This window comes from Stegostoma tigrinum, chromosome 1 (genome assembly GCF_030684315.1).
Source record: "Stegostoma tigrinum isolate sSteTig4 chromosome 1, sSteTig4.hap1, whole genome shotgun sequence".
Lineage (NCBI taxonomy): Eukaryota > Metazoa > Chordata > Chondrichthyes > Orectolobiformes > Stegostomatidae > Stegostoma > Stegostoma tigrinum.
The window spans coordinates 114,170,579-114,649,668 of record NC_081354.1 but is presented as its reverse complement, the minus strand read 5'-3'; the positions used below and the strand labels follow the sequence as shown (position 1 = coordinate 114,649,668).

General features: G+C 41.2%; 5 protein-coding genes and 1 long non-coding RNA gene across 13 annotated transcripts; 3 read left to right on the top strand and 3 right to left on the bottom strand.

Moving 5' to 3' along the window:
• Nucleotides 1–9,526: 9,526 nt before the first annotated feature.
• On the bottom strand, nucleotides 9,527–170,489 carry slc7a2 (solute carrier family 7 member 2). Of its 3 annotated transcripts, none has more exons than XM_048546853.2 (12): nucleotides 170,311–170,489; nucleotides 74,142–74,532; nucleotides 72,936–73,091; nucleotides 70,296–70,461; nucleotides 62,292–62,428; nucleotides 60,520–60,742; nucleotides 56,781–56,920; nucleotides 44,788–44,890; nucleotides 43,720–43,934; nucleotides 30,935–31,101; nucleotides 25,465–25,573; nucleotides 9,527–19,886 (listed from the first exon to the last, which is right to left on the bottom strand). In XM_048546853.2, the coding sequence occupies exons 2-12, from the start codon at nucleotides 74,515–74,517 to the stop codon at nucleotides 19,708–19,710; spliced, it is 1,971 nt and encodes a 656-aa protein (XP_048402810.1). In that variant the 5' UTR covers nucleotides 74,518–74,532; nucleotides 170,311–170,489; the 3' UTR covers nucleotides 9,527–19,707. The 3 variants fall into 3 exon arrangements, with proteins under 3 accessions (XP_048402810.1, XP_048402794.1, XP_048402802.1); XM_048546837.2 differs by lacking the exon at nucleotides 170,311–170,489 and adding an exon at nucleotides 99,930–100,037; XM_048546845.2 differs by lacking the exons at nucleotides 56,781–56,920; nucleotides 170,311–170,489 and adding exons at nucleotides 53,355–53,491; nucleotides 99,930–100,035.
• A 9,739-nt stretch (nucleotides 170,490–180,228) lies between these two features.
• Nucleotides 180,229–273,480, top strand: mtmr7b (myotubularin related protein 7b). 2 transcript variants are annotated; one of them, XM_048529629.2, is made up of 15 exons: nucleotides 180,229–180,474; nucleotides 198,961–199,083; nucleotides 200,101–200,263; nucleotides 209,228–209,385; nucleotides 212,654–212,782; nucleotides 215,366–215,500; nucleotides 232,165–232,297; nucleotides 237,926–238,035; nucleotides 238,510–238,635; nucleotides 242,846–242,895; nucleotides 261,870–262,070; nucleotides 268,171–268,305; nucleotides 269,639–269,674; nucleotides 271,403–271,529; nucleotides 272,427–273,480. In XM_048529629.2, the coding sequence occupies exons 1-15, from the start codon at nucleotides 180,451–180,453 to the stop codon at nucleotides 272,781–272,783; spliced, it is 2,007 nt and encodes a 668-aa protein (XP_048385586.1). In that variant the 5' UTR covers nucleotides 180,229–180,450; the 3' UTR covers nucleotides 272,784–273,480. The 2 variants fall into 2 exon arrangements, with proteins under 2 accessions (XP_048385586.1, XP_048385594.1); XM_048529637.2 differs by lacking the exon at nucleotides 269,639–269,674 and having other exon boundaries at nucleotides 180,230–180,474.
• Nucleotides 273,481–274,265: 785 nt separating this feature from the next.
• vps37a (VPS37A subunit of ESCRT-I) lies at nucleotides 274,266–309,951 on the bottom strand. Of its 2 annotated transcripts, none has more exons than XM_048529659.2 (12): nucleotides 309,651–309,951; nucleotides 300,087–300,161; nucleotides 297,484–297,601; nucleotides 296,407–296,507; nucleotides 291,116–291,323; nucleotides 287,968–288,038; nucleotides 285,010–285,137; nucleotides 284,865–284,923; nucleotides 284,714–284,782; nucleotides 282,884–283,027; nucleotides 279,785–279,862; nucleotides 274,266–277,774 (listed from the first exon to the last, which is right to left on the bottom strand). In XM_048529659.2, exons 1-11 carry the CDS (start codon nucleotides 309,770–309,772, stop codon nucleotides 279,785–279,787), a joined length of 1,173 nt encoding a protein of 390 aa, XP_048385616.1. In that variant the 5' UTR covers nucleotides 309,773–309,951; the 3' UTR covers nucleotides 274,266–277,774. The 2 variants fall into 2 exon arrangements, with proteins under 2 accessions (XP_048385616.1, XP_048385607.1); XM_048529650.2 differs by having other exon boundaries at nucleotides 274,292–274,670; nucleotides 309,651–309,950.
• Nucleotides 309,952–310,029: 78 nt separating this feature from the next.
• On the top strand, nucleotides 310,030–355,035 carry LOC125451920 (CCR4-NOT transcription complex subunit 7). Of its 2 annotated transcripts, none has more exons than XM_048529680.2 (7): nucleotides 310,030–310,275; nucleotides 314,706–314,929; nucleotides 327,418–327,611; nucleotides 329,516–329,677; nucleotides 339,302–339,446; nucleotides 341,699–341,809; nucleotides 343,417–344,470. In XM_048529680.2, exons 2-7 carry the CDS (start codon nucleotides 314,813–314,815, stop codon nucleotides 343,501–343,503), a joined length of 816 nt encoding a protein of 271 aa, XP_048385637.1. In that variant the 5' UTR covers nucleotides 310,030–310,275; nucleotides 314,706–314,812; the 3' UTR covers nucleotides 343,504–344,470. The 2 variants fall into 2 exon arrangements, with proteins under 2 accessions (XP_048385637.1, XP_048385629.1); XM_048529672.2 differs by lacking the exon at nucleotides 343,417–344,470 and adding an exon at nucleotides 352,847–355,035 and having other exon boundaries at nucleotides 310,035–310,275.
• Nucleotides 355,036–360,763: 5,728 nt separating this feature from the next.
• Nucleotides 360,764–362,903, top strand: LOC125458814 (uncharacterized). Its single transcript, XR_009446063.1, has 2 exons — nucleotides 360,764–360,990; nucleotides 362,482–362,903. It is a non-coding gene; the product is annotated as an uncharacterized LOC125458814 (long non-coding RNA).
• Nucleotides 362,904–371,596: 8,693 nt separating this feature from the next.
• Nucleotides 371,597–473,399, bottom strand: zdhhc2 (zinc finger DHHC-type palmitoyltransferase 2). 3 transcript variants are annotated; one of them, XM_048544508.2, is made up of 14 exons: nucleotides 473,165–473,399; nucleotides 432,551–432,577; nucleotides 428,312–428,406; nucleotides 419,742–419,862; nucleotides 411,222–411,291; nucleotides 408,419–408,451; nucleotides 399,468–399,588; nucleotides 394,562–394,597; nucleotides 386,390–386,522; nucleotides 380,292–380,418; nucleotides 378,818–378,910; nucleotides 378,376–378,491; nucleotides 375,407–375,482; nucleotides 371,597–374,225 (listed from the first exon to the last, which is right to left on the bottom strand). In XM_048544508.2, the coding sequence occupies exons 1-13, from the start codon at nucleotides 473,202–473,204 to the stop codon at nucleotides 375,442–375,444; spliced, it is 1,053 nt and encodes a 350-aa protein (XP_048400465.1). In that variant the 5' UTR covers nucleotides 473,205–473,399; the 3' UTR covers nucleotides 371,597–374,225; nucleotides 375,407–375,441. The 3 variants fall into 3 exon arrangements, with proteins under 3 accessions (XP_048400465.1, XP_048400448.1, XP_048400457.1); XM_048544491.2 differs by lacking the exon at nucleotides 473,165–473,399 and adding an exon at nucleotides 471,968–472,191; XM_048544500.2 differs by lacking the exons at nucleotides 394,562–394,597; nucleotides 473,165–473,399 and adding an exon at nucleotides 471,968–472,191.
• Nucleotides 473,400–479,090: the final 5,691 nt, after the last annotated feature.

Below are 479,090 nucleotides of genomic sequence, written 5' to 3'. Positions count from 1 at the left end.
TTGGGATGCAGTTGGGGAAGGGGAGATTTTGAAGCTTGTGAAGTCCACATTGATACCATTGGGCTGCAGGGTTCCCAAGTGGAATATGAGTTGCTGTACCTGCATCCTTCGGGTGGCATCATTGTGGCACTGCAGGAGGCCCATGATGGACATGTCGTCTAAGGAATTATATCATTTTAACTCCCCCTTCCATTCCTTAGACGACATGCCCATCATGGGCCTCCTGCAGTGCCACAGTGATGCCACCCAAAGGTTGCAGCCCAATGGTATAAATGTGGACTTCACAAGCTTCAAAATCCCCCCCTTCCCCACTGCATCCCAAAACCAGCCCAGCTCGTCCCCTCCCCCCACTGCATCACAAAACCAGCCCAGCTCGTCCCTGCCTCCTTAACCTGTTCTTCCTCTCACCCATCCCCTCCTCCCACCTCAAGTCGCACCTCTATTTCCCACCTACCAACCTCATCCCGCCTCCTTGACCTGTCCGTCCTCCCCGGACTGACCTATCCCCTCCCCACCTATACTCTCCTCTCCACCTATCTTCTCCTCTATCCATCTTCGGTTTGCCTCCCCCTCTCTCCCTATTTATTGCATGAAGGTGTTGGGCTGGATTGAAAAAGATCCCTTTTTTGTTAAAGGTTACAGATCTCATCACCTCTCTCTGGTCAACTTTACACATTACATCTTACGTGAATGAACACACTTAAATTGAAGCGGTCACTGTTCTTCAGAAAATACGGGTGAATCAATTAAAGCAAAATGCCCCTTACACACGCAGGACATGGGAACCAAAACGGACACTGGAAACACAGGATTAGCAACATGTGGAGAGAGGAGCAGAGTTTTTATTTATTCTGTCATGGGATGTGGGTGTTGATGGCTGGGCCAGCATTTAATGCCCGTCCTTAGCTTGCCTTGAGCCATTGGTGGTGTGCTGCTTTCTAGAACTGCTGCAGTCTCTGTTCTATAGGTTGGCCCACCATACTGGTAGGGAGGGAGCAGGGAAGGAACGGTGATGTATTTCTAAGTCAGATTGCTCAGTGATTTGGAGGGGAACTTGCAGGAGTTTGTTTTCATCAACATGTTGGAGATTTTGACAAGCTTTGATTGAAGGACCAGTCTGAACAGTACATTGATTTCACAACGTGCTGAGCTTTTAAACATCCTCTTCCCTCTTGGGTTGGCTGTCTTGAAGAAGTACACAAGGGACAGTGTCTGATCTGCAGGATGCTGGAAATCTGAACAAAAAGGAATAATTTGGTCACACAGCATCTATGGAAATAATTAATGTTTCAGGTTGATAGTCATTCTTCTGGCTGTCACGGGGAGGTTTAGAGGTAAATTATCCAATGCTGAGGAAAATATATAGTAAATGAGAGATCATACTTAGAAATGAATGGACTGGTTGTGCTATATTTGATTGAACTCCAACATTTTTAAATATTCAAGATGAGTTAGATCAGTATGTGTCTTTATTTGCAGGCTTTATAAGGTTTCCCTTATTGGCACTGAAGTGAAGCTGTTCTCCGCAGTGGCTCTTAACAGATTAGATAACATGATTTCTCTTTCATTAAACCATGTTGACTACCCAATTACTTGAACTAGTTCAAGTGCCCTTAAACAGTTACAGGCAAAACTTTTGTCCTAAGGGTGGAGGGGTGAAAAATCTAGAGATACAGTTCAATTGCATCATCTTCAGGAGTTGATGGAGATCTTATTTTGGTTTCCTATCGTCTCCTCCATGGAAACCCTGCAAAGGAAAATCCAGTAAAGTTTTCCCTCTGAATGGCTGCTTGGAGTATCCTGATACAGTGGCCACTCTGGGCAGTGACAGTTAAACCAACCAGAACAGCAAAAAGCTGTCATAACGAGAATCAGTCAATTTTGGGGAAAGTCACTTCTCCCCAGCACAGCCCCAGGAATAGTGTGCAACATTGTCCTCTTGACAATTCATACTTCTAAATTTAGTGTCATCTGCAAACTTTGAAATTGTTCCCTGCGTACCAAGATCCAGATCACTAACATACATTAGGAAAGGCTGGGGCTGTTGGCAAACTTAACCATGAAACTCCCCCCAGCCTGAAAAATATCCACTGATCATTACTCTCTGTTTCCTCTCAGTCAACTAATTTTTTTTTACCTGCGTTGCTACTGTTCTTTTTATACCATTAGAGATAACTGTCCTCATCAGCAAATTAGTTAAACATGATTTCCAATTTAGAAATTATGCGACTCTTCTGAAACAACTCACGCTTTTCTATCTGACAACTAATTCTATCCCTACTAATTGTTGCTAAAAGTTTCCCCATGACCAAAGTTAAACTACTTAGCCTGTAATTGCTGTGATAATCCTTTCTTAACCAAGGATGTTTGGAAATAAGTCCTGTTTACAGCTCTCCTATCTAGTACAACCAGAACCACATTATTTCTGTGATTCTTTGAAATTTGCGTACATATTTGCCTTTCTGTCTATAGTATAGTTTCAACAATGTGATTGCTCCTTTTTTGTTTTGAAGTATTTGACTAAGGAGCCTTCTAAGCCACAATCCCTCCTTATGGCAGTATTTAGAAACATAAGAACAGAAGTAGGCCATTTAGCCCCTTGAGCCTGCTCTGCCATTCAATAGAATCACATCATTGAATCCCTACAGTGTGGAAGCAGGCCATTTGGCCCATCGAGTCCATACAAACTCTCTGGAGAGCATTGCACCCAGACCCAATCCATCCCTGCATTTCCCACCCTAGGCACTGTGGGTAATTTAACATGGCCAATCCACTTAACACACACACACACCTTCGGACTGCGGGAGGAAACCGGAGCACCCAAATGAAACCCACTCAAACACAGGAAGAATGTCCACACAGAGAGTCGGCTAAGTCTGGAATCAAACTGGGGTCGCTGGTGCTGTGAGCCACTGTGCCACCGTGCCACCCAATAAGATTGTGGCCTAACTCCATATGTCTGCTTTGAGTCCATATCCCTTGATACCCTTGCTTAATCAAAATTTGTCAATCTCAGATTTAAACTTCACAATTGAATTAGCATCCACCACCATTTGAGAAAGAGAGTTCCAAACTTCCACTGCTCTCTCTGTGCAGAAGTACTTTCTAACATTTCACCTGAATCACCTGGCCCTAATTCTTAGACTATGTCCCAGTTCTAGAATCTTCAACCAGTGGAAAGAATTTATCTTCTCTTTTATCTCCTGTGTCTTTCCTTATTAATATCTTGAAGACCTCAATTTGATCACCCCTTCACCTTCTGAACGTTACAGAATAATTTGTCCAATCTATTCTCATAACTCAACCCCTAAAGTCCAGGTATCATCCTTGTAAACCTGTGTTGAACTTCCTCCAAGGCTAAAACACACTTCCTATGGTATGGTGTCCAGATCTGCTGACAGTACACTAAGTTCTGGATGTGAGTTTGCTCGCTGAGCTGGAAGGTTCGTTTTCAGAGGTTTCGTCACCATACTAGGTAACATCATCAGTGAGCCTCCGACGAAGCGCTGGTGTTATGTCCCGCTTTCTATTTTTCTGGTTAGGTATCCTTGGAGCCCAAGGAAACCTAACCAGATAAATAGAAAGCGGGACATAACACCAGCGCTTCGTCAGAGGCTCACTGATGATATTACCTAGTATGGTGACGGAACCTCTGAAAACGAACCTTCCAGCTCAGCGAGCAAACTCACATCCAGAACCTCAACCTGAGCTACAAATCTTCTCAAAACTCGCTAGTACACTAAGTGAAGTCTAATTAAGGTTTGAACATCTGCATCCCTATACTCTAGCCCTTTGAAAATGAAGACCAGCATTCTATTAGTCTTTTTTGACTATTTTCAGCAACTGTTTGTGGCATTTTAAAGAGCTATACACCTTGAACCTTCAAATCTCATTGGACATAACGCTTTATTTAACTTAGTACTTTCTAAAATAATACCTGAATCTCCCCATATTCGGTCTGAAATGGATTACCTTACACTTTCTTTTAAAATTTATTTGCCCATTCATCTAATGTGTTAATACCCTGATGTAATATTACGCTCTACCTCACAAAATAAAAACAGTCATGGATATCTAAGGAAGTAAGGGACAGCATAAAATTAAAACAAATACTTTACAAAAATACAAAGTACAAACATCACAAAATAAGACAAAGACCAACAAAAGGCCACAAAACGGTTTCTAAGAATGGCTAAAAAATATAATGAAACTTGCATTGTAAAAGGCAATAAAACATATTTTATAGTTATATAAAAGGAAAGCGGCTGGCTAAGAGTACTATCAGCCCACTGAAGACTGAGAGTGGGGGTAACTGTAAAATCTGTTTTATTGCCTTTTACGTCCCATGCAGGTTTCATTATATTTTTTAGCCATTCTTAGAAACCGCTTTGTGGTCTTTTGTTGGTCTTTGTTTTATTCTGTGATGTTTGTACTATTCTTTGTATTTTTGTAAAGTATTTGTTTTAATTTTATGCTGTCCCTTTCTTCCTTAGATATCCATGGCTGTTTTTATTGTGAGGTAGAGCTTTTCCATCTCATGGGTACAAACTGCTTCTGAATAGCATTAAATGTTTCTTTGAACTCCCTCTGCTGTTCCTCAGTTGTTTTACCAATTAACATTGACTGTGGACAGTCCTTGTCTCATCCCATTAAATGTTGCCTTACTGAAATCCAAAATTCTGGTATCTAATCTTTGTTTGTCTCTTACCAACACCATATGAAACTTGATCATGTTAGGTCACTAATTAAATCAGTTCATGAATAACTAGGTCACTAAGTAAATCATTCTCATTGCTCATTACTAAATCCAATATTGCTTGTCTCCTTGTTGCATCCAAGACATTGCTATAGGAAACCTGCCTTACTCACAAGACTCCTTGCATTAGAATAAATACCGCGAACCTTGTTGGCTCCGTTGTGTCTTCACCCTAATGTGGGCATTGCCTGCCAGACTGACTTGGCTTTGCTTCTGCATTTATCCGTTTATCACTCACCACTGTACCTCCACTATGTATCCCATTTTCCCTGTTTAAACACCATCAACAGTATCTGCAACAACTACCACACCCCAACACACTCATCACCACACACATCTACACATGCAGATATGTGTTCAGGCGCAACCCATCAGACATGTGTAGATCCCACCTTGACCAGTAACAGACCCAAACATCCAGGAATTTTAAAGTCCTCTAATCACTTATTCCTTTCTTAAGTTCATTCACGTGATGTGGACTGTGCCAGCATTTAAATGCCTTTCCTAGTTGCCCTTGGGAGAAGGTGGTGATGCGGTGCCTTCAACTGCTGCAGTTCATTTGGTGCAAGTGTACCCACAATGCTGTTTGGGAGGGAATTTCGAGATTTGGACCCAGTGGCATTGGAGAAACAGCAATATTTCCCAAGTCAGGATGGTGTATGGCTAGGAGGTGGTGGTGTTCCCAATAATCTGCTGCCCATATTTTTCCAGACAGTAGTGGTTTAGAAGGCACTGTCTCAGGATCAAGTGGCACTGGTTTTAAGCCAGTGTTTACAGCCTTTGAGGTATTGCTTTTTAATCTGCCTCATAGATCCTTAAATTCTTGTAAGACTCCATCTCTCTTTCCAATTATGTCATTTCTACCAATGTGAATGCATGACCTCTGGCTTTTCTCCCTCCCTTTCAGAATATCTCTCAACTATTCAGTGTCATCTTTTATTCTGGCCCCAAGGAGGCAATATACCATCTTGGGTCTGTAGCTTTCACTATTGAGTCTCCTACAAATATAGTTCTTCAAGATTCTATTCCATCACATTTCTGACATGTGCCTTGTAATTGGTAGACTGGATTTGGGGAATCAGGAAGTGAGTTACTCACTGAAGTATTCCTAGTCTCTGACCTGTTCTTATAGTCACAGTATTCACTCCTCTAGTCTTGTTCATTTTCTGGTCAATGGCAACCCCAGGATGTTAATGGGAGATTCAATGTTGGTGACATCACTGAATATCAAGGGGCATTGGTTAGATTCTCTCTCATTGGAGATGATCATTGCCTGTGAGTTGTGTGTTGTGAATATTACTTTTCACTTCAGCCCAAATCTTCCAGGTCTTCCTACATTTGAATACGGACTACTTCAATTGTAAATACTGCATCTTTTTTATTTTATTGTGTTTTTTGATTATGGAATAAGTTGGGGAAATGACTGTTTTATAGCAAACGACTGAAGAATGAACTGCTCAATTTTTAAAAAGCAAGTTACTGAAACTCATTGTAAGTTGTGTTTACACTGTAGTTTTGCAAGTCATGGGGGGGCAAGGTGTAAATAAACAGCAAAGCACTGGAGTGTATGCACTAAGTGAAATTCAGCTGGCAAGAGATTGCTGATTAGTTTGTTTTGTTGAGACCGGTTATTTATGCCAAAGGCCATCATCTTGACAAAACTATTTGATTGATTATTGGGCAGCTGAACAGCTTGTGGAGTGAACAATACTGGTAGAAACCCTTGGATTTCTGAAACAGCAGATACAGTGTCTTTTTCTAGTAAAATACCTAAAAATCTCAGAAAACCAGTTTATTTTCTCGCACCAATTCTGTAAACTGGTGCTTTTAACCAGTGAGTCAGATACTTTATAATTTCTGAACCAATTGCTCTATGCCTTATGTGGTGAAATGAAGGAACTGAAGAATTTGGGAAACAAAAGAATCCTTCAATCCAATCCTAAAAAATGGATACTTCCCCAGTTTTTTTCTCACTTCCACCCATAACACCAATATTTTGTGTGTAGTGCATATGTATTTAAGGGATTTGTAAGAACAGGACGAGAGTTTTAATTATTGGAGTTATATGTTGACAGTTCATAGCTATTTATCTGTATGTAGAATCTACTTATTTGTAATAAATGCAAATTCTTGTTAAGTACTGAAACCTGGTCTCTATTTTCTGTGAATCTGAGTCTATTAGAACAGTAAATTGTGGATCTTGTGTATTTTTTGATAAAATCTTCAACTTTTGTGATGACTCAGGGAAAGGCAAGGCTTCACTTCCAGCAGAACACTACATGAAGCATAACATAGTATTTCAAGAGTTGCAAATAATGCAGATCATTATGCAATTACAAGTGAATATTCTCACTTGTTAGTTCCCTCACCAACATCAACAGGTGTTGAGGGAACCAACAAGAGGGAAAACCACACTTGACCTCATCCTTACTCATCTGCCAGCTGCAGTTGCATCTGCCATGACAGTATCAGTAAGAGTGACCATTGCACAGTTCTTATGGAGATGAAATCCCACCTTCATATTGAGAACAACCCCCATTATGTTGTGTGGCACTATCACCATGCTAAATGGGATAGACTTCACACAGGTCTAGCAACTCAAGACATGAGGCACTGTGGTCCATCAACAGCAGCAGAATTGTATTCCAGCACAATCTGTAACCTCATGGCCTGGCATATCACCCACTCAACCATTACCATCAAGACTGGGGATCAATGCTGGTTGAATGAAGAGTGCAGGAGGGCATGCCAGGAGCAGCAATAGGCATATCTGAAAATGACTTATCAACCTGGTGAAGCCACCAAACAGGACTACTTGTACACCAAATGGCAAAAGCAGCAAGTGATAGACAGAGCTAAGTGATCCCACAACCAACAGGCCAGATCCAAGCTCTCCAGTCCTGCCACTTCCAGTTGTGAATGGTGGTGGACAATTAAACAACTCACTGGAGGAGGTGGCTGCACAAATATCCCCATCCTCAATGATGGAAGAACCCAGTACATCAGTGCAAAAGATAAAGCTGAAATTTGCAGCAATCTTCAGCCAGAAATGCCGAGTGGATGATCCATCTGAGACTCCTCCAGTGGTCCCCAGCATTACAGATACCAGTCTTCAGCCAATTCGATTCATGCCACATGGTATCAAAGAGTTGGAGACACTGGATACTGCAAAGACTACCAGCCCTGACAACATTCTGGCAATAGCACTGAAGAATTGGGCTCGAGAACTTGCTACTCCCCTAGACAAGCTGTTCCAGTACAGTTACAACACTGGTATCTACCCATCAATATGGAAAACTGCCCAAGTATGTCCTGTACACAGAAAGCAGGACAAATCCAACCTGGTCAATTACTGCCCCATCAGTCTACACTCAATCATCAGTAAAGTGATAGAAGGTGTCATTAACTGTGCTATCAACCAGCACCTGCTCAGTAATAACCCACTCGATGCCCAGTTTGGGTCCCGCCAGGGCCACTCAGCTCATGTCCTTTTTACAGCCTTGGTTCAAACATGGACAAAAGAGCTGAATTCTAGAGGTGAGGTGAGAGTGACAGCCCTTGATATCAAGGCTGCATTCGATCAAGTGTGACATCAAGGAGCCCTGCCAAAACTGAAATCAATGGGTATCAGAGGGCAAATGCTCTGGTGGTTGGAGTCATACCTGACACATAAGAAAATAGTTGTGGTTATAAGAGGTCAATTGTTTCAGCTCCAGGACATCTCTGCAGGAGTTTTTCAGGGTAGTGTCCTTGGAACAATCATCTTCAGCTGCTTCATCCTTGACCTTTCTTCCAGCATAAGGTCAGAGGTGGGGATGTTTGCTGATGGTTGTACAATGTTCAGCACCATGTGTGACTCTTCAGATGCTGAGGCTGTCCATGTTCACATGCAACAAGATCTGGACAATATCCAGACTTGGGCCCACAAGCGGCAGGTGACATTCACGCCACACAAATGCCAGGCTATGACCATCACCAATAAGAGACAATCTAACCACTGGCCCTTGACATTCAATAGTGTTACTATCACTGAATCCCCCCACTATCAACATTCTGGGGGTTACCATTGACCAGAAACTCAACTGGACTCACTATATTAACACAGTGTCTACAAGTGCAGGCCAGAATCTGTGGCGAGTAATTCACCCCCTGACTCCTCAAAGCCTGTCTGCCATCTACAAGGCACAAGTCAGGAGTGTGAAAGAATATTCCCCATGTGCCTGTATGAGTGCAGCCCCAACAATACTCAGAAAGCTTGACACCATCTAGGACAAAGCAGCTGGCTTGATTGGCATGACATCCACAAGCATTCACTCCCTCCACCGCCAATGCTCAGTAGCAGCAGTGTGTACTAGCTACAAGATGCACTGCAGAAATTCACCAAAGATCCTCAGACAGCACCTTCCAAAACCATGACCACTTCTATCTAGAAAAACAAGGGCATCACTTTCAAGTTCCCCTCCAAGTCACTCACCATCCTGACTTGGCAATATATCGCCATTCTGTCACTGTCATTGGGTCAAAATCCTGGGATTCCCTCCCTAATAGCATTGTCAACCCACAGCAGGAGGACTGCAGTGGTTCAAGAAGGCAGCTCACCACCACTTTCTCAAGTGCAACTAGGGAAGGGCAAGAAATGCTGGCCAGCCAGCGACACCCACATCCACAAATGAATAGAAAAAAAAGCAAATTCTGGTCTTATGGTGGAAAAAAAGATCATTTATGAAGCAGTTGAAGTTGGTTGATCTTACAGATATTTAGGAAGGTCGCTTATATTAGTTAAGGAAATTGGGCAGTCAACATGATTTGGTGGAAGGGAAATCATCTTTATCCAATCTGTTGAGTTTCTTTGAAGATGTAATAAGTACGGTGGATAGAGGGGCCAGTTCATACAACGTACTTCCATATTTCCATATCGAAGTTTATTACATAAAAACTCATGACGTAGATAGTAGCACATTGGCATGGTCTGAAGATTATAACAGGAAACAGAGTAAGCATAAAGGGTCTTTTTCAAGTTGAACAGGTGTAATGAGTGGCATACCACAGAGATTGATGCACAGTTTGTATAAATAAATCGGATCAAGGATGGATGGTACAGTCACCAAATTTGCTAATAACACAAAGATAGGTAGGAAAGACATAATAAAACTACAAAAAGTCAGTTTCCCTGCACAGATGCCGCAAGACTTGCTGAGTTTCTCCATGAATTTCAGTTTTTATTTCAGATTTTCAATATCCACAGTTCTTTTGTTTTCTTTTAGCACAGTAGGCTATCCTACTCAAGCTTCAGATAGATGTAGGGTCTCTTTCAGTACTCGATGGTCCCCTCCATGGTCAAGGACCCTAGGTTCTCATTTCCTATCTTGCCTTCAAAATATCCTTCCCTAGATAGGGGACCAAAACTCATCACAATATTCCAAATGTGGCCTGAGAAGATCCTTATACAGCCTCAGCAGTACATCTCTCCTCTTGTATTCTAACCATCTTGAAACGAATGCCATTTGCCTTCCTAACTATCATTTGAAATTGCATGTTGACCTTTAGAACCTAATCTATGGCTCCCAAGTCCACTTGCACTTCAGATTTCCAAAGCCTTTCCCTATTTATAAGTAGTCTGTGCCTGTATTCTTGCTATTGATATGCATAACCTCACATTTTATTCCATCTGATACTTCTTTGCCCTCTCTCCTAGTTTGTCCAAGTCCTTCTGCAACGTCCCTGCTTCCTCAACAGTATCTGTCCCTCCACCTCCCTGTGTTATCTACAAATGTGGTAAAAATGCCCTCAATTCCTTTGTCCAGATCATTATAACATGAATAGTTGTGGTCCCAACACTGATGCCAACAGAGCATCTCAATCTTTTGTATTCCTCTAGCACAGTGAGTAAGATGCAACAGCCAAGTTGTCACTGCAAATCAACTGAAAAAAATACTTATGGAAGAATCATAAAATATTGCAAAGTCTGGACAATTTTTGGGTTGAAAACCAGTCCTCTTAAGGATGGTCTCATTGTCAAACAGCTTGTTGGTTACAGTAAATACAGATTTAAAATAAAAGTCAGGATTGTTTGGGATTTGCATTTTGCATAAAGTTTAAGAATGATTGGAATATTTAATGAAATGGCTCACTGAGGCATATCACTAAGAATTAAGACTTCCAATTATATACATACTGTAGTTGGGCATTACCAAAAATGCGCACAGTTGAATCTAAGTTAGGGGTAATTTAAGATATTTTTTAACCAGCTAGTTTCTTTTTATTCATATAATCTTTGATGCATTTTTAAATATAAAATGTGCGAATTACATTTCCTAAAATGTAACTCATGTATCTAAACATTTTTTACCACAAGATTGTTCACTTGTTCGAATCCTAATATCAACAGCATTTTATCAGTAGTTGAACAGAACATTCATCTTCAATTTTCATCATTAATCTACAACAGAGTCAATACTACAGGCAACTGCCTTTGTGGAGTTTTAACATTCTCCCTGTGTGTGTGGATATCCTCCAGGCACTCTGGTTTCCTCCTACAGTCCAATGATGAGCAGGCTAGGTGGATTGGCCGTGATAGATTGCCTGTAGTGTATCGGGATATGCAGGTTAGTAGATTAGCCATAGGAAATACAAGGCTAGGGTAGGGATGGGTCTAGGTGGGATGCTCTTTGGAGAGTGAGTGTTGACTTGATGGGTTGAATGGCTTGCCTCCAAACTGTAGGGATTCTATGATTTTGCAAATATGGAATAATTGTATGGGGTGAAGTGGTTTAAAAAAAAACAAACAATTCTATGTTGAAGAGATGCTGCTTGGCCTGCTGTGTTCATCCAGCCTCTTGGAATTCTATGTTGAAGTTATCTTTCATTGTTACTGCAATATATTAGAAACACAGGTAAGCAATTTTGTAAAGCAACAAAGCATTATACATTCTGATAAAAGTCACTCAATTTTACAAGAACATGTACACAAATTCTTTAAAGCACAACAGATTAAGTTCAATTAATTTTGCATCATGTTATTTTTGTTGCTTTTTAGGAGGTAATTTGTCCTTAATGTCATTAGATATAAACTTAATAAATTATAAAAATAAATTATCTGATTAACTTTTCTCTGCTGATAATTGTAAATGGTTCAAATATTCAGTCAGTTTTTAAAAGATACTTTCCAAATTAGCCATCAAATGAAACCATTTTGTTAATTTAATTGCCAATTACTCTAACTCCTGAAGGCGTTACCTCCATCTTGAGTCAAGAACTGGGCACCCTAATGAGTTTTGAGAATATTATGCCAAAAATCAACGACTCAACACAGAATTGTTCTGAAAGACTAAGTTAATCAATGTTTATGAAAAGAGGACAAAATCAACATCAAAAACTGTGTTTCTTCTCTGTTAGTCAATGCTGACAGGACTGAATACTGCATTTTGTTCTTATTTAAGATTTCCAGCAATTTTTATTTACTTTTTTAAAATTCTTTATTAAAGAGGCCAAATGGTAATACCAAACATCAATGTTGATAGGCTATTTGACTGCAAGAGAATCATAGCTGAGTTCAGTTGAGTTTCCATCTGCCGGCCAGACACAATTTCAACAAAAGATATTAAGCAAGTTTGAGCAATGGAATTGCTGACCAGTTTTTAACACCCTGATTTGCATCTGTGCCAAGTGTATTTGTTGTTCTTTCACTGATTCAGAACCGCCAACTCTGCGTAAGTTGGAACTGAGCTTTGAACATCAATTTGATATACAATTCTAGGTATCATGGTTGTATTAGTGTCATCACTTGGTCAGCAGAAATTGAGGGTTCAGATGTTACACCAAAAACTTTGAGGCATAACTTACAGTGTTATTTTGGTGCAGTGTGAAAGAAAATTCCACTGGCAGACCACTAAGTCTGATTTGATCTCTCAGCAGGTGGCTCAGTTTTGAATATACTAAAATATCAACTGCTGTTTTTGGCATGAGATATTAAACTAAGACCCATTTAGACAGCAAAAAGTTCCCTTGGTACTTTACAAAGATCAGGTTTTGTTCTCTTGATGAACTTGCTGCATGCAAATTACCTGCCACATTTCTTGACACTTTGAAAGTGCTTTATTCTCTGTAAAGTGTTTTGGGATGTACTGAGGTCATGGGAGATGTCAAAGGAAACCGTTTGTATGTATATCTATTGCTCTCTATGCCATTCACTTCATTTGGTACCTCCTTCTATTAAGGAGAACATGCATCAATGATTTCTTGCAGTTAATATACCTCAACTACAGACTGCTGAGATTGTTTTTATAAGAAATTAATCTGGTCCAGCCAAGCATTATATCATTTGCATAATCAACAAACTACTTTGTGATAGTACATTGATGAACATGCTTATAATGGTGAGAGTTATAGCCTCAGGTTTGGATAATAATTTCAAATCTTGCTGGGTCACAGGTCTTATCTCTCATCAGAGGGAGCAACTGGTGGTGGTTTAATCTGAGGGTCACCATGCAAGTGCTGGTTGACATTGCTGAGCAAATGAACAATTTATCAATTCTTAGAAAAGCTATTAAAAACTGGTCTGAAGGATGAGCATTTTTGAAACTATGCAGAAATATTTGTGCATGAGTATATTTTCATCGATTTAAAAATACACAAAATCCATTTTAAAAATACTCCCAAATAGGCTAATAAAGAGATAACAAGGTGTAGAGCATCAGAGGAGCAGGAAGGCTGATGTTTCAGGCCTAGACCCTTCAGCATTTCTGAAGAAGGGTCTAGGCCCGAAACATCAGCTTTCCTGATCCTTTGATGCTGCTTGGCCTGCTGTGTTCATCCAGCTCTACACCTTGTTATCTCAGATTCTCCAGCATCTGCAGTTCCTACTATCTCTAGGCCAATAAAGAACCTTCTTATTCTTTGAGAATGTATGTGGACTTATTAACAGAACATTCTCAAAAAGGATTAAGCAGGTGAGTAGTCTTTAACAAGTACAAGGTCTGTGAATAACGAATAGGTAAGACATTCTTAATTCTCATTGTTTGATGTTCTTATACATTTTTTGCATTTAGGGTTTTAATAGACTAGAGTGTATCTGCCTGATCATTGGTAATTCATCAGTAGCTGCCCTTGTGTTATGATTATTTACATGATCTTCTTTTTGACATAGTTCTCTGCACAGTAAACTGTTGAAATGGATCATCTGCTTACTGTAGCACCAGTCTTACTTTTCCATTCTAGAATTGGCTGAATCTTTCTTGATTTCAGTAATTACTAAGAATAAAGTTTTACACCGTTAAACTTTTGGTTGACCAGCAGTAATTCTAAATAATATTTTTAGTTCATGCTTGGGTTTGAATTGCAATTGGGAATGTGACAGATGACACTCACCGATGGATTACTAGGGTCCTTGACAATAAACTGTCAGACATTCAGATTTCTGAGGAGTATTTTTTTCTGTTTCTTTTAATCTTTTGTTAATCTAACATAGTTCTTATCCCCGTGCATTACGTACTGTGTTTCACTTTCTGGGCAAGCAGGCAAACATTCCTGCTTAGTGCCAATGCCATTCTCTGAACTAGAAGCACTAACTGAAATTCCAAAATAAACCTCCCTTAAACTTCCCAAAACCAGTCCAACCTGTCTCTGCCTCCCTAACCTGTTCTTCCTCCCACCCCAAGCCGCACCCCCATCTACCTACTAACCTCATCCCACCTCCTTGACCTGACCATCTTCCCTGGACTGACCTATCCCCTCCCTACCTCCCCACCTATACTCTCTCCATCTATCTTCTTTTCTCTCCATCTTCGGTCTGCCTCCCCTTCTCTCCCTATTTATTCCAGAACCCTCACCCCATCCCCCTCTCTGATGAAGGGTCTAGGCCCGAAACGTCAGCTTTGTGCTCCTGAGATGCTGCTTAGCCTGCTGTGTTCATCCAGCCTCACATTTTATTATCCTCTCTCTCTCCCTTAAACTTTTCTCACTTTTGGTTAAAGTGCTTGTTCTTCTTTTCAGCTTTTCTTGATGGCATTTGGAGACTAGGAACTGATTATGCAGGAATCATAGGAATGTATCAACACTAGCACATACAGGAAAATTAGTTTAGAGTTAAATAAAAGTAAATCAATGTCTTCATACATACAGTAAATTTTTCTTCTCATCTTCTCAAAAGATATTATAATTATCAAGTATCCTTTGGTAAACATTTGCCTCATCAAGATTTTTCATCGAATAAAAGTTGATATAAAATAATTTTGCGTGCTGTCTTCTTGAAATAGTTCTGTTAAAATTAATCCATCAAAATACACTTAAAAATGTTGCCCTATTGTACAAGTAATGATTAAGCAGCATTGTGAGTGAATTACATTTTTACAAACTGTCTCTTAAGGTTTCAACAGTTTTATCAGATGCACAAATCCAGTTTACCTTGAGAAATAAAAAGGAACAATTATTCCTTTCTTCCCTATATATTTTGTGTTTCAGCACAACGAGCAGTGAAAACATTATTTATTACAAGCAGCAGATCCTGTTATGATAATATCATCCATTGCAAGACTTGCCAGTATCACTGATTATCATTCCATTTCAGGACAATGTAATATAATCAAATTAGCAAAGGCAAAAGACATTCAAACGTTTGAATTGGCAGACTCTTTTAGATGTAGTTCTCTATACATACAGTGTTGTGGCCTTCTTATTTATAATTAACAAGTAGTAACATTTTCACTTAAAGGTCATCAGCTACTTCCTAGCATGTTGGAACTTACCCACAACATGCATTAAAATTGTGAAGCTTCATCCAAAGTATGTTAAGGAATCCCAGACTCTACACAACAGAACTACAATTGAAAATAAAAGCAGCAAGTATGAGCAGTTTCTACTAATTTGGCAATTATATATGGAATGCACAGCACTTTGATAAAGAAATGACAAGATTTATCTTGAGAGTAACTTTTGCTTTTAGTGTGGGCAGTAAAGAGGTGGCAACCCCAGCCCACTAAACATTTCAGGCAAATTGAGCACAGGGTTTATAACAGTTAATTGATCAGCAAAAACAGTCAATCACTGCCGTCAAAATGAAAATTACATGCATTTTTACTGACCGCTTGATGTAAAAATTTACCATTTGGTTGACTGCTGACTTGCAAAATACAATAATGATCAATTTTCTAGTACCACTGTTACCACTGATGAAAAAAACGTCCCTTTGGTTATATGCCATGATTTAGAATATTCATACATATTAAAACAAAATTGTAACAGAAAAGAATCACTTTAACTACAGTTTGGGTCAGGTAGGGGGATTATAGAGACCATATTGCAAAGATTTTCCTGTCCCTACAATATTATCCCTGTCTACTACTTACTCCAAAGTTGTCAAAACTACTTCATTTGAGGCTGTGTTTAATTAACTTGATTGAGTTAATCTTTTGATGAAGTGACAGAAAGGATTGGTGAGGATTACGCAGTTGGCTGGTGTATAAAGACTTCTAAAGGACTTGGGCAAGAACATAGCAGGTGAAATATAATGTGAATAAATGAGGTGTTGCGAACATTGAGAGAAAAAAGCAGAAAGACATTCCTTAAGTAGTAAAAAGTTGGAAACTGCTGGCCTCTAAAGTGATTGAGTGGTATGGTGGTGATGTTACTGCATTGGCAATCCAAAACCCCAGCGTCCTGCTGGCATTAGTTCAAATCCCACTGTGAGAGGTGGTGAAAATTGAATTTTAAAGAGCTAGCTTAATGGTGACAATGTACCCAGTGTTGTCTGTTGCAAAAACTCATCTGGTCTGTATATGACCTTTAGGGAAGGGAATCTGTCATTGCCAGGCCCACATGTGACTCCAAAACCACTGCAATGTGACTGACACTTAACTGCCCTGCAGGTGATCAGGGATGAAAATCAATGCTGGCCTAGCCAGTGATGCCCATATCCTCTGAATGAATTTTAAAAATATAGGTGCACCAATTAATAAGGAAGAAAGCTGGCATGTTAATAACAAAAGAATTTGAGTACAAGTGCTGCAGTTGTTTAGATGCTTGGTGAGACCACACTAAATATTTATAGATAACAAAGTGTGGAGCTGGATGAACACAGCAGGCCAAGCAGCATCTCAGGAGCACAAAAGCTGACATTTCGGGCCTAGACCCTTCATCCAGAACACAAAATATTATGTCCAGTTTTGGTCTCCTTATTTAAAAATATGCTATGATTGAAACGAAACAGAGGTTTGCCAAATTAATCGTTTGGATAATGGGATGTTTATGAGGAGACATTGAGTAAAATTGGCCTGTATTCTCCACAGTTTTGAAGAATGAGAAATGACCTTACTGAAATTTACAAAGTTTCTACAGGGCATGATAGGGTTAATGCAAGTAGGATGTTTCCCCTAGCTACTGATTTTAGAACTAGGAGACATAATTTCAGTGACAAAAATTGAAATTGCTGAAAAGGCACAGCAGGTCTGACAGCATCTGTTGAGTGAAATCAGAGTTAACATTTTGGGTCAAGTGTGCCTTCCTCAGAATATTTGGAGTACCACATACAACTCCGGTCACACTGCCATGGGAAGAATGTTATTAATCTGGAAAGGGTGTGTAAAAGATTTAAAAGAATGTTACTGAGACTGGAGGGTTTGACTTATAAGAAGAGACTGGATAGGCTGCGACCTTTTTTCACTGGTGTGTAGGAGGCTGAGGAATGACTTTATAGAGGTTCATAAAATCATGAGGGGCATTGATAAGGTGAATAGCCAAGGTGTTTTCCCCAGGGTAGGGAGTCCAAAACTAGACGGCATAGGTTTAAGATGAGAGGGGAAAGATTTAAAAGTGCCCTGACAGGCAACTTTTTCACAGAGAGGGTGGTGCACATATGGAACAAGCTGGCATAGGAAGTGCCGGAGGTGAGTACAATTACAACATTTAAAAGACATTTAGACAGGTACATGGATAGAAAAGGTTTAGAGGAATATGGGCCAGATGCAGGCAAGTGGGACTAGTTCAGTTTCGGAAACCTAATCGGTATGGGTGTGTTAGGCCGAAGGTTCCATTTACGTGCTGAATGACTCCATGACACTATAAGTGGTTGATCTGAAAATATATAAACACCTGGGCTGAGGCTGTTAAGCAGTCCTTAATTGCTTTTTAGGGGTTTCAACTGGTGGTAGGGTGAGAAGGTCAAACAACGACTTACCCTCTGCAACTTAAGCTCATCCCCTATGGGAGGAGAAGGTTTTACCCATAGAGAATAAAAGCAAGGAAGTTTTGGTTAAGGTTTACAAAACACTGGTTTAGACTCAACTGGGCTTTAATGTCTGGAATTGGACATCACGCTCTAAGAATGATGTGAAGGACTCAGAAATGGTGCAGAAAATTTATGAGAATGGTTCCTGCAATGCAGAGCTCCAATAATGTGAATAATTTTGTAAAGCAGGTGTTATTCTCTCTACAGAATAGAAGGTTTGAAATAAAATTTTGAAGACATGTTCAAAGTTGTGAAGTGCCACAGAAGCTATTTCAATTAGCAGTGATAATGGGAACTGCAGATGCTGGAGAATCCAAGATAACAAAGTGTGAAGCTGGATGAACACAGCAGGCCAAGCAGCATCTCAGGAGCACAAAAGCCAACGTTTCGGGCCTAGACCCTTCATCAGAAAAAAAGTTCATCCAGCCCCACACTTCGTTATCTATTTCAATTAGCAGATGCTTTGAAAATCTGAAGCTGCTGATTTAAGAATGGTAAAAGGACTAACAATGATGTGAAGGAAATCTTTTTTATGTACTGAATGGTTAGGACCTGGAATGCACTCTCTGAGTGTGTTGATGGCAGACATTTTCATGGTTTTCCAAAAGGTAACTAGGTATCTTAAAAAAAATTGCAGGGCGATGGGGAAAAAGCATGGGAGCAGAATTAGTTGGGTTGCTTTTACAGATAGCTGACATGGGCATAGTGCTGCAACCACTTTAGAATTCATTTTTGAGCATCACAGCTCATTATTACATGATCCAAGAGTTTGGAGGTTCATGGATTTCTTTTCAGATTTTGTCAAATGAAGGTGATTTATAATCAGGAACTGAAAATATAGCACCACCAAAATGGATAGGAACATCTCTTATAAGGACTTAGGAATATTAAATACATTGTAAATTCACACAAGTTGCTTTCTACATATGATTTTGAACTTTAGAAGCATGTGTGGTTGTTTCACCATTTCATACAAACTTGCAACTGTGTGATCTGAAGCCCTTTGTTAGATTTTTAAGATCTAGTGGCTGCAATCTAAAATTTGCAGATATATGTGTTAACGGAGTTAACGTTTCAGAATACTTCAGGGTGGTATTTTTCCAAGTTTCCAGAGTTTAGTATATGGAGAAAATGCACATTTTTTGCTCCCCCCTTTTGTTTCTAAAAATGTGAATGTAAGAACACTCAGTAAAGTAGTGATTAAATGCTGCCGAGCTAGCTAGAGGGCCATATGGCCTACGCTTTCTCCCATTTCTTATGCTTTCATTTGTCACCTTCTGAATGAATGAAATAGCATCCACAGAACACTTTAATTTGGAGTTACAGAAAATCTTCCAAAGACTGTGATAAATGTTGCATTACACTGCCCGACTAGTTTAAAAAACACACACTTTTGCTGCTTTGCAGAAAAATGGAAATTAAAACCTTTACAGTCACCTGCCACCTACTAGATAATCTTTTATCAGGGCAGACATCCGATTGTTTCGGGAAAATATATTTTAGTTTTGATGGGACAAAGAAAATCTTGGTGTTACTGCACATGACCTGTAGATAATCAACAAACATTCAGTTCCCCTTTCAGTAATTTCAGGTGATCTGCTGCAAAACACTCAGTTATTAGTACTATTTATCTATTAAGAGTTTTTTTTCAAATTCTGAGACCAAAGTCAATACATTGCTCCTGATAACACAAAGATGTCTGATGTAGGAAAGTGGCACATTTCATTGCTGCTTAAAGCTGACATTCACTTGTCTTTTCATGTATTATAAACTGGTCAAGCTCAGTCGCCATTTCATTGTCGTCCATTCCTTCCACGTTCTTTGTGTGCTCAGTTTCACTGTACACTGATTCATCGTCACGGTGACTTTCCACACTATGTCTGATGCCATAACCAAAATAGATTGCAAATCCTTGAAGCAGAATAAAAATTATTAAATGGAGCAGACCATATTAATACGTCATTATTGATTAACAAGTTACATTGTAATATATTGGGCGGCACGGTGGCTCAGTAGTTAGCACTGCTGCCTCACAGTGCCAGGGACCCTGGTTTGATTCCACCCTCAGGCAACTGCCTGTGTGGAGTTTGCACATTCTCCCTGTGTCTGTGTGGGTTTCCACTGGGTGCTCCGGTTTCTTCCCACAATCCAAAGATATGCAGGTTGGGTGCATTGGACAAGCTAAATTGCCCATAGTGTTCAGGGATGTGCAGAATGGGGGATAGGTCTGGAGGATGCTCCATATGTTGGTGTGGACTTGTTCGGCTGAAGGGCCTGTTTCCACACTGTTGGAATTTCAACAAGATTGTAGTATGGTTTGATCTGCCTGTACGGCACCCAAAATGGCACTTTTCACAGTATCTCAGTACATGCGACAACAATAAATCAAATCACAATAAAACAAAAACAAAACTTTCTGAAATAACACAGTGTGGAGCTAGAGGAGCACAGCAGGCCAGGCAGCATCAGAGGAGCAGAAAAGTTGATGTTTTAGGTCGGGACCCTTCTTTATTTCTGAATGAAGCCTGGCCTGCTGTACTCCTCTAGCTCCACACTCTGTTATCTCTGACTCCATAATTGGCAGTTCTTACTAGCTGTGAGTGAGTCAAAACTTTCTGAGGTTTTCTTTATGAAAGACAAAAGTTCTGGAAGAAATATTCTGTATTTGGTAGCTCTACAAAATGATGAAATTTGACAGGGAGAAAAATCTGTTAATAGATTCAGGGAGGGTTGCGGTTTAGTAATGACACCCTTCTGTCTTTTTGTTATGTTTAGTGAACATTCCTTAAGTATAAAGGTTAGCGAAAACAACGTTTACACGTATGAATTGTTTACTGGGAAAGTTACAAAGAAAACAAAGGAATCTGTAAGACTGGCAAAATGATACTTTGGTTATGCAACATCATTACAGAATTCAGTCTTTAAAAATTTTAGAACCTCATCTAATTTAACGTGTATTGTTTTTCAACTATTCTAATAAATATGATTATATGAAAAATACATTGGATTACATTTATAACCAGCAGATGGCATCACAACTTGCAACTTAAACCAGCCAAGTGAAACTCTTATTTCTGGATATTGCTCTTCAGTAAGCTAGTCCATGTCCTCTAGCATTATACTTGTTAAGTCAAATTATGGTGACTGGCTATTACATTTCTTTGATAATTTTAAAAGAATCCTCTCTCTTTTCAGAACTTGATAACGTTTTTTACTTGTGTCAGCCCTCTTCTGGACCTATCTTATTTCCCCTTTCTATCCCCTGAAAAAACTACATATTTTGTTGAAACTTTTCATCTCATACTCATTATAACAATAAGTGTCAATGTTTATGAAAATGAATGATTATTCTGTATGAGAAGACAGTGATGATTGTTTGGGAAGAGGACTCTTGAGTGGTAGGGCCGTTGACATAGAGAGCACACGAGTTAGATGATGACTGGCAGCTAATTGTCAAACTTTATTTCAATTTTAGGCCAATCAGGTTGAATCTGATTGGTCAAGGAATTGACCAAGGATTGGCAAATGAACCAGACAACAGCTGTCATTTATTTTGCTAGGCTAAAACAGGCATAATGACTGTATATATACTTTCTGTACTAACATAAGTATCCTAAACTAAGTGCAGCTGTACCACATCGACAATCCTAAATTGGATGTCAGCACAATTTTTTGCTGACTCTGGACTGTTTACCAAATGTTGTTCCATCACAGAACCACGTACAAAATAGGTGACAGGCATTCTATGATTAATGTATAGCCTTAAGAAATCAATCAGAATCAACCAACGCATTTTAAAATTTATACAAATTTGGCTCTCATCTTCTAACTGGTACATATGCTTCTGCAAATCAGAGTTCACACACACTGACCATCCTCAATACTAATCCTCTGACAGTGTGGGACCTCCTCAGTATTGATCCTCTGATGGTTTGACACCTCTGCAAGATGGATCCTCAGGCAGTGTTGCACTTTCTCTGTACTGGCCATCTGCTGGTATGGTACATATGGACCCTCATACTCCCTCCGCACTGACCTGCTGATGGATCTGCACTCCCTCAGTACTGACCCTTTCACAGTCCAGCTCTCCCACAGCACCGACTCTGTAACAGTGTGGCACACCCCCGCAGTTTTTTTGACCCACACACAGCGGCAGTCCTTTTGTGCTGATCCTCAAATGGTGTGGTATTCCTTGAGCACTGAGACTCTAACAGCTGCACTCCCTCATTATTGGCACTCTGACCATGTGATACTTGTCCTGATCCTCTGATGGCCTGCACCAGCATTTGGGCTGGTAAGGTCTTGGGAAAATGTGGCCCTCCTTGGCTCCTATTGCAGGTTCATCAAGTTCCCACTAGCCATTCATATTCCAGTCAACTCCTATCTCTTAGACTTTGAACAATTAACTAAATCTTTGACTTTTTTGAGCTCCCATGAATGGCTAATAAAAGCATATTGTTTCAAATGTGTTCTATTTTATATTAGTGACCTTTACACACTTGTAAGCCCAAAGAATAAGGCTCCAAGTCTTATTGATGCCTGAATACCTGCTAAATGAAATAAAACCAAGTAATGGATATCATATTGTAGTTTCATGTCTAAAAAAAAAGTTTCCAGCTTTGCCTTTAGGCAGTCACTGTATTGGAAATCAGATAGACTGGCAGTGAAAATGAGAACACTGGAGCCTTGTGCTTCAACATTTACAAGATTTTGTTCAGACACACATTGTATTTATTTGGTGCATCTCCAACTAACAACTCAACTCTTCTTTCAAACTGCTCCTAAATGTGTGCACACAGTTGGCAATTATTGCTCCCAGAGATAATGGGAACTGCAGATGCTGGAGAATTCCAAGATAATAAAATGTGAGGCTGGATGAACACAGCAGGCCAAGCAGCATCTCAGGAGCACAAAAGCTCCTGAATTATTGCTCCCATATTGCTTAATCTTCCATATTCTCCATCCAGAAGGCCCATTCATTTCAAACAAAATCAAGTTACAATGCAAAATGTTAACTCTATATTAATTGGGTATTGCTTGTATTCAAGTGGTAGGCATTAATAATTTGGGCTCACAAGTGTGTAAAGGCCACTTACATAAAATAGGGGAGGTGCTGAACACCTTTTAAACTGTATGTTTTTATCAATCATTCATGAGAGCAGATGTTAAGGTGCTAAACTGGAACAATTTTGGGTCAATTGGGCAGGATCTAGCAGAGATCAACTGGGTGAGGCTCTTTGAAGGAAAAGAAATGACTGGCAAATGGGAGGCTTTTAGAAGTGTAATATCAAGAGTCCGGGGACAGTGTGCCCCTGTTAGGGTGAAGGAAAAAGCTGGCAGGTTTAGGGATCCCTGGCTAACGAGGGATACTGAAGTGCTGGTCAGAAAAAGAAGGTATCCACTGGGTTTAAGCTACCGGGCTCAAGTGAATCCCTAGATGACTACAAAAAGTGGAGGAGCACACTTAAGAGGGAAATCAGAAGAGCAAAAAGAGGGTATGAGATGGGTTTGAGATGGATCTGGCAGGTAAGGCTAAGGATAATCCCAAGAGGTTCTATAGCTACATTAAAGGTAAAAGGGTGGCTAGGGAGAGTAGGTCCCCTTAAAGATCAGCATGGCCATCTATGCATGGAGCCACAGGAGATGGGGGAGGTTTTTAATGAATATTTCTCCTCAGTGTTCACAGAGGACAGAATCATGGATGCTAAAGAATAAGAGAAACATGTTTCGGACCGCATACATATTACCAGAGACGAGGTGTTTGCAGCCTTAAAGTGCATTAAGGTAGATAAATTCCCTGGTCCTGATCAAGCCCATCCTTGGACATTGCAGGAGGCTAGGGAAGAAATTGCAGAGTCCTTTGCAGAGACTTTTGCTTCATCTTTAGTCACTGTTGAAGTTCCAGAAGACTGGAGGATGGCTAATGTTGTTCTATTGTGTAAGAAAGGTAGTAAAGACAACCCAGGGAACTACAGGCCAGTGAGCCTGATATTAATGGTAGATAGGTTATTGGACAGGATACTGCAGGACAGGATCAACCAACATTTGGATAGGCAAGGTCTGATTATGGATAGACAGCATGGACTTGTACGCAGGAAGTCATGTCTGACAAATCTTTTTGAGTTTTCCGAAGAGGTAACCAAGAGGATACATGAAGGTAGGGCAGTGGATGTTGTCTGTAGGGACTTTAGTAAGGCCTTTGACAAGTTCCCTCATGGCAGGCTAATCATGAAGGTTAGGCTGCATGGGATCCAGGGAGTCGTAGCTAATTGGATTCAAAATTGGCTCAATGGTAGGAAGCAGAGGATGATGGTGGAGGTTGTTTCTCAGACTGGAAGACATAGTTAAACTGGAAAGTGTGCAAAGAAAAGTTAAGAGGATGTTACCAGGACTAGTAGGCCTCAGTTATAGGGAGAGGTTGGCCAGGCTTGGACTTTATTCCTTGGTACATAGGAGAATGAGGGGTGGCCTTATTGAGGTGTATATAATCGTGAGGGGCATTGATAGGATGAATGCATATATTCTTTTTCCCAGTGATGGGGAATTGAAAACTAGAGGCCATTGGTTTAAGGTGAGAAGGGGTAGACTTAAGAAGGACCAGAGGGGCAACTTCTTCACGCAGAGAGTGGTGTGTATATGGAATGGGCTGCCAGAGAAAGTGATTGAGGCAGGTACAAAAGCAACACTTAGAACACATTTGGATTGGAAAAGTTTTTTGTTTCCTTTTTCATAATGGAATGCGGGTATTGCTGGCTAGGCAGCATTTAGTGCCCATGCCCAATTGCCCAAAGGGCAGTTCAGAGTCAACCACATTTCTCTGGGTCTGGAGTCACATGTAGGGCAGACCAGGTAAGGATGGCAGTTTCTTCCCTTAAAAGGACATTAGTGAACCAGGTAGGTTTTTCCTGACAATCAACGATGGATTCATGGTCATCATTAGATTCTTAATTCCAGATATTTTATTGAATTCAAATTCTACCATCTGCCTTAGCGGGATTTGAATCCAGGTCCCCAGAATGTTATCTGTATCTCTGGATTAACAGTCCAACGGCCCACCAGGCCCAGGCCATTGCCTCCCTAGTTTAGGGTTGGACCAAATGTGGGCAATTGGAACTAGCTGAATGAGTTGCATGGACCAGTTTGGGCAGAAGGACCTGTTTCCATGCTGTATTACTTTATGACTCTAAATAGAAATAAGTAGTATTGGAAGTGAAATCAAGGTTGGCGCCATGACTGAAGATCCAGGCAGGTACTGGACTCTCTAGTACCTGACCTAAATATCCAACATTCATGAGTGACTCTTGATGAATGCTGCAACATTATCAGTTTGTGGTGAACACTGCAACTGATCCTGAGTGGTCTTCAGCTGACATTCCTTTGCATTCAGTTGCAAAACAGTCACCAGGCATTTTACAGCTGTGAATCCTGACATGCAACTGGAAATTTCAAGCATTTTAAACAGTTTAGAAAATCATTTCCCAGTGCTTACCAACAGCCATCCAAATAGAAAAACGAATCCAAGTGCCTCCATTCAACTGCATCATCAAGTAGATATTGACAAAGATGCTGATTAGAGGTAGGAATGGTAGAAGTGGAACCTAAAATATATCAAATGGTTTGTGTTAACTTAATGTAGAAAGTTTTTTTAAAATTCATTCACAGGATAAGGGCGTCACTGGCTAGGCCAACATTTATTGCCCATCCCTAATTGCCCTCAGGGCAGTTAAGAGTCACCACACGGCTTTGGATCTGGAATCACATGTCGGCCGGACCAGGCAAGGATGGCAGTTTCCTTTCCTAAAAGACATTAATAACCCACATGGGCTATTCCAATAATTGGCAATGGATTCATGGTCATCATTAGACTCCTATTTCCATTTGTTTTACTGAATTCAAATTCCACCAGTGGGATTCAAACCTGGGTCCCCGGAACATTATGTGTGTCTCTGGATTAACATCCAGCGATAAAGCAAATAGGTCATTGCCTTCCTGTAAGTATGGGTGTAGAAATCCTACAAATTTCATTTCTCGTGAATGGCAATTCACAGAAGAATCTGCTGTAATGCTTTTACAGCTGTCTGAAATTAGACAATAATAGTCACATTTTCGCTCCTGAGTCAGATGGATAGCCTGAATTGGAAAACTTCCCTGCTCACTGCAATCGCCTCTGAAAAGGCATTCTGCTGACCCAGCTTTCATCCAGGGGTGGTGAGTGCAGGTTAGAGTTGGGCTCACTGCCCCCGGATGTGGGCTGGAGGTGGCTGTAGAGGCTGATGAGTGCCAGGGCAGGCTGTTTAAAAGAACCGCCTGTTTTCTGGGGCTCCTTCCCGGTATTTTTGTTAAATATTAGGTGCTCTGTGCTGCATTAACTAATCACTGCCCCTGACACCCAGTATCCATGCCAACTCATGCCACTAAATAACATTTCAGTGATGTCTGAGGGGGATTTGGAGGAAGGTTTGGGGTGTAGAGGAGTACAAGAAGGTTCCAAGAGAGGACTGACTGTGGGGTGGTCAAGGGAATGGAGGAGTATAGTGGGAAGGGCTTGGTGTTGAGGGTGTGGTGGAAAAAATCAGCCAAGGTACGAAAAGGAGAAGCCAAAAGGATTCATCAGTGCTGTCGAAACATGGTTTTATCTCGGAGTATCAGCTGGACAGAGATCCTACAGTCACCTACAAAATTTCAATTATCCCCATTGTTGTGTTATGTCTCATGGGTAAGTGTGACTTTAAGATAAATGCTTATGATACTATCATTGTATCATAACACATGACTTGAGGAAATGGCCTCATACTGGACCTTATCCTGCGATCGTTTGAAGTGCTGGAAGCACTTAATATTAGCCCAGACACATGTGGGAATCTAACATTTGTACAAAATAATTAGTTGCAAAAATGTCTGTTTGTTTCTTCAATACTTCAATATCAATATCCAATTTCTTGTGTTACAAGAGGCAACATATGTTTGCTCGCTGAGCTGGAAGGTTCGTTTTCAGACATTTCATCACCATTCTAGGTAACATCATCAGTGAGCCTCCGGTGAAGCGCTGGTGTTATGTCCCGCTTTCTATTTATCTGTTTAGGTTTCCTTGGGTTGGTGATGTCATTTCCTGTTCTTGTTCTCAGAGGGTGGTAGATGGGCTCCAAATCAATGTGTTTGTTGATGGAGTTCTGATTGGAATGCCATGCTTCGAGGAATTCTCATGCTACTTTGGATAAACAGGCAGAAAGCTAGCCATCAGGATACATGAACATCAACTAGCCACAAAAAGACATGACCCACTATCACTCGTATCCTTACATACAGATGAGGAAGGACACCACTTTGATTGGGACAACACATCCATCCTAGGACAAGCCAAACGGAGACACGCATGAGAATTCCTAGAAGCATGGCATTCCAACCGGAACTCCATCAACAAACACATTGATTTGGAGCCAATCTACCATCCCCTGAGAAAAAGAACAGGAAATGACATCACCAACCCAAGGAAACCTAACCAGATAAATAGAAAGTGGGACATAACACCAGCGCTTCGTCGGAGGCTCACTGATGATGTTACCTAGAATGGTGACGAAACGTCTGAAAACGACCTTCCCGCTCAGCGAGCAAACTTACATCCAGAACCTCAACCTGAGCTACAAATCTTCTCAAAACTCGCTAGGCAACATGTGCATCAAGTTAAAAAAAAACAGTTGGAGGCAAACACATGCCACCCAGAGAGTGATCTCAAGGAAAGTGACTCTTTATAATCCATAAAAACAGGCACTAGCTGATGCTGCAAGTTCATCCATAACCCACAGAGTGATGAGTGCAGCACTAAACACGAACATTAACATTCAGAAAGAGTGCAAAAAACATTATATAATTATTTCCACAATACTGGAAACATCCCTATTGTCACTGTAACCATCAATGTATACTGGCCATAAGGTGGAACAGTCTAAAATAACAATAATGTGCATATGATCAAGGTGAAATCAATGTAATATAAATTACTTACAAGTGAAATCTAAATTTGAAAACACCCATGCTATCTTTGCATTCTCATTAAATTTTATGTTAATTGCAGTGGCCGTTGGAGAGGAAAGTGGTGGCTGCAATGAAGAGTATTTCTGTTTGATCAGGAAGCTCCGTTACATTCCACCTGTCCCTGCTACATTATTGGCTGGTGGTGCATTTGAGGTCTGAAGAGAATCACCCACGGTGTCATCAAATATATCACCTGTGCATGCTGCCTGTACTTTACATTTTAATTAGAATTGTGTGGGAACCAGCAAGATAGGGTGAACACTTCCAATTCTGCCATTGGGAACAGTGTGTCACTCACAAAATTCCACCCAACTTTTCTATGCTTACTCTACCTGACATTTCCACAGTCATATAGCCCCTATCTGGTCATCCCCCAATATTCATCTACATCAGCTCCTGGTCCCCAAGATTTAATTTAAAATTCCGCATCTCATGTTTAAATCCTTTTCATCCTTCCCCATCTCTAATTTCTTCCAGACATAAAACTTGCCAAGACTTCAGTGCTCCTCCAAATCTGGTTCCTTGTGCATTCTCCAATCGCGATGTCTCTGCTTTGACTGTGCCCTGGGCTGCAAGGACTACCTGGGCCCTATGTTCTGAAACTACTTCCTTCTGCATACCACTCTTATCCTATAAGGTACTGCTTAAAACCTAAATTTGTTGCCTAACCTTTCTGAATATCAATTTAGCACATTTTGTAAGTTATTTGGATGAAGGAGTGCAAGGGTGGATTAGTAGGTTTGTGGACAATATGAAGGTGGGTCGAGGTGTGGATAGTGTGGAGGGCTGTTCTAGGTTACAAAGGGACATTGATAGGATGCAGAGCTGGGCTGAGAAGTGGCAGATGGAGTTTAACCCTTAAAAGTGTGAGGTGATTCATTTTGGAAGGACAAACTTGAAAGCAGAATACAGGGTTAACAGAAAGATTCTTGGCAGTGTGGGGGAATAGAGGAATCTTGGGGCTCAAGTCCACAGTTCCCTGAAAGCTACCACCCTGGTGGATAGAGTTATTAAGAAGGCATATGGTGTGTTAGCTTTCATTAATAGAGGGATTGAGTTCAAGAGCTGTGAAGTTATGCTCCAGCTATACAAAACCCTGGTTCGGCCACATCTGGAGTATTGTGTCCAGTTCTGGTCACTTCATTACAGGAAAAATGTGGAAGCTTTAGAAAAGATGCAGAGGAAATTTACCAGGATGTTGCCTGGAATGGAGGGAAGGTCTTACGAGGAGGGGTTGAGAGATCTAGGGCTTTTTTCTTTAGAACGACGAAGGATGAGAGGTGACTTGATAAAGGTGTACAAAATGATCAGAGGCACAGATAGTTTAGGCAGCCAGAGACTTTTTCCTAGGGTGGAGGCAGCTAATATGAGGGGGAGCATAGTTTTAAAGTGAGTGGAGGTAGATATAGGGGAGATGTCAGAGGTAGATTCTTTACTCAGAGTGGTAGGGGTGTGGAATGCATTGCCGAAGAGGGTAGTGGAGTCGGCCTCATTAGGGGCAGTTAAGCGGCTATTAGATAGGCATTTGGATGATAGTATAAGGTAGGGGTGGAGATTAGACAGATGTTAGGTTTAGGGTAAAATTTCGGCACATTATCGTGGACCTGTTCTGTGCTGTAATGTTCTATGTTCTGTGTTCTATACAGACCCGCCTGTTTAACTTGTTTCCCTGAAAGAACCTCTCAGTTCTGGCATCATCCATTTACATCTTTTTGGCACTTGTCCTAGTGTTTCTGTTTCTTTTTTATAATACTGTATGGAAACCAGAAATGAGCGGTGTGATATACAAAAGCTTTATATAAGTTTAAGAGGCCTTTAAGCCCTTCCATTCTGTCCCTCTAGAAATATTCAGTGCCTTGGTTGTTCTGTTAGTATCTTCTAAATCTCCACTTAATCTATGTACCTATACCCTGGATCCCTTTGCTTTTCTACCCTAGTTACACTCTTAATGATCAAAGTAGTAAAAACCAAAAGAACTGTGGATGCTGTAAATCAGGAACAAAACCAAATTGCTGGAAAAGCTCAGCAGGTCTGGCAGCATCTGTGGAGGAGAAAACAGAGTTAACGTTTCGGGTCCAGTGACCCTTCCTCCATCTGTGGAGGAGAAAACTGAGTTAATGTTTCGGGTCCTCAGAAGTTCTGAGGAAGGGTCACTGGACCCGAAACGTTAACTCTGTTTTCTCCTTCACAGGTGCTGCCAGACCTGCTGAGCTTTTCCAGCAACTTTGATCAAAGTAGTAGATTGTCATCTTATTCTTCTAATAACATACCACCTCACACTGAAATTTATTTGTCACCTATTACGCTGACTACATGGGGTGTTTCTATTTGCTAATTCGTAACTGGTTAGAAAATTTGAAAAGATGCAATGCAAATTACCATGGACAAAATTAACTGTATGCCAGTGCAACAATAAACTGCAGCGTACACTAAAGTTGTGACTGCAGCATCTCATGTATTCGCCATCTACCATTCTTTTTCTGTTTTCTTAAATTGGGAAAAGGAGCATTTATTGCGTACCTTAACTGATCCGATGAGGTGGTGATATGCCTTCATTTTGAAATGCTGTGGTCCGTATCTACTTTTTCTTATTCTTTGTAATGGTTTGATATTACTGAGCAGCTCGTGAGGTTACTTCAGAGGATGGTTAGGAGCTTATCATATTAGTGTGGGCTTTACATCGGTGAATTAGTTGTGTTTTTACAACAATCTGAATGTTGTACAGTTCCTTTTTTAAATTTCTAGATCATCAGAAACAGAATTCAAATTCAAACCACTGAAGTTGAATTTGAACACCTGATCTTAGGCTAGTGGGTCAGTAAAATAACCTTTGTGTACTGTGTACTCAATTTCTACTCAATAGCATGCAGTTAACTTCTGATTCAATTCAGTGACAGAAACTCTAGAGTAGAATGTTGATCAGTTACCATGAACGTTACTTTGAGCTGACTCTGAGGTTGTTTGTAGATGATGAAAACAAAGACACCAAGTATGATCAGCAGTACAGCAAGCATCCCTGTGCTCCAGGGCACCGCAGAAAGAATGGCTTCATTGGCATAAGTAACCAGCACACTTAATGCACAAATGATAACAGCTGAAAAAGAAAGATGTAGATTAGAATGGGCATTTAAAATGTGTTTCATTTAAGACAAGTACTTAAATCGTAAATTTTGAATCAAAGTTGCCTACCATTGCCTATCAATGGTACATAAGGAAGTTATGTGCACACTGCCCGTGATTTTTTGATATGTATCTTACCAGACCAGGCTTTCTATGCTAGTACACTTCAGCAAATTACCATCTGACCCAATGTATTGTATTTTTATATCTAACTTGTTTTTTCCTTTTAGAAACAGACAATACTGGAAATACACAAAAGTCAACATACACACGACGGGGAATGATAAAATAAAATTTTAGATATTACCTTTGCTTCACATTTCTGGCACCTGCAGGTTAGTGAACAAAATTAAAGTGCAAAGGTTTGGAGGTAAACACTAACATGGATTGAGGGTTGATTAACAGGTAGAAAGCAGAGAGTAGGAATAAATGTGTCATTCTCATGTTGGCAGGCTGTGATCAATGGGGAGCTGCAAGGATCAATGCTTAGATCCACCCATGTTCACATATATATCAATGAATTGGATGTAGAAAGGAATTATAATATTTCCAAGTTTGTGGTTAACAAAACTTGTGGGAATACGGGTTGTGAGGAAGATGCAAATAGGCTTTAACGGTAATCAGATTGGTTGAATGAGAGGGCAAGAGCATGGCAGATGGAATATGATATGTGAGGGTACTCACTTTGGTAGAAGGAACAATCTCAAAATTAACGGCAGTTATGCCTCTGTGGTTCATTGATTCTATACAGACTGAACATTTGGTGAATAGACATGGAAGTGCAAAAGGTTCGTATGATTGTGAGAGAAGCCAAGGGGGAGCTGAGAGGAAGGGAATAGGATAGCAGTTAGGAGGTTTGTGGGGTGACGGCTACAAGGCTTCTTCGTGTTTTACTGCCTTTATTCCAACGAGAGCTTTAAATAGCTCACCCCTGCAGAAGTGAGTATGAAAATCATGACCACTTTTTCAAAAATAGGCCTTAACAAATTTTTAGTCCAAATTTTCCATGTTTTGCTCTCAAATTTGCTAGCCCCTCTAACAGAGGCATCATTTTTGGAACTGACATGGTTTGGATGCAGTAATGGCTCCACCTTTCCTCTTCTTTTCATTCAACTGGCATGTAAACCAATGGAACAAAAACCTTTGCTATCCTGAATGATCTCACCTCACAATTCTTCATCAGCCAGGCTACTGGTATCCCTGAGTTATAAGACAAACCAACTATCTTCTCTGCTATACTGTTACATGTAACTCATGGTATCTTTTTCTTCCGCAATAGTTTTTTTTTCCCAGTGTCAAGTATCTTTGTTATATAATGTCATCCAATAAATTACCAGGCAGAATTGTTTTGCATTATATCAGCCAACTGGCATTATTTTAGATATCCTTGGTCCAACTGCTGCTTTTGCTGTGATTATTTTGTTTGTGCTGTTGAAGTAACTGATGTTATTCCAGCTGGCAATAGAAGGCTTATTATCTTGGTTCAATCATGCCTTCCATTTTCGTAAGCAAGAAGTGGGATCATTTGCACTCATTTCTTGGCACCGTGTCCTTTGAGTTCCAAAATTACATTATGGTGCAATTCAAAGCACAGGGCTTCAGAGCAAGAGTAGGCAATTTGCCCCTTTTCTCTTTCACCTCATTCACTTCTTCTAGCATATGCACTGATGACTGTGGTGTACTGTTTCTGAGTTATAGTAAGCCAAAGGCTCATGAGACATCTGTTCATCCCAAGGGATAGAGGATTCAGGGTGGGAGGAGAGGTCGTGGTGAGATTTAGATCAACTAGACCATGGAAGAACAATCTCCTTGGAATTGGCATTCTTGCTCAGATTTACCCATCCAGAAGATTTGTTCTTAGCTGACCTTCTCCTGCTTGCCATGACTCACTTAGGGCAATGGTCTCAGTGTCATACTGTCTTAATTCCCAGACTATCATTGCAGCACAACATTCATGTCTGTCGCAATTGTGTTTACCCATGGGGTCCCATCTATACCTGGAGCCAAACTTCATATTGAGCTACTGTACTTGGTTACTTTTAAATGGCTATTCTACTGTGAAAGATACACTTCCCCAACACAGTGCATCAGATTCACTGCATTGTCCTCTCTTGCAGAATAAGGTCACACAAAATACAATGGAAGAATGGAGAATTGTCATTACATCCCCTGAGCCTGAAGGAGCCTGATGATATGGTGTTTCATATCGTAGGACTTTAAAACACAATCAAGAGCATCTAGAAATGCTTAGGGCATTCAGGATGTGTTGCTTGGAGGGGAACTTGCAGGTGATGATACTCCCATGTGTCTACTGCGCCTGTCCTTCTGGGTGGTAGTGGTCATGGGCTTGGAAGGCAGCGCTGAGGGAACCTTGATGAACTTCTGCAGTGCATCTTGTACATAGGACACACTACTGCTACTGTGTGCCAATAATGAAGACAGTGAATGTTGAAGGTTGAGGTTGGGGTGCCAATCAAGTGGACTGGTTTCTCCTGGATGGTGTCGAGTCTTTTAAGTTTTGTTGATGCTGCGCTTGTCCACTTGTGCACTTGCAAGTGGAGCCTATTCCATCACACTCCTGACTTGTGACCTGTAGATAGTAGATGGACAATGGTAAGCCAGGAGATGAATTACTTACAGCAGGTCTCCGAGCCCTGACTTGATCTTATAGCGACAGTATTTCTATGGCTGGTCCAGTTCAGTTTCTAATCAATGGTAACCCTATGATGATGATGCTGGGGAATTCAGCGATTGTAATGCCAATGAAGACTAGACCCTGTTTTGTTGCCAGTTTGTCATTGCCTTGACCTTGGGTGGCACAAATGTTATTTAATTACCACTTACCAGCCCGAACGTTCTCCAGATCTTGCTGTATATGGACAAAGGATACATCGTTCTCAAAAACTGCAAGCTGACCACTCCCATCCACAGCAGCCTCGGACACAAGAGAGGTAATTGCTGCCTCCAGGACATACAGGATTAACAGTTTTTGTGTTTTCACTATTAGTTTTTCCAGTGCCCATGCTGTAGCTCCTAACCCAGTCTGGATTTCTGTGGCCCATGACAAGTTGGTGCAATCAAGGCCCCCAAAGTTATTCCTCTGCTGTAGGTCAGCAGCTTTCCACCAGCCAGATGCAGTAATGTTGTATGTGGATATTTTGTTAGATAAAGATGCTAATAGAGAAGTTTCTGCTAGTGGTTTTTATTGTAAGTTGCTGGCTTTGGGGACTTTTTGATGTAGTTCCTCCACTAGATGTAACGGTGAATTCAAAGTGGTAAAGGGAAAGATTTCCTACAGATGGCTGTATCGCGTAAGGGATTTCAGGATGAACCCTCCCTGTCTTCTGCTACTTTTGGTGGCTTCTAACTTCCAAGTGGTGATGGCGATGTTATAGAAAATGCAACAGGGCAACCTCAAAGCTGAGACAACGGTTTCAGCTTGTATGGGAAGGCTTCCCCAAGCAGTTTGGTCATTGGAACTATTGGCTCAATAATGGTCTGCTCCAATGATGTCCTTTGTAGTTCCATGGCTCTCATTGTACAGGGAACAGGAAGGACAAGGAAGTATGGATGGCATCAGATGTGCGAACAAGAGTGGCTTTTGCTCCTCAACAGCCACACTCTCGTTGATCTTGGAGCTGTGAGGGCAGCAGCAGTGGCTGACAGGCTCAGATGGAATGGGCTGTCCTGCTGCAAGAATGGTGGAGACTCACTGATATTAGCATTTATGAATGATTGCGCAAAACTGCACTTCAACTGAGTGACAGTTTTGCAGCTCTTTTACTTCTCCATATTGAAGTGACGGGCCTACAGAGAAACAAGAACACAATCAACGGCATGGCAGTCTCCTGTCAAGAATTCTGCCACCCTGGAAGATCCAAATGCTCATGATATACCCAGTGGAAAGCAACTATGATGTTATTGTCACTTACGGCACCGACCATTTCCCAGATGTTTTAATAAACTGGAAGATGTTGTATATGACACCCATTTCCAGCTGAAAAAGATCTGGACATTCCGATATCAATATCACTTTTCAGGTCAATGACAGCACTGCTTTCTCCCTGTGGCAAGGCTTCAAGATTACATTGAAGGAAATGGCACAGTTTTGTGACCACCTTCTCGTTGTACTTGAGTAGCTTTAAAAACTCTGTGGCGAATGTGATCTACTGTGCAGATACTTCCTCCTCCCTTTTCAAATCTTACTGGTGACCACTCATCCATCACCTGACATCCCACTCTTAACTGTGGACCCAGAAGGAATTCCCACTGGGTTTCTGCAGGACACTTGACATTCAGCTACAGATGAAACGTGGAAGTTACAAACTCTGGGGCCTGGCACTCCAAGGAGATAAATGTTTATCAGTGTTCCTTAATGCCTGTCCACCCCAACTATTGTTGATAGATAAAGCACTTACATTTTCAACATTAAAATCCATCTTAAATTTACTTATACATCCCTTTAACTTGCCTCGTTGCCTTGAAAGACACTCACTTTCACTTGTATGCATTACCTGGCTTTATAGATTGTAATTAGCGGGCTTTATAATCTAAAATACACAGCCCCACCCCACACATCTTGTCAAAATGGCCCACTGTGCTATACAACTTAGTCACATTGGCACCATTACTGTTATTATTTGTTGGTCTATTTTTCTCTTTTAATTTAGTGGGAAATGAGGTTTGAAAATGTTGCCTAACTGACAGCTAAATCCAAAGACAGGCATGCCAAGGTCTTATCAGTAACTTTAGACGTGTCCAATTTGATAGGAATGTGGAGTTCCCATATTCCCATTGGTCCCCAGCTTCAAAGTTCACATCCCAAAATAACAGCAGATTTAGTCATCTACCCCAGTGTCCCCTGACAGACTATTTACTCATAACATCCTACAATCGAATAGTTAACAATGAAGCTTCATTTTATGATGACACATGTTTTGTGTTGTATAACACACTTTGCGGTTCATTTGAGATGGGATAGTAGATTGAACAGAGATTATAGCAACATTATTTTCCAGTATAAGCATGGTTCCAAGGATTTAATTCTTCCATTTCATTTAGAATTCCAAACTAGGCAACCCAAATTAATCTGGGAAGCCGGCAGTTATTTGCACGTTTTTCACTGCAAACTACACAATGATTATTGCAAATAATGTAGGCTGGTAGTTCATATTTTCTATAAATATGTAATCAAGGACTCCTAGCATGTAAAGAATGCAGTACTACAGATCTTGGGAATTTCATAGCTCTTCTCAACTGAGATGGAGCAGTCATCTTTTTGATGGGGGTACAAGTGTTTCGAAACATCTTTCTGAAATCTGAAAAGGGCACTGTATGGATGTTAATTGTAGCAAGATGTACCACTGTTGCATTTGGGGCTGTAACAACTTGATGCAAATCACAAGTTCAATATGGGGAAGATGTTTGGAATGGAGATGCAAAACTGATTGCCAACTAGGTCCAATCCTGGCGTGTGAATTCTCTCAAAAGGACTCTTGAAGCTGTCCATAATGCATGCCTTTAGTCACTGGGTATTTCAAGATAAATATATACTGCATCTGGACTTGAAAAAGGAATTTGTTCATCTAATCAGATCTAATCCTCAGTAACAGGCATGCATGATATTTTGGTGGAATATTTCTTTTCAGTGTAAAACTTTCCTATTCATGCAGCTAATTATCGAAGATAATTCAGGTCATGGTTTTCACAGAGCTACCAATGTCAATACCTAATTATCTTTCAATTACCAATTAGGTATTAATTTGTGTGTAAAGAAGTACTATCAAGTATCAGTACTGAATTTCCCTTTTAAGAGTATGTATCGAGGGGTCCTTGTCCTGTAGTCCTGACTTACTATGAGAAATAACCATTCAGCTTAACCTTTCCAAATCCACATCCATCTCTATAATGATGCCCTGTCTCTTCTGCATTTCTTCGAGGCCAGTGAATCCAAAGGTATAACGTTCCCTCATGATTAGTTCTCTGATGTTAAAAAAAACCTCATGGTTCTTCTCTGTTTCCCTTGTGACTTGGCAGTCAGAACTGAATAGAGTTCAATGAATGAAGTGCTCAAAGTAAGAAGCACGACAGTTTTGGACTTCTAGATCCTGGTTTTCAACAGCTCCAATATTGGTGCCCGAAATGTGTGGCTTTAAGGGCATAACTAATTTAAAACGTGTTGAGTTGACTATGATGTAATAGATTCAGTAATTAATGTAACATCCCAACAGAACTTTGACCTTGTAATTGGCAATGAGCCTAATGAGGCAAAATATTTAAGGTTGAGTTTTAAAGTAAAGTGCTCACTTACAGTTAAAAGACTGCATATTGTGGAAAATATAATGTCAGCCAAGAGAAATTGATTCCAAATGTTTGCCAGATTTTGGCCAGATTGTATCCAGGACAGAAAGGAGCAAAAATAGTGACAGTAGACATGAATGTTCATAGAAATGAATAATCAGTGAAACATGTATTCCATAGATTAATATTGAAATAGCAGAGGAGGAAATAAAGGAAAATATTGATAGGCTTCACATTATCCATTTTCAACTAATCTCATGAAACTATAAATTATTGGAACAGAATTAGGGCATTCAGCCCATCAAATCTCTCACCACTCAATCATGGCTGAACTGTTTCTCAACCCCGCACTCTTGCCTTCTCCTCATAATCTTTGATGCATTTACTAAATCAATAACCTATCTATCTTTGTCTTACGTACACCCAATGACTTGGCCTCCACAACCTTTTTTGGCAATGAATTCCACAGATTCAGCACTCTCTGGCTGAAGAATTCCTCTTCATCTCAGTTCTAAAGAGTCATCCCTTCACTCTGAGATTATGCCCTCAGGTTCTCGTCTTACTAATGGAGATATTGTCTTCATGTCCACTCTATCCAGGCCTCTAGGTATTCTACATGTTTCAAAGAGGTCGGATGTCACTCTTCTAGAGTACTTCCTCCATGAAGTACAGTGCCAGAGTCCTCAACTGCTCCTCATATGACAAGCCCTTCATCCCCGGATCATTCTTGTAAACCCACTCTGGATCCCCTCCAATTCTAGCACATCCTTCCTTAGGTACGGGCCCCAAAACTGCTTACCTTATTCTAAATGCAGATGAGCAGAACTTTATACAGTACATCCCTGCTCTTGTATTTTTGGTCTCTTAAATTGAATGCTAACATTGCATTTGCCTTCCTAAAAGCTAAGTGAACCTGCATGTTAACCTTGAAAGAATTCTGAACCAGAATCCTTAAGACCCTTTGTGCTTCATATTTCCAAAGCCTTTCCCCATTTGGAGAATAGTGTACCCCTCTATTTTTCCTATTGAAGTACATAATCTCACATTCTCCCACACTGTATTCCTTCTGCCACTTTGCCCATGCTCCGAGCCTGTCCAAGTCCCTTTGCAACCTCCCTGCATCCTCAACACTTCTGTCCCTCCACTATCTTTGTGTTATCTGCAAACTTAGCAACAATGCCCTCACTTCCTTTGACCAGATCATTAACGTATAATGTGAATAGTTGTAGTCCCAACACTGACCTCTCTGGAACTCCACTAGTCACCATCTTCCATCCTGAAAAGACCCCTTTATCTCCACCCTTTGCCTTCTGCCAGTCAGCCAATCCTCTATTCAGGCCAGTATCTTGCCCCTAACACCATGGGCTCTTACCTTATTTAGTAGTGTCCTGTGCAGGACCTTGTCAAAGGCCTTCTAGAAATCTAAATGGAATATCTCCACTGTCTCTCCTTTGTCTAACTTACTCATTACCTCCTCAAAGAATTCTAACAGATTTGTCAGGCATGCCCTCACCTTAGTGAAGCTGTGCTGACTCAGCTTTATTCTACCATGCACTTCTAAGTACTCTGTAATCTCATCCTTAATAATGAACTCTAAAATCTTACTAACAACTGAGGTCCAGATAATTGGCCTATAATTTCCTGTCTTCTGCCTCCCTCTTGTCATTTTTTCACAATCTACAAAATGCACAAAAACAATCAAAGCAATAAAATGGCAAACCATACTGATGATTATTTGGCCATAAATAACAGAAAAATGTAATTACATGATGACCCAAGATTCCTGGGATTGGAAGAGGCAGTTATCACATTTTTTACTGGTGAGGGAGGCGCCACAAATCAATATAGTTAGATTATGTTTAGTTGGATCATACCCTTAAATTCCAGTTTGGGAACACAGGTGTTTGCTATGTCAAAGGCAAATAACAAGTGGGTTTTTTTAGGCTTCTTTGGAAAATTCCTGTTGTTATACACTGAAATGCCCCTTTAAAATTCAAACTAATTGGCTTTTATGAGTCCTCCTAAAAGTACCAAATTTTCATTAGAGTAAGGTGATCTACCCTGAAGGAGATCAATCATTTTCTCTAATTGAAATGGTTCCATACAGAAATGTAGAGTATCAGCAACAAAAAAAAATTCTAGCTATTTCAGCTTCCAAAAAGCTCCACTCTACCTTACTCTGCCTTGGGCTCAGGTGTCAACCTGCTCAGAGAAATGCAATTATACCCTTTACGTAGTTATATCTCTATCTCTGCTGTAAGTGCCCTTGTGTGCTGTCGGTGGTGCTATTAAATATGTGCTATTTGAAGCATGGTGGCAGAAAAGGTGCAACAGAAAAAGGCAGAACTCACACATCTAGTCGAACTCTGACAGTTTGGTCACATGAAAGATGACCTTATCAGAAGTAGGATTGTCTTAGGTACAGCGGTGAGAGTGGGACAACTGAGAGTGGGGAAACTTACAACCAAGAAAGCTACTGACATGTACAGAACTCTTAGATAGTCAATCATCAGTTATACTGTATTGAAGGGAGAACAAATGAGGCAATGTATTAAGTTGAGAGGCAGTCCATGCTGAATGAAAACAGATTGGTGGGAGGGGGATAAAGACAAAATATTTGCAGAAGAGCTAGAGAGAAATCAAGGAAACAGGACAGGATATAAATGTTGCAAAGGATGTCATTAAAGAAAAGGAAAGTATGTCCAGAGTGAGGAACAAGGTCAGAAGTCACCTTTGTCAGGTGAAGGAGCAGTGCTCCAAAAGTTTGCAATTGCAAATAAACCTGTTGGGCTATAACCTGGTGTCGTGTGACTTCTGACCTTGTCCATCCCAGTCCAACACAGGCACATCCATATTGGAGTGAGGAAAACAGCAACTGAAACTGCTGGAGAAACTCAGCACGTCTGGCAACATCTACAGAGAGAAAAACAGAGTTAATGGTTTGAGTCCAGTGAGTCACTGCTGCCAGCTTGCTGAGTTTTCCCTGCATTTTCTGTTTTTGTTTCAGATTTCCAGCATCTGTGGTTCCTTGAATTTATTCTAAATTCAAGAAACTGAATCACTCCACACGCAAGTGTTCAGCTAGAAAGATGTAGAAAGCAAGTCTCTAAGAAAGGCTGCTGGAGAGACTTCAGCTGGTGATTCTGAAAAATCCCTCTACATCATACAATAAGTCAGCATTGTCAGATCTGAAGATAATAAATGGTTTGTGACTGCTAGAATGATGACTGCAACAAGTCAACATGATGTGTCAGATAATGATTCTTTGTGAACCAGAATGAGCTGTACTGATATGTACATAGTAACTCAAGATTTTGACTTGAAAATGGAGTTCTTGGAAGTAGGATTGAAGCTCTTAGATGGAATGATCCTCATGCCAAGAAGACAAACTAGACTGAGAGTAATGGGAAGAACGAAGGTCTGGAGTTCCAGATAGTAATGTTAAGCAAAATCCATTCATCTAAATCTGAAGACTGGAGAAGGAAACCTAATGTGCCAGGAGAGCTTTGCAGGGAACTTAACTACTGTGTGCTCAGCAGTTACAGTAAGATTGCAATAGCGTTTTTACATTGGGTCTTGAATAGCTTCCTGGTGAATATCAACTCGAAGCAGATGAGAGTGTGAGACTAATTCAGCACCTGTCAAGGAGAGTTCCAACTGCCTTCAAGTCCAGCCTGAATGACCAGATAAAAGATCTAGAAAAGCTGCAGTCCTTAAGGAAGTGACAACTCTTACAGGCTGGATTAAGTGTTGGTAGCAGAAGGAAAAAAACCCGGAAAAAATATCCAAGCATCCAAAAGATCTCAATAATACTTTGAAGAGATCTCATTATACTGTGTGGTATCCACAAAATGAGATGTTCATGCATAGAATATATGGTGGGGTGGTGACACCAGAGGTAAAGACTACATGGGCAGAAAGAGAATGGGTAACTGCGAGACAGAGAAAAAGCACTAGGCAGGCCTTGCAGGAGATAACAGGGGTAATGGCTTTTCAGGGATATATATACAGTAAGATCCAAATCCATGGCACCATGATTGGCTCAGTTGCATGTGTGTGGGGAGGGAAAAAAGAGAATTGGAGATTAATACTGATAGGGAATTCTAGTACAAGAATTAACAGATAGAGTTACTGCTGCTACAGATGTAACATCAGGATAGTAGGTCACTTTCTTGGGGACAGAGTCAAAGATGTCACTGAGCATTTGCAGGACATTGTAAATTAGAGGGAGAACAGTACAGGTCATGGCCAATGTCAGTATCAATGACATAGGGGAAGAGGCATGGGGTCCTGAAGCAGAGAATAGGAAGCTAAGAGATAAATGAAAAAGCAGGACCATAAGAGGTAGTAATCTCAGGATCACTCTCAGTATTAACCACTAGTATAATCAGGAAAAGCAGAATGGGCCAGATGAATCTATGGCTGTAGAGATGTTGTAGGACGGAGAAATTTTTTCTTAAAGGTGCACCAACATAGGCCTTCAGGTTTTTTTTATCTCTTTTGGATCAATCGATTTTCTTCTAATGCATTTTAAATAAGCTCGTTGGATAGTTGGCTAGGCGGAAGATTGTTTCAGAAACAGAGGAACACCCAGCCTATCGAAAACTGAGCATGCACACGCATATATACACACACGCACACACACACACACCTCTCACCACCAATGCCCCTGTATCGTGTGTGTGTGTGTGTGTGTGTGTGTGTGTGTGTGTGTGTGTGTGTGTGTGTGTGTGTGTGTGGTGTGTGTGTGTAGAGGCAGGGGAGGGACATCAGAATAGAGATATCCTTATAGTAAAACGAGAAACATCCTGCCTCTTCATAATGATTTCCCAAAATGCTGTCAATAAAATGGAATCCTAGCAGAACTCAAATCTGCCCTGATTTTCCACTCATTGCATGATGGCAATTGCCTCAGGGCAGAAATTAATTCCCAAATTTCAGTGACTTTTTTAAAGTTTGGTTTGCTCCACAATTGCTTAAACTCACTAATTTTTGACAGGATAGTGTAACAAAATTAGCTACATTTCCGGCAAGTCCACAATCCTGTAAAAAACATGAGTTCATAGAACATAGAACATAGAACATTACAGCACAGTACAGGCCCTTCGGTCCTCGATGTTGTGCCGACCTGTCATACCAATCTCAAGCCCATCTAACCTACACTATGCCATGTACGTCCATATGCTTGTCCAATGACGACTTAAATGTACTTAAAGTTGGCGAATCTGCTACCGTCGCAGGCAAAGTGTTCCATTCCCTTACTACTCTGAGTAAAGAAACTACCTCTGACATCTGTCCTATATCTTTCACCCCTCAATTTAAAGCTCTGCCCTCTCGTGCTCGCCGTCACCATCCAAGAAAAAAGGCTCTCCCTATCCACCCTATCTAAGCCTCTGATTATCTTATATGTTTCAATTAAGTCACCTCTCAACCTTCTTCTCTCTAACGAAAACCGCCTCAAGTCCCTCAGCCTTTCCTCCTAAGACCTTCCCTCCATACCAGGCAACATCCTAGTAAATCTCCTCTGCACCCTTTCCAAAGCTTCCACATCCTTCTTATAATGCGATGACCAGAACTGTACGCAATACTCCAAGTGCGACCGCACCAGAGTTTTGTACAGCTTCACCATAACCTCTTGGTTCCAGAACTCGATCCCTCGATTAATAAAAGCTAAAACACTGTCTGCCTTAACAACCCTGTCAACCTGGGTGGCAACTTTCAAGGATCTGTGTACATGGACACCGAGATCTCTCTGCTCATCTACACTATTAAGAATCTTACCATTAGCCCAGTACTTTGCCTTCCGGTTACTCCTACCAAAGTGCATCACCTCATACTTGTTCGCATTAAACTCCATTTGCCACCTCTCAGCCCAGCTCTGCAGCTTATCTATGTCTCTCTGCAACCTACAGCATCCTTTGTCACTATCCACAACTCCACCGACCTTAGTATCGTCTGCAAATTTACTAATCCATCCTTCTACGCCCTCATCCAGGTCGTTTATAAAAATGACGAACAGCAGTGGACCCAACACCGACCCTTGCGGTACACCACTAGTAACTGGACTCCAGGATGAACATTTCCCATCAACCACCACCCTCTGTCTTCTTTCAGCAAGCCAATTTCTGATCCGGTCAGTTCTTGGCACAAAATTTGTCTCAAGGTGGTACTTCTTTTCAAATTGTTGTAAATTGCATAAGTTACTTAAATAAGCCAAGCGGCAACGTCTTTCAGGACTAAACTTCCTTGACACAAGTTCATTTCATAATGGAAAATGGTTTTCAATGTTTACCTAGAAACCCAACACAACCATACACCACACTTGATGTTTGTTCTGTTGGGATCGCAGAGGGATTCAGCAGCGATGTACAGGCGAAGTCTTGATTTTTGAACATGGTCATATGGGAATCGGATTCATTTTCATCTAATTCACCGTCCTCCTCAGCTGTGAGGTTCTGTCTTTCCGAAGAGCATTTTTGTCTTGCATAGAGTGAATCTGGTTGATACCTAGCAAGGTTTAAAAACAAAATTTAAACAGCATAAGTTCATTTAAGAAAACATGAAAAGTACATATCCAGAGTGTACAAATTGAAGCCTGAGTGCAGATATTTTCAAATTGCCCTCTTAAGAGATGTTAAGATGTCTCTGGACCAGGTAGGACTTGAACCCAGACCTGCTGGCTCAGAGGTAAGGACACTACCACAGTGCCACAAGATTCCCCCAGAGGTCCGATGATATGCTCTTTTGTTGTACTCTTCATTTAATTTCAATACCATCTTCAACCTGACTTTCACAACGCAAAGCAAGTAATCAGCCATTTAAAGTACAAATAAGATTCCTCTTAGTTTTAATTCTTCCTTCTATACTCTGTCAAAGGTTTGTGATGGTCACATTTCCAGAAGAACCAGAGACCCTGTGGCACCTCAAAGAAAACACCCTTGTTCAGTTTGTGCTTTGGCTTTTTTTAAAAATTGTGCTAGGTTTATTTTCTATCCACTCCACACATTTGAGCCAAAATTGAAACATTTTAAGTGTTTTGCTTCTACTATCTTACTTCTCCAACAATCTGTCTTTTTTAGTATGTGATTGGGTGAGAGGTTATATGGTTAGCCCAAGCATCATGCGAGATGCTGTAAGAACATTAAGCCTGTAAATGGATGCTGCTTCTGACTACCTTTAAGGTTAATTAACTGAGCAAACAAGGATCATTTTCTTGCCAAAGGGGTTCTTGCTCACAAAATATAGAAATAATTGCACAAGCTAAAATGGACTTGTCATGACCCATCAATGTGTATAAATCAGAATGTCCTGATCGCAATGATGAAAAGTAGGAGATATTCACAGAGGCATAAATACTTACCTGAGGAGGAGTACACATGCTGCTACCAGAGTATATGCCAGGAGGGTCCCAATAGACATCATATCCACCAAGGCTTTAAGATCAAAGAGGAATGCCATGACAGCTGTAAAGGCAATCACCAGGGTGTGAAACAGTAGAGTTGAAACAAAAGAAACCTCTAACTTATGATAACAAAGTGTGGAGCTGGATGAGCACAGCAGGCCAAGCAGCATCCTGGGAGCACAAAAGCTGATGTTTCTGGCCTCGACCCTTCATCAGAAAAGACGGGTCTAGGCCCAAAACGTCAGCCTTTGTGCTCCCAAGATGCTGCTTGGCCTGCTGTGTTCATCCAGCTTCACACTTTGTTATCTCAGATTCTCCAGCATCTGCAGTTCCCATTATCTCTGACCCCAAACCTATAACTTATGATGGAAAGTATATACAAGTCTAAAATGACCTGTTGCTGGTATTAATAGATGATCAATTAGCATTTTCAGAAAACATTCTTGATGACTGTTTTAATGCAGGTGGCAATCCTTTCAATTTACAGGAACTAATGCTTCTAGTAAAGAGCAAGTAGACAAATATTGTGCCACTCTGTTAAGTGTTCTGTAATTTTTAAGTGTGCAGTCATTTTAGCCTAACTTGCACAGTTGCTGTGTAAAGTTAGAAAGCTCCAATTTAACAAGTTAAGAACGTATGAAAATACACAGAACTTGTCATGATTTAGGTCTGCGGTCTGTTTTTTAAATGTGCAAATCACACTAACTTCACAGACTGTTGCATGCAAATAATGAAACTTCAATTAAAACACACGATATGAGTTTTATCTATATTCCTCCCTTGTTAGTAGATATGTCCTGACCCTAAACAAGTAACATGACAGTGAATTACAACATTTCACAAGTTATTTAATAAGATATTAAATGAACACATTTGGAAGTGTTAATATCAGTGCTCTAAATGATCGACAAGATTGAATGAATGATATTTGGAGGTAACTGATGCATCAACCAATAATTAGCAAACAATAAGACACATTTAAATTTCAGATGAAAAATACCAAATCATGTCTAAATTTTTTAGAATGGCCTTTATTCATAGGTAAATTGAAACAGTGATGGAGATTAAAACATGGATCCCAGCTATTGAGAATTCCAAGGGAAAAAACAGGTTATGTCAGAAAAATTTGAATAAGGATTGGAAATTAAACTGGTCTTCTGCAATGAAAATAGATTAAATTGCTTGAGAAACAAACATACCTAAACTTGTAAACCAGTAATTTCTAATTAATGTGTTTAGTGCAAAGTTATAACTATGTCGTTAAATTACACTATATGATAATATTTAGCTACAATCAAAATTAATTACAAGACACACCCACACAATGTGCTCACAATAAACCAATTGTAATTTTCCTAATTACCTCAATAAATTCTAGTCCACTGATTTATTTCACACAACTTTAATGAAGGCTTCAATAAAAAAAGAAACAAAATTAGACCAGATGCTTCAAGCCTTTTATCCTGATCCATTGAGAACTGCAAGCCACATAACTCTTCCTGCTCAGGGAACTCTTTATAAAAATGATGTAACTTCTGCAGGTAACCGTAATAATCTTTGCTGCAGTCAACACTCTTTCCATCCACAATAAACAGGCCCTCCAATAACTGCTCCTTGAAAAACATACAAATTTTAAAAAAAGAGAATGAGTACTATAAATAGTCAGTAATTATTTGGTTAAACTGTGCTGTGAGAAATGTCTACAAAGATAGGATCTGGTCACAGTGGCTCAGTGGTTAGCACTATTACTTCACAGTGCCAGGGACCGAGGTTCAATTCCACTCTTAGGCTACTGTCTGTGTGGAGTTTGCACATTCTCCCTGTGTTTGTATGCGTTTCCTCCGGGTGTTCCAGCTTCCTCCCACCGTCCAAAGATGTGCAGGTTAGGTGGATTGGCCGTGATAAATTTCCTGTAGTGTTCAGGGATATGTAGATTACGTTGGTTATAGGGGGATGGGTTTGGGTGGGATATTCTGAGGGTCGGTGTGGATTTGCCCGTCTGAAGAGCCTGCTTCCACACTATCTGGATTCTATGATAAACAAATAACTGAAAGGACTGCTAAAAATCAGAAACTGCTGGAAAAAGTGAGCAGGTCTGGCAGCATCTGCGGAGACAAATCAGAGTTAACATTTTGGGTCTAATCACCCTTCTACAGAACCACTAAGGAATCGCTGACTTTGTCACTGGTTGGGTCCGGCACTCGTGGTGGCAGAAAGGCATCATGCTGACATCGAAGAGGTGGTCCTAGTGGCGAGAGATGCAACTCTGATATTGCTGGGTTCAGTTCAAGCAGCAGCAAGGCGGTGGCGGAGGACATTCAGCCGAGTGATGAAAGGTGGATAATCTCAAAGATTATCGCCCGGAGAGTGGCGATATGTTGGTTGGGTCTGGTGTAGACGGTGGAGAAGGTGGTGCAGGCGTTATTGATAATGAGCTGGCTCAGGACCGATGAACTATCTTTAAGCTAGATCCTTTCTTTTTCTTATTCTTAAACTATTCTAAATGACATCAGATCACAGTGACCGTGGAAAAGCTTTTCACTGTATTTTACCGTTTTTCTCATTGTAAATACATGTGACAATAAAAATCATTCAAATTCAGCTTAGACTAAGTTGCTCAGAGCACGGTTTACTTACAAGTATAGAAAGCTACCACTGAAGGATGTCATTTGGCCCATTTCAGCTGAGAAGGTGCTCTGAGAGACTAACTTAAGAGTCTAATCCAATTTTCCAACTGTTGAGCTAAAGCCTTGTCAGTTTTAGCAATTCAAGTGAATATCCCAAGTATTTTTTAAAATAGAAGGAGTGTTTCTGCCTATAGCACCTTCTCAAACAGTACGATTCAGGCTTGCTTCAACCTCTGGATGATAAACATTTCTCAATTTCCCTCTAACTCTCCTAAAATTGCTTTACATTCATGCCCATGCAATTTATGAGCCTCTCTGTTATGGGCTTTTGTTTTGTCAATCCATTGTATCTAAGCCTCTGTACAACTCAATTAAATCTCCTCTCAGCTTTCTCAGGTTGCAAAAACAACTACAGCATATTCAACTTTCTCTTTTAGATAAAATTCCTTAGTTATGGTAACATCTCTCTGTAAATCTTCATCATACATTCTCTACAATGATCATATCCTTCTTGCAATATGGTAACCAGAACTTACACAGTACTGTCGCTGTGATTTAACTAGCATTTTACACAGGTCTAGCACAATCTCACTGTTCTTATACTCATTTCAGCTAATAAAGAAAAGTATGCAAGTTGCCTTCTTAACCCTTTATTGACCAATCATGCTACATTCAGAATCATGTCATATAGCACGGAAACAGATCTTTGGTCCAACTTGTCCAGGTTGACCAACATTCCCAAACAAGCTAGTCCAACTTGTCTGTGTTTAGCCCATATCCCTCTGTGCCTTTCTTATTCATGAACCTGTCCAAATGCCTTTTAAATATTGCAAATGTACCTGCCTCTACCACTTCCTCTGGCAGTACATACACATCCTCTGTGTGAAAAAGTTGCCCCTCAGGTCCCTTTTAAATCTGTCCCCTCTCACCTTAAACCTACGTCCTCTGGTTTTGAACTCCCCTATCCTAAGGAAAAGACCTTTCCTATTCACCTTATCTATGCCTCACATGATTTTATTAACCTCTATAAGATCAGTCCTCAACATCCTACCCTCCAGGAGAAAAGAATCCTAGACTATCCAGCCTCTCCTTATAAGTCTAACCCTCCAGTCCTGATAACATCTTTTCTACACTCTTTCCAATTTGATAACATCCTTCCCAAAGCAGGATGACCGGAACCTGTACACTGTACTCCAAAAGTTGCCTCACCAGTCTCCTGCACAGTCGCAACATGACATCCCAATTCCCATACTCAATTCTCTGACCAATGAAGGCAAGCATGCCAAATATCTTTACTGCCCTGTCTACCTGAGATGCCACTTTCAAGGAACTATGCACTGCATCCCTGCAACTCTCTGTTTGACAACACTTCACAGGGCCCTGCCAGCAACTGTCTAAGTCCTGCCCTGGTTTGTCTTACAAAAATGCGACACCTTGCATTTATCTAAATTATACGACTTCTGCACTCCTCGGTCCATTGTACTCTTAGATAACCTTCTTCACAGTCCACTACACCACTAATTTTGGCTTCATCCACCTTCTTAGCCATGCATTCTATATTCTCATCCAAATCATTATATAAATGATAAGCAACAGAAGACCCAGCACTGATCCCTGTGGCACTGTCACGCTTGTGTCATATGCCTGGAAATGTGGAGACAATAGATGTTAAGTAATTTTAAAAGAACAGTTTAGTATAGGGACATTGATCTGAGATGACCAGTGGTGGTCAGATAACTTAATTCATTTCTGTACAAAAGCTTAACTCATATCTGAACATGCTTCTGAATGCGTGTCGGGTACCATCCCTCGAATATATCAGCAAGTAAGCCATTTGTGGAGATTACATCATTTTTTGTTTGCAAGTTTACTCAAGGCTTTCAATCTATGGAATCCTAGACTTGCTATCTCTGAGCTCAAAACTTACTGAAAGCTATAAAGAAACCAATGTAATCATAAGTGAGTGTGAAACACCATAATCCACGTGCAGCAATGGATGTTAGTTTTAAATCATTCTAGGTGGATGTTTCAAGTATTGATCAAGTCACACTAGACTACATAGACCTTTTCTTGATCTAAAAAGAACACAGCCTTGTCTAACAACCAGCCAACTCAAGCAATGTGAGGGGGATGAATTTTTTTTCTAGAAAAACGTAGCCATAATCTCATCTGGAAATCCAAAGATTGTCAACTCCCATTCTTCTCCAAAGAACTATGAGAATGAAGTTTTCGAGGGCTATATGGTGTACACCTTAAAAAGGCTTAACATGAAGCCAATATACTTCTTGCATTCTGTTAATAATTTAACCATTTGTTCTCTCAAATCCATCTTTAGCTGTGTGTTAATTTGAATGCATGAGGTGGGTTGGTGTGTTTTGTTACATTTGCATTTCAGGATATGGTATGAATAAAGATGATGTTTCACTTTTGTTTAAAAACTTACACAAAAAATGTTTAACACGTTACTTTAAAATATATCTCATTGCAGAAAACAAAATGTAAAGAGAAAGGGGAAAATTATTGCACGACCATCCCGCCTATCCATAACAAAATGCACACCAAGGTCTCTCTGTTTCTCTAAACTTTCTAGTATCTTATCATTTATTGTTCATTCCCTTTTGTTTGTCCTTCCCAAATGTCTTGCCTCACACCTCTCCTAACTGAATTCCATTTGCCACTTCTCTGCCCACCTTATCCCAGTCCATTGCAGCCAACAAGCTTTCTTCAATTGCTATCAAGTGTTCAACCAATTTTAGTATCATTCGCAACATGCTTAAATAATTTAAGTCCAAAATCATTGATGTATATTACAAAAAGCAAGGGAGTTAGTACTGATCCTATAGAGTTCCACCGAAAACAACCATCTGGTCATTGGCTACTTCAATGACCATTACCCTTTGCTCCCTCATACGGAGTAAATTTTGAATCCAATTTGCCTCCTGCCCTTGGATCCGATGGGCTGTTATTTTTCTTGTCAGTCAGCCATGTGGAACCTTGTCAAAAATCCATGTGGGCTATCAGAAATGCCACCCTCACCAGTTATTTGTTGGTACCTTCTGAAAGCCTTCTGCTAGCTAACTTTTGCATCAATTACAATTTGCTTGGGATGATTTAGCCCTGTAAACGTTAGCATATCCAAAGCTCTGCTGCTGATATGCTGTTTCACACCAAATTCTATTCACTTACCACTTTGGTGCTTATTAATCTACATCAGCTCCTGATCCCCAAGATTTTATTTAAAATTCCGCATCTCATGTTTAAATCCTTTTCATCCTTTCCCATCTCTAATTTCTTTCAGACATAAAACTTGCCAAGAGTTCAGTGCTTCTCCAAATCTGGTTCCTTGTGCATTCTCCACTCGCGTTGTCTCTGCTTTGACTGTGCCCTGGGCTACAAGGACCACCTGGGCCTATGTTCTGAAACTCCTTCCTTCTGCATACCACTCTTATCCTAGATGGTACTGCTTAAAACCTAAATTTGTAGCCTAACCTTTCTGAATATCTCCTTCTCACAGTCAACTTACATTTTCACCTTATAGAATTATTTACTACTTTGAGATGTTGTACAACTGAATATTGTTATCATTCAGGTTCCGCCATCCATGTATACAGAACTGGTCCCCAAATCCTAAATATATCAATTTAGCACATTTCCACACATTTTGTAAATGATTTGGATGAAGGAGTGGAAGGGTGGATTAGTAGGTTTGCGGACAATACAAAGGTGGGTCGAGGTGTGGACAGTGCGGAGGGCTGTTCTAGGTTACAAAGGGACATTGATAGGATGCAGAGCTGGGCTGAGAAGTGGCAGATGGAGTTTAACCCTTAAAAGTGTGAGGTGATTCATTTTGGAAGGACAAACTTGAAAGCAGAATACAGGGTTAACAGAAAGATTCTTGGCAGTGTGGGGGAATAGAGGAATCTTGGGAATCATGTCCACAGTTCCCTGAAAGCTACCACCCAGGTTGATAGAGTTGTTAAGAAGGCGTATGGTGTGTTAGCTTTCATTAATAGAGGGATTGAGTTCAAGAGCTGTGAAGTTATGTTCCAGCTATACAAAACCCTGGTTCGGCCACATCTGGAGTATTGTGTCCAGTTCTGGTCGCCTCATTACAGGAAAGATGAGGAAGCATTGGAAAAGGTACAGAGGAGATTTACCAGGATGTTGCCTAGAATGGAGGGAAGGTCTTATGAGGAAAGGTTGAGAGAGCCAGGGCTTTTCTCTTTAGAATGACAATGGATGAGAGGTGACTTGATAGAGGTGTACAAAATGATCAGAGACATTATTGATAGAGTGGACAGCCAGAGACTTATTCCTAGGGTGGAGGTAGCTATTACGAGGGGGCATAGTTTTAAAGTGAGTGGAGGTAGGTACAGGGGAGATGTCAGAGGTAGGTTTTTTTGGAGAGTGTTTGGGGTGTGGAATGCATTGCCAGAGAGGCTAGTGGAGTCAGCCTCATTAGGAGCATTTGAGCGGCTATTAGATAGGCACATGGATGATAGTATAAGGTAGGGGTGGAAGTTAGATAGAACTTGGATTTAGGGTAAAAGTTCGACACAACATTGCGGGCTGAAGGGCCTGTACTGTGCTGTAATGTTCTATGTTCTATGCGGCAGCAGCAGCATTTGGAAAAGCAATGTTTAAGTACAGCATCCCATAATGTGCAATGGGTTACAAGATCAGAAGAAGAGTCATTGGACTCAAAACATTAACTCTGTTTTGGTCTCCTCAAATGCTGCCAGGTCTGCTGAGTTTCTTCGACACTTTCTATTTTTATTCTCGCATTACAGCCCAAAGAGAGAGAAACACAGTTGGACAGTTCTCTCTTTGGGCTCTATTCTATCGTTTACTCCCGAGCGCACCCACTCCCTATTTTCTGCATATAAACTGATGTTTTCCCAGCCACCATCAGTTCTGAGGAAGGGTCACCAGACCCGAAACATTAACTCTGTTTTCTCCTCCACAGATGCTGCCAGACCTGCTGAGCTTTTCCAGCAACTTTGTTTTTATTCCTGATTTACAGCATCTGCAGTCCTTTTGCTGCTTGTTAGGCTAAACTCCCGTATCCGTGATATTCTGAACCATTTTAATTTATTTTTAACGAAGTCTGTACTAGCTAATTTCATCACTTGCAGGGATTCTCAGGAATGGATACTTTGCCGATACAGGGAAATGACTATCATGAAAGTCATTAATCTGGCTCAGGCGCGTATCCTAAGTATTAGAAGGTAGGTATTATCAAAGTAACCATGTGCCTTCAAGTCCCTGTAATTAATGTCTAATAGAATTATTAACATTTGTCAGATTCTACAGAGATTAAAAGAAAAACAATTGCTAAATGCTTTCATATCAATATTGGTTCACTTCAGAATAGACACAACTGGGTCACTGTAAAAATGGGGACTCAACACTGGCCTGAGTTTTGGTGGGGGGCTGGGAGTCGGATTTGAATTGGACGCTCTGGTGGATTATACAAGGCCATATTTTGATCTCAACATCACTGTTTAATATCCATGTGAACAACTGCCACTAGAAGCTAGGTGTGCCAGGTTACATTTGTAAGCATTTTATGATAAAAGATACATCTCTTTCAGAGATATTTTCATTTCATAAAATTAAGCACTTTCAATTAGTCTTGTAAGCAGACATCAGTTTTTTTTTAAAGCAACTTATGAAATGTAAGAGGAGATTACAATGTCTGCTACTATAAATTTCCTCTACAGCACTGTAATTGTTGCTCTTTCGAACCTGGCATACCCATCTGCAGTACAATCCTAACCACCTGATTCATGAAGGCACCAGCACTCAGCATGCTTCAGGGGACAGTACATCAAGCCCGGGCATGCTTATCAACAGATGAGGTCCCATCAGGGGAATGTTCAAGTTGCATCAGCTTACCAGCGATGACCCCTGATGCCAGAGTTGCAACAACTGGTGTCTGCCTCTTACTCACTTTTGCCAGAAATTTGAACAGTAAACCATCTCGTGCCATTGCAAACAGAACTCTGGGTAAAGGGAACATAGACCCCAACAGGCTACAAAGAAAAAGGTCAAAGTTCAAATAAAAATGTTCAGTGCAATGTACTTGTAATGGATATCTTAAGCAAATGTAGAATTGCCAAAGTCAATGGTCATGTCACTCTTATAACTTCCATGAGTTTTTTTTTACACATTGTAGAACACACGTTAATGCAGAGAGTAAAACTTTCTCTACCTGACCTTGTTTAACAATTTTGCTTAACATACAATTTAGAAGACTAACTTCTAACACACAATACAAATGGTTCCTCTTCCCATATTTGTTATCTTCAAGCATTTACTCAACAAATAATAACTTGTGCTAAATTTTTGGTGATATTTGTAATGTTGAACTTTAGCTGCTTGTAGTGGGTTGAGATGACCAAATTAAATATCAGTCTGTTCATTTGCTTCAGAGGTCTGTATGGCTAATTTCAGTCAACCTTGATGGTGCGAAATCATGGACGAAGGGAACATTTTAGTGAAGGCTGATTTTGTTAGTCACCACTTGATGATACCTTAAGTGTGTATGATTCAACCAGTAACTGCAGTGTAATTTCCATAGATGCACTTGGTAGGACAGGAAAGACATCAATCATCAATCAGCTTTAGTCAGAATTTGATCACAAAGGCATATGGCATTAGCAGTAGCTTTCTCAGGAGTTGCATTTATATGCCCTGCCTGAGGTCTGACTGTTCTTGCTACCCTCAAATTGTCAGTTAATATATAAAATGAGGTGATACCAACGTGCAATATTGAGAAAGGTTCAGCAAAGGCCATTGTGTTAAGATATGCAATTTCATTTTCTAGGATGGGTGTACAATGCCATGCGCGAAAAATCTTCAGGGCATAAAACATAGCACATTTTAAGATTTTAAAGAGAACAAGAACTTCATGGGAGTCAGTCTCTTGATTCTCAAAGGGACCTGTAATGAATTCTCTCAGTAATGACAACATGAACAAGAACAGATAAAATTCAAGTAAGGCTGAATAAGTTTCTTTCGAGTAACAGTATTAAATATGGGAATTCACATTTCAAGAGATGGGGAGTTTGGTGATTTTTGCATATTTGTTCCTGGACATTAGAAGGAGTCACATTTCTTTTGCTCCTAATTTTGATATATTGCAATCCCAGTTAGATTGAGAAAAGCTTTAATAAATGAAAAGGAATTTAACAATGCTGTTTTCCCAAGCATCAAACATAAATGACAAAAATACAGATGGATTATGTGGAAGGGCCTTTAAGCTCCAAAAATAGGTAGGTAAAATTAATGAACAGTTGCTGATAGAAATTCCAGAGGAAAAAGCATCCTACAAATCAATTGACACTGCATTCCAAGCTTGGTGATGCTACACAACACTCTGATGAGTTTCTCAAACCTTTGAAAATATCAGGCAAGCCTCATTAAAATTTATTGTTTAAAGTGGGTGCTCAATTTAGCATCCTGTTAAGAAACCTTGATGTCTCTATACTCTGCAAGATTATTAAGAAAGAAATTACTACCCAATGCTTTGGATCTGTAATCAGAATGTGGAAATACAGTAGTAAAGATATTTTTAATCCAACAATTCTAATCACCCCAAACTACTCTTTTTAGTTTCAGAATTGCAATTCCTAATTCAAAAATGTTCTGCAATTGCAATCAAAATAGCACAAGGTCAAAGCCTTACAGTGGCAGGACAAGATCAGACAGTTTTCATATGGTCAGTTCTATGAAGGAGAACGTAGAAGATCGAACATTACAGCACAGTACAGGCCCTTCGGCCTTCGATGTTGTGCCGACCTGTTATAGCAATCTGAAGCCCATCTAACCTACACTAATCCATGTACACCCATGAGTAAGATCACAACTTTTTATTGCCAGTTCAGTCAATTTTCATCCCATCATAGAATCATAGATAGAGTCATAGAGTTATATAGCACAGAAACAGACCCTTGTCCAACTTGTCTGTGCCTACCAAATTTCCTAAATGAAACCAGTCCTATTTGCCTGCTTTTGGCCCATATGCCTTTAATTCTTTCCTATTTAAGTACCTGCACAAACGTCTTTTAAATGTTGTAACTGAACCACCTGCTGTGTGAAAAAGTTGCCCTTGGGTCTCTTAAATATTTTTCCTCTCACCTTAGAAATATGCCCCTTTTTGAATTCCTCCACTGTCGGGAAAGACTTTTTGCAATTCAGCTTATCTATGCCCCTCATGATTTTATAAACGTCTATAGGTCACTCTTCAACCTCCTAGGCTCCAGTGGAATAAGTCCCAACCTATCTAGACTTTCCTAATAACTCACACCCTCCAGTCTTGGCAACATCCTGGTAAATCTTTGCTGAACCCTCTCCCATTAATAATATTCTTCCTTTAGCAGAGTGACCAGAACTGTATTCAGTACTACAAAACAAACGTTATCAATCTGGTTTGAATATAAATCCTGATCTGAGGTGGCAACACTCCACTTGCATCATCCAACTTCTTCAAGGTAAATCATACAGATTAAGCATCTTTTTTTCAACCAGATTAGATCCTTATTATAGATACTGTTTCTCTTCATATTTCACTATGCACTCGTCATGAACAATATTCATCAGAGCAACTGGAGTAAAAAACTGAATCTAATATCATTGTCATTGCCATTGTCTGCTAGATGATTTTAAAACAGTGATTGGTCAACAAACCAGTAGAGGGATGCTAATGCGACCACTGAATTAAAAAACCAGAGCAAAGCCTGTTCCGTGGGTTACTGTTCTGCTAGTGGCCACCCCATTTTGTTTCCAATCTGTTTAATTCAAATTGTGATGACTGTTTCATATTGATGCTGTTTCATCAAAACTGGAAAAAGGGAGAAAGAGAAGAACAAACTAAAGGAAGACTTGGTCTTAAGTAGAAAGCAAGAAACGTTAAATGACAAATATGATAGGGCAATGCAAAAAAGGATGAAAATGACACAAGGAGAAACTTAGATGGGTTTATAAAAAGTCCAAATGGTAATAGCAAAAGTGCTGCTGTTCAAACAAAATGATGATTGTAAATTGTTGAACTCAGGTGTTCAGTTCAGAAGGCTAAAAAGAACGTAAACAAAAATTGAAATCATTCTCCTTGAACTTCTGTTGAGTTTAATTAAAATAGGAGCCCATGAACAGAGAGAGATCAGAGTGCCGGTGGCATAGAAAATGTGAATGAGAATCTTAATTTTGACTCAGCAAAAAATTAATAACTGACCATGTGACAATTTTGTTCTACATTTGCTTATTTAAGACAAAATCCCTCTTTACTTTCCTTCTTCCATCCATCCATCTGTAAAATCTCACCTGCAACCACACCTGATGACATTGTAGCAATACATGGCGTCTTCGTCTTAGAATTGATGTGGGCTAAAACTTTGAAAAGCAACCCATCTTCAGCCATAGCATAGATTACACGGGGCATGGGGAAAATGGAACCAAGTAGACTGAATGAAGAGCAAAGACACGCAGAACGTCGCAAGTCAGAGTCACAGCCAGTATGCAATGAATTAATGAAAAATTAACATTCACTTTAGGGGCCTACATAAACTCTCAAATTCTCCTTTATCAGCATGGAGTGGTTCATGTAATCCACTAAGCTCTTGTCTCCACAAATGAAATCATAATTATTTATTAATTAATGCAGAAATGTTTTAAAAAATCAAAATATGGCATGTTGAATTCCATAAAGATCCTTGGTTTTATTTTTTCATTCACAGGATGTGGGCATCACAGGTTAGGCCAGCATTATACCCGATCCTAGGTTCCCAGAGAGTCTGGAGTCACATGTGTGCCAAACCAGGCAAGGATGGCAGTTTCTTTTCCTGAACGACATTAGTGAACCAACTGGGATTTTTCTCCAACAATCAACAATGGATTTGTGGTCACCATTAGATTCTTAATACCGGATTGTTTTTTGTTTATTTAATTAAAGTTAATTCAATTAACTTGATTTGAACCCGGGTTTCCAAAACAGTACTGGGTCTCTGCATTAACAGGCCAGTGCTAATACCACTAGGCCATCACCTGCCTCGTGGGTAGCATGCTCCTTAGTCCATTACGCAGACATTCTAAGCAATGGATTCCAATTTCTTTGCTAGCCTATATCAGGTTAAGTGATCTCAACTGTGATCCTAAAATAACTTCAATATTCTAGTCTACGATATGGGACAGGCAAGAGCAGGATGCATATCAATAGATATCAGGGCACAACATAATTGGGTTAGGATGTGATGACATTTTCACAGGATAAGTTAATGTGCAATACTTGTGTTTAGACTTGCATGTAAATAATAATTGCACAGGCAGGATGCTGGTGGTTTCCAGTCTGTTTGGGCTCATATTCTGTAAAGGTGTGTGGTTTCATGGGATGATAGCAAAAACTAAGGAATTAAAACAATATTACTGACTGGGTTTTCATCCAATGTGAACCTCAGGAGAAACATTTACAGCTATTTATACCATTTCTTCAGCTATTCCACCAAAATTCTGGTTGGAAATCAGGAGACAGTGCCTAACAGTATCATACACCTCAGTTTATGATGGTAATCTGTGGACAGGTTGGAGGATCTGAAATGCAGTAATGTTGAGAGTACATTAATCTGGGAATAAATGTTTTTCCTAGGACATTTTTTAATTTCAATGAATAAGAGATTAAAGAGGCAAAAATGGCATGTTTATCAGAATGGGACTTCACTAATGCTGTCTATATGGATTTTAGGGAAACTCCATCCATGGTAATGCAATTCAGAACTGTGACTTTTCTATGACTTCATTTAACATGAAATTTCTGAGTTGATTCTGTTTACTTCAATAAACACTTGAGAATGTTTGATAAACTTTAGGTGGCCAAACATGATTCATGTTTGTGTTGCTCAAACTGACAAAAGTTATGTAGAGTCCTACAGTGTAATCACATAATTACTATTCACTTGATTTGATTTGATTTAGCTGTAGACGTAGAGAAATGTAGTGCAGGGCATGCTAAAAAAATTTGGAAACTGTTTGTATGTTAATGATTTCACAATAAACATTTTATATTGAAGGTTTCCAACAATGTCACAAAAATGCAATTTGTATCAAATAAAATTAACTGAGTGGTAGATTTTACCTTTCACAGACAGATTGTAAACTCATCCTTGTTGGAAAGCAACCAATTACATCTAATATTTCATTATCTTTGCCACTGAAGTCAATGGATTAGAAGACCGGCCAAGGTGTACAATGGAATGTCAAACCACAACCCTTATTTTATGAGCTGTCAGCAAAAGTTTAAAGTGTGCCAGAGTGTTTTTAACACCGCTATTAAATAGCCACACCCCACACCAATAATTGAAAATTTAAGACTCTATGAAAACCACTGTCTTAACATCGTCTTCCAGAAATGCCCACATTAAAGAAGTTATACTCCTTCCTCCAGAAAGACATCAATGGATCTCTCTCCCACTGCAACCTTCTGGTAATCTATTTTGCTCTGAAACTCTTTGACCACATATTCAAGCAACCAGGTACTACACAAGTTGTCCATCTTCTCTTCCACCTATCCACTTCTCCCACCTCACTGAACAATCCCTATCACCGCCTACTGGCACTCACCTATCACCATCCCACCTACCTTCCCCAGACCCACCCCTCCTCTATTTATTTCTGAGTTTCCTTCCCCCTCTCCCATTTCTGAAGAAGGGTCCCAACCCAAAGGTCAAATTTCCTGTTCCTCTGATGTTGTCTGGCCTTCTCTGTCCCTCCAGCTCCACACTGTGTTATATCTGACTCCAGCATCAGCAGTTCTTACTATCTCTGTCTTAATATGATGAATGCCCACTACAAGTTCCGCTGCATATTTACAGTTCCCAAACCTCTTAACAGGGTGCAAAGGAGACACTCTAACATATCTGACCGCAACAATGTGGTGGGGAAGCCAGTGTCACACAGAAAGTGTCACTGATCCTGTTAACTTGCTTCATGTTGTGGTCAAACAGTGACCTACCAATGATCCTCACACCCCTGACTTCAAGGTGCACCATGAGAGTGCATTTCAGCATGGAGAAAATTCTCCACCAAGGTTGGATCATGTCATTTCAGCAACTGACTGTAAAACCCCAGCTCTCTGTTTTAATACTGAGAAGTGAAAGGTGAATAGCAGTGGCAGCCTTCCTTTTCACAAGACAAGTACTTCTGTTGTAGTGATGAACTCTCCATTAAGCATTGCCTCAGGTGGCTCCTGTGTGACTTAGCAGCCCCACTTTAACATGGTGTTTATCAGGAATCTGACCTCCTTTCAATTGACCAATTTATGTGGCATTCCCATAAAAAGAGAAATTGAGCAAAACCAGAAACTTTGGACTGTTGCAAAGGTAGTCTAATAAATACAGGGCCATAAACTGAAGTTAATAAAATGTGAGGCTGGATGAACACAGCAGGCCAAGCAGCATCTCAGGAGCTTTTGTGCTCCTGAGATGCTGCTTGGCCTGCTGTGTTCATCCAGCCTCACATTTTATTATCTTGGAATTCTCCAGCATCTGCAGTTCCCATTATCTCCCATAAACTGAAGTTTGTGACTTGGTGAAGCATGTATAGCATGCAGTGGATGCAGAAAGTAATCAGATGAAAAATCTAATTGGGGCATCGAGGTGATTTTGCAAATATGGTCACAGGATCATAGAGATTTTGTGGAAGGAAATGGAGCGGTTTAGTGAAGGCAAATGTATCTAATGCTGTAATGCTGAGGTAAGAAAGAAGGCCAGCTACCACAGTGGCAGAGGCCGCAGTAGGTTGAAACAAGATAAAATGCTCTATTTGACATGCGATTAAATTAAAAGTTTAGGGATATTCTCTTTCTTCATTAAACAATTGCCCAAATTAGAGATGTTCAACCATGAAACAACTCAATATTACATAAAAATATATCCTACTTTAGGGGATCATCAGGTTGGGAGAGGGAAATCAGAACAAAAAATTTGTATCTAATGTGTGCTTGCACAGATAGTACACGATAAATCTTTCCAATTCCTCTGTTCTGAAATAAAACTGAATTTTCTTTTCATACCTTGTTGATAATGCACAGAGAGATCCCACTGCCACCAGGTATTTTGCAGGACCCCAGCCAACATATTCGAAAGCTACAGGTAGTGGACTTCTTGTATCCAGTAGGTAGTAAGGCATCATGAGGGTCAGAGCTGCTGAAACTCCAAAGTATGCCAAGAAGCAAACCAAAAGTGAAGTTACAATTCCTATGGGAATAGCCTTTTGAGGATTTTTCACCTCTTCACCTGAAATAGCAAAGAATACCACATGGCTTAAATGCAAACAGTTCATTCGATGAGTTCAGTTTTGTTAGGTAAGTTGGTGATAGAAAAAGCAGATCCGGGAAATTCCTTAGAATTGTTCTTGCTCTGCTTTTACTGAAAGTTTAATTTCTGGTCTCAATTCGACCATCACTGAGATTACAAAGTAAGGTTTAGGACTGGGTATTCAATTTTGAACAGTCAGAGTGTATGCCTCAGGAGAAAACACCAGCAAAGACAGCTTTCTCATTGAGGGAGGTTAAGGTATGGCTACAGTCTGTCCAGCTTACCCTTGGGTACTGAGGTTGACTGTTTAAAAGGCCCTAGTACACTAGGCCCAAATATAATGATATTTGGAACACAAATTAATTGTCAGTACATTTCATGCCAAAATGTATTTATTTTATATAACTACATCCAAAAGGAGTACAGTAAACATAAATTATTAGATGGGGCATTTGTTGGTGTAGACGTAACACAGAAGAAAGTTCTGACGGGCATACATTTGCACTGTAAGAAAGAATAGAATTACATGCAGATCTCAAGTTGTAAGACAAATTGTAGTGACACACTCCAGAATTCGATCTACTTGAACATTAAAATTCCTTGAATTTTCATCATGATTTAAGAATCAAAATTAAAATAAATTTTCATGTTCTCCAGTGTACTATTAGCTTTGATAGTCAAAAATATAAAATTGGAAGTTTTTCTGAGGAATGTATTTATGCTGTCTTAACTAAGTTCTTACTGGGTGCAGACTTGGAACAAGATTACCATAAACTTAAATGTAGGGACAGAGTAATTTCATTGCTCATCATGCAAGTTAACATATCATTAAAAACTGCTCTTTACGTTATTTAAGACAGGTTATCCATTCAAAAGGACAAGTTAGCAACTACACTAAAGTAGTATATGAAGGAATTTAATGCAAGAGTAGCAATCAGTATGCTATTAATGGAAAACAAATTTCTAGATTACATTGTCAAAACTATGCCAATGGTATGTGAAACAAGGAGGAAAGTCACACTCGCTCAACAGAATATTCTCCTGGGATAATAAATCAGTATATTGCTGGGGTGAAGTTAAATGATTAGTTTGAACCTGACCTGATGTGCATTTGACAATGACATTGAAAAGTAGAGAATCAAAAGCATTTAGTTCTGTAACACCAAACACACTCATATTAATAAACACAAAAATGAACAAATATGCAGCCAAGTGTTGAAATTTAACTGCATACAGAAGATTAATTCAATGGAATAGAATATGAAATTGTGATGAGGTATAGTCATGAACTTCACCGGATTTTCAGGGATCAATTACAGGGAAAATTGAAAACACCCAGGAGCAAGCCATGCTCCAAGGAAGCACCGATTAGAGAAGCATGGACATGGTGTTGTAGCCTAGTCCATTCTCATTTTGGGAAAGTTTCTGAACCAGAGTGTCTGTGCTCAATAGCATTACAAATTATAGTTTTTTAATGCCTAACCCATCGACTAAATAATGCAGTAATTACTATACCCATGGTACTTACCGGTAGTAGCAATACAGTCAAATCCAACAAATGCATAGAAGCAGGTAGCAGCACCAGCCAATGTTCCAGCTATTCCATATGGTGTGAAACCACCTATCCCATAATTACTGGTAACATTCTCTGAAGACGACAGATTGCTACAAGACAAAGGGAAAAGGCAAAAATGGTACATCATATTTACAGAACACAGTCAATTTTCAACTACTCATGCAACATCATTTTAAAAAGAACATTTCAATACGTATAGATGGCAACAGTTTCTACGAACATATAAAACAAAAAAGTGTTGCTAAGTAAACACCAGTCCTTTAGACAATGAGTAGGGGAATTTATTAGATGAGGAAATGGCCAAGGTGTTGAACAGATATTTTGTGTCAGTATTCAAAGTGGAAACGCAAACAACATGTCAATAATTGATAACAAGAAGGCTATGGCAGGTGAGGACCTAGAAATGATCACTATCACTAAAGAAAAACTGAATGAATCATGGATGCTGTAAATCAGGAACAAGAACAGAAGTTGCTGGAAAAGTTCAGCAGGTCTGGCAACATCTGTGAAGAAAAATCAGAGTGGATGTGGTATATCTGAATTTGCAGAAGGCATTCAACAAGTTGCCACACAAAATGTTGCCTCTTAACATAAAGGTACATGGCATAATGCGTAATGTATTAGCATGGATAGAAATTGGTTAACTAACAAAAAGCAAAGAATGGGGATAAATGGGTGTTTTTCTGGCTGGGCGATCTATCATGCTTCAGGGATCAGTATTAGGACTGCAATTGTCTACAATTTACATAGATGATTTAGAATTAGGGACCAAGTGTAGTGTGTCAAAGTTTGCAAATGACACCAAGATTGAGCACTCATGTACAAGCAAAGTCAACCTGTGCTTTTGACCCCGGTGGCTGACTCAAAATTTAGCCCATTATGTTTTTTTTGCTCAGCAAAACCAACCAAATATAAATACTTGTAGAATCTGTTGCCTAAAAAGATTCTATTAGGTAATGATCACAGGACATCACATAATGGAGATTTCACGGTTTTATCTAACTTTACTGTCTTATGCTAGACACTTCAGTGAGAACTTCCAATTCAGAGGAAATAAATGAAACAAGCAAAGCATTGTACAATGGTTGCATTGATAAAAGCTCAACTCTAACCCTATCACTGATGATTGAGTATGGGACGACTGTTCATTGAGTATGGAGATTGACCTTCAGTGGTAAGGGGATCTGGCAAATCAGATTTTGGTGTCCAAAAGGTTCCATGGGTCACCATGAACTGCAGAATCTTACTTTACCACAATCTACAGCCTCAAGGTATGGCATATTTACCATTACCTACAAGCCGGGAAACCATCCTGGTTTTGTGAAGAGGGCATACTGGCAGCAGACCAGGCATGCCCAAAAATGAAGTGTCAACTTGGTGAAGCTGCAACACTGGGCAACTAGCATGTCAAACAGCATAAGAAGCAAATGATTGTCAAAGCATTGTATCCCAGTAGCTAAGGAGAATGAAGAGTTGAAGGAAATTAGCATTAGTAAGATTTTAATGAAAAAAATTAATGGGGCTAAAAGTTGATAATCCCCAAGGCCTGAAGGTCTTTGTAGAAGCGTAACCCCCCCCCCCCCCAAGAGGGGACAAAGACTCAGGAAGCAGGCAGGATTCAGGCAAGTGGAAGACGTTTATTCAAGCAGAAAACAGTTAATGCAGGGAGAGGACCAAAGGATCTTCCCCAAATCTGGCCTTGATGTGAGAAAGCAACTTTTCACTTAATCTCACTCAGATCAGAAGGGCGATCAATGACATGCTCTCATTTCTGCAGTGAAATACAGCATTTTTTTTACATTTTATGTTACAGTAATCGAATACAACATAGTCACTGTCCTTCCTCCTTAATTAATACATCCAATTCCATGGGAATCCTAATCAATTCCTATGGACAGCCCCAGGTTCCCATGATCCTATAGTGTTTACCAGGCATTGCAACCTCTAGGTAATGGGGTCTTTCTATGCATCCTATTCATTCCCAATTTATTGGTGATACACTTTTGGATCTTCTTTAGGCTTGCTTATCTTTAAGGACAGATTGAATTCTGTTACTCATTGTATTCCATGTGCTACTTTTATCCAATTTGAGGTCAGAAATGTTTTTTTTCATTCACGGGTGAGGGAGTTGCTGACTAGGCAGTATTATTTCCCATCCCTAATTGCCCAGAGGGCAGTAATAAGTCAACCACATTGCCTGGTGACTGGAGTCACATGTATGCCAGACCAGGTGAGGATGGCAGTTTCCTTCCCTAAAGGACATTAGTGAACCTGCGTTTTTCCTGGCAATCAACAATGGATTCACAGTCATCATTAGATTCTTAATTCCTGATATGTTCTTGAATTCAAATTCCACCATTTGCCATGGCAGAATTCAAACCCAGGTCCCCAGAATGTTACCTGGGTCTCTGGATTAACAGTCCAGCAATAATAATATCACTAGCCCATTGCCTCCCCCTTCTAAGGGGACTGAGGTGTCAAAAGTTTGTGGCTTCCAGACAAGTCTGCGCGACTATAATTTAGTGTTGTGTGACTTCTGACCTTATCCACCCAGTCCAACACTGGCACATCCGAATCATGTTTATCAAACTCAGTTAGTCCTCTGATATTTCCCACTGTCCTAATTATATATTTAAAAATACAAAAGACAGTTAGTTTTAACTAATTGCTAAAGGTAAATTTCTAAGATAAAGTTAGTTATTAAATGTAAAGTTGTACAGCTACTTCTACTGTTAGCGCTTTGTAATTAATGGGTTGTGAACAGTCTATCTTGCACAGGGTGTAAGATAAGGCATTTCCTATGGCTAATTAACTTTCATTTTTTTTCTAATGCGTGTATTATACTTTGGTTATACGTACATCTATCCTTTATGTTGAAAACTACTTCTATGATTATCTAAAGAATCTTTAACTAGAACCTATTTCTTAATAATGTGAATAACTTCAAAGAAACAACTACAAAGTAACTTTAGCTAATGTCTTTGCAGCTGGTTAGGGAATTCATCTGACTGGTTCATGGGCTCAGACTCACACCTGGATTTATTCATTCATTGGATCAGTCATCCCCTCATTAATGAGGCTGGAATTAATCACTTGTCTGTTTTAGACATTCTCTTGTCAAAACTGTCTTGCAAGGTTGGTGGTAAGGCACTTGCGCTGACCTTGCAGTAGTCTTGTTCAAAGGTACATTACGTATCACGTAAATGTTGGAGCAGGCTGTCCCATTTTGTTTTAACCCTGTTGGCCATTTTATGTCTTTCAAACATGGGCCACTTTGGCATAGGCTGGTATGGGTCGCTCTCAATGTACAGGTACAAGCCACCCCTACAGTGTTCATCTAAGAATTTAAAAGGAGATGGCAATAGAGATAGTCACTGCATTGCGCATTATCTTACAAAATTCTGTAGATTCTGGAATGATACCTGTAATTGAAGAAAGAAACTAGTCGCAAATATCACCCTACAATTTAAGGAGAGTGGGAGGAGAAAAAAGGAACTACAGGCTTGTTAGCCTTATATCAATAGTCAATAAAATGCTAGACTCTATTATTAAAAAAAGGATAAACAGATTCCTGGACGATAATAACCTGATTGGATTTATTTGGTTTGCTGAACTTGCTTTAGATTTTTGAAGATGTTCCTAATAGCATTGATGAAGGAGAGCTGATGGACACAGTACGCTTAGATTCTCAGAAGGCTTTTGATGAAGTCACCCACTGGAAGCTGGTTAGAAAGATTAAAACATGTAGGACAGGAAGTAATTTGCTGGTAAGGATTAATCATTGGCTAACTGACAGTAAACATAGAGAGTTTTGAGAAGATTTGTAGCTCAGGTTGAGGTTCTGGATGTGAGTTTGCTCGCTGAGCTGGAAGGTTCGTTTTCAGACGTTTCGTCACCATTCTAGGTAAATCATCAGTGAGCGTCCGACGAAGCGCTGGTGTTATGTCCCACTTTCTATTTATCTGGTTAGGTTTCCTTGGGTTGGTGATGTCATTTCCTGTTCTTTTTCTCAGGGGATGGTAGATTGGCTCCAGATCAATGTGTTTGTTGAAGGAGTTCTGGTTGGAATGCCATGCTTCTAGGAATTCTCATGCATGTCTCTGTTTGGCTTGTCCTAGGATGGATGTGTTGTCCCAATCAAAGTGGTGTCCTTCCTTATCCAACGAGCCACCACACACTGCAGCACAAAGGAACTACGCAGAGCAGAGGAAAATCACCTATACAGCATATTCAAAAAGAATGGGTACCCTACGAACACAGTCCGCCGATTTCTCAGCAACAAACCCAAACAAACAGACAAAACGGGCTCAGAAACCATAACCACTCTCCCCTACATCAAAGACATTTCCGAAATGACTGCCAGACTACTCGGACCCCTTGGCATCAGGGTAGCCCACAAACCCACCAACAAACTAAAACAGCAGCTAATGAACTTAAAAGACCCTATACAGACAACAAATAAAACGAACGTCATCTACAAAATACCTTGCAAGAACTGTGACAAACACTACATTGGACAAACAGGCAGGAAGCTCGCCACCAGGATACATGAACATCAACTAGCCACAAAAAGACATGACCCACTATCACTCGTATCCTTGCATACAGATAAGGAAGGACACCACTTTGATTGGGACAACACATCCATCCTAGGACAAGCCAAACAGAGACACGCATGAGAATTCCTAGAAGCATGGCATTCCAACTGGAACTCCATCAACAAACACATTGATTTGGAGCCAATCTACCATCTCCTGAGAAAAAGAACAGGAAATGACATCACCAACCCAAGGAAACCTAACCAGATAAATAGAAAGCGGGACATAACACCAGCGCTTCGTCGGAGGCTCACTGATGATGCTACCTAGAATGGTGACGAAATGTCTGAAAACGAACCTTCCAGCTCAGCGAGCAAACTCACATCCAGAAAACATAGAGTTGAAACAAAGGGTCATTCTCACACTGTTAGGCTGTGATTAGTGAAATACTGCAAGGAAAGGTGCTGGGGCCCCAGCTGTTCATGGTATTTATATCAATGATTAGGACTTGGGCACCAGATGTATTACTTTCAAATTTGTAGATAATACGAAGGTAAGTAGGAATGTGTGTTAGGAAGAATTAAAGTGGCTTCAGGAGGGTTTGGACAGGCTTAGGGAATAGTCAAGAGCACGGCTGATGAAATGTAGTGTAGAAATATATGAGGTTGTCGACTTTAGTAGGAGGAACATAGCGCACAGTATTATCTACCATCTAGAAGGACAAGTCCAGCAGATACATAGGAATACCATGACCTACAAGTTCCCCTCCAAGTCACTGACCATTTGGAAAGAAATTGTCATTCCTACAGTGATTCTGGTCAAAGTCCTGAAATTCCCTCCCTAACGGCATTGTGGGTTTACACATATCAAATGAATTGCAGCATTCATGAAAGCAGCACAACAGCACCTTCTCAAAAGGTATCCAGGGATGGACAACAAATAATGTAGACACGGCCGGGATCACCATATTCCATGAATGAATAAAGATAATCCTATTTTTTATTCTTTTGCCCATAAGAATAACCCAATGGCCACAATGCTTTCTTTCACAAGGTCAATTTCTGCATGTACAGCATGCAATTAGAAAAGCAAACAACACATTGGTGTTCATTACAAGGAAATTTGAATAAGGAAATAAAGATGACTTGCTACAGTTGTAGAGGAAAGTCTTTATGAGAGCACACTGGTATGCTGTGCACAGTTTTATTTTCCTTATCTAAGGAAGGATATGCTGCAAACTTTTTATTCTCCAAATATTCCAGATAATCAAGAGGTCTACACAACCAATTTAAAAACACACACTAAGTCATAGAAACGTAATGCAGAGGGTACACACATCAATTATATTCTTTATTTACAGTATAAATCATGAACTAATGATGTAAATTTCCGTTAAATAAAATTTATTGGCAGAGAGCCTTCTCACTCACGTCCTTGAAGTACAAAGGGATCTGGGATCTGGGAGTCCAAGATAATAAAATGTGAGGCTGGATGAACACAGCAGGCCAAGCAGCATCTCAGGAGCACAAAAGCTGACATTTTGGGCCTAGACCCTTCATCAGAGAGGAGAATGGGGAGAGGGAACTGGAATAAATAGGGAGAGAGGGGGAGGCGGACCGAAGATGGAGAGAAAAGAAGATAGGTGGAGAGTAGAGTATAGGTGGGGAGGTAGGGAGGGGATAGGTCAGTCCAGGGAAGACAGGTCAAGGAGGTGGGATGAGGTTAGTAGGTAGGAAATGGAGGTGCGGCTTGGGGTGGGAAGAAGGGATGGGTGAGAGGAAGAACAGGTTAGGGAGGCAGAGACAGGCTGGACTGGTTTTGGGATGCGGTGGGGGGAGGGGAAGAGCTGAGCTGGTTGTGTGGTGCACTGGGGGGAGGGATGAACTGGGGATCTGGGAGTGTTGGTCCAGGATTCTCTCAAGGTTAACTTGCATCTAGAGTCCGTTATTAAGAAAGCGAATGTAATGTTGTCGTTTATCTCAAGAGGGTTGGAACATAAAAGCAGCGTTGTGCTTCTGAGGCTTTATAAAGCTCTAGTTAGGCCCCATTTAGAATACTGTGTCCAATTTTGGGGCCCACACCTTAAGAAGGACATACTAGCCCTGGAGCGTGTCCAGCGGAGATTCACACGGATGATCCCTGGAATGGTAGGTTTAACGTACAATGAACAGCTAAGGATCCTGGGAATGTACTCATTAGAGTTTAGAAGGTTGAGGGGAAATCTAATAGAAACTTACAAGATAATATATGGCTTAGAAGTGGTGGACACTGCGAAGTTGTTTCCATTAGGCGGGGAGACTAGGACCCGTGGGCACAGCCTTAAAATTAGAGGGGGTAAATTTAAAACTGAAATGAGGTGGCATTTCTTCAGCCAGAGAGTGGTGGGCTTGTGGAATTCATTGCCATGGAGTGCAGTGGAGGCTGGGACGTTAGATGCCTTTAAGGTAGAGATCGACAAATTCTTGATCTCACAAGGAATCAAGGGCTACGGGGAGAGTGCAGGGAAGTGGAGTTGAAATGCCCATCGGCCATGATTTAAATGGCGGAGTGGACTTGATGGGCCAAATTGCCTACTTCTACTCCTATGTCTGATGGTCTTATGGTCTTGACTGACCACTCCGATACTATGGTAGATTGGAAGAAATTGACTCTAAAGTGAATCAACTATTGATACTCCTTGATTGAACAACAAGTATATTTACATTGAGGTGAATAAATCCTTTTTAAAAAATTAATAATTGGACAGAATAATACATTAAAGTTCACAGTATTGGAGATATATAATGTTTTGCTGGTTTATTGACAGTGCCGGTCCATTAGGCACTGGTTAATACAAAGTTTGCTGTACTTGCCACGGAGTGAGTATAGCAAAGGTTCATCAGGCTAATTCCTGGGATGACAGGATTGTCTTATGAGGAAAGATTGAGGAGGCTAAGGGTGTATTTTCCAGAGTTTTGGGGAATGAGGGGCAATCTTATTGAAAATTATATAATTCTTACAGGGCACAACAGGAATATATAGACAGGATATTTCGCCAAGCTAGCAGCTCTAGAATCGGGGTGTAATAACTGGGCAAGGGGCAGGCCATTTAAGACTGAGATGAGGAGGAATTTCTTCACTCACATATGAGTGAATATTTGGAATTCTCTACCCTATAGAACTGTGAAAGCTTAATCACTGAGCAGGTTGAAGGTAGATATTGATAGGCTTCTGTTGACTAATGACATTAAGGGGTAGGGAGATAGTGCAGAAAAGTGTCAATGAATAAATGATCGGTCATAATCATGAATGGGAGGACAGGCTCAGTAGGTTGCATGGCTTACTCCTGTTCCCATATTTAGGATTCCACTATTTCATATGTTTTAAAACAACCTCAAAATAATTACATCTGTTGTCCAGGTCCTTTTTACGCACTTACTTTGTAACAACTGTGAAGTTTACGAGAGCTTCCTCACTGATCTTCCAGTTCTCAGTATCTCCTTTCACAAACCCAGTGATAATAACAAATATAAGAACCAAAATGTTGATGGCTGTAAATATTTTGGTAACCCAAGCAGATTCCTTCACACCAAATGATAGGAGACCTAAAGTGCACAGAATATTAAAAGTAAAAATGCTGCAAAGTATCAATTTTCTCACATTGAACAGTGCTTTTACTTTGAATATAAAGAAATGCAAGATCATGTATCCTAGATATTAATTGCATATAATTGTACTTTCGATTCTGAAAATGAGAAGGACTTAACTTGGAACAGTGCTATGCCTTTTGGTCTACAAAGCATATTCAAACTGAAGAGTCTCCCACAACATTTATGATCCCATAGGCTTTTGTCTCAGTTGCTTTGTTAAACATCAGCACTGTACCCCTCACTCACACTCAACCTCTACCCATTCTCCATGCCCTTTGTGCTAATCCGTGTCCCTTTACCCATCTCTGACGGGTCTTCATATGCTGCATGCAAACCCATGTCTAAAACCCAGCCCCTTATCGATTCTATTCAAACTAACCTATGATACCACAGCCCCTTAAAAACTGCAATATAGCTGTTGTAGCTCAGTCATAGTTCCTTAGAGACCTGACCTCAGGTTTGGAAAGCACAGAACTTATCAAAACAAACAGACTTCTCTTGACAATCTCATGTGAAACATGCCTTAACCTTTAATAGCCTCTTTGAGCCAGCAATCAAACTGTGAACATACAACTGCAAATCCTCTCTCCCACCAACCTCCAAAAGTGATCATGACTTGATAAAATAAAAGTTTCAGGATAGCGTACCTTGCTTTGGTAGCAGCATTAACTTTTCAACTTTGCCAAGAAACGCTGTACCTAAATTTGCTATGGAGCCATTCTTAAAAAAAATACTCCAACATTTTAAATAGGAAAATTTCAGGACCTAATGAAGTGGTGCTATTTTACCTAGTTAGGGTGGTGTTATTAGAAGGAACACTCAGAAATAACGTCAGATGTAAATGTTTTTCATTCCATCTACGTGGTACAGGACACAGGAAAGGGGTGTTGTTGAAGATGTTGATTTATTGCTGTGCAGCCTATAGACTGCAAACTCAGCACACCAGGGAATAGAGACAGCAGTGTGATTAGTAAAGCAAATACTACTAGACTGCTTAGTTTGGCTTATCAGCAAATGGCATCACTTCTGACCTTAGGTTGGCTTTTTGCCTTCTAGGTGAGAAATCAGGTGGAAATTTTCCCACCTCTGTGACACTGTCTCCATCCTGATAGTGCGAGACTAACTGCATTTTATTGTGAGCAGATAGGCATGAATTGCAAGCCTGGGCTGACAATTCCCAGAAGCAGGTTGAAGTTGCAATAGAGGTGGATAAATTCTGAGATGGGGAGAGAAGAAACCCCAGCTCTTGACACAGCTATTAGGCTCTCCCCAGGCTCCATCTGTACACATGTTCACTCCACAGATTCATACATCCTCTGTATTCTTCATGCCACCTCCATACCCACTTTTCCTGTATCCACTAGGTATATTCCCAACAAACCCTCCAGTAACACTGGCAAATCTTTTAAATACTCATTTTTATATATAATAAAAGCTCCTCAAAATTCCCTTACAAAACTGATCCTCTTACAAACTCACAAATCTGTGAAGCTCAGCCATTCATCCTTCTACTGCAAAATGATTTAAATCCATTCAGCAGCACAGAATCTTACCCAAAAAAGCAACCAGGCATTAAAAAAAATGTTTCAAAGAAAGTTTAATTCATTAGAAACACGCAAAACTGTCAATTAAATAATTAGTCCCCTTTATAGCAGTGTAAACAACCTCCTACAGGGCTGATTTCACTCATGGGTATTGAACCTCAGCTGTTTGAGGCCATCTGGTTGTCTGTAATGCTAGCTTTGTTGATATTGTTGCAAAATAGAACCTCCACCTTTTCCGAGATAGTAGGAACTTTGCAGATGCTGGAGAATCTGAGATAACAAGGTATACAGCTGGATGAACGCAGCAGGCCAAGCAGCATCAGAGAAGCAGGAAGGCTGATGAAAGAAACGTCAGCTTTCCTGCTCCTTTGGTGCTGCTTGGCCTGCTGCGTTCATCCAGCTCTACACCTTGTTATCTCCACCTTTTCACCTCCTTTAGCAGGATGTAAAAACACCGTGAAGCCCTCTCTTAACCTACTTGTGCCATTCCTTACTTTTTCCCAGGTCTGACCTTATTCATTCACGACTCCTAGCACTTGCTGCAGTCACAATGCAATTTCTCTTTAACAGTACTAGCTAATCACAATATTTGGCACCTATTGATACGCCTGGTCAATGAAGGGTTAGCCGGGTTAATTCCCTTTGGGCACAGAGATCACCGCAATGAAGTGGGAAGCTGTTGGGCTGCTGTCTGCAGGCACAGGTTAATCATACATTGTGAACTCCATGCTCATTTTCAGAAAATATCCACTTGAGGTGCCTCTAATGTTTTTAAATGTGATTGTAAGATCATGTCCTAGATAATTTCCTGAATTTTATAAGCATGATAAATATCTCATCCAGTTTACTGTAAAATGATACATTAAAACTTCACTTTCAACATACCTGACAATAATAATATAAGACACACTGCAAAAAAGTCTGGATATTCTGCCAGTCCTGGTGAATTCATCCTGAAGTATGTGCCAAAGAAAGTTCCAATCTGTTTGCCAACAAGTTCATCAAAGGTACCACTCCATGCCCTGGCAACACTTGATGTACCTATGCACAAGCACAAATGAAAGAAACACTACTAAGTACACACTCACATTACTGCTCCATTGGTGGCCAGGAGAAATTCAGAAAAGCAAACTGTAGATAACCCAATGAACAAAATGTTGATTAGACAAATAATCACAACAGGATCTGCATCACATTCGAGACTATCCTTGTTCTACATTCATTTCAGAAGGCTTCATGTGTTCTTTGATTGTTTGGAACAGTTCCTGGGAGGGTAACTTTGCACAAGCTGTAATAACTTTATCTACAAAAGGACAATGCTTAAATACTTTACAGGAACACTCTGCAATTGTCACATTAAAAAGCAATAGTCCAACAAATAAGCACATTTCAGAAGAACTAAGCAGCAAGAGGAAGAAGAATTTCACACAGTGACTGGTAATGATCTGGAACTTGCTGTCCACGAGGTATAATGGATGTAAATATTATAAATTATTTTACAAGGAAATCAGATAGTCATTTTACAGAAATAAAATTCATTATATTAATAAAATTATGGCCCAATGGGAGAGAAAAAGGGAGTGGCAATAATTAGATTGTATTCCAGAGAACCATCATGGTATAGCCAAAGATGACTAATAATTTAGTGATTTTATCACTTAAATTCTATCAGAATTTCTGTCATTTTAATTAATTTAACTTTTAAACATGGGCTTTAGCAATTAAATCAAATGTTAATCCTGCCACTAAACTATTAAGGAGAGCAAGTTGAATTTTATGAATTGAGTATTGACATGATTGAAACTCTTTTACCATCATTCCAGGATTGGTATAGTTTATGAAAGTTATATACTTTTCTGGACTAGAAGAATATTTTCACATTGAAATTTTGCCTAGAAAGGCAGGTTATTGAAAGAAATAGCTTTTATTCAACTTTAGTCAGAACCCAGTTCCAATAAAATTAAACATAATTAACAACCCTCAAAGTATATTATACCCTAATCTTCAGGAAAACCAGGATAATCCGAAGTTTAGTGATGCACAAAAATAAATGTAGGGTAAATCCTGGGTAGGTACATAAGAAACACTTACCAATGACATAAGAAAGAATTAAGTTCCAGCCCGTGATAAATGCCCAGAGCTCACCAACAGTCACGTAACTGTATAGATATGCAGAACCAGTCTTTGGAACACGGGCCCCAAATTCTGCATAGCATAGACCGGCCATCACTGAAGCCAGTGCCGCAATTAGGAACGAGATGATAATGCTGGGTCCAGAATCCCATTTAGCGACCTCACCAGCTAGCACATAAACACCAGCTCCGAGAGTGCTGCCAACTCCCAGAGCTATCAGGTCTATGGTGGACAAACAGCGGCATAGTTTGGTATCTTCGAGATTATTTTGGCTTATGAGTTTTCTACGAACTAAGCATCGAGTGAAAGACCTCACGGTGCCACAATGAATCATCTTTGATGGGGAAAGCTGAAACAAAAAAACAGAAATATTTTAAAATCCCTTAAATAGACAAATAATTGAGCTGTATCTTAAATTTCTTCAGTGTTGTATTGGTTTCTTGTTAAGACATATTATTGCTTATGAGTGCTGTCTAAATATCTGTGTTACAAAATCAATGACAAACCTTTGTTTATCATAATAATGCTGCAAGCCAAACAGTTTAAAACATAACTGAATTTCTTTTTGCATTACCCTGATTTTGTTTTATGAGGTCTGGATTTCCTTTTCCAATGTGTTATTCTACAGCTGAGTTGCAGCTGCGTTTAATTTGACAATCTCCACATCCCCAACTAACACTATCAACATATAGGACATGTTCAGCTGTTCTAGAGGGTACACACACTACCATTGTGTTTGCAATGGGCAACAATGATTTAATAACATCCCAAGCTCAGGCAGGAATTTATCAGGTGATTGCTTTAGTTGACTGGTTAAGTCAACTTGACATTATCATAAAAAAACTGTCACAATTTTACTAGCAAATTTGATATCAAATTCTATAATTTAGCACACATTAAGTTCACCTTGATTATGTTTTTTACCTCTAAGTTCAATTTTTCTACAGTGCCAATAACGACAACTTGGAAGTTCCGCTGACAGTTTCTTGACACTTCCAATGAATTTATCTACATTTCATGCACGCTCATGTCAACTTTTAATCATCCAAATGAGTAACTTATCTCTGCTAAACATTGTCACTAAACTTCTCCCAAATGGTGTCCCTGGGCTCCTCCCAAAATGGCACCCTACCTCTTTAACTAACTTTAGAAACTTTACACACTTAATTCGAAAGGTCCCAAGTCATGTTTTGGACATTCAACTCACAGCACTGCATCTGCTTGAAGACAGTCACACTTTAATGTGTCCAGTTGCATCTGTGACCGTGGATGGAGAAAATACAACCCGTCCTAGTTGGCCACCCTCCCTTGTGCAAACGATAGCTGTCAGGTTCAGGGAAAAGACTTAGGAATCGCAGCTCTGTAGCAAGTTGACTAAGCTGTAGATTACATCAGTTCTTACAAAAATTCAGGCCAATCATAGTTTGAATGTTGTGAGTTGTAACTTTTGTGGACCAGACCAATACCCCTCAAAGCATGTCAAGGAGATAGTACACACTGCTGTTACTGAGGTCTAGGCTATCTACAAGATGCACTGCATAAATTCACCAAAGTTCCTTATACAGCACCTTTCAAACCCATGACCACTTCCATCTTGAAGAAGAAGGGCAGGAGATATATGGGAAGCCCATAACCTCCAAGTTCCTCTACAAGTCACTCACCATCCTGACTTGGAAATATATCGCTGATCCTTCACTGTCACTGTGTCAAGTACCTGGAATTCCCTCCGTAATAGCAATGTGGGTCGGCTCACAGCAGGAGGACTGCAGCGGTTCAAAAAGGCAGCTCACCACCACCTTCTCAAGGGCAACTAGGGATGGGCAAGAAATGCTGGCCAGCCAGCGATGCCCACATCCCACAAATGATTAAAAAAACCCTAACTTTTTCCTATTTTAAAGGCAAGTGCCAGGCATTGTGTTCCACTTGCAATTTGATGGGTCAAACTACTATCCTTGAAGCAAAAGACACTTTATTCATGCACTATAGTTAAAGTACAGACAAAATAAATACAAAAGAATTGGCTTAACTGTAACCCTATTGAAATACTTAACAAAATAATAAACTACTCATTAACTGTTCCAGTATAGGAATATCCCATAAGCACATGGATGGCAAAGGCAAAGCCAAAGCCAGTAAAATACAATTTCACACAATTCTAGCAGCAGAAAGAGAACCCAAGCGCTTAGCTGTAGCAAAGGCAGACAGAGCGAGAGACAGAGAGGGAGAGGGGGAGAGAGAGAGAGAGAGAGAGAGAGAGAGAGAGAGAGAGAGAGCTGCAGCAGCTTTCACAACCCAAACAAGTACTGAAAGCTAACCTAAAAATCTGAGCTCTGTGGGAGCTTGATCCTACCTATTCAGGCTCCTTCTGTTGTTCCAACTTTAAAAAAGAATCCCCAAGGCGCCTCACAAGCTGTTTATTGTCTCGAAGCAGACCGCTCAGTACCTCTGTTTCTCAGAACCTCCCTTCATAAAAAAAACCACCATGACAAAATACACCTCTGAAAGCTGCAGTATCATCACAGGAGGAACTTGCATTTGTTGATCTTCCCAGGATTCTGCTGCCCTGATCTTCTCAGAGGTAGAGGGTGCCTTGGCAAGTTATGGCATCTTACAAATGGTACAGACTGCTGTCACTGTGCACTGGTGTTGGATAGGTGAATGCTTATGATGAAAAACATATTAAATGGGCTGCTTTGTCTTAGATGGTATTAAACTGTCATACTAGTGTTATTCAGGGCACAGCTTTGAATGCATTTTCCACAAGAGGTATGACTCTAAACTGCTGGTCACATCTGCATCATTCTTATGGCTAAAGGTTAATAGGATTGATAGGATGCAGAGCTGGGCTGAGATGCGGTAGATGGAGTTTAACTCTGAAAAGTGTGAGGGTGATTCATTTTGGAAGGACAAACTTGAAAGCAGAATACAGGGTTAATGGAAAGTTTCTTGGCAGTGTGGGGGAGTAGAGGGATCTTGAGGCTTATGTCCCCAGTTCCCTGAAAGCTACCACCTGGTGGATAGAGTTGCTAAGAAGGCATATGGTGTGTTAGCTTTCATTAATAGATGGATTGAGTTCAAGAGCTGTGAAGTTATGTTCCAGCTATACAAAAACCCTGGTTCAGCCACATCTGGAGTACTGTGTCCAGTTCTGGTTGCCTCATTACAGGAAAGATGTGGAAGCATTGGAAAAGGTGCAGAGGAGATTTACCAGGATGTTGCCTGGAATGGAGGGAAGGTCTTACGAGGAAAGGTTGAGAGAGCTTGGGCTTTTCTCTTTAGAACAATGTAGGATGAGAGGTGACTTGATAGAGGTATACAAAATGATCAGAGGTATAGACAGAGTAGACAGCCAGAGACTTTTTTCTAGGGTGGGGGTAGCTATTATGAGGGACCATAGTTTTAAAGTGAGTGGAGGTAGATATAGAGGAGGTGTCAGAGGTAGATTCTTCACTCAGAGTGTGGTAGGGATGTGGAATGCATTGCCGGAGCGTGTAGTGGCATCGCCTCATTTAGAGGCATTTGAGCGGCTATTAGATAGGCACATGGATGATAGTATAAGGTAGCGGTGGAGGTTAGATAGGCCTTCGGATTAGGGTAAAAGTTTGGCTCAACGTCATGGGCCAAAGGGTCTGTTCTGTGCTGTAATGCTGTATGTTCTATGTTCTAGGTCAGGAGCTAGGAAGTCCTGCAGGAACCCATAAACTGAGCACCAGTGAGTAGCCTGATATAGTGATAACTGACTGGGTTTGAATTGTCACGCATTTTGTGAACAGACCACATTGGAACATCTTGGCCAAGGATTAGTTCTGGAGCATGACTCTTTACTGCTATTTTCAGCATGTTATCAGGGTTCATAACTTTGCAGTATCCTATGAATTCAATCATTTCTTTATAGCATCTGCACGGAATCAAAGTGACTGAAAACTGTGACACAGCACCTGAAGAGAGTCTAAGATGGGTGGATCATCAACTTGATTCCATAATGGTTGAAGTTTGTTACAAATGATTTGGCCTTGTCTTGTTGCACTATGTGCTAGGTTCACCCATCATTCATGATGCTGAATGTAGGCAGAAATAGAGTTTACATCTGAACTGTTGGTTGTCGGATCACTTAGCTCTACCTATCACATGCTGGTTCCACTATTTGGCAAGCATGTAGTCCTATGCTCTAGCTTCACCAGGCTGGCACTTCATTTTTAGGTATTCCTGATGCTGCTGCTGCTGACATACTTTCCTGCATGCTTAAACAAGAAGAAGTGTTAAGTGTACCTATGATCCTGCTGGACAGTGCACCTATGTAAATGCCATGTCCCCGAGGTCATGGTTGTGCATTTCTGTGATGTACCTTGCACGTCAGCTGTTTACATTGAGAAACAATCACATTGACAAGGGTTCACAGTCCTGCAGGTACACATGAAGCCAAACTAGCATATATTAATGTCAGCAGAATAAACAGCCAAAATCTAAAATCATGCTGTGAGCATTCTCAAAGCAATCACCATTTCAGGTACACCATTGCATCAAATTCAATTCTGAAAGCTTAGCGATTCAAATCATTGGAAAACTACTTGCCAATAGCTCTATGTATCAAAACATTTGTTTCAGTTCCACGGAATACAGCATTAACTATAGAGTCCAAAAGTAGGCTAAATATTTAGCATCAAAAAGTGTAATATTTGATTTGCCTGCATGGTAGGGTTAGGTTTCAAAACTAGACGTAAAACAACAGTGTTCACGTGAGCTTTTCCACATTTCATTATCATTACGAAAAGTACTATCTTATCTTTTTGAACTTTGAAGGGTTGACTTACGTTTACAAAATGCAATGTCTTGACACAAAACAGGGTAACTAGAAATGAAATCATGTTAATTAACAAACAGATTAACTAAAATCTTGTCCTCGTAACTAAGAAAATGATCATAAGCAGAGTATCGGAGGAAGGCTTTACTTAAATAATTTAACTTTTGCATAGTGATGTTATCAACTAGGATCTAGCTATAGGAAACATTAATTTTTAAAATTTATTCAATTCGACAAATTTATTTGTTCTGCAGTAAAATTAAAAATATCCTTTATAGCCATACTAAATGGGAAGCAGGTCATAGAGTCAAGGACATAGAGATTCACAGCACAGAACTATTCAAAAACAACCACTAACCAATATAATCCAATTTTCCAGTGCTTGACACATAGCCTTGTATACCTTGGCAATGCAAGTGCGCAACTAAATACTTCTTAAATGTGCTGAAGATTGCAACTTTATTACAATATTGCATATATTATACTACAGTAATTTATTAAATCAGGGATGCAAATAAATATTTTGGAAAATCTCAAAAAAATTGATCTAACTGAATCTTAGTAATCTAATGTAGTTAATGAAAAAAAGGCACCAAGATGCTTTAGCTGACAGTGATCAAGTTCACAAAATTATGCTATTGCTGTAAATTATATCACAAGAACTAAACACATTTTGTTGATCTAACTATAGGAAAACTGTTACCATCCTTTAAGAATGTATAAAAATGAGCAATGATGGTGATTCTTCTGTGAAGAACAGTAAAATACTTAAAGGATAAACAGAATAGATGCAGTTACAATGATTAGGGAGTCCAGACCAGGGGCCACCATTTAAAAATACTGGTGATGTCTGAGATTGGGACAAATATTTTTACTCAGCGGGCTGTGGAAGCTGAGTCTTTGAGTATGTTTAAATTGGAGGTTGATAGGTTTCTGATTACCAGTGACATACGGGATTATGAGGATGAGGTGGGCGAAAAAGCATTGAAGTGTTTGATCAGCCATGATCACACTGAATGGTAAGGCAGACCTGAGTGGCCTACTCCTGTTCCAATGTTCCGAAAGGAATTGGGCTCATTTTTTTTTGGAAAAGAGTTCTCCTGGAGAGCTCCACTATACATCTTTCTCCAATCCAAAAATAACCATTTATCGCTACTCGTTGTATCTTGCCACTCAGCCAATTTCATCCATGTTGTCACTGTCCTTTTTATTCTATGGGCTTTAAGTTTACTTACAAAGCAGTTGTGCAGAATTTTGGAAGAACGTATGCTACATCAACAGCATTACTATTATTATTAGCATTCTTCTCTGTAACCTGTTTGAAAAATTTCAGCCATTTAGTTAGACCCAATTTTAAGTGAATAATGCTGAATCTCTTTAATTAACCTCCATTTAACTAAAAAAAAGTTAATTTTGTTCTGAATTACTGTTTCAAAAAGAGTCCCCACAACAGAGGTTAAACTGAAATGCCTGTAGTTGTTCAGTGATAATGGTAACTGCAGATGCTGGAGAATCCAAGATAATAAATTGTGAAGCTGGATGAACACAGCAGGCCAAGCAGCATCTCAGGAGCACAAAAGCTGACGTTTCGGGCCTAGACCCTTCATCAGAGAGGGGGATGGGGAGAGGGTTCTGGGATAAATAGGGAGAGAGGGGGAGGCGGACCGAAGATGGAGAGTAAAGAAGATAGGTGGAAAGGAGAGTATAGGTGGGGAGGTAGGGAGGGGATAGGTCAGTCCAGGGAAGACGGACAGGTCAAACAGGTGGGATGAGGTTAGTAGGTAGGAAATGGAGGTGCGGCTTGGGGTGGGAGGAAGGGATGGGTGAGAGGAAGAACAGGTTAGGGAGGCAGAGACAGGTTGGACTGGTTTTGGGATGCAGTGGGTGGAGGGGAAGAGCTGAGCTGGTTATGTGGTGCAGTGGGGGGAGGAGACGAACTGGGCTGGTTTCGGGATGTGGTGGGGGAAGGGGAGATTTTGAAGCTGGTGAAGTCCACATTGATACCATTGGGCTGCAGGGTTCCCAAGCAGAATATGAGTTGCTGTTCCTGCAACCTTCGGGTGGCATCATTGTGGCACTGCGGGAGGCTCATGATGGATATGTCATCTAAAGAATGGGAGGGGGAGTTGAAATGGTTCGCGACTGGGAGGTGCAGTTGTTTATTGCGAACCGAGCAGAGGTGTTCTGCAAAGCAGTCCCCAAGCCTCTGCTTGGTTTCCCCGATGTAGAGGAAGCCACACTGGGTACAATGGATACAGTATACCACATTGGCAGATGTGCAGGTGAACTTCTGCTTAATATGGAAAGTCATCTTGGGGCCTGAGATAGGGGTGAGGGAGGAGGTGTGGGGGCAAGTGTAGACCTGACCCAGTCGACCCATTGTCTCAGGCTGTTCCTGCCCCACCAAACTCATCTCCACCTATCTGAACTCCATTTTCACCCCTTTGGTCCAGTAACTCCCCACCTACGTCCGTGACACCACCCACACCCTCCACCTCCTCCAGAACTTCCAATTCCCTGGCCCCCAACACCTCATGTTCACCATGGACGTCCAGTCCCTATACACCTGTATTCCGCATGCAGATGACCTCAAGGCTCTCCGCTTCTTCCTGTCCTGCAGGCCCGACCAGTCCCCCTCCACCGACACCCTCATCCGCCTAGCCGAACTCGTCCTCACCCTCAACAACTTCTCCTTCGATTCCTCCCACTTCCTACAGACAAAGGGGGTGGCCATCGGCACCCGCATGGGCCCCAGCTATGCCTGCCTCTTTGTAGGTTACGTGGAACAGTCCCTCCTCCGCACCTACACAGGCCCCAAACCCCACCTCTTCCGCTGTTATGTTGATGACTGTATCGGCGCCGCCTCTTGCTCCCCAGGGGAGCTCGAACAGTTCATCCACTTCACCAACACCTTCCACCCCAACCTTCAGTTCACCTGGGCCATCTCCAGCACATCCCTCACCTTCCTGGACCTCTCAGTCTCCATCTCAGGCAACCAGCTTGTAACTGGTGTCCATTTCAAGCTCACCGACTCCCACAGCTACCTAGAATACACCTCCTCCCACCCACCCTCCTGCAAAAATTCCATCCCCTATTCCCAATTCCTCCTCCTCTGCCACATCTGCTCCCACGATGAGGCATTCCACTCCCACACATCCCAGATGTCCACGTTCTTCAAGGATCGCAACTTTCCACCCTCAGTGGTCGAGAACACCCTTGACCGCGTCTCCACGCATTTCCCGCAACACAGCCCTCACACCCCACTCCCGCCACAACCGCCCAAAGAGGATCCCACTCGTTCTCACACACCACCCCACCAACCTCAGAATACAACGCGTCATCCTCCGACACTTCCGCCATCTACAATCCGACACCACCACCCAAGACATTTTACCATCCCCACCCTTGTCTGCTTTCCAGAGAGACCACTCTCTCTGTGACTTCCTTGTTCACTCCACACTGCCCTCCAACCCCACCACACCCGGCACCTTCTCCTGCAACCGCAGGAAATGCTACACTTGCCCCTACACCTCCTCCCTCACCCCTATCCCAGGCCCCAAGATGACTTTCCATATTAAGCAGAGGTTCACCTGCACATCTGCCAATGTGGTATACTGTATCCATTGTACCCGGTGTGGCTTTCTCTACATTGGGGAAACCAAGCGGAGGCTTGGGGACCGCTTTGCAGAACACCTCCGCTCGGTTCGCAATAAACAACTGCACCTCCCAGTCACGAACCATTTCAACTCCCCCTCCCATTCTTTAGATGACATATCCATCATGGGCCTCCTGCAGTGCCACAATGATGCCACCTGCAGGTTGCAGGAACAGCAACTCATATTCTGCTTGGGAACCCTGCAGCCCAATGGTATCAAAGTGGACTTCACCAGCTTCAAAATCTCCCCTTCCCCCACCGCATCCCAAAACCAGCCCAGTTCGTCCCCTCCCCCCAGTGCACCACACAACCAGCTCAGCTCTTCCCCTCCACCCAATGCATCCCAAAACCAGCCCAGCATGTCTCTGCCTCCCTAACCTGTTCTTCCTCTCACCCATCCCTTCCTCCCACCCCAAGCCGCACCTCCATTTCCTACCTACTAACCTCATCCCACCTGTTTGACCTGTCCGTCTTCCCTGGACTGACCTATCCCCTCCCTACCTCCCCACCTATACTCTCCTTTCCACCTATCTTCTTTTCTCTCCATCTTCGATCCGCCTCCCCCTCTCTCCCTATTTATTCCAGAACCCTCACCCCATCCCCCTCTCTGATGAAGGGTCTAGGCCCGAAATATCAGCTTTTGTGCTCCTGAGATGCTGCTTGGCCTGCTGTGTTCATCCAGCTTCACAATTTATTATCTTGCTTGTCGTTGTTCGGTTTGTTTGAACAAGGGTGTGTAACATTTACAATTTTCCAGTCCTCTGGCACTAACCTTAAGTCCAAGAAAGATCTAAAAATTATGGTCAGCGTCACTGAAACTTCCATGCCCACTTCCTTCGGTATCCTTAGAAGCATCAGTAGGGGTTCTTATCGCATTTAGTACTGATAGTCTATTGTAAAGTACCACATAGTTTTCACTTTTTGGGTTTATAAACTGAAATGGAAGTTGGACTGCTATAACTGAAATGCAAGCAAAGTTTTGTTTTAACTTGAAAATTAGGTGTTGCATATTGTTGAGCTATGCAATACAATGTTACTTTTAGGAAGCAATAAGAGGGAGAATTTGAGACAGAACGGCATTGAGAATCCTCCAAGTCAAGGAAATTCGCTTAGCAACCGTCCTCTGATTGGTTGAACTGAACAGTGTTAAAAAGTTGTAACAACCAAGAGATTAAAACAAATAGAGAGCAATAATCTATTCCACTCTTTCTCTCTCCATTGGGGAAAAAAGACTGAAAGCCCTAGAAAGCTTAAAATAAAGAATTCATTCAAGGGAAGATCTAAATTCACCATTACGCATTGGATTTAAGGTCAACCATTACCCTATGTTATTCAATATTTCCTCCCTATCAACTTTAAATCCTTCTGGCAACTGAACGTCATCCTCACGCATCCATCAGCATGGCCTGAGTGCCATTTCCCTCTTTGGAAAAGAGAAGTGCGAAGTATTCTATTCATACCTCAGCTATGCCCCCTCTCACCATGCAAAAATCACCTTGCTGGTCCTAATCAGCCTCACTGCTCCTCTTACCACCCTTTTACAAATCGGATACCTACAGAAGATTTCTGAATTCCCTTTAAAGTTAGCTGCCATCTCTTATTCTCCAGCTGTGCTTCTTTTGCTTGCTTTTCCAATTCCCCTTTGAAATTTCTTCTACTACACCTTAATCATCTGTCTCTTTTGTGATCCAGCAAGCACTGGATTTATTTCATTTGTTTTTCACGGGAACATAGTTTAAGTACAGTCAAGTTAACTCTTATTTAAAAGGTTGTTCAGTTACAGTTTTGCCCGCTAATCTTTGACCACAATCAGATCCACTTTTACCATTCAACTGTCTCCATAACAATTAAATTTCTAGTTCAAAATATTTTGGATCTGAAGTGCACTGGCTTATTTCCAACATAACAAGGTGATGGCCTAGTTGTACTGTTATCAGACTCTTAATCCAGAGATTGAGGTAATGTTAGTGTTTAGCACTGCTGCCTCACAGAGCCAGGGACCCGTCAAATCCAGTCTTTGGGCTAGGGTAATTGAAGGGTTACATACACAGGATCTCTTCAGGCAGTCAGTGCAGACACAATGGGCTGAATGACTTCTTTCTGCACTGTAGGAATTGTAGGATTCTATTAGAAAAGGAGTAGAGAAATGTAAATCTATATGAGGTGGTTCCTTTTAAAAGGCTTATTGGATTTCATCAGTGATCACCTTTACCAATTCCTAAAAATTCTTACATTCTTACGAGTTCATATCGATTTGCGTGCTGTGCTTTCAGTGTCAAAGACCCTGCACTGCATTTACTGTTATGCAGTCAAACCTGAAACATCAGTACACTAATCGAGAAAACACCAGTATTTCAACACTGGGAATGTGATAAGAAAAACGTTAGTAATTTCCAAAGAGAGTGGAGGTACGGAAGCACAAGTGATTGGCCAGTACAGTACTTAAATTTCTTGTAAGGATTAAGGTTAAGGGTTACTTGCTGCTGCATTACTTGCATATCATACTTAAAGCTCCTTTAGCTCAACTGGTCTTGACCATACAAATAAGAAATATCCACGTTGAACGTTTATCTCCACAGAATAAATTCAAATAAATTTATACCTTTATACATTACAGTATGTTCTCCTAAGGGACAGTCTTCATCTGCCAGTATAATGTGGTGGAACAAATGCTCTCTATGTTAATTAAATATATAGGACATTGTCATGGCACAAGAGCTGAATGCTGAGGAGATTTAGGTCACAAAAAGGGAAATAAGATGTTGTTGTTGCTGTCACCTTTGGGGGCAGGAAATATGCCATGCTTACGTGGTCTGGCCTGTGTATGATTCCAGACTCACAGCAATCTCGTTGATTCTTAACTAATTTCTGAAATGACAGAGCAAGCCACTCTGCTCAACGGAAATTAGGGACGGATAATAAATGCTGGCCTGTCAGTGATTCCTATAGCCCACAAAAGAATAAAGTATTTCAGATATTGTTCATGCAATACGTTAAATTGGTGACAGCTTTCATAGCAGTGCTCTGTGTATGCACTTTATGTGTTTCACTGTCGAGTTGATAGAATGTGGCATCACACAGTCTATGATGCTGAATTTAAGCTGGAGATGTGCCAGTTTGGCCTGATTGCATAGTTAATGCTCTCTCTTTAAATGCATAGCTAAACATTCAGCTGCATAGGGGACCAATCAGCAGTGACATTTTAAAGTTGTCACTTTCCATTAACTAAACAGTTGGTAAAGGCCGGAGAGAGTGGTGGATCACATGGCAAATGGTTGGCTGCAATATCAAGGGTTCTAAGCAATATTGCTTCTCAGTCCAGTCGTTGCTGAAGGGCTGGTGGAAGAATGTAGACATTCACTGTTGCCTTTAAGAATGCCCTTGAGCAGCTCTGAGCTTTGGGGACTGTAGCATCTTGGAAGAGACAGGTAACAGCAGGGGCCCTGGTGGAGTGACACAAACAGTGATATAACAAGTATTGTCATCCCAAGAAAAAAACAGCAGGTTCGTTCTCCCTGGAACTGATTTTTGGTGCAGGGTGAGTGGTGAACCTCTTAGCGGTCTGAATAACCTGTTGATTGTTAGACACGCGCAAGATCCTGCAAGCCGCTTTGAGTAGCAGTACCTGTAGTCATGGTACAGAGGTCGGGCCTGCAATGGTAACAATATGAGATATCTTGACTTTAGTCCGAACTTCAACTACAGCACTCAGATGTTGGACAGCTACTGCTTGCGCTCTAATGGAAGCTGAGTAAACTGACTGTGTGACGCTCGGGCAAGGATTGTTAGTACAGAGTTGTCCTGTATGTTTCTTGAGTTGTGTCCCAGACATGGCATACAATGGAATATCGGCGCACTGCACTGTAGGCAGCAACATGGAGGTCCTGCTGGATGGGATGGTGCATAGGCAGGCTATCCTCTTACCCAGGACTGACAGTGGAGGACACAAAAAGGGCCCATGCCAGCCTGGTCAGAGCAGTCTCAGCCATTTGGAAGAATGCAGAGAAGTGTAGGATGGATGTCAATGACCCTCTCTTATCTGTCTGTGCAAGTACCACCACCTGATAGCTCACATTCAGTCCCTCTCAGCTACTGTACCTGACTCTGACCCAGGTCCACCACTCTCACTATTGCCTGTCACAGCTTCCTTCACTCATCTCGTCAACCCCAACACTGGACAGCATTAACCCTGCAGGTCCTCTGCATTACCTACTCACTTCTTCAGGATATGTCCCACTTGCACCACAAACAATAGCTGTGCCACCAACTTTTACCTTCCTTAGTGCTTGTTTTTCCCTCATTCCAGGAAAAAATACATCCCACGAAAAGAACAGAGAGCATCAAGACAATTGGTGGGCTGCCCGACTTTTGGTTCCTCATCCTTGATGTGGTGTGACTCTGCCTGTCCTGAACATCCGATTGACTATGTCAAGCCACTGGATGAATATCTATGTACTGGTATCTGCCCTTGACTTACTGCACCAGGATCCCCTGGCTGAAAGGTACCTTACTTGACTTAGCATTGGCTTGGATGCTGACAACCATGATAAGCCTCTCAGCTTTCTGTCAGCGTTATATAGTGGTACTGTAAGCCTGGTACATGTCGTTTAGGGGCTAGGCATCAAAAGGGAAAGCAAGGCAGGATCACTCTGAAAGTCCAGGTAGCCTCAGGGTCAGTGAATGCTATGACAGCAAACGAACAGGTGATGCAGCCTGGCCCAATCCATGAGCTGGGTGTACATCCCTGAATGTCCTTGTGCCAGCATTACAATGAGAGTTCCATTATGCCCTGAGGTACAGCACTGAAGTGCAGAGGGGTACTGAAGGAGATAGGCATGAAGGTTTTTAAGAGTGTCCAGTGTCAATGTCCATGGATGCGGGATGCGTGTGGCTAGTGCTGATTGAATGCGCCCTGAGATATTAGTGCCCGGTGACCAACATGGAGGTCCTTTGGAGCAAGCGGGAGTTGAAGTCAGCAGGTACCCAATGTCATTTCAAGAATTCTCAGCATTTTGTTTGCTTGTAGCCGTGGTAGGGCAGTAAGCCGCAGAGTAATTAAATGAGATCTGCAGCTAGTAAGGCTTTTAATAAGCAATAATCTCCCTTAATAGACATCTTGCCACAGTCTGGAGTTTATTTGAAAAAGAGTTATTGATGTGAAGATAGGCCTTGCTGGACTTCTAACGCCGATCTGCCACATTTCTTAGTCCCTGTTAGATTCTGCCCTATGTCTCTGTTCCTTCAAATCTCCTTGAAGAAGTTCTCAGCAGATACTTTGGGTGTGCCCTCTGGGTCTTTTTTGAAGCCAAATTCCTTCCTGTTCTCCATACTTTGTTGAATATTTCTAGATCCTGCTGCCACCTAAATATACCTTATTTTAAGAGGTGTGTGTAATCTGGCTTCATGTGCTTCAACGTTAAAAGATGCTTGTTACAGCAGGTTAGAAATGACAAGAATGCATCTGCTCTTTTCCCTCTACTTGACTTGAGTGAAAACAGATACATTTTTAAGTACAAAAAAAGTGTTTTAACTGCCAAGCTCAGACAAATATCAGGTTTGTATGCAAGTTTTACAAAGAAAGTTATGGTTTACCAAGCAACTCTCAAATGCCTTCACAGACACATGCACTCACAAAGCTGCACATGAAAAGGCTGTGATTAAAATGGGTAGCATCCACTTAAGGTACCAACTCCCAAAATTTAATCACAATTGCTTTTCTTGAAATAATAAAATGTGAGGCTGGATGAACACAGCAGGCCAAGCAGCATCTCAGGAGCACAAAAGCTGACGTTTCGGGCCTAGACCCTTCACTTGAAATCTTGGTTTTCTTTTTCCTTATTTATTTGTGGGACGTGGATGTCACTGGCTGGCCAGCATGTGTACTGTCACCTCTGGTTGCCCTCAAGAAATTGGTGATGAGATGCCTTCTTGAAACACTGCAGTCCATGTGCTGGTTTGGCCCAGAGACAGCAAGGGAAATAGTGACAAACTTACAAGTCAAGATGATGAGTGGCTTGGAGGGGAAGTTGCAGTTGGGGCGTTCTGATGTAAGTGCTGTACTTGCTCTTCTAGGTGGAACAAAGTCTTGTTGTGTCTGTAAAGGGCCTTGGTGAGATCACACCTGGAGGAATGTGTGCAGGTTTGGTCTCCTTACCCAGATAAAAAAAGATCCGCTTGCCATAGAGGGAGTTTAATTAAGGTTCACCAGACTGCTTCCTAAAATATTAGTTTTGACACATAATGAGAAATTGGCTTAACTGTATACACGTTCACTGGTATTTCAAAGAATGAGAACACCGAAATATATAAAATTCTGACAGAACTGGGTAGACTGGTTAGGATTAATATTTCCCCTGGCTGGTGGCTCTAGAATAAAGTGTCATTGTCTCAGGATATGGGGCGGGATATGGGATATTTGGACTGAGATGGGAAGAAATACCTTCAATTGGAGGTGGTGAACCTGTGGAATTCTCTACCTTGGAAGGCTGTGGAGGCCAAGTCATTGAATGTATTTAACAAAGAACCAGATTTATAGAATCTGAAGGTGTTAAATGGTATGTAGAGTGAACAAGAATATGATATTGAGATAGAGGATCAGCCATGATCAGACTAAATGGTGGAGCAGCCTTGATGGTCTGAATGACCTATTACTGGTCCTATTTTCTATGTTTCCATGTAGTTGAGAGTTGTAGCCATTAACCGCAGGAAGTCTATTACATTTTAATGACATTTCAAATATTGCATATGCATTCCTATTATTTCAAATGTGAGACTAACTTGAGGGTCTTGTACAATTCAATGTATTTTGAGAGGTAAGAAAAGGTTACCTGACCTCAACTCCATTTTCTTTCAGGTTCCATTTTCTATTTTGCTTTCACTTAAAGCATCCATTCTGAATTTACACTCCATTAATCTATGACTCGAGATAATGGGAACTGCAGATGCTGGAGAATCCGAGATAACGAAGTGTGGATCTGGATGAATACAGCAGGCCAAGCAGCATCTTAGGAGCACAAAAACTGATGTTTCGGGCCTAGACTCTTCCTCTGATGAAGGGTTTAGGCCCGAAACGTCAGCTTTTATGCTCCTAAAATGCTGCTTGGCCTGCTGTGTTCATCCAGTTCCATACTTTGTTATCTATGACTCTATATTTTGTGAAAGTGCTCTGTTAATCTAGCATTAGCTAAGATTTACTGCTTTGATATGTGGCCTCACTGCAGCATGTTTTCATATTACCACATAATAAAGTTTTCATGCTAACTACATCACCTAAGTGCGCAAGGGATAATAGTGCATTGCCATCCCATGTCTAATTTTGAGGGCTAATCATTGTGGTCTGTTTCGTTTCAAATGTTTGACTTCCAATCTACTGTCAAATTAATCTGAACTTTGCATTGCTGGCCCAACAGCAAATAAGAAACACATAAATTTATGACATGCTGCGGCCCATGTTATCATATCATTTGTTTATTTCAAATTCTTCACTCATTAACTCGTGTAGAATAAATAGTTTAAACACTCTTGCTATGATAATGAAGAAATTCTATGCAAAAGGAAAGGATATTTGATACCTTTCAACTACTGCACAGTTAAAATTGTGGGCTAATAAATTTCTTTCAACTAGTTAACTGCTCAACACTTCCATTTAAAAATGATTATTGCTATTAGAAAATGTCATTTTATTAATGTCATATGATTTTTTACACATCTTCATACAGAATAACTTGATCTCAATGGGACTTAAAGAAACTGCTTTCCCCTTTCCTTCAGGATCCTGGGTTTGGTACTACAGCAAGCCACTGAGTAATGACATTCTCCGGTACAAATGAGGCAGCTCAGCAGCCTGCTCGGAATTTCCACTGAGTTCAGAAGGTTACTGTGACACCATATGACCTGGAAGTTGATCCTAAGAAGATGAAAATAATTATTCCTTATTTTTGTTTTCCTACTTCACCCAGTTCAGTCTATTTGACAGTGATTAATGAAGTGAATTTAAGAATAATTTGTAGGTAATACTCAGTATGTTTGAAAATGGCAGAAGGACAAATTTGGCAAAAATTAGTTTGTTTCTTTAAAAAAATGTATCTGTACAAGATCCTAGCCAACAGTACAGCTCTTAAATGTAATTGCTGTTTACACACATCAAAGCATCCAGACAAGATGGTAATCAGATCAGAGCAAAATTAATTTTCTGGGGCTCTTCTTTCTGTTCTGACTTCACATTACAGTAACATTCTTCTAATAGGTCAAGTGAGGATAGAACTCACAGATCTAAATATAATCACTTGCAAAGTAAATATCAATCAATGTTTCAACACAATGGATGAAATGCGTTAGTGCCCACATTTAAAAAAATCTGATCTCCTTTCCACCATATTAACTGTTCAATACGTTCTCCTTGCATCTGCAGGAGTTTCTGCTGGGTGCTCCGGTGTCCTCCCACAGTCCAAAGATGTGCAGGTTAGGTGGACTGGCCATGCTAAATTGCCTGTAGTGTTCAGGGATGGTGCAGGTTAGGTGCAATAGCCATAGGAAATGCAGGGTTACAGGGATAGGCTAGGGGAATGGGTCTGGGTGGGATTCTCTTTGAAGGGTCAGTGTGGACTTGTTGGGCTGAAGGGCTTATTTCCACATTGTGGGGATTCTATGATCTATGATAAATATTAAAATGATCTCCTAATGGAATAACAATAGAATAAATTGAATAAATGAAATAACTTAAATACAGGTGAACTTTTTTTAAAATTTAAATACTGCAATTAAATAAAAGTGAGGGGTCAGGTTTATTTAGTTTAGAATTTTTAATGTGTTCTTCACTTTTGTCATTTTTCATGAGGCAGGGGAATTCAAGGCTGTATTTTAACATACAGAAATCTTTAAAGGGGACAGGACCAGTTGATTAAGGCTGTTAAAAGTCAAATGAAATCCTTTGCTTTATAATTAGAAGCAAAGTATAAAAGCAACACCTTTATGTAACACCTAAAAATCATTGGTTTGGTGCCTACAGGAGTATTGCATAAAATATGGTTTCTCTGTCCATAATTAAAGATTCAGTAACATCCCCACAGCGTAATATCTTTATCATTCCCTACTTTATCTCCAGTACTCTATTTAAATAATGGAGTAACACTGGCACTTTTTCAATTCCAAGGAACAATCCCCTAGTCAACAGGGTTTGGGAAGATCAGGACAAAAATAATTACTGTATTTACTTCTTTAGTATCCTGGGATAGAAACCATCAGGACATTCATCAATGGATGGCCTTTCACAAAAACCATGGAGAGTTTCTTAGTCACCATTACTGATAATAGCTTTCAATTTCAGATTTTATAATCTGCTGCGATGATGGCATTTAAACCAGGGCCCCAGAGCATTAACCCAGGCCTCTGGACGACCCAGCCAGAACCTGACCAATATGCTACCACCTTTCTGGAGTTTCTCAGTCTAATTATGTCAAGCCCCAGAAAGTGAAAAATGCTTTCTGAAATTGAGTGGATTATCACATTACAGAACATTTATATCAGATTTTAATGAAGTGATTTGCATCATTTGAAATAGTTCATTTAAGTAATTCAAGAAAAATTTATAACAGAAAAGCCTTATGTACAATATGCAATTGCTCAGCAATTCAAATGTGTAAATTTAGAATCTATTGCAGTTTTCCAGTCATAGAATGGAATCTTTGAAAACAAATACATCTTTAACATTAGATAAAATAATCATGAATGTGTGACTCACTGGAAAGGCCTCCATTTATTAACCATCCCTGAGTGTCTGTAAGAAAGGCATGGTAAGCTGTGATCTTGAAATGCTGTAGTCCACGTGGCATAGGTATAGCTACAGTGCTGTTCAATAAGGAGTACCAGGATTTTGATCTGATGACAGTGAAGGTTTGACAATATAGTTCAAGATCAGGATGCTACATGACTTAGAGGGAAATCTGAAGGTGGTGTGTCCGAGCATCCACCACCCTTCTATATCCTGGCAGATGCTGTTGAAGGAGTCTTGGCAAGTTGCTGCTTAGTACAAACTGCAGCTAAAGCAACCAAGCAGAGGTAGAGTGAAAGTAAACAGGACAATAAATGAGTATCACTTATCCAAATATAATGAACCAAAAGCATGTGGGCAGTTATTATTTCTGCACCTTACTGCAGGAATTGGAGTCAAGAAGGAGATTTTAACATTATAAAGGAAAACTTCCTCCCAGTGATTTCAAAGCGCAATGCACCTTGAACAATGACAATCAGCTTCTGGCTCTCGTTCAAATACAAATAAACACAATATACAAGTTTATAATTCAGTACTCAGCAACTGACAAACCGAACTAATGGGGCCAAGTGAGAACACAAAAATTATATATCAACATTTGTCAACAGTCAATGTTATCATTGTTTGTTTCAGTCAATCAATTACAATAGGATTGTCACTTGCCAATAGACGATTGGCAAATCAAAAATTAAAACACAGGGTACAATGTTATACAAGCAAGATGATAGATTTGAGGATTCATGTGAAGATAATGTATGTCCCCGTAGGAAGCACTACAGTTATCAGTCGGGGATAGGCAACAGGTATTGTTATTCTTACAGCACAAAAGGATCACAGCAGATTTGATAGAAGTTTGTACATCAATTTGCCAGATAGTTAGAATAACAAAAAACTAATCTCAATACCGACTGTGGTAGAGCATAGAAGGTCTGATCCATAATGAGGATTGGTGTCCCTCAAGCCATGAATGAGAAATTATTTCCCAAGTGGACATAAATGCCTATTTGTAGACTACAGTTAATCACTTAAAACGATTAAGATCAGGATTTAGAAGGTAGACTTATAGTAAAGTGGTAACGTCATGATAATGTCACTTCAATAGTAAGGTTATTTCCTGCATTTATATCCTACAATATTGGCACACTGACCGTATTGCTTTTAGTTGAATGTCCATACCAGTGACCAAACTCTGATACAGAAATCAATACCGATATTAATGTAAATCTCCACTGAGTGCGAAGTTCAGAAAGGCTATATAAAATAAGGAACTTGGTATTTTGTTTGTAGCTTTGAAAATTGCAGAGCTTGCTCAATAACTGCCCAAATGTCTTTTACATTTTGTAACTGTACCTGCATCTACCACGTCCGCTGGCAGCTCATTCCACATAAGATTTGAAAAGGATCCCTTCCGTTGTGGATGCCTTTCCCTCAGACTCAAATTGAGGAGGCAGTTTAACTAGACTTTAACAGTAGCATTGACATTGGTGGTGGAACAGTATGTTTTTGAGATTCTTGGTTCAAATCAACCTCGGTGTAAACAGCCAAGGGAATGTATGAATAAGGAAGGGGAGCCAGTTGATCCCTCCCTCACCATGGAGCTTGTAGACAGAGTGGTTGAGAAGACGTTTAGCATGCTTGTCTTCATTGCTTAGACCACTGAGTACAGGAGCTGAGACGTCGTGCTGAGGTTTTACAGGACATTGGTGAGGCCACTTTTGGAGTACTGTGTACATTTTTGGTTGCCCTCCTAAAGGAAGGATATAGTTAAGCTGGAGAGAGTTTAGAAAAGATTTACCAGGATGTTGCTGGGACTGGAGGGTTTGAGTTATAAGGATAGGCTGGGACTTTTTTCACTGGAATGTGGGAAATTGAGAAGTGATCTTATAAAAGGTAAATAAAATCATAAGGAGCATACATAAGGGGAATAGCAAAGGTTTTTTCCTTAAGGTGGGGGAGTTCAAAACTAGGGGCCATATTTTGAAGGTGAGAGAAGAAAGATTTAACAGGGACCTGAGGGGGAACTTTGGTTCATATGTGGAATGTCAGGCGGAGTGGTAGATGCAGGTACAATTACAATATTTAAAAGACATTTGGATGGTTTACAGTGATATGGGCCAAATGCAGGAAAATGGGACTAGTTTAGATTGGGAAATTTGGTTGGCATGGAACAGTTGGAATGAAGGGTCTGTTTCCGTGCTGTATGACTCGTTGACTCTAGACCATAATTGGGGAGCCTTGTCCACATTCTGGTTGTAACAATTGTTGTAAAATCCCATCTAGTTCATTAGTGGCCTTTAGAGAAGGAAATACACCATCTTTACCTATTCTAGTCTACATGTGACTCAAACCCACAGCAATATGGCTGACTCTTAACTGTGACTTGAAATGGACTAGCAAGTCACTCAGTTCACAGGAAACTAGGAAGGGCCAAAAAATGCCCATGTTCCTGAAAGAATAAAGAGAGGAAAATGACTGAATCAAGGACAATATAAGACACTGGTGAGGCCACAACTGGAGTACTGTGTGCAGTTCTGGTCACCATATTGCAGGAACGACATAATTGATTTTTCCCAGCATTTTCTGTTTTTGTACAGAAAGAACAGAATTAATTTGGAGAGACTGCAGAGAAGATTTACTAGAGTGTTGCCAGGGTTGGAGAATTGTAGCTATGAGGACAGATTGGAGAAGTTTGGATTATTTTTCCTGGAAAAGAGATGGCTGTGGGGTGACATGATTGAGGTATACAAAATCGTGAGGAATAGAGAGTGGCTAAGCCAGAGGGAAATGTTTCTCTTGGCAGAGAGTTCAAAAACCAGAAGTCATGGAACCAACCTACGTAGCAGAAGGATTAGAGGGGAATATGAGGAAAAATGTTTTACACAGAGAGGTGGTGGGTGCCTGGAATTTGATGCCTGAGATGGTGGTGAAAGCAGAGAACCTAAATGCTTTTTAAAAAGACCCAGGTAATGTTCTGAAGACCTGGGTTCAAATCACGCCATGGCAAGTGGAAGTGAGCTTCTTGTAACCACAGTACGTATGTGAAGGTAGTCAAGTTTCTCATCAGTAACAATCCCATAGGATACTGACAGTGAGTGATTCAGAGATAGTAATGCTGATATATGGCAAGAGTAAATGATCAGATTGTTTCTTAATGGAAATGATTATTGCCTGACACTTAGGTTTATCTTCCTGAAGGAACAGATTCTCAAAGTCATTCAAGGCAGTTGCTGAGCAGGTCCTGCAATTTTCAAAGCTACAAATGAAATACAAAGTTCCTTATTTTATGTAGCCTTTCTGAACTTGGCACTCAGTGAAGATTTACACTAATATCGATATTGATTTCTGTATCAGAGTTTGATTACTGATATAGACATTCAGCCTAAAAGCAATACAGTCAACATGCCAATATCACAGGATATAAATGCATGCACATAACTTTCTAAGAGAAGAATTTAAGTCTTAATTTGTCAGTGAGTGGAATAATCAAATACAAGCCACTTTCTCACGTAGGATAGAGCAGAAATAAATATGAAAATAAAGGTCAGTTTGGGTCTAACTCAGCTCAAAGGTCTGAATCCCATCCAGGAATTTAAGACAGGACCTAAAATAAAAGAAAGTGGAGCCTGTGCAATTGTTCATTGATCTAGTATTAGTGTTTATGTGGGAGAGACCACTGACTGTGGATCAGGTTTCAAGAACAATCATATGCTGTCAATTTCCCAAAAGTATACCATCTGCCAATTTAGAAATTGGTGACTTCCATCGTGCTTCTAGCCTGCTAATATGAAATGGACAGGAGACATCTTAATCTTGCTAAACAGGACCTGAATGTTCATTTCTGAACCCCACTTCCAAATTCAACCTGAACTGGCCAAAACCTGCATGGCACCCTATCGGACTCTATTCAATTCATTAACTTGAAGTCTCTATAAGCAAAAGCAAATTTGATTTATTTTGAGTCACTTATCTTTTGGGTTATCTCCAATTTAATAACTTGCCTTGCCTGTAACTCTGTTATTGCTTGGTTAGAAGCTAAAAGATACAATTTAAGAATTATTTAACTAGAAAAAATTAAGGTCTAAATCACAAACATGGTAAGTAGGTTTGATCCATTGAATTTTGGTTCTTTCATCAATTCTAAATTTGGATTAGAATGCATAATTCTTTTGAAAATACCTATTTATAAACAGTGTTCCTGACAAAGCACCCATATCATTTGGATAATCCAGTCACTCAAGTTATACCTACTGGCTTACTTTTACATCACAGGTTGTGTGATGGCAGAAGGCCAGGAAAATGTGAAACTTTCCTGTGCTCAAATAACACATCTGAAAACAGAACATATTATACTGTGGCAACTACATCATGATTAACAGTGCTAAGATGACATTTATTTTGAAAGTGTGGTTGATTCTTACTGCCCTCAACTAGTCATGGACCACAAATGCTGCCCTACTCAGTGACATCCCATGAATGAATAAATTCTGACGAAAGTTAGTTAAAAAGATGAAGACTAACTCCTTTTATTTTAATAACAGCAATTTGGGTATCGCTTTAACACTAAATCGATTTTCTTTTAAATCATGAGTCCTGGTAATTGTAATGTTTACTTACATTCTTAGTTCTAAACAGTGATTCTTTCAGAACACCTAAGTTTTTTGATTGCAGACTAATCTGTCAAGCCTGTATCGCATGTAAACTCCATGTTCCTTTGACATTCATAGAACTGTTCAGACAGAAATTCCACATTTCAATAGAATATGTCTGAATGACATGAATTCAGTCATATGGAGGGGATCATGCTCATCATTAATTGTAGCATCTATGACAGAGGTGATGATCAAGAAGTTTCGAACAATTGAAGATGCTCGAATGCCATAGCTAATCTTTGTCATTTCACATTTTCCCCTCATCCTACATTCTCTTCTGATTTACAAACAGCAGATTATTTGAAGAGATATCCCTTGCTCTTTCCCATTCCCTTCACAACCACTCTACCCTTGCACTTCTCTCCTTTCAGATATCCAAGGTCTGGCAGTTGGATATGAAGTGGGAAGGGAGGGACAGATTAATGATGAAAGACCGTCATTCATGCTCACAGCCACTACCAGATTAGACAACAGAATTAAAACAGAAAGTGTTGGAGAAACCCAGCAGGTCTGGCGGCATCGGAGAAGAGAGGAACATAGAAGGAATCTTATCAGGATCTGAGCAATGGGCTTTGGGAAATGAGGGGGAAATTTGTGCAATATGTTTAGTGAGCTCCATCACGACATTGACATCATCTCAATGCATCTTGTTCACTTTTTTCAAGAGGCATGCGGTGAGGTCTCAACTGACACTCATTTTTACTTGTTAAACATCTTGTTAACAGTCTAACTCACCATGGGTCACAATCTTACCAAACTCGCCAGGCAAACCAGCCATTAGGAATACTCAACAGGGAAAACAGAGGAAGGTCTTAGCAGGTTCAACTAGCTGCTTGTTCCATAAGAGCTTCACATTGGTCAGTGGGCACCAACATCACAGGCATGCTCCATGGGCACAAGTCACATGCACTCATTCCCTGGACATCTGACATGTGCCCGCCTCTGTGAACTCTCATGGCAAATCTCCAATCTACCTACAGGATGCTTCTGCATTTCAATGCTGCACGTTGGGCTACACCGGCAGCTATCATTGCAATGCTGTGGCAAAGACACTATGTGCTCAGGGACACACACTCAGTTCATGGACTGGACCATGATGGGCTGAAGCCTGATATTTACCTAAGCTGGCACTTTTAGCAACCAGTAGCACTGCCACCACACAGCAGCCCCTCTCAAAATATTTTGTTGGTAATTTCTAATTAACTGGTTACTTAAATTACAGTGCAATCTTTACAAACAGATCAAGTACCTCCCAGGCTACAACAAATTTTCTAACAACTTCTTTCCTTTTGTTTTGCTTAGAGGATGAGGGAATGATGGAAACACCACAGTAACGTAGTGTACTCAAACGCAAACATTTAAAACAGAACTAATAAACTGCTGTGCTGTTCGACCAAATTTATTAATTTATCAATTTTGGAAAGTAATGCCTCAAAACAAAATTAAGATCATTACCTTGCTAGCTGTAACTGTGTTATACTCAGTAGGATAGCTTCTGCTCTTTAGAAATAAACTCAGCAAAGAAGCGGTGATTTTGCAATAATATATTTTTCCAATTACAAATACAGGCAGTACCCAGGTAGCGAACAGGTCTGGTTCTGGAGACTGTTCTCAAGTTGGTTGGTTTGCTTGCAAGTTGAAACACAATTTAGGTCAGTATGAAAGAGCTGCTTGTAAGTACGGGAAAAGGGTATCTATCAGATCTTTAAAATTACACCCCTGTATAAGACCATTTTCATGAGTATGAGAATTTGTAAATCACGGACCCCCAGGTCAACATATGTAGTTCATATTTCTGAATGTTCTGGTGAAATTCTGATTAATGGGGAAGAATAGCTAGTCATAGAATCCTCGAGTCATATAGCACAAAAAAGAGACACTTTGGCCTAACTTGCCGATGCCAACCAAGTATCCTAAATTGAACTAGTCCTGTTTGCCAGCATTTGACCTATATCACTCTAAATCTTTCCTATTCATGTACCTGTCCAAATGTCTTTTAAATGTTGTAATTGTACCAACCTCCGACTTCCTCTGGCAGTTCATCCCATACATGCACCATCCTCTGCATGAAAAAGCTGCCCCTTAGGTCCCTTTAAAACCTTTCCCCTCTCTTCTTAAACATATAGCCTCTAGTTTTGGACTCCCTCCCCCATCCTTGGAAAAAGGCTTTGGCTATTCACGTTATAAATTGCAGATGGTGAAAAGACAACATTGAAACCAAAATCTAATCCTTTTCTTTCATACTCATGAGAAGGAACAAAATTAAGAAAAATCAAAAAACATAGTAACATTCAAATTTGGGTGATGAATTTGTTACTCTTGTGGGAAAAACAACACTCATGCACCTGTTGACTCAGATCTTGCAAAATTTCATTGAAATTTAATGCAAAATACAAAGCAAGTTTTGCTCTGTATTGGTCTATGGTAGATGTCAAATGTAATCACTACTGATTTGTATTGTGCATTATTAATGATGATATTGATTAGATTACTATATTTTTAAATAAATTCATCAATGCATTGAAGTAATTACAGTGCTACTCTATGTACGTAGCAATTGTTGGAATACAAATGCACATCTGTTTGCTACTGATTGTACTGTATCTGTACGCTCCAAATTGGTCAAGATTATTTCAAATACCGTAAACTTGTACTTCAGAAACTTATTAGCCACCAATAGTTTTAAATATTAGCACACGGCACAGTAATGTTAAAAAAATGCACTACTGACAAGCATCATCAGTAAAGGTTTGGAGGCATAATTCCAAATGCAATACATCAGGGTGGTCAGTCTGGAGTGAACTTTCAGATATAGAATCAAAATACAACATTTTATCTCACTTTTATTATAATAATAGCTAAACGTAGTTACCTCCATAATATTCTTCAGTTGCTTTTCACAGCTCAGAACACCAGGATATGTCTGATTCAGTCCCTAAGCAAAACTGTTGCATAAATGGTAACAAGTTGTGCAACGTGTCTACTTTTGACTTGGACAGTCTCCACTTCAACAGCCTGCACTGAACTGACTTCAAATGCTAATGAAGTCATTTGTGGATAGCAGATTATACCACTTTTCCGGGTTGAATGAATTCAGAGTCACATTCTGACGAGTAAAAGCCTACAACATATTTCTTCATTGAAACCCTGGCTCTCACTTGAAATGCCAAGAATGAACACTTGGCATGTGGCCATGGATAGTATTGTGCACTATAAATGAAGAATGTGTTACTCAAATGGAAAAACTATTCCTTGTTAACAGGCAAATCAAGCAAAGCGAAAACATGCATTATAAGGTAATGCTTGCTTCAAGATCCTGTAATGCACTTTAGAGACTATTGCAGTGGCACAATGCTATACTAAGACTGTTTTTTTACAATTTGAACTTTAGGTCAGTGCTTTGGCTACTTATAAATGTCAATGGCTTCAGGAAAAAATACAACCATTGTTCAAGTCACATAACTTCCCTTAGAAATGATCTTCAAAAGTAAAAGTATTGAGAAAAGGAAGAATAAAGTGGACACTATTTGATTCACAGTGTTCTGCAAGGTAATGCAAATGTTTTAATTTTTGCACAATGCACAAATATTTAAAGTTACTTGATAATCATCATATAAAAATGATTTTGATTTAATTGATTGCTGTGCACAGTTTATATGGATTGTCTCCATGGAACTCAATGTCTACTGACATTGTCAGGTTTGGTCAGTTCATGGTTACTGAACAGAGGCCACCTCAGCTTTGAAAATCAGTATCAAAACCTTTGATCTATTGTCTAGTTTGAGACAATCTTCTATCAAAGCAAACAAAGTTAATAATGACATTATGGCTATGCTTTGCCAATGAAGGCACAAACTGGTTCTGACATCCTTCCTTAATCCTTTTAAATGTTCATCAGTCTAAAGCACAGCATTTCCCTACCATGGCTAAAATTGTCTAGACTGATGTGATCACTGTATAAGTTGTAAGAAAAATCTTACAGCCAGTGGAATTATTTCCTCAGGCTTTTACCAAGCCTATGATCAGGGAAGGCAGACAAGACAAATTAACTTTTGGCTTAAAGTTTTCATGGCAGAGCCCCACGCAATTTATGATAAAATGCTGATTTTCCAGCTAAAGTATAGGATATTAAATAAAACAAGGAAAAGCACTTATTCATGCTATTTTAAGACACTTGATTGTCAATGCAATCATAGTAACTTATTAACCAGTGAAACAAATCAAAATATTTTCTCCTTTGAGTCAAAATTAATGTGCCACATAATAACTTACCAGGTTTAATCGTTTCTTTAAAACAACACCCCTAGACAGGCTCAACAGCACACAGTTGAGAACCACACTCTAAAATAAAACAAACAATTTCACCACTGCATTGACCGCTGTTTGTGCTAAGAGAAAATACAGTTAATTGAAGCAATTTAGGCAGTGACCCTAAAAACACACATTACTGTCTAATAAATAAAATAATTTAAACACAAAGGGGTAGAGGAAGGAAGGATGGATGGTAAGGTATCACGGATTAAAGCCATTCTTCATCCTTACATGGTCAGAGCAGGATATTCACTAACAAATGCAGCAAAATTTGTTAAATTTGGTGAAAAATTTCAAACATTTTAATGATGTCAAGGCTGCACTGTAATATAGTGTAGTGGAAAGGTTACATCCGGTGACTCTGATTAAGTTTTTTGAAAGGTATCTGAAATGGCGGAAAAGAGAATGTTGCTAAAGATATGGGCTTCCAGAAGGCATTTTGGTAAAGTTCATCATAAACAAACCATTGGACAATGATGCAACATATGGAATTGAATCACAGAATCATAAAAGGTTTACAGCACAGAAAAAGACCATTTGGCCCATCATGTCTGTACAGGCCAAAAAAAAGTCACCAAGCCTAATCCAACTTCCCAACATTTGGTCTGTAGCCTTGCGGGTTGCAGCAATTGAGGTACACATCCAGACGCTGTTTCAATGAATTAAGCATTTCTGCCACCTTGCTTTCAGTTTATTAAGTTCCAGACCACTAACACATTCTCGGTTAAAAATGGCTTTCCTCATCTCCCCTCTAATCTTTCTCCAATCAATTCAAACACATTTCCTCTCCCTGCTAAGGTAAATAGGCCCACTGCATGCACTACATCCAAGCCCTTCACAATTTACTACCTCTCAAACAATCTCCACTCAGCTTCTTCTGTTCCAACAGACACATTACTGCATATAGCTTTCAATTCCAGATTTGCTTAATTTAAATTCCATTAGCTGCCGTGGTAGGATTTGAATCCAGATCATCAGTTTTACCAACGCAGCAACATTACCACTATACTACCCCATGATAAGAAAGAAAGCTGGAGCCTAACGTCTCACTAGTTGCGGGAGGAGATGACTTACTGGTATTATCATTAGACTACTCATCTAGGGAGCCAGGTAATGTTCTGGAAACCTGGGTTTATCAAAAAAAAATGGGACTGCCAATTGTCAGGAAAAGTCCATCTGGTTCATTAATGCCCTTCAGGGAAGGAAATTTGCCATCCTATATGCACCTCCAGAACAACAGCAATGTGGTTGACTCCCAACCACCCTCTGGGCAATCAGGGATAGGCAATAATACTGGCTTGGCCAGCGACTTCCATATTCAACAAGGTTAAAAAAAAATCCATCGCTCCAGAATACAACATATATGTAGAAGTGAAGATTCTGAGTGAACTGTAACAACCAGCGCCAATCTAATTGGCAGGATCTGCCTAATGGTGCCGTGTGTTCGGGCCTTGATCACTCATCGTATTTATTAATGAGTCAGATTGACAGAATAGAAGGCCATATTTCTGAATTTTCCAATGAAATAAAGATAGATGTTATTATAAGCATTATGGATAAAAGATTAATATTACACTCCCAACATTACAACAGTGTCTACCCTCCAGAAGTACTTAATCCATTGCAAATCCAGTAGTTACAAAAACACTTCATAGATGTATTTTTCAAAGAAAATATATATTGTTATGCGAGCTGAGTGAATGGGTAAAACTGTGGCAAGAGGATTCCAATGAAGTCCTTTATGAAGACATCCAATTTGAGCTTAAGAAGGATGGAAGATGGTAAATGGTGAAAAGTTGGAAAGAGAGAGTGATTTAGGAGCCCAAGAATACCGCCTGTTAATAACGTAAAAACAAGTGCAGAAAGTCATCAGAAAATTAATGGAATGTTGGCCTTAACAGCTGGAGAACTGCCTGGAATTTAAAAAGTTAAATTGTGGAAGAGACAGTGAGCAAACTATAGTTGTATTCCATGTAAAATTCAAGGGTGATTAGATCCACATTTTCAAGATATTAAGGGCAAACAATTTGATGGGTAGAAACAATTTACATGAGACGAGAAGTCTCAGACCAGGGCATTGCTACTCATGGGCTTCTGCACTCTTTCACGCTAAACACAGCTTCATAGGATTAAGTCTGTTTCTGTCTCCACCTTGCCACCTGACCTGTTGCGTATTTCCAGCATTTTTTGTATTTATTACAGAAGACAGGTGATTGGCAAACACCAGGAAATGCTTACTAAATTGGTGCCCTACCAACGAGGAGGAATTTATTTCTATCACGTTCATGAAATAAGAGTATTGCTGGCTTGTCCAGCATTTGTTATCCATCTCTGGGTGCCCTCAAGTAGGTGGTGGTCTGCCATCTTCCTGTACTGCTGCAATGTCATCCATATAGCACTATCAGGAAGTTCCAGGATTTTTACCCAGTGATTTAAGGAGTGCTGTGTTTGATAGCTATTGTGTTTAATATGCTGTTATAAGCCAGTTAGACAGGGTTGCTTACTAAATTGGTGCCCTACCAACGAGGAGGAATTTATTTCTATCACGTTCATGAAATAAGAGTATTGCTGGCTTGTCCAGCATTTGTTATCCATCTCTGGGTGCCCTCAAGTAGGTGGTGGTCTGCCATCTTCCTGTACTGCTGCAATGTCATCCATATAGCACTATCAGGAAGTTCCAGGATTTTTACCCAGTGATTTAAGGAGTGCTGTGTTTGATAGCTATTGTGTTTAATATGCTGTTATAAGCCAGTTAGACAGGGTGACTGTAATCCTTTTCTTATCCCATTCTTCCACTGAACACTGAATTTGATAAAGGTGATATTGCTAGACACAGTGATTTGGTTTAAGTTCTAGTTCAATATCAGGGTCAAAGTCAGGCAGGTTCCTTCAATTAGCAAATAAAGGACTAGTTTATTGTCAAAATACCTTACTTTGACAAAGATTATTAAGAAAAGGGTAAAACATGCAACTACGCCCAATTATGCCCTTCTTGAAAAAAATTACATACACTTCTAATCTTGGAAAAAAATATATAGTTGTACAAAGTAATATCTTAAAATACTTTTTAAGTTGGTAGACTGTGACTATATTACTGTCACACGGGTCAGTGTTGGGCTTCAGCTACTAACAACTCATATTAATGACATACACACATGCCTGACTTTTCACCTGAGTTGTTGACAATGCAAAGCTAGACAGAAAGGTGATCTGTGAGGAGGATACACAAAGAAGTTACAAAGTCATAGAGATAAGTGAGTGGCCAACAAAGCGGCAGATGAAATTTAATGTGGGCAAGTATAAAGGTTTTGACTCTGATTGGAAGAGGGGGAAAAAAAGAAATATTTTTAAAAGGTTTGAAACTTGAAAATATTGATAATCAGAGGGACTTTGTTGAACTTGTCGAAGAAACACAATGTTAGTTTGCAGGATCAGCAAACACTGAGGAAACTAAGAGATAACAAGGTGTAGAGCTGGATAAACACAGCAGGCCAAGCAGCATCAAAGGAGCAGGAAGGCTGATATTCCAGTCTAGACCCTTCTTCAGAAATGGGGAAGGGGAAGGGAGATCTGAAATAAATAGGGGGAGAGGGGGAGGTGGATAGAAGATGGACAGAGGAGAAGATAGGTGGAGAGGAGGCATAAAGGTCAAAGAGGCGGGGATGGAGCCAGTAAAGATGAGTACAGGTGGGAGTTGGGTAGGAAATAGGTCAGTCCAGGGAGAACGGAGAGGTCAAGGGGGTGGGATGAGGTTAGTAGATAGGAGATGGGAGTGGGGCTTGAGTTGGGAGGAAGGACACGTTAGGGAGGTGGGGATGAGGTGTCCTAGATAAATATGTACCTGTCAGGCAGCAGAGGGGTACCAATATCCTAGGGGGGAAATTTGCTAAGGCTGTTCGGGTGGGTTCAAACTAATTCAGCAGGGGGATGGGCACCAAAATTGTAGTTCGACTATAGAAAAGGTTGAGAGTAGGGTGGTCCGAAATAAAGTTTCAGGGAAGCAAGATGGCACCGGCAAGCAAGACGTTGGATTGAAGTGTGTCTACTTCAATGCCAGGAGCGTCCGGAATAAGGTGGGTGAACTTGCAGCATGGGTTAGTACCTGGGACTTCGATGTTGTGGCCATTTCGGAGGCATGGATAGAGCAGGGACAGGAATGGTTGTTGCAGGTTCCAGGATTTATATGTTTCAGTAAGAACAGAGAAGATGGTAAAAGGGGCAGAGGTGTGGCATTGTTGGTCAAGGACAGTTTTACAGATGCAGAAAGGATGTTTGGGGACTCGTCAACTGAGGTAGTATGGGCTGAGGTTAGAAACAGGAAAGGAGAGGTCACCCTGTTTGGAGTTTTCTATAGGCCTCTGAATAGTTCCAGAGATGTAGAGGAAAGGATAGCAAAGATGGTTCTCGATAGGAGTGAGAGAGACAGGGTAGTTGTCATGGGGGCCTTCAACTTTCCAGATATTGACTGGGAACACTATAGTTTGAGTACTATAGATGGGTCAGTTTTTGTCCAGAGTGTGCAGGAGGGCTTCCTGACACAGTATGTAGATAGGCCAACAAGGGGCGAAGCCACATTAGATTTGGTACTGGGTAATGAGCCTGGCCAGGTGTTAGATTTGGAAGTAGGTGAGCACTTTGGTGATAGCGATCACAATTCTGTTATGTTTATTTTAGTGATGGAAAGGGATAGGTGTATAACACTGGGCAAGAGTTATAGCTGGGGGAAAGGCAATTACGATGAGATTAGGCAAGATTTAGGGAGCATAGAATGGGGAAGGAAACTGCAGGGGATGGGCACATTAGAAATGTGGAGCTTATTCAAGGAAAAGCTCCTGTGTGTCCAAGATAAATATGTACCTGTCAGGCAGGGAGGAAGCTGTAGAGTGCGGGAGCCGTGGTTTACAAAGGAGGTGGAATCTCTGGTCAAGAGGAAGAAGAAGGCTTATGTTAGGATGAGATGTGAAGGCTCAGTTAGGGCACTTGAGGGCTACGAGGTAGCCAGGAAAGACCTAAAGAGAGAGCTCAGAAGAGCCAGGAGAAGACATGAGAAGTTGTTGGTGGATAGGATCAGGGTAAACCCTAAGGCTTTCTATAGGTATTTAAGGAATAAAAGAATGACGAAAGTAAGATTAGGGCCAATCAAGGATAGTAGTGGTAAGTTGTGTGTGGAGTCAGATGAGATAGAGGAAGCGCAAAATGAATATTTTTCAACAGTATTCACTCTAGAAAATGACAATGTTGTCGAGGAGAATACTGAGATACAGGCTACTAGACTAGGTGGGATTGAGGTTCACACAGAAGAGGTATTAGAAATCCTTCAGAAGTTGAAGATAGATAAGTCCCCTGGGCCGGATGGGATTTATCCTCGGATCCTCTGGGAAGCCAGGGAGGAGATTGCCGAGCCTTTGGCAGTGATCTTTAACTCGTCATTGTCTACAGGAATAGTGCCAGATGACTTGAGGATAGTAAATGTGGTTCCCCTGTTCAAGAAGGGGAGTAGAGATAACCCTGGTAATTATAGACCAGTGAACCTTACCTCAGTTATTAGTAAAGTGTTGGAAAAGGTTATAAGGGATAGGATTTATAATCATCTAGAAAAGAATAAATTGATTAGGGATAGTCAGCACGGTTTTGTGAAGGGAAGGTCATGCCTCACAAACCTTATTGAGTTCTTTGAGAAGGTGACTAAACAGGTAGATGAGAGTAAACCGGTTGATGTGGTGTAAATGGATTTCAGCAAGGCATTCGATAAGGTTCCCCACAATAGGCTACTGTACAAAATGCGGAGGAATGGAATTGTGGGAGATATAGCAGTTTGGATCGGAAATTGGCTTGCTGAAAGAAGACAGAGGGTGGTAGTTGATGGGAAATGTTCATCCTAGAGACCAGTTACTAGTGGTGTACCGCAAGGGTCGGTGTTGGGTCCACTGCTGTTTGTCATTTTTACAAATGACCTGGAAGAGGACGTAGAAGGATGGGTTAGTAAATTTGCAGACGACACTAAGGTCGGTGGAGTTGTGGATAGTGACGAAGGATGTTGTAGGTTCCAGAGAGACATAGATAAGCTGCAGAGCTGGGCTGAGAGCTGGCAAATGGAGTTTAATGCAGACAAGTGTGAGGTGATGCACTTTGGTAGGAGTAACCAGAAGGCAAAGTACAGGGCTAATGGTAAGATTCTTAGTAGTGTAGATGAGCAGAGAGATCTCGGTGTCCATGTACACAGATCCTTGAAAGTTGCCACCCAGGTTGACAGGGCTGTTAAGAAGGCATACAGTGTTTTAGCTTTTATTAATAGGGGGATCGAGTTCCGGAACCAAGAGGTTATGGTGAAGCTGTACAAAACTCTGGTGCGGCCGCACTTGGAGTATTGTGTACAGTTCTGGTCACTGCATTATAAGAAGGATGTGGAAGCTTTGGAAAGGGTGCAGAGGAGATTTACTAGGATGTTGCCTGGTATGGAGGGAAGGTCTTACGAGGAAAGGCTGAAGGACTTGAGGCTGTTTTCATTATAGAGAAGAAGGTTGAGAGGTGACTTAATAGAAACATATAAAATAATCAGAGGGTTAGATAGGGTGGATAAGGAGAGCCTTTTTCCTAGGATGGTGACGGCGAGCACGTGGAGGCACAGCTTTAAATTGAGGGGTGAAAGATATAGGACAAATGTCAGAGGTAGTTTCTTTACTCAGAGAGTAGTAAGGGAATGGAACGCTTTGCCTGCAATGGTAGTAGATTCGCCAACTTTAGGTACATTTAAGTCATCATTGGACAAGCATATGGACGTACATGGAATAGTGTAGGTTGGATGGGCTTGAGATCGGTATGACAGGTCGGCACAACATCGAGGGCCGAAGGGCCTGTACTGTGCTGTAATGTTCTATGAGCTGGGCTGGTTTTGGGATGCAGTGGGGGAGGGGAAATTTTGAAGCTTGTGAAGTCCACATTGATATCATTAGGCTGCAGGGTTCCCAAGTAGAATATGAGTTGCTGTTCCTGCAACCTTCGGGTGGCATCATTGTGGCACTGCAGGAGGCCCAGGATGGACATGTTGACTGCAGAATGGAAGGGGGTGTTGAAATGGTTTGCGACTGGGAGGTGCAGTTGTTTAGTGTGAACTGAGCAGAGGTGTTCTGCAAAGCGGTCCCCAAGCCTCCGCTTGGTTTCCCCGATGTAAACAGCATTTTTGGTTTTTTTTTGCATAGGAATACAAGTTACCTGCTGCAATTGGGTTGGGCTTTGGTTACAGTATCTGGAATACTGTATGTAGTTTTTGCTTTCATAATTAAAGAGGAATATACTTGCATTGGTACTGCAAAGTTTCACTAGAAATGGCAAGGGATGACAGACCTTAGGTATAAGGCTGAGTAAATTAGACCTATATATATTGTTAGAAGAATAAGAGATCATGTCATTGAAATATTCAAGATCCTGAAGAGGACTTTATATTGGCATTTGAATAAATAATTCAGGTATGGAAATAGGAGGTATGGTTCAAAAGTTTGCTGATGACACCAAAACAGATGGTGTAGTGGATGGTGAAGAAGATTACCTCACACTACAATGATACCTTGATCAGACGGGCCAATGGGCCGAACAGTCGCAGATGGAGTTTAATTTATATAAATGTGAGGTGTTGCATTTTGGTATGGCAAACCAGGGCAGGGCTTAATACAGTTAATGGCAGGGCCCTGGCTGGTTTTGCCGAACAGAAACCGAGGGGTGCGGGTGCATAGTTCCTGGAAAGTGGGGTTGCAGGTAGACAGGGTGGTGAAGAAGGTGTTTGACAAAATGCCTTCATTGGTCAGAACTTTGAGTATAGGAGTTTGGACGTCATGTTGTGGCTGTACAGGACACTGGTCAGGCCACATTTGGAATACTGCATACAATTCCGGTGGTCCCTCCCTTGAAAAGATGTTGTTAAACTTGAGAGGGTGCAGAAAAGATTTACAAGGATGTTGAGAGGACTGGAGGATTTGAGTTATAGGGAGAGCCTGAATGGGCTGGGGCTTTTTCTCCGGAGCATCAGAGACTAAGAGGTGACCTTATAGAGGTTTATGAAATCATGAGGGGTGTGGACAGGGTAAATAGCCAAGGTCTTTTTTTTATATAGAGTGGGGGAGTCCAAAGCTAAAAGCATTAGGCTTAAGGTGAGAGGAGAAAGATTTTAAAAAAGGACCTGAAGGATAACGTTTTCACACAGAGGCTGGTGCCTGTATGAAGTGAACTGCCAGAGAAAGTGGTGGAGGCGGGTAGAATTACAACATTTAAAAGGCATCAGATCATAAATGAATAGGAAGGGCTTAGAAGGATATGGGCCAAATGCTGGCAAATGAGACTAAGTCAGATGGGAAGTCCGGTCAGCATGGACGAGTTGGACCGAAGGGTCTGTTTTTATGCTGTATGTCTCTATAACTGCAAGACTGGTGAGGTAAACATTGGCAATTTGTTTCCCAAGTGGGAGCCTAGAACGCAAGGACACAAATCTCAGGATAAAGTGATCAATCATTTAGGAATGAGATGAAGAGAAATTCCTTCACTCAGATTTGGGAATTAGGAAGTGAGTTACTCATTGCAAAATTCCCACTCCCTCTCCTGATCATATATTTATATGGCTAGTTTAGTAAGGTTTGTTGTCAATGGTAACCCCTCACGTTGGTGATGCGGAATTCAGTGATGATAATGACTTTGAATGTCAGAGGAAGATAGTTAGACTTTCCTTCTTCGTGATGACATTGCCTGGCAAATATGGTAGAAAATGTTACCACTTATCAAGTCTTGCGAGACAGGCAAGGACTGTTTGAATATAAGATTCATAAATGGCACTGAACAACATGCAATCATCAGTGACAATCCCCACTCTGCCTTTCTGATGAACAAAACTCATTGATGAAGTATCTGATGCTGATAGAGTTAAAGTCACTTTCATGACAAAACTAATGGAGTGATGACCTGAGCTGCAATGATTGGACATCAACAATTACATCGTCTTCTATTGTGCTAGGTACCAGTGGCCATGGCAAAACCCAAAATGAATGTCAGTTCGCACTTCATTGCTGAGTAAGAGCCATTTGATGGTGCTATCAAAAACCTCCCCTATCACTTTGCTGATAAAACAGAATCGACTGATAGAGTGGTAATTATTTGGATTGGATTTGTGCTGCATTTTGTAAAGGGGATGAACCAGACACTATTTCACATTGTCAGGCAATGTCAGTTTTGTATCTTTCAGGTCTGACTGGGAGTAGGTAAAATTGGATTTTATCCATTTACTAGAACTTGTTAACAGCAAACATCTACAATTGAACCCTGATAACTTAGTTACTTATCTGGAAGCAGCAGGTGTGGAAAGGACTATACATTACTATATATATAAATAATACTGTCTACATTGGCATTGCAACAACTTAACCTACTTGATCACGACAACAGAATCATTCAAAAGCTGCAAACACAACTGATTTAATTTTACCAGCAAAAAAAAGTCAAAAAAGTAAAGCTTTATACAAAACCTATATGTTCATTCAAAAAGCACAATTCATGTAATTGTTGAACAAAATGTACAAATAGCTTGGTAAATGCAGAAAAAGAGCGGAATGGTGCACTTGTACTTTATCAGAAACGCTAAAGAACCACGATGAATTCATACCTTCAAAAAGACTTTTTTGATAATAGAATATTTTAACATACCTTAGTACTAATGAAGCATGAAAAAAAAACTTAATTTTCCATTTTAATTTTAATCCGTGCCCTCCATCACTAAAACCAGCTTCCTATTCTAGCCTTAAGTTTTCTTAAAGTCCGAACCATCCTGTGAAAATTTGAACCTCTGTCACTGGACCATGAATCCAAGTCTCTAGATTACTACCTCAGGAGCTCCCAGATTGTCTCATGTTTTCTCTTCTACAACAGTACATTTCATTGCTTTAAGACGTTCTGAAAATTTGATAAGTATTTTATAAAATTAAGACTTTCTTTCTTGATAGGTGTACCTGGCCACATAAGATACCAAAAGGTACAGCACTTCCACAGCTCAGATATTCTCTAGGTTGAAGAAACACTGTTCACACAATCAGACTCAAGGAATTTGTTAAACAAAAATCCCAAATCTCATATCAATTCTGGCAAACTCTTTAGAACTAATTTAATGATATTCACAGTAAACAGTAATGGAGAGATAGGTGATGCTGTCTTCGGGTAATGATTTTGCTGAAATCAAGAGAACCTGTAGGTAACCTAATCTAAAAAAAATCAAGTAAATCTTCTCTTTCTGAAATCTCCTGACACAGTAGAAACTCATGTCGTGGTCAATATACTGTAAGTCCCGTTTAAATCACTCACAAAGAGACACTGTTCAAACAGGTCCCACGCCGTCTGGCCTCTTGTGCATTTTCCCACAACAATTTGCCAAAATGTTCAAATGTAAACAAATGTAATGGGTACTCAAGCATTAAGCAAACTTAAGAAATGCTTTCTGTTTGCACATACACATGCAGAAAACAAGCTTCCAGCTTGCTCTTTTTTATAAGCTTAAGTAAATTAGGCAGAAAAATCACTGAACTATCATTTAGAAATGTGCTGATGCCAGCAATGGTTCTAATATGTTCCTTCAATTAGTTTGTGACACTTTGAAACCCGTTTCTGTGAATCAATAGGAATGAAGTAGGAAGATGAATATTGTAATCAAAATATTGATATTTTTAACATTTTTGCCTACAAGCTATGATATTCACTCACTACAAAAAAAAGGCAAGAACAAGGCAGAATCAGCTATATCGAACTTAAAGATTTGTTATATTTCTGCATTTGAATGGATGTATAGCGATGGTGTAGGCAACAAATGCTAGCCTAGCCAGCAACACCCACACCAAATGAGAAAAAGAAAAATTCCCTTCCCAGGTCTTCATATTTTCGAAAAAGCATGTTCCCAAAAGTGGACAGCATTCTAGCTGGGATCATAGGACCCTCTCAGCTTCACTTAGCTGCCTTGCCACTATTAATAATTTATGCACAATTACCATCATCAGAAGACCATTTCTCTGTACATTTTTCTCTCCATTTTATAATTTATTTGTAAGTCTGCGATGCTGGATTTTTCTTTTTACTTCTCTATTTTTTCAAGAACTGTAACTGAAAAAGCTGTACGTAGGGACCTTAGTATCTAAGATGGTGCCCTAAGTGGCAAATTGCACATTTTCACTGTATTCATCTGCGTACATGTAACAATAAAGCTAATTCATACATTCAAGTCTCTCAATTTCTACTCCCTTCAGTTGTACTATTTACAATCTACTGTTACTTCTTCTTCTGCCAAACTCTCACATTTCTGCCTTGAATTTCATTTCTCATTTTTTAAAAATTTCACCAACTTCTTCATGTCCCTTTCAAAATTCACTTCAAGCCTTCTATTTCCTTGCATTCTCCCCAATCTTTACAATTAAAGTTTTCCTGACGCTTGAAAATTTACTTTCATTTATTTTGGGGAGAGCACAGGAGAATACTGTTTAGAAAGGTGATTTGTCATGATCATGTCAAATGGTGGTGCAAGCTCACTGGGCGAAATGGCCTACTCCTGCTTCTATTTTCTATGTTTCCGTGGGCTGAATTTTCCATCTTATGGCTTGGTGTCATTTTCATCCAGTTATATGGAGTGTGGCACGGATAGTGAGTTTTCTCTTGTGATTGTTCCAAATTGACTTCATTACATATCCACTGTGCCCCTCTTGTCTGATATCAGCCCAATTTTCCCACTCACCATAGCCAGAAATACACACCACTGCTGGGATATCCTGTGATACTAGGGCTTGTAAGATAACAAAGTGTGAAGCTGGATGAACACAGCAGGCCAAACAGCATCTCAGGGGCACAAAAGCTGACGTTTCGGGCCTAGGCCCTTCATCAGAGAGGGAGATGGGGAGAGGGTTCTGGAATAAATAGGGAGAGAGGGGGAGGCGGACTGAAGATGGAGACAAAACAAGATAGGTGGAGAGGAGAGCATAGGTGGGGAGGTAGGGAGGGGATAGTTCAATCCAGGGAGGACGACCAGGTCAAGGAGGTGGGATGAGGTTAGTAGGTAGGAAATGGAGGTGCGGCTTGAGGTGGGAGGAAGGGATGGGTGAGAGGAAGAACAGGTTAGGGAAGCAGAGACAGGCTGGGCTGGTTTTGGGATGCAGTGGGGGGAGAGGATGAGCTGGGCTGGTTTTGGGATGCGGTGGGGGAAGGGGAGATTTTGAAGCTGGTGAAGTCCGCATTGATACCATTGGGCTGCAGGGTTCCCAAGCGGAATATGAGTTGCTGTTCCTGCAACCTTCGGATGGCATCAGTGTGACACTGCAGGAGGCCCATGATGGACCATGCCGTCTAAAGAATGGGAGAGGGAGTTGAAATGGTTCGCGACTGGGAGGTGCAGTTGTTTATTGTGAACCGAGCGGAGGTGTTCTGCAAAGTGGTCCCCAAGCCTCCGCTTGGTTTCCCCAATGTAGAGGAAGCCACACTGGGTACAATGGATACAGTATACCACATTGGCAAATGTGCAGGTGAACCTCTGCTTAATATGGCAAGTCATCTTGGGGCCTGGGGTTGGGGGTGAGGGAGGAGGTGTGGTGGCAAGTGTAGCACTTCCTGCGGTTGCAGGGGAAGGTGCCGGGTATGGTGGGGTGGGAGGGGAGTGTGGAGCGAACAAGGGAGTCACGGACAGAGTGGTCTATCCGGAAGGCAGACAAGGGTGGGAATGGAAAAATGTCTTGGGTGGTGGGGTCGGATTGCAGATGGCGGAGGTGTCGGAGGATTATGCGTTGTATCCGGAGGTTGGTGGGGCAGTGTTTGAGAATGAGGGGGATCCTCTTGGGGCGTTTGTGGCGGGGCGGGGTGTGGAGGGATGTGTTGCGGGAAATGAGAGAGACGCGGTCAAGGGCGTTCCCGACCACTGTGGCAGGAAAGTTGCGGTCCTTGAAGAACTTGGACATCTAGGATGTGCGGGAGTGGAATGCCTCATCCTGGGAGCAGATGCAGTGGAGGCGGAGGAATTGGGAATAGGGGATGGAATTTTTGCAGGAAGGTTGGTGGGAAGAGGTGTATTCTAGGTAGCTGTGGGAGTTAGTGGGCTTGAAATGGGCATCAGTTTCTAGCTGGTTACCTGAGATGGAGACTGAGAGGTCCAGGAAGGTGAGGGATGTGTTGGAGATGGCCCAGGTGAACTTGAGGTTGGGGTGGAAGGTGTTGGTGAAGTGGATGAACTGTTCGAGCTCCTCTGGGGAGCAAGAAGCGACACCGATACAGTCATCAATGTAACGGAGGAAGAGGTGGGGTTTGGGGCCTGTGTAGGTGCGGAAGAGAGGCTGTTCCACATAACCTATGAAGAGGCAGGCATTGCTTGGGCCCATACGGGTGCCAATGGCCACCCCCTTTGTCTGTAGGAAGTGCGAGGAATCGAAAGAGGAGTCGTTGAGGGTGAGGATGAGTTCGGCTGGGCGGATAAGGGTGTCGGTGGAAGGGGACTGGTCGGGCCTGCGGGACAGGAAGAAGCAGAGGGCCTTGAGGCCATCTGCATGAGGAATACAGGTGTATAGGGACTGGACGTCCATGGTGAAAATGAGGTGTTGGGGGCCAGGGAATTGGAAGTCCTGGAGGAGGTGGAGGGCGTGGATGGTGTCACGGACGTAGGTGGGGAGTTCCTGGACCAAAGGGGAGAAAATGGAGTCCAGATAGGTGGAGATGAGTTCGGTGGGGCAGGAACAGGCTGAGACAATGGGTCGACCAGAGCAGGCAGGTTTGTGGATTTTGGGAAGGAGATAGAAATGGGCAGTGCGGGGTTGGGGAATAATAAGGATGGATGCTGTGGGTGGGAGGTCCCCTGAGGTGATGAGGTTATGGATGGTGTTGGAGATGATGGATAGGTGATCGGGGTTGGGGTCATGATCGAGGGGGTAGTAGGAAGAGGTGTCGGAGAGTTGGCGTTTAGCCTCGGCGATGTAGAGGTCGGTGCGCCATACTACCACTACGCCTCCCTTATCTGCGGGTTTGATGGTGAGGTTGGGGTTGGAGCGGAGGGAGCGGATACTAGGTCTTGTGCCATCTTTAAAGGCTGTTGTCTGTCCAGTCAAACACTGGCAGCTCAGAGATGACCTGTGCAGTTCGTGATTTTTGCCCTGAACATCGCAGATAATAGCAAATTGATGCACTGCTTACTGACAGGAACCTAGAGGTCTTGCTGTACAGGGTGGTACAAGGGAAGGATGCCCTTTTCCCCCAAAACATCCAGAGGACGTCACCACACCAGACCCTGCCAGCCTTGTCCATGATTGCCACCTGGGTCACTGAGGTCTCAGCCATCTGGAGAACACCCAGTAATGCTGCATGATGGTCAACGGCTCATTCCTCCTGGTCAGGGTAAGTGCCACCATCTTCTCTCTGCTCATGTTATGTGCAACATCTTCCCTCATTCTCACTCACTCAAATCTCCTCAGGCTACTAACTCTGCCTGGCCTCGCATCTCCTACACACCCACTCAGACACCTTATCACCTTTCCCCACATGCACCAGCACTAACAGCTGTACCATCCACTTTCATTTCACTCAATCCCCGCCTTTCTCTCATTCCTGGGGAAAACATCCCATAGCAAGGCAGAAATAACTAAGGCAGGGGGAAGGGTTCCTTACGTTTGGCTTCACAACACCTATATGGACAGGTCCCGACCATGAGTGTCAAAAAGCCAAATGGCCATGCTCACACCCATGGACTGAGATCGGGTAAAGCGTTGATTGACTGGACAGGAACCACCCCATTGCTGGCATCATCTGTACTTGACTGAGGGCTATTCCCTTTAAACATGGCTACTTGGTTGATGCTCACGTGGTGTGTTTGGCATGTAGGCTGCTGGTGCAAGTTGTAGTTAGGACATTCAGGTAGGGTGGTTCTGCACAGAAAATTCCATTCCCCTGACTAATGACTACTAACTGCTGATAACCATAACAAGCTGCCCGGCTTTCTATGTGCATTGAACAGCAATGTAAGACAGATGTACTATGCGCCTTTTAGCTCAGCGTGCCGGTGGTTCAGTAGTTAGTACTGATGCATCAGAACGCGAGGGAGTCCAGCCTTTGGTGACTGTACAAACTCCACACAGACATTCTCCCTGTATCTGAATGGGTTTCTGATGGTTCCTATGGTTTTCTCCCATAGACCACAGATGTGCAGGTTGGGTAGGTCAGCCATGGGAAATGCAGGGTTGCAGGGATAAAGTGCAGTATTGGGTCTGGGTGGGATACTCTTCGGAGGGTGAGTGTAGACTTAATGGCCTGAATGGCCTGCTTCCACACTGTAGGTGTTCTCTGATTCTATACCCATTACTACATTTGACTGCTAGGTTGCTAAATTCAATCTTATCAATTGATACCAGTATGGTTTGTTGTGTGGTTTTTAATAAATCACTTACAGCAATTGATAGGCCTCTGAAAGTCCCTTTAGGCAGTATGAGGGTGACAAAAGAAAAGATTGCTACCTTTGGTTGCTTAGTTAGAGAGGCAAGTACTTAGATTCAAGGAGTAGAGCCTCTATGTTGAGGAGGTGATCCTGAGCTCCAGACAGGACTCAGCATGTCAGCATGGTGAACATAACATGGTAGAATTTAGAATTCAGATGGGAGTGAGCAGGAGAAAACTTGGAATTTAATTCAAAAGAATAGCAGAAATTCATGTTATTTCATTGGGGTAAGACCACAGGAAAATGCAACATAGAAGGATTTTGGGGTTCTCATGCATGATTAAGAAGTTAGTATCTAAGTTCAGCAATTACTGGGGAAGGCAAATGGAATGTTGGCCTTTAGAATCAGAATCCTTACAGTGTTTACTACAAAGAGAACAGAATATAAACACAGTGATAATGGGATACATAAACACAAGGAAGTCTTACCACAACTATACCAGGCACAGGTTAGGTCACAGCTGGAAACCTGTGAACAGTTTCGATTCCCTTTTATAGACAAGATATATTAGCATTGGAGGCAGTCCAGAGAAGGACCACCTGGTTGATTCTGGATATGGAGGAATTTTCTTCTGCAGAGAGGCTGAGTAGGTTAAACCTATACTCACTGGAGTTTAGAAGAATGAGAAAAGACTTAAGTTTTATTTGCAAGATTCTAAGAGGGCTTAGCAGGGTAGGTATGGACAGATTGATTCTCTTTTGGGAGAGTCTAGAAGCAGAGTATGCAATCTCAATGCCCTAATCTAACAAGCTGTCCAGTTACGAAACAAATGGAGAAAATATTTCTCTCAGATTGTGTTGAATTCTTTACCATAAAGGGCTACAGATACTGGTTCATTAAATATGATGAAAGCTTAGAAAGACAGATTTCTAATTATCAAGGGAATCAAGTGTTATAACAGTAATGGAAATAGTATTGAGGATTATCAGATCATGATTTTACTAAATGGTAGGGCAGACTTGATGGGCCAACTGGCATACTTATGCACCTCTGTTTTATGGTCTCTTAGTTTCCAGGATTTAGGGCTCAGAAAAGCCTTGGGAGCTATGGTGGTTTGGAATAAGTCATGTGCCATTAATAGTTCAGTGCAGCAGTGCGAAGATGAAAGAAGCACATAAGCCGTATTTGCTTTTTGCATGTGAGAAACATTAGAACTCAGGACACATAGGTTGTAAAAACTTAGCAAAACCAGCTGTCTGCTAATGAGCCACAGTTTTGCATCTGTATGTGAACAATCCATGAAAAAGTCGCTTTGAGAAAGTTCCATAGATAAAGCTCCTTGTAAAATTTAATTGGATTTAATGACTTACTGTTTCACTAACATTCACTGATATGGAGGTGCCGGTGTTGGACTGGGGTGAACATGGTCAGAAGTCACACAAACGACTGTATTTTCAAATAAACCTATTTTACCATAACTTGGTGCTGTGTGATTTCTAACAGTCAGTGGGCAGGGAAGAAATTGATGAGCAATCTGTTGAATTTGTCTTGCCTACATTTGCTATTTCATGTGCTCTGTGGAATGTCTGACCATGGTTTGTCTGGTCTTATAATTACCTCAGGTCAACACTGTATCCGAGGATATAAATTGTACAGATATTGCGTTTTATTTTACTATACAATTAGGTACATAAAATATAATGGTTATTTGGTCAAAACTATAAATGCTTGTGCCTTAATTCTTTAATAAATATCTGGGATCACACACCTTGTCAACTTTAAAAAATGTTAACTCATGCATTGCCAGATCATAACATAAATTTGTTGATCTGGGCTGGAATCACAATAGACCTAGCATAATATGATGGTATTTCATTAAATGTCTTTTCCAAAATCCATATGTACATTATCATTTACACTGCCTTCATCTGCCTTCTCTCAATGAAGTCTGTCAAACGTAGATTTCCCTTATCATACCTGTGTCTGCTTTTCTCTTAGTCCATGCTTTTGAAAATGGCTATTCATTTTCTCCTCCATTATTGTTTCTGAAAGGATCACCTGCTGTGCCCTCCACTCTTTGAAACTCTGCTGCTCAGCAAAAACTCTGCACGACTGATGGCACACTTCCAGAGAAATAAAAAAAACTTATAAAGGGACTGTTACTTGTTCATTGTTGGCAATGTATCTGTAGAAAGCCAGCTAACTAATTTGTTATAGTTGGGGATTAGAAGGACCTAATGATATAAAGGTTTGATCAGTGATGCAACCAATTTGATGGCAGGATCATTGGACAACAATCTACATTCGTCTGCCTCACTCATGTGTTTTAATTGTTTGAAATGTTAAAGCTAATTCAAACACACATTATTTGCCATGTAAGTAAATTCAGTTCAAAATATTTAATTCCAAATAAGAGTCATTTGGACTCAAAAGGTTGTTTCTCACTCCACAGATACTGCCACGCCAGCAACATTTCTCCAGAGTTTTCTTTGTTTCTTTGGATACTCCAGTATCCAAAGTGCTTTGCTTCCATTTCATTTTGTAGTACTGAAAATATATTTTGTACAGTCCCTCCCAGAATTCTCTCATCTTTACACAACTCGCCATTAAGAATAATGGTAGTTTCAAGTGTGGAAGAAAATGGCTGTTCCTGTGCTCCTGTTTCTATTAATTTGCTTCTTGTATTTTCCCCCTTTCTCCTGCCTTTCACTTGCATTTAAAAATTTGTCTCCCTCTCTGTTGTCTAATCATACTCCTTCCACACCTTGACCCCCACCACACTAATTTTAATCTCTTTACTTCTTACGTTCCCTTTGGAACTGCTGTAAGACAAACCCAATTGAAGCTGCATAATAAACTTCATTGATCGAGCACTAAAGCTGACGTTTCGGGCCTGGACCCTTCATCAGAGAGGGTCCAGGCCCGAAACGTCAGCTTTTGTGCTCCTGAGATGCTGCTGGGCCTGCTGTGTTCATCCAGCCTCACATTTTATTGTCTTGGATTCTCCAGCATCTGCAGTTCCCATTATCACTAATAAACTTCATTGATGACTTTAGATTCTGAAAAGCTGACAAGAAATGGAGCTTCACAGAAGTGGAACAACGAACTATTTGTGGGATGCAAGTCATTAATAAGCCAGCTGCACTCAAGGCTAGCTGACATTCACACAGACCGTAATCAACTCCAGAATGCAGAAACCTTTACCAAATGACAAACACTCTCCTGAGGTCAACATGTTTACTGGAATAGGATCTTCACAAGCACAGGGAGGTGCATTCTTATGACAGCAGTAGCCTTATTATGGTTTTCTTCAGCAGATTACGCAGCTCTATGGCAGCAAGAGCAGATCTCCCTCTCACCTCTGAGGTAGATCTAACATGCTATACAAAATGTGTACAAGCCAGGTCCACACTTCATCTCTATGGGATAACTGCAACTACCTTTGCTATCTTATGAACTGATTCTCCTCTCCAAATTTGTGAAATACAGAAATATTACTTACACTTTCATCTGTTGCTGAACCCATCTAATTGCTCAGGTAATGGATGGCAGCTGTGCACGAGGTGAATAGCTGACCATGAAATGAATTTCTGTCTAAGTTGATGTGTGTTATAGAGTATGCAGAACGCCATATAAATATTGTCAAATGTCATGAAACAGTACTGTCAGCAGGAATACTTTGAAGACTCAGTCCTCTTAACTACAGCTCAGTGAGCAAAGTGTCTGCCATCTGCCACTGCATATTGAAAACATGGTTCAGATATCATCTGTCTACAGACAGATTACAGCTGTTACTGGTTTTAGCATTACTATCACTTTGGCAGTGATCTCACTTTTGGTAGGATTGTCATAAGTTTGCATTTAATTCGGTGTGGAGAATGCAGTTATCATGGTTTAGTGCACAGAAAGCTAAAATAAATCAAATAACCACTTTGTGCTTTTTTGGGGAGCTAAGTGTAGGTTCTTTGCAAATTTTTAAAAATAACTGCAGCATTAATAACATTTGTTGGAACAAGAATTGTGCACACTCAAAATTTATAAAGTTCTACATGACTTGCTCCTGCGCACTGTATACGTCCTCATTATTAACAGTATAGTTGGAATATTTTTGTATGCCAGATAAAAAGCTTGGAAATAATTTTACCTGAAAAATATCAAGTGCTGCAAAAATAACTGAATAGCTTGCTATTAAAATGTATCTGGAAAATTCTGACCATTTATAAACATGCTATAAAGTATAACCATGCAATATTACAACTCAGCAAAATAAACAAATAGATTTATTTTAAAGATGCAAAACCAATTACTATGCAGTTATAGCAAATCACTTTGGCAATTCATGCAGAATTTAAGTATCTTTTTCTTTGTTTGTCCTGATAAACTGGCAAGTCACTTTCCACTAGAATTGATACAATCATAGAATATAATCATAGAACACAGCAGATCTCAAAACAAAGAGGTCAACATGCAAGGCAGAAATCTGTAAACAGGAAGAGTACTTAAAAGATAGTAGGAATTGCAGATGCTGGAGAATCTGAGATAACAAGGTGTGGAGCTGGATGAACACAGCAGGCCAAGCAGCATCAGAGGAGCAGAAAGGCTGACATTTCAGGCCTAGACCCTTCACTTTTGCATCAATTTACAGCTTGTGACTGTTTTTTTAAAGAAACACTGGGCAGGAATTTCCTCTGAACCTGCTCTCACTCTGTGTCTGGTTAGTTACAGTGACATAGCAAGAGGAACTGTGAAAACTTTACAGCCCATATTCAAAGTCATACTCTTGGTGAAAATGCCAAAAGGGAATTTGTATGAAAATGCTAGCGTGAAAATGGATTTGTGCCAAAAGTGAATATTTATTTAACTCTAAGTTCAGCAGCAAGATAACCTCTGATGATGTTTCTTAGCAAAAGCATAAAATGATTCTAAGAGGTCAGGTGTACAATGTTGTTGAAAACCACATTCAGCCAAAATCATTCAAAAAGCCAAATTTCATAATCCGCATAGTAAAATGTACAATTAAGTAAAAATGTCAGTTTCAAAGGTTACATTCAGCTGAATATTCCCAGCTATTCAACAACATGGGCAATGGTGAGAAATTTGGGAGATTACAATAAGAATGCAAAAAATCTGATTTCCGATATGAAGAAATTCCCAATTTTCCTTTTAACATTTCAATGACTAGATGGGAATCTCCTTAGTAAGTAGTAAGCACTTTATTTTCATTATTAGTTAATCTCGCCACACTTCTATGCAATTTGCACAGTTACTGTTGAGAAACTAGGTATCACCAATTCCAGACCAAGTCTGTGGAGCCACCCGACAGATGAAGCCCATCTGGTGCTTCTCCTGACCTCTGTGTTCACCTTCATTCACCAACATCTTATGGCACTCTCCTTGGCCAGCTTGGGCCCACAGAAGTTGGCATCTGCAAACCACAAAGCCTCCTCACATCATTGTGACTGATCTCAGACTAACTTAGAACACACTTTAGCCCTTCACCTCTGCACTTGAGCTCACTGATACCTTATATTACAATGTAGGTACTAGATCACCATTGGTGTAGCAGCACACAACCAGACATCTCAACGTTCTTTCTTTGCTCGCAGTCACTTTGCACTTACTTGGATGCCCAAGTTCTTGTCTTTGCCTTGCTCGTTAGCCCAAAGACAAAGGCACGTAGCTTGTCATGACTGTCAGCATTGAACAGTCTATGGGTAGTCATGTTGCTCGACAGTGTTGTGTTAAGTCAAAGTCACATCTCCAGCATGTATCAGCAGCTTCCACAACAAACACACTGTAGGTATGTCAAGCAAATAGCTATGTCTGAAAGTCTAAAGTGAGTAGTTCTTTAGTTAAATGAAAGGCACCAAGCTCAGTCAAGGGCATTTGCTGAACTCTGTTCAAAGGGCTAGCCACAGTCAGTCCTGAAGGTTTGGTCTGTAAATGTCGAGGAGACGTATCAAGGAGTTCATGCTGGTTTGAGGATGGGGAATTACAACATTGTAAACCCATACGACATGGGATCCTGATAGGTAAATTCTCTTGAAGGGCCACAACACTATGGTTACTTAAATGTAATGACAAAAGTCACACAGAATCCTGCTAATAAGGGATTGTGACAGTAATCCAGAATGCAATTCATTATTTTCAATTAAGAAGCTACAAGAACTTGACACCATTCACTGAAAAATACAGAGTAATTATCTTAAATACACTGCCAAAAAATTTCAATCATTCCTCTGTCCAAATGTCTCTACATCAATTAAAATTAAAACGAATCTGGCAGAACAGTAATGAGAATTTGGTTGATATCAATTACTTGCATTCTGTGAGTTTCAGGACCTTTTCTGAAGCTAATAAAGTGTGAAGCTGGATGAACACAGCAGGCCAAGCAGCATCTCAGGAGCACAAAAGCTGACGTTTCGGGCCTAGACCCTTCAACAGAGAGGGGGATGGGGTGAGGGTCCTGGAATAAATAGGGAGAGAGGGGGAGGCAGAATGAAGATGGAGAGAAAAGAAGATAGGTGGAGAGGAGAGTATAGGTGGGGAGGTAGGGAAGGGATAGGTCAGTCCAGGGAAGACGGACAAGTCAACGAGGTGGGATGAGGTTAGTAGGTACGAAGTGGAGGTGTAGCTTGGGGTGGGAGGAAGGGATGCGTGAGAGGAAGAACAGGTTAGGGAGGCAGAGACAGGCTGGGCTGGTTTTGGGATGCAGTGGGGGGAGGGGAAGAGCTGAGCTGGTTGTGTGGTGCAGTGGGGGGAGGGGACGAACTGGGCTGGTTTTGGGATGCAGTGGGGGAAGGGGAGATTTTGAAGCTGGTGAAGTCCACATTGATACCATTGGGCTGCAGGGTTCCCAAGCGGAATATGGGTTGCTGTTCCTGCAACCTTCGGGTGGCATCATTGTGGCACTGCAGGAGGCCCATGATGGACATGTCGTCTAAGGAATGGGAGGGGGAGTTGAAATGGTTCGCGACTGGGAGGTGCAGTTGTTTATTGCGAACCGAGCGGAGGTGTTCTGCAAAGCGGTCCCCAAGCCTCCGCTTGGTTTCCCCAATGTAGAGGGAGCCACACCGGGTACAATGGATACAGTATACCGCATTGGCAGATGTGCAGGTGAACCTCTGCTTAATATGGAAAGTCATCTTGGGGCCTGGGATAGGGGTGAGGGAGGAGGTGTGGGGGCAAGTGTAGCATTTCCTGCGGTTGCAGGGAAAGGTGCCGGGTGTGGTGGGGTTGGAGGGCAGTGTGGAGTGAACAAGGGAGTCACGGAGAGAGTGGTCTCTCTGGAAAGCAGAGTGGCCCCGCCACAACCGCCCCCAGAGGATCCCCCTCGTTCTCACACATCAACCCCACCAACCTCCGGATACACCGTATCATCCTCCGACACTTCCGCCATCTACAATCCGACCCCACCACCCAAGACATTTTTCCATCCCCACCCATTCTCTGCTTTCCAGAGAGACCACTCTGTCCGTGACTCCCTTGTTCACTCCACACTGCCCTCCAACCCCACCACACCCGGCACCTTCCCCTGCAACCGCAGGAAATGTTACACTTGCCCCCACACCTCCTCCCTCACCCCTATCCCAGGCCCCAAGATGACTTTCCATATTAAGCAGAGGTTCACCTGCACATCTGCCAATGCGGTATACTGTATCCATTGTACCCGGTGTGGCTTCCTCTACATTGGGGAAACCAAGCGGAGGCTTGGGGACCGCTTTGCAGAACACCTCCGCTCGGTCCGCAATAAACAACTGCACCTCCCAGTCGCGAACCATTTCAACACCCCCTCCCATTCTTTAGACGACATGTCCATCATGGGCCTCCTGCAGTGCCACAATGATGCCACCCGAAGGTTGCAGGAACAGCAACTCATATTCCGCTTGGGAACCCTGCAGCCCAATGGTATCAATGCGGACTTCACCAGCTTCAAAATCTCCCCTACCCCCACCGCATCCCAAAACCAGCCCAGTTCCCAGGAAAGGGGACAGACAGACAGTGCAGAGATCCCCTGTGGGCATTCCCCTCAGCAATAAGTATACCGTTTTGGATACTGCTGGGGGGGAATGACCTACCAGAGGAAAGCCATAGTAGTCAGTTCTCTGGCACTGAGCCTGACACTGTGGCAAAGAAGGGAAGGGGGCAGAATAGAAAAGTACTCGTGGTAGGGGACTCGATAGTTAGGGGAATCGACAGGAGATTTTGTGGTCAAGATCGGGATTCCCGGAAGGTATGTTGCCTCCCTGGTGCCAGGGTCCGGGACGTCTCCGATCGGGTCTATAAGGTTCTAAAAGGGGAGGGCGAACAGCCAGAAATCGTGTTACATATTGGCACAAATGATATAGCCAGAAATAGGATTGAGGATATAAAAAGTGATTTCAGGGAGTTAGGATGGAAGCTGCAGAGCAGGACGAACAGAGTAGTGTTCTCTGGTTTACTACCGGTGCCACGAGATAGCGAGGTGAGGAACAGGGAGCGGGCGCAGCTGAACACGTGGCTACGCAGCTGGTGTAGGAGGGAGGGCTTCAGATATGTAGATAATTGGGATGCCTTCTGGGGAAGGTGGGACCTGTACAAGAAGGACGGGTTGCATCTGAACTGGAAGGGGACCAATGTCCTGGGTGGAAGGTTTGCTCGAGTAGTTCGAGAGGGTTTAAACTAGTATGGCAGGGGGGTGGGAACCTGAGCTGTATACCAGAGGTGAGCGTTGATGCAGGTGAGGCAGTAGCAAGAGGTAGATCAGCTAGTGGGAAGGATTTTCCTGGGAAGGAACCAAGGGATCAGTTAAAGTGTGTTTGCTTTAATGCAAGGAGTATCAGGAATAAAAGTGATGAACTTAGAGCACGGATCAGTACCTGGTGCTATGATGTTGTGGCCATAACAGAGACATGAGTTTCTCATGGGCAGGAATGGTTGCTGGATCTTCCAGGGTTTAGAACATTTAAAAAGAATAGGGAGGGGTAAAAAGAGGAGGGGGTGTAGCACTACTAATCAGAGAGGGTATCACAGCTACAGAAGCTTCCATTGTCGAGGAAGATCTGCCTACTGAGTCAGTATGGGTGGAAATTAGGAACAGCAAGGGAGTAGTCACCTCGTTAGGGGTTTACTACAGGCCCCCCAATAGCAGCAGGGAGATTGAAGAAAGCATAGGTCGACAGATTTTGGAAAAGTGTGCACGCAGTAGGGTTGTTGTAATGGGTGACTTTAACTTTCCTAATATTGATTGGAACCTCCTTCGAGCAGAAGATTTGAATGGAGCCGTTTTTGTAAGGTGTGTTCAGGAGGGTTTCCTAACGCAGTACGTTGACAGGCCGACGAGGGGAGAGGCCATTCTAGACTTGGTGCTCGGAAACGAGCCGGGGCAGGTATCAGATCTTATGGTGGGAGAGCATTTTGGTGATAGTGACCATAACTGCCTCACATTCTACATAGCTATGGAGAAGGAGAGGATTAGGCAAAATGGGAGGATATTTAATTGGGGAAGAGGAAACTATGATGCGATTAGACATGAGTTAGGAAGCATGGACTGGGAGCAGTTGTTCCATGGTAAGGGAACTATAGACATGTGGAGACTGTTTAAGGAACAGTTGTTGGGAGTGATGAGTAAATATGTCCCTCTGAGACAGGCAAGAAGGGGTAAGATAAAGGAACCTTGGATGACGAGAGCGGTGGAGCTTCTTGTGAAAAGGAAGAAGGTAGCTTACATAAGGTGGAGGAAGCTAGGGTCAAGTTCAGCCAGAGAGGATTACATACAGGCAAGGAAGGAGCTCAAAAATGGTCTCAGGAGAGCCAGGAGGGGGCACGAGAAAGGCTTGGCAGAAGGAATCCGGAAAAACACAAAGGCATTTTACACTTAAGTGAGGAATAAGAGAATGATCAAAGAAAGAGTAGGGCCGATCAGGGATAGCATAGGGAACTTGTGTGTGGAGCCTGAGGAGGTAGGGGAAGCCCTAAATGAGTTTTTTGCTTCTGTCTTTACGAAAGAAACGAACTTTGTAGTGAATGAAACCTTTGAAGAGCAGGTGTGCATGCTGGAATGGATAGAGATAGAGGAAGCTGATGTGCTGAAAATTTTGTCAAACATTAAGATTGACAAGTCGCCAGGCCCGGACCAGATTTGTCCTCGGCTGCTTTGGGAAGCGAGAAATGCAATTGCTTCGCCACTTGCGAAAATCTTTGCATCCTCGCTCTCCACTGGAGTCGTACCTGAGGACTGGAGAGAGGCATATGTAATTCCTCTCTTCAAGAAAGGAAATAGGGAAATCCCCGGCAATTATAGACCGGTAAGTCTCACGTCTGTCGTCTGCAAGGTGTTAGAAAGGATTCTGAGGGATAAGATTTATGACCATCTGGAAGAGCATGGCTTGATCAAATACAGTCAACACGGCTTTGTGAGGGGTAGGTCATGCCTTACAAACCTTATCGAGTTTTTTGAGGATGTGATTAGAAAAGTTGATGAGGGTCGAGCTGTGGATGTGGTGTATATGGACTTCAGTAAGGCATTTGATAAGGTTCCCCATGGTAGGCTCATTCAGAAGGTCAGGAGGAATGGGATACAGGGGAACTTAGCTGCTTGGATACAGAATTGGCTGGCCAACAGAAGACAGCGAGTGGTAGTAGAAGGAAAATATTCTGCCTGGAAGTCAGTGGTGAGTGGGGTTCCACAGGGCTCTGTCCTTGGGCCTCTACTGTTTGTAATTTTTATTAATGAGTTGGATGAGGGGATTGAAGGATGGGTCAGCAAGTTTGCAGACGACACAAAGGTCGGAGGTGTCGTTGACAGTGTAGAGGGCTGTTGTAGGCTGCAGCGGGACATTGACAGGATGCAGAGATGGGCTGAGAGGTGGCAGATGGAGTTCAACCTGGATAAATGCGAGGTGATGCATTTTGGAAGGTCGAATTTGAAAGCTGAGTACAGGATTAAGGATAGGATTCTTGGCAGCGTGGAGGAACAGAGGGATCTTGGTGTGCAGGTACATAGATCCCTTAAAATGGCCACCCAAGTGGACAGGGTTGTTAAGAAAGCATATGGTGTTTTGGCTTTCATTAACAGGGGGATTGAGTTTAAGAGTCGTGAGATCTTGTTGCAGCTCTATAAAACTTTGGTTAGACCGCACTTGGAATACTGCGTCCAGTTCTGGGCGCCCTATTATAGGAAAGATGTGGATGCTTTGGAGAGGGTTCAGAGGAGGTTTACCAGGATGCTGCCTGGACTGGAGGGCTTATCTTATGAAGAGAGGTTGACTGAGCTCGGTCTCTTTTCATTGGAGAAAAGGAGGAGGAGAGGGGACCTAATTGAGGTATACAAGATAATGAGAGGCATAGATAGAGTTGATAGCCAGAGACTATTTCCCAGGGCAGAAATGGCTAGCACGAGGGGTCATAGTTTTAAGCTGGTTGGTGGAAAGTATAGAGGGGATGTCAGAGGCAGGTTCTTTACGCAGAGAGTTGTGAGAGCATGGAATGCGTTGCCAGCAGCAGTTGTGGAAGCAAGGTCATTGGGGTCATTTAAGAGACTGCTGGACATGTATATGGTCACAAAAATTTGAGGGTGCATACATGAGGATCAATGGTCGGCACAACATTGTGGGCTGAAGGGCCTGTTCTGTGCTGTACTGTTCTATGTTCTATGTTCTAGTTCGTCCCCGCCACCCCTTCCCCCACCGCACAACCAGCCCAGCTCTTCCCCTCCCCCCACTGCATCCCAAAACCAGCCCAGCCTGTCTCTGCCTCCCTAACCTGTTCTTCCTCTCACCCATCCCTTCCTCCCACCCCAAGCCGCACCTCCATTTCCTGCCTACTAACTTCATCCCACCTCCTTGACCTGTCCGTCTTCCCTGGATTGACCTATCCCCTCCCTACCTCCCCACCTATACTCGCCTCTCCACCTATCTTCTTTTCTCTCCATCTTCAGTCTGCCTCCCCCTCTCTCCCTATTTATTCCAGAACCCTCACCCCATCCCCGTCTCTGATGAAGGGTCTAGGCCCGAAACGTCAGCTTTTGTGCTCCTGAGATGCTGCTTGGCCTGCTGTGTTCATCCAGCTTCACACTTTATTATCTTGGATTCTCCAGCATCTGCAGTTCCCATCACTCACACCTCTTCTGCAGCTGTTGGCTTTCAAAAAGTTAAGCCCAATTCTATTGAATAAGCATGTTATAGCATGCAAAATGGATCCTACTCTATTTGCATATTTAGGATTGGTTACTACAGGCAAGCTCAAACTTTGAATCACTGACAAGGTGGAAGCTAACAAATATTTAACTTGTGGAAATGGATGTGACTTGTCCAGCTAAAATTTTTTAACCACTGCATGGATTTTAGGTTTCACAAACCCACTGTTTTGTCATAGCATTTATTTTACTGTTATTCCACTTTAACACATCAAGGTAAACCTCCAAATTAGGAAGCTCTTCAAATCTGGACACAGGAAAATGACTGTGATGGATGACACTGGCCTGGATGTGTGTAGCTCCAAAAATCTCATGAAGCATGACATCATCAATGACAAAGCAGCCTGCATGATTATTACCACATCCACAAACATTCAGTCCCTGTCTCACAGATGCACAGTAACAGCAGTGTTACCTACAAGATGCACCGCAGAACTTCTCCGAGGCTCCTTGGACAACACTTTGCAAATACACAACCACTTCCATCCAGAAGGACCAACAGTGGCAGATACTTGAGAACATCACCAACAAGTTTTCCTCCAAGCCAATTACCATCCTGACTCGGCAATAGTTTGACATTTCTTCAGTGTCGCTGAGTCAAACGTAGCTTCTCAAGACAAACAGGAATGGACAATAAATTCTGCATCCCACACACGGATTAAAAGAAAACTTAGAAAAGAAATGTATTAGAACAAAGTTCTGCAAAACTAAACAAAAAAATGATATTGGTAATATGTGAGGAAAAACAAGGATAGTAAATCCACAGGGAAACTATGTTCAATCATTATTTTTGGGTTTTAGAGGTATTTTCTGATGGCTAGGCATCTGCTAGCAGCTGTACCACAAAAATAGTTCTGATACAAGCTCTTAGGTTCAGATTTTCTCTTTTTCAATTTGTTCCAGACTTTTATATCTAAATAATCAATAGCAACAACCATCAAAAACTATTTTTGGCAAATTGCTGAAAAGTAGTTAGGACCAGTATTGGGCACATGAACCATCAGATCTTTTTTCTCCTCTGTTCATACATGCAAACTTAAAGACCAAAATTGTATTTTTGTCTTCAACTTTGTAACTTTCACTATCTCTCGCTGACATAGTTATAATGCTGCTAAAGCCAGTAGGCCACATTTTGCCAATCTCTAAACAATGTGGACAATGCAAGTCAATTAGGAAAACATGGTGAGATCTGAAAAATGCAATTCTCAGCATCTGAGAAAAGAAAGTCCAATTTTGCAACCGAAGTTTGAGTGGTGAGGTGAAAATTTTGCTGTAAAGGCCTCAAGAGGTCTATTTACACGTATTAACATCTCATCAGTATTCCTGGCTTCAATATGGGAAAAAAGGCGCGGACACAGAGAATGTTTAGTGTTAAGCAGTTGGGTGGGAACATGGGGAATATCAGAACCACTGGGGTTGACAGGGACGGCAAGGCAGAAAGGAATATGAAGGTCTGGGTAATCACCTTGACTGAAAAGCTGAACCTGCGACTCACTCCATGGTGCCTTTCATCATCATCCAAATGGCAAATGCACAGTGAAAATGAAATTAACTACCAACACACCAGCAATTCAATCTCCTTACCAATTTCCTCCAAATCTTCATTCTCCCTAGTCATTTGGGTCTCTAATTCTGAGATATTTAATGCATCTTCGTCACTGAAAACAGGCAAAAAGTAACCAGTTAACGTCTCTAACCATTTTCTTCTTCCCATTAGAAATTCTCTTAAATTTGCTTTTAATGGATCCACTTCGCTAAATGCTTCCCTTTTCTGTACGTGTAGAGGCTTTTAAATTACATTTCTATGTTTTTTGCGGGATATTTGTATTTGAATTCTATTTTCCCTTGTGTTTTCACTTTCTTGATCCTTCTTTGCTGTTTACTAAAATAAACTTTGCCAATCCTCATATTTGTTACTTTTCTGACCATGTTATAAGCTTTTCTTTTGTTCTTATACAAATCTTAACTTCCTCTGTCAGCTACAGTGTACTGACCTATTTGAGTTTTTACACCTTCATGGAATGTATAGTTGTTTTGATTCATATCATAGTTGCACAAAGACTGTCCACTGCCTATAATGAGGCAGGACTTTTAATGTGTTTGCCTAATCCAACTCAGTCAATTTGTGCCTCGTGCTTCATAATTTCCCTTATTCAAATGTAACACTTGCTTCAGACTGAACTATTTCACTTGCTAATATAATGTAAAATTCTATCATCCTCAAGTTTATTTTGCAACAATATTATTAATTAGCTAGATCTCATTAAATAATACAAGATCCAAAATAGTCTGCCATCTAGTTATCTTTTCAACATGTTGGTCTGGAAAACCCTATGTAATCACTTCAGAAACACATTCGCCACAGCTTTAGGGCTGTATTGGTCTACCCAGTCTACATGCAGATTGAATCTCCCATGATTACAGTGTTGCACATGCTATAAGGTATTATCATCTCCTGATTTATACCACTTGCCACACCGCTACTACCAACTGGTGGCCTATAAATAATGTCTGTTGCCCTGTGCTGTTACTTACTTCCTCCAAACAGATTCCACACATTGCTCATCCAATCCAAGTTCCTCCCTTACTAATGTACTTATCCCATCCCTAATTATCAGTGCAACTTCACTTACTTTTCCCTCCTGTCTGTCCTTTCTAAACATTGAACATCCTTGAAAATTCAGTTTTCAGTCCTGGTCACCATGCAGACATGTTGCTGTAATGCAATTAGATCCATTTATTTCTATTTGACCTTAATTTTTTCTTTACTGGAGGCACAGTTAATGCTTGACTTTGTTTCTCCTATTTTCTGATCTCTCTTAGCTTTTCTACTTCCTGTTATCACTTAACTTCCTTTCAATTTGGATTACCTCTCAGGCTCCCATTCCATTAACACTAGTTTAAGCCAACAGCACTTGAAAACCTTCCTGCAAGGATATTCCAGTTCCGCTAATGTGTCGCCCATCCAGCATGTTCAGGTTATATTACAATGTACTTTTGCTCACATACCCACTGGGCTGTCAGTATCTGAGCTAGAGGATGGTGGAAGAGTCAATGCATTTCAATACTTTCTCTGAGGCAATTGTAACTTTTTCCTGAGAGGTGAAGGAGGTGGCAATGTCCTCAGGGACTGCTCTCTTCAGGTTGGGGACAAAGCAGATGCTTCCAGTGTCTGCAGGAGAAAAGTGGGAATAAATTGCAAAATAGGGGTAGCAGTTTGGGCAAGTTATGAATATATTCACAGTGGTGGTAATGGGAGAACAGCACAGCACTAGACATAGAATCTACTTTGGTTGCTATGTGCTAACAGTGTTACGAGTGGTCGCAGTCCTTTCCCTCTAGGGCAAGAATTCTCTCCCTTTGGGCATCAAGAGAAAACATATTAGACAACTACTGCCCAATTTGGTTTTCTCACCCTATCATGGGATGTTTTCCTCCTGGAATGAGACAAAGGGAGGGATTAAGTGGAATGAAAGTGACTGGCACAGCTGTCAGTGCTAATGCATTTGAAGGAAAAAGATGGTGAGGTGTCCTGCGTTAGTGAGTAGGCAGTGCAGAAAGCATGCTGTGTGAGTAGTCTGGGGGCCTGAGATCAGTGATAGTGAGTAAAGGAAGATTCTACTTGCAATCAGAGGGGCTTTGGTGGCTGGTGGATGCAGTAACAGAGATAAAGTGAGTCTGCAGTAACAGAGACAAGATGGTGGCACTTATGCTGGTGGAGCACAGAAATTCATTCACTTTCTTCCTTCATTGCTGTGCCTTCCTTGGGACCATGGACACCACATTGTCCTGGATGGCAACTTTGGCCAAATCAGGTGCCATGGTTTCCTCTGGCAGTTCTGAGGGAAATGGATGGTCAACCGTCTCCACCAACCCATGCACTAAGGCCACCACATTTCTTTCGGCAAACTGGAGTGCTGACTGCCCACGCAACTGTGAAGAGCAACGCCTGACTGAAAAAATTTGACTGAGGTTTAAGTATAGCAGTAATGCCAGAGTCCTGAAAGGTCTGGCAATGGTGAGCACTTCTAAAGCTGACGAGCATATGAGTGGGCACCAAAGCAGGGAAATCTATACATGTGACATGAGTAGCGGAGAGTGAGGTAACTCAATAATGTTCTCAGAGAGAAATGCTTCATGAAATGCCCCAAAATTGTCACTTAGTTGATTTTAGGTACAATTCAGCCGAGTGTGAGAATTCATCCATATACTGGAATATACTTGTGTGCATATATGAATTCATAAGTATATATGAACTGAACAAATCCTACAACTTAGAGCTCTGAGAAATATCATAGTGTGTTAATTTACGTTGCGTTTGAGGGCTAAGTCTTGATAATGAAAATATAAACTGCTTCATGTTGAGATGGGGGCCCCTTTAAACCTACGTTAACCTAGCATTCCATATTTGGTATTTCCTATGTAGCATGCAACCTCATCTAACTGTGTTGCATTAGTAATTAGCCTTCTGCAAATGTAAACAAACTCTGTATGTAAACAAAGAAGAGATTGTAAGAATCATTAACATGCTGACTTACGTCAAAGATTTATCAAGCGACACCCTACATTATTAATGCGGTGTGTCAAAAATAAGGAGCATTCATTTTTAGAAAGAATAGTGAACTAACTTTCAAATAGAGGTAGGCAGGGAGACAGTGGTCATCTGATGCAGGAGTAGCTGTCCCAAGGCCATTGGCTGCTAGGGGTTAGACAAGTGACTGACATAGAATGGAGGCCAGCCACCAAAATAAGGTATATTAACAGGGGCAGAAGGGGAATAAGATCCAGGGAAAAGAGCCACACCATCCCCCTGGGAAGACCAGGAGTTCTGCCACATCAGTCCAGAGGAAGAACATCACTGTTGGTACTGGGGCCACCAAAGACTAAGGGTGCCCACTGAGACTACCAGAGATCAATGCAAGGTGATGTAGGAACACTGATTTGTGACAGTGTTTTGCCTGTACTCCCTCATTCTACAAATGGTCCTGTGATCAGTAAAGCTTTTTCATCTGTCATACGTCGTTTTTTCCTTTCTTCACCTAATTATCTAATGTACCGTATCAAAACTGCTGTCTTTCAAGAAACTATCAGACAACAGTGATCATAAACCCCCTAAAATCAGCATCCAGCAACTGAATATGGTCCAACAGCACCACTGCTTCAGGGTTTTCTTTGACGAGCTCTTGATCTGATATCAACAAAAAAATCCCCATTGCTCAAGCCCGAAAGTTGGGCAAAAGAGAATCCATACTATAATTTCCCATTTGTGTGAATTGTACAGATCCACTCTCCACCCCACCCCCACCGTTCTTGATGCATTCTTCTGAGCAAAGTACAAATTGCTAAGGATTAAGGTTCAAGGCATTTAGCCAGGTAAAGCTGCACAGGTCAGTACCATTAAAGCCTGTGAGAATTTCCGCTATTAATTCAGATAACAGTACCCTACTACTAGAGTGCAATGTGTTGAGCCAAATCAACAGCTGACCTCTTTAGAATCTGCACTAAGCCTGAGAGACAGGGCAATCAGTCACAACTGTGTGTGAAACCACAGACATGCTTATGAACTTCCACTCTGCAGGCAAATCATCTTGGTGACACCTCGACACAAAGGTATTCTACTTCATTTCATTCCCTTTTCCCTTCAGAAGTGGATAGTCACCATGTGTTCAGTGATAACACCTGTTACGCATCAATTGCATAGCATCTGTATTTTATCCATTCATGGAATGTGGGCACCACTGGCTGGGCCAGCATTTCTGAAGAAAGGTCTTTGGACTTGAAATGTTAATGCTGCTTTGTCTCCACAGGTGCTGCCACACTAGCTGAGTTCCTCCATAAATTTCTCTTTTTGTTTGTTTCAGATCACCAGTATTTGCAGTTCTTTGTTTCACGATTAGAATGAAAACATCTGCTGTAGCGGACTTCATACGCATGTCGGCAGAACATTGGCCTGCAGTTCTGGATTACTGGTCTTGTGGCATTAACACTACACCATCACCTTCCCCTTAGCATGGTCTGTTGTGAATGTCATCAAATAAAACATAAACAGATTCAAGACATTGAAACACCAGTTCCAAAAATTAAAGGTGTATAACTTTAAGTAGCAACTAATGACACCTTAAAAATCGCAAAAGTGGGTTCATGAATGCAGGTTCACAATCTCAGCTTCCAGTACTTCTCATGTCAAGCCAGGGTTTCCTCATTGGTTATTTGATTTACATCTCGCTTTTCACAGTAGTGCAAGGACCACGAGGAACAACTTGCAACTTCCCAATTCTAATACTCCAGATGTTCCAGTCCTTTACCAAAATCTAAAGATGATAAAGCCCCGAAATACATAGAATAGAATCCAATGTGTATTTTAAAATAATCTAGGGAGCAGACAGTGTAGGTATTGCTAGTCATACTTAATAACTCATGAGAAAAAAGTTAATAGTGCCAGGAAACTGTTGGATAACTAATTTTATTCCTATATTTAAGAAGGGAAACAGAACATGAACAGGGAATCACAGAGCAATTATAAGAAAAATAATAGAATCCTTTCTAATAGAAGAGAATAGAAGTGAGAAATGTAGTAACAGATAATCAGCACACATTGCAAAAGGGAAAAGCTTGAATTTTGAGTAGGTAACACAGAAGTAGATAATATTAATGCCATAAATATAACTTATTTGATTTTGAAATGAACTTTGGTAGGGTGGTCCATAAGAAGTGCAATCAGACAGAGTAGAGTTACTGTAAGTTCACTGAGTAAGGGAATTCAATGAGGAGAAAATGCAGATATTCTCTTTTCTATCCTTTTCAGCCTCCAGGAGACTGGAAGATAAAAAGCTATACGGTGGGGTCTCAGTTTGAAAAAAGTATCAGAGAGTGACATCACAGGTGGTCTGTAAGTACATTAATCTCTAATATTCAGCAAATAGTATAAAAGTAATCTTAAGCTGTGGCAGGCCAGCTCAGTCTTGCAGATTTCCCATGGTATGATATGTGGGGGATTGAGGAGGCTTCATGAGGAATAGAAAAACAAACATAGTGCCATAGCAGGAAATGGTGTGCCAGGTTTTTTAGCAATTCTGAAGAAGGGTCACTGAACAGGTAACGTTAACTCTGCTTTCTCTCCACAGATGCGGCCAGGTGTACTGAATTCCTCTAGTAATTTATGTTTTCGTTTTTGAACTCAAGCAGTGGCTGAAGTCATGGAGGGGGATCCACAAAGCTGAGAATTACATGGATAACATGTTCAGTAAGGTGATCAACTATAGGCTAATGGCATGGAAGTAGAAAGGGAATGGCTGACTGCAAGACGCTGCTAGGGAAATGGGCAGTTAGTCCAGGACTGTCCTGAGATTCCCATTGAAGAATCAATTCTGGATACTTGGGAGGGTAACTGCAGCAAGCATCAGGCCCAAAGTACCAGGGTGGGCCAGCTGCACAGGAGAGAAGGAAAAAGGATGAAAGAGCAGTAGTGATTGGAATTTCATTCGTCAGGGCAACAGATGTGTATTTCTGTAGTGTAGATGTGACTCCAAGATACTATGTTGCCTCTCTGGTGCCAGGATCAAGGATTTCACGGAACGGCTGAAATAAATGCATCTGGGGAAAACTGATCAGCCAGAGGTCATGGTCTCTGTTGGTACCAAGGACATATGTTGGAAGTGGAATGTCAGTCAGAACTTCAGAAGCTAGGTATAACATTAACAAGCAGGGTCTAAAAAGCTGTAATCTCCAGATTACATTCACTATCACACACAAGTGGGTAGAGAGACAGGAAGATAGGACGGATGATTGGCTGGAAAGATGGTACAGGTGGAAGGGCTTCAAATTTCTGGCACACTGTGGGGAGAAGGCATCTGTATAAGCGGAGGTGGGATTGACTTCCTCGTGGGGCATTTTGCTCATGTTACTGGGGTGGCTCTAAACTATTTCTGCAGGGGTGTAGGAACTAGAATAGAATATGAGAGAGCGTAATACCAGAGGTAACAAAATACTGGAAAAGACATGTAAGAGGTAGGACCAGAGTGAGGGGAAAATTAAAAACAATCTAAACTGATGGTTTACATTGCATGCACATCAATACACAAAGCACAGTACATAGATATGGTGAGCTAAAGGTCCAGATTAGAATATGCAATTATGATTTGGTGATAACAAAAGCTGACTAACGGAAAGGTAGGGCTGGGTGTTAAATATTTCTGGTTACAGGTTGTCCAGGCAAGAAAGGAAAGAAAAGGAAGGAATAGTGGTGATGTTAGTGATTGCAGAGCCTGATGCAGTACTGGAGAAAGAGGATGTTGTGAAGGTTTGAGAATCAAAACAATTTGGTTGGGGGGGGGGCGCGGTCAAGGAACAAGAAAAGTGTAATTACATTATTCAGTCTAATCATTAGACCAACAGCTGGCGGCAAGGATCCCGGTTATCAAATTTGCATGGAAATTACTTAGGGATGCATATATCATAGAGCAGGTGTAATGAAGGACTTTAATCACCTGAATATAGACTTGGTTAGTGTAATATCAGAGGCAGACAGGGTCAACAGCCTATTAGATTATGTTCAGGAGAATTTCCGGCAGCATTATACATCTAGTCCAACAAAAGAGGCACTGATAGACCTGGTTTTTGGGAATGAGGTTAAGCCATATAGATCGGGGACAGTGGGAACATTCTGGAATTGTGATCATTGTATTATAAGGTTCAGGATAGTGGAGGAAACGGACACGGACAATCCAGAGTAAGAACAGTTGATTAGGGGAAAGAGCTAACTTCAAATGGGCAAAGACTGAGTTGGTCCAGATAGACTGGAACCAAAGGTTGGCAGAAGAGCCTGTCACTGAACTATGGGCTTACTTCAAAAAGAGATATTTTCCATATAGTAAAGGTATACTCCCTCAGCAAGAAAAGGCAGGATAAACAAATCCCGAAATCCCTGCATGGAAAGGGCACAGAGTAAGATCAAGAAGAATAAGTGTGCTTATGACAGATGTATTGTAGAAGCTATAATTGAGAACCAAACTGAATATAAAAGGTTTTATGCTGCAGCTGTACAAAACTCAGTGTGCAGCACCATATCACACCTTTATGCAGCAAAGAGAGTAGTAAGGGAATGGAACGCTCTTCCTGCAATGGTAGCAGATTCGCCAACTTTAAGTACGTTTAAGTCGTCATTGGACAAGCATATGGACGTAAATGGAATAGTGTAGGTTAGATGGGCTTGAGATCGGTATGATAGGTCGGCACAACATCGAGGGCTGAAGGGCCTGTACTGTGCTGTAATGTTCTATGTTCTATGTTTAGAGTGGAGGTAAAAAGAAAGCAAATAAGAGAAAAGGAAACATGAGAAAATACTGGTAGCTAACATATAAGGGGGACTCCCAAAGTCTCCTACAGGCACATAAGTAGTAAGGGGATGGCAAAAGGAGAATGGCTCAATTAGGGACCATAAAGTGGATTCGCGCATGAAGATGGGGACCATGGTTGAGTCATTAACTTCATTTTTGATAGCAGTCTTTCCCAAAGAAGCAGATGTTACCCAGGCCATGACGATAGTATATGAAATGAACATCTCACTAAAAGGGTTGAACATTGTTGCTAAATAAGCTTTTGGTACTGACAGTTAACACTGAACCAGTTGAAATGCATTGACTGATATTAAAGGAAGTGACTGTGGGAACTGCCATATCGCTCAGTCTTCTCTCGACTCAGGTGCGGTGCCAGAGGATGAGTGAATTGCAAACATTATGCTCCTGTTCAAAAGGGCTTTCAAGGGTAGAAGGGAAATGTCTCAGAATAATAATTCTGGATAGAATTAATCATCAGAGGTGAGTTAATTAGAAAGAACCAGCATGGAAAAGTAAGGTTAACTATTTTTTCTGGTGTTCTTTGAAAAAGTATCAGAAGATTGTTGGACAATAACGGTGTTTGTAATGCTTGGGCAGGATTTGAACACATGTCTCCAGAGACTGAGCCTGGCCTCTGGACTTGTGAGGGTGCAAATAAGATTTATAAGGGTGACTCCAGAACTAAGTCAGTATACCTTTCAAAAAAGGATTATTACGTTGGGTCTCTTTTTCCCTTTCAAAATAAAGGTAGCATGGTCACCTAATAGAGCTATTTGAAGTTCCCAAAAGTTTTGTTATGAGTGGATCTAGAGAAAGTGTTCTCCCATGTGGGGAAGAACATAACTAGAGGGCATCAAAATAAAGGTAATTACAAAAAAAAAATCTGGGAGGGAAATAAGAAGAAACTCCTTTTATTTAGAAGTGGTAAGGATGTGATACTTCTAACGAAGAGAGCATTTGAAACAAGTAGTATAGGTGTATTTAGAATCACAGTATCATACATGCAGACGAAGCCCTTTGGCCCATTGAGACTGTCCTGCTATTTAAGGGAAGCTAGAGAAGTTTATGAGAGGGAAGGGAATCGACTGTTAGGATGGTAGATTTAGATGACAAAAGAAAGCAGGAGCTCAAGTGGAGTATTATCTGCAACACGGACATGTTGCATAAAATAACCTGGTTCTGTGCCATATATCCTATGTAATTTCAATATTGGGATATTAGATTTATTCCCTTAATCACGGAATCCAACTTTTGTTGACCATGAAAAAGAGATGTGCATAAATGTTATTGACATCTATTTCAAAGTGCGGGTAACATTGGTTTTGGTCAACTTCTGCATTCTTCATTTCTGTAGTGAGTCCCTCCTTTTGCCATAGATCCATGCCACAGACCAGTGCTTGGTCTTAAATATGAACTGAAGGACATTTTTTTATTTCATGTCCTAAGGCTCTAAATCAAAGTGTAAGTACATGATCTCAAAAAAGTTGAACCTGCTCAGCTACTTTGCTGAGGAGAATAATCAGGTTGCATTTTCACAGCGCGGAAGAACAATGTTCAAGCTCAAATTGACGTTCCAAGACCATCAGATAAAGTTGGAAATCTAAAGATAGCACAGGCACCCCAGAACCCTTTCAGCAATACCTTTGCAATCGCTACCTGGGGGGCAAAGAACCAAAATATTTCACCCAGCCCTCTGTACAACCATTTCTCAGAGTGCAAATAAACCACAGAATTTGATGAAATCCACCAAATGCAAAACGACATCAACTAATATATATAAACTTAACAATGGGGAGAAGTGCCTTTGCAGAAGTCACCTCTTGCTTTCAAGTTCACTGATTACTTCTCCAGCCTGCTGACGCGGTGAGAACAAAATATTTCCTGGTCTGACACTGTTGTGAAGTAAGAATTGCAGAATTCTTTCTTAATTACAAAAACCTATTATCTCTACATTATATATTCAAAGTCCACTCCTTCCAGTTTGACTAGCTCTAAACGGTATCTTGCCCTCTCTCCAAAGATTTAAACCTATGTCTCGTTCATTAGCCAAACTGTTTAACATTGTGACTCCAGTTTGTCCTCGATCTTAGAGCTCCAAACCAAAGCTCAAACTCCTGTCCAACATTTTGCCTAAACCAGCATGACAAACAGGCAACTTTAACATCTTAAAGGTCTTGGTTAAGAACAGGATTAAGAGTGCATCTCTTAACCAGCAAGATTAAAGGATTATGAAATAAACAGAGGAACAATTATGAAGGATAACAAATTAAAGTGTGTAAATTCAATGTCAAATTAGGTACAGGAAAAGTCAAAAGAGAAAGCAAGATGGGATTGAGAAGAGAAAAGCAGAAAAAAAGTTAAAAGATCTAAAATTTGGTATTTTTGAAGTCTTTAATGACAACTCACAACCTTAGGAACTCCTTGTATTAATTGTCATAACAAAGATGCATAATATTGATAAAAACAGCTTAAGATTTTGATTAAAAATGGAAAGAACTGTGGATGCTGGAAATCAGAAACAAAATCCGAAATTGCTGGGAAAGCTCAGTAGGTCTGGCAGCATCTGTGGAGAAAAATCAGAGTTAACATTTCAGATCGAGTGACCTTTCCTCATAACACCAATTCCAGCACCAGAACTGGTCACTCGATCCGAAATGTTAACTCTGATTTTTCTCCACAGATGCTGCCAGACCTGCTGAGCTTTTCCAGCAATTTTTGTTTTTGTTAAGACATTAATGAATGGACTTAACATAGCAACTTTAATTGGCAAATACAGTGCAAATGACCAATTTCATCCAAAATGATAGGAAGGTTAAAGGAGACATGCCATGTTTCCAAAGTTAGCATTAATAGGACATAAATTGGCAAGTTAATTATGCTGATTTGTCATTTCCATCATTATTCTTTCAGCAATAAATGAGTCAATACGCATAATTTGGTGGTGGTGGTCATACGATGCTCACTGGCTGGAGAACAGATGACAACTCAACAGGGAGGGGGAGGAATAGGAGTATTTTAAAGGGCAGCCTGGTGTTGTCCCAGGCTGCTCAAATCGAAGAAACACTCCGTCAAGACTGCAGGCTATATAGCACGATAATAAAATGTGAGGCTAGATGAACACAGCAGGCCCAGCAGCATCTCAGGAGCACAAAAGCTGACGTTTCGGGCCTAGAACCTTATCAGAGAGGGGGATGGGGTGAGGGTTCTGGAATAAATAGGGAGAGAGGGGGAGGCGGACCGAAGACTATATAGCATGGCTGCTGTCTTGTCACTGGTCAATATCTGCAGCTGCAAGGGGAGTTTCTTCAGTTTGGGAGAGGAAGAATGGTGGGGTGGCAGAGAAAGCTAATAGCTCCATTTATCTTCTTAAGGTGAACAATCTATCCTTGACCTGAGGGATAAAAACTAAATGATGATTTCAAACCTGACTCCTCACTGACCCGGTCACATGAACAAAACTCCAGCAGCCTTTGAAAAGCTTCAATTATATCAGATCCCTTACCTCAGTCTGCTTTTAGCATTCTAACAAGAAACAGCAAGCAGCACACTAGGTACACAGATAAACCTAATTCAAGTTCAATTCTCCTTAAAACATAGTGCACCAGAAAGAGTCATGTATTCAACTAAAAAAGTAAACTGAATTCCAGGCTATGATCATCATGTTGCTGTGTTTTCTACAGCTTTAAAGAAATCCTGCAATTTCTGTCATTAACCTGGAATTTCCTGAACATCTAACTCCTGAAGGAACCCTCATCGGACTCTGATTCATGTGACTTAACACTGACATGACACTTATTCCTAATTGTGATACTCTTTCCTATCTCTTTCTTGGAGACATATGTGAGGTTTATGAAATCAGGAAGATTTGAATGTGAACAAATAATACTTCATATTTAAAAAGAAGAGTAAGTTGGCTATGAGTCACTTTTATTTTGAAAAAAAAAGAATGAAATTGAAAACACCCCTATTCAGAATTAAACTACTCTGTTTTTGGACAGAATCAAGGAAACAAAAATGTTCAATCTACCTCTCCCCAGTGTGTAACATGTATTAATAAAACCACCACACATTCGTCTAAGACCTGAAAAGTTCTCACCAGACGAGTTACTCACCACTGGAATCTGTCTAATAAAGTGATAATTCATTTCCCATGTAACAATGATATTTTTCTTAAGGAGAGTAAAACTGCGCACAGTACATCGGGTTTCATCCAGACCCCACATAGTGGCAATAGGATGTTTTTAGTCTCAATCTTTAATAAAGGCTGACATACAATTTGTTTTCCCAATAGCTTGTAGTAACTCAATGTTAACCTCCTGTGATTTATTCAGAAAGATACCCACGTTTCTTGGATTATCAACATTTCTTGATTGTTCCAAAGTAGATACATGTGAACATTCATTAACCATAGACTGGTGTGTCTTCTCGTTACCAACAACCAGTAGCTTGTTGTTGCAATAGTTCTCGGCCACCATCAGCCCTCTTTTCTATTAAGAGCCTAAAGGCCTGCCTATTATCTTAACATGAAGAAGCACATGTCATGACTTTATTGCAATGGGTATATTTAACAGTAATTTGTTAGACATTGTATCAACCATTTAAAGTCTGGTATGTCACATCTTTCTCCAAAGATCCCTTCTGCAAGATAAATTGTATCCACCCAAAAATCGCGCAACATCAGGTTGGGGTGATGTAACTTCATTATTAACTCTTTTGGAAACATTACATTAGAACCAGGAGAAAGAATAAGCAATTCAGCCCCTCGTGCCTGCGCAGTCATTTTATACAATCACAGCTGATTTCATCTCAGCGGCAACTCCACTTTCCTACACACTCTCCATAAACATTCAACCCATTAGTAATGACAAATCTGTCTATCTCCTTAACTTTGGTCAACGTCCCTGTATCCACCACACTCTGAGCTAGTGAATTCCACAGATTCATGACCTTTTGAGAGAAGTAATTTCTCCTCATTTCTATTTCAAATCTGCCATCCCTTGTCCTGGACATGATCCTCTTTACCCCTACTTCTTGAATCCCCTTTCCCATCTTATATATCTAAATTAATATCTCTGTCATTCTTCTAAACTCCAGAGAGTACAGGTCCAAATTGCTCAATCTTTCTTTATAAGACAAAGCCCTCATCTCTGGAATCAAACTTGTAAAGTTCCTCTGAACTACTTCTAATGCAATTACATTCTTCCTCAAATAAGGGAACTAAAATTGTGGCAACACTCTGGATATGGTCTCACTAATGCCATGCAAACGTGTATCAACATTTCACCATGTTTATACTCAATCTCTTTAGCAATACGTGTCAAAATTCCGTTTGCCTTCCAAATTATACGTCATACATCACTAAATTGTTTTAATTTAGAGAACTCTTGATTAATTGAAGCTCATAAAGAACAACAACATTGAGAAGACCTCCACATTCAAAGCACTAGCATGGATTCATAGGGCTGAATTTTCACCACGGAAACAGGAAATGGGAAAAGGGAATTTTTATGACCCTATCTCCGTCCTGTCCTTTCACTCCACAGCTGTTGTAAGCAGCACGTAGACAATCATACTGTTTATTCAAAGAATCCCTAAGGTCTGGAAGCAAGCCATTCATCCCATTGAGTCCACACCAACCCTCCGAAAGCATCCTACTCAAACCCACCTGCCTATCGTATCCCTGCAATTCCACGGTTTATCTACTTAGCCTGCACATCCCTGGGTGATATGGGCAATTTCGGATGGCCAATCCACCCAATCTGCATATGTTTAGCCTATGGAAGAAAACCCATGCAGACACAGGGAGAATGTGCAAACTCCACACAGACAGTTGTCTGAGAGTGGAATCGAACCCAGGTCTCTGGCGCTGTGAGGCAGCAGTACTAACCACTGAGACCCTGTGCTGCCCTAGTAGTCAATTATCTTTTTGAATCATAAGTAAATGCAACTAGTGTATTACAGGTCACTTAAAGAGTCAGACTCGGTAAGGTTAGAAGTTTCAACGACTAGGAAACTTCCTTGCACTTCCTGCCTGACACTGATATGTGTTGGAAAACTCTGCAGGTTGGCAATCTCTTTCCCAATGTTAATACACAATTTCCCTGGCCATCAAGTTCTGGAGTGGGAATCAGACCAGAGCTTTTGGTTCAAAGGCAAGGCTGATCCCTGCCATGCCAAAAATATCTCCCACATATGACATAGATTATAGTCATTCACAATGAATTGTAAAGGAGGCAATATTATTTCTAATCAGCTTTTATACACCTCCGGCCTCCAGTTGAGGTTCATTCTTCTGCTCTGCACAGGTGATTTAAGGATGCTTCCAAAATATGGCCGATGAAAATTACAGAATGCCCAAATGCCCAATTGATTGGAAAATTGCTGTGTAACCCCCTTGTTTAAGAAAGGATCAAGACAAAAGATTGAAAATTATAGGCCGATTAGCCTAACCTCGGTTGTTGGTAAAATTCTAGAATGCATTGTTAAGGATGAGATTTCTAAATTCTTGGAAGTGTAGGGTCAGGTTAGAACAAGTCAGCATGGATTTAGTAAGGGGAGGTCATGCCTGACAAACCTGATAGAATTCTTTGAAGAGGTAACAAGTAGGTTAGACCAGGGAAACAAAGTGGATGTTATCTATCTAGACTTCCAAAAAGCCTTTGATAAGGTGCCTCACGGGAGGCTGCTGAGCAAGGTGAGGGTCCATGGTGTTCGAGGTGAGCTACTGGCTTAGATTGAGGATTGGCTGTCTGGCAGAAGGCAGAGAATTGGGATAAAACGCTCTTTTTCAGAATGGCAACCGGTGATGTGTGGTGTCCCGCAGTGTCCGGTGTTAAGGCCGCAGCTGTCCACTTTATATATTAATGATCTGGATGAAGGGACTGGGGGCCTTCTAGTGAAGTTTGTTGATGATATGAAGTTAGGTGGACAGGCGGGTAGTACTGAGGAGGTGGGGAGGGTGCAGAAAGATTTAGACAAATTAGGAGAGTAGTCCAGGAAATGGCTGATGAAATTCAACGTGAGCAAATGCGAGGTTTTGCATTTTGGAAAAAAAAATACAGGCATGGACTACTTTCTAAACAGTGAGAAAATTCATAAAGCAGAAGTAGAAAAGGGATCTGGGAGTGTTGGTCCAGGATTCTCTAAAAGTTAACTTGCAAGATGAGTCTGTGATTAAGAAAGTGAATATAATGTTGTCGTTTATTTCAAGAGGGTTGGAATATAAAAGCAGTGCTGTGCTTCTGAGGCTTTATAAAGCTCTAGTTAGGCCCCATTTAGAATACTGTGTCCAATTGTGGGCCCCAGCGCCAGTATGAAGGACATACTGGCGCTGGAGTGTGTCCAGCGGAGATTCACACGGATGATCCCTGGAATAGTAGGTTTAACATATGATGAACAGCTGAGGATCCTGGGATTGTATTCATTAGAGTTTAGAAGGTTATGGGGAGATCTAATAGAAACTTACAAGATAATTCATGGCTTAGAAAGTATGCACGCTGGGCAGTGGTTTCTGTTAGGCGGGGAGACTAGGACCCGTGGGCACAGCCTTAGAATTACAGGGAGTAAATTTAAAACGGAAATGAGGAGACTTTTCTTCAGCCAGACAGTGGAGGGCCTGTGGAATTCATTGCCACGGAGTGCAGTGGAGGCTGGGACTTTAAAGGTCTTCAAGGCAGAAATCGATAAATTCTTGATCTCACAAGGAATCAAGGGCTACAGGGAGAGTGCAGGGAAGTGGAGTTGAAATGCCCATCAGCCATGATTAAATGGCAGAGTGGACTTGATGGACCGAATGGCCTTACTTCCACTCCTATGGCTTATGATCTTATGCTGGCAACTTCTACTTTGCAGTGCAAGGCATTTCTGATGCATCCCCTTTTCCTGGCCATTGAAAGTAGCCGATGCCAGAAATTGGGGCAATACTTCTGACTGACATTTTATTCCCCACTTGACTCCAATGAAATCATGTAAGTCCAGCCACCAGTTTCCACATAACTAACACAGAACAAATAGATAACAAGGTGTAGAGCTGGATGAACACAGCAGGCCAGGCAGCATCAGAGGAGCAGGAAAGCTGATGTTTCGGGTCTGGACCCTTCTTCAGAAATGGGAGAGGGGAAGTGGGCTCTGAAATTTATGGAGAGAGGGGAAGGTGATGATAGAAAGTGGAGAGAGGAGCAGATAGGTGGAGAGATGATGGACACGTCAAGGAGGCAGGGTTGGAGCCAGTAAAGGTGAGAGAAGATAAGGAGTTGGGATGGGGGTTGGTCAGTGAGGAGGGAGGGATGGGTAGGTGGGAGAAAAGACAGACAGGTCAAGGAGGCGGGGGCGAGCTGGGCTGGTCTTGGGATAAGGTCGGGGGTGGGGAAATTTTGAAGCTTGTGAAGTCCACATTGATACCATTGGGCTGCAGGATTCCCAAGCAGAATATAAGGTGCTGTTCTTCCAGCCTTCGAGTGGCATCGGTGTGGCACTAGAGAAGGCCCAGGATGGACATCTTGTCCAAGGAGTGGGAGGGGGAGTTGAATTGGTTCGCGACTGGGAGGTGCAGTTGTTTGTTGCATGCCTAGTGTGGGAGTTCCACAAAGCGGTTCCTAAGTCACCAATTGGTTTCCCTGATGTAGAGGAGGCCACATCCGGAACAGTGTATGCAGTATACCACATTAGCAGATGTGCAGGTGAACATCTGCTTGTTGTGGAAGGTTTTCTTGCAGCCTGGGATGAGGGTGAGGGGGGAGTTGTAGGGGCAGGTGTAGCACTTCCTGCGGTTGCAGGGAAAAGTGCCGGGTGTGGTGGGGCTAGTGGGGAGTGTGGAGCAGATAAGGGGGTCATGGGGAGAGCATTCTGTCTGGAAGGCAGATAAGGGTGGGGAGGGAAATATATCCTTGGTAGTGGGTTCAGATTGCAGGTGGCGGAGAATGATGCGTTGTTAATCCGAAGGTTGGTGGGGTGGTACGTGAGGACGAGGGGTATTCTGCTTTTGTTGTTATTGCGGGGAGCGGGTGTGAGGAATGAGTCATGGGAAATGGGGCTGATGTGGTCGAGGGCATTTTTGACCACTGGGGAGGGGAAATTGTGGTCCTTGAAAAACGAGGACATCTGGGATGTCCAGGAGTGGAACACCTCATCCTGGGAGCAGATGCGGTGGAAGCAGAGGAATTGGGAGTAGGGGATGGCATTCTTGCAGGAAAGTGGGTGAGAGGAGATGTATTCTATGTAGCTGCGGTTAATCTGGAGGTTGATGGGGTGATGAGGCTTCATCCCCACTTCCATGACCCGTCAGTCTTTTCTCCACCTATCTGCTCCTCTATCCACTATCTAAACCGCCTCCCCATCTCTCTATTTACTTCAGAGCTCCCTTCCCCACCCCATTTCTGAAGAAGGGTCCAGACCCAACCGTGAGCTTTCCTGCTCCTCTGATGCTGCCTGGTCTGCTGTGTTCATCCAGCTCCACACCTTGTTATCTCAGATTCTCCAGCATCGGCAGTTCCTACTATCACTGAACAAATATATTTGTTTACAATCACACCATGAGATGGCAGTGTTATAACTGGTCACATTTATGTCTTCTTACCAATAACTCACATTGATATAACTTGTGCTTTTTAAAGAAAAAGATATACTGTGATCGAAGGTAAAAGTGCATTGTTTCATGAAATTTGAAAAGAAGTCTGGGGAAATGCTTGACATATGAACAGATGAAGTACATATGAATTACATGGCCATCCCATTCAACTGGAAAATCCATTCGCCACATTGAAGGCTTAAATAAAACGCTCCTATTGCTGAATGTCTTCAACCTACATTCAAGGGGGCAGGCTGGTTTCCTCTTAACCTCAGCTGGGCTTTTGAACAGATGTCATACGGCACATCTGTCTTGATCCCCAATCCATTTAAAAACAATCAGAACTGGACGTAGGAATACAGTACTCCGAGTGAGGTCTAACCAGTGTTTTTTCTATAAATTTGTGGGATATGGGTGTCACTGGCTGGCCAGCAGTTATTGCCCCCCACCCTTAACTGCCCTTGAGAAGGCGATGGTGAGCTGCCTTCTTGAACTGCTGCAGTCCACCTGCAGTGGGTTGACCCACAATGCCCTCAGAGAGGGAATTCCAGGATTTTGACCCAGTGACAGTGAAGGTACAGTGATATATTTCCAAGTCAGGATGGCGAGTGGCTTGGAGGGGAATTTGCAGGTGATGATTGTCCAATGAATCTGCTACACTTGTTCTTCTCGATGAAGTGATCATACGTTTGGAAGGTGCTGTCTGAGAATCTTCCGTAAATTTCTGCAGTGCATCTTGTAGGTGGTATCTACTGCTGCCACTGAACATCAGTGGTGGAGGGAGTGGATGCTGATAGATGTAGTGCCAATCAAGTAGGCTGCTTTGTTCTGGATTCTGTCAAGCTTCTTAGGTGTTGTTGGGGCTGCACTCATCCAGGAAAATGGGGAGTATTCCATCACACTCCTGACTTATGCCTTGTAGACAGGCTTTGAGGAGTCAGGAGGTGAGTTACTCACCAAAGTATTCCTAGCTTCTGACCAGCTCTTGTAGCCACTGTGTTCATATTGCGAGTCCAGTTGAGTTTCTGGGCTGTGATAACCTCCAGGATGTTGATAGTGGGGGGATTCAGTGTTGGTAACACCATTGAATGTGAAGGAGTGGTGGTTGGGTTGTCTCTTATTGGTGATGGTCATAGCCTGGTATTAGTGTGGCGTGAATGTCACTTGCCACTTGTCAGGCCAAGTCTGGATATTGTCCAGATTTTGTTGCATGTGAACATGGGCTGCTTCAGTATCTGAGGAGTCACAAATGGTGCTGAACATTGTGCAATCATTGGTGAACATCCCCACTTCTGACCTTATGATGGAGGAAAGGTAATTGATGAAACAGCTGAAGATGTTTGGATGTAGGACACTACCCTGAGGAACTCGTACAGAGATGTCCTGGAGCTGAGATGATTGACCTCCAAAAGCCACGAACATCTTCCCATGCCTCAGGAATGGCTCCAACAACAGGAGAGTTTGCCCCTTGATACCGACTGCTTCCAGTTTTGCTAAGGCTCCTTGATGGCACACTCGGTCGAATGTAGCTTTAATGTCAAGGCCTGTCACTCTCATCTCACCTTTGGAATTCGGCTCTTCTGTTCATGTTTGAACTAAGGCTGTAATGAGGGGTCAGGAGCTGAGTTGCCCTGGCAGAACCCAAACCGGGCGTCACTGGGCAGGTTATGGATGACCAGATGCTGCTCGACAGCATTGTTGATGACACATTCCATCACTTTACTGATGCTTGAGAATAGACCGATGGGGTGGTAATTGGCCGGGTTGAATTTGTCCTGCTTTTTACATACAAGGCATAATTGGGCAATTTTCAACATTATTGTTAGATGCCAGGGTTGTAACATACTGGAACAGTTTGGTTAGCACTATTACCAGAATGTTATCAAGGCCCATAGCCTTTGCAGTATGGAGTCCAGTGTTTCCAACGGTTTCTTGATATCAGGCAGAGTGAATCGAATTGGCTGAAGACTGGTATCTCTAATGCTGGGGACCACTGGATGAGGCTGCGATGGATCACCTACTTGGCATTTCTTGCTGAAAATTGGTGTGAAAGCTTCAGCCTTAGCTTTTGCACTGATGTGTTAGGCTCTTCCATCATTGAGGATGGGGATTTTTGTGGACCCTGCTCCATTGAGTTGTTTAATCGTCCACCACCATTCACGACTGGATGTAGCAGGACTGCAGAGCTTAGATCTGATCCGTTGATTATGAGATTGATTAGCTCTGTCTATCACTTGCTACTTTCGCTATTTGATGGTAATTGCCTAGCTTAATGGTTGAGTGGGGAATATGCCAGGCCACAAGGTTACAGGTTTCACTGATGTACAATTCTGCTGCTGTCAATGGCCTCAAAGATATCCAGTCTTGAGTTGCCAGATCTATTCAAAGTCTGTTCCATATCCTTCTAAGCCTTTCTTGTTCATATACCTATCCAGATGTCTTTTAAATGTTGTAATTGTACTAGCCTCCAAAACCTTCTCTGGCAGCTCATTCCATACATGCACCACCCTCGGCATGAATAAATTGCTCCTTTTAGGTCCCTTTTAAATCTATCCCCTCTCACCTTAATCCTATACGCTCTAGTTTTGGACTCCTTTATCGTGGAGAAAAGACATTGGCTATTCACCTGATCTATGCCCCTCATGATTTTATAAACTTTTATACGGTCACTTCTCAGCCTCCAACGCTCCAGGCAAAATAGCCTCAGCCTATTCAGCGTCTCCCTGCAGCTCAAACCGTCCAACCCTGGCAACATCCGTGTAAATCTTTTCTAAATCCTTTCAAGCTTCACAATATCCTTCCTATAATGGGGAGACCAGAAATGAATACAGTATTCAATAAGTGGCCTAACCAATGTCATGCAACATTACTGCCCAACTGCTATACTCAATGCACTGACAAATAAAGGCAAGCATACCAAGCACCTTCTTCACTGTCCAGTCTACCTGTGATTCTACTTTCAAGGAACAATGACCCTGTACTCCAAAGTCTCTTCGTTCAGCAACACTCCCCAGGATCTTCCCATTAAATATACAAGTCCTGTCCTGATTTGCCGTACTATTCAATGCAGCACCTCACACTTATCTAAATTAAACTCCACCAGCCACTCCTCGGCCCACTGGTCCTTCTGCTCAAGATCCCGCTGTACTCTGAGGTAACTTTCTTGGCTGCCCACTACACCTCAAATGTTAGTGTCATCTGCAAACTTACTAACCATACCTCCATAATCAGAGGGTTAGATAGAGTGGAAAGGGAGAGCCTTTTTCCTAGGATGGTGGCGGCGAGCACGAGGAGGCATAGCTTTAAATTGAGGGGTGAAAGATATAGGACAGATGTCAGAGGTAGTTTCTTTACTCAGAGTAGTAAGGGAATGGAACACTTTGCCTGCAACAGTAGTAGATTCGCCAACTGTAGGTACATTTAAGTCGTCATTGGATATCATATGGACGTACATGGAATAGTGTAGGTTAGATGGGCTTGAGATCGGTATGACAGGTCGGCACAACATCGAGCGCCGAAGGGCCTGTACTGTGCTGTAATGTTCTATGTTCTATGTTCCTATGTCCACATCCAAATCATTTAAACAAATTACAAAATGCAGTGGATTCAGCACTGATCCTTGTGGTACACCACTGGTCATAGACCTCCGGTCTGAAAAGTAACACTCCAAAACCTCCTTCGAGCCAGTTCTGTATCCAAATGGCAAGTTTTCCCTGCATTCCATGTGATCTAACCATGTTAACCAATCGCCCTTGACCACGTCTCCCATATTTCCCGCAACACATCCCTCACACCCCGCCCCCGCCACAACCGCCCTAAGAGGATCCCCCTCGTTCTCACACACCACCCTACCAACCTCCGGATACTACGCATCATCCTCCGACACTTCCGCCATTTACAATCCGACCCCACCACCCAAGACATTTTTCCATCCCCTCCCCTGTCTGCTTTCCGGAGAGACCACTCTCTCCGTGACTCCCTTGTTCGCTCCACACTGCCCTCCAACCCCACCACACCCGGCACCTTCCCCTGCAACCGCAGGAAATGCTACACTTGTCCCCACACCTCCTCCCTCACCCCTATCCCAGGCCCCAAGATGACATTCCACATTAAGCAGAGGTTCACCTGCACATCTGCCAATGTGATATACTGCATCCACTGTACCCGGTGCGGCTTCCTCTACATTGGGGAAACCAAGTGGAGGCTTGGGGACCGCTTTACAGAACACCTCCGCTCAGTTCGTAACAAACAACTGCACCTCCCAGTCGCAAACCATTTCCACTCCCCCTCCCATTCTCTTGATGACATGTCCATCATGGGCCTCCTGCAGTGCCACAATGATGCCACCCGAAGGTTGCAGGAACAGCAACTCATATTCCGCCTGGGAACCCTGCAGCCTAATGGTATCAATGTGGACTTCACCAGTTTCAAAATCTCCCCTTCCCCTACTGCATCCCTAAACCAGCCCAGTTCGTCCCCTCCCCCCACTGCACCACACAACCAGCCCAGCTCTTCCCCCCCACCCACTGCATCCCAAAACCAGTCCAACCTGTCTCTGCCTCCCTAACCGGTTCTTCCTCTCACCCATCCCTTCCTCCCACCCCAAGCCGCACCCCCATCTACCTACTAACCTCATCCCACCTCCTTGACCTGTCCGTCTTCCCTGGACTGACCTATCCCCTCCCTACCTCCCCACCTATACTCTCTCCACCTATCTTCTTTACTCTCCATCTTCGGTCCACCTCCCCCTCTCTCCCTATTTATTCCAGTTCCCTCTCCCCATCCCCCTCTCTGATGAAGGGTCTAGGCCCGAAACGTCAGCTTTTGGGCTCCTGAGATGCTGCTTGGCCTGCTGTGTTCATCCAGCCTCACATTTTATTATGTTAACCAATCTACTGTGCAGAACCTTGTCGTATGCCTTACTGAAGTCCAGGCAAACCACGTCCACTGCTTTACCTTCATCAATCTTCTTTGTTACGTCTTCAAAAAGTTCAATTAAGTTAGTGAGAGTCATGATTTCCCACACACAAAACTCATGGAGGTCTGGAGTCATGTGTAGGTCAGACGAGGCAAAGATGGCAGATTTCCTTCTCTGAAGGGTATTAGCCAGCCAGATGGGATTTTCCAGCAATGGTTTAATGGTCATCAGTAGATTCTTAATTGCAAATTTGTTTTATTGGATTCAATTTCTAACCATCTGCTGTGGTGAAAACCCCAGGTTTCCTGAATATTAGCTTATCTTCCAGTTAATAGTCTGGCAATAATACTATTAGGGCATTGCCTACTCATTCTACATAGCCGCAGCACACCTTCTGTATCCTTACATAGCATCTCTTTAGCTTTTTGATTTTTTTCTGCAACTGTTCATCACTGTTTTAGGACCTATGCACCTGGGTATCACGTCTCTTTGGATATGCACTGTATTTAACTTTATATCACATAGAATGTACCCAAATTGATCCAAAATGGATAACCTCACACTTACTTATATTGAACACCATCTGGTACAGTTTCTCCTCATTCATCTCGTCTATCAACATTCCTTAGTGCATTAAATTACAATCTACAATGGCAGTTAACTTTGGAGAAATGGCTTTCTATTTATTAACGGCTTAGATAATGGCATAATGTGAATGACCGAGGATCTAACACAGATCCTTGTTGGATACCATGGGTCACATTCCTGCCAATTCGAGTTCCTACCCATTATCCCTATTTTCACTCACCCACCACTCAACCAATTTTCTAGACATGTTAGTAATTTTCACTCAATTCCTTCGACATCTAGCTGGGTTAAAAATCTCTAGCATGGGATTTTATCAAAGGCCTTCTGGACGTCCATTTAAACAACATCCACAGATATTTCCCTGTCCACCACCTAAGTTCCCTCTTCAAAAAATTCAGTGAGGTTTGTCAGGCATGACCCACTCATCTTGAATTCGTGCTGCCTCTGATTAAGTGAAAAATTTTGAGGTGTTCTCTATCCTTGATTATTGAGTCCAACAATTTCCCCATCACATAGATCTGGCTAATATATATAACTCCCTGGTTTTCCTCTTTTATTGTTCTTATAAAGCAGAGTGACGTGCAATTTTCCAATTCACAGCGACAACTTCTGAATCTAGGGAACTCTGAAAGATTATATTTAGGGTGTCTACAATGTACTCCTCTACTTCCTTTAACATCCTTGGATCAAAACCATCAGATTCTGAGGGCTTTTCACATTTTAGGTCCATTAAATTCAGATAGGCCAATGGCTCTGTAGTTCCAGCAGCATTCTCAGGAATAGTGGTCACTATTGAGACTCCAGCTGACCCACCATTCTCAACACTGGAGCCCACAAGACAAGCAGTGGCATATATTACAGCGACAGAACATGAGGCTCAGGTGGAAGTAGGCGTAGCAAGATGTGGGGGACATGAGGAAAAGGGCTGATCTCGGTAGGCAATGGTGAAGTGAATGTGTGGGGGTTGGGGAGGCTTCTGGAAAGGAACCACTAAAAAAGGTAACATAAATTCCAACCTCATACATCAGAATTGCATCATTTTTTGTTGATAAAGAATTTCAGGCTTGAAGCATTGCATTCTTTAAACATTTAAATAAAATTTTAACTGGATGTAAAATCTAAGATTATTTGACAAGTAGAAAATTGCATTTTTTTTACCTTTTTTGCTTTGGTAGTTTATACTGTTTCTTTGGAGTGATTTGAGCACTTTGTAAAGTAACGTTTGTTTGAACTGTCTGCAGTCCTATGAATCTCTGTGCCGTTTATGCTAAAGTTCAGGGAGCTATGTGACTTGGCATCAATACTTTAAAATAAAGAGTCTGAAAGGGTATATTATGCAATTAACAAATACGGTACAATCAATAAAAAGATTATAAGTATGATTTTTATTCTTTAAACGTCATGTTGCCAGCCACAAAACGCTATTAATTTTCTTGAATTTCCTTAGCTTGCTGCAATACACAATAAGCTACAATATAGGATTGTTACTTGGAAACAAGAAATAATGTGAAATGAACAGAAAGAAGCGAAACAAGCCATGATTTCCACACCCAATCACAACCAAACTTTCTACAAAGTAAACATGTCAAACATATGGTTAAAAGCATTGTGATTTGATTCAGGCCACACCTGAAATGTTAACCTAACATTTGTCTTCAACAATGCTGAACTGCAGAGCATTTCCAGCATTTTTGTTTTTATTTCAGATCTCCAAACATTGATAATTTCTCTTTTCTCAACTTCATTTGATTTTAGTGAAAGGTTCTAGGTGTACAAATGCGTCACGAGGAAATAAAATTCTGACAATTTCCGGAATGGCGGGACTATCATATGTTGAAAGACTGGAGCGACTGGGCTTGTATGCACTTGAGTTTAGAAGGATGAGAGGGGATCTGATTGAGGAGTATAAGATTATTAAGGGAATGGACACTCTGGAGGCAGGAACCATGTTTCCACTGATGGGTGAGTCCAGAACCAGAGGACACGATTTAAAAATAAGGGGTAGGCTATTTAGAACAGAGTTGAGGAGAAACTTCCTCACCCAGAGAGGGGTGGATATATGGAATGCTCTGCCCCAGAAGGCAGTGGAGGCCAACTCTCTGGATACTTTCAAGGAAGAGATAGATAGAGCTCTTAAAGGTAGTGGAATCAAGGGTTATGGGGATAAGGCAGGAACAGGATACTGATTGTAGATAATCAGCCATGATCATAATGAATGGTGGTGCTGGCTCAAAGGGTCGAATGGCCTACTCCTGCACCTATTGTCTATTGTCTATTGACTTTCACCGTTTGTATCTGTGTGGCTGAGGACACTGTGGAGACCATACTTAAAGTGGTCACACTGCAAATCAATGCTAGGCTGGCAGTGAGGATATGAGTGACCATTCGTCAGTCGAGGAAGAGCAGGCAGGTTGTGCAGGAATCCTGAGTCCGAATCTCACTCACTCATCATCCAGTTTTCCATTTTGGGTATGGGTGAGTGTGATTGTTCATCAGAGAAAATATAGCGAGAGTCAAGCTTCTAACACCACATTTGGCTCAGATGCACAACTGGGGAAAAGTCGGGGGAAATAGTGGAAGGGCAATAGTGCTAGGCAATTACATAGTTGGATGAACAAAAAGGCAACTCTGTGGCCGTTTCCAAGCCTCCAGATTATATATTGCCTCTCCTGTGCCCGAGTCAAGGATGTCATTAAACAACTGCGGAATATCTTTTGGGGGAAAAGTGAATAGTCAGTGTTTGTGGTTTACACTGGTAGCAATGACATAGGCAAAAATGAGGAGGGGGTCCTGAAAATATGATTTAGAGGGCTAGAAAGAGACTGCAACAGTAACCTCAGGATTGCTCTCTGTAGCACATGTTAGTGGATGAACACACGTCTGGAAAATGGTGCAGCAGAATGTTTGATTTCTGGGACATTAGGTCCAGTTCTTGGGCAGGTGGGACCCAGATATGGAGGATGGTTACACCTTAGCAGGATTGACACGGGCAGAGAAAGGTTTAAAATACCTTATCTGAGGAATGTCAGCCAAAAGGTAAATCCAGGTATAACAAAAACAACGCTGGTTATGACAAATAGCAAAGCAGAAAATGAAAGTGGAAAACAGCAGAAACAAATTATATAATCAAGCAGCGACAAATTCAAGAATAATGTTAAAAAAGCAGAACAAGAAGCATTTTTATCTGAATGCAGACATCATTTGCAAAAATATAGGTGAACTGATGATATTGTAGAGTGATGCCAAAAGCTTGGGTTCAATTCCTGCACTGGCTGAGGTTAGCATAGATTCTCCTCAACCTCTCCCCTTATCTGAGGTGTGGAACAAAGATATTTAGTATGTCGGTGAGACAGGCAAAAACCTAAATGAGATGGGGTAGTGCTGTTAGTAACGGGATGGAATCAACGTTATTAGTGACAGGGTCAGAATAGGATGTTTAGGTAGAGCTAAGAAACAGCATGTGGCAGCAAACATTAATAGGAGTGGTTAATAGGCTACCATACCAGTGATAATGTAGGGCACAGCACAAATTAGGAAATTGTGGGTGCATGTAGCATTAATCATGGGTGATCTCAATCTACATATTGACAGGGTAATTTTAATAAGCACTAATATAGTGGAGGAAGAATTCCTGAGATAGTTTTCTGGGGCAATATGTTGAAGATTTTTTAGATCTTGATGTTTTAGATCTAGTATGATGCAATGACAAAGGACTAATTAATAATCTTGTTATAAAAGAATCTTTAGGGAATATGGTCCATAGTACAATAGGATATTCCATTAAGTTTGAAAAAGATGTAATTCAAACTGAAACTAAATTCTCAGATCTAAATAAGGGCAATTATGAATGTATGAGGAGAACGTTTGCTCTGCCAGTCTGGAATTGGAGAAATACATTAAAATGTTTTACATTCGGTGGACAATTGCTATTACTTAAAGAGTTAATGCTCAGCTTTTAAAAAACATGCATTATTTTAAGGCATAAATACTCAAGGCAAAGCAAGGCAGCCATGGCTAACACAGGACATTAAAGACAGTATTAGATCCAAGGAGGAGGCTTATACATTTGGAAAGAAATATAGAATTATAGAATTGTACAGCACAAAAAAGTTGATTTGGCCCATCAAATCAGTACCACCAAAAATATAAATAGTACATACACTAGCCTGAATCTTATGACACTTCAGGTATTCAATCCACGTACTTTGCAAAGGTTGTGAGATTTTCTGCCTCAACTACCTAACGAGATAGTACATTTCAGATTCCCAACACTCTCTAGTTGAAAATCTTTTTCCACAAATTCCCTCCAAATCTCCTGCCTTTCACTTTAAAAGTGTGCGCCCCTTGTTCTTGACCCGTTGACTAAGGGGAACAGCTGCTTTCAATTCATCCTGTCCATGCTCCTCATATTATACACCTCTGTTAGGTCCTCTTTTAGGTGTCTCTGCTGAACAAGTTAAACTTATCCAGTTTCTCAGCCGAAATGCTATATCCCAGGCACCCTTGCGGTAAATCCCCTCTTTGTGCTCCTCCAATGCAGTTACATCCTTTTTATAGTGTGGTGACCATAACTGCACACATTTCTCTGGGCCGTGGCCTAACCAAACTTCTATACAGCTCCAACATAACCTACTTTCTTTTATAATCTATGCATGACTACCAAAGGCAAGTTTTCTGTATGCCTTCTCGATTACTCTATTAACCTGTCGGGAACTGTGGACAGAACACAACAAGTGTGCAAAACTGAACAAAGTTAGTAGTAGCACAATGTTGTATTGGAGAAATTACTGGGACTGTAAGTTGACAAGTTCCTGGGCGGTGAAAGAAGTGGCTTTAGAGGTATTTGTGATCATTCTTTTAAAAAATCAGTTAATTCTACAATGGCATCTTTAGATTGGTAGGATGCAAATGGAAATCCACAGTTTAAGAAAACACTGCAGACCAGATAGCCTTACGTGAGTAGTGAGAAAAGCATTAGCATTGATTATAAAGGAAAGTGATTACTGGATAGCCAGAAAATAATTGATTGGACAGGGTCAACCATGATTTCTGTAGGAGAAATGTGACAAATGTGAAAGTCGGAAATTATTAACAGACTTAATAAGGGGAACTAGTGGATACAGTGTATTTGGATTTTTAGATTTTTAAAAGCGTCCTACAAAAGCAGGTTAGTAAACAAAATTAAAGATCATGTAATTGGGGTACTTTTTTTTATATTGATTCATGTTATATCAGCGTTGCTAGCTTGGCCAGCATTTATTGCCCGTCCCAAATTACCCTTCACAAGGTGGTGATGAGCTGCCTTCTTGAAACACTGCAGACCAAATGCTGTAAGTTGTCTCACAATGCCATTAAGGAGGGAATTCTGAAACTTGTACCCAGGGCATTATAGTTCCAAATCAGGATAGCAAGTGCCTTGGAGGGGAACTTGTATGTTTTAATTTTAATAGCTGCCCTTCTCCTGCTAGATGATAGTGGTTGTGAATTGAAAGGTGCCATCCAAGGTGCCTTAGTGAACGCAGCAGTGCTTCTGGTAAACATTACACATTGTTACCAATGTGCATCAGTGACGGAGGGACTGCATGTGATGCTAATCAAGTGGACTGCTTTGCCCCAGACAGCATTAAGCTTCTTGGGTGTTGTTGGAAATAAACTCATCCAGGCAAATAGGGAGTATTCCAACTCACTGCTGACTTGCACCTAATATATGGTGGACAGGCTTTGGAGGAGTCAGAAAGGGAATTCGTCATTGCAGAATTCCTGTTCCCTGATCTGGTCTTGCAGTCAATGTATCTAAATGTCTACTCCAGGCCACTTTTTGGTCATTGCTGACATTGAGAGATACAGCCATTGTTATGCTGTGAGGTGTCATGAGGTGATGGTTTGAAGATGGTAGTTACCTGGCATTTGTGTGGTGCAAGTGTTCCTTGCCACGAGTTGGCCCACTAATGTGGGCATTTTCCACTTGGACATGGGTTGCTCAGAAGTTCACCGATGATTGCACATGTTTGGCTCATTCACAACTTCTCAGATACTGAACCAGTCAAAGTCCATACGCTGCAAGGCCTAGACGTCATCCAGATTTGGACTGATAAATGACAACATTATCTCAGAGGTTGCTAGAGAGTTAGGCAAGACACAGGAGACATGAGAATATAGAGAGAAAAAGGGGCTTGGGGTATACATTTATTTGAGAGAGTAGCAGAGAGCAAACCTGGCTCAGGAACGCACAGGAGTCAGTGAAGATATAAACAGAAAGACAGACTTCAGGTCTAAACTTATCTGAGAAAAAGGCAGAGAGTTGGGAACACACACAGGAGACCTCAAAAGGCACTGGACAGAGAATCTTTAAGTATTTTTAAGGCAGAGGTAGATAGATTTTTGATTAACAAGAGGATGAATAATTATAAGGGGTATGGAGGATTGTGGAACTGAAGTTCAAACAAGATCAGCTATGATCTTATTGAATGACAGAACAAGGTTAAAAAGAAAAAGCGGCCTACTCTTGCCCCTTGTCTGTATTATGAAGACAGCAAGCGTGTGAAGAGAAAGAGGCGTACTGGGTTTACATTTAACTGAGAGTCAGACAGTGAACCTGATTGAGAAACACACATACAAGACAGTGAGGGTACAAAGAGGGCCTTGGATTTACATTTATATGAGAGAGAGGAAGAATTTGGAGAACACACAGAAGGCAATTAGGATATAGAGAGGGGCTCCACTGCTTCTGCTTCAGCTCTAGAATACCAGGTTTGAATAAAAGTGATGCCACAGGAAAACAGTAAGTTCATTAGTTGATGAGAACTGCTGTAATGGAATGTCATGGAATGACATAGGTAGGAAGAGAGATGGGGATTTAAGGCAGAAATTCAGGGAGCTAGGATGGAAGCTTAGAACGAGGACGAACAGAGTTGTTGTCTCTGGTTTGTTGCCCAAGCCACGTGCTAGTGAGGCGAGGAATAGGGAGAGAGAGGAGTTGAACACGTGGCTACAGGGATGGTGCAGGAGGGAGGGTTTTGGATTCTTGGATAATTGGGGCTCTTTCTGGGGTAGGTGGGACCTCTACAAGCAGGATGGTCTTCACCTGAACCAGAGGGATACCGATATCCTGGGGGGGAATTTGCAAAGGCTATTCGGGTGGGTTTAAATTAATTCAGCAGGAGGATGGGCACCAAAATTGTAGTTCGACATAGAAAAGGTTGAGAGTAGGGTGGTCCGAAATAAAGTTTCAGGGAAGCAAGATGGCACCGGCAAGCAAGAAGTTGGTTTGAAGTGTGTCTACTTCAATGCCAGGAGCGTCTGGAATAAGATGGGTGAACTTGTTGCATGGGTTGGTACCTGGGACTTCGATGTTGTGGCCATTTCAGAGACATGGATAGAGCAGGGACAGGAATGGTTGTTGCAGGTTCCGGGATTTAGATGTTTCAGTAAGAACAGAGAAGATGGTAAAAGGGGCAGAGGTGTGGCATTGTTGGCCAAGGACAGTATTACAGTTGCAGCAAGGATGTTTTGGGACTCGGCAACTGAGGTAGTATGGGCTGAGGTTAGAAACAGGAAAGGAGAGGTCACCCTGTTTGGAGTTTTCTATAGGCCTCCGAATAGTTCCAGAGATGTAGAGGAAAGGATAGCAAAGATGATTCTCCATAGGAGTGAGAGAGACAGGGTAGTTGTCATGGGGGACTTCAACTTTCCAAATATTAACTGGGAACACTATAGTTCGAGTACTATAGATGGGTCAGTTTTTGTCCAGTGTGTGCAGGAGGGCTTCCTGACACAGTATGTAGATAGGCCAACAAGGGGCGAAGCCACATTAGATTTGGTACTGGGTAATGAGCCTGGCCAGTTAGATTTGGAAGTAGGTGAGCACTTTGTTGATAGTGATCACAATTCTGTTATGTTTATTTTAGTGATGGAAAGGGATAGGTGTATACCACTGGGCAAGAGTTATAGCTGGGGGAAAGACAATTACGTTGAGATTAGGCAAGATTTAGGGAGCATAGAATGGGGAAGGAACCTGCAGGGGATGGACACATTAGAAATGTGGAGCTTATTCAAGGAAAACCTCCTGTGTGTCCTAGATAAGTATGTACCTGTCAGGCAGGCTGTAGAGTGCAGGAGCCGTGGTTTACGAAGGAGGTGGAATCTCTGGTCAAGAGGAAGAAGAAGGCTTATGTTAGGATGAGATGTGAAGGCTCAGTTAGGGCACTTGAGGGCTACGAGGTAGCCAGGAAAGACCTAAAGAGAGAGCTCAGAAGAGCCAGGAGGAGACATGAGAATTTGTTGGTGGATAGGATCAGGGTAAACCCTAAGGCTTTCTATAGGTATTTAAGGAATAAAAGAATGATGGAAGTAAGATTAGGCCCAATCAAGGATAGTAGTGGTAAGTTGTGTGTGGAGTCAGATGAGATCGAGGAAGCGCTAAATGAATATTTTTCAACAGTATTCACTCTAGAAAACGACAATGTTGTCGAGGAGAATACTGAGATTCAGGCTACTAGACTAGGTGGGATTGAGGTTCACAAGGAAGAGGTATTAGAAATCCTTCAGAGGGTGAAGATCGATAAGTCCCCTGGGCCGGATGGGATTTATCCTCGGATCCTCTGGGAAGCCAGCAAGGAGATTGCCGAGCCTTTGGCAGTGATCTTTAACTTGTCATTGTCTACAGGAATAGTGCCAGATGACTGGAGGATAGCAAATATGGTTCCCCTGTTCAAGAAAGGGAGTAAAGACAACCCTGGTAATTATAGACCAGTGAGCCTTACCTCAGTTGTTGGTAAAGTGCTGGAAAAGGTTATAAGGGATAGGATTTATAATCGTCTAGAAAAGAATAAATTGATTCGGGATAGTCAGCATGGTTTTGTGAAGGGAAGGTCGTGCCTCACAAAACTCAGTGAGTTCTTTGAGAAGGTGACTAAACAGGTAGATGAGAGTAAACCGGTTAATGTGGTATATATGGATTTCAGCAAGGCGTTCGATAAGGTTCCCCACAGTAGGATATTATACAAAATGCGGAGGAATGGAATTGTGGGAGATATAGCAGTTTGGATCGGAAATTGACTTGCTGAAAGAAGACAGAGGGTGGTAGTTGATGGGAAATGTTCATCCTGGAGACCAGTTACTAGTGGTGTACCGCAAGGGTTGGTGTTGGGACAACTGCTAATTGTCATATTTATAAATGACCTGGATGAGGGCGTAGAAGGATGGGTTAGTAAATTTGCAGACGACACTAAGGTCGGTGGAGTTGTGGATAGTGACGAAGGATGCTGTAGGTTGCAGAAAGACAGAGATAAGCTGCAGAGCTGGGCTGAGAGGTGGCAAATGGAGTTTAATGCAGACAAGTGTGAGGTGATGCACTTTGGTAGGAGTAACCAGAATGCAAAGGACTGGGCTAATGGTAAGATTCTTAGTAGTGTAGATGAGCAGAGAAATCTCGGTGTCCATGTTCACAGTTCCTTGAAAGTTGCCACCCAGGTTGACAGGGCTGTTAAGAAGGCATACAGTGTTTTAGCTTTTATTAATAGAGGGATCAAGTTCCGGAACCAAGAGGTTATGGTGAAGCTGTACAAAACTCTGGTGCGGCCGCACTTGGAGTATTATGTACAGTTCTGGTCACTGTATTATAAGAAGGATGTGGAAGCTTTGGAAAGGGTGCAGAGGAGATTTACTAGGATGTTGCCTGGTATGGAGGGAAGGTCTTACGAGCAAAGGCTGAGGGACTTGAGGCTGTTTTCATTAGAGAGAAGAAGGTTGAGAGGTGACTTAACAGAAACATATAAAATAACCAGAGGGTTAGATAGGGTGGATAGGAGAGCCTTTTTCCTAGGATGGTGACGGCGAGCACGAGGGGGCATAGCTTTAAATTGAGGGGCGAAAGATATAGGACAGATGTCAGAGGTAGTTTCTTTACTCAGAGAGTAGTAAGAACGCTTTGCCTGCAACGGTAGTAGATTTGCCAACTTTAGGTACATTTAAGTCGTCACTGGACGAGCATATGGACATATATGGAATAGTGTAGGTTAGATGGACTTGAGATCGGTATGACAGGTCGGCACAACATTGAGGGCTGAAGGGCCTGTACTGTGCTGTAATGTTCCATGTTTCTATGTTCTATGTCCTTGAATAGCTGTAAGTCAAAAAGTGTAGTATTTTCTAAAGAAATAATTAATATATTTAAGGCAAGGAATAGGGGGTGCAAAATTAAATCATGACCAAAAAAAAATGACACCAATAAATCAAAGCGAAATATCATTAACAGAAGGAAAGTGAGATGTCAAATCAGTTCGGTCATGTGGAATGGGAGTCCTGTGATACGTGGGTAGTTGTGGACACAAGGTGTCATCAAACACCACATGTGTTTTAAAACTGCAACGTTCCCCCCACGGTGGTTGAGAACACCCTCGTCCGTGTCTCCTGCATTTTCCGCAACTCATCCCTCACACCCCATCCCTGCAATAACAACCAAAAAAAGTCCCCCTCATCCTCACGTACCACCCCACCAACCACTGGGTCCAACGCATCATCCTTCTGGAATCCGACCCCACCACCAAAGACATTTTTCTCTCCCCACCCTTGTTTGCTTTCCAGAAGGACCACTCTCTCCGTGACTCCCTTGTCTGCTTCACACGCCCCTCCAGCCTCACCACACCCGGCACTTTTTCCTGCAGCCACAGGAAATGCTACACCTATGTTCCTCCCTCAGCCCCATCCCAGGCCCCAACAAGACTTTCCACATCAAGTAGATGTTCTCCTGCACATCTGCTCATGTGATATACTGCATCCTCTGTACCCATTGTGGCCTCCTCAACAGCGGGAAACCAAGCGGAGGCTTGGGGACTGCTTTGCAGAACACCGATGCTCAGTTCGCAATAAATAACTGTACCTTCCAGTCGCGAACCATTTCAACTCCCCCTCCTCTTCCTCAAATGACATGTCCATCCTGGGCCTCCTGCAGTGCCACAATGATGCCACCCGAAGGTTGTAGGAACAGCAACTCATTTTCCGCTTGGGAACCCTGCAGCCCAATGGTATCAATGTGGATTTCACCAGCTTCAAAATCTCCCCTCCCTCCCACTGCATCCCAAAACCAGCCCAGCTCGTCCCTGCCTCCCTACCCTGTCCTTTCACCTATCCCCACCTCCCACCTCAAGCCACACCCCCATTTTCAACCAACTAACCTCATCCCGCCCCCTTGACCTCTCCGTCCTCCCTGGACTGACCTACCTCCTTCCCACTTCCCCACCTACACTCACCTTTACTGGCTCCATCCCCAACTCTTTAACTTGTCTGTCTCCTCTACATCTATCTTCTCCTCTGTCTATCTTCAGTCTACCTCCCCTCTCTCCCTATTTATTCCAGAACCCTCTTCCCCTCCCCCATTTCTGATGAAGGGTCTAGGCCCGAAACATCAGCTTTTGTGCTTCTAAGATGCTGCTTAGCCTGCTACGTTCATCCAGCTCTACACCTTATTACCTTTGTAGGAAGTGCTATCAGCTGTGGAAACTTGAACTACAGGCTTTGGAGCTTAAATGGGAATTGCAGTCAATGTGATGTGACTGCAAGGCTAAGAACTGTAAATGATCACACATCAGGCTGGTGCTGTGCAGGCAGCCAAGGAATTGGAGACTGCTGGACAGCCCAAGAAAACCAGACAGGTAATGCTGTAATCTAAAGGTTCTGTTCACTTACTGATTTTCCATTTTGAATACTGATGAAGGTGTTGGTTCATCTGAGGAAACGTCAGAGCCAAATTTGTAGCACTATGACTATCTGAACTATATAGGAGGAGAGGAGAACAATCATAATAAAAGATTCATTAGTTACGACAACTGACAGGTGTCTCTTTGGGGAAGACAGAATCTTAACAAGGTGGAATGGGTTGTCCCCACACACAGCCAGGATTGAGCTCCTTGTGAAACTTGTGCTAGTGAAAATAGGGTGCGATGGGGCTTTAAACTACGTTGGTACCTTGTGGGAATTAGAAAAGTATACCTGAGAAATACCACTGTGCACAAAATACTGGGGCAGACAGATCAAAATAGACCAGTGAATAAGAAATTAACAGGCAACGTCAGAATAAAGTGGAAAGTAATAACGTCTGAATCAGGGTTATACTGCTTGCATGTGAATGCACACAGAGTGTAATCAACAAGATTTGTGAGTTATAAGTGCAGATTGCCTTGTGGGATTACAATTGTTGAGCCAATAGCAGAGATATGGTTCAAGGAAAATCAGGACTGGTGTTAGAAGTTCTTAGGTACAAGTTATTCCGTAAAGGTTGAGAAATAAGAAAAGGAAGAGACATGGAGGTATTGGTTGAGGATAACATTACTGTGCTCGGTAAAGAGGTTCCGGGGGGTGCAACGAAAAAATCAATTTGGTTGGAGCTAAGGCACAACAGTGAACAATTACATTGCTTAATGTAGTCTAGAGACCACCAATTAGCCAGAAGGATCAAATCTACAAGGGAATTACAAAAAGATGAAAACTTCATTGAGTGGCTTTAAAGTGGACTTTATTTATCCAACTATAGATTGGGATAGTGGTAGTGTTAAGGACTGATAGGACCAATCATTCTGAGATTATTTCGGGAGAATTTTCTACAGGAGTACATATCAGTCAAATAGGAAAAGATGCAATATTCGATCTGATTTTTGGAAATGAGGTCGGCCAAATAGTTCCATTGTGAGCAGGAGGACATTTAGGTGAACTGTAATTATTGTATCAAAGGTTTAGGATGACGGTAGAAAAGAAAGATGAGCAAGTACAGCAAGAACAATTACCTGAGGAAGAGCTGACTTCAATGGGGCAAGAATGGAGATGGATTATATCGACTGGAACCAGGCTGAAACTGGCAGTTAAAACTGTAGCTGAACAATGAACAATGTAACTTCAGAAAATAAGTGGTCCAGGCACAGTTAAGGCATATTCTCTCAAATGACAAAAGCTCGGAAAATGATCCAGAACTTGCTGGACTACAGCAATAAGGGCACAAAATTATCTGAGTAGTGAGAAACAGAGAGTAATAATTGATGGAGTTTTTTTAAAGGCTGTCAAGTTTCTAGTCGAGTTTCCCCAGGAATTAAGTTAGAAGACTTGCTTTTCTTGATATATATTAATGACCTAGATTTTGGCATGCAGGGAAAGTTTCAAAGCATGCAAAACATAGAAGAACTGTAAACTGTGAGGAGAATAGAGCAGAACTATCAGCAATGATCAAATGGCACTGCCAACTTGATGGGCCAAATTGTCTAATTCTGCTCCGACATTTTACCTAATGGTCTAACTTCAAAAGCAGAGTGTAGTGGGCAGGTAGGTGGCTGATGCTGAGAAGAGTGAGGTGATTATTCTCAGCAAGAAGAACATAAAAGGATAACATAAAGGGTATTCCAAAAGGGTTGAAGGAGCAGTGAGGAATGAGTGTGTATGTACCCAAGTCATGAGATGTGAAGGCCATGTGTGACAAGCAGTTAATATAGCACACAGTATCCTGGATTTTATTAGTAGGTACCTAGAGTACAAGAGCAGAGAGATTATGCTGAACCTGTACAAAATACTAATTAGACCTCAGCTGGAATATTGTGTACAGTCTGGGTCCCACACTATAGGAATGACATGAAGTGGTTAGAGAGAGAGAGTCCAGAAGAGGCTAATGAGAATGGTTCCGGGATGAGAAACTTCAGTTGTATTAATAAATTGGAGAAGTTTGATACATTTTTCTTAGAGAAGAGATGGCTAACAGGAGACTTGATAGGGGTTTTCAAAATCATGAGGGGTGTGGTGGACAGTAGAAAGGGAGAAACTGTTCTCTCTTGCAAATTATAAAGAATGAGAGGCCAACATGTTTGCCCACTAAATGAGCGTCTGGAATGGAGTGGCTGGAGGCAGGTTCAATTGAGGCATTCAAGAAGGCACGATGATTATTTGAAGAGAAACAATGTTCAGGGGAATAAGGAAATAACTGCAGTAATTCACCAAGACTCCTTCAACAGCACTTTCCAAATCCACAGGCTCCTGGATGCATAATGACAGCAGATACGTGTGAACACCAATACCTGTATGTTCCCCTCCAAGTTATACATGTCCCTATTTGGAATTTTATTGCTACTCCTTCACCCTTCAGAATATTATTTTGGGTAGATCTATTGCACGAGGACCACAGCAGTTCAAGAAAATGGCTCAGCACCACAATGGCATTTGCAAATCGGATTGCAATTTGAGCTGGACAACGAATAATGGCTGATCCAGCAACACCCAAAAAAGGGACTGCACTAGAAAATACTTCAAAATAGAAATGCCTTCATTCCATTTTTTTTAGACTTAAATACAAATTAATGATGTTGCTCCTGCTTACTTCCATTTCCAGTTCTGGCTGGACATCACGTTCTCTCACCAGGTTCATTTCTGCAGGTTTCTGGATAACCAGTTACTAACAGTTTGCCACTACAACTGAAAGGGTCAGTCCGTCAATCGATATGCAACATTTTGAATGGGTGAGCATTCAGTTTGCAGAATACTGGACTAGCTGAAACATTTGAAGGCTAAAAGCACCACAACTGGTCTTAATAAATCTTCATTAGAAAAGACAGAAATGTAGAAATACTCCTCCTACATAGCAAGTTCAGCCAGAAAATGTTCAAATATTTGATGAGAACTGAAACAGGCTTAACAGCGATCACAGCATAAGATCGGCCTCTTCAGCAGAGCTATATTCCAGATAATGGAGTAAAGGGGAGAAATAATTCCTGACAGTTGAAATGAAAAATGTCAGCACAAAATGGCTGGGTCGAATGGCCTGTTTTATGCTATACATTTTATATCATGTTTTGCAAACAAGGGTAATCACACACAGTCTAGATTAAAGTTGAGTAGCAAAGGTACCCAGAGTCCCTCACTTGTTGACTGCAAATGTTGGCAATTTTGCAACATCAGTACAACATGCTGTACTAAAAAATATTGGCAGATCTGTTTACTTTGTGAAAACACAGCCCTAACTCTAACCTATTTAATGCTGTTTTGCTGCATTTACTTACTATAAAGAGAAAGGACTTTTTTTTTGCATTTCTGATAAACAGGTAAGCCTTCATTATTTTAAAATCACGCTGGCTAACACTGGAGATCTCTCACATAGCACAGAAAAGTCTTTAACTTTTAGTAATCCATATTGAATTTAATTTATAAACATAATTCTGCCAAGTTAAACAGGAAGCTTGTTTCAACGAAGGCACCACTTAAAAATGGACTCTTGAACCAGTTTCCAAAAACTGCAAACAAAAACTGCAAAGAGAGTCCATACATACCATAACTGGTAGCCCAGGAAAAATAAACTGAATGATGACAATATACAACATCAAGTGAGTTACATCAATCATAACCTTCTGCGAAACATTGATTACCAAGCAAATCCAGCTTTTACAATCTGTACTGTACCATCAGCACTTCATCATTTAAGTGTACCATTATTCTTGGGATTAGTTGCCTATAATTCACTACATGTTTTGATATTTCATTATACATTGCTGTGTAGCAGTGTCTTCCATAGTTGTGGTGCCAAAGACAGTTGTGAAAGGCAATTGTTGATTTCATCAGGTCCTTGAGGTGATAATAGCAGCCTCTGTGCAGCTAGACATCCATTTTAACTCAATCTTAAAGACTCAACTTGATGAGTTGCATTAGATGCCCAAGCAATGTTTTGTGCAACATGTAAATAAATCCAAGACCTCAAATTCATGAAGTCCACCCTAACTCTGGTCATCCTACCAGAGTGCTGCTCACCCAAAAATCAAAACAGACTGTGCAATTTGTTTGTGTCATTTTAACTCTGTTAAACAATGATTTTTGAATGGGCCATAATCTCAGAACAAGGGATTGCACATTTAAAACACAGATGAGGAGGAATTTCTTCTCTCAGGGGGCTGTGAATCTATGAAATTTTTTACCACAGTGGCCTGCTGAGGCAGAGTCATTAAGTACATTCAAGGCTGAGACAGACAGATGTAAGGAAATACAAAGTTAAGGGGGAAAGGCAGGAAATTGGAGGTAAACATTGTTAGGTCAGCCGAGATCTCATTGAATGACAGCGCAAAGTCGATGGTTGAATGGCCTGCTTCTGTCGTTCATGGTTAAAACTGGATCCCTCGAACGAGGGAAAGCCGAGACATTTAATGTGATGCACACCCATGCGAACAGACCTACAGCTGTTGTCACTCACCACTAACCACATAACTCAAGAATAACTAGTTCTTGTGGGGCCATTGCTTAGGGTTTGTTTGCATGCCTGTGTTGTCAACAACGATCCTCAGCGACCACCAAGTTGTCGGTGGAAAATCCGCCCACCAGCTGTCAATCAGTGTCAATAACAGAGTGGAGAATTCAAGGGGAAGCAGACAACACAATACAACTTGCTTGAATGCATTAAAAATAAAAAAAATACAAAAATATTTGTTCAGTTGTGAGGAAACGTCATCGGCCTCTATTTCGCTCTCCATGGATGCTGGCTGATCGCCCAAGCATTTCTAACGTTTTCTGGGTTTTTTTTTAAATTGACTTGAGTGTGTCAAGACTTCAGCGCAATTCGTGCTGTTGTAGCAAATATCGGTGTGGAATACAGTCACAAATTTCGGAGCTAAGTTACTCCGTCAGGTATGTGACCCTAAGTGATAATGATAAGTAAAGAAGATGCATGTGGTTTGAAATACATTCATTAACATTCCCTTCTATTTACATAATTTACTGTAAAACAGATTGCTTTTGTCCAGTTGTCATAAATTTGTATCTACATCCATAACTTCGTTACGAGATCTTCTAACCACTTAAAGTTCGTGTCGTAGTTTCTTGACACGAGTAAGCCTTTTGCTGTACCTAGATGCAAAAAAGGACTGCAGTAGTATTTTTAAAGTGGATACACTTTATCGTCTCTTGTGTACACAAGTTTTAATGAATAACTTACTTTGCTTTTAAAAGTGCACCCACAGGTAACGACGATGCCCCAAAGTGCGGTCAGCTAATGTTTAAAAGGACACGACAGCAAACTCCAAAAGCAGCAACAAGCCTGTTATAAGGGTCGCAGCTCAGCTCCACCGTAGCTCGGAAAGTGAACTCGGGCAGTCCAAGGCAGATATAGAGAGAGTGGAGCCACGTGCCCAGTCTGTGTTCCCTGTAGGAGGCGGATCGCTCTCCCAAAACACCAGCGTCAAACTCTTTCTCACACTTCCCCAACCAACCAGGAGGAACACCCCCAAAATTGCTTCTCACCTGGACTGTCAATTGCCGCGGGCTGCAACGTGTTCAAGTTTTGTGAATTATCTTCAGAAATTTATTGATCCAATGTTGCATGTTTTTCTCTAACGAACTGAAACACGTGGATTCACTGAATAAAGTTACATTTCTTGTCTATTATATTGATCGCAAGGTTGTACAATAAATGGCAAGTATATCCTTTCTTAGGTAGGTAGACCATAACTACACACAATACTTTAGGTGTAATCTCACCAAGGCGCTGTATAACTATGATATGACAACCCTTAGTTCTGAACTCAAATCCTCCTGCAATCAAGGCCAACATACTGTCTCAGGCCAACATACCATTTGTGTTTGTAATTGCTTGCTGCTGCCTGTCTATTTTCTTTGACTGGTGTACAAGAACACCCAGATCCCGTTCTGCACTCACACTTACAAATACATCATGTAAGAAATGAGCAGCCTTTTCAGATATCCCAAGGATGAATGAAGTTGTGAGAGATAATGGGAACTGCAGATGCTGGAGAATTCCAAGATAATAAAATGTGAGGCTGGATGAACACAGCAGGCCCAGCAGCATCTCAGGAGCACAAAAGCTGACGTTTCGGGCCTAGACCCTTCATCAGAGAGGGGGATGGGGAGAGGGAACTGGAATAAATAGGGAGAGAGGGGGAGGCGGACCAAAGATGGAGAGTAAAGAAGAATGAAGTTGTGATGGCTACACATTGCTCATCTCACAACTAGCTGGCCCCTTTATTGTTGTCAGACTGAAACATCATGGATCGTTAAACCATCATGTTCAGCACTGCAGCCCAAGGCATTGCACTTCAATGTGAGAAACACTAATCTTATGCAAAGAGAGTGGGCACTGCTCATGCTGGAGAATCTGACATAACAGGGTGGAGAGCTTCCGAGATATTCCCGCCTCTTTGACCTATCTGTCTCCTCTCCACCTATCTGCTCCCTTATCCATCTTCCATCCAACTCCTCCTCTCTATTTATTCAGAATCCCCTTCCCCTCCCCATTTCTGAAGAAGGGCCCAAACACGAAATGTCAGCTTTCCTGCTCTTCTGATGCTGCTTGGCCTACTGTGTTCTTCCAGCTCGACACCTTATTATCTCCAACCTTAAACACTTGTGTAGGGTTTGTACTGGGGACTCGCCTGCACTGATCTTCCACATTTACACCCAGCTTGAGAGTGAGAAGTCAGGATCAGTGATGATTCCACAGTGAAAGATTCATTCTATTTTTATCCCCTGAAGGGAATACACTGTCATTCCATGCTGGGAGTTGTACAATTGGCTCCTCACGTTTAGCCCTATAAAAGTCTGGTTAGACCACAGTTGGAATGTTGCGCTCAGTTCTGGTCACCTCATTACAGGAATGATGTGGAAGCTTTCGAGAGGTTGCAGAAGAGATTTATGAAAATGCTGCCTGGACTGGAGGGCAAGTGTTATGAGGAAAGGGTCAGGGAGTTAGGGCTTTTTTCATTGAAGCGCAGAATGAAGAGAGGTGACTTGATAGAGGTTTACAAGATGATGAGAGGTATAGATAGAGTGGATAGTCAGAGACTTTTTCCCAGGGCAGAAATGGCTATTACAAGGGGCATAATTTTAAGATGATTGGAGGAAGGTATAGGGGAGATATCAGAGGTATGTTCTTCACACAGAGAGTGGTGGGCATGTGGAATGCACTGCCAGCAGTGGTAGTGGAGTCAGATACTTTAGAGACTTTTAGGCCGACTCTTGGATAGGCACATGGAGGGCAGTAAAATGTAGGGTATGCAGGGTGGATTGATCTTAGTAGGATAATAGGTCAGCACAACATTGTGAGCCAAAGGGCCTGTACTGTGCTGTACTGTTCTGTGTTCTACATTCTATGTTCACTCACCTTCAAAGTGAATTGGCCTGCTAAGAGGAGCTGTGCAGAATATTACCTCTAGCATGGCCAAGACAATACTCAAATCATTTCAGGCCTCTGTTCTCTCAGAAATGTCGAAAGCAAAAGAATGGTGCAAGGATCAAAAAGAGTTCATTGGGATTCCTCTGAACTTGCTGGCTATCAAGAGAGATTTCACTGCACAACATTTAGATGCGACATCCCCATGCATTCATCAATGGCAGTCCCTCACAGACAGGGATGACTCACTTGCCACTCTCAGGGCGAGTCCGTAGGTGGCTGTACAGGCTGATGTGGCTTCCACAGGCTCTGTTACACTTGGGGCTGAAGGTAGTTGTGGTCTGGTGTGAGTGCGGCATTGGTGTAACACTGCGGTCCGTACTCTATTTTTGCCTGGCTTCTGATTTTTCCTGACAGCAAATCTCAAGGTACTCGATGCCTCCCAGAAGCTCCTCAACCACTTTGGATGGTCTTGGGCTATCAATTCCCAACTGTCTGTGGGAATGCCACAGTCTGCAGTGAGGCCTTAAGGGTATCACTGAATTGCTTCCTCTGTCCCACTGGGGCTCACTTGCCATTTCAAAGCTGGGAGTAAACCATCTGCTCTGGGAGTCCCATCTCGTAGCCAATTAAGGGTGGTGAGGGCGTCGATGCTGAGGATGTTCACCTGGTCGATGATGCTGCTATTGGAGTGCCTGTCTTCCCAGTGAATTTGCAAGATCTTTTGCAGGCAGCATTGATGGTACTGCTCCTGGGCTTGACGTGTCTGCTGTAGACAGTCCATACCTCAGAGCCATATAGGAGGGCAGGAAACAACACAGATTACTAAACCATGATTTTGGCATCAGATCTGATGACGTCTTCAAATACCTTTTCTCCTCGGGCAGCTGAGGGTGTGCTAGCACACTGAAGGCAGAATGGCACACTATTCTGCTTATGACAAGATGTTAGTATCTGTTGGGTTTTTTTTCCGTAACGGTCAGTAGACACGAAATGTGCAGGAGCTTGAAGTGGGAATCACCTGATTGTATCAAGTGCACAATCAGACGGAAAACAAAATATTTAGTTAGCAGCGAAACCGCACCTTAAGAAAGTATATGGTCTGTTCCAGTACAACCTTAGTCAAAACAGGAGCAGGGTTACATCTTCGTTAAAGAATCAGTCTAAGGGTTTCATAAAGACATGTTTTGAGGGCATAGCCATTGTCTCCCAGAAGCAACCGCTGTACAGTTCAACAACTTTGGAAGGAAGCAAGAATTTATGAGTTCACTAACATGTAAGCTTCATGGCAGGGTCCAGGAAATCCAACACAGGTTTTGTAAACAATTAATTCATACGACGTGGACGTCGTTGGCTAGTGCAGCATGTGTTGCCCATCCCTAAATGCCCAGAGGGCAGCTAAGAGATAATCACATTGCAGTGGGTTTGGAGTCACATGTAGGCCAGTTCAGGTAAGAATAGCAGGTTTCCTTCCCTAAAAGGCATTAGGGAACCAGATGGACTTCTCCAACAATTAGTAATGGTATCATGGTCACCATTTGTCTTTTGTTTTCAGATTTTTATTGAATTCAAATTCCACTTTGTGCCTTGTTAGAATTCAAACTCAGATCCCCAGCACATTACCTGGGTCTCTGGATTAATAGTCTCGTGAGAATACCACCAGGCCATTGCCATCTCCAAAATCTGGCATCAATGATCACATATAATTGAACATTAAAGGAGTGGAAACATTTGCCAGTGACAAAATCTATAGTCTCGTGAGAATGCCACCAGGCCATTGCCATCTCCAAAATCTGGCATCAATGATCACATATAATTGAACATTAAAGGAGTGGAAACATTTGCCAGTGACAAAATCTGCATTTTAGTGATAAGGCAGCTCACAAAGCAGTGTGTGTATTGTCTATTGTGGCCTGCACTTGGGGGAAGCCAGTGATGATGGAGAATCCCACTGTCCGAACTGCCTGACCCTCTTCGTCATGGGACAAGGATATGAAAAAAAGTGCTCTTGAAAAATGCTGTCATTTGCACCCTGGATGCACTTGTGGGTCAAAGATTGCAAGATGCCACACAGGTTTTCAGTTTCTCCTTGCAACAAATTACTACATAAAAATTCAGGGTAGCTGTGAGTTTGACGGCTTCAGGATGGGATTGCCAAGTCCTGCTCCAACAAATGACACAATTTGGTGATAATAGCCCAGAGCACCCCTAATGGGTGCCTGCACTATTTTTGCACGATGTGTAGAAAATGACAACAAAGCCTGTAAATGATGCTTTTCCTTTAACAGGCTGTGCAGCAGCCACTGGAGGTTGTCTTTCTTGCTGGGCTTATTGATTACACTGTAACTGCACTCTCGTTCCACGTCGTCTCTGCATTTAACATAATACCACCAGAACTCAACCTGACTGATGTCCATGCCAGATGCTTGAGCAGGTAATCTGTGCAGAATGTCAGAAAAAGAACACAATTCTAGTCAGGGTAGTCCGAGCCTGGTCTTTAATTGCTGTAAAGTCCATGTTATGCCCTGACACAGTATGGTGTAGTGACTTAGCAAGAAGGTTAACATTATGCCTCAAGAAGGAGTACTGCAATATGTAAATATATTCCAATAGGCCAATTGGCTGAGTAATGTCAGATGGTGTTTAATTCAAATAAATATGAGGTGTTGCATTTTGGTGAAACAAATAAAGGCCTGACTTACAAAATTAAAACTGGGCCTTGGGTAGTGTTGTAGAACAGAGACCTAGGGTTTCAGGTACATAATTCTTTGAAACTTGCACCACATATAGGTAAGGTGATTAAGAAGGCATTTAGCATGCTTGCCTTCATTGCTCAGACCTTTGAATATGGGAGTTATATTGAGGTTATATTTGACATTGGTCAGGTGTGTTCTGGAGTACCATGTCCAGTTCTGGTCTCCCTGTTATAGGAAGGATGTTATGAAGATGGAGCGTGTTCATAAAAGATTTACCAGGATGTTGCTGGGAATGAATGCTTTGAGTTATAAGGAGAGTATGCATAGGCTGGGACTTCTTTTCACTGGAGTTTAGGAGTTGAGAGGTGACCCCATAGAGGCTTATAAAATAATGAGGGGTATAGATAAGGTGTCTTTTTCCTAGGGTGGGGGATTTACAGACTGGGGGCATATTTTTAAAATGAGAAGAGAACGATTTTATAAAAGCATGAGGGGCAACTCTTTTACACAGAGAGTGGTTCATTGTGGGAATGAACTTCCAGAGGAAGTGGTGGATGCGGGTACCATTACACTGTTCAAAAGATATTTAGGTAAGTATATGAATTGGAAAGGTTTGCAGGGATATCGGCCAGGAACAAGCAGGTGGGACTAGTTTAGTTTGGAATTATGGTCAGCATGGGCTGGCTGGAATGTCGGATCCGTTTCCATGCTGTATTACTCTATGACGTATTCAGCAGAAAGAAGCTTGTCTTGCTTGCATTAGATGCAGTTGATATATAAACAGCTGTTAGATACAGCTAATTGGCAGTGAAGTAATAGCAATCCAGAAATCAAATAATGGCAAACACAGTTCAGAATCTGGAGATGATTATTTAGAATCCTGGTGTCTGGACATGTGGTTACAGGCTCACCCTGTGGTCAAATTTTGAATCAATAGCTTGGTTAAGCTACAGACATTTAATTACCTACAATTGGCACAAGTTGGATAAGATGCTCAGCATAAGTGCAGTCACTCTCTTGCAGCAATCAAGTGGAAGTAGGCTCCATTTCAGTAGCTTCCTGAAGTTCTCAAATTTCCAGCAATATTGTCCACCCCAACAAACAAGCAGAAAGACAATCTTTGTTTTCAAGAAGGGATTAGGTGATTATTTAGACATAAGTTATGTACATAGGTGTGAAGAAAAAGCAGGAGATGGACACGAGGTAACGGTGCTCATTTATCAAGACTGTGCAGGCATGGTGGTCTGAATGGCCTCCCTCTGCACTGTAAGACATCGATGAATCTAGGAGCGAGAGGGGTTTGCATCTCGGAACTGAGTTTGAAACATGGACCAAAGATAGTGGCTAATTAGGTCTTTTCAATGTTTATTTAGTCATCCAGAATGTGGTTAAAAACAAAATCATATCATGGGGTCAGAGATAATAGGAACTGCAGATGCTGGAGAATCCGAGATAACAAGGTGTAGAGCTGGATGAGTACAGCAGGCCAAGCAGCATCTTAGGAGCAGGAAAGTTGACGTTTTGGACCTAGACCCTTCATCAGAAATGGGAGAGGGGAAGAGGGTTCTGAAATAAATAGGGAGGGGGAGAGGTGGATTGAAGATGGATAGAGGAGAAGATAGGTGGAGAGGAGACAAACAAGTTAAAGAGTTGGGGATGGAGCCAGTAAAGGTGAGTGTAGGTGGGGAGGTAGGAAGGAGGTAGGTCAGTCCAGGGAGGACGGAGCGGTCAAGGGGGCGGGATGAGGTTAGTAGGTAGAAAATGGGGGTGTGGTTTGAGGTGGGAAGAGGGGATATGTGAGAGGAAGAACAGGTTAGGGAGGCGGGGATGAGCTGGGCTGGTTTTGGGATGTGGTAGCGGGAGGGGAGATTTTGAAGCTTGTGAAATTCACATTGATACCATTGGGCTGCAGGGTTCCCAAGCGGAATATGAGTTGCTGTTCCTGCAAACTTCGGGGGGCATCGTTGTGGCACTGCAGGAGGTCCAGGATGGACAAGTCATTTGAGGAATGGGAGGGGGAGTTGAAATGGTTCACGACTGGGAGGTGCAGTTGTTTATAGTGAACCGAACGTAAATGTTCAGCAAGGCAGTCCCAAGGCCTCCACTTGGTTTGCCCGATGTAGAGGAGGCCACACTGTGTACAGTGGATGCAGTATACCACATTAGCAGATGTGCAGGTGAACATCTGCTTGATGTGGAAAGTCTTGTTGGGGCCTGGGATGGGGCTGAGGGAGGAGGTGTGGGGGCAGGTGTCGCACTTCCTGCGGTTGCAGGGGAAAGTGTTGGGTGTGGTGGGGCTGGAGTGGAGTGTGGAGTGGACAAGGGAGTCGCGTAGAGAGTGGTCCCTCCAGAAAGCAGACAAGGGTGGGGAAGGAAAAATGTTGGGGGTTCAGATTGCAGATGGTGGAAGGGTTGGAGGATGATACGTTGGATCCGGAGGTTGGTGGAGTGGTACCTGAAGTTTGCAGGAACAGCAACACATATTCCGCTTGGGAACCCTGCAGCCCAATAGTATCAATGTGAATTTCACAAGCTTCAAAATCTCCCCTGTTCTTCCTCTCACATATCCCCTCTTTCCATCTCAAGCCGCACGCCCATTTCCTACCTATTAACCTCATCTCTCCCCCTTGGCCTGTCCGGCCTCCCTGGACTGACCTATCCCCTCCCTACCTCCCCACCTACACTCACCTTTACTGGCTCCATCCCCACTTCTTTAACTTGTCTGTCTCCTCTCCACCTATCTTCTCCTTTATCCATCTCCGATCCACCTCTCCCTCTCTCCCTATTTATTCCAGAACCCTCTTCCCCTCCCCCATTTCTGATGATGGGTCCAGGCCCGAAACGTCAGCTTTCCTACTTCTAAGATGCTGCTTGGCCTGCTGTGTTCATCCAAATCCATACCTTGTTCTCTCACATCATGGGGTACTAAGTTAACAAGAGTACTGAGGCACTTATATCAAGAGGTAACACAGTGTGGAGCTGGAGGAGCACAGCAGGTCAGGCAGCATCAGAGGAGCAGGAAAGCTGACACTTCGGATTGAGAACATTCTTCAGAAACAGGGGGAGTGGAAGGGAGCTCTGAAATAAATAGATAGAGGAGGGGTGGGACTGGGGAAGATAGGTGGGATGGTGATAGGTGAGTGCAGGTAGGCAGTAGTGGGGATTGGTCAGTGAGGTGGGAGGATGGATAGGTGGGAGAGAAGATGGACATGTTGTGTCAGGTCAAGGAGGTGGGGAAGAGAAGTAAGGAAGGGTTGGTCATGGGATGAGGCTGGGGGCAGGGAGATTTTGAAACTGGTAAAGCCCACATTGAGACCATTGGGTTGTAGGCTCTGAAGGTGGAATATGAGGTGCTGCTCCTTCACTTTCCGGGTGGTGTCATTATGATACTGGAGGAGGCCCAGGACAGAGATGTTGCACATCCTGAGCCTCCTCCAGTGTCACAATGAGGGCACTCGGAAAGTGGCAGAGCAGCACCTCATATTCCACCTTCAGAGCCTACAACCTAATGGTCTCAATGTGGAATTTACCAGTTTCAAAATCTCCCCGCCCCCAGCCTCATCCCACAACCAACCCTGCCTCTCATTCCCTCCTTCTCGACGTGACACACCCTGACATAACCTGTCCATTGATTGACCCTGTCAAAAAGATTGATGATGGCACAGCAGTAGATGCTGCTTATTCGGATTTTAGTAAAGCCTTTGACAAGGTTCTGCATGGTAGACTAATTAATAAAGTGAGATCACATAGGATTTAGGGTGAGCTTGTCAATTGGATACAAAATTGGTTTAACGGCAGGAGACAGAGAACAATGGTGGAGGATTGTTTTTCAGACCAGAGGCCTGTGACCAGTGGTGTTTCACAGGGATCAGTTCTGGGTCCTCTTTTGTTTGTCGTTTATATAAATGATTTGGATAAGAAAATAGAAGGCATGATGAGTAAGTTTGCGGATGAGGCCAAAATTGGTGGCATAGTAGACAGTGAAGAAGGTTTCTAAGATGACAAAGGGATCTTGATCTAATGGGCCATTGGGCTGAAAAATGGCAAAAGGAGCTCAATCTGGATAAATGCAAGGTATTGCATTTTGGTGCAACTAACAAGGGTAGGTCTTATACAATTAATGATAGGGTCTTGTGTAGTGTTGTAGAACAGAAGGACCAAAGGGTGAAAGTACATAATTTTTTAAAGTTTATGCCACATACAGACGTGGTGGTTAAAAAGGCATTTGCCATGCTTGCCTTCATTGCTCAATCCTTTGCATATAGGACTTGGGATGTTATGCTGAGGTTGTATAGACTATTGGTGAGGCCTCTTCTGGGATGCTGTGTCCAGTTCTGGTCTCCCAGTTATAGGAAGAATATTATGGAGAGGGCTCAGAAGAGATTTACCAGGATGTTGTTGGGTATGAAAGGTTTGAGGTATAACGATTGGCTGAATACTCCGCGACTTTTTCCACTGGAGCGTAGGAGGTTGAGAAGTGACCTGAGAGAAGTTTATAAAATAATGAGAGGTATAGATAGAGTTGATGGCAGTTGTCTTTTCCCTAAGATGGAGAATTTCAAGACAAGGAGGCACATCTTCAAAGTGACAAGAGTAAGATTTGCAAAAGGTGAGGCAAATTTTTTATACAGAGGGTGGTTCACGCGTGTCATGAGCTTCCTGTGGAAGTGGTGGATGTGGGTACAATTACAATGTTTAAAAGGCATTTGGGTGGATACAGGATTAGGAAAGGTTTGGAAAGATATGAGCCAGGAACAAGCAGGTGAGACTCGTTTAGTTTGGGATGATGTTCCACATGGACTGGTCGGTCTGAAGTGTCAGTCTCCATGCTGTATGTTTCTGTTAATCGATGAGGTGTTGGTTATTCAAACAAACAGAAATGCAACAAAATTAGCATTTGGAGTAAAAATTATTAAACTTTATTGAAGCAAATCAAAGCCAACCGGTAGGTCGATTCCTATTTTACAGGAGAGGTAACAGTAGGAATCAAATGAGACTTTCAGGTGGTGCGTATGGAACAGGCAGGCAATAGGGCCCTGAGGGAGCAGATACGCAGTGGTTGCTGGGTGAGCGTGTACTGGGTTGTAGAGGGAGAGATGGCAGCTGCAGCATCAGGAGCATCCATCTGTTAAAACAGGAGCAGCTCAGGCACTGGCCCTGCACCCTCCAGGGGAAGGAGGCACAATCTTCCTGTCGAAACCGGGCCCTTCTGGGCTCCCCGCCGGGTGGCTGCTTGGTTTCTTTCAGGCAAGGGATGGAGCACATCAGAACCCCAAAGGTAAGAGCACAGGCTCAATATGCACCTGGGCATCCCAGCTATTCTGTTATTGTGGGAGCCATGAGTATTTGTTATTTTGACCTTGTCTTTAGTGATCAATTGGATTTGAACACCTTGCTTTTTTTTAAAAAAAAGGAGCATGCTTTGTTTTAACCCTTCATGTACATAGAATACAAATAGATTTTTTATTAAACAAAATCTGTAAAGGATCATATAGTTTAATTACAAATGCCGTATGTAGCCTTTGGGATAGTTTTAAAGGATTAATTGTCTCCTTTAAAAAGGTAAACTCTGCACAGCCTCAAATTCTAAATTCATTGGTCTGTACCTGTATTCCATTCTATGTAAGGTTCATGAAGGAAAATTTGCTCCTTCATTACTAAGCTGTATTTTGTTAGATTAAGGCTAGAACAAGGCTGGGGCTTTTTTTTCATCCTTTTTGTGAGGACAGCAAGTGGGAAGCTGTTTACTCGATAATAATGTTTGAAATAACCACTGACATTGTATCTTTAACAATTTCACATGTCAATAAGATATTAAAAATAAGGTTAAAGTTTCAATGATACTGATTTAGGGGATCAATTAAAATATACAGTTAACATAAACTGACCAAACAATCCGGAAACACAACAAGTATTATTAAAGATGTTAAAGGGATATGTCTGTTGGTGGGTAATGCTTAGCACATGCAGAGGCCTGTGAGACATCCAGAGGATGCATAATTGACAGTCAAAGCTGGCCATGAATATTGGTAGAAAACAAAAAGCAGTGGAGTGGAAGAGAAGCCCAAAAACAAAGATTTTCTGACTGAGGAAGTTGTATGAGGGATGGAATGGAGTGTTTGCTTGTGAGGGATCAAATGAAATGGGAATAGCATGGAAGGGGCAGATGAAGTGATGGAGTTGGTTAAGTGTGGCAAGATAACAGGGGCAAGGATTTGAGGAAACTTCTTCTTTAAGTTATTCTTGTTCTTTGGTACCAAGGATGAAGATTTTCTACAACAAAAGCAGAAATTGCTGGAAAAGTTCAGAAGGCCTGACAGCGTCTGTGAGGAGAAATCAGAGCTAATGTTCTGGGTCCAGTGACCCTTCCTCAGAACTGCCAGACCTGCTAGGCTTTTCCAGAAATTTCTGTTTTTGATTCTAAGTTACAGGATGTGCAGTTCTTTTGGTCTATATGACAATTCTCTAGGTTTGGTTGGAAAAGCTTTGGTAAATTGTCAAATGTATATAAAAAAGTCTGAAGAGATATTCCACATCTAAATTCAAATGGGATTTCATCACATAAGCCTAGACCTAAGGAAGGAATTGTTGTCATATCGCTATGAAATTTGAATTCTATTATTATGGAACCACTAATGTCCCAGGGATGACCAAAAAAGTGAAACTAAAATAATGAGAGATATAAATCGAGTTGGTGGTAGTTGTCTTTTTCCTAGGATGGGGGAATTCAAGACTAGGGAGCGCATCTCTAAGGTGAGAGGAGAGAGATTTAAGAATGACATTAGAGGCAACTTTTTTTGCACAGAGGGTGGTTTGTGTATGAAATGAACTTCCTGAGGAAGTGGTGGATGCAGGCACAATTACAACATTAAAAAAAAATGGTTAAGTACATGAATAGGAAAGATTTGAAGAGAGATGGACCTGGAGCAGGCAGGTAGGACTGGTTTAGTTTGGAATTATGTTTGGCACGGACTGGTTGGACCAATTGTTCGGTTTCTGTGCTGTATGACTCCATGATACTTAAAGGTTGATGGCTCATACTGTATATGAGGATTTGTTAGAAGCATTAAAAAATGTGTTTCTGCTTCAGGCTACTGTTAATATAAACAAAAGATGATGAATAAAAGAAACATAGAAAAATGTATGTCACAGAATGAGGCCATTTCACCAAAACGTCCATGCTGACCAAAATATAAAAGAGCTATCCAGTCCAATTTCACCTTCTCAATTTTGATTCAAGGCAGAGTAAGTTGGGAAGACTCAAACTTACACTCAAATGTTGTTTGAGTGCCTTGACAGTTTTTGGCTCTACCAGCCTTGTTATAAGCAGAGGCTTCCAGATTCCTAAATCTTTTGGATTAGAAAAATCCTTAACTTCTCTCGACTCCATTTACCAATTGCTATGCCTCTGTTTGTAACCTCCCTGTGAACAGAACTTCGTGATTTGGCTCATGGTATTCTGCAACTAATTTTGATTGCCTTTGACAGCTGGGAGGAAGTACAGAGAAATTTTCCAGAATTCGTTTTTCGTATCTGTTTGCCTGTGACCACGGATCTGTTCTGGGACCTCTGCTTTTTGTGATCTTTATAAATGACTTGGATGAGGAAGTGGAAGGGTGAGTTAGTAAATTTGCTGATGACATGAATGTTGGTGGAGTTGTGGACAATGTGGAGGGCCCTTGTAGGTTGCCATGGGACATTGACAGGATGTAGAGCTGGACAAAGAAGTGGCAGATGGAATTCAACCCGGAAAAGTGTGAAGTGATTCATTTTGGAAGGTCGAATTTGAATGCAGAATACAGGGTTAATGGCAGGATTCTCGGCAGTGTGGAACAACAGAGGGATCTTGGGATCCACGTCGATCGATCCCTCAAAGTTGCTACCCAAGTTGATAGGGTTGTAAAGAAGACGTACGGTGTGTTGGCTTTTATTGGCAGGGGAATTGAGTTTAAGAGCTGCGAGGTTATGCTACACTTCTATAAAACCCTGGTTAGGCCACAATTGGAATATTGTGTTCAGTTCTGGTCACCTCATTATGAGCTTTAGAGAGGGTGCAGAAGAGATTTACCAGGATGCTGCCTGGACTGGAGGACGGGCCTTATGAGGAAAGGTTGTGGGAGCTAGGGTTTTTCTCGTTGGAGCGAAGACAGACGAGAGGTGACTTGACAGAGGTATCAAGATGATGAGAGGCATACATAGAGTGGATAGTCAGAGACTTTTTCCCAGAGGGGAAATAACTATTACAAGGGGGGTATAATTTTAAGGTGATTGGAGGAAGGTATAGGAGAGATGTCAGAGGTAGGTTCTTTACACAGAGAGTGGTGGGTATGTGGAATGCGCTACCAGCAGTGGTAGTGGAGTCAGACACTTTTGAGACTTCTAAGTGATGCTTGCATAAGCACATGCAGGAAAGTAAAACGTAGTGTATGGAGGGTAGATTGATCTTAGTAGGATAATAGGTTGGCACAACATCATGAGCTGAAGGGCCTGTACTGTTCTATGTTACTTGCCTCTCTAAATGCTACTGGTAGGTGGGGAGAATTGGAGGTTATTGTACTTAATTCTGAAATAGCTGATGGGAAAGGTTTGTTGAGTCAGCAGGTAAAGTTTCTGTTATTTTCATAGACTTGGCTAATGCTTTGTTAATTTTGTCATAACATGAATCCATCGTGACTTAATTCCTCTTGTTAGTTGGCTGTTGGAGTGTCTCATTTGGATATATATACATATAACTCCTATTCTTTTAAATAGTGCGTATGTTTCAGATAAAAGTAACTTACGAGAATCAAAAGAGTGAATGCACTTTTTACAAGTTATCAAGTATCTAATCCATAAAGCCTCATCTGTGTCTGAATGTGATATTTTACATATATTCTTACAAAAGTAAACTTCGTGGCGGATGTGTGAATTACTTCCATCAGGACTAAATTTTCAAGTAAAGAGGCTAATTCACACTGATCACCAACTCAACTAGTCTCCCCATATAAATACAGTACCTACAAGAGCAGGTCAGAGGCTAGGAATACTGCAATAAATAACTCATCTGACTCCCCAAAGGTGTTCATCATCTACAAGGTACATCTCAGTAGGGTGATGGAATACTCACTATTTGCCTGGATGAATGCGGCTCCAACACTCAAGAAGCTTGACACCATCCAAGACAAAGTAGCTCACTTATTGGCACCACATACACAAGCACCCACTCCCTCCATAACCAATGCTGAGTAGCAGCAGTGTATACTGTCTACATGTCTATGGAAATTTGCCAATGATCCTTAAACAGCACTTTTCAAAACCCATGAGCATGTCCAACCTGAGGGATAGGGCAGCAGATACATGGGAGCATCTCTACTTACAAGTTCCCTTCATGGTCAAAACCCTGAAATTCCATCCTTTAGTGAATGAGAAAAAGAAAAGCAGGAACCGATAGAACACAGGTGGACAATGGGTACTGCTAGAGGGGACAATTGCATAAATCAAACACTTGCACGTCACATGGTCAAAGCCATCTATAAGCATAGTACTTGCATGTGAAAAGCATGCACTGACCATCACGAGTAGTTGAAGTGTAATTTGCAGACAAGCTGGAGCTGAAGGGTTGCGTATAAATGGAGCTTTGGTTGACAACAAGTATCTGATTAGTCTGTGGATTAGTGACCAGGTATAGAGTTATAGCGTCACAGAGATGGTAGAAGTCTGGTAGCTTTTCTGTATCTTGTTCAGAGTGGAAACAGACCCTTTGGTCCAACTTGGCCGTACAAACCTGACATCCTAAATCAATCTCGTCCTGTCTGCCAGCATTTGGACCATATCCCTCTAAATCCTTCCTATTCATGTATCCATCCAGATGCTTTTTAAATGTTGTAATTGTATCGGCCTCCACTACTTCCTCTGGCAGCTCATTTCATACACCCTCCACCCTCTGTTTTAAAAGGTTGCCCCTTAGGTCCCTTTTAAATCTTGCCCCGCTCACCTTAAACCAATCCCCTCAAGATTTGGACTCCCTACACTGGGAAAAAGACCTTGGCTATTCACCCTATCCATGCCCTTCATGATTTTATAAACTTGTATAATGTCACCCCTCAGCCTCCAATGCTCCAGAGGAAATAGCCCCAATCTATTCAATTTCTCCTGAAAGCTCAAACCCTCTAACCCTAGCAACATCCTTGTAAATCTCTTCTCAACCCTTTCAAGTGTCACATCTTTCTTATAGCTTTGATGACAAAGACTTTCCGACTTCCAACAACTGTGTGATTTGTTCTTAGGTAACTGAGCAGTTTGGGATTCTGAACAAGATACAGAAAAGCTACCAGCTTAGGAGATGTCTCTGTTCTCTGCAGTAAAACTACTTTAAGCCTGAAAAAAAGTTTATTTTCCTCTCGCAGTTGCTGTAAGTTATGAGTTTTAACCAGTAAGTCAGAGACCTTTTATAAGAGCGAATCAGCCACCCTTTACCTCTTGTAACCCAGTGAAAGCAGCTGGAGAAGGAAGACTTGGAAGCAGCATATGCACTGTCTCAGCTGATCCTATGAACAGAAACCACACAACCTCCTTGCCAATTCTCTCTCTGCCCATAACATGCTGTATGTCTGTGTGTGTGTGTATGTCAGTTATGCTGACAGTTCATAATTGACCTGTAGCTAGGCTTTGTTTACTTGTAATAAACAATAATACTTGTTAAGTATGGAAACCTGGTCCATGCTTCTGATCTTGGGTCTGAAAGTCAGTCAAATTTGAGAATGCTAAGCACTTTTTAAAATCTTTAACTTTTGTGATGACTCTGCAAATAGCAGGGGTTGATTTTTAGTCAGTTTTGAATTGTAATTCAATAAGTTTAAAAAATTATTCTTCCTTTTATTCAAGGAAAGCTTGAAATTAGGACTAGTCAAAATTAAGGAACTGTAATCATGTGATAGATGCGGCTTTAATTACAAAAGCTGTTATAAGTGATTTCAACTGGGTTATAAATAGTAGAACCAATTCGCTCCTTCTCACCTGGTCATCGCAACAAGCTCCAATTATAGCTCTCTGGAGCTGGAAGGATTGGGTTATTTTAGTCATGGGTGTGCTATTGATCAGTGGATCACTGCGATACCCTGCCCTCCCCCTTTTTTCTGCATGTAAACTGATGTTTTCCCAGCCACCATTAGTTCTGAGGAAGGGTCACTGGACCCAAAATGTTAACTGTATTTTCCTTCACAGATGCTGCCAGACCTGCTGAGTTTTTCCAGCAACTTCACTTTTGTTACTGCTATACCCTCAGTAAGTTTCGGGAGTGTTGTTGAAACCATCCAGATAAGTGAAAAGCAAACCACCACAGCCTTAGCTCACACGTTGTAAGTGGTGGAGAAATTTTTTGGGAGTCGAAAAGTGATTGTGTACTCATAATCTAGTAATTGATCATCTCTGGTTGCATTTATTTTTTATTGATGGTAATCCCAAGGTTGTTGAAATATGGCATTCCATCATTTGCAATGTCGTTGCATGTCAAGGGAAAACAGTTGATGATCATTATTGCCTTGTACTTGTATGGCACGCATGTTATCTAACATTCACCAGCAGAAGCCTGGATGTTCTCTATGTCTTGTATGTGATGTGACCCATTGAAGTAACTTGTAAAAACTGAACATAACTGCTGTGGTTGTAATAAAAAAATGAAAGAACTGCGGATGCTGTACATCAGAAACAAAAACAGAAGTTATTGATAAAGCTCAATAGATCTGGCAGCATCTGTGAAGAGAAAACAGAGACCAGTGACCCTTCCTCAGAATTGATGTTAGCTAGGAAAATCTTGGTTTATATGCAGAAGAAAGGGTAGTGGGGAGGCAGTACGGAGTAAATGATAAGTGGAGATAGAGCCCAAAGAGAAAGAAGGGCAGTTGGACAGACAAAGGAGTAGAAAATGATCTGGCTCAGAGGGTGAATAGCTCCTCTACATTGGGAAAATGAAGCGTAGACTTGGTGACCATTTCGCACAACATGTACATTCTCCCTGCAGCTTCCAGTTGCCTGCTACTTTAACACACCACCCTGTTCCCTGGCCGACATCCCTGTCTCAGGCTTGCTGTAGTGTTCCAGTGAAGCTCAGTGCAAGCTGGAAGAACAACAGCTCATTTTTTGCTTAGGGATCCCGCAGCCCTCCAGACTCAATATCAAGTTCAATAATTTTAGGGTTTGAACTCTCCTATGTCTCAGCCCCCTACCCCACACACCAGGCCTTGTTATCACAACAGTCTGCCATTACACACTACCTGTTGTTAGCCATTAACTGTTTCCATTAACAGTTATTCACCCTACTAGCCAGACTGGTATCCACTCCTTTGTCGGTCCAACTGCTCTTATCTTTCTCTGGACTCTACTCCCACTTGCCATTTCCTCCTTACTCCCTCGCCCCACCCTATCTTCTGCATATAGACAATTTTCTAGCTACCATCAGTGCTGAGGAAGGGGCACCGGACCCGAAACATTGACTCTGTTTTCTCCTTCACAGGTGCTGCCAGTCCTGCTGAGCTTTTCCAGCAATTTTGTTTTTGTTCCTGATTAAGTAATTCCTTTTAGGGATGAATTAAAAATTGGAGGCTGTCATTCATGTGCATATTCAGCAATTGACAAAAAGTCTTTACAAGAAAATTACTGCAGATGCTGGAGATTTGAAATAAAAGCAGAAGGTGCTGGAGAAATTTAGCATGACTGGCAACATCTGTGAAGAGAAAAGTATAGTTAACATTTCAAGTCCATAGTCATATTGGACTCAAAAATATTAACTCTGTTTGTGTTTCTCCAGCAGTTGCCAAACCTGCTGAGTTTCTCTAGCCTATTCTGAGAAAATGTACATCTCTGAAACCTGGGGTAAAAGTCTTCAGTCTCTACTTGCAGCTGGAGAAAGTATATAACAGTGACACAAAAACAGAAGGAATGCAAGTATGTAGAGAGGAATAAAAGGCCATTTTAGTTGTGGTTCAGCTGACCGCGGCTACTATAAGCAGACCGTTTGAAAACTGAAAAGTGATTTGTGTTTAATAAGGGTTTTAAATCCCAGCATTTAAAGTTAGAGCAAGTTCCAAAATTTAGTGAGAATGGCTTTTGAAACAACAATTTACTTAGAACAGAGTTTGAATAAGAGGCATTACTATTTTTGTATTTTACATTTCAGTGTATTCTAGAGAGCAGTCTTCTGGTCTGATAGGACCAAAGTGACTTCATCTGTTTTTTATTCTATTGCACTTGCTTTGTATCAAATAGTAATAAATTGAGAATAGTTTTACACTGATGTCATTTGGTCATGGAAACTTGATTTTTCAAAATGTTGATAACAGAAGGCTGCTTTATGTAAACAACTGCACAATCATATAAACCAAAGCAAAATCTGGATTCACAAGAACCACAGATATGTGCCTCAACTTTCATTAATATCTGTGAACCTGGAGTCGAACGATGCATGTTGAGTGGGTAAACAAAAGCTAACATTTCCCTCTAGCCTTTCTAAAAGATGGTGACTTATTTTGGTGTACAGTGTTTTTAAATTCACTCGTGGATGTGCACATCACTGGCTGGCCAGCATTTATCGCCTATCCCTAGCTGCCCTTGAACTATTGAACTGAGCCATTTCAGAGGGCAGTTGAAAGTCAGCCACGTTGCTGTGGGTCTGGAGTCATGTATTGGTCAGACCGGATGAAAGCAACAGATTTCCTTCTGTAAAGTGCATTAGTGAGCCAGATCTGACAATTGACATGGTTTTATCCACAGATTTTTAACTCCAATTTTTTTACAATTGAATTCAAATTCTACAATCTGCTGTGGTGGTATTTGAACCTGGGCCACCAGAACTTTAGCTGAGTTTCTGGATTAATAGTCAAGTGATAATACCGTGCTTCATATGAGTCTGAAAGAATGTGATAGCTGCAGGAAATGCAATAGCCTGACCTGATCAATCATACGGTTGCAATGAAGAGTGAAACCTCTTGTCCTAGGTCAGGGCTATTGAGATCAATATATCGCTGCGTGAGATTAGCTAACTGAGTTGTATTTTTGACCCAACCATCTTCAGTTGCTTTAGTAATGATCTTCCATCCATCATAAATTCAGAAATGCGGATGTTCGGTGATGATTGCACTATGTTAAGCGCCATTTGTGACTGTCAGATTCTAAAGCTCTCCATGTCAGCAAGATGCAGTACAGCAACTCACCAGAGTTCTTTCGACAGCACCTTATGATTCACAGTCTTTAGCATGTAGAAGGCAAGCACAGTAGAGACAAGGAAAACCGCTGTTTGAAAGGTCTCATTCAAACCACACACCACCTTAACTCAAAACTATATCACCCTTACTTCGTTGTTGTTAGAACAAAATCGTAACTTCAATGTGAATGGAGCTACATTCCAGAGACTGCAACTGTCCAAGAAGAGAGTTCACCACCTTTGCACGGGCAATTAAGGATGTATAATAAATTCTGGCCCAGTCAACATTGCCCTCATTTTGTGAAAAAATAAAAGGAAGTAGGATCTGAATATGGAGTATTTGTAATTTGTTTAACTTTGTGCATTGACTGTGTAGAAATTTTTTTTTATCACTTGTGTAATGAAATCTTTTTACTTTCAACGGTAGTAATATAATAATGTTTTGAACAAATTGGCAAATTAAACCAATATGGGACAATTTTAGTAGCATCACCCAATAAAATTCCTTTGATAAATAATGAACTAAAATATATTTAAGCTGTTTTAAGAAACCTAATAATTACCTGTTTCAGCAAATTTAAACATAATGAGAATAGCTTTCATCAGGGTCAGAGAACGGTCAGAGAGCCTGCCTATTTTGCAGCTTATTTGATTTTCCTTTCTCTTGAGCAGGGTGACCGACCCAATAACATCAGTTTTCTGTCCAGGTTGAAGTTGGATACAACCCTGTGGTCATGATTTCTTGGTCCATCAAACAGGTGTAAGCAGTACAAGCACATCCTTCACATCCTCATTAAATAGAATCATGACTGATCAGACATTCCTCACGTCCACATTCTTTCCCTTTCTCCTTAATCCTTGATGACTTGAGCTGGTTAAGAATCTATCTATCTTAACCTTAAATATACACAGGATTCTACCTCCACAGCCTTCTGTGGCAAGGAGTTCCAAAAACACTAAATCCTCTGAAGAAATTCCTCCTCGTATCAGTCTTAAGTTGGCACCCTTTTGTTATGAGACTGTGTCCTCTGGCCCAGTCTGTCTCATGAGGGAAAACATGAGGAACAGTTCTGGGGAAGGGTCACCGGACCCGAAACGTTAACTCTGTTTTCTCCTCCACAGATGCTGCCAGACCTGCTGAGCTTTTCCAGCAACTTTGTTTTTGTTCCCAACTGTTTAAACTTTGCTCATAAACAGCCCTTTCATACTGGGGATCACCCTAATGAACCTTCTTTGAACTGGCTTCAATTACATGATATCTATCCTTAAATAAGAGACCAAACTGCTCACAGCCCTATCCATGTGGTCTCAACAGCACCTTGTATAGTTGCAGTAAGACTTCCTTACTTTTGAAAGAGGGTCAACATTCCTAAGTGCTGTGCTGCACCTATGTGCTAGTTTTCTGTGTTTCATGCACAAGTATCCCCAAGCCCCCTTGTGCAGCATCTTTCTGCAGTTCTTTCCGTTTAAATAATGCTGTGTTCTTCTGTTCTTCCCTCCAAAATGGACAATTTCACGTTTTCTCATTATATTCCATTTGCTAACTTTTTAGCCCACTTACTTAACCTCAAACAAAAAAAGTTGCATGGAGATTACATTCCTCAGGTAACATAATCAAATGTACATGCCTCATGTGAGCCAAGGCAAATAGTATGAACACGCTATTTGAGTGTTGATGTCGTCCCTTTTATATTGTATTCTCACAAGTGGGTATGTTATTTGAGTTTTGACATCATCCCTTTAATATTGTATTCTCACCAATATGCATAGGAGGGTGTAAATAGTATCAGAGATAATGGGAACTGCAGATGCTGGAGAATCCAAGATAATAAAATGTGAGGCTGGATGAACACAGCAGGCCAAGCAGCATCTCAGGAGCACAAAAGCTGACGTTTCGGGTCTAGGCCCGAAACGTCAGCTTTTGTGCTCCTGAGATGCTGCTTGGCCTGCTGTGTTCATCCAGCCTCACACATTTTATTATCTTGCATAGGAGGGTGTGGTCACTGTACAATGAATATTAGTTATGACATTTTCTCTCCTTTGGCATGGGGCACTGACAATCAGCTATCTTGACAGAGGTCAGAGATTAAAACAGTAACTTTATGTATGGCAGTGTTTGGAGACGATCAAACTGGTAAACACTACTCCTGCAACTAATTCTATTAAAAAACAAATTAACTTGCTTTTTATTTATCTTGTTTTGATTTAAGTGTAAAACTGCCTTGTATAGACAACATAAAGAATTATATGATATAATTATCTGAAACCTTTCAGGGTCCTTCTGACAGTTGTGATAAGGTGTTTGGCAATTTCAAATCTTTCCTTCTAATTTAGTTTAATGTTAGGATATCAATTTTATTGTAGACTGTTTACCTTGTGTAACGATTGTATGCAGGGACCGACGTGCACGCTTATCTACTTATTTTCTTATCTAGTTTTATTAATGAATCAGTACTTTTCTGTATTTGCCACATTCTTCCCCATGATTTAACAGCTGTACATTGTAAAAAGTTATTTTCTTTTTATTTTTAAGACAGGTCCTGAGATGAAACTGCAATAAGAGCATATGGTCATTCTAAGTATTTGCGTAAAATTCTTATCAAGAGTGAGTTTCAGAAAATCTCCTGAAGTGTTTTTGAGTTTCTTCTTCCTGCTCCAAAGCCATTTTTAGGCCTGCTTCGGATTCCCACTCGCCATTTTATCTGGTTTCATTTTTCTTCCAGAACAAGCATGGAAGGATTTCCTTCCTGCCTTACGCAAATTTCCTTCTGTTTTCTCTGAATGTATCCTGGCAAGTGTGTCCTCTCTTCTATATTTGTGCCTTGTCACCTATATATATTCTTTGGTGATGCCCTGCAGGGGCTAGAATGATTAATGCAAATGAGATTGCTTTATTTAGATCAAATTAAGAATTACTTGTTCAAAGTGATGCTAAAGAAGCATGCAGTATAAGTAGATATTGTTAGAATTCTTATTTAAGATCTGATAAAGAGACACTAAAAATCCAGTGTAATCTTATGTATATATTTGCACCTGATAATTTGAGTCTAGCAGAACATTCCATGCAGTTTTTGTTGTATTACAGGGTGTGTTCCAGAGGGCAGTAGCTCTTTGTGGCTTTCATCAGGAACAGTCAGAAATTTGTACAGTGTAGATTTGTTGGTTGCTGTGTTCAAAGGATCTCTTTGACAACTCAGAAATTATAGCGTAATATTAAATGGCGACTTCAAATGCTACTTTCACTAAGAACAATAATGAATGTTATTTTAAATGTGAGGATTACAAAATTATTATGGCTCGGGACTCTCTTGTTAACTTTAAAGTAAAATGGAGAGGATCACGTGATCTCTTCTGAAGTCTGCCTTACAGTACACCTGGGTAGTTTGATCATTAGAGGTTAAGAGAAAGTCAAGCGCATTTACTGGGATGAAAATGCAAGATGGACACTCGGACATAATTTTTATTTCTTTATTCATGAATGGGAGGAGGATGTCGCTGGCATTTATTGTCCGTCTCTAATTGCCCAGAGAACAGTTCACAGTCAACCACATTACTGTGGGTCTGGAGTCCCATGTAGGCCAGACCAGGTAAGGATGGCAGTTTTCTTCCCTAAAGGACATTAGGGAACCAGATGGATTTTTCCTGACAATCGGCAGTGGATTCGTGGTCATCAATAGATTTGTAATTCCAGATTTTTCTTTCAATTAAATTCAAATTCCACCATCTGCCTTGATGGGAATCAAACCCAGGTCCCCAGAATGTTGTCCAGGTCTCTGGATTAACAGCCCAGGGGTAATACAACAAGACCATTGCCTCCCTTCAGTAATGGTAGCAGCCTGTGTGTCAATGGTGGGGATTGTTTATTGAATTTTCACCAAACTGGAAGGAGTTCACGTCTTAGCCAGGACGTGCGTTGGAATCTCAAATCTGCAAGTCCTGTACCAGGATGTATTTGGCACCAACCATTTTCAGTCAGTGTACATAAGTGGAAGGGAATTTTTGACATCCATGATGTGTTAATGTGAAAGTGAGGTTGCCTTCACACTGAAGCGATTTTTGTCATGGAAGTTTTTGAAGCATGACTTCTATGGAATATCTGAATTTGAAGACAAGGTCTAAAACCTGCTAGATCTTTGAAGAAGTTATCCACTCCGTGTGATTAGTGAAAGCAGACATGAACGTGCATGAAAAGATGGATGGATAAATTGAACTGTCACATCGTCTAAATCCCCTTCTCTTTAGGTTTTGAACAAAATTCAGCTTGTCTAGGAAAAAAGAAGTGTTTGCAATTTTAATAGGTGATTGTTGAAATAAGTTTGTGAGCTTATAGTCAGGGACTTGCAAGTTGACATTTGATTGACAGTCCAAAATATTTATAAAGGGATTAGCTGACTTTTATGCGGGGTTATGCATACACATGTTTCTTTTTATAAGAAGTTAATTACTTGAAGTGAATTAAATGTACTGAATTAAATGCTTAATAATTAGTTTCCTTAAATGTACTAAAGTCTGTAATAGACATTTAGAAGTTTATTTAATCTTCCCATGGCTCTTGAGGTCTCCCCATAGTGAATACTGGCTGAGTTAATATGGAAGGTATAAGAGTAAAGTGCAGTGGGTGAGGACATGACTTGGCATGAGTTGACTCAAAGTAGGCATAGGGCCTGTAAAAGGACATAGGGATGTGTACTGTGGAGGAGTTGGCAAGGATGGGGCATGGGAGCCTGGAGTAGCTGAGGGGCTGTAAGAGTCAAGTACTAGGTTACCTTACTGTTCGTATTATCAATGCTACTCCTTCATCAGACGAAGAAGTAGCACATTGAAAGCTTGTGATTTCAAATAAACCTGTTGGACTATAACCTGGTGTTCTTTGACTTCCGACTCTGTCCACACGAGTCCAACACTGGCACCTCCACATCATGATTTTATTATAACAGTGAGGAAATCCCAGAACAACAAATCTGAACTTCTAAACAAACAATCTTGAAAGCCCCTACGGGCTGCCCACACCATCCTGTTTTTTACTTTGGGAGTGGAGTAGTGGTTCAGTCTGACTCCAGTTGGCGAAGTGTAAAAATGGCCCAGAATTGGCAATCATACTCAGACCAAAGGCGTTTGAATGAAGCCCAAAATGAAGCAAAATTTTATTTGTTGGCCTGAAAGGTTGATGTGAAACAAGTATGCAGTTTGACCTAGTTTCTAGTGAGCATTAATTCATGGCACGTCTGAAAAATCTCACCGAAAGACAACATAACAGTGACTGGTGTGGGAAACAGAAAAATTACAGTGGTGCAGAAAGGGATTGTGGCTTGATAGTTTGTTGGAACTGCATAAGAAAAGCTTTATCCTGTGTTTTGCTTGTAATGTAATGCGCATAAAGAGCTTGATTCTTGTTTAGAAAAAAAAATTGAAAATCTATTTTCTTCAGTATTAATATATTCACTTGTGATGAGTAATAAGAACTGCAATGCTATGCTCTACAAATGAGAATGATATCTAACAGTATCTGCTTAATAAAACCCTTGTTGATAAGGAAAACAATTCTTGCTCTTAAAACTCGGCTCTTTACTAATTATTTTTACCTTCCTTTGCTTGAAGTGATTTTTTTTTCTTGAATTGTAATGGTGTTTTATGCTAGTCTTAACTTTATTTCTCATTAATATTGGGTAAAACAACAGATATTTGGGGGGATGGTTCCAGCATTTGCACGTCAAAAAACTCAAGGTTAAAAGCATAGCTGTATTCAAAAACAACGTTGATTATCACATAGCATGGTTGTGCTTCACAAATAACTAACTAACTTGAGTGGTTTGTGGAGTTGATTTATTGTGCTTCCAAAGCTTTTTTTCAAATTGAATCCAATCTGTCAATCCACAAGTTGAGAAAAACCTACTGGGTCACAGAAGCAACTGCATCGATTCTTCCTTATGAGATTTTCGTTGCACCTCACAGCAGAACTTCCAGAGGATAACTGTTTTTATAGGTGACTTAAAGGAATTTAGGAGGTATTTTCTTAACCGACATTGTACTTGTTGTTTTAAGTTAGTCAAAGTGTTTCATACATTATGAAATCCAGCTTGCTTATATTGTAGTTCTTCATCTTTTGCTTGCTCTGCACGGCCGTCTATGTTAGTAACATGCTTTCAGGGTTTCTTCTTGAGCTAACTAGCTCAAAGCACAGGTGCTTCTTGCACATTATTGTATCCTTTTCTCCTTGTTCCTGCCAAAATGTACATACCCATGTCTTACAAGAAGAACAGCCAAGATATCAGCAGGATGGTGGGAAACCTTCACTGTGTTTTATGGAGTTGCTGCAACGTGCTAGACCACTGTAAAAGTATATCTTTTGAAGTTTGATAGAATGTACCTTCATCAAATATTTCTTATTACAGTGAATTTTAAAAAGCTGTACTATTTTCCATGATTAGCTGATTCAAACCATAGAAAAGGGAAAGACGTCTGTGCTCTAATTAGAAAGGTTGCAAATATGTTTATGAGTAACCTAAATAAAATTACTTTTATTAGCTAGGAGTGCAGGGCAGTCGATATGAGAGCTAAATTTTTAAGCTGAGGTTTTACTTCCTGTGTTTTGTGATACCAAAAACCAATGACCTGACAAAATAAAAACCAAAAGAACTGCGGATGCTGTATCAGTGATAACGGGAACTGCAGATGCTGGAGAATCCAAGATGACAAAGTGTGGAGCTGGATGAATACAGCAGGCCAAGCAGCATCTCAGGAGCACAAAAGCTGACGTTTCGGCCCTAGACCCTACATCAGACCCCTCTGATGAAGGGTCTAGGCCCGAAACGTCAGCTTTTGTGCTCCTGAGATGCTGCTTGGCCTGCTGTGTTCATCCAGCTCCACACTTTGTTAATACTGAACCACTATTGGCCCAACACTGCTTGCCAACTGGAAAGATGAAATAATTCAGTCAGAAATTGATCACTCTAGTGGCACAGTGCTGCCACAAGCATTTCCCACCATTCCCATTGAAACATACCCGCAGGATATAGGAAAAGAACACTTTCTTTCCCTGTGGGTATTGGTTCCAAATCCATTGAAACACTGTGGAGGAGTTGGTTTCAAGTTGAAATATGAGAAGGTCCTCCAGCTGTAAAGCAGCAGACACTGTTTTCTCCCCAAGTTATCTAAGGGAGAATGTGATTGAAGGTGGAGATCTCTAAATTCTTCAAATTCAAACTAAAAATACCCTTAGCAAGATAACAAAGTGTGGAGCTGAATGAACACAGCAGGCCAAGCAACATCTTAGGAGCACAAAGGCTGACGTTTCGGGCCCAGACCCTTCATCAGAAAAGGGGGATGTGGAGAGGATTCTGAAATAAATAGGGAGAAAGGGGGAAACGGACTGAAGATGGATAGAGGAGAAAATAGGTGGAGAGGAGTATGGGAGGGGAGGTAGGGAGGGGATAGGTCAGTCCAGGGAGGACAGACAGGTCAAGGGGGCGGGATAAGGTAGAAAACGGAGGTGCAGCTTAGCAGCCTGTTTGGGTGGCTGTAGAACAGATGAAGCCAGATAACCAAGGCCAAGAGTGTTTATGAGCAGTAAAATGATCCCACTCCCTTAGTGTTAAAATGATCTGTGACTAAAGCAGCCAAAGTTTGGTGTTCTGTGCCAGGTGGCCTGTAGCTTTCACTTCTCATGTACTGAAAAATGATGGGTCCCAGCCTTTTTCCAAGCCCCCTGGCCAATACAAGGATGGCTGCTGGTAGATAAAGGTGATCCGTTTCAATCTTAGATTGTGTTCCTCCAGAAATCATCAGACAGTTGCAGAACAAAGGTACAATGCTGCCCATGTTTCGATAAGGGTCATTGTGGAACAGATCATTCTGAAAGTGGGGCTCCGATGCTTGGACCGGTCAGGTGGAACAATACAGCCCAGCCACTTGGTTTCCTGCGTCATTGTAATGTGCTGTGCCATGCCATCCACAATCTGAATCTGAATCAGTAATCAGGAAATGTTTCGGACGAGAAGAAATGCAGAAGAGACAGGAATCCTCAGTGGAGGAAGGTAAAAGTGAATATCCTGTTATGGTCCATGAGAAGCTTCATGGAAAGGAAGACTAGGCAAAGGTCCAGAGGACCTAAGAGCAGAGATGCACTTAATAACTAGAGGCTTCTAGGGATCACTGACCTGTGTGAAAACTTTCACTTTACATGTTCTAATATCACTTGTGTATCTGGCATCTAGCCCTCTGCTTTGTGTTTTAGTCATTTCCAATGGTTGAGTTGATGTCATTCTCAGAATGGCAGGCTCTTATTAATGGAGTACGACAAAGTTTAAATGTTGAGTTCACAGCTGATGACATCTGACGATTTAGGAACATGAGTATGAGGAGTGAACAAGTAGGCTTCAAAAGGATTTGGTCAAGCAAATTGAATGGGCTAGAAAATGGCAGGTGGGATTCAAAGTGAATAGTATGAAGCTATTTACCTTGGTAGAAAAAAACAGAAAGATAGAATATTTCTTAAATGTGAGTGGTTGGAAAATGCTGGTGTCCTTGTTAATGAGTCATTAAAAGCTAGCATGAAGGTGCAGCAAACAACAAGGAAGACAAGTCGTATGCTGGCCGTCATCACAAAGGAATTTGAAAGGAGTAGATTAACAGGAGTAGAATGACACACTATACATTTGTAGCAAGACTTGGTGAGACCTCACCTGGATTATTGTGTGTTTTTGGTCCCCTCAACTAAGAAAGGATTTACTTTCCATAAAGGAAGTGCAACAGCATTTTACCGAGTAATCCATGAGATAGTGGATTGTCTTAATAGAAGACTTGGTCGATATTCTTCAGAGTTTTGAAGAATAAGTGATATGGAGATTGCACCAGTGAAGAATTATGCTGACAACCAATTTGAAATTGTCAATCAGACTTGATGTGTGGCACACTTGCATGTACTGGAATCTAAATACATTAACAGATAGGACTGTATTCTTTGCAGATTGAAAGAATATGTACACAATAAAAACCTGTTTCAAATCAATAAAATAAATAACAACCATTCACTGATTCTTTTCTCAGATCAATGCTTTGACCACTGTCTCATTTAAACGTTATTTACTGGTACATTCTCCGTGGCAATGCCTATCCCAATCAGAGTCCACTTGCCAAGAATCAGCAGTCTCCATTCATACAGTATAAGTACTGTTTATTTTTCCTCAAATTGATATTCTTGCAAATTGTCCTGATGAGTGCAAGAGGAAAAACTTAAACTAACTGTGCCATTTTTCAGTAATATTGTAATTAATTACTGTGAAATTCTATGTATACATCTTATAATATTTTCCTTTGGATATCTTAACTGTACCCATTGCAGCTCAGCAATCAAACTGATGTAAACTGCAAATGCTATATTGCTGTATAGAGAAGGATGACATAATAAACTGATGTTGTTTGACTGAAGACTAAAAATGGGATTCATTAAGACAATTAATATAGTATGTATTCTTTCAAGGCCTTCTAGGATTGCTGAAAGTTGCTGGTTGCTAGCAACTCTTCAATTGGTTCAACAGATGTGTATTGTATTTTTATTTTCTTGCACTTAACTTTTGTTTATGCTTGTAGGTTGAAAATGTCCGCTTGCTAGATCGGATTTCATCGAAGAAGGCATCAATTGGTTCACTGTATCTGACGGCAACACATTTGATTTTTGTGGAGCATTTGTCTGACTCCCGTAAAGAAACATGGGTAAGTTATATTTAGCTATGGCAGAACTGAGTGGCTGTTTGAAGGTTTACTGTATTGCTTTGATGATAAATACTTAAGTATTTTGTCAGATGTTGTATTGCACGTGATCATATTTGTTTACTTCCTTCATTATTAAGATGTCTTAGAATAAGGGGAAATATACTACAACACTGGTATCTACCTGGAAATGTGGAAAATTACCCAGGCATGCCTTGTACATGAGAAAAGCAAAAATCTACCACAGCTATCTATTGTCCCATCAGTCTACTCTTGATCATCGGTAAAGTGATAGATAGGTGCTAATAAGTAGCATTTGTTTAGCAATAATTAGCTCACTTCCACTCAGTTTGGTTCCCACCAGGAACACTCAGCTCTCTATGTCAGTGCACCTTGTTTCAAACATTACCTGGTCTGGCCTGCATGTGACTGCAGATGCACAGCAATGTAGTTAACATTGGTTAACAATGTGATTAACTACTGCCTAGGCAATTAGGAATAGGCAACAGATACTGGCCTGGCTGATGATGCCCTTAACCCATGAATGAATAAAGAAGTAAAAAAACGAAAAGAGCAAAACTCTAATGGAGAAGTTAGAGTGACAGCCCTTCACAGGAAGGCCACATTTGACCTGAGCCCTAGAAAATTTGGGAATTGGGGAAAACTGTCTGCTCGTTAAAGTCATTCTTAAGTACAAAGAAAGATGGTTGTGATGTTAAAGGTCAGTCACTGTAGCTCATCTCCAGGACATCTCATTAGGAATTCCTCACGGAAGTTTTTTATGCCAAATAATCTTCAGCTGCTTCATCAGTGACCTTTCTATTGGAGTTGAAATGTTTACTGTGTGTCTCGCTCTACAGAAGTTGCCAAATCTGCTCAGTTTCTGCAGGACTTTCTGTTTTTCTTTTGTAGGTTCTGAGGCAAAACGTATACTTCTATTTGCACCCTATAATGACTTCCTTAAAAATAACTGGGAAATGTTTTACAAATAACTTATGGTTTATTTACTGCTCTCACTAGATACTTCACAGTCAGATCTGTGCTGTGGAAAAGCAAGCAACTACAGCATCAGGTTGTCCCCTGCTTATTCGCTGCAAGAACTTCCAGGTCATCCAGTTTATCATTTCACAAGAAAGAGACTGCCATGATATTTACATTTCGTTAGTTCGTTTATCACGTCCAGGTATGTTTTCTAGTTGATCAGCTTGATTCAAATAGAAACTGTGATTCTAAATACACAACCTTGTTGTATTTAATCAATGTCTGAACCAAGATTGCAAAGGAACAACTCCTGGTTGACTAAAGTAGTTAAAAAATAACAAGAAAATGAGTATGAGTTAATACTTTGACCTCGGATTTCCCAGTATCTCTGCACAACAGAAATGTGTAAACAAAGTAAAAGCCGTATATGCAGGTGAAAAGATCACAGAATTATGTGTGCAAGGAAATTATTCTCCACTCTTCTCAATCTTTTACGAACACACACTGATCCTACTGTGCAACCATATTTCTACCCATAGAAGAATTACGATTGGGTTTTATTGTCACATGTACTCAAGTACAGGAATACTGGAGTACAGTGAGAAGTTACAAAGTTGCAAATCCCAGTACCACCTTAGGTACAAAACTACCTAGGCTCAAATTCTTGGGTACAAAAATAGACACGTAAAGAAATAAATTAGAAAGTTCAACATTACAGTTCTTCTTAGAATTAATTCCACCCCTAACTTGTTGAGCCTCATAAACAAGCTTGCCATAATTGTACTTTCTCCGAGACTTGCTTTAGATTATAAACACATTTTTAGGAAACTTACTGTTTCTTGCTAAACCTAATATTTTTCCTTCATGTTTGAGCATTTTCATAATGTTATTATTACCACTAACATTTGAATGCATTTTTATGAACAATGATGAAAGCTTGTGAAAACGTTTTCCAAATGTAGGTTTGTAAACATGCCGTGATGGAGGTGTGATAATTGTTAAAATAATTCAAAACATCATTAAGTATGAAAATTAATGATCTGAGTTTTCGCATTCTGTGTGCCCTGAAGAATTGATTATATTGACTTTTACTATTTTTAATATTTGTCCATATTCAATGAGATTTGTGTGTAACTTGACATTGATGAAGCGGACATTTCCACATTTTGAAGTCTAATCGCTTTGGATTCATGGAAGTTAGGTGTTTGGGTGAATATTCTGGGGCAGATTTACCATAAAGTTGCATTCTTTGAGGCAGTATGGGAAGATTTTGGAGTGATACCTGATTCAGTGCAGCTGTACCTCATTTTTGCAATTTGTGACAGTTTCTTGTATCTGCTTACATCAGAGGAGGAGACAGAATGAGCAAGGTGACAACATTCCTCAAGAATTCTGCAACTTCCTCCTTTTTTCTTTGTGTGGTGTTGCTTTCCATTCAAGATAAATATTTTTCATTCATGTATGGGATGTTGCTGAAGAGGCCAGCACATTTTCCATTATTCCTAATGGCCCTTGATAAAGTAATAGTGAGCCGCTGGCTTGACCTGCAGCAGTCCATGTGTTATAGGTGCTTGTGCAACCTGTGTTGTGAAGTGAGAGTTCCAGGATTATAACCTAGCAACAGTGGAGGAACAGTTAACTTGTTCCAAGCCAGCATAGTGTTTGATTTAGAGATTGCAGGTGGTGGTGTTTCCACGCATCTGATCCCTTTGACCATTTTTGGTGGAAGAGACTGTGGGTTTGGAGTGCCTTGCTGAGTGCAGCAGTGCATCTTCTAAGTGACATGTACTGCTCCAACTGTACTGTCTGAATCGAGGAGGTGACTATTGAAAATAGTGAATGGGGTGACAAGGATGAGGATTATTTTGTCCAATTTATTGCAGTGCTTTGAAGGAGTAAAATGTACTCTGTGATAAGGAGAATCTGCAGGCATACTATACTCGGATCTCAGAAGGCATTTGATAGGGTGCCCTATCAAAAGTTGTTGCAGAAAATTGAGGCTTATTGGTATAGGGGGTAAATATGAGCATGGTTAGAAGATTGGCTGGCCTGCTGGCTGGCTGGCTGAAAACAGAACTACGTATAAATGGGTCTTTGATTGACAAGATGTGACACATCAATGACTTTGAGGAGGGAAGCAAGGCATTGTGGCTAAATTCAATGACACCAAGATGTGTAAAAATTATGTTGTGAGTAAGACATATGGAAGGTTTTCTTGTGCATGAATCACAAAAAGTTAATTTGCAGATAGCGATTACAACCAAGAAAGTTGATCGGATCTATCCTTTTTTGTTATGAGAGGAATTGAACATAAAAGGAAAGATGTTATACTTCATTTAGAAAGTGGGAGTCTTTTAAAAGTAGTATAGAGAGAATTCAGGCCCAGTGCATTCCCCTGATATTGAAGGGCAAGGGGAGCAAGTCCAGGGATCCCTTGATGTCAAGGGATTTTGAGAGTTTGATAAAGGAAAGGAAGGAAGCACAGGCCAGGTACAGCACAATAAAATAGGGGAGGCCCTTCAAAATTAGAGAGACTGTGAGAGGTTGCTTAAAAAGGAAAAGGAGGGCAAAGAGGAGCTACAAAATAGTTTAGACAGAATCAAGGAAAAACTCAATGCTTTTTATAAGCATAATAAAAATAAGAGGATTATCAGGGAAAGAGTGCAACTTATTGGAGACCAAAGGGGCAAACTGTATGTGGAGTGAGATGTTGCAGGTGTGGCCTTAAATGAATGCTTCTCACTTGTGCTCACAGAGCAGAAAGATGTTATAGTCATGGATTTCATATGGGATGAAGTGGTTCTAGAACATGTTAACATTAATAAGGAGGAGGTATTGGATATTTTATGCATAAACATGCATAAACCCCTTGGGTCTGATGTGATGTATCCCAGGCTGCTATAGGAGGCAAACAAGGAGATTGCTGAGGCCTGGCAGAGGTATTAAAAACTTCCCTGGCCACAGATAGTACTGACCGAAAAAGGGACCTTGGTGTACAAGTCCATAGATCCCTGAAGGTGTCAACAGAAGTGGACAAATAGTATAATAGTTTCGAAATTTATTGTCACTTGTATTTAGGAAAATGTAGTGAGAAATGTTCAAGTCACCATACTCTGGTGCCATTTTAATTACAGAAAATATAAAAAAAAATTAAGTCAAAGTACATCTTTTGTTCCCTTTGCATCTCCTGGGTTTCTGAAGGAACTCCGGAGCACTGCTGCTGAAGCCGCCATAGCAAGGAGCAGTGGACCAGACCCATAAGGTCTTCGCTGCTGCTTTGCCACTGCCGCAAGGATTCCCAGGCTGAACCCATCACACTGCCGTTGCTGAATTGCCACCATTGCAAGGAGGAACAGACCAGATCCACCATGTGTTGCTGCGACTGAAGCTGCTACCATGTCCAGAAAGAACTAACGGACCCACCACCCCACCGACCCTGTAGCCTCTGCATCGCCATCATGGCTAGGAGGAATGGACCGGACCCACCATGTTACCGATGCTGAAGCCATGGCCGCCATGGCCATGAGGACTAGATGGGATCCACCATGCCACTGCCACCCCAAAAGCCCCTCACAACTACCTTTGTTCACCATAGCTGCAGAAAGTAGATAACATGAAGTCTGATATGAAAGGTACATGAAGAAATAAAAAGAAACAAAGAAGGATGCACCAGCCTGGTGATTGGGACCGGATAGCAGTTTTGCATTCATTAGCCAGGGTGTAGAAAACAGGAGCAAGAAAGACTTGTTTCTACCTAATACAACATTGGTTTGGCCACAGATGGAATACTGTATACTGAGTTCTGGTTGTCACATTATTGGAGGAACATGATTGCACTGGAGAGAATGTGGAGGAAATTCGCCAGGATGTTGCTAGGGTTGAAAAAGTCTCAGTTATGATGAGAGACTGAAGAGGCTGAGTTTGTTTTCTTTGCGGCAGAGGAGACTGAGTAGGGATCTGATTGAGGTATACTAAATTATGAGAGGCATGGGCAGGGTAGACCATGAGAATCCTTTCCTCATGGCAGATGTGTCTGAGATCAGAGGTCATAAGTTTAAGGTGAGGAGTGATTAGTTTGGAGGAGATCTGAGTCCATCTAGAGGGTGGTAAAATATGGAATGTGCTGCCTTAGAGGGTGGTGGAGGCAAGTACCTCTGCGACTTTTAAGAACTGCTTTTTGTCATTTATGTAAATGATTTGGTGGTGAATGTAGTAGGTATGGGTCATAAGTTTGCAGATGGTGCCAAAAGTGGTGGTGTAGTGGACAGCCAAGAAGGTTACCTCAGAGCAGAATGTGACATTGATCAGAAGGACCAGGGGCTGAGGAGTGGCAGATGGAGTTTAATTTAGTTAAATGTGAGGTGCTGCATTTTGGTCAGGCAAATCAGGGCAGGACGTATTCACTTAATGGTAAGGTCCTGGGGAATGTTGCTGAACAAAGAAACCTTGCTGTGCAGCTGCATAGTTCCTTGAAAGCAGAGTCACAGGTAGACAGGGTAGAGAAGAAGGCATTTGGTATGCTTGCACTTTTTGGTCAGTGCATTGAGTATAGGTGTTGGCAGGTCATGTTGTGGCTGTAGGACATTGGTTAGGCCATTTTTGGAATATGGTGTTCAATTCTGGTCTCTCTGTGAAACTTGAAAGGGTTCAGTGATTTACAGGGATGTGGCCAAAGTTGGAGAGTTTGTACAACAGGGAGTGGCTGAAGAGGTGGGAACTATTTTCCCTGGAGCATTGAAGGCTGAGGGGTGATCTTATGGAAGTTTATAAAATCATGAAGGCCATGGATAGGGTCAAGGTCTTCTCCCCAGGATAGGGGAGTCAAAAACTATGGGGCATAGATTTAAGATGAAAGGAGAAAGATTTAACAGGGACCTAAAGGGCACCTTTCACATAGAGGATGGTGCGTGTATGGAATGAGCTGCCAAAGAGCTGGTGGAGGCTGGTACATCTACATTTAATAGGCACCTGGAAGGAGGCATGAATAGGGAAGGGATTTGTGGGATATGGGCCAAATGCTGGCAAATGGGACTAGATTAATTTTGAGTATCTGGTTGACATGGATGGGTTGCACTGAAGGGTCTGTTTCTGTGCTCTATATCTCTATGATTATAACTCTAAGCACTTGGATGAGCACCTAAAATGCCAGATAAAAACTGAAAGAACTGCAGGTGCTGTAAATCAGGAACAAAAACAAAGTTGCTGGAAAAGCTCAGCAAGTCTGACAGCATCTGTGAAAGAAAAAACAGAGTTATGTTTCAGGTCCAGTGACCCTTCCTCAGAACTGGTGGAAGGGTCTAAGGAGAGATCACCAGACCCAAAATGTTAACTCTGTTTTTCCCTGTACAGATGCTGCCAGACCTGCTGACCTAAAATGCCAGTGTGTACTAGGCTACTGACCAAATACTGATAATTGGGATTTGTGTAGTTTGGTGTTTGTTGGTTGGCACAGACATGGTTGGTCAAAGGGCCTATTTTTATGCTGTATGACTACATGAACGTCTGTGGCCCGTTTTATGTAGGTAGACCCAGAATGCTGCTAGGACGAGAATTCGGGTTTCTGATGCAGAAACACTGAGTTAAGAGCTATATAATTCCAAGTCAGGATGGTGAATGCTTTGAAAGGTAGGTGGTAGTGTTCCCATGTATCAGTTCCCTCGTCCTTGTAGATAACCGTGATCATGTAGATGAACGTACTGTCTCATGAACCTTGGTGAAACATGCAGAACGTCTTGTAGATGGTATAAACTGATGCCACTGCAATTAGATGCTGGAGAGGAAGGATGTTTTTGAATGGGATACCAATCAAAAGGGCTTCTTTGTTCTGGATATTGCCGAGCTTCTTCAGTGTTGTTAGAGCGGTAATCGTCCAGGCAAGTGGAGAATATACCATCATAGTCCTGCCTTGTGCCTTTGTAAATAGTGGATAAGCTTTGGGGAGTCAGGAGTTGTAATATTTCTAGCCTCTGACTTCTTCTTGTGGCCACTGTATTTATCTGGCAAATCCAGTTGAGTTTCTGGTCAGTGATGACCCCCAAGATGTTGATAGTGGGGGATTCAATGTTGGTTACACAATAGAATGCCAGTTGAGGGTTAGATTAACCCTAACCCGTTTCTTATTGGAGATGGGTATTGCCTGGTCTTATGTGGTATGAATGTTATTTGCTGCTTCTCAGCCCAAACCTGGATATTGTCCAGATCCGAGATAACAAAGTGTGGAGCTGGATGAACACAGCAGGCCAAGCAGCATCTTAGGAGCTCAAAAACTGACGTTTTGAGCCTAGACCCTTCATCGGAAAAGGGGGAGGGGGAGAGGGTTCTGAAATAAATAGGGAGAGATGGGGAGGCGGATCGACGATGGATAGAGGAGAAGGTAGGTGGAGACAAGAGAGTTGCAGTGGGAGAGAGATCCCCTGAGGTTTGTCCGGAGGAAGGAGGGTAACTTCTTCAGGTTAGGCATCCCTGGAAGAGGCTTCACAGTGAGGTTAGAATTCTATCAGAGATAATGGGAATTCCAGATCCTGTTTGCATTTGAACATAGATTTGTTGAGTATCTGAGAAATTGTGAATTGTGTTGAATATTATGCAATCATTAGTGAACATCTCTACTTCTGACTTCTATGATGGAGTGAAGGCCATTATTGAGGCTCTTGAAGATAGTTCAGCCATGGATATTACCCTGAGTAACTACTGCGGAGATATCCAGAGCTGGGATGACTGACGTCCAAGAACTCCAGCCAGAATTGTGCTAAAGAAGATGTGGAACATTAACTCTGTTTCTCTCTCTCCACAGATGCTGCATATTTTGTTTTTTGTTTCAGATTTTCAGCATCTATAGTATTTTGCTTTTATGGATTGTTCTGGATGATGGTCATGACAGAGTCAGGGATATGCCAGCCTGTGAAGTTACAGATTGTGTTTGAACGCTATTCTGTTGTTTCAGATGGGTCTCTGTGCCTTCTGAATGCCCAGTCTAAGCCAAAAATGTTTGACAGCTCTTCTTTTTTAGCGTGGTTATACCCTCCATCACATTGTATGGCACTACCATCATTATGAAGATCTCCACAAAGACTGTTTTGTGGTCACTGCTACTGATACCATCTGTCACAGATTGGTGAGGAGGACAACAAATAGATTGTCCCCTTCTTTTGGTTCCCATAACAGAGTTAACATTTTGACTCTGGTATTCAGAAGATTCATATTAAACTTGAAACATTAACTTGTTTTTCTCTTCACAGGTACTGCCAAACCTGTTGAGCTTCGCTAGCATTTTCTGTGTTTGTTTGAGATTTCCAGCATCAGTAAAATTCTCCACAAAGACTGTTTTGTGGTCACTGCTACTGATACCATCTGTCACAGATTGGTGAGGAGGACAACAAATAGATTGTCCCCTTCTTTTGGTTCCCATAACAGAGTTAACATTTTGACTCTGGTATTCAGAAGATTCATATTAAACTTGAAACATTAACTTGTTTTTCTCTTCACAGGTACTGCCAAACCTGTTGAGCTTCGCTAGCATTTTCTGTGTTTGTTTGAGATTTCCAGCATCAGTAAAATTTTCCTGAATTAATTGGGTTCTTACGAGAATTGACTTCAATGTCTTACATGGCCATCATTCTGCTGATGTTTTAAATTCCATGTCATGATGGGATTTGAACTCATGTCTACAGTGTATTCTGGTCTGGTGACATTAGCAACACATCACCATCTCTTGATTATAACTCTTTTTAGTATTCCACCAGGAACATTGAGGCCCCGTTTCTCCATGGAACCATTAATCAGTCTTTTTAGGTTCGGAATAATCTCTCATATTTTCAGCATTTTATACTTTTATATTTCAGCGATTTGAATATTTCCAGCATTTTTGCTCCTTTTCTTACACTTTTCAGTGAATTGTAATTTGAAGACTGTAGTACTAAAAAATAATGTGAAAACAAAGCTAATAAAATCGCTTCATGTTTTCAAACACTTCTAAGACAGTTGTTTAACAGTGTCTTGAGGAATATTATTTTATGACACTATAGTGGCTCACCACCATTTTCCCAAGAGCATTTTGGGTTGAGCTGTAAATGAAGGCTTCGTCAGTGATGAACACATTCCATAAGTGAAAATAAGAAAAAGCTGTGTTTGCTGGTAGAGTCTTCATGTGTCTGTTTATAATTAGTATCGTTGCTGCAAAGTACATAGGGGGCGGTGGATCCTTGTATTTAATGTGATAATCTAAATGTGATTCTGATGGAATACTGAGTACACAATTGAAACCTTTGTATTCATAGTCTGCAGAATGTGACCTTTATTTTATCTCTAGACAAATTGGAATGCTTACTTAATGCTCAATGTCTCGCTTATTGAGCATCTTGCAAATCTCAATGTTTTCTATGTTCCTAGATCTTTTGATTGCATTGGAATCCTTTTGTATGCAGTAAGTTGGGAAAATAGAGTTGCATATACCAAAACAGGGCAATTGCACCATTGCTTACTATAAATAGAGCAAATTTCAAGGCTACTATCAAGAAGTGCTGTACGTTATGATTGTAAGTCTGTGGATCTGTCTTATCTGGATGTGCATTGCAAACACAGCGTTCTTTGCAATGTGTTTCACATTCCTAAATCAGTATTCTGACTGATTTTAAGAAAATAAAGTTTCCCAAACGTTGCATTTCTCGCTAATGTTTTTCTTGTGTTAAAATGGTTCAATACAACACCATAGAATTCATTTGATAAGGTGCCAACAAGGCAGCCCCACAGGCAAATTTCTGAACATGATAATGTCTTTAGGTTGGGTATGTTGATGTGATAAAGTAGTAAATTTTCAAGACAAAGACATGACACAATGTTTCAAGCTTCAGCATGTTTGCTGATTATAGAACATATGCCATTAATAAATATAAACTTACAAACTTCCTTAGGTCATAATTGGTTTTGATCAATAGTTATGAAACATGTAAGAGAAGATCAGGATGAGATCTTGCCTTGACAAGGCTACTGCTTTTCCTTGTTATGTATTTTTCCCGTTAAAAAATGTACTTTTTATGAACAACCATGCATTCATTATTGCAATTTTAGTTGGTCTAATGATTATGCTGAAAAGATAAAGTTAAGGCAAACTAGATGAACAGTAGAAAATGAGTGTGTAGTAATTGTTCTGTCTTTGTGACAATTTTAGTAAAGTATGAAGAATTATATTGCTTCTCATTTAACCCGAAACACGAAGGAAATGAAAGAGAACAAGGCTGGAATCTCACTGACCTCAAGGCTGAATACAACCGCATGGGTGTTCCTAATAACTTATGGCAAGTTTCACATGCAAACAGAGACTATGGGGTAAGTTTAGAAATAGAAATAATCTCATATCTGACATGTTCTTACATTCTCACATTCCAGCTCCTCTAGCTGGATGTTTCAAATATTTTGACATATTAAATGTAGCCACTTTACAGACCAAGCTTTAAATGAAGCTAGAAGCTGTTATTAGTTCAGTAGAATTAAATCTTATTGCGGAAAATCAACCACACTCTATCACTTAATTCCATCTTTTAGTTTGATTTCTCTGAAATAGTTTAGATTTATCGAGTTGCATTAAAAAAAATTCAAATATTGCAGTCACGCTTAAAAAAAATTCTGTCAAAACTTTTCACCTTGCACTCATCAGGACAATTTGCTAGAGTACTGTTAAAGTGGAAAACCAACATTTATACTGCATGAGAGGAGACTGATTGTTTGGCGTAGACTCTGATTTAGTAGAGGTGCCGTCATGACGATGCCATGATTGACGGCTGTCAGGCTTTGTTGAAATTTTAAACTGGTAGGCTGACCGTGATTGATCAAAGCATTGCTGCTAGAAATGAACCACCTATTTTGTTGAGTTGAAACCAGTGATGCATGTACATGTTCTGAATATCCGCAAAGAACAGTGCCTGCTTGTGAATATATGTAACTTCCAGTATGCACAAGTGTGTCATGCTGCAAGGCGAGCTGACAATCCTAAACATATGATCAGTGCAAAATCACATCTAATTTTGGACTCTGTTGTAGATTTTGCAAGCATGGGCCGGTTCGGTAGATAAGTACCTTGTTTGTTTCAAATGATTCATGGCCTTGCCACTGCTGACGTTAATCCAGCTGCAAGTGCGCCTGCAAACAAAAGGAAAAGAATATGTGGCCATTTGGCCTGGGGTTGGGCTGGTTTGGGGGCTTGGTGAGAGGCAATAATTGTTGATTGAAGTCAGATACATAAGGTAGGGAGTGGTGACAGAAAGTCATACCCTTGCCTTGTTTTCAATCCCCATAAACTCTGGTTATGTCAGTGGCACTGGTCTAAGAATCAGTCATGTCTGAGGACTAACTATGGTTAGTCTATTTATAGCAGTAAAACATATAATGTGTTATAAAACAAATGTTGCAGGAGAGACAACATGGTGTGGAGCTGGAGGAAGACAGCAGGCCAGGTAGCATCAGAGGAGCAGAAAGTTGACCTTTCGGGTCTGCTGTGTTCCTCCAGGTCCACACTGTTTTATCTCTGACTCCATCATCTGCAGTTCTTATTATCTCTGAGACTTACAGGAGAGAAACTGGTTTCAATGTGCGTGCTGGTTATGAACTAAACCAGTCTAATTGGCAGATGGGTTTTCAACCTTATATATTCAAACCACCTGAAGTCCTTAAACCTGAAATATGTTAAAGACAAAGGCACTCATGCAATACACACTCACCACACAAAATACCTATGTCTGTCCTTGCTCTTCACTAACAGCATTGTGTTGGTAGCAGCAATGGCTTTCTGCATGGCACTGTTGCTCCTCTGCACCTATCTTCTCCTCTATCCATCTTCAGTCCGCCTCCCCCTCTCTTCCTATTTATTGCAGAATCCTCTGCCCATCCCTCTTTTCTGATGAAGGGTCTCGGCCCGAAACGTCAGCTTTTGTGCTCCTAAGATGCTGCTTGGCCTGCTGTGTTCATCCAGCCTCACATTTTATTATCTTGGATTCTCCAGCATCTGCAGTTCCCATTATCTCTGAGCACACAAGAGCTGTTGGCCTAATAGCACTTGCCAAGTGGGATTTCCACCCAAACAGAACTGATTGGAGGAGATTTGTGATGCAATGCAAAGAGTCCATCTGGCTGAATTATAAAATCATAGAATCCCCACAGTACGGAAACAGGTCCTTTGGCCCAATGAGCCCACACCAACCCTCAGAGAACCCCTCCTGGACCCATCCCCCCCTATAACCCACCTAATCTATACACCCCTGAACACTACGGGCAATTTAGCCTGGCCAATTCACTTAGCCTGTACATCTTTGGACTGTGGGAGGAAACTGGAGCACCTCGAGGAAACCCACACAGACACAGGGAGAATATGCAAACTCCACACAGACAGTCGCCTGAGGGCAGAATCGAACCCGGGTCCCTGGTGCTGTGAGGCAGCAGTGCTAACCACTGAGCCACTGTGCCACCAAATCAGAATCTCTGGATTCAAATCCCACTCCAGGGGTGATATCTTGTTACCAAACATGAGTAATGGGGCAAAATGTGAGGGTCTGTAATAAAACATGTGGTAACAGATCCTCTATAACTGGTGGCCGAAAGAAATCCACACGAGGGCCCTCGAGATCTTTCTAGACAGTTTTCTTTAAGTTTACTGTTTCACTTTGCCATTCTGGGTCAATCTTGAGGTTCGAATAAACAGCTCTAACTTTGATTCATAAGTTTAAGGTACCACCCAAGTGTAATGATATGGCCATCCTCTAATAACTATCCATTATTCACTATGTTCTGTTCTGAAGTTGAATGTTTTATCAGAATGTGCAACAAAAACATTGTAGTGTTAGTTATAAATCACCAGAAATTGAATACAAGCAGACAAAAAGTTATTGTGAAATTATCTCCAAGGACCTGATTCTGGATGAAGGCCTGTTGGGGGGCATTGTACCACCTGATTGGCAAAAGATCCAATGTACCTTGGTCTTAAGAATCAGTTCAGGTGTCTTGACATTTTTTCAGGTAGTGCTCGAAACACCTGTCAAACTTGGAAGATTGCTCCACTGTGTGTATTTTTCTTCATTTTGGGACATGGAACTCACTATATTTTAACAAGGCCAGAGAAAATAAGGTGTGGAGCTGGTTATCTCGGATTCTCCAGCATCTGCAGTTCCTATTATCTCAGAGCCAGAGAAAAACCTTTTAGTTGGTACTAAATTTTCAATGAAACACATCATGTTAGGATATTGTATCCATTTATACTGGAGAGATTAATAATATTCAGTTACTTCTGCGCTCTTAGTTTAGATGAGAGTATTTAATGTGAGCAATTTGTGTTCAGTGTGGCACTGTTAATCACCATACACTTGGTAACATGATTTGCAGGTTAAAATGATTAATTTAAAATTTGTGTATCACTTTTACTTAGTACAAGAATATCAATAGCATCTGGTGATATTTGCAATTCTTTTACCTGTTACTGATGCACTTATTCCTAAAGAGCTTTAAAACACTTTATCAAACATGGACAGTCATTTGATTATTTAGAGTTACAACAGTGGCATCATCTGCTTAATTTTTGGTCCTAGTTAAGTTATTTTCTCTATCACAGGTCTGTGACACATACCCTGCAGAGTTGTACGTACCAAAGTCAGTTTCTACACCAGTTGTAGTGGGCAGTTCCAAATTCAGGAGCAGAGGTCGCTTTCCTGTTCTCTGTTATTTCCGGCAGGATAACAATGTATGTACAATCACTCACAATTTTAATTTTTGAAAACAATTATACTGTTTTCGTTCAAATAATACTTTTATCTGCATATTACCTGCTGGAAACTCTTGAATAATGTTGAGCATTTTAACATGGTTGAGTATAAGCGTTGAGAGTAAAGATAAGGACTGGCAATACATGCTTAACACAAAGTATTGAAGGGAGTGCTGAATTGAGACATATAGAATGCTAAAAACTTACTGTAGATGCTGGTTGATAGTTATGAGTATTCCAAATGAATCCATAGAACGCCAGAGTAAAGAAATAAAACTTGCATGTGGTATTGGTTAGACCACAGTTGATGGTCTATGACTCGGGTAGGAATAGGGCCAGTCAAAGACAGAAGTGGGAAGTTGTGTGTGGACCCTGTGGAGATCGGAGAGGTGCTAAATGATTATTTCTCATCTGTTTTCACTGAGGAACAGGAGAATATTGTAGAGAAGACGACTGAGTTACGGGCTACTAGAATTGAAAGGATTAAGGTTAGTAAGGCAGAGGTATTAGCAATTCTAGAAGGTATGAAAGTAGATAAATCCCCTGGGCCGGATAGGATTTTTCTGAGGATTCTCTTGGAAGCTAGGGAGGAGGTGGTGGAGCCTTTGGTCTTGATCTTTGAGTCCACATTGTCTCCAGGTTTAGTACCAGCGGACCGGAGGATTGCAAATGTTGTGCCCATGTTGAAGATGGACAGTAGGGATGACCCAGTAATTACAGACCTGTGAGCCTTACGTCTGTTGTAGGAAAAGTTTTGGAAAGAATTATAAGAGATAGGATTTATAATCATCTAGCAAGCAACAATTTGATTGGAAATAGTCAACATGGATTCGTCAAGGGCAGGTTGTGTCTCACAAACCTCATTGAGTTTTTTGAGAAGGTGACCAGGCATGTGGATGAGGGAAGGGCAGTTGACATGGTGTACATGGACTTCAGTAAAGCCTTTGTTAAGGTTCCACATGGTAGGCTATTGGAGAAAATACAGAGACACGGGTTTGAGGGAGATTTAGCAGTTTGGATTAGAAACTGACTTTCTGTAAGAAAGCAACGAGTGGTGGTTGATGGCAAATATTCAGCCTGGAGTCAGGTCACTAGTGGTGTGCCTCAAGGATCTGTTTTGGGACCACTGCTGTTTGTCATTTTTATAAATGACTTGGATGTAGGCATAGTGGATGGGTTAATAAGTTTGCAGATGACACTAAAGTTGGTGGAGTGGTGGACAGTGTGGAAGAATGTTGCAGGTTGCAGGGAGACTTGGATAAACTGCAGAATTAGGCTGAAAGGTGGCAAATGGAGTTCAATGCGGATAAATGTGAGGTGATTCACTTTGGGAAGAATAATAGGAAGGCAGAATACTGGGTCAGTGGAAAGATTCTTGGTAGTGTGGATGTGCAGAGGGATCTTGGTGTCCATGTACATAGATCCCTGAAAGTTGCCACCCAGGTTGATAGTGCTGTTAAGAAGGCGTATGGTGTGTTAGGTTTTATTGGTAGAGGGATTGAGTTCCGGAGCCGTGATGTCATGCTGCAACTGTACAAAATGCTAGTGCGGCCTCATTTGGAATATTGCATGCAGTTCTGATCGCCCCATTACAGGAAGGATGTGGAAGCATTGGAAAAGGTGCAGAGAAAATTTACCAGGATGTTGCCTGGTCTGGAGTGCAGGCACTATGAAGAAAGTCTGAGGGACTTGGGTCTGTTCTCATTGGAGAGGAGGAGGCTAAGAGGGGATTTAATAGAGACATTCAAGATGATCAGAGGATTAGATAGGGTGGAAAGTGAGTCTTTTTCCGAGGATGATGACTTCAGCTTGTACAAGGGGGCATAGCACAAATTGAGAGGTGATAGATTTAAGACAGATGTCAGATGCAGGTTCCTTACTCAGAGAGTGGTAAGGGCGTGGATCACCCTGCCTGCCAATGTAGTGAACTCAGCCACTTTAGAGGCATTTAAACAGTCCTTGGATAAGCACATGGATGATGATGGGATAGTGTAGGGGGATGGGCTTAGATTAGTTCACAGGTCGGCACAACATCGAGGGCCGAAGGGCCTGTTTTGCGCTGTATTCTATGTTCTATGTTCTATGCTTTGGATACCTATGATAGAAAGGATTTTAATGACTTAAGGAGCATGCAACGCAATGTATGCACAATGGGCCAAATGACATTCAAACATGAGCACCTGTGTCCAATTTTCAGTTATATAGAACCAACTTTCACAAGTGGCAATTCAGTTTGTTATGCATGACTGTTTAATTGGAGCAAAATATAAAGGTCAGGATGTTCCTGTTCATTGGTCATTGCTGAGACCATTTTTGAGCTGGCCGCTGAAATGTGTACACGGGTACACGGATTAATGTGCTTCTTCTGTCCTTCCCATGCTTAGACGTCATTTCGATAATTACAGGATGACCCCAAAGTAAAGTATATTTTTGGTGATAATTTGTATAAGGAAAATTATTTCATTTTTCAATTTGAGGAAAGATGAAAAATTTTGAAAAGAAGAAGTTTAATAATTTATTGTGAAACAAATTCCTCCGGTTTTTCTTCCTTTCTCTGTCCAGGCTGCTATTTGTAGAAGCAGTCAACCTCTATCAGGTTTCAGTGCTCGGTGCCTTGAAGATGAACAGATGCTTCAGGCCATCAGGAAGTCAAATCCAGGAAGTGATTTCTTATATGTTGTTGATACTCGGCCAAAGGTAAACAATCATTACTATCACAGCAAAGCAATCTGTCACTAATTTTGTGCTACAATCGTTTCCTAACATAATTCACTTGTTTGAGGAAGTAAGTCCCAAATCTTGCAAATGAAGAAAATCCGAAATATTTTCTTAACCTATATTGAGTTATCAGATCCTTGATCTGTCGTGGTAGGTACTATCCAATTGCCTTCGTCTCTTCTGAGTGAGGAAGGGAAAAATGACCAGGACCCACTACCAATTGTACTTTCTCTATGACTTAATATAATTGTGTGTATAATCAATATCCACAGAACCTGATCAGGAAGCTAGATCAGACCATTTATTAAAATATAATTGAATTCAGTGAGCTTATGACTAACTGATCATTAGAAAGAGGAATTGTAAATTCAGAATTGCCTTGTTTGTCAATAATGTTCTATGAATAACTCACTACTGCATTTTATAGCGAAACAAAAGCTATTTTGCACCCAGAGGGGCAAAAAAGCTGTAAAAATAAATAGTAATTTGATATGAATCTACTGGGCATAAAGGGGTTCCATTTTGAGGTCTGTGACATCAGATGGACGTGTATATTGTCATTGGCAAATTTACTGGTTTTTCCTTCTGGGAATATTTAATTTTTGCTCATCTAAACATTTTCACAATTTTGTTTTTATTTTCAAGTCTATTTTTAACTTCATAGAAATGAATAAACCAATACTTTTGAAATATCCCATTGGTATCAACAGGGAAACAGCAGCAGCATTTATAGATCAATGCCTCATAATTTAAACTGTATGTCAGAGGAACATAATGGACCAGATCAATTATGAGCTGTGCATAACAAACAATTTAGTGATATGATGATAAATATATTTACACTGATACAAATAATTTTGACCCGGCTTGTTCTCATGATGTTAAAGTAATGGAAGGAAAAATTTCCATTCATGGAACATCTTTCACCCCACCATGACATTCCAAATATTTCACAGGCAGGAATGTATGTTTAAATTGCAACCATTACTTTAATTTAGGAAATGTGGTGACGAATGTGGCCAAGTCCCCTAAGCCACAGAGCAATAAACTGTCAGTTAATTTGTGTCAGCAATATCGGGAGTTCTTCTTTGAATAGTACAGTGAAATCTTCCATATCTGCTATACATGATTGTCAGACCCTTGCTTTAGCATTATCTATGAAATATACTGAATAGCTGCTTTGATGATGCAGTACTGTAATTGTAACACTTTGAGGTGTTAGATTATATAATTGTTTCTGAAATGTGGCTTGAACTCACAACTTTGTGTTTTAGAGATGAGATTATTTCCAAGGCTGACATTTGCTTTATTCGATATATTGCATACTGTAGTTAATAGGTCAGACATTGATTCAAGGTGGAAATGTTATTGTAGTTGGTATTAGTTGCCACAGTGCAGTATGAATGGAGACTTGAGATGAGGACTGCTTTAAGATAAACTAAGTGCTTATTTATGTCAGATGAAATTTGAAAAGAAAAAGGCCTGTGAAAGTTTTCAAATGCTATTAGTGTTGCCGACCGTTCCCATAGGCTCCTGATGGTGACATTCTGCTGTCAAAATTCTTACTTCACTATGTCAACAGGCTGTGGTTTCTGCTGATTTCAACCCATTGCCAGGAGTCAAAGAGGAAGAATTTGTCAGGTTGCAGCACAAAACAACTGATAATTGAATAAATATCTTACACATTTCACTTGATCTTCATTGAAAAACAGAAACAGGAGCAGAAGTAGGCCATTTGGCCCATCTGGCCTGCTCTGCCATTTGACATGATCGCGGCTCCTGCTCTCTCCGCATTTCTTTTTGCTTTCAGACATCTATCTTATTTCTTACTTCAATAAACTCTTTGACTTTGCCTCCACCATTTTCTGTGGTACAGAATCCCACAAAATCACCATGCTCAGAGTGAAAAATAAGTATCCTCATATCAGTCTAAATGGTGTATTGTGTATCCTGAGACCACTATCCCTGCTCTGAATCCCCAGGAGAAGCAGCACCCAACACACACACTGTATGTCAGAACATACAGTCTATGTTAGAATTTCATATGCTGCAATAAGATCCCCTCTTCTTCTAAACTTGCACTGAATAAAAGCTTCGTTGACCCAATCTCTGAAACCTCCATCCTAGCAATCCGTCTGGTGAACCCTTTGCTGCATGCCTCTTTGCGAAGTATATTTTTGCTTAAATTAAGGAGACTAAATTTTGTACACCATCCTCCAGGTGTGGTCTCACTAAAGCCTTGTACAACTGCAGTAAGACTTCCTTGCTCTCGAATCTGTTTTTTCCAACCAAAGTGGCTGACTTCACATTTATCAAAATGATGCTGCATCTGTCATGTATTTGCTCATTCAGTCAGCTCGTTTAAATCACCCTGAAACCTCTTTATGCCCTCCTCACTGCTCACACTTCCAACTGGTTTTTATGTCTTCAACAAACTTAAAAATATTGATTCCCTCAACCAAGTTTTTGCTATCCATTGTGAATAAATGGGACTCAAGCTTTGCCTGCGGTACCCCACCCATTGTCACCTTCCACACTAAAAATGACCTATTTGTTCCTACTCGATAACCTGTCTGATAGCAAATTCTCAATCTATACCAATATATTACTTCCAATCCCTCATGCTTTGATTTTACACAACAGTCTCTTATATGGAATTTTATCAAAAACTTTCATAAAATCCAAATTCAAATTCACCACACCCTCTGGTTCTCCCTTATCTAATCTATTGGAAATATTCTCAAAAACATCCAGGAGGTCTTTCAAACCCAATTTCCTTTCCGTAATTCCATGTTGACTTCGTATAACACCCCTGGAATTTTTTTAGGTGTCCTGATATTGCAAATTTTTATAATAGATTCCAGCATTTTCCCTGTTTCTTGATGTTAAGCTAAGTAGTCTGTTGTTACAGATTTTCTCCTTTTTTAAACAGCGGTATTACATTTTACCATTCTTCAGTCCACATGCTATTTCAGACTCAGTGGAATTTTGAAAGTTTAACTACCGACGTATCCACTATTTCTATGGCTTGCTACCTTGGCACCCTGGGATGAAGATTATCAGGCCCTGGGATTTATCAGATTTAAGTCCCATTAATATTTCCAGTGCTCTTTTTTTAACGAATACTAATTTCCTTCAATTCTTCCCTCCCAAAAATTTCATGCTTCCCTAGCAATTCTTAGTGGGTTTTTTGTTGGGTTCTATGAAGACAGAACAAGAGCAATAATTTAATTACTCTGTCATTTACTTGTTCACCGTTATCAGTTGTCCTGTGGTAAACTGTATGGAGCCCTAACTACTCTTTCCTCTTACATTCTTATAAAAGTTCTTGCCTTCCACTTTTATGTTCCCTGAAAGTTTGCTATCATTTTATTTTGCCCTCTTCCTCAACCTCTTGTTAATTTTTTGAGCCACTTTATGCGACTCACCTTTGGGTCTGTTACTGTCCTTAATTTATTTTGCGAGCCATGGTTGGGCCACTTTTCCTGTTGTGTTCATTCACCTGAAATTATTGTGTAACTGTTGCAATACATGCATTTGTTCCTGAAGTAACTTTTGCCAACTGTTCCTTTGCACCTTCTGTAGTTTCTTTTGTTTAGATTTGGGATCCTAGTTTTAGATTTGCCTTACTTTCTACCTTAATGAAGAATTGTTTACGGTCTTTTTTTTCTTGAGAACCTCTCCCAACAAGGTTATTAATCCCGGCTTAACACAATGGCCTTCCAGTGTGGCATCCTGCTGGCCTCCCTCAGCGCCCTTCCGGCGTTGGCATGGTGACCTCCCGGCCTGGTACAGCGGCCTCCCGGCCTGGTGCAGCAGCTTCCTGGTGATGGTGTGTTGATCTCCTGGCCAGGTGCAGCGGACTCCCGGTATTGGGGTGATAATGTCCCGGCCTGGTGCAGCGGCCTCCTGGCATTGGCATGGTGACCTCCCCCGGCCTGGTGCAGTGGCCTCCTCCCATGGTGCCTTCTAGCGTGGTATGGTGACGTTATGGTTTGCTGCAGTGGCCTCCTGGCATGGTGTGTTGCCAGTGCAGTGCGGAGCCAGGGCCCGGTGTGGACTGGAAGCTAAGTGCCAGCATTACCTGCTGTACTGAACTGTTTTCTGTAATGTTGGACATTTTATTTCAGTAACAAATCTTGTAACAAAAAAAGGTGTGCCTAGGTACTTTTGCATCTAAGTCGGGGCTGTAATTAGTAACATGTAAACTTTTCACTGTCCTCATTGAGTATATGTGATAATAAAAGCTATTCTATTCTGTCTAGAATCAGGAATATAATCAGACATAGAATCAGGAGGTCTAGAGTCAGTATGGATAGAGCTGAGAAATTCTAAGGGTAGAAAGACACTAATGGGAGTTACCTACAGGCCCCCAAACAGTAGTCTGGATGTAGGGTGTAAGTTGAATAAAGAGTTAAAATTGGCCTGTCGCAAAGGTATTTTTACAGCTGTTATGGGGGATTTCAACATGCGGGTAGACTGGGAGAATCAGGATGGTACTGGACCCCAAGAAAGGGAGTTTGTGGAGTGCCTCCGAGATGGATTCTTAGAACAGCTTGTACTGGACCCTACCGGGGAGAAGGCAATTCTGGATCTGGTGTTGTGCAACAAACCGGATTTGATCAGGGACCTCGAAGTAAAGGAGCCATTGGAAGTAGTGACCATAATATGACAAGTTTTAATCTGCCATTTGAGAGGGAGAAGGGAGAATTGGAAGTGTCAGTATTGCAGTTGAATAAAGGGAACTATGGAGCTATGAGGGAGGAGCTGGCCAAAGTTCAGTGGTACAATACCCTATCAGGGATGGCAGTGGAACAATAATGGCAGGTATTTCTGGATATAATGCAGAAGGTGCAGGATCAGTTCATTCCAAAGAGGAAGAAAGATCCCAAGGGGAGGCGGGGGCAGCCGTGGCTGACGAGGGAAGTTAAGGACTGTATAAAAATAAAAGAGAAGTATAACATAGCAAAGATAATAAAATGTGAGGCTGGATGAACACAGCAGGCCAAGCAGCATCTCAGGAGCACAAAAGCTGACGTTTCGGGCCTAGACCCTTCATCAGCTCTGATGAAGGGTCTAGGCCCGAAACGTCAGCTTTTGTGCTCCTGAGATGCTGCTTGGCCTGCTGTGTTCATCCAGCCTCACATTTTATTATCTTGGAATCTCCAGCATCTGCAGTTCCCATTATCTCTATAACATAGCAAAGATGAGTTGGAAGCCGGAGGACTGGGAAACTTTTAAATAGCAACAGAAGATAACTAAAAAGGCAATACGTGGAGAAAAAATGAGGTACGAGGGCAAACTGGCCAAAAATATGAAGGAGGATAGTAAAAGCTTTTTTAGGTATGTGAAAAGAAAAATAATGGTTAAGACTAAAATTGGGCCCTTGAAGACAGAAACGGGTGAATTTATTATGGGGAACAAGGAAATGGCAGAAGAGTTGAATAGGTACTTTGGATCTGTCTTCACGAGAGAAGACACAAACAATCTCCCAGATGCAATAGTGGCTGATGGACCGAGGGTAATGGATGAACTGAAGGGAATTTATATTAGGCAGGAAATGGTGTTGGATAGACTGTTAGGTCTGAAGGCTGATAAGTCCCCGGGACCTGATGGTCTGCATCCCAGGGTACTTAAGGAGGTGGCTCTAGAAATTGTGGATGCATTGGTAATCATTTTCCAATGTTCTATAGATTTGGGATTAGTTCCTGCAAATTGGAGGGTGGCTAATGGTGTCCCACTTTTCAAGAAAGGAGAGAGAGAGAAAACAGGAAATTATAGACTGGTTAGCCTGACGTCAGTGGTGGGAAAGATGCTGGAGTCAATTATAAAAGATGAAATTACGACTCATTTCGATAGCAGTAACAGGATAGGTCAGAGTCAGCATGGATTTACGAAGGGGAAATCATGCTTGACTAATCTTCTGGAATTTTTTGAGGATGTAACTATGAAGATGGACAAGGGAAAGCCAGTGGATGTAGTGTACCTGGGCTTTCAGAAAGCCTTTGAGAGAGTCCCGCATAGGAGATTAGTGAGCAAAATTAGTGCACATGGTATTGGGGGCAAAATACTGACTTGGATCGAAAATTGGCTGGTTGACAGGAAGCAAAGAGTAGTGATGAATGGGTCCCTTTTGGAATGGCAGGCGGTGACCAATGGGGTACCACAAATTTCGGTGCTGGGACCACAGCTGTTTACAATATATATTAATGATATAGATGAAGGCATTAAAAGTAATATTAGCAAATTTGCTGATGACACAAAGCTGGGTGGCAGTGTGAAATGTGAGGAGGATGTTATTAGAATACAGGGTGACTTGGACAGGCTAGGTGAGTGGACGGATGCATGGCAGATGCAGTTTAATGTGGATACATGTGAGGTTATGCACTTTGGCGGCAAGAACAGGAATTCTATCTGGATGGAGTCAATTAGGTAAAGGGGAAGTACGAGATCTATGTGTTCTTGTATATCAGTCAATGAAAGCAAACATGCAGGTACAGCAGGTAGTGAAGAAAGCTAATAGCATGCTGGCCTTCATAACAAGAGGAATTGAGTACAGGAGCAAAGAGGTCCTTCTGCAGCTGTACAGGGCCCTGGTGAGACCGCACCTGGAGTATTGTGTGCAGTTTTATAGACAACAGACAATAGACAATAGTTGCTGGAGTAGGCCATTCGGCCCTTCGAGCCAGCACCACCATTCATTATGATCATGGCTGATCATCCACAATCAGTACCCTGTTCCTGCCTTATCCCCACAACCCTTGATTCTACTATCTTTAAGAGCTCTCTATCTCTTTCTTGAAAGTATCCAGAGAGTTGGCCTCCACTGCCTTCTGGGGCAGAGCATTCCATATACCCACCACTCTCTGTGTGAAGAAGTTTTTCCTCAACTCTGTTCTAAATGGCCTACGTCTTATTTTTAAACTGTGTCCTCTGATTCTGGACTCACCCATCAGCGGAAACATGGTTCCTGCCTCCAGAGTGTCCAATCCCTTAAAAATCTTATATGTCTCAATCAGATGGTCTCCATATTTGAGGAAGGACATTGTTGCTCTTGAGGGAGTGCAGCATAGATTCACGAGGTTAATTCCCGGAATGGCGGGAGTATCATACGTTGAAAGATTGGAGCGACTGGACTTGTACACACTTGAGTTTAGAAGGATGAGAGTGGACCTCATTGAGATGTATAAGATTATTAAGGGATTGGACACTCTGGAGGCAGGAACCATGTTTCCGCTGATGGGTGAGCCCAGAACCAGAGGACACAGTTTAAAAATAAGGGGTAGGCCATTTAGAACAGAGCGAGTTTTGAGAAGATTTGTAGCTCAGGTTGAGTTTCTGGATGTGAGTTTGCTCGCTGAGCTGGAAGGTTAGTTTTCGGACGTTTGGTCACCATTCTGGGTAACGTCATCAGTGAGCCTCCGATGAAGCGCTGGTGTTATGTCCCGCTTTCTATTTATCTGGTTAGATTTCCTTTGGTCCGTGATGTCATTTCCTGCATTGGTGATGTCATTTCCTGTTCCTTTTCTCAGAGCTTGGGAGATTGATTTGGAGCCAATGTGTTTGTTGATGGAGTTCCGGTTGGAATGCCATGCTTCTAGGAATTCTCGTGCGTGTCTCTGTTTGGCTTGTCCTAGGGTGGATGTGTTGTCCCAATCAAAGTGGTGTCCTTCCTCATCTGTATGTAAGGATACGAGTGATAGTGGGTCATGTCGTTTTGTGGCTAGTTGATGTTCATGTATCCTGGTGGCTAGCTTTCTGCCTGTTTGTCCAATGTAGTGTTTGTCGCTGTTCTTGCAAGGTATTTTTCAAACAAAACGAACATCATCGACAAAAAATAAAAAAAACCTTGCAAGAACAGTGACAAACACTACATTGGACAAACAGGCAGAAAGCTAGCCACCAGGATACATGAACATCAACTAGCCACAAAACGACATGACCCACTATCACTCGTATCCTTACATCCAGATGAGGAAGGACACCACTTTGATTGGGACAACACATCCATCCTAGGACAAACCAAGCAGAGACATGCACGAGAATTCCTAGAAGCATGACATTCCAACCGGAACTCCATCAACAAACACATTGATTTGGAGCCAATCTACCACCCTCTGAGAAAAAGAACAGGAAATGACATCACCAACCCAGGAAATGACATCACTGACCCAAGGAAACCTAACCAGATAAATAGAAAGCGGGACAGAACACCAGCGCTTTATTGGAGGCTCACTGATGATGTTACCTAGAATGGTGACGAAACGTCTGGGAACAAACCTTCAAGCTCAGTGAACCAGCTTACATCTGGAACAAAATAAAGACCCACTCTCTTGTGGACCGAGAGGAGGAGAGTGCTGTGTTGGAGGTGAAAGGAAGGCGTCGGGTTGGCTGTGCACGCTTGTGACCAGTGGATCTTAATGCTGGCTTCGGCCTAACTCTGGTTCAGGGGAGCAGCCAACCTCCAACGATGGCTGCGGCAAGTGCTCGTGCCCCAGGTCAGGGGGTCCGGAACACCATCCGTGTTTCCGGAAAGAAGGTGGATGAAGGTGCACCTGTGGACCGCTCCTTCTTCGTGAAGAAGGTCCTGTTGGACTGTTGCGGGTTCGCTGCTGCGGACATTTACTGCCTGCAGTATTTCCCTGGAGGAGGTTTTTACGACGTGACCTTCAGGAGTGCTAAGCTTTGCGAGCGCTTCCTGGAGGTTTTCAAGGAGAAAGGAGGTGAGGGCCCCCTCTCTGAACTGACCGCTGTCCTGCTGTTTGTGATGCCAGCGCAGAGGAGCCATATGGTGACTGTACACATGTACAACCCGCATGTGCCAGCAGTTGATGTCCTGACCTTCCTTGGAAGGTATGTGAAGGTGGAAGGGGACCTAACTGACATCATGGACCCCTTTGGCATCTGGACCAGCAAGAGGCAGGTCAAGGTGACGCTGAGGATGGGCGCGGACGGGAACGTCGTACACCCACCGTCCAGCTTCGCGATTGGCGGGAGCAAGGGCTACCTGACCTATGCTGGGCAACCTAAAGTCTGCCATGCCTGTGGTAGGTCAGGTCACGTGGCGGCCGACTGCAAAGCCACCATCTGCAGGAACTGCAGGGAGGATGGACACCTTGCAAAGGATTGCCCACAAGAGAGAAGCTGCAACCTTTGCGGGGAAGCGGGCCACCTCTATAGGGCATGCCTGCAGGGGGGGATCACCTACGCCCAGGTCGCCGGCAGAGGCAATGCGGGGCCAGCCCCCCCGGAGGAGAGGAAGGCACCAGGGCCCTGCAAGGACCCCACTAATGTGCAGGACGGCCAGGTCGTGCAGGAGGGCGCTGCCCCGCAGGATGGACCCGAGGCCAGCAAAGAGCCCCTGCAGGCTCTGCTCCCCCCCGACAACCCGGTGTCGATGGAGGCGGCGACAGGCGACCCAGGGGAGTGGACGACGGTCCGGAAAGCGAGGAGGAAGGTGCGTCGACGGGCCCAGGAACCGCAACCATCAGGTGGGAAGAGGCAGCTACAGGGGGGCTATAAGAGCTCTTCTGATGAGGGGGATTCGGAGAGGGCCTGCCCGAAGCAGAAGTTAAAGATCTCGAGGGGGAAGGAAAGCAGCACCACACTTCCAGGTGACGGGAGGCGCCCTGAGGCTCCCTCCGACACCCAGTCATGTGCCGCTGGGGCACTGGAGGGCCCCCCGGAACTTCCAGGCGGAAAGGAGGAAACAGCGCGTCCCCAGCCTGACGCAGAGCCGGACCCTCCTGCCTCCGCACCCCTGACGAGGGGATGCCACCTGGAAGGCAGCACAGACGGTTTCCTGAGTCCGGAGAGCGTCCAGCAGTTAGCCCGGGCAATGGGCATGACGGGACAGATGGAGGGGCTGGACCTTGGACTTGGGGAGGGTACTGCGGTCACTGCCCACAATGGGGGTACGAGTTGCGAGCATTAATGTGCTCAGTGTCAAGTCCACTGCAAGATGTGTGTCCATGTTGGCCTACCTGACCACCATCAAGGCGGACCTCCTGTTTCTGCAGGAGTGCGGGATACCGCACCTCGGCAGGTACGGGAAATGGTCCGGCACCTGGACCTGTGGGCCTTCGATCTGGTCGCGGGGTAATGACTGTCGCTCCTCGGGCCTGGCTATTATGCTGCGGGGACGCGACCTCACCGTCTCAAGTTCAGGAGGTGGTGGGGGGGGCGCCTCTTAGTGGCTGATGTCACCTACAGGAACGCTCCCCTGAGGCTGATCAACGTGTACGCCCCAGCGGTACAGAATGAGCGGTTGGCCGTCCTGCAGCGGCTTCCACCCGTGCTGGCTACGTCCAGGCCGGTCATCCGAGGCGGAGACTTCAACTGCATCATCGATGCAGATGGAAGATCCAGCATGGGGACAGCGGGTGGGGGGAGTCAACTGGACGTCACGTCCAGATTCCTGATGGGCACGGTGAAGGACGCCAAGCTGCTCGACTTATTCAGCACCCCTGCAGACAGAGCGCAGCGGAGGTACACCTGGTTGCGGCCAGACGGGTCTATTCGCTCAAGGATAGACTTCCTGTTTGTGTCACGGGCGCTCTCGGTCAGGTCCACCGGCGTCGAGCCGGTGTTCTTCTCTGACCACTGCCTCCTGCTGGCCGACTGTCACTTACAGGACGACCAGCCGACCGGCAAGGGGACGTGGAAGCTCAACACGACTCTGTTGACCCCAGAGAACGTCGAGGAGCTTAAGAGGGAGTATGCCGGTTGGATAACTGTGAAACGCCTCTTTGAGTCTCCGGGCGACTGGTGGGAGACAGTGAAGGAGAACATCAAGAGGTTCTTTGTCCTCAAGTGTGTTCGGAAGGCGAGAGAGAGGCGGAGAAAGCTGTCGTGACTCCAGAAAAGGGTGCAGAACTTGCTCCTTCTGCAGTTGATGGGGGTCGATGTCACGGAGGACCTCCGCGAGGTGAGGGGCCAGCAAGCCTCGCTCTTCGCCGTGGAGGCCTCCAGGATAATCTTCCGGTCCAGGGTCCACTCCGTGGAGCAGGACGAGACGTGCTCGCGTTTCTTCTTTCAGAAGGTGCGCAAAGAGAGCTCTGTGCTTAGCCGGCTGAAGGAGGACGACGGCTCGGTGACGTCGTCTCGGCCCGACGTTTTGAGGATCAGCAGATCCTTCTATGCCGGACTGTACGACACGAAGCCCACGGACAGCACGGCCTCCGAGTCGTTTCTGTCGTCTATCACGGAGGTCTTAGACGACGGCACGAGGGAGCGGCTGGACCGGCCGATATCCCTGGACGAGCTGACCAGAGCCCTCAGGTCCTTGCAGAGGAATAGGACTCCCGGAAGTGATGGCTTACCGGTCGAACTGTATTCCGCTCTGTGGGACCTGGTCGGCCAGGACCTGCTGGAGGTGTACGATAGTGCGCTTCGGGCAGGGGAAATGTGCAAGTCCATGAGGAAGGGCATCATCACCCTCATTTACAAGAGGAAGGGGGAGAGGGAAGAAATTAAGAATTGGCGTCCCATTTCACTATTGAACGTGGACTACAAAATCCTGGCCAAGGTCATAGCCAACCGGGTCAGGTCTGTCCTGGAGTCGGTGATTCACCCTGACCAAACCTGTGCTGTGCCGGGCAGGAAGATCGCTGAGAGCCTCGCGCTCATCAGGGATACGATCGCCTACGTACAGGACAGGCGGGTGGACACCTGCCTCGTCAGCCTGGACCAGGAGAAGGCCTTTGACAGGGTCTCTCGTGCTTACATGAGGGACGTCCTCTCCAAATTGGGGTTCAGGGACGGCATCCGCTTTTGGATCCGGCTGCTCTACGCCAACATCGTTAGCGCAGTCTCGATCAACGGGTGGGAATCGGACAGTTTCCTGTTAGATCTGGAGTTAGGCAGGGCTGCCCGATCTCTCCTGAGCCTGAAGGGTGTGACTATCCCAGGCAGCGGAGGCCTTCAGGTCAAGACCTCCCTGTACATGGACAATGTCGCCGTCTTCTGCACGGATCGTCGGTCGGTGAGTAGACTATTGGACACCTGCGGCCAGTTTGAACTGGCCTCGGGTGCCAAAGTCAATTGGGGTAAGACCGAGGTCATGTTCTTCGGGAACTGGGACGACTGCTCCTTCATCCCCTTCACCGTTAGGACAGACTACCTGAAGGTGCTGGGTGTTTGGTTCGGTGGAGCTGGGGCGTGCACTAAGACTTGGGAGGAGCGTATCACCAAATTGAAGCAGAAGCTGGGCAGGTGGACGCTCTGGTCCCTCTCCATCACGGGTAAGAACCTGGTTGTCAGGTGCGAGGGGCTTTCGGCACTGTTGTATGTGGCGCAGGCCTGGCCTATTCTCTGGACCTGCGCCGCTGCGGTCACCCGGGCCATCTTCCACTTCATTTGGGGGTCGAGGATGGACCGGGTCCGCAGGGACACCATGTACAAAGACCTGGAAAATGGGGGAAAGGGTGTACCGAACGCCACCCTCGCCCTGACGGCTACCTTTGTGTGCGGCTGCATCAAGCCGTGCGTAGATCCTCAGTACGCAAACACCAAGTGTCACTACTTACTGAGGTTCTACCTGTCCCCGGTGTTGCGAAGGATGGGCCTGGCCTCGTTGCCGCGGAACGCTCCGAGTAGTTGGACCGTCGCGTACCACCTGTCCTTCGTGGAGAAATTTTTGAAAGGAAACACCTTTGACCACAAGGCCATCAGGCAGTGGTCAGCACGTAGTATCCTCGAGACCCTGCGGGAAAAGGAGAGGGTGGATCCCGTCGTGTGGTTCCCCACGCAGACTGCCAAATTCGTTTGGCAGAATGCCTCATCGCCAGAACTTTCAAACAAGCACAAGGACATTGCTTGGCTGGCGGTGAGAGGGCTCTGCCAGTAAGATCCTTTATGCATGCCCGGAATCTCTGCGCCACCGCACGCTGCCCTCGAGGTGGCTGCGGGGGGCGATGAGACTGTTGATCACCTCCTTCTGGAGTGTGCCTATGCGCAGGAGGTCTGGAGGGGGATGCAGTGGCATTTGTCAAGGTTCGTCCCGAGCAGCTCCGTGACGCGGGACTCCGTGCTCTACGGGCTGTTTCCCGGGACGCACACCGAGACCAACATCAACTGCGCCTGGAGGACCATCAATGCGGTGAAAGACGCTCTTTGGTCTGCCCGCGACTTGCTGGTCTGCCAGCTGAAAGAACTGACCCTGACCGAATGTTGCAGACTGGCGCACTCCAAGGTCCAGGACTATGTGCTGCGGGACACGCTAAAGCTTGGGGCAGCCGCCGCCAAGGCACGTGGGGAAAGACCATGCTATGAAACCCCTCGTCCAGAATAGAAAAAAGGGCCCTATCTGGTACCTGGGCCCAGCTGGCGCCTTCCCCAACTGGTCAGGGGGCCAACTGGGACAGTGCGGGGTGACGACTGCCGGGGTGTTTTTTTTGCTTTGTTTTTTTTTCTTTTTTTTTTCTTTTGTTTTTTTTCCTTTACTTGGTGTACGTACCCCCTGGGTAATCCGGAGCGGCTTGCATGACTGGGTAGGTGTATAACTATGTTTTATTTTTTGTACATCTTGTGAATAAAGTATATTTTTTCAAATAAAAGAAAAGGTGACGAAACGTCTGAAAACAACCTTCCAGCTCAGCGAGCAAAGTCACATCCATTTAGAACAGAGTTGAGGAAAAACTTCTTCACCCAGAGAGTGGTGGATATATGGAATGCTCTGCCCCAGAAGGCAGTGGAGGCCAACTCTCTGGATACTTTTCAAGAAAGAGATAGAGCTCTTAAAGATAGTGGAATCAAGGGTTATGGGGATAAGGCAGGAACAGGATACTGATTGTGGATGATCAGCCATGATCATAATGAATGGTGGTGCTGGCTTGAAGGGCCAAATGGCCTACTCCAACACCTATTGTCTATTGTCTATTCTATTCAATCTAATTAACCCCTTCTCATTGTATAAGACAAAATCTAAGAAAGCCTTCCTCTCTCTTGATTCCTCAAAGTAATAGTCTAAAATTCCGTCTTGTACACTCTCTAGGAAGTTGTTTGCCAAACTATTAGTGCAAATGTGGTTTGTTTAGTCAGTGCACAGATTAAAATTATCTATGATCACCCTTGCTGCTTGTGTCTCTACTTTTCTGTTTAATGCCATGCACTACCTCAGCACTACTGTTTGGAGGTTTTTAGGCAACTGTTACTAAGTTTTCTACCCCTTATACTTCTTATTTCTACCCAGGCTGTTTCTATATCTAGATTTTCTGTGCCAAAATCCTTTCTCACTTTTATTGATGTCATCTTTCATAACAATGCCGGTCCACCCCCTTTTCCATTTAGCCTATTCTTCCAAGAGATTGAATTCCCGTGGATATTTTTTCACCGCCTTGGTCCCCCAGTCACCATGTCTCAACAATTGTGAACATAGTGTGCCTATGTAAAGCTATTTCTAGAACATAGAACATAGAACATAGAACAGTACAGCACAGAACAGGCCCTTCAGCCCACAATGTTGTGCCGACCATTGATCCTCATGGATGCACCCTCAAATTTCTGTGACCATATGCATGTCCAGCAGTCTCTTAAATGACCCCAATGACCTTGCTTCCACAACTGCTGCTGGCAACGCATTCCATGCTCTCACAACTCTCTGCGTAAAGAACCTGCCTCTGACATCCCCTCTATACTTTCCACCAACCAGCTTAAAACTATGACCCCTCGTGCTAGCCATTTCTGCCCTGGGAAATAGTCTCTGGCTATCGACTCTATTTCTGGTGTTAATTCACTTACCTTATAGCAAATGCTCAATGCAAATGCACCTTTTAGACTTTGAACTTCTTTTTTACTTAAGCTCTATTTGCTGCGACCCTTTGTTTCCTCTGCCTCCCTCTTTGTTTTTCACTTTTCTATCATTTCCCACTCTGGTTCCCAATTCCATTGTACCAACAAATGCTCCTGAAAGGGTATTCCTGCTGAGGTATAGCCAATCCAACTTGTATGGGTCTCATCCTCTCCAGAATTGATCCCACTGCCTCCTACACTATTGTCCAACTGTGCATTCATTTGACTTGTACTATTTCTGACCTTCTTAGCACATGCCACTGGGAATAATCCTGAGATTATGACCTGTGAAGACCTACTTCTTATTTCATAGCTCCTTATATTCTGCTTGCAGGATCTCATTAGTCTTTTTACCTCTGTATTAGGTACTGACATGGACCGGGACCTCTGTCTGTTTTCCCTCGCATTTCAGAATATCATGCAGCCCTACAACAATATCCTTAACCCGAGCACTAGGGAGTTAACATACCAACTTGGTGCTATGCACCTGTTCTTGCTGCTTTCCCCTGAGAAATTATCTATCCCAGCAATTTCGAAAATCGAAAATCTATATCCTGCCTAGTACTTTTACTCTGTCTACTGGTCACCCATTTTCCTTCTGCCTGTGCAGTCTTAACCTGCAGTGTGACCACCTCACTGTATGTGCTATTCATGAAGATCTCAGTCTTGTGAATACTTCAAAATGATTCCAACTGCTGCCCTAAGTCTGAAACATGGATTTCCAGTGGATGCAGCTGAATACACTTCCTGTGCACGTTGTCAGCCAGGACACTGGAACTGTGTCCAAATTCTCCCCTTGCACAGGAGGAACATGTCACTAGCCGAAACTGCCATGTTCTGACTTATCCTTAAATTATTCCCTTTTGCTTACTCCCTCTAGTTTAAACAATATTACATATGTACCAGGGACCTTTATCTTACACCTTGTTGTTGATCCTAGCCTGCTCTTCTCTGGTTCAGTTTTGTTTACTTGTCTGAAGTCAGTTAACAAGCAGGGCACATAATGAGTGACCCATATGACAGTGTACCTCAATATGCAGTATCTCGGATGCTGCAGTTGCAGAGTAACAGTGATGGCAGAGACAGGTTCGTAACCGAGACCATGGCAGATGTAAAGCAGTGAGTGGAGGAGAAGCGGAGGGTTACGACAAGAAGAGGGAAAGATGAACTCTATTGCAGCAAAATCTTGCATTATATTCAGTGTTTCAAAAAGGAGGATGGTGACACTTTGCGTTTTGCATGTGAGAAAACACTTCTCACTGTACTTTTACGTACATGTGACAACATATATAAATCTATTCAGTCAAAAAGCTTTCACTAGATGAACTGACTAAGTCTAGTCCAACATCGATGTGATTGATCCAGTTTATTGATTTGCTGCCACCTTAAGTATATTTAGCTTGTTTGAATTTCCCATTTAAACTTGAATTTTATGATTGCAGTCATCTTTTTTGATAGATAAAAATGACTGAAGAAGCCTTTGTGTTTGATCACAGCTAATTTATTTTGATTTGAACTGGGAACAATGTTGTTCTCAAATCTCAGAAGATTATGTGATATTGATTTTGCTGTCAAGAGATTAAAGATTAAAGTTATGATTTTTTAATCTAAAAATTAAATCGGAATTCATATGGCAAATGGCTATAGTCTAACAGGTTTATTTGAAATCACAAGTTTTCGGAGTGCTGTTCCTTCATTAGGTGACTTTGCATGGTGTAGTGTGACTTCTAACTTTGTGTCGACCCAAGTCCAACACGGACATCTTTACCTTAAGAATTAAAGTTATAAATATAAAATGTAATTCATATGTAATTTTACGTCACCTTGTTTTAAATTTTTCACTTTTTTTTCAGTTAAATGCAATGGCAAACCGAGCAGCAGGAAAAGGATATGAGAATGAAGACAACTATTCAAACATTAAGTTCCATTTTATTGGGATAGAAAACATCCATGTCATGAGAAATAGTCTGCAAAAACTACTGGATGGTAAATATTGGAGTCGATAAGTTCACACTTGTGTGACATTGGATTTTGTGTGGTTCACGACTGGTTACCTAATAAAGGCAGTCAACAATTTGTCGCAATTTTCAGATTGTTTAGTGAGTTTGTTAAGAAGTGGCAGTTTAGATGTGATACATTTATTAAGTAGACAAGGGAAAGTTTGCAACATTGACAATTGAAGATTGTTCACTGACAGAAGTGGACACATGATGTGAAATGTCTTGGTCTCATTGAAATTGTGAAGACAGTATCCTGCTGTCTAGCTGAGGTGTTGGAGAATGCTTGCCTATGTTTTCCTCTGCTTGTCCTGGTCCATCTTCCATCTTGAGAAGACAGCTTTCTGAGGACTGCCTGATGGGTACTGACTGTTCAGAACTACTGCCTACAAAGACTACTTGACAAGCACCCCCAGATGAGGACAGTCCTCTGCCACTGAGCACTTGTTACTATCCCCTGTTTCTAGGGAGTGGTAGCTTATGCTGTGTCATTCAATTGTCTGAATCCTTTTGGCCAATGGCTACTCATGATATCCGATCACCTTTGACCCCTTGCCTACCTCCATCTATAGGCTAGATTTCATTCCTTCTCAGAACAAAATCTTCTCAAAATACTGCAGTTACAATAAGCTAATGTGTGCTGGATTAAATCTTCTATTTGTGCTTGTAAAAGCCTAGTTACTACCATGACATTATTAAATGAGACACCATGGTTCACGGGAAATACTGAGTATTGAATACTAAATGAACGTAGTTTTAAAAGGACCACGATTACCAGCAGTGATAGATCATGTTGAGACAAAATCTTTATCTATTCTTGTTATTTTATTTCTTAACGTTTAATCCTAGTCTTGATGACTTGAAATTCAGCAGTCTGTGTGAAAGTGTCAGGAATGACCCAACTTTGATCCTTGGTTTGTGGTGGTATAGTTTCTTTCAATCAAGTCAATGATTGGGAAGGAAACTTAGACCCGGCATTCTAGATTATAGACCATTAAAATATAATTGTGGTTCCAGTTCCTGATTACGGATGCCTCTGCTTAGGTTTCTGAGAAAGGCTGTGGTTGGCTGTGATGCTGTCTGTGGTAAAATATTCTTTAGCCAGTCAATAATCATGCAGTTGAATGAAGAATAGATGCTTGGTCAAATGGAATCACTCTCGTAGAATTCTATCCCAGTAGGAAAATGGACAGAACATTGTTGGCAACGTAAAGCAGTTCTTTTATCACTTGTCCACTTCTGTGTTTTCCCTCTGTCCTTTTACATACTCCACCTGAAAGGTTTACAAACTGCCCAAACTTGAAGAAAAGTAGTATCTGTTGCAGTATATAGTATGTGGTGGATATGTCACCACCTGTGTTCCTGCTAAATTGCAGGAACGGATTTTGAAGCTACTAAGGTGCTTGTTTTCAGCCTCTGAGTCCAGCAGTGTAAGGGTTAAAAAATTGTAAGTTGAAAACATGAAATGTCTGTTGCACCCTGTTGATGTATTATTGCATTTATAGTGAATCACAAAATTGTATCCTGAAACTTTTAACTTGGTGATTTCTTCCTCTTTATTGAAAGCTATCCAAGGAAGGTATAATGTAAGAAAGTTGTTCTGAACGTGCATAGAAGTGAATTAGTCTATAACATTGTCATATATCCCCACGTTCTGATGTGAGCATCATTGGAAGAGGCTTGGGGCAAATTGTTAATCTTTCTGAAGGTGGGGATAGTTTCACTTACCTTTGATCTCTTCCAGTCAAAGGATGATCTTATGAAGAAGGGAAGATAACAAAAATAGAATGGCTTTTATCTTTTAAATTACAGGCTTTGTAGTTTGATTATCACAGTCAATGTATGTTGTTGGATTATACATGGGTGAAAACCAGCACTCTGACTAAATAATCCACAATGGTTAGTGCATACAAACTCAAAGTTATGGACTGGGCGCATTACATGAAGTATTCATTTGGAAGAAATGGAGGAAGAGACATGTACAATTATCACATCCCTTCATCCAAAGTACTTTTCTATTAAATCTTTAATAACCTTTTTTGAGCCTTGACAATCTTTCTAAAGCATTGTGCTCAAAATTGAACATAAAACCTCCGATGAGAACTGACCCATGTTTTATAGAAGTTCAGAAGAACTTCCTTGCCTTTGAAATCTCTTTCTCTGTCAGTAAAGTTGAAAATCTTATATGCTTTGTAAGAGCTTTTTCAACTTATCTTGCTCTCTTCAAAGATGGTTATATCTGTGCTCAAGATCTTTTTGTTCCTGCACTCCTTTTAAAAATGTACAACTCATTGCACAACCTAATTCATCTTGCCTGTCCGCATTGTTCCTGCCAATATCTATCACTTCACACTTCTCTTTATTAAAATTTCATCTACCGTATTTTTGCATAACATAATGTTTAATGGTATTGCTAGATTATTAATCCAAAGATCCAGATAGTGTCCTGGGAAGCCATGCTCACCCTTGCCATTGCAGATGGTGATATTTGATTTCAGTAAAAGCCTGGAATTAAGAATTTAATGACGACCACAAAATTATTGTGATTGTCAGAAAACCCACCTATTTCACTCATGTCTTTTCGGGAAGGTTACTGCCGTCTGGCCTATATTTGAGTCCAGAACCCGTAGCGATGTGGCTGACTGTTTAATTCTGGGCAAGTAGGGATAGACAGCAAGTGCTGGACTAGCAGGAGATACTCACATCCAATGAATGAATTTAAACAAACTAGTTTGATACTATATTTCTCATTGTTTATTACATTTGAGTTTCATATAACCTGAAGACTGGGTGACTTATGCATAAACCAGTCTAGGTCACTAATACATGCTAAAAAAGAACAATAGGCCTAATAATTTCCAATGTATACTTTCTTCAGTCTGATAAATAAATTCATCACTATTCTTTGCTTTCTGACCTTTAGTGAATTTGTATACATGCAGTTAATATCACATTTATCCTCCACACTTCTTAATTTTGCTTACAACATCAATTAAGTTATACTTTTTAAATGCCATGTAATTTAGAACAACAGCAACTGTACTACCTTCATCCATATTCGGTATTACTTCATCAAACAACCCAATCAATTAGTCAAACTTAATTTATTGTAACAAACCTGCGCTGATTTGAATGTATTAGGTCATACTTTTCAAAATTAGCTTTGTTCTGGTGTCTTGGTGGTATGGGGCAGGGAACGTCGGGGAGAATTCATTCACTCAGCCCTGCTGTTATAATTGTGGAAACCTGTTTTTCACTGTCCTTTTTTCACCTCAGCCTCCATCCTCACCTTCTCCCATTCTTCACTACCACCCACTCCAACCCCCTACTTCAACCTTGTCCAACTTCCTAGTTCTTTGCTGCTACCTTCTCCTGCAAGAAAATGAAAATTGTGTCATTGAGTGTCATACAATACATTCATCTGATGTGGCTATCATGGTGAAAAGCTGCCAGTGTGTGTGATCTTGCAGCAGGGCTAAATGTGTGAGGGTGAGGTAAAGCATGTGAGTGTGAGGGTTCAGTCGGTATTCCTAGGTGAGCAATGGATGAGACTATTGTTGCCCTTGGTGTGATGTATTGTGTGAATAAGAAATCACTCACCTCAACAATTTTGGTAGATTTTTAAACATATTTCTGTACAGCATCCATGTTTAAAGTGTAACACTCCTGTCATTAATATTCATTCCTATATCCTCCTGTTAACACTTGAGCATGTCTTTTAATGGGACCCCTGCACCTGTATTTGGGTTTAACCAAGTTTTTATCCCAATCCTGTATGCAGTGAAGAATCTTGTTTTCTTCTTGTTCAACTATTATTTGACAACCAAGTACACATTTTTAAGGCTTTCTTCGACAAAAAACTGCTTATCACCGTCAGCTTAGGTAGAAAGAAAATAATAATCACTCTTTAAATCAAACTTTCGTGCAGCTGTTTTGCATATATCTCTACGATCCCACTCTGATCCTTGTCAATCGTCTTTGTTATTTCTTTCAAAAACTCAATCACGTTCGTGGGACACGATTTCCCATGCACAAAGCCATGTTGACTATCCCTAATCAGCCCTTGCCTTTCTAAATACATGCAAATCCTGTCCCTCAAATCCCCTCTAACAACTTGCCAGCTGCTGACATAAGGCTCACTGCTGTATGGTTCACTGGCTTTTCCTTACTACCTTTCCTAAATAGTGGCACAATGTTAACCAAACTCCACTCCTCTGGCACCTTAGCTGTGGCTGTGATACAAATACCTCAGCAAGGGATCCTTGCTTCCCACAGAGTAGTCTGCTACACCTGATCGGGTCCCAGGGTCCACCTTAATGTGTTTTCAGATGTCCAGCACCACCACCTCTATAATATGGATATTTTTCAAGATGTTGCTATTTATTTCCTGTCGTTCTCTGGCTTCTGTACCCTTTCACACAGAAAACATTGATTCTACTTGATGATGCTGGAGACACCTATAAGGCATGGGCTTATTAACCAAATTAAAGTATTAAAATACCACCTACAGGCCTGATGGGAAATCATGACTCCTAAATATGGGTAAGATAGTTTTAGAGATTCCATAGAGACAGTTCATATGTGAAACACATGTAAGATTTCAAATCGAAAGGGAACATCATATAGTAGGCCAAATTTTCCAGGTTTCCACAGAGGAGGGCCAAAAGGGCCTGTTCCTGTTCTGTACTTCTAGGACTGGGAGCTCTGACAACTGCATCAAATTGTAGGTGCAATCCCCATACCTGGCCAGTCATTCATTAGCAGACAGAAAATTTATTTTTGTTTTAAACCATTCTGTTCTGATATGTTATCCCTGGGACAGGTGGAATCTGCACCCAGACCTTCTGGTTCAGAGTTAGAGATGTTACCACTGCACCACACATCACTGTCCTGTTCTGGAATCACTTAATATTCTGATCCCATGTGCCTGGCGTATAAGTCTCCTGATAAAGATAAATCTTTGAGCTGCCTTGTAATGTTTTGGGACTTTTTTGTATTTTATATTTGTTTTTGTCTACATTTATAATGCTTGCATTGGGAAAGGAGTTGTTATGATGAGAGTGTCAGAGATTGTTTTATCTACCATAAGATTGCCTGTAAATTTGTTTGCTGATGTATGATTTTGTGGTGAAATCATGCTTGCAGAAAATGTTATTTTAATGTCAGAACAGTTGGACAACAAAAACATGAACTAGGCATTAGACAATAAAAAGATGATATGCACTCAAGAAAGAAGAAAGTCAATGAATAGGAAAGATTTGGATGAATATGGACAAAACGCTGACAAACAAGACTAGATTAACTTAAGATATCTGGTTGGCATGGATGAGTTGGAGTGAAGAGTCTGTTTCTGTTCTGTATGACTGTATGAATCTATGAGTAGTGCCATTATATCAAAAAAGTAATGCAAAAGAGACGTTTCCCTTGTCCTAGTCCAGTGTGGTTACCGTTATTGTTAACAACATTGGAAACTTGCATGTGACACAAAATATAATTATATTTGCAGTTCTATAAAGCAAAAGGTTCCCTGTATGATTGCATTTGTCGGTGTGCAGATCAAGAATAGTTTAGAATGTATGATTTATATAATATTACTGAGATTTGTTTTTTTTTAAAGTCTGTGAGCTTCGATCTCCTTCAATGAGTGACTTTCTATGGGGTTTGGAGAATTCTGGCTGGTTGAAACACATTAAAGCCATTATGGATGCTGGAATATTTATTGCAAAAGTAAGTCAGTTAATCTAAAGTTGCTTTAATGATACTGTTTTCAGTTTTTTTTTGTTTGTTTTCTCTTGAATTGCCACTGTCCTCATCTCTGAGGTGGTACAGTCAAACATATGAAAATCTCACTCAATGCTGCAGGACAGCTTCAGTTGTTTTATTTACACATTAGAGAATATGTTAGACTAGATTAAAAACAAAATGACACCTCACAGGACAATGCTTAAATATAAATATAGAAAAGTCGTTCTAAAGAGCCATGAGTAAGCTCAGGTTTTGTTCAACATAAGTTTGTATTTTAATGTTACAAACTAATAAACTGTCTTCAGAATTACTTTTTGGTTTCTTATGGAACAAAACACAGTTTTTGTGAATATAGCACCACCACCAGATATGGGATTCCTTACCCTGATCTGCTGAACTTTAGCCATATGTCTACGTTCTTTGATGTAAATATGCTGCGGTATTTTGTTATTTCAGGCAGTTGCTGAAGAAGCAGCCAGCGTGTTGGTTCACTGCTCAGATGGTTGGGACAGGACAGCACAGGTTTGCTCCATAGCAGGCCTGCTACTTGACCCATTTTACAGAACTTTAAAGGGATTTATGGTAAGTAGAATACACTATAGCAGAGGGAAAAGGGAAGCAGACAGATGTAAGTCTTTATGTCGATGTTTTTATTAGGATTCTTTTCTTTTTTTTAAACCCTTATTTTGAAACGTCAAAATTGTATTGAGGTTTTAATTAATTAAAAAATGTTTGTGGGATATGCGAATTGTTGATTAGGACAGAATTTATTGCTAATCCCGAATTTCCTGGAAAAGATGGCGCTTGAGCTGGCTTCTTGAACTACTATAATAGGGATACCGACAGTGCTGTTAGGAAGGAAGCCCTAGGAATTTGATCCAGTGACAATGAAGGCACAGCAATGTAGTTACAAGACCATTCATTAATGAATTGAATCAAGTAGAGATAGCAAGGCTGGCAGTGTGTTGCAGCTGCGGTATGTGGGAGCTGATGAACGTGAGTACTATCCACCATGACCACATCCATAGCAAGTGTACCTGCTTGAGGCACTGACACTCAGAGTTGAATGGCTGTGGATACTACAACATATCAGGGCGAGAGTGAGACCCCTGGACACTTTCAGGAGGCAGCCTTACCCCTAAGATAAATTACATCAACTTTGAACTGTGGTCACGGACAGTATAGTGTGACTGTGTGTGAACATTATGGGGATCCAGAATGTGGCTCTGAAGAAGCCTGTACCAGTGTCCTTGCCTCTTACTATGAGATTTTTGCTGCTGATGTAGACAAAGGCACAGACTGCAGATAGGATAAGCAAACTGGACACTGTTGTGGTCAGAGTGCTATACCAGTGGAGGGAAGAATAGTCAAATATATTGTATTAGAGGATAGCATAGTTAAAGGAATGGGCACTGAAATGTACAGCAAAGAGATTCAAAGTCTGTGATGCTTTCCTAGTGTGAAAAGGCATCTTTTCTGGGTTGAAGAGGAACATGAAGTGAGGGGGGAAGGATTCAGTTGTCATGATCCACATTGGTACCAATGATAAAGGTGCGACTAAGTGAAAGGTTCTGCTGGGGTTTACGAGCAGTTCAGGGCTAAATTTAAAAGCACACATTACTACCTGATCCATGTGAAAATTGGTGTAGGATGAATAAGATTGGAGAGGTAAATGTGTCACTCAATGATTTGTGTGGGGGAAGTGGATTCTGATTCACTAGTACTGAGGAAAGAGAGAGGGCTTCATTTAAACCATGCTGGAACCAGTGTCGTGGTGAATAGTATAACCAGGGTTGAATTTGGGACATAAACCAATTAGAGGGCAGAATGTGGGTTCATTGAAGAGAAGTTTAATAAATCAAAAAGAAACAAGGGAGCAGAGGTGCAGGGCAATTAAGATGCAAATGATAATCAAAGTGTGAAAAGGAGGTGTAGAAAATAAATGCAGAAGAGTATACCAAATATTGGAACCAGTGCAAGTAATAATGGGAAAAAAATCAAGGCTTAAGGCTATTTATCTGAATGCAGGTGGCATTTCTAACAAGGTGGTTGAGTGAGTGACAGCACAAATAGAAATCAATGAATATACTTGTTTGCTATTATGGAAGATACGGTTACATGGTGACCAAGACAAGGATTCTGAGACTGGGAACTCAGTATTTTATGAGTAATCAACATTTTGGAAGAATAAACAAAAAGGAACCAGAGTTGGGCTGTCTTTGTTAATAAAGGAAGGTGTCAGTGTTATGGCATGTAATGCTATGAGTTTAACAGATGTGTAATCAGTTTGAGTGGAAATAAGGCATTGCAAGAGGAAGAATTCACAGTTCTGAGTCATACTGTAGGCCCCTGAAGAGTTGCCTCACTACAGGCCAAAATATAAATTGGGAAATAACGGAGGCTTGTGAGAAGTGCCCCGTAGTTGTTGTGGGTGGTTTAATCTGCATATAGACTGTACAGAAGATGTGGACAAGGGTGACATGGAAAGAGTGATAATGGGAACTGCAGATGCTGGAGAATCCAAGATAATGAAATGTGAGGCAGGATGAACACAGCAGGCCAGGCAGCATCTTAGGAGCACAAAAGCTGACATTTCGGGCCTAGACCCTTCATCAGAGGAAGGGTCTGATGAAGGGTCTAGGCCCGAAACGTCAGCTTTTGTGCTCCTGAGATGCTGCTGGGCCTGCTGTGTTCATCCAGCCTCACATTTTATTATCATTGACATGGAAACAGAATGTGTAGAGTACGTCAGAGATAGTTTCTTAGAGCAATACGTTGCAAAATCTGCCTGGGAACAGGTTTTTTCGGATCCCGTAATGTGTAATGAGTCAGGTTAATTTGGGGTAGAATGAGGTGGGTTGACTTGCTGATGTAGCCACAGTATTTATATGGCTGATTCGTTTCAGTTTTTTGTCAATGTTAACCCTTGGACTGTTGCAAATGGGGAACTCAGTGGGGGGGATGGTTAGTTTCAGTCATGTTTGAGAATGTTATTATCTGGCCCTTATGCAGTATGAATGTTATTTGCCAGTCATCAGTATGTCACCATGCTGGATCCTAGCCTGGGCAAATGTGGAGGACTGATAGTAAAAGAGTATCTGATTGTAAAATTAAATAAAGGTTGATATGAAGATCACTGTGACGACTCGTGTAAAACAGGGAACAGTTGAATGAGAAACCATTGTCTCAACAAAGATAGAAATTTCTGGAGATACTCGGCAGGTCTGGCAGAATTTGTGGAAAGAGAAACAGAGAAAATGTTTTGAGTCCGTTGACCCGCATTCAGAACTGATGGCATCTTGGAAAAAGTGGCTTTATGTTGATGACAGAGCATGGAGGGGTGGGGAGTCGAGTGGACTGAATAGAAAGAGTAAGTTAACAGTTGGAGATGGAGTGCAGAGAGAGAAGTTAGGCAAAGAGATTGCTGAAAGTAAATCAGGGAAGAAGAAAAGCTAGACAGGTTGATAATGGGAATTATGAGAGGGTGAAAATGGGAAAGCTGTACTGAAAGCAATCCATTGTCATGACAGGGCCTAGAGTATAGAGTGGTGGGTAAAAGACATTGAGGGAGGTGTTCAGGTTCAAATATTATTGAAGGCTACAATGTTTTCATGTGGAAAATGAGGTTCTGTTCTTCTAGCTTACACTGAACCACGCTGCAGCAGCGCACCTGCCCCAAGACAGATATCTGGGCTATGGGAGAACTGGAGGTACTTAGACTTTGCAATATTGAAAGCAAATAATTGAGAGTGATCTTATTAAATATGAGAGGAGGAGTTTTGCTTATATGTGAGGTGAATAGAAGGCAAAAGGCAAATTTTGAGCACAATTGCAGTCTAACTCATGACACTACAACAAGGGGGCATAATTCCACCTAATAAAGCATAAACATGGGGCTGATGTTGGAAAGTTAGTTTTAATATGCAGTATTTCATACAGCTGATACAATTTGTATGAATGCAAAAACTCCTTAACACAGTTTGGTGCACATTTAGAAGTCTCAACCTGTGGAGTGGGTGACTTTTCGAGCAGCAGTCAGGAGCTAGAATTTCTAGCAATGCAGTACCAACAATACCTTAAAAAACAGATAGCAGTGTACCACAAATTTAGCGTTGTATCCACGTCTCTACTTCAATAGATCATCTTTTATAAAACGGATGAAGTCAAATGTGTAATGTATCCACAGAAATTGTGCATGAAAATCAGCCTAACTAACGCAACAAAATTAGCAGGTGTGCCAAGACAGTGCAAATAAATGAAAATAAAGGGTTCATTTATTTAGATTAATCCAGTAGGCCCAGATATCCCTTTTTATATTTTCTACTTTCAAGTGTCAAACTTGGCTTGATGCTATCTCTTTCACCACTTAATCAGGTGGTTGTGGATTCAAACTACCTTGCAGACATTGATCATATGATCAAGGCTGCGCTTTGGGCTGCTGTACTGAGGGAGTGCAATACTGTTGGAGGTGACATTGTCCTGATGGTCCTTCTGTGATTACGCTGAATCACCAAAGTTGGAATAATCAGAATGGTCCCGTGTGAATGACCGAAGCCCAATCTGGAAAAAATAAGTTCCATGGAAGAAATTCTAACAGTATGAAATGAGTTTGCATTTGTTAATAACCTTAAGACATGCTATGCAAATGATATTTATTTCTTCCTTTCTTAGTGCAAATTGACTGGTTATTCTGATTTTTCGACTATAACATGAGAGATTTGTAAAGTCAATTGCTTTTTGTCATTGTCACAATTATGATTTTATAAAGTCCTTTTCATAATTTTTAATATAGGTTTTAATTGAAAAAGATTGGGTTTCCTTTGGACACAAGTTTAATCACAGGTAAGCATAATCATCAAAATTTAATTATGTTCCTTAAAGTATATTCATATTCTTTTCTTCATACCAGCAAATATTGACTGGATTTTTCAAAATATCAAATATAATCAGTATTGGAGAAATGCAAATCCCCAAAGAAGAAGTATTCTTTATACTGGTAAGTTGAATAGTTATGATGACAAATTTGTTCTGCGTATTTTATGTTATTTCTTAGATAAAATTGTGGGCAGTTTTATCTCTTCCCATGCTTTTCGTGGTTGTTTGCCGCACTTAATACTAGGTATCTGAGTTCATGGCAAGTTTACTTCTGTAATTTTGTTTCTCGGCATCCAGTGTCTGATAGTATAATTGATCTTGGGAACTTGTTTACTGTAGCTGAAAAAGAGATGATTTTGAAGGTTTTCTGCACCACCAGGAGGATGGAAAAATGCCAACTTTTAGATGGAACAACAATTTATACTCTTGTGAAATGGATATTTCCAGTGGACCTAGTGAACTCCAGAGCAGTTTCCCCCAAAACTCTTGTTTGCTTTTAAAAAAAATGTTGCATTGATCAGGAAGCGTTATGGGGAATGCACCAGGGAACACTGACTTCAACCTAAGTAGGACTGGGTCGTGTGATTGAATTTACGTTGCTTCTAACAAATGTTAAATGAGCCACAGTGTGAGCCCAAATGATAGCCTCAAGCAATTGTTAGAATTATTAACACACACTGAGTTTATTAAGTAGGAGCTGCTCAATCTTGGAACCACATTTAATTCTGAATGTTACAGGTGAAATTTTCTCCTCTGTGGTGCTGCAGGAGCAGTGATAGGAAAGTTAGGAGAATATAGAGAGAATTTTTTTATAAATTGAAACTTTGTATTGAGAAAAATGTTTGCAATTTTCCCCACAAACCTTTGATGGTGACTTCACAATTCAGTCATTTTTGAGCAGCACGACCTTACTTCCGTGCATTTACATCTCACTACAGACCTAGCTCTCCTTACTTATATGTCACTTCCAATTCTGGTCTCCTTCCCTGAGACATTCAATGGCACAAATTCCTGACATATAAATCAGAGTGAGCATCTGATGGCTGCACTTTGCCAAATGTTTGTCGCAGTCCTTATGCAAGCACTGTTTCACAACAATGTCACTGCATGCTCCATGGTCAACCTGTTTCTCAATCCTTTGACTATAGCAGTCAGCTGTGGCAAACCAGCCCGTCTACATCATACCTATGCACGGGCCACTTCAGACACTACATTAGACCTTCAACAATTTACCTTGGAGCTCAGGGATACCTAAAAGTTTCATACATCTGCCAGTTTGCTTGCCATACAGCAGTACACATGCATTTTATTCATCTTCACATTTCTTTAACGCAGACCACACATTACATGCAGCTTTTTATGTTAGGGAGCAGTGAACAGTGAAGGGAGTCAGCATGTCATTGTGCGGCAGTATCACACCTTGCAACAAGTGGCTACAGTTCATTCAGCAGACTGCCTGAGTTGCAAGCAAATGGCCATGTGTGAATGTCAGAGAGATGCAGTCGGTAGTCAGGTGAAGGGTTGTGGAGTTAGAACAATTGTCAGTCAAGGCCCGTCTAATTCCAGGCCAAAAGGTTGCCTGCAGTTAGGCACTTAGTGTTACCAGAGGCCGGAGATCTATGTCCTTGCAAGTTGGGAATTAGCTTGTGGTCAGTGCTGCAGTTCAAATGCAACAACGCGGAGATCATAGTTAAATCATTGGGATTTCTATGGAGACGTCAGTTTGGAGGACTGCTGTGAGATAAAGCGAGGGATTGAGTATCATGGAAGTGGGAGGAAGAGTGATAAAGATTAGTGATAATGCGCAGGCGTGGGAGTTTGTGCGGTGCCCCAGTGAGTGAGTAGACAGTGCAGAGGGCAGGACGGATTGTGGATTGTGAGGAGAAGCTGGATGAGAGACATTGATTGAAAATGATACACACAATGTTGAAAATTGTAGTCCCTGAGCCTTTGAGAGGCATGTGCAGTGGTATATTTAGTACATGGCAGCCCTGTAACTGTGATGTTGAAGGCAGAATACAGTGGCACTTGCTTTTGGGGAGGACAGAAGGTCGTTGACCTTTTTTTTCTGCACTCCTGGTCATCCCACTTCACTCAGGACACAGCACTGACTCTAGTTGCAATTTGGGTTCAAGCTCCTTGGCCTTGTGGTGTCACCTTCTTTGGTTACCTGGTCCCTTGGACATGTAATTTGCTGAGATTGATAGTATCTTCCTCAGTGAAGACAGACACAAAAATCAGTTAGCTTTTCTGCTATCACTCTATTCTCCATTATTGATTCTCCTGACTCTGTAATAGACCCATTTTTCTTCTGGTCAAATATTTTTTGTTTATGAACCTGTGGAAATGTTTACAGTCGTTTTTAATTTTTGTTTGCTTCCCTGAATAGATCTTAGATCTGTTTTGGACACTTTTCCACATTTTTGTCACTCGTTGCTGTCTTTGCCCAAACAGCTGGCCAGGCAAATCTTTCACTTGAAGTTCATGGTACATTAGAAAGGAAAAGATATCGTAAAATTAAGAGAGTAGCCGCTTGATTGGCATGTTGAGCAAATCAAATAATCATTGAAAACTAGTGAGTATTCTTGTAATGTAAATAAGCTCAATGTCTACATTTTCTAATTTACCAAGAAGTAAATTTGCGTAGGATTTCAAGCATTTGGAATTCTACAGCCAGCAATTTGTGAAATTTTGAAAGCATAAGTGATGAACATAAGACTGGATAAAGTATTAGCATATGTTAGCACATGCACATTTGAAGGTTCAGAGGTTTGCAGGCAATGACAATTCATTGTTTTATATATATGTATTTGTATTAATTTGGAGTCAAAATCTTAAGATTATTTTCATCTAATATTTTGTCAAATCACATTTTTCTTAAGATTCTTAGTGTTAACTCCCTATAGCAAAAATGTTTTGAGGATATATGAAAGGCAAACTATTGAACTGAGTGGTCAGTTATTGTAATTGAAGCATAAGTGACAGTACACTCACAGCTGAATGGCCGATGGTCATCTACAGGACAAGCCAACAGACATTTAAGCAGTAAACTAGTTTTTCCCAGTTCCTGACCTCATTGCCTTGGTGCAAACATGAACTCCAGAAGTGAGGTGAGCGTGACAGCCCTTGACATCAAGCATATATCAAGGACCAAATGTGGTATCAAGGAGTCTTAGCAAAACTGGAATCAATGGGTATTGGGGCAAACTCTCTGGTAGTTGGATTCATACCTGGCACATAGGAAATGGTCGTGGTTGTTGGATTTCAGTTATTTCAGCTCCAGGACATCCCTGCGAGAGTTCCTCTAGGGTAGAGTTCCAGGTCCAGCCACCTTCAGCTGCTTCTTCAATGATTTTTCCCTCTATTATAAGGTCGGAGTGAGAATGTTTGCTGATGATTACACCATGTTCAGCATTTCCAACTCCTCTGATATTAAAGCAGTCCATGTTCAAATGCAACAAGATCTGGACAATATCAAGGTTTCGGCTGAAAAGTGACAAGTAACATTTGTGCCAAGCAATAATCATCTCCAATAGAAAAGACATCACTGCCCCTTGACATTCAATGGTGTAACCATCATTGAATCTGCCAATATCAACATCTTTGGGGTTACCATTGACCAGAAGCTAAACTAAACTTGCAAAATGAATGTAGTTGCCATGAGACGAGTCAGAAGCTAGGAGTACTGCGGTGAATAACTCACCTCCTGACTCCGCAAAGCCTGTCGACCATCTACAAGGCACAAGTCAGGAGTGCAATGGAATATTTCATGCTTGCCTGCACAGATGCAGGTCCAAGAACACTCAAGAAGATTGATACCATTGAGGACAAAATAGCCTGCTTGACTGGCACCACATCTGCAATCATCCACTCCCACCACCACTGATGCTCAGTAGCAGCAGTGTGTACTATCAAAAATCCATAGACAGAACCTTCCAAACCCACAACCACATCCATCTAGAAGAACAAGGGCAGCAGAAACGTGGGAATGCCACCGCCTGCAAGTTCCCCTCCAAGCCACTCACTGACCTGACTTGGAGATATATCGTCGTTCCTGTCGCTGTCGCTGGACCAAAATCCTGGAATTCCCTCCCTAATGGCAATGTGGGTCAGCCTACTGCACATGGACCGAGGTGGTTCAAGAAGGCGGCTCACCACGCACCTTCTCAAGGGCCACTGGAATGTGCAATAAATAAATGCTGGCCAGCCAGTGATGCCCTTGTCCCATGATTGAATTTTTAAAAAAAATTGGAAGAAGTTTAACTGTTTTTCCCATTTAGAAAGGTAAAGTCATTGAACAGTTTCTAACATTTTACTGCATTCATGTGATTAAATGGCTTGCTTTCAATGGCTTGTTGACTGTTCCCTGCACAAATACTGCACACTGTTTATATTTGAACCTGGCTTTTACTGACCTTGGATTATTGCATCATACACCATTTTCACCCATTCTTTTAGGAAGGGAAAATCACAAAGGCTGTATAAGATGATAGTTTAAATAAAGTTTTATACAACAAAGCTTATTCAGGTACTTTAAAGTCACTGGGTTTTTTTTGTTAAGAATGATTGTGAGAAACAGTACCTGCTCACAGATTCAGCCTGAGACAAAGCCTTGGAAACAAGACAATTTCATTCTGTATGGTCTTGCAAGAAAGGGTGTCTGCTAGACAGGCACACACTACAAAGCATGTTAAACATTCTTATACAGTTTACAAGTTGCGTAATCACGCCTCCCTGCTCCCATTGGTCTTCTCTTATCCTGTCATTCCCCATCCTATCGGACTGCCCTTGTTTATTGTTCCCTTTTCTGCCGGCCGAAGGCCCCATTCCCTTGTTTACTGCAATCCTTATTTGCTATCCTAAAGAGCGCTAGACATGCTGTCCGTGCGAATCGTCAGGTTTGCAGAAATAAGCCTCTGCTACAACACCTTTATCGCTTCCACGTCCTTGTCTGCAGAAACAATATTTCTGGTCGTGCTAACTGCCGCCTTTGCAGAACCTAATCTCTGTTTAATGATAAACTTCTGCTACAAAATCTTGTGACTATAATGTTCTTCTTTTGCAAGACTCCACCATTCATCCTTATCTGCAGAAACAACATTTCTAATCTCTCACAATTCCCCCTTTTTCTTTTTCTCAAACTGTTGTTTCTGCATTAATTAAGCCCCTTTTCTAATTCATTTTCCCATTTTCTGCCCTCTTACGCTTGCTGGCGTTGAGGTTCACAATCTTGTACACGGTTAGCCCTTAAATCATTCTTTGTCATGTTCGTTTTTCAAACTCTAGAAGCATTCTTTGACTTTCTCTTTGTTGCATACCATCTGCTGATTGTAAAAGCATCTGGTGATGTACCAGGGTTCATTCCCCTAGAGATGTCATTAATCAGTTCAGTATCCATTTGAGGACATTAAACCCCACCACCAGACCCACTAATACCAATAATCCATAGATGGCCAAATTAACCAACCACTTTCCCCAGCCAGTTCATCCCCAATTCCTCCATTCCCAGCCTTTTTCATTCTGGTATCAGTTACCTGCCTCTCTTATCTTGGCGATTTTGTCTCGCATGTGTTGGGAGATATCAGTAATGTTATGGGAAACGTCAGGTACGTATGTACAACACTCTTCCCCAATTAGTGCACAAGTACCACCTTTCTCTGCCAGAATACAATCTAGAGCCATCCTATTCTGAAGAGTCATTAGCCTGGTGGCAATCATTTCGGTCGTTATGGCCGCCACTTGGGATTGGGTCTCGGCCAACGCATCGGCAGTATTGTGAGCCAACTCCTCCAGGGAAGGCGCCAACTTTTGTATTTCTCTTCCTGCTCGGGCAGTCTCACACATAGGTATCAAAGTCCAGAGGAAGCGATCCCCTTCGGTTACTTCACGGGGTGTCCGCTTCCCCCCCTGCCCATTCTGAGTTATTTCTGGGGTTTTATCTAACAGCCTCAGATGGGGAATTAGGTAGGCGAGGTTGCAGCAGCCACTCCAGCCTTTCTGACTTTGAGGCAGTGTTAGATCAAAATCATAACATATATGCATTTCTACGCTTCCTATGCATTCGCTCACCCGAATGTACCTTTCCCCGGGGATAAAGGGATAGGCCTCTAGGCCACATATCCAATATGTCCCGTTCAATATGTGGGGTACATTTGTGCCAGTAGCTTGGCTGGTGGCAACACAAGATGAGTTTCCTCACTGGAAGGGTGCGCTGTTGTTCTGATTGCAGAAACAAGTAGTATTGACTACTCCTTTCGGTGGGGAAACCCTAAGGCCGTCGATAGCACCCGGGGTTTTTGGAGCCGGTCGTGGGAACCATCCCATGAATTTATAATCACCCCTTTCAGATCTCCATTTTGTATCATTTGAGCCCAAGTCAAATTGTTGTACATCATACACCTCTCTATTGGTAAATGGTATTACCGTGAGAGGGATTCCAGATTCTCCATGGTGTGGGATCGCAGCGCATAACCTACAGTCGGTACGCCCCGTTACTCTAGCATAATTGTGACATAACGCGGTAAAATGATTTTTCTCAACCCCCCTTGGCAACTGGCGCCAATATTATCATAACAATATAAAGCTGCCTGCTCATTTCAGCTTCCCAACCCCTATCTTTCTATTCTCTAACCCTTTAAATACCCGGGAGACGTGAGTTCGCGCAACGCTTACAATACAAAATTTCTAACCAATACTTGATAGTTTTTCATATCAGTTCAGTTCATTCTTTTTTGCTCAGCTTGACTTTCAGAGGGTTGTCTGTAGGATGAACTTGCCACTCTGCCGGAGGCGAAGGAGCGTCCACCGGACCCTTAACACGAGTGTGATGACTCCACCCTTTTTCAGCAGTACGGACGGCTGTTTCAGTAGTCAGGAGGGTTAGGAACAGTCCCTCCCAGCTTGGGTGCAGTTTGGTATCTTTCCAGGTTTTGATCAGGACCCAATCACCCGGTCGTATCCAATGTACTGCGAACTCTAGTGGAGGTGTCTGGGTCAACAGACCCTTCTTCCTAAGGACAGACAAAGAAGAACCGAGCGCCACAATATAGTTCTTTAAAAACTTATCATTGAACTCTACAGTTGGTAATTCCCCTTTTCCACCCAAGAAAGGTAATCCAAACATCATTTCATAAGGAGAGAGGATATAGGGTATTGTCTAACCCGAACTGTCTCATCTTTTCGAGTCAGTGTGATTACCAACGGGGTAATAGTTAGGTGCCCTGCGTTATCAGCTCTCGCCCACACATCAGGACTGATTTGTTGTTCTTCCCTAGGCGTTAACATAGCCATTGTTACAGCTACCGCACTATTCTCTACCCCAATTTTTTTAAGCCCAGCAATATAATCAAATCCCTATCTAGTAAATTACTCCCAATGTCGGGAATGTATGGTAATTGTACTGTCACTTGCTTATCATCGTTTCTAATTAGGGTTGGCTCCAAAATAGGCACTGGGAATCCTTCGCCTTTTACTCCGGAAACCCTGAGATACTCGTTAGTCAATTTAACACTAGTAGGTATAAAACTTAGGGATGACCGTGCCGCACTGGTGTCCACCAAGAATACTGCCTCCTCCCCTTCAGGTCCCACCTTTAAGTTTATCAAGGGTTCCCGGTGGGCCCTAGGAGGAAGGAACCCCTGACTCCCCTAATCCTCATCGAGGGCCATTAGGGAGACCATTTCCCTTTCCCGTGTTAACTCTGGGCATTCCGGCTTAAAATATCCCACTCTTCCACAACGGGAACATCCTGCCTGTCGTCTCCCTCGTCTGGTATCTGCCCTTTCTTTTTGTGTCTCTCTCCGCCTTTGTATTTTCTGTAATTTCTTTTGTATGTCCGGCCACGATTTAGTTACAAACTGGACTTTTAAAAGTCCCTGAGTTACCGGATCATCGGCATCTGTCACAGAATACTTCCTTGTGGCCTCCTTGAGCCTTTGAAGAAATGTAGAAGGAGTTTCGTCCTTCTCCTGTCGTACTTCGAAGGCTTTAGCAAAATTCTGCAATCTGGGTGCTGCCTCTTTAATTCCCAATATTACCATTTCCCTCAGATCCCGCATTGATTCTCTATCGTTTGTTCTATTATTATCCCAGTGAGGATCGGCATTCGGGAATTTCTGATCTGCCGGGACTACGTTTAGTCCCGCTGGGTGCCTTTTTTTTCCACTCCTGTAACGCCGCCCTCCTAATCATACTTCGTTCTTCCCCCGAAAATAGAGTTCCTAGAATTGCCATCAGTTCTCCCCAGGTATGTAAATTGGGTCGTAGGAATTGATCTAACTGTTCGGCCAGTCCGACCGGATCCTCTATTAAACTTTTCATTTCTTTCTAAAAGATCCTAAGTTCGCTACTGGTTAAGGGAGCGTTCACATACCCAATTTCACCCTCCCTAATCAGGACCTCCCTTAAAGGGTATAATTTTTCCTTTTCCTTTGTTTCTGCCCCTCCTTTACGTGTGGTAGATTGTGTAATTCTGGGCCTCCTAGATTCCGTGTCTTTTACCTCAGAGTCTGGCTCTTTTTCAGGTGTTGGGGTTTGTTCTGGGGCTGTGGGCTGGTTGTGGAGGCGACAAACCTGTTAGGGGATCCCATTGTGGTTTCTCTTGTTCTTCCTTTCCCTGCCCTCCCCCTGATATTTCTGCACTCATAGGATATAGTCCTACCTTTGCATCTCCTATCCAACAAGCCGCATAATCTGACTCTTTCTGACTGGTTCTTTCTGATTGATGTAGATATATATATAGGTATTGGCACAGCCAATCTTCGTCGGATCCATATTTGGGCCAAAAAAATATCAGGTACCTTAATGCTTTCTCTAGACCAAACAAAACAACAATAATTTATCATTGTGGTCTTGTCTTTCTCCCACGTCCGGGAGCCGTATTCTCAACTGCCCAACATTCTCCCCAAAGGGCTGTCGGGCGGAATATATTCCACTTTGACGTTATTTGCAGATCGATCGCTACTCAGGCAACTCCCCTTGCCTCCCATTGTTGCTAATTTAATTAATCTTGTCGAGATTCGGTGGCGCCTTCTTCCACACCCACTTCAGGGTCCTGACCTTCACGTGGGGGATTTCCCCTCTTAACAACCGGTCTAAGGCTGGGTGCTCGAATCAGGCAGACACCTTACTCGTCCGATTAATCAGGCCAATTATATACTTTTTATATTTCGCCAATTCCCCGTACTTTCCGTACGTCCCCGACCACCAAGGCAATACTTAAAGGTCAGTTTTCTTACCTTGGTCCGTGCACGGAGTTACCTGGTCTTTACAACTCTTCCCCGTACTTCCTGTACGTCCCCGCGGCAATACCTGCAGCAAATACTGCTGCACCCCCGGTCGCCCGGACAGATCTTTAAGACCTTTCCTGACCCGGCTCTTGTGCACAAAAGTTACCCGACCTGCCACGTCTACCCATCTTGTTTCCAGGGTCTCCCAGTCCGGATCGCACTCGCCCAAACGGCAAACGACAAACGAGGGAGTTGGAGATCGCCGAAATCGGCGAGGCGCGCCTTCCCCGTCGTCCCAAGAGTGTCGAGCGGTCGGAGTGTTGGATCCCGGACGAGCCCCCAATTGTGAGAAACAGTACCTGCTCACAAATTCAACCTGAGACAAAGCCTTGGAATCAAGACAATTTTATTCTGTACGATCTTGCAAGAAAGGGTGTTTGCTAGACAGGCACACACTACAAAGCATGTTAAACATTCTTACACAGTTTACAAGTTGTGGAATCACGCCTCCCTGCTCCCATTGGTCTTCTCTTATCCTATCATTCCCCATCCTATCGGACTGCCCTTGTTTATTGTTCCCTTTTCTGCCGGCCGAAGGCCCCATTCCCTTGTTTACTGCAATCCTTATTTGCTATCCTAAAGAGCGCTAGACATGCTGTCCGTGCGAATCGTCAGGTTTGCAGAAATAAGCCTCTGCTACAACACCCTTATCGCTAGCACATCCTTGTCTGCAGAAACAATATTTCTGGTCGTGCTAACTGCCGCCTTTGCAGAACCTAATCTCTGTTTAATGATAAACTTCTGCTACAAAATCTTGTGACTATAATGTTCTTCTTTTGCAAGACTCCACCATTCATCCTTATCTGCAGAAACAACATTTCTAATCTCTCACAATTATCAGGTCTTAGATGAAAGGAGTGTGCTAAAGATCCAGCAACATATTTACAAAATACTGAAATTCATTCTGGGCAGAAAAATGCTACTGAAATATTGATATGTCACTATATCTGTAGCTAGAGAAACTCAAATTGGAGAAAAGGAAAGCCTGAAGAATACTGGAAGGATTATTAGAATAAAATTGTGATGACATAACAAAAGCAGTTTACTACATTACCAGTAAACTTAGGAATATAAAAAAAGGACCGCAAATACTAGAGTCACAAATAAACCCAATAATATTTTCAAATGAAATTTCTTCATATTGTTCTATGCAGTAAAGACATTCTTAACTTTCTATATACAATCTTTATTCAATATCACTGTTTTCAAAAGAAAAGTTTAAGTTTAATGTGCTGCAAAATTAAATATTGAAGTTCAGATAACCAGGCTTGTTTATTCAACCAGTGTCTCACTGTCTCAGAAGGACAAAAGGATACATTTGTCTTTTTAAAATAAATTTAAAATCAGATTAAACAGTCCCTAATCAGGTACGATAACAAAAAGACAAACTAATAATTAACAGAAACTTAAGACCAGCATTTATTACCCATCCCTAATTGCCCTTGTGAAGCCGCTGGTGAACTGCCTTCTTAAACCGCTGCAGTCCATGTGTTGTAGGTAGACCTACGATCTGCTTAGGGAAGGACTTTCAGGATGTTGACCCAGTGACAGTGAAGGAACAGCAATATATTTCCAAGTCAGGATGGTGAGTGGCTTGGAAGGGAGCTTGGAGTTGGTGGTGTTCCCATGTATCTGCTACCCTTGTCCTTCTAGATGGAAGTGCTCATGGGTTTGGAAGGTCCTGTCTAAGGATTTTTGGTGAATTTCTTCAGTGCAACTTGTTGATACGTGCATGCTGCTATTAAGTGTCAGTGGTGCAGGGAATGGATGCTTGTGGATTTGATAGCAATCAAGCAGGCTGCTTTGTTCTGGATGATATGAAGTTTTTGAGTGTTGTTTCATGAGATTGAAGATTGTGCTTGAGTACAGTTCTGCTGCTGTTGATGGTCCACAGCACCTCATGGATGCCCAGTCTTCAGTTGCTAAATCAGTTTGAAGTCTGTCCTGTTTAGGACGGTGATAGTGCCACACAACACAACAGAGAGTATTCTCTATGTAAAGGGACTTTGTCTCCACAGGACTGTTTGGTGCTCACTCTTACTGATACTATCATGGCCAGGTGCATCTGCAGCCAACAGATTGGTAATGGTGAGGTCAAGTATGCTTTTCCTTCTTGTTCATTCCTTCATCACCTACTGCAGACCCAGTCTAACAGCTATGTCCTTATAGGACCTGACCAGCTTGATCAGTAGTGTTGCTGCTAAACCACTGTTAGTGGTGGACATTGAAATCCTCCTCCTGGAATATAATTTGCACTGCCAAGGAGTCATGTGGCAAGGCAGTCATGTTTATTGCTGTCTAATCTAATAAGCTCTGAATGTGAAAGGAGACTACAGCAGAAAGGGCATTAATATCTATGCTTTAAGAACTGGAGGCTGCAACATTGTGAGATCTCTGAGCCTGTTCCCTTTCGGGTCATCAATACAGCAAATTGACTTCCTGATTTAATGACAGCACAGGAAACTATGTTGATAACTTGCAGAAAGTTTGTCCCTTTGAGAAAATACTGAAATGCCTTCTTGACCAAGTCTGTAACGTGAATTTTCCAAGCCAAGATAATCGTATGAATTATGAACTGTTCTTTCTAATGTGCTGTTCTCTATCATTGGACTTTTCTTGAATGTGTTTTTTGATTTTCTAAGAATACTTTAATTGCGTCGGAGTATACCCGGCAGCAAGTGAGAATGTAAAATGAATGGCTTCTTACCCTACTTGCTGACATCACTGCTGCTGTATATTAGGAGATCCCTTTGACTTGGATGCTGGATTTACATTGCCATCAGAAAAAGGAAAGTTTTCTCCTTCTCCAATTTAAATGACCTTGGACAATTTGATTGATCGACACATTCATCTGATAATTTACAGACTGGATTTTCCCACTTTCAGGAGAGTTATTTTTAAGGTAGAAGGTGTAGCACCTGCCCGTTCACTTTCTCCCTCCTCACTACCTAAGGTCCCAGACACACCTTCCAGGTGGAGCTGTGCATTCCCTGCACTTCATTCAATCTACTCCACCATGTTCACCACTCTCAGTGTTGTCTGCTCTACATTGGGAAGACAAAGCATACATTGGGTGACCACTTTGCAGAACTCATACACTCTGCCCTGAGCTTCCATTGCCTGCCACTTCAACACACCACCCTGTTCCTTGGTAGTGTTTGTGCCTCAAGCTTACTGCAGTGCCCCAGCTCAGTGCACGCTGGAAGAATAATACCTCTTTTTCTCCTCCAGAACTCAACATTGAGCTCAATAATCTCCAGGCTTGAGCACCTTCTCCTGTCTTCTTACCCCAACTCCTAGACACCAGGTTTTGTCATCACATGGGCTGCTACCACACACACAACCCATTGCCAGCCAGTAACAGTCCTCATTAGCAGCCGTGCATTCGTCCCGTGCTGATTCTTACCCAGTCCTTAGCTGCTCAACTGTTTTTCTGTCTCTTTCTGGATTCCATTTCCACTTGTTGTTTACTCTCCCAACCCCCCCCCCCCCCCCCCCCCACCTCTCTTCTGGTGTGTACATACAACGTTTTCCCAGCCATAATCAGTTCTGAAGAAGCGTAACTGGACCCGAAATGTTAACTCTGCTTTTTCTCCATGGATGCTGCTAGACTTGCTGAGTTTTTACAGCAATTTCTGTTTTTGTTTTATTTGACATTGCCATTTTTAAAGGGAATCCGGACATTCCCTTCAAGCCAGGAGCATTTCTCTTGGAGTGGATGCCTGCAGATAAACATTCTGGTTTTTCCACCCGTCCCCAGTCAGCCTGCCTCCCGTTTCCAGGCAAACATCCACACTTGGCCAGCTTCCTTGATCTGTGCTATTTACACAGCAGCCTTCCTCACTCAGGCATCCTCTGCACCCAGTTCTACTAAGACTACTGCCATCCAGTGTCAGTCATGGCATCGCAAAGTGAATGTTCTCCAAAGGAAAAAACACAGTGGCTACTGACTTCCACGTCTAGCAAGTACAGCACCTAGCCCTGATGCTTGCCTCTCGTCTGCATCAAGAATGCCTCATGATGCTAACAGTTGTTTTCAATATTTACTTCAGATAAACGGTCAGGGTCCAATACAGGGTGGCACAGGGTCCAATGCAGGGTGGCATAGGGTCCAGTGCAGGTTGGCACAGTGGCTCAGTGGTCAGCGCTGCTACTTCACAGTGCCAGGGACTTGGGTTCAGTTCCACTCTCAGGTAACTGTCTGCATGGAGTTTGCACATTCTCCCCTTGTCAGCGTGGATTTCCTCCGGGTGCTCCGGTTTCTTCCGAGTCCAAAGATGTTGGGGGTTAGGTGAATTGGTCATGCTAAATTGCCCATAGTGTCCAGGGTTTGCAGATTAGGTGGGTTAGCCATGGGAAATGCAAGGGTTACAGCAATAGCATAATGGGGTGAGTCTGGGTGGGATGCTCTTTGGAGGGCTGCTGTGGACTCGATGGGTTGAATGGCCTGCTTCCACACTGTAGGGATTCCAGGATTCTAAAAACTTAATTAAACACGATCTTGTGACTGTATTAGACACAGTTCTAGTACAAATTATTTCGTGTTGTTGGTGCAGGTGATGGCCATGACAGGACAGGCTACAGGAAGTGTCTGTGCATATGCCAATGATGGCACAAGGTTCTTTGTGCAATGACATTATCGTCTGCATATACCCCACTGTCAGGGATCCAAGGGTGAGAGGCAGAAACCAGCACCTGGATAGAGCAGGGACAGAGCTCTGCTCTGGGAGTGGGAGAGGAGGGGTCCCTGCTCTGGCAGGAAGAGGAGCTAGTTTATCCAACTTCTTGTACAAAAACAATTATTGAAGAATTTGAAGAACTTTTCTAAATGTGCATTTGCATGGCATCGTCTTTGAGACTAGCAGCAGCTTTAATGACATTGGCTTTCTCCTTGCACATTCCCTCCTTTTGCACTGCTTATGTGTGGTGTTTAGAGGAATCACAGCCCTTTTAAATACACAGAGCTGAGCACATGCTCAGCAACAGGAGCAATCGCCCCCCCCCACCACCACTTCCCAGCAGCTTTATTTAAAGTGTTCATCAAATACTTTCCATTTTCTTGTTGATTGATTTCTAATGGTGTTGACTGAATTTGTACAGTACAAATTTGTAGTGCTATTTAAAGTGGGTGAAGTTGACAGGGAGTAGTGTTAAATGTGTAAAGTCCTGGCCAGACTACTTGCTCCTAGTTATAGAGCCAGAATCAGACAGGAAGGAAACAGACCCTGTGGCCCAGCTAGTCCATGCTGACCCTGTTGTCAAACTGGTTCTACCTGGCTGTGTTTGGTGCATATCCCTCCAAACCTGTCCTAATCATGAATTTATTCAAATGTCTTAAATGTTGTAACTGTACGTGCATCCACCACTTTGTCTGGCAGTTCATGCCACACATGCAACCGCAGGAAATGCTACACTTGCCCCCACACCTCCTCCCTCACCCCTATCCCAGGCCCCAAGATGATATTCCACATTAAGCAGAGGTTCACCTGCACATCTGCCAATGTGGTATACTGCATCCACTGTACCCGGTGTGGCTTCCTCTACATTGGGGAAACCAAGCGGAGGCTTGGAGACCGCTTTGCAGAACACCTCAGCTGAGTTCGCAACAAACAACTGCACCTCCCAGTCGCAAACCATTTCCACTCCCCCTCCCATTCTCTAGATGACATGTCCATCATGGGCCTCCTGCAGTGCCACAATGTTGCCACCCGAAGGTTGCAGGAACAGCAACTCATATTCCGCCTGGGAACCCTGCAGCCTAATGGTATCAATGTGGACTTCACCAGTTTCAAAATCTTCCCTTCCCCAACTGCATCCCTAAACCAGCCCAGTTCGTCCCCTCCCCCCACTGCACCACACAACCAGCCCAGCACTTCCCCTACACCCACTGCATCCCAAAACCAGTCCAACCTGTCTCTGCCTCCCTAACCTGTTCTTCCTCTCACCCATCCCTTCCCCCCCACCCCAAGCCGCACCCCCATCTACCTACTAACCTCATCCCACCTCCTTGACCTGTCCGTCTTCCCTGGACTGACCTATCCCCTCCCTACCTCCCCACCTATACTCTCTCTCCACCTATCTTCTTTTCTCTCCATCTTCGGTCCGCCTCCCCCTCTCTCCCTATTTATTCCAGAACCCTCACCCCATCCCCCTCTCTGATGAAGGGTCTAGGCCTGAAACGTCAGCTTTTGTGCTCCTGAGATGCTGCTTGGCCTGCTGTGCTCATCCAGCCTCACATTTTATTATCTTGGATTCTCCAGCATCTGCAGTTCCTATTATCTCTCATTCCACACATGAACCACTCCATGTTAAACAAAAAGTTGCGCCATGTCACTTTAAAATTTTTGTCCTCTCACCTTAAAAATAAGCCCCTTAGTTTTGAACTCCCCCACCCTAGGGTAAAGACTCCAATCATGCACCTGGTCTATGCCCGTCATGATGTTATAAACCTCAATAAGGTCACCCCTTAACCTCCTACTCTACAGGGAAAAAAGTCTTAGTCTTTCCATTCCAGGAAACGGAGAAGGGCACTCAGCAGGTGACCATATACTCTCAGGGTCTTTGGGTAGGGTCTTAACTCAGCTTAAAGTTTGACTATATTTTATGATGGAGGTATTCACTTGAATCTTCCTGATGTAGACAATAGAAGATGGCATTGCCAGTGGCTGTAAACCTTGCCCGTGGCTGTGTATTTCTTTGCATTGGAATTCTTCCAGTCCGCGGTAATGTTGATGTGTGTCATTTGCCTGTTTGCCGCCCACTGCTGTGTAAGATAGGTGGTTGATGATGCTTGTGTCAGGAGGGGAAATACATATCAGCTTCTCTCTGGTCAGAGACAGAATGTAGAAAGAATACATTTGTTTCACCAGGAAGATGGGCATTACCATGGTGGAGGACGCATTGACCGTACACACATTGCTTTGCAAGCTTTGTGTTTAAGAGTGGAAATACGTTATTCCGTGGGGGTGCAATTGGTTTGATACTGTACTCAGCATATCAGGCAGCTGAATGCCCAGTATTCTGTCAGCAGTCATAGTGCCTTTATTCTGGGGTAGTTTGTTGTTCTGTTAATGTTTCCTGCACCATGTTGTCCGAGAGGGTGGTTTTATGGTGATAGGTATTATCTGACAGATGTTCGCAGTGTACAACAGAGACACATGTGAGAAGCAAGCTTATAATGAGAACTGGATAGCTATAAAAAACAAACCATAGGGGTACTCAAAAAGCAATTCTGCGCCAAAGCAGTTTTGAGTAGTTGCCAGAAATGCATTTCAATTATTTATGCACTCTTTCATGCTGTACTTACTGGGGTATGTCATTGTTTCATCCAACTTTAATGCCAATACACACAGGATGCTCGGCTTTGGATTGAACCACCTTAGCTTGGGTGGCAGTAGCTTGACCAACAACTTATTTGCTGGTGGAGAGACAGTGGTGGGATGCAAATGCTATCATTACTGAGACAGCATGGCAGGTTTATATACTTAGGTGGTATTGCTACTTCCCTGGGCTGGGTCCTCAGCCATCCTAATATTCTGTTGAGGGACAGGTTTCTGAATTCTGAGACTCTGCAAGCCCTTGGGCAGTGGTATGCACAGCCATGAAGACAGGTGTTTAAGATTGCACAACCTCATTTTGAGCTTTCACTGCAGCATTAAGATGGTGAATAACCTCTGTGTGCACTGCACTAAAAGCTGAGACATCAACAATTGAGTGCTACATCATGGTTGGATCCACAAGTATGGCAATCGGATTGGTCCGCACTTTGATATAAGGAAGCACGAGGTCCAACCTTTGACCAAGGAGCTGTGGTATAGTGGTGCTAAACTCTTCCGTGCTTCTTAACAATGACAGCAGACTGGTCAATTCACCAAGCATTTAATTGTGCATGCCCATGAGACATTTTCCGTACTCCCCTCTACATGTCTTTATCTCTCACCTGTAGCAGGATCTGTGCGCCTTCCAGGGATGTCACAAGGGCATACAGCTTACCACTTGAGAATAGGGGCTCAATTCTAACCTGCTAATGTCAGTTTCTGAGCTTCTCTATACATGTGAACCCAAGCAACTGTGTCAAATTGTCATTGATCCTTTGGTCTTTCTTCTCCTTTGCACTGCCTGACCAGGTGGTATCCAAAAGGAGAAAGACACAAGTTTAGGTGGGTGGCAAGAGACCTAGGGGATGGGGATGGAAGAAGGAACTGCACATGTACACATTCTGCAGTCTGTAAATCAGACGATATTGTGGGATGGGAGGTGAGTGGCCTGTGAGGAGATGAGTTAGATAGGACTGTCCTGTTAGTTGTGATTTCATTCCTGCTACTGACCACTATCTTAATCCTGACACTCCAATAATTGTCTCTTTCATCAAGGTGAGGACATACCCCCGTGACCCCTGCCATTCAGGTGTAGTTGTATACACCAGTTTGGTTCTTAAAGAGACAAGTGTGTCAGTCAGAGTCCTTCCATCTATGCGAACAAATGCGTTTGCAATGAGATAGTTTCATGGAGCATTTTTTTCGATGGCTGAAGAAACCATCTGCACAAATGGTTGTCAACTATCATTGTGGATGTTTTTTTAACTATTACCAAGTTGCTACAGCTACTGGTCATCATGGTGGTGTATGTTGGCCTCAGGTGATGTCACTATTTCCCTGTGTTGCTGGCTAGTGTCTCCCAGCTCTGACAATTGATGGTGTTTGGGGTCATTATGTTACATTTGCAAACGTTTTTGTGGACGTACGTGTCAGGAAAGGAGTAATAGGCTGGGTCTCTTTCCTGTTGAAAAACACGGGCAGCCCTAGTAAAATAGGCCTTTAAAATTAGGAAACGTTTTGACAGAAGGTATGCAGAGGGAATGATTTCTCTTGTCAGCAAGAGCATGACTAGAACCTATAAATGTAGTTACCAAACAATCTGACCAATAATTCAGAAGACACTCCCTTAACCTGAGAATGATGAAAAAGAGCAACTGCATTCAGCTACTCCCTGTGGTAGTGAATAATGCAGATGCATTTAAGAGAAAGTTAGACAAGCATTTGAGGGAGAAAGGAACAGAGGGTTATTTTGGTATATATAAATGAGGGATGATGTTATGAAGCTCAAGTGGCATTTAAACATCCCCATGGACAGTTAGGTCTGAATGGATTATTTCACGGATATATTCCAAGTATTTAATCCTAAGTACTACAATGTTCTCGAATATGCTAACCACTAAATCATACTTTGCTAATTGAATTTCTGATTAGTTCAAAAAACAGCAGTAGACCATTTTGTTGGTTATATGATCTCAATTCTCATATTCACTCTTTGTACCTAATTTAAAGTTTTTAAATGTTTGTTGGCAAATGGGAAGACCAAAAGACTGTTGTGCTTTTCTTCCTGAATTATTGTAACTAACCTTATTTGAAGGATATAGTTCCAAACTAGCAGGAAAATTAACACTTTGGGAGTTTTATGTCTTGTTTAGTTTTCCAAGAAGAAGTCAACCTTTATCCTGAATCCTGATGAAGGGTCCAAACCCGAAATGTTGACTTTTCTGCTTCTCTGATTCTGCTTGGCCTGTTGTGTTCCTCTAGCTCCACACTGTATCGACTGTGACTTCCAGCAAGTGGAGTTCTTACTATCTCCTTTACACTTCTCCTTTTTTCACAGATACGGTCACTTGGATGGTGATCCCAGGGAAGTTTCACCGGTTATTGATCAGTTTTTTGACTGTGTCTGGCAGCTGATGGAGCAATTTCCATGTGCCTTTGAGTTCAATGAAAGATTTCTGGTGCACATTCATCATCATGTCTACTCTTGCCAATTTGGCAACTTTATTTCTAACAACAATAAGGAGAGCAAAGAACTAAGGTAAAGCAAAATTCTACATTTATCATTCACCATTCACCATTGGTGCACACACTCAGGTTGGCTTGCTTCATAAGATTTTTCATTTCAACTTTATTAAGAAAATGACAAATGCGTGGCAATAAACTATAAAAATCATTTAATTTTTGCTGACTTCCATTGATTTTTTTTAAGAAAAACTATTCACAGGTTGAAGATGTTTGTGTTGCATCAGATTTGAGCTCTTAAATGCATCAAGGAATCAAGAAAGGAAAAGGAAGCAATTATTCTTTTTGTAATTGTTTGATTGTGTTTGTTCATGGAAAATTTTTTATTTGTACTTATGCAAAAACATCTGCTTAGTGGAAATTTGAACCCTAACCTAATCAGTGCAATTTGAGGTACATTTTAGGTGCAGTTTCTACATTGTGCACAAAATGGCAGTTGGTCACACTGTCTTTTTATAGTGTTCGACAACTCATTCAATTGGACTCAGACTCACTGGTTATTTTGTAACAGTGAGCAGACAGAAATTGAGCTGTGCTGTTATTTATAATTTACTCTATTTTGTGTGTTTATCCAATGCCGAATAACATTTATGATTCCAGACGACAGACTTTGTGTTGCCCTGTATTAATTTGAGTCTGAATTTGGTAAAGCTATGAACAGGTTTTTAGAAAATACCCGCTCCAATTGTAGAAAGACTTTTTAGAAAAGAAATCTGTAGCTCCCTCTAGTGGCCATAGATTTTACTATGGAAAGGTTCACTTTGCCGGTTAATATTTATGGGGACAGACTGGACAATGATTAGTCCAGCATCAGTTGGAATTGTGCCTTCTGACCCTGGGAAATGTAGCAAACTCTGAAGGAACTGCCCAGGAAATTGAATTTTCTGCTGGGCAATTCCTTTACGCCTGGAACCCTCTGAAAGTCTCCATTCAATCAAAGGCTTAGAATCATTGACTTGTACAGTGCAGAAGGAATCTTCCAGCCTACTAAGCCTGTACTTCCTAAATTACCGAAACCTAAACTATTCCCACCTTCCAGTGTTAAATGTTATGACATTACAAGTGTTTATCCAAGTACTTTTTAAAGGTTCTGAGATTTCCTTCCTCCAGTACCCTCCCAGGCAGCGCATTCCAGATCCCCAACCTCTGTACGAACAGGTTATTCCTCAAATCTCTGCCTTGTCTCTTAAAATTATGCCACCTTATTGATCCTTTGAGTAAGTGTAACATCTGCTTTTTATTCACCGTATCCAATGCCTCAAATGATCTTATACACCTGTCAGGTTCCATTTCAATCTTCTCTGCCCCAAAGAAAACAATGCGAGCTCGTACAGAGATAGCAAGGTGCGGAGCTGGATGAACACAGCAGGCGAAACAGCATCTTAGGAGCACAAAAGCTGACGTTTCGGGCCTCGACCCTTCATCAGACCCTGTTTCTAGCTAAAGTGCTCTATCACAGGCAACATCCTTATGAATCTCCTTCGTGCAGCACTCCAGCTGTGGCCTAACCAAAGTCCTATACAGTCAACACAATCACAAGCCATTTCCTGGAATTTGTCACTGAAGGACTGCTCATAGGTGTAAAGCCTTAAGTCTGTTTTTTTCTTATTTCTTTCATGGGAAGCAGGCATCACTGGCCAGCCACCATTTATTGCTTGTGCCTGGTTGCTCTTGCGAAGGTAGTGGTGAGCTGCGTTCTTAAACACTTCATTCTGACAGGCATGAGTTGATCCATAATGCCATTTGGGAGGGAATTCCAGGATTTTGACCCAGCAACAGTGAAGGAACAACAATACATTTCCCAGTCAGGGTGCTGAGTGGCTTGGAGGGGAACCTGAAGGTTCCTGTGTTTCTGCTTACTTTATCCTTCTAGATGGAAGTAGTTGTGGGTTTGGAAGGTGCTGTCTGAGTATCTTTGGTGAATTTCCACAGTGCATCTTGTAGATAGAAGCAGCAGTGCGTACTGAGCATTGACGTTTGTGAATGTGGTGCAAATCAGATGGGCTGCTTTGTCTTGGATGGTGTCAAGCTTCTTGCGTGTTGTTGGGGCTGCACTCATCCAGGCAAGTGAGGAGTATTCCATCACACTCCTGGCTTGTGCCCTGTAAATGATGGACAGGTTTTGGGAAGTCAGGAGGTGTGTTATTCATCGCAATATTCCTAGCCTGTGACATGCTCTTGGAGCCACTGTGTTTGTATGACAAGTCCAGTTGAGTTTCTGGTCAATGGTAACCCCAAGCATGTTGATAGTGTGGGATTCAGTGATGTTAACACCATTAACTACCAAAGGGTGGTGATTAGATTGTCACTTGCTGGAGATGGCCCGTATTCTGGCATTTGTGTGGCACAAACATTACCCACTACTTGTCAACCCAAGCTTGGATATTGCCCAGGTCTTGTTGCATTTGAAGATGGATTTCTTCAGTGTCAGAGAAGTTGCAAATGGTGCTGAACATTGTGCAGTCATTGGTGAACATCTCCAGTCAAAAGCCTTTATGAAGGAAGAAGGGCTATTGATGAAGCAGCTAAAGGTGTTTGAGCTTAGGACACTATGCAGAAGAACCCTACACAGATGTCCTGGAGCTGAAGTGACTGACCTCCAACAACCGTAACCATCTTCAATTGTGCCAGGCATGATACTGAATAGTAGGGAGTTTGCCTCCTGATATCCATTGATTCCAGTTTGGCTAGGGTTCCTTGTTGAGTGTGGTCTTGATACCAAGGGTTGTCACTCTCACCTCACCTCTGAAATTCAGCTCTTTTGTCCATGTTTGAACCAAGGTTGTAATGAAGTCAGGAGCACGATGGCTCTGGTAGATCCCAAACTGGGCAGCATTGAGCAGGCGCTGTTTTATGGCACTGTTAATGATACCTTTCATCACTTTACTGATGATCGAGACTAGACTGATGGGGCAGTAATTGGCTGGGTTGTATTTCTCCTGCTTTTTATGTATAGGACACACCTGAGCAATTTTCCACATTGTCGGGTAGATGCCAGCATTGTAACTGCACTGGTACAGCTTGGCTGAGGGAGCAGCAAGTTCTGGAGCATGAGTCTTCAGTGCTATGCTGGAATGTTGTCAGGGCCCAAAGCCTCTGCAGTATCCAGTGTCTCCAGCCGTTTCTTGATATCACATGGAGTGAATCGAATTGGCTGAGGACTAGTATCTGTAATGCTGGGGACCACTTGAAGAGGCTGAGATGGATCATCCACTCGGCACTTCTGGGTGAAGATTGCTGTGAATGTTTCAGCCTTATCTTTTGCACTGATGTACTGGATTCCTCCATCATTGATGATGGGGATATTTGTGGAGCTTCCTCCCCCAGTGAGTTATTTAATTGTCTACCATCATTCACAACTGGATGTAGCAGGACTGCAGAGCTTAAATTGAATTCGTTAATTGTGGTATCACTTTGCCCTGTTTATTATTTCCTGCTTTTGCTGTTTGGCGTGCAAGTAGCCCCGTTTGGTGGTTTCTCCTGGTTGATACCTCATTTTCAGGTATGCCTGGTGCTACTTCCAGCATGCCCTCCTGCAACTTCCATTGAACTAGCGTGGATCCCCTGGCTTGATGGTAATGGTTGAGTGGGGGGATATACTTGGCCATGAGGTTATAGATTGTGTTGGTGTACAGTTCTGCTGTTGACGGCCCACAGTACTTAATGGATGCCCAGTCTTGAGTTGCAGGATCTGATCGAAGTCTGTCCCAATTGGCATAGTAATAGCGCCACACAGCATGCAATGTATTTTCAGTATGAAGATGGGACTTCTTCTGCACGAGGTCATGCTGGTCACTTCTACCAATACTGCAGCTGGCACATTGCTAAGGATGAGTTAAAGTGTACTTTTTCCCTTTTATTGGTTCCCTCACCATCTGCTGCAAACCCATTCTAGCAGCAATGTCCACCCAAACAGTTTGATCAGTTGTAATGCTGCTGAGCCACTCTTGGTAGTGGACAGAGAAATCTCCCACCCAGAGTACATTTTGTGCAATTGCCACCCTCCTTACTTGCTCAAAGTGTTGTTCAACATTAAGGAGTACTGATTCATCAGCCTAGAGGAAGTGGTACATAGTAATCAGCAGGAGGTTTCCTTGCCCATGGTTAACCTGAAGACATGAGACTGTAAGGGGTCAGGAATCAATGTTGAGGACTCCTGGAGCAACTCCCTCCTGAGTGTTCAGCACTGTGCCACCAACTCTGCTGGGTCTGTCCTTCTGGTGGGACATGACCAATCCAGGGATGGTGAATGTGGTGTTTGGGACATTTAACTGCATGGTGTGCATGACTATGTCAGGCTGTTGTTTGACTAGTCTCTGAGACAGCTCTCCCGGTTTTGGCACTAGACCTTAGGATGCTTGTAAGGAGGACTTTGCGGGGTCAACAGGGCTGTTTATGCCATTGTCTTTCCTGGTGCTTAGGTTGATTCCAGCTGGTCAGAATGAAGGGTCCAGGCCTGAAACATCAGCTTTTGTGCTCCTAAAATGCTGTTTGGCCTGCTGTGTTCATCCAGCTCCACACTTTGTTATCTCGGATTCTCCAGCATCTATAGTTCCCATTATCTCTCCCGAGAACATTAGCTGAGTTTCTGGATTAACAGTCTTGTGATGATACCACTGGGCCATTACCCCCATATGATAAAACTGATGCCGGTCAGATGCTTGCACCTTCCATCAGAATCAAAATGTCTTATTTTTCAACCATGTGTGGAGTAGCTAGAAGCCTATTTACATGGATTATCACTCATTATCATCCTCATTACCATCTAATATTGCCTCATAAATGTGCAATTTCTCAGTTTCTCCCTCCTGCTAGCTAGAAACTAGATGCTGAGAATTCTTGACATGAACATCAGACCAGTCACCTGGAAACTCCAGCTCACTGATTGCTCCTCCAGGCCTCCATTTGGACACCGGCATCTCAGGGCACACCCATTGGGCACTAACCACACACAACCCATGTCCCTGAATCTTGGCATCCATCACATTCCAACCTCACTGCAACATCATGGTATATCGTTGACCAGTCTACCAGAAGCCAAAAATGCAAAATGGATGATCCATCTTGGCCTCTTCCAATGTCCACAGCATCACAGGTATCAATCTGCAGTCAACTCAGTTCACTCTAGATGATACCAAGAAACGGTTGGAGGCACTGGATACCGTAATGTCTGTGGGCCCTGAAGCATTCTGGCAGTGGTACTGAAGACTTGTCTTCCAGAACTTGCTGCTCTCTTAGTCAAGCTGTTCCAGCACAATTGCAACGCTGGCATCTACCTTCCACTGTGGATATGGTGCTGGTGCCAGAGGTCCTGGGATATACCAGCAGTAAAGAATACTTCCATTTATGGTGAGTGGGAGAATTGGGCTAGCATTAGATGAGCAGGATGGCTAGGGGTGTGATACCTGGCTAATGAGCAAGTTTGGGACAATGTTGAGAGAATACTCACTAGCCTTCACAGACAGAAACCCTCCGTGACATGTGGCGAAAATGACAGCCGATATATGGTAAGGTCGAGCCCTTTGAGTCCACTTTGACAAGTTACTTTCCTGCTCATCTTTGTGCTATGAGCAAATTTATTAACCATACCTCCTATTGCAGATCATTTTTCAAAGTTTGTAAATGGTTCTCTTGCCTGGAACCTTAAATCTGTGTTCCTAAATCCTGGCATAATCTGCTAATGGAAGAATTTTTCTTTGTCTACCTTATCTAAACCTGTCATAATCTTGAATCAATCAATAAAATTATCCCTCAATCTCCTTTTCTCTAAGGTGAATAACAACCAACTTTACCAACCTAATTTTCTAACTAAAATTCACTATCCTTGCAACTACTCTGGTATATCTCCTGTTTCAAGACCTGTTCTGTTTTGCATCCACTTTTTCCAGTGTCTTGACTTATGCCATTAATGCATATATTTTTGTCTCTCCTCCTAATAATTTAGCTGCAAGGAGAATCTGTCTACAAAAATTGCGTCATGGATCACCAACAATTTGGCACAATTATCCTTCACACAGCTGTCGCATGTAGATTGTTTATATTTTCTGATCAAGTTTTCCAACCATCCACCAAGTGGTTGAAGTCTTTAATATTGTTATAATTGTTTCTCATGGCAGAATTCAAGAGAAAACTCATTCACTATGGCCTCATCTATGGAAAAATGGTATAGATTATAAGAATCCCCTCTACAGACAAGACCATAGTCAGACTCAGGGAGTTTTGAGACCGCACACAGTTCCATCCAACTTCAGGTTAGTATATTAACTATACATTTAATTAGGCCATACCTCATTATAGCCTTACAACACCTGAAATATGGGCAAACGAGAAACAAAGAACTTGCTTTTATCAGCAAACGTTTTATTAACTGGCAGAATTCTGGTTGTCAGTGTAAAAACACTAATTAATAGAAACTTAATGTAAGCGTAGACACATCACTATTATACTTTATTTACAGCATATTATCGCTTTAACAACAATGCAACTTTGCCTTAAACAAAACTTACTGGCAGAGAGCCTTCTCACTTGTACCTTCAACTATTTGGACATCACAGAGATTGTGATAATACAGTAAGCTTCCAATATTTCAGGTATATAATTTTTGCCTGTTTATTGAGAGTGCCAGTTCATAAAGTGCCAGTTAAAACAAACTTTACTGCCATTCATGCCCTCAGATCATTCTAAAGCACTTTGTAGTTCATTAGTTAATTTTGAATTGCAGTGACATGTTAAAACTAAAAGTAGAACATCACGGTGGCTCAGTGTCAGAGACCCAGATTCAATTCCAGCCTATGTGGAGTTTACACATTATCCCTGTGTCTGTTTCCTCCTGGTGCTCTGGATTCCTCCTGCAAAACAAAGGTGTGCAGGTTAGGTGGATTGGCTGTGCTAAATTGCCCTTAGCGTATAGGAATGTGTAGATTAGGTGGATTAGCCATGGGAACTGCAGAGATGTGGAAGGGGGTGAATCTTCCATACCCATGACTCATTGGATGGGATGCTGTTCAGAAAGATGGTGTGGACCTGTTGGGCTGAATGGCCTGTTTCCACACTGGGGGTTCTATGACATAGAAGACAGTTTGCTTTGAATAACAATATCATGAATGACCACTTTAATAATGTTGGGTGAAGAATAAATGTTGGCCAATAACAAAATTGCGTGCTGCTAACCAGATGGTGTTTGGGATCTTTTATCCTCACCCTAGAGGGAAGTTTGGTCCTGTATTAAATGTTTCATTCAGGAGATGGCACTTCTGCTAATATTGGACTGAAATGTCAGCTTTGATCGCTTGTTTAAGCCCTAAAGCCTGTGACATTCTAAGTTAAGCAGAATATTATAATTTAAATTATTAGAAATATGTAAATATTGAACACTAAAAATTCGGGACAAGGTATTATTAAGCTGGAGAAGATTCAGAAGAGATTTATCAGGATGTTGCTGGTGTGAAAGATTTGTGTTGAATAAAGTCTGCATAGGCTGGGACTTTTTTCACTGGAGCATAGGAGGTAGGAAGGCAACCTTATAAAAATTTATAAAATAATGAGGAGTATGGATAGAGTTAATGGTAATTGTCTTTTCCCTAGGATGGGGGTTTTCAAGACTGGGAGCACATTTTTAAGGTGAGGAGAGAGTTTTTAAAAAGACATGAAGGGTAAGTATTTTACAGAGGATCGATCGTGTGTGGAATAAACTGCCAGAGAAGTGTTGAATATGTGTACAGTTACAAAGTTTGAAAAACATTTAGGTAAGTAAATGAATAGGAAATGTTTGGAGTGATATGGACCAGGAGCAGGCATGTAGGATTAGTTTAGTTTGGGATCATGATCGGTATGGACTGATTGGATCAAAGAGTCATGCAACATGGAAATAGACCTCTGATGAAGGGTCTAGGCCTGAAACGTCAGCTTTTGTGCGCCTGAGATGCTGCTTGGCCTGCTGTGTTCGTCCAGCTTCACTCTTTCTTATCATGGAAATAGACCATATGGCTCCAAGTAGTGATGGAGGCAGAGTTTAAAAAAAGGAAAATATGCTAAAGGTAGGCAGCATGTGTGGACAGAAAAATGTTAATGTGGTCAACGACCTGACAAGTTAATTCTGTTTCACTCTTCACATATGCTGTCTGACTTGCTGAGTATTTACAGCACATTTTTTTTAAACTTTATCTCAGATTTCCAACATCTGTGGTATTTTGCTTTTGTGTAACTAGTGATGCTAAGCAGACTGTAGCAGATTATTGGCTTACATAAATGCATTAAGATAAACTTGTGACATCGCAAAGCAAAGAAACACCCCTGCAAATTCTAGATGGGTGAAATAAAAACAGACAATGCTGTATATACTGAGGCAGCACTGGTGAATGTTTCGGATCAATGATCCCAGTGTCTCAATGCTGGGATGTGAGAAATCAGGTATTCACTAGTATATTGAGTATATTTTCAACAGGTTTATTTGGAAGAAGCGTATTGGATTGATGATCCAACACATTAATTCCCAAGATGGAGGTTCTGATGAAAGTTTGTTCATTTGAAGCATTAACTCCATTTCTGTCTACATAGGTACTGTTGAAACTGCTGCGTATTTGTTTTTTTTTAAATTACTGAATCTGTGGTTGCAGCATATTTAAACAATTTGTAAAATCTACTAAGTATGCGTTGGGCAAATAGCAGGGTCTCATTAACAAGCTTTATTCTGTTCTCATGTAATGTGGACATATTTTCCACCAGTGCCATGGTATCATAATTAGGAACTCCGGGCAACTTTCCAGAGATGCTGACGCCAACTGTAGCAGGCCTAAGTTGTGTTAAGGCTGAAATTACTTAGTGCAGCACACTCCAGTAAATAAATATGGAACCTAGCACACTATTCTTTAGAACTGAGAACAAAGTCTTTATAGTTGCAGATGGTTTCATAACCATTGATTTTCTTGCTTTATCCTAAGGTAATCTATTTTGAGCTAATGTGAAAATAGAATGTGATTACAGATGACTATACAGCAGGTTCTCGGTCAGTTATTCTGTTCTGATGCAAAGCAACTTGTTTTTGTAGCAACTTTGCTGTAATTAATTTCATGACAGCATAAGGCAAGGACTGACATCATGCATAAATATTACGGAGGTTGACTGATAAGTTGACATGTAGGATTTCAGGTGAGAGGTTAATGATGCTGCTTTATTGTACAGGATTATTGTTCAATTCTAAAGTACTTTTCTTCAAACCAATTTAACCTCTGCATAACAGGACTTGAGTACAAACTTTTTCCATTATAATTTCACTATCAAAAGCTTAGGTTTGACCAGATTTGTTACTGCCATATTTAAGTCCTAATTCAAAGGCCTTGTCTCAAGCAGGTTTTGGAGAAGCATGTACAACGGATTTGAAAAAGGCATGCATCCTCGACAGTCTGTTACAGAATTCTTGATGGCTGTTAAGGAAGAAACCCAGCAACTGGAAGAAGAACTTGAAATACTGGAGGAGGTAATTTTTTTAAACTGATAAGTAACACAAATATCCTACATCAACAATGTAATCACTTCACATTTAATTTAAATGTGGTTAGAGAGCAGAAGATAGTAGAGGGGGAAAAAATTGATTGGATAAAGGTAGTGTGCACTTTTCCATGGAACTGGATTGTAGCCACTCTTATAAGAAAGGAACAAATGTTAAATTTCCTGGTTGCATAAATTGTTTGAATGGGTAGTGGCAAATTGAGCTATTACGTGAGACGACCACTACTTATTCAGTTCTTTTCTGAAAGCAAGTTGATCCACGATGCCAATATGGGTAGTGAAAGGAGTTGTGACAAATCTGTTCTGGTTGGAACAGGGAATAAACATTGGCTGCTCAGTGATCGAAGAGCTCGGATTCCAACTGGTGTAGTTCAAATTAACGGTAAGGGAATTGAAGGTCAACATGTTTTGAGGGGGTTGGTTGTTACACATAAATAGTTTAGCAGCTGCCATGTGTTTTTTAGAAAAAAAAATCTGAAAAATTATGCAGATTAAAATTGTTTCTTTTCGGCAAGACAAACCTTGAACCTCCCAACTGTGCATTGTAAATTAATGTTTTTTTAAAATTCATTCATCCTAAATGCTTTTTGAGCTACTGCCTCAAATGGAGTAACTTGCAATGCCATTTCAAAAAGCAGTTGGGTGTCAATCAACCATAACATTCTCTGGTGTACATGTGACTCCAGCAGATTTCCTTCCCTAAGGAATCAGTAAATCAGAAGTTCCTACATTAATTATGTAGTTACTAGGTACTGAGTCCAGATTTAATTATTTAACTGAATTTAAGTTAACCTCTTGTGGGTTTTGAGCTCATGTTAATTTAAGATTGATTGCTTGACATTGTACTTTGATTATTTTTAAACAGAGGTTAGCAAAACTGGATCAATCCAATTTGAGAAAAAGAGAAGAAATCAAGCAACTTCATAAACTGGAAATCTCTACTTTCGATCAATGTTTAGCTAACACTCCTCAGGACTACACTGACAATGGGAAACCATTCATTTCTTGTAGCCCTTCACAAGCAGATGAAGATTCAGAGACTACAATTCTGACACAAGGTATAAAGCATTCAGACACTGATCTTTCTGGCAATAGTGACCAGGAATCAGGTGTTGCTGACTTGAACTGCAGATCACCAAATGGTGGAGACTTCCTGTCTAGTGAAGACAACAACAAAAATCTGTCAGTATGCTCTGAAGAACTTGCCTTTGCTGTTGCATGAGAATCTAGTGATACTTGCTAATAACTCAAACATGGGAACAAATTTTATACTAAACTACATACTGGTAAATAAGAGATTGCAGGTTTTTGATATTGTTTTAATTTGTAAATCAATATAATCATTCAGAAGGTTCATTTACTGTTGGAGTTATTTAGAGAGTTGCAAGGAGGAGTGAGTGTCTGAGCTGACCACCCTGGAGTCAGGCAACTTATCCAACATGTCAAAGAAATTGGTTACGTGAGCAGTACAAAAGTTGCAACTGAAGTGAAATGAAGCAGCAGATAGAAGGATCTGAGCAGAGAGTCTACAGTGAGAAGAAAATAGCACTTTAAATAAAAACGTCATCTAAAAGGGAGCAGTTAGGATCTCCTTTTTAATTATAACTAGATCACTATTTGAGGGTATATCTCTGGATTTTACATGCTACAATTGTTTTGCATGAATTAAGTGAATTGTATTTGAACACAATGTACTACTTAGAAATTTAAATTACTGTATTTGAAAGCAAACCTTATGTGCTTACATTTAGATTTTCATATCTAAAGAAAAATCTTTGAAATTGATTTTACATTTATCACTAAAATGTCTGCAAAGGAAATTCAGGTAAATGTCAAATGAATATGTAGAGTCAAAAACATGATGCCCTCTAAATGTACCTTTCCTTTGAAAAATAAATTTATTCTATTTAATTCTGAAAGGAGTAGGTAATAAAAAATTGAATTGTACTTAATGTAATTGCTTTGGTGTACCCCATTCTAATTAGTTAAGAAGTGATTAGTCTCAGACTCATGTCCTTACAAAGGCCAAGCAAAGATCAAGTAGTCTAAACAATCATGCACGAGACTGCAATACGTATTCCAAATGAATTTTCTTTTCCAAGTTATCCACTTTTAATGGCCAGAAAAATGCTATTTTTCTCAACTTGAACCAAGATGCTTAGAGATGTTTATTGATGTTTTGAAGAGTCCACTCTGCAAATCCACCCAGTTTCAACTTTAAACACTGCCCTTTTTAAAAATGTACCTGTAACCCTTGAATGCATGAGTCAGTGTCCCACATTAGAAAACTCGACGTGCAGACCATTACACAATTGAGATTTTATTCCCTCTTATGAATATATGCTCTGCTATTTTTTTTCCTGACAATCCTGTGATATCTTAACATGTAATCAATAGAAGAATCACATTGTAATATCTTGATATGCTTAATTACAAAAATGTGATGTGGCTTGTGGCATTTCCATAATTAAAGTAATTTTTAAAGCGTATGTAGACATTTACTTTGTAAAACTTTTGAAGTAATGATTTTTCATCATCTAGTTTCAATTTATATAAAATTCTCAGCATGATCTTGAGACTGCTTGTTGCGACATACCAATGGAGTGCCACAGCAATGTCGAATTCTTAAACTGAAAATTCAGCTCAATAAATTTCACCAACAAAATGCTTTCAACTAGTTTTATTAAGAATATTAAAGCAACAGTGCAATTATCAGTACTATTTACAGATTAATAGTATGTTTAATACAGGAATCCACAATTATTACTTACAAATTTAACAGTATTTACCAAGAATAATAAAATCATACAGGAACAAATTTAGGTAAATTTTGGTTATTTTGAGCTATGTTTTAATACTGGAAACCAATTTTACAAAAACATTATTTCAAAAAGGTCATCCAAATAACATTCACTAAATGTACTGATACATCTGTAAATTTTCATTTTGCAGTTGAATTCATTCCATCTTGTCCAGAACATGCATTTCAGCTCAAACTTAACTGCTCAAAAAACAATAGCATTAGCAATGGTGGCATGGTCCAACAGTGTATTATTTCATCTTCAATGGATAGACCTAAAATGATTTCCTAAGCACACAGAAGTGCCCTCTGAAACAGAAAAAACACAAATATTGGAGAAACAATCCCTTCAAGCCATCATGTCTTTGCTGACCATGATGCCATTCTAAACAAAGCATATTTGCCTGCATGTCATTTGTATTTATCTATGATAATGGGAACTGCAGATGCTGGAGAAAAAAGATCAGAGATGAAGGGTCGAGGCCCGAAACATCAGCTTTTGTGCTCCTGAGATGCTGCTTGGCCTGCTGTGTTCATCCAGCCTCACATTTTGTTGTCTTGGATTTATCTATTCTGTGTCTCCAAGTATCTGTCCAAATGGCCCTTAAGTGTTGCTGTCATTATCTGCTTCTACCACCACCCCTGGCAGTGTGTCCAGGCACCAATCATCCTCTTTTTAAAAAAAAATCCCCTTCTTGTCTTAAACGTATGTGCCTAGTATTTGTCATTTTCATCCTGGGGAAAGGACTGCGAGTACCCACCCTATCCGTGCCTTTCAATTTTATATACTTTATCATGTGAACCCTCAGCCTCTGATGCTCTAGTAAAGGCTCATTAAGGAGTACAGAAATGTTTCTAATTCACGTGCAGAAAATAAAATAGGGAGAAAAACACCACAATGGTTCAGATTTTCTATCGATGGCAAAGTGTCAATCTTCTGCACTGACTGAATCAAGAACCTCCATAACTACCTTGTATGTAGACTGTAGCAAGAACTTGACACTATGAAGAGATCCTGAGACAAATACATCTAATACTAAACAGTGAGGCATAATCTTGGTGAATCCACATCCCTCAAGGTCAAACAAACAATGTCATTGTTCAGGGTGGCATTTTGTAGTAATTTCAAGCAGTTTTGAACTTGGAAAATATTTAATTTTTTTAGTCATTAATTGCAGGAAACCTTTTAAAAATTATGCCAAATACTTAAATACTATTAGAAAAAGAGATCAAAGCAGCAGCTATCCTAGCTCTCAGCTTATTGCAGCACACTGAAAAGGAGACGTCGTTTCCCAGCACGAGAATCATTATTGATAGTTCCATTGTACAGCTGAGTTTGGGGATGGGAAGCGTTTAGAGAGACAGAATCAGAGGAAACAGTCTTCTTGAATGATGGCTTATGTCCAAGCTTGAGTCCCAATTTCTATGTTAACATGCAAATTGAGCACCTTAACCTTCTCAGAAGAGGGATCTATGGCATAAGGGGGAAATCAATTTAAGAGGAATTTAAGAAGTTGGGAGGGGGGGGGGGCACGCTGCTGAATCAAAATACCAGAAGTAGGCCATCTTGTACATCATTCTTGACTGGCATTCAGTTAAATCACATCTGCTCTTTTTCTCACCTCTCTAAAGTTGCCTTTGCTCCATGAGCACCTCAGTATCTTTACTCAAGAAAGATCCACTAATCTTAATGCCAAACAATGGAACTGATCAACATTTGCACTCTTTACAGGCACAGATTTAGATTTCCACTAACCTGAGCAAACATCTACTTCTAAATGGCTTTTGCTGTAATTCTTAATCTTAAGCCCCTTGTTCTGAATTCTAAATAGTTTCAGGGTCTCTGGTGCTTTGAGGCAGCAGTGCTATTTCAACTGTTTCCGATAATGCTTTATGTTACCACCACACAAACTAACTACTGATCTGATAACCATCAACACCACTTCCAAGATTTTCCTTATTGATTAAAAATCAGTGTATCTCAGCCTAATACATATTTAACGACACAGCCTCTATAGACCTGTCATTAAAAATTCCACCAATTCACTACCCTCAAGAAATTCTTGTCATCTGTCTGAAAATGGCAACCTCTCATTCAATAATTATGCCCCATGAAGCTCGACTTTCCCACAAAAGGGAAACAACCTTTCTGTATCTGTCCTGTCAAGTACCATAAGAATTGGATACATTTCAATAAAATCACCTTTCATTCTTCTAAACTCTAATATGTACAGGCACAACATACTCAACTCTCTTCATAAAACTAAACACAGTAACAAGCTTGTGAACCTACTCTGGACTGCCTCCAATGCCTGGATACCTTTCCCTAGAAAAAGGGGACCAAAACGCTCCACAGTATTCCACTTGTAGTCTGATTAGTGTTTTGCACGGTTTTAGCAAGATCCCCTATTTTTATAGGCCATTCTGGTTGAAATAAAAGGCCAACATTCCATTTACTATTCATAATACCTGAAAATCTATGCTAATGTTTTGTGATTTACACATGAAGACTCCAGAATCCCTGTATGCTGCACGTTTTTGCAGTCTTTCTCCATTTAAATAATAGCTCCTATATTTTTTTCAGCTAAATTTATAACGTATTTCCCCTCATAGTCCACCTGCCAAGCTTTTGCCCACTTCCTTAACTTATCTACATCACTCCACAGATTGTCTCTTAGCCTCATCACTTGTCTTCCAACCTATTTTTGTCAGATTTGCAACTTGGCTATGCAATCCATTTCGTTTTCCCTCACCAAGTTATTGACATATCTTGTAAATAATTGCGGCCCTAGCAATGATCCATTTGGCATTCTACAGTTTTAAAAACTGCCCTCCTAAAATTGACCCCTTTATCCTAACTTTGTTTGACTCACAACTACCCAGACAGACAATCCTCTATCAATGCTAATATACCCCCAATACCATAGGGTCTTAAGTAGCCTAACGTAAAACCTAATCAACGACAACAAAATGTGAGGCTGGATGAACACAGCAGGCCAAGCAGCATCTCAGGAGCACAAAAGCTGACGTTTCGGGCCTAGACCCTTCATCAGAGCCTCTGCTCTGAACAAGGTGGTTGAAATATTTTCCCCAATAGTAGCTGTTAAGCTAACTAGCCTACTGTTAATTGCTTTGTCTCTATCCTGTTTTGAATAAGCTTGTTACATTTCCAGTGGATTGAAAAACTGCCACTTTTCCAGAATCTGAGGATTCTTGGAAGACTACTACCAATCCATCCTTTATCATTTCAGCTACTTCCTTAACATTTTAGGATGCATCCCATCAGGTCCAGGTCTTCAACTTGATTTGTTTCCCCAGCACTTTCTTTCTAGTGATAGTGATTATATTTGTCTTCTTTCATTCTTTTACCTACTGGTCACGGAGAGGATGTCTACCCTTAATGTCATGGCATACTGGGAATACGATAAAATAAAACAAGGAAACATTTATTAGATACTGCATAATAAAAATAAAACAAGGAAGGCTCTTCAAAAAGTACGGTGTGTTGGGTCGTGTTTAAAGAACTTAGGAAAGCCAAGAGGGGCCACAAAATATCTTTGGCAGGTAGGATTATAGAAAGCCCCAAGGCATTTTAGAGATACAGGAGCAGAGGATTACCAGGGGAGAGAGACCAAGGAGCCAAAGGACATGGGTGAGGTCTTAAATGTATACTTCTGTATTCACAAAGGAGAAAGATGTGGTAGCTGGGGATTTCAGTTGGGATGGGTGAGGTTCTAGGCAATGTTCAGATTAATGAGGTGGTAGGTGGGCATATTGGTACATAAGTCCCCAGGGTCTGACGAGATGCAGTGGGAAGCAAGAAAGGAGATTGCTGGGGCCTCGGCAGAGATAATTAATACTTTGCTGCCACAGGACAAGTGCCAGATGACTGGAGGTTAACTAATGTGGCTCCTTTGTTCAAGAACAGCAGCAGGATAGTTAGCAGGACCAGTTTGTCTTACATCAGTGGTAGGGAAATTATGGGAAAAAATTCTGAAGGTGAGGATTAATCAACACTTGGAAAGAGAGGGATTAATCAGGAATTCTTAGTATGGATTTTTTTTTAAATACAGGGTTTTTTGGAAAAGGGACTTAACGTATTGATGAAGAACATGCAGTTGATGTGGTTTATATGGACTTCAGTAAGGCCTTTGACAGTGTCCCACACAGAAGGCTGGTCCAAAAGCAAGAGCTTGTGGGATTGAAGGCAACTTGGCAAACTGGATCCAAAATGGGTTTACAAACAGGAGGCAATATGTGACTACTGGAGTGCCACAGGGATCAGTACTAGAATCCTTGCTGTTTATTACGTACAATGATTTGGATGTGAATGTAGAAAGTATTATTAGTAAGTTTGCAGACAACAAAATTTCATGGGTGTTGTGGATAATGAAGATGATGGTCTCAGGCTAGTCTGATAAATTGGGCAGAGCAATGGCAAATGGAATTTAATCCTGATAAGTGAGGTGATGCATTTTGGGAGGTCTAATAATGGATGGATATACACAATGAATGGTAAGTCCCTGGACAGTCCCTTGGTGTACAAGTCCATGGATCACCACATACTCTGGATGGTAAAGGCAGCGCATGAAATACTAGCCTTTATTAGTTGGATTATAGAATATAGGAGCAAGGAAGTCCTGTTTTAGCCACAGATGGAATACTGTGCGCAGTTCTGGTCACCACACTAAACGGAAGGACGTGATTACACTGGAGGGGGTGCAGAGGAGATTTGTAAGTCTCAGATAGGAGAAGACACTAGTTAGACTGGGTTTGCGTTCCTTTGAGCAAATCAGGCTGATGGGGGAAACTGATTAAGCTACACAAAATTATGACAGACTCAGATAGGGTAGATTGTGAGCATCTTTTCCCATGCCAGATGTTTCTAAAACCAGAAGGCGCAAGCTTAAGATGAGGAGCAAGTGGTTTAAAGGAGATCGGAAAAAACCTTTCACCATCCAGAGGGTGGTAGAAATATGCAACCTACTGCCCGAGAGGGTGGAGGAGGTAGAAACTTTGGTAACATTTAAGTAGTATCTGAAGGAGCACTTCCATGGCATAGTTGGCTATGGACCAAGTGTAAGTAAATGGGATGAGTATAATTTGGTGTTGTTGGCAAGCATAGATATGATGTGTTGAAGGGCTGGTTTCTATGATGTATGACTTGGACTCTATTATTCAATAAAAATAATAAACACATTCAAATGCAGAACGATGCCGAATTAGCAAACCTTTGTAGAAACAATATATCAGAACTTCCAATTCCTGCATTAGTATGGAAATGCAAGCTATACATTAACATTTGACATGAACAGCAAATCAGAAGTGACTAGATTTTATTTTCATCAGTTTTTCAATGATTAAATACTTAATTTTCATTTCACTACCTTAAAGATTCTTGGATAAACTGAAATAAACTTTACCTATTGTGAGAGGAACTGTCCATGTTGCGTCATTAAATGCTGAAGCTTCTCTTCCTTTGCCCGTCTACAATGACAGAGCTGTAGAAACAAAGCAAGCTTTAAGGGTGCAAATGATAATTTAGGTTTACCTCCCAAAAATGTCCACACTCATTGTACATTCTAATGCAACAATGTCTGAAATTAAGGTACTGACCAACACAGAGAGAATACTGAAGTTAGTACTAATTTGAAGCAGTGTCCTACTATTAATCTGTGCCATTTCCAAACAATTTTTACTATGTCTACAACTATATATTTAATTTAGAAGCCATGGGGACACAATGCCCTCTCCATTTGACCCCTTAACTATTTTGCGTACCCCATTCCCATCAAAACCTCTGACCACCTAATTTCCTCTCCTGTTTTATTGTTAGCTCCTGAGCTGAGCTTCAGAAAATATTGCCAAGTTTCCCTCTTTCAAAGCCATTGAGTTACGCCACTTCCAAAAGCAGCTCTGCCAATATTAAAAGAAAAATGCAAGAACCTTCATATTCAATTTATAACATGGTCTTGTCCCTCCTACCCTCCAACTGCTTCCAGCCCTACAACTTTTGGAAACATTTTGCATTTCTCCAATTTTGGGTCATTCTTCACCCCACCATTTGCACTTACATCTTCAGCGATCCAGGGTTCTAAATTCCAGAATTCTATCCTTAACTTCTCATCCTGGATACCAGTTACTAGTGGTGTACCGCAAGGGTCAGTGTTGGGTCCACTGCTGTTTGTCATTTTTATAAATGACCTGGATGAGGGCGTAGAAGGATGGGTTAGTAAATTTGCAGACGACACTAAGGTCGGTGGAGTTGTGGATAGTGACGAAGGATGCTGTAGGTTGCAGACAGACATAGATAAGCTGCAGAGCTGGGCTGAGAGCTGGCAAATGGAGTTTAATGCAGACAAGTGTGAGGTGATGCACTTTGGTAGGAGTAACCGGAAGGCAAAGTACTGGGCTAATGGTAAGATTCTTAGTAGTGTAGATGAGCAGAGAGATCTCGGTGTCCATGTACACAGATCCTTGAAAGTTGCCACCCAGTTTGACAGGGCTGTTAAGGCGGCATGCAGTGTTTTAGCTTTTATTAATAGAGGGATCGAGTTCCGGAACCAAGAGGTTATGGTGAAGCTGTACAAAACTCTGGTGCGGCCGCACTTGGAGTATTGTGTACAGTTCTGGTCACCGTATTATAAGAAGGATGTGGAAGCTTTGGAAGGGGTGCAGAGGTGGTTTACTGGGATGTTGCCTGGTATGGCGGGAAGGTCTTATGAGGATAGGTTGAGAGACTTGAGGCTGTTTTCATTCGAGAGAAGAAGGTTGAGCGGTGACTTAATTGAAACATATAAAATAATCAGAGGGTTAGATAGGGTGGATAGGGACAGCCTTTTTCCTAGGATGGTGACGGCGAGCACGAGGGGGCATAGCTTTAAATTGAGGGGTGAAAGATATCGGACAGATGTCAGAGATAGTTTCTTTACTCAGAGTAGTAAGGGAATGGAACGCTTTGCCTGCAACGGTAGTAGATTCGCCAACTTTGGGTACATTTAAGGCGTCATTGGATAAGCATATGGACGTACATGGAATAGTGTAGGTTAGATGGGCTTGAGGTCGGTATGAGAGGTCGGCACAACATTGAGGGTCGAAGGGTCTGTACTGCGCTGTAATGTTCTAACTGTGTGCCTTACATTCTTAAAACATTTTAAAACCCTTTGATCCATTCATCACCTATCCCAATACTTCCATTTGACATTGGATAATGCTCCCAGGGAGTTCCTTGGTACATTTTTCTAGATTAAAACCATATATAAATACCTGTTGTGACAACATTAGAATTGTACAGTATAAAAGAAGCTTTCAGCCCATCAAGTCTGTACCACCAAAGCTACACTAAATCTATACTAGTCCCATCTGCCTGCACTGGGCCCGTTGTTTCAATGTTACGATATTCCAAGTCTTCAACCAAATGCTTTTTAAAGGTTAGGAGGTTTCCTGCCTCAACAACCCTTGTAGACAGAGCATTCCAGGCTTCTCCACACTCCCTGTATGAAGGATTCATTCCTTCACTCCCCTGCCATGCACCTTAAAATTATGTCCCCTTGTTACTAAGGGGAACTGCTGCTTTCTATTCACCCTGTCCAAGCTCCTCAATTTTAGACACCTCTATTGGGCTCCCCCTCAAACTTCTCTGTTCCATAGAAAACAACTTGAGCTGATCCACACTCTTGTCATAACTAAAATGCTCTATCGCAGCCAACATGCTGGTGAATCTCCTTTGCATCTCCTCCAGTGGAATCACATTCTTTCTAAAGTGTGGAGACCAGAACAGTGCACAGTATCTAGCTGTGGCCTAATCTAAGTCCTTTACAGACAAAACACAATTACAAACAATTTCCTGGAATTAGTCACTGAAGGACTGGTCATAAGGCTATAAAGCCTTAAATTTATATGATAAGCTGGTGTCAACGAGATGCTTGAGCATAAAAGCCATCAGGTGCTGAATTCCCTTGAAGGTAGACACATTCTAACATCACCAGATGTAAATCCAAAACAATATTAACAAACAGTGTGAAGAAAGCTTTTGGTAATGCTTTTGCACAGTTAAAACAATAATTTAACAATTTTAGTTGTGGAGAAACAAATTAACATATGTAATTCTTCATGTAAAGTAATTCAAGAAAAATACAATGTTAAATGATTAAATTTTTACATATTAAATCTGGTTCTCCAACAAGTGATAATCCAATCAACATTCACTTGCATTATCGGAACTGAATTCTCCAAACATACCATCAACTGGAAACTGAATTGAACCAGTCGCATAAACACTACAGCTATAAAGTGCACATCAAGGACTAGAAATTTTGCAGCAAGTAACTCACTTCCTGTCTCAAAGCCTCTATTCCCCATCAGTGGTAACTGACATAAAGGTATAAATGACAATCAAAAACAACATTTCTTCAGTACTTGTTTCTTTAAAATAGGAGTGTGTTCAAAGTATTTATACCAAAAGTAAATTCATTTCATTCCAAGGAGTCTGATCACTCTGGCATTACAAAGTTGATACATACTGTTCTCTTTTCCATGAAGCTGCTGAGAAAATCATCAATTTCAACCTTGCCCTCGAGGAATTCATCAGCGATCACATCAGATTCTTCTTCTGCCTGATGAGCTGCTACTTTCAATCTGGCCTGCAAGGCATTGAAACTGCAGCTCTAAAAATCCAAAAAGAGTTCAGTAATTAAAATTTCACACATACTGAAAGATAACAGGTTGTACCTAGTTTAGTTTAATAACATCTAATTCACATTTTGAGTTTGCAAATTCTAGGTGACTGCTGCAATTACACTACTATTTCCTCCAGAGGAGGGGAATTCTACAGTTCAATACAGATAGCATTCAGCATACTAAGCACACATCCACTGATTTTTGTGATACGGCAGACATCGTGTTGTCTGGACATTCAATTGGGCAGAGGTGGAACATTTCATTAACTTCTTATAACAGGCTCCACGCTGCTATTGAAAGCCTGGATGAAAACTAACTGCAGCTAAGTGGGCCTCCCACAGGGTGGGAATCCCAGTAGTTAAAGGCAGGCAAAAGCTACTGACTCCACAAATGAGCAGTCTTGAGCATTCCTAGAGTCCTGAAGATGAGTGTTGTATCCACTCCATAGAGAATCCTTGGACCCTGCCCTTTCAACCATAGTTATCCACCTCACTCCATCCTGAAACTCTTCTGATCTTCCACCTTGTCCCTGGTCCTGATCACACCCCCTTCTATCGCCAGGGATCAACTGAAAACAAAAGGTCCCAGTTTGTAGCCTCCTACCTTTTTCAGTTTGGCTACTAGCTAAGCTTTCAATTTAGCCTCTTGCTGGGTGGAAATGTTACAAAGAAATTGTTCTGCTTCACATTCTACAGGAAATCCATGTTTCCAGTCTTTCGTTATGCTTTTGACAATTTACAGCCTTCTGTTTCTAGTAAGTTATCAGGGCCAAAGGATCAAGTCATTTTTATGGAGGGACCTAGGTTTAGGTAAAAGAATTATTAACCAAAGCTCCTTGATTTCACACTCAATTAGCCATTTTGGATTACTGAAAACAACTCCACCCTCCACACCACCCCAATCATCGAGTTGTAGTTATTTGATTCAATTAGCAGTTAAGAGACCACTTGCCAATAATCAGCTCTCTTGTCATCCAGTATAAATAATGGTTTACCCCTTAAATTTGTAATCTCGAGGATTATCTCAATAAATCAAGACAAAATGTTTTGCCAAAAATGTCCTCGGACAGCAATACTATATTTCAGCCAAAGATTTGGTTGAATTTTGAACTGTACAATATTCAGTGCAGCCCAAAGACAGACCATGGCATGCAGAAGCAGTAGTAGGGCATTCAGCTCATACAGTCTACTCTGCCATTCAATGAGATGATGGATGATCCCTTACTAATTAAAAGTTTGTCTAACTAAGCTTCGAATATACTTGACACAGCATCTACAACCCACTGTGGTAAAGAATTTCACGGACTCACCATCTGCAGAAGAGAAATTACTTCTCATCTGCGTTAAACTGTAACCTTTTATTTCTCTGACCAAACCGCATAATATCGCGTCTCCCATCTGCAAGACCATGTGTTTTTATGGTAAGTAGTCTCCTGCTACTTTATAGATTGCTTTTGAAAATTCAAAGGGATTACATCTTCTGGCTTCCCTTTATCTATCAAGCTTGTGATCGCCACAAAGAATTTTCATACAATTGTCAAGCATGATTTCCCCCATCATGAAGCCATGTTGACTGTTTGATTACACATGCATTTCTACATGCTTTATCAAAATCTTTATTAAATACCCTCTGATATTTTATTAAATGACCGATGTCACACAGATAGCACTTACCTCACTCAGTTCATGTTGTCTTTGCAATTTTTTCTCAAAATTACTTCTCAGTTGAGTTAGCTGATCATACTGAAAACAAATAAGTAGTATCACATGCAACATCATGTTTGAAAATATAAAAATGTAAAAAACGTAATAGCCATTGTCTTACTTTATCTAACAGCTCTTGTCTTTCTGCTTCCAACTTTGGTTCAAGTTGTAGATTTTTTTCTTCCAAGAAACAAAAATAAATTTTATGATTCCAAACTCATTAATCAAACAAAATCTTATAGAATGACAACCAGTACTAAACATACTTGCTAGCTCCTCGATGTAATTAATCAGGTTGTCTTTGTCTGTGCAGATCTGTTTCAATAGTGGCAAACTGATGAAATGCTCCAGTAGCAGAACTTCATTCTCATTTAAATCTGTCAATTGTGTTGTACTAGAAAACAAGCCAATTCATAAATATCAATAATAAAAACAAAAAATGAAATAAGCAGAAACTTTCAATGTCAGTATACAAATATTTCTCACCATAACCAGATAAGTAATCGAGATTAATTTATAACTTGTCAGCTAAATTTGCTATCTCAGATTTAGCATTCATCTTGAATGTTGGAATAATTAAGAACCAATAGACAGCTACATAAATTATATAAGTATGAGAATTGGTTTTAAGTTGTTAAATTAATCTTGTTTCTTAAATTTTCCGAACTATTGAATGCAACCTATTTTTGTTGTTTAAGTAGCAACAGCTGCTCACATCATCTCTGGACAACGTTTTATTTCTGGTCCTATTACCACTCATCTTCACTTTGCTCAGCCTGAGTTTCAATTTATCACTGATTTACCCCCTTTTTTAAAAATAAATTCCTGGAAACCTATTATTTTCCCCAACTTGTTCCAGCTTTGATAAAAACTCATTAATCCAGAATATTAACACTGTTTCTCTCTTCACAAATATTCCATTGCTTCCTGAATATTTATTTGGTTCAGTGGGTTACTTGCATTACACAGGTTCGATATATTAGACACTCACTACTTGTACTTAATTGAGAATACAGATGTGGTTAATAGTATTTTGAAAAGGAAAACTCAAGATTCATGATCATAGTACTCAAATTACATGGTGTGCGTATGTGCACCTTAACCATTCTTTATTTGGTAGCGGTATAATTTTTCCTAATCATATATATGTGCCTGTTACCAAGTGGCAGCAGTCAATATACATGTATGACAAACTTAAGTACAAATGCACATAAGGTGTTTTAATAAAAATAAATGTATGTAGCTAAAAAGGAGTGCTGAGATAGCTATAGGTATCAATTTCAAAAATTGTTCAAAAACTAGTGTCAGTGACTTTCAAAATACTCGTGTTGTGAACTTCTGTCTTACAATCTGAAGGGCAACACCAGTTACTCCAAGGAAAAACTAGCATTATTGCCAAACTTCATATGCAGGAATGGAATCAAAACCAAGAATTATTTCGGCGGAAGTGGGCTTAAAAGACTGGGACAACCATGCCTGTGCATTCAAATTTAATCCATGCATGTGTCACAAAACCACATCAACATTATTTTTAAAAATGCAGAAAACCAGATCAATTTGAACAATGTTTCAATGCAGAAGTGAAACTCAAACAAATTGCTACCTTTAGGCGTGTACAATCATAACGTAACAGGTTTACATAATCAATACTATTATGAATGGAACCTTATAATTCAAAACAGAAAATTTTGAAGTGGGGATATAAATTTATCACACACCAAGAGATACAGATTATTCAGCAATAGATATAGATTAATAGAAACACTGTCACAAGTAAAATATTGCGACGGACAAGTCCTGCGCGTATGCAGGATCTGCACAGACGAGGAGGAATACGATGGATGCCTAGAGATAATGAAAGACTCCTCATAAGAATGGGATACAATGTTCAACTCACTGATTGCCAGTTCTGACCTGTCACGGCAAAATACTGCAACAACCTCCTCAGAAGACAGATACAGGATATGACCAATATAGTACTGTTAGTCATCCACTACTTTCCCGGAGCACTATAACTACACTACGTTTTTTGCAGCCTTCAACAAATCATCGATGACAATCATCTCACCAAGGTTATCCCTAAACCCCCACTTCTTGCCTTCGAACAGCTGCCAAACCTTAAACAGACTATCACTCGCAGTACAAGACCCGCCTTCAGGACATTGATTACATCATCACACAACCCTGCTGCAGCAACCTCTGCAAGACATGACAGATTACCGACATGGATACTACCATTACACGTGGGAACACCACCCACTACATACACAGCAAATACTCATCTGAATTGGCCAAATGGTGTCTATCTTATACATTACAGACAAGGATACCCCGAGATATGGTATTTTGGCAAGACCACACATGTTCCCTCCCAGTTGGGGAACATGTCAACCGTCAAGGACATTCAGCCTCCGATCTTCCTCCAAGGCAGCCTCCAAGATACACAACAACGCAGAATTACTGAGCAGAAATCGATAGCCAAATTCCGTACTCATGAAGATGGTCTTAACTGTTATGTTGGGTTTGTGTTGCGCTACATGTAACCCCACCATACTGTTCTGTATCTGTAAAATCTTCTTTGTCCTGTTTTGACACTATCACCTTGATAACTTGCTATGGTCTCTCCACCTTAATTAGTTTGTACAGTTTTGAATTACTTGTTATTTGGGTTAGACCCTCGGTATGTGGCTCTTACACTTATGCTATTCCTGTTCACTTGGTTAATCACTAGCGCCACCTTTTTAAAAAATGTTTTGTAACTGTTTCTGTCTCATTTCATCAGATTGTAAATCATCCCTCTCGTAATTCAGCTGTTGACACTTTACTCAAAGTCTGACAGTTTTGATCACCCGCACAAAGTTATTCAGCCTGTCGACACTCCACTGAGACCATCTGCATGATCTTTGGATCTCTCTGCCTATAAATTCTGCGCGCGCGTGTTACTCTTCACTTCATGTACCAAAGGAGCAGCACTCCAAAAGCTTATGATTTCAAATAAATGTGTGTCTGTGTGGCTTCTGAACAAGTACAATATGTTACGAAGAGTGTGGTACAAACCTGGCATACTCAAGAGCACTCTCAAATCCTAGCTTCACATGCTCAAAACACTATTTGCCATATAGTACTGATGTATCAGTGCTGCTTAAATATAATTAAACCACTGTTGAATTGGGCTACTTTAAAAAAAAGTTGTATTATTACATTTTAAAATCTACGCATCATACCTGAGTTCATGGAGTTCAGCAAAGTAGTCAGGGAGATCAGGCATCTTGTAACTATGACCATTCAAGCCTAACTGAAATAGAAAAAAAACACATTTACATCCTAATTTTAAGTTGCATGATTTGAAGATTGTAACAATATTGCTCTACTCTAATACGAGGATATTGGGCACACCACACCTGCAAATATCCCCTCAACACCCCTCACTGCTCTTGCAATGGCGCCAGGTCCAAATCCTGGAACACTCTTACAGCACTGCAGGTGTACCAATTGTCCTGACAAAGGAAAACTACTAATCGCTTTATTTTTATTAATTATATACAGAAGTTTAAAGTTTAACATTGACTTCTGTAATGATATAATTTTAGTGTTAAAAAATTAAAATAATTAGAGTACAAGTAGTCTGTTCCAATGGTCATGAATGTACTGGAAAGATACAAGAATAATAAACTATACTAAAGGTTGGAAATAAATTAACTTCTTGCTTCTTATACGTACCATAAGATTATAACTAAAGTAGTCTCAGAAGAATTATTGATTATTTCTGCTTTTCACCACTAAACTCAGCAGGTTAAAATACCAACTGTTGATATACTTTTTTAAAAAATTGTTGTTCAGATTGGACTGATCTTAGCCACTCTAAGAATTTCTCTAACCACAGAATTCTTAAGATTTTTTAAATACTGTGACATTTAGTTTCTTTGCTTGATCGATTTGGATTATTAGATAATTGTTTTGTAAAATGGCTTTAACCAAAACTTATTTTGAACAACTTTTCTTACCGCTACATCTAACAATATAAACAAATATTTTTAGTCTCCTTCTCAACAACTAGCTGAACTGTAAACAAAAGGAGACTAAAACGAAGTCACCATTGAGCGCTTTTACAAAGATTCCAAGACTAATGGATCTTGTCCTGTTCACCTGATTTCCTATTCAATCTATAGCCAGGAATGTCATTGCCTAAGGGAGGCAATAGCCTAGTGGTATTATTGCTGCACCGTTAATCCAGAGACCCATATGACGTTCTGGGGATTTGTGTTCGAATCCCATCACAGCAGATGGTGGAATTTGAATTCAATAAAATATCTGGAATTAAGAATTTAACAATTACTATATGATGGGAAATAAACGTTGCCTAGCCAGCAACACCCTCATCCCATGAATGAGTAAAGAAACAAAAAAGAATAAAGACAAAGCATTTAGTCATACGCTAATTGCCTCAGCACAGGCAATACATTTATCATAGCCTACAGAGTGGAAACAGGCCCTTCGGCCACAAGTCCACACCAACTTTGAGCGTCCCAACCAGACCCATCCCCCTATAACCCACCTAATCTACACATCCCTGAAAACCATCCGCAATTTAGCATGGCCAAGTCACCTAGTCAGCACATCTTTGGACTGTGGGAGGAAACCAGAGCATCTGAAGGAAACCCATGCAGACACAGGGAGAACGTGTAAACTACACACAGCCAGTTGCTCGAAGATGGTATCGAGCCTGGATCCCTGGTGCCAAGAGAGCAGTGCTAACCACTGAGCCACCATGCCACAACAAATTTAGCAAACCAATTTAGGAATAGGAAATTCTCTTGAGGATGCAACCAATAGGATGAATAAAAGGATGTAACGTAGATAGATTTTTAAAAAGGAGTCACACAAAACTGTCTAACATTAGGACTAATTCAACAGAAGAGATATTACAATAAACAGAGGTCAGGAAACAGAGATTAAGAAAAACAATATTTTAAAGGTTGAGGGGAGGCTTTAACTGGTTGGGTACAGCAAGGATCCATGCTTGTGGAGTAGCTATTTATGATTTACACTCACGACTTAGAAGAATGTAACATAAGCAACAGAACCTTCCAACGCTGGGCTCTCTATTAACTAGAAAAAGGACAGCAGAGACATAAGAATCCACTACTTGTAAGCCCACAAGTTCTCCTTCAAATCATACACGAACCTGACTTGAAACTGTGCCACCTTTGCTTTCCTCTGGCTGAATTCATATCCTGGAACATCCTTTTTAACAATGCTAATGATATACCTACCCACCAAGGAGAGCAACAGTTCTTCTGGCTCATCACTACTTTCTCAAAGGCTGGGATAAACTTAATTTTCTTTGTTCTTGTTTGATTATGAGCTTGATTTATTGCGATGGTTTAAATACAAATTTCTTTTTGCTACAGACTAATTTTGACAAACTTACGCATTTTTTTGGATTGTGTCATGGTAGTGTTTCTCTGCCCTATATTGATGATAAGTCTGCATTTAGTGCGCACAGAATACAAGGGTCAAAATACTTCTGCACTGACCCCAGACTGTAAAACTCACCTTGGCTAGAGGAACCAATTGTTGATCACAAATGTCTTCCGGTTTACCAACAACTGATTTGCTCCCAGACAGCTAAACTGCCTTCCGACTTCCAAAAAGGAAGCTGCTGTCTTTATCTCCCACAGCAAACACACCTAAAACCTGAAGAAAGTCAGTGTCTTTTCTGCTCCTCAGCTACTGCTAGTTGCGTTCATGAATAAGTCAGACACTTTGTAAGTTGTGAACCAGTCACTTTGTGCCTGCTGCAAGTAAATTTAAGTACCTGGAGGGGACAGCATGCGAAGGGGAGCACAAGAGCGAGCGAGCAAAGCAACTCCTAGCATGTCAGAAGTATCACTTTAGCAAATCCTGTGGACAGGGACAAGTGAACTGCGTTCTGAATTGTGTAAGGTGATAAGAGTTTAAACTTAGAATTATATGGTGACTGTCCATAATTGCTCACCTGTGACTTGAATCTACTAATTTGTAATAAATAGCAATCCTTGTAAAACATATGCTTTGTTAATCTGCACCTGAAAAGAGGAATAATTTGAGGAATTCTACGCACTTGAATAAAATCTTTTGAGACAATTTTGGAAGCAGTGAGGTTTATCGTTTGATTATAGACATCTGCCAGTCACATTTGGTCTAGCTTTTACAAAACACATTATCAGACTTAGGATAAGATTAATATTTGAAACTGGACAAGTTATGTCTGTGGTGAAGTGGGAAGAAGTACATAAAAATGGTTTTCTACTGCACTTTGAAGTAAAAAGCATTGCAAAAGCAGAAGATAATGTTTGATGCTCTATATACTGAAACCCAGTTTAAATTTACCTGTTCTGAGGAGTCAGCACTGGGAACGGGTAAAGGCAAATCTGTAATCAATCCATAAGCAGGAGCAGCAGGTCGAGAGCTACTAAAGCCTGGGCCTGTAACTGAATCCGGAAGACAAGGAACAGTAGACTCTTGAGTAGGATATGGTGCAATAAATGGATATCCCTGTGGAGAGTAAGGAGCCACAGGAGCAGGACCACTAAAACGACTGAAACATTTGTAAAGATTAGAAAATTAGAAAAATATCAAATGATGTCTTAAATTTCATAACTATTTACAGTTGTGATTAAATACTGAAATACCATCAAAAGTTAGACTGTCTGCCATGTGTAGCTTGCAACAATCCAAAAGGCTGGAAATATTAAAAAACACTGTTTGGAAAAGTACTCAAATTTCATATCTGAAACTGGTAAAAACATGATGATTTGATGTGCTAAACAGGGACTTCAAGAAACAAAGTGACAGGTGGCTTACTGTACTAAACATCTCACTCTCACATCACACCTGGGTAGAAATAAGACTATTTCTTTTACCAAAGGCAGTGTAAAACTAATAATGGATTTTAACCTTCAAATGGACAGGACAGAGCAAACTGGTATTAAAAGAAGTGGAAGAGTTTGTGGAATGAATTGAGAAAGTTTTATGAAACAATACACCATGAAGCAAACAAGTAAGAGGCTATTTTAGATCTTAACTGATAATGAGAGATTAATTAGTAATTCCATGGCAAACAATCTTCTAGAGAACACTGATCACTACAATGATCTTGTTAGAGAGACACAAGAACAATACTATTTCATATTCAATGCAATTAAAGCCAACTACATTAACATGAGCAGTGAGTTGGCTAGCATAGACCGGGAAGTTAGATTTTAAAAAAAAATCAACTGTGGCTAAGCAATGAAAATATTTAAAGAGCTAATTCATAAACCTCAGAAGTACAAAGACGAGGAGAAATGATTTCTCCTCAAAAGGAAAATTGAAGGAATGCAAGTCAAGAGTTATGGGATGCAAACAGGAAAACATTGCTGAGACCACAACATCAACTTTGCGACTGAATGGTGCAGCAGGTGGCCTATCTTTCACTCCAAAATACCATGCTCTGTTGAAGGATAAACTCCATAGAAAAGGTAATCCATTCATTGCTACTTCATGAGGTTAACAATAATATAGATAGAAGACGAATAGGTCCCCAACGTTGCCAAGAAAAGTACTAGGTCTAAGAATTGAGAGTGTTTTAGAAATCAAAGAATGATCAAAGGTTAGAGAGAAGTTGAAAACAATGCAGTTGGAGCTTAACCTGGATAATGTGAGGTCCTATAATTTGCTACACCATAGTGCATAGTTACTTGAAAGTGGAGTCACAGGTAGACAGGATAGTGAAGGCGGCATTTGGTATGGTTGTCTTTATTGGTCAGTGCATTGAATGTAGGAGTTGGGGCGTCATGTTGCAGCTGTACAAGACATTAGTTAGGCCTCTTTTGGAATACTACATTCTATTCTAGTCTTCCTGCTATAGGAAGGATGTTGTGAAATCTAAGGGGGCTCAGAAATGATTTACAAGGATGTTACCAGGGTTGGAGGGTTCGAACTATAGGAAGATGCTGAATAGATTGGGGCTATTTACCCTGCAGAGCCAGAGGCTGAGAGGCGACCTCATAGAAGTTTATCAAATCACGAGGGGCACAGGTAGAGTGAATAGTCAAGGTCTTTCCCTAAGATAAGGGAGTCTGCAACTACAGCTCATAGGTTTAAGGTGAGAGGGGAAGATATAAAAGGGACATAGGAGACAACGCTTTCATGCAGAAGGTGGCGTGTGTACGGAATGAATTAGGAGAGGAAGCAGTGGAGATTGTTATAAATATAACATTTTAAAACGACAGCTGAATCAGTATACGAATAGGAAGGGTTCACAAGGGACATGGGCCGAATGCTGGCAAATGGCACTGGATTAATTTAAGATGTCTGGTCATCAGTTGGACCAAAGGGTCTGTTTCCATGCTGTATATCTCTATGATTCTAACGTATGAGACTAAACTAACATGAACTATGAAAACAGGCTGTTAAGAGCTTCTACAAGCACGGATAAAGCAAGAGAGGAGCAAAAGTAATGGTGGACATCCTAGTAGATGAGAAGGAAAATTTTAACGGCAGATATTGAACAGACATTGTGTGTCCATCTTCACAGCGGAAGGCTCAAAAACCATGATAGAAATAAACGTCTGTAAAGTGAGAGAAACTAATGGAAAGAAAATCCAACAAATCTCCTGGACTTTATAACCTACAACCTTGAGTTCTCAAAAAGGCATTTGAAAAAAAATAAGGGATTCACGGACTATAATCACCCGAGAACCTGGAATGCTCCAGTGGTTTGGAAAGTAGCAAATCTAAGAGAAATATTCTAGACAGGAAGAAGGGAGAGAGGAAAAAAACAGGGATCTACAGGCCAACTAGTCTTACATTAGTTGCCAAAAAACCTGAAATTTTTTTACTATAGAATAGGTTCCTGTTCATTTTAAAATATATTGTACTGCTTTGACACAGCATCTACATGTATAAGGATTGGTTTGCACTTGATTAATCAATGTTTTTGATGTAACTATTAGGGTAGGTAAAGTAGCACCTCTGGACATAACAGCAAACAAGTTAAAAATTCATGAGGTTGGAATAATTTAATAGCCCAGATGGAGAATAAATTAATGGATAGAAACCAGAGAGTAGGAACATAAAAGCAAATAGAGTAGATATTGGAAATCTGAAAGAAAAAATGAAACATGATGGAAATATCTGGGGCAGTCAGAATCTGAAAAAAAGCAAAGCGTAGTTGATGTGACATCACAACTGTAAAAAATTAGAAACACTGATGAAATGGCGGTGGTGGTGGTGGTTGGGGAGGAGGGGCAAAGGAAAATGAACTAAGGCAAGTTCTATGACAAGATTATAACAGAGTAAAAAATTATACACAGCCAAACTAACTTGTAACAGGAAAAGTAAAGAAAATGGTGCATCTGGAGGTGCTGTGAAGGGCAGAATAATGAATAGCTGCCATCTGCTGACAGACTGCTATCCCTGGCTCACGTGTTCAGGACAAGGAAACATAGCTTCAGTTAAAGGACAGTCACTTCAAATTGAGACAGGCTGAAATTTCTTCACTCGGATGTGAATCAAATGGCAGAATAGGTTTGAACAGCTCATGGCCTCCTCCTATCTTTATGTTCTGCTCTTATCAGTAAAATACAATCCTCAACCATGCAACCCCACTCTCCTCTACTTTCACCCAATGCCAAAAGCACTTTGAAAAGACTAATTAATATTCTGTTCCAAAAGGACTTGTAGTGAAGAGTAACCATAACATTTTGGAATTTCCTACTAAGTTTGAAAATGATTTTGTTCAATCTGAAAGTGTCTCAGATTAAAACTAATTAAAGTATGAGGGGTAACTTGGCTGTATTGGATTGACAAGGTAAGTTACACGTCTGGAGGTAGTCAGCAATGGCTAGTAATTAAAGAATTAACACATGGCTTACAATGAATATACATTCCTTTAAAGGAACAAGAGCCAAACAAGAAAAGTACACCAACTGAGGGACCTTTAGAATTCAGCATAGGAGAACGAAGGAACTAGAAAAGAACAGAAGATGAAACTAAACAATATAAAACATGATCAAAGACAGTAAAGCTTCTATAGATATACAAAAAGCAAATAAATAGGAGAGACAAATGGGAGTCCATTCTAAATGATTACTTCGTGTCCACCTTCATGAAGGAAGGCACAAGAAATATCCTTTCAATCAAAAACCTAAGGAATCTGAGAATTAGCAACAGTAGAAAATTAATTATTAAATAACAAAACAAACTAACGGTATTGCAAGTCAACAAATCCCAGAGTATTTGGAGAGGTGGCTATGGAGACAATGGATGGACCAGTGATAATATTTTAAAATTCTATAATTCTGGAACAGTACCCAAGATCAAAAGACTACAAATAAAAACCCACATTTTAAGAAGTGAGGGAAAAAGGAAACAGGAAATTACAGACCAATTAGTTTGATATCAATAGTACAGAAAATACTAGAATCCATTATAAAGGATGGAATATCTAGACACTTTGAAAATGATTTGAATGGGCACAGTCAGCATGGATTAATGAAAGGGATATGAAGGGGTACTGCTGTTCCCAGTAGATACCAATGATCTGGATGTGGGAACCAAATGTAACATGTCCAAGTTTGCAAATGCCGCAAAATGAGGTAGGAACAACACAGAGCCACTTCAAGCCATTTGGACAGAATGAATGGGTGGGAAAGAACCAGGCACAGAATCAAAGAATCCCTACAGTGTGGAATAAAAATGTAGACAAGCATAAGGTTACACTTTCATAGAAGGAATGGAGGTACAAAGCATCTTTTAAATGAAGAGATTGGTAAGTGATGTTCTAATGGACACGCATGTTCTTAGCCATACAGTGTGTTAAAGCTAACATGCAGATGTAGGATCAGCAAGTTAATTGGCATTTATCACTAGAGGATGAGAGTATATAGTAAAGACATCTTGTTCAAATTGTATAGAAATTTGATGAGAATGCACTTGGGAGCATTGTGAACAGTTCTGGTCTCCTTATCTAAGAAAGGAGGTATTGCCATGGAGATTGTAGTGAATCTTTAACAATGGATGGCAGGATTGCCTTACAAGAAGGAATTGAGAAGTCTGAACTTTATTATCTTTAGAGATAACAGAGAGTGTGGAGCTGGAGGAGCACAGCAGGCCAGGCAGCAGAGCGGCAGTTGAAGTTGTGTGTCAGGGCCCTTCTTTAAATCTCTAGAGACTTCAGAAAAATTGTGTTACTTCAGAAACCTACAAAATTCTTAAAAAAAATTTCCACCTGTCTGTGAAGTGGGAGTGGCTCTAAGTGGAGGGGACAGTTTCCAAATAAGGGTAAGACTTCTAGAACTGAGACAAGAGGATTTTTCTTCATGAAGAGGATAGCGAATCTTTGGGATTTTCCACCCAGTACAGCTATGGGAGCTCAGATCATTGAGAATGTTGAATATAGACTCCGATTTCTAGATTCTAATAACAGTACAGGAGATGGAGATTGTGCAGTACAGTTGCACTGATGGCCAACTATGACCCCAAAAGGTGGAACGGATCGAGAAGCTTAATGGCTCACATTTCTATTGCAATGAAGCTTTATCCTAGATTATCCTGTGTTTGAAACCATAGCCTTCTAACTCAAATGCTAGCTTGTTGCTAATGAGCTGAGCTGAAGTGTACGTAATAATCATACATACTATGGCAAAGATGCTGAGCTTGAAACCAACACTGGAGGGCTCTTCCAAAATTCTTCGAGGATCGTCTGAATGATTTTTCCAAGGTCGGAATGCATTGTGAACTGCAATACAAGTTTAAAAAATAAAAGAGAGATTTTAAATCATTTTGAATAATTAGGAAATAAATTGAACAATTTTAAATATGTACCAATGTATTTTAAATAATAACTACAAATGCTTCACAAGCAATATAATAGATAAACATGCTGATCTAAAAATTAGCCAATTGCAGAAAGAAAAGAGACCTAGTCTAGATTGATTTGCTTGAAATAACAGGTCAAACAACTGACCAGTACTGATTGATTTTTAATGGTTTGGATAATGTACAGATTAAATATATCTGGAGAATCAATAAAAGTGCTACATTAAAAGTGGGATATCCGTGGATAGATGAACCATATTATCTGTACACAAATAGAGGTGATTGCTGCAAGATATTTATTACTTCCTGCTCCAAACTTGCTTGCTTCTCACTTGAACATATTTCATTGTATTGCTTGCAATTTGGCTATACAGCAACAATTTACTTACTATTATAATGATCTTGTTGATTTTTTATGCACTTAATTGAAAATCTTGTAATTCTTTGCATTTTGCTTTAATCATTTTTTATTTAAGTTTTTCAATTTTACTTTTAATGAATGGCTTTGTAAGGCCCAAGCACTAATCTAACTCACCCCTCCACACCCACACTACCTCCAACCATGCGTAATCAATAAAGCATTCTTTCCGAAGGCTACGCCCTGGGATCTTTCTATCTCCTCACAGAAAGTAAGGCTTTGTTAAGAGTTACTAAATTACAATGTTATTTTGAACTTCTTCAGTAACTTTACTTGTTATATAATGCATTTCTCTTGAAGGTAAAAGCCCCTATTGTTAAGGACAACCTTGGAATGCTGTGAGGAACACAATGTTGATGCGTATTTAAAGAGTGATTTACTAGACACCAGTCTTCTGAACTTAAAGATAAAAATGATGAAAAACAATTACAGACTTCACCAAATAATGAGTTTAAAAAAAATGAAATTATCTACATACGTTGGTAATTAGTGGGCTTTTCACGTATGTTGCAGAATGTAGGTCTACTAGATGGTGCCTCACTGGAGGGAAAACTGTGATCACAGGCTTCTCTTGTGGAAACTGCGGAGGAAGCAAGCTAGAATTGCAGAAGGAATATTTCTAAGTAAATTTGTACTAATTTCTTCTAGATTTTATTGTAGCTTACAAAAATGGGTCCATCTGTTTGTTTATGTCACACAATGTCAACTTAAAAACAAACAGTGCATGTATGTGTAAATATAGAGATTAACTTCCAATAGCATTCTTCATACATTTTAGGTAATGGTGACCAATTAAATACTTATTGCCGTCCTGACATCCTAGAGTCATTTGTTCTTACAGATGGCAGGCCTGGTTGAGTTAAAACAGATTTTTTTAAACAAGCAAGAGTATCAAAATCCACAATTGCCTTTTGGAATTTAATAAATATTCCAGTGGCTTCTCACATTTTAAAAATGGACTACTTTAAAGGATTGACAAAACTACAACTATGGTTAAAAAGGAAAAACTTGGAAAGCATAAGACTGTCTTATACCAATGGAGAAAAGGCAGAGCAATGCTTTGAGCAGGACTCTTCTTCACAACTGAAAAAAGGTGAGCAAACATTTTTATTTTGATCTTTTTGCCTGATTAAAATTGTCCAAGTCTAAATTGATTGTAAAACCCTTATCTTGGAAACAACATTCCAACAGCTTTTATTTCAATAATACTTAATTTATTTCAGCACAAGAACATTTCTTGTTAAAGTTCTCTTCCATCCTGCTTCAAAAAGCAATGGGTCTCTTCTGCTTAGTTCCATTTTTATTTCTTTTCCTTCTATGTGACAGTTGTAGAAATTCAGTTTAAAATAAACACTTTTCAGCAATGAAAAATCTACTGTTCTAACTTCAAGGTCTGATTAAGGGTTTTTTTTTCCTGTTTTCTCACTTTTTGCAAATCACCGGATCTCTTGCTGTCATAACTACTGATGCTTAAAAAAATTCCTCTATTGCCTAACACATCAACTGTTAACGAGGGCAACACTTATAACACTTAACGGTAAGATCCTGGAGAGTGTTGCCAAATAAAGAAACCTTGAATTGCATGTTCATAGTTCCTTGAAAGTGGAGTTGCAGGTAGACAGGGTAGTGAAGGCAGCATGGCACACTTGCTTTTATTGGTCAGTACACTGAGTGCAAGTTAGGAGTTCATGTTGTGGCTGTACAGGACACTGGTTGGGTCTCTTTTGGAATAGTGTGTTCAATTTTGACCTCTCTGCTCAAGGAGAGATGTTATGAAACTTGAAAGCATTCAAAAAAGATTTAAGGACATGCCAGAGTTGGAGAGTTGAGCTATACAGAGAGGCTGAATAAGCTGGGCTATCTACCCTGCAGCAGAGGCTGAGGGGTGACGTTATAGACGTTTATAAAATCATAAGGAGCATGGATGGGGCGAATAGTCAAGATTGTTTCCCCAGCGTAGCGGAATCCAAAACTAGGGGTCAGAGGTTCAGTGTGAGAGGAGCAAGATTTAAAAGGGACCTAAGGAGCAACTTTTTCCAGGCAGAGGGTGGTGCATGTATTGAATGAGCTGCCACTGGAAATAGTGGAAGCTGGTATAATTACAACACTTAAAAAGTATCTGGATGGATATATGCATAGGAAGGGTTTAGAGTGATATGGGCCAAATCTTGGCAAATGGCACTAGATTAATTTAGGATATCTGGTTGGCATGGACGAGTTGAATTGAAGGGTTTGTTTCTATGCTGCACATCCGAGTCGAGGAGAGGATGCCCTTCATCTTAGTTTCTACTGCATTTAAGTTTAAAAAAAAAAGCAGGATGGAGGGCATTGAACACATTAACTATTGGCTTTAATTCTTGTCCACCTTTAGACTCTCAGCGCCAAGCACCCAGGTTCGATTCTACCCTTGGGCGAATGTCTGTGTGGAATTTGCATATTCTCCCAGAGTCTGCGTGGGTTTCTTCCCGGTACTCCAGTTTCCTCCCACAGTCCAAAGACATGCAGGCTAGGTGGTTGGCCACACTAAATTACCTGTAGTGTTCAGGGATGCGCAGCTTAAGTGGCTTATAGGGGGAAAAAGGGTCTGGATGGGATGCTCTGAGGGTCGATATGGACTTTTTGGGCCAAAAGGGCCTGTTTCCACAGTGTCTGGATTCTATTAAAAAAAAACACGCATTTCCTTTCCTTCTCATGTTTTCCCAGTTCTGAAGGACTTCACCCAAAATTTGTCATCTCTCCATCAATTTAGACAGACCCTGTCGTATTTTTAGGTTTTGCTTTTGTTTTAAGAGTTGCAGTTTGCCAAAGAAAAAGTCAATTTGATCAAATAACATCAATACCTAAACTCAACCTTTCCTCAGTTGGCATCTTAGACCACTATTGTCAGAGCTTCCAACCCAATCAGCTTGTCATGTTTCATCAAGTAAAAAGCTTGAAGTATTTAAAACCCTCAAAAGGACATTTCAAGAAACAGACTGCTAACACGGAAAGCTATAGCTATTAAAATCTAGTGAAAAAAAATTGAAAGATAATGTACTTTACACAAGTTGAATATCTCAAATGTGTACTTTAAATACTTACATGTTTAAATTGATTGTTTTATTGTTCACCGTAAGTGGCAGCCTGTATTCCACATCCTTCTGTATTTCCACTATACTGTTCAGAAATAAATAAAATTGAAATTAAGAATAAGATTACAACGAACAATGAGACTTGCCAGCTTGAAAATTAGGCCAAAAGCAATAACGAACTGCCAATTAAAATATTTTGGACAGAAATCCTGTATGCAAATGGTTGCCTGTAATCACGTGCTTGCTGACTTGACAGCTTTTGGTCTCATGGAGTACACAACTGAAATCTCACTCTTGACTCTATTATAAACACAGGCACACAAATTATGTTCATTTGGGAAACTAATATAACACGTTTATTCAGTAAATAAGTTTACTTGCCCACTATAGCAAAGAAGGAAAGCAGTTTGCTGATCAAGTCTTTGCTGTTTATAGTATGACTTAATTAGTCTAAGCTAATGTTTAAAGCCTTTGCGAAACAATTTCCACCTGCCACCACCCTGTAAGTAGCTGTGTCATTCCCCGAACCCTTTTTAATAAAAGTTTGTGGCAGTCCGCTGCAAACTTTACTTCTTTCCATTGTGATCATGCTGTGGCTTTAAAGAGGTTATTTTGTTCTGCCTTTGTTTTTTTACAAGAGATGTTTTACGACAGCGGCACTGAGCTGTCCAACTGGACAGCCAGTAAATGGCTTGAGGGGCCGAGGGGTCATTTTAAAAAAATGTTGGAACAAGTAGCTTGGATGGGTGTGGTCAGGTCTCTCAGACCAGGACTTTAAAAAAAAATTGTGACCTTTTAGATTCAGCAGAAGCTGCTGCAGTCTTGACTAAGTAAAGCATTTTCTTCCCCTCTCTCAGGTACAGCTAGTAGCGGAGGTTTCTCTTCCTACTGCGGGTATTCCAATGAGAGGAAATGTTTTCTGATTTGCCTTTTTGCCAAGGGGCATATTTGTAGGATTTTATTACATTGAAAAAGGTTAATTAGTGATGGTTACTGTATTGATTATTCTGTTAAATTTTCCAATGGTTAAGTTATTCTAGGTTCTCTTTCTTTTGTTCTATTTTAAGTATAGTGAGGTTGTTGACTTGAGCTGGCTTGTTCTCATTCAGACATTTCATCATCATGCGAGGTGACATCAGTGGAGCCTCCAATGAAGCAGTATTGTTCTACTCTGCTTGGAATTTGTATTGTCTGGATAAGAAATCTATCCAGCTGACAACTCAGAAACTGAGAAAGCTGTCCTATTACGGAGACTGAACTACAACCACAAAGATGTGAACCATATGCAAACCCATACATGATATTATGGTGAGTCATATCATTTCTGGTTGTGATCATGTATGGGTTTGCATATGGTTCACATCTTTGTGGTTGTAGTTCAGTCTGCGTAATAGGACAGCTTTCTCAGTTTCTGAGTTGTCAGCTGGATAGATTTCTTATCCAGACAATACAAATTCCAAGCAGAGTAGAACAATACTGCTTCATTGGAGGCTCCACTGATGATGTCATCTAGCATGGTGACGAAACATCCGAATGTGAACAAGCCAGCTCGGCGAGCAAGTCAACAGCCTCACCCACAACCCCAGCTACAGATCTTTGCCAAAACTTTAATTATAGTGTTTTAACTAAATTACATTTTGCGTAATGTAGTGTAGTTTGACCAGTTAATTTGCATCTGGAACATACCACTTTACATTTGCTTTTAAAGAAAGCCTAACTTTTTCTATCTTAAAATATTTTGAGGTGATCTGGTCTGGTCCATAACATTATGCAATAATTTTCTCTACCCTCCCCTGTAATTCAATGCAACATTTGTACTCCTAACACTTGAGAAAAAGAAAAATCACTAGTGATACTCAGGTAAACAATCATAAACTTGAGATCTTTCCAGAAATTGGTACTTAATCCCAATGGAGAAATCTGTAATTTTATAAGCTTCATTTTATAACCACCTCCTGATTTCCAGCATCACCCTAGTGAATTCAAGCTACATTTCTGCCACTGATTTCATATTCTTCCAACAATGGGCACCAAAACAGATAGCAATGCTCCAAGCGTAATCTTGTCTAAATCTAATGTTGTTTTTCCACTTTTTGACTTTCCATCTTGAGTCATAGAACAAAAGATTCAATGTGTCTCATATTTAAATTCATTTGTCTCCTATCTTTAATAATACATATAATAGGTAAGTTTTAGCGAAGATTTTTAGCTCGGGTTGTGGGCGAGGTTGTTGACTTGCTGCACTAATATTTATGTTTTTGAGGGTATGGTGGAATTCTTCGGTTGAGTGGATGGAATGGGGTGATCCATCAACTGGGTGTTTCAGTCTGTTGTAGGTCCTTGGCCAGTTTGTTGAAGGTGTGCCCAGTAGGGAGACAATGGGTCTGACGGCCATGTCCAGTTTGTGTAATTTAGGAAGGGAGGGGTGGGGTGCTCATGCCTTGCTGGTTTCACTCACGTAGTCTGCCTTGGTTATCTGTCTTGCATCCTTTATTCTCTTCAGTGTCTGGTGGCAAATGTTGTCCCACTTTTCAAGAAAGGAGGGAGAGAGAAAACAGGAAATTACAGACCGGTTAGCCTGACGTCAGTGGTGGAAAAGATGCTGGAGTCAATTATAAAAGATGAAATTATGACTCATTTGGATAGCAGTAACAGAATAGGTCAGAGTCAGCATGGATTTACGAAGGGGAAATCGTGCTTGACTAATCTTCTGGAATTTTTTGAGGATGTATCTATGAAGATGGATAAGGGAGAGCCAGTGGATGTAGTGTACCTGGACTTTCAAAAAGCCTTTGATAAAGTCCCGCATAGGAGATTGGTGAATAAGATTAGGGCACATGGTACTGGGGGCGAAATACTGAGTTGGATTGAAAATTGGCTGGCTGACAGGAAGCAAAGAGTAGTAATAAACGGGTCCCTTTCAGAATGGCAGGCAGTGGGGTACCACAAGGTTCGGTGCTAGGACCGCAGCTGTTTACGATATATATTAATGATATAGACAAAGGCATTAGAAGTATTATTAGCAAATTTGCTGATGACACAAAGTTGGGTGGCAGCGTGAAATGTGAGGATGATGTTATTAGAATACAGGGTGACTTGGATAGGCTAGGTGAGTGGACGGATGCATGGCAGATGCAGTTTAATGTGGACAAATGTGTGGTTATACACTTTGGTGGCAAGAACAGGACGGCAGATTACTATCTCAACGGAGTCAAGTTAGGTAAAGGGGAAGCACAAGATCTAGGTGTTCTTGTACATCAGTCAATGAAAGGAAGCATGCAGATACAGCAGGTAGTGAAGAAACCTAATAGCATGCTGGCCTTCATCACAAGAGGAATTGAGTACAGGAGCAAAGAGGTCCTTCTGCAGCTGTACAGGGCCCTGGTGAGACCGCACCTGGAGTAGTGTGTGCAGTTTTGGTCTCCCAATTTGAGGAAGGACATTCTTGCTATTGAGCGAGTGCAGCGTAGGTTCACGAGGTCAAATCGCAGAATGGCAGGACTATCATTTGTTGAAAGATTGGAGCGACTGGGCTTGTATACACTTGAGTTTAGAAGGATGAGAGGGGATCTGATTGAGACGTATAAGATTATTAAGGGATTGGACACTGTGGAGGCAGGAAGCACGTTTCCGTTGATGGGTGAGTCCAGGACCAGAGGACACAGTTTAAAAATAAGGGGTAGGCCATTTAGAACAGAGTTGAGGAAAAACTGACACACCTAGCCAACGAATCACCCCATTCCATCCCCTAAATCCAAGAATTCCTCAATAACCTCAAGAACATAAAAATCAACGACGATGAGATTAGGGTATCCTTTGAGGTCACAGCATTATTCATGTCAATCAACATCCCATTATCCAATAAGAACCATTTGCCACATTTTTAAGAGGAAGCAGGCACACAGACCAGCAGCTCCATCAGCAATGACAACATAAACTATTCGACCTGCGCCTCACACATACTTCGTCTTGAATGGTCAAGTATACAAACAGATCAATGACACACCCATAGTGTCAGCCATCTCGGGACTCTTTGCAGATGCAGTCATGCAAAAACTAAAACACACCAACCTCCCCTACCTTCAACCTAAACTGTGGATCCGGTACGTAGTGACATTTGTTATTATTCAATGCAACAAACTAGAAGAGACCCACCACCTCATCAACAACGTATTTGCAAAGATTAAATTCATGAGAAGAAGTAAACAATCAGCTTCTGTTTCTACACATCAGAGTTGAATGTATGAACAGGGAGTTTCCAAACCTCAGTATACAGGAAAACAACCCACACTGACCAAATCCTCAACTTCCACAGCAACCATCCCAACGCCCACAAACAAAACTGTATTTGGACGCTATTTAAACGGGTCATCGCTCACTACAACACTTCAGAACTACGCAGGAAAGAGAAACAGCACCAATACAAAATCTTCACTATGAACTGATATCCCCACAACTTCATCCGCAGGTGCCTACTAAACAGACAATGGCGTGAGGACATAGTATACCCTAACACACCAGCCACACTGCCCTACATCAAGAACATATCAGAACTGCCAATGAGACTCCTAAGACCACTCGGAATAATTGGAGCACACAAGTCCACAACCACTCTGACAAACACAAGGATAAAAAACCCCATACCCACACCATGCAGAACAAACGTTAAATTTGTAAAATACCACGCAATAACTGCCACAAACATTACATCGGACAGACAGAAGGAAAATAGCCATCAGAACACATGAACATCATCCAGCAGCAAAATGACACAACAAACTTTCCTAAATATCAGTACACTCAGACAATGAAGGCCAGTTTAATTGGGACAGCATAACTACAGTAGCCCAACATAGACACACAGGAATTCCTGGAGGCATGCTCCTCAACTCAAGTCCATCCATACAGAATTTGACCCACATACAAACCCACACAGAAAACCAGAAGTGACACTACTCAACATAACAGAAAGGACAGTATAAATTCCAAGTGCAGTAGAACAGCATTGCTTCATCGGAGGCCTCACTGGTGACATTACTGAGCATAGTGACAAAACGTCTCAATGAAAACAAGCCAGCTCAGCAAGCAAGTCAACAGCATAATGGGAATCTACCAGATTATGAAGTAAAGTAAAATAGAAGAATATTTGGATACGGTGAGATGAAATGGTAGAAGGAAGTTTGAATGGTTCTTGTTAAAGTGCTCGTTAGCTGAGATGATAACCCAGCAAAGATTTTTCATTCTCCTCTTCTTCTGATCCATCTTCAACCTGTTGAAGACTGCTCAATGAAACCTGTTACCCATAAAGGTCTGTTTGATGAAGACTTCTCCCTGAGGACTCCTTCTGCCCCAAGCACTTATTGTTATAACAAATTTGTAGGGGAGGGTAACTTACACTGTGTTAATCAATTTTTTGAACCCTTTTGGCCACGTAGCCCTTTCAATTGCTTTCATGTGATTGTTAGTTAACCATCCTAAGAATTCTTACTTATTTTTATAAACACACTAATAATAGGGTGCATTTCACAGCAGATAAATTGTTGATGCAAGTTCAATGGCATGACCTCCACGTTTCTTGTACTTGTTTTGCAAAATTAATTGCTGTACTGGCTGCAAAAATTAAATCTCAAGCTATACAGTAAAGACTTGGAAAATTAATGTTCTAAGGCACCCTAATATTGGGCAATCATCCAAAATCACGGCATTACTTTTCACTTATATAGCAACAGCACCCACCTTCACTTCATGCCCATCTCAAATCCTTTAATGTTGCTAAATTACCAGTCTACTAACATAACACCCAGTAATGGTTGAGCAGGAAGTTCCTGCAATTAAAACCAAAACATTGTAGTTGGTCCCAAACCAAATCACCAAATACTGACTCCTTCTCCTACCCGATTACTACAGTATTCTTAGAATAGTCCATGTTTTTGCACCCTCATATTTGCTGCTGAAACTCAGTCATTCTTAACTCACAGCCCCAGGGACTCAGGTTCAAATCCACCTTCAGGCGACTGTCTGTGTGGAGTCTCCCTATGGCTGTGGGGTTTCCTCTGGGTACTCCGGTTTTCTCTCTCAGTCCAAAGATGTGTAGGTTAGATGGATTGGCAATGGGAGATGCAGGGTTACAGGGATAGAGCAGAAGACAGGAGTGTTGGGTCGGCTTGCTCTTCAGAGGGTCAGTGTGGGCTCGATGGGATGAATGGCCTGCATCCACACTGTAGGGATTCTATGATAACTCTGGACTTGGCTACTTTAATACTTTCCTGGCTGGTTTCCAACATTCTACCATCTTAACTGGAGGTCCTGCAAATCTCTGCTAATGATTGTCAGCTCTCAGCAAGTCTCATGATCTTATTAGCCCTGTGCTCACTGACCTACATCACTGCAAGTCAAACAACACAATTTAACTTCCTCATCCTTTTTCAAACCCCTCCAAGACTTTGCTACGCCCCCTTTCTAATTTTATCTAAACCACAACCCACAAGTATCTACTCTCCAATTCAGGTCTCTTGTGCACCTTCAATTTGAATTGCTTCACCAGTGGTGAGATTTGCCTGGTTACTCAGGTTCTCAGCTTCAGAATACCCTGCTCTACCTCACTTCCCTCCCTTTAAGAGGATCATTAAAACCTGCAACATCAATCAAGCTCTGGATCATCTGGCCTAATATCTCCTTATGTTTCTGGTTGCCATACACTGTTTTATAATACTCCTGTGAAACACCTAGAGTCATTTCAGTATGTTAAAGATGCTACTTAAATCCAAGTTGTTGCACATGGTAGTCTGGCTAGCACCTTGGACATTTACCCTGTTCGCAGGCCAACTGATAATTTCCAGTAATATGAACTTTGGATAGTGAATATCTTTATTGTCACATACATTCAAAATAAAAAGTAGTGAACAAAGTGCGCACCGTTGCCCATACATAAGCATTATTCACAGAATAAAATAAAGTTAACTTAGAGTCCAACATTCCTTCCACGCTGCTATACCATTGCCAGAGTCCTGCTCCAGGCTTTCCAGCCCATGCTATGCAGAGTGTATCTTGGTCCTGGCTACACCTGTGCACACCATGCCATATGAGGGGGGGCCTACTCTTTGGATTCAGAGCTGGAATCTGTCTGAACCAAATCCACCCTATTCTTTTCTCTAGTAACATGGTTAGCAAATGAACAAGGAACAGAAGTGGACCACTTGGCCCTGCGAGCCTGCTCTCCCACCAGTCAATGAGATTATAGTTGACCTGATTTTAACCTTAACTCTATTGTCTTTGTCTTTCTTTCACATGGCATTCAAGAATCTACCTCTGTCTTGAAAATATTCAAAGATTCTGAATCCACTGCCTTTGGATGAAGGGAATTCCAGAGGGTTATAACCCTCAAGGGGGGGAAAACTGCTTCCTCATCCTTGTCTCCAATTTATGACTATCATTTTTAAACAATGACTTGTAACTCTAGCTTCTCCCACAAAAAGAAACACCCTTTCAACCCTCTATCCCATCGCCTCAGGATCTTATGTTTTCAATTAAGTAACTTCTAATTGTTCAAAACTCTTTAAAGTTCAGATCTGTCTTGCCTTTTCTCAGGCCAATATGCTCATTCCACATACTAGTCTAGTAAACATTTCTGAATTAATTCCAACAATTGATCGCCCTTTCATAAGTACTGTGACCAGTGCTTACCTAGTACTCAGTTGTGATCTCACCAATGCCCTGCATAAGTGAAGCCTAGCCACCATACTCTTGCATTCAATTCCCCTTGCCATAAACCATGACATTCTATTAGCTATCCTGATTATCTGCTGTACTTTGGCTACTAACACTCTCCAATTTAAGCACTAGCACACCCAGAATTCTCTGCATCTCAGAGAGATGCAGCCCCTCACCGCTAAGATAATTTGCTTTGTTTTATTCTTTTTGCTAAAATAGATAGATAACTTCACATCTTCCCATATTCTACTCCGTTAGCCATGTCTTTGCCCATTCAACCCACCTATTAGCTCCTTATGCTTTCTTCAAAATTCACTCTGCTATCCATCTGTGTTTAACTTTAACTCCCAAACCTTTCAGCATCTGCAACTGCTGACAGTACCATCTCTGATATTTAACAAAATAACTCTTGGGAACATGCCCATACATGACAATATTTATACGTGTCTTAATTCAATGTGACCATGGGCTCCACCCGTCAACCAGCCCTCGTCTTTGTCTCAAGGAGGCAAAGAAAATTTTATCCTACAAGTTTGCTTTGTGGCTAAAGAATAGAATGTCTTACATTATAGGTCATATACGTGCGCACATTTCTATCATACAAGATGCTGTGTCAGCAGTCTTAGCATAAGCTTAACCCAAAAAGGAGCTGTTCGATAAAAAACGTGATTGCGATTATGCCCCAAATTCTATATTTAGACAAAAATTACACCTTCCAATCTGCAGGCACCCTTCTAGAATCTGCAGAATTTCAAAAGGTAGTCAATGTATCAAGTGTCTCTAACCATCTCTTTCAACAGGCTGAGATGTAGATCATTAGGGATTTACTTACATGCAGTCCCAGTGACTGTTTCAATTTTCTTTTTACTAATTTTAATTTCTTTCAGTTTCTCATGCTTGATGGTCCTTGGTTCTTTCATCTATCCCCAAGACAAATTAACAATTTAACTTCTCTTAACTTTCCTTATTTCCTAACAAAAATTCTAAAGTCTCTGCTAATCTTTGCCTGCAAATATACCCTTTGAAGGCCAAGCAGCATCTTAGGAGCACAAAACTCGACGTTTTGGGCCTAGACCAAGCATCAACTTTTGTGCTCCTCAGATGCTGCTTGGCCTGCTGTGTTCATCCAGCTCCACACTTTGTCATCTCGGAGTCTCCAGCATCTGCGGTTCCCATTAGCTCTGATACTCTTTGAAGGTTTTTTTTTGTTGGTTTACATTCATATTCATCTCTCTACTCCTTCGTAATTTGTTAGGTTACACTGAAGACTAGAGCTTCAGGTTAAACCACATAGGTTTCAAAATAATGGAAACAGTTCGATCACTCCTCCCTAAAGGCGCATTTACCACGCTCTCATTGCGTAGTATTACATCTAGAATAGCCTGTCCCCTAATTACTTAAAATACTAGGCAAAACCCAGGGTAGAATGAAGGAGTATGCAGGTCTCGCCTTTCTTCGTTATGAGCTGATAACCACGTATACATTCGTTACATTGCTCACTTCTACCACAAGCAGCGAGACAGACCCAGGCGAAAACTTCAGGAGAGGGGATGGGCGAGTGACTTTCCCACCAACACTTCCAAATGGGCATTTTTACTCTTTACTGTGACCGGCTTTGCAGCCGCTCTGTGCACAGCTGTGAGCAACAGTACAAGCGGATTTGAAGACGCCGGTCGTGCACCTCACTCACGCAGACCCTCCTTACCTGTGAATAACACAGTGTGGAGCTGGATGAGCACAGCAGGCCAGGCAGCATCCAGGAGCAGGAAAGCTGACGTTTCGGGTCGGGGCCCTTCCTCAGAAGGTTTCCTAAGTGTGTTATCTGAGACTCCAGCATCGGTAGTTCTTACAACCCCCTCCTTACCTGTTGTGTGAACTTTTCACCGACTCTATCTGCCGCTGGCGTTGTTGCTGTAAACTGGTGAGAGGCGGCAGGTGTCCGGAGCCACCACCGCTGCCTTTGGACGACGGAAAAATCCAGTTCATCTTGCCGGCCCAGCTCACCAAGCACGCAAACCACTAACGAATTCACAGCAGCACTGAACGGCTCATTCCCGACGTTGCTCGCACAACTGACAAACCTCGGCCGCTCCACCCGCCGGAGGCCACACAATCAGCAGCGACTGCGCGCACGAAACCAGCAAGCGTCCCCAGGCTCTGTGCACTACGTCATCACAATCGGCGTCAACGTCTCGTCATCCTGTCGCCCATCAAAACAAAGTGTATTCCTTCAAGAGCCAGATTGTAAATTCTTCACTGTTGTAGCGGGCAGAAGTCAAAATTTCTCTCATGGGAATTGTTTGTAGATTTTGCTTTCTTTTTGATTTGTCGGGGTAAAAGTTGAAAGGTGAATGCACATGATTGGAAGACGTCAGAGGGCTGCGCGATGTCCGTAATGGAGGACGCGAGTGGGTTCTTGGGGCACTGAGGAGACGGGCTTATGTTTTAATAGTTAAAGAGTCCTCAGAGCCCGCTCCCGTCTAACGCAGGTAAAAAAAAAGACACCTAACGTCCTAGAAACGACAACGCTCATACATTTGTGTTCGTCGTTATTGGTGCTGCTGCTTTAGCTGTTTTGGTATCATCACTACTATCTGAAAGAGGCGGAATTCCACATCTTCCCCGACCCCCATCCTCGTGTCTTAAAGATAATAACAAACAATGTTTCATGAGACCCGGAACTTCCCAAAGTTATTAAGGTCGTGTGTTATTAAAGGTAGTCAACGTGACCACAATCCGGTTTGCCTATAGATTACATGACTGTAATGTGTTAGGAATAGATTGTACAACAAAGTTGACTCGGCGAGACCGTGTGTGGTGTGTGCTTTAAAATAGACGACAAGTCCTGAGATTCAACACATTCAAGCATTCAGTTTTGCTCTTTAAATGTTCAACATTGATATTGAAAAGCATCGGTCAGTCCTGAAAATTATTTGTATTGGCAGGAACAAGTTTGGTTATGAGGAAGGATTAAATTCAACCGCCAGAAGATACTTTTCAAAAAGTCTATCATTGTTTGTCAGCAGTGTTTTGTGAAATTTTTAAAATTTGCACGTATCAGCCATTTGATGTATAATTATATTGCAGTTTTGTGGTATAGCGTGTTGGGGTTGTCATGGTTGCTTGTAATAGGAGATGAGGGACATGTGTATCATCAGAATCATTGAGAATTTGCTTTTAAAATTTTGACATGGTCTCTTAAGATATCTGAAAATGCAGTTGAATTATATGACAATGACTTCAAATGAAATGCTTTAATTATATAAAGGTATTTGTTCGAGTGTAACTCAAGGCTGCAACAAATCTTGTTTGAAGATGTCTGAAGATTTCTTTGAATTGACTGTTCTAGAATTTTTTTCTGGTAGTTTTGAAACTTTATTTATAATTCTGTCATTTGTTGCTCCCCCTTTTACTAGTTATAATGTTTCTGTTTGATGTCTGGTTCTTTTGTAACGTAAGTGTAGTTAACGTGACAAAATTATTACATTTTATTCTGAAACTATACTGTTTACACTATGCAAATGTCTTAGTGGAAATCGTCTTTTAAGTTGCAACCTAGCAGACCTGGACTAATTTGCAAAGTTCCTGTGAAGTTGTAGCCCTCTATTTAATCTATTGTCAAAATTTCTTTAAATTATGGAGCCAAAACTTAGCATTGATTCCTGCTTGCAATTGAAAGCTTTTTTGAGATGCTACAGTCTGGTGAAAACTCTCCCAATGCCATTAGATAGAAAATTCCAAGATTTGACCAAACAGCGAGGGAGGAACACTATATATAAAGTCAGGATGCTCTAATTTAAAGGAAAGCTTGCAGGTTATTATTTTTCCAAGTACTTGCAGTTCATATCTTTCTAGTTGATGAATGTCATGCACGGGTTTAGGGAATGTTGTTGAAATATTTTTCAAATTATTGATGGAGGTGATGAGATTGGAAACTGAGTTCATGTCTAAAAAGATTGCAGATATAGTTGACAGTCTTGAGCCTAAAATAGTAGCCAAGGAGGGGTTTGAAATTCTTGGATAGCATACAAAATTTGTACATTTGTGCTCCTGAGATGCTGCTTGGCCTGCTGTGTTCCTCCAGCTTCACACTTTGTTATCTTGGATTCTCCAGCATCTGTAGTTCACATTATCTCGAAAGACAATGGCTGTGGTCTTACCACCTTTTGAACAGTGGATTGGTAGGTCATCCAGAATTTTATTTTGGACAGAATGTCTTGATAACTGGCACAATGGAGCCAGATCCCTGAAAGACTTAAGTTTACAATATGGGAGTAGAAAGCAAAATCATTGCTAGGACTGTTCTAGTTAAAATGGGATGGGCTAGAGCGAATGACTTTCACTGAACTGGGCAATGATTGAGATAATAACAGGGAATGGTGTGGTCAACAGTGTCAGCTGCAGAGAGGCCGATCAATGATAAACACATACACAGTAATCAAAGTATTGGAAGATTATATTTGTGAAGTTGGTTATTTAATTTTGCTGCTGTGCTGGGATGAACACCTGATTGTAGAAACTAAAATATGGTTATGCAGAGAAAATTGCCATGTTTGAGAGGCTGGAGGTAGGGTGATGGTTTGTAGTGTCATGAGATTTGTGGGAAATAAATACATTTTATTGTTTTTGAAGTAGGATATATAAAACACTGTTTGTGTTTGGCTAGAAAAATTTAAAAGAATTGCCAGGAAAATTTCAGGTCTTTACAGTTTAGCAGAGAAACTTAGCACAAAATTCTGTTGTACATTCAGCACAGAAAGCATAATTACTCCAAGTGCAAAGCTGCTCAATTTTACCAGCATACATACTATAGAAGTGACAGTTACTGGAGAAATTGAAAAGTCTGTTCAATTAGTAGTGTATTTGTATATATTTTTAAAGATTTGCTTGTAGCAAGGAAGGAAAAGCTCTTATACTTAAAAGGCATCGTTATTTTTGCTCTTTTACGTGAATCTGACTGCTCCATTAATAGCATAATATGTCATGAACTTAAGGAAAACAGAGACAATAATACAGTTGAGTTTCTACCCCTACATTCCTGCCTAATTAGATGTCCCTCTGCCACCAGACCTCACTGTAGAGGAGGGAATTAAATTTTGTCCTTTGTCTCTACAGCTCCTGTTTATTTAAGACTGATTTTTGGAGCCCAGCAATTTACTTTGCCATCTCCCTTTAACATCTTTCCGAATTGCTCTCTGAAACACCTTGTAATGCTTCAGTTATTTGTTGATGTGATAAAATGTTACGTTATTTTCCAATGCAGTTGTTGATTTTACAGTCTCACCAGTTATTTGTTACATATTGCAAAATAATCATTGATAAAATAAAAACAAAGCTGCCCATAGTTTACTTATGAAGAGCTCAGAAACATTCGTATAATTTTGGACAAATGTTTTAAGTATTTGAATACATTCATTTATTTTCTGTCCTGAGAAAAAGTACATATCTTGTCAAAACTTTGCAAGAAATACCAAAGTAAAAGAAGAACAGAATTTACACTGAAAAGAGTACTGATTAGTTGACAAGTGGACTCTGAATGGTAGAGACATTGTCTTGGAGCATTCAGTTAATTACTGACAGTTAACAAACCCAAGCATTGTTTAAGTTTTAAACTAGGCTGGTTGACTGTGATTGATCAGGGTGTTGCACTGAGAAACGTACAGGTGAATGGTTACCAGCTATTATTTTGAATGGAAGCAGGTACTGTGTGTGTGTTTTCTGCCTGTGAAGTACAGGGCTGTATTAAAATGTAGTTTACAGTATGCGCGTACTCCAAACCACCTAAATTGTCAGCGTAATTCTACATGCAGTAAGGATTACTTTACAAATTTTGCCAACCATGAAGGCACACCAAATGTGAAATACTGTTGTAAGATTTTTTTCAAGCATTTTCTGTGGGGTATAGTTCGTTCTTTGCTTGTTGGGAACAGTGAAAGGGATTTGCCTTTTCATGTACTCATCTGTTTTGGTACATATTCTAGCATCATTTTGGGGTTGAAATTCATATTTTACATTCCTTTGCATGTTAGGCAAAGTTTTTTTGGCTGGACTGTACCATCCTTGATATGTAGCAGCCATTTGTATTGCTACTGCATAGTAGCAGTGTGAAATAACTGTGTTTACCTGTTGATTAACCTTTGAGATAGATCAGGCATGTTTTGAGATCGAAAGTGGAGGCCTTATGCCCATTCATGAGTTTGCACAATATGCAATCTGAACTGAACTAGTCAAGGTAGCCATTACCACATAGGATGGTTTTGATGCACCTGAATTCAGCATCTGGATTTTATGGTTAACAAATGGTTCAGGCCCTATTTCGTGTGTGTGTGTATGTGTATGTGTGTGTGTGTGAGAGAGAGAGAGAGAGAGAGAGAGAGAGCGCAACATTGCACTGACAGCCAATTTCAGATTGTCTCTCAGGTGTGCAGTGTGGCACACTTGCATCTGCTAGAAACTACATTTATCAATAAATGAGGCTCCGTTCTTTGCAAACAGAACTGGTTCACTTCTCAGGGCAGTGCCTTAACCAATCAGTGTCCACTTGCCAACCATTCCGCACTTTCCTCTCCTAAAGTACAAATGTCATTTTTTTGTTACGTTTGGTTTACTTGTAAATTATTCTAATGGGTGTGAGAGCAAAAAACAGTTGTTTTTCAGCACTACTGAAGTTCTGTGCTATTTATTTATTATGGCTATTCATTAATTTCTTTTGGAGACATTTTTATAAACAAGCACATTTTCCTACCAAATGAAAAGAACTCACTTTGAGCTTGCGTTTGGAGAATATGTACAGTCTTTAAATAGAATTTCAGAAATTTGAAGTTTATTTCAGCCTCCTGTTGATACTGAAGTCCTATCTCTTGATTCATTGCTTCATTTCTTTCCTACGTTCTAATTTTAATCCATTTATATTTTGAAGGTAAATATTGAGAGTTAAGGTCAAGCAGTAAGTTTGGACTTCCTCATTTACTACTCGTCCACCTTTAAAGTGTAGTGCTTTGATGACTGCGATTTGAATTTAGCAACATGCCAGCGGCGACAGTAGATCACAGCCAAAGGATCTGCGAGGTCTGGGCTTGTAACCTGGATGAAGAGATGAAGAGAATTCGTCAAGTAATTCGTAAATTCAACTATGTTGCAATGGTAAGATGGCTATTTTGTCTATTTTGAAAGAATAAAAACCTTTGTAGATTTTGGGAAATATATTAAAATGTTTCTCTCATGGCCAAAACCATTTATATATCCATTTTCTAGTAATTAATAAACTTTGGCAAAAACAAAAGCAGTAAAGATGTTGATTCAACACGAAGTCAGACCTTTTCATTCGGCAGTCATTAGGATGAACCACAGTAGAACTAACTTTAAAAATGAACAAGCTATTTATGCGTTTTTGAGAAGAGGATGCTGATTAGTAGTCTTAAGTTAGCATGGAGATGCAGCAGGAACGGTCAACTGCCTTAGGTAACTGGGCAAGTGGACTCTGGATTGAACATTGCCATGGAAATGCAGCAGGAATTTATTGTTTGAAGAGCTTTTTCCTCCGTGAAAAATGTGCCATGTTTGGACATGTATTCCTTCTGGCTACAAAAATCTGTGTCCAATGTGGAAGAAATGTAAGTCTCAGCATGTGAAAATTCATCACATCATAAGTATATTTTTAAACCTGATTTCTGGTGTCAGTTTTAGCACTGTTGGGATTATTTATTAAATGTTGTTCAATGGCAGAATTGTATCTAATGATGGGCACTGTTCTGAGTTTTGCATGCACAGGCTGATTGAGCCCAGTGAATAATCAACGGACAGTGCTGTATGATGCAGCAGTTATCCTGGCTTGACATCACACTGAGACAGTGAGCAGATGATTGGAGCCCTATTTGCAAAGTTTCGCAAAGTTTCTGATCATACTGATACTGATCTTGTACTATTCTTGTTCTGAATGGAATCATCTCGTCGATGATCATAGAAAACATTGTAGATTTCTTAATTATGTTGAGGAAAGGAAACTATTCTGTTCCATTTCAAAGGAGAATTTGAGCGCAGACTGTGGTGCTATGGTAGTGTCCCTATCCCTGGACTGGGAAGTTTGTTTCAAATCCTACTTACTCCAGAAGTTTGTAATAACATTTCTGAACAGGTTGATTAGAAAAATAGATTAGTCAGGAAAATAAACCTGTAAAGGTGTATAAGGAAGGAATTTCTTAGATGCAGTTGCAGATTCACATATAGCAAATGTTTGATCTGTGCATTGGAAGTATGCAGGGATTAAGAGGTTATTATACTGAAGGCACACTTATTGAACCAACAAAAATGTTTGCAAAAACTGGGTCTAGAATGGGTTCTATGACACCATCATCTAGTTGATCACACATGGTGTTGAAACTGAACTCTATCGCACAGCTTTCTTGGTTCATATGTTTTATTAAAACAGATTCAATGTGAGAGGTTTATACTTTGGCAGGAAAGATGGAGGAGTGAGTAATGTTCGGATAGAGAAAGACAACAGAAAGCTATGGAGGGATTTGTCAGTCCTTGTCTGTGAAGCACAAAAAGCTAGCATTAGTGTACAGTGATTGACCTTTATTTCAAAGGGAATGAAGTATAAAGTAAGCAGGTTTTGCTAAAACGAGGAAGACCACAGCTGGAATACTGAACAGTTTTGTGCCCCTTATCTAAGGAAATATATACTGGCATTGAGACAGTCCAGAGAAGTTTAACTAAGCTGATATCCGTAATGGAAGGAGATGTTGAGCAAATTAGGTCTGTGCTCATTGAAACTTGGAAGAATGAGATGCAGTCTTATTGAAAAATACAAGATTCTGTGAGGACTTGACAGGATAAATAAGGAGAGGTGGTTTGCTCTTTTGGGAGAATTTAGGGCCATCAGGCATAATCTTAGAATAAGGGCTTTCACGTTTGAAACAGATGAGGAATTTCTTCTTTGAAGATAGTGAATTTGTGGAATTCTTTGTCATGGGTGCTGCTGAAGCTAGGGCTATAAGTATACCTAAGGTTGAGATAGACAGAATTTGAATTAGTCAGGGAACCAAGGGTTATGGAAAAGACAGGAAAATGAAATAGAGAGTTGAGATCAACTATGGTCTCATTGAATAGCGGAGCAAACTTAATGGGCTGAAAGTCCTACTTCTCTTCAGTCCTAGCCTTACGGACACTGGTTATCCTCTGATGAAGGGTCTAGGCCCGAAACGTCAGCTTTTGTGCTCCTGAGATGCTGCTTGGCCTGCTGTGTTCATCCAGCCTCACATTTTATTATCTTGGACACTGGTTATGTTTAGATTTCCATGATATAGTGACCTAGTGCAAATAGAGTCATAGTCCCACTTGCTAGCATTTGGCCCATGTCCCTCTAAACCCTTCCTGTTCAGATGCCCATCCAGATGCCTTTTAAATGTTGTAATTGTACTAGCCTCCACCACTTGCTCTGCCAGCTCATTCTATTTACGCACCACCCTCTGTGTGAAAGGTCCCCCTTAGAGCCCTTTTATATTTTCCTCTCTCACCTTAAACCTATGCCCTCTAGTTTTCCTGTGTTTAGCCACCACAGGGAAAAGATTTTGCCTATTTACCCTACCCATGCTCCTCCTGATTCTACGAGGTCATCTCTCAGCCTCTGCTCCAGGGGAAGTATAGCTCTAGCCTATCCCTATACCTCAAACCCTGGAAACATCCTCAAAAATCTTTTCTGAACCTTTTTAAGTTTCACTACATCCTTTCTATAGATTGGAGACCCGCATGGCATTCAGGATTCCAAAAGTGGCCAAATCAATGTCCTGTACAGCCGCAACATGACCTCCCAACTTCTTTACTCATTGTAATGAGCAATATTGACAAGCATACCCATCACCTTCCTCCCTATCCTACTTACCTGTGACTCCACTTCCAAGGAGCTGTGAACCTGCACTCAAGTCTCTTTGTTCAGCAATACTCCCCAGGATCTTACCATTAAGTGTAAAAGTCCTGCCCTGATTTGCCTTACCAAAATGCAGCACCTCACGTTTAACTAAATTAAACTACATCTGCCACTCCTTGCCCGTCATTTCATCTGATCAAAGTCTCGTTGTATTCTGAGGTAACTTCGCTGTCCACTACACCTCCAGTTTTGGTGTCGTCTGCAAACATAGTGACCATACCTCCTATGTTCACATCCAAATCATTTATATAAATGACAAAAAGCAGTGGACCCAGCACTCATCCTAGTGGCACACAGGTCTCCAGTCTGAAAAGCATCCCTCCACCGCCTCCAACCTTCCCATCCGTTCTGTATCCAAATGGCTAGTTCTCTCTGTATTCCATATGATCTCACCTCACTAACAAATCTACCATTTGGAACCTTGTTGAATGCCTTACTGAAATCCATTTGGTTCACGTTCCCCACTCTATCCCCATCAATCCACTTCATTACTACTTCAAAAAACTCAATCAAGTTAGTGAGACATGTTTTCCCAAGCACAAAGCTATGTTGACTATCCCTAATTGGTCCTTGTCTTTCCAAATACATGTGAGTCCTGTCCCTTATGATTCCCTCCAACAATTTGCCCACCAGTGAAGTCACGCTGTCTGGTCTATAGTTCCCTGGCTTTTCCTTACCACCTTTCTTAAATAGTGGCATAACGTTAGCCAAGCTAAAGTCTTCTGGCACCTTACTTGATGACACAAATCTCTCCACTTGCTTCTCAGAGTTCTAGGGTACGCATAATCAGATCCCAGGGATTTATCCACCTTTCTGTGTTTTAAGGCACCCAACACTACCACCTCTGTAATATGGACATTTTTCAAGATATTGCAATTTATTTCTGCACATTTTCTGTCTTCCACATCCTTCCCCACACTGATGCAAAATACTTCTTCAGTATCTTCCCCCATCTCCTGCAGTTCAACACGTAGGTGGCCTTGCTGGTCTTTAAGTGGCCCTAGTCTCTCCCTAGTTATCGTTTTTGTCCTTAATCTGTTTGTAAAATCCCTTTGGATTCTGTTTAAACATGTTTGCCAAAGCTATTTCATGTCACCTTTTTGCCCTCCTGATTTCCCCCTTAAGTATAGGCCTACTGCTTTTATAGTTTTCTAGGGATCCACTTGATATCTACTGTCTGTACCTGACACATGCTTCTTTCTTTTTCTTGACCAAACCTCGATTTCTGTAGTCATCCAGCATTCCCTATACCTGCCAGCCTTGCCCTTCACCCTAACAAGAACATACTATCTCTGTACTCTCATCTCATTTTTGAATGCATTCTATTTTCCTGCGAACACCTGCCCCCAGTCAACTCTTGAAAGTTCTTGCCTAGTACCATCACAATTGCCCTTCGTGCAGTATAAGAATTTTAACTTTTAGATGCAGTCTATCCTGTCCCATCACTATTTTAAAACTTATAGAATTATGGTCACTGGCCCCAAAGTGCTCCCCCACTGACCCCTCAGTCACCTGTTCCGCTTTATTTCCCAAAAGTAGATCCAGTTTTGCTCCTTCTCTACTCGGTACATCCACATCCTTGTCAGTGGTTTCCTTGAATGGTTGTTAGTGAACAGTCAAGCAATATCAAAAGAGTGCATGGATATTATATTCCTATCAATGATTAAGTGGAAAATATGCATAAAGCTCACTTAACCATTTGTCCAAGCCATGTTTTGCAGAATGCAAGTTAATCTTCATTATGCTTGAATTCTTCAGTACAATACCTCATTCCTTTTCTTATGCAATGAGTATGTTTGCAAATGTCTAATATTATACTGTTTCAGTGCACATGTAACCATTATGTCCAGTAGATGTGCAGCCGTTATAGTCTTCTGCATATGTGCATTGTTGCTAAAATAGCATGAGTCAGTACTCATGACAGAGCCTGTAGTTTGCAGGCTGCCTGTATTAGCTAGGGCTTCAAGCAGTCCAACAAGATCACCATTCATGGCCTGTAGTTGATTAATGCAGTGATTAAAGTCAAAATAAATGGAGACTTTTCATTATAAATTGAAATGAGTCACAATGAATTTTAGTCATTTTTTGACAGCCCTAATCAAGTGTAGGTTGTCATCTGCTTCTCTTGTTAGGTGTCTTACTTCACAGTCAGAATGTGATTCATTGGCTGAAGGGTCTTGCTGTGCTGTATGACACTGACTCTGTGTCCTACTTAGAGACTTTTTCTAAAAAAAACTAGGTTGATACTCTAATATGGAATTGAGGGAGTACAGCAATATTGGAGATGCTACCTTTTTGATTAGATATTAAACCAGGGCCTTATCTGTACATCCAAACAGAGACGAATGATCCTATGTCTCCAATTTGAAGAATACTAGCATTATCTCTGGTGTCCTCCCTCAATCAATATCACACAAATAAGTGATCTGATCATTATCATGTTGCAGATTATGGGATCTTGATTTGCACTATGAACTACTGTGTTTTCTACATTACAAGAATGCCAACACATCAGAAATACTTCGGTGGTTGTCAACCACATTGGGATAATTTGGGTTTGTGGAATGTTATTTCCAAAGGCAATGCTTTGGTCCATGACTTCTAGAGTTTAGCTAATACCATGGCAAATACAAATATTAGCTGCTTTAAATATTAGAAGTTTAACCTAAACTAATATTAGATTTTCCACATCAAATGTGTACTAAATGTAAACATGAAATGCATTTATGGTGAAATTGTATTTATTATATTACTTTATTTACCTCCTGTCCTTTTGAAGTAATATGTTCTAGACCGTTTTTACAATGTTTCGAGTTAATCCTTGGAAGAAGATTATAAGGAAGGAAAGGCAGCATTTGGAATCTGTTAAAAACTCTGCCGGAATATGATCCCAGAACTTGAAGATATGCATAATCATAATAAACCTATTAATGTACTGACTGAAATGTTTATGATTTGCACACTCTAATTTTAAAATGTCATGTGTGCCACTTCAACAGAAGAATAAAGAATCGTGGTTTAATTAACCCCCTTTACTTTGATTAATTCTTCAATGCTGTAGGGTTCCTATTTTACTATTGTTATTTATATACTATAGACGTGATTTGATTTGATTTATTGTTGTCACATTTACAGAAGTAGTGAAAAGAGTTGTTCTGTATGCTGAACGGGCAAATCGTACCATACAAAGTACTTCAGGTAGAAAAGCAGAGGGTAGAGTAGAGTGTTAAAGTCACAGAGAAGGTGCAGAGAGCGAGAGAGAAAGAGATGTGTTTACATACAAATTTCAGTATCGATGTACCTAATAGCTAAGATATTTTTAGCTGAAAGGAGTTGATGGTTCACTTAAGACTGGATGTTGGACAAGGTGGTAAAAGGGAAGCAGTGGCATAGTTGAGAGAGCTGATAAAGCTGAGCTGCAACCAGAATATGTGTGCACACTGACCTGTGTCAAGAAGCAGCATGTAGATGTGGAAGAGCCAGTGGGTGTGGATAGACCTTTGAGAAACGAGAAGTGTAATGGCTCAGGTGAACTTAAAAAAAAAATCCATTACCATAGATTCTGTATTAGTAAGAATTGAACCAAATAAAGCAGATCACTGAGTTGGACATGGAACAAAGGCACTGGAGCAGATGGTCTGATAGACCTTGGAATCATAAAATAATATGAACAGAAACTCCTAGTCATATTGCCTGTCCTGGGTGTTGTGCAGAGCTATCTAGTAAATCCCACTCCCCTCTTTCTCCATATCCCTTCAATTGGTTATTCAATTCTTTTCTGAATGTTACTCTTGAATCTGTTTCTGTCATGCTTTTGTAAAGCCACAGAAGAGGCCATCTGCTGGTTGTGCCAATGCAAAAGCAATTCAGCTAGTTCAACTCCTTTGCCCTATCCCTATAACCCTGCATTATTTTTCCCTTCAGGTAATTATCCAACTCCAGCTTGAAAACCACAACTGAATCCATCTCCACTACACTGTCAGACAAAGTGTCCCAGATCCTTACTAGACACTGCAAAAGTAGTCTTTTTTCATATTGCCATTGGTTCTTTAGTTTTCAAGTTTGATAAATAGAAATAGTTTCTCTTTATCTGCTCTGTTTAGACCCCTCATTGGTGTTGAATGCCTTCATTACATCTCCTTTCAACCTTCTCTTAAAAGAATAATCCCAGTTTCTCTTATATATCCACAGGATCAAAATATCCCACCCTTGGAACTGTTTCAGTAATTTTTTTTTGCATCCTGTCTAAAATTTTCACATTTTCTCAAGTATAGCACCAGGATTGAACACAATTAGGTTTAATCTGTGTTTTAGCAAAGTTTAGCACAATCTTTTTGCGCTTGCTGTATCAAAGAATGTACTAGCTTTAAACCAGTCATTTCAATCGGTCCTTCCACCTTCAAGAATTTGTGTACATATGCCCCATTTCCTCAGTTTTTACACTCCATTTAAGATTTAATGCATATTGCCTCTCCTCTTTCTTCCTATCATCTTGTAATAAGCTGTAGAATTGATCTGCCCCTTGAGCTAAGATGGGGCATTAGAACAATGTTAGAAAACCAAAGATAGTATAAAGATGCTTATGCCATTCAGTATTTCCACACTCCAAAACAACCCTGTCATTCAACTTTATAATTAAACCATTTTTCTTCAACCTCTGCTGACCTTCAACCCACCCCTTGCTAAGCAAGTGAAACCATGGCCTCCATCCTCCAAAGTAGCCATTATTCACTTTCATTCTTGTACCACATCCCATTCATGGTCTCTTCCAAATTTATCTTCTCGACGCCCTATCACAACTAAACTGCTTTTCTTCATGATCCCGATGTTGAACTGCCATTTATAAATTGCTTCATCTACATAGACACTATCTCTCCCCATCAAAACCAATATCACTGGAAAAGCTGGTCAGAAATCCACCACATACCTACATTTTTCTTTTGACCTTGAAAGCTAATATTTCATCACCAATATTTTACTTTTCCAAGGTTTGAAGCATTTATTGCCTTGTTTAAGTCAGTTTACTCAGGTTTCTACCTGCCTCAAACCAATGAAGTAACACTACACAAAATCACAAGTAACATTCCCCATGACTGTAATCATTGTGCATTTTGTGTTGCATATTGGCCATATTTACATCTGATAAATGTGAGAAATATTATTCAAGTATTGATGGTATTTAGCTTTGTATTTCATGAATTTATGGCAATGATCATTGTAAAGGCATATTTTGTTTAGAAGGAGAAATGTTGGCAAAAACATTATACTTAACAGAATTGTGTGGGGTTCCATGTAACTTTGGCTAGTACATTGTGTTTTGTTTGAAAGTTGTAATATTTTTCCACATATAAAATAAAATGGTTAGCTCAAAATACACTGCTTTAAAAATGCAAACAGAGAAGTTTTGTTTCTTTTGCATAGGTGTTTGTGTTGGAGAGCAATCTAACTTCAAATCATGGTCAAAATTCTTCAGTACGACACAGAAGAGCACATGGTGTTGGGGGCTGTAGTGTACTGGCATAGATAGAGAATTGCCTAACTGGTAGAAGACAGAGTTTGGATAAAGTTGATAGTTACAGGTGGCAGTCTGTAACTAGTGGAGTACCTCAGGGATCAGAGCTGGAGCCACAGTTATTTGCAAAGTATATGAGTGACTTTCATGGAAGTGAATGCGCTGTTGCTGAGTTTGCCAATTTTTTTTTAGAAAGTGGAAAACCAAGTAATAAGGATGGCACTGAGTCTGCAGGGGGATGCAGACAAGTTGAGTGGGCTTAAAAACTTGGCAGATAGAATATAATGCAGGAAAATATGAGGTTATCACGTTGGCAGGAAGAATAGAAGAGCTAAATATTACTTAAAAGGGTAAAGAATGCAGAAAGCTGCAGGATAAAGATATTTCGAGTCCTAGTGCACAAATCGAAAGGCGAGCATCCAATATTAGTAATATAGAAGGAAAAGGAAATGGAGTACAAAATAGGGAGGTCCTATGAATGATGAAATCTCGTAGTTAAAAACAGCATGTTAAAACACTACAAAGCACTGATTAGATTACTGCTGAAATACTGTAAACAATTTTTGCTGTCCTATCTAAGGAGATGCACTGACATTTGAGGCAGTTCAGAGAAGGCTCGCTGATTCCGGATATGGAGGGCTTTCTTGCAAGAAGAGATTGAATTGGTTGGTTTGGTACTCATTGGAGTTACAAAGAATGAGAATAAATCTTGTGGCATAAGTAAGATTTTTAGGGGACTTGACAGGGTAGATATGGAAAATTGTTTCTTGTGGCATAATCTGGGATTGGAGGGCATAAATCTCAAAATAAGGAGTCATCATTTAAGACGTAGATGAAGATGGATTGTTTTGAGGGTTTTACCGTAGAGGCCTGTTAAGGCTAGGTCATTAAATAAAAGTTGATGCTCATACACAGACTTATAATCTTAAGAGAATTGAGTATTATTGTGAAAAAGCAGGAAAATGGAGTTTGGGATTATCATTTATCAGCTGTGGTTTCACTAGTGGACCTGAAGGGCCTGCCTCTACTTTTATAATTACTGGTTCAAGCCCTACATAACACAGAGAAAGATGAGCAAAATTGCTTTCGGATAATCATCTCTGTGCCAAGACGTTATTGCAGGAATTTCTCAAGGTCCTGTCCTAAATCTGAATGTAGGCAGCTGCTTCAGTGCTGACCACACTTGCCATATAATGCCTATCTTCCTTTGATATTATCGTGGTTGAATCTGCCAGTCTTAGCTTCCTAGAGGATGCAATTGACCAGAAATACAGCTGGACCAGTCACGCATATACACTGCAGTTGCAAGAACAGTTTAGACATTGTGAATTCTGCAGCAAGAAATTCCCCTCCTTGCTCCCTGAAGCCTGCAAGGAGTGAATCCTTGAGTATTGCAATACCCTCTATTTGCCTGGAAGATTGCAGCACCAGCAACACCTCAAGAAGCTCAGCAGCACCCAGACAAAGCAATATGCTTGATTGACATACCATCCACCTTAACATTCACTCTGTACAATTTTAACAAAACCGTACCATCTACAAGTTCAAGATGCACTGCAGTATGATGTGATGGAGATTTGATAATGTCACTGGACTAGTAATCCAAAATCCAAGACCAGTGATCTAGGGACATAGGTTTGATTCCTACCATGGCAACTGGTCAAATTTGAATTAATTAAAAATTGGGAATAAAAAGCTGATCTGGCAACCATTGTTGATTGTCGTAAAAACCAGTCTGGTTAACTCGAGTGCTTTTCAGATAATAAATGCTTGATTAGCCAGCAACACCCATATCCCATGAACAATTCTCTTTTAAACTCTCTAAAGTTCCTTCAAAATCGTCTTTCAAACCTGAGACATCGAAGGACAAGGAGCACATTTCTCTTAAAGGAACATGAAACATTATAACATTGGATAACTTCTCTTTATTAAAAGTTACATTTGAAAAGCATTTCTTATGCAGTCATCAAACAATAACTGCAGGAATGGATTGACTACAGTCATGTGGATCAAGAAGATTCCAGTCATGCAATAGTTCGTGTGACAAAAAACAGGAAAATTGTGCAACTTTATTGACCGACTTCCTTCATTTTTAACACAAATAATGTTGGAACAGATTATTTCTGTTTTGGGAGCTAACAAAACTAAGCTTATTTCTAGAAATACATCATCAAGGTCAGCATTCAACTGTTATTAACCAGTCTATAGATTTTGTTTCAACAAAGGTTTTACCTTCCTCCATTTGATGAGCATTGGCATTGGAGCTCAGCTGATCTCTTCAATGCAGCAGGAAATGTCTGCATCAGGAACTTCCAGGCTTTCACAGCATGTCCCAGATACAGCAATGCATTTAAACCTAACTCTGAAATAGTCCCTTTGATTACACAATCAGTTTAACATAGTGTTAACACAGGCTTTCAGTGTCATTCCAAAATTGTGAAATTTTTAAGTTCCTATATACATCAAAGGTGTGGAAGAGTTATTTGGGTATTTCAGAATAACTTATTGTGTACTAACAATAGTTGTGAATTTCACCGAAGGACTGTAGTATAAGTCTGATTCAAAACCATGCATGCTAGCTGCCAAGGCTTGAACCAACCAAGAATTTAATGACAAGTTTAATTTGTTCATTGAGGATGATTTTTAAAGTTGTTTTTTTGAACTTTGACAATGGCAGACTTGTTATAGATTTCCTACTTAATGAAATATGCTGTGGTTGGTTTGCATGCCAAGCTGGTTCATTAGTTTGCAGGCGTTTCATTGCCCTGCAGGGTAACATCATCAGTGCAGCCTCAGATGAAGCATTATTGTATTTTCCTGCTTGCTATTTAAACTTTGGGGTTCATCGGAGTTGGTTACTTCATTTACAGTTTTTCTATGCACAGTTGTGTATATAGCGTCTAATTGAGTGTGTTTATTGATGGCCGCCTTGGTGGAGAACTCTGCTTCTAGAAATTTCCTGCTTGTCCGTGTTTGGCTTGTCCTAGGATCCTGACATTGTCCCAATTGAACTGATGGTTCTCCTTGTCTGTATATATGGAAACAAGTGAGTATTGGTCATGTCATTTTGTTGCTAGTTGGTGTTCACGTATTCACATATACAGTACACCCCATACACTTGACATGTTACCGTACATCAAGAACGTACCTGAACTGACCACAAGACTCCTACAGCCACTGGGCATCAGAGTGGTACACAGACCTACATCAACCCTATGCCGACTGCTAACAAGAACCAAAGACCCCTTATCCACTACGGACAGAACCAAAGTAATGTACAAGATACCACGCAAGACTGCGAAAAACATTACATTGGACGGACAGGAAGAAAACGAGAATACATGAGCCCCAACTAGCAACAAAAAGAAGTGACCAATACTCACTTGTCTCCATAGATACAGACAAGGAGAACCACCTGTTCGATTGGGACAATGTTAGGGTCCGAGGACAAGCCAAACAGGCATGCACGTGAATTTCTAGAAGGCCATCAATAAACAAGTAGAATTAGACCCTATATATACACCACTTCAAAGAAAAACCATAAATGAAGTAATCAACTCCAGTGGACCCCAGAGTTTAAATAGCAAGCAGGAAAATACAACAAATACTCCATTGGAGGCTGCACTGATGATGTTACCCAGAAGGGTAATGAAATATCTGCAACCTAATGAACCAGCTCTGCGCGTGAACCAACCACAGCATCCACAACCTGAGCTAGAAATCTACTCAAGAACCTTGTGCAAACCTTTGTACAGTGTCTCTTGCTCGGTTATAGATTCCTTAAATTACTTAAGGAAACTGATAATCATTTGGTACAATCAGGTGAGCCTCCATTTAAAACAAAATACTGTAGATGCTAGATATTGGAAACAAAAACAAAGTGCTCGAAAAATTCTTGTATGGCAGGATCTACAGTAAGTTGATGCCGTAACTCTGTGTTTCTATAGCACTTTGTTTTTCTTAAATCTCCATATACGTTTCCATGGGAGAATAAAGCTTGTGTTGTCATTCCCTTGCTAGACAAATAACATGCAGTGATTTATTTTAATCATGTTAATTTCTGGACACCTTTTTCTAAACATAGTGCTTTGCTTATGGAGGGGTGAATTCAGTTATTTTCAGAGTTTTGACTAATTATTTTTCTGTTCAAAAGCATTTTTAAAAATTTATGATTTTTCAAAACTTTACCAGGACACAGAATTTCCAGGTGTTGTAGCGCGACCAATCGGAGAATTCCGAAGTAATGCAGACTATCAGTACCAACTATTGCGCTGTAATGTAGATTTGCTGAAGATCATACAGCTGGGGCTGACATTTGTAAATGAACAGGGCGAGTACCCTCCAGGCACCTCCACGTGGCAATTCAACTTCAAATTTAATCTTACGTAAGTGCACCTGAGCATCAGTTATTTGTTTGCTGCTTAGTTTGGTTTGTCCAACTGTTGAATACATTGTGTTGATGGTTTATTACTCTCTGACTAGTAGTACACATCCTGGTCTATGGCAGAACATCCTCTAAAATTTTCTAGTTAAAGATAATTCTGCATAGGAATATAAATTATTGTGTTCAGATTTATTTGAATTTCCTTGATCATCTGAAAGAAGGGATAGGAAGCAGAAGAACTCTCATTTGAGCTGAGTTTTGATTTGAAAGTTGGCATAGCTGATCCTCTGGTCAAGAACCGGCAGTGACTTAGATGCGATCACAGGGCTCTCAGTTTATTGAGAGAAGATCTTTAGGGTGGTTGTATAGGGTGCTGATCATTCTACATCACCTGGACTGGTTAGCAACATGAAGGAACCTTGCAAGCATAACACTTACGCTGTTGTACAATCACCCAGACAAAACGTTTCAATATTAATGAATTGTTAGTTTTTCTTTGTTATTAGAGTACAATGTACAAATGCATAATTACCATTCGAGATCAACTGCTGTAACATTAAATGTGTGAAGTTTTAAAATAATTTGAGTTAAGACCTGTAGACTTACCAGTTGCTTTCTGCTAAAAGTTCTGTTGGAACTTTCTTTTGAATGTTGATCATGCATTATCAAGGAAGACAGTAATGGAAAGATGCATCAGAATATCCTGTTACTTTCACTATATGAATTGTTCATAGGCAAAATGCTTTAGCCCACTTTGGATAGAATTCAAATAAGGCAACTTTTTTTTTTGCTTAAGTGTTATCTTCATGAATTCCCATCAACTGATGGAACATAAATGAATAGATTAAAGTTGTGGCTGACCAAAAGCAAATCTGATATCTTAATTTAAAATTCTTGGGAATATTTCACTTTGACCATAAAAATTTATTTCACAGCGAAACTTCGACTATCTCGGAGCACAACAGGATCTTGATCAGATGGGCCAATGGGTCGAGGAGTTGCACATTGAGTTTGATTTACATAAATGTGAGGTGTGCGTTTTGGTAAGGCAAACCAGGGCAGGACCTATCCATTAATGGTATGGCCCTGTAGAGTTTGCTGAACAAAGAGACCTAGGGATGCAAGTGTTTAGCTCTTTAAAAGTGGAGTTGTAGGTAGATAGAGTGGTGAAGAAGCCATTTGGCATGGTTGCCTTCGTTGGTCAGAACATGGAGTACAGGAGTTGCGATGTCATGTTGTGGGTGTACAGGAAATTGATGAGGCCTCTTTTGAATACTACGTACAATTCTGGCCGTCTTCTCGGGGAAAGGTTAAACTTGAGAGGGTGCAGAAAAAGTTAGAGGATTTTGATGGGATTGGAGAATTTGATTAAATGAAGAGAATGAATAGGTTGGGGATTTCTTCTGTGGTGTGTCTGAGACTGAGGGTGACCTTACAGAGGTTTACAAAATCATGAGGAGAATGGATTGGGGGATTGGCCAAGGTCTTTTGCCTATGTTGGGGCGTCCGTAACTAGAGGGCATAGGTTTAAAGTGAAAGGGGAAAGACTTATAAGGATCTGATGGGTAACATTTTCACGCAGAAGTTGCTACATGTATGAAATGAGCTGCTAAAGAAAGTGGTGGAGATGGGTACAATTACAACATTTAAAAGACATCTAGATGGGCACATGAATAGGTAGGGTTTAGAGGGATATGAAACAAATACTGGCAATGGGACTAGGTCATATTGGGATACCTTGGCATGGACAAGTCAGACTGATGGGTTTGTTTCTGTGTTGTGTGACTCTAAATCATGAATAATAAATAGATTTACAATTTTGTATGTTGTGTTGTAGGTTGTGTTCTCCCAAGTACATTTGTTTACATTTTCTTTTTCTTTACAAATATTTCCTGTTGATTTTAGAGAAGACATGTATGCTCAAGACTCAATAGAACTCCTTACGACTTCCGGCATCCAGTTTAAAAAACATGAGGAGGAAGGGATTGATACAATGTACTTTGCAGAAGTTCTTATGACATCCGGTGTAGTATTATGCGAAGGTGTCAAGTGGCTCTCATTCCATAGGTAAGCGACATGTACCTATTATTCATTAATGAAGATTTCTACTCCAAAACATTCGGAATGTTAAAAATATGACTTCAGCTTAGAGCTTTATGGCACAAGAGAGACAAACTTCATAGAACCAAATGGGCTTTTCAACAGCCTTTTTCTAATAAATGGCAATGGATAATTTATCTCTTTGTACTTTGTTTATGAGATCACATAATCAGAATCCACCATTTACAAAATATGGTGCAGGATACATGGGAATCCACATTTATAAATTTTTGAAGATGACAAGACAAGTTGGCGAGGCTATTTATAAAAATAAAGATACTGGGTTTTACTGATAGCTCCCTCAAAGTTGCCGCCCAGGTGGATAAGGTTGTTAAGAAAGCATATGGTGTTTTGGCTTTCATTAACAGGGGTTCGAGTTTAAGAGCCGCGAGGTTATGCTGCAGCTCGACAAAACCCTGGTGAGACCACATTTGGAATATTGTGTCCAGTTCTGGTCGCCCTATTATAGGAAAGATGTTTATCAGGATGCTGCCTGGACTGGAGGGCTTGTCTTATGAGGAGAGGTTGACTGAGCTCGGACTTTTCTCTCTGGAGAGAAGGTGTTCTTGCCAATTCCTTCTTTGTGACCATCAGCTGTCTTCATGACAAACTGGTCGAATTGTACCACATTAAAAGTCTACGGAGAAACTAACTCAATTCAACAAACTAAGAGTCCCTTACCCCATTACATTCGTGTATTGCCTTGCTCTTATTCCCATTTGTTTATTTCCAAATGTATTTAGTTGCTGTTTGACCAAGTGAAACTGTCGACTAAAAATCTGGGTTTGATTTATACCCTGTAATTATTATGCTGGTCGTCATGTCCTACAAAGGCTTTAATTTAAAAAGAGATGTTTTCTTTTGCAGGATTAACTAGTGTTCTTGCAGCTACAGATCAGTACTACAGTTCTCTCAAATCTGAGATCAACACACATTGGCACGTTCCCAATGAACTTATCCCATTAATCAGGTGATTACTTCATATAAAAAAACACCAGTGATGCAAGTGTCAGTCCCAGGTCATAAGACCAGTAATGACCATGTTAGAATTGCTGTGTAATTGTGCAACTGTTAATTAGTGATTTGAAGAATGATACTTCCCTATAAATTTTTGATAACGCCTGCCAGAACAGTTTTGAAACCCTCCAAGCCAATAGCAGATTTATACAATGCCTTCAGTCCTTTCCGAACAGAACCATCTCCAAATATTTTCTGATCATTTTAGAACCTGAATTCTGAAATTTTCAGTGAAAGACATGAACAGAGGGTACCTTGTTAACATGTGTCAGCATGTGGATTATTGAAGTAATCTTATGCTTTTGTTTTTGTCAGACATTTAAACCTATGTCATGACTTGCAGGCTGAAACACAATTAAGCTTTATCTTGGCCGCAGAATTCGTCAAACTGTTACGTTATGAGACAATTAATCATATGGTGTTAAAGGACCTCAGCATCATCTTAGCAATGTCAAACTTGGCATCATATCATGTAAAGCTTCTGTCTTTATAAAATAAGATGTATCATCCAACTTATTTTGAACAGTGACACACACATTTCACTTGAATACGCTCTTATGTCAAGAACTACTAAGTTTCAACAATTAAGTAGAGACTGAATTCATTTTAATTACTGAATTTTCATACTATCATAGCAATAACTTTGATACAGTTAGTATTCTTAAAAGACTAAACTGTAGCAATGTGATTTGGGAGAATAATGTATCAACGTAGCCAATTCTGAATTTCTACAAGTGGACCATTTGGCAAACGTTAACAGTCAATGCATAGGAAATGAATGGAGAGCGTGTGAAAGACACTTTGGTGTCTAAAAGGCATTATTAGAAAGAATATAAAACATGGAGCCATCTCATGCTAACTCTGCCGTTGAAAACAGTCATAGTTGAATTACTGCCTTAGCTCAACATTTCCTTGTACTCCTTGATTTTCTGATATACCACAAGTCAGTCTGTCTCAGCCTGAAATACACATGGGCATTGACAGCCTTACAGGGAAGACTTCTCAAACTTCTCAACTCTGTCCTAAATGATCAGCCCTTGTTCTGAGACTCTCTCCCCATGTCCTAAACTCCCCAGCCATGACAAATGATAACTTGATGTTTTCTCCCTTCAATGAGAGAATTTCTTAACCATCTTAACTCCAGTTGAAATAGAATTATTTGGCTAGCTCTCAATGCCATCTAGCCAGAAGTCATGCTGTGACAATTTCTAGAACGTGTACATGTGTTTTCTCTTAGTTTTATTTGCGTGATAGCAGCTTGCAATATTGAATGTGATTTTGCTTAGTGTTGTTGTCAAAATCTGTTAATTGGCAAGCATTTATAATGGGGATGATGGAAAATTATTGCGAAATTAAGTTGATGCTTCGTAAATATCTTCAATACAACATAACATCCCTAGATCACGAATGCTATCAAATAAAATACTCGAATAAGCAAAATGAAAGGAGATAGTAGGTTGCATGACCATTGGCTTGATTAAAGAGATAAGAGATGGTTATTAACAATGTGAGAGAGGTTAAGAGGAGGTGTTTTGGGAGCGAATTCTAGGTGATTGTGCTTAGGCAGCTAAGGGTATCATCACTAATAATGGAGCAATTGAAATCAAGACGTCTCAATTAGAGAAATGCAGATTTCTAATAGTATTGTATATATTGGAGAAAATTAGAAATGTGAGGAAGAATCACTCTTGGAGTTAGATTACTTTTTGCAGCATGATAAAGAACTCTGTACCCCCAAGAAACATTCCTAAGATTAGAATTTGCAAATCTCATGTTACAGCAAAAGTTAATATGGATAACCTTGAATGAGCAGTGTGTAATGGACAGCCAGCACTTGTAAATATAATGTACTATTCAAGTTAGTCAGATTGTTATGCTCAGTTTTGTAATCTTTATCATCTTGAATACATGCAAATGAAGTGCTGATAATAGGCCATCAGGTGACTGACCTCCAGGTTTACGAACCAGCCTACAGGGTCATTTTTATTTCTGGGATGACTGCTAAGCCTAAACAACTCGTGCTTTTACTGTAAGTCAAAAGCATGGTCATTTCAACCGTTAATTTGGAAATATGAAAGAAGGTATGCACAAAGGTAGGCCATTCAGCCCCTGACCTTGTATTTCCAGTTAGTGAGGTCATGGTTGATCTGTACCCAATGCCCATATTCCTTTAATTCCTTTTATACCTTTGTCTAGCAAAAATAATAGATTTCAGCTTTAAAGTTGTGAACTGAGCTCTCCTCTGAGGGAAGAACTCTGCATTTCCATCACCTGTGAACAAATGTTTCCTAACGTCTCACTGGAATAGTCTGAGTTAAAGGTTGTGTCTCATCGTGGAGCTGAAAGAGTGTTTCTTTATCTATTTCATTGAGTTTTGTAGGACGTTGAAAGAAAATAATCAAATTATCCTTCAATCTTCCATAATCCAGCAGTTAGTCTTCTCTGAGATTCCAGTCATCAAAATTGCCATGTATATTGTTCAGGACAGAGCAAGTTGCCCTATATAGTAATTAACATTCCATTCTTAGGTGCTGGCTACCTGAAGGCTCCACCTTCTTTCCAGGGGAATGGAAGGACTGATATCATTCTACAAACCTGTAATACTTGCAGATAAGGCAACTGTATGCATCTGTGATGATTGTTGCGAACTGTAGTAATGTGACATCAAGATATTTTTATTCAACCTTGACTTGAACCCAGGTCATCTGGCCCAGAGGTACAAGTAATGTGACATTTATGTCTTAGTTATTTTAGTAGGTTTCAACTACAAAAAATACAATTTAGTTCGCTCTTAATTTCTGAGAGTGACCATGGTCAAGAGCAGTGGTGCAGGGTTTGGTTATCTTGTTATTACTGTACTAGACTGTTAATCTAGGAGTTTGGACTAATGATCTGAAGATATGTTTCAAGTCTCACCATGACCATAAAAGGGAGAAATCTGGAATTAGAAGCTAGCACTTTTATGGTCAACATTATAATCCAATTGACTTATGGTCCCATTTAGTTCACAAATGTATTTTCATAGAATTCCTACATTGTGGAAGCAGGCCATTTGGCCATCAAGTCCACACCAACCCTCCAGAGCGCTTCACACCCGGACCCACCCCCTACCCTCTCCCTGCATATCCCACCCTAAACACTATGGACAATTTCGCATAGGCAATCCAGCTAACCTGCGCATCTTTAGACTGTGGGAGGAAATGGGAGCGCCCAGAGGAAACCTACACAGACATGGGCAGACTGTGCAAACTCTACACAGTCACCCGAGGCTGGGATTGAACGCGGGTCTATGGTGCTGTGAGGCAGCAGTGCTAACCACTGAGCCACCATGCTGCCCATATGGCGTCCTTTACGGAGGAAAGGCCACAATCCTTACCCAGTTTGGTTTGTACATGATTCTAAATTCATCGCACTGTGGTTAAGGGCTCTGGTAAATGGTCAAGCATTGTCTTGTACAATGAAAATCAATAAGAATAAAACTAGGCAGATCGCGCCAACTCAGGCTCTGGGTACAACAAATGCACAAACAGCCCATCTGATTGCATAATGTCCTTCCCACTGACATTTCTGATAAAGTTGAGAGAGATGTCCTATAGAACAGTCAAGAAAATGCTTGCATAATAATACTTGGCAAAATTCTGCTCCTGTGCTTATCTTTAGTCTTTCTTATCGACTGTTGTAATTTTTCGCTGTCCTACCAATGTGTTCATCAAAGGTGGTGAGGCATTGTTAAACAGTCAGAAGGATGTGACCCTAGGGGTCCTCAACATTGGCTGCAGATCTAGATAGGTCTTGTGAAATCAAATCAAACTGGGATTAGTCCATGTCCTGCCAATTTATTGCATACTACCCTCCCTTAGCTGATGAATCAATGTTCCTTCATGTTAAGTAACACTTGGGAGGAAAAAAACAAAAGGTTGTGGTGGTATAGAATATACACTGGATTGACTACTTTAATGTTAATCAATAAGAGTGACTCACTAGTACTTCTGCTAAGTCCCAAAGAACATAGCTACTAGACTGGGCCTGCAACTCCTGGTTAAAGTACCAACAATAGTGAAATGTTCACCTGACCTCATTTTTCACTAATCTACGTATTGCAGATGCATTTTCTTCGGCAGTATTGCTGGGAATGTCCGTGACACTATCCTTGTAGGGACATAGTCCTGTATTATGTGTCACTGTCACCACGCTAAGTAGGACAGGATCAGAACAGAATTCATGGCTTACAACTGGATATTCATGAGGCACTCTGATTCACCAGCAAAACTGTATTCATCCATCAGCTATGACCTTGGAGCTAGTGTAGTCCTTACTTTTATTATTGACATCAAGTTGGGGGACTGAACCTTCATTCAGTGAAGTGTGTGGCAAAGTAACAGGAACAGCACTGGACCCATCTCAAAATGAGACTTTAAATTTGTGAAACTAGACTGCAGGGTTACACATCACCTAACCAGCTGAAACAATATAAAATAGAGAAAAGCAAACTATTTGCCCAATCAAAAGATCAGACCAGACTGCTGCATGCTTACTACAGTCATTCATGAGTGGGAAGATGATATGTTTCTTGACTTTTTGATGACAGAGCCCAACATGAGTGTAACGAGAAGTTTGAAATATTTGCAGCCATCTTCTGGAATCTTTCCATGAAAATGATCTGTCTCTGCCTCTTGAAGACACCAATGCAGATACAAATCTTAATTCAATTTGCTGTGTCTGGTATCTGGACTGTTAAGGAGTTGATGGATATGGGTAGTGGGATCAAGTGGATATGAGGCAGATAAACTATGAGTATATCAAATAGAAGAAGTATTTAGGATGACCGTATGCTCTACTCCACCCATTACACATGTTCTTGTATCGAGGAAAAGCCACAGGCCCCAACAACCTACCAGGCCAAGGTCTTTAGCTCCATAAGTAGTCATGCCTCTGGACAAGTTGCTTCAGGACAGCATCAGTTCTGGCATCTGCCTAATAAAGTGAGATATTGCCCAGGTATGATGTGACCACATAAAATAGGAAAATCCATCAATCGAGGAACTCGGGAACAGGAGTAGATCAATTAGCCCATTAAGCCTGGCAAATTACAACAGTATTAGGCAGGAGCTCATTAGGGTTGGCTGTTTGACGGTAAATGAACATCTGACCTGTGGGACTCTTTAAAGCCCAGTTGATCAGAGTTCAGGACCAGTACATTCCTGTGAGCATGAATGGTGAGGATGGCAATATTCGGGAACCTGGGATGACAAGAAATGTTGAAAGTTTAGTCAAAAAGAGAAAGGAAGCATATGTATGGTTTCGGAAACTGAAATCAGACAAGGCCCTTGAGGAATATAAAGGATGCTAGAATGAACTTTTAAAAAAAATTAGGAGGACTAGAGTCAGCCATGCTATGTCCTGGCAAATAGGATTAAGGAGAATCACAAGGCATTTTATATGTATATTAGGAGCAAGAGGGTAGCTAGTGAAAAGGTAGGTTCATTGAAGGTCAAAGGAGTGAATTTATGCATGTAGCTGGAAGTAGTAGGTGAGATCCTTAATGAATACTTTACGTCTGTATTCACCAAGGAGAAGAACAAAGGTGATAACATTAAGGAGGGGTATGTTGATATTCTAGCGCACGTTGATATTAAGGAGGTGGCAGTCCAGAATGGATAACTGCATACTTAGTTACATTGGACTCTATCTGCCGCAGTTCCGTCCTTTCACCCAGTCTATTAGTATCCCTTTGTAATTTTACGCTATCATCTACACTGTCACAATGTCACCTAAATTTGAATATATCACTTCCTATGCTATTATATAAATCATTAATAAATAATGTGAATAACTGAGGACGTAACACACATCCTGTGGGGGGACACTGGCTATATCCTGCCAATTTGAGATTTACTTATCATCCCTACCTTCTGTTGCCTGCTGCTCAACCAATTTCCCAACTATGTCAGTAATTTTCCTTCAGTTCTGTAGGTCCCCACCTTAGTAGTCTCTTAAGTGGAATTTTATCAGATGCCTTCTGGAAGTCTATAAACAACAACTATAAATATTCCCTGCCCATTACCTTAGTCACCTTATCAAAAAATTCAGTGAGATTTGTCAGGTACAACTTACCTGCCATGATTACATAATCGTCTCTGATTAAGTGAAAATTTTTGAGGTGTTTAGTTTACCTACCCTTTATTATAGACTCAGAGAATTTTCGCTAACACTGAGGTTAGGCTACCTGGTCTGTAATTCCCTGGTTTTCCTTTCTGAGTCTCCTAAAGTGGAGTGATTTGTAATGTTCCAATTCAAAGGAATGACACCTCTACCTCAGGAACTCTGATTATCGTTAGCACAACTATAAGGTGCTCCCCTTCTTTCTTTAATGCCCTTGGATGGAAACTGTTAGGTCCTGGGGATTTGTCACTTTTTAGTTCCAGTAATTTTCCCATTATCAATTGTTTTACTTACATTTTGTTCGTTCACTGTCCCTGATCCACTGTTAATTTGCTTGGCACTTCCAGCAAGCTATCCTCCTTTATACTGTAAATACAGAGGGAAAATTAACTATCCAACAGGTCTGGCATCTCCCTATAGTCATTTGACAATCTCCCCACTTTGTCTTTAGAGAACCAACATTGCTCCTGACTGGTTGATTTTCCATTATGTAACTACAGAATTTTTCTTATTGATTTTGATGTCCCTTTCAACTTTCCTTTCAAAGTCCCTTTTACTGGCTCTTATAAGCTGGTTAGTGGCCCTATGCTCATCTTTGTATCCTTCCCATTCTACGGATCTGTGTTTCTTTTCCATTTTTGTAAGCTCTTTCTTTTAGTCTTATGCTGTACCTTAGCTCTGTAGTTGTCCATGGCTGTTTTTTTCAGTGAAATATGATTTTAAAAACTGGTTCTGTGTCGTGTCAAATGTTTCCTTCAACATTCTGCACTGTCTTTTAGTCAGTTACTCCTGAACAGCTTTTCACTGTTTACTGTGGGCAGAATCTGTTTCATCTCATTAAAGTTGGCCATGCCTTGATGTAAAATTCTGGTAACTTTTCACTTCCGAAGCTGCATTGAGTTCAATCATGTTATGATCACTTTTTGATCATTCTTCACGTACAATTCGGTCACTTCTTAAATCTGGCAGATTTATCATTACTAAATTCAATGTTGCTTGTCCCCTTTATTTTGCCCAGAATGTATTGCCATAGGAAACTACCTGAGAGGCAACCCAGAATTTTTCTACCTTTCTGTGACAGGTGCTTGTCTACCTCTCCAACTCTATATTAATGTTAAAATCTCCCATTAGTACTGCTGTGCTTTTGCTATTTGTTTAATCAGCACACAACTCTTAATTGACAACACTGTCAGTGACACTTCCATTAGGAACTGGAAATTACTTGCCAATAATTGCTCACCAAACTTAGCCTGGGTTCTACCAAGGCTTCTGTACTGCAGACCTATAATGGCCTTGTCCAGTGTGGTGTATTATCGACGATTGTGTAGAGCTCCCCGTATTAACATTCTCTGTCATCAATGTATATATTATATCGACAAACGGTGGTCGCAGGTTGGCATTCTGCAGGAGTGATTCAAATTCTGATTGGTCAGACTTCTACTCTTTTCACAAGTCAGTAGTGTGATGGAATAGTATTCATTTGTCTGTATGACTGGCTCAAACAATACTCAAGCAGCTGAACACCATCCAGAGCAAAGCAGTGCTTGATTGGCTGTGCATCTACCACTTCAAACATTCACTCACTTCAGTGGAGCACGATTTTGGTCATCTGGACCATCTACAAGATGCACTGCAGCGAGTCATCAACGCTTTTCACCAGCAACTTCCAAAGTCATAATTTCCACACTGATGACTTACCATCTTTTAAAACATTTTTTGAATTTTTGAATTTCTCCGCCCTTTGGTGAATCTGTGGAAAAGGACTAGAGGCTGGGTCAGTAAGTATATTCAGAGCTGAGATGGACAAATTTTTGATTACGAAGAGAATCAAGAGTTCTCTGGAAAGGCAGGAAGGTGGAGTTGAGGATTATCAGATCAGCCATGATCTTGTTTAAAAGTGGAGAAGACTCGATGGGCTGAATGGCCTACTTCTGCTGCTGTGCCCTGTGACTTATTCTATAACTACACCAACCAAACTGCAGCAGTTCAAGAAGGGAGAGAGCCACCACTTCCGCAGTGCCAATTAGAGATGGTAACATCTAGCCTTGCTACTGAAATAGAAATTTTTAAAAAAGTACCAATAGCAGTTGTTCAGATATCTACAAATAGTTACCACATTCAAAGGATGAGAAACTTTAATGTAACAACAATATTCATCAACACCCATTCCTTGACCATTTCTCAGGTGCCTCAGGGGAGGAAGACGACAGGGGGATCTACTGTCACTGCTCTGAAATCAGCATTAAGTAATATGCTACGTGTCATCTCTGTGACAGAGGGCAGTCACTTGCTTGGAAAATTGCACCTTCCAACCTATATCTTATTTACGATCTGCAATTTGTGATATTGATATTAAATGTTTAATCATGAAGGTAAGATTTTAGTGATCACTGTATGGTTGTTTTGTTACAGTGGATATGACTTTGGCTACTTGATCAAAATACTTACTAATTCCAACTTGCCTGAAGAAGAACCAGACTTCTTTGAGATCCTACGATTGTTCTTCCCTGTAATTTATGATGTGAAATACCTCATGAAAAGCTGCAAAAATCTCAAGGTATTGCTGTAATTTTTCTAAAACTGAACTATGAAATTTTTTTTATGTTTAAAGGTTTTCATTACTAGCACAAATAGTGAACTTTATTTACAAAGAATTATTTTGTGGGCTGCTGAATGTTTGAAGGGTGTAGCCACTGAGAAATTGATTCAGAAATTTATACTTAACAATGTACAAACCTAATCTTAATCTATGTTAGGTTCATTAGTATATTCAGTATGCCAAAAATACCCTTGTTACTAAATGAGTGTACTCTTGTAATTTTGTAAAGTAAATGAAGTTACTAGGAGCAATCAGCTGTTTCATCGATCACCTTCCTTCCATCATAAGGTCAGAAGTGGGGATGGTTGCCAACAATTGCAGTGTTCAGCACCGTTTGCAACTCCTGCAAAGCTGAAGCAGTCCATGTCCAAATACCGCAAGATCTGACAATACTTGGCCTTGGACTGACAAGTGGCAAATAACATTCCAATCACGCAAATGCCAGGCAATGACTATCTCCAGTCAGAGATGACCTAATCACCATGACATTCAATGGTGTTACCATCACTGAATACCCCACCCACAACATCCTTGGGGTTCCAATTGACCAGAAACTCAACTGGACTCATTACATAAAAACAGTGACAACAAGAGCAGGTCAGAGGCTGGAAATGCTGCAGCAACTAAGTCACCTCCTGATTCCTCAAAAGCTGTCCACTATCTACAAAGCACAAGTCAGAAATGTGGTGGAATAATCCCCACTTGTCCAGATAGGTGCAGTTCCAACAACAGTCAGGAAGCTTGACACCATTCAGGACAAAGCCTGCTTGATTGAAATTGCATCCCTCCATAACCCCTGATGCGGTATCTACAAGATGCTCTGCAGAAATTCATCAAAGATCCTTGGGCAGCATCTTGGGCAACAAATAAATGAGAATGACACCACCTGCAAGTTCCCCTCCAAGCCACTCACTGCTCTCACTTGGAAATATATTGTCGTTCCTTCACTGTTGCTGGGTCAAAATCCTGGAATTCCCTTCCTCATGTCATTGTGGGTTAACCCACAGCAGGTGGACTCTAGCAGTTCAAGGAGGCAGCTCGCTACCATGTTCTCAAGGACAGTGAAGGGCAGGCAACAAATACTGGCCAGCCAGTGATTCTGACAAGTGAATAAAAGAAAATATTTTTTTCACTCTTGGGATGTGGACCTTGCTTGTTTGCACTAGCCATTCTTGCCTGTTCCTAATTGCTCTTGAGAAAGTGGTGGTGAACTACCTTCTTGAACCACTGCAGTCCATTTGACGTGGGTATGCCAAAACCTCAAGTTAAATACATTATTTTTACACTTGCCGAAATATTTCAGCCATGTGAGTCTTTAGCATTAGAAATTAATGATGGAGCTAATGTGAACACTTGACAAATTACAGCTAAAGTAAAAAGTTGTGCAATTGGAAACTACAAATGAAATCTCTAGCAATGAATTATATAACTAATGCTATCTGATGAGAGAGGGCTACAGGTGGTAATTTTTTTTTTCTTAATTTACTGAAAAATGTGCAATATTATTGCAGCATGTTCAGTAATTGAGTTTTGCGGTTTGAAAATAAGAGAGAATCCTGAGATATTGAGTGATTAGAATTAGGGATATAACATTAAGTAAGAGCATGTACATCTCTGAAATCTTTAATGTGGAAAACTGATGTAGCTAATCACTGTATGTGAGCAATTAATTAGATTATATATTTTTTCTAACTAAAGCTAGTATCAAATGCCACTCATTCTAGAAAGGATTTTACTCCAGATTTCCTGTTGGGAAGCATATTTTTGAGAGTATACTTATTTTCCCTGAATAGGTACGGTCCATTGCAGCTAGGTTAATCACTTACTGCCATGTCTGTCCATGTCATTTTTATTATAAAACTGGTCAGAAAGAACAATGTGTAGCTGATATTCTTAAACTGTCCTAGTTTTAATTTGTTTTTCAAATAAATTTTTGTGCATTTCCCCTAATTCCCTACACATTTTCTATGGCTCTCTGCATATCATTTTCTAAAATTTACAGTGTTATTTTAATAGCTTGAATGGGTTCAGTCTGTAATGGTACCATTTTAAAAGTTTTCTTTTACACTTGTCAGCTTGGCTAGAATATTTGATTGCTACTGTAGCAAATTTCTGCATGCAATTATTCAAATTTTATTTTCCCAATTTCCCTTTAAGTACAGTGTATTTTATAATTAATAAAATATATCTAAATAAAATTGTTTACACAGGGCGGCTTGCAAGAAGTAGCTGAACAGTTAGAGTTGGAGCGAATTGGGCCACAACATCAAGCAGGTTCAGACTCCCTATTAACAGGAATGGCCTTTTTCAAAATGCGAGAGGTATGTAATTAAAATCAAAACATTTTAAAATTAAATATGTTTGTTTTCTTTTGTGATACTTTTCAGAGTGAAACACATCATTGCTGAGTGGTTAACATTGCTATTATCTTAGATTATCTTCCAAATAGCAGAATTTACTGTTTACTTATAAAGTCATTGAATGGTTCCAGCACAAAGGGAGGCTATTTAACCCACATTTCAGTGTCAAATTTCTGTAAAACTCTTGTCATTTTTCAGAAGTCCTACAATGTTTTTCTCTGCCAACAATTCTCCAACTCCCTTTTGAAGACCTTAGTTGAATCTGTTTCCACCATACTGTCAAGTTTTGTTATTCTAAGTACAAAGAATAAATATTCATGTTAGATATTATAGAAAAGGGCAGCCTTGTCAAAACTTTTCATCTTGCATTTACAAGGTTACGTGTAAGATTACCAAATTTCAAATGATTACAACAATTTATATGATGGAAGAGGGTGCTGACTTAATAGCAAGTCAACTATGATTTGCTTGGAGAAAGCAACTGTGGTCACCCAAGCTCGTGGGTTAATTTTAGAAGAAAAAAAGTACCAAGCTTCAACAAGTTCCTTTTCTTTTTGCAGAAATCAGGTCCTTGTGCATAAATATATCACCCTTCGTGTTGTGAACTCAACTGGGTTGTCTTAAATTGGTGATAATGGGAACTGCAGATGCTGGAGAATCCAAGATAATAAAATGTGAGGCTGGATGAACACAGCAGGCCCAGCAGCATCTCAGGAGCACAAAAGCTGACGTTTCGGGCCTAGACCCTTCATCAGAGCTCTCTGATGAAGGGTCTAGGCCCGAAACGTCAGCTTTTGTGCTCCTGAGATGCTGCTGGGCCTGCAGTGTTCATCCAGCCTCACATTTTATTATCTTGTCTTAAATTGGTTATTGGTGCAGTTGTGAACAGTCACAATTGTTAAGTAAATGCTTCCCAAAATAACCTTTTAAGACTAGGCATTTTGGTTATGGTTTTGTAACTACATGCTGGTTGACTATGTTTTGAACTCTGTCTATTACAAGCAACCAGAGAACGTTCTGTTGATTTGATCAACCATTTGGACATATGGCCTGTGTCTACCATTGCGCTAATACTGAAATTCACTCAATGCTGCTAAGGTGTGTGATAGGATGAATGTTTTTATGGAATGGTGGTGCCATTCTGTCTGTGAAAAATACCATCCTTGAAGTCAGGCTTGTCTACATGAATGGTTTCTTCTACCAAAAATGCAAATATCAGTCCAAAAAGGCCAAATGTCTGACGAATTCGAATCTTTTCACTAGCACAGTCTTTTCAAGGTTCTGCAATATTCGCGTTTAGTGCTTTGAAGCACCTGTTTTTAGTTAATTGCATAATATTAAAAAAACTGGTATAGTTATTAAGATCTCATTAAATGAAAGAAAAGTAACTAGAAGAAAATGAATGAGCCATATCTTTAATGTCCTCCAGATGTCCCAGTGCAGTTCTATAGAAATGTAGTCACTGTTATTTTGTATACAAACATGACAGCCTATTTGCACATAACAAGATCCCATAAACAACAGTGAGATGAATGACAAGTTGATTTGTTTTGATGACAATTATTTAGGGATTAATATTGGACAGGACAATCACAGAACTCCCTGCTCCACTTCGAGGAAGTGACGTGGGATATTTTACATCCATGTGGACATGAGGACCGGACCTCAGTTTAACATCTCGTCTGAAAGATGATACCTTTGACAACACAGCAGTACCACAGTACTGTTTTAAAGTCACAGTCTCAAATTATGGATTGCGCTTTGAACCCATGGCCTTCTAACTTGGATTAGAATACTACCAATGACTTGAGAATCACATTTTATGACGTGCTGAACTCTAGAGATGGCGTGCTGTACGTTAGTAAAGGCAGTTCTGCATTTTCAATTAATTTCTTGTTACAGTAATCTTAAAAATGTAGAAATAATGAGCCATTTAGATAATATTGTTGCTTAGTCCCTCAATCAGGATCACGGAACCTTTTCTGTTAATTCCTGCATACCTCCCTGCTTTTTAATGTTGTGTGACATGAACAACGCTAACAAGATTAACATTTATTGTTCACTTTTAATTGCCCCGAGAAGGTGCACTAGTGTTTTTTTTCCCCATTTTTGAGTGCTTAAACCCAAGTCAGCATTTACTTTGCGAGATGGAAGTGTATTCCGTAAAGTAACACAACTCTCTGCTTAGAATCCTGTGGGCTGTTTAGACTTGCGTGGAGCCAAAAAACATTGTTTCCTTCAGTATTTTATGTGGGCTGTTTATCTGTTATAGTTCAGTTGCTAAGGTGAATTATTTTAAATTCGAGGCTAACAGTTGAATTGGCCTTTAAAAGTACAATTCATCTGTGGGTGCATTCCTTGTTAACTGCAAAGAAGAAAGACTGAATATGAAGACAGAGGGGAAAAAAACAATTCTGAGATGATTTATCTTAGGGTTGCTACCTTGAATGGTTCCCTAATTTGAGAATTATAATTTAGATTTGATGGAGAATTACAAAGTGTTAAATGTACATTGTATCTTTTATTTCTGTTTTTGCTCAGATAATATATGACTATTTGAATTTGTAATGTTGTTCTTTATGCTGTGATGGTTTGAAATTAAATTTCTAGTGTCTCAATTGATGTTTGTAGTCCTGTCAAAAATTTTTAACATGTGTAAGCCTAATTCCTTCCAAATACTTCAACAGCTAGAAACTATGCTTAAATCATCATACAGTTTAATATATTGTGAAGAAACAATGATTTGGCAAGAATTGTTTTAGAAAGGCCATAAATGTTTTCACATTGTTTCATTTGGTTTTGAAAAGCATGGTTTATTTTTATTAGTTGTCTTTAAACGCATAGAGGTCGAGTACAGTTCACATATTTTTGGTCTTAACATTTAATGTGTAGCAATATCTTCTCTGCGAGACCACTTGACTGAGCACATTTGTCATAAAAACATGCAGCAGGAATAAAGTATAAAAGTACAAAATTTGATGTAAGTGGAACTAGCTGCGAAGGTGGGGAGAAAGATGTTGCTTCTTTGCCTTCAAAGCTTGTATGGTCTCTAGAACTTGTCAGAATGTGTTTCCAAATTTATGGTAATCTGCTGCATTCTTTATGACCTGGCAATCATAAAATCTTGCCTTCTGACTACTGATGGGCACCTTGAAGGGAGGTGAGAAGACAACATCCAGGGCCTCATTGCTTTGGATATCCTGTCCTTGACTATCTCACTGTACAAGATTCTGCTGAAAGTATTCCCATATCACTGTTACTGCACAACTCCTGACCTCTGCTGTGTGCCATCGGTTTTTTTTTGTCAAAATCTTGAATTTCAAGATACCACTAATCAAATTTCATTACAACATTATGTGACAACGTATTGATTAATGCAGACAAAACATAACTACTTACCCTATTATTAAAAAAAACAAATAAACTGCAGAGATAATGGGAACTGCAGATTCTGGAGAATCCAAGATAATAAAATGTGAAGCTGGATGAACACAGCAGGCCAAGCAGCATCTCAGGAGCACAAAAGCTGATGTTTCGGGCCTAGACCCTTCGTCAGAGATGCTGTTAATCAGGAAGAAAAACAGAAGTTGCTGGAAAAGCTCAGCAGGTCTGGCAGCTTCTGTGAAGAAAATATCAGAGTTAAAAATCAGACCCTTCTGAGGAATGGTCACCAGACTCGAAACATTAACTCTGATATTTTCTTCACAGATGCTGCCAGACCTGTTGAGCTTTTCCAGCAACTTCTGTTTTTATAACTACTTACCCTTGTTGTTTTCTTTAGAACCTGTCTAGTAGGTGTCTTTGTCACATTTGGTGCTTCAACATAGTACTGTTGCAGTTTGTAGGTCATGGTGTCTGGTGAAAGACTGCTGACTTTCATTGTGGGGAGACTGTAAGTGGCTGCCATGGACTGCACTGCCTTGACATTGAAGCAGCAGTCTGGACAGGCCAGTTGGGTGAGAGACATCAGTTATGGTTTGAGCACAAAAGCTGTCATCTTGAGAAGGGACAGCAGATTTGTGAAACTAAAGAGCCGTGTATGGTACACTAATAATCCAAACCGCCTGCTGGAGAAAAGATTGTTCACCTGCTTTGAGACTGCATATACCTTTTGAGCACTCATATCCACAGATATAGCAGTTTGAGCTTCTCTACAGAAAGCCTGTGCCTAGTCGGAGTCATATTTCTCTATATCCTTGACAATGATGACTGGCTGTACACTGACCTCAAAATTCACAAAGCATTTGTGTGTATCCAACCCTCCAGCTGTCTTTACGTTGTCTTATCAGAATTCTTATTTGAATTCTGTGCTGCAGAACTCATTTGTAACCCTACCCTTTGGTAGCTGGCACATGCACTGCCCTTTCTCCTGTGTGAGCTGAAGCCTAATTGTGCCTTGTGACTTATCTGCTCATCCACTCTCTATCTCTCTTAAAATATGAACACTTCCCATGTCTGAGCTGCAAGTTTCAGATTAAATGACAGTGCTTCTTTGTGTATACATCTCAGTTCATTCACACCCATCATCAGGTGCACTGACTGGCCTGGAGGCAGTTCCTGGATGCCTGAAAACATAAATGCAGAAGTGCAGCATTAGGTTGAGTATTGCAGGGTAGGTGTATAGCAAGAATTGCTTCGTCACACTGTCTGCAAGTTTGTAGTTTTCCCTTATTTAAATTGTGTTCTCATAGTATGTTTTTGTTCGAGTACAGTTTGTAAGTACAGAACTTGCCTGAATAGCACTGCCTTTCATTTTAGTGCGGTCACAGTGCATGTGCCAAGAAACAGCTTGTGATAGTATGTGTTCAGTCATTTTTAAAATTTGAAATACAACACCACCTTGCTTGCTGCTCCTTTCTCCTGGCCCCTTCACATCTCTCATTTGCTGCTTCCCTTACCTGTTCCTCTCACTGCCTTGCATTCACTTGAACTAGTTCTTGGGAAATAGGTGTCAAGAGTGAAGAATTGAGGGGTTTGGGAGAGGGTTAAGGGGTAGGAGGGTTGAGAGAAGAAAGCAATGAATGGGACAAGCTGAAGTTTCACCAGAGGGAAGTGTTTGGAAGTGGATAGTGGCAAGTGGGTGGTAGTGTGGGGGTTGGGGGATGGAAATGAAGAGTGAGGGTTGAGATGGAAACTGAGCAGGAGGGAGAGGAAACAGCAAATGAGAAACAGTGCTTCAGCATGATAGAAGTGACAAGTCTGAGTTTGAGAGGGTAAAATGGGAATGGGGATTGATAAAGGGCAATGGTGAGTAAGAGGAGGAGAGTGGGAATGGCAAGCAGGAAGGAGGGGGTCAGGAGATGGAAGTGCAAGCGAGGAGGAGTTTTGGGAGAGGATAGTGCAAGCCGGAAGAAGGCGTTCAGGAGAGGGAAGTGGCAAGTGGGAAGAAGGGTATTTGGATAAAGAAGCAGGAGTAAGATAGGAAAGTTAAGGGAGTGAGGAGATGGGGATTAGTTTAAAGTTGGAACAATGTTGGAAAAAGGCAGAAGTGAACGAAATGGAGGGAAATGGGAAACAGTGAACAGGATGCAAGTCAGGAACAGCAGTAAGCTGGGAAGAGAAGTAGAAAACTTGTCTGAAAATAGTCAATGTTCAAGATATTCAGTAAGTTTTAATCTAAAAGTTATGGGTCAAGAATGTCACCTAATGCCATTTTGATTGTGGTAAAAGTCTCAGGTGTTTTAATTTTGTACATCCCTTTTAAAAACACATTCAGACTGCTATCTGGAATAAAAGCAAATCGGAGCGAAGAGTCATCTAGACTCTACATTAGCTTGCTGTCTGACCCACTGTGATCTCCAGCATTTGTTGTTTTCAGTATAGTTTCCAGCATCTGCAGTAATTTGTTACTACTATTAATCCACAAACCTAGGTAATACTCTGGGCACACAAAAATAGATTGCTTGAAAAGCTCAGGAGGTCTGGCAGCATCTTGGAGAGAAATCAGATTTAACGTTTTGGGTTGAATGATCCTTCTTAAGTGTCTGGGGACCTAGGTTCAAATCCTGCCATTGCAAGTAGTGGAATTTGAACTCAATTTTGAAAAAAAATTAGAAATTACATTTCTATGCATTGTCAAATGTCAAAAAACTTATCTCATTCATTAATATCCCTCAGGGAAGGAAACTACCATCCTGTGTGATCTGGCCTCCTGTGACACCAGACCTAAGGCAGTGTGCTTAATGCTTAACAGTTAATTAGGGATGGCCAATAAATGCTGGACTAACCAGTGAGGCCCACATCCCATAAATGAATTAAAAACTTGGTTTTTCAAGAAAAGCTGCACAATAGATTCTAATGGGGATCTGACAAAGTGCATACATGGAAATATATCTTGATGCTAGTTGAGGTAGCCTAAATAACTTTACCAATAATCTGGTGCACTATCTCCTCCAGTCGATCAAATACAAGCAATCGTGCCTCCTCTCCCCACTTCTGTAGAGTCTCTTTTCAGGTTCTTCTGATCAGGTTTTACTTTACCCAGCAAGAGATATAGAAGCGTATCATTGAACTTGTTTGGTTAATTGGTCAGAGCTGAATTCCCAGATGTGCGCAGAATCTGAGAGATGTACATTGATAAGTGCTTGCAGGTGATGTTGTGCATGTTAGACGTGAGCTGTGGTTGCTTGAATTTGCAGATGGGGGAGCTGAGCATAATGTGAAGTTGGCCATGTGGTATGTAGGTGATGCATTCACTGACCTTGGCCATTTGTGTACAGTTATTGAATTTTTTGAAATATTGCAACCAGATCCTCAGACTCCTTTTGTTGACCGCTGCGTAGAGTGGCTCCCATTCTTTTTTCGTTCTCAGGAACAGAACCTCACCATCTTTCCAACACCAAAACATTTAGCGCTAAATTGAAGAACCAATTGGATTCTCTCACTCTGGCTACTTCATTGATGTTATTTACTTGTTTGCTTTCTGAAACTATTTCAAGACCAGCAATTTAATTCCTTTAATATTGCAGGCTGCCTTTTATGTTTTAGCTTCACAGGAATGTGGATTCCATGTTGTGCCTGTTGCTGTTCACTGCTGAGGTGTGTGGTGCAACCGTAGAACCAAGCAGATGGCACATTCCTAGCTGTGTTGGGGCTCCTTTCTGCCTGCATCACCTCAGTCATGTGGGGTAACTACACATTCCAATTTCTAAGCCTGTAAATCAGCTTTGTTGGAGTTTTAGCCCTAAACTGAGCAACTATAGTCAATCAGCTTCATTTTAGTGGTGAGAAAGCTTCTAGAGTTAATAATGTGCAATGAAGTTGATTGTTACTTGGGCAAGTATGGGTTTATTAAGGAAGCCAGCATGGATTTAATGAGGGGAAGTGTGCTTAACTGTTTGGAGTTTTTTGATTTCACAGAGGAGGTTGATGGGAGTGACATGGTGCACATTGACTTCAAAGAAGCATTTGATATAATGGGAAACAGATTTATGAACAAAGTGGTAACATGGATATAACATTGGCTGAATGAAACAATAGTGATAATGGATATTTTTTGGTCTGAGGAGAGAATTCCTAGCTGTGTTGGGACTTTGGCCAAATGTATATTAATTACCAAGAAGTTGTTACAGCAGCCACAATTTTAGCATTTGCGGATGACTTAAAACATGAAAGTATTGTTAGCCATGATGATTTTGTGGAACTTCAAAATGATATAGACAAATTATGGAAAAAGGTAGCAAATGGCAGATTAATTAAATTAAATGCAGAGAACTGTGAGGTTCCTTGTACAGGAAGAACACAAAGAAAAAACTAAAGGGAACAATTTTAGGAGCCCTGCAGATATAGAGCTGCTTGGGTACATAATTGCACACCATTGAAGGTGATAGGGCAGATTAAGAGAGTACTCAGCATAAAGTATCTTAAGCATTATTCGTGGTAGATAGAGTACTGCAATAAGGAGACTACAGTAAATTTACATAAAATGCTGCATTTGTTTTATCTATGGTATCGTGCACATAACTGGGCACCGTACTTTAAGAAGAATGTGAAAACACTAGAGAGAGTACAGAAAGAAAAGATTGTCAATAATGATTCCAGGGATAAATAACTTAATTTCGTAGGTAGACATATAGAAATTAGGACTCATTTCCTTGGAGATGATGAGGTCAAAAGGAGATTTTGCAGCAGTATTCAAAGGTGCGTGGGCAGACTACAAACATTGTTGCCATTTGTGAAAGAATTCAGAATCAGCAGGACAGATTTTGGGTATTCATTAAAGAAGTAATGGAGACATGAGGAAAATCTTTTTCATGCAATAAATGGTTAAGAAGATCCAGATGGTGCTGCCTGAGAGAGTGGGGGAAGCAGATTCAATTCAGGTATTGAAGGGGGTATTACATTATTATCTGAAGAGAATGAATTTGCAGGGTTACAGGGAGAAAGCTGGGGAATGGCACCAAGTGCATGGCTTATTTGGAGAGCTCCCATTGATATGATGGACCAGATGCTGACCTTCTTCTGTGTTGTAATGATACTGTTTATGAAACAAAATGTGTTTTAATCTTGGCTGAATTATCATTATGGTATGTAGGTGGGTGGGATCAACACAAGATGGAGGATTACACTTTAATGATAGTGTAAAGATTAGCTTATCAACTGGGTAGGAGTCTGATAGACGCTTTGGTTGGAGAAAAAGAAAGTTTGTTATGGGAAATACAAAACATAATCGACAGAGGAAACAGATCATAGAATTAATCAAAGATTAATTACAGAATGGTTACAAGAAGGCAGAATTAAAGGCATTCCATGTGAATATACTCAGCATTTGCAATAAGGTAGATGTTCTTATGGTGCTAGAAGCAGTAAATAGGTAGGAGTTAATTGCCACTACAGAGAAATGGCTGCAGAACAACCAAGTCAGAAAACTGAAGGGATGGAATGAGTGCACTAATGATGGAGATTTCCAATTGAAAGAACGAAATATAGAATCTGTGTGAAGCTAAGAAATAAGGTCAACCAATTGGGTTTGGTTTATGGGCCACCAAATAGTAATGATACTGCAGGGCATGATATAAATCATGAAATTGTAGGTGCAAATAGCAAGGGTAAAGGACTGGGTATATCTAATGAGCAGCAATACTATGGAAGAAAAATGTCCAAGATTTGGAGCAATATATTGAGAACCAATTGGAGAACCAGGCTATTTTGATGTAGCGAGAAAAATGGAATTAAGAATTCTTGTAAAATAAGTTTTTAAGTTTGATTAAAGATGTAGTTCCATTTAAGTCTGGGATCTTAACTTCATAATTGCCCTTGTTTTGAATTTATATGGACTTTTTAAAAAAAAATTTTCATTCAGGGAATGTGGGTGTCACTAGCATTTATTGCTCATCCCTAAATGCCCTGGAGCTGAGTGGCTTGCTAGGCCTTTTGAGGGCAATTAAGAATTACATTTTTATGGATTTGGAGTTGCATGTAGGCCAGAACAGGTAAGGACTGCAGAGATTGGCTGTGGTGATCTGAAAAACAGCATCGAAATCTTTGACGGTGGGTAACGAAAGGCTGGTGTATGTAAAGAATTAATGCTTGGTTTACAAAAAACATGTATTCCTTTTTAAAGCAAAAGTATCCAACAGGAAAAGCAAGACAGCTTTGGCTAATGAAGAATCTTTAAGAACGGTAGTCAAAGTTGCATACTTATAAAGTTATCTTAAAAAATGTTGTAATCATGATGGCTTTTAACACATTTCCAGACTCTCTGGTCGTTGAGAACATCCTTCCTGCATTTACCCTGCCAAACCGGTTAGAATTTTATAAGTTACTATGAAATCGCCTCATTTTTCTACATACCAGCTAGCATTAGTAAAAAGTAGTCGTGTTGGAGAAACTAATAGAACTGAAAGGTAACAAATCCCCAGGACCCAATGATCTTCATCCTAGAGTATGAAAGGTGTGATATTGGATGCATCAATGATCATTTCAAATTCTGTTCATATTTCTGTGTTACCTACAAATTACAAAGTTGCAAATGTAATTCCTATTTAAGAAAGGAGAGAAATAGAGAACCAGGAAATAGATGCCAGTTGGCGGGGGTGGGGATGCGAAACTAGAAGCGACATGTAACTATTGCATACCCAAAAAAAAATTCAAGAGGATTTGGACAGGATGTGTGAATATGCAAGAGTAAGGTGTACATAAATGTGAGGTTATCCACTTTAGTAGTGGAACAGAGGTTCAGGTTCATTTTTTAAATAGTGAGAGATAAGAAATTGTGAAAAACCAAAAGAACTGTGGATGTTGTAAATCAGGAACAGAAACAGAAGTTGCTGGAAAAACTCAGCAGATCTGGCAGCACCTGTGAAGGAAAAACATCAGTTCACATTTCAGGTCCAGTTGAGGAAGGGTCAGATGCTGCCAGACCTGCTGAGCTTTTCCAGGAACTTCTATGATTGGAAAATTGTTGCCAAAGGGATCTCGCAATTCTTATGAATCAGTTTGGCAGACAAATGGTATTTTAAAGCCATTATTGTAAGAGGTTAGGAGTACAGGGGCAAAGAAGACTTGCTTTAATTGTATAAAACGTTGGTGAGAACACACCTTGATTATTCTGTGCATTTCTGGACCCCTTGCAAAAGGGAACATAAGTTTCTCACGAAGGGCAGTACAGGTTCACCAGACTGATTCCTGTGATGGCACGATTTTATGAGAGATTGAGCAGACTGGGCATGTAATCTCTGGAGTTTAGACCAATGAGAGGCATTCTCAGAAAATCACAAAATTCTTAAAAGGATAGGCAGGGTAAATGCAGAACAGATATTTCCTTTGGGTAGGGATGGGAGGGAATCTAGAAGCCATTTTGGACCAAGATGAAGAGGAACTTTACTCCTCAGTGCGGTGAACCTTCGGAATTCTGTACCCCAAAGGAGGGTGGTCTTTAAGTAAGTTCAAGACAGAGCCTGATGACTTCTTGTGACTAATGACATGAATCTTTTACTCAGTAATGACTTTACTGAAGTTTAATTTGTTTGCTTGTCTTATTTGTTTCTTCACCTCTAGATGTTCTTTGAAGATCACATTGATGATGCCAAATATTGTGGCCACCTGTATGGTCTTGGCTCAGGGTCATCCTATGTTCAAAATGGTACGGGAAATGCATATGAAGAAGAAGCCAATAAACAGCAGCCTTGACCGGAAATGGGGAGATTAATTTTTTGGGCCACATATACTGGATCTAATTTTTATCTGTGTCTGAGTTCTTTATGTTCACTAGATTTGTGCCAACTTCTTGGTCATTTTGACCTTGGTAAGGAAACTCCATGATCATATAATTTGCCTATTTGGTTCCAATGCAGATTTTCTTTATCAAAGATTGCTGGAGAAAGTGGGAAAAATAATTACCTGGATGAATTTTCAAGCAGTTATTTTCCCCTCTTCCTAAAAGCATGCAATAAGTATCAACTGGTTTTTACCATTCCCATCTAATACATGGCACTTAAAATAAAAACAGGAATTTTAGCTATTCAGGATTGTGGACCATCGAATTTGCACTTTAAAGAGTGACTGGTTCCTCTATTTTATGGGAATTTTGCTGCTTCTTCTTCTCACAAGTGAGATGAGAAAGCCCAGAAACTTGAACTACTTCACACCATTGAGTTAACTGTTTATGGATTTTCCGTGCCTGCTGGCTTAGTGTGACAGCATCTCTGCTACCAGTTTGTGGTAACAAACAATATTACCGAAGCTCTTGTATTTGCTGCAGTTGAAGAAGGAGACCTGTAAGTGTTGCCTTACAATTTTTCCTTTTGACATCATTTTTTTTCTGGGAATGCCTCCCGTACACACAGTTCTAACATATCAGAAGTGCAGCTAGCTGAACCAAAACCAGCATCTGACATGCTTAGTGCTGCAGCTACAATGCTTGTTTGTACATGAACTGCATTGTTGCAATGAAATAAACCTTGAATGAGTTTAATTTCAATTTTAAAAACTTACAGTTTATACTGATCACACCCCTGCACTGATGTCGTTGGTGCCAGATTATGTGATGTAATATTGTTTATGACAATGAACATTTTTCAACTGAAGAATTTTCTGAGATTTTTAAAACATCAGCTTTATTATAAAATGTATATTTTCATTCTTAGTGGCAGTAATTACAACAGTGCAGGAGCACCTCAGTTAACACCAAAGCTAGGCTTCCTCCAAAAAGTTTAAAATGGCACTGTCCAATTTACATAGAATTTTTAACTTCACTTAGGGTTTTCTTTGATTAAATCCTTTTCAAACAAAATATTACAGAAATGTCATTTAACTGCATTTTAACCAGTGTTTTTATTTTTGACTCACCTTCCTGTCCACCTAGTCAAGTACCAGGCTTCAAATTCTCTCTTGCTCACGGCTGTGTTTTTTCTGTAGATCAGATTGCAGGAAGCACAAGTTCACAAGTGAAAAACAGTTTAGTTTTCCTCTTTTGGAACACCACATTTTTTGTGGCTTAGCTGAAAACTGATAAAAATCGTTTTAAGTTGCTGTCTGCTGAAATTCATGCCCTTGATTTGGAGAGATAGGCAATTCTTTCTGTACTAGCACAGTGCAAGGCTAGACATGCATTCTGAAATATTGGATTGTAATGCTGTTATGGCTTTCAAAGTGGCTGTTAACATGTACATCCCAGAATTAATGACAATTCATAATTAACACTTCAGTACCACTGTTTTACTTAGCATTTTACTTCTGTAGGATCAAAAAGGTGAAATTTTAAAAATCTTTGAAAAGCCAGTCTTGTCTTTTTACAGTATTGCAATTCCATAAGTAGCATTAAGTACGTACATCAACTAAGTGATGCTGGTTTTGATGCAGCATGACTTGCTATGCAACCCCTTTAGTACATTATATAAGAGCTGTAAATACTATGTGATATATTGAGTCTTATGCATTGTATTCTGCATGCATCTAGAGCAGCTGAGCAGGAAGACCTGTAGCGATTAGCTGGTACTTGCCTCAAACCATCCAATGCATGTTGCAGAATTCAGTCCATCATTATTAGATTTCAACGAGCTTAGCGATAGGTCAAAATCCCCAGACCAATGTGACGACAATGTAATTAATGTGTTCTGTTCTTTCATTACGTTACAGAACTGTAACTTAATGGACCTTTTATAAAACAATTATGTGAAGACAAGGTATTATTTGTTTTTAAACCTTTTTGTAAATAAAGGCTTCAAATTTGTTTCTTACTTACATAAGGTCTGGTTGCTTGTTTTTATTGGTTCAAGATGCCCATTATATTTCTCATGGTTCATTGGAATGAAATAAATCCTATTGCTTCCAGCCTAACCAACAAACTGAACAGCATAAGTTATCTTGTATTTTCCAGTTGAACTTAGGAATGCAATTGCTTGTTTAGTGGCATTCATTCCTTCACCTATTGTCTCTGACCTGCAAGGTGTAATAAATTAATCAAAAGCAAATGGGTACTAAAATGTAATGTTCTAACTTACAATTCATATTAAGTCTCTAGCGTACCATTCCACATAAGATTATCTGCAGGATTGTTTCTTGTTTAGTATTTATCTCATTTTAGATTTGGGTTAGGATCTAAATCTGAAAACTGTCTTTAGGTTATTTTGTTTCTCCTATTATCAGCACCATTCTCTGGTTGACCCGTAGGAGATATTTCTACGGTTTCCTTCAGTAGTCTGCTCTGAATTAACGTCTGTTGCAACCCAAGGCGTTAGTTTTGGAAGTGTTACTTAGTCAAGAGCAGTAAAAGACTACTTTTTGGTATTTTTTTAAAATTCACATGTGGCATGTGGGCATTGCTGGGCCAGCATTTTATTGACAGTCCCTAGATGCCCTTGAGAAGGCATTGGTGTGCTGCTGCCTTGATCTGATACAATCCTCCAGTGCTGTAGGTATACCCATAATGTCATGGAGGAGACAAGTCCAGGATTTGACTTGGCGACACTGAAGGAATGGTGATATATTTCCAAGTCAGGATGATGAGTGTCTTGGAGGGAAACTTGCTGGTGCTGGTGTTCTTATGAATTTGCTGTCCTTGTCCTTCTAGCTGGTAGTTGCACTCATCCAGACTTGCAGATATATAATTATACGGTAATTGTTCATGTATTCCCAGTGTCAGTTATCTTATAAAGTTTGTAAACTTTAATTGCCAACTCTTTATCTTAATATTTAGTTTCAAATTATTACAGCAGTTAGATTTCCTGCCATACAGGAACTTTCATGACATGAGATAGGTTCTTGATTGTCATGGGAATCACGGGTTAAGGGGAGAATGGGGTTGAGAAACTTATCAGCCATGATTGAATGGTGGAGCAGACTGGATGGGCTGAATGGTCTAATTTCTGCTCGTATGTCTTATGGTCTAAAATAGAAACTAAGAATAGGAAAGAGCAGATGTCCTGGAAACTTGTCAGCTACAGGAGTTGTCCTAACCCTAACTGATCAATGTGGGTTGCTTGTCTTAAGGCAACAACTACGTTAGAGCTAAAATACTTTTTCTTGTTCCATATCTTCAGAACTTCCATAGTGATGGCAAAGTCTTTGACAGTCTCAATTTACAACTGGCTTCAATTAATACCACGGTACAATGTGATTTTGATATTGGTCAAGGTATCTAATTTGTAAGATGAACTTCTCCAGGGTTGATGATATTTGGTGAGCTCTTTGCAGATATTGGCGTAAGGGTGAGATTGGTGAAAAAGACGATTCCTTGCCTAAATGGTGACTACTGATAAGCAAAAATATGTCTTGCAGCACAGTTTGCTTACTTTTTTAAACTGGAGATTCATGAGGAAAAAAACGGACAAACAAGCCTTGCTTGAAGGTAACATTTACTCTAGATTTAACATTGCAGTTCACTTATTGTACTATAAAATTATAAGCGTATAAAACAATCAGTTCAGTGTTGATTGTAGATCTTCCTGGGCTACGTAGGATCACTTGATTCCAAGTTACTCCTTACAAACTGCACTGCCAATTTTTTTTGTATTATCTTTACCCTTTTTTGGATGGACATAAGGGTGTTTCATTGACAGAATCTTACTGTCCAACACAGGTTCTTTTAAATAACATGGGGTAGAAACTTCCATTCTTAATTAAATCCAGTGTTGTTCCTTATGAGCAGTTTTGTTGCTCTTGTGAAATATCCTATTTCTAACATTCAGAACAATTTTTAGGGGTTTTGTTGCTCATTTTTATCTGTTAATTGTTATTTATGGTTCAGAACTGTTTATAATTGTCTAATCGACTGTCCTCACTTTTCAAAATGTTGATTGTAAATGCTTTACTGTGGTTCCACATAGTAGGGTTTGCATTTCAGCAATCACCTTAAGGGTATCTGAAAGATTTAACTCTGCTTCAAAGTGTAATTGTTTGTTGTTATAAAGGTCCTCTTAATAATCAGCAAGGTTGGGGTGTTGCAAGCAGGCACATCATTGCAGGACAGAGTCCAGTCTTCAGCCATGTTCTAATGATCCTTGTTTATGTTTGGTTTAGAAATGGCTTGCAGTAGTTTAAGGTTATTCGGAAAAGTCTGTGCTTTGCAAAACATGCTGGTACATAAAAATCGGTTAAGTTTTTTGGCCAACTTGTATCAAACCTGTACTTCTGCAAACAAAAGTAAAAATTACTGGAAAAGCTCAGCAGATTTGGCAGCATATGTGGAGCGAAAGCAGAGTTTAAAATTTCAAGTTCAGTGACCCTTCAGGACAATTTTTGTTTTGGGTGTCTTTGGTTAGTTTTTCTGTACTTCTACAAGGTGGATGCCATGGCTAGTTACTTACCACTCCTCAGGATACTTGGTTTTTTTTTTAATTATTCTGTTGCACATTTTAGAGATGACAATCTTTTACAAAATATATCTTGGAAAAAGCCCATCAGTTAAGCTGCATCTGTACTGACGAAAATTTATTGAGAGTGAAATGGAATTTGCTTACACAGAATGACGCAGCCATTAAGGGAATTCATCCTAACTAATATGATTACTATTTGAAAAATAGATATTCATTGAATCATTAATTAAAGAATGCAACAAAATATCACTGATATTCTGAATTTGAGCCCCAAATTCCATGGGAATGCTGCTCCATAGGGTCATTTGGTTGCAAATGCCTGATTTAAGAAACCTCGTGGAACTTTTAGAAGGAAAACCGTTGGAGTCAATCAGAGAGCCACTTCAAAAGAAATCTAACTCTCCTTAAATGGCCCACAAAGGAATTAGTTATTTGAAACTCCAAAATACAATTAAAAGAATTGGATGGAGAAAGCAATAATTATATTAGTCTAATTCATAATGTGCTCTTGCTCTGATAATCATTATCCATTACAAATGCATTTTCCAAGCAGTCTCCAGGTGACCAGTGGGATGGAAAATCTAATGATATGGATAAAAACTTTTGTATTACATTCTGAGTTATGAAAAATTTGAGGGAAATTGCCTTTTTTTCTGGGCAGTTTTCTACTATCAACTGTTTTCATGCCATAATACATTTCTAAACAGAAATGTTAACATTACGGAAAGACACTTTCAAAATATTTGTAAAATGAGAAAAATTAAGGATTTTATTCATTGTCTTGAGAAAAAAATGAAGGCTTGTCAACAATCCTGGACCTTAAAATATATATGCAATAACCTTAAGAGTTAAAGATAACACACCTAGCATTAAATGTTTCGTGTTTTTTCCACATTGTCCTGGGCATTATTTATCATTATTTGCTGGAGGCAAGATCATCTCTGTGTCTCAATCTATAATCAGCACATGTAAAGGGATCTGCACTTTACATTCACAGATTATACTCCCACAATTATGTGCGTTCTCTGTGAAGCCTATCTGTGTCAATATGAATCGATGCTCAGCTGGCCTGTGCAAAAAGTTCTCATAACACCTGAATATTTTGCCAGGATACTGGTTCAGTTATAAAGATTCATTCTGTCATAGTTATCAAGTCCATCACTGAAATTTTGACATCAGATTCTAGAGGTGACTGGATCAGCATGTGATGCTATTTGCTTTAAGTTTCAGAAGATGGTACTGTGCAGAATACCGCATACTTCATACAATACAGTACTTTTGTCAGAAGCATAAACGTCACCATTTTCCAACACCTTTCCATTCTAAAGAGTCATACCAGATTCGATGCTAACTGTTTCTCTCTTTGTATCACTCAGCATTTGTTTTTGTCTTTATTTGTGTAGTACAAGTCTCAGGAAATAAAGTACAGCCACTTACTACCTGCAAAATGACTGAGACTGAGATGAAATTCTTGAGCCCATCATCTGTCCACCATATCAAAATTTGTGCCGACATACACCATCCTCTTGATTTTTCCCATCACATCAGAATTAATTTTCATCTGCAGCCACATTTGTAAACATTAACTCATTTAAAAAAATCCAGATTTTGCTAAAACTAATGTCTGCATGCATATTGTGTTAAAGCTATAATGTAAGATGTGTAATTTATGTATATTTTAATATTTATTTTAGTATTGGGATTTTGAACTAGAAGCATGAAGCCTTTAGCAACTTATTAAGTTGTATGGCTTTCTTATGTGGTCAGAGATGATGGGAACTGCAGATGCTGGGGAATCCAAGATAACAAAGTGTGGGGCTGGATGAACACAGCAGGCCAAGCAACATCTTAGGAGCACAAAAGCTGACATTTCGGGCCTAGACCCTTCATCAGAAAAGGGAGAGGGGAAGAGGATCCTGAAATAAATAGGGAGAGAGGGGGAGGTGGACTGAAGATGGATAGAGGAGAAGATAGGTGGAGAGGAGAGTATGGGTGGGGAGGTAGTGGGGGGATAGGTCAGTCCAGGGAGGATGGACAGGTCAAGGGGGTGGGATGAGGTTAGTAGGTAGGCAATGGAGGTGCGACTTGAGGTCGGAGGAGGGGATAGGTGAGAAGAAGAACAGGTTAGGCAGGCGGGGACGAGCTGGGCTGGTCTGGGATGCAGTCGGGGGAGGGGAGATTTTGAAGCTGGTGAAATCCACATTGATACCATTGGGCTACAGGGTTCCCATGAGACCACTCTCTCTGCAATTCTCTTGCCCGCTGACCACTCTCTCCGCGATTCCCTTGTCTGCTGCACACTCCCCTCCAACCCCACCACACCCGGCACTTTCCCCTGCAACCGCAGGAAGTCCTACACCTGCCCCCACACTACCTCCCTCACCCCCATCCCAGCCCCCAAGATGACTTTCCACATCAAGCAGATGTTCACCTGCACATCCCAGTCGTGAACCATTTCAACTCCCCCTCCCATTCCTTAGACGACATGTCCATCCTGGGCCTCCTGCAGTGCCACAATGATGCCACCTGTAGGTTGCAGGAACAGCAACTCATATTCCGCTGGGGAACCCTGCAGCCCAAGTTTATATTGGCTTTCTTATGTGGTTTGTTTTTAAAAGAAGTAGGAGATATAGATCTTTTAGGCTAATGGGACTTTGTAAACAGTGTAGTTCAATAAAATAAACACACAATTGTGGATGCTAGAAATCTGAAATAAAAACTGTGCTTGAAAAACACAGCAGGTCTGGCAGCATCTATAGAGAGAAAAGAGTTAACATTTTCAGTCCAGTGACCTTTTGTCAGAGCAGTGTAGTGCATTAGACTTCAGTTAGAGGATCCAACATTGTATTTTTATTTTGGCTAAGGGGAAGTGTAGAAAGCCCTTTTGGTTTGTGTTTGCAGAAGTCCTGGTTGAAACTGGTTCTGTAAAGCCGTTTCTCCTGAAGAGAAAAGTTAGTTTTGAATTGCTAAGAAATAGGGTATCTCTGTGTTTTAAAATTCTCGACGAGAAGTGTTTCATTAAAAGTTTCACAGCCTCTTACTCAGCTTCAAATGAATCTATCAGATTTTCAAGACTTAGAATTAAAACATCAATTAAGTCATGCACTAAAGATGTGACAGAACCTTTCTCTCGTGTGAATACAGTCTGTTCTGGTATAACATGATAGTTCCATTTTTGTGCAATCTTGCATTATAAGAAAATTGCACAATAGTTGCGCCATTTCAACTAATGGGGCCAGAATCATGTTATAGCCAATATAGGTAAGGAAAGTTCATGTTCTACAAATAGTCAAAATTCTTCAGTCGTGTTAAAGCCACTTTGTGTTGAAGAAATGTGTTATAGCAGAATCAACTGTACAGTAAAGGTGTTGTTGGGATTCTCTCATGGTATGTTTTGAAATCTTTAAAATTGTCTTGCACATAAATACTTTGGCTTATTATATTAGTTCATGTTTGTATAATAAATGCACAATGCTAACAAAAGAACAAGTTAATGTAATATGATCTATCAAGCCAGAAGAATACTGCACACATTTGACTTGCCACAGAAGAACTTATATGAGCTTAGTAAGATTTTTTTTTTGCTCATACCTGGTTGAGCTTCAGCCCAGAAAGAAAAGTATAATCTTATGGTAACCGTACAGCAAGCAGTATATTTGCCATTTTTTTCTTTCCAGTCTGACCATAAGACTGTAGACAAATCTATTGCTCTCTAATTGCCACAATATATTGTCAAATTCTGCTGTCAATGACAAACCTTTTAAGGCAGAATGAGAACTACTGCTTAAACCAAGATGTTGTGTCTTTTGAGTTCTGTACCTGCAAGACTCAGAGGAAAAGACCACTTGCCAATAAATATTAGCATTAGAAAGAGCTTAGAAGTTTTAATTTCATATCAATGGAAAGTCTTTCAAGCAGTTCAGTATGATGAGGGATGTAAACTTACTGCCTAATTGAGTTGCTACATTGGAGGTGAGTCATGTTCCTGCGCTGTGACTGAAGAGGAGCACCACAAGCCTTTTCCTTGCATTCAGTCTTAGTTTTACAAAAAAAACAGCAGAAGCTCAGTGCATTCCTGCGAAAACTGAGCTCTGGAAATGCATTTGAGACTAACCAATCTTTTCAACTTGTTTTCAATCCTAATGAACCGAGCAGAGGCAGCTTGGAAGTGAAAATTCAACTGGGCACCTGTTTAATGAAAGCTCAGTAGTTTTGGAGCACATTGGTTAGGCTATTACAGAAACCTCCAGGGTGGCACTCCAGACAGCTTTCCAGTTTATTTTTAGTGATGTACATGTATGGTTCATTTTTTAAAATATAAATTTCTTATTAAATAAGCGTAGAGCCTTTCTATAATGTTCTCATTGAAGCATACAGGATTCCTAAAGGGCTTGACAGGGTAAATGGTGAGAGGGCGTTTCCCCTAAAGGGAAGGTCGCTGACTAGAGGGCATAGTCCTAGAATAAAGAGGCACCAATTTAAGACTGAGATAAGGAGGGTTTTTTTTTTGAGGGTTGTGAGTCTATGGAACTTTGTGCCAGAGCCTTTGTGTATTTTTAAGGCTGAGATGGATAGCTTCTTGATCAGTAGGGGAATTAAAGGCCATGGAGAAAACACAGCAAAGTGGATTTGAGGAATGTTGGTTCAGTCATGATCTTATTGAATGGGGGTTGGGGGGGGGGGGGGAGGCTGGAAGTCCACTCCTTTTGCTTCTGCTTCTAACAGAATTAGTACGATTTTGAACTTGCAGTGAAAGCTAACCCAGCTGATAGTTTGTGTATGTCATGGTTTTATGCTGTTGTAAGAGTGCTCACAGCATGAATTTCCATCCATCTGGGTTTTATTTTCCTTTTTCTTCCTCTTACTTCTTGCCCTAAGATTTTAAAGTCTCTTTTAAAAAAGAAAGCTTTCCTTGGAGCAGCTGAGACCTGGAGCAGAGCACCTGGGGGCTAGAGTGGAGCGGGTTTAGGACCCGGAGTGGAATCGGGGCGCTTATTGGACTGGGGATGTGTGCGAGCAGTCAGCGGCTTACGAAGCCAGTCGAGGACGTATGGAAGTTCCGGTGCTGAAACACTGCAAAATAATGTTTATCTGTAATTTGCTTGTCTGACTGATGTTTATCCTTTCGATTTTGTCTTGTTTTCCTACTTATACTATGAATCACTGTTAGGCAATGTAATTTTCTGTTTTTTTTCTTAAATACTTTGTACCTAAGATGGTGCTGTGAGGGTAACATTGTAAACTTTTCACGGTACTCAAGTACATAAATACATGTGACAATAAACCTAATTCTAATTCCAGACCACCGTGCAGTATCTCATGTCATTGGATCAGTCAGGGATGCAGTACAGGACACTAATTCTACTCCACAAGATTGATGTGAGGACCTCTTTCCACATTTCACCATTTCACCATTATGTCTCAAAATTATCCGGCAACCAAGGTATTTGCTGAGGATGGGATTAGTGTTGAATAAGTAGCTTGTTCAATTACCAAACAAATTTAGCAAAGTTGGTGGTTGAAAGGCAAGTTTAAAAAAATACATGAAACAAGAACTGCACATACCCAGTGGTCGGGATCAAAACATGTCTTTATGTTGGTTGAGTAGTTTCCAGCATTACAGAGCATGGCAGACAGCACATCAACTCCCATGTTTTTGTGATAATACAAACGCATCCACAAAATACTTCATTAAAATTCATTTTAACAACAAAATGCCACAGCCTACAGTGATTGCAAAAAACAATCAAAACAGAGCAACATTTTTCATTAACTACAAAATTTCTCACAATAACAAAAATAAATTGAGCTAGCTGAAATAATGGAGACCAACATGCTCAATTTGTCTTCACTGCTCTGTTTTATTTTCCTTTCAGAAGAAAGCTGTTGAGTCAGATTAGAAAAAGAAGGTCTTAAAAAATAACATGATTCTTTAGTATTAACTACATTGCTGTATATATTTTGTAGGTATCTTATTTATTCATGAATGGAGGGGAAGTTTGGATATTAAGAATGATCCTTTCTTGTTCTCCAACTTCTGTATTATCATACTGCAAGTTCCACTGTTCTTAGGTAAACTGGGTGGAATGCTTGATTGATATTAATTAATTAGAAAAAAATCAAAATGTACATTTTACAAAAGCTTAATATTTTAAACTTGGAATTTAAAAGGATTAAATGAATTTTAAAATGCATATAATGTTAATTGTAGCTCAGATGTGTGTTACCCAGAAATTTGTGGACCTCTATATTTGGGTCTGCAGGACAATCCCTGCACCTGAATGGTAAGGCTCAAGGCTCTCTATATACTTGGTCATGAGCCTTGTTATGAGATCCTTATTATAATAGAATCAGTATGGGAGCGAGATCCTGCCGGAAAGTGAAGTGGAATACAAGATTAGGTATATGGGTGTGTGGGCCAGGAATCTAAGTTTTGGACGCAGTGGGTACTCAAATGGTCAAAATTATATTCTGCGCAGGGAGGGTTTTGTCCATATAAGTCCAAATGCATGTAATGGAAACCATTTCTTGCTTGAACAATTTGAGTGTTCAAGTGGTATGTATCTTTTCATTCTAACAACAAAAATATGGAAAAACAGATTCATAATGTTTAAAATAGTATAAGAAATAAGAGCACGGTGTGATGTTCATACTCTGCCTTTCAATAAGATCATGGCTGATTTGATGTGGCCTTAATTCCACTTTACTGCCTGTTTCCCATCACTGTTGACTTTTGTCAATCAAAAATTTATTGAATTCAGACTTGTGTACATTCAATGACCCAGCCTCCTCTACTTTCTAGGAGAAAGAATTCCAAAAATGAACAATGCTTCAAGAAAAAATTCCTTATCTTTGTCTTAAATGGGAGACTCTACTTTTGAAACGGTGCCTTCAAAAAGTGATCTATTGGCAGTGTGTGTATTTAATAACTACAGCTTTGCAATAGAAGAAATTGTGAATGACAGATTGATGTGAAATTTCATAGTTTCATAGCTATGTTTTTAGTGCACACATGGATCAATGCTCAGGATCATGAGTTAAATACACAGCTAGTCTCTATAATGAGGGCAATTCTGGAACTATACTAATAACATCTCTTGGCTGTACGCCATTTGTTCCACTAAGAAGTTTGATGCAATCTCCTTGGGGGTTGTTATTTAGCATGTGGCAGTCTTGTTTGTTATTGGAGGTATCCAGAAAAATTATTCCACCAATTAAGAACGGCCAGTTGCCATCACCCACAGATGTGAGGAAAAACTATTAATCTGACAATCATTTCCATGTTAGGGACCCAGGCTTGAATTCCACCATGGCAGATGGTGGAATTTGAATTTAATTAAAAATAATCTGGAATTAAAAGCCCAACATTGATTATGAAATCATTATCAGATGTCAGAAAAACTCATATGATTCACTAATATCAATTAGGTATGGAAACTGCCATCCTTACCTGGTCTGGCCTACATGTGACTCTAGACCCATAGCAACGTGGTCGATTTCTTACTGCCCTCTGAGCAATTAGCAATGGGAAATAAGTGCTGGCCTGGCCACTGATGCCCTCATCCCTTGAATGATTTTTTTAAAAAATGAAGATGCTGCTTGGCCTGCTGTGCTCATCCAGCTCCACACTTTGTGATCTCGGATTCTCTAGCATCTGCAGTTCCCATTATCTCTGAACAGACTATTACTTAAATGGAGAGGGACTTGGGTGTTCATGTGAAACAGAGTTAGCATGCAGGTGCAGCAAGTAATTAAGGAGGCAAATGAAATTTTGGAATAAAAACAATACCAGAGAAACCCAGTTAGTCTGCTAACATCTGTAGAGAGAGAAGAGGCGTTAATGTTTTGTGCCTACTGAGCCTTCATCAGAGCTAATAAACGACTGGGGAAGGGTGGAATAGAGTACATGGAGATGGAGCCCATGAGAGAGAGAGAGAGAAGGTATAAGCAAACAAAGAAATTGCAGAAGATAATCTGAGAAAGCAAAATTTGCTAGGAGGGTGCTAATAAGAAGTATGAATGGTTGAAAATGGGTTGACTGTTTTGGGAGCAACCCACAGGAAACAGGATCTATGTGTTGTAGGAGGGAAGAAGAGTGCAGGAAATAGGGCAGATATAACTGAACGCTCTGATGGGAATCCTCAGTTGAGGAAAAATGTAGACATTTCAAAGCCCCATCCATCACCACCACCATGGAATGTAGCATTATCAAAACAGATACAGTTGTGCAACTGCAGGAATGGGGTGAAGTCCTTACAGGGAGCAAGGTGTGAGAATATAAAGTCAAGGAAACTGTGGGAGTTGGTGGGTTTGCAAAGGATATTCGTGGCCAGCCTATCCCCAGAAATGGAAACAGAGATATGGAGGAAGGGAGGAGTTAGACATGGACCAGATGAAGATGACAGTAGGGTGGAAATGGAGTTGAAATTGATAAATTTTTCCAAGTCTAGGTGGGAGAGGGATTCAACACTGATTATGCCATTGACATACTGGAATGGAATTTTGGCCATTATTGGGGTTGTAAGTTTAAGAATAGGAAAGTCTTGTAAAGATTACAGGATTTTGGTGAGGTTGCACCTGTACAAAATTGTGTACAGTTTTGGTCCCCATGTTTGAGAAAGGATATACTGGTAATCAAGGCAATTCAAAAGAGATCAAGAACAAATAAACAGGTTCGGCCATTATAGTTTAGAAGCATGACGGTCTTATTGAGACATACAAGATTTTGAGACTATTCTTTGACTAATGCAACCGCAATATAGGGGACATTATTACAGGATAAGGTGACATTGATTTAAATTGTAGATGTGAAGGAATATCTTCCCCAGAGGGTAATGAATGTCTGGAAATCCCTATCTCAGAGAGCTGTGGAGGCAAAAACACAAAGTATTTAAATAGGAGGTAGATGGATTTTTAAAATATCAAAGAGCTGAGTGCTATTAAGAGACAATGACAAGACAGGAGTCAAGGTCCATCAGTCATGATCTTATAGAATGGCGGGACAAGCTTGAGGAGATAAATGTCTGACTCCTACTCCCATTTGTTATGTTTTTCTACTCTTAAGAACTGCTGCATCTTTTAGCTTAAGGATAATAGTAGAACATCATCTGGTTGCCATGAAACGGGCAATGTAATTTGAAAAGGTGTAGAGCTGGATGAACACAGCAGGCCAAGCAGTATCAGAGGGGCAGGAAGGCCGACGTTGTGGGCCTAGGGCTGCTTGGCCTGCTGTGTTCATCCAGTTCCACACCCTGTTATCTCAGATTCTCCACCATCTGCAATTCCTACTATTTCTGAATGTAATTTGAAATGTTCTTTATCTAATCAAGCAACCTAAATTTTGTCAAACCCGAACGGCATGTGTTCTTGGGGAACCATTATAACGTTTCCATCATTGGACCCTAGTAAAGGATTGTTTTGTTTTTTTCAAAAAATGGTTAGACATTATTAAATAGATAAAACTAAGTTAACTCTTAGCCAGGTGATAACAACAACAAGTCCTCCTTATTCTTTTTATAAATAACTTATCTGTAAATAACAGCAAAAGTAAATTATTAAAATCTCGTAAGTAAAGAAACATTAACTTACCTATAAGAAGCTTCTATGACATTGATCAGATACCATGGAACTAGAAGCTTAGTTTTTGATGCATACCGAAATTTAATTTGATAGTGGCCTGCTCATCACTGTAATATAGTAATTTACCAAAACAATGTAGCACATGACTAACAAAGTTAAAATATAATCTTATTTTCAACTGATTATGAAAGGTACATGCTTACAGATGTAATAGTTGTAATACTATCTACCACTTCAGAAAACTTGCTTAACATGCAAGAATTAACAATTTGGCATTTTGCTCCCCAAAATCTTTACAGTATAAAATTGTATGCTAACGTTTCATGAAAATTTTGTAATATTTACTTCAGATATAAAATCTTACATTTGTTTATTTTTCTCTCTGCCTGAACCCATTTTTCTCAATTATTTATATAATAGTGAAAGTAATTCCACAGTCTTGCAGGTGTGGTTGGTGGTTATAATGTAAAGAGTACAGGTAGCACGACCATTTCATTCAGACTCATTTGGACCTGGTTGACTGACTCCAGCCACAAAGTCCTGGCCTAATGTCAAAATGCTACATAAAAGAAATATTTCTTTTGAATTAAATTACGTTGTTTTTGAGAGAAAAAAAAACCTAGAAAAAAATTATCAATTCACTGAACTAGTTAACTTACTTTGGCATCTTCTCACCCATGATTTGGCTTGTGTTGGCTAAAACTTTCAATTATTATTTGGGAAATGTTCCCTACATTTGGATGTGATATGTATGGATGTAATGTTAAACTGAGACTACGTTTACTCCCTTCAGTGGGCACAGATAATCACACAGTAACTTTTCAGGAAGAACATGAACATTAATCCTGGTTTCCTGACAAAATCTCTGAACTAGCATAATTAATAAATGATTATCTAGCCATTTCCACATTGCAACCTGTGGAATTCCATACACACAAATTGGCTACCACATTTACACAGAATCACACAGTATATACATCACAGAAACAGATAATTCAGACCATCAGTTCATACTAGAGACAATGAGAACTGCAGATGCTAGAGAATCCAAGCTAACAAAGTGTGGGGCTGGATGAACACAGCAGGCCAAGCAGCATCTCAGGAGCATAAAAGCTGATGTTTCAGGCCTAGACCCTTCATCAGAAAACCTGTCTAGGCCCGAAACATCAGCTTTTTATGCTCCTAAGGTGCTGCTTGGCCTGCTGTGTTCATCCAGCCCCACACTTTGTCATCAGTTCATACTGTTGTTTATGTTCCACTCAACCCTCCTCCTATCACCCTCATCTAACTCTATCAGGATCACCCTCCATCCCTTTCTTCCTCTTAAGTTTACCTGATTTACCCTGAAATGCATTATGGGTTTTGTAAACACGGCTGGTTGGGTAAGGCCCGGACCCTGCCTATTGTGAACAGCCAAAGAAATATGATTGGCTTCTCACAACAGGCAAAGAACTGACCACAACTCAAAACAGTGTCCAATAATATTTGTTAAATATGACTTTATGAACATAATGAAATAGGAGCAGAAGTAAACCGTTTAGCTCTTTAAACCTGCTTCACCATTCAACAAATTCATGGCTAATCTGTCATGTTCCGAATTCCAAATTCCCATCCATACTGAATACGTTGATACTATTCACACCAGTCATTTCCATTGGTAGCAAGTTTCACATTGTCACCATTTTTTGTTGAAAGAATTTCTCCTGAATGCCCTACTTGATGACTATCTCCTACTGATGACATATAGCTTTGGTCTCCCCCACATTTGGAAACAACTAAAGATTATTACACTCAAAGTCTTGGATTTTTAATGTAGTTCCAACTTCTGATACTCCTTCATACTATAACAGTGATTACATATTAAAAACACTTATTTCAGTGTAAAATTCTTTTGGATTCTTGAGATTCTTGTAAAAGATGTTAAATAATTAGAAATGATTTATTTATTAATGAGTTTTACTTGATCAAATTTAGAAGACCAGAGTGATGAAAGTGTTGGAGGGATCCAAGATTCCATATTGTCTGATGAAGTGAACTGATTTTATTCTACATTTTATACTGTGAATCAAAGCCTCCAAATTTGGCAGGCAGGAAGTGCATGTGATTTCTGTTTGGAAGTGTATTATCTGACATGTCAGATAAGGTCATTTGGAGCCTTGTTAGAAATGTTTACAAGGGAAATAATGTATAAAAATTCAATGATAATGGGAACTGCAGATGCTGGAGAATCCAAGATAACAAAGTGTGGAGATGGATGAACACAGCAGGCCAAGCAGCATCTCAGGAGCACAAAAGCTGACGTTTCGGGCCTAGACCCTTCATCAGAGAGGGGGATGGGGAGAGGGAACTGGAATAAATAGGGAGAGAGGGAGAGGCGGACCGAAGATGGAGAGAAAAGAAGATAGGCAGAGAGGAGACTATAGGTGAGGAGTTAGGGAGGGAATAGGTCAGTCCTGGGAAGACGGACAGGTCAAGGATGCGGGATGAGGTGGTAGGTAGGAAATGGAGGTGCAGCTTGAGGTGGGAGGAAGGGATGGGTGAGAGGAAGAACAGGTTAGGGAAGCGGAGACAGGCTGGGCTGGTTTTGTGATGCAGTGGGGGGAGGGGACGAACTGGGCTGGTTTTGGGATGCAGTGGCCAAGCGGAGGCTTGGGGACCGCTTTGCAGAACACCTCCGGACGGTTCGCAACAAACAACTGCACCTCCCAGTCGCGAACCATTTTAACTCCCCCTCCCATTCCTCAGATGACATGTCCATCATGGGCTTCCTGCAGTGCCACAATGATGCCACCCGAAGATTGCAAGAACAGCAATTCATATTCTGCTTGGGAACCCTGCAGCCCAATGGTATCAATGTGGGCCTCACAAGCTTCAAAATCTCCCCTTCCCCTACTGCATCCGAAAACCAGCCCAGTTCTTCCCCTCCCCCCCCCCACTGCATCCCAAAACCAGCCCAGCCTGTCTCCGCTTCCCTAACCTGTTCTTCCTCTCATCCATCCCTTCCTCCCACTTCAAGCCGCACCTCCATTCCCTGCCTATTACTTCATCCCGCCTCCTTGACCTGTCCGTCTTCCCAGGACTGACCTATCCCCTCCCTACCTCCTCACCTATACTCTCCTCTCTACCTATCTTCTTTTCTCTCCATCTTTGGTCCGCCTCCCCCCCCTCTCCCTATTTATTCCAGTTCCCTCTCCTCATCCCCCTTTTCTGATGAAGGGTCTAGGCCCGAAACGTCAGCTTTTGTGCTCCTGAGATGCTGCTTGGCCTGCTGTGTTCATCCAGCTCCACACTTTGTTATAAAAATTCAAGTTCTTTGTTCATCTTACAATACTAGTTCTCAACTTTTGAACACCAGTGTTTCATCTCACATAAGCTGAACTTGCACAACATGATGTGAGACGTAACTGCCAGGAATGACATTGATTGTTATTTATCAAGCATATTACTGAAAATACTGTCCGTGTATCCCTTACTCCAGACAGTATTCTTTTTCTCTGTATATCATACTATGTGGCTGTTATTATAGTATTTTATGTTGTGCTATAAGGTGTGTGATTTATATATATTTTAGCATTATTTATTTTAAAGTTTGGATGACAGTTAATGGCATGTGAGCATTGGTCTGTGTGTTTGATGGAGCTTAATGAGTAACTTGTAATTATTATATAGTCATGGTGATTCTTTTAAAAATAGTCTGAGAGAGCTAGTTTTTGGTGGCTAATGGGAACTTGTTTACAATAGTACAGTATTTACCAGCAAACTAAGTTGTGCATTAGGCTTTCAATTTAAGGCCAGAGTTTTTTTTTTAACCTTTTGTGCAGAGAAAACACCAATAGCTTACAAACAAATCATCTGTGTTTCAGTTTGGCAGTTTTGTAGAAGCCATGGCTAAAGCTCAATGTGTAAAATTGTTGTTCCCTAAGGAAGAACTCAGCTAAGCATGGTTAAGAAATCAATTATTCAGTGTAAGGAGTTTAGCTTTAATGTCCAGACCAGAAGTATCACAACCCTGAAGGGGGAGGGATAGAATTTGAAACTAAGAAAGTCTCAGTTGTATGAAGGCTCAAGGAAGAGACTGTCAGATTCCCAAGACCAGGAATTGAAACACTGCGGAACTAAACCTTATAAACATGGTAGAGATGGGAATTCTCTGTGATGAGTACTTTAAACGAATGTTTTTAAGGTTAACTTTATGTACTTTACCATGCATTTTCAAATCCCTAATCTAGTATAATATGTAAAAAGTTTGGTTTATTGTACGAGGTGTAGAGCTGGATGAACACAGCAGGCCAAGCAGAATCAGAGGAGCAGGAAAGCTGATGTTTTGGCTCTGGGCCCGTCTCCATTTCTGAAGAAGGGTCCAGACCTGAAACGTCAGCTTTCCTGCTCCTCTGATGCTGCTTGACCTGCTGTGTTCATCCAGCTCCAAACCTTGTTATTCTCAGATTCTCCAGTATCGGCAGTTCCTACTACCTTTGTTTTTCTGTGCCTTGTCTTTGTTTATTTTGCGTAATAAACTCCTGTTTTAGGTTACATCCAAATCTGCAGCGTTGTGAGTTTGTGTTTCAATGAAAGACCAACTTGATAAAACCAAAAGAAAGAACATAACCATCAGACCAGATTTTAGTCTGGGACCTGATCTGTATTGGAAGGACATCAGCTAGCATCGTAATACTCTACATTTTAAAAAAAATCATTCACAGGATGAGGGCATCACTGACCAGGCCGGCATTTATTGCCCATCCCTCATTGCAAGAGAGTAGTTAAGAGTCAATCACATTGCTGTGGTTCTGGAGTCACGTGTAAACCAGATCAGATAAGAATGGCAGTTTTCTTAAAGAAGTTAGTGAACCAGGTGGATTTTTCCCAACAATTGACAAAAGATTTCTGATCATCATTAGACTTCTAATTCCAGATTTTACTCGAATTGAATTCAAATTCCGCTATCTGCCACGGTGGGTATTGAATCCAGGTCCACGGAACATTTTCAGGGTCTCCAGATTAATAGTCCAAGGACAATACCACTAAGCCATCATCTCCCCAGTTGGATATTCTTCAATACTTTCCAAGGCTGAGATTCCAACTGAACTTTTAGGGTTTTCAAGCTTATACAGAATAAGGATCCCTCCAGTACCTACAATTGCATGTAACATTCACAACTGAAATAGCAATGTTTTAAGGGAACAGTTCATATTACAGCTTCTACGATACTTATTGATAATATATTTTGACTTTTGTTGAGTCATCGACCAATATTTTGTTCCATTTTTATAGTAATGTCATTCATTTTAAAGAACTGGTGTCAGTGATACAATCTGAAATCCTACACCATTTTTCAAAGAAATATCTCAGCATAATGCCCCAACAGAAACTAATTTGGCAATTAATTTATTCTAATGGAATAGTACCAACATTACTCATCCTGTCCACTGAGATCAGCATTTCTGCCTTTATTTAAAATCCAGCAGTTCACAACCCTCAAAACTACTACTAATTTTATATCAATCCATGTGAATGTGCTATAGTAACAATGAATGAGTACAATTTTGTTTACTGGCATATTTTAAAATAGACTTAAAAGAGGGCTGCCTGTATTTTGTTTGAAAATAAGTAGCCAGACATATGTGCACCTTCGGCAAAACCTAAATAGAAATCACTGTCACAGAATTCTAACTTTCATTGTACAGTGAAAGGCTTTCATCCTAGTTATCTCAGCAATTGTTCAAATTTACTTATGTATCAAGTTGGAAAGAAAATAATAGATGCTTAACTTTTGAACTGCTAATGGGACATTGCCAAACTATATCAAGATCCAATAACTAGCTATTCTGATAATTCATTTCAAATTGCTTACACTGAGCTCAACATTAAATGAAGGCACTGTGAGGGGGCAATTTGTGCTTTCTCTACTCAATTCTTCAACAAAATGTGTGTTTGATATTTTAAATCACTTTGTGTTGACCACGAAAATTGCACTTCATATCAATTATCCAAAATAATGCGCAAATGCAGCAAAGCAGTCTTTGCATGCATCATTCACTTTGTTCATTCTGTTAGGAGACAGTTTTATAATGGTACAGATGAATTTTTCATACTGACTTAATAACTTTTATAGCAGGAGGAGGGGAAGTTTTGTTCCCCAAAAACTGGCCACTGGCTTTTTTTTTATGGAACCAGTTTGTGTCTACACAAATAAACTGAAAAGGATTGAATGCCACATTTGGACAATGCAAGCTGACATTACAAATAAAGCATACAGAACACTGCAAGTCTACAATATCTTTTTCAAATGGCTGTACATTTTCCCTCTGCAGCACTCTAGCCCTGTAGCTAACTACTGCAAGAAGCTGTGGCAAAATTGTAAATTATCTTCCTCAGAAGACATTCAGGAAGCAATACCCAAAATATTGTATTCTTGCCACAAATCTTTGAAAAAAAATTCAATATGTGTATAAATGAAAGGCATGTTCATGATATCTCTTCTATTTTTCTCAGATATCACTGCTTAATATTTAAACTTAAATTCTCTACTTTTTACAAAATCTTTAACATTGCCTGTTAAAGAAAGCAGTTAATTTCCGTTAAGACTCAAAATGTTATCATATGTATTGCTCCCAAAGAATGTGCCTTTGTACATGTATGATTTGATCAAGAAATCAAAACAATAGTATGTAATGTAATGAACAATGATACAACCAGTCTCATTTTCACACAGTTTCGATGGGCAAAGTGCCACTTTTTTTCAGAAACCTCATAGCTTGCCCTGCCGCAATGCCAATTATCCTTGCTATAAATGTTTAAGCATGTTTTGTTAAGCAATACATTCAGAATAGAATTCCCGTTGTACATTTAAGAGCGACTGGACCAATATGGTGTATGTGTTAAGCAGTGATTGTAGGAAAGCCAATTGGTCACGGGAATATTTCCTTTGGAGCATACCCACACAGGCACAGACATCTGACAGGGATGGTGGGCAGGTGAAGATTGGGATCTTGGAGAATGCTTCTTCCCAGAATTTCCTCCATAAGCAGCTGCACCTAGGGCTAATACAGATACAGTAGATATAGATTTCCATAGCATCACAATGGGTAATGTTTTTGTCTTAAACAATCTGGTTGAGGCGTTACTTGCTCATTATAGAGCCAGTCTGCACCATTTCACCAAATCACTTCCCAGCCGGTAAAGGCTGAATCACAACCCACGCTTCCAATTTTATTTGTGTCATTGGGCTCAGTTCAAAGCTAGCTAACAAAACATTCATTGTAATACAATATTTCCTATTGTTTATAAACTTTTATCAACAATTTTAGTTTAACATTAGATGTCGTTCTCAATCTCATTAATAACAAAATACCATAAAAACAACATAGTGACAAAAATGCTGTTCCATTCATCAAACAGAACTGTTGAAGGGACAATTGCTGCTGGCATTTTGTGCAGACTGAGATGAAGGGGACCACGGTGACTAAGCCTACTCAACCATTGGAGAGATCCTGCATCAGTCTCCCAGCAATGGGAAATCATCCCCTGATTAAGTGGGGGAGGGCAGAAGGGGCTGTTATGAGATATCTGGCCAGTGGTGCTGGAGGTCATTTTCCAGAAGCGAGCAGCGATTAGTTTGAGTAAAATTGATGGAAGTGAAAATGCTTGAGGGGTGGTATTTCCCTAAGAAATAACATAGATGTAACTTCGACAGAAAACCTGGAGCACTGCTGTAAGTAGCTGAGCATTGTATTGGCACTGTTTTGCTGGAGGCCCTGGCTAAAATCAAAATAAGACCTGTAAAAATTCAGGGTCCAAGTCTGTATATAAATTGAAAGAGGAGGCAGAATTTTCATAGATATCCATGCAACCTAATAAAGAAAAACAGAAATTTTCATTGATTCCTTGTGAAAATTAAAGCAGGCAACCGGGAGAACTCCACTTGAATTTCACAGCTCGAAATCTTAATATAATTTCATGATTTCAACAGGATGATACAATGATAATGAATACTATGTTTTCATTGAACAAGACTTATACCAGCTACTTAGACACCTAGACTCTATCAAGGTACTGTCTGGAGCACAAAATATAGAGTTCTTAATTCCATTACACAGTGATGTGTACAATTTGATAGAATTGATGGATGACTAAGGTGTTGTTCTATTCTTCCCAAATATTATAATAGACATAAACGAGTGATGAACAGCAAATGTTATGATGGCATTTGTCATGTACTTACATTTGCCAGCTGTTACAGCTTTGCTTGAAATGTACCTAGGTCTCATTCTCTATAACCATGACAGGATTACTCATACCTATAAGTTAACAACCAATTAAACAGTCAGTCATATAACATGCAGTTTCATAGTCTCCCTGTAATTTTTAGTTTTATAGAAATTTGCTTCATGTGATTGTTATAGGACTTCTAATATCTCTCAACTTTATAGCCCACAAAGCAAATATTTGAGCCGTTTTCGAAGTCAGAGAGGTTGACTACCATATATAGTGGTGCAATGTCATGTGTGAGATTTATGTATGTATTGTAAGACCCCTTATTTTAGAGCTTGGGTTTTGAAGCAGTGGTTTGTGGAATTTGACCTGTGTCTATGAAGGGGTTTAATGATTAACTTGGAAGGCTTTCTGAAGCCTGAGTTTGTAAACAAAAATCATTGAGAGTGGTACAGTTCTTGGAGGCTAATCAGGAATTGTTTATATTAAGGAGAGATTTAGCAGTAAACCAAAGTAAACAAAGTAGTGCTTTTGGCTTCTGTTAGAAGAATCAGAAATCGTGTTTTAATTTTGGCCTAATGGAAACACCTTAATGGAAATCCCTACGTCTGTAGGAATCATTGTTGAAGCAGGATGTGGAAAACAGATTCTCCTGAAGAAAACAGATGGTTTAGAATTGTTGATAGGCTACCTCAATGTAAGAGAGAAATTGAGAAGAACGGTTTTTTCCACCCAGAGGATTTTGGAGTTTGAAACTTCTACCTGAGTCAGGAACTCTCAAAACATTTAAGCAGTACTTAGACATTCACTTAGTTTCCAGGGCAATGGACCAAGAGTTGGAAAACGAGATGAGTGTGGTCAGATCTTTATTCAATTCCATGGACATGGCCAATGCATACAACAAACAAACAGCTGTAGGCCATTCAACACCTCAAGTCTGCTACATCATTCAACTTGATCACAAATGATCATTGAGCTCAATGCACTAATCCTGCTCTCACCCCATGCCCTTGATCCATTTAACCATATAGCAATATCTACCTCCTTCTTGAACACACAATGCCTTGGCTTCAATCACTTTCTGTGATGGTGAATTCCACAGGCTTACTATTGTCTGGGTGAATAAATTTTCTCCACACTTCAGTCCAAGAAAGGTTTACCCCTTATCCTTAAACTATGACCCACTTGTACAGGACTCGCCACCATCAGAAACATCCTTTCTATATCCAACCAGCCTAGTTCTGTTAGAAGTTTATAGGTTTCTATCAGAATACCCCCTACCCCCTGCCCACCATTCCTTTAAATTCTAGTGAATATAATCCTAACTGACTCAATCTCTTCCCGAACCTCAGTCCTGCCGTCCCAGAAATCATTTGCTGCACTCCCTCTATAGCAAGAACATCCTTCCTCAGATAAGGAGACCAAAACTGCATACTATATTCCTGGTTTGGCATCACTGATGCCCTATATATTTGCAGCAGAGCATTCTTGTTCCTGTACCCCAATCCTTTCACTATGAATGCTAAAATGAAGTTTGCCTTCTTTACTGCCTGCTTCACCTGCATGCTTACTTTCAGTGACTTGTGCATGAGAACACCCAGGTTTCATTGATAACTCCCCTCTCTCAACTTACACCATTCACATAATAATTTGCCTTCCTATTTTTGCTACTAAAATTGCATCCGCTATGCATTTGTCCACTCATTCAGTCTGTCCAAATCACACTGCAACATCTCTGCATCCTCCTCACAGCTCATTCTTCCATCATGGAAGATTTGTGTCATCTGCGAACTTGAGATACTACATTGTGAATAGCTGGGGTCCTATTACTGATCCCTGTGGTATCCCACTGTCACTGCCTGCCATTCAGAAAAAGACCCATTTCTTCCATCTCTTTGTTTCCTGTCTGCTAATCAACTTTCTATCCATCTCAAGATATACCCCCAATCCCACACGCTTTAATTTTACACCTTAATCTTTTACGTGAGATTTTGTCAAAACTTATCTGAAAGTTCAAATAAGCCACATCTACTGGCTTCCCATATCAACTCTACTAGTTACATCCTTGAAGAATCCTAGTAGATTTCTCAAGCGTGATATTATTGTTGTAAATCCATACTGACTCTATCTGATTCTACCACCATTTTCTAAGTGATTTGCTATAAAAGTCGTTGATAATGAACTCTAGCACCTTGCCTACTACCGATGTCAGACTCACTGGTCTGTAATTCCCGATTTTCTCTCTACCTCCAGTTTTGAACAACAGAGTTGCATTAGCTACTCTCCAATTGTTTAAACTGCTCCAGAGTCTAAAGAATCTTGGAAGATGACCACCAACACATTGACTATTTTTATTGGGCTGAATGGCCTCATTCTTTGCTGTAAACATCTACAAATCTATTCTTGACAATATTCGCTTTGTTTTCTTTAATGAGGATATTAGTGCTCCCTACAAAGGAGGATCATAAATAATAGAATAATGATATGAGAATTTAGGATCAACTGGATTGGATAAGGTGCACATCTTCCCTCTCTTTTACATTTTCTTATGCCACAATCAGAAGGCTGACAGCACTGCAGGGCATTTCTGATGACTGCCCAGTAAGCCTGATTCAATAATGATACTTATATTTGTAGACCTGTCCCTGAAAACTGAAAATCCTCTCTCAAAGATTCACGTATTTTAATACAGCGACTTTGAAAAAAAATTCAATTCAGCAAGAGGGTTGTTTTCAATTTCCTTTTTGGGTAAAATGCAAAATATATCATCACTTGTTAGATAACCCTGCAGAAGTTTGCCCCTTGAAATGCCTCAAAGCCTTGTGGCTGTAAACTACATTCAGTTTATTAAGTATCAATGATCTGCAATGTATTAGCAGAACTGTACTATGGTTCTAGTATTTTCTAATTTCAAACCAATATTACCTGTTTTTAGTTTGTGCGAAGTTATTTAAATTGTAAAATGTTCCAAATACTCACCAAGCTTGCCTTTCTCATCATCAGAAGCTCCCTCAGACCATGTTTGGCCACTACCCAGTAAATGGTTCTGGGATTCTCGTAAAGGTTTTGCAGGAAATGGATGTGCTTCAGTAATACTGTGAACCAGGTGATAAAAGAATTAGCTCAGTATGTGGTGGCTCCTTTGACTCAATCTCCAGCATACTGCACAATGCCAGGCACTCACTCATACCACAATGCATCACTTGTGCTGTGTAATGAACTGTGTAGATTGGACTAACATGTCATTCAGGGAAGAACTGCGTAGAATTACCATATTAGAAAGTGATACGTCAAATCAAAGATAGAACACAACTAAATAAGTATTTCTTTTGCTTATTAAAAAACATTATTTGGTTCTGCAAAAAAAAAATCAAAATCTTTTTATGTTGAAATAGCATGGCAATAAATAAATAACAATTACTTTTTGGCAGATATGTTCTGAGCAGATGGAGTGGATGGCTGCTCTGGATCCTGATTCACTAAGCACGTTGGAAAGGAACAACCGTCACCTAGACTGCATTTAAAAAAGGAAGTTCATTTTTTTTGAAATGCACAATTTATTGTCATTTAACTCAGAAATTTAATATAGTATCAATGTTTTGTACACTGTTTTCATCACCCCTGTTGACAAATGATCACACAGCATGTTTATTCCTCAGTATACTTAGTTCAATCTGGACGGCTGCTGCCTCGCTCAGAAAGATCCCGCGTCCAATTACCTGTCTGTGGTGATTTCGCTGATGTTATTTGACTGAAAAAGCTGTGATTTCCAATGTTCACAATGTTCTCCAATCCATGCTCTTATTTTATGTTCAGAGGGGCTAGTTATTTCATGTCACCCTTAAACATTAGCCTCAAACCTCTGGCAAGATGTGACTGCATTGGAGAATGTGCAGAAGCAATTTACAAGAATGATTCTAGGAATGAGGAACTTTGGTTAGGATGATAGATTGCAGAATTTGGGACTATTCTCCTTGGAGAGATCAGGGCTGAAAGGAGATCTGATTGAGATTTTTAAAATCATGAGTGGGTTGGACAGAGTAAATAGGCTGAAGCTTTTTCCAAAAAAAAACTCTCTCTCACGGCAAATTCTTAGGCCATGGAATGCACTGTCTGGAAATGTGATGAAGGCAGGTTCAATTGAGGCATTAAAGAGGGCATCGTTTGGATATGGGGAAAATGGAGGCAACTGGCACCAGGTAAGAAAGCTGAACTAAATATTAGAGCTGGGGGAGGCACAATGGCTGAATAGCCTCTTTGTGCACTGCAATAATACTCAACCCTACTTCTTTACATCAGCTCCATTTGCCCCAACAAACCAATTTAAAACTTAACCAAGTCCATCACAGCCTCAACCTATTCATGTAACAATCGGTTTTCCATCTGAATGCCTCCTAATTAGGGGCAGTCTTTTTAATTGATTTCCTGACAATTCTTTGCAATGGTTTTACTAAATCTCTCTACGACTTCACTTTTTTGTGCATATTTAGAATTTCATTTAAACTGATCTTTTCAATGAAGCTTTTGGTTGCCTCTTCCAACTTCCTCACCTAGAATTAGCTTTCATTCCTTTAGCCCCTTGTATTTTCAAAATTTTCACAAAATTTTCCATATGGATGTCAGGTGGAAGGAGTTGCTACTATTCTGATCCTAACTTATCAATAAACATATTTTATTTGCCACATTGTGTGATAGTGTCACTCTTTTTATGGAAGTCCACAGCAATATATTAAATCAAACAATATAAGATATCAATTATAAATGCATATTTGACTGTCAGAAAACATTAAACTTCATTTACATTTTAAAATATTATTTTCAACAGTAACATAATCTTTATTCTAAATTAAAATGCTTCAATAAAAGACAAGGAAACTCAGAAAATTGAGCTGTACCTTGTAAAGATGGGTAGCAACCAGTATTTCTTCTCATCTCCAAATACTTGCTTCATATTTTTGCTGCATCCTAAGCTAAATCCATTCTTGTCAGGACCTTGTCGAAACACAGGTGCTCTGAAGGCCTCTGAAACAAAATATAGTCATTAATAGTCTTTGAACTGTTGTACAAATAAATATTTCAATCCTTTTTATTTTACCGCTTGGACCACTATCCATTGTGCTTTGAGGTTTAACTACGGAGCTGACGTCACAAGCAAGATAGAATCCGAAGTAGGATGTTTTACTCATTATAGTTTATTATATGTCATTTCTGAATCAATCTCCATCATTTCATCTAAGATAACAAAGTGTGAAGCTGGATGAACACAGCAGGCCAAGCAGCATCTCAGGAGCACAAAAGCTGACATTTCGGGCCTAGACCCTTCATCAGAGCAGGGGATGGGGAGAGGGGTCTGAAATAAATAGGGAGAGTGGGGGAGGCGGACCCAAGATGGATAGAGGAGAAGATAGGTGGAGAGGAGAGTATAGGTGGGGAGCTGGGGAGGGGATAGGTCAGTCCGGGGAGGACGGACAGGTCAAGGAGGTGGGATGAGATTAGTAGGTAGGAAATGGATGTGTGGCTTGAGGTGGGAGGAGGGGATAGGTGAGAGGAAGAACAGGTTAGGGAAGTGGGGATGAGCTGGGCTGGACGAATGGTCAGTCCTCAGCAAGGGGATCACCTTTGTCACCCTCCACCCACACATCAACGAATACCAATCACATTTGGACATGAAGCAGTTTTTCCGCCGCCTTCGCCTCCACGCTTACTTCTTTAACTGGGATCCTCACCCTCCCTCCACTGACCCCTTCACCCATTTCCAACACAAGTCCTCCTCCTGGACACCACCCCTAGGCCTCCTACCCTCCCTCGACCTCTTCATCTCCAACTGCCGACGAGACATTAACCGCCTCAACCTCTCCACGCGTCTCACCCACTCCAACCTCTCCCCCGCAGAACGGTCGGCCCTCCGCTTCCTCCGCTCCAACCCCAACCTCACCATCAAACCCGCAGACAAGGGAGGTGCAGTGGTAGTATGGCGCACTGACCTCTACATCGCCGAGGCCTAACGCCAACTCTCCAACACCACCTCCTACTGCCCCCTTGATCATGACCCCACCCACGAGCACCAAACCATCATCTCCAATACCATCCATGACCTCATCACCTCAGGGGACCTCCCACCCACAGCCTCCAACCTTATTGTTCCCCAACCCCGCACAGCCCGTTTCTATCTCCTTTCTAAAATCCACAAACTCGCCTGCCCTGGCCGACCAATTGTCTCCACCTGCTCCTGCCCCACCAAACTCATCTCCACCTATCTGGACTCCATTTTCTCCCCCTTGGTCCAGGAACTCCCCACCTATGTCCATGACACCACCCACGCCCTGCACCTCCTCCAGAACTTCCAATTCCCTGGTCCCCAACACCTCATTTTCACCATGGATGTCCAGTCCCTATACACCTGCATTCTTCATGCAGGTGACCTCAAGGCCCTCTGCTTCTTCCTGTCCCGCAGGCCTGACCAGTCCCCCTCCACCGACACCCTCAATCGCCTAGCCGAACTTGTCCTCACCTTCATCAACTTTTCTTTCGAATCCTCCCACTTCCTACAGACAAAGGGGGTGGCCATGGGTACCCGCATGGGCCCCAGCTATGCCTGCCTCTTTGTAGGTTACGTGGAACAGTCCCTCTTCCGCACCTACACTGGCCCAAACCCCACTTCTTCCTCCGTTACATTGATGGCTGTATTGGCGCCGCCTCTTGCTTCCAAGAGGAGCTTGAACAGTTCATCCACTTCACCAACAACTTCCACCCCAACCTCAAGTCCACCTGGGCTATCTCCAACACATCCCTCACCTTCCTGGACCTCTCAGTCTCCATCTCAGGTAACCAGCTAGAAACTGATGTCTATTTCAAGCCCACTAACTCCCACAGCTACCTAGAATACACCTCCTCCCACCCACCCTCCTGCAAAAATTTCATCCCCTATTCCCAATTCCTTCTCCTCCACTGCATCTGCTCCCAGGATGAGGCATTCCACTCCCGCACATCCCAGATGTCCGCGTTCTTCAAGGACCACAACATCTTCCCCGCAGTGGTCGAGAAGACCCTTGACCGTGTCTCCCGCATTTCCCGCGACACATCCCTTGCACCCCGCCCCCGAAATAACTGCCCTAAGAGAATCCCCCTCATCCTCACATACCACCCCACCAAACTCCGGATACAACGCATCATCCTCTGACACTTCCGCCATCTACAATCCTACCCCACCACCCAAGACATTTTTCCATCCCCACCCTTGTCTGCCTTCCGGAGAGACCACTCTGTCCGTGACTCCCTTGTCTGCTCCACACTCCCCTCCAACCCCACCACACCAGGCACCTTCCCCTGCAACTGCAGGAAGTGCTACGCTTGCCCCAACACCTCCTCTCTCACCCCCATCCCAGGCCCCAAGATGACTTTCCATATTAAGCAGATGGTCACCTGCACATCTGCCAATGTAGTATACTGTATCCATTGTACCCGGTGTGGCTTCCTCTACATTGGGGAAACCAAGCGGAGGCTTGGGGACAGCTTTGCAGAACACCTCTGTTCAGTTCTCAATAAACAACTGCACCTCCCAGTCGCGGACCATTTTAGCTCCCCCTTCCCATTCCTTAGACGATATGTCCATCCTGGGCCTCCTGCAGTGCCACAATGATGCCACCCGAAGGTTTCAGGAACAGGAATTCATATTCTGCTTGGGAACCTGCAGCCCAACGGTATCAATGTGGACTTCACAAGCTTCAAAATCTCCCCTTCCCCCACCGCATCCCAAAACCAGCCCAGTTCGTCCCCACCTCCCTAATCTGTTCTTCCTCTCACCTATCCCCACCTCCCACCTCAAGCCACACCTCCATTTCCCACCTACTAATCTCATCCCACCTCCTTGGCCTGTCCGTCCTCCCCGGACTGACCTATCCCCTTCCTACCTCCCCACCTATACTCTCCTCTCCACTTATCTTCTCCTCTATCCATCTTCGGTCCGCCTTCCCCTCGCTCCCTATTTATTTCAACACCCTCTCCCCATCCCCCTGTCTGATGAAGGGTCTAGACCCGAAACGTCAGCTTTTGTGCTCCAGAGATCCTGCTTGGCCTGCTGTGTTCATCCAGCTTCACACTTTGTTATCTTGGATTCTCCAGCATCTGCAATTCTCATTATCTCCATCACATCATCTCATTGCTTCCTCACCCAGTCTAGCATTCTTACCACCATTACTTTGCCTTTCTAACTTTATAGCATCAGCTTCAAATATATTTAACTAACAGTAACTCATAGCACCTTAAATCTTACAGTTCAGAGTCAGAATTGAGCAGTAGTTGGGGCGGTGGGGACAAAATCGTTGGAAGTGCCAGAAGACCCAGCTGAAGAGGTAGATTCTTTGTCAGATAAGGCAAGGCTGGGGGGCAGAGCTGAAGTATGGTAGACAGCTCTGCCATCAGTGGTAGGGTATTAATCACAACAAATCAGTTGGATTATGACTTTAGCTGACAGATCCTTTCTCTCTAAAATAACTTCAGCCATTGCATTTTTGCCTCAGTTAGATTATGAGATTTCAGCTCACACCCCCACTTGGGGTCCCAAAACCCACACTGGGAAGATGAGTGGTTTGTAGACTAACCTGTTCTCTAATTTATTATTTCATGGGATATCGGTGGCACTGGTGAGGCCAGAAAATGGTGCTTAACCCTAATTGTACCTGAACTGAATAGTTTGTGGTCATTTCAGGGCAATTAAGAGTCAAACACTGGTAAAGGGTCTGGAATAATCTGTTGGCCAGGCTGGATAAAGGCAGCATATTTCCTTCCTAAAAGGGCATTAGCGAACTGTGTGAGTTTTTACAGTCACTAAGAGCAAGCATGCAAGTACAGCAAGCAATAAAGAAGGAAATAGTTTGTTGGCGTTCATTGCAAGAGCTGACTGTATCTATACAGGGCCTTGGTGAGGCCACACTTGGAAAGTATGTGGAGTTCTGTTCTACTTATCCAAAAAACAGATATTTTTGCTAGAGAGACAGTGCAACAAAGGTTCACTAAACTGATTCTGAGGATGGTAGGTTTGTTGTATGAAGAGAGATAGGGTTGACTGGGCCTGTATTCACTGAAGTTTAGAAGAATGAGAGGGGTCCTCTTGAAAAGTATAAAACCCTCAGTGGATGCTGTCGCGATGTTTCCCCTGGCCAGGGGTTCGAGGATAAGGATCATGGTCTGAGTACATGGGCTATGCCATTTCCGACTGAGATGAGGAGATATTTCCAAACTCAAATGGTAGTGAACTTGTGGAATTCTCTACCACAGATGCTGAGGAGGCCAAGTTACAAAATCTACCTAAGGGAGAAATAGATACAATTTTAGAGCCTAAGGGCATCAACAGATATTAGGACAGAGTGGGAGTATGGTGTTGAGACAGAGGATCAGCCACAAACATGTTGAATGGGGTGGGGATGGGGGTCAGCTCACTGGGTAGGATGGCTCAATCCTGCTCACGTTTTCTATGTTTCTGTGTCACTGCTGACTGAAACTTGCTTTCAGTTCAAGATTGAATTAATTATATTTAAATTCCACCAGCTGGTGTGGTGGGATTCGAATCCGTGTAGCCATAGCATTCAGCTGGCTCTCTCTAGATTACATCAGATGCAAACATCCTGGAAGGCAAGATAAGACCTACAGAAGAGGGCTGATGAATATAGACAATGATGCTTGGTGCATTGAAAGGTCTTGCAGAAAGCCTGAGGTCAATGACAAGGAGCACAAAGGAGCCTGACTTTTTGTAGAGTTTGGTAAACATCTTCTTCAGGTGAAAATAGTGACCGACTCCAGAAATCATACTTGCCAATGCAACCATGAAGAAGCGTCTGATGGTCTATGTCTCATATTCAATTGTAGCACAAGCAGGAGCTGTCAATGTCTGGGTGCTGTTGTCATGAAGTCTTATTAACTAGTTCGGCTTGCTGCCATCTGAGCCCAGACCATTGCACACAGACCGTTAAATACCAATACACTAAAGGGTCTTGAAATGGTTCCCAGCAGTTCAACAATCAGTCCTTGAAAACATTTCTCAGACTGCTGAGGCAGTGTTGAGGAAGTAACAATAGCTGCAGAAAGTATGTACCTGTCTCAGCATGACAGCATTCATCCTTCCACTGTTGCTACTCTTGCAGTGCCCTTTGCTGTTACCTGTCAGCCTGCCAGCCAGCTGAAACTGCTGCCATTCATGCCAGGTTGGCACAAACTGAAGCCAGGGATGCTCAAGGTCATCCAACAACAGTATTTACAGTCTCCCTGGATGAAAGTCAGCAGCCTTCTACCAGCTCTGCTGTGGCACGGCAAAGCATGGGACACGGAAAATGGACAGGATGGAAGTCACAAGCATGACATTTGCTATATGGCATAATTTTATATTGTAAGTTTGGATGGAAATGTTTATTTTGACCTAGGTTTTTATTTTTGCATTATAACCAAATAGATGCTGTCACAGTCAGTAATGGAAGGAAGGCAAATTAGAATTATGCTCCTGGGCAATGCAGTTGAATAAGTCAATCATAGATAACCCAGGCAGAGAGGTCTGAAGAGAACTGTGCTGGCTGCTTCTTTCTGAGCTATTTGTCATACAGCTGGTGGCAAGGGGAGCATGCAAGCCATTCATATCCTAAAGGGTCCCTCCAAAGCCATTCAGATAGCAGGTGCTTTGTTTCAGCCAATGGCCTGCTCTGTCATATTTTGTGTGATAGCATGGTTTTGCATATCTGAGTGGCTTTGGTGGCCTGAGTCACATTATCAAAGGAGAGCCTGTGCTGCCCAGTAACCACTCTCTGACTTGCCAAAGCAGCTGAAATGCAGCTGGAAGAGTGTACTGCTGTAGAACAAAAGCTTCCTGGCCGCTGCCAGGATACAAAGCAGTGACCTGCATGAAATGTTGCACATGATCGCACATCTTTTATGTAATTAGAATCATATAAATGTTCTTTATGATCGCAAATGCTTGTTGAAATGGAAAATCAGAAGATTGTCTTACCAAGGGTAGACCTGTTTTTACTGACTAACCAGCAATGATATCCAAACAGGGAGGACAGGCTGATGGAAAACATTGCAGCTGCAAAGAACAGGAACATGATGTGGAACTTAGCTTGGGTGTCTGGCAGCCCATTCTGGATAAAGGAAACAAAAACAAGCATAAGAAAAAAATGCTGGAAACACAAAAGCAGTTCTAATATCTACTCTATGTAATTTTGGGTCGACATACAGCACATAAGAAAAATATTGCTGAAAATCTGAAATAAAAACAGCAATTGCTGAAAATTTTAATAGGTCTGTGGGCATATGTGGAGAGAAAAATGCTTTAAATCTGTGACCTTTGATCAGGAAATGTTCTGAATGAGTCCATTCAAAAGACTATCGAATTGAAACATTAACTTTGATATTCCCACCGTAGACACCGTCAGACTCTTCGATTTGCAGCATTTTGTGTTTTTTTTTACAATCCAGATTTGCTTTTATTTGTTTTCTATCTTCTGAAGCTAAAGGAACACAAGGGAGCAAGCCATTAAATCCACTCCCCATGTCTCTTCAGCCATTCATTAATGTCATGACTGATCCACACTTCAACTATATTCCACCCACTTTTGATCCTAATCGTTTAATTTTCTCACTTAACAAAATCATATTGATCTATCTTGACAACTTTGATTGTTTCATTAGCCTTTTAGTACTATGATCCTGAATATCTCAGTTTTTAATGTCTTGCCACTGGGGGCTGTACCTCTAGCTGCCTTAAGCTTTGTGTTTTCATCCCTTAATTGCTCTGTTTCACAAGTTCTCTCCTCTCTTAAAACTTACATCTTTTACCAAGTTTTTATTGAGCTGACTCAATTTCTCCTTACACAGCTTACCATTGAATTTTGTTTGGTAATACTGCTTAGGAAATGTCTTAGAACATTCTACTGAACTATAGTCACTGTATAAGTATATCATATTATAGGTATCATGGAGATGTGCCTTTAAGAACTGGATACTGAATATTAAAGAATATTCAACATATAGGAAGGCTGAGAAAGAAGGAAATGGAGGTGGGATAGGCATGATACTAAAGGACAGGATCATTGTTTTAGTAAGAGAAGATCCCTGACCAGAAGAACAAAGCTTAGAATCTGTCTAGGAGGAGCTAAGAAATAGCAAGTGTCGCAAACATTAGGTGGAGTGATTTACAGGCTATAAATCAGCCATGATAACATACAGCATGGTGAAAATCAGGAAATTAGAGGTGCACGTAGTCATAGGAATGGAGCAATCAAGAATGACTTCAATTTACAAACAGACTAGGTAAATCTATTGAGCACCAATGTTATGGAAGAAGAATTCCTGGGATTTCTTAGTCAATATTCAGTATTTAAAGAATTAATGCTGTTTTCCGAAAAACAACATACATTTCAAAAATATCCAAAAGGAAATGTGAGAAAGCCATGACCAACAAGGGAAGTGAAAGGCAGTATTTGATCAAAGGTTATAAAGTTGCAAAATAAAAATTATAAGCCTGAGGACTGGGAGAATTTTAGACTTCAAAGGAGAACAAAGAAATTAATAATGAAAGAGTGAGCGGAATATAAATGCAAAATAGCAAGAAACATAAAATAGATTGTAAAAGCTTCAATAAATATGTAAAATGTAAAAGGTTAGCAAAGACAACTGTGGGCACATTATTAGCACAGACTGGAGAATTTAGAATAGGAAATAGAAAAATGACAGAGGAGGTAAACAAATATGTTGATTTCAATTTGTACGACAAACTTGAGTATCTCTGCTATGACAAAAATTCCAAAATTTGTCAGGAAACACAAGTCTTGCCTCTGAACATATCCTCACTTATTTTTGTGGAAGTGGGCTGAGGCTGGCACATTTGAGTTTCTTGGAGACTACTGGCCATTTAAGTGACCAGCTGCCTCCACTGAAACAGGATTTTGGAGTTCCTAGAGTGTGGAGCACAGAGTGTGGAGATTAGACCGGATCAGAGTAGGTCTATCCTATGCCAATGTCTTAAGCGAGACCTTATTGAAAGCCTTCTGAAAATCTAAGAGAACCAAATCCATCAGCTCCCCTTTATCAATTCTACGAAGCACATTTTCATGGATTTCTTTTGGATAGCCAAGGCCAATATATCCCTTTGGAGACCTGGGGTAACTTTCCAGATTTGGTTTTGGGACATATGGTGAATGTATGGATGGGTGGGGGGATGGAGGTAACGGATCAGGCATCCTTCAGCAGGGATTGGTGGTCAGTAAACTGTGAAGAATATTGTGTGTAAATGGTGGATAAATCACTTACAATTGTATCACCTGTGAAGACCTGTTAACAAAGTGCCTTGAAGCATAGAAAATATGACATTTCCACTGACCAGAAACTAGATGAGGCCAGCAACATGAACGCTCATATTCATCTGACTAACAGCAGGTCAGATGCTAAGAATTCTGCACTGAGTAATTCACCTCCTGATTCCTCAAAGCCTGTCCACCATCTGCATGGCACATCTCAGAAGTTTGAAGGAATATTCTCCACTTGCCTGGATAAGTGCAGCTCCAATGACACTTAAGAAGCTTGACATCATCAAGGACAAAGCAGACTGCTTGATCAGTACCCCATCTGTACACCACCTTCACAGTTCAATCCATCCACAAGTGACCCAGTGGCAGCAGTGTGCATGCAAGACACTCTGCAGTAATGCATGAAGGCTCCTGACACAACATTTTCCAAACCTACCACTCCTACCACTTAAAAGGACGAGGGCAACAGATACATTGGAATACTACCACTGGAAAAATTCCCCTCCAAACCACCCATCAGACTGACTTGAAACCATATTATTGTTCTTCCACTGTTGCTGGGTCAAATGCCTGGGACTCCCTCCCTAAGAAGGCAGCTCACCAGCTTCTCAAGGGCCATTAAGGATGAGCAATAAATGCTGTCCCATTATATGCGATTAAAAACATTATGATTACAGTACTTTTCTCAATAGTGTGTAATCTGAATTGTATAAAGGCTACACCAACAGGCCTTCTCCTATGTACAGGAGAAAATGACGATTTTTAAATTTTTTTCTTTGGTCTGTAAAAAAAAAGTGATTGACAAGCTGTCATGCATTGTGTTCAGTAGGAGTTGCTACAATATGATGTGTTTAGTCCAAACAAAAAGGAGGCACTGATAGACCTGGATCTCAGGAATGAGATGGACCAAGTAAATCAAGTGTTCTTGGGGGAACATTTGGGGGACAGTACTCCTGAAACTGTCAGATTTAGGATGTAAACATCGAAACATAGAAAACATTGTAAATAGGAGCATGACTAGGCTATTCTGCTCTTCAAATCTGCTTCACCATTCAATATGATAATCAACTCATCAGAACTCTGTTCTCACTTTCTCCCCAATGATTTCTAAACCCTTCTCAAAAATGTTTAATGTTTTGACTTCAACCACTTTCTGTGACAGAGAATTCCACAGTTTCACCACCCCCTGAGTGAAGAAATTTCTCCTCATCTCAGACCTAAATGGTCTACCTTATATTACCTGTGTCACCTGTTCCGGACTCATTGAGGATATTCTTCCTGCATTTAACCTGCTGAGTCCAATTGGGATTATACAGCTTCCCATAAGAATCTCACTCTTAATTCTAACCTCCAGTGAAAACAATCTTAACTGATCAGTCTCCCTTCACATGTCAGTCTTGCCATCCCTGGAATCAGTCTGGTAAATCTTCATTGCATTCTCTCCATAGCCAGAGTATTCTTTCTCGGATTTTGTTTTTTATTCATTCACGAGATGAGGGAATCGCTGGCTAGGCCAGCATTTATTGCCCATCCCTAATTGCCCAGAGGTCAGTTATGGATCAAAAACAGTGCTGTGGATCTGGAGACACATGTAAGTCAGACCAGGTAAGGATGGCAGTTTTCTTCCCTAAAGGACATTAGTGAACCAGATGGGTTTTTCCTGACAATCGACAATGGGTTCATGGTCATCATTAGATTCTTAATTCCAGATATTTATTGAATTCAAATAGCATCATCTGCCATGGTGGGGATTCAAACCCAAGTCCCTGGGACATTACCTCTGTCCCTGCATTAACTGTTCAGCAATAATACCATAGGCCATTGGTTTCCCGTGTAGGAATTCAAAACTGCAATATTCCAGATATGGTCTCACCAAGGCCCTGTATAATTGCAGAAAGGCATCCCTGCTCCTGAACTTGAATTGCCTTGCTATGAAAGCCAATGGAGCATTTACCTTCTTCAATACCTGCTGCACTTGCATGCTTGCCTTCAGCAACTGGTATACAGGGACATCTAGGCCTTGTAGCACCTCCCCTTTCCTAATCCATTACCATTCATACAGGAATCTACCATCTAGTTTTTGCACTGCAAGTGATAATCTCACATTAATCCACATTATACTCCACGACCATGTATTTGCTCACTCACTCAACTTGTCCAAATCATACTAAAGCATTTCTGCATCCACTTTATAGTTTACCCTTCCACCCAGCTTTATGCCATCCGCTAATATGGAGACATTACATTTAGTTCCCTCATCTAAATCATGAATACACATTGTGAATAGCTGGTATCCAAGCACTGATTCCTGTGCTACTCCACTTGTAACTGCCAGCCACTCGGAAAAAGACCCATTTATTCTTATGCTGCCTCCTGTCTGCCCACCAGTACACCATCTCCAATCTCATCTGCTTTAATTTTATGTGCTAATCTCTTACATGGGATCACATCTTCAAAAACTTATAGAATATTTCTCAAGCATGATTTCCCTTTCATAACCCTATGCTGATCCTGTCACTGTTTTCTCAGTGCTCTGCTCTTAAATCCTTTATAATAGTCTCTGGTATTTCCCCTTCTACTGGTGTGTAATTCCCTGTTTTCTCTCTGGCTCCTTTTTGAAATAGTGGCGTTACATTAACTATTCTTCAAGCCACAAGACCTGCTCCAAGTTTATAGGATGTTGAAAGATGGCTACTAATGCATTCAATAAAGCTAGGGCCATTTCCTTAAGTACTTTGGGATGTAGATTCTTGTGCCCTGGGGATTTATCAGCTATTAATTTCCCTGCCACCATTTCCCTCCGAATATTAATTTCCTTCACTTCATCCCATGCACTAGACTCTTCCCCAACATTTGGTCCACAATTTGTGTCCTACTTTGTGAAGACAGAGTCAATAAAAGTGCTTAATTGGTCAGCTATCTCTTTGTTCCCTGTTATAACTTGCTCTGTTTTTGACTGTAAGAGTTCCACATTTGCTTCCACTAATCATTGCCACTTCACATACCTATAGAAGCTTTTGTGGCTTCTATGTTCCTGCAAACTTTCTGTTGTATTCTATTACTACACTCAATTAAACCCTTTTTGCTCATTTGCTGAAATCTACATTGCTCCTAGGTCTGCCGGTTTCAATGCTATGAAACGGTGGCAGACAATCTGGAATTTTAAAAAAATCAACTGGGGAGAACTGACCTCAATGGGACATGATCAGAATTGGGCCAGAAAAAAAATGTAGCTGAGCAATGGGCTCACTTCAACAACACATGGTTCAGGCATAGTAGGCAAAAGTAGGACAAACAAATTCAGAGCACTCAAGATGTAACAGGAAATAGAAATCATGATCAAGGAGAAAATATGCACTTATGACAACAGTTGGATAAAAAATACAGTTGAGAACTACATTGAATGCAAAACCGTTCAGAGGGGAGATGAGAAAGCAAATAAGAGAAGCAATAAAGGAACATGAGAAAAGATTGGCAGCTGATTTCTGGGGAAATCCCAACATCTTTTATAGGCACATAAATTGTCAAAGAATGGGGAAAACAGGACCATGGCCAAATAGAGTTTAATAAGAGAATTTACGTATGGAGGCGTGGCCATAGTCATGGTGTTAAATTACTAATTTGTATCTGTTTTTGCCAGGAAGGTAGATGTTACCCAGGCTGCGGTGACAAAGGAGGAAACTGTCATTAGAAGGGTTCATCATTGAAAAGGAAGAAATGCTGGATAGATTGTTTGCATTTAAAGTTCACAAGGCATTGGGACCAGATGAGATTCATTCCAGGATACTGAAGGAAGTTGGAATTAAAACTATGGAGGTACTGGCCATAACCTTGTAGTCTCTCTTCAACTCAGGAGAGGTACCAGAAGGCTGGAGAATTGCAAACATCATGCCCTTGTTTGAAAATGCTTGTAAGAATAAGCCCTATAATTACAGACTAAAGAGTTTAACTTTAGTAGCAGGGAAGCTTTAGAAACAATTATTTGGGATTTAATTAATAATAATTACTAACTAAAATTGTAATTTGATGGGAAGAGCAAGCATGGAGATTCTGTTGCACTGACTTGCTGCAAATGTTTTGAAAGAATTGATGGCAGTAATGCTGGCGTACATGAACTTCCAAAGCACACTATATACAGTGCAACACACCTGAATTGTGAGCAAAGTTATATCTCATTAAAGAGGCAATAGCAACATGGATTCAAAACTGAGTGAGGGACGGGAAGCAGTGAGGAATGGTTCATAGATATTTTTCAGGCTGGAGTAAAGTTTGTGATGGACTTCTCCAGGGATTAGTATTAGGACTCTTCCATGCCATAATGATTCTGTGATTCTGTGACTATTTTTCTCTGCATTAAGGGAACCAATAGATATGTAAATAGGACAAGAAAGTGGAGTTAATGCAAAAGACCAACCATGGTCTTACTGAATGGCAGAATAGAATCTCATGATAGTCTTCAACACCTATTTCTTTGGCTAATACATGGAAAACGGGCACAATGAGGACCAATTTTCTTCTATTTCCACTCTTTAGTAGGCATTAAGTCAATGCTCTATCTGTGTTTCATCAATAAATTCCTTTTAAGTGTATTTTCTGATAAAAACTTGAGGGTGTTGTTCTTGCTACGGATTTATCCATGTCACATTAACCCTGTCTAAACCTTTCACTATTTCTCTCTTTCATGCGATATATAATGGATTAAAGAGTACATTTGAAGGGACTGGACTCGCGCGTACCCTGAACCTATATAACAAAATTACATTGCTCCAGAGGAAAGTAAGTGTGACTTGGATATAGTTAAATAAATTGAAACGAAAATATTAATTCAGGGAAGTAAATAAATTAACGTAATCGAGATATATCAATTCAAAAAATTCAGCAGTCAAATTGGTTGACAATCAGTTACCAATTTTCAATACCCCTATTGTAAAAGCCTTTTTCACCAATACAGATATTATTTGGAATGCCTCGCTGGAATTACAGTGGAAGTCTGTCACAACTTGGCTTAATATAAATTTTGAATATGATGTTTATAATGTGACTGTCATGTGGCTCCCAGAGACATAAATCTTTATTTAAACCTTCATTTGTTAGGTAAGAATAGAATTCCTACGAAAGTGGTTTCACATTTAGAACATGGAACTGTACAGCACGGGTGGGCCCAGACATGACACCAAGTTCAATTAATCCCTACTGCCTGCCCTTGGACTATATCCCTCCACTTCTTGCATATTCATTTGCTTATCTAAAAGTCTCTTAATCGCCCCTTTAAATGTACATTTTGTACATCATTGCTCTGGAATTGCCTCTCTTTCCATTTATAGTGTGTTCCTTCAAACCTACCTCCTTGACTAAACTTCTGGACATCTGCCCTAAATTCTCCCTTTGAGGTTTTGTGTCAAATTTTATTGCTAAAGATTGCGTAAATTCCTTTAAGATGTTTTACTATGTTAAGACACAACATAAATGCAAGTTGTTGTTGAGCATAAATCTCCCAATTTGACTTATTTCACGCTTTTTTAAAAATGTCAGACTCATAATAACCAAACGATTTAGGTCACTGGGCCTACTTTATGCAGACTGTAACGTGCTTGGAGCTGTTGCAATGCCACATACTGAAGGCCATGACGTTCTGGGCAGCCAAAATAAAGATAATCTTGCACTGAAAGAGACAACTAGTCCTGAAGCACAACTACTGATGTTACTGCATTTCGACATTGCAAGACAGAAAATTAATTTTTTGACATTTGCTGCTATGTGGTAACTCAAAACATAAAATACTATTTACTAAATAAAACAAAACATTTACTAACTACATGACTAATCAGTTTCCATCATGAAAAATGGAACTGATCAAGCATTTGGATTCCTACCCAATATTCCTTCAGCCGCTTAATTGGAATTTCATCCTTGAAAAGAGATGAAAGGAAGTGGTAAGAAGTCAATAAAAAGGGTACAAAGCTAGAATGAATAAAAATAATTTATTTAATTAAATAAATAACAGAGAGAGAAAAACAAAATATTGTGGATGCTGGAAATCTGAATTAAAAGCAGAAAGACTGGAGAAGCTCAGCAAATTTGGCAGTACTTGTGGAGTGAGAAACAGAGTTAACATTGAGTTGATTTTGATTCTTCTTCAGTACTGAAAATAGCCATTTTAAGGAAGAGATGAAGATTCCAGTTCTAAACAAAGGAGAAACTGTGTTTGTGCTAAGGGAATTTCTTTTATAATGCCAGTTACTTGCACAGCAAAGTGAGGTAGTTGAGTGAAAGGAGTTGAATGCAGAGAAGATCAAGAAAGTCGGAATTAGATCTCCTGGAGAAAGCGAGTGTGGTGAGATATAAGCAGGAAAAGTAATAAGGGATCAGAGTCAGGCTGACAAGAAGCTGAGTTGGAAATTGCAAGGCAAAAGAAAGGGAGGCCAAACTAGCTGTGGCACCATTTGACATATTTCTTTACAAAACTATCTAAGCGTTTCAGTGTTTTACTTTTAAAAACAAATTATTATTACAGACCACAAGCAACAAATAGCCCTGAAATAGAGATAGAGTTGTGCTGCTTTAGACAGCAAAACAGTCCATCTGCCTTACTGGGATATTTCTGGTCAAGTCTAAATGCAGGCTCTTCTATAAAATCATTTTAACTTGCAGAATACAACATAGGTATGAAAAGATACTTAAGTACGTAACCCCACACAGGGGTGCAATTTTAAAGATCTGGCACACAAACATTTCCTCATAATTATGAACAGCTATTTTATATTGACCTGCATTGTGTTCCAACTTGCGAACAAATCAACTTGCAAAGAGACTCAACAATGGGACCCATTCACAATCTGGAAAATGTCTGTATCAGTGATTAGTTCAAATATTACAGCGGTTAACCTTACGCCGATTTGATAGCTAACCACTAGAAAGCAAGAGGACTTGAATATTTTGGAATCAATTCCACACATGTGAGAACAAACTGTGAAATAACTGCCATGATTTCCTCAGCTTATACCACCAGCTGCATTTTTCCTTTAAGTTATAATTAACTGAGCATATTACAGCCTGTCTACTGCACAGAGAACTCAGGCATGCGTTCCAAAATTCTTTAGGTCACACCAAACCAAGTAGTAAATGACTTGATTGTACCCGCTGGTGGCCTTCAGCATGGATTTTACCAATGTTATTGAGAAGTGGGGCAGAATGGGGGAAATTAGTTAAAATGGAATGAATTTGAGTAAGTAAAATGTACTTGACAATTTTAAAAAATCAGACAGTTCCTGAACGTAGAAAGATTCTATATTAATATAAACACTTTCACAACTCTAGGATGCCCCAAAACAATCTATATCAATGATTTAGATGAAGGGATGAAACGTAATGTTGCTAAACTTGCTGATGATGACAAGAAAGAAAGTTATGAAGAGGACAAAGTCTGCAAAAGGGATACAGATGGGTTAAGTGAGTGCGTAAAAAGTTAGCAGATGGAATGCAATGTGGGAATGTTAACTTGTCCACTTTGGCAGTAAGAATAGAAAAGCAGCATATTGTTTAAATGGAAAGAGATTGCAGAATTATGAGGTAGAGGGAGATGCATAAAACATTAAATATGTGATAAGGAAGCTAAATGGATTGTTGTCATTTATTGCAAAAGGAATGAAACATACAAGTGGGGATGGTTTGCTACAGTGTTGGTAAGATCACATCTAGAGTGGTATGTACAGTTTAGATCTCTTTAAAATCACAAGCTTTCGGAGTACTGCTCCTTAGTTGAAGTGGAGGTTAGCTCAGGAAAGTGCACAGGCTCGGAATACATTTGCAAAAAGATAATGGCAAGATAATTCCAGGTAATTAAGAGTATCAACAGATAAGTACAAGTAGTGTGAGTGAAGTGTCAGCAAGTTGAAAAACAAGTATTTGCAGATGATCAAAAGTATCAGATGGTATGAGTAAAGTGTTGACAGCTGAATAGCTAAATGACCTATGATCCAATTTAATTAAGACAGAGAGATAATTACAAGAAGTCAAAAATAAGATGGTGCATGACTTGAACCCAAGATCATGGTTGAGGCCATTTTCATGTGTATGGAACTTGACTATTATTATGTTGTGTCACACTCTATGTAAACCTATCACACTGTTCCGTGTTTGTAAAATCTTCTTCACTGTTCTGTGTTGACACCATCACCTTGATAACTTATTATCTTTCTATCTTAATTAGTTTGTACAGTTTTGGATTACTTGTTACTTTGGTTAGACCCTCATCATGTATTTCTGATACCTAGCATGTTATTCCAGCCATCTGGTTTGTCCTTAGCACCATCTTATTTTGATTTTTTGTAATTATCTCTCGGCCTTAATTTATCGGTTCATTGGTCATCCCTTCACTTGCTATTCAGCTGTTTATTCACAGTGTTGGACATTTTTGCTCACTTGCTAAGATTTGTTACTCGGACTGTTGACACTCCACTCACACTATTTGTACTTATCCGTTGACATTTTTAATTATCTTGAATTGTCTTGCCATTATTTCTCGTCCTATGTATTCTATGCCTGTGTGCTTCCCTCCACTTCACCTGATGAAGGAGCAGCACTCTGAAAGATTGTGATTTCAAATCAATCAGTTAGACCAAAACCTGGTGTTATGTGACTTCTGATTTTCTCCACCCCAGCCTAACACCAGCACCTCAACATTATATTTAATGAACAATAGACCTCAAGAGTGGAGTGAACAATTTTGTGACAGTGGAGGTGAGTTTGAAAGAATGTTTTGATGTGATTTCCCCCTAAATGTATCTTTAATTTGTTCAATTATTGTCCAAAGTGATATCGGGTTAGTCTTTCATTTCGTTGCCTCAGTAATTTGCAACATAACCAGTGGTATTTTAATACAAAGCAATTATAAATTTCTTCAGCAATTTAATGTAATAGCCTCGTATTTATCTAATGCAAAAAAACACAGATTAGATGGAGAACAACTGTTCTAGATAATTACTGAGTCAAAACAACGATAGCATTCAGCTCACTGAAAACTGAACTACCATTCCTAATCCATCACACCAGTATAAATAATCCAAGATGAGTGACACTCATTGAAATGCCAGAGTGATAGCTTAGTGCTATAACTGAAAACAAAGTGTTAAAATTGCTCAATAAAAACAGCATCTGTAAAGACAGGTTAATATTGTGGTGACCAGTTTTGCTGAAGGGTTATACTAAATGGGTTTCTGAAACATTGATGGATATATTGTGTAGTTATATCATTTCCTACTTTTTCAGATCATGCCCTTATCTTTTAAAGTTTTACTTATTTTTAAATCAACAAGTTTTTCGTGACTTTGCATCCCAAGGTTCCTCTCTTGAAGTGATTGAGGTTTCAAAGGCTTGAAAGCAAGCTATATAATTCCTTATATTGTCATTTTATAAGAAGAATTAAAGCCTATTATGGTTAATAACGATGCAAGTCACCATAGGAAAATATTTGAACTTTTAAGCAACAGAATGAAACATTATAGCCAGGATTTTTCTCTTAATGAATTGCCCTTTGAGGCAGATTTAGAGTGGTGAAAGTGACAAAAATTGGGCACTTGAAAGCTATTGTTTTAAATTTTCCACTCTGGGATTTTGAAAGAAATAAATGACAGCACTGCAAGTACTCAAACGATATACATCCAACATTATCTTGACTTGACACCCATTTCATACGATTTGAAAATTGGACACGTTTTTTTCTTGGCCTAAGAAATATGACAGAGTGAAAGCAGGAATTTATAAAATAGTTGTTTAACATCTGTTGCTGTAAGAAAATTACTGTGGATGCTGGAAATCTGAAAGAAAAAATAAAATACTGTAAATAATCAACAGAGAATAACAGTTAATGTTTCTGCTACGATGGTTCATCGAAAGTATAGCAAGTTTTAAACAAGTGAAAGGGAGTGAGTGGGAAGAGGAATGGAAGGGATAGAGGACAGAGAGACTAAGTGACAAGACATTCTATGTTGCAAAGGCGAAGGGAATGGGAAAGAAAAGTGAGAAGCAAAAGATGTGCTACAAGAGGTATCACTGCTACTGCCATCTTAAAGTAAAGGAAACAAAAAGGGAAATCACAGAAATTAAAAGAACAAACCAGCAACAAAACACCAAATAAAAAATATTGAACCCCCATGTTTAGTCCAGATGGCTGTAAGTGCCTAATTGAAAAACAAGATGCTAGTTGTACAACTTCAGAACATAGACTCTGTATCCTTAATTTATCTTACACGCTCCACATGTCAACCACACTCCCACAAAACACACACAGTCTCACACACAGACACAAACACACCTTGCTTGTTTCTTGTTGACTTTGCTCTCAGCAGATTGGACTCATTTGCTCCTTTTCACACCAGATTTTACAGCTTTCTCCCTTTCACTGCCATTATCAACACCCTTGTCTTTTGCTCTGGGATTCCCACTTGATTCATTTCACTTGCTCTTCCTCCCTTTCTATCAACAGCATTAAAAGCCTTTTACAAACCGGCTTAGTTCTGAAGAAGAGCCATATTGGATTCAAAATGTTAACCATTGTTTCTCTCTCCACAGAGGCTGCCAGACCTGCTGAGTTTCTCTAGCACCTTTTGCCTTTGTTTCAGATTTCCAGCACCTGCAGTATTTTGCTTTTATTTAAGGAATGAAAACAGCGATTGATTAATTTATTTATTCCATTAAAAAATGACATCAAGAATGTCCTTCTGTTAAAATCTCGATACTTAAAGTGAATGAAGTATGTGTATAGAATTATATTAAACTTACCATCCAAAACTTGATAAAGTACTGCAGATCAGTGGCAGCAATAAATACGCAGTAAAGCAAAGAGTAAGCCAAGAAAAGGAAAAAAAACTTGTAATTGGAGAATCCAACACAATTGTTCACCCTGTAAATAAGCAAAAGGCATCTTTTATCACTTTTAATTTAGCACTTAATTTTCTAAAATTTATGTCATAGCAATGGAAATGAAAACTGTGAGAGATTTAAAACTGGCAGCTGATTCAGTATCTTCCATGTTACATTGTTGTGCAAAGTCAAAAGAGTACCATGTTGACTCTTTGTGGCCTCGACATGCTAAGACTATTGGTTGCAATTGTGGTAAGTTCTTTGATTTGCTTTGAACTACCTTGAAATGAATTTTAGCATCAAACTTGCGCTGGACCAGGTTTTCATGTTTACTGAAAACTTCATGGCTTGGATACCTCCTCTACAATCAGCAACATCTATTTAAATATTTATAGCGTGTGTTAACCTACAATATGTTGCAGCAATCTAAGAAAATCATACATCTGAAGTAAAATTTTCAATTTCAGTGGGTGTTTTGTTGGAGTGGTGACATGGGTTCAAACTGCGATTCTCGAAGAGGCATCTTAATAGCATCATCAGGCACAATGATAAGCTCTGATATTGGGTCTTCAGTGAAGAGGCGGCATGAAGCACATGGCACAGGCTAAACCATCACAAAAGTCAGAAGACTGTCGTGGACTTAGAACCATTTAACTGTGAAAAGTGATCCTTACCTTATGCACATGTGCCAGCCTCCAATTTTACAGCAATTGTTTGAGCACCTTGTAAAAGCTAGATGCTCCATTACAATAGTCAAATCTCACTCCTGCAAGGCATTTGGGAATGAGATTTAATTCTAATGGCTGCTGGACAAGTTCTCTTTGGCAAGATGTAAAAGTAACAGGATTGTTGTCATGGGTGATTTTAACTTCCCTTATATTGACTGAGACTCACTTCGTGCTTGGGACGCAGATGAGGCGGAGTTTGTAAGGAGCATCTAGGAGGGCTTCCAGAAACAGTATGTACATAGTTCAACAAGGAAAGGGACCATACTGGAACTAATATTGGGGAGTGAGCCTGGCTGGGTGGTTGACATCTCAGTAGGGGAGCAGCTCAGGAACAGTGATCACAATTCAGTAAGCTTTAAGGTACTGATGGATAAAGAGAAATGTGGGTGTCAGCCAAAGGAGCTAAATTGGGGGAAGCCTAATTACGACAACATTAGACAGGAACTGAGAATGTAGACTGGAGGCAGATGTTGGACGGCAAACAACATCTGGAATGTGGGAGGATTTCAAGTGTCAATTGATAGGAACTCAGAACCGGCACATTCCCGTAAGGATCAAGGATAAATATGGCAAGTTTAGGGAACCTTAGATAATAAGAGATATTGTGAGCTTGAGTCAAAAGGAAAAAGGAAGCATTTGTCAAGGCTTTGAGGCTGGGAACACACAAAGCAAGGGTGGAATACAAGAAATGTTGAAAGAAACTTAAGCAAGGAGTCAAGGCTAAAAGGTGTCATGAAAAGTCATTGGCCAACAGGATTAAGGAAAATCCCAAGGCTTTTTATACATATATAAAGAGCAAGAGGGTAGCCAGACAGAGGGTTGGCCCACTCAAGGACAGGAAAGGGAACTTATATGTGGAGCCAGGGGAAATGGGTGAGGTATTAAATGAGTACTTTGCGTCAGTATTCACCAGAGAGAAGGACTTCATAGATGATGAGTCTGGGCAAGGGTGTGTAGATAGTTTGCATCATGTTGAGATCAAAAAGAAGGAGGCATTGGGGTCTTGAAAAACATTAAGGTAGACAAGTCCCCAGGGCCTGATGAGATATACGCCAGGACATTGAAAGAGGCAAGGGAGGAAATTTCTGGGGCCTTGAGGGAAATCTTTGTATCCTCACATGCTACAGGGGAGTTTCCAGAGGATTGGAGAATAGCCACTGTTGTTTCTTTGCTTAAGAAGGGTAGCAGGGAGAATCCAGCTAATTACAGACTGGTGACCCTTATGTCAGTGGTAGGGAAATTATTGGAGAGGATTCTTTGAGAAAGGATTTACTCCCACTTGGAAATATGTGGGTGTATTAGCAAGAGACAACATGGTTTTGTAAAGGGGAGGTTGTGCCTCATTAACTTGATTGAGTTTTTTTGAGGAAGTGATGAAGATGATTGATGAGGGTAGCGCAGTGGATGTTGTCTACATGGACTTCAGTAAGGCTTTTGACAAGGTCCCTCATGGCAGACTGATACAAAATTGCACAGGGTCAGAAGTGAGCTTGCAAGATGGATGAAAAATTGGCTTGGTCATAGAAGGCAGAGGGTGGTAGTGGAGGGGTGTGTTTCTGAATGGAAGGCTGTGACTAGTAGTGCTCCTCAGAAATCAGTGTTGGAACCTTTACTATTTGTAATATATAAAAATGATATGGAGGAAAATGTAACTGGTTTGATTAGTAAATTTGCAGATGGCACAAAGGTTGGTGCAATTGTAGATAGCGATGAGTACCGTCAGAGGAAACAGCAGGATATAGAATAATTGGTGATTTGGGCAGAGAGATGGAGTTTAATCCAGGAAAATGTGAGGTAATGCATTTCATAAGGTCTAATCCAGATGGAAAATTTACAGTAAATGGCATAATCCTTAAGAATACTGACAGGCAGAGGGATCTGGGTGTACAGGTACACAGGTCACTGAAAGTGGCAACGCAGTTGGTGAAGGTAGTCAACAAGGCATACAGCATGCTTAGCTTCATCGGCCGGGGCACTGAGTTTAAAAATTGGCCGGTAATGTTGCAGATTTATAGAACCTTAGTTAGGCCGCATTTGGAATATTGTGTTCACTTCTGGTCGCCACACTACCAGAAGGATGTGGTGGCATTGGAGAGGGTGCAGAAAAGATTTACCAGGATGTTGCCTGGTATGGAGGGCATTAGATATGAGGAGCGGTTAGATTGCTGTCACTAGAACAAAGGACGTTGAGGGTCAGCTAGATAGAGGCCTACAAGATTATGAAAGGCATGGATAGAGTGGACAGTCAGAAGCCTTCTCGCAGGGTGGAAGAGTCAGTTACCAAGGGCCATAGATTTAAGGTGCGAGGGGCAAGGTTTAAAAGTGATGTATGAGACAAGTTTTTTTACACAGAGGGTGGTGGGTGCCTGGAACTCACTGCCAGGGGAGGTAGTAGAAGCAGATATGATAGTGAATTTTAAAGGATATCTTGACAAATACATGAATAGAATGGGAATAGAGGGATACGGTCCTCAGAAAAGTAGAGTGTTTCAGTTATGATGAGCAGCATGTCACTTCAGGCTTGGAAGGCTGAAGGGCCTGTAATTTTCTTTGTTCTCATTGTCCTGGAAACAGGGACGGCCAACTACTTAAGGCGAGTGCTTCCAAACATCGTGATCTGCTTTTCCTAAACCGTTAAGAAAAAGATATGTCCCTTGTGATCTCCTGAGTTCCCCTCCGACTCTCCTATATTGGGCCTTTGGCCACCTGGCCCATTACTTTCTAACCCCAAAAACTTAAATCCTGATCTTTCTTCATCTGCCCTGGAATCTTCAAACTCTGGCTTTCCAGCTCCAAGTTCTCTGTTCCTCCCTACCTTCTTCATACTGCCATTTCCGACTCCCTCTATCCCCTCCCATGCCAAACACATACACTAAGAAGATTTCCATTGTTAATTCCTTGGAACTTCAGGATTACTATGGTCCAGTTACTATACTACCAAGTTCTCAGTTCTCTCTCTGACATATTGAGAAAAATTCTCTTAAATTATCATGGCAAGAAAATTAGGTAAATTAGGGTGCAACACATTTCCTATCAGACAATTTCACCAGCTGAGAGCAGAGTCCAGCTCAGTATTGTCTTCCAGAAGATGCCAAGTCAAACAGAACTAGCTACTTCAGAACTGAACACTAGAGTTTTTTTTCTCCCTTTTAGCCAAAAGTGCTTCAGATATTGAGATGGAGTGGTTAGATTTCAGGAATGTGCAATGTTTTTTCTTTTCTCAACAACTTAAATTTATATTAACAGAGGAAGATTCCACTAAGTGTTTCACAGGAGACCATGATGCGGAGGTGCTGGTGTTGGACTGGTGTGAACAAAGTCATAAATCACATAACACCAGGTTATAGTCCAACAGGTTTATTTGAAAACCCAAGCTTTCTAAGCCTTATTTTCTTCTTCAGGTGTGTGTGAGTGAGGTAATATCAGACACAAAATTTATAAATAAAAGATCAAAGTGTCATACCACTGATGAGGATGTATTAAACAAACCTAAGATGATGTTAAATCTTCAATCAGTTAGAAGGATTTAGTTGATTAATATGTTTATGTAAATCCCAAATTCCTTTCAAGTCACTGTCCTGAGAGAACTAAAGGTTTTGTGGGATGAATTTGTATTTGCAAATACATTCTATTTTGTTTAAAAAGCACATAATTTATAAACAGTCAGTCAATGTCACATTATATAAATTCCTACTTTAGAAATAAAACCTGTCTGACTCCAAACCAAATACAAACAGGTTCTGAATAAGGTCTCACACCTAAAATATCACCTCTTCTTTACATTGATAAAACCTTTAGTTCTCTCAGAACAGTGTCTTGAAAGAAATTTGTGGATTTACATACACATATTAATTCATTAAAACCGTCTAACTGAGTAAAGATTTAGGTTAGTTTCATATATCCTCATCAGTGGTGTGACCCTTTGATCTTTTACTTATGAATTCTATGTTTGATACGACTTTTCTCACTAACACCTGAAGGAGGAGTAAGGCTCTGAAGGCTTGTGTTTTCAAATAAATTTGTTGCATTATAATCTGGTACTGTGTGATTTCTGACCTTTCACTGGACAATAACCAGACATAAAGATATGCAATGGAAAGCTTGGCCAAAGAGATGGATTTAAGTAGGGCATCATGAGTGGTGTGCAAATTAATTGTTAATATGTCATAGAATGTGTGCCTGTTTTAAAAACACAGTAAATAGCCCAACAAAGATGGCTGTCATAATCATGTGACAGGGCTGAACATTAACCTCTGTAAACCTCTTCAAAGTCAATGTCAGCCACATCAATCAACAAGCATGTACCTCCTAATGTGTATGGAATGCTAATTATTGCGTTATAATCTGCTATACATTTAATCATTACCAAGTAAACCCCTTATACAGCAGACCTGCCAATTAAATCCACCCGACAGTCAGATGCATTGAGGATTATCCACTTAACCTCTGGTATGGGCTATGGACATTTGGCTACCTGCAAGGCATGCCTTTGTCTTACTCATAACAGTTTGTCCTACCCCAGGTAAGCTTGGTCACAAGGCTTCCCAGAATATTCCATAGTCTTTTTAACTATAACTTTGAAATAGCTGGACAGTTAAAGGCGTCAGAACTGCTCCATGCATCATCAACTGACAGAATCAACACCAATAATTCTGACTTGCAAAGGAAAAGCCTATAAAACACAGCCTCCAACCTGTAGTTGTGCACTCTACAAGTAAAAATCTCCTTTCATCAAAATAGTAAAGCAGAAATCATATAACATCAAAACTTCCTCAGAAGGCTTTCAACACGAGTTTTTAAAGAGAAACAGCTGCCTGCAACTCCTGAGCTGCTAGCTAGCCGAGCAATCACCCTCACAAAGTATTTCCATGCTGCTAACCCAAACTGTGGACTTTTGGAATCTATCTAAACAGTAAGGTTATTGATAAACTGGTTTCCCTCAGTTGCTTTGTATTTAAGTTGTTACTATTTGAATCACTCCTTTATCCATTTTGAATATGTATCTCCTCATGTGTTTGTTGATATATTTGTGCTGAAAAGTTTTCTCAACATCCATGTGTGTACAAAATACACTATACTTCTAGTTTAATGCTATCATAGCGTTATTGCAATCCTTGCAAAGTCAGTGCCCACAAAGGGTGTGGGGAAATATGCCCTCACCATTCTATAAAGAAGAGGAATATATTTAAAAATAAATTGCTTGTGGACAGGTTGTGAAAAGAAGGAAAGTGGTTTGTTTTATAACACACAATAAGAGTGTAACAAGGGCCATAAGAAGAGAAGAGCTCGTTTGAGAACTGGATAGACTTGGGATGGCAATTCTGGTGCATAGGGTCTAAGTAGCTGAAAGCACAGCTGCCAGTTAGAGGAATGGCAAGGGGAATGGGTGAAGCCTGCAAAAGGCCAGAATTGAACATACATACCGTTTCAGAGTTGCTGGACAATTACAAGGCTGGAAGAAGTTGGGGTCGGTGCTGGGCCCATTGCTGTTTATCTATATCAATGATTTGGGTAATAAGACATGATTAGTAAGTTTGCAGATGGTGGTCCCATGGGTAGTAAGGAAGTTTTTCAGAAATAGTAGCAGGAGTTTGATCAGCTGGGGAAGTGGGCCAAGGAATGGCAAATGGAGTTTAATATAGATAAGTGTGAGGTGTTGCATTTTGGAAAGTCAAATCAAGGTGGGAGTTTCATGGTGAATGGTAGGGCCTTAAGCAATATAGTGGAAGAGAGGGACCTTGGAGCACAGGTGCATGGTTCTCTGAAACGGAGTGCTGGAGATTTGTCATCAATCTGCTTCAGCATGAAACAATGGTAGAGGAAGGAAATGGAATTGGCTGCATATGTGTGTGTTGTGGAAATAAAGACAATAGACAGAATCCAAGATAACAAAGTATGGAGCTGGACGAACACAGCAGGCCAAGCAGCATCGCAGGAGCGCAAAAGCTGACATTTCGGGCCTAGACCCTTCATCAGAGAGGGGGATGGGGAGAGGGTTCTGGAATAAATAGGGAGAGAGGGGGAGGCAGACCGAAGATGGAGAGAAAAGAAGATAGGTGGAGAGGAGAGTATAGGTGGGGAGGTAGGGAGGGGATAGGTCAGTCCAGGGAAGACGGACAGGACAAGGAGGTGGGATGAGGTTAGTAGGTAGATGGGGGTGCGGCTTGGGGTGGGAGGAAGGGATGGGTGAGAGAAAGAACAGGTTAGGGAGGCAGAGACAAGCTGGGCTGGTTTTGGGATGCAGTGGGTGGGGGGGAAGAGCTGGGCTGGTTTTGGGATGCAGTGGGGGGAGGGGACGAACTGGGCTAGTTTTGGGATGCGGTGGGGGAAGGGGAGATTTTGAAGCTGGTGAAGTCCACATTGATAACATTAGGCTGCAGTGTTCCCAAGCGGAATATGAGTTGCTGTTCCTGCTTCCACATTGATACCATTGGGCTGCAGGGTTCCCAAGCGGAATATGAGTTGCTGTTCCTGCAACCTGCAGGTGGCATCATTGTGGCACTGCAGGAGGCCCATGATGGACATGTCGTCTGAGGAATGGGAGGGGGAGTTGAAATGGTTCGCGACTGGGAGGTGCAGTTGTTTATTGCGAACCGAGTGGAGGTGTTCTGCAAAGTGATCCCCAAGCCTCCGCTTGGTTTCCCCAATGTAGAGGAAGCCACACCGGGTACAATGGATACAGTATACTACATTGGCAGATGTGCAGGTGAACATCTGCTTAATGTGGAAAGTCATCTTGGGGCCTGGGATGGGGGTGAGAAAGGAGGTGTGGGGGCAAGTGTAGCATTTCCTGCGGTTGCAGGGAAAGGTGCCAGGTGTGGTGGGGTTGGAGGGGAGTGTGGAGCAGACAAGGGAGTCACAGAGAGACTGGTCTCTCCGGAAGGCAGACAAGGATGGGGATGGAAAAATGTCTTAGGTGGTGGGGTTGGATTGTGGATGGTGGAAGTGTCGGAAGATGATGCGTTGTGTCTGGAGTTTGGTGGGGTCGTATGTGAGAACAAAGGGGATCCTCTTGGGGTGGTTGTGGTGGGGGAGGGGTGTGAGGGATGTGTTGCGGGAAATGCGGGAGACGCGGTCAAGGGCGTTCTCGGCCACTGCGGGGGGAAAGTTGCGGTCCTTGAAGAACAAGGACATCTGGGATGTGCGGGAGTGGAATACCTCATTCTGGGAGCAGATGCGGTGGAGGCGGAGGAATTGGGAATTGGAGATGGAATTTTTGCAGGAGAGTGGGTGGGAGGAGGTGTATTCTAGGTAGCCATGGGAGTCATTTAGACAGAATCAATTCAGTGTGGAGCTGCAGGAACACAGCAGGTCAGGCAGCATCAGAGGAGCAGGAAAGTCAACGTTTTGGGTTTACACCCTTCATCAGGAACGATATAAATCTGAAACGTTGACTTTCCTGCTCCTCTGATGCTGCCTGACCTGCTGTGTCCCTCCAGCTCCACACTGTATTGACTTGGACTCCAGCATCTGCAGTTCATGCTATCTGTGTGACAATAGACAGAATTACCACCATCAAAGGTGGGGCTGGTGTAGGTGCAGACAGTGGAAGTTAGAACATCAAATTTCAGCATTCTGGAAACTTAACCTGGACACATTCACTCCTGTACTTAAGATGCATGTAGTTAGAGGAGTTTGTGAAATTCTAGCGGGAGCGGGTGTCTGATTTTTAAACAGAATGAGACACATTCAGTTCAGTATTTTACTTTACATATGAATGAAGAGCAGATGTCGGTCAAGCGTGATTGATCATTTTATAAAATCATGGCTGACCATTTCTTGTTCCAGATTCTACCCTTCCATCAAATGTTTGCTATTTTCCAACTACCTATACCTGTGAAGCTGCCAAAGATATATTATTGCCACTGCGCCCCCCCACCAACTTTTGTGAGAACATGAATGGTGGGAACCTGAGAAATTGAAGATATTGTAGTAGTTTGTAAGGAGAGGGCTGAAATGTTTTACTGAAGGGTTGGATGGTGAGTGTTCAAAGAGACTGCGAGAGACCCTGATAGAAGAAACCCTTTATAAATGCTTCGGCTTACAGGATGCAAAAATCAACCTTCTGAGAGATTGTTATGATCTTGTGAAACTGCTAGATTTGTTGAAGAAGCCAGAATGAAGCTGACGTTTTATACATACCAAGGACAATGATGGTCCATCTTCAAAATGCACCTGTTGAAACATAAAATCCTTGATTTTAACATTTTACAATACCAATATCTGATGAAATCCATTTCCTGTGTCTCCAGTTGTACCAGTGAAGTTCACATGCTCTGGGAATGTAATCCTCAGACCATGTTCAGTCCTAAGAATTGCTAGATTGCAACATTCAATTCTCTCCAGCAACAAGGAAAAAGCTTTTTACAAGTTTTACATTGTGTCACTAAGGGCAGTTTGAGTGTCACTGAAGAGCAGTTAAGAGATTCCAGCAGGTACAAACGGTATGTAAATATGTGAGTGAGATTGGCGTGTAGACTCCCAATTTAGGATTGATTGATTGATTGATTTATTGTCACATGCACTGAAATACAGTGAAAAGCTTTGTTTATGACTGGTACAGGCAAATCACTGCAAGCAAAGGGTATACAGATCAAAAAGATTGAGAGACATACAGGTTACATTGCAGGTTACATTATTTGAGTCTAGAGAGTCCATTCAACAGTCTGATAACAGCCAGAAAGAAGCTGTTCCTGAACCTGCTCGTGTGTGTGATCAGGCTTCAGAGGTTGTAGGAGATCATTATTGGGGGGCAATGGGTCTTTGATGACGTTGGCCACCTTTCCACAGCAGCGAGCCCAATGGTGGAAGGTTGGCTTCCAAGATCGCCTGGGCTGACCACCTTCCGTAGTTTTTTACAGTCCTGGACACAGCGCTAGCTGTAGCAGGCCATTATATAAACGGACAGTATGCTTTCCATGGTGCATCTGTAGAAGTTGGTGAGCGACCTTATGGATATGCCAAATTTCCTGAGCCGCCTGAGGAAGAGGCAGTGTTGCTGTGCCTTCTTGACTTTTGCATTTACGTAGCAAGTCCAGGGCAGGCCATCGGTTATTTTCACTCTGAGGAACTCGATACTCTTCACTCTCTCAACCTCTGTTGATATAGATAAGGGCGTGCTCTCCTCCTTTCTTTCTGAAGTTGATGATCAGTTCTTTAGTTTTCCTGATGCGAAAAGACAGATTGATTTCATTGTGCCATGTCACTAAGCCCCTTATCTCCTTTCTGTATTTTGACTCGTTGCTGATTTTTATTATATTGTAGTGAGGTCAACATGAGTTCTAAGTGGGAGACTCACTGAGAAGAAGTCAAGAGCATTAAGATAACTCTGTGCTGTTAGAATTTAAGCCAAGGTATAGAAGCTTAAAAAAAATCTCTTGTGTGATGCGGACATCACTGACAGGCCAGCATTTATTGCCCTTCCGAACATGATGGTGAGCTACCCTTTTGAACCACTGTAGTTATTGTTATTGTTGCTATTGTTAACCCATAATACCATTAGGAAGGGAGTTCTAGGATTTTGAACAAGTGACTGTGAAAGTACAGTGATTTATTTCAAGTCAGGATGATGAGAGGCTTGAAGAGGATCTAGCAAGTGGTAGTGTTCCCAAGTATCTGCTGCTCTTGTCCTTCTCGATGGAAATGGTTGTGGGTATGGAAAGTGTTGTCTGAGGACTTTTGGTGAATTTCTGCAGTGCATCTTGTAGCTTGTATAAACTGTTGCTTCTGAGCATCGGTGGTGGAGGCAGTGGATGCTTGTGGGCGTGGTGCAGATCAAGTGGACAATTTTGTCTTAGATGGTGTCAAGGTTCTTGAGTGTTGTTGGAGCTGCACCCATCCAGGAAAGTGAAAAGTATTCCGCTAGACCCAACTTGTAAATAGTGGGCAGGCTCTGGGGAGTCAGGAACTGAGTTATTTGCTTCAGTATTCTTAATCCCTGGCTGCTGTTGTAGCTATTGTGCTCACATGGCAAGTCCAGTTGAGTTTCTGGTCAATGGTAGCACCCAGGGTGTGGGAAATTCAGTGCTGGCAACACCATCAAATGTTTAGGGGGCTGTGATTAGATGGTCTCATATTGGATCTGGTCATTGCCTGACATTTGTGTGGCTTGCCACTTGTCAGCCCAAACCTGGATATTGTCCAGATCTTGCGACATGTGAAATTGGACCATTTCCAGTTTGCGAAGAGTCGCAAACGGTGCTGAACATTCAGCAATTACTGGCAAACATCCCCACCTCTGCTGTTATGATGGAGGGAAGGTCATTGATGAAGCAGCTGGAGATGGTTGGGCCTAGGACACTACCCTAAGGAACTTCTGCAGAGATATTCTGGAGCTGAGATGACTGATTTCCAACAACTATAACCATCTTCCTTTGTTCCATGTATGACTCCAACCAGCAGAGAGTTTGCTGCCTGATCCCATTGATTCCAGTTTTGTTAGGGCTCCTTGAAGCCACACTCAGTTGAATATGGCCTTAATGTCAAGGGCTGTCACTGTTACCTCACCTCTGGAATTCAGCTCTGCTAGGTGTTGGAGTAAGAGCTTAGGAAAAGTCCTTGATTTTTTGAGGAATTACATGGTTGCCACTGACTGGTGAACTGTACGCAAGACAATCTATTTTACTGAATTTTGCCTTTGCCTACAATGCGTTTATGGGATGTTACTATATTGAAACGGTGAATTAGCAATTGCGGGTGTGTGTATGTATATAAACTTTGTTAGGCATTTTGATGGAGTTACACTTAACCCAATTCTTTTATTTTTGTTTTATCTGTATTGTAACTGCTCCTAGATCTTATGGGCTTTGTTTTCTTAGTTTCTTTGCAGAGCAGTGTACATACAACCTCATATAATAACATTTATGAAATGCCATAGATAATAATCAAGTTAAAACTACAAAAGAAGATGCTGATATGTTAGAAATGTTACAAAATGAATGCTTACTTGTCACAGACTGAGCAGTGGTGACAGCGATCTGGCTTCACAAGTTGACATCTGTCACAGTACCGAATCGCTTTGGAAACAAAGCTATATATAAGAACGGAAGTCTTGGCAAAGCTAGATATTCGTTAAAAACATATTAATCCAACTCATTATCTTTCCTTCATATCAGCTTTTTGAAACTTGATGCTTATTCTAGATAAACAGATATCTGTCATTTAAATAACAATTCTATATGAGTGAAATGATAAATTAGGGGATAAACAAACTGAAAATACTGTAGATACTGGAAATCAGAAACAAAAACAGAAATTGCTGAAAAAACTCAGCAAGTCTGGCAGCATTTGTGGAGTGAAATCAGAGTTTCTGGTCCAGTGACCGGTTCTGAAGAAGGGTCGTGGCATCCAAAATATTAATTCGGATTCCTCTCCACAGACGCTGCCAGACCTGCTGCGTTTTTCCAGCAATTTCTGTTTCTGTTGTTGGTAAATTAGGGCATGTCTTGAATAGGACTGTTGCTATTTTACATCAAACATAGAATGAGCCTTTTGGCCCACAATGTTGTGCTGAATATGACGCCAAATGAAACGAATCCCTTCTGCCTGCCCTTAGGCCATATCCTTCCATTCCTTTCATATTCATGTCCTTATCTAAAAGCCCCTTAAATGCCCTTATTGTATCTGCCATATTGTACTGCCCCTGACAGTGCATTCCAGGCTCCTACCACTCTCTGTGTAAAAAAACTTGCCCTTCACTTCTCCTTTGAACTTTCCCCCTCTGACCTTAAATGCATGCCTCCAAGTATTAGACATTTCAACTCTGAGAAAAAGATTCTGACTATCAACTCTTTTTAATCATCTCATAATTTTATAGATTTCTATCAAGTCTCCCCTCAGCCTGTGCTGCTCAAGAGAAAACAACCCGAGTTTTTCCAACCTCTCCTTATAGTTCATACACTTTAATCCAGGCAGCATTCATTTAAACGTCTTCTGCACCCTCTCCAAAGCCTCCACATCCTTCCTGTAATGTGGCAACCAGAACTGAACACAATACTCTATGTGTGGCCGAACCAAAGGCTTATGAAGCTGCAACCTGACATCCTGATTCTTGTACTCCGTTCCTTGACCAATAAAGGCAAGCATGCCATATCTACATGCCATATCACCATCCTATCTACTTACATGGCCACTTTGAGGGAGCTATGGACTTGACCCCCAAGATCCCTCTGCAAATTAATGCTGTTCAAGGTCCTGCCATTAACTGTATACTTTTCCTTTGCATTTGATCTCTTAAAGTGCAGCACCTCACATTTACTCAGATTAAACTCCATCTGCCATTTCTCTGCCCAAATCTGAAACTGATTTGTATTCCACTGTAAGATAACAAAGTGTGGAGCTGGATGAACACAGCAGGCCAAGCAGCATCTGTATTTCACTATATCCTTTGTCAACCTTTAAACTATCCACGGCTCCACCAATCTTTGTATCATCTGCAATGTTACTAATCCACCTATCTACATTATCATCTAAGTCATTTGTATGTATTAGAAACAGCAGAGAACTCAGTATGGATCCCTGTGGAACATCACTAGTCACAAACTTCCAGCCTGAAAATCACCCATCTACCAGAATCCTCTGTCTTCGATGGGCAAGCCAATTCTGAATCCACAAGGCCAGGTCACCGTGTATCCCATGCATTTAAATCTGGATGAACCTTCCATAACAGACCTTGTCAAAAGCCTTATTAAAACCCATGTAAACAACATCCACTGATTTATGCTCATTGATCACCTTCATCATCTCCTCAAAAGATTCAATCAATTTATTAATATATGATCTTCCCTACACAAAGCCATGCTGACTGTCTCTAATTAGGCCATGCTTTTCCAAATGTGTATAAATCCTATCTCTAAGAATTCTCTCCAATAGCTCCCAACCACCGATGTGAGACTCACTGGTCTGTAATTTCCTGGATTATCCCTATTTTCCTTCTTCAACAGAAGAACAACATTAACTAGTCGCCAGTTATCTGGGACCTCACTAGTGGCTAATGAGGATACAAACATTTTGGTCAAGGCTTCAGCAATCTCCTCTCTTGCCTTTCTCGACAACCTGGGGTAGATAACATCTGGCCCTGGGGACTTATGCACCTTAGTGTTCTTCGGGGATCCACCACCACTTCTTTCTCAACCTCAAAATGCCCTAGAATTTTAGCATGCTCCACACAAATTGTGTCATCCTCCGTATCCTCTAACTGTGTGAAGACCGATGCAAAGTACTCATTTAGGATCTCACCCATGTTCTCTGCCTCCAAGCTAAGCTCCCTCCTTTATCCTTGAGTGGTTCTACTTTATCCTTAATTATCCTCTTGTTTTTAATGTATCCACAGAATGTTTGGGATTCTATTTAACCCTACTTGCCAAGGTCATTTCATGGCCTTGTCTTGCTGTCCTTATTCCCTGCTTGAGTACTATCCTACTTTCCTTATATTCCTCACGAGTCCTGTCCAATTTTAGCTTCCTAAACCTTACACATGTTTCTTTTTTCCTTTTGTCTAAATTCACAACCTCCTCGTAATCCAAGGGCCCCTTACTTTGCCATCCTGTTCTTTCTTCTTACTGGAACATGCTGGTCTTCAGCTCTCCCCAGCAGGTCTTTAAACAGTTCCCACATGTCAATTGTAGACTTGCCTGATAACAGCTCCTCCCAATTAACACTCCCTAGCTCCTGCCTAATACTGACATAATTGTCTCTCTCCCAGTTTAGTACCTTCCTGCAAGGTCCTGACTTATCCTTGTTCAGAGTTATCTTAAAACTTAAAGAGTTATGATTACTGTTACCAAAATGCTCTCCCACTGAAAGATCAGTCACTTGGTCAGGCTCCTTCGCCAAGACTCAGTCCAGTATGGCCCTCTTCTAGTTGGACTATCCACATACTGTTTCAAGAAACCATCTTGGATGCACTTAACAAATTCTGTATAGTCTAAGCCTCTTGCTGTAAGGGAGTCCCAGACTATATCGGGAAAGTTGAAGTCACCTGCTGTGACAGCCCTGTTTTTATTGCATCTTTCATAATCTACCAACATATTTCTTCCTCAATCTGTTGGTGGCTGTTGGGAGGCCTATAGTATAATCCAATCAGAATGATTTGCACTCATTTTATTTTTGAGCTCTACCCACATTACTTCAGAGGATGAGCCCTCCATCATGTCCTCTCTGAGTGTAGATAAACATTCTCCCTGATTAATAACGCAACTCGTCCCCCTGCTTTACCTTCCTGTTTATCTTGTCTAAAGAAACGAAACCCTGGAATGTTGAGCAGCCAGTCCTAACCATCTCTCAAATAAATCTCTGTAATGTCCACAGCATCATCTGCCTTCCCTTTAATACTCCTTGCATTGATATAAATACATTTCAGCACCATTGTGTTCATATACTTTTCTCTGCGTGTCCTTTCCTTCTGATTTACTTGTCCTAACATCTACCTTCCCCTCAATCCCTCTACTTGCTGACCTGCTGCTCTGGTTCCCAGCCTGCTTCCACTCTAATTTAAATCCTCCCGAGTGGCACTAGTGAACCTCCTTGTGAGGATATTCATTTCCCTCCAGTTTAGGTTCAATCGTTTCTCTTGTACAGGTCACCCCTGCCCTAGAAAAGGTTCCAATGATCCTAGAACCTGAAACCTTATCCCCTGCACCAGACCCTTAGCCACGCATTCATCTGTCCTATCTTTCTATTCCTTGCCTCACTAACACTTTGCACTGTTAGTAACCTGGAGATTACTACCCTTGAGGACCTGTTTTTCAGCCTGTTCCCTAACTCCCTGTACTCACTCTGCAGGACCTCATCCCTCTTTCTACCTATGCCATTGGTATCAACTTGCACCATGCCTTTGGCTGCTCTGTCTCCCCCTTAAGAACTTCATGCAACCTCCTTGACCCTGGCATGAGGGAGACAACACGCTCTCCTGGATTCTCAGACATGGTTACAGAAACACCTGTCTGTGCTATTTTACCTACCTTGTTTTAGGACGGTCACTGAACATGTTCAGTAAAAGCAAACTGTTGTTTACTCCCTTTTTCTCTGACCACCTTGCTTTGCTGCTTCTCTCTCTGATCTTCTCACTCACTACCTCCTGAGTGGAAGAGGAAGAGCAGGAAGTGGGAAGGTCAGAGTTGAAAGAGTTAGTGAGTGAGGAGTAATTTATCAAAAGCTAGTAAGACTACTTTTGGACCAGTTAGGTTCAAAGCAGCCAATAAAGTTTTTAATGTAAAAATTAAAGGTGCGACCCACCCTTTCTTACTAGAAAGTAATTTTCATTTAACACAGTTTTGTTGAGTATTAATTTTTAGGAAAAGGATGGGAGTGCTGAATGAGGAATAGTTGTACCAATTTGTCCATTCTTTTACCAATGACGTACCTCGCTTTCTTGAAAACTTTGAATCAACCACGACTTCATTAAAGTGCATTAAATGTCCTGTAGTGTTCAGGGATGTGGACCTTAGGTGGGTTTTAGGGAGGATGGGTCAGTGTGGACTTGTTGGGCCGAAGGGCCAGTTTCCACACTGTAGGGATTCTACGAACTTCCTCCATTAAAATAGCAGATGAAGGGATTTCATATCAACATGTTGAGTATTCAAAGTTATTCATATAATTTAAAACAATAGGAGTAATTATAGCAATACAAGCAATGGAATTCCCACTTTCACAGCTAGAAGAATGTAATCTATAATGCATCCTTTGATCATAAATAAGAATGGTTGCTACTATTGTGTTATTTCTGCATTCATTTCATAGCTTTGTTCCCACGTCCAAATGCTGTAGTAACACCTCAACAATTAAAACATTCAATTTATATAATTTACTACATCATATAATAAAGTCACCATTCCTATCACCATCTAATACTAAAAATGTTAGACCACACAGCCTTGTACCCTCCTAGACAGTGACGTGGCACCACAGCATGTGATGTTCTGATACAAGGCTACCTGCCTCGTCCTCAGCCACTCTCTCTGTCCCATGGAGTCAATGTACTCAGTGTGCCATGTGTTTGCTGACACATTCTCAAAGGCAAGCAAGTCAAGCCAGGAGTTTTTTCAACTCTTGTTACCTGTCTTGTAGATGACAATCCAGCCTACCATGTCTGATAACCTGATAAAGTAACAGAGAGGGCTGATGGAGGGAGTGCAGCAGGGATGTTGATCAAGATTCTGAAAAGTATTTGAAACATTATCCTGGAATAGACATCATTGACAAATAGAAGAACAAGATATTAAAGAGTTGGTGATAACATTGATTTGTAATTGGCTAAAGAAAAGGAGGCAGAGATTAAGGTGAACAAATGCTTTACTGGCTGGAGAGAAGTATGTAATGGGATTTCTGGTACCATTGCTTTTCTTATATACAAATGACCTGAACTTGGTTACAGTAGGTACAATTTAGACATTTTTTGGTGATATAAAATTTCAGAATATGGTATATTGTCAGGAGAATAGACTTGGGATAAGAGACAGACAGGTAAAATGGGCAGATACATGCCTGAGTCAACATAATGTGGTTACAGGTGAAGTGTAATACTTTAAGAGGAACGGTGGAGAGGTAGAACAGTGCCAAGGGATTGAAAGGTTAAAGGGATGAAATAGTCTAAAGTCAACAAGGTTGCAAAAAATGTACTTTTTAAAATGGTGAAATGAGAAATTAAAGCCAACCTTTGCAACTGTCTGATTAAGCTTCAGTTTGACTATTGTTTACAATTCTAGGTACCATACACATCAAAGCCTAGGAGGAATGGGGAGATGGAAATGTTGGAAAAGGTGAGATTATTCTATTTAGAGCATAGAAGATTAAGAGGAGACTTTACTTCAAAGCTTTAAGCGTCTTTAATAGGCAAAGCTGGGAGTAATGATTTTCTCTGGCAACTGTGTCAATAAGCAGAGATCATGGAATTGGAATAACTGCCATTGAGGTGGAGTGGGACTGAGGAGCATATTTTGAAAATACAGCTCATTGTTAAGATCTAGCTATAATCCATGCTAATTGGAAATACAACTTAAATGTTAATGTGCAGCAATTAATGGGCTCTCAACTAATCTTCTCTTCTGTAACTCTTCAACAGAACTTTCTGGAGTTATAACTAATACATCTTTGAGTCATTAGTGCACAATATTGCATACTTCACTGTTAGGTTTGTGACAAACTGACCATCTGTATGAAAGACATGATGATACATAACTTTTTGTGACAAATTAACCGATGTCATGGTGGATTATTTTTGCTACTTTCTTCACATATGGGACAAGGCCATTATTTATTGCCCTTCCATAATTGCCCTTGAGAAGGTGGTAATTAGCTGCCCTCTTGAACACAGCAGTCCATGTGCTGTAGGCACACCCACAATGCCCTTAGGGAGGGAATTCCAAGACTTTGACCCAGCAGCATAGAACAAAGAACAGTACAGCACGGTACAGGCCCTTTGTTCCATGACGTTGTGCCAAACTTTTACCCTAATCCTAAAGTCAACCTAACCACCACCCCTACCTTATACTATCATCCATATGCCTATCTAATAGCTGCTTAAATGCCCCCAATGAGGCTGACTCCACTACCCTCTCCGGCAATACATTCCACACCCGGACCACTCTCTGAGTAAAGAAGGAACATATATCCAAGCCAGGATGGTGAACAGCTTGGAGGAGAACTTGCAGATGGTGGTGTTCCCATGTATCTTCTGTGCTTCTAGATGGTAGAGGTAATTGGTTTTGTGAATGCTGCCTAAGGATCTTTGGTGAAGTTCTGGAGATAGTATTCATTACTGCTACTAAGCATAGGCGGTGGAGAGAGTAGATGTGGTGTGTGTGGTGCCAGTCAAATGGCCGCTTTGTCCTGGATGGCGTTAAGCTTCTTGAGTGTTGTTGAAGTTACACTCATCACATGCCTGACTTCTACCTCATCTCTGGAGTAATGGGCAACTTTGAGGAAGCAGGTGGTGAGTTAATCGCCACAGTACTCCTTGTCTCTGACCTGCTCTTTCAGCCATGTATTTACGTGGTGAGTCCAGTTAAGTTCTGGTCAATGTTGACAACCAGAATGTAGATAGTGGGGGATTCAGTGATGGTAACATCACTGTATGTCAAGAGGCCATGGTTAATTGTCTCTTCTTACGGATGGTCGTTGTTTAGCATTTGTGTGACTCAAACACTACTTGTCACTTCTCAGCCCAAATCTGAACATGACCACTTCAGGATCTGAGAAATTGCAAATAATGGAGGAAATGACGAAGGAGCTGAGGGTGGTTGGGTCAAGGACACTATCCTGAGGAACTCCTGCAGAGATGTTTTGGAACTGAGATGACTGGCCTCCAACAACTACAATCATTTTCCTATGTGCCAGCGGAAAGTTTGCTCCCTGACTCCCACTGATTCCAGTTTTTCTAGGGCTCCTTGATGCCACATTCTGTCAAAGCAGCCTTGGTGCAAAAGGCTGATACTCACATCTCACCTCAGGAATTCAACACTTTGTCCATGTTTAAATCAGGGCTGTAGTAAGCATGGACAAAGTCAGTAAGGACAGCATGTGACACATTAAGCTGAGGGTTGCCACCTCATATATTTGAGCTACATATTCCTGTGTTTGAGTGGACTGTGTGAACTTTCTAATACAAACTGCATACTAAAGGCCAACAGTTGCAAACAGCTCAAACTTAAATTATAGAATTAGACAGTCATACAGCATAGAAACAGGTCCTTTGGCCCACCGTATCTATGCTGACCAATGAACACCTAACTACGCTAATACAATTATGATGACATATCTTTCCCCTGGTCCATATCTTGTGGTCAGTCACAGGACATCACTTTGGACTTGTCAAAAACTGGCAACTCCAGTTCAGAAAGTGCATTCTTGCAATGTAATAATGAGAGATCTAGGCTTCAGCCCTGAGACAGATTTTGAGTGTGCATTCCAAAATGCTGTACTCACGTTGAGGACTTTCATTCCTTGGGTGTTTGAATTGAAGATACACCAAGAACACTATTGTGCCAATTTGGCACTTACATTTATAACACTCCCACAAGGAAGCATAAAATTACTGAAGAGAGTTATACTGGAATTGAAACATTAACTCTGTTTCTCCCAACACAGATGCTGCCCGACCTGCTGACTTTTCCCAGCAATTTCTGTGTTTGTAGCAAAAAAATTGCTGACTGAATCTACCTAAAGGATTTGCACTTTGGCTAAAGGAACAATCCTCCCAAACTGAGATAATGCCAACTGCAGATGCTGGAGAATCCAAGATAACAAAGTGTGGAGCTGGATGAACACAGCAGGCCAAGCAGCATCTTAGGAGCACAAAAGCTGACATTTCGGGCCTAGACCCTTCATCAGAAAAAACAGTTCCTCCCTAACTGCTTTCTTTGCAGCCTTCAACTTCCCTTTCATCAGATACTTTTTCTGGTTGCCATATGCACTACAACCTAAATCCAGCTACTATGTTTTGCTGCTTACAACAATGCTTGCTGTTTACCTCCAGATAGTGTTCTTGTGTAAATAGGTAACTCTTTAGCCATTCGTCTAAGGACTTCCTGTTGACCTTCACCTCGATCCTCACGTTCAATTTGTTCTCGGTCTGTATATGACAGATGGAACTGTGGATATCGATAAAGAGAATGAAAAACAAATGTGTTTAATATTGACCAGCAAGTATCTTTGAAATCTTATTTCCTTTCAGCTCAGAATTCATTTAATGTGGATTAGCTTGATCCACATCTACAACAGTTTAGCTTATGGTCTGAAATAGATAGCCTAAGAGACGCAATTATGAGTGACAGAATTGTAACTCTGAGAAATAGTTTTCTGAATTCAAAGTTCTTATACAGCTCAACAGCTCATCCATAGCATCCCTATCTTAGTCTAGTTAACAACAGCGGTGGACTCCCACTCAGGCTCACAGCTGAGTAGGGAAAATTCATAATAAAAAAAACTGCTAACCAGGAAGGCTAAAAGTTTAGAAAATAGAATTTATTATTCATAATTTATTTCATTTCTTTAATTTTTAAATGTTTCATCTCCTATCAAAGCAATGTTAGAATTCAGAAACCCATTGATAGTCTTTGCATTGTGGTAGCAATGAGAAAAAATATTATTTATGACCACCTTTACCACCGTTTCAAAATGCCCAGCTATAACTGAGGAACAAAATTCAGTGTTTGCCGTTGTGTCCATTGAGAAGTTCTAAAGCGTTGACAGTTTGTGTGAATCTTGTGGAACAAGCGCTAAATACCAAAGAACAAGTAGAAACATGTGGACAATCAAGCACCAGCATGACCCTATTGTTCCAGGAGGGTGGCTCATCTCACAAACTGACATGCTTGTTATCATTGTGCAATTTGCTACTTAATCCATCAGATTATTTGAGTGATTTCCAATGGTCAGTTCTGGTTTTGATCAATTATACTATATTTTCAAATGTAAGATTTGGTGAGGGTTTTTATAAATTTTGTATTGGGAGAGGTTGGGAACAATTTTGTGACTGACAAGAATAAGAACTGGTCACTGGTGGTCATGGGCTTTGATGGCAGTCTTGTAAGTGATTCTTACGCTGTCAGCGCTTATATTTACTGCTTTACTGTTTTGAATTACTTTGGGCTATTTTGTAACTTGGAGGCTTTTCTAGCTTTAAGTATTTTTGCTGTTCTATGGCTGCTTTTGATATTAATCAAGAGCTGCCAGTATTGGGGATGATTAGCTCCAGCAGTGCTCCAGGGATCGTGGGACCCAAAGCAACTTTTGGCTCCCACAATGCCATTGTGTTCTACATCATACCTGATTCTTTCTCTCCTGCCCATCTCCAACTGTTTTTGCATACTTGGATTTCTCCCCAGCTCACTTCCCTCATGTCACGCTTTGATCTCTCACTACATTCTGCGTAAACCTCCCCAAATAATATTGGTCTTGCATGGAGGTATGGCCTCTCTGGTGCAGGATAAATATACTACAGAGAGTTTTTTGTGGGGAAAAGGAAACGGCCAGAGTTGAACTTCGTGTTTGAACCAATGACATAAATGAGAAAAGAGTTGGATCTCCTAACGTGAGTTAACAAACAAGGGAGCAAGTTAAAGAGCAGAGGCATCATGAGCAGTAAGCGTCCCAATTTGCCCGTTGCCATTTTCAGTATATATAGGACCTGTGAAGCAAGACAGCTAAAGAAATAGGACAGAAGGTGAGAGTTCAAATTCCTAGGAGTTTGGGAACAGGTTCTGCAGCAGCAGGGACATATATGGATGTTTAAGTTCACCTTAACTACAGGAATCCTTTTTTTGCAGGCAGTTTAATACATTGAGGTTGTTGAGGTGGTTGGCTCGCCAAACTGGTTTCTTGTTTCGCAGATGTTTCATTGCCATGCTTGGTAACATACTCTGTACAACTCTGATGCAACATTGGTGTGCTTTCCCACCTGGCCTTTAAACTCTGGGGTCTATTGAGATAGATTGCCTCACTTCCAGTTTACCTTCATAGTGGAATGTATATGGGGTCGAGTTCAATGTGTTTATTGATAGCATGCTTCGTGGAGTGCCATGCTTCCAGGAATTCTCGTGTCTGTCTCTGCCTAGTCTATTCCAGGATCTTGGTGTTGTCCCAGTCAAAGCCGCGGTTCTCCCTGCCCATGTGGATTGAGATGAGTGAGTATTAGTCGTGTCTTTTTGTGGCCAGTTGGTGCTCATGTACTCGTGTTGTTAGTTTCCTTCCTGTTTGTCCGATGTAGTGTTTCTCACAGTCTCTGCAGGGGATCTTGTAGATGACATTGGTCCTGTCCATGGCAGGGAGTGGGTCCTTAATTTGGGTGAGCAGTTGTCATAGAGTTGATGTGGGTTTGTGTGCCACTCTGATGCTCAGTGGTCGTAGGACTCTTGTGGTGAGTTCTGACATGTCCCTGATGTAGGATAGTGTGATGAGTGTGTTGGACCATGTAGTCTCTTTCCGATGATTGACTACAAAGAAGACTCAGGCACCTAGTCACAAGTCACTCCAGTCTATCCACTCAGCCCAAGAATTCCTCACCTCCATCAAAGACATAAAGATAGAGGATGAAGAGTCTATGATAAGGTTCCCCATGGAAGGCTCATTCAGAAGGTCAGGAGGAATGGGATACAGGGGAACTTAGCTGCTTGGATACAGAATTGGCTGGCCAACAGAAGACAGCGAGTGGTAGTAGAAGGAAAATATTCTGCCTGGAAGTCAGTGGTGAGTGGGGTTCCACAGGGCTCTGTCCTTGGGCCTCTACTGTTTGTAATTTTTATTAATGACTTGGACGAGGGAATTGAAGGATGGGTCAGCAAGTTTGCAGACGACACAAAGGTCGGAGGTGTCGTTGACAGTGTAGAGGGCTGTTGTAGGCTGCAGCGGGACATTGACAGGATGCAGAGATGGGCTGAGAGGTGGCAGATGGAGTTCAACCTGGATAAATGCGAGGTGATGCATTTTGGAAGGTCGAATTTGAAAGCTGAGTACAGGATTAAGGATAGGATTCTTGGCAGCGTGGAGGAACAGAGGGATCTTGGTGTGCAGATACATAGATCCCTTAAAATGGCCACCCAAGTGGACAGGGTTGTTAAGAAAGCATATGGTGTTTTGGCTTTCATTAACAGGGGGATTGAGTTTAAGAGTCGTGAGATCTTGTTGCAGCTCTATAAAACTTTGGTTAGACCGCACTTGGAATACTGCGTCCAGTTCTGGGCGCCCTATTATAGGAAAGATGTGGATGCTTTGGAGAGGGTTCAGAGGAGGTTTACCAGGATGCTGCCTGGACTGGAGGGCTTATCTTATGAAGAGAGGTTGACTGAGCTCGGTCTCTTTTCATTGGAGAAAAGGAGGAGGAGAGGGGACCTAATTGAGGTATACAAGATAATGAGAGGCATAGATAGAGTTGATAGCCAGAGACTATTTCCCAGGGCAGAAATGGCTAGCACGAGGGGTCATAGTTTTAAGCTGGTTGGTGGAAAGTATAGAGGGGATGTCAGAGGCAGGTTCTTTACGCAGAGAGTTGTGAGAGCATGGAATGCGTTGCCAGCAGCAGTTGTGGAAGCAAGGTCATTGGGGTCATTTAAGAGACTGCTGGACATGCATATGGTCACAGAAATTTGAGGGTGCATCCATGAGGATCAATGGTCGGCACAACATTGTGGGCTGAAGGGCCTGTTCTGTGCTGTACTGTTCTATGTTCTATGTTCTATGTTCTATATCGTTTGATGTTGCTGCCCTATTCACATCAATAGACATAGCACTAGCAAGAGAAACAATGACATAACTACATGAACAAGAACACAATCCCAGTGAAACCATCTCCAAGGACAACATGCTCAAACTATTGGACCTATGCCTGACCACCCACTTCACCTTCAACAGCCAAACATACAAGCAAATCAACAGACACCCATGGGATTGCCTATCTCCGGACTCATAGCAGAAGTAATGATGCAAAGACTAGAAAGGACTGCCCTCTGCAAATCCAACCTAAACTGTGGATATGCTACATAGATGAAACCTTTGTCATCATCAAACGGACCAAACAGCTCCCATTCTTGGACATCATGGTAGAGTGCAAGACAAATGGGGAACTGCAAATGAAAGTACACCAAAAAGCCACACACACAGACCAGGTACCGAACTTCAACAGTAACCATCCCCACACACACAAACGAAGCTGTGTGCGAACACTATGTAAAAGAACAACACACTGCAGCAACACGGAACTACGCCAATAGAAAGAAGAATACTGCTTCCAAGTTTCAAAGATGACGTTATATCCAAAGAATTGTGTGAGAAGGTGCCCACACGAACAGCATCAGAAAGAGACTACATGGCCCAACACACTCATCACACTATCCTACATCAGGGACATGTCAGAACTCTCCACAAGAGTCCTACGACCACTGAGCATCAGAGTGGCACACAAACCCACATCAACTCTATGACAACTGCTCACCCAAATTAAGGACCCACTCCCTGCCATGGACAGGACCAATGTCATCTACAAGATCCCCTGCAGAGACTGTGAGAAACCCTACATTGGACAAACAGGAAGGAAACTAACAACAAGAGTACATGAGCACCAACTGGCTACAAAAAGACACGACCGATACTCACTCATCTCAATCCACATGGACAAGGAGAACCACGACTTTGACTGGGACAACACCAAGATCCTGGGACAGGCTAGGCAGAGACAGACACGAGAATTCCTGGAAGCATGGCATTCCACGAAGCATGCTATTAATAAACACATTGAACTCAACCTCACATACATTCCACTATGAAGGAAAACCGGAAGTGAGGCAATCCATTGCAAAGGGCCCCAGAGTTTAAAAACCAGACGGGAAAACACACCGACACTTCATCAGGGCTGCATGTGCACGTTTCCAAGCATGGTAATGGAATGTTTGTGAAACAACAAACCAGCTTGGCGAGCCAACCAAACTCAACAGCCACAACCTGAGCTACAAATCTACACCAAAACCTAAGAGTTTAATAAATGTTTTGGAGGAGGATTTAAACTAATTTCAGAGGAAGAAGATTGCAATGGTAATGCATTTCGCTGGAGATAAAAGGAGTGAAATGGACTGACTGGATGGGACAAACAATATTAGAACAAAGATTAATTGAGGTGTAAGATGAACCACTTTATAAGCAGACTAAAATTGCAGAAATATGCAAGAACTTTAGAACTGTGATAATAAGGGACATAAAATCCATAAGATTGACCTGGGAAATAATTGCAGAGAACAGCAAATTCAAAGAATTCTTAAAGTATATACAAGAGAACATTCTTGGTTAGTGTGTTTCCAGCCAAATGAAGCTCGAGTTGTATAGGCAATTGAAGTGGACAAGTGGAACATTGTTCAGTGGGAAACTGTGATTATGATGTCATTAGGTTTAGAATCATGGAATCATAGGGTCATAGAGATATAGAGCACAGAAACAGTCCCTTTGATCCAACTCGTTCATGCCGAACAGATATACTAAAGGAGCAAAAGAACATGCTGAGGTGCTAACTAAGGACATTGTATATATTTTCACCAAAGACAATGTTACCAAATGTCAGAATGGAAGGAGAGGTAGTATGGCAACTGCACTGCACTGCAATAAATAAATTAGATCTAATAAACACTGAGTAGGAGAGTAATAGGCTTCAGGAGGGCATTAGAAAGAGTCATGAAAGGGATAGACACATGGCAGATGAAATTTCATGGAAATGATTGTTATATGATACATTTTAAGGTAAAGAATAGGAGAGGCAATATGATTTAAATGGTACAATTTTACAGTGGGAGGGGTTGTGCAAGGGCAAACAAACCTGGGACTGTTTGCACACATATCTTTTAATACAGCAAGGCAAGTTGAAACGTCTATCACCTCATAATAAGAGACAAACTAACCATCACCTCTTGACCGGCAATCACAAAACCATCTACTATTACCCCATTATCAACCTGGGGCACTATCATTGACCAGAAATTGAATAGAAATGGGCTAGCCATATAAATACAATGGCTACAAGAGCAAGTTAGGAATACTGCAGCAAGTAGTATTCTCCTGTCTCCCTAAAGCCTGTCCACCATCCACAACGCACAAGGCAGGAGTGTGATGGAAAACTCCCCATCTACCTGGATCAGTTCAGATCCAACAATACTTAGGAAGATGAATGCCATCCAGAACAAAGCAGTCTCCTTGATTAGCACCACATCTACAAACATTCAATCTTAGGAGCAGCAGTATCTACCATCTACAAGATGCACTGCAGAAATTCTCTAAAGATCCTTAGATCACATCTTTCAAACCCATGACAACTACCATTCAGAAGGTCAATGGCAGCAGATACATGGGAACAACACCACCTTCAAGTTCCACTTCAAGCTGCTCACCATCCTGACTTGGAAATATATCATCATGCCTTCAGTATCATTTGGTCTAAATCCTAGATCCCTCTCCAACCGCATTGTTGATGTATCTAAATCAATTAAATTAAAGCAATTCAAAAAATCTGCTCACCACTGCCTTCTCAAGGGCAACTAGGGATAGGTATTGACTGCTGCCCAGCCAACTATGGCCATATCCCATGACTAAATTTAAAAACAAGCACAAAGAATCCTTAAAGCTGAACTCCCTGAAAAGCCTCTCTGATGAAGGGTCTAGGCCCGAAACGTCAGCTTTTGTGCTCCTGAGATGCTGCTTGGCCTGCTGTGTTCATCCAGCCTCACATTTTATTATCTACACATACAATAAGTTTGATTAAGCAGAAATGTATGCTCAAGCAATTTTTCACTTTTGTTTATGTCAAATCAACCAGATCTAGACAAGTAGCCAGTGTTACCTGGCCTACAATTTGAAAGAATCATTTACAAATAATGTCAAAGAGAAATCTGTTTGAACAATATCTTTTGGAAAAGTTAAAGAAGTCCTCAACTTCTGACTGAATGAAGAGACAGTGTATTCTATGCTGTATCATTAGACTGTGTGATTTCTGCAGTCATTCTAGAATGCACAAATATCAGTACAAGTTCTTGTGAAACCATGGAGATAAGTTAAAGTAGCAAAAAATTTGCAGAATCACAACCTTGTGTAAGTAACAGGATGTAGCTACGGGATATTCCAATAGTCATTACAATTTCATCGGATACCTTTACCACTAAGAATGCACTTAAGGCAAAATCTATCCATGGAGATCTCAAATTTTGGTGTAGCATATAATCACATCAGGGCATCAGGGTCCTCCAAAGAATGAACTGCAAACTTCCCTAGCCCTCTTGGTAAAGTACACTGTTCTCAAAAGTTGCGATTTCCCATTGCTGGTTGCATCTTTGCACATTACAAATATGGAATTTCTAGCCTTACAAAACCCAATGCTACCAGGTAGAAAAGTGACTTGTCTTGATGGTCAACCTGGCAAGATTTGGGAGCGGCTGATCCAGGCAGTAATCTGACTGATCCTTGGCCTGTGCTGAATTAGATAATTACAGCCAAGACAGCATGAGGGACATTATAGTGATCATCCAAGTTTCAGAGATAGACGGTCAAAATTCCTTTAGGATTCTACTCCTGATCACATAGCAAGTTCACACTTGGAAGTCAGGTGATGTCAGGTCAGGCCTGTTTGCAAAGCTCCATACATTTGATCAGAATACTGACATGCACAACTTAGGCGCACAATATGAGGTGTTTTTAGGTGAACTATTAAATAACTACTGCTGTGGAATGGTACCTTAGTAAGGATCGATTATTTTTTCAGAGGAAATGTAAGAGCTCTTTCAAAAACCAAAGGATGTGGGAGACAAGCAGGAAAGTAGAATTAATACCAAAGATGAGCTGGGATCATAATGAAAGGCACAGAAAGATTTAGAAGCCCTACAGACTAATGCTCCTACAGGAGAGAGAAAACAGGAACAGTGTCAGGGTCAAAGGGAACAATAATTGATATTGAAATCAATCTATATGCCAGACACAAAAAGTTCAAATGCTCAATGTTATAAACTGAGTAGACAAACTAACTCAGTGGAAAATTTATGTAAAAATGAATTGCAATTAATGAAGAGAGAGATGGTAGGAACTGCAGATGCTGGAGAAACTGAAATACAAGGTGTCGAGCTGGGTGAACACAGCAGGCCAACCAGCATCAGAAGAGCAGGAAAGCTGACGTTTCGGGCCTAGACCCTTCTTTAGAAATGGGGTTCCTGAAGAAGGGTCTAGGCCTGAAATGTCAGCCTTCCTGCCCCTCTGATGCTGCTTGGCCTGCTGTGTTCATCCAGCTCCACACCTTGTTACCAGCAGTTAATGAAGCCTGTGGTAATGATGGATGGCTCAAGATTGCAGCATTTTTGATGACAGGATTAAGTACAGAGTGAAAATCAGGAACTTCAGAAGGTAGCTGCAGCAACACTATTTTTCAGGATATTACTACCATCATGGGTTGATGCAGCATCAGAACACGAGAAAAGGGAAATCACAAAGCAATAGGCTGTACACCTTTTGTGTAAAGAATAAAACATAACATTAAACTGCAACATTTTACATGCAAAAAGGATTGTTTCGCCTTATGTTTACCTCCTTACTCGGATTCATTGGCTTTGTAAAGATGGTTTTCCAGTATGACCACACGAACATGATGAAAAACAAATGGTAGAATACGAGGCAGACAACTGGAAGAAAGGAGATCACAAAAGAAACAAACATGACTCATGTTGTCTAATACATACCTAGATGTAGCAGTTTTATATTTCAGCGCCAACAAGATCTGATAAATTATAAGGCAATAGAATTAGTATTGATAGCTTTGCAAATTCAGATACTTCTGAACTGAAGAGTAAGTATGCATTTTTTAAAAATCCTAATCAACATGAAACTTCTGTTATTTAAGGAACAATTAGCCGACAGGCCTACGTTCTCATATCATTTCCAACCCCCATTTAGAATTTTCACTTCCAAGTAGTCAATGTGGCAATAAGAATACAATTTTGGTATACATGCTCTGACCTTTCATATCAAGGTGCTCTTGAATCAGTAATAGAATTTTTTTACTTAATTACAATTTTTCAAGGAGAGTTTATTCTCCAACATTGACATTTGAGATTCTTTTTTCCATTAGTATCTTGAAAACAGCTGTCCTGGGTTGCTGTTCATCCACTAACAGCAACAATTTTCTTTATGTCGTGCCTTTAAATGTAACTGAATGACCCAAGGTGCTTCACAGGAATGTAATAAAGGAAAATTTCACATCAAGTTTTATTAGGAGATTTTGGGGCTGAAAACTGCCAGTTTGACCAAAGAGGAGAGTTTCAAGAAACATGTAAAAGAAATAGAGTGGGTAGAGAAATGGAAGGATTGAGGAAGGAAATTCTAGAGCTTACAGCTTACATGGTTGAAGAAATCTAAACAACGATGAAGTAATTAAAATTGTGGAAGCCCTACAGGCTAGAATTGGAGAAGCACAAGAATCTCAGAGTTGTAGAGCTGGGAGACTGCAGAAATAGGAAGGGCTAGGCCATGGAGAGATTTAAAAACAAGGGTGAGTGTATGAAAATTGAGCGACTGGTTAACCTAGAACCAGTTTGAGTTAGAAGGGTATGGGGTGATGGCTTGATGCAAGTAAGGACAGGATTCAGAGTTTAGAAAGACTAAGTTACAAAGAGTAGATTGTGAGGGGCATGTGAAAACGTTCATGTTTTTTTCAGTTTTTATTTCAGACCACACATGCCACACGCGACAGATTAATGTTTGTGATTTGTTTTATTCATTCATGAGGCATCGCTGGTGCCTATCATTTATTGATCATCCTTAATTGCCCAGAGGGCAGTTGGGAGTCAACTATGTTGCTGTGCGCCTGAGGTTACATGTCACCCAGACCAGGTAAGGATGACAGTTTCCCTCCCTAAAGGTCATTAGTGAACCCACATGGGTTTTTCTGACAATCGACAATCACTAGACCCATAATTCCAGATTTTTATTGTATTGAAATTTCACCATCTGCCATGGCAGGATTTGAACACAGGTCCCTAGAACATGAGATGGTAGGAACTGCCGATGCTGCAGAATCTGAGATAACAAGGTGTAGAGCTGGATGAACACAGCAGGCCAAGCAGTATCAGAGGAGCAGGAAAGCTTGATGTTTCAGGTCAGGACCCTTCTTCAGAAATGGGGGAGGGGAGGGAGATTGTGGAATAAATAGGGAGAGAGGGGGAGGCAGATAGATGGATAAAGGAGAAGATAGGGTGCGAGGAGACAGACAGGTCAAAGAGGCAGGGTTAGAGCCAGCGAAGGTGAATGTACGTGGGGAGTTAGGGAGGGGATAGGTCAGTTCAGGGAGGACAGACAGGTCAGAGGAGCGGGATGATGTTAGTGGGTAGAGGATGGGGGTGGGGCTTGAGGTAGGAGGAATGGTTAGGGAGGCGGGGACTGGCTGGGCTGGTTTTGGCATGTGGTTGGGGAGGGAAGATTTTGAAGCTTGTGAAATCTACATTGATACCCTTGGGCTGCAGGGTTCCCAAGTGAAATATGTGATGCTGTTCCTGCATCTTTCGGGTGGCGTCATTGTGGCAATGCAGGAGGCCCAGGATGGACATGTCGTCTGAGGAGTGGGGAGGGGAGTTGAAATGGTTCGTGACTGGGAGATGTAGTTGTTTATTGCGAACTGAGCGTAGGTGTTCTGCAAAGCAGCCCCCAAGCCTCCGTTTGGTTTCCCCAATGTAGAGGAGGCCACAACAGGAACAGTGGATACAGTATATAACATTAACAGATGTGCAGGTGAACATCTATTTGATGTGAAAAGTCTTCTTAGGGCCTGGGATGGGGTTGTGGGGGGGTAGTATAGGGGCAGGTGTCGCACTTGCTTCGGTTGCAGGAAAAAGTGCCAGGGGTGGTGGGGTTGGAGGGGAGTGTGGATCAGACAAGGGGGTCACGGAGAGAGTGGTCCCTCCGGAAAGCACATAAGGGTGGGGAGGGAAACATATCTTTGGTATTGGGGTCAGATTGCAAATGGCGGAAATGTCGGAGGATGATGCGTTGGATTTGGAGTTTGATGGGGTGGTACATGAGGACGAGGGGGATTCTGTTTTGGTTGTTATTGCGGATAGGGGGTGTGAGGGATGAGTTGCAGGAAATGTGGGAGACACGGTTGAGGGCATTTTCGATTACTGTGGAGGGGAAGTTGAGGTTTTTGAAAAAAGAGGACATTTGGGATGTTCGGGAGTGGAATGCCTCATCTTGGGAGCAGATGCGGTGGAGGTGAAGGAATTGGGAATAGGGGATGGCCTTCTTTTTTGGAAGGTGGGTGAGAGGAGAAATATTCTAGGTAGTTGTGGGAGTCGGTAGGCTTAAAATGGATATTGGTTTTGAGGTAGATGCCAGAGATGGAGACAGAGAGGTCCAGGAAGGAGAGTGAGGTGTCAGAGATGGTCCAGGTAAACTTAAGGTTGGCTGGGAGGTATTGGTGAAGTGGATGAACTGTTCGAGCTCCTCATGGGAACATGTGGCAGCGCTGATACAGTCATCAGTGTAACGGAGGAAGAGATGGGGGATTGGGCCAGTGTAGCTTTGGAAGAGGGATTGTGCCACATAACCTACAAAGAGGCAGGCATAGCTTGGGCCCATGCAGGTACCCATGGACACCCACTTTGTCTGTAGGAAGTGTAAGGAATTGAAAGAGAAGTTGTTAAGGGTGAGGTGGATTTCTGGGCTCTCAGCACAGCTGCTGCCAAGGAAAGTTGTTTGACTGACTATTATTTTTGTCTAATCTATTCAGTCAATTGCACAATATTTGTTGACACAAGGTAAAGAGGAGTCAATTACTAAATAAAAACTGAATGAACAGCGGATGCTCTAAACCAGAGACAAAAATAGAAATTGCTGGAAAAGCTCAGCTGGTCTGCTAACATCTGTGGAGAGAAATCAGAGTTAACATTTTGGGTCGAGTGACCCTTCCTCAGAATTGGAAGAAGGGTCACTCGACCCGAAATATTAACTCTGATTTCTCTCTACAGATGTTGGCAGACCAGCTAAGCTTTTCCAGCAATTTCTATTTTTGTCTAGGAGTCAGGTACTTGTGGCATCTGTTATTTATACCTTAAATGTCTCAATGATTTACACTTTTATATGGCCTGGTAAAAGTAAGTCGAAAGTTATGAATGAATGATTTTCTTTTAAAAGCCTTATGCCACGCATAACTTCTTTTTACTATTTTCTGGTCCAGTTCAAAATACATGCTCGGTATTTAAGTATTAAAGTTCCACAGATTGTCCGAGAAGGTATAAGGGACCATGAGTGGCAGTGGATACATTTCTATATTCACTTACATACTGACGAATTCTTAACTGTTCCAGTTGAGAAGCTGACACAATTGGATTAATTTGACAATATTATGGGTAGTTCTAAAATAATTTGCAATATAAAAGAAGATATTTTTCAACCATGGCAATATATTTACTAAAACTTTGAGTAGCATTGATTCTCCTAGTTAAGGATGTATAAGAACCTGAATGACAATTAGTGTGTTACAGTTATCTAAGTATTTTTGAGCTCTGGACCTTTAATTATTTAATTAGGTATTATAATTCATAATATCACTATTGATTTTAACCAACACTCCTGGCAGAAATGTAGTGATTTTGAATTGGATTGTAATTTTATTTTATTGTCGCATTGAAAACAGAATATAAATCAAATAGGGAACTTAATGACACTCTGAACTTAATTCACTTCATTCCTACCTGACAGTTCAGGACATATCCTGACACAACTTTTTATATTGTTAAATTTTGTATGATAAATAATTTAGAAATACATACTTACCTTTTTCATCAATATTTTTCATAGACACTGTCACAAAATGAAAGAGAGATAAATTAGACAAAAGCCAAAACAGGTTAAAATTTATACATCACTCAGAGGTAGTACGAACTGCTGATGCTGGAGTCAGAGATAACACAGTGTGGAGCTGGATGAACACAGCTGGCCAGGCAGCATCAGAGGAGCAGGAAAGCTGACATTTCGAGTAGGGGCCCTTCTTCCCCTGTCCTGAAATGTCAATTATCCTGCTCTGCTGTTGCTGCCCGGCCTGCTGTGTGCCTCAAACTCCATGCTGTGCTATATCTAAAATTAATACATGTATTGTGCACAACATTTAGAACATTCTTGTACTTTCCAGAGCAAGGCATCTCCCAACATGCCTTGTAAACTTTTATCCTCACACTCAGTTCCAAGAAATTTGTGTTTTGAGTTCCTGTAGGTGTGAAAGCAGGTTCCCAGACGAAATTGATTGTTTCAGCATTACCTAGGGCTGTATTTTAGCCCAGAGGTCTGTTTCTGTGCAAGCGGTGATGAGAGGAGGGAAGGGATGCTGGCTGGGAATGACTTGGGTTTATTGGGTAGCTTCTTGGCACTGGAGGACTTACTCTGCTGCTCCTGACTCTCCTCTAAAGTTGCTTACATTAGGGATTAAACCTTCTCATCTCTTTGCAGCAGTTGGATTTCCAGAGGCTAGGGAAATCCAGCCAAATCAAGTTAAAAATAGAATGACTTCTCAAATGAGGACATGCAGCCTTAGTACAATATTTAAATGCCCAATCTACTTCCTGTAAACAACATTCTTGTTTGCCCTAATCTATTGTTTTACAATTTCCTCACCTAGATTTGAAGTAGAATGATAGCTATATGTGGAATCACAAAACTTCTTCATTTGGAAATATTTTTAATTAATTAACATATCATACAAGGTTTTTGCATGAGCTTGGAGCAAGTCTGTAAAGATGCAGAAACATGATGAAAGATAGAGCCAATGGTCCTGTGCAATGCACTGAGATACAGAGTGATTATTGTGCTTAAGAATAAGTTCTTGTTGCCGTGTAGCATAGTAACTTCTTTGTAATGTTCCAATATTTCAAACAAAAGTCTCCATTATGTGAAATAAAGGAGGTATTTTGATCCATCATCTATATAATATCCGGATTTGAACACGTTAAATGTTGATCTTTACTGGGCATGTGTTACAATAGCTCACACTCAATATAGTAATGCTGTTTTCATACCAGGATATTGTTGGGTTGAATTTCAAACAGTGCTCGTTCCCAGATTTCCTATCTGCAGTTACACCAAACTTTACTAGTCCTTTGTTGACCATGAAATTTTGAGTTCTGCCATCTGTGCTGGTTATGAATTAAGGTAGGAGTTAAGTACATTTGTCGCCAAAGAACATTGAACATTCTAATTTAAATTATGACAACAGGAGATAATGAACAATCCTGGCAGTAATAAAACCAAAATGCCCAAGGGGGCCTGGAGAATTGGAGAGGTTCAAGATAAAGGCAGCCTGTTCTATCAGTTAGAAGCAGCCTGTGATGTGCTTCCTTATGTTTCAATAGCAAATGGCGGAAGTGGGAGGAAAGGAAAACTTAGGCTAATTTTAACATTAGAACTGTGTGTTTTAGCCCATCTACCTTGGTGAAAAAGCCAAAGTTATTCTGAGATGTCAGCATTATTGAACTGGAAGAAGTGATTGGCAGCCATTTTGTCTGGAGTGACAGAGCGAAACGCAGATTGAGAGGGATTCTGAGGAGGCAGCAACTCAGAGGAGCCTCACAAAAAGATGTAAAACTCTCTTTTCCAATGGCTTCTGCAACTGGTCAGAGAGTGCACAGCATATGCTCTGAACAGCTTACCCTAAGCATCAGGGTTATATGTATATTGGAGAATAGTAATCTGCATATTAAAAGGCCGACTATACCAAGATTCGGCAGGATTTGAGGAATGTAGATTGGGAGAAACTGTTTGAAGGTAAATCCACATTTGATATGTGGGAGGCTTTTAAGGAGAGGTTGATAAGCGTGCAGGAGAGACATGTTCCTGTGAAAATGAGGAATAGAAAAGGCAAGATTAAGGAACTATGGATGACAGGTGAAATTGTGAGACTAGCCAAGAGGAAAAAGGAAGCATACATGATGTCTAGGCGACTGAAGACAGAGGAAGCTTTTCAAGAATATCGGGAATGTAGAGCGAATCTGAAACGAGGGATTAAGAGGGCTAAGAGAGGACATGAGATATTGCTGGCAAACATGGTTAAGGAAAATCCCAAAGCCTTTTATTCATATATAAAGAGCAAGAGGGTAACTAGAGAAAGGATTGGCCCACTTAAGGACAAAGAAGGAAAGTTATGCGCTGAGTCAGAGAAAATGGGTGATATTCTTAACGAGTGCTTTGCATCGATATTCACCAAGGAGACGGACATGACAGATGTTGAGGTTAGGGATAGATGTTTGCTTACTCTAGGTCAAGTTGACATAAGGAAGGAGGAAGTGTTGGGTATCCTAAAAGACATTAAGGTGGACAAGTCCCCAGGTCCGGATGGGATCTATCCCAGGTTATGTGAGGGAAGCAAGAGAGGAAATAGCAAGGGCTTTAACAGATATCTTTGCAGCATACTTAGACACAGGTGAGGTCCCGGAGGACTGGAGGCTTGCTAATGTTGTCCCCTTGTTTAAGAAGGGCAGCAAGGATAATCCAGGTAATTATCGACCGGTGAGCCTGACATCAGTGGTAGGGAAGCTACTGGAGGAGATACTGAGGGATAGGATCTATTCCCATTTGGAAGAAAATGGGCTTATCAGTGATAGGCAACATGGTTTTGTGCAGGGAAGGTCATGTCTTACCAACTTAATAGAATTCTTTGAGGATGTGACAAAGTTAGTTGATGAGGGAAAGGCTGTAGATGTCATATACATGGACTTCCGTAAGGCATTTGATAAGGTTCCCCATGGCAAGCTAATGGAGAAAGTGAAGTTGCATGGGGTCCAGGGTGTGCTAGCTGGATGGATAAAAAAACTGGCTAGGCAACAGGAGACAGAGAGTAGCAGTAGAAGGGAGGTTCTTAAATTGGAGACCTGTGACCAGTGGTGTTCCACAGGGATCTGTGCTGGGACCACTGTTGTTTGTGATATATGTAAATGATTTGGAGGAAGGTGTAGGTGGTCTGATCAGCAAGTTTGCAGATGACACTAAGATTGGTGGAGTAGCAGATAGTGAAAGGGACTGTCAGAGATTACAGCAGAATATAGATAGACTGGAGAGTTCGGCAGATAAATGGCAGATGGAGTTCAATCCGGGCAAATGCGAGGTGATGCATTTTGGAAGATTTAGTTCAAGGGCGAACTATACAGTAAATGGAAAAATCCTGGGGAAAATTGATGAACAGAGACATCTGGGTGTTCAGATTCATTGTTCCCTGAAGGCGACAACGCAGGTCAATAGGGTGGTCAAGAAGGCATATGGCATGCTTTCCTTCATTGCGCTGGGTATTGAGTACAAGAGTTGGCAGGTCATGTTGCAGATGTATAGGACTTTGGTTCGGCCACATTTGGAGTACTGTGTACAGTTCTGGTCGCCACATTACAAAAAGGATGTGGATGCTTTGGAGATGGTGCAAAGGAGGTTCACCAGGAGTTGCCTGGTATGGAGGGTGCTAGCTATGAAGAGAGGTTGAATAGATTAGGGTTATTTTCATTAGAAAGACGGAGATTGAGAGGGGACCTAATTGAGGTCTACAAAATCATGAGGGGTATGGACAGGGTGAATAGGAAAAAGTTTTTTCCCAGAGTAGGGGACTCAATTACTCGGGTCATGAGTTCAAAGTGAGATGAGGAAAGTTTAAGGGGGATGTGCGTGGAAAGTTCTTTACACAGAGGGTGGTGGGTGCCTGGAACGCGTTGCCAGCAGAGGTGGTAGACACAGACACGTTAGCGTCTTTTAAGATATATTTGGACAGGTACATGGGTGGGCAGGGAGCAAATGGACACAGACCGTTAGAAAATAGATGACAGGTAAGACAGAGGATCTTGATCAGCGCAGGCTTGGAGGGCCGAAGAGTCTGTTCCTGTGCTGTAATTTTCTTTGTTCTTTGTTCTTTGTTCTTTAAAAGTCTGCAAACCTGCTGCAAGATTACACTTGAAGGAAGTGGAAGCAATCACCCTGAAATATTCAGAGATTCACTTAGCAACTGAGAGTAGGTATGACTTTTGGCTCGGATTCAACACTAATTAGAAACATGGAGTCAAATAAATGAGACTGCAGCCACAGAGTGAAAGATGGCGCATTAAATGTTATGACAGAGCCTTCTCGGCTATAGTAATTGTTATAAAACAGTAGAAGAACCAATCTGGCAGTGTTCCGAGGTGACTTAAATCCCTCCTAAGGGAGGCACTGGTGTAGTGGTAATGCCATGGAACCAGTAATGTAGAACCCCATATTAATGCTCTAGGGAAATGGGTTCAAACCTCACTGCGACAGATGGTGAAATTTGAATTCAATTTAAAAGAAGTGTGAACTTTCAAAAAAAAATTCTGATCTAATAGTGATTGTGTAACCATTTCCAATTATCATAAAAATCCATCTGGTTCAGTAATGTCCTTCACGAAAGGAAACTGCCATCCTTTCCTACGGAGGCCTACATGTGAGACCAGACTCTCAGCGATATGGTTGACTCTTAAACTGTCCTTTGGGCAATTAGGGATGGGCAATAAATGTTAGCCTAGACAGAGATACCCACATTTTATGAATGAATAAAAAAAAGAGAAAATTAGAGGCTGATAAAATCAGCTATTATGAAATCAAAATTTTTGGTTGCTATCAGGTACACTGTCCTTCTCAGGTTTGTATCGAAGCAAATGACTCAATTTGTTCTATTCTCATTAGATCAGCTATATCTATTTAATTTCTTTCGGTAGGTGACATTACAGTGTACCCATCAATGGTCAACTTATGTGACAGCTACATTTAAATTAAGATTGGATACAGAAATGAGAAATGAATAGTACATTTACAAACTTTATTATCCTTGAAATGTGAAAACAATGAAGATTCAGGTGCTGTACCATGTTTATTCTTAATATTCGGTCATTCCCTTCCGATGTGGTGAAGGATTAACACAGGGCCACTGTTTCAGATCATGCACTTTGAAGGCTTCAGGCCAATTGAGAAATTGGGATCAAGTTCCTAACATTAACCCAAATTGGAAGCTCCTGGCCATGTATCAAATTCCATCAAAGACATGACAAAGGATCATTGGCTTTTACTCAACATCCTCCTTCACACTAAGTCTTTACTCCAGACTCAGCTGTTGTAGATATTTTCTAATCAACCTGTTCAGAGATGCGATAAACATCTTCAGATAGAATTTGAAACTGGACCTTCTGTCTCAGAGATAGGGGCACTACCACTGCACAAGAACCCTCTAAGGCAAATCACATAAATCAACCTGTTCAGACAGGTTATGATATGCATCTGGGGCAAGTCAGGCTTGAACCTGAATCTCCTAAACTAGTGTAAGGAACACTACCACTGTGCCGCAATAGTCCCCAGTTTACAGTTGCTAAATATAGCTCCAAAGTGTATCCTGCAATAACTCAAGGTTTGGATACTTATTAATCAATCTGTTCCAAGATGTTACTACGTGTCACTGAAATAGGTAAAAGTTGAATTCGGGCCACCTGGCTCAGAAGTAGGGATTGTTCTGAATTGTTCTGGAGAAAGTTGACTGGACTTGCAATGTTAACTCTGCTTTCTGTTCACAGATGCTAAAGATGTGCTGAGTTTCTCCAGCAATTTCTGTAACGGTTTCAGATCTTCAGATATTCTGTAAGATTTTTTGAGGACTTGACAGGATAGATGCAGAAAGGTTGTTTCCCCTTTTGGGAGAGTGTAGGACCAGGGGTTATATTCTCAAAATAAGGGGTTATACATTTAAGACAGCGATGAGGAGGAATTTTTTTCTCTTAGAGGGTAGTAAATCAATGGAATTCTTTACCACAGAGAGCTGTTGAGGCTGGGTCATTAAGTATATTCAGGTCTGAGATAGTCAAATTTTTAATCAGTGATGGAATCAAGGGTTATGGGGTAAAGGTAGGAAATGGAAATTGTGTAATATCAGGTCAAATGTGATCTCATTGAATGGTGGAGCAGACTCGATAGGCTGAATAGTCTCCTTCTGCTTGTACATCTTCTGGTCTTATGTTAGTAAGATATCTTTGCAGTTTCGTCAGGGCTGCCAGGGTTGGGTTTGGTATTGATGTTTCCAGTGTCTAGGCTGATGACAGGTGGTCCATCTGGTTTCACTCCTCTCCTTAGACTTGTTGTAGTTAGAATCAGCAACATTGCTGTGGGCCTGGAGTCATGTGAAGGCTTGACAGGGCAAGGTCAGCAGAGACCATTAGTGAACCAGGTAATACAAAAATGAATTTGATGAAAGCTATAGACTGCAGGATGCTAGTAATAGACTGGCCAGGTGAGTGGAGAAGTGGCAAATGGAATTTAATCCAGTGAAATCAGAAGTAATCCACTCTGAGATTAAATAAGGCAAGGGACTTATACAGCAAATGATGAGATGTGTAAGAGGAAAAGAAGACATTGTAGAGTGTATGCCCACAGCCCACTGAAGGCAGCAGGGCAGATCATTAGGACGGTCAAGAAAACATTTACAAAACTTTCCTTTAATGGCTGAGGCCCAGAGTATTATGGGAGATTATGCAGAACTGTTTAACACATTATTTAGACCTCAGCTAAAAGAAAAGATTGCAAATCTTGTCAGTGTATAATGTGACGAACATGATCACACTAGGGAGGTTACATAAGAAATTTACGAGAATGTTGCCAGGAATGGAGAATTTATAGCTGCATGGAAAGGCTGGGCTTGTTTTCTTTAAAAAGAAGAAGTTGAGGAGAATTAATCAAAGTATTCAAAACATGAGGGATCTAGGAAGAGGGGATAAAGAGTGCCTACTTCAATTTGCAGGGCAGCATACAGTGAAAGCAATTGGAGGAAGGATCAGAGAGAAGTTATAAAGTGATTGTTTCAGCCAAAGGGTGGTATGGGACCAGAACTCTCTGCCATTAAGGGTGCTGGAGGCCAAACATCTCAAAACTTTTACCAGTAGATCTACAAATCAAAAACCGGAAGATAGAACTAGATTGGGCAGCTCCTTTCAGGCTGACACGGAAATGATGGACAAACTGCCCCTTTCTATGCTGTAGTTCTTTTAAGGTTTCCACTGTATTGATATGCAGGGTCATTGTTTGCTTTTAAAGACACACTGTTGTTTATCTCTGAAATGAGAAACTCCATCAAGGCAAGATAGATAACGTGTAGCAAAAAAAAATTGGCTTGGTCCCAACGGTTTTGAAGTTCATCTTTAGCCAGCTAGTTATAAAGCCCATCTTCAGATATTTTGTACATGGAAACTGTCTTAATGCAGATGATTAATGCCTCTAATATAACCCATCAAATTATAGAAAAAGTCAGTGATGCATGAAGAATTATAATGAAGTAAAATTATGTAAATTGTTTATGGCATTCTGACATGGCAATATTCAAATATGCATAAAATGCAATAGGGTGGCACAGTGGTGAGCACTGCTGCCTCACAGCGCCAGGGATTCAGGTTCAATTCCAGCCTCAGGTGACTGTCTGTGTGGAGTATGCATGTTCTCCCTGTCTGCTCGGGTTTCCTCTGGGTTCTCCTTTTCCTCGAACAGTTCGAAGATGTATAGGTTAGATGGATTTTCCATGCTAAATTGCCCATAGTGTCCAGGGATGTGCGGAATAGGTGGGTTAGCCATAGTAAAGTCTGAGGTATGAGGATAGGGTGGGGAGGGGCAGTGTTGTTGGGGCAGTGTCTGGGTGAGATGCAGACTCGATGGGCTGAGTCACCTCTTTCTGCACTTTAGGGATTCCATGATTTTAGTGCATTGGACTTTGATGTTAAGCTGAATCACTGATATGAACAAGGTATAGAGCTGGATGAACACAGCAGGCCAAGCAGCATCAGAGGAGCAGGAAGGCTGATGTTCTGGGCCTAGACCCTTCTTCCAGGAGAATCTGAGATAACAAGGTATAGAGCTGGATGAACACAACGGGCCAAGCAGCATCAGAGGAGCAGGAAGGCTGACGTTTCGGGCTTAGACCCTTCTTGGACCCTTTTAGACTCAATATCAGACTATATTGACTCACAATGTTGGACAATACAATGACCATTCACTGCCAGTACTCAAGATGTAACGATAATACTTAGCGGGTTATGCAACTTAATCATTTATGTCCACACCCATATTCATTGCATCATAGAACAATAAAGCAGGAGGCCATTTAACTCATCAAATCTGTGTTTGCTCTTTGTTAGAGCTATCTAATTAATCTTAGACCTTGGTCTTTCCCCATGACTATATGTTTCATCCATTCAACAGCCTTTTAAAGTTACTTTTGAACCTTGTTCCACTAAACTGTCAGACAGTGCATTCTTGATTACAACATCTCTGTGAGAAAATCGTTTCCTCACATCACCTTTGGTTCTTTTACTAAGCAATTTAAACTTGTTTTCTGTGATTACCAACCAATTTGGCATTGGAAATTTGGTCAGAAGTCACACGAAACCAAGTTAGAGTCCCACAGGTTTATTTGAAATCACAAGCTTTTGGAGTGCTGCTCTTTCATCAGATGGAGTCACCACCTGACAAAGGAGCAGCACTCCTAATGTTTATGATTTCAAATAAACCTGTTGGACTATAAGCTGGTGTTGTGTGATTTCTGACCTTGTCCACCCTGGCCGACACTGGCACCTCCATATCATTGGGAATGCGGAGTAATGAGTTGGCAGTGTACATAATGATGCAACAGTGACATTACTAGTCCTGGGCCATAGTTTGCAAAGGGCCATAAGAGATAGAGACACTATCTCTCAGTGTAGTACATATTACAGTATAAATAGGAGAAGCCTCCCAGAGTCGACTTGAGCCACTTTTAGGTAGAAGAAACCTTACAAATATAGGAACAAAAACAAAGTTGCTGGAAAAGCTCAGCAGGCCTGGCAGCATCTGTGGAGGAGAAACCAGAGTTAACGTCACAAACATGTACCAGACCACAAGTGACACAAGAAACAAGAACAAAATAGGAAAAGAAAAATGAACCTGAAATTGGAAGGAAACAAAAAAATGCTTCTTCTTTTTTTACTCTATCAAAATTCTTCATTATTTTGAACATTTCTATTAAATCTCATCTTACAAGCATCGTTGCAAGTATCAGACGAGAGTAATAGTGGCTGAATTCAATTTGCATATATGCAAGGTAAACTAATTCAAGAACTAATATTGTGAAGTTGCAGAACAATATGTTAAGGGTAACTATGGTTCAGGCTCATTTGAGATTGGGTATTGTATAATGAGAAAGAATGAATTAATAGCCTTACTGTAAAGGAGTCTTAGAGAAATAGTGACTGTAAGTTGACTGCATTTTACATTAACTTGGAATGGGCTTATAGTTCTTTCTGAAACTAGACTCTTAAATCTGAGTAAAGGAAACTATAAAAGTTAAGAAGGGTAAATTGGCTATAGTCAGAAAGTACACTAAAATACTTGATAGTTAAACAGGCAATGACTAGTATTTTAAGAAATACTAGGAGGTTTACAACACACATGCACATACGCACACACAGACATCTTAATAAATATGTACCTCCAGCAGATTACAAGCATTAATGTAAAAAAACTGAAATCATGGAGATGGAGGCAGGTATTGGTGACCATTGTCATTTACAACAGAAATCAATTTGCATTGTGCCGTAACAATCTGTAAATATATCAGAAATATTTGTACTGAATCAAATGAAGATGCAAATAAAGCAACAACTGTTTCAGACAAACTTTCTAGTCTTTATAAAAGTCTAATGTTAATGTATAATGAGAATAATCGAAGCTTAGAATTTCAATTAAGCTGCATGTAGTTTTCAGGCACCTTTCAATTTCTAGGCCCTTATCTATCACATTAATTGTAACACCGAGATACTACTCCAAATATATTATATTACATGCCAGCCATCTGAGAGAAAGCTATTAAGGTGATATTTTGCAACAAGGTTGCTCCTGGCTGTAGAATATTACTGAACAAACAGAAGCACTTAGTAATGGTGCTTCCAAATATAATGTGCCACTAGAAGCTGTCAATAGCAGGGCATAAATGAAGATGCAGCACATGCCCAGATTCTAAGGGCAATGTTACAAATTGGCTCTACTTTGGTGAAGACTTTATCACCAGAAGTGTATTTTAGGAACTTTCTATGATTTAAGTTTAATTTTCAGATACCTGAATTCCCAATACATGTATCTGCCAGTGACAAAATTCTAATCCAAGACCAAACTTGGAAAATACTGATATATCGTCATGATGTACACTACTGTAAATCTCAGGGTCTCAATTTTTCACAGCTTTCCCCTTCTACCTTTCTGTGATCATATTAGCTTAGATGCAAAATGCTTTCAATGACCAAACAAATAAGCTGGTAAACATAAAGAACACAAACAGAAGTAGCTGGAAAAGCTCAGCAGATCTGGCAGCATCTGTGAAGAAAAAATCAGAGTTAACTTTTTGGGTCCGGTGACCCTTCTTCAGTTTGTGTTCTTGATTTACAGCATCCACAATTCTTTCGGTTTTTATTTAGCCGGTAAACATAAGATTCATTTAGCACTACAGGTGGTGCTACAATTTACTCTAGAATCATTTCCTGATGTGAAAACCACATGAGCACTTGGTCAGGGATAAAAGTTGCTCTGATAAATATGGATATCTGTCAGTAAACTCATGCTAGGGTTCATGTATTCAATGAGATAACAACCTACTGTTTGAACATCAGTGTGGAATCAAGTATGATACAAGTATCAAAGACTAGAAAATGTAGCCGTGTAATGCTTCATTGTTACACATGTTGCACAACACAGTACATCAATATTCTGAAGCAGCATGCTGAATTTATGGAAGCTGTGAATGTTCTACATGTTTGAACTCTGCTGACTTGCTGCAAGAATTCTCTCAAGCCAAATATGTGTCAAGACTTACCCTCTCAAAAGCCCACAGCAAAAGTCAGCTGGTGGATCATAATGTTAAATTTCATGATCACATGCTGACATTGCATGATTTTGGCACAAACTGTTTTGTGCAATTAATGTCTCATTTGAAAATACTTTTTATAAAAGCGAAATGCTTGTAGTAACCTGGGATACGGTGCTGCCTTCTTTCAGCTCAGAATAAGCAAGAGATCAGTTTCCTGAGCATATTCCAGCGCTGAGAAGTTAGTAATCACATTGTTTTTAACATTGCTGTATTTCTTTTAGACAAAAGCAGGAAATTAAAAAAAGGGAAAAATGCCAACGTCTTTTATCTTGGAAAGAATTCTTGAAATTCCTTGGATCTTTGACTTTAGGAAAATGAATATTATGGATTGTAAGCAAAATACTCTGCAGTAGCTGCACTATATTTCCGAAAGTAGGGTGACCCCCAAGGTTGTGGTCGCATTTATATTGTTAATATTACGTGACAATATTAAATATTGTCCAGGGTGGCAGCAGAGTAGCAGCTGTACAACTGACCTCCTGGCCTGGGGTTCGTCTGCTTCCTTCTGCTTTCTTTGTTTTTTCTTTTTAATTTTACTGTTTACTTTTGCTCTTCTTTTCCTTTGCTGTCTTTCTTTCTACTTCATTTTTTGTTTAAAAGCCTTTTTGGCATCTTTGTTAGGGCGAGAGCAGGCCTGGCTTCCCGAGTGTGGGTGGCATCAGCTGTACAGGGTCAGGTCCTCGGCGAGAGCAAGACCGGCTTGGGCGAGAGCAAGCAAGCCCTTAGGGAGCTCATGACAGCAGTGAGTGATAGATGTATACAAGGTTATAAAAAGTTAAGATTAGGTAGCAAAAGAAAGCTGTTTCCATCAGCTGATGGTACAAGTACTAGGAGAAATAGTTTATGGTTTTGTACAGCAAATACTAATTACTTAACACATTCATTGAGGTATTGGAAGCTGAGTGAATGGGCGATTTCGAAGGCAAGTTCGATAGATACTTGAAAGAAATTAACTTACAAGGTGATAGGTATAGAGAAGGGGAATGGGACTGACTGGAATGCTCTACAGAGATTCACCATTGACTCAATGGGCTGAATGGCCTCCTTCTGTGCCACAGCCACACAATGACTCAATGTATGACATCGTATTTAGATTCAAATAAATACAAATTCTGATAAAAATGGCAAAAGGTGAAGAATTTTGGTTTCACGTGTAATTTGACAAAATGCTGGAATCACCTAAAACTGTTAAACCACACGACTTTTCCTAAACCTACAATTCCACCTTAGCTACAAAAAATGGCCACTGTATCCGCTTACAAAACAATGGTCTGCATTGAAGTTTGTAATTGCCTGTGAATTGCTTTGGGATGTTTCTGAGACCTGAAAATCTCTTTCCTCTATTTTCATCATAGCCAACCTGACCCTGGGAAGAAGTGTGTGCTTAAAATATCAATACTAATATTCTTCACTTGGACGAGCATTAGAAATAGTAGAATTTACCACAATGTGAGAGTATATAGTATATTCTTAGTATCGCTCTGAAAAACAACAATGTACAGTGGTAATAAATAGAGTAACTGAGACAGAGAAAGAATGAAATAGACCATGTGCCAGTGGCTTCACCATAGGTTGGAAAAATTTGAATTAATTCAGTAAGCCATTGTACTCACATTGTTAATCTTTGTTAAGAAAGTGTGCATTGAGTATTAGCTCAAATCACAGCACAGAAATCAACTGTACCAGGACACCTTTGAAAGAGTAACTGACTGTGCCTCTGTCTCTGCTATGAGCTTATTCCAAATCCCAGGGATGGTTTATTTATATGTTAGGAACAAATGAGATGTCAAAATTGGACTGGAAGTGGTGTTATTAGAATATTTGGAACTGGTGATCCATAAATGGTCCTAAATGGAATGTAATCACTGGCCAGACCATTTCTGGAGTATTCCCAAGAATTCTGAAGGCCTACCAGATGCACATGTTATCCAAAATGGCCACAGGGCCAAAGCAGTGGCTGTTTCCAATTCCTAGCCCCTTCAATCCTGGCACACCCATACTTCTACCTCAAACAGGAGAGGAATGTCTAGGCTTTTAAACTGAAATATCTGTCTCCATATAACTATCTTGTTCCTAGGTTTTCTGTTGGAAAGCAATGACTACCAAATGAGGTCAGAAATAATGGGAACTGCAGATGCTGGGGAATCCAAGATAACAAAGTGTGAACTTGGATGACTACCAAATGAGGTGTCAGGTATCACACTTTAGCCTGGCCTTCTCTACCAAGTTTTCCAGCATCAAACTGCAACAGCGGCCCATTTCTACCTGACAAGTACGGTCCTCTCCTGTACTTATTGTCAACTAACTCACACAAAAGAAAACCTTGGTCCATTAGCTAGGTCTCAATGTCCAAACTAGCATAATTTTCCTCCCAACATTGTCCACTTCAGTAACAATAACCTTTGGAAGAAGCATAAAATATTGAATCAGCCACTCCACATCCTGAAAGAATTTACTTTCCATTGACTTCAACAGAGAAGAAAAATGAGTGTATAACAGGAAATTGATCCAATATCATCTTTTCAACAACAGCCAGAAGCTAAAATTATGTTGACTTACACCAAACAATGTCTATGTATTCTGCAAAAAAATTCTGCAAACACAAGAAAAGAATCAATAACGGACGTGCATGTTCATTTACCAGTGCTATAAAATCAGCTGTGCCATTGCTAAGTCCATGTACCTAACAGTTATATATTATTTACTTTTCAGCTGAATCTAATACCTCACACTAGATCATCATGGATTTTGTAAGTAATGTAGCTAGATAAGTAGTAAACATTTATTGTTTATCAAGATTGAAATGCTCTTCTTCCAAAGACATCATGAGGGCATGCTTTCCCACTTGGTAGCTGTATCCAAGAAGGTTCGGTAGTGGGAAATCTTCCCAAGACATCCCAGATGGTTCAGACACACTGGCATGGCACTTATGGAGTGCTCCTGGGATCAGAACATGGACCTCATCTGTATCAATCAGTTACATATAGGGATGGAAGACATGATTGCTAAATTTGCTGTTGAGACAAAATGTTAAGAAAAGACATTTTCAAGAGAACAATGAATCTACAAAGGAACATAGATAGGCTGAGTCAGTGGGCAAAATTTTGGCAGATGGAGTATTGTGTGGGAAAAATGCGAACTTGTCTACTTTATAGTAAGAATACAAGAACGCCATATTATTTAAACAGCGAGAGATTGCTAAACTCCATAGTGCATAAGGCACTCAGTGTACTGGCATATGAATCATAAAATGTGTGTGTACAGCAGCTGACTAGCAAGGCAAAAGAATTGTTGACAGTCATTGCAAAGTAAATAGAGTATAAAAGTAGTGAAGTGTTATTACAGATGTGCAGAACCTTCATGAAACTGTGATAACAAGGTATGGAGCTGGATGAATACAGCAGACCAAGCAGCATCTTCGGAGCAGGAAAGCTGATGTTTCGGGCCTAGACCCTTCATCAGAAATGCTACCTGGTTTGCTTCAGGACTTGGTCGAGCAGTTTCAAGGCCGAAGAGATTGCAAGAGAGTTGCAGTTGGACAGGGGACCCCTGAGGTTTGTCCGGAGGGAGGAGGGTAACTTCTTCAGGTTAGGCATCCTTAGAAGAGGCTTTGCAGTGGGGTTAAAATTGCATCAGAGATAATAGGAACTGCAGATGCTGGAAAATCTGAGATAACAGGTGTGGAGCTGGATGAGCACAGCAGGCCAAGCAGCATCTTAGGAGCAGGAAAGCTGACTTTTCAGGCCTAGATCCTTCATCAGAAATGGGATGAAGGGTCTGATGAAGGGTCTAGGCCTTTCCTGCTCTTAAGATGCTGCTTGGCCTGCTGTGTTCATCCAGGTCCATACTTTGTTATCTCGGATTTTCCAGCATCTGCAGTTCCTATTATCTTTTCATGAAACTGTATCTGGAAGACTATGCAGTCTTGTTATTTAAGAAAGGCTATGATTTCATTAGAAGCAGTTCAGAAAAGATTCCTTCAAATTATCCTAGGATGAAGGGGTTATCTTATACTGAAATATTGTATGAATTGGGCCTGGGATGAGGGTTTGTCTTATTGAAGAGATTGAGCAGTTTACGCCGATATTCTCTTCAGATTTTAGATGACTGTGGGGAGAGTTATTTCAGACATTGCTGGGGCACTGAATAAATTTAAGGAAAAAAATCTGGACAGATGTTTAATTAGCGTTGTGTTGAAGGGTTATGGAGCATGGGCAGGAAATTGGAGTTCAGGCTGAGATGAGATCAACCATGATGGTATTAAATTGCGGAGTAGTCTTGAGGGACTAAATTGCCTACACTCCTGTTCCCAGTTCTTACGTTCTTATGTTCTTATTTCCACTAGAATTTAGAATGTAAACATCATGTCTTTTTATTGCTCTTTATTATCAACTGTGGTCTGAAATGGGAAAATAAAAATCAACAATTTTTGAAGAACTGATGCACTTTTTAAAAGAAAGTAACTCAATACTCACTGTAAGTACTGTTTACACAGCTGCTTGTTCAAGCAGTAGCAAAAGCCTAGTTTGCAGACAAGCTGGAGTCAAGGTATGTGTATGAATAGCGCTTTGGCGGGCAATAAATAGCTGATTGATCTGTGGATTAATGAGCACTTCCCTATGATAAACACTTTTGCCTGCCAACAACTAAGTGATTGGCTCACAGGTAGCTGAAAAGATTGGAGATTTGATTATTCAGCAGAAACCATCAAACCTCAGGGGGAGAAGCAGCTATTTTATCTCTGTAGTAAAAAGAATTCTCAAGTTTGAGATAGTCATTTGTTTTCTCCTCAACAGATGCTGTAACCTCTTAACCAGAAAGACAGAGTTTTTCAATGTGAACCAGCTGCCCTGTACCTTTTATAAGCAAATTAAAATATCTGGAGGAGAATCAAGGAACAGCATGCCTTAACAAGTCAAAAGGACCATCTTCGATGACCCTGTGAACAGTGACCATTCTATTTGTGATAAATAATCTTTCTTGTAAAATACAGAAACCTTGTCTGTGCTTTTTATCAATCTGGGCACAAAAGATGGGTAAATTGGGGAATCTTGCATACTTTTATGAAACCTTAAACTATTGTGATGACTCCAGGAATAGTTATGTTTGATTCCCAGCATAACAAGAATGATCTTATTGAAACATACAAGATCTTGAAGGAAATTGACAGCATAATTATCGAGAGCATATTTACCCCAGCCAGTAGTGTTTATAACTGAGGGACACAATTTAAAACTTAGGGAACTCCCATTCAGGACTGAGATCATGAGAATTTTGTTCCCATAGACGGCCACTAGTTTGTGGAATTCTCTTCCCCAGACCCGGAATAAGGGCTGGATAACTGAATATATTTGAGTCTGCTAGATAGATGTTTGATCAACACTTAAGGCAAAGGTTATGAAGGGTAGGCAGAAAAATGCAGTTGAAGCCACAATAAGATCAGTCATGATCTTCCTGACTAACAAAGCAAGATTGAGGAACCACATAGTCTATTTGTGCTCCTAATTCTTGTGTGTTCTTCTTTTGTACCAAACATTTAACTAAATTTATATCTTAATGCAGTTTAAGAGTTTTGACAAGTTCTAAAATTCTGTAGCTTCATTACTACAATGATTAATAAGAATTTAAAGGTTCAATTGTCTAAAATGAATTCAAGTGTATTAATCCAGTCAACAGAAATAGCCTGTGACAGTGATTACATTAAGCCCAAAATGCCAAGCTCAGCTTTAGTCAACAGGGTAAACTGGGGCTACAAAAAACACAGTACATTTGACTGAAATAAAATGAAAGAGCAGGTAATATTACATATTGAAGTCTAAATGGGAAATTAATTTCATTTTATGATTTATAGAATTTATTCTATAACTTTTGTTGTTTAATATAAATTTTTAAATCATGTGCAAAATATTTCACATTTGAGTCAGATTCATTGATACAGCAAAAGCTGACAGGATGGGGTACTGGATGCATTGGTGTAAATGACATTTAATATTAAAAAATCTTACAACAGAGAGCATTCCACACATTGTTGTGCAAATATCAAAAAAAGGATTGAAATGCACATGATTAAACTACTAAATTTATACTATTTTTCATTTCTTGCAATGCTCCACATTAATCTCACTCACATACAGTGGAGCTTGAAAATTTCTTGAAAATGAAAACAAGGTCAATAAAAATAAAAAGGGCAGACATGTGACAGCATCTATCCCTGCTTCTGCATGATTATTCTCTTTATATTCACACTGTAGCTGCAGCTTCTCCATCAGACAGAGTATTATGATCTGGATTATAGATAACTCCATGGCAACTGCCAATGTTGCTCAGCAACTAGTGGAAAGCAGATTCAAGACTGTTACAGATCATCACTTCCTTCGTTTTTGCTCAACATTAAAAAACCCATCCAAAAGCAGTGAATGTTATTAAATAAATACTGCTGATTTACACATCAGTATTAAATTTTAAACTTGGACTACAAATCTGTGGTGCTGCTATGTTTTGCCTGATATTTAGGTGTAAATTTTTCACAGTGTTTGACACATTATGCAAATTTTACTGTACCAGCTATTTCAATACTTATATACTTTGTTATATTTTGGAGCTTAAATATGACAATTGAGCCATGTTATATGTATTTCAGCAACAGACAGCATTCAACATCAATTTAAGTTTCATTCTAAATAAAGAGTCTAATTAGCAAATGAAAATACATATAAAGCTTTCTTTTGTATTTAGTTTTCCCATTCGGCTATCAGAACATAAGGAAACAAATTGAATTATTAGCATCTTAATAGTTGCACTGGTTAAAGGGTGATCTCATCAAAGTCTTCATGATATTAACAGGAAAAGACAGAGTAGATAAAGATAAGCAATTGCCACTGGTTGGAGATTCTAGAACTAGGGGGCACAGTCTGAGAATTAGGGCCAGGCTGTTCAGCAGAGATGTTTGGAGGCACTCCTATACACAAAGGGTAGTAGATATTTGGAACTCACTTCTACAAATGGCAGTGGATGTAGAATCAGCTATTAATTTTAAATCTGATATCCAAAAATTTTTGTTAAGCAAAGGTATTGAGGGACATGGGCCAAAGGCCACAGATCAGCATGATTTCATTGAATGGCAGTACAGGCTCGAGGGGCTGAAAGACCTATTCCTGTTCCAATGTTCCTATGGCTGAAGATATTGTAACAAAATGGTTTACTATTTATGTTCTAAAATATACCAGAGTAAACTGATCAAGTTTAAATTTTAAACAGCAAGGCATGCTTATCCCACTAGGTTGCACAACGTGTGGCATTAACACTACATAGTTGCTATTGAATATGCGACAATTTAGGAATGAATGAGCAGGAGTAACAGTCAGTACATTGTGGCTACTCTGCCAGTGAACTGGATCTTGCTTGATCATCTACTTGAATGCCATTTTACCACACAGTCTCGATGTTTTTTGATGTTGCTAAAAGTGAGGTTAGAGGATTGTGCTGTTTCTCCAGTCACACTTCTCCACAGCTTGCAGCATAAAATAAAAATACCTTTCCCAGTTATTTCCCAGATGGCCTGCTAAATACCTTCCCAATGTCAGTTTTTAAATAAAAAGATCAACCAGTTTTCCTTAATGTATGCAATTATCAGTTTATTATCAAAACAAAACTTATTCAATGAAGATACAAAAGTGGGTTAACTTACACTTCCATTTTACAGATTGTATATATGTTTATCTCTTAATAATAACCAAAATCTCCCACACAAACACCTACACACATTCTTCACCAAGTGAGAAAAAAATGGGTTTCTCTCTGTCGAGGACCACTTTATTAATTAAAGCACTTTCTTGCCATTAGGTTTCATCTTACATACAAAAAGGGAAAGGCATAGAATGTTCCAAAAACTCTTGTTCTGGCATTAGTGATCAAGTCAGTAATCATGTATGGTTGTCTCTGGAGTCTTGCAAATAAAGCTTGCTTGAGAAATACAATCTTCAGAAGAACTTTGCAGTTGCTCTTCCAGAAACACAAATAGGTTTCAATCTGAGCTCAAGAAGGCGGCTCCTTTCAGAAATTAGGACAGATTGGCTGGGCAACCCTTCCTCACAGACTTCTTGTTCCCCAACTACTTCCAGTTATTAGTACAGTCTCCTTTGTTCAAACAGGATCAGTAGGGATGTTCAGCAGAACAAGTAGTTATCATGTCATGTGATTTCTAGGAAGCAATGTTTAAAAAATACTCCAGCATTCTTGTGACCAATAAATCTTTGATGAGATCACCCTTCTTTTCAATAAACCACTCCAGATGTTTCCACAAAATTTGAAATAAATCAATCTAAAAATAATACTGCAAAACCCAAGTCCTTCAAATAATGTTAAATGTGATGGGTCCTTTATGACTTGCAAAACACCAAACCCCTTGTAAAATGAGTTCCATTGTAACATGTTGACAAACAAAAATATAATGCCATATGACAAGTTGGTTAGCAATTTTGAAATGTTTGGGATTGATGGGTTCTTGGCAGCACGGATTAGAAGTTGGCTAAAAGTTAGGAGACAGAGGGTAGGTATAGATTGGCATCACAGACAAGCTGAAAGGAGTGTTACCCAGGGATCGTTGCTGGGGGCCTTGTTTCTTCTGATTTATACAAATGACTTTGAGATGGGTGACGAGGGTAAAATCTCTAAATTTGCAGATGACACTAAGCGAAGAAGAATAGTCAATTGTGAGGATGATGCTGAGCAAATTCAGAGGGACATTGACACATTAGCCAAGTGGGCAGACACCTGGAAGTTGAATTTCAATGCTGAGAAATGTGAGGTAATGCAATTTTGTATAAGAAACACAAAGACATAATGGCTTAATGGCACAACATTGAGGGAAGAACAGCAGCAGAAGGGCTTCAGGTGTCATGTGCATAATTCTCCGAAGATGGCCAGGCAAATTGAAACAGCTAAGAAGGCTTAAAGAATCCTTAGGTTTATAGACTATAAGAGGAAGGAAGTGATGTTATACCTATACAAATCATGGATCAGACCACATCTGGAGTATTGTATTCTGTCTGGGGACCTTATTTAAGGAATTATGTTAAAGCCCTTGAGAGAGTGCAAAGAAAACTTAGTAGAATGATACCAAGAATGGCGATTTTAGATACAAGAAAAATTTAGAGAATTTTGGCTTATATTCCTTGGAGCACAGACAATTAAGAGGTGACTTTATTGAGGTAGAGAGGATATTTTGTTTCTACTCATTGGTATGTCAGTAACTTGGCACAATTTCAAGATGGGCAGCAAGAAAGCTAGGAGTGAAATGAGGAACAACTTCTTTACTCAGAAGTTTCAATACAGAGCTGGATATTTATTTAATATGATTAATTTAGAGAGTCATGGAGATGGGGCTGGAGAATGGGACTAGCTTTTTTGGGAGCTGGTACAGGCACGATAGGATGAATAGCCTCCTTCCGTATTATAAAATTCTATGAAACTATATTTAATAAAAACAGAGATAATGGGAACTGCAGAAGCTGGAGAATCCCAGATAACAAAGTGTAGAGCTGGATGAACACTGCAGGCCAAGCAGCATCTTTGGAGCACAAAACTGACCCTGAAGGGTCTAGGTCCGAAACGTCAACTTTTGTGCTCCTAAGATGCTGCTTGGCCTGCTGTGTTCATCCAGCTCTACACTTTGTTACCATTAATAGAAACACATTGCCACATACATTCTCATTCGCTTTTTCCAGGTAACCTACAAAATTACCTCCAATCTCTTCCTAGAACTTAGTTATTAAAATTAAATTACAATACTGACAAAGCAATGGTGATTATATATTTTTTCCATCTTTAAGTGACAAGGCTGTGACAGCAAACTCCATCAAAATAGTCAAGAACTTTGGGGTTTGATTTTTTTTCAACAAAGGCTGAGAAGTAATGACCAGTGTCTCTCTGCAACCATCATGGAGATACATTAAAAATGTTTAAGAGCAAGTTTTAATCATGGCTTTTCTTTTTCCATTGTGGAGTATTTCTTTTGATATTCATTTAGCTTTTTAGACAATTATCTCAAACGGGTTCTGTATGCATAACTCATCATCTTGTATCAGAACCACATTCATACTCAAATCATTGACATTGTTTGCTACTGAGAAGGGTTGGCGAAACTTGGTGCAGCTAATACTGATTCATCAATCAAAATGGCTTTCAACTTCTGAAATGATATATCTGGCACTTCCATGACCACATTACCTTGAATGTTCCTTTGGAGAAAGTTCATCAATGCATGAGCTGTAGGGCTGAAATTTGGCACAAACCTGTGATATATATATATTAAAAAAATACCCAGTCCCCAAATCTCATTACTTCCTCTATAATTTCATTGCAGGAATGTCTACTATTTCTCATTTTTCTGTTCTTGGCAGCACCTGTCCTTGACCCATTATGTGATTAGGTAAGTTACTCACACCTTTTATTGAAAGAACCAATTGTAATTTCCTAAACAAAACATTGGTTTTTCACATGGTACTGCCAACTTTTACTATATACCAAGATGTCAAAGTAATTACACAATTAGGAACGTACAACCATTAGACATGAACCAGATCATTTGGCCCTTCAGCCTGCTCCACCATTCAATAACATCATGGCTGCACTGTTTGTATTTTGAATTCCACATTTACATCTACCTCCAATAATCCTTGGTTTCCCTGCCTAACAAGGATCTGTCCACCTTGTTCTTTAAAAACCTTCAATGTCCCTGCCTCCACTGCCTTCTGGGGCAGAGAGCACAATCCTCAGAGAGAAAAATATTCTCAACTGTAGCCTCATTTTACAACAACACTCCCTAATTCTGGCCTGACCCACAAGATGAAACAACTTTTCATTGTCTAGCTTGTCAAGGCCATTCGGGATCTTATACATTTCAATCAAGTCATCACTTACTCTTCTAAACTCCAGTGGAAACAAGCCACTACTTAGTTTATTACTCTCTGGAAAGTTGCTGGTGCCTTTTTTGTTAGCTTGAATGGTATCCTATAGCTTTGGAAAAGACCATCTAGTATGTCAATGCATATAATTTCATTGCTGATATGCTAAAAACTTTTTTAAAAGACTCATATACTAGTTAGAACATTTCTGAAAATGGGCAATAAATTGAAATCTTTTTCTCACTGGATCTCCAAAAGCAATCCATGTTGGGTGAAGGAATGGGTTCACTTCTTCCCCATTGCCTAGGAAGAGATGTTTCCCAAGGGAATTGCCTCTGGGAATTGAATTGCCATATCCAAGACAGCAAGAATATTGTGATATCCCGATTTTGTTTTTGTCAAGGATCTCCAACATCCTACTTTCCCAGGCTTGCCCAGACTGCTAACATCCTCCTGAATAAGAGCAGAAATCACACAACACCAGGTTTTGGAGCCTCTGAAAGCTTGTGCTTTCAAATAAACCTGTTGGGCTATTGGCCATCTTATTTGCTTAGCTAGTTTTTCTTCAGAAAAAAAAGTGTCAGCATCTCTTTCATCAAATTTTGGGAGGGTTTGCACAAACATAAAAGCTCCCCATTGAGTCACCAAGTGAACTCAGATTCTTCCCCTGTCAGAATGTTCCTTGGAATCAGATCCATTTATTTAGTTCCAGCATTTGGAGCCAGTATTCCTTTTCATTCTCCTTTTCTCTCTTCTCTGTCACATGTAGTTCTAGTCCCAACTTCATAAATACCCCTTCTGTTTAACTTTCTGCTCTCTGGCGTGCTCTTTCATAGACTCATACATGCAGATCAGGACCTTCAGCCCATCGAATTTGCACCAATTTTCTTTAGTTCATCTTTCTCGAGTGCTTCTCTTCAAATTCCAAGTCTTTCATTTCCATTTTTAATTCTTATTTTTTATTTATTTCTCTTTTACGAGCTGGCCCATTTGCAATTGAATTTTCACTAAGTCTTGCCAGGTTGCATTACTGTTCTTCCAATTTCAAACGCTCTATTACTCTAAATATACCTGGCTTTTGAACCCTACTTCTACCTCCAACTGTGTTGTCAATTCAATTAGCTTATCCTTGGAAATTTCTTCCAAATATTCAGGCATAAATCACTACCTCCAGAAAAGTCCTAGCATGAACAAAGCTGTTTTAAATTAAGATAATAAAATGTGAGGCTGGATGAACACAGCAGGCCAAGCAGCATCTCAGGAGCACAAAAGCTGACGTTTCGGGCCTAGACCCTTCATCAGAGAGGGGGATGGGGGGAGGGAACTGGAATAAATAGGGAGAGAGGGGGAGGCGGACCGAAGATGGAGAGTAAAGAAGATAGGTGGAGAGGGTGTAGGTGGGGAGGTAGGGAGGGGATAGGTCAGTCCAGGGAAGACGGACAGGTCAAGGAGGTGGGATGAGGTTAGTAGGTAGCTGGGGGTGCGGCTTGGGGTGGGAGGAAGGGATGGGTGAGAGGAAGAACCGGTTAGGGAGGCAGAGACAGGTTGGACTGGTTTTGGGATGCAGTGGGTGGGGGGGAAGAGCTGGGCTGGTTGTGTGGTGCAGTGGGGGGAGGGGATGAACTGGGCTGGTTTAGGGATGCAGTGGGGGAAGGGGAGATTTTGAAACTGGTGAAGTCCACATTGATACCATATGGCTGCAGGGTTCCCAGGCGGAATATGAGTTGCTGTTCCTGCAACCTTCGGGTGGCATCATTGTGGCACTGCAGGAGGCCCATGATGGACATGTCATCAAGAGAATGGGAGGGGGAGTGGAAATGGTTTGCGACTGGGAGGTGCACTGCCACAATGATGCCACCCGAAGGTTGCAGGAACAGCAACTCATATTCCGCCTGGGAACCCTGCAGCCATATGGTATCAATGTGGACTTCACCAGTTTCAAAATCTCCCCTTCCCCCACTGCATCCCTAAACCAGCCCAGTTCATCCCCTCCCCCCACTGCACCACACAACCAGCCCAGCTCTTCCCCCCCACCCACTGCATCCCAAAACCAGTCCAACCTGTCTCTGCCTCCCTAACCGGTTCTTCCTCTCACCCATCCCTTCCTCCCACCCCAAGCCGCACCCCCAGCTACCTACTAACCTCATCCCACCTCCTTGACCTGTCCGTCTTCCCTGGACTGACCTATCCCCTCCCTACCTCCCCACCTACACCCTCTCCACCTATCTTCTTTACTCTCCATCTTCGGTCCGCCTCCCCCTCTCTCCCTATTTATTCCAGTTCCCTCCCCCCATCCCCCTCTCTGATGAAGGGTCTAGGCCCGAAACGTCAGCTTTTGTGCTCCTGAGATGCTGCTTGGCCTGCTGTGTTCATCCAGCCTCACATTTTATTATCTTGGAATCTCCAGCATCTGCAGTTCCCATTATCTCTGTTTTAAATTAATACTACCAAAGGAACCTTTTATAAAATCCTCTCCTTTTCTCCTTTCCTATTATGATTAGTAAGTTTGAAAATGACACCAAAATGTGTGGAATTGCAGATATTGAGGATTGTCAAAGTTGGAAACAGATAAATTGCAGACTTTGGAAGAGAAATGACAGATGCAGTTTAATCTGGAAAATGCAAGGTGATGAATTTTGGAAGATCAAATTCAGTTGTGAATTATACAACAAATGACAGAACCCTTAGCACCATTAACAGACAGAGAGATCTGGGTGTATAGGTCCACAGATCTCTGAAAGTGGCAACACAGGTGAATAAAGTGGCCAAGAAGGCATATAGCATGCTTGCCTTCATTGGGCGGGGCATCAAATACGAAAGTTGGCAAGTTATGCTATAGCTGTATAAAACTTTAGTTAGGCCATATTTGGAAAATTGTGTGTAGTTCTGGTCACCACAGTACCAGAAAGATGTGAATGCTTTGGAGAGGTTGCAAAGAAGGTTTAGCAGGATGTTGCCTGGTCTGGAGGGTTTTAGTTTTGTGGAGAAGTTGGATAAACTCGGATTTTTTTCACAGAAAGATGGAGGCTAAGGTGCAACTTTATAGAGGTCTACAAAATTAAGACAGGTATAGATAGGGTGGGTAGTCCAAGGCTTTTTCCTAGGGTGGAAAGGTCAATGACAAGAGAGCACAGGTTCAAGGTAAGAGGGGGAAAGTTTAGGGGAAATGTTTGGGGAAAGATTGGTGGAAGCAGGGACATTAGCAATGTTTAAGATATATCTTGATAGACATATGAACATTAGGCAAACAGAGGGGCATAAATCATGTAAGGGCAATAAGTAGCAGGTCTAAATAATGATTAGAAATCGGCACAGACTTCAGGGGCTGAAGGGCCTGTTCCTATGCTGTATTGTTTTATAATATTATTATTCCACCTTTATGTTACATCTGAGACTGGAGAAGTTCACTGTCACTCTGTTCCCACTATTTCATAGCCCACAACAAGAAATTAAAAGAAACTTTCCCAGTTACTCAGATGGCCAAATAAATATCTTCTCTATATCAGGGAGATCCACTTGGCAAACTCCTTGAGATTTTTGTATGAAATGACAGTCCAACGTAGTTTCCTTCTGTTGCAATATACCGCTACTTCCAAATTGTCTCAAAAGATCAAACCTTTGTGCACCTTTGTGGTATTCCTGATATCACAAAAGGCTTCAGATTTTGTGTGAGTCATGGAGGGAAAGGGAGAAAAGAGAATTAACCAATCTCATAGTCATAGACGAAAGGTTTCAAGGGGCTTTGAATGTAGGTGAAAGGAACTAAGGCTGTTCCAGAAACAAAGCTTGCAATAGTCGAAAGGAGGAATTGGAACCAGGGAAAGTCCATTGATGGAGGAATGTGGCAATATGCAAGACTGACACTGATTATTAAAGCTGGGCAGGATTTAAATGCAAGAGAATTCTGAAGTAAACTTGTAGACACCCGGGTAATAAAATATACATGGGCAGTATGGAAATGCAGTGAATAGTGGTCTTTGAAAGAATCTGCACTTTGAATAAGTTGAATTTGGAGGATTGAGGCAGTGTACTGTTGAAGTCAAACTATGAGATTAATGATGACGCAGTTTTGCAGTTCAATGGCATTAAGAGGAAAGTCAGGGCAGAAGCAGACAATGTTATAGAGGAAGAAGTAAGCAGTTTTCCCTCTGGGCTGCAATATTTAAATTCAAACAAAATGTTTTTCCAAATATTTTGAGGGTGGTGGGCATACTTTGTTCTAGTGATGAAACAAAAGATTGCTAAATAATTTCCTTGCACATCAGTCTTCATGGTAAACAAAGAAGAAATAATATCTAAGATGCAAAGGAAACTAAAATCAAGGAGGGGAACTTACTAAATTTTACTATCAATGTTTGATAGTTTCCAACCAAAAGGATTAAAAGAAGGGGGGAGACAATCATAGATGTTTTTACTCACGATCTACGGATTCAAGAACTAAGTCAAAAAATTGCTAACATGATGCTATTAATTAAGAAGGGTAGGCAGATAAGTTAAGAAATCATAGTCATTAGTCCAACACCTGCTTTTGGGAAGCTCCTAGAACCTATCACTAAGATGAAGCTTCCGAGCACTTTAGTAGACATGAACTGATTAGAGCAAGCAGGCATTGATCTGTAAAGGTCAAGATGTTCTAAGTGAAGTGGGGTTTACAAACCAAACAGCATTTATATGGTTAAATTGATTATTGGTTGCTAAGCTTATAGAATGCATAAGCAACTTAATTGCAGATGCACAAGGCTAATGATTTATTCAGTAAACAATATCACAAACATCATTGTAGGCATCTGCTGGATGACTGGTGCTTAGTACTTATTTTGACCCAACAAAATTGTTCTGGGTAGACACTCAGTGCTGATGTTATTTCCACATCTAGAAAAACAACAAATTCCATAAGACCATAAAATGTAGAAGCAGAAGCCGGTAATTTAGCCCATCAACTCTGCTTTGTCGTTCAATGCAATCATGGCTAATCTGGTAACCCTCAACTCCATTTTCTTGCTTTCTTCCCCATAACCTTTGATTCCTTTACTTATTAAAAAAAATCTCAGCCTTATAAGTCTCAGCCTCAACAGCCCTCTGCAGTACAGAATTTTACAGATTCGCACACACAGAGAAAAAAAATCCTACTCATCTCTGTGTGAAATGAGCAACACTTTATTCTGACATTATGCACTCTGATCCTAGACTCTCCCACAAGGGAAGCAATGTATCCACATCTACCTTGTAAAGTTACAGAACCATCCTCTGTTTTAAAAAAATTGCCTCATGTCTTTTTAAATCTCTCTCCTCTCGCCTTAAAAACGTGTCCGCTAGTCTTGAAATCCTCCTCCTAGAGAAAAGACAACTACCATTAACTCTATCTATATCTTTCATTATTTTAGAAACTTTTACCGTGTCGCTTCTCAACTTCCTATGCTCAAAAAGTCCCAGCCCATCCAGCCTTTCTTCACAACTCGAACCTTCCATACCCAGCAACCTCCTGGTAAATCTCTTCCCAACCCCTCTCCACTTGATAATATCCTTCCTATAACTGGGTGACCAGAACTGGACACAGTGTTCCAGAAGAGGCCTCACCAATGCCCAGTATAACCTCAACATGACTTTGTAACTCCTATACTCAAAGGACTGAGCAATGAAGACAAGTGTGCCAAATGCCTTTTTAACCACCCTGCCTATACGTGACACAAAATTCAAAGATGTGGAGGTGCCAGTGTTGGATTGGGGTGGGCAAGGTCAAAAATCAAACAACACCAGGTTACAGTCCGCCAAGCAGCATCTTAGGAGCAGAAAAGCTGATGTTTCGGGCCTAGAACCTTCGTCAGAGGCTCTGATGAAGGGTCTAGGCCCGAAACATCAGCTTTTGTGCTCCTAAGATGCTGCTTGGCCTGCTGTGTTCATCCAGCTTCACACTTTGTCATCTTGGATTCTCCAGCATCTGCAGTTCCCATCATCTCTGACCAGGTTACAGTTCAACAGGTTTATTTGAAAACACAAGCTTTCGAAGTCTCACTCCTTCTTCAGGTGTCAGAATTATGTGCTTGCACCCTTACATTCTGTTGTTCTACAACAATACCCAAAGCCCTACCGTTAATTGTGTAAGCCCAGTTCTCTAGTAATCTTCCATCAAACTGCTGTACAACTGATTCCCAAGCTGATATTTTTGTAAGCAATTTTCTTTGCTCTGTGACAGGAGTGAACAGAAATTATCTGGAGCGATTTCACTGTGACAATGATTTCCTTCATTCCTTCATAAGATTACATATGTAATGGTGGTTATTCTGTATCATTGTTGTGATATACCAAACTCCAGTCCTACTGAATAGTACCAATCCTGTTGTAGATGACTTTGTGATTGTAACACAATTAGAAGTTGTATAATAGCATGCTGGCCTTCATAACAAGAGGAATTGAGTATGAGCAAAGAGGTCCTTCTGCAGCTGTACAGGGCCCTGGTGAGACTGCACCTGGAGTATTGTGTACAGTTTTGGTCTGCAAATTTGAGGAAGGACATTCTTGCTATTGAGGGAGTGCAGCGTACGTTCATGAGGTCAATTCCCAAAATGGTGGGACTATCATATGTTGAAAAATTGGAGCGACTGGGCTTGTATACACTTGAGTTTAGAAGGATGAGAAGGGATCTGATTGAGACGTATAAGATTATTAAGGGATTGGACACTGTGGAGGCAGGAAGCATGTTTCCGCTGATGAGTGAGTCCAGTTGAGATTGTCTTCCCACCGGCGTAAAATACAGGCTGTTTGACATTTGAATGAAAGACATTGTGTTGAGTCCAGAACCAGAGGACCCAGTTTAAAAATAAGGGGTAGGCCATTTAGAACAGAGTTGAGGAAAAACTTCTTCACCCAGAGAGTGGTGGATATATGGAATGCTCTGCCCCAGAAGGCAGTGGAGGCCAACTCTCTGGATACTTTCAAGAAAGAGATGGATAGATCTCTTAAAGATAGTGGAATGAGGGGTTATGGGGATAAGGCAGGAACAGAATACTGATTGTGGATGATCAGCCATGATCATAATGAATGGTGGTGCTGGCTCGAAGGGCCGAAAGGCCTACGCTTGCACCTATTGTCTATTGTCTAAATTGTTTTGAAGCTTTGGAGAAGTCCCGTGGTTTACCAGTTGAGATTGTCTTCCCACCAGTGTAAAATACAGGCTGTTAGACATTTGAATGAAAGACATTGTGTTGAGTCCTGATTTAAAATATTCCACAAACAACTATTTTTGAGTCATTGACATTGTAGATAAGGGAGTATTTATGGAAGTTATTTTTCTGGACTTTCTGAACATATCATATCGTATCAGGTTTCACACAAAGGAGTGTCAGCAAAGACAACAGCTCATGGGACCAGAGACAGCCTTTTTTGACATGGTAGAGGAATGGCTGTCTGGTAGTAGATAAAGTGTACCAGGCACAACCATCTTCAGTTGTTTCATCAACTACTTTCCCTCCATAAGGTTGGAAGTTGGGATGTTCAGTTCCACTCGTGATTCCTCAGATACTGAAGCAGTCCATGTTCAAATGCAACAAGATCTGGGCAGTATTCAGGCTAAGGCTGACAAGTGGGAAATAATATTCATGTAGCACAAAGGTGAGGCAATGATTATCTCCAATAAGAAACAATGTAACCATTGCCACTTCTCATTCAATAGTGTTGCATGACTGGATCCCTTTGTATCAACATCCTTGTGGACACTATTGGCCATAAATTCAAGTGGACATTGTATATAAACACAGAGGCTACAAAAGCAGGTCAGAAGCTTGGCTCACCTCCTGGATCCTCAAAGCCAATCTACCACCTTCAAGGCACAAGTCAGAAGTGTGATGGAATACATTCCACTTGCTCCAGCAACACTCAAGAAGCTTGACACCATCTAGGATAAAGTAGCCTACTTGATTGGCACCATATTCACAAGCATCTACTCCCTCCACCACTGATGTTCAGTAGCAGCAGTGTGTACTGTCTACAAGATGCACCACAGAAATTCACCCAAGATCCAAACCCATTCAGAAACAATAGGAACTGCCAATGCTGGAAAATCTGAGATAACAAGACGTAGTGATGGATGAACAGAGCAGGCCAGGCAGCATCAGAGGAGCAACAAAGCTAATATTTTGGGTATGGCCTCTTCTTCAGAAATGATGGAGGGGAAGGGGTCTCTGAAATAAATAGAGAGGCAGGGGGATGTGATGATGGAAGGTGGATAAAGGAGCAGATAGGTGGAGAGAAGATGGACAGGTCAAGGAGGAAGGGGTGGATCCAGTAAAGGTGAGTGTAGGTGGGGAGTTGGGATGGGGGTTGGCCAGTTGAGGGAAGATGGACAGGTGAAGGAGGCGGGGATGAGGTTGGTAGGTAGGTGGTGGTGGTGGGGTTTGGACAGTGAGGTGGGAGGAGCGGTTAGGTGGGAAAAAAGATGGACAGGTCAAGGAGGTGGGGATGAGAAGGGCTGGTTTTGGGATGAGGTCGGGGGGGGGGGGAGATTTTGAAACTTGTGAAGTCCGCATGGAGACCATTGGGCTGCAGGGTTCCAAGCGAAATATGAGATGCTGTTCCTGCAGCCTTCAGGTGGCATCTGGCACTGCAGGTGGCCTAAGATGGACATGTCGTCCAAGGAGTCGGAGGGGGAGTTGACAAGGTTTGCAACTGGGAGGTGTAGATGTTTGTCACAAACTGGGCGTAGGTGTTTTGCAAAGCGGTCTCCAAGCCTCCGCTTGGTTTCCCTGATGTGGAGGAGGCCACATTGGGAACAGCGGATACAGTATACCACATTAACAGATGTGCAGGTGAACATCTGTTTAATGTGGAAGGTTTTCTTGGGGCCTGTATGGAGGTGAGGGAGGGAGGTGTAGGGCAGATGTAGTACTTCCTGTGGTTGCAGGGAAAAGTGCCGGATTTGGTGGGGCTAGTGTGGAGTGTGAAGTGGATGAGGGATTCAAGGAGAGAGTGGTCCCTCCAGAAGGCAGATAAGGGTGGGGAGGGAAAAAATATCCTTGGTAGTGGGGTCAGATTGTAGGTGGTGGAAGTGGCAGAGGATGATGAGTTGAATCTGGAGGTTGTGGGGTGGTACATGAGGATGAGGGGAATTCTGTCTTCGTTGCTATTACGGGGAGGGAGTGTGACGGATGAGTTGCGGGAAATGCGAGAGATACAGTCAAGGGCATTTTCGACCACTGTGGAGAGGAACTTACGGTCCCTGAAAAACGAGGACATCTGGGAAGTCCAGTAGTAGAATGCCTCATCTCGGGAGCAGATGCAGTGGAAGCAAAGGAATTGGGAATAGGGAATGGCATTCTTGCAAGAAGGTGGGTGAGACAAGTTGTATTCTAGGTAGCTATGGGAGTCAGTGGGCTTGAAATTGACAGCAGTTTCCAGGAGTTTGCCAGAGATGGAAATAGAGAGGTCCAGGAATGAGAGAGAGGTATTGGAGATGGCCCAGGTAAACTTAATGTTGGAGTGGAAGGTGTTGGTGAAGTGGATGAACTGTTCGAGCTCTTCATGGGAGCACGAGACAGTGTTGATACAGTCATTAACATAATGGAGGAAGAGGTGGGGAATGGGACCAGTGTAGCTGCGGAAGAGGGATTGTTCCACGTATCCTACAAAGAGGCAGGCATAGCTTGGGCTCATGTGCGTACTCATGGCCACCCCCTTTGTCTGTAGAAAGTGGGAGGAGTTGAAGGAGAAGTTGTTAAGGGTAAGGATGAGTTCAGTTAAGTGGCTAAGGTGTCGGTGGAAGGAAACTGGTCAGGCCTGCGGGACAGGAGGAAGCGGAGGGCTTTTAGGCCAACTGCATGGGGAATGCAAGTATAAAAGGGACTGGACATCCATGGTGAAGATGAGCTCATCCACTTCACTAACATCTTCGTTAATTGAAAATTTCAAAATTCAAGTTTTTGTTAGGTTGGTAGATAGACCAAGATAGATGAACAAAGTTAATGATTAGATCAACCATTATCTAACCGAATGGAGGAATGGCTTAGGCTGAATATCCTATTCCTGTTCCTCCAAGTTAATGTGGGGGGAAAACAGTGCGAGATGTTTGAGCTGAATATCAATTCCTCATATTGCTTGTTCCAGTTTGAGCTGACAACGAAGGAAGAAGAAGGTGCTAAATCTCCTATTCTTAATATCTTATAAGAAGCTGTAATAGCTTACATTCATGTATATAGAGTTTGCACATTCTCCCCATGTCTGTGTGGGTTTGCTCCGGATGTTCCGGTTTCCTCACACAGTCCAAAGATGTGCAGGCTAGGTAGATTGGCCATGCTAAATTGCCTGTAGAGTTCAGGGATGTGTGGGCTTTATGGGGGATTGGTCTCGGTGGGATGCTTCAAGGGGCGGCGTGGACTTGTTGGGCCGAAGGGCCTGTTTCCACACTGTAGGGAATCTCAAAAAAAATAGAGCAGTAGCAGCAACTGTTCAACTAATGCCACAACAGTGCTTGGCCCCAGATTACATGGAGTAATGCCATGTATGAACAATTTGCTTCTACAGTATAGTCAAGTTATAACAAACTTACAAGGCCAATGTTTTGATAAAGGTTGCATGTAACAGTCATCCCGACTATTTTTTAGCACTTATGTGTTGAAAGATTACAATGTGAAGCTTTGTTTTATCATTCAGCTTTGCTGTAGCTCATGGTAACTGCTCATGTGTACTTTTCATCTGACAGAAATCAATTGAAGATTTGACCTCAAAGTAATACAGCAGAATTATATTATCTCATGTCAATTTATGATGTACACTGTGGTTCAAACTGTTACCGATTTTTAAATCAGTACTTTAATATCTACAACATTTATGCATTTTTTGAGTCTTTAAATGTGGAATTTTTAATCCTGTGCTTTTTATGATTTGAGCAACTTTTTTTTAAATCTTCTGTGCTCCCAGCAATAAGCTTTGCACACAGAAACATGAAGTATATCACTGAGTGAGGATTACAGATCAGTTATTACCAGACTTCAGACCATAGTTTAATGGCTGAACTACAGAGGGAATGCAACATTATCAGAGGTGACATCTGTCAGACAAGACTTAAACATCAAGCCCATCAAGTGGATACAAAATATTCTATGATATTATTTGGAGAAGACCACAGTAGTTCTCCTAGAATCCTGGTCAATATTTACCCCTCAACCAACAACATAAATTAGTTGGGTTATATGTTTCATTGCTGATCTTTGGCCACAAAGTACTTTGAGATATCTTGAACATGACAACTACTATATTAATGGCTTTAAAACTGCCAACTGTACTTCATGATGTTAAGGTATGTGTATGCATTGTCTTATACAATATGTGAAGTAAAGTCTAAACTTCTATAAGGATTTGTAATTCTTTTATGCATGTCGATAGTTTTTTTGAAAGAAATTTACTCATAGGGTCTCCTAATTCTTTCATTTTTGAAGACACTGGATTTATAATTCTACAGTCCATTTTTCCACACTGAATAAAATAACCGTTTCTTTTACCCATACACTAAATTATGTGATCAACGTCAAGACAGATGCAGATGAAGTGAGCCTGAAGGACTGCCAAAATGTTCAAGTTTCCAGGACTTACTGCATTTATTAGTCTGCATAACACTGCATTTCTGCAGTACTCAGTTCAGCCATAAGATGCTGCTACAGTGTTGTATCAGAGCTACAACTATAGGCCAAAAGTATTGCAACAGTGCGTTATAAATATTTCCTTGAGTGTTGATCTTCATAAAAACTATTTAAAGGTGGTTTCCGGATTCTTCTCTTCACCCTCAGCTGAATGTCAATGTACCCGTGTATGTAGATATCTGTGTCTGTACAGTTTGTAAATGAACAAGTATATCCATTTATTCAAAAAAATTGATTTGTTATAAGTTGACTAAAGGGGACATAACAGCATAAATAATTTCTCCAAAAATCAGATAAAGCACCAAGCAATTTCCTCAATTAAAATTAAAAATGTGAATGTTGGAAATTTTACAAGAGCATTATCATCTGGAAAGAGTGAAGGCAGATTAATATTCCGCAGGGAGCCCATTCCAATGAAGAATCCACATCAAAAATATAAACCTATCTTTTCTCTTTCAGATATTGGTTGGTATCTTATGAATTTTCAAGTTTATCTTATACATCATCTAAGACCTAACTACTTTTCTTAACAAATGCTGCCAGACCTGTTGAATTTTTCCAGCAACTTCTGGTTTTGTTCCTACTTTTACCAAGTATCGGGCTATGTTTTGAATAAAGTAATAACGAGATGCAATTAATTTTGCTACTTTTGTTGGGAAAAAATCCAGTACTTTTCATAAAATAGTTTGATGCAAGTCATGAGATCTAATTCCCTATTATGAGCTTTCATTTCAATCTAGGCCACCTTGAGGTGAAATTAACTAAAACTATGGGCTTATTCAAACCGCATTAGGCGCCCGGACCATTTGAACAACATTCGAAGAAATGGCAATACGAATGTGTGAATAGGAGTTGTAGAATACCTGGAACTGCAATACTTACCATCCAAAGCAACGTTCGTAGTTAATAAATTAGAATAAGGCAATATCATATAATTAAAGTGGCCAATGCAAAAACGATTCTGCGAATTGGTACGGCCCTTCTCCCATGCTAGGGACAGAGTAAGGATGCTGAACTCAAAATCCCGCAACAATTTCCACCAGCGCTTTCACAATGTGGACACCTTATTCCGTTAGCACCACAAACAGTAATACAAAGATCGGTTCGCTCTTTCTATCAGTCTAAAGCGATTTATTAATAGCGGTTAATGTTTCGTACGGACTTTTGACATGGGAATTGAAAATATTTGTGGTGGGTGCCCGATAGCTAACGGCGGACACTCAAGATGGTGAGAAGCCATCGCCTATTTTCAAACAAAATGCGGTGGGGGCGGGGGGAGAGAACCTGGGGGCTGGGGTGGCGGGGGGAGAGAACCTGGGGGCTGGGGGGGTGAGAAGAGAACCGGGGGGTGAGAAGAGAACCGGGGGGTGAGAAGAGAACCTAGGGCCTGGGGGCTGGGGGGAGAAGAGAACCTGGGGGCTGGGGGCTGGGGGCTGGGGGGAGAAGAGAACCTGGGGGCTGGGGGCTGGGGGCTGGGGGGAGAAGAGAACCTGGGGGCTGGGGGGGTGGGGAGAAGAGAACCTGGGAGCTGGGGGGGTGGGGAGAAGAGAACCTGGGAGCTGGGGGGGGGGGAGAAGAGAACCTGGGAGCTGGGGGGGGGAAGAGGAGCTGGGGGGGGGAAGAGGAGCTGGGGGGGGGAAGAGGAGCTGGGGGGGGGGGAAGAGGAGCTGGGGGGGGGGGAGAGGAGCTGGGGGGGGGAGAAGAGGAGCTGGGGGGGAGAAGAGGAGCTGGGGGGGGGAGAAGAGGAGCTGGGGGGGGAGAAGAGGAGCTGGGGGGGGAGAAGAGAACCTGGGGGCTGGGGGGGGGGAGGGGGGGGCTGGGGGGGGGAGGGGGGGGCTGGGGGGGGGGAGGGGGGGGCTGGGGGGGGGGAGGGGGGGGCGGGGGGGGAGGGGGGAGGGAGGGAGAAGAGAACCTGGGGGCTGGGGGGGGGGGGAGGGGGGGGGAGGGGGGGGGGGGGAGGGGGGGGGGGGGAGGGGGGGGGGGGAGGGGGGGGAGGGGGGGGGGAGGGGGGGGGGGCGGGAGGGAGAAGAGAACCTGGGGGCTGGGGGGGGGGAGAGGGGGGGGCGGGGGGGGGGAGAGGGGGGGGCGGGGGGGGCGGGAGGGGGGGGGAGGGGGGAGGGGGGGGGGAGGGGGGAGGGGGGGGGGGAGGGGGGGGGGGGAGGGGGGAGGGGGGGGGAGGGGGGGGGGAGGGGGGAGGGGGGGGGGAGGGGGGGGGGAGGGGGGAGGGGGGGGGGGGAGGGGGGAGGGAGGGAGAAGAGAACCTGGGGGCTGGGGGGGGGGAGGGGGGGAGAAGAGAACCTGGGGGCTGGGGGGGGGGGAGGGAGGGAGGGAGAAGAGAACCTGGGGGCTGGGGGGGGGGAGGGAGGGAGGGAGAAGAGAACCTGGGGGCTGGCGGAGGGGGGGGGGAGAGGGGGGGAGGGAGGGAGAAGAGAACCTGGGGGCTGGGGGGGGGGAGGGAGGGAGGGAGAAGAGAACATGGGGGCTGGGGGGGGGGGAGGGAGGGAGGGAGAAGAGAACCTGGGGGCTGGGGGGGGGGGAGGGAGGGAGGGAGAAGAGAACCTGGGGGCTGGGGGGGGGGGGGAGGGAGGGAGGGAGAAGAGAACCTGGGGGCTGGGGGGGAGGGAGGGAGGGAGAAGAGAACCTGGGGGCTGGGGTGGGGGCTGGGGGGGGGGAGGGAGGGAGAAGAGAACCTGGGGGCTGGGGGGGGGGGGGGAGGGAGGGAGAAGAGAACCTGGGGGGGGGGGGAGGGTGGGAGAAGAGAACCTGGGGGCTGGGGGGGGGGGGAGGGAGGGAGAAGAGAACCTGGGGGCTGGGGGCTGGGGGCTGGGGGCTGGGGGCTGGGGGCTGGGGGGGGGAGGAGGGAGGGAGAAGAGAACCTGGGGGCTGGGGGGGGGGGGGAGGGAGGGAGAAGGGGGGCTGGGGGGGGGGGGGAGGGAGGGAGAAGAGAACCTGGGGGCTGGGGGCTGGGGGGGGGGAGGGAGGGAGAAGAGAACCTGGGGGCTGGGGGGGGGGGGGAGGGAGGGAGAAGAGAACCTGGGGGCTGGGGGGGGGAGGGGGGGGAGGGGGGGGAGGGGGGGGAGGGGGGGAGGGAGGGAGAAGAGAACCTGGGGGCTGGGGGGGGGGGAGAGGGAGGGAGAAGAGAACCTGGGGGCTGGGGGGGGGGGGAGGGAGGGAGAAGAGAACCTGGGGGCTGGGGGGGGGGGAGGGAGGGAGAAGAGAACCTGGGGGCTGGGGGGGGGGGGGGGAGGGAGGGAGAAGAGAACCTGGGGGCTGGGGGGGGGGGGGAGGGAGGGAGAAGAGAACCTGGGGGCTGGGGGGGGGGGGGGAGGGAGGGAGAAGAGAACCTGGGGGCTGGGGGGGGGGGGAGGGAGGGAGAAGAGAACCTGGGGGCTGGGGGGGGGGGGGGAGGGAGGGAGAAGAGAACCTGGGGGCTGGGGGGGGGGGGGGAGGGAGGGAGAAGAGAACCTGGGGGCTGGGGGGGGGGAAGGGAGGGAGAAGAGAACCTGGGGGCTGGGGGGGGGGGGAAAGGGAGGGAGAAGAGAACCTGGGGGCTGGGGGGGGGGGGAAGGGAGGGAGAAGAGAACCTGGGGGCTGGGGAAGGGAGGGAGAAGAGAACCTGGGGGCTGGGGGGGGGGGGAAGGGAGGGAGAAGAGAACCTGGGGGCTGGGGGGGGGGGGAAGGGAGGGAGAAGAGAACCTGGGGGCTGGGGGGGGGGGGGGAGGGAGGGAGAAGAGAACCTGGGGGCTGGGGGCTGGGGGGGAGGGGGAGGGAGGGAGAAGAGAACCTGGGGGCTGGGGGGGGGGAGGGCGGGAGAAGAGAACCTGGGGGCTGGGGGCTGGGGGCTGGGGGCTGGGGGGGGGAGGGAGGGAGAAGAGAACCTGGGGGCTGGGGGGGGGGGGAGGGAGGGAGAAGAGAACCTGGGGGCTGGGGGGGGGGGAGGGAGGGAGAAGAGAACCTGGGGGCTGGGGGGGGGGAGGGAGGGAGAAGAGAACCTGGGGGCTGGGGGGGGGAGGGAGGGAGAAGAGAACCTGGGGGCTGGGGGCTGGGGGGGGAGGGAGGGAGAAGAGAACCTGGGGGCTGGGGGCTGGGGGCTGGGGGCTGGGGGCTGGGGGAGGGAGGGAGAAGAGAACCTGGGGGCTGGGGGCTGGGGGGGGGAGGGAGGGAGAAGAGAACCTGGGGGCTGGGGGGGGGGGAGGGAGGGAGGGAGAAGAGAACCTGGGGGCTAGGGGCTGGGGGCTGGGGGCTGGGGGAGGGAGGGAGAAGAGAACCTGGGGGCTGGGGGCTGGGGGCTGGGGGGGGGAGGGAGGGAGAAGAGAACCTGGGGGCTGGGGGGGGGGAGGGAGGGAGGGAGAAGAGAACCTGGGGGCTGGGGGGGGGGAGGGAGGGAGAAGAGAACCTGGGGGCTGGGGGGGGGGGAGGGAGGGAGAAGAGAACCTGGGGGCTGGGGGGGGGGGAGGGAGGGAGAAGAGAACCTGGGGGCTGGGGGGGGGGGAGGGAGGGAGAAGAGAACCTGGGGGCTGGGGGGGGGGGAGGGAGGGAGAAGAGAACCTGGGGGCTGGGGGCTGGGGGCTGGGGGCTGGGGGCTGGGGGGGGAGGGAGGGAGAAGAGAACCTGGGGGCTGGGGGCTGGGGGCTGGGGGCTGGGGGCTGGGGGGGGGGGGAGGGAGGGAGAAGAGAACCTGGGGGCTGGGGGGGGGGAGGGAGGGAGAAGAGAACCTGGGGGCTGGGGGTGGGGGGGGAGGGAGGGAGAAGAGAACCTGGGGGCTGGGGGTGGGGGGGGGAGGGAGGGAGAAGAGAACCTGGGGGCTGGGGGTGGGGGGGGAGGGAGGGAGAAGAGAACCTGGGGGCTGGGGGTGGGGGGGGAGGGAGGGAGAAGAGAACCTGGGGGCTGGGGGGGGGGGGAGGGAGGGAGAAGAGAACCTGGGGGCTGGGGAGGGAGAAGAGAACCTGGGGGCTGGGGGGGGGGGAGGGAGGGAGAAGAGAACCTGGGGGGGGGGGAGGGAGGGAGAAGAGAACCTGGGGGCTGGGGGGGGGGGGAGGGAGGGAGAAGAGAACCTGGGGGCTGGGGGGGGGGGGAGGGAGGGAGAAGAGAACCTGGGGGCTGGGGGGGGAAGAGAACCTGGGGGCTGGGGGGGGGGAGGGAGGGAGAAGAGAACCTGGGGGCTGGGGGGGGAAGAGAACCTGGGGGCTGGGGGGGGGAAGAGAACCTGGGGGCTGGGGGGGGGGGGAGGGAGAAGAGAACCTGGGGGCTGGGGGGGGAAGAGAACCTGGGGGGTGGGGGGAGAACTTGGGGGTGGGGTTCGGCGCGAGTGAACCGAAGGGAGGGGAGAGGAGAATGAACTTTGGGGGTGGGGAAGGGGAGAGGAGAGAGAGCCTGGGGGGAGTGGTAGTTTGGGGAAGAGGAGAAAACCTGTGGGGGAGGGAGAAAGAAGACAGAGCCTAGTGGGGTGGGGGTGGGCGGGTAGGTAGTGAGAGAGAGCCGGGAGAGGGATGGAGAAGAAGCGAGAGAGCCGGGAGGGGAGGGGGTGGAGTGGAGAAGATGAGGAGCCCCCAGAGAGCACGGGGAACCAGCGGAGTAAGGGGAAAGAGGAGAGTGGGAGCCCGGGAACGGGAGGATGGGGAGCGGCGGTGGTTAACCTTCCAGCCCCCGGGGAGGAGCTGCGCTCAGGCCGGTAGTGCCCAGGGTTGTAGCTCAGATACACTGCGCCCCCCATTGAGCTGCACGGGGACGAGCTGCTGCTGCTGACTGAAGCCCTTACCCACACACAGCTGGATGACATAGGCGTAGTAAGACCAGCAGGCGATCAGACCGATAAAGAGGACGGGGATCCAGTACAACACCCGCTGACATCTCCTCAATGTGCGGGATCGCGACGGCGCCATCTTCTCCAAAGCTGCTTCCTCGGCTCTGGGCTGTGCTGCTCGGGGCTGGGCTGGCTGCAAGCTGAGAACTGACTGACTGGAAGCTGCGGCCCGTTATCGCGACGTGCGGTCTGAACGCTGCACAGCGCAAGCGGAGCGAAACACTGTCAGCTGGCAGTGCCAGTCCGGACATCACATGCCCCATAATGGATTATACTCATAAAATATGTTGAGTGTAACTCATCGCCTTAAAACAAAGCAGGTATTCCAACAGACAGAATGATATTCACGGCAATCATATTTAATGAATTACCATTTAGAACTCGGGATTAATGCAGTTGGAATATAATAACTTGCTTTTATTAACACTGGCAACTGGCAAGGCCTGAGCTCATTTAACTGGCAAAGTCAAATACTTACTGTTCTGTTAAATAAGTTTATAGATGTTTACTGATGTGATTAATTTTAAGGATATCCGTATATGAATGTATTTCGTTTTAACAATATAATGCTTTAACTATAATTAGATCCTTATTTTTTCGCGCGATGGTTCATTTACCGATGATTAGGTGAACGAAACAAAAAAGTGATGGAGGAACTGAGCAGGTCTAGCAGCATCCGTGTAGAGAGAAAATGAGTTGCCGATAACAAGTCAGTGGATTCGAGACATTGATTTTCTCTGTCTACGCATGCTGTTAGACCTGCTCAGTTTCTCCAGTAGTGGCTTTCTATTTCAGATTTCCAGCAGCCACAGTATCTGGGAGAATGAAACGCAGTCTCCAACTTGTCATAGACTCCACCCTCACCCCACCTCCCCCACCCCCACCAAAGAAACAACTTCTGTGCTGCCAGTTTGCAGAAGGTAACTAACTAGCCGAAAACTTAAAAGATGGGCGGCTGTGAATGTTACAGCATTTCCTGCACTAAAATACATAATGGATACGGCTGAGCAATTTCTAGTTGAAAGATTACTCAGTTTTAGTGACTCAAGGACTCATTGTTAACTGTCTGATCGCTTTTGTGAGGAAATCGTGTAAACGAGGCCGTTTGCAGCTAAGACTCTCAATCGAATTCTGAACTAAATGTCAACTTACGAATCCGAGACTGGTACACATCTTCATCAGACACGAACATCCCTACGCTCTTCTTGCTAGCTTCTCATCCTCCATAAACTTCAAATTGTCTCTTCTGTCTCGCAGACTGCTGCTTAGCCAACACCCTCTCTTCCCTGGGTTACACTGGTTGCTATAACTCCCAAATGCAGCCTACTGAAATGCCTCACTTGTCCATTAATCTCTCAATGGCTTCTTCCCGGTCCATTCCTATATTTTTCTCTCGGCTTCCCATCACTTTTTACATGATGTGCTTTTATAAATGCATGGCTTGACTTGAAATCTCGTACCCATGATAAAGCAAACAGACTTAGAAATTTGACAGCACGTTGTTCATGTTCTGAGGGGCAAACGCGATGGCGTGCTTCCGGATTTCCTGACTAGGCTCAGCGATTACAATTCGCATGAATCTTTTGCACTACAGCAACTAAAGGAACGTTGCGAAAATGACATTTGATGGGTCCCGAGAATGGCAAAAATTAAAGCGCGATCAGAATGGAGCCAAGTTGCCCTCCATCTGTTCACCAATACACCGTCACTCTCACTTTTCTGAAGCAACGGCACGGTGGCTCAATGGTTAGCACTGATGCCTTGTAGCACGAGGAACCTGGGTTCAATTCCATCCTCGGTTAGAATTAGAGTTTCTCTAGCGGGCTGTATCATTCAAGATCATATCCTTAACCCCCTTTATTTGGATCCTCTTCTACACCAAAACTCGATCTCAGGGTAGAGAATTCCAAAGGTAGCTCCCGAAAGAACTTCCTCATCTCCATGGCCAATCTGTGAGCTCAACTCCACATTCCCATTTAACCCGAAAACTTCTCAGCTTCCTGTTCCCTACATCTACCTCAAGAATATTCAAAGACTCTATTTCCACCATCTTTGCAGGAAGTCTGAAGTCTTACCACATTCGGAGAGAAAAAAAACTGTCTGAAATAAGCAACCTCTTATTTATAAACAGTGACCCCCTGGTTCTAAACCAGCGAAAGACCAACCGAATAAAAATCTTTCCTCATAAAACAGTCTGACCCAAGAATTAATCTGGTGAACTTCCACTGCACTAAGCTTGAAAACTGAAATAAAAAGCCACTATTCAGTAAAAGGAGGCACAATGCAACCCAGTAAGCCTCCCATTAAGAAAATGCTGGAATCCATTCTAAATAAAATAATAATTGAGACACTTAAAAATTTAGATATTTAGAAAATCATAATACATTCAACACGACATAATGAAAGGAACATTGTGCTTGACAAACTTATTAAAGTTCATTGGGAATGTAGTAGGTGGATTTTAGGGAAATATATTAATAACTTTGGAAGACTATAAAAGCAGAATATCGTTTAATGGAAAAATATAACTGAATGCAGCAGTAGAGTAGGATTTGGGTGTCTTCACACATGGATCACAAAGAAGTCAGCATGCAGATATAGCAAATTATTACGAAGCGATACAAAATGTTGACCTTTAATGAAGGGAGAATTGAATATAAAATACAGAAGTCCACTTGCAACTACACAGGCCGTTGAGGAGACCATATCGAGAGTACCGCAACTGTTTTGATCTCCTTATTTAAGGAGTGTTACACTTGCATCTGACGCAGCTCAGAGAAAGTACGTCAGGTTGATTCCTGGGATGAGATGGTTATGAGGAAAGGCTCAGCAGGTTACGCCCCAACACACTGGAGTTAAGGTGAGTGAGAGGTGAGACTCCTGTTGGACTCTAACCTAATGTCATGTGACTTCTGACAAAGGGAACAAGGATAAGATGAGGATGGGGACGGTGTGTATGAGGGAAGTAGAATTAAGCCACAGTCAGATCAGTCTGGATCTTATTGAATGGTACAGCAGGCCTAAGGAATTGAATGGGCCAAACGGACACAGAATTGGCGGTACAGAGTCATAGCCCACACAGAATTGATTGGATCATCTCTCTCCATTGGAGGGAGACAATTGATTACGTAAAGCTGGAGGATTAGAACTCCATAGATATAGGGTAAGGTGGGATCAGGTCTCCAATGAGGACATGGAATTAACTATCATTGTTATTGATAGCATTAGGGAGCAAAATGAGAGCATTAACATAACGAGTGCTGAACATCTTACTTTGGCAGTATAATTCATGGTTTTAGGTTAACACGGGCATCAAGCATCCTACATAAGGTGGTACAACAGGAATACAACTGCTGAGAGGAGATCATACACTTTGATGATGTATGCCAATAGATTCATGCACTACCTCAGATACCTATACTTTGATGGGATCGGTAAGGTTGACAGTTGGGTTTATGCTTGTTGAGTTGCATATCACAGGTTTGCAAGCATACATGGTGAAGAAATATCCACAGCAGTGGACAATCCATGCTCCACATGCTGGATACAGACACTGATCTTGGGGGCTGTCGATGAAAAGGATATTTCTGGAACAGCAGCAAAGAATGCTCAGGGCTACATGGCTTGCAGAGATATTGAAGGAGTCTCTCTCAAGCATGACTGCTGTGGTGTACACGCAACTGACTAGCTTGCCCATCCCCAAAAATGACCAGAATCCTGACCATACATGACATCCACAAACTACCCCACCCCTCAACCTAATCTAACCATCTCCAGCCACCAACCTGGCCTGACTATATTCCCCCAACCATAACCAAGTACTTGTTGGTGTACAATTAATTTGTGTAAAAGAACGGTATGCCTGGGTTCCTCTGAATGCAAGTTTATCCAGTGTCTCACTATTCAAAAAAAATTCACATTTCTCCACATTGTACTCCATTTGTCATGTTCTTGGTCATTCACCCACCTATCCATATCTTGCTACAGCATGTAGTTTTCTTCAATGTTTACTTTTTCAGATAGTCCTGTATTATCTGCAAACTTGGACACATTACACTTATTTCCTTCATACAAATCATTAAAAATGGATTTGTAAATAGCTGGAGCCCAGGCTATCAAAAGTGGTGAACTAGAACAAACAAATTCAGACCTTACCTTGATGACCAAAGAGACAGAAATACAGGAGGTTCAGAGGGGAACAGTAAAAGGAATGAGAAGCAAAGAGACAGTATGAAGAGAATCTGGCAGCTAACACAAAAGGGAATGCTCAAGTCTACTTTAGGTATATAATTAGTAAACAGGTGGTTGTTGCTAGTGGAGTATTAGGTGATGATAACTGAAACAAATGTCAATGGGCAATGGTTAGATTGTTATTTATTGGACATGGTCACTGCCTGGCATTTGTATGGCTTTAATGTTACTTGCCACTTTTCAGCCAAAGCCTGGATAATGTCCACGTCTTGCTGCATTTGGACACTGACTGCTTTATTATTTGTGGAGTCACAAATTGCTGAACATTGTGCAATCATCAGTGAACGTTTCACTCCTGACCTTATGATGGAGGAGAGGTTTCAAACCAAATAAAATATTAAATCCAAAATAAAAATAGAAAGTGCAGGAACTACTCAGCAGGTCTGGCAGCATCTGTAAAAAGATTACAGTTAACATTTCAAGTCAAGTACTGTTATTCTACAGAACCCGATCCAAAATAGCTTAGTTCCTTGACATACTGATCTAGAAAAGTATTTTGTATACATTCCATCAAGGTGACCTCACCACTATTTTTGCAAATTTGGATTGCTTCGTCTGTATGAAGATTAATATCCCTCATCAATACTGTATTATCTTGGTCACATTTGCTTTTAATTTCCTGATTAATACTTTGTCCTACACTACAGCTCTTGTTAGGGGACTTGTAAACAACACCCTCTAATATTTCCTGACCCTCGCTGCTTTTTAGCTTTACCCAAACTAATTCTATGTCATCATTTTCTAACACAAGATAGTAGAAATAGAGAAAGAGAAACCAAGTTATTTACTTTCCAATTTTAATCACTTTACAAATATGTCACTAATGGCTATCAAGTCAAATCTATTAATTTCCATCTGTGCTATTAATTCATTTCATTTATTCTAGAGACTTTGCATATTCTGGTGTCATACCTTTAGCTTTAATCTGTTAAAAATTTTTCTCATTTCACCTCTTTCTTTCACCTTCTAACCCACTGCTTATTTTTACTCTGCTTTCCTTGCTACTTTTGAATTTTCCCTTTCCTAGAGGTTTTCTTTATGTTTTGAAGAGGTTGTAGCACTGGAGAGAAAAGGAGGGCTTTTGAGAACAAATCTAGAGATCAGTACTACAGCGACATTATTGTTGAACTCTTGTTTTGTTACATTCAGACCAGAGGAGTTTTTTTGATATAGAATTAGTGTGGTTATTTAAACTACACAAGGGTAAAGGCATTTCTTTTCTCACAGCAATTGTTATAATTCTCTGAAAAATACATTCCATAAAGTAACAGGCAATTCAAAATAATATGCATCAAGTCATTCATGTTATTCTGGAGAATTTATTTTTCAATGTGGTTGCAACCACATCTTGGAATTCTATCCCATAGCAACCATAGAAATAATATTTACAACAGAACAGCATAAATAGGTAGTGATGAAATCATTAGTTATTCTTAAAATTGATGCCAGATCTTCTTGAAATGTATTTCATCTTCACTGTCTACATGCAGCTTGGAATTCAAATTCTGCCTCAGTCCTGTCACTATAGTTTTTGCATCTATTTCTAAGTGTTGAAGATTTCCAGCTGTTTGGGAAAATACTGTGGATTTGAGAGTGTGCACTTAATCATGGATACTGTAAATTTCAACCTGTTCCATGTAACCATAAGTTGTAGAGTCCCACATGATTACTGATAGTGTGTAGCAATCTTAATGAAAAAGATCCTATATAACTCTGATGACATAGAAATTAAAAAACTTCACTCTGATCCTAGCTAACAACAATATGTTTGTGTAAGGTGTAGAGCTGGATAAACACAGCAATAGTATTCTTCTTTAATACACTTTCTTCGTTCCCACATCCTGACAAGTTAGTTTAAAGCCATTCTATGAGCAGGAGCAATTCACTCCACAAGGAAATTAGACGTTACTCTGTTCAGATGCAAACCATCTGGTATGTACAGATGCTAACTTCCCCAGAGCCAGTTCCAGAATTCAAAACCCCTTCCACCTGCATCATTTTTCCGGCCACACATTCATCTGCCCAATTCTTCTATTTCTGTAGTCACCTGCATTTCTTTTTCTGAAGAAGGATCCAGACCTGAAACATCAGCTTTCCTGCTCCTCTGGTGCTGCCTGGCCTGCTGTGTTTATCCAGCTCTATACCTGCTATCCCAGACTCCAGCATCGGCAGTTCCTATTATCACTGAATATGTTTGTGCACTAAGGTAACTGCCCGTGCAGACCAATCCCACCAAAAAAAAATGAACAGAAACACAGGAATGGCAGGACGAAGTACTAAGAAAATCTCACAGCATTTTACATATAGTTGCTGAAGGAAACTGGCATTTACATTTGGGCAGAAGAGGGTGTTTTTGAGACAGGATTATGTTAGGCTTGAAGAATGTGGTTGGAGATGAAACGAGTGCATTCTTGAGTACATCGCTACAGAAACAACTGCTTCTACATTTAAGATAAATAGGTTACGGAAGTAATGAAGAAAAAGTATTCAATTGAGAGTGTGTTTTGGAGACAGAGGAGTCAAAAACAAAAAATAAATAAATATTGCAAATTCAACAGCTAAGAAATATATAGGTAAGGGAAGAACAATGTTATTTGTCCATTAAGCATGCGTTTTAAACTTGGCAGACGTTAAAGCATTGTCAGTATTTTCTGTATAATTAAACCACGGTATATCTTTCATTTGTTTGAATTTGATACATTGCTTCTGTAAATTTGTCGTATTAATCTCAAACAAAACTGTGTCTCAGTTGCAGTCCTGTGTGGTCAAAGTAACATTTTAGAAGTCTGCTACAGGACCTGACCACTAGATTTATTAATCTAATGGT

What these genes read in the sequence shown, in the direction of transcription:
- slc7a2 (XM_048546837.2), bottom strand. An exon ending in TGACTGTATTGCTACTACCG is followed by an intron (nt 60,743 to 62,291) that starts GTAAGTACCATG and finishes TTGCTATTTCAG; the next exon opens with GTGAAGAGGTGAAAAATCCT. An exon ending in GTCATCAGGTGTGGTTGCAG is followed by an intron (nt 44,891 to 56,780) that starts GTGAGATTTTAC and finishes TTGCCTTTACAG; the next exon opens with CTGTCATGGCATTCCTCTTT.
- mtmr7b (XM_048529629.2), top strand. Translation starts at nt 180,451, where the DNA reads ATGGAGCACATCAGAACCCCAAAG. An exon ending in AGTTCGTTTATCACGTCCAG is followed by an intron (nt 200,264 to 209,227) that starts GTATGTTTTCTA and finishes TGACAATTTTAG; the next exon opens with TAAAGTATGAAGAATTATAT. An exon ending in AAGGAGAGCAAAGAACTAAG is followed by an intron (nt 262,071 to 268,170) that starts GTAAAGCAAAAT and finishes TTCTCATGGCAG; the next exon opens with AATTCAAGAGAAAACTCATT.
- vps37a (XM_048529659.2), bottom strand. Translation starts at nt 309,772, where the DNA reads ATGAACTGGATTTTTCCGTCGTCCAAAGGCAGCGGTGGTGGCTCCGGA. An exon ending in GCTGAACTCCATGAACTCAG is followed by an intron (nt 285,138 to 287,967) that starts GTATGATGCGTA and finishes CTTGTTTTCTAG; the next exon opens with TACAACACAATTGACAGATT. An exon ending in GCTTCATGGAAAAGAGAACA is followed by an intron (nt 279,863 to 282,883) that starts GTATGTATCAAC and finishes TTGTTTCTACAG; the next exon opens with CTCTGTCATTGTAGACGGGC.
- LOC125451920 (XM_048529672.2), top strand. Translation starts at nt 314,813, where the DNA reads ATGCCAGCGGCGACAGTAGATCACAGCCAAAGGATCTGCGAGGTCTGG. An exon ending in AATTCAACTATGTTGCAATG is followed by an intron (nt 314,930 to 327,417) that starts GTAAGATGGCTA and finishes AAACTTTACCAG; the next exon opens with GACACAGAATTTCCAGGTGT. An exon ending in AAAGCTGCAAAAATCTCAAG is followed by an intron (nt 339,447 to 341,698) that starts GTATTGCTGTAA and finishes TTGTTTACACAG; the next exon opens with GGCGGCTTGCAAGAAGTAGC.
- zdhhc2 (XM_048544491.2), bottom strand. Translation starts at nt 472,091, where the DNA reads ATGGCGCCGTCGCGATCCCGCACATTGAGGAGATGTCAGCGGGTGTTG. An exon ending in CACAAGAACACTATCTGGAG is followed by an intron (nt 411,292 to 419,741) that starts GTAAACAGCAAG and finishes TTGTTTCCAAAG; the next exon opens with CGATTCGGTACTGTGACAGA. An exon ending in ATGGACCATCATTGTCCTTG is followed by an intron (nt 399,589 to 408,418) that starts GTATGTATAAAA and finishes GCTTATTTACAG; the next exon opens with GGTGAACAATTGTGTTGGAT.